The sequence below is a fragment of the Balaenoptera acutorostrata genome, chromosome 3 (assembly GCF_949987535.1).
Source record: "Balaenoptera acutorostrata chromosome 3, mBalAcu1.1, whole genome shotgun sequence".
Taxonomy (NCBI): Eukaryota; Metazoa; Chordata; class Mammalia; order Artiodactyla; family Balaenopteridae; genus Balaenoptera; species Balaenoptera acutorostrata.
The window spans coordinates 65,209,572-65,695,045 of NC_080066.1; the positions used below are offsets into that span (position 1 = coordinate 65,209,572).

The 485,474-nt window shown below is 40.2% G+C and overlaps 6 protein-coding genes across 33 annotated transcripts; 5 read left to right on the forward strand and 1 right to left on the reverse strand.

Moving 5' to 3' along the window:
• The first annotated feature begins 12,482 nt into the window (after nucleotides 1-12,482).
• On the forward strand, nucleotides 12,483-42,903 carry CELF6 (CUGBP Elav-like family member 6). Its single transcript, XM_057543161.1, has 13 exons — nucleotides 12,483-12,744; nucleotides 16,484-16,566; nucleotides 25,735-25,783; nucleotides 38,955-39,083; nucleotides 39,185-39,264; nucleotides 39,423-39,566; nucleotides 39,684-39,816; nucleotides 39,908-40,054; nucleotides 40,301-40,363; nucleotides 40,613-40,693; nucleotides 40,780-40,923; nucleotides 41,546-41,701; nucleotides 42,566-42,903. The coding sequence occupies exons 1-12, from the start codon at nucleotides 12,483-12,485 to the stop codon at nucleotides 41,671-41,673; spliced, it is 1,443 nt and encodes a 480-aa protein (XP_057399144.1). The 3' UTR covers nucleotides 41,674-41,701; nucleotides 42,566-42,903.
• An 11,162-nt stretch (nucleotides 42,904-54,065) lies between these two features.
• On the forward strand, nucleotides 54,066-82,251 carry PARP6 (poly(ADP-ribose) polymerase family member 6). 9 transcript variants are annotated; one of them, XM_057544029.1, is made up of 24 exons: nucleotides 54,066-54,165; nucleotides 55,404-55,660; nucleotides 57,570-57,771; nucleotides 58,424-58,501; nucleotides 59,484-59,578; nucleotides 60,030-60,090; nucleotides 60,322-60,412; nucleotides 60,869-60,935; nucleotides 63,504-63,653; nucleotides 64,732-64,942; nucleotides 65,472-65,525; nucleotides 67,641-67,736; nucleotides 68,039-68,131; nucleotides 69,147-69,272; nucleotides 70,510-70,575; nucleotides 71,505-71,572; nucleotides 72,858-72,906; nucleotides 73,137-73,249; nucleotides 74,008-74,080; nucleotides 74,794-74,863; nucleotides 80,741-80,820; nucleotides 81,214-81,277; nucleotides 81,449-81,533; nucleotides 81,877-82,251. In XM_057544029.1, the coding sequence occupies exons 3-24, from the start codon at nucleotides 57,769-57,771 to the stop codon at nucleotides 81,977-81,979; spliced, it is 1,896 nt and encodes a 631-aa protein (XP_057400012.1). In that variant the 5' UTR covers nucleotides 54,066-54,165; nucleotides 55,404-55,660; nucleotides 57,570-57,768; the 3' UTR covers nucleotides 81,980-82,251. The 9 variants fall into 9 exon arrangements, 6 of the variants coding, with proteins under 6 accessions (XP_057400012.1, XP_007197824.1, XP_007197825.1 ...); XM_007197762.2 differs by lacking the exon at nucleotides 54,066-54,165 and adding an exon at nucleotides 54,176-54,569; XM_007197763.2 differs by lacking the exon at nucleotides 54,066-54,165 and having other exon boundaries at nucleotides 54,176-55,660; nucleotides 73,140-73,249.
• A 6,649-nt stretch (nucleotides 82,252-88,900) lies between these two features.
• On the forward strand, nucleotides 88,901-115,029 carry PKM (pyruvate kinase M1/2). 2 transcript variants are annotated; one of them, XM_007197768.3, is made up of 11 exons: nucleotides 88,901-89,058; nucleotides 100,392-100,573; nucleotides 101,155-101,246; nucleotides 104,128-104,259; nucleotides 104,727-104,913; nucleotides 105,648-105,918; nucleotides 107,257-107,407; nucleotides 107,691-107,843; nucleotides 110,923-111,089; nucleotides 113,383-113,564; nucleotides 114,282-115,029. In XM_007197768.3, exons 2-11 carry the CDS (start codon nucleotides 100,420-100,422, stop codon nucleotides 114,386-114,388), a joined length of 1,596 nt encoding a protein of 531 aa, XP_007197830.1. In that variant the 5' UTR covers nucleotides 88,901-89,058; nucleotides 100,392-100,419; the 3' UTR covers nucleotides 114,389-115,029. The 2 variants fall into 2 exon arrangements, with proteins under 2 accessions (XP_007197830.1, XP_007197829.1); XM_007197767.2 differs by lacking the exon at nucleotides 110,923-111,089 and adding an exon at nucleotides 111,471-111,637.
• A 1,131-nt stretch (nucleotides 115,030-116,160) lies between these two features.
• GRAMD2A (GRAM domain containing 2A) lies at nucleotides 116,161-148,978 on the forward strand. Its single transcript, XM_028162735.2, is given in 11 exon segments — nucleotides 116,161-116,254; nucleotides 142,999-143,079; nucleotides 143,880-143,937; nucleotides 144,299-144,374; nucleotides 145,004-145,107; nucleotides 145,709-145,807; nucleotides 145,940-146,011; nucleotides 146,493-146,555; nucleotides 147,542-147,908; nucleotides 147,911-148,022; nucleotides 148,870-148,978. Coding segments are annotated over 11 exon segments (1,182 nt in total). The 5' UTR covers nucleotides 116,161-116,213.
• On the reverse strand, nucleotides 141,819-196,353 carry SENP8 (SUMO peptidase family member, NEDD8 specific). 8 transcript variants are annotated; one of them, XR_009007350.1, is made up of 5 exons: nucleotides 196,214-196,353; nucleotides 154,028-155,840; nucleotides 150,245-150,372; nucleotides 148,856-149,985; nucleotides 147,842-148,231 (listed from the first exon to the last, which is right to left on the reverse strand). XR_009007350.1 is itself a non-coding variant. In XM_028162736.2 (2 exons), exon 2 carries the CDS (start codon nucleotides 179,271-179,273, stop codon nucleotides 178,635-178,637), a length of 639 nt encoding a protein of 212 aa, XP_028018537.1. In that variant the 5' UTR covers nucleotides 179,274-179,309; nucleotides 196,214-196,353; the 3' UTR covers nucleotides 178,145-178,634. The 8 variants fall into 8 exon arrangements, 1 of the variants encoding a protein (XP_028018537.1); XR_009007348.1 differs by lacking the exons at nucleotides 147,842-148,231; nucleotides 148,856-149,985 and adding an exon at nucleotides 178,510-179,309 and having other exon boundaries at nucleotides 150,270-150,372; nucleotides 154,028-155,566; nucleotides 155,652-155,840; XR_003622010.2 differs by lacking the exons at nucleotides 147,842-148,231; nucleotides 148,856-149,985 and adding an exon at nucleotides 178,510-179,309 and having other exon boundaries at nucleotides 150,270-150,372; nucleotides 154,028-154,125; nucleotides 155,415-155,840.
• A 230-nt stretch (nucleotides 196,354-196,583) lies between these two features.
• On the forward strand, nucleotides 196,584-480,048 carry MYO9A (myosin IXA). Of its 12 annotated transcripts, XM_057541959.1 has the most exons (45): nucleotides 196,584-196,992; nucleotides 198,882-199,020; nucleotides 247,190-248,103; nucleotides 253,518-253,612; nucleotides 256,231-256,293; nucleotides 267,569-267,668; nucleotides 269,186-269,242; nucleotides 275,150-275,247; nucleotides 277,519-277,645; nucleotides 287,049-287,138; nucleotides 290,915-291,031; nucleotides 292,810-292,944; nucleotides 301,989-302,110; nucleotides 307,923-308,064; nucleotides 318,114-318,309; nucleotides 331,400-331,519; nucleotides 352,896-352,971; nucleotides 362,587-362,730; nucleotides 364,203-364,242; nucleotides 370,548-370,670; nucleotides 378,109-378,189; nucleotides 379,954-380,064; nucleotides 380,933-381,055; nucleotides 383,235-383,384; nucleotides 384,194-384,513; nucleotides 384,803-386,407; nucleotides 389,319-389,418; nucleotides 389,934-390,149; nucleotides 414,660-414,772; nucleotides 418,009-418,151; nucleotides 420,791-421,014; nucleotides 421,509-421,625; nucleotides 423,158-423,346; nucleotides 430,873-430,920; nucleotides 435,304-435,415; nucleotides 438,017-438,078; nucleotides 446,526-446,718; nucleotides 448,181-448,309; nucleotides 449,113-449,218; nucleotides 449,971-450,102; nucleotides 451,002-451,125; nucleotides 452,450-452,503; nucleotides 474,162-474,364; nucleotides 476,403-476,545; nucleotides 477,222-480,048. In XM_057541959.1, exons 3-45 carry the CDS (start codon nucleotides 247,264-247,266, stop codon nucleotides 477,683-477,685), a joined length of 7,947 nt encoding a protein of 2,648 aa, XP_057397942.1. In that variant the 5' UTR covers nucleotides 196,584-196,992; nucleotides 198,882-199,020; nucleotides 247,190-247,263; the 3' UTR covers nucleotides 477,686-480,048. The 12 variants fall into 12 exon arrangements, with proteins under 12 accessions (XP_057397942.1, XP_057397940.1, XP_057397943.1 ...); XM_057541957.1 differs by lacking the exon at nucleotides 198,882-199,020; XM_057541960.1 differs by lacking the exon at nucleotides 198,882-199,020 and having other exon boundaries at nucleotides 389,937-390,149.
• The last annotated feature ends 5,426 nt before the right edge of the window (nucleotides 480,049-485,474 follow it).

A 485,474-nucleotide genomic window follows, 5' to 3' on the forward strand; every position in this document is an offset into this window, starting at 1 on the left:
GACTTCTTTGACACCATCTTTCCCTGAGTTTTCTCCTACATCTTTCATGATTGTTTCTCAACCTGCATCACTGACTCTTCCAGCAAACTCCCATCCCACGACCAATCATGTTTTTAAGGGTCTGTCTTCTTTCCTCTTCTATACTTTCTTCTCAGTGATCTCGTTTACATACGACCAAATCTTTAACTATATGTATATATCTATATCTATATCTATATCCTCTGAGCCCCAAACTCATCCTCTTCATATCACCCAAAGCTCATGTGCCAGACAGAATTCATCACCTTTCTTCATAGCTCCCTACTCTACTCCTATACCACTATTCTGCCACTCATTTGAGCCAAAATCTGGGAATCATCTTTAATTGCTCCCTATCTGTCACAATTGCCTTCTAATCTGTCACCAAGTCACGCCCACTCTGTATCAGTAAATCTTAGAGCCATTTACTCCCCTCCATCTGCACTGCCACCATCTTTTTATAAGCACATAACATCTACCCTGAACTTGGAGGAGGATCCTGATGCACCTGCCTCAAGTCATCTTTTTAAGCTGCAAGTCAGGTTATGTCAATTTCCTGCTTTTAATTTTTCCACATTGCCCCCTTGTCTAATTCACTTAGCAGGGTATGTTAGTCTCCACCTTCAAGATGATGTGTCTCTTGAGCTCTCCATCATCATTTCCTGATGCTACCTGTATTAGTCAAGACTCCTTTAGTTGCAGGGAAACAACTCAAATTAGCTTAAGCAAAAATAAATGAACAAATAAAAAATAACATTGCCTCATGTAACTTCATGCCTCATGTAACAAGAGTCAACAATTATATGATCCTAGGAATAAATCTAATGAAAGACATATAAGAACTTTATAAATTATTAAAATTTTCAAAAACACCCAGATGTCTTTGGAAAGAAGACTCAAATATAGATATGTAACATGTTCAAAAATGAGATCACCCAATATTGTAAAGATTTTAAAATGATCTGTAGATTCATTGGGATTCCAATTAAAACCAAATTTTATTTTTATTCTTAATCTAATGAATAACAGTTTGTTCAAAATAGTAACAGCAATGTTATTGATTATGATACCGTATGGATAAGTGAAATAAATGACAGCAATGTTGTGAAGGATGGGAGGGGGAAATTGGGAATACTCTATTATAAGGCTCTTGTACTACTCATGAAGCAGTACAGTGTTATTTGAAAGTGGACTTGGATAAGTTGTAAATGTATTTTACAAACCTTAGGGCAACCACTAAAGTGAAAAAAGAAGTATAACTGATATGGTAAGAAAGGAAAGAAGATGGAATCGTTAAAAATGCTCAATTAAAACCATAAAAGGCAGAAAAAGAGTAGAAGACAAAAATGGAAAACAAACAAGGGCAACAAGTGGAAAAGAGTAACAAATATGTTAGATAATAATCCAACTTTATCAATAATCACTTTAAACATGAATGGTCTCAATAAAACAACTGAAAGACAGAGATTGTCAGAGTGGATAAAAAAGCAAGACCCAACTACATGTCTACAAGAAACTCACTTTAAACATAAAGACACAGAGGGATTACAAGTAAAGGGATGGAGAAAGATGTTTCATGTTACACTAATCAAAAGAAAGCTGGCATAGCTATATTTCAGATAGAGCCAACTTCAAGGAAAATTGTCAAGGGAAAAAAAGGGACATTACACATACTACCCAAAGCAATCTACAGATTTAACGTGATCCCCATCAAATTATGCATGGCTAGAACAAATAATCCTAAAATTGATATGGCCCATAAAAGATCCAGAATTGCCAAAGCAATCCTGAGGAAAAAGGACAAAGCTGGAGGCATAACCCTCCCAGACTTCAGACAATACTACAAAGACAATACCAATCAAAACAATGTGGTATTGGCACAAAAACAGACATATAGATCAATGGAACTGAATAGAGAGCCCAGAAATAAACCCACACACCCATGGTCAATTAATCTTTGACAGAGTAGGGAAGAATATACAATGCAGAAAAGACAGCCTCTTCAGCAAGTGGTGTTGGGAAAGCTGGAAAGCCACATGTAAATAAATGAAGTTAGAACACTCCCTCGCACCATACACAAAAATAAACTCAAAATGGCTTAAAGATGTAAATAAAAGACATGACACCATAAAACTAGAAGAGAAAATAGGTAAAACATTCTCTGACATAAATCGTAGCAATGTTTCCTTAGGTCAGTCTCCTAAAGCAATAGAAATAAAAGCAAAAATAAACAAATGGGACCTAATCAAACTTAGAAGCTTTTGCACAGCAAAGAAAACCATAAACAAAATGAAAACACAACCTACGAAATGGGAGAAAATATTTGCAAATGATGTGACCAGCAAAGGCTTATTTCCAAAATATATTGTACAAACAGCTCATACAACTCAATAACAAAAAAGACAAACAACCCGGGCTTCCCTGGTGGCGCAGTCATTAAGAATCTGCCTGCCAATGCAAGGGACACGGGATCGAGCCCTGGCCCAGGAAGATCCCACTTGCTGTGGAGCAACTAAGCCCGTGCGCCACAACTACTGAGCCTGAGTTCTAGAGCCTGCAAGCCACAACTACTGAGCCCACGTGCCACAACTACTGAAGCCTGCGCGCCTAGAGCCCGTGCTCCGCAACAAGAGAAGCCACAACAATGAGAAGCCTGTGCACTGCAACGAAGAGTAGCCCCTGCTCTCCACAACTAGAGAAAGCCTGCGCACAGCAACGAAGACCCAACACAGCCAAAAATAAATAAAATTTAAAAAGACAACCCAATCAAAAAATGGGCAAAAGACCTAAATAGACATTTCTCTAAAGAAGACATACAGATGGCCAGTAGGCACATGAAAAGCTGCTCAACATTGCTAATTATTAGAGAAATGCAAATCAAAACTAAAATCAGGTATCACCTCACACCAGTCAGAATGGCCATCATTAAAATGTCTACAAATAACAAATGCTGGAGAGGGTGTAGAGAAAAGGGAACCCTCCTACACTGTTGGTGGGAATGTAAATTGGTACAGTCACTACAGAAAACAGTACGGAAGTCCCTTAAAAAACTAAAAATAGAGTTGCCATAGTGGGAACAAAGCAAGGATTTCCATTTTCACCTCATATTCAGATTGTACTGGAGGAGAATCACATGTCCTAGTTTTCTGAGTTTTATGAATTTGACTTTGGTACTGCTTACTGAGGTTGTGTACTTTAGACATTTGCATAAATTAATAATACAGCATATGTGGGAATTCCCTGGCAGTCCAATGGTTAGCACTTCGTGCTCTCACTGCCAAGCAGCCGGGTTCAATCCCTGGTTGGGAAACTAAAATCCCACAAGCTGCGCAGCATGACAAAACAACAAGAACAAGCAAGAACAACAACAAAAACAGCATATGCTAAAACAAATTAAAGTGCCTAAGGTAGAGCTTTTATATTATACATGATCATTATGAGTGTTGCCACTATGTAGGGGAAAGAACGCTGGTCAGAAATCTGGATTCCATCAATGTCTTATTTTTTATATATATAAAAAGAGAACACTGGACTAGATGTAGCTACACTTTGTTGCTACACTTTGTTTAGCCCTGTAACTGTGATTATTTCCTTGATTATTTAAAAAATATAAGTAAAAAGAAATAAATATCAAAACACCTTTAAAAAAATATTGTACTGGAAATTCTAGTCACTGCAATCAGGCAGGAAAAAAAAAGTACAGATTAAACAGGAAGCAGTAAAACTGTCTTAATTTGCAGATGACATGATTCTTTATGGAGAAAATCCAAGTGAATTATACTTTTATATACAAGCAGGAAACTACTATAAATTGCAATTGTTAAAAAGATATAATGTGGGAATTCTCTGGCAGTCCAATGGTTAGGACTCTGCATTCTCACTGCCAAGGGCCCAGGCTCAGTCCTTGGTCAGGGAACTAAGAACCCACAAGCCACATTGTGTGGCAAAAAAAAAAAGGATACAATTTATAATAATATCAAACATTTGAACTTTGACAAAAGATGTGAAAGACATAAACAATATTTTGAGAGAAAGTAGAAGTCTAAATAAATGTAAACATATACTTTGTTCAAGGGGCAGAAATCTCAGTTTTGTTAAGATGTCAGTTCTCTTCCAAATTGATCTACAGACTCAATACAATCCCAGGAAAAATCTCAGCGGGCTTTTTTTTTTTTTAAGAAATTGACAAATTGATTCTAAAATTTATATGGAAATGCAGAGGTCCTAGGATAGCCAAAACAACACTGAAAAAGAACACAACTTGGAGGTCCAATACTAACTGATTTCAAGAATTATGGTAAAGCTATAGTAACCAAAGCAGTGTGATATTGGCATAAAAATAAAGAAATGGGATAGCCTCATCCACCAGAGGGCAGACAGCAGAAACAAGAAGAACTACAATTCTGCAGCCTGTGGAAGCAAAACCACATTCACAGAAAGACAGACAAAATGAAAAGTCAGAGGACTTTGTACCAGATGAAAGAACAAGATAAAACCCCAGAAAAACAACTAAATGAAGTGGAGATAGGCAACCTTCCAGAAAAAGAATTCAGAATAATGATAGTGAAGATGATCCAGGACCTCGGAAAAAGAATGGAGGCAAAGATTGAGAAGATGCAAGAAATGTTTAACAAAGACCTAGAAGAATTAAAAAACAAACACCTAGAAGAATTAAAGAATAAACAGAGATGAACCATACAATAACTGAAATGAAAAATACACTAGAAGGAATCAGTAGCAGAATAAGTGAGGCACAAGAACGGATAACTGACCTGGAAGACAGAATGGTGGAATTCACTGCCATGGAACAGAATAAAGAAAAAAGAATGAAAAGAAATGAAGACAACCTAAGAGACGTCTGGGACAAATTAAACGCAACAACATTCTCATTATAGGGGTCCCAGAAGGAGAAGAGAGAGAGAAAGGACCTGAGAAAATATTTGAAGAGATTATAGTCAAAAATTTCCCTAACATGGGAAAGGAAATAACCACCCAAGTCCAGGAAGTGCAGAGTCCCAGACAGGATAAACACAAGGAGAAACACGCCAAGACACATAGTAATCAAACTGACAAACATTAAAGGCAAAGAAAAATTATTGAAAGCAACAAGGGAAAAATGACAACATACAAAGGAACTCCCATAAGGTTAACAGGTGATTTCTCAGCAGAAACTCTACAAGCCAGAAGGGAGTGGCATGATATATTTAAAGTGATGAAAGGGAAGAACCTACAACCAAGATTACTCTACCCGGCAAGGATCCCATTCACATTCGATGGAGAAATCAAAAGCCTTACAGACAAGCAAAAGCTAAGAGAATTCAGCACCACCAAACCAGCTCTACAACAAATGCTAAAGGAACTTCTCTAAGTGGGAAACACAAGAGAAGAAAAGGACCTACAAAAACAAACCCATAACAATTAAGAAAATGGTAATAGGAACATACATATCGATAATTACCTTAAACGTGAATGGATTAAATGCTCCAACCAAAAGACACAGGCTTGCTGAATGGATACAAAAACAAGACCCATATATATGCTGTCTACAAGAGACCCACTTCAGACCTAAGGATACATACAGACTGAAAGTGAGGGGATAGAAAAAGATATTCCATGCAAATGGAAATGAAAAGAAAGCTGGAGTAGCAATACTCATATCAGATAAAATAGACTTTAAAATAAAGAATGTTACAAGAGAAAAGGAAGGCCACTACGTAATGATGAAGGGATCAATCCGAGAAGAAGATATAACAATCATAAATATATATGCACCCAACACAGGAGCACCTCAATACATAAGGCAACTGCTAACAGCTATAAAAGAGGAAATCGACAGTAACAAAATAATAGTGGGGGACTTTAACACCTCACTTACACCAATGGACAGATCATCCAGACAGAAAATTAATAAGGACACACAAGCTTTAAATGACACAATAGACCAGATAGATTTAATTGATATTTATAGGACATTCCATCCAAAAACAGCAGATTACACTTACTTCTCAAGTGCACACAGAACATTCTCTGGGATAGATCACATCTTGGGTAACAAATCAATCCTCAGTAAATTTAAGAAAATTGAAATCATATCAAGCATCTTTTCTGACCACAACACTATGAGATTAGAAATCGACTACAGGGAAAAACATGTAAAAAACACAAACACATGGAGGCTAAACAATACATTACTAAACAATGAAGAGATCATTGAAGAAATCAAAGAGGAAATCGAAAATACCTAGAGACAAATTACAATGAAAACACGACGATCTAAAACCTATGGGATACAGCAAAAGCAGTTCTAAGAGGGAAGTTTACAGCTATACAAGCCTACCTCAAGAAACAAGAAAAATCTCAAATAAACAATCTAAGCTTACACCTAAAGGAACTAGAGAAAGAAGAACAAACAAAACCCAAAGTTAGTAGAAGGAAAGAAATCATAAGTATCAGAGCAGAAATAAATGAAATAGAAGCAAAGAAAACAATAGCAAAGATCAATGAAACTAAAAGCTGGTTCTTTGAGAAGATAAACGAAATTGATAAACCTTTAGCCAGACTCATCAAGAAAACGAGGGAGAGGACTCAAATCAATAGAATTAGAAATGAAAAAGAAGAAGTTACAACGGACACCGCAGAAATACAAAGCATCCTAAGAGACTACTACAAGCAACTCTATGCCAATAAAATGGGCAACCTGAAAGAAATGGACAAATTCTTAGAAAGGTATAACCTTCCAAGACTGAACCAGGAAGAAATAGAAAATATGAACAGACCAATCACAAGTAATGAAATTGAAACTGGGATTAAAAATCTTTCAACAAAGAAAAGTCCAGGACAAGATGACTTCACAGATGAATTCTAACAAACATTTAGAGGAGAGCTAACACCCATCCTTCTCAAACTCTTCCAAAAAATTGCAGAGGAAGGAACACTCCCAAACTCATTCTTTGAGGCCACTATCACCCTGATAGCAAAACCAGACAAAGATACCACAAAAAAAGAAAATTACAGACCAATATCACTGATGAATATAGATGCAGAAATCCTCAACAAAATACTAGCAAAGAGAATCCAACAACACATTAAAAGGATCATACACCATGATCAAGTGCGATTTACCCAGGGATGTAAGGATTCTTCAATATACGCAAATCAATCAATGTGATACACCGTATTAACAGATTGAAGAATAAAAACCATATGGTCGGGCTTCCCTGGTGGTGCAGTGGTTGAGAATCTGCCTGCCGATGCAGGGGACATGGGTTCGAGCCCTGGTCTGGGAAGATCCCACATGCTGTGGAGCAACTGGGCCCGTGAGCCACAATTACTGAGCCTGTGCTCTAGAGCCCGCAAGCCACAACTACTGAGCCTGTGTGCCACAACTTCTGAATCCCACGCACCTAGAGCCCGTGCTCCACAACAAGAGAAGCCACCACAATGAGAAGCCTGTGCACCACAACAAAGAGTAACCCCTGCTCTCCACAACTAGAGAAAGCCTGGGCACAGCAATGAAGACCCAGCACAGACAAAAATTAAAAAAAAAGAATTATATAAAATAAAAAAAACAGAAGAAAACCATTAAGAAAATAAAAGAAGCTATTAAAAAATCAGTATAGGGGCTTCCCTGGTGGCGCAGTGGTTGAGAGTCTGCCTGCCAATGCAGGGGACATGGGTTCGATCCCTGGTCTGGGAAGATCCCACATGCCGCGGAGCAACTGGGCCCGTGAGCCACAATTACTGAGCCTGCGTGTCTGGAGCCTGTGCTTTGCAACAAGAGAGGCCACGACAGTGAGAGGCCTGTGCACCGCGATGAAGAGTGGCCCCCGCTTGCCACAACTAGAGAAAGCCCTCGCACAGAAACGAAGACCCAACACAGCCATAAATAAATAAATAAATATTTTAAAAACTCAGTATAAGTAAGAATTAGAAAAATTCAGAAATGTGATAATTGGAAAAAATTAAGGTTTTAAAAAGTAAGCTTACAAAACTCAGGAAAAAGAATAAACTAAAAGTTATTTCTGAAATGAAAAGTAAACTAGAATGGGGGCTTCCCTGGTGGTACAGTGGTTAGGTATCCACCTGTCAATGCAGGGGACATGGGTTTGATCCCTGGTCCAGGAAGATCCCACATGCTGTGGAACAACTAAGCCCTTGTGCCACAACTACTGAGCCTGCGCTCTAGAGCCCACGAGCCACAACTACTGAGCCCACACCATGACTACTGAAGGCCATGTTCCTAGAGCCCATGCTCTGCAACAAGAGAAGCCACTGCAATGAGAAGCCTGTGCACCTCAACGAAGAGTAACCCCCACTCTCCGCAACTAGAGAAAGCCTGCACACAGCAATGAAGATGCAATTCATCCAAAAAATAAATAAATGAATAAAAATCTGAAAAAAAAAGATTTAACAGAGCCCCAGGGACCTATGGGATTATAACAAAAGATCTAACATTCTTGTCATCATAGTCCTGGAGAAAAAGGTAAAAGAGATGAAAAAGTACTTGAATGGCTGAACACTACCCAAATTTAGCAAACCCCGAACAGGATAAAGCCAAAGAAATCCACTTCAAGACACCTCATAATCAAACTTCTGAAAACTAAAGACAAAGAGTAGAATTGCAAAAGCAGTGAGAAAGAAATGACACCTTACCTATCAGAGAAAAACAATTCGAATGATAATAGATTTCTCATCAGAAACTGTGGAAGCCATAAAGAAGTGGCACATTTTTTTATGTGCTGAAAGAAAATAACTGTCAAGCCAGAATCCTGGGACTTCCCTGGTGGTCCAGTGGCTAAGGTGCCACTCTCCCAATGCAGGGGGGCCGGTTTTGATCCCTGGTCAGGGAACTAGATCCCACATTCCGCAACTAAAAGTTCGCATGCTGCAACTAAAAGAGCCCATATGAGCAATTAAAAGAGCCCGCGGGACTTCCCTGGTGGTGCAGTGGTTAAGAATCTGCCTGCCAATGCAGGGGGCACGGGTTCGAGCCCTGGTCCAGGAAGATCCCACATGCCATGGAGCAACTAAGCCCATGCACCACAACTACTGAGCCTGTGCTCTAGAGCCTGCGAGCCGCAACTACTGTGCCCGTGTGCCACAACTACTGAAGCCCGCACGCCTAGAGCCCATGGTCTGCAACAAGAGAAGCCACCACAATGAGAAGCCCACGCACCACAATGAAGAGTAGCCCCTGCTCTCCACAACTAGAGAAAGCCCGCGTTCAACAGCAAAGACCCAACGCAGCCATAAATAAATAAATAAATAAAATTTTAAAAAAAGAACTCGCATACCACAACTAAAAGAGACCGCATGCTGCATCTAAAGATCCTGCATGCTGCAATGAAGGTTCTGTGTGTCGCAACTAAGACCCAGCGCAGCCAAATAAGTAAATATTTTTTTTAAAAAGCTGGAATCCTACATTCAGCAAAAATAACCTTCAGGAATGAAGGGGATTCAAGATATCAATATTTTCAGATGAAGGAAAACTTAGGGAATTTGTCGCCAGAACAACTACGTTAAAAGGATGGCTAAAGAAGTTATTAAAATGTAAAGGAAATGATAAAAGAAGGAATTTTAGACTATCTGGAAGGAGGAAAAAACAATGGAAAGATGAAAATGTGGGGGGACTTCCTTGGTGGTCCAGTGGTTAAGATTCCATGCTCCCAATGCAGGGGGCACGGGTTCAATCCCTGATCAGGGAACTAAGATCCTGCATGCTGCACAATGCAGCCAAAAATAAATTTAAAAATAAAATAAGGTTTTAAAAAACGATGAAAATATGGGTAAATATAATAGGTTTTATGGCTCTTCTTGTGTTTTCCAAGTTGTTTTTGAATAATATTGATGTGGTTCTCAAAGTATGTAGAAGACATAGTTAAGACAATTATAAATGAGGGAAGATAAAGGGACTTAAGGTAGGTACATTTTCTTTACTTCACGTGAACTGGTAAAATGTCAACACCAGTAAACTTTGATGTGTACGTATAATGTACCTAGAATAAGGAACAAGTAATACTTAGGAAGATAGAAAAAAAACCCCAGAGAAATGAAGGACAGAGGGAACAAAAAGAAGACAGAAAATTAAGTGGCAGATTTAAGCCCTAACATTATTGATAATTACATTAAATGTAAATGGTCTAAATACAACAATTAAAAGACAAAGATTGATGGCTTGAATTTAAAAAGTGACCCAACTATATCTTGTCACTTCAAATATAACAATATAGTTAGGTTGAAATAAAAGGATGGAAAAAGATATACTATGCAAACATTAACCAAAAGAAATCAGGAGTGGCTATATTAATATCAGATAAAGTAGATCTCAGAGCAAGAAATTTGTCAAGAGCAGAGAATGATATTACATAATGATAAAAGAGTCAATCCTAAATGTGTATGCACCAACCAACAGAGTTGCAAAATATGTGAAGCAAAAACTAATAGAACTGAAAGGAGAAATAGATAAATTAATAATTACAGTTGTAGACTTCAATACCCGTCTCTCAACAGGTGATAAAACAAGTAGCCATAAAGTCAGCAAAGATACAGAACTCAACAACACCATCAATCAACAGGATCTAATCAGCATTTATAGAACAATCCACCCAGCAACAGCAGAATATACATTCTTTTCAATCACCAAAAAACCCACATTTACCAAGATAGATCATATTCTGAGGATCACAAAACCTCAACAAATGTAAAAAAAATTGAAATCATACAGAGTATGTTCTCTGACCACAATGGACTCAAACTAGAAATCAGTAACAGAAAGATAACAGAAAATCTCCAAACACTTGGAAACTAAACAATACACTTATAAATAAAAAGAGGACGTTTCAAAGAAATTTTTAAAAATACATCAAGCTCTAAAAAAAAAAAAAATACATCAAGCTCAGTGAAAATGAGATGTTCTGGCAACCCATTCCATAATCAGGTAATTACAAGGAGTAACTTTTATTAAAAGTCAAAAAAGAATTTAAAAAAATCACAGTTTATTTCTGAATTTGAATATTGTTGTAAGAACATTTTATTGATTCCAGTTGCTACTGCTGCTCTTGAGCAGTTTCTTGGAATAGTCAATGGAATTGACAGGTTAGCAATTTTACTGAAAGAAGGCAAGAAAAAATTAATGAAATAAACATATAATTTATTGTATTACTTCTCTGCCCAAACATCACTGACCCATCAAGAGAATACTCAGACATGAGCAAGAGTAATAAAATTCTATCAGCTCTGATATTTTGCCAACTTTCAGTCATATAAAAACAGCTTTACACATATTTTTCATTTTTATTATGAAGGTGTATTCGTGGAAATAAGTGAACATATTTTATTTAACAAACTGTAACTTGATTTATATCTTTTAAATATTTAGACACACAATATGTCTGTTTTTCATTTCGTCTCTTGCCCTGGGCCCAGCAGATGTTAGGGGTGGGCCTGGTCCTAACCTCCTTGACCCTCAGACCCTCAGCTTCCTTTTCCGGAAAAGGAGGATAACACTCCTGAGCTCACGAATTCGGATGAACTAGGCACCTGAGCAAATATGGCTAATATAAGTTCCCTCACTCTCCTGAGGAGGAATTCATGTTCTAGGAGTGTTTTGGAGTTTTTGTTTTTCCTTCTTTAAAATTTTATTTTTATTTTTTGGGGTATGCACGGGAGACGAATGTGTTTATGCACGGGAGTCTCGTGGGTAAGGAAGTGGTTGAAAACACCGAAGGGAGAGTTGTGTGATAGGGCGGGGTGGGATCGGCTCCGAGGAACTGGCTTTGGTAGTGGGAATGGAGAAGAGGAATCCCCATCCGCCCCCGCAGGAAACGCTCCAGTGATTGGAGCTGTGTGTGCTTGTGTGTGCCGGTGTGTGAGGAGGGGGTTAGCTCTGACTCCCGCAGACATCATCACGCATGACGAAGCTACTTCCCCTCACGCAGTCCAAGGCGCACACGCGCGATCCACGACCACGCCTGCACACACTCGACACACACAGGGTAACCGAGGGTCCGGTTGCCATGGCGAGCAGGAGCGCTAGAGCCCTGCCGCCCCGCCCGCCCCCGGCCGAGCCCGGTCAACTCCATCTCTGATTGGCCGCTGCTTCCTCATTATGCAAATCATTTGCGTAGACCCGGCGGCCAGCTGCCTTACGTCATCAAACACGGGGGCTGGGGCTCGGGGCTCAGCTCCGGGAGAGCTCGGGCGGGAGCCCAGAGAGCGAGGCGCGGGGACCTGAAGCCAGACCCCAGCATCCCGCCGCTTCGGCCCGGGCCTGCCCCGCCCCTGCCCCGCCCTTTTCCAGCCCGCCCCACCCTTTCTACGCCCCTCCATCCGGACCCCGCCCCCGGTGCAGCCCCCCCGCCCTCGCTGCCCGGGTCCCGCCCCCTCCCCCCCTGGCCCTCGCCACCGGTCCAGGGAGGGGACGGCGGGACAGGCGGGACCGGCGGGAGGGCGGACCGGGCGGGGATATGGCCGCGGCGCCCGGAGGGTCTGCGCCGCCCGCCGGCCCCGGCCCGCGCCTGGGTTTCAGCACCGCGGACAGCGGCGTCGGCATGAGCGGGCTAAACCCGGGTCCTGCCGTGCCCATGAAGGACCACGACGCCATCAAGCTCTTCGTGGGGCAGATCCCGAGGGGCTTGGACGAGCAGGACCTCAAGCCGCTGTTCGAGGAGTTCGGCCGCATCTACGAGCTGACGGTGCTGAAGGACCGGCTCACCGGCCTCCACAAAGGTGCGCGGGGTCAGCCCAGCCCAACCCTGCCCAGCCCTGCCCAGCCCTGCCCAGCCCCATTCCGATTAGAGTGCGGCCCAGCCCAAATCCCAGCCTCAACCCCAGCCCCAACCCTAGCCCTACCTAGAGCCAGTCCAACACCAGTCTAATACCAGCCCATTTCAGCCCAGTCTTCTTCCCAGATCACAGAACACCCAACCCAGAATTTTCTCTCTGACATCCTCCCTGTGATCATCACTCTGGTCCCAACATGTACTCCACTCTAACCTCCAACTCCCTACCCTTCACGTCTCACATCCCAACACTCCTCGCCTTTCAGCTGGACTTCCCTCTATCCCTCCCATCAGACATCTCAAATCCTGGAATTTGGAAACTTATTCCACCTTCTAGGTCTCTGACACCTTCAATCTCCCAAACCCTGGACCCAATCATTCCTGAACCACCATCCCTCCACCCCCATCTGGTACCACCCCACTCAGGCCTAACCACCTTCACACACATTTTGGGCTTGCACCCCTCACTCTGGCCTCCAAGACCAGTCAACCCCCAGAACCTTCTTTTGATTCACACTGCCAACCTAAAATCTCACAGACCCAAACTCTTCCCTTCTTCAGAACCCATGCCTGTCTAAGTCACAAAATCCAATTCCCCTCCCAGGAGGCTCTCACCACCAAATTCTGCCTTCATGCTTAACAATAGCCCCAATCTCTCCTACTCCCATCCAGAATCCCAACACTGTCTTCCTTTTCTGATTTGAGTCCAGAACTCTGATCTCAGCTGGGAACTCCAGCCACCTCGTGCCCCCTCATCTCAGGTTTCTTCTCAGCTGAACCTACACTTCTTTTACCCTCTAATCTTCCCACTCCTGTGACACATATTTGTCCCTTCCCAATCCTCTTTATGGCCTCCTGCTTTCCCTCCCTCACAGGGTGGTCCTGGACCAGAGCCTGTGGACCAGAGCCTCAGGGTGGGTCAGGTTGAAGAGGCAGAAAGGGGTCTTCTCCCTGCCCTTGCTAGAGAGAGACGCACCACGGTCCTGTCCAGCCACACCCCTTTCCTCCTGTAGGGATAGGGAGGAGGCTTGTTTACATGCAGAAAAGTCTGTCCAGGCTGGGCTGGAGTAAGAGAGCCAGAGACACATGTCATACATGGGCAGGGGAAGGAAATTATTTGAGAAGAAACACCTTTTTCTCTCCCCACCTTCACCATGCTGCAGTTTCAGGGTTTGTGGAGTGGGGGAGGGTCCCCAACTATCCTCCATGATCTTTCCAGGAGAGAAGTGGTGGGCCCTGGGTAACAGCTAAATGTACTTTCCTAAGGGCTAAGAGCTGGAATCAGGCTGCCACCTTTTCAACTCAGAGGCTTTGGAGAGTTCCTAGGCACACTAACATAGAGGCTCCAGGAAAATGCCCATAGAAGATCCGGGAGCAGCTATGAAGCAGTGCATCTTCCACCCTCCTGGGTGGGGTCATTTTTAGAGGGGCATGAAATGACAAGACCATACCATCCAGATTCCTTCTAACACAGTCCAGCTGCCCAGCTGTACATCGATCCATAGCAATTTATTTTCTTATTTTCTAGACATTTATTTCAGTATGTAAGTACAAGCTAATCTTTCTGAGCCATCTGTACAGTAAGGGAAGTGTATAGAATACCTTTAATTCTCACTCAAACACCATCAGAGTCTCTGAACTGTTCCCTCATCCTTTCTCTCTTTCTCTCTACACTTAGTTCTAATTCTTCCTGTTGTTTTTCATTCATCTGTCCTTCAAGCCATGCTTCTCTGTCTTTTTATCCCTCCATTGTTCCACTCCCTATCCCAGGTAGTCACACAGGGCTCCTTTAGGCAGCAGCTAGGCCCTCGAGCCTTTCTGAGAGGGCCCCAGCCCTGCCCAGTTCTGACGTCAGCTAATATGGCTTGGTGGCAGTAGATGGAGCAGAGATGTAAGCGGAATCAGGTGTTTGGTGATTTATCCCCAAACCAACCCACAGCTCTTGAAGGCGGGGTTGCCTTGCAAGATCACTGGGGAGGGTCTCCAAGTCAACATGTTCTCCACCTTCTCCCCAGCAACAGTGATGTCCAAAAGCCAGAGTGACTCGTTTTCTTTTTGATGGCTGAGTACCACGGGGGGCAGCCACAGTGCTTTGAAAACAAGCTCAGCCTAGGAGTTTGGAGATTCCAAACCCTATCCTGCCACTTGTATACTCTCTGGGCTTCAGTTTCCCTATTGATATGATAAGAGTTTGTCCCAGGAGTTCTCTGAGGTCACTTTAACCCAATGAATGGCAGATATCCGCCCACCTTAAGAGGGCAACCACATAGAAGACATTGGAGAAAATGTTCCCATTTGCCTTTGAAGTCTGCTGAGGTCTAAGTGGAAAAGTGTACCAAGCTCCTAATGGCTTCCCACATCCACTTTCTCTTCCTTCAGTCTTTCTCCTTCCTACACTCAGAAGGCTGTTTTTGAAAACACAGACCTAATGTCACAACCCTTTAGTGGCTCTCCGCTATTCTTAGGAAAAAGTTCAAAGTCCAGACTGAGGTTATAGATGAGCTGATACCTGCATACCTCACTGGCCACTCTGCCCCTAAGTTGCCAATCTCCAACCATACTAGCCTTCCATCCATTTCCCCAACACACTGAATTCTTCACTCAGTCATCATATGTACTATTCTCTCTGCTTGAAATAATCGCCACACTTTTTGTTACCTCATTAACACCCGTTTGTTATTGAGAATTCAGTGTGTTCTTTGAGACATTCCTCAACCTTGTGGAGTTAGATACATCCCCCTCATGATCCTTTACATGATCCCCCTGAGGGCAGGAAATGTATCTGTCTTGTTGCCACTTTACCTTCAAGCCGTCATAATGTCCCACCATAATAAGTATTCAATAAATCTTTTCTGAATGAGCGAGTGCTCAATGACTTTTGGAAAGGAAGAAATCTTGGCCCTGTGCTTCCTAGCAGGCTACAGGTTCTGAGGCTGGACAAAGAGGGGGTAGGACTGATCCTTTGGCTCAACCCCGACTCCTCTCCCCTGTATCTACTGGTTCTTTTAGAGAAGTCAAATTTGGGGCACGATAACTATTTAAGAGGCCCTATCTTGAAGTCCTGGGAGAGCTGACAGATCAAGTTCCTTGGATAGGATTGGAAGTCCCTAGAAGCTCCTACCTATAGGACACCCTTAAACCAGTCCCATCTTCCAAGCCTCAAAATTATCCCTTCCTCAGACTCAAACTAGGAGGAGGTGTTAGGAAGGAGTTCTGGGGTCCTGGGGTCCCAACCTTTCTCCTCCTCTTCTGTCTCCTCCCATCTGAAACTGAGTTGGGAAGGAATTGAGGCTGATTCTGAGAGACTTTGGGAGTATGGATCCAAAAAGGAAAGGGGAGGCTGGGATTAAGGCTGAAGGCAAAGCTTCTTAGGGAGGTCTAACCCTAACAGGATTTATGGCTGGAGTGGGGAGGGGAGATGTGGGATTGTATTAGCATGTGACTGGGTGTGGGTACACATGTTCGGTAGGCAAGAGGCCACGAGCAAATGAGAAGGAGCCAGAGCCTGGGACAGAGGCACACGAAGCCCCTCCCTTCAGAGAAGGTGGGAGGCAGAGAAGCCTTCTCAGAAGTAGTGTCCTTGTTTAAAGGAGAGTGGCCTTGAGTTTGTCAACTTAATGGGGTCTTTCCAGGAAGAGTATCTGGGGGTTTCAGGAAACCCCCTGAGCCAGCCTCTTCCTCCCCAGGCTGTGCCTTCCTCACCTACTGCGCCCGGGACTCTGCTCTCAAGGCCCAGAGTGCACTGCACGAGCAGAAGACCCTGCCAGGGGTAAGTCCACCAGGGTTGGGGGGTGGGAATCACCTCAGGCTGGGGACATGCCCTATGTGCATGTCAAAGCAGCATATAGGGGCTGGGCTGGGACCAGGAACTAGAAGAAGAGTCATCTTTCCAGGAGAGGACTGACCTGTACCCTTAACAGCTACAGGTTATGTGTTATGTTCAGTCTTCTGGTCCAAAGAAATGGGCTCAAGACTCTTGGGCTAAGTGTACCCTGCCCATATTTAGGAAAGGCATTACTGTTGTGAGCTACGCTAGAGTTTGTCCACGTTGGCTAAAATCATGATTCAAGGTGTCATTTGTCACTGGTGCGAGCATATATGCAGATACAGGGAGGAGAGGCTCTGCTGGGCTGGTATCCCACTTCCTCCAGTTCTAGGGTCCTTGATGGCACTTCCCTCTGGTCCTCTTCCTGTAATGTTTTTCGGGGTGTCTTGACTCACCAAGATTGCTTTCCCGCCACACCCCAAACACTTAGCTAAAGTTAAGAGAGACCTGATTCCACAGGCAGCTAGGCTACTGTGTATCAGTGGTACTTGACATGGCCTTGGCTAATGGCTAATCACTGGACAAAAGGGAAAGTGGGACCTACTGTGGAAGGAAGAAAGTGGTGATTGTTAGGAACTAGTGTGGGTTCACCAAGAGCAAGTCATACTACACAGCCTCATTCTTTCTTGTCCAAGGAGTGATATGTCTAGAACAAGAACGCTATGCAAATGTCCTGGGCAGGCCAAACCTGGGACTCATATCCAGTTCCAGGCCTCAGATTTAAGAGGGTCATTAGCCTACCAGAAAGAGACTAGGATGGGATGGGGACATAAAATATATTATGGAATGATAATTTGAAGAATTGGGGATATTTAGCTGGAGAAAATAGGGTTTAGTGGGGGCTGCAATAGGGAGGCATCATAACATGATAATTAAGAATACTAGTTTTTTGAGACTCACAGACTGGACTTGAATCCCAGCTCTGCCATTTACCACTTCTGTGTCTTCAGATACATTACCAGAAAATTTCCTCATCTGTAAGGAGTGGGTTATACTAACACTTAGCTCACTGGGCTATTGTGAGGATGAACTGAGGCTTAGCAAGTGCCTGGCACAGAGTAAGATCTTGATACATATTACTGTTGGGGTGGGTAACCGCTTTCAGATCCTGAAGAGGGATTTGGTTTCCTATGGGTGGCCTCACAGAGCAGGAGCAGGATAGGTGGGGTATAAAGAACAGATGCACTAATTTCAGCTCAGTGTAAAGAAGTCATTTCTCTGAATTGGAGCTCTCCAGCAATAAGACAGGCTTCACTTAGAGCTGATCACGCTGTTATTGGGGTGTCAGATCCTAGAACCAATCCTTGTAATTGAAGGAACTTGAGCCTCGCTCTTGAAGACTCAGTGTCAAGTAACACTAACTTATCACCCTCGCCAATCCTCTGTATGCAGGCTCTGGAGTCAGACAGACCTGGGTGTTGATCCAGGCCCTACCACTCACTAACTCTATGACCTTGAGCAAGTCTTTACCTCTCTAAGCCTAAGCTTCCTCATCTGTGAAATTGAACTTGTAGGGTAGTTATAATAATTAAATGAACTAAGTCATGTAAAGTGCTTAACACAGATCTTGGCAGACAATAAGTACTCAATACAGGTTAGCTGGTGGTAGTAGTAGTAGTAGTAGTAGTAGTAGTAGTAGTAGTAACAGCAGCATTACTAGGAGTAATAGTAGAAGTCATTACTCATCCAACCTTGGGAGTAAATGACTTCTGTCACTGGAATTGAGTCAATGATATGAACGGTAACACTCCATGTGGGAAACATCATGATAAAGGTGGAGAGAGAAGAGGAACAGATGGGTGTGAAATGAGGCTGGAAGTGTAGAGGAGGGGCCCCCCATGTGAGCAGGGGCCAGACCAGAGAGAAGATCCACAGAGGGCAGTGGCTGAAGAGGAAACTTTGAACTCCAGGCTGAGGGGTTTGGACTTTATCCTGAAAGCAAATGGAAGGCACTGAAAAAATTAAGATGAGGGCTTCCCTGGTGGCGCAGTGGTTGAGAATCTGCCTGCTAATGCAGGGGACACGGGTTCGAGCCCTGGTCTGGGAAGATCCCACATGCCGCGGAGCGGCTGGGCCCGTGAGCCACAGCTGCTGAGCCTGCGCGTCTGGAGCCTGTGCCCCGCAGCAGGAGGGGCCGCGATAGTGAAAGGCCCGCGCACCGCGATGAAGAGCGGTCCCCGCACCGCGATGAAGAGTGGCCCCCACTTGCCGCAACTAGAGAAAGCCCTCGCACGAACCGAAGACCCAGCACAGCCAAAAATAAATAAATAAATAAATAAAATAAATAAATTAAAAAAAAAAATTAAGATGAACTTTGGGAGAACAAATCCCCTCCTCAGGGACTTCCCCGGTGGTCCAGCGGTTAAGAATCTCTCTTGCAATGCAGGGGATGCCAGTTTAATCCCTGGTCAGGGAACTAAGATCCCACATGCTGCGGGGCAAATAAGCCTGCACGCTACAGCTAGAGAGAAGCCCGTGCGCCAGAATGAAGAGCCTGCACACTGCAATGAAAGATCCTGTCTGCCGCAACTAAGACCCGATGCAGCCAATAAATAAATAAATAAATGTTAAAAAAAAAAAATTCCCTCCTCAACCAGCCACAGGGCTCCACAAGAGACGGGGTACCTGGGGTACTCTATGAGGCTGAGGGCACCTGAGATAAGGACAGTGAAGCCCTATACTACTGAGATAATTTCTGGGAGAGAAAAGAGAAATAATAATAACTAACATATATTGATACCAGACAGTGTTCCTAGCACTTTACAGGTTCAAATTCATTTAATCCTCTATGAAGAAGGTATTGTTATTGGCATTCCCATTTTATAGATGAGGAAACTGAGTCATAGAAAACAAGTGACTTGCCCAAGGTCATGTAGCTACTAATGCAAAGATGTGGGCTTTGAGTGCAAGCAGTCTGGCTCCAGAACTCATTCTTAACCACTTAACCACTGCGCTGTTACCTGAGCCAAGCTGGTGGCAGACAGGGGTCTAAAGTTCTGGAGGGGATGGTGACTGGGTACGTCTGCCCCCCTCACCCTTTCATCTACAGGCTTCCAACATGGCCTGACTTCCTCTTGTACTGCCAGGATTGGCTTTATTCACCCTCCTCAGCTTAACAAAGTGAAAATTAATATTTAATTATTCTCCTAAATGAAAATCAATGGCCCTGTTGGCCAGCCCCAGCAATGGCCGAGCCATCAATCTTTCTTCTGGGCCTGCCAGGGGCAGCAGTAGCTTTAGTCACCTGGCCTCAGGCCCACCAGCATGGAGAGGAGGGTGCCCAGCTCTCTGTAGGCACTGGGTCCTGGGCACACCTGCCATCTGCTGGAGAAGCAGGGACAAGACTTCAATCTGGACTCTGGCTGGAGGCAGGCAGGACTGTTGCTGTGGGACTAGGAAAGGCTGGGTCAAACCTAAAGAGAAAGCCTGAACCGCTAGGAGAAATTTCATGTTATCTGCTGGACTGGGACCTCCCCTCGGCCCCCCTCCACCAGCTCCCTGCTAATTTCTGTCACCTATCAAAGCTTGGTTCCCTACTCAGGACTTCCTTCAAACCTCAGTGGTCTGTCCCATCTTCTACAGCTTCTTCCCCATGAAGCTAGAGCTACTTCTTTCAGCCTCACTTTAGGCTTCAGAATCCACCTGAAGAAAGTGAGGCCCAACCTCAGCCCCGCCTTCTGGGATTCAGAAGGTTCCCTCCTGGCCCCACACTTGTCTCTCTCCATGCTCATGCTCTCCTTTCCCCTGGGCATCCATCCCTTCAAACACCATGAAGGAGACAGACATAACTGAGTACATTTGCTTTTGCAGGTTGTGCCCTGCACAAAACAGCTTGAGTGGAAAAGGCAAACAGGGGCTGAAATCCAGCCATGCTCTATTGACCAAGCCATGCACATTATCACAGGACTGTGTCAGCCCAGAGGAAGGGGGACATTTTTCCTAATTTATCCACAGCGTTGCCTCTTTGTAACTCACACAAAGGCACTGTATGTGCTAGCAACTGCCCAGTGCATGAGCTGGCGCCTTTGCCCTCAAGGAGCTTCCAGCCCAGAAATAACCTGTTGCACCTCAGTGGGGTTTAACCTCTGGGCACATAGAAGAAGCATCAGGGGTGGAGAAGGAGGAGCTGCTTCACAGAGGAGATGCTGTCTGAGCTGAATCATGATCATACTTCATCATGTTTGAAGGCCTAGAAACCTAAAAGACAAAAGTATCCTCTGGAATTCTGGGGACAGTCAGGGAAAGTGCCCAGCAAAGATGTCTAAGGCTCCAAGTGAATGGAGAGTATCCTGCATGTTGGGCAGCACAGGAGGCAGGACTAACAGGTTTTGGCTCCCAGTCTTAGGATCTTGGGCTTTACTGGGCGGCTTGCAATGGGGAACTGTGGGTGGATTTTAAGCAGGGAAGAGTGAAGAAATGGCATTGAAAGATCACTTTGGCTACAGTGTGAATGCTGGGGTGGAGAAGACGCATTGCTGGAGGCAGATGACCCTCTGGTAACACTTGCTGAGGGCATGTGAGTGATGATACTGGCCTGGAGCTGGGGTTAGGGTAGGAACGGAGAGGAGAGGATGGACTTGAGAACTATTTAGGAAATCCATATAGATTCTAGAACGAATGGGACTTGGCAGTGGGTTGAATTAGAGGAAGGGGGTGAGGTAGAACAAAGTACTGAAAATGGTGGTTTCCTTTCTATCTGCTCCACTCTTTCTTGCACCCATGACACCTCTCTTAGACCAATCAGTAGTCCCTTCTTTGGGGAGGTTCCAATAAGCATTCTTCCCATGGTGAGGGGAAAGGGCTGAGGGCATGAGTGCTGAGTGGAGGGAAGAGTTGTGATCAGGACAGAAGAGTGTGAAGAGGGCAATGTGGAGCCCAAAGGCAGGAATTTTTGGCAAGTCAAGCAGGGAGAAGGGGTAAGGTCTTGCCTTCCCTGTTGCTTACAGGGGCAGAAGGACTAGGACCCCGTGCGTGTCTGTCCTGCCTCTGACCTTCTCCACTCCACCACTTGGAGTAGGTTGTCCTCTCCTCTTTCTGACATACTCTCCCTTGATTTCCCCTCCAGGGCTGGGCCCTGAAGCAGAAATGTGCCTGGACTCGGGAAGGTCTCAGGGGAATAGGTGCTCAGCCAAGGGCAACAGCTCCCGTGAGGTCCCATGACAAGTTCTTGGCCAAGGAAGCAATGCCCTCTTTTCTTCAAAGGGGAACAGTGATTACTTGACTCCACTTCCACATCCCTCCCCTGGCTGTGGCAGGAACGAGGCAGGGTAGGGTTGCCCAGGTAGCTCATGTGGGCAGCTCTTTTTCTCCTTTAGCCACAAAGAACATACCTAAAAACCGGGTGTCCTCCCTAACCACTTCCCAGTGGAGACTGAAGGCCCAGAGCCTGGGGAGCATTACTCTTCCCAACTCTGTCATCACCATCTTGGGCTCCTCCCCTGAGGACTTCCCCTGCACCTCCTAGCTCCCAAACTACCAACTTCCCCAACACCTAAGCCATAAGCCTGAGAGTCAGCCAAAATTCCCTCCTCTCCCTCAGTCCCCACATCCAATAGAACTTTAGTCCAGTTGATTCTTCCTGAACATCTCCTGAATCTGTCCATTTCTTTCTGCCCTAGTCCAGGTCACCCTCACCCCTTACCTGTATCACTGATCCTCCTGCCTCTAATCTTTCCCTTTCCAATCCTTTCTCTGCATAATGACAGCTCATGGGATCCTTCATAAGACAGATCCCTCCCCTACTTAATATCCTTCCCTGGATCCCTATTGCCTTTGAAATACAACAAAGTCAAAGTTCCTTGTCAAGGTTTTCACAACCTGCCCTGATCTGGCCCCTGCCTACCCTTCAATTTCATATCCTTCCACTTAAAACTCACACGAACAAATACAAACAAACAAAAAATTTATTACATCTGGTGCACCTACTAAGATCTTGCCTTTGTCATTTTCGCCACACCCCTTCAAGGTGGGATCCTGAGTCCCCTTTTACTAATGTGGATACTGAGGCTCAGAGACCTTAAGGAAGTTGTCAGTGATGGAGCCAGGATTTAAACCCACGTCTATCTGACTTGGCAGCAATATGTACTACCCTAGCTCCCTCGGTGTCAGGTGCCCACCAGAAAACCCTTGCTCCTTCAGACTTGCACTTCCCTCTCCGTACCCCAGCCACCTGGAGTGTTCAGCCTCCAGCCCCACCTCTCCCACGATCTCCACATGGCCCAAATGACCCCAGTGCTGCAAGACCCAGCTCAAACCCTGCCTCCCCCATGAAACTTTCCCTGAGCCAGCCTCTCCAGCTGGAGTCAGCCTCTCCCACAGCACTTTACCTTGCACGCCTCCCAAGGTCCTGGTCCCTCTGTGCCTCCTTATTTGTGTTCATGTCTTAAGAACGGAGCTGAGTGACACAATGCAAAAATCATGGACTTCAGTGTCAGGCAGACCTGGAGGCAAATCCCAGCTCAACCACTTACCCACCATGTGATCTTGGACAAGTGATTTAACCCCCCTCAGCCTCAGCTTTCTCATCTATACTATGGGAACAATGGCACTATCTTGCAGAGTGGTTGGAAGGAATTTAGAGACAATGTATGTAAAGTGCCCCAGGAAGGGCCTGGTACATCATGGGCTCTCTGGAAATGGTGGCATTATCTTCCCCTCTATACGCCTTTGAGGACAGGGTCCTAGGGTCATCGCTGTCTCCCCTGAAGGGCCCAGCCCAGGGCTCTTCACAGAGTTCTGGACATACTGGCAACATGCCCGAGTGGTGGAAAGTCTAGGTGCCCAGCCTCCGAGACCTGGACTCTGCCAGGTCCACGTGGGACATGTATGTACCACCTAATGCCCACTCTCCATCAAACAGTGGTGGAGAGGGGGAGGGGGAAAAGGGACATCCTCCAGGGCACCGATGAGCTCCATCTCCCCAGAAACCCAGCCAGGGAGGCAGCTGCCATGGAAACCACTGCTGTTACATGTGCTCGTCACTCTAGGCTCCAGCGAAAAATTCTTAGGATCTATTTAAGAACTAATAAAATAAGGATGGTCTTGCTCACCCTCACTGCCCCCTACCCCAGGCTTCTACCCTTCTGCCACACTCCTTCCTACCTTTCCTGCACCCCCCTTTCCTGACCCCTTATCCCCTCATTTCCTTCCCATCTCCCCCAGTATTTCTCTCTTTCCTTGCCCCTGTGTAGGTCTGTCTTACTCTCTCATCATTTCTGTCTTCCTATGTCTCTTCATCTCTCCCTGTGTCTCTGCTCTCCATGGCTCTGTCTCTTGGTCTCTCCTCCACAGTCACAGGTGGCCATGCCCAGGGACGGGTCCTGTCCTCCTGGTCCCTGGTCCAGGCCAGTCCAGACCTGTCCAGCTCGCCCTGATCTCCTTGGATTGATCTGTCACCCCTCTAGACTGCAGCCCGAGTCCTGTCGGTGTCTCGGTCCTCACCCACAGCCTGGTACACTGCAGGTGCTCCACCACCAGCGGGTGGGTGTGTAAGAGCGCATAAGAACCTGAGCCCTGGGTGGGAGGGGGATTGCGCTGGTTCAGGCTTGGCCTGTTTTCCTTTCCTTTCCTTTTTTTTTTTAAGCCCTCCCCACTCCCCCTCCCCCAAATTTGATCCAAAGGAAATTGCTCAACTGTGACTGCCAGGGCGTTACTATGGTTACTAGGTAGCACTTGTGGCTATGGTAACAGGAAGCTGCCTGTTGTCTCGGCAACAAGCACACTGGTAGGGGATGGAGTGGCCCCTGATTGGTGCAGAAGCATTGCATTTCCTGAGGGGAGGGGGTCAGATCATCACCTTCTCAGGCCAGATGGCCATCAGTACCCCTCCCTCCATAAACAGGAAGGCTGCTGTTCTTTCCTTCCGGCACTCAGCTGTCTGCCCCTCAACAATAATTCCTCACATCCTATGCACCCAGCTCTTGGCTGTTTACAAAGACCTTTTGCGTCCCCATTATGTCACATGATCCCCACAACACCCATGAGAGGAAGGTGAGATGGGGATTCAATCATGAATTCTCTCAGGGTGGTTGGGGGATGGGAGTGGGTGGGGTATATATCGAAATCACCTAGGAGCGTTTACAAATTATACAATCCCGCAACTTAAGAGTCTGATATGGTTCCCAGGTGATTCTTATCTACCCCTGATCAGGGAACCCCTGAATTAGAAGGTGAAATTGGTTGGTGGGGGAGGGTATGGAGGGAGGAGTCAAGCTGCTTTCCAGGTTTATGGCCTGGATGACTGGAAGGATCAGGTTTGGGCAAAAAGATGAGCTCTGGTTTGGGTGTGTTGAGTGGAAGGTGCCAGTGGACTTTCTAGGCGGGGTGTCCGGCAAGAAGCTGGGCACATGGGTCTGAAGCTCAGGAGGGAGGTACAGGCTGGAGACGCAGGGCTCTGAGTCATCACTGTGGGGACAGGAGCTGAGGCTGTGGGTGTGGATGAGATTAGCCAGGAAGAAAGGGAAGAGTGGGATGAGTAGGGCCAAGGAGGGTGCCCTGGAGAACTCCAGCATCCTCAGGGGAAGGGGTCCCAGGGAGGGGACTGAGAGGGTGAGGGTAGAAAATATGGTGACCTAGAAGCTTGGGGAAGGTTTTTCTCATTTGACAAGTTGAATCTGAGAGAGGATGGCTTACTCGAAGTCATACAACCATTAAATGGCAGAGTTGGGGGTAGATAGCCCTAAATCTGATTCCCAGATTGTTTAATCTAAGTGACACAGAGAAGTATATTCTCAGTTTTAGACACAGAACACAAATCTGCCCTCCTATCCAATTCCTCGCACCCAAAGCCTTTAAGGAAGTCCAGGAGCCAGAGGGACAGGCCGCACATGGTCCCTACACAGAGCCAAGGCAGGAGAATCTCTTTGACCTCCACAGTCCCTCCTCTGCTTGCCCCTGAACTTCCTATCGCCTAATCCTTCAGGCTTCAGCACCTTCTAAATTCCTGCCTTTAAGGGAGGAATCTTGGAGAAAATCTATAATCCCTGTGTGAGAGTGGTGGGGTGTAGAGTTCAAAGGGGTGAGGGATTAGATCCTGAGGAGTCCAGGGGTGGAGAAGCCAGGGCAGGGCCAGGCAGTCACGCTGACTGGGTGTGTTGGTCCGATGTCTTTCAGATGAATCGTCCCATCCAAGTGAAGCCGGCTGCCAGTGAGGGCCGAGGAGGTAACTTGCCTGCCTGCCGAATCGCAGGGTATCATCCATGTCGGGGATGGTGGGCCCACTTCTGGAGTCAGGCCTACCTAGGGTTTATTACTAGAGCCTCCCTGGGTAAGGGGGGCAAGTAGGGAGGGACCAGATTACTTAGCACCAGACAGCTCAGCCATCCCAGGTCAGACTGAGGAGAGATGGGGTCCCAGCATCCCCAGACCCAGAAGAGGCAGGAGATAGAGGCTGGACACAGAGGAAGGGAGTTCTTGCCACCTTGCCCCTGGAGAGAGTTCATTCCTGTTTTAACAGGTGGAACTTCCAGGTTTGTTTGAAGAACCAGGTTAGAGTTATTTTCCTTTTCCAGATCTTCTGATTACAGAGGACTCAGTCCAGTCTGGGTTGGAGCCACTCATTCCTTCATTTCAGTTGCCTTGGGAAAAAGATGAGGCTGGTAAGGCAGATTTTGTAGGCCATATTAAGGAACTGAACTCTATGCTGAGGACCATGGAAAGTCTTCAAAAGTTTTTTTTTTTAGCTGCACTGTTTCCTAGTGCAGAAAGACTAATGCTCCTTAAGAACAGGAGGGCTTGAGAGCCTGTGCTTTTTTTTTAAATCTTTATTAGAGTATAATTGCTTTACAATGTTGTGTTAGTTTCTGCTGTAAAACAAAGTGAATCAGCTATATGTATACATATATCCCCATATCCCTTCCCTCTTGCGTCTCTCTCCCACCCTCCCTATCCCACCCCTCTAGGTCGTCACAAAGCACCGAGCTGATCTCCCTGTGCTATGCAGCTGCTTCCCACTAGCTATCTATTTTACGTTTGGTAGTGTATATATGTCCATGCCACTCTCTCACTTTGTCCCAGCTTATCCTTCCCCCACCCCGTGTCCTCAAGTCTGTTCTCTACGTCTGCATCTTTATTCCTGCCCTGCCACTAGGTTCATCAGTACAATTTTTTTTAGATTCCATATATATGCGTTAGCATACAGTATTTGTTTTTCTCTTTCTGACTTACTTCACTCTGTATGACAGACTCTAGGTCCATCCGAGCCTGTGCTTTTTGACAACCAGCCGAGTTCTGGCCGGCTTCCATGCTGGGAAAGCAATACTAGCTTCTGGTGTCAGTTCTTGGTGTCTTTCTTGCCCTTGGGTGTTAAATCATTCCAAGAAATCTGCCTGGAGCCCTCCCTGACATTTGCTGACTCCCTCTTAAATAAGACTCTCTCCCCACCTTAGGGAGGTCAGCCATGGCTTTTTATTAGGTAAAAGAAGCTGCCCAAGATCAGGGAGAGAATGGAACTCAACTGACAGACATTTATTGACTCCTAATAATTCTGCACATCCTCTCAGACTTCAGGCTCAGTGTCCACACCTACAAGGGACTCTAGTAGCTTCATAGTTCCATTGTGGAGTTCTTTCCTCCAAGAAGTCCATTCTTCCTCCCTTTAGATTTTCTGATCTTTGGTCTTTGATTCTCCACTTCTGGTCAAGATGTCATCATCCCACTTTGTCTTGAGGAGATATTTCCAAGCTTCCTCCCTCTTCTCCAAACACACATCCTCCTTTTCCATCTCATTCTTTCCAGACTGGTTTTTGAGAAGTTCCAGGCTGCATACCAAACCTCTGGTTCACTTGTCCCAAGAATTTCTGCCTCTTGGGAAACTGTTAGGCATCAGGGCCAATGTTGGCCATCTTCTCAGCCCTGCCCACAAACACTAGACAGCTGAGAGGTCACCTGAGAGTACTTGAGTGAGCTAAGAAGCAGACAGGTTGGGCTGTAGTTTGTTCAACCATCCCACCAATATCTTTTGAGTAACTTACTCCACATTAGGAATGCAAGGCAGACCTGGCACCTGGCCTCATGGAGCTCTGGAGCTATAAGGGGATATAAACAGTAAAACAAAGCTATCATCCAGTGTGATCAATGCTTTCCAAGTCCTGGGGGATTGAAAAGCATTGGGGAAGACATGGGGCACCTTAGTCTGGGAGGTCAAGGTGGGCTCCCAGAGGTGGTAATATTTAAGCTGAGATCTCAAGGATGAACAAGAAGTCGTCAAATAGAAAAAGGAGAAGCAAGGGAGCAAGTATTTCAGGCAGAGGGAAGAGCAGGTACAGAGCTCAGAAGAACATAATGCAACTTGGAGGCTGGTTCAGGAACTAAATCCAGGATGCTGGGGCCACACTCGCTGCTTGGAGTCCAACACCCCTTGCCAGGGTGAGGGCCACTGCCCAAAGGAGGCCTCCACTCCGATTATGCTTCTTCTTAGCCCAGTCCAGATGTCTTGGTCATCTGGGATCCCAGCAGTGGCATCAGCATGAGTTTTATCATTTGCTTCCCCGTTTTTGTACAAGTTTTTCAGGTGTAATATCATTGACACATTCTGTACATATGGCATTTCACCTCTACACCTGTTCAGATTCCGAGCAGCTCAAGAGAGCAGGAAAAGAAAATCTAGCTGAAAAGAGGTCTGCCTGGCAGTAGAATTCATAATTTTAGTAGTTATGTATAACATAGCTATTTCTTGACAAGTGACGGCTTTTTTTTTTCTCTTAACATCTTTATTGGAGTATAATTGCTTTACATTGCTTAAGTGATGGCTTTTAAAGAGCATATACTCCAAAGGCATCTATGGATAATCCTTCTTGCAGTTTTGGATGACCAGATCTCTCAATTCTTTCGTGTTCCCACTCAAAGTCACCAAATGTTCCCTGATACACATTTGGGAGAGAAGAGGCTTATGTACTAAGTCTTGCAAAACAGTTAGGTCTTTACAATGTACAAGTATTTTACTACCAACTGATCTGTGTTAGATACTAATCAAAATGTGTTGCTTCTCTTCAATGCTATTATATATCTCTTCAAAAGTGAGTTCAGCTCTCTGCTGAATTTTAACACAAATTAATGCTTTAGAAGCTCAACTTCTAAAATGGTATTGAATTTGGTTTTGAGATGTAACATTTGACACCAATGTAGGACAGCTTGTCCCATTCAAGTCTCACCTCTGTTATCCCAAACATTCTATAAACCTTCAGAGTTAATGGTCACAGCTGCCCTGATACAGTTAAGCCTTTGAGCTTGCATATTTTAAAATTATTCCTGAAATTAAATCCTTTGTTTACAGTTGATTAATAATGATTTTTACATCTTACAAAAATACTGGTATCAATGCAGACATAATCAAGGGGGTATCAAGGCAAATGTAATCTTCCAAAATTTTGCCATTTTTTTCTGGAAGGGATTATTAGATTTTTCTTCCCATAAAACAGGGATCACTAACTCAAATGCTATAGGAGCCAGGTAAGTAACCCTAAATGGGTGAGACTGTCATGACATAATGAAAGTTTTCTGTTTTAATTATATTAAATGTTGGCAACTAATTCCATTTTTAAAAGTGGGCCAGCACTGTGACAGCCTAACTAAACCTATCAGGTTTGCTTCTTCGGTCCAAAGACTGCCATTTTCTTTCCCATCTGCCATACAGGAGTATTCTATTATGTACACATGCATGAGCTTTTTGACAAAAATAGTTACTTTACATTCTATCTCTTGAATTTTCATGCCAATGCAACAGAGTAGTATTACTCTTATTTTTAATCACTAGACATGAGGTTTGTGGTTGAAATAACCTATTTTTTATTTTATTTTCTTATAACTTCTATTATATATCTGTTTTATTTTCACTTCCAGCCAATGTTGTAGAAATCAAAGTGTTAGCACAGCAGGGGAGAGCCTGAATAGAAGTAAAATTGTTTTCATTGAAAAAAATGTTTAAAGCAAATTTATAAAAACATTTTTCATAACACCTTGGAAAGATACAGAGACATCCTGTCTTCTTCCCGCTATAACATTACCTACAACATCATTGTTCTTAAAACCACCCATTTGTTCCTAGAGACCAAACGGCTCCTTCTAAATCTGAAAGATCATAAGACTCTCTGTATAACCATGCTCTACAGGTCACAGATAGTCTCATGAACTTGATTCCCCCCCACAAGCTTCTAGAATAGGTAGGGCAGGAAGAGCTATTTCCTCCAAGCTTCCAAATAAGGAAACAGAGGCTCTGAGGGCAAAGCCATCTCTGACTTTCCCCGTCTGACTTGGAGTCCCCTCGTAGGCACTTCGAAATAACCTATATTTTAAACACACTGTATGTTGCATTACTTTTCGAAGTTACTGGTAACACTTGCACATTCAATGCTTACAATGCAATAATAGTAGCAACACAAGATCTGCCCGATAGAAGGTCTGGGGTCCTCTTCTTTCATGGTCATCCCTCGTAGCCTTGGTGGCACTCAGAGTGCATCCAAGTCTTCATAGACTATATTATAGTAGGCTTTTAATGTATGCCAGCCCTATGTGTATGTTTATACATATATATTTATACATATGTTTAATTTATCCCAGTTCCCATAAATTCTGCAGTCAAGTCCCACACTGTTCATATACTCCATGCTCTGTGCCTATATTTTACATCCTGTGGCATTGAACAGTACACTCCTTTTTTTTTTTTCAATAAATTTATTTATTTATTTTTGGCTGCGTTGGGTCTTCGTTGCTGTGTGCGGGCTTTCTCTAGTCGTGGTGAGTGGGGGCTACTCTTCGTTGCGGTGCGCGGGCTTCTCATTGCGGTGGCTTCTCTTGTTGCGGAACATGGGCTTTAGGCACGCAGGCTTCAGTAGCTGAGGCACATGGGCTCAGTAGTTGTGGCATGTGGGCTCTAGAGCGCAGGCCCAGTAGTTGTGGCGCACGGGCTTAGTTGCTCCGTGGCATGTGGTATCTTCCCCGACCAGGGCTCGAACCCGTGTTCCCTGCATTGGCAGGCGGATTCTTAACCACCGCGCCACCAGGGGAAGTCCTTTGAACAGTACACTCTTAAAGGAAAATTAATCTAATTTTCCAAAATGAAATTATCTCATAATATACTAAAGGCGCCCATTTCTTTTTTTTTAAAATAAATTTATTTATTTTATTTATTTATTTTTGGCTGCATTGGGTCTTTGTTGCTGTGTGCAGGCTTTCTCTGGTTGTGGTGAGCGGGGACTACTCTTCGTTGTGGTGTGTGGGCTTTTTGCGGTGGCTTCTCTTGTTGCGGAGCACGGGCTCTAGGCACACAGGCTTCAGTAGTTGTGGCTCATGGGCTTAGTTGCTCCGTGGCACGTGGCATCTTCCTGGACCAGGGCTTGAACCCGTGTCCCCTGCATTGGCAGGTGGATCCTTAACCACTGCACCACCAGGGAAGCCCAAGGTGCCCATTTCTAATTAAATATACATACTGCCAAAAACTTTTCCCTCAGCATTTGTGTTTAATTGAATGTGAACATTAAAATGTTTGCCTGAATGAAAATTCAAAGTTCATGTATTTCAAATTGTTAAATTAACCTCAAATTACATGAGGTCAGAGCTAGGGATCCCTAAATCCCTCAGACAATGGTAACTAAATAGATCTATTTTATCTGCTCTTCAGCATGGAGACTCTGGTTGATTTTTCCTAGCTTAGATTATCTCTACTATGGAAACACTAAAAATAAGTTGAACTGTAAGTACCAATCATATAGGGAAAGTATTTTTTAGTTCTAAGGCAAAATCTTCAAAATCACTGAACTACTGTATTTTCTTTCCTATCTTTCAAATTTTATAACATAAAATCAATAAATTCATAAGTCACAATTGTGATTGCTCTTTCCCCAACTTGGCTGTATTTTTTACTTAGCAAATATTTACAGATCCAAGATGCTTACGGTACAGAAATAGTTTAAGTAATAAATCCATGCAATCTTTTCACTTTAAGGGTTTTTTTTTTTTTTTACTTTAAAATTTAAAACTTTCTCTGAGGTAATGCCTCTGTTTTTTAATCTTCACATTTGGTTTAACTCAAAAGCCAATTATCTGTCATCACATCAACCCTCCTATAACCATCCTATAATTGTTTAATTTCTGCCTGAATTTGCAAGGGTTTGTTTAAATATCAGCCTGGATTTTGAGTAATAAACATATATTACTATCAAACTAAGTAAGCCATCTTTTACAATTTTTTTTTCTAGGATTCTATTCTATTCAGTGTTTAACAACCAAACTTTAAGTTAAAGTTAAACTTTGAGCTAGAATTTTCAGAATTTCTTAATACTGGGACATATTCTCTGGCCTAAATCAGACACGGACCTTAGCAACAACTTTTCTATTAGTCAGTTGACACTCGTATCTGTCTTTGATCCTCACACTGATTTAATTCTAAAAAGTATTCTTCCAACTAAAACCTGACTAGATAAGGCTCACAGTACTGCATAAGACCTGGTAATGTCAAGTTAATGTTTCACTTCCTGAAATGCATTCTACCTCCGAAGGAAAAGAGTGGTGCTTTCCTTCAGTTTGACTCAGAGTGGATCACCCAAGGCTAATTGTTGTAACACTTTTAGGCCATGGCTATGGCTGAACCTCTGACAAGCCCTTCAGGTACAAGTGTATAGCCCACAAAAGAAAAATGCATCTCCGGAGGCTGAGATCTTCTCTCTTAAGGGAACCTGAAAGCCCAGGCTTGGTCTACCTTTCTTACTCGCCTCCTGGCTCTCCTGGATCAGGATGAAGGAACAGTGGAGTCTCTGTTCTTTCTTAATCTAAGTCCCTATTTTTCAGACCTCCTCCTTCACTGTATTTTTTTTTAATTGGGGTAAAACAGACATAACATAATCTTTACTATCTTTACCATTTTTAAGAGTACAGTTCAACACTGTTAGCAGTACTCACATTGCTGTGCAACCTCCAGAACTTTTTCATCTTACAAAACTCAAAGTCTGTACCCATTAACCAACAACTCTCCATTTCTCCCTCCCTCCAGACCCTGGCAACTGTCTTTTTGTGACTGGCTTATATCACTTAGCATAATGTCCTCAAGTTTCATCCATGTTGCAGCATGTGTCAGAATCTCCTTCCTTTTTTTTTTTTTTTAACGTCTTTATTGGAGTATAATTGCTTTACAATGGTGTGTTAGTTTCTGCTTTACAAAAAAGTGAATCAGCTATACATATACATATATCCTCATATCTCCTCCCTCTTGCGTCTCCCTCCCACCCTCCTTATCCCACCCCTCTAGGTCGTCACAAAGCACCGAGCTGATCTCCCTGTGCTATGTGGCTGCTTCCCACTAGCTATCTATTTTACATTTGGTAGTGTATATATGTCCATACCACTCTCTCACTTCGTCCCAGCTTACCCTTCCCCCTCCCCGTGTCCTCAAGTCCATTCTCTATGTCTGTGTCTTTATCCCTGTCCTGCCCCTAGGTTCTTCAGAACCATTTTTTTTTTTTTAGATTTCTCCTTCCTTTTAAAAGCCGAATGATATTCCATTGTACATATATACCATATTTTGTTTATCCATTCATTGGTTGATAGACATTTAGGTTGCTTCTACCTTTTGACTATTGTGGATAATACTAATGTGAACATGAGTGTACAAATATCTCTTTGAGACTGCTTTCAATTCTTTGGGATATATACCCAGAACTGGTATTGCTGGATAATATGGTAATTCTATTTTTAATTTTTTGAGGAACCGCCGTACTGTTTTCCATAGCAGCTTGTACCATTCTACATTAGTGCACATACATACATAATTTCTCCACATCCTTGCCAACACTTATTTCCCCCCCCCCCTTTTTTTAATAGCAGTCATCCTGATGGGTGTCAGTTGATATCTCGTAGTTTTGATTTGCACTTTCTTAATTATTAGTGATTTTGAGCATCTTTTCATATATTTGTTGGTCATTGTATATCTTCTTTGGAGAACTATCTATTCAGATCTTTTGCTCATTTTTAAAAATTGAATTATTTTTGTTGTTGTTGAGTCATAGGAGCTGTTTATATATTCTGGATATTAAACTTTTATCAGATATATGGTTTGCAAATATTTTCTCCCATTCTGTAGGTTGCCTTTTCACTCTGGTTGTGTCCTTTGATGCACAGTAGTTTTAAAATTTGATGTACTCTAAAATTTCTATTCTTACTTTTGTTGCCTGTGCTTTTGGTGTCATATCCAAGGAATCACTGCCAAATGCAAGGTCATGAAGCTTTTCCCCTGTTTCTTCTAGGAGTTTTGTAGTTTTAGCATTTATGTTTATCTTTGATCCATTTTCATTTAATTTTTGTATACAGTACGATGTAAGGGTCCAACTTCATTCTTTTGTATGTAGATGTCCAGCTTTCTTAGCAACATTTGTTTAAAAGACTGGCACTCTTGTCGAAAATCATTTGACCATATATGTGAGGGCTTATTTCTGGCCTTTCTATTCTACTCCATTGGTCTAAATGTCTCTCTTTATGCCAGTACCACACTTTGATTACTGTAGCTTTGTAATAAGTTTTGAAATCAGATAGTCTGAGACCTCCAAAATTCTTTTTTCCCCCAAGATTATTTGGCTATTCAGGATCTCTTGAGATCCCATATGAATTTTAGGATTGATTTTTCTGTTTCTTAAGAAAATGCCACTGAAATTTTGATAGGCATTGCATTAAATCTGTAGATTGCTTTGGGTAGTACTGACATCTAACAACATTAAGTCTTTCAATTCATGAACATAGGCTGTCTTCCATTTATTTGCGTCTTCTTCAGTTTTCTTCAGCAATATTTTGTAGTTTTCAGGCTACAACTCTTTTGCAGCCTTGTTTAAATTTATTCCTAAGTATTTTACTCTTTTTGATGCTAAGTGGAATAGTTTTCTTAATTTCATTTTCAGATTGTTCATTGCTAGTCTATAGAAACACAATTGATTTTTTTTGTTGATTTTTTAAAATAAATAAATAAATAAATAAATTTATTTATTTATTTATTTTTGGCTGCATTGGGTCTCTGTTGCTGTGTGCAGGCTTTCTCTAGTTGCAGTGAGCTGGGGCTACTCTTCGTTATGGTGCACGGGCTTCTCATTACGGTGGCTTCTCTTGCTGTGGAGCACGGCTCTAGGCCCGCGGGCTTCAGTAGTTCTGGCATGCAGGCTCAGTAGTTGTGGCTCGCGGGCTCTAGAGTGCAGGCTCAGTAGTTGTGACGCACGGGCTTAGCTGCTCCACGGCATGTGGGATCTTCCCAGACCAGGGCTCGAACCCACGTCCCCTGCATTAGCAGGCGGATTCTTTTTTTTTTAAATAAATTTGTTTATTTATTTATATTTTTAATTTTTGGTTGCGTTGGGTCTTCGTTGCTGTGCGCAGGCTTTTCTAGTTGCGGCGAGTGGGGGCTACTCTTTGTTGTGATGCGCGGGCTTCTCATTGCGGTGGCTTCTCTTGTTGAGGAGCATGGGCTCTACATGCACGGGCTTCAGCAGTTGTGGCTCGTGAGCTCTAGAGTGCAAGCTCAGTAGTTGTGGCACACAGGCTTAGTTGCTCTGCAGCAGGTGGAATCTTCCCGGGCCAGGATTCGAACCCATGTCCCCTGCATTGGCAGGCGGATTCTTAACCACTGCGCCACCAGGGAAGTCCCTGTTGATTTTTTTAATAGGAGAACTTTGCTGAATTTGTTTCTTAGTTCTAATAGTTTTCTTTTGGAATTAAAGCTCTCCTTGATACTCATCAGATCTGATCAGGAGACTTTGTTTCCCCTGGATATTTCCTTCACTCATTTCCTAGTCTTCCTTGGCTCCTTATGCTGCAATCATCACTGAGAACGTCAGAGCATCAAATGCTGCCATCAATAGGATCTCCTGCGTTGGTATTTGGATGGAAAGGTGGACTGGTAATTTTAGGATGTGTCTGATGGTTGGTACCCCAATGCTGAAATCTTGTCCCTGCACTGTTTCTACAATCATGATATCCCACCAACATGGAAGTGAGTGGCTGTGAGGGGCTTAGAAGCCAGAAACTTGGGACTCCTTTGGGCCAACTTGGGCAGAGCCTTCTTTCTAGAACAGCATCTTGATACCTTTCCTGAGGAAGATGGAGCGGACTGACTCTGACTCTGGGCTCCCAACCCCATCATTTGCTACATTAGAATCCCTGTATGACCAGCTGCGCAAGACAGCTTTATGGAGATGAACCTCTAGGGTCCAAACAACTTGGTTTGGGGTCAAAAAAGCATTTGGTAGAAGAGCAAGGAGTACACATAGGTGGCCATCACGAAAATGCAGTTACACCGTTCAACTGTGTGTCTTTCCAACTATGTCTCAACTCCACACTGATGCTATCTTCCAATTCCATCCACTCCAGGAAAGTTGAGCCTCCCAGTTTGAATTTCCATCTTTCTAGGGACCCACCCACCACTCATGGAATGATTTTATTCAGACATTTCCGACCTACCTCTTACAGAATCCTCTTTCTACCAAACTGGTATAGTTTGACCTACAGGATATTGCATTTTCTGGGCTATATCCCATCATCTCCATCTCTCTGGGAGCATGCATCAGCCCTCAAAATCTTCAGGGCTGTGGATTGGCGGGCTACTCTCAGGAGTCTAGCCTGTAATTCTCTTTGACCAGGTCTCTTAAGAAATTTATCCCACCATTTCAGGATCATCTGATGCTTATATTCACTGTGACCCAGATCATCCTCCTGTCAAACACCATCAAGGTCCCTGTAAAGTGGCAAAGAGGACACCAGGATTCAAGGTGATACCTGTGAAATGGGCAGCATAGAGATTAGCCCATAGCCCAACCTCATTTCAATTTCAAATTCTGTACAGCCCAGTAGTCTAGAACCATAGAGTCAGTGCCCTATCATGGAAATGGAAATTCTTAATTTGGGAGACTCTCACTGGAACAGAAGGATCAGAGAATTTCATGGTCTGTGACATGAGCTGTGACTGACCACCATCATCAGAAAAGAGCAGAAAGAGGAAGAGCAGATGAAGGATTGGACCACTGTTCACACAAACCTCTTTTCTGTCCTGGGGGTTCCATCTCAGCCATGATCTCTCTCTTCCTACCTAGGGCTACCTGGATGCTGTTCCATGTGGCATGACAGCTTACCTAGGTGCTGTCACCATCTTGCAGACCCTACCCAATGTCACAGCTGCACTATAAGTTAGGGCATCATGAAGCCCTGAGACTCTGGAGACCCTAGGAACTTCTCCAGCCCCTCCTGGGCCTCTTGTAGCCGCATGGGCATAATTTAGTTTCATAGCACAGAACAATAACAATCTCAGAGGGTTTGATTCCCTGACCAAATAGGGCCTGTCTTCCAATGTCAAGGCAAAGCCACCATCAGATTAGTCAAGAGAATCATGAAAGACCTTTCCTGACTTCTCAGTTTCCTGAAGAGAATGATCTCAGATCCCTCTTCATACACCGTGTGGAATTCTATTCTCTGTCTTTTAGATCAGTGGTTTACAAAGGACTTTCCTTGGAGCCCCCTCGAGGGAGTACCAGGGGAAGATGAAGCAAGAGGAACTCCAGCCCTCCTCTTACTTTTCTGGCTTTTCCAAGCAGTTCTACTTTTCTCTTACATTTTGAGCTTCATCCTAATATTTTTGTTAGAACAATGGATTTCACAGCTGTTTTAAAAGGTTAGGAAACCAGTGATCCATTCCAAGGGCACTATTCTGTGGCTAACCCTCCCAGGAGTGAAGTACACCCACTGGTTTGTACTCTTACCACAGAAGGTTGGTACCTCTACTGGAATTCTGGCCACAAGTACATTATCTATCCTTTCCCCGTCAGGATTTCTGGGCAGTAATCCTCTGGACAGAGGGCAGGATTCTGCTGAAACACACTCTGTCTGTCCCATATAAGCCACAGCCCCTGCCCTCCATACAGACACAGCATTAACAGGCAGGCGACAGATACCAAGGTACCCAGGGCAGCCTAGGCTGAACCCCACACCATCCAGGTGAAATATGGACACACACACATAGCCTTGTTGGAGATTCCCTCCACTGCTAATTTTGGCCAGTCTGTTCTTCCTTTTCACTGTCACCCAGGCTTCAGTCTATGACCTTCACCAGCCTTGTTTCCTTTGCACTCAGGATCCAAGGACCCCCATCAGCCTGGCCAAGCTTGTCAAAGAGTGAAGGAGTTTGGGATGGGTTTTCTTGGGCTTCAGGATCTCAAAGGTGAAGCCTGAAGCCAGATTCCCACCCACTCTTTCTCTCCCAACTTGTATTACGCTGATGAAGCCCCATCTCAAAATCAGAGACTTACCTTGGTGCAGATGAGAGGGGCTTTGACAGCAGGACCTGTGGGCTGGGCTCCTCTACCACACACTCCTGGATAGTGCTCCTGAGGCCTGACTTGCTGGATGTGCAGCTAAGCCCTGGTTTCCAGCCCCAGCTCTCCAGCTTTCTCCAAGGTCACGGGGCCCAGCTTATGGCCCCTTTCTGGGCATCTCTACCATTCCCATAGGAAGGGTGGACACAGGGAAGGATCCTCAGGTGGCCACCCAGGTCTATAGGCAGAACTTGTTCCCCCATAGCATGAACACCTGGGGAGAGATCAAGGCAGGAAAACAGGGGAAGTCAGAGAGGAGACAGCAGGGCTCAGTGAGGGCCCTGGAAGCTCAGTGAGGGAATAAGGGAGGTAAGGAAAGGGGTCATTAGTTCAGTAAGCATAGTGGGCAAAATGCCAACGTTGGAGGATCAGGAACCCAAGCTTCCTGTTCTCTTTAGGCCTTTGGGAGGGGCACGCAGGTTGAGTTGGGTGCTAGAGTTGGGGATTCATCATTCCAGTGCTCATGGTCTGGGGTTGAGGCAGTGCAATGAGACAACTGCTTTCTGTGCTGTTTTTTTTTGACCCAGAATCCTGGACTCTAGCCACTGCCATCAGGCTTATCAGGAGGGTGTACTTATCTTCTCCAGACCCAGTATGAATACAAGGACTCCCCTGAGGACTCCCCTCCCTTAATAGGGCTGAAATAGTCCAAAATAGCATTTCCCAGACTCTAAGAACAGAAAGGTCAAACATATAAAATGATGCATGTAGGGCTCTATCCAACCAAAAATATGGACTGAATCACTTCCCACAAGAGCAGCAATGAGTTCCAGGACCCAGGTTTTCCTGATGGAAATCTGGAGTTTCTTTCCTCCAGATCTGTCTGTAGGTCATCCTGCCCCTCAAAGAAACCCAACGTTGTGGCCCCAGGTGAGTAGGGCCTGCTCACTCACCTCTTCCCAGAGCTAGACCGTGGTTAACTACCTTCCTAGGCTCCTCCTGTTACTCTGGGGAGTCCAAGAGGTCTTAGGGTTCCCAGGTGACTCCTGGATTTGTCCCCAGAGGACCGAAAACTGTTTGTGGGTATGCTGGGCAAGCAACAGGGTGAGGAGGACGTCAGACGCCTGTTCCAGCCCTTTGGCCACATCGAGGAGTGCACCGTCTTGCGGAGCCCCGATGGCACCAGTAAAGGTGACTTGAGCTGACCCCTGGATTTCCTGATGACCCCGCCTCACTCCGGACCACATGACCCTTTGGCCTCTGTGACCTGAGCCACCTCTATCCTGCCCCAGGCTGTGCCTTTGTGAAGTTCGGGAGTCAAGGGGAAGCTCAGGCGGCAATCCAGAGTCTGCACGGCAGCCGGACCATGGCGGTGAGGGCGGGCGCCGGGGCCCGGGGTGAGGCCAGGGGTCTGGGGACTGGCTCCTCCTCCCCACATGCCGGGGAAAGGGCCTGAGGAGCAAGGCCCTCGGCCCAGGGCCGGGGCTGAGGTCTAGACCCGTCCTTGCAGCCTCCGCTGCCTTAACCCAGGGCGCCTCGTCCAGCCTCGTGGTCAAGCTGGCGGACACGGACCGCGAGCGCGCGCTGCGGCGGATGCAGCAGATGGCGGGCCAGCTGGGTGCCTTGCAGCCGGCGCCGCTGCCGCTGGGGGCCTGCGGAGCCTACACCACCGCTGTAAGTGCCTGGCCCGGCGGGCGCGGGCGGGCAGCGGGTGAGCCAGGCGCGGGGTGGGGCGCCGGGGCAGATGCCCGCCGCTGGGCCCTCCACACCCGCCCTTCTTCCCTCCCAAAGATCCTGCAGCACCAGGCGGCCCTGCTGGCGGCGGCGCAGGGCCCGGGCCTCGGCCCGGTGGCCGCAGTGGCGGCACAGATGCAGCACGTGGCGGCCTTCAGCCTGGTAGCCGCGCCGCTCTTGCCGGCTGCAGGTACTGTGCGCAGGGGGCGGGGCCCGCGGCGGGGGCGGGGCGGGCGGGGCGGGGCTGCGGCCTGACTCTCCCAACTCCTCGCCACCTGCAGCCAACTCCCCGCAGGGCGGCGGCCCCAGCACGCTTCCGGGTCTCCCGGCGCCCATCGGGGTCAATGGATTCGGCCCCCTGACCCCCCAGACCAACGGGCAGCCTGGCTCGGACAGTCTCTACAATAACGGGCTCTCTCCTTACCCAGGTGGGCCCCCCCCACCCGCTCCGCCCAAATCTCCCCCAAAATGGAGTGGGGAGCGGGGGTCGGGGTGGGGGGCGGGGGTCGGGGTGGGGGGCGGGTGGCAGGGCCTGGCCTCCTTGAGAAGGGGCTCCTCCTCCTTCCCTGCTGCCTCTCACAGCCTCCCTCCACACTCCCTGCGTTCTCACCTTACCCTGAGTGCCCGCCCGCCAGCCCACCTTCACTGTGGGCCTTGCGCCCCTCTCTCCCCAGCCCAGAGTCCCGGCGTGGCTGACCCCCTGCAGCAGGCCTACGCTGGGATGCACCACTACGCAGGTTTCACTTGGCGCTACGCGGCCTGGGGGGTTTGAAGGGCCCCAGAAAGTAATAGGGAGATTTGGGGGGGGGTAGGCTCTGTTCTGAGGAGTCCGACCCTCCTTTCGCCCACCCTTGGACCCAGAACGACCTTTCTAGGGGTGAGGGTTACTGTGGACTGGCTGAGTTGGTCAAAGGTGGCCAGGCAGACGGGGCCCTGATTGGGGGTGGCTCCTGGGGGTCACTGCCCACTCCCACCTCTGTCTCCAGCAGCCTATCCGTCGGCCTATGCCCCAGTGAGCACAACTTTTCCCCAGCAGCCTTCAGGCCTGCCCCAGCAGCAAAGAGAAGGTGAGGGACAGGGGTCTGGAGATCAGGGCCTGGTGGGGCTGGACTCAGGACTCCTCCCCTGAACCAGCATGCTCCTGTTCCTGCAGGCCCCGAAGGCTGTAACCTCTTCATCTATCACCTGCCTCAGGAGTTTGGTGATGCAGAACTCATCCAGACATTCCTGCCCTTTGGAGCCGTTGTCTCTGCCAAAGTCTTTGTGGATCGAGCCACCAACCAGAGCAAGTGTTTCGGTGAGCTGAGCCCCATCCCTAGGCCTCTCCCACTCCCAACTTCGAGATTCCTTACAGACCCTAAGACTGTACCTCCGGAAGTCAATGATTCCTAGAAACTGAGTGTATAGCGCTCAGCAGGGTCACAGACCAATGATGAGGCTAAGCCCAGACCAGGAACAAGTCTATTTCAGGTTCACCTGGGAAGGTCAGGTGTCTGGTAGATCTTCAACCAGGTTAGGCTTTAGAGTCTAGCCAGGGCAGGTGGAGTCTGGGTCTGGGACCAGAGATCCCCTCCAACTGCAATTCAGAGGACCAGAATGGGGGCTGTGGAGAGAGAGAGTTTTCCCATGCCAGGGAAACACAGGGAAACACCCCACCAACACACTACCTGCCTCCCCAATACACACACTCAGAATTACCTCCTGTCCTTCCAAAAATCACACGTTTAGGAAACTCAGGCCACTTGCCTGTGTAAGTACGAGCATGTGTCTGTGTGTGTGCACACGTGCAAACACTGGAGGGTGGAGGAGTACTGATCGATGGAACTGGCCTGAGGGGGCAAGCAGAAGGGGCTGGTCATAGAGAAAGGAGGCCCTGCCATGCAGAGTTCCCAGCTAACCTCTCTGCACACACCCTCCAGGGTTTGTTAGCTTTGACAATCCAACCAGTGCCCAGACAGCTATTCAGGCCATGAATGGCTTTCAGATTGGCATGAAGAGGCTCAAGGTCCAGCTAAAGAGGCCCAAGGATGCCAACCGGCCTTACTGATCTACTCTCACTGACCAGCCACAGAAAGGTGAGTCCTTAGTGGACCCCCGGCAGATGGGGCCTGAGTGATGGAGGCGCTCTCAGCTTTGATATTCCTTTTGGGATGCTGGGGGCACCGACCTCTGAAAAAGTCTGGGAGAGAAGAGCCAGGAGTTAGGAGGAATCCTCAGTTTGAGGCTGTGTTTTTCCTTCAATCTAAGGACTGAGACAAATTAGACAACATTCCTGCCCCCACAGTCTGGGAGAGACAATTACAGTAAGATCCAACCAGTTCATTCCACTCCAGAGATAGCCACAGGGGACCATAGTAGAGAATTCCTGTGTGGGGAGTGCAGGGGGGTGGAGAACGAGACTAGAAAAGTACATTTGTGCTAGCTTGTGAAGGGTCTTAAAGGCCATGAGTTTGGACTTTATCCTGAAGATGGTAGAGGACCACTGAGGAGTTTAAGCAAAGAAGGGACAGGATGTAAGGGCTGGGATAATGGCAGTGAACATGGAGATGAGGAGAGAAGCAAATACACTGAAGATGCAGGATCTACAGGGCGTGGTGGTGATGGGGAGGGCGATGACAAGCTCTTAGGTTTCTGGCAGGGCCGGCTGCCTGTGACTTTTAGAGATTGCTGTCTCAGAAGGTCCAGAGGACCCTGCCTCACTTGAACTACCCCCAGGGAGCCCTCTGGAGGGGGTGCTGGGCTGAGGTCATCTGCCCGGGACCCAGGGTCTGGCTTCAGTGGAAGCCTGAGGTCCAGCCACTCACCTGAGCCTGAGGCCAGCCACTCACCTGTCACAGGTAGGGAAAGCTGCTCTTCTTGTCTTGCCCTCCAGAGTGATTTTTTCCTTTTTTTCCCTTTCTCTCTCCTTATCAATTAATACCCAACATTGGAAACTGAAGAGTGAGAAGAAAGGAAAAGAAAAGCACAGAAATGCTTGAGCAGCCCTTCCTGAAGGAGCAGCCACAGATGGAGGTGGACCCAAGGCCAGTGCCTGGGCTCAGGCCACTTTAAGGATTGTTTTCACCAAGTGGGTTGTTCTGTGCCTGTGATGTAGAGCTCAGGCTGGCAAGGCAGCTGGGGCTGGCTGAGGAGTGACTGTCTAGGGGGACCAGCAGAGGGCCTTGGGGGGTGCCAAGGGCTTCTCCACGAGGGAAGCCCAGATTTACTTCTTTCAAAATCATATCATTCCTTAGAGTTTAGGGACCAAAGGACTATTGCTTTTTAAAGAATTATAGAATTACATATATATATATATATATATATATATATATATATATATATATATATATACAAAAAAAATCACAAGAGAAACAAAAAGGACAGTATAGAGTCTAATAAAAGCTGCCTTTAAATATCCCTAGGAGGCAGGGTGAAGGAGACCCTTGAAGGCCCCAGCCTAGGCAGAGGAAGGCTGTGGAAAGATTGTTCTGTGTCTCATTCCCTCTTAACGCCCCCCACCTCCACCCCACCACCTTTTAAAAATAATGAAGGACTTGAGGTCTGGGCCCACATGCAGGTAACAAGAGAGTTATTGACGCAGTGAACCCACAATTCCCAAACTCAGAGAGCATCCACGAAGAGGCCTCAAGGAGGAGCTCTGGCCTGCCCTGCTCTTTGCCACCCCGAAAAACCCCTTAAGCCAGCAGGGGTGGGAACCTGCCTTTCCTTCTTGACAGCCTTTCCCGTGGAACCACTGCTTCCTCAGGCAGGAAGAAAGGGAGTCTGGACCACCCCAGCCTTTCCCTTCCCCATCCAGTTAGACAGAGGCCCTGCCTTTGGCTGAGCCGAGACACCTCCTGTTTCCCCTCACCTTGAGCCAGCCCCAGTGTCCCCTTGCTCCAGACCACCTTCTGTCTCTAAGTCTGAGTTTGCCCACCGGTAAAGTAGATTCAGGATATATGTAGAGGGCTGTGACAACAGACTTGGAAGGTTCGCTACTGTATATACTGCCATTGAGAAGGGGATAATTTTCAATATGTAGAAGCTTCAGAATTTAGAGGTCCCTCTTTACCCAGGACCTGGGAGGGAAGTAGATATTTTGCCAAAATACTTCATCATTCCTTTAAAAACTACATCTTTCCTATGCAAGAGTGTCTCAATGTGCTTATCCAAGGTGCTTCTAGATGGTGAGCGGTGTTCAGCTTAGAAGTGGTGTGTGCTCTGTCTGTCTGTCTTTGTCTGTCTGTTGTATACAGTGGGTGCCATATAAAGCTGATCAATGGTGGTGCTTCCTGCCTGCTTCTGTGAGATGGGCAAAAGATTCAGCTTAGAGCACCATGACTCACTTGCCTTGGTCAGCCTTTCCTGGGCCTGCGGGGCCTTGCACATAACTTTTCCTAGGAGGATAATTTTCCCCTCTACCCCACAGACCTGGATCAAACTAGTCTGGGACCCCAGCTGTGTGGTGGGCACTCTGGTCCCTAGATGTTGCTGAGACTGGAGGCCTCTGATCTGATATCACATCAGACAATAAAGCATGTGGGGGCGGGGGCGGCGGGTTCCTCCTTCATAAGAGTTTCTAAGAAAACTTGTTCCCACCTGTTCCTCTGTCTTTGACTCGTTTTTGGAGGGAATGGGATGAAAAATAACATTGCCAGGTAAGGTGCAGTAGTGCACAGGGCTGACAGGTAGACTGACCACCCTGGTCACCGATGGGAATGTTAACACCTGCACATTCAAACAGCTGTTCATATGGAGGCATAGAGACCCCTCACTGCTAGGTGCTAAACACTGTGCTAGGAGCTGGGGTGCAGGCATGTTCTAAGCACTCAGAGTTAGGGGGAAGGACAGTCCGATAATGTAGTTATAATGGAGGGCCCCAGAGAGTCTGTGATAGCGAGAAGAGTACCTAATTCAGACTTGACTGGTAAGGCAGGTCAGAGCAAGGTTTACTGAAGAAGATGAAGGAGGGGAAGAGTCTTCGAGAATGAACTGGCACATTTGCACAAAGCCATTTGGATAGCCGCATCATGCTGATAAATTATTACCAAGAAATCATAATGATTACCGTTTATTCAGTGCCAATTATGGGGCAGACAGTGGGCACCAAGATAAGTCCCTTTCCCATTTCTAACTCTACCCTGAACCTTAACTCATCAAGTCACATCAGGACACAAACCAAAATGGCATTTGAAGTATCTTGTTTCATGGTTAGGGACTGACAGACCATGTATAAATGATGCAGAGGTTGGCAGGATCTAGATCAGGGGTCTATGGCCTGTGGGCAAATCTGGCCTACAGCCTGCTTTTGTGTGGCCTACAAATAATAGTGTTTTTTTACATTTTTAAAGGGCTGTTAAGATAAAACAAAATGAATATGAGACAGAGACCATATGTGGCCCACAAAGCCTAAAAGATTTATCTAGTCCTTTAGATAAAAAGTTTGCTGATCCCTATAAGCTCATGGAAGACGTGTATAATGTCTAATGAGTTTAAGCAACAATGGTGTTTGTGTCTCTGTTGTGTGTGCATGTGTTAGTCCAAATCCTTTCAGCTGCAAGTGTCAAAAACCCAACTCAAACATGTTTAAGCCAATAGGAAATTAGTTGGCTTACATAATTGATAAATCAAAGGATGTATCTACCTTTAGGCATGGCTTGATCTAGGGGTTCAAATGATGATGTCTCCATCTCTCGGCTCTGCTTCCTTCTATTTGGTGGCCTCACTAGTTCTAGCTCTAAAGACCTTGGGAGGACTTTGGCCAGAATGGACATGTGGCTACCTCTAGGGTGGAAGAGTAGGCCACCGTCATTGACAACTTCACAAGGACTGTGTGGAGGGGAGAACTGGGTCTTCAAAAGAAGGGATGATGGGCAGATAAGCAATTTGCATCCACAGTATTCCTCCCCTCTATTGTTCACCTTCCACCTATACTTTTCTTGACAAACATACACTTTCAAAAATGTGCCTGCCTAACAATGCAATGTTCCTAGGCCCAACAAGAAACACACTCACCCACTTCTCAATAGGAGAAAAAACAGAATCATGCCCAGTTGCTTTACTGAGCCCTCAGTCCAGGGTCCCTTTGTGATGTGCAATTCTTGATCAGGTCTGGATAAAACTTCCTGTGATTTTGCAATCTCTGGCTTAAAGATAAATTTAGCTACCCCTACATAACCAATATGGAGAGAAATAGGGTAACCATTTTTAAAAAAAGACAAAAAAAACCCCTTCCATTTGGAATAGGGGAGAAGAGAAAACAATGGTCACTGATCTATAGCATATAGCACATCCTTCTGGACAGTGGAGCAAGTTTCTTCGTCAACAAAACTGATAGCTCTTGGTCTTTTCCACTGGGAAATATCTCCCTCCTTTATGGACAGCCCTGAGAAGATGCCTCTTCTGGAATTGAATCATCCACCCTCCCTTTAGACATGGGTTTGGACCTAAAGATTGCCTTAGAGATTATGCCTTCCCAGATCCCCGATTGCCTGGTGAGGATTCTCTGGACAATTCCTTTCAATCCACGTGATTTGATTCCTGGGCTCTCTGTGAGCTAGTAACCATCATCAAGAATCTTGCTGAGTTCTTGTCCTTGAGTCTGGATCTGGCCCTTGTGGTTTCTGTCTCTTAGCAACAGGTCACACTTGGCCCATTCCCCTCCCCCTCAGCTTCATGGTTTCCACAATAGCCTGTCTGTGATAATAAATCAACCTTAATCTGCTCAGTGCCCTCAGAGAGAGATTACCTATATAACACTTGGCTGGCTGATGCTCCAGTGACCCTGACTAGATAGTCAAAATCCCTAAGTGGTACTGGCTCCTAGGTCTCAGCCCCAAGGCAATGCTTAGGACGGGAGTGAGGCAACCACACAAGCACTCATTCTGGACAATCTGCAGCTTGCTCCACTCCTCGCCCTCTGGCCCTGGTCCATTATTACACTAAGGCCACATCACCAAAGCACTCCTGAGAAGAGTCTATCAGTGGACATTGAATTGGGGGGCCCTCTGAGAACTTGTTTAACTTGGGGACTGTGGGCAGAGTCTTCAGCCTTCAGGAGGGCCCCCAGAATTTCTCTCTGTCTCTCTGGATGCAACCTGGGTGTCTTGGATACAGAGAGAAAAGACCTTTGGTCTGAGATGGGACTGACAACCTCTGACCTCAGAAGCAGCTCTGGATCTACTGTGTGCTCTGACCAGACCTGGGGTCTCACCTCTGCCTCAGTGGAACAGAACATGCATGTAATACCCTCCAAAAGAGGGTACTAAGGTCAGGGAGGTCACCGAATCTCTCTTTATCTTTTCCAGCTTTGTTTGCAATCTTTGGGCATCCACTGTCCTCACTGTACCTGCCTTCACTGTGACACAGCCAAATCCAGCAGAGATTCAGAGGCTGGCTGTTTTGGGCCTGTGCGCCTCCCTCAGCCAGTATATTTGCTCAAGCGTGTTACACAGCCCTGTGTTCTTTGGGAGAACCAATGAAGGAATAAACCTCATGGGCTCAGGAAGCTCAGAGCCAAAGCGGATTCTGTAGCTGCCCTTCGAGCTTGAGCCACGTGAGGTCCACAAAGAGTTGACCAAGTCTGCGCCAAGTGCAAACTCAGAAAGGGTGGAGAGCTACTCCTTTTCTCCCCAACCCCGCTTCAGACACTGCCATCACAGTATGGCGGCCTGGGCTGATCAGAGCCTTTGATTGGCCATCTGTAGAGGGGACTTTGAACTTCCATGCTCTAGCCTCCTGCCCTCTAGTGGCCTAAGAGCACAGAGACCCAGAAGGCAGAGCAAGCTGCAAGCCTGGGTTTGACTCTTCCAAAGGTAAGTCTTAGGTACCCAGGAGAAAATGCAGGGAACCACAGAAAGAGCCTGAGAAAATTAGCCTCAGCTTCTTCTGGGGAGTATGCCAGAAATGGGCTGACCCTGCACCCTTGCCACTGGGCCTCTGACAGGAATCCAGCAGTCTGGGCTGGATTTCCTGCATGCGAGCAGGAAAAATCAGTTGTGCCCTCAGGACCTTCTTGCTACCCCACTGTTGGGACTCAGTGTTGGGATGGGGGCTTTGATTGCTGCTCCATATCTTAACCCAGGTGCTCTAGGAAGCAGACTCTGAGGCAAGGATTAACGTGCTCACACTTTCTGGGGAGACGGAAGCCCAGGATGATGAGAGGGGAGAAGAGACGTGGCAGGGGAGAAAGATGTGAAGCAACGCAAGACAACGTATTACTGTCGTGGCCACTGTTTCACGTGAGCTGTGAGGAGAGAGCAGGTGACTTGACAGGACTGTTTGCTAAAGCACATGGTGTTTGCAGGGAGAAACTCCACCTTAGAACAGTTCACCAGGAGGAGAATTGAGAGGGAATTTTCCCACTCGTTCCCCTCTCACCTCCTGTTTTCTACTGGCCAAGGTGTACCTCACGGAGAGCTAACTCCACTGCATTTCTGAGTTGCATCACCCCCTGGGTTGCTGCTTGGGAAGTCAGATCCCATGCCTGCCATGTGGCATTTCTACCACAAATGTGGAAGTGGAGGGGCTACTTGGCATGGGTGGGGTGCCAACCAAGAGAGAGAAAGATGGAGGTGGCCCAGGGAGCCCAGAAAGGTGCATGAGCGTTGTGACCAATACATCTCACTTTTTCCCACAGGATTCACAGCCAAGGTCCCCAGGCACCAGAATCCCCAGGACTGTCTGAATTTTAAGTAAAATAAACATTACTTAATTTGGGAGAAAAAAGATGCATTCAGGTGTGGCTCGGACCATCAGGCTTTTTCTCTAGAACTTCCCAGGCCCTAAGCTCCAGTATCTCCTGCTTGATGTCCCACATCTCTGCCTTTGTTCTCACTCATTTTAGTTTGGGGTAGAGGATCTGGCTTTTATAATCTATAAGACACATGATTATCTGACCCTTGGCAGTCTAGCTAGCAGGCCAAAGGCAAAAAAGGCAACTCTAAACAAAGCTGCATATGGTCTGGTTCTGCCAGCATGGAAGCAAGCTGAACTGCAGTTCCTTGCTAGAAATCTTGCGAGAGGCCAGCATACTCCAACATCCAGACATTTGTCCAATGTGTCCCTGGAGTCTCCATCTAGGATGGATGCCTGACCCAAAGCTCCAGATAAAATAGATCATGTAACCAGCTGACCTGATACCACATAACAGGGATTTCTAACTTCCCGCTCAAGGATGGGCAGATGCCCACACTGCCTCCACTTCACTTCAGTTCCACCAGATCCACATTCTAGAGTCTGTTGATTCCACACACCATTCCATTTGTGTATTAGGTCTGGTTTAATTACAAGCGACAGGAACCAACCCAAACCAGCTTAAGCAAGAAGGGAGCTGAGAAGTGTAGTGCTATTACCAACCAGGCAGGGCTGAATTCAAGGGCTCAAACAAATGTCATCAGACCTCTCTCACTTCATCTCTCAGGGCTCTGCTTCTTTTCGTTCCTTGTCCCCTTCTCTTTCCTGCCATAAATATACTTTCTCCCTGTGATAGAGAGCTGGGTGGCAGCAGCTTCAATCTCATATGCTCCTGGCACCATGGCCTCAAAAGCAAGAGAGTTTAAGGGGAAGGTTATGATTGGCTCTGCTTAGGTGACAAACCCTTACCTGAACTAATCACTTTGGCCAGGGGGATGGAGTCCCCTGCCTGGCCTGATGGGTCATGTATCCACCTCTGTGTGGTGGAAAGCGGGAGGGAGCAGAGGTGACACTGTGACTGTCACCCCACTAAGTAGTCATAGAATGTAAAGACATGTCCTGCATGGTCTGTAAAAACGTGTAGTTTGACCTGGCTGGAGCATAGGATGCAGGTGAGGGAGTGCTGAGAGTCAAATAGGAGCCACAGCCATAGAAGGGGTACATATTTTATCCTGGAGGTGGTAAGGAGCCATTGAAGAATTTTAACAGAGGAATGACCTGATCAGCTTTGGGTTTTAGAAAGATTCCCCTAGGCACCTAAGTGGAGAAGAGATCAGAAGAGTTGAGACTGGGATAGCAGGTCTAGTTAGGAGGCTAGTACAATGGTTCTGGTGAGGAAGAGTAGGGATATAAAAGAGGGATTGATTTAAGATGTATTAAGAGGTAAAATTGGTTCTGTTCACATGAGGGTGGGAGAAGTCTAAGATGTTTTCCTCTCAGGGTTCCGGCTGAACAAGTCATGGGTGCTATTTACTAAGCTAGGGTCATGAAAGAAATGCAGATTGAGAGGAAGAAGAAGAGTTTGCCTGTGAGACATACAAGTGGAGTTGTCTAAAAGGCAACTTGAAATGCAAGAGGTAAAGGGTGGAGATGTATATTCGGGAATCCCAGTCACCTGCAGTCAGCGTGTCACACAGGACGATTTAAACAGAAAAGCCATTTTTTTCTTTTAGTGCTAGCAAAGAACTAGAAACACTTTTTACTGTGTTCTCACTTACACCTCTCTCATTCTAAGAAAAAGATTTCCCAGGCTTATTAGTTTTTGTTTTTGTTTTTTTTTTGGTAACATATACATGTATCTATTCTTCTTCAAATTCTAGAAAAGCCGTCTCTTGAAACGGCACTGGGTGGGTCACAGGATTGCCAAGCAGGACATGCAAGCTTGAAAAGCAACTGGGAACAATGGGAGGCCAGTCCACCAGAGCAAAAGCCAAAATCAGATATCAGACCAGCACAGTGAGAATATTGCCACTGTCATTACCATTGGACACTGGATGTCACCATCACCAGTACCCACACCACTACAGCCCCCAAGCACAGGATAGAGCTGATCGCACTGTGGCCACTGCCACCAGGATGAATTCTCCATGGTTCTATTTCTCTGAATCATTTACTCCAGAATCTACTTTTCTGGGGGCTACTTGGCCAAGTTTAGGCCACATACCTCTGTCTTAGATGCCAAAAAGCTGGGAAAGCAAAGACCCAACCTTTTCAATATCTGTCATGGAAGGTGGGCTCTGCTTACCTCCAAGACTTGTAACACAGGAAGGGGAATCAGATTCTGGGAAGTCACTGGAAAGAGTGATGAAATGAGAAATGGGTGTTGACTGAACTGTTTTTTAAAAATTATTATTATTTAAATGATGAATGACACAAAAGGAGTCTATTAAGGAAGTTGTGAAGGAGCCACGTGAGGTTTAGGAAGAAACTGGAAGAACATAGCCCATAGGAGCCAACAGAGGAAAGGGATGCAGGGACTGCTGGTCAACGATGCCAACTGACATCAATGGTCAAATCAGTTGAGCCTGGAATTTTCCAGTGGGTTCCGCAGCTCAGAAGTCATCTGTATCTTTGGTGAAAGTATTTTCAGTAGAGATTTGGGGGAGAGGTAAGATGGCACTAGATTTACGGAACACATGGGAGGTAAGGAAGTAGAGATGGAGAGTGTAAACCACTCCCTAGAAGCTTGGTTGAAGGCAAGAAAAAGTGTAATAATCAGTAATGTGTGGGATTAAAATTGGATTTTTTTTTTAGGTTGGGCTAGTTGATCAAGTTTATATGCCGAGATCAAAGAGTAGGAGAGAGGAAAAAGTTGACTATCCATGAAAGAGAGATGAAAATAAAGGATCAAATTTCCTGAAGAGACAAAGGGAGTGAGAAACAAATTGCAGTGAAACGATTAAGCTTGGATTTGAAGGGAGACCTCACTACCTCTGAGAAAGAAAGGGAGGGAGAGATTCAAATGTTTGGAGGGGGCTGAACATTAAGGCAGTTTCCTCCCCGTTGCCTTTATTTTCTCTGTGAAGCAGAATGGGGGATGGTGGCGGAAGCTGATGTGTAGAAGGATTGCTGGGTACACTCAGGGACTAGCTGAGGAGACTGTGAATTTGTTGTAGCTCTATGTCGGGTCCAGGGTAAGTTTTCTTAACGATTTATTCTAGATAAAGGTGACTCATAGATTCTAAGGTCAGAGGGCCTCAGAAATGGTATGGGAAACTTTCAGGAACCAGACAGCAGTCTCATGATTTCTGGTCTCTGCCTGTCCAGGCTTCATTCTCTCTCTGCAGATAAACTTTCTGCATTCCTCGTTCCTCATAGTATCTGGGAGGTGGATGCACCATAGCTCCTGAGTTTATATCTCTTCTGCTCAAGAAACCAGTCCAGTTAGAATCATAATCTCTCAGCCCTAATCCAAGATTCCCAGGAGAGAACATTTGCTTAGCTCAGCTCCGATTAGGAATCCACTCACAGTTTGATAAACTGCAGCCAGAGTGCCAGGGGTCACAGAAAACAAACATGGCCCTGGAGCCTATAGATCTGGAGAGTGAGTGTGGAAAATTTAATTCCCAAAGAATAGGGCTTGTGGGCTGGACTAACATAAAACAGTGTCCACTCACAAGCTCAATTCTGCGGGACTGGGTGATTTCCTTTATCCTGGTTTAGGATAAGAGAATAGAGAAGGTAGATGGCTGGAATATCTGTGGTTATGATTCTAAGGGCAAGCATATTAGCAAAAATGTGGTTAAAGTAACTGACCATAGGATCTAGACCGGATGGAAAAAGTGAAGCCAGGAAAATACTGATCAACTATGAGGCAGTTGAGATTCATGGGATTCATAATGAGTATAAGAGCTGGTGGTGTGAGTTGGGGGGAAGTGAGGAGGGGAAATCCTGGAAGGTTATGGAATACTGGACTTTGACATTTCGCCCATGGGGACAGACCTCCCATGCTTACCCAAAGTGCTTCTGTTTGAACACTTCCACACATGCTTGGCTCTCCAAAGCTGCTATGGGGCCCTTGCTGGTGAGTTGTTTGAGGGAGCAGAGCCAACTCCTTCCCCAACGACTCTGAACTACATTCTGCCACTAAGGCTCCAAGTCCTGTTATTTTATATACCTCATTTTTTTCAGTTATTATACACAATGGGTGTAACAAACTAATATTAAGACAGTGTCGAAGCCCAGGCTCAGAGGCCAGGTAAGAAGAGCAGGGATATCAAAAGGGAGAGTGAGAAGGGAGATGCTGAGGTTATCCAAATGTAAAAAACATCACTGTGAAATTTTTTATATATATATATATTTTTTAATATTTATTTATTTGGTTGTGCCAGGTCTTAGTTGTGGCAGGTGGGCTCCTTAGCTACAGCATGTGGGCTCCTTAGTTGTGGCGCACAGGCTCCTTAGTTGTGGCATGCAAACTCTTAGTTGTGCCATGCATGTGAGATCTAGTTCCCTGACCAGGGATTGAACCCAGGCTCCCTGCATTGGGAGCACGGAGTCTTATCCACTGCGCCACCAGGGAAGTCCCTCACTGCAAAAATTCTGACTGAGGCCAGCTCTGGAGGGATAGATATGTCTCGTGTTTACATCACTCAGAGCCAAAGCCTTCCTGTGTACGCTGTGTCTAGCTAAAAAGAGGGAATGAAGAAGGTAAGTAGATATAAGATAAGCTTTTCCCCATTAGTGCTGATGGAAAAGAGGGGCACATGGGAGCTCCAAGACACCCAACTCTGATAAGGATGAAGGGAGGTCTGGCCACATCTCAGGGGAATAACCATAATAACCACGGTTAACAGCTTCCATTTATGGACGACTTCCTAGTCCCAGGTATTCTGCTGGTTACTTTATATGTGTTAGGTTGAACCATATGAAATTTCTGTTTTGTAAAATACAGAGAGTCAAATACCTGCACATTCATACGGTTCGACATACCATCTCATTTCATCCTCACCACAACAGCCCCGTTAAACAGATATCATTGTCCCCACTTTACAGATGAGAAAACTAAGACTCAGAAAGTGAAAGTCTTGGTTTAAGGCTGCACAATCAGTAAGTGCTGAAACCAAGCTTTGAACCCAGGTTGTCCCAATAGAAGGCCAGAGTGCTTTCCAGCACACCACAGCTACCAGGGGAGCAAAAGAGTTAAACTTAAGAATTAAAAGACTCTGGGACTTCCCTGGCGGTCCGATGGTTAAGAGTCTGTGCTCCCAATGCAGAGGGCTCAGGTTCAATCCCTGGTAGGGGAACTAAGATATCTCATGCTGCGTGGTGCAGCCAAAAAAGAAAAAAAATTAAAAACAAAAGAAGAATTAAAAGACCCTAAGGTGTGACAAACTAGAGATTCTTGGAGTCAGCAGGGTCTCAGGGGGACCGTCTCAGTCTTTATCCGCCACCCAGGTTCTAAAGAAGAGAGGTAGCCGGGACTGCCTTCCCCGCTCCTTCCTCCCAACCACAAGGGGCGCCAAACGCCAACAGTTTTGTTCAGCGGGCCCTCCGCGCACCCGCCGGGCCTCTCGTTTCTCCACGCACCCGCCCAGCCCCACGGCGCAGGCGCCACCCTCCGCTCCGCCCCTCGCACCCAACCAGCGATCACTGCGCAGGCGCCCCAACCAGGCGTCGGGGAAGGTGGTGGGCCCAGGGGCAGGCCGCGTGGCAGTTGGTCCGGAGCGGGCCACGTGGTCACGGTGCCGCCGCGCGAGCGTGCGCAGAGTGGCTCAGCGTGGCCGTGACGGAACGACGAGGCGTGGAGTTACGCGACCTCGTCCGCCCGGCCCGGCCCCCGCCCCTTGGCTTGCCGCTCCGCCCCCGCGGGGCGTCCCGGGTCGCTAGTTCCCTCGGCGGCGGCCGCGCGAGGCCCGGGGTCGCCGTGAGTATTCACGAGGCCAGCCTGTGAGGCGGCCGCCACGGGGACGGGACGGGGCAGGGCGGCCGGGCCGCGGGAAGGGTGTGGGGCTCGCCCCGCCTCGGCCGGGGTGGATAAAGTGAGGAGCTTGCGCCGGGTGGCTCTGAGGGGCCCTCCTGGGCTTGACAGGCTTCGCTGAAGGCTGGGCGGCTGGCGACGCAGATCGGGCACAGAGCTTCTTCCCCGGAAGCAGGTGTTGGGTGTCTTTGGGGTCTCCGGAGAAAACCGGAGAAGAGCTTTTAATTGCTCCCCTAAAGGAGGCCTCAGGACCTGTCCTGAGAGCACGGTGGCAGCCAGTGTTCAGGGGCTCACGCCGGCCTCTGCCTCCGCCGGGTACCCTGGATAGCGCTAGGCTGCGGGAATCGCAGGTCTGTGGCTTCTCCCCCGCACTCTTTGTTCCGTGGCCTGGGCTTTCTGAGAGGAGCGCTCACTGTAGAACGGAGTAACCTGCTTGCCCAGTACCACAAAGCTGGGAGTCAAACCCAGAGTATAAACGTTGAGATCGGAGGCTTTGACTAGATGTAAAGTTGTCACACCGGAGAAGCGCCCTTGGGCCTAGGCCAGGACCTTTGTCATCCGGACTTGAGGCTTATTTACATTTGGCCTGTCCCCGTGCAAATTCTCCGTTAGCTGCCATCATACAAAGCACTGAACGACAGACACCCTTCTCTGGGCATTCTTCACACAGTCTGTATTTGGCCTGGCCTTTCTTGAAAGGTTCCCTGCTTTGCCTCTTTTGGATAAGTTAGATAGGTCTCTCTTGCTTAATTCATTAACAATTCCCTTAAGTGGTTGTAACCAAATCACAGGAAGAGTGGCTGTAATTAGAACCTGTCAGATGTGTGTGTAAGTCCCAATTCCACTTTACTCCTGACCCTAAGCAAGTAGCTTGACCTCCCTACACCTGATTATTTTATACATAACATGAAAGCTTTGAAATAGACCATCTTTCAGGCTTATTCCTCTTTAAAATGTCTGTGATTCCGTGAATTCCATAACTACCCACCCTTCCCCTTTTCCCACTCTTCACCATTTAAACCCATTCTCCATCTCTCCAGAGAAATGAGCCTTGAGATTAGAAGGTGGGAGTCCCTTTCACTGAAACAGCCTGGTTTGAAAAAGGTGGTCGTTTCTGAATTGTCTTTTCCCTGGACAGGAAAAATTCCCTCTGAACTACCTTTTTCTCCTTGTGATAACAACAGAAGCCAAGCAGCAACAGCCCTTGGAGAGAGACTAAGTTTTCTTGACTTCCACAGTGACAGAGAGCTTGTGAAAGTTGGTACTTCTGGCCTACGCTGCCATCATCCTACCACCCAGCCCAAGACAGCCCAGGCTGGACGTTAGTGCCTCCCTCTTTATTCCTCTGTGATCATCCAGATCAGCACCTGACTGTTTATTTTCAAATCTCACAAACACAGCCGCCAGGTCTTCATATTCTGGTTCTCGGCTGCTCTTGAAGGTGAATGGAGTCATGCTTTTTAAAATCATTTTTGTATAATTTTTGTCTACGTAGATGTGTTTAAGTTCTTGTATGTCTCTCTTCTTTGGCTTGCGTCTCCAGCAGACAGTTCATTCATTCATTCACTCATTCAATAAATGTGTGTTGAGGGGCTGACATTATAGACAATGAAAAGAGTCAAAGCCTCTACCACCATAGAGCTTACATTCTGGTGGGAGATAAATGCAATAAACAAACATTTTGTATGTCAGAGCATGGTAGGTGCTGTGGAAAAAAAGCAAGGAAGGGGGATGGAGAGTGCCAGTATGTTGTGTGTTGGGGTTTTGCTGTTTTATATAGGATAGTCAAGGTGACCTTCAAGCAGAGATCTGAAAGGGTAGAGGAGTAAGCCATGTGGGTATCTGGTTGAAAAGCATTCCAAGAAGGGTGGCCAGCAGGGGCAAAGGCTGTGTGGTGGGAATATGCTTGATATGTTTGAAGAACAGCAAGGAGACATTTATGGAGTCTTAGTGATAATCTTCCTGTTCACATTTAGAGTTAACTTTTTAAAGAGAGCCCTTACAAGAGTAGTCTCTGATTTTTTTTTCTTTTTATGAAAATTTCCAACTATACACAGAAGTAGAGAGTGTAAGAAACTGTTATGTACTCATCATTCAGCTTCATCAGTAATCAACATTTTGCCATGTTTATTTCATCTCCCCCCCCCTTCCCCCTTTTTGTGCTGGAGTTGTACTTTAAAGCAAATTTCAGATATCAGGCCATTTCACCTCTAAGAACTTCAGTTGCAGTTTCCTTTTGCATTTTTTTTTTCTGCATATTGTTTTTGATGGGTCAGTCAGCACTGCCAGCTGGAGGACTGCTGTGCTGTTGGCCCTGGCATTGTGCTTTATAACTCCATTCTGCGTCAGTTACCAGGTTTAAGTTGGTATCTGAGGAACAGACCACAGGCCCTTGGAGCACGCAAGGATTTAGAACAGTGGTTCTCAGAATAACTTGGAGGGCTTGTTAAAACAGATTACTAGACCTCTGGAGTTTCTAATTAGTAGGTCTCAGTAGGGGGGTCTGAGACTTTACATTTTTAACAAGTTCACAGGTGATATTGATGCTGCGCATCCACAGACCTTACTCGAGAACCACTGATCTAGAAACCTAAGATTAAATAGAACCATATTAAAGACCAAGAACACCTCTGTGTAAGGTTGGAGTGGATGAAACTGAGATAAATGCAGAGCCAAGAAGGCCTAGGACAGTGGTTTTTAATCTTGTGAAAGGGGTAGGGGTTAGTGTTTTTCTGAGCATTTCTTAGGATCATTATTACATTATTTAGGGAGTAGGTTCCAGGAGGAATCCAGGGCATTATTTTGGCTGTGACAACTCAGACTGTGTCTACCAGAGAATGATCAGTGTTGTTGAGGACTTTTAAACTTAGCTATGATTGTTATATAAAGGCTTTTATGGATACTGGTGTTAAATAAGAGATAATGACTCAAGTTGGAGAAGTAACTAGGGGTAAAGAGTCCAAAAAAAGAGTCTGCTTCTGATGGTGCTTGGCGCTATGAAGAATATTCTAAAATGAACTGACTAGACTGTGTAGCATAAGCATCCGGTCCTGCCGTCATCATTTTTGGCTTCAGGGGTTGATACAGCATTATGAACTAGAGCAAGAACTTGCTTCAATCACAACTCTCCAGCTGGAGAACAATAGTGTCTTATGTTTGTGTAGTGCTTTCACGGTTCATTATTTTTAAAGAACTGTGTGTACAGGTGTGTGTACATGCATGCAAGTATGTCTCTGTGTGCAGGTGTCTGTACATATGTATAATAAAAGTGTACCCATAAATGTGTGCTTGTGTATATGCCACCCAGTTATTAAGTGGTGATGAGATCAATTGTTGTCTACTTTCTACAGGACAGTGACTTGTTACCACCACAACAGCAGAGCCTGCCTTCCTCAGCAGATCTCCAGTCAGACCCTGACATCTCCCCCTCCCTCCCTTGTCTCCCTTTGTGGCCTCCTAAATGCCCATCTCGTTGGCCTGGGTTCAACTGGTGGTATGGAGGGGTGCTGCCTAGCACTGACCTGGGAGTGTGTGTGACCCACTGACCCAATGGTGAGAACTGACTGCCCAACTCTCCAACTGATCATCCAGGGGGTAGATGGAACAAAGTGCAGACCTCACCTTTTCCCGGTGTTTCCCCTCCCACCCTTTTGGTAAATAGAGTGGCTATTTGAAGTTAAAGGAAGGAGAAGGGGCATGGAAACAGTATTACTTGGTGTGTGTATAGGGAGTTTTCTTGGGAAGGAAGGGGAGAGTTAAATAAGGGTTAGAAAGGGAGTTATGAGACAAAAGAGCTAGGTATGCTTGAGAGCCACCTTGGGTAATGATCCAGAAGAGGTCAGCTTGTACTAGAACTTAGATATGCCTAGGAATCAACCTTGACATTGAAATCTTCCTCATGCCTCCCCCACTGGCTACCAGAGCCTCAATCATTATACCCGATACCTAAGAAGGCTAAAATTCCCTACTGCTTTCCTCCATGACACCAGGTCAGTGCTAGACCATGGATATGACCAGATTCAGGAAGAGACTAAGACGCTCCCAAAGGGTGAGGGGAAGGGAGCAAAGGGATTAGGGCCTCAGTTATTCTATCCCAAGGGACCTCCCATTCTTTGTGGAAACCTGTTTCCCATCCTAACCCCACTGTGTTCCATGGGATAACAGGGACCCAACAAAGGGTTGTATCCTTACTTCTCATCACTAGGACATCAAAGGCCAGTTCTGGAATGATGATGATTCGGAGGGAGATAATGAATCAGAGGAATTTCTCTATGGAGTTCAGGTGAGATTACAGCCCCCAAAACCCATGTTGGGTGGTCTAAATGTGTGCTTTTCTCTGGATACATCAAGAGTGAAAGATTATTTTGGAGTAGAGATGAAGATACAACGTCAGTGTAATCTGAGGATTGTCTTGTCAGAGCTGATTTCGTATCTTTGCTCTTGCCTGGAACTCATATCTTTCCCAGTGTAAACTACACCCTCTGTACATGGAGGTTACCCATATCAGGGGTCCCTGGTCCGCGGCCTGTTAGGAACTGGGCCGCACAGCAAGAGGTGAGCAGCAGGCTAGCAAAGCTTCATCTGCTGCTCCCCGTCGCTCCCTATTGCCTGCATTACTGCCCGAACCATCCGCATTCTCGCCCCCACCCTCCACCCCCGCCACCCCGGTCTGTGGAAAAATTGTCTTTCAGGAAACGGGTCCATGGTGCCAGAAAGGTTGGGGACCGCTGACCCATATGTTCTTAGTTGGAAAACATTATTTTCTGGCTATTCCCTCACTAGCCAGCAGGGGTCGTTTCATTCATTAGGGTCAAATTTTTAAAAGATTATTCTACCAATGATTGTTTAATGCTATCACTGCCTAGGGCATGATCCTGAGCAGGAATGTTGGACTCTAGACAGAACCAATCTGAGTTAAATTCTGTACTCTTCAGCCTCTTCTAGTTCTTACAGAAGGGATCCCTAAGTGTCCTGGGCAGGATTGAGAGAAGAAGCTGAGACTTAAGGATGTGAACTCCTTAAGCAAAGCCTGCCGTTGGTCTACTAAAACTTCCTAGAGTGATGATGGAGGGAGACTTGTCTGTCAACGAGACTTGTCTGGTGGCCCAGCTTGGGCCACCACCAAAAGCCCCTTCATATAAGCAGCTTTTGCTTGTATGTATTGCTGTAGTTTGAGATCCCTGTTCTGGATGTTTCTTCATGTTCTGTTTTTCATCTCTCTTCCCCACTATCTTTCCCCTCCACCATTTTTGCTGCTGACTCAGGGGAGCTGTGCAGCTGACTTATATCGACACCCACAGCTTGATGCAGACATTGAAGCAGTGAAGGAGATCTACAGTGAAAACTCTGTATCCATCAGGTGGGACTCTACTTCAGGGATGGCAGGGGACTCAGCCACTTCTTTCTGAGTTGTTAAAAGGGTAGAGGTCTTTTCTTTATGGTATGATGGGGGGGACGGGTGGTCTGTGGACCTTGATAAGTTTTGAGCTTAATGGTGGGAGTTGTTTAGAATACTTGAGGTTGGCTGATAGGAGTAAGTAGGAAAGTATAGCCACTTTTCTTAGAAGTTCCCTCTTATCCTAGACTCCTCTAGGCTGATAGTTTCACCTTTGAGGTAAGAAGGGCTTCTGGCCTGGCAAAGGCCCAGATCATAAAAGTGGCTTCAGGCTGTAGCTAAGAACCTAAATACAGAGCTGCCTTCCACTCTTCCCTCTCCCTTATCCCCAGGCTCAGTTCTCCCTCCATCTCAGTCTCTGTTCCCTTCTTTCTCCCTTAATGAGTCTCACATGTGGTTGCCTGTATCTCTCTAGAGAATATGGAACTATTGATGACGTGGACATTGACCTCCACATCAACATCAGCTTCCTCGATGTAAGTGGTGCTAATACCTGCCAACAACATGTCTAGTTGGGCTTGTGGATTTTGCCATGTAGGCCTGGAGTCTTGTTCCTGACTGCTGTATTTGAAGCACATATTATTCATGCCTGTCTTTCCTAGATCATCAGCAGACAGTGCTGTGTGCATGTGTGTATCATATAGCGAAAACTTCAAATCCATTCCTCTCTGTTGCTAAACTAGAAACTATTGACCTTACTCTTTTAGGAGGAAGTTTCTACAGCCTGGAAGGTCCTCCGGACAGAACCTATTGTGTTGAGGCTGCGATTTTCGCTCTCCCAGTACCTTGATGGACCGGGTAAAGGCAGTGACTTTGGGCATGTGGGTGCTCTGTGTGTGGTCTCATCCAAAGTCCTGAGTTAACTGAGGTAGAGAAAAACTAGGAACAAGGCCTGTTGGTGTAATCTGTAGGCCATTGGTAGGAGCTTTTCAGTCTCTTCTCATTGGTGTCTTCATACCCTGTTGCCTGATAGTCATGCCTTAAAGGCCTTCTTGGTTAATGAAATTGTATTCTCTAGTTCCCAGATATTATTTATTCCTCCCCTTCCCGTCAACTTCCAGTATAAGTTGAGGATATTTGAAATTGGTCAGACAGTTCCCAGAATCTACCCTCTGCCTCAGATATTTCCTTTGTCCATCATTATTGTTTAGAGTACCCTTAGAATCTGAGGAAGCTAATCCACTGAACTGGGGCTTTGGACTCCCAGGAGGATAGACATGTATACATAGTAGGAGCTTTCTCTTCTCTTTGCAGAACCATCAATTGAGGTTTTCCAGCCATCAAATAAGGAAGGATTTGGGCTGGGTCTTCAGTTGAAAAAGTAAGAACTTTGATCTTTCTGGTTATGAACATTGAGGGAAAGAGAGATGGACATGTGGATGGACAGGCAGACTCTTGAATGGAATGTTTCCTTCCAAAAGTGTATTTCTGAGATATGCCGAAGAAAGACTAAAATTAATTTGGGGAGCCAAATTTATGGTTAGGTAAGGGAGCTTGTGTTTCTGGGGTATCTGGCCTTGAGGCTTCCTGGAGGTGAGAGGTGAAGCTCATCAGTACTTAGCATTTAAGGAAAAGCGCAACCCTGGAATTAGAGTCATGCTCATCGCATTTCCTCAGAGTGGGGCTCTAGGATTTCAGACAGTTTTAATTTATTGAATGTGTTGAGCACCTTGCTAAGTATTTGGTATACAATACTGAGAAGTGAACTCAGTCAAGTTCCAAATAGAGTCCAGTGGATACATGTTCTAATACAAGTGAATATGTAAGATTTAGAAAGAACACAGAGGAAGGTGTAGGTGTAACTCAGTCTGATGGCAGGTGGATGAATGAAAGATGAAACGGAGATGATTACTGGTTTTCAAGGATGGATAAGAGTTGCCCATGTAGACAGTGGAGTAAATAACATTTGCAAGGGCACAGTCATGTGAAGCAGCATGTGTGTAGGAAGCTTCAAGTAGTTATGTATTGCTAGTAAAATGCAAGGGGAGAATGGTAGGAACTAAAGTTAAAGCCAGAGAAGCAGGAAGGAATCCAAATCAGAGAGGATCTTGGGCTTTTGGGAGCATTGAAAGGTTTTCAGCAGAGAAAGGACATGATCAGATTTAGTTTTAAAAAAACCATTCTGGTAGCACTGTGCCAAATAGGTAGGAGGGGTGAGATAAGAGACCAGAACTGTTTTAGTAGGAGACATTTGTAGAAGTCCATACATGAGATGATGAAAGCCTGAACCAAAGTACAACTGTAGGTAAGATTAGAGATGAGAGATAGACTAGAGAAATTTGCAGGGTTTAAAATCAATAAGACTTGAAGAATGATTTGGGTATGTTGTATATGATAAGAGCCAAGGAATAGTGGAATATTACTCTTAGGTTTCCAGCCTAGATGTCTGGGTAAATTTTAATACCACTCATTTATATAGGGATTTGGAAGAGGAGCACGTTTGTGGGATGAGGACAGATAGTTAGTTCCATTTTAAACATGTTGTTTAAAGTTAACTTTAGGATATTCCAGTGGAGATGCTCAATACAGAGTTAGATATGTAGATTTGATACTTACAGGAGAGGTTCGGGTTGAAGTTATATAGCAGTGTACGGGTGAGACTTGCACCCAGTGTAGAATATGAGATTGCTAAAGGAGAGCATGATAGAACGAGAAGAAAATAAAATCAAGGGCAGAACACCCTTTAACCCAGACAAAATACCAGGAGTAGGTAGAGGAAGAAGAAACACTGAAGGTAGGTCAGAGAAATTGGAGAAGAATGGGAAGAGAATAGAGTCAGAGAAGGCAAGGAGGAGCGTTTCTACAAGGAGGGCCAGATGCCAGCGAGGATGAGTAAGAGGAGAACTTAGGAGTTTCTGTTGGATTTAGCATCACGGTGAGAGCAATTGTAGTGGAGTGGTGAAGGTAGAAACCAGAATACAGTAAGTATTCTGGAGAAGTGAGTGATTGGCAACAAAATAGAAACAATAAGTGTGGATTAAGAAATTTGGATGAGGATATAAGGGGAAGAGGGAGAGGTAGCTAGGCTGAGGTAAAGAAACTTGAAACTTTTTGTAGACTTCAGTAAAGGAACTGACAGGAGAGGGGGATGATTGACAGAGCAAGGTCCCATGAGGGGCTGAGATCTAGAGGACAAATAGAGCAATTGATCCTTAATAGGAAGGTCACCTTGTCTCCAGAGAATGGAGGGATCAAGTAAGGGTAGAAATGGAAATAGATTCTGTAGTAGGGTTGCAAAATTATGGAAGATGATATCTCATGCCTTCAGTTTTCTCTATTGAGAAGAGAGATTATCAGTTGTAGGTGAAGTTAGGAGCTTAAAGAAGGTGATAAGGATTTAGAATAATGTAGAGTGATACTAGAGAGAACTGATCAAGGACAAGTGAAAGGACTGACAAGACTAGCTGAGGGCCCAGCCCAAGTTGGAAACCATAAATTTGGGGATGTAATGTTTTGCCTAACAGTGTCAGTACCCTTCGTGTCCCTTGTCCTTTTCTTCACTATTCACAAGGCAGAGGGTGGTACTCACCACTTCTGTTCCACTTTCAGTATAGCTCTTCTTGGCAATAAATTGCCAGGTTCACAGCCTTTGAAGACTCACCTTTGAGATCTCCCTCTAAAGGCAAAGCATCTAAGAATTTTTCTGGTCCATTAGACTAGGTAAGGGAGTGGGAATTTACCCACTAAGGTAAAGAGGTACTTTAGGACAGTACATTTCCATGTTCTAAGATTATATCAGTGGGGTATTGAGACACACCTTCCCCTACAACAACTAGCTTTGCAGTCCCTGGGTCTGAATTTTAGATTAGTTGCCTTTCATAGTCCTATTTCTTGACCTGGGCTTCCCCTGCCTGAGCTTCTCTAAGCCTATTCATCTTTAATTCTTTAGGATCCTGGGTATGTTTACATCCCAACAATGGAAACATCTCAGCAACGATTTCTTAAAGACCCAGCAGGAGAAGAGGCACAGCTGGTTCAAGGCAAGTGGTACCATCAAGAAGTTCCGAGCTGGCCTCAGCATCTTCTCCCCCATCCCCAAGTAAGTTTCTCCATGAGCTGATTATCTCTAATCACTGTAATCTTGTCTAAGCCTCCACCCCACTTTCTTGATTATGTAAATTATTCTATCCTCTTCCTAGGTCCTCTAAATTCTGTACCTTTAACTACTAATACCACCCACATGGTCCTGTCCCCCATGTGTCTTTACCCTTCTACTCCTGACCCAATAGTCATATCTCGTCCTTTATGTAAAACACAGTACCTAGCTCATGGTACGTGTTTGGAGAAATGTATGCTAATCTCTCCATCTTTACTTTCTTTGACCCTTATCCTTATTCCTTATCCTAAGGAGGCAGAGTCAGAGCCAGAGCCAATAGGCCCCAAGTCCTTGCTCTTATGGAAGGGCACATTGATTTATTACCTAGGTTCTGGAAATAAATATTGCTCAATTCTTTGATCCTAGGCCTACATATATCCCCCCTGGTGCCTTCTGATCTTCCCAAAGGCAAATACAAACCCAGATTTGTAGTTTTCCAGGTGCCATTATTGACAGACAGTCAGACAGTAGGGTCTTTGGGGTCCAACTTTAAAAACACAGAAACACACACACACACTCTCTCTCTCTCTCTCTCTCTCTCTCTCTCTCTCTCTCTGAAACGGGCAAACGGGCATCCTCTCCAGGGTATCATTTCTTACCTGGCCTAGATGCTGCAGAGAATGACCTAGGCTTTGCCCGCCCTTCATGTTCCAATCTGAAGAACACATAGATAATGACATAAATATCAACCAGTTATCTATTGATCTACTTGCTTGGACAGTTTGATCCAGTGGAACTTTCCTCAGATATGAGTTGCTCTTTGGCTTCGGTCATTTCATCTATTCTTATCTCCAGACCTCTTCTTTTTTTTTTTTTCTTTTTCTTTTTCTTTTTCTTTTTCTTTCCGGTCATGCCACGCGACATGAGAGATCTTAGTTCCCCGACCAGGGATCAAACCCACACCCCCTGCATTGGAAGTGCAGAGTCTTAACCACTGGACCCCCAGGGAAGTCCCTCCAGGCCTCTTCTAGAGCTCATACTGAATCCTCAGTCTCATCACTTCTCTTTGCTCTGTGTTCAGGTCTCCGAGTTTCCCTATCATACAGGACTCCATGCTGAAAGGCAAACTGGGTGTACCAGAGCTTCGAGTTGGACGCCTCATGAACCGTTCCATCTCCTGCACCATGAAGAACCCCAAAGTAGAGGTGTTTGGCTACCCTCCCAGCCCCCAGGCAGGTCTCCAGTGCCCCCAGCACGTGGGCCTCCCTCCCCCAGCATGGACCTCTCCTTTGGTACATGGCTGAGGAGGGTTTGACTCGGGTGTCAGAGGGTGGGAGGGGAAATGTGGGAATACAGTTTCTCAAAATGGGGTGGGGGTCTGGTTGTCCAGGCATCATAAACCAAACCTGGGCATGAATCATGAGTGAGTAGAATGAAACACATTTTTTAATAGTTGTGAACTTATATGTGAACAGTCTGGCAGGCTTCTCTGATAGTATGTCATGAAGCAGAGAGTCTGGGGTTGGGCATCCCAGGGAGATGTCATGTATGATTTTGTTAGGTTGTGGTTAGGACTTGGTAGTCAGCTACTTTACAGATCTATTCCACCTACCTTGAAGGGGTTTAAGGACAGGTGAGTCTTTTTTAAGAGCCTTGGCAAAAATGTCTGAAGGTCTTCTCTGCAGCTTGGGGATTACTTAGACTGATCAGCGTTAGGGCTTAGCTACTTCAGGAGAATTTTAGGTAGTGGGCGTGAGTGAGGTCTTTCCAGTCACCAGCTTCATAGGAGGTTCACGGAGTCTATCTTTTTCCTCTCATCAGGTCAGTGGTCACTGCAAAAACATCCCCACTCTGGAATATGGATTCCTTGTCCAGGTAATCAAGTCCAAAGGTTCATTCCAAAGCCTTTCCCCTGTTTTCTGACCCATCTGATCCCCTAACATCTCCCAGCTCTTCAGTCAGTTAGCAAACATTTCCTGAATTGTTCTGCTCCCAGAACTATACTGCATGTTGTGTGGATAGGAGAAAAGAAGGCATAGTTCCCACCGTCAAGAAGCTTATAGCGTTATTGGGAAGACAACGCTTATAGACCACTTATGATCAAGTGTCAAATGAGACATTGCAAATTTTAAGTGCACTGGTGCCAAGATGAGAGAAGGATTGACACTGATTTTCTTATGATCCCGCACATCCTTGCTCAAGTGGGCTTCACTTTTCCTCACAAACTTTCACTGCTTAGCCGCTTCTGGTCATTTGCTTCTTTTTAAACCCTCTTTAGGGGCTTCCCTGGTGGCGCAGTGGTTGAGAATCTGCCTGCCAATGCAGGGGACACGGGTTCGAGCCCTGGTCTGGGAAGATCCCACATGCCACGGAGCAACGGGGCCCGTGAGCCACAATTACTGAGCCTGCGCGTCTGGAGCCTGTGCTCCGCAACGAGAGAGGCCGCGATGGTGAGAGGCCCGCGCACCGCGATGAAGAGTGGTCCCCACTTGCCGCAACTAGAGAAAGCCCTCGCACAGAAACGAAGACTCAACACAGTCATAAATAAATAAATAAATAAATAAATAAATAAAAAGGGTTTAAACCCTCTTTATTTTCCAGACATGGTTTCACTTTTTTTTTTTTTTTTTTAATTTATTTATTTTTATTTTTGGCTGCCTTGGGTCTTTGTTGCTGTGCACGGGCTTTTCCCTAGTTGCAGCGAGCAGGGGCTACTCTCCGTTGCGGTGTGCCGGCTTCAGTAGTTGTGGCACTCGGGCTCAGTAGTTGTGGCTCGTGGGCTCTAGAGCACAGGCTCAGTAGTTGTGGCGCACGGGCTTAGTTGCTCCGCGGCATGTGGGGTCTTCCTGGAGCAGGGCTCGAACCCGTGTCCCCTGCATTGGCAGGCGGATTCTCAACCACTGTGCCACCAGGGAAGCCCCATGGTTTCACTTTGCATCTCCATTATCTTTGTTCATGTCATTCCCTCCACTGACCTTTCTCACTATATCTGCCTATTGCAGTCAAGTCTCAGATGCCAGCTTTTCCATAAAATCTTCTCTGTTGCTTGAAATGTATTAGCTGGAAGTGTGTCTCCTCTCATTGAACTCTTTTGATGCTTTTTGTTTTATATGGCACTGATGTGTCAGGGGCCATATGCTGCCTTGAATTGTAATTAATTTGTATACATACCACATCTTGTCTGTTGGACTGTGGGGTCTGAGAAGACAGTCTTTTATGTTATTGAATCAAGGAGACCTTTCACTGAGCTAGGTGCATAGTAGGCATTCAATAAATCTGCATTAAATGAATGAATAAAAGCCCTTGCATGTCCATTTACCATCCCCAAAGTTTGTGAAATGGGAACAATTTGATTTATACACAAAGTGTACATGGTTGCAAAAGCCATGTTAAGACCGAGTGTGTAAAAAATACTTTAGGATATTGCTGCATGAGCTCTGGATTTGTGCTGTCTTCCCAGCACAGAGTTTTATCTATGGTCTTGATCAGTTTACGGGCTGATTGTTCTAGGTGGTTAAAATGGCTTCTCAGGCATCTGATCATGGACTGAATACTCACTTGTCACATGGGGGCAATCTGTAATTACTACAACTAATGTTAATAGTTTGATTAGTACTTGTTTGTAAAATACTTTCACAGAAATCATCTTTTTACTCTCAGTACCTTTGTGAGGTGAATAATGTCCACTTTGTAAATGAAGAAACCAAGGCTCAGGTTAATTGACTTGCCCGAAGTTATATATGGTATTAAGTAGTAGAGGGGGGAATCTTAACCCAGGTCTTCTACCATGGCTGGTCTTATTTTTATTTTACTATATAGTCTTAGTTCTAGAGTTAGGCTATCAGTTTAACTAAGTGCAGGACCCAAGAATAGATTTTACCTTAGGCACAGGGCTGGAAGGTAGGAGAGTAAGTGGAAAAGAGGTTCAGGTTATTTCCTACATCTGGGTCTGGGCTTCCAAAAGATAAATAGAATCTCTTCTCTCCTCAGATCATGAAATATGCAGAGCAGAGGATTCCAACGTTGAATGAGTACTGCGTGGTGTGTGATGAGCAGCATGTCTTCCAGAATGGGTCCATGCTCAAGGTATATGCATCTACTTCATGACCCTCTTTCTTGCACCCTTAGCTGAGGCCCCTTAATTCCTCATCTCTCCATTTTTCCTTTCTTCCTGGATCTATGGTAAAGGTAGAATTCTGTCCACACTCCTTGAGACTCTAGAAATAATTGTTTTTCTCAGAAAGCAAATCTCAGCAGTCCTGTTTGGAAAGATGAGGATATGTGAATATCAATCTAGAGTTGTCTGAGGTCAGGCACCCCTCTTGCACTATGATACCTTCTTATTGGACACCTCCTGCCACCACCATCTCTTTAATATGTCCATTCAGCCAGCCGTCTGTACTCGTGAACTGTGCGTTTTCTCCTTCTACACCTTGGGAGTCATGTCGGGAGCTGCAGAGGAGGTGGCCACTGGAGCAGAGGTATGGGGGCGGGAAAAGCTGCTGGGGAATTGGGATCAAGAAAGGCTGGGAACACAGCAGTTTCACTGCTTGGAATTTAATCTCCAGAAATGCTTTCCTATGTAAGGATGTTCACTGTAGTATTGTAGGGTTTTTTAATATTTTATTTATTTATTTTTTGGCTGTGCCACGTGGCTTACAGGATATTAGTTCCCCGACCAGGATTTGAACCTGTGCCCTGGACAGTGAAAGCGCAGAGTCCTAACCACTGGACCTCCAGGGAATTCCCTAGTATTGTTCATAATAGTTAAAAAAAAAAAAAATGGATACAAGCCCATCTGTTCAGGGTCCAGTTAAAGAATGATGGTATGTCCTTTGCAGTAGAAATTTTTGGATAGAAAATTATAACATATATAAAAAAGAAAATACAACAGTATGTATAATACAATTCTTTTTTTTTTATTGCCTATATAATAAAATAACAATTTCTGTAGAGAAAATATCTGGAAGAATATACATCATACTTAGCAGTAGTTACCTGTGAGGAATGAGATTTGGGGGCAAGGGGATGATTTTTCTCTTTTTTAAATCACCCTTTTAAACATTGTTCTTGAATTTTTATAATGAGGTTATATTTTCTCATGAAAAAATCATAAACATTTGTCTTTTTAAAATTTATTTTATTAAAATATAGTTGATTTATAATGTGTTAATTTCTGCTTTAGAGCAAAGTGATTCAGTTATACATATATATACATCCATTTTCATAATTCTTTTCCATTTTGGTTTATCAGAGGATATTGAATATAGTTCCCTGTGCTATACAGTAGGACCTTGTTGCTTATTCATTCCATATATAATAGTTCGCATCTGCTAATCCCAAACTCCAAATCCATCCCTCTTCTACCCCTCATATTTGCTTTTAAAAAGAGAAATGCTGAGACCTTCCAGAAGGTAGACCTATGCTGGGTACTGTGTGACTCCCAGCACCGGGAAATCATTTAGCTTTTGCCCCCTTTCTCTCCTTTCTCTTAAGGTGGTGGATCTGCTGGTGGCCATGTGTAGGGCAGCTTTGGAGTCCCCTAGAAAGAGCATCATCTTTGAGCCTTATCCCTCTGTCGTGGACCCCACTGATCCCAAGACTCTGGCCTTTAATCCTAAGGTATAGTTGCTTGGGAAGAAAATCAGGACTCAGGAACAGAGATGGCGGAAGACTTTGGTCTGTCATTCCAACAGCTTGGAATAAGGGGACAGAAGAAATGGAGCACTTGTTTCTTGGGAACTCTTGCTTTAGCCGTTTTAGTGAATAAATAACTAAACGTAACTAATAATATCAGTTTCTCAGAAGAAGAGGAGAACAGTTAATATTAGTTATGTTATGATAGGGAATAATACAGACTTCGGAGCCAGACAGCCCTTGACTCTATTTGAGGTTCCGCCCCTCCCTAGCTGAATGGTGTTAGGCACATCACTTAACCTTTCTGAACCTCAATTTCCTTATCTGTACAAAGGAGATTATATCTACTGTTATAAAAATGGGAGATAATATATATAAAATATTGTATAAGTTAGGGTTCTCTAGAGAAACAGAACCAATAAGAGATGTTTAGGGAAAGAAATTTATCGTAAGGAATTGGCTCATGTGATTATGAAGGCTGAGAAGTACCAGGATCTGTAGTGGGCAAGCTGGAGATTCAGGAGAGCTGATGGTGTAAGTTCCAATCCAAAATCCAGCAGGCTCGAGATCCAAGAAGAGCTGATTTTTCAGTTCCAGTCTGAAAGTAGGAAAAGACCAGTGTCCCAGCTCCAGGCAGTCAGGCTGGAGAAGTTCCCTCTTACTCAGCTGTTTTGTTCTATTCAGGCTTTCAGCTGATTACATGAGTCCCACCTGAATAGGGATGGCAGTCTCCTTTACTCAGTCTGCTATTCAAAGGTTAATCTCCTCTAGAAACACATTCACAGCCACACCCAGACACACCCATGGCCCAAATTGACACAATTGATGATTGACAAAATTAACCATCACAAGTACCCAGCACAGTGCTTCACTATTACTCTCATTGCTATGTATCAGGCACTATACCAGGTTCTTTACATACGCTATTTAATCTTTAGGTCATCTCTCTGAGGGTAGTGGGAATTTTTATCATCACTTACATACAGGGATACTGAGGTTCTAAGAGGTTAAGTAACTTACCCTATTACTCTCAGCTGGTAAAAAAGAACTAGCATGTGATTCTAGAACTTTTTGACATTAAATCTGTGTTCTTTCCATGACATACTATGCTGTTTCCCTGGGGCCTAGAATTCTTTTGTACATCTGGCCCTCCTTTTCATCATATCTTACTCTCCTCCACTTTTGTTCATCTGGTTCTTCTCTTCCCATTGATTCCCCACAGAAGAAGAATTATGAGCGACTTCAGAAAGCTCTGGATAGTGTGATGTCCATCCGGGAGATGACCCAGGTATTCTGCCCTCTGCCTCTCCCCTGCCTGCCCACTCAAGTGCCCTATTCTGTTTGAAATTCATGCAAGTGGAGGGAAGATTCAGAGATGCTACTCAAATCCCTCACTGTATTCTCTTTAGTTTTCCCAATCTTTGTTCTCTGTTTTGTTAGCTCTGTTACTCCTATTTCTCACTCCTTATGTCTCTCAACCTTTACCTTTGCTGCTAATTCCTTCACAAGTTGTTCCTATTTAACGTTTTTTTCCATAATTCTTAGGGCATTAGAGAAGTGAGGGAAAGACCTCTGTTCAGGGTTGGGAGGGTGAGGAGGGGGGCTTGGAGGTAAGGAACTAGACCCAGGGGCCTACATCTTCTGTCCTTCTAGGGGTGGGGCAGCCACATGGAGCAGTGACCATCCTTTGACTCAAGGCTGTCTCTCACCAGACTTCCCCACCCCTCGTCTGCAATCTCTGCATGAATAGACATTCATTTGTACTCACATTTACAGGTGGGCCTCTTCTCAGCAAATCCTATATATCACAGTTCAGATTAACACATAACATACACCCAGGAGGGATGATTTACTTGTCAGAAGGACTCTTACGTTTTTATGTAAAGTTTTACCACAGGATTCCTTAGCCTAATCTTTCTGGGACATTGATTTTATTTATTTATTTATTTTGATTTATAATTAACTTTTTAGGGCTGTAGGAATTGCATAAAATGAGGGAGACCCACCTGCATGTTGTTTTGTAAGCATTTTCAGTCATTTTCATATTTATTTATGAGTCTTCCCAACCTGACTGGGGTCCTTGAGGGTGGGAACCCCATCTCCTCTTGGTTTGGTGTGGTCTTCAGTGCCTACCTTGCCCTGGGCCCTGATAGTCTGTGGAAAGTGGGAGGGCTCCCACCTCTCCTGGGAGATAACCTTACGGCCATTGTCTTACAGGGCTCATATCTGGAAATCAAGAAGCAGATGGACAAGCTGGATCCCCTGGCCCATCCTCTTCTGCAGTGGTATGAGTAGAATGGTTCACCCTTTGGCGGGGGGTGGAATGGGGCATAGTATCAGACATGGAGCCTACACCTTCTCCTAGAGGTGGTTTCAGCATCCTTCCCAAGGTTATAGATATTATGGCCGCTCTTTCTTGGGTTTTACTGATACACCTGCCCTTGACAGGAACTCAGATCCTACAAAGAGCCCACAAATTGTAATGTGATGTCTCAAGTTCTCTTTAGGTGTTTCTTGTTTCCCAATAGGTTTTTGAGTGCTGCTTGCATGTAGGAATTAACACTTCATTTCAGTTAGGTTTTCTATGCATGCAGAGAAGTCTGTCTCCCCCTTCTACGCCCTTTCCATATCTCAGGCCCTTCCCTGTTGATGTTGACTGTCCAGAGCCTTAAAGCACTATTATTACTCCCTTCTCTTAGCAAAGGTTCTGACCTTTGTCTACTTCCCTCCACCCCTTGCCCTCCCTCCCTGATCTTGATTTCTGTTCTCTTTTCCTGATATAGCTTTCCCCTTCTAGCTTACTTCCCTCTGTCTAGTCAGCCTTTGACATTAGTACTTTCTCAATGCAACATGCTCCCTCTTAGTATGAGGAATGACCAGGCGTAGACCATCCAGGATGGCATCACAGGTACGTGAGTGAAGCACAAAAGAAAAAAACCATGTCCACTATAAGAGATAATACTCCCTTGCTGAGCCCTCAACAGTTTATGCCTTTGTTCTCTCCTGTCCTCTAAGTTCAGCCTATATATGGCCCAGTCTGTCCCCGAATCCTCAGGAAGTTTGTTCTAGTTTCTTCTGGTTTTTTTCTGCAGCTCAAACAATAACTTTCCATTCCCCTCATCTCTGAGAGCCTTCAGCCTTCCTTTGAGCTCAGGCAGGATGGCTCCTGAGCCCCAGTTCTAAGTTTCTAAATCCCAAGTGTAAGTTGTCACCATCCTAATACAGACCCCACCTTTCTAACTTTTTTTGGTAGCTGACCTCTTGTGCTGACCTTTTGTTCTATCCTTTTCTCTCCCTAGATGTAGCAGCCCACCTCCCACCCCTCTCTTTCTTTCATCCATTGTGTTTAACTACCCAGTAACTTGCTGGTCCCTGGTCAGTAACTTTGCTTTTACATTTGTATACACAAACATTACCACCCACAGGAATATCCAGATAGTGTCCTGGACTCAAACAGCCCTGGAATCCTTGCTTGTTCTCCCAGAGGCAGAGCAAGGCTGCTACTTTGTTCAGGATGGCCTAACCACACACTTATTCTATCCTTTTTGTTTTTTCTCTGTTTTGTCCTAGGATCATCTCTAGTAACAGGTCACACATTGTCAAACTACCTCTCAGCAGGGTAAGTGACCATTCTCCCTCTAAACACTAAATTTCTGGTGAGGGGCAGGGAGGGGCTCCAAACCAGCTAACTGAATTGGTCCTAGACCTGCCTGATTGGGCTTGTCTCAGTAGTCTTTGGGCCTGCACATATTTCCTTTCTTTGGGGTCAGTGCAAGCCTAATTTGCTCCCTTCCCTCCCTGATCTCCATTTCTGCTCTGTTTTCCTGACCCCACCCCCACCCTGGGCAGCAGCTGAAGTTCATGCACACCTCACACCAGTTCCTCCTGCTGAGCAGCCCTCCCGCCAAGGAGGCTCGGTTCCGGACCGCCAAGAAGCTCTATGGCAGCACCTTTGCCTTCCAGTGAGGAGTGGGGCGGGGCTGGGGATGGGTGCTGGATAAGGTAGAAATAATGTAGGGGATGGGAAGGCAAGTTCACTTGAGGCATATGAGTTTGTGTTATCTATGTCCATCAACCAATCAGTCAACAGATACTACAGGCTATTGTGGTAGGTGCTGTAGAGGATAAAGATACATAAGATATGGTCTTTACTCTCAAGCTACTCGTGATGTAGTTGAGGAGAAATGACATTTACATAAAAAAAGATGTGGTTGAAGGAACAGATGAGCAGGGATAGATTTGAAAGCTACTTTGAAGGAAATCAGCAGTTTATGCCCAGTTGTGAGAGGAGAGAGAGAAAAAGAGATTAAAGGTAACTTAAAGGGAGTTGGTGGTACCCTTTCCTTAAAAGAGATGTGAAGTCATTACTGGAAGCCATATTTGGGAACAGTGATAATCTTGTTGAGTTTGAAGTGAATTTGTTTAATTTGAGATATCAGGGTAATAGACAAATGAAAATATTGAACCAGCAGTTGAGGATTTAGGATGGCACTGTTTGAAGCGTGGAAGAGAAGAGACTGGATATTAAGATGTAAGGGTTAGCCATACACACACACATCTTGCATGCCTGTGACTATATCCACGTGAATATCCATTGCTAGGTTTATTTGTGTCCATCTTCTTGTCCTGTGTGTGTGAGAATGGGTGGGAGTGGCAGTCTTGGAAGTGCTCCTGGGAACCTCATTCCATGAGGAAACATATATTCTACCCTGCCTTACAGTGGGTCCCACATTGAGAACTGGCATTCGATCCTGCGCAATGGGCTGGTCAATGCATCCTACACCAAACTGCAGGTGAGGCTGTGCCCGTTTTCCCTTTCTCTCCACCCCCCTCCCTGCCCCACTCAGTTTTGAAGTCTACTCTAGAGTACTTAACTGTTTTTGCCTCAGTATCCTCAAACCTAGCCTCCCGTGAGGCTTCCCTAGGGAGGAAGTTGAAACTATATGTATAGAATGAATGTGGCTGTTGTATTTTGACCCTAGGCTGTGTTTTTTGGTGTTTTTAGGAATGGGAATGTAGCTGTAGGCAGAGATAATAAATTGCTGATTGTAGCCACTGTGATAAATTAACTTGTTAGAGCTTTTCAATATATGTGACTATTCATTCAGAGAGTTGATATAGGAGACATTTCTTTGCCCTGCAAGACTCCAAGGAATAGTTATTGTTCCTCCTCCTGACTGCCTGTTCTGTATTCCTTTTTGGAGGGTGGGGATCTGCATACATACCAAGGCCTAGGGACAGGAGCATGGCTTCTGAGGGCCTGACTCAGTGGCTCTGCCACTCCTCACTCTCCAAGGCATCAATATCTAGTATTTCACAGGCAAAGGGGTTAACTTGCATCCACTTCTCAGCCAATCAGCTTTTCAAGAGTAGGTGCCTAAAGTTATCTGAGCAAGTGTGAAGATTAAATGGAGGGACAGAGGGCTGGATAAGCCTTGTGGCTGCCTAATACACAGCCATGGGAGGGCCCAGGCTCATATTGCTCATCCTGGTGTTTCCCTGCAAGCTGCATGGAGCAGCCTATGGCAAAGGCATCTACCTGAGCCCCATCTCCAGTATTTCCTTTGGATACTCAGGTAAGAAATAATCTTTGGTCACATTGACTCTATTTACATTGCATCCATTTTGTGAATACATAATCCTATGCTGTCTCCTCTTCCATCATGGACACTTGGTTTGTGTCAGCTCTCTCCCCAGTCATGGATACATAATCTTTCTCTATTTTCTCTCATTAGGAATTTAGATTCTTTGCAAGTTGAGCCCAACTATCTCCCTTTCTCTTAGGTATCCTCTTCTCCATGGGGATGGTTTTATTCATTGTGGGGCCTTGGTCCTGGGAATGGGTTAAGGAATAACTGGGAAATGAAACTAGGCTCTTTGGAGAACACATTTTTGGTGTTGGCATTAGCCTGTCATTATAGATTGTGAATGTGCACACCACACGTGCATGCGAGTTTATATATGAATGCACTTGAAGGCTTGAGCCCCTTCCACTGGCTTACATTTCTGAAGACATTGTTCTCCTCCTTGTCAACCACCTTTTAAAATTTAAACTATGTATAATTATACACTATTATATTAGTCACGTTGAATGCAAGAGGAAGCATTTTATTCCAAAGATAAGGCATAAACAATGTCCAGATTCTAGTCAGGAGATGAGTTCAGCTTTGTCCAGCTCAGAAAACGAATCTGACTTAGCTCTCTCATTGTTTCAAGCTTATGTCTGAGTTCCTTTTCAGTCTTCTTTTGTTCTTGTTCTGTATAGTCTCTATATAAAAGTGAGCCACCGTATAGTTGCAAGTCTACCATATGAAGGGGCCAGTGCTAGATTCTTTATAAATTACTATTTAGTATTCTCCATTAATTGTAACTGTTATAAAGATAACACTTAGTTCCAGAATGACAGAACTAGAAAAGTCACTAACGACAGAATAAACCAAACAAAGTAGAAGAAAGGAGTTAATATAGGTAAGAACCAAAATCAGTGAAATAAAAACAGGTACAATAGATAGGCTCAAGAAAACCAAAAGATGATTCTTTTAAAGAACTAACAGAACAGATAAACCTGGCTAGATTGATTAAGAAGAAAAAGAGCACAATTAAATAATATTATGAATGAAAAAGGGAGCATAACTATAGATACAGCAAAATTTTAAAAGCTAATAGGAGAAGTCTGTCAACTTTATGCCAGTGATTTGAAGACTTTGTCAAAATTGATAAATCCCTAGAAAAATATAACTTAACAAAACTGATTCAAGAAGAAATAGAAAGCCTGAATAGCTCTAAAATTGTAAAAGACATTGAAATAGTAGTTTAAAATTTGCCACAAGAAAACAAAACAAAAAACTTACCAAACCCAGATAATTTTTTTTTTAAACATCTTTATTGGAGTATAATTGCTTTACAATGGTATGTTAGTTTCTGCTAAACCCAGATAATTTTACAAGTGAGTCTTAAGTCACACTTTCAAAGAACAAATTATCCCAATCTTAAACAAAATCACCCAGAGAATAGAAAAAGATGGAATTACAAATCATAAAAGATTGGTAAATTTGACTTTATTAAAACGAAAAGCTTCTGTTCATCAGAAGACACCTTAAGAAAGTGAAAACGCAAGTTACAAACCAGAAGACATTTGTAACACATACAACTATAAAAGATTAGTAATAAAGATGCATTTTAAAAATTCTTACAAATAAGAAAAAGAACCCAATTAAAAAAAAAGGCAAACAACATGAACAGGCATCTCACTGAAGAAATGACCAAAAAATATGAGCAGCTGCTCATCCTCTGTTAATCAAGGAAGTAAAAGCCAGACCGTAATGACTTACCATGTAGTGTCTATGTGGATTGGCAAAAATTAAAAAATCTGATAATACCTCTGTACCAGAGGTTGCAGATAAGCAGGATCTGTTTTATCACTTATGGGAATATAATTTGGTACAACCACTTTGGAAAACATTTGGTGTTAAATTTCATAAAGCTGAGAAATTTTATCCCTGTGACCCAGCATTTTCATTTCTGCATATGTGCACCCAAAGGTGTGTACATGAATGTTCAGCGTAATACTGTTTGCAACAGCAAATCTTAGAAACAACCCAAGTGCTCATCATCAGGAGAATGGATAAATACATTTTAATATATTCTCACAATGGATTATTATTCATCAATGAAAATGAACCAACAGTGGCATTCAGCAACATGGAAAAAATGTTGAGTGAATAATAGTTGGGTGAAAAAAAAAAAGGCAAGCCCAGAGGACTACTGTACGATGCCTTTTTTATGTTGCTCAAAAATTAAAATTAGGACTTCCCTGGTGGTGCAGTGGTTAAGAATCCGCCTGCCAATGCAGGGGACATGGGTTCGAGCCCTGGTCCAGGAAGATCCCACATGCTGCGGAGCAGCTAAGCCTGTGCACTACAGCTACTGAGCCTGTGCTCTAGAGCCCACAAGCCACAACTACTGAGCCCATGAGCCACAACTACTGAAGCCTGTGCGCTTAGAGCTTGTGCTCTGCAACAAGGAAGCCACCGCAATGAGAAACCCATGCACCGCAACGAAGACCCAATGCAGCCAAAAAATAGATAAATAATTAATTTTAAAAATTAAAATTGGGGCTTCCCTGGTGGCGCAGTGTTTGAGAGTCTGCCTACCAGCGCAGGGCACGCGGGTTCGGGCCCCGGCCTGGGGGGAATCCCACATGCCGCGGAGCGGCTGGGCCCGTGAGCCACAGCTACTGAGCCTGCGCGTCTGGAGCCTGTGCTCCGCAACAAGAGAGGCTGCAATGGTGGGAGGGCCGCGCACCGCGATGAGGAGTGGCCCCCGCTTGCCACAACTGGAGAGAGCCCTCGCACAGAGACGAAGACCCAACACAGTCATAAATGAATAAAATTAAAAAAAAAAAAAAACGCTGCAAAGACTGGGCTGGAGGGGCATTAGAAGGTGGTATAGGAGAGTAAATTTCCTATAAAAAAAAAAAATTAAAATTATTTAGCTACGTGTGTGTGCGTGATAACACTAAAGAAAAAAGAAATAACTCAAATTCTGAGATAGTGGATATCTCCCAAGTGGAGGCAGATAGTTGGGATAGAGTTAGGAGCACTTAGATGCAAGTCACTGGTAATGTTTTAGTTCTTGGATTTCGTTCTTAGGTCTGTAGGTATTCATTGTCCTATTAAATAAATGATAGTGTGTTGTGAACCAAAGGTTATGATTAATCTAAGAAGGGTAAGGGCCCAGTGAATATATATTTATTGAATGTGTGAATGAATCTTATTCTGTGTGCCTGGGGTCCCCAGTCGGGGTGGGATCAGGGTAGTCTTTTGGCTTTGTCTAGGTTCCACAGTTTTTATCTTTGTCCCAGCCTGAGCCTCCCTCTAATTAAGCTCTTATTCTAAGTGGTGAGATCCTCCTGGCCTTTAGTGCCCACAAAATTCTTTCTTCTTGTCTGTTTTCTCCTTGTTCTCTCCCTCTCTCCTCTCCCATTGGCCTTGGTTTATTACTGAGTGCCTGAATACCTTTAGTTATTAGATGGAGCCAGGAATCTCTATTGACTTCTTAACTTTCTTCTTCATGTACTGATAACGTAAGAACATCATATAGCACCATCCTTCTCCCTCCAAAGGTCGATTTGATTATAGATACAAAATACCTTATGCTTTTACTACTGGAGTTACAGGTCATCTTGTCCAATCTTTTATTACTTTACAGGTAAGAAAGTAGATACACGAAAAGTTACATGACTTTCTTAGGGTCACACAGATCTAAGTAGCAGAGTTAGGGCTGGAATCCAGTTTTCCTAACTTCTAGGCCAGTTTTCTTATCATTATATTGGACTCACAGGGTAGGCTTTGCTTGAATGACTGAGTCTGCGGGCCCCATAGATATGTGAGAGTCTCTAATGCTGGGTGAGATGTGTGTAAATGTCCGCGTTATTTTAGTTACTCCAGCATTTGGCCAACTCTGTCTTCTTTGTATGTTTCCTTCCACCCCTTTCTGCTCTGGTTTTCTCTCTTTTTCCTCAGGGTATCTGTAGCCTAGTGACATTGGGTGCCCTCTGGGGGTCAGTGTAAATAGCATTCATTTGACTAGCGGAGCCTCTAATGACTTGGCCATAGTGAGTAGGTTAAAATGAGGGACAGTGGGAAAGGAGATGGTAAACTCCATCTATGTGTTTAGTAGCGTTTAGAAACTTCTCACAAGTGTATAGTCGGGACACAAAGCATCCAGGGGTTATTCTGGCCTCCAGGTTCTCAGGGTGTCTGGTCTCAGGGAAACTGACAGAAGATGATTGGGTCATTATGGTCAGGACAGTGTGCAACAGGATTGGGATGGGACAAGATTTGGATTATATCATAAGGGCCATCTCTAAGACCAGCCATAGAAATCAGATTGTTCTCTCTTAACGTCTGGGATAGAACCTAAATGGGAATTTCACTCAGAACCGTGCACTGAAATACCCAGGCTGAGAAAGTCATCATATTTGGATGCAGAGCTAAACCTAGTTAAGGCTAATGGAGAAGTTGTAAACAGAGGGGTGGTGGGTATCCTGTAGGAGAAAGAAATTGGCAATTCAAGTCTTGAGGCTCTCATTGCCCTAAGTTTTGTTCAGGCAATAAATCTGTCGTGGGGCTTCAGTGTGAGTGCGCGATGAATTGACAGCCTGAGCAGTGAAGAATGTCAGTCCAGTGGTTACCATCCCTGCTTCTATACCGTGGCTATCACAAAACCAACACTTGCAGCAGAGTGGCGTTAGTAATAATAGAAAGTTCCAGGGTGGGCTGGTGAGATAAGTGCCCTGCTTATGGCCTGCAATGATGGCATCATTTCCCATCTTCATCCGTCTCCCTCTTGGGTCGCATGGTCTCATACACAGACTCATCCCTGACTGTGGTAAGGCTGGGCCTGTGATAAAGCTGAATACAGAGACTGAAGTCCTAATCATAGGCCAGAAAGAGTTAGGAATAGGGGCACACAAGCACTGTTGCACATCTAAATAGGAAGAATCCAGAATGAATCTATAAATGTTATAAACCGGGCTATTCAGTGAGGGGTAAAGATGGTGCAGGATTTATGGAGTTAGATAGGGTGAAAATGAGTGAATTGGCACCTCTTCCTCAAGTCTGGGAGGACTTTCTGAAGGAAGCAGGACTCTTCAAGGTAGTTGCCGTTGTGGTTACCTGTGGAAAATTATTCATCACTTAACTGCTCTGCTTTCTCCCTTTTCTCTGAATGACTCTGGTCAGAGCTTTTTATGTAACTTTGAACTAGAGCAGATCTGACTTGCTCTGCTTGCTTCTTCTCCACTCATTTCACTCAGCCTGGCATTTGACCCGAGGTGTTAATGTCACCACTCTCCTAGGCCCCTCATTCCTGACTCATTTCATGTGTTACTCCCTGTTTTAGAACCCTTCAGTGATTCCCGGATGTTCTCAGGATAAACTCCATTTGCCTTAACATGGCCTACTAGGCCTGCTTGATCTTATCCTAGCTTATCTCTTCTACATCATCTCTCACCACTTCTCTGCCATCAACTAAGCTGCATACAAACTAAGGCACACTGCTTTGTCTTTCCTCCAGGCCTTTTATATGCTATTATCTCTGCCTAGAATACTTCTTCCCTCTTCATTTAGCTAACTCTTCCTAATCCTATAGTTCTCAGCATAGCTGTCACCAGGAAGCCGTCTTCAAACCCCGAGGCTAGGCTAGTTCTCCTCCTCTGGCTCACACAGTGCTCTGTATTCTCCCCGTCATAACCCTTACCATGCTCTGTTGCAATTATTTGTTCCTTTCCTGTAATCTCCATCAGACTAAATTCTGTGACGGCAGATACACTGCTTTATTCACTGCTGTATCACCAAGCGTCTCTAGCTCAGTGCCTGGCACATAGTAGGCACTCGGTAAATATTTGATTAAGGAATGGGTGAATGAACTGGTTTGTTTTTCTGTGACAGGAATGGGAAAAGGACAGCACAGGATGCCCTCCAAGGACGAGCTGGTCCAGAGATATAACAGAATGAATACCATTCCTCAGGTATTATTAGTTGCCGTTGTTCCACTGAGGCAGGACCCTTCCTCTGGGATAAGTTTAGGCTACAGAGATGGATGGGGAAACAATGGTGGTGGTGGAGGTGGTGGTGGTGGGTGGTTTAAAGGTCATTTGAAGGAATCAGATATGTTCTAAGATGAACACATTTCTAGAGTCATCTGTGGCCTCAGTCATAAGTATGAAAGCAGAGACTGAGTTTAAATCCAGTGACATGAAAACGTAAAGATGGAAGCCTGGACTCATTCAGATTGATTATGGAAAGCAAAAATTTCGGGGGGGTGGCTGGATATCCCAATCCCCATCCCCAACCATTACCATCTAACTAGCCTCTCTAAGGAAAGCTATAACCATCTACCTGGCTCTGCTCTCCTCTTCCAGACCCGATCCATTCAGTCAAGGTTCCTGCAGAGTCGGAATCTAAACTGTATAGCACTTTGTGAAGGTAGGTATCTCACCCAGTCCCTGTTTTTCTGGGTCCCCAACCTTTATTTCTGGTGCAACTTTGGCACATGATCCAGCCAAGGGTGATGTTGAAGCATCATATCTTCCCTTCCCTGCCTGGACTCTCTGACCCAAGCATTATATGTATAACTTCTGGCCCTTCTCTTCCCAGTGATTACATCTAAGGACCTCCAGAAGCATGGGAACATCTGGGTGTGCCCTGTGTCCGACCATGTCTGCACACGGTTCTTCTTTGTGTAAGTCTAGGAGGGTTCCTTGGGAATTACTTGGAGGAGTGAGGGTGGGAGCATAGTGATATGTGACTACTGGGAAAGTCTGTTTCTGTTATCGGAGACTTGTCCCTGGATACCTGAGTGGAGCTGGCACTGGGACTTTCCCCTTGGAGGATAGGGATGGGTATAGATAAAGGTCTGTTTAGAGGAAACCGGATAAGCTGAATCTCTTCCATCCTAAAGAGTATCAAGAAAGGGTTTTGACTTCTTGGATGGGATGGCCACACCTCCAAATGCAGTTCCATTGGTTGACATTATTCTGGTATTTTTCTCCCTCTTATGCTCACACTTGCCCTATCTTTGGCAGATATGAGGATGGTCAGGTGGGCGATGCCAACATTAATACTCAGGACCCCAAGATACAGAAGGAAATCATGCGTGTGATCGGAACTCAGGTTTACACAAACTGAGGGGGCCCCAGCCCTCGTACCGCCCCCGTTCCCCCAGGATCCATCTGCCCTCATAAAAGGGCTCAGGAGCAGCAACCGAGGCTGCCCTGAGGAATCAAGAGGCCATTACCAAGGGGCAGGAAAAGGATAGAAGAGGCGGCCTTCATGGTGGAGACTGACCCAGGAACCACTCCACATTTGGATGGCCCAGACTGACTCCCTACCCAATTTTCCCAGTTGACTTCACCCTGTTTGTAAATAAAACAATAAAATGGAAGGTGCTGTGGATTGGATATGATCACTGTGGTCTGACTAACCTTGGCGCAGCAACTGCCCAAAGCCCCCAAATGGGGGTGGGGGTGGGGAGAGTGGAATATGAGGGTTGGGACTATTTATGTTGGATGGAGTCAAAGCTAAGTCCATCTAGTATAGTATACTACAGATCTGTCAACATTTTAATCAACGGATTAGATAAAGGAAACTTAAGCAGATGACACAAACTGAGAAGGATATAGAATACCACTGGTGACTCTTCTTCAAGGTTTAAAAGGACCATTGAGGCCAAAGCAGCTCAGATTTCCTATCCTTAGGACCTCTCCTTTCTGCACAAAACCTATCCGCTCTCCCTTGCTCTGTGTCTTGGGGGCTGGGCCCTACTCTCCTCCTCCTCGCAGCTATTTCTTTGGGATAAGGGAGGTGGGGGGAGAGCTGGCAGGTGCAGGAAGCAGGTTGGTCTCTAACTTGAAATCTATAAAGAGATCCTAAGGAAATAAAGCCTCCCTTAATGAAACAAAATCCAGATTCTCCAAGGATAGCAATGTGAGGGAAGATAGCTGTTTCTAGGAGACCTAACTGTTTCAGTGAAAGCCATCTCCCTGTTGAAATTCCCACTGCCGACCTTCTGCTGGCCTTTAGGCTGTGCTCCGTGTACCTAAAACCCTAAGTTAGTTCTAAGAGACAGGTTGGATATTGCCAAATATTTTATGAACTATTAATGAAGAAAACAGGAATATAAGCACAGAGACTTAAAAGCATTAAACAAGCCTGGCTTTTAAGTATCGGGTTTTTAAAATTGTTATAGCTTCTTGATTTATAAAGCCTGTGCTAGACTACCTGTTGTCTTTCATTACCTTCATCCTACCTTGGAGGTAACCTTCTTTGCCTGGGTATCTTACCTGCTTTGTAGTTAAAGACTACAAAGCCTGAACTTAACATGGAAGTACCATTCTACGGTCCACCATCCCCCAGGAGCTGTTTCTTAAACTTCTTTACCCCTTCTTTTTTTTTTTTTTAACTTATTATTTTATTTATTTATTTTTGGCTGCGTTGGGTCTTCGTTGCTGCACGTGGGCTTTATCTAGTTGCGGTGAGCGGTGGCTACTCTTCATTGTGGTGCGTGGGCTTCTCATTGTGGTGGCTTCTCTCGTTGCCGAGCACGGGCTCTAGGCACGCGGGCTCAGTAGTTGTGGCTCGCAGGCTCAGTAGTTGTGGCGCATGGGCTTAGTTGCTCCGCGGCATGTGGGATCTTCCCGGGCCAGGGCTTGAACCCGTGTCCCCTGCACTGGCAGGCGGATTCTTAACCACTGTGCCACCAGGGAAGCCCCCTTTACCCCTTCTTGATAAAGACTGCTACATTCTGACTCTACGAGTCTCTTCGCCCATTCTGGTTTCAGGTCTAGGAGAAATTTCTCCAAGTAAATGACCCCATCAGGGAGTCCACCCTAACTGAAATTCCTGCCTCGTGGGAGGACTCTTGCAGTTCACCTGTATAGTATCAGAGATAGCTAACATTTTTTAGTTCTTATTAGGTAGGTGCTGGGCATTATGCTAAGCACCTAAATAATTTGCTAATACCTTGGCTTACTTACTGTGTGCTTGGTATTGTTGTAAGCTCTCTACCTGTATTGACTAATATAATTCTCAAAACAAGCCTATGAAATAGATGCCATTATTCCCACTTTGTAGATGAGAAAACAGGCACAAAGGATAAGTGATTTGTCCATATTCCACAGCTAGTGACTGACAGGCAACCCGACTCCAGAGCTGCCATTCTGGTTCTATGCTATATAGCCTTTCAAACTTTACAAATATTTTTTCATTTAATCCTGACAACAAAGATGGAAGATGGTTTTTTTTTTAAGAGATCTTAAATAATGTGGGTAAGGTCTCACAACTGGTTAGTGGCCATGCTGGGTTTTTAACCAGAGTTGCTCAACTCCAGGGCCTGAGCTCTTAACTCTTTTACTTCCCCAGGGGTTCTCAAACTGCTCCCACTGGTGTTCCAGCAATTGAACCTAGGTGCTTGGCTACTCAAATGTTATAACGACATTTTTGCTCAATTTTCTGAAATTGTTAATAGACTTTTCTCATTTTTAACCATTTCTTACAGTTTTTCTTTATCAGTGGCATCTGACATAGCAAGTACTAGCAAATGATGGAATGAGAAGTAATGAACAGATGGTGTGTGTTACCAGAAAAACAAAAAAAACTGAGCTTGCCTCATGGGAATCACTTTTTTAATAGCATATGCATACTAGTCTTTTAATGCTAATGAAATCGTAATGAAATCAAATATACCATTTTATAGTGTTCTACATAACAGCATCAGAACTTTTCGAATCTGAGAAGTTTGAAAGCCATACATAAACATATTTGAAAAAATTCAAAACATGTATGGTGTAAAACAAATCTAATTAAAACCCGCAGCATTCCTATAACAAGAATGCTTACATTGAAAGGAAAATTGCACAGGGCCCTGAGTTTCTGGAGGGGAATCCTCCTACAGCCTGCAGTGGGAGTTGAAGGAGGATTGCCCCTTTCTCCCACCCAGGCCTGGCTGCCTTGGAGGTGGGGAGGTGGAGCCTGTGAAAGCCAGATCTGAGCAAGACAACGTCCTTCACCGAAGCCAGGACAACAAATACTACACACTGTGGTTGACAGTGGCCTCCTACCTTTCACATAGTCCTGGGCTCAAGCAGCCTTACTCATTTAGACCTGGACGTGCCTTGTTAGGGCTAGGGCCGGGAAAATGTTTTCCTCAATTAGTTCCAGGTGGAGGGTAGACGGCTGTGATTTCTGGATTGAGAACTTAAAACTCCTGGAGTTAAACCTTCCCCTTACCTCTCATGGTAATTTTCCATCCAGGCAGGGTGTGGCCATGACTCAGTTTGTGGTGAGGATGTGGCCATCCATAGGGGAGGAGCCTTCTGCTAGATTCTGCCTTTCATTCTGGCCAATGCGGAGAGGAAGGGAAGAGTCCGATGCTGAGTCATAACTGGGTCACTTACCAGCTTCTCACAGGATGGATTCTGAGATGGAGGTTTGGGTCGATGATGTCTCAGCTTCTGGGATCAATTTGGGAATGGCGGGGAGGAAGCTTTAGGGGTCACATAATTCCTTCAGGGTCCTTCTCCCCCAGAAGGCGGGGGGGAATAAAGTAGTTCATTTGAAGGGGCATCAATCTCTCTGGAGTACTGTATAGAATTTTCCACAAATATTTCAGAGCCACCCTGCAAGGGGCCCAAAGATGTCACCCTTTAAGTTAAAGTATTGCCTACAAAAATTATTTTATCTAGGAGACCAAAGTCTCCTTTGTCCTAGCTGTCCTTCCTAGGATAAGTGGGTCAGGTTAACTTGTAGCCAGTGAGCATGGAGGTGGAGACTAGAAGTATGGTGCCAAGGAAAATGCGGATTATCATTGAACTGCAGTAGGAGGACTTCCTGGGGAAGGGGGCATTTGATCTATTGTTTGCTGATGCCTTTCTTTCTTCTTTTTTTTTTTTTTTTTTTGTAAACCTTCTCATTTTATTTTATTTTTTGGCCGCAGCATGCGGGATCTTTAGTTCCCCGACCAGGGATCGAACCCGTGCCCCCTGCAGCGGAAGGGCGGTCTTAACCACTGGACCGCCAGGGAATTCCCTCTGATGCCTTTCTTGGTCTTCTAAATCTGGATTACTTTGGGGGAATAGGGTCTGCTTACAGTTGCACTTGCATCTTAGGGAGCCTGAGCTCTGGCTACACTTGTAGGGAAAAAGGAGAGAGCACAGGCCTCCACAGGAGTGGCTTGGTGGATAGGACTAACCCACCCTAAGGAGGCTTTGTCCTGTGAGCCCTAGCAATTCTGGGCTAGAGAAAAATTGTTGGAGGCCATGTTGGCTGAGGCAGTACTTCCTGCACTGGAGTGAACAAGGACTCCTCAAGAATCTTCCTTCCTTCTAAGTGCTGATGAGGCATTTCCTCAGGAGGGGGGACCTAGGTACACAGCTGCATTCAGAAAACATTTTTTTTACTGTTCCTTTACCCTGGAATGGCCTTCCCATACCCATCTCTGTGGTAACCACCCCTCCAAGTCTCCCCCTCCATGAATCTTTCCCTTTCCCCCACAGACAACCTGTTCTCTCTTTATCCCTAACTCCAAAAGGCCAACTTTCTCTTCCTTCCACGATTTGTCTGGGGGATACTCTGGAATTAAGATTCTCTGCCACCCTGGTGGGCCTGAAGAGACCTTGGGAATCTGAAGGAAGGCATAGAAGAAATTACAGTCTACTTGGTCTGGCTCTGGAAAGGGCATATTAAGTCCAAAGTGATAAGCACTTCTAAATCTGACATTCAGGCCAATGGGCTGCCCTGGAAACCGTATTGGCCTGAGAGAAGTAACAGTGCTATTTCAGGCAGAGGCCAAGAGGTCACGTAATGGTAAAACCTGTAACCTTACCCTGTTCACCAGGGCCAAGGCTTGTCTTTAGGCTGCAGGGTTTGGTCGGGTATTGTTTGCTGACACACCTACCTCTCCAGGGACTCCAAATGACCATCAAGAGCTAAATCATTAAACTCCAGATACTGTGATTCCGTGGTCGAAAATCCAAACAGGTAACACAGCAATCTACACCCTCACTCACACCTCGGTCCAGTGAACCTAGCAGCCCCCTCTCCTATCTACTTGTTGCTGGGTCAAAGGAATGAAGATTTGATTCAGGAGGATGGCTCAGAGAAGGGCAAACAGTTACTTGAATTGAGAAATATGTTCTGGCACTAGTCACAAGGAAACACCCAGGACTAGTTAGTTCTCAAAGAGGACCCCTATTGGGCCACGTGCTATACTCATTCACAAACATCATCTGATCAAACCCCACCCTATGGAGCAAGAATTGTCTTCAGTTTACTTTTAAGGAACTGGACTCACATTAAATTACAGGATATGGTCTTAGGGCTAGTGAGTGGAATTGGAATTAAATATGATGGAACCTACGCTTGCTTCTGTACTATGCTGCTTCTCAGCAAAGTAATGACAACCACCTTAAACTCTGTGACAAATTTTCACTATACATCTAATGTGAGCAAAAATATGGTGGATTAGTCTCTGCCAAAGTTTCATGGACAGCATTTTTATAACTACTGGATGATCAATATCTGTAACTGAAGAGCAGTAGTTTGCCATCAGCTCTTCAGTTTAATACACATGCTTTTCAATCATGGGAATACATCTAGATTTAGATCTTTAAAATGCAACATAGTCCAGCATTGGCCAGATATTGCCCCTCCAGTGTTGTTCACCACTGTACTTAGTTCATGTTTAGTTCAGGGGCCAGAGATGGCCATTTATGCCATCCCTCTTTCTCTGAATAGGGAGGACTCTGATTCTCCCTGGTGAGGCATGGCTTTTTTTTTCCTCTCAGCAACTTCATGTGCTCTTACCGCCTCAATAACCAAGCGTTTACTTCCTATCTACAACTAAGGGGACCAGAAACGACTTACAGAAGAAATTAAAATATTTTATCTCAAACAAATTTAGGTCGTCACTTTTTCCTTGTCAGCTTATCTGAGCTAACAGGAAAGCATAATGAAGGCCTGTGATTCAGCTGCAGGCAGGGTGTCTGCCTGAGCAGGTCACACCCTTTGGTCTCATTTTCCAGGAAAAGGAAAGAACCTAAGATAATAGTATTCACGATTTTTAACGAGGCAACATTGTATCTGCTCTCAAAACTTGCTCTCTTGAAAGATGGCAAGAGTTAACAGCTGTTTCGTTGATAACTGCTGTCATCACTTGTTATTGGCTAATTACTGGGAAATCAGAAAATGTCTTAGAGAAGAATGTAGGAAAAGCTCTAACAATAATTGATTTAAATACACAAGATTGGAAACAGAAGTGCTTACTTCGGCAGAGATTATGGGCTCTCACGTTCTGACATTTCCTGGTGGAAATATAAAAAATATTTAATACGTTCTATTCACTTTCTACTCTCAGGCACTCGCTCTGCAGGACTCTAGTCCCTACTTAAGTATTCACATGGTCCCAACTTCCTTCTTTGTTCTAGCCCCAAGAACAAAAGGGCCTCGTGCTCCCGCTCCATGCACACTCCGCCCTCCCTGGTTCTCCCTACCCCCGTTCCAGTGTCGGAGCCCCTCCGAAGACGGCCCAGACCTCCAACCATCCCACGAGTCTCCATCCTTCCCCACCTCTGATCCCACCTCGGGCTCGCGAACCTCGGGTTCGGCTCAGTCTCCGCGGTGTGCAGTGGGGCGGGCACCCGGGCGGGGGGAGGCGGGGAGTCGCAGGGCAGGGCTGGGGGTATGCTGACTGGGGACCCATAAATCTAGGCATCATCTGAGTAGGCCAGGCTGGGGCGGCCTGGGCCAAGGGTCAAGAGAAGAGCCCTGGTCCAGCTTTCCAAATTGGCGGCAACAGGTGGCCCGGGCGCCGGGGGGGGCTGGGGGGGGAGGTCCCCGGAGCTCCGAGGGCGGGTCCTGCTGCCTCGCAGCTTCCCCATTGGGCGCTGTGGACGTCACTGCTGCGATTTTTATGTAACGTGTCCTTCCGCCACGGAATGTAGTCCTCCTCCAAAGGGCAACCTGCCCGCCCGTTCCGCCCCCGCAGCACTCCTACTGAAGGTGACTGTGCCCGGCGAGGACGCAGAGGGGCGGGGCCCCGAGAGCTGGGAGCCAGGATTGGGTGGGGGGCGGGGCGGCGGAGGGATTGCGGCGGCCCTTTAGCTGGCATAACCTTGAGGCTGAGGTAGCTGATCCCCGCATTGGAGCAACGCGTTGCGAGTCTTCGGACCTCTCTGCTGTAGCAGCGCATCCCGAGCCGGACGACGTCGGAGGTGAGCTTGGGGAGAGATTGGGCCATCCGTCCCCACCGGGGCTCCGTCCCCCCTGCCAGTGCGGAATCCTGGCCCGCCTGCGCACTCAGTGTGGCGCAGGATCCGTGGCATCTTGGATTCACCCGGTTGGGGTCTGAAGAGACGAGAAAGGCTGCTCGCGCCTAGGGCCTCCTCTTCAGAGCCCCCAGCTCCTGCTTCTTCCGAAGACAGATGGGTCAGCCATCCCCTTTCCTTCCCCAATCCCTGACCTTCCCCCACCCCCATTCTGGTCCCATCCTCCCCTCCCTTTACCTCCCTCTTCTGTCTGGTCCCATCCTCGTCTTCCTCCCCTTATTCTCTCCTAATTTGATCCTTTCCTCCCTCAGTCTCCCTCCCCCCTCCCCACTCTGCTCCCACGCTCGCCTCCTCCCCTTCACCCTTAATACTCGCTTCTCGTCTTCATCCTGTCCGTGTCCCTCTCATTCTGATGCTTTCTTTGTAACCTCTCCTTGAAACTTCTTTAGCTCCTCTCCCGCGTCCCTCCTCCATTCGGATTCTGTCCCCTCCTCGTACCTACCCCCATCCATGCCCTGGCTCCCGCCCCTCCCCCTCCTCTCTGGTCACGTTCGCTCCACCGCACCCCTCTTCTTTGCAGCCTCCTTCTCGCCACCCGCGTCCTCGCCCCTCCCCCTCTGTTCTGGTCACGTCCGCCTGCTCTCCCGCCCCCGCCCCTCGGTCTCCCATCTCAGTCCTGTCCCCTTCTCCATCAGAGTTACCTAGTCTCGGGCCCTCCTGCAGCCCCGGGCCCGCGTCCCGGCGTCACCGCCCGAAGTGCAGTGGTCTGCGGATGGGCAGGCTGGCTCGCGTGCGGCCGGGAGATGCAGCGGCGGCCCGGGGCGCAGCTAGAGGGTTACGTAACTCTTGGTCTTCCCCGCTGCAGAGGAAGAAAGGGTGGCTGCCCTGTGGCGCGTTCCTGTTTTGTGCCGCCTCGAATACGATGGGGCGGCCGCAGGGCTGCTCTTGCTCCTAGGAGGTTACTGGGCTACATCCCGCCAAGGCGGGGCTGCACGTAGCGGCCCGGGACCCGTCCCGCCGCGCCCCGCCCCGCGGGATCGAGGACCACTGACCTTCGGGCCCGTTACGGGCCACGCACCATCTCTGGCCCGACAAGCCTCCGCATGCTGCTCAGAGGCCTCCTTGCGTTCGAGACACTCACCTGCCTCCCCGCCTCTGTTTCACGTTACTTAACAGATGCGCCGGATTGTAGAGCGCAGAGGCCACGGGTTGGGGTGGGAGCAGGTTATGGGGAGAGTAGAATACGTCGAGCTTGGTGCCACGTGCCTGCATTCACTCAATAAAAACTCATGTGTAAAGAGCTGTTTTGGGGAGCGGCGTGGACACCAGGAGGGCTAAAAGGGTTATGGCCCACGGAACTCACCGTCTAATTAGGGAAAGAACATTAAAGTTATCAGTGGTAAGTGCTGTGAGGAAGGTACACACTTCCTGCTGGGGGTTGAGGGGAGGAGGCCTCACACTGGGTTTGAAGAAGCAGGAAAGTACCTTCCAGTCTGAAGGTTATTTAAAGACCCAGTAATGGAAAGGCATCCCTTGGCTTCTTATCTGTGTCCTTGAAGCCCCGGACACTGATCCTCCTCTGCACAAATCAGCCTGATAGTTGAGGTCCGGGCATGATTGACAGAGGCATTGGGAAGTTGGAAACAGGCTTTTTATAGATCAGGTTTAACTCATTAACGTACTGATATGAGTAATGGTGGGAGTTCAGCCTCTGGACCTCAGTTTCCCATGTGTAACTTGTAACATTTTTCCTCTTGATTGTTGAAAGGATTGGTCGATATATACACACCTACATGAATATATGTTGAATACTCAGTGCAGTGTCTAATCTCAGGTGAGATGCCTCCAAATGTATTCTTTTGGTCACTGAGCGCAATTACTTAAACCGTAATTGAGCGCAAGGGCTCCTCTTCTGTCTGCCATCCCCAAACACATCCTCATAGTTAATCTTTGGGAATCAGGCTCTCTAAATAGCAGACGTCTCCTGGAAACCAGTCCCCTCTGGGATCCTGGTACAGTGTTTACAGAGTAACTAATAATGTTACTCTTCAACTCTCCACTTGCCACAGGGGCTCTTTGGTCCTCTAGACAGAGGAAGGCAGGAGGGGGATGATTTGCAGCCTTTGGTGTTTGGCTACAAGAGTAGAAACAAACTTGGAACCCCAAGACTGAAATCTTCACCTGTTCCATTCCCACCCACTCCAGGTAGGGTTCTGGGATTTGCTCAGCCAGCTGGTAAGTGTGAGGTTAGGATTAGAGGCAAAGGCCAGTAGCTCCTTGTTGGCTGTAATGAGGGTGTGGCCACTCCCTGGGGTAGAGAGGAGGGCCTAGGTCAGGACTGCAGCATTGTTAGCAAATAATTCGCCCTCAGGTTGCCTGAGGATGCTGTTGGGAATGCAGTGGGCTGTTCTGAGGGGAAGAGTATGTAACCCATCACCAGGTCTGTGTGTGTAGGTGGGGGAGGCTTTGGGGAAGATGACTCAACATTTGAATTTATCTGCTTTTAAGAGAACTCTCTTCATTGGGTGAGTGGGGAAACTGCATTGTGGTCTTCGCTGGCTTAAAAGGTCCCCTCTCCCCTTTCAGTGAGTCAAATAATGAAGCATGCATTTCCCCCAGTTAAAAGTGTCTCAACTAAGTGACAAATGGTTGATGGAAGTCCCCAGGCTCTCTGCACTGCGCTTAGGTGCAGCATGGCAGAGCCTCATGCCCAGGTGATAGTCTGCACATCTATATTCCTGAGCCTTGTGCAGTGGGCATGGTAGCCATTTTGGGAATACGGGTTGTAGTGCACATGAATAACGATGACTTAAAGAATGTCCTTGAACTCATTTCTGAGTTACTGGACTTGAGCCTAAATATATGGACATTAGTCTTCTGTCTAGGGCAGCTGCTCTCACTTTAAGCACTGCATTAGAAGTAAATAATTTTAGTGTTGAATTCACAGTTTAGCCAAGAGCATTATTGGATCTTTAAGAATTGCAGCCCCAGTGATTTGGCAAGTTTGGTAGCTGTTACTCCAGACAGAGCTAGCACCTTACGGGAGGTGCTTCTGTGCTTTGAGTATTGTGACATTAATGTGGGGTCACAGGAAAAGCCATTTTATTTCTTAAAGCTGTTTATTAATGTTGAGGGCAGTGGAAGAAATAAGGAAATGGTTGAGAGCAGGAAGGTAGAAAAAAAATGCAACTCTTGATTACAAACTTGCACTACAGGGGTTTTTATTTTTCCTCAGCTTTTATGAAGGCACACCAGGGTGTGTTACTTTGGATAAGAGCTAAGACTGAGGTGAAGGTAGGGGGAAATGACTCATTTGACATTCTTTATTTCTGAATCATTCAAAATATCCACAGTCAAACCCCAGTTAACTGGTACACCGCAAGACTGAGTTGTCCATGGGAGCAGAGTTTTCTTGCAGCCTTGTTGAGGATCTTGTGAAATATGTGATTTATTTCGTGAACGGTCTTACAGGACCTTGAGTCATCACTTTAAGCATCAGTTCTGATACAGATAGGAATAGAACGAAATGAAGACCATTCTTTTTTTTTTGTAGGGGTGGGTGTGGGGCTTTGCACCCTCGGCAGTGAACGTGCCGGGTCCCTGGACCGCCAGGGAATTCCCAGTGAAGACCATTCGTAATACTACCATACTTCTGGGAACTTCCTTTTTTTTTTTTTTCTTCTTTAACCACAAGCCAGCCTTAGACTAGATAAATGAATAGGCTGATTATTTGGGGCTTTGTTAAAGAAGCTGTTTTGGGAAGGTGAGCCAGGGTGGGTGGTCAGGCAGCCTCTGCTCTACCTTTTGGCCTCCTGCTATTACTGCTCAGCTTACGAGGGGGAGGTTGGCAGGGCCACCAAGAGGTGCGGCCCCGCCCTTGCAGCCGTTTTTCCTTCATTGGTTTGTGCTGGTCTGCACGTAGGAGGGAGAGCCAGCCTGCAGTACTTCTGGTGGCCTCTGCGACTCACCTCCCCCCAGTTCTTTCTATAGGCAAAACTCCTGGGGAACTGTAAGCCTCTCTTTCCTGACGCCAGCAAGCTGTGTTTGGAGGTCAGATAAGGGCTTTAGCGGGGGAGATGCCAAGACCAGATATGATAGGGCAGAGAGGTTGCTGGTCATAGCATTTCAGAGTATGGACCAGCTCAGCTGATGCAGTTCAAAAAAAAAACAAAGAAATTCTCTGAAAGGAGTCCCAGCCCTTCCAAACATTTAATCAACCAACGGATAACATTTATTTAACTTTAGACAACTGGTATCACCCCTATTTCAGGTGATGAGTGCAAAATAATTACTCAGCTGAGTCAGTCATGGTATATGAGACAAAGTCGTACACATTTTGGAGGAGTGCTGGAGTTTTGATCTAGTTGAGCCAGGGAAATAAAGACTTGGTAAACAAAACTATCCTGACACCTGATATCCCTCTTTTGTTATTACATTAGAGAGCAGATTAACACATGTTACCCATCAGATGGGCAAACATTTTAAGAGTCTGACAGTATCAAGTGTTGCAAAAGGTGTGGGAAGGCAAGAAATCACTTTACTGGTTGGTTGTAAGTGGATATAACCACTTTGGAGAGCAATTCAGCACTATTTAGTAAAATAGGAAATAAACATACCCTGTGGCCCAGGAATTGATCTCTGGATATAGAAGCTCACACCTGCACAAGGAGACATGTACTAGGAGAGTTGTTATAGTATTGATTAATGAGGAAAAATTGGGTTTAATGTGGAAATGACCAGCCAGTAAGGGAATACATAAGTAAATGGTCTAGTCATGCACTGGACTAGTATAGCAGTTCAAATGAATTAACTAGATCTGTGTACCAACTGGATAGATCTTAAATGTGCTGGAAAAGCAAGTTGTTTGATGATGCCTTACAGTATATTACTTAGGGTACTTTAGAAGACAGCAATATCATAGGGTTCAGTATGGATACAGACACCCTTGAACTAGAAGGATACAGAATTCATGACACTGGTTGGCTATCAAAGTTCATGATGGGATGTGGAAGGGTTGGAGGGACCTGGGAATGGAGGGAAAATGACCTGTATATAATGATAAATTTTTTTTTTAAGTCTAAAGAAAATCTGGATTTTTTTTTTAACTTTTGCCCGAACTTCACAGCTTGTTTGGCCGCACTGCACAGCTTGCGGGATATTAGTTCCCCCACTAGGGCTTGAACCCAGGCCCTCGGCAGTGAAAGTGCAGAGTGCTAACCACTGGACTGCCAGGGAATTCCCTGGATAAATATTAATGGTCAGTTCTGGGTGGTAGAAATACAGATGTTAATATTTCTTTCTTTAGTTCAAAACAAAACAAAATAGAAGCAAACCTATGATGGTTACTGCAGGAAGACCAGGTATACTAACTAGGTCAGCGCTCTGGGAGAGCTGGCACTGCCCTTCCTCCTTTCATTCCCCCCTTCTTCTCCCTGCAGCTGCGATGCAGGGCAGCTCCTCCTTTAAATGCTGGGCCAGTGCCTCCCTTTGCTGAGGCCATCACCCATCCTGGTGTTGTACCTGACTTGCAAAGGCCCTAAATTAGCGTCCGAGGTTCCTTGCTGCTTCCAGAGTGTAAATATCATGCCCTGAAGCATTGCCTCATAATCTTAAGCCTAGTAAGGACCACAGCGCAGCAAAAGGTTCATCTAAACTTCCTCCTTCAGACTGAACCAGTTCTCTTCTCCGAGCATCTGCTATCAAATCCTCGGCATCTGAGATGGTAGAGGTTTCTGTATCGGGACTTCCTGCCCTGGAGTTGAGTGGTCCTTTTGGGGGTAGGCTCGTTTAGTATCAGCTTTTGTGCCCTATTGCACACTCAGATTTGAAATAGGACCTTGGGCTCCTGCTTATAATGTTTGTCACTTAGTTCTAGCCCTGAATAAAAGAGAAGGGAATTTTACTTGAACCTACAGGTGGGTTCATTTTGCTTTGTGTAACCTGGTGACACCAGACTTTGCTTTCTGTTATGGGGCCTGCTGAGGGTAGAATGGACTTGATATGACTCCCATCTCTTAGCTAAAAACTGCTTGTCCTCGCCCCACTCCATATGCAAATAGACTGTTGTCATTACTCTAACTGTATATGAGGATGAACAGCCGTTCACTTCAGACCTTATTAGCTTCCGTGGCTGGTCCAGCACCCATTTTGATCTTGTTGCTACCGTAGTCAGATTAGGGCCAGTCTTGGGAATTACATTTTTCTGCTCCATCATCTAGGAACAGAGCTCCTAGAGAGCAGGCTGGCCTGAATGCCTTGTCCAACACGTTGTGATGCAAACTATCTAATGGATGTTGGTGTTCTGAAGATTTGGGAATCAGACCTTCACGCTGGCTTGGAGACTTAAGAGGTGTAGGTAGCAAATTGATGTCAGAGCGAGAAACACAGTCATAGGTACTAGGTGCCATCGTTATTGAGTTAGTCTGTATGGTGAGATTGGCATCAGAGCAAAAATTGGTGCAGGGAGCCCTGGCTGGTTAAAGATTTTATGCAGCTGCGGGCTCATAGGCCAGGCCGGTTTACTAGGGCAGAATGATGTGGGCTTTTGTGAAAGCTAGAATTGGTGGAGTGAAGCGTGATTCTTTCCCAGAACAACCTGCCAACAGTACGGACGCTAAGTGGTGTTGGGTATTTTTTCTTTTATGATTTTCACCCTGTGGTTTCTGAAGAGTGACCAAAGAATTGTGTCTGGCATAAACAAAACTATAGCTTTAAAGAGCCAGGAGCCACTTGAGAAAGGCAAGGTGGGAGTAGGGGCCCCTGGAGCTGAGCTGTGACCGTGCCTGCTCCGTGCTTTCGGCCCCCACACACTAAGGCCTCTGATGGTGTCTCGTTTCTCACAGAGGAGAAATGGCTCTGAGGAAGGTCCTACAGCAGGAGCTCAGGCTCAAGAATAAAGGCTCCCATACCTGGGCACAGCATTTGCCACCATCGGTGGCTACGCTGGGCTTCCTTGGCTGGCTGGAGGTTGCCTCTGCATGTCTGTGCCTCCCGCAGAGGAGGATGCTGTAGTGAGTCAGACTGGCATGAGCTGGCCGCGTCTGCTGGTGGGCACTGTGCAGACAGCCAGCCTGCGGGAGGGCAGCTCTTCCCAGAGGCCCGGCCTGAGAAACCGCCGCTGAGGCTGCTGTCCAGGGGCTGGGGGAGAGTCCAGAGTGTGTTTTAGGTAGGATGGGCAGCTTGTGCTCCGGAGAAGAGGCTCATTGGGCAGGAGAGCCCTGACCCTCCCTGCAAGGGAGGCTCCGGGGCAGAGCCTGAGGGGATAGAAAACCAGTTGGTGACCTGGGCATGAGACATGAAGTCCCTAGTTTGGTAGAGGGCTTTAAGGACGTGGTGAGATCTTGTAGGAATATGGACGGACTTGCTGACAAGCCAGCTTTTTTGGATTGCTGGTGTGCAAATGCACTCAAACAAAATTTTACTTGTACCTAGTAATCTGGGTAAGCAAAAGATCAGAGCTTGCAGACTTCAGATTTAATTTGAGATGGTGAAATAGGGTTAGTGTTTGAGCCCAGTATAATTGTTATCTGCTAATAGCATCTCCTGTCCTTGAGGCAGCCCTTCTGTACCAGAATATCCTTGTCACAAAGATTTTGCTCTGATGCTTGAGGACAGACTAAACAGGAAAAGAATTTTGTTGGATTTGGGCATGTGACTAACAGGTTTTTTGGCACAGAATTGTCCTATGGACCATATTAACATTTTTTTTTTGCACTTTGAGATTCTGAATAGATCAAGGTTGACTTTTTTTTTTTGGCTGTGCTATGTGGCTTGCAGGATCTTAGTTCCCCAACCAGGGATTGAACCCAGGCCCCAACAGTGAAAGTGCCAAGTCGTAATCACTGGACCACCAGGGAATTCCCAAGGTTGACCTTCTTAGGTCAGTGAAACTATCCTGCAGTGCATTTGTGATCTAGGGCCTAAGATGCATTATCCCACCTCTGCTGTGTTTAGAATATTCCTGAAGTGCCTAGAGCAGCAGTTGAATAATGGAACGGGGAGCTTCACATTTGTTTTAATTCCAACACTTTTACCAGGATGCTTTTAAATATATCATGTTCAGAAGAGGTACATTTGTAATTTTTCTTATTATTAAAGTGTTTAGTATCAGTAAATTTTTTAGTAAGAAGAAGAAAGAAATTTGCAATTTGCTGTAATCCTACCACCCAGATAACATGTTGATAATATTTTGTTAGATATCCTTACAGTCCTGTTATGTATGTTTAATTTATTGCCCCTTCCCGCCCCCCCAAAGAAAAGGGAGAGGGACCAGGTTCTTGTATAGAATAGTGAAATGTTAGTAAACCAAGGTTTAAAGAGACTTTAAAGGAAGGCAATCTTTGGGGTGTGAGGGGAGGGGATAAAGCATCGCAAAGGAGCCATTAAGAACTGTCTTACCTGTGAATTTTCTGTTATCAGTTTCTTGGTATTTTCTTGGGTGGCTTCTGTGTTTTCATTTATAACATAGCTGAATCTCTAGGAACAGCCACTACCTACTACTACCTGGATAGTACTTAAGGTACTTTCTTAAGGTACTTTCTCCATTACCCCAAAGAGCTTTAGGTGCACTCAGCTTTTACCTTAATCCTTGTACAGTTCTGCAGGGCAAGCCTTTCTCAGCTCCGAGCAGTCTTTGCAAGTGGGACCAAGGAGCCACCCTGAGCCAAAAAAAGAGCATTATGTCACCAGAAGCCCAAGGCCGGAGAACACAAGGTGTGACACAATAATCAGTGGCCCCAGCTGGGTCTTTGCAAAGAGACCCTAATGTCTCAGGTCTAGAGAAGATCCAACTGATGATTTTTAAGAAGAGTCGGGTTAGTTACTTCAACCCACTCGTTGAGATCACAGTACAGTCCTCGGACTGGATGACTCCCTTCGCCTGGAGGCCACAGCAAGGCCTGTGTGTCCCAGTTGCCTTGGTGTGCCACCGGGCACCGTCTCTTCAGTAGTGTTCCCTTAACAGCCAGACTCACCTAAGCCCAGGTGCTCTGGAGCTATATACACCCTACTTCAACCGTGAGTGCAGGTAAAGGGACCCTGGCTGCCCAGGCCGTGCTGTCAGGAATTCAAAAGTTCCTCGGATTTGTTGGGGAAAGGGACATAGGTATAACTTTGATTTTGACAAAGAGGCATTAAGATACTCTGAAACATCATTCAGTAAACAACTGGAATACCCCCAAGTACTTGGTGCTAAGGGATATAAAACCAAAGAGGTCATGGAGGAGAGGATGTTGTTTTCATTTTGGTACCTGGTATGTTGTAGGGAGTTAGGAAATACATACTGAAAGGAACAGTATATATGCCATGTGGAATAGTTAGCTGGTGTCTTATTTTCTCGTTTTTAAAGATTTAGTTTCTGTAGCTGGGGACTTGTAGCCATCAGTTTGCAATAGCTTATAGGAAATTCACTCAAAACTGGTTGCAAAGCTTCTTGGGCTTTTCTGGACTTCTCGAGGGTGGCAGAGATGGGTTTAGATGCATGCCTTGTTCGAGCCACCCAGAGAGGCCACAGAGTCGGGGATGGAGGAGGAGACAGAGTAAGGGTTACATGTATGGGGTGCCTTGATTTGGAGCCCTGAGATTTAGGAGGCGGTGGGACAGGACGAAAGAAGGGCTTGTTCCTGAGCCTGGGCTGAAGCACTTAGGTGAAGGATTTGAGAAGGAGTAACCCTTGGTCTGAAAACTTGAGGAAAGGAATGGCATTCTGATGAGGCATGTCAAGCTTCTGGCTCACATCCTTCCCTGATGGTTCTTGAAACACTGCCTGGAAGCTTCTCAAGTCTCTGTCTGTAATCAGCTAACTAACCGGCTGAGTGAGTTTAGTTGTAAAGTCAGTAATGAAGAAAAGCAAAGGTCGGGGGCAGTTGTGCCCCTGGTCAGGATTGTGACCTGGGCTGATTAATTACCTGGAACAGATGGTCTTTGTCACTGCGAGTGGTGTACTTGTCAGACTTAGAAAGGGAATTGGGTGGTGCATTAGAAGATCAGCTGGAAGGATTTGACAAGCGTTAATAATTTCTTCATGGTGCAACTCTCCTATTAATGTAATTGTAATAATTTTAGAACCAGACTAGTACCGTTACGGTTATCCTTGGTTTGATGCAAATTGCTTTGCACGTCCTAAAGTCCTTCTGACCAAAAGTACCATATGTAGTTTTTAGGTACAGATTCCTGGGATGAAAGATTTTGCATTCAGGGTTCTGGTTGAACTTTGCTTCCTGTGCAGGGACTGGTTTTTATTGCTTGTCAATGGGCTGGGACCTACTCTAGCCTAGGATGAATTGAGTAATGGACTTACGTGGTCCTGTGGGTTAGTGAAAACCTAGAACTCCAGAACTAGGAGGACTGCCTGGATAGTGGTTGTCTCTATGACCAGGAAAGTCACTTTGGGTTTGGGTGGGGATTGTTAAGAGGCAGTGTGGGTGCCCCTTCCCACAGCAGATGTTTGTAGCTTTGAGACAGCTTTTCATACAAAAATCTAGATTCACCGAGGTACTAAACTAGGGGTGAGTTTTTTTTTTTATTTTTTTTTTATTTTTTTTATTTTTTTTTTATTTTTTTATAAATTTATTTATTTATTTATTTATTTATTTATTTATTTTTGGCTGTGTTGGGTCTTCGTTTCTGTGCGAGGGCTTTCTCTAGTTGCGGCGAGCAGGGGCCACTCTTCATCGCGGTGCGCGGGCCTCTCACTATCGCAGCCTCTCTTGTTGCAGAGCACAGGCTCCAGACGTGCAGGCTCAGTAGTTGTGGCTCACGGGCTTAGTTGCTCCGCGGCATGTGGGATCTTCCCAGACCAGGGCTCGACCCCGTGTCCCCTGCATTGGCAGGCAGATTCTCAACCACTGCGCCACCAGGGAAGCCCCGGGGTGAGTTTTTATATCCCTGGAAGATTGGTTGCAACTTCCTTTTGAGGAAGCTCCTTCAGTGCTTGTAAAATGATGTTGTTTTTATAGGATTAGCAGGGAAGCTGTTGAGGTAGATACTAGCCCAGTGCAAGGGAGGCGCGCCTACACGCCTTACAGTGGATGCCTGGGCCGTATATGTGTTGGGTATGTGGTTTTAACTTGTTCTTTGAGGTCTTTTCCACTTGCTCACAATAACGTGAGCCCGTGGCCTGACTTGAGGAGCACCCACACAGCCAGAGCGTGGCGGGGCTCCCTGTGGCTTCTGAACAAAGGGTGCTTGTTGAGTTAATGTGTAAGCAGGAAACAGCTTCCTGTGCCAAGCTGTATATTATAGCCGCCTCAGGCTTCTCAAACTGATCACTCTCTCTCCAGCTCCCCTGGACCCAAGACCTCAGAAGCCATGTCGAAGCCCCATAGTGATGCCGGGACTGCCTTCATTCAGACCCAGCAGCTGCACGCGGCCATGGCTGACACATTCCTGGAGCACATGTGCCGCCTGGACATTGACTCGCCGCCCATCACGGCCCGGAACACCGGCATCATCTGCACCATTGGTGAGTGGGGGGTGCCCCCTTCCCCCGAAACATGGGCTTCCTGAGACAGTGACCTTTCCTCTCCTGAAAGGACTAAATAAATGTGGCAGACCTGGGTGCTGAGCAAGATGCTACAGAGATTCTTACGAGAACTGGTCAGAGGAGTTTGCAATAAAGAATTCTTATGCTTTATGCGTTCTGCTAAAGGTAAAATTTAGAGGGTATCTTCCTTAGCAGAGCATCTCAGAGACCTAGGAAGGATCTTTTTGACATGCTCTGTACAACCAGAATTCTGTAGTTGGACATCTGGCTGGGTTTCAGGGAGAGCATAGAGGGCTGGCCAAGACTTATCTAGGCTTTCCTCATTAGATGGAGCCTGTAGAATTTGAAGGAAATGGGGGATGTGTCCTTCTAAATCAAGAAAGTGGGCCAGCACAGTAATAGTCATGTGTATGCTTTTGAAAGAATTTTGAGTTATTTGGGGGAAAAAATTATCAAGAGTTCTTTAAATTGAAGCAGACTTAAAGTGTTATTCCTCCTTTGGATAATTAACACTTAATCACTTTAAAACTTTTTTTTTTTTTTTTTTTTTTTTTTACTAGGCCCAGCTTCCCGATCAGTGGAGACGCTGAAGGAGATGATTAAGTCTGGAATGAACGTGGCTCGTTTGAACTTTTCTCATGGAACTCATGAGGTGCGCCTCAGCTGGATAGATTGGCCACTGGGGCAGCTTGTAGGAAACGGGGTGGGGATGTCATGTTCATTTAGCCACAGTGGACTGAGCAAGAAAGCGTGGGTTTTACAGCCAATGGGAAGATTGTCTTCACCAGCCCATCCCTACTTTCTTTTCCCCGTCTCCTGCCATCTCAAGTGGCCAGGTCTCCTCAAGCAAAGAAGACCTCCTTTGTAATTGGCCCTGGTTCTCCCCAACACCTGTGCTCCATTAGCCCTCACTGAGGAAAGTGTGCAGGGTTCTCCTGGAAACTCCTCTAAGCCATGGAGCTTGACACTCCTGCCCCAGGGTTTCTGTAACAGCTCATAACTGCAGTGACAAACCAGTAAGTTACCCTGCAGGTTATTCTGGCCTAGTTTAGACGCAAGATAAACTGGGCAGGTCCAGGAGAAGGGTTTTCATTATTGCAAGTGAAGACTGGGTCTAATGCACTAACACTATCTGGCATATAATATCCTACTTAATCAGCATTGTGTTCCCAGCCTGTCCCTTCCTGGGGGTTTTGGTACATTAAAATAAAGTCAGCATACTTCCCCAACAGTCTGGTAGGAGTGTCTTAGTGCTGGGGCTGTTGATGAGCTGACCTGACCCATTGGACCTTACCCAGGGACCAGGTGGCAGCTATTGGGAAGTGCTCCGTTCGTGCTTCTGTTCCCAAGATCAGAACAGACTCATTTTGAGGAGTGTGGGACCTGCCTGAGGGACAGTGCCTAACCTTCAGGTTCAACCACAGGCCATGGGATTTCATCCTGGTATTAATAGAGGAGGAATGGGTGAGGCAAACTTTCCCTCCTCTTGACCTCTGTATTTCCTGTTCAGAATAAAGAAAATGCTACCCTGTAAGGTCAGGAGGTGAGGGGTTGCCCTCTGGCATTTGGAAGTTGGTGTTCAGCTTCAGCTAAAAATAAAGCCTCAGGAAGTGCAGTCTAAGAGGTGAATTCCTCCTTTCTGGAAACATGAGAATCTTCATTATAGGTTTTCTAACCCATGTTCCATAAACAGTCTATGGCCTGGCAGGTGTCCGACCTCCAAATGTCACGGGGGCCTGACCAAGTTTAGAGGAACTGTGCTCAGCAGGCACCCTGGGCAGGTTAAGACATCCATGGATGGCATTCTGTAATTTTCCAAAGGCAGGGCGTCCTCGGCAGGAGTCACTAGGCATTCCTGCAAGTGTTAGCTTAGTCCGAAGAGAGAACTAAAGGCATCACTAAAGGTCAGTTCACAGCTGATCCCTACTGCTGGCCTGTGCCAGGGTCTCCTGTGTGCAGGGGGAGTAGCAGAAATAGATTTTAAGAAGTTGACCTTTAACTAGGCTTTATGGCCTCTTCCATCCAGTAAAATAATACCCCACAACTCTGAAATGGCAAGGGCGAGTGGTATCTGCCCCTGCCGGAGCGGGGCTGGCTCAGAGATTTTGGTTTTTTTAAACTACAAGAGGCATTTGGACATTATCTGTGCTTTAACTCGTCTTCCCAGATTAGAGTTGGGATTAAAAAACAAAACAAAACAAAATACCCAAGCCCCTCTTGTGGGTTTAATTTGAGGTTTTTGACCAGGATAAAATTGTGTGGTCCCCTGGATCAGGGTTTTGGAAACTGATCTGAAATTGTTCTAATGTTAATTATATAATGTAAACAGTCTTAGTTTGATGAGCGGCTGGGATATGCTTTTCCAGCTCTTGACAATTTTAAATACTCTTCTAAGCAGAGCGTTGGAATTGCTTTTTCTCCCTCACGCTGACAGAGGGACATCCACATCCACACGTCTGCATCTGATCTTTTGGTTTTGTTGTTGTTGCATCTGATCTTTTGACAGCTTTGCCACAGTGTCTCTAGCCCCCACTTTTGGCAGTTCTCGTGGGCAAGATGTGTTCTTACTGAATGTGTGGTTCTATAATGCCATGTCGGCCAGAAAATACCGCCTTTTAAGGAACATACACTTAGAACCTTGCACAAGGACAGCGCTGACAGTTGGAACGCGTTACCCCTCCCTTCCCACCTCCTGTTCTCAGGTGCTGCTCTCCTGGACAGAGGTGGTTGAAGGACGAGGCCCACAAAGTGCTGAGTTGGGAGCCTCTGTTACTAGCAATGCCATATTGATAGCACGAAGATCTTTTGACATCTTGGCTCTGAGCCCCTTTTTAGTCAAACAGGAATGGCAAATGGAAAGAGAGAAAGGGCTTCAGAGGCGAGATTGAAACCAGGATTTGTTGCAAGTGAGAAATGGCAAAGGTCAGTTAGTTCAGAGAAAGGTGTATTCCCACCTCTCCCTGTTCCACTTTCGTTTCTAATCAGACTGCAGGAAGTGATTGTCAGAACCAGGCCTGCATGACCTTAGCAGTGAGTTATTTAGCTTGGGCCACTGTTAGCTTAAGTAAATAACTGAGTTTGAATTGCAGTTGTAATCAGTAGAGGAAAAGCTCAGAATTACCAAATCTATCAGTCTGACATAGATGGCCAGATCAGTATTATCCTGATACAAGTCCTAGGTTTTTTATCCCAGTCGTCTGCTTTATTTCCTGAGGGTATTTCATGAATCCTAGAGGGGGGAAAAGGAGACAAACCTCTTTTATGTTGACATGTCTTGCCACCAAAACGTAAATATTCCAAAGTTCCTAAGATTTGCCCTTAAGAGTGGGTGAGGGCTGTGGTACAAGTGGGTAGAGGCCAAGGAGGTTGACGTAAGCCGGTAGAGGATGCTCGGGGAGTGGGCAGCGTGAGGGTATACGCTGGAGGCAGAGTTCTAGAACACCCACAGCTCTTTCCTGAGTGATCAGCTTCAGTGCCGGTCCTAGATCCTAGTGTGTGGGTGGACGCTTATCATCTCCCCTCCTTTCCCCCAGTACCACAAAGAGACCATCAAGAACGTGCGTGAAGCCACGGAAAGCTTTGCTTCCGACCCCATTCTCTACCGGCCAGTGGCTGTGGCCCTGGACACTAAAGGACCTGAGATCCGAACCGGGCTCATCAAGGGCGTGAGTATCCTGGGGAGAAGCTGGAGGAAGGCGCAGGGGACCCCAGAGACATCCTCAGCAGTCTGTCCCGGCCGGAAGCCACGTTTCTCAGAGTTTAGGTCTATAAATGAGAGTTTTATCCAACACTGTAAGAAGTTTTGATTTGATCTACTTCACTAAGAAACAATACCAGAAAGGAACCTCTTTTACACTCCAAACCTACTTCCAAGTCTCTCTAACTTGGGGGAGCAATTTCTTTGTCTCTTTTCCCCTATCATTAAATAGTATAACTAAAACATTCTAGGTTTCTCTTGGGTTATTTCCTTGAAGTATACTAAGTTAGACAGTCTGATTATTTCTTTCCAAAGGAAAAGGCTTTATTGTTTGCAGCTGAGATTTGCTCCTTGTTCCCTGGAGGAAAGAGCTTGTCTTCTCCCGCTAGGAGGGCCCGGCTTCTTTGGAATTGTGGTTTATTGTCTTGTCTGCAGAGCGGCACCGCCGAGGTGGAGCTGAAGAAGGGAGCTGCACTCAAGATCACCCTGGATAACGCCTACATGGAAAAGTGTGACGAGAACACCCTGTGGCTGGACTACAAGAACATCTGCAAGGTGGTGGATGTGGGCAGCAAGATCTACGTGGATGACGGCCTTATTTCTCTGAAGGTGAAGCAGAAAGGTACGTACGCGGGAGTCAGGCTCTAATTGTCTAAAACCAGCTCCCGTCTCTAAGTTTCTCTGGCAGAAGATAGCTAGCTTATTTGGCTGGCAGCGAGACTGAGTCTCTATATTCTCAGAAATTCCTTTTATAATAAACTCCTAGCCTCAAAAACAGATTTCACTCCAACTTAATTGTACTCTTGGGGAGGAGATGAGAAGGTTTCTTTTTTTTTCTTTCTTGTTTTTTTGGCTTTGCGGTGCAGCTTGTGGGATCTTAGTTCCCCAACCAGGGATCGAACTTGAGCTGTCTGCCGTGAAAGCGTGGAGTCCTAACCACTGGACCGCCAGAGAATTCCCGAGATTTCTATTTTACTCATCCTCACTACTTTAGGCTTTCTGCTTCCCTCCTCCGTCCCCTCAGTAGGATACGTAGAGGACTCCAGTGTGCCCGGGAATGAGAGCTACCGTTTAAGCGCCAGGCACTATTCTGAGCATCTTACATGATAATTTGTTTGAATTTTAAAACCACCTTATAAGTAGATATTATTATCCCTATTTACCTGAGGCACAGAGAGGTTAATTGACTTGCCCACGGTCACACAGTTAGTGGAGTTGGGATGTGAACCCTGGCAGTGTGGCTCGCACCCACCATGTGCTGTTTCCCAGTTCTCTGTACTGGGGAGAGCCTGCTTCCTGGTGTGGACACTTTGGCCCCTGTGGCTCTGCCTCTCGTACCTACTCCATTTCACACAGGTCCTGACTTCCTGGTGACGGAGGTGGAGAATGGTGGCTCCTTGGGCAGCAAGAAGGGTGTGAACCTACCCGGGGCTGCTGTGGACCTGCCTGCCGTCTCAGAAAAGGACATCCAGGATCTGAAGTTTGGGGTAGAGCAGGATGTGGATATGGTGTTCGCGTCTTTCATCCGCAAGGCATCTGATGTCCATGAAGTCAGGAAGGTCCTGGGAGAGAAAGGAAAGAACATCAAGATAATCAGCAAAATCGAGAATCACGAGGGAGTTCGGAGGTAAGTCCACCTGACTGTCCCTTGCCTCCTTCAGCCCCAGCCCAGCTCTCTGAAGAGCACGATATATCCTGTGAATACTTGGCTACCTGCCCATCAGAATGAGACTCTCAAGCTTATCTCAGACCCACTGAATCAGAATATCCTACGAGGGGGAGTGGAAGGCATTGGTATTTCAAGGAAAATAAAAAAAAAAAGCTTCCCAGGCGATTGGGGTGCCAGCCTCTTGACGCTGTTCCACAAGCCCAGGGACCAGCATTGGAGAGGACAGGGTCACTGCTCCCAGGCTCAGGAGCCATTGTGCTGCGCTCCTGACTCTGCCTGTGTTTGCTGGAATTGGGGACTACCAAGGGGGAAGAGACAGCAGGCTCTCAGGAAGGGACTCCCTCCCTTGGGAGCCCTGTGGAAGCTCAGGGCCTGGTGTTGACACTGAAGCATGTGGCCTCCTTGTCTTGCCGTAGAAAGCAGCCGGCTTGGTGATCAGGCCAGCTCTGGCATGGTATCTGCTTCTGAGGGGAAAGCATGCCGTCCTCCTCTAGGTCCACATTGTCCCAGCGCAGGTCCACCACCTCCCTAGTGCTCACCAGGTAGGGCCGTATGAGTAAGGCTAGCTGGGTGACATCTGTTCCTCTTTGGTTCCCTACTAGAACCCAGCGCTGCTGACACCCCACACCTACTTGTGGGGATTAGGTGTGTGCTTGGGAAGAGTGGGAGGAGCAGTCATCCTGTTGTGACCTTTCCATCCTTAGCTTTCTGTCGATGTCCTTTGTTCCGGGAAATTTGGGGTCCTCCCTCTGCCATCCTGATAAGCCATGGGTGTTTGCTGACCTTGGCTCCAGGCCAGGCAAAGCCATATTCTCATGCCTTCAGCAAGTTGGAGGGGGCCCCCTGAAGGAGCAGCCCTCAAGTGTCCTTGGCTGGGAGAGGCCATGGACCTTTGTGTCAGGAGCAGTCAGCCGCCTTGGGTTCCCTTTCTTCCTTGGAAGTGCCGACTGGAATGAAGATGGTAAAGAGACACCTTAAGAGGGGCCTCATAAGATGCAGATGGAGAGGAAATGAGCCCATGGGACTTTGGAGGAGCCCTCGTCCCCTCCCCTTTCCCCCAGTGATGTGTCCATACTGGTGCCAAAGAAGCCCAACTAGCAGAACTGTTGGCCCCCTTTGGGGGACTGAAGTAGCTGGAACACCCCACCACCTCCATGCATCCATGATGACGTCGTGGGTAGTTGTCCTGGTGCAAGGACGGCTAAGTCAGAGAATCCCAGGAAAACTTCCTTTGCGTCACCTTACTTGTGGCCCCTGTTCCATATAACCTCTCTCTCTTTCCAACTTCCCTGTCAGGTTTGATGAGATCCTGGAAGCCAGTGATGGGATCATGGTGGCGCGTGGTGATCTAGGCATTGAGATTCCTGCAGAGAAGGTCTTTCTTGCTCAGAAGATGGTGATTGGGCGGTGCAACCGAGCTGGGAAGCCTGTCATCTGTGCCACGCAGGTATGTGCCTCTTCTCGAGTTTGCATCCTTGCACAGGAAAGCTTTGGAGGCTACCCGGTCTCTTCCCATGGACCCTGCCCCATGTCACAGACAGACAGACAGACAGACACACACACACACAGACACACACACACACACGTATCCTCCCCCTACCACACCACCCCTCCCCTGCCCCCATGCACCTACACAAAGCTGTACTCTGCATATACACACGATCCAGGGGGTCAGTTTGTCTCTAAAGACAGCCCAGGCCACGTCTCACGAATACCCCGTCCCCTCCCAGATGCTGGAGAGCATGATCAAGAAGCCTCGCCCCACCCGGGCTGAGGGCAGTGACGTGGCCAATGCAGTCTTGGACGGAGCCGACTGCATCATGCTGTCTGGAGAGACGGCCAAAGGGGACTACCCGCTGGAAGCTGTGCGCATGCAACACCTGGTGAGTTCTCGGGGCCTGCCCATCGCCCTGGCTGGGGCTGGGATGGAGGCGAGCTCTGGCACAGAGCGACACCTTTTAGGCTTCTGCGCCCACGATCTTTTATTACCCTCCAAGTCACAAGCAGAGTGAGGAGGTGTGTGCTGGGGGCGTGGAGGTGTCTTGTTTTTTTTTCTGTTCTGCCTTCCTGCCCACACCAGTCTCCTAGTTCCTTCTGTTCTGGAGGCGGCCTCCTTCATCAGCCGTAGCACAGTTCACTCCTGTCTGCAGGATTGTGAATCCTTCCCTTGGCTCAAGTACTGGGATATGTGTACCTCTTCCTCTGGACAGCCTAGAGGACCTGAGTACCTCTGCCCTGTTCTGGAAAAGGCCAAGGGCTCCTGCTCCCAGCTGTCCTGTTCGGCTTCCAATTTGATTCCCCACCTGTCCCCAGCCAGGTGCCTCCCTGACGGGCCTCTGGGCCTGCACTGCAGGCTGTGGCCTGCACTGACTTGGCTGCAGGCTGGCCTTGCATGGTGCCTGCAGCAGCGCCTGCTTTGCTGAGCTGTTGCACTCGCCCTAGACTAAAAAGTGGGGTTTAAGTGATGGGTGACAGGCCCACAAATAGAAACAGGTTCAAGGCTGGCTGATCCCGCCTGGCCCTGGGGTGAGAGCGTCTGGAGGAGCCCTGGAGGCCACTCTTTCTCCCGTGGGAGCTAGCTTTTCAAGGGTCTCCCGCTCTGCCATGTCCCAGAGCCTGGCTGCTCCTGCTCTAGAGCTTACTGAAGAGTTAACACGGGGATGGGTCGTCAGGCCTGGGAAAACGAGTGTTGCAAATGAACTTTCACAACAGTCCTAGGTCGCTGTTGATAGTGTATAGCTCAGTGAACTTGCCTCCTACCCTGAAACGGTGTTTCTTTAACCTTCCTATTCGCTTTCCAGCCAACAAAGGACCCCAAGCCCTTTGTGTGACAGCCCCTCCCCTGCATTTCCCGAAATTTAAAACAATCCCCCAAAAAGAACATCTGGACTAGATAATCGTCCTTTCCTCCTTCATTTTCTATGTGATTATTAGGCTTAGACGGCTTCCAGAGAAGACATGAGAGTTATATTAAATACTTTTTCAGGGATGAAACAAGACATCTTGACTACAGATGTCTTCTGGTCTGTCCTTGGCACCCTGGGTGGATTTGCCCATAATGAAATTGGTAGAGACCAATCCCTGTCCCTGGGACAGCTGTGTTTCCTGGCTGATATGCCACCCTCTGTGTGTGATATGATTGCTGTCACAGATGCTCATGCACTCTGAGCTCATGGTCATTCTCACAACTGCCCCGGTGGTGAGTGCTCCCTCTCTCCTGGGGGACAGTGGACCTTGAACCTCTCCCCTCTAGAGTGGCTGCCATTATGTTTATGGGTCTCCACACAACATCCCTTCTCTATAACTGCCTTGCTTAGTTGTGTGGCCCCATGGCCTCTGAGATGCGAGAGTGACCTTGACCTGATTTATGGAACTATGAAACCACATAGACTGTAGGGACTTTCATGTCTCTACCAAATTTAACCTCTCAAGGCCTTATTAAATGAATTAGATGGGATATGTTTAATTATAGCCTTAGCGTTAAATTTCACTACTATTATTAAATGTCTGTTAAGTCCTTGTGTAGATTGACGTAATCTCCATAACCTCAGTGAGATAGATGTCACCCCATTTTATAGATGAGGGTACATGGTAATAGGGCTTGAGTTTGGACCCAGATCTGCTGACTCCGAAGTCAATGTTCTCTCCTGCAACATGGTACTTTGTCTAGCAAGAGATCAAGACAGGTATCCATGTGGGGCCTGTACTGGGGTCACAGTCTAAGAACCAGACTCTGGGCTCTGAACCCATGTCTGTTTTTCCATACCCCAATCTTTCCTTTGAACAGACAGACACCTTAGAACTGCAAGACTGGGATTGCATAGCACTGCTCAGGAGATAAGTTGTGGGGTCTGGGCCAGGTGGTACAGGCCTCTCCTGTCCATGTCACCAGTTAACACTGGCCAACAGCTTCCCCTCTTACCTGTCCACTGCTTTCTCCTTTATCTCACTGATGCAGTTGATGTCCCTTAACTAAGGGCTAGGCAGTACCAGGTATGGTTCTCTTTCCTGTTCACGTTTCCTGTCCTTTTGGGCTGCATGCATTCCATTCTTGCAGGAAGAAAACCTTTAACCTAGCAAATTCTGCCACTCATCTTCTTATCCTGTCAAATTAATGAGGTGGCATTACTGATTCTTCCCTCACCCATCATTCTCTAAGATGCTGGTAATTGCATTATAACCCTCTAAAGCTTAAATTTTCTTTCTAATTCTTGGTGTTATCTGAGCAGGTGGTCTGTAAATAACTCAGTGGCTTTCTCATGGGTGTTTTAATCATTTGACTTAATCAAATGTCTTGTTAAACTTACCTGCGTGTTTCCACAGGCACCTGTCTCTTCACATGGCTGTTCTGCCTGACCTCAAAACTCGCCAATTCTCCACCTGCCTGCTTAGAAACGCGGTCAAGCCGCGTGACCTTGGCTTTGCCTGACCTCAGTTTTCCAGCACTGCTCAGTGTGCTTGCACGGCATGCCATTGGACAGGCTGGTAGCATCCCTGTGTCTGAAGCCAAGCAAGCACTCCACGTGTGCGTGGAGGCCAGGCATGAAGCCTGGTAGTAACCACCAGACAGCCATGTGAGGAGGGAGGCCTGTTCCTTCCTGTGAGCTGTGTCATGAGGCAGCGTGGTCAAGTCCTGCCAGGGAGCTGTGTAGGCCCCGGAGCCCCGGGGGCCCAGCCTCTGCATGTTTCCATGCCCAGGCACTAGAGCCTGCCACCATATTGTCTCCCTCCACCGCCAATCAAAAAGTCCTTCCAAAATCAATAGATCCTTCCAGAATGGAAGAATCCGTTTCCCCTCGGTTGGAGGGGAAGCAGTAGCAGTTGATGTTTGAAGTCCTGCACACATCCCTAAGCGGGCTTTCATCACCCTGCCTCTTTGCATCTGCCTGAAGGACAGACTTAGCCAATTAACCTAAGGTACCTTCCCCTCTTCCTTGCCTCCCCTCCCCCTAAACCTTACAGATAGCTCGTGAGGCTGAGGCAGCCATGTTCCACCTCAAGCTGTTTGAAGAACTTGCGCGAGCCTCACGTCACTCCACAGACCTCATGGAAGCCATGGCCATGGGCAGCGTGGAGGCTTCTTATAAGTGTTTAGCGGCAGCTTTGATAGTTCTGACGGAGTCTGGCAGGTAGGGCCCCGAGGGCAGGTAACTCCAGCCGCTCTAGAAGACAGCCAGGGCCCAGCCCTGCGCCTGGGGCCCGCACTCAGCACCTCTCCTCTCACCTGCAGGAAGCCAGCCAGGGAGTCAGGGCAGGCCAGGGCCGCAGGGTCCCTCAGCTCAGCAGGCATAGCGACGTCACAGGCGCCTGGTGAAGGGCTGGTTCCTGCGAGTCTTGATCTCGCTTAGCTCAGAACCTCCAGCGACTGGGCTCTTCTTGGCCTCTGCTCCCAGGGACATGCTTCTCACCAGCTGTCTGTGCGACTCTTCCCCTCCCTCTCCCGTGTGGCACGGCTCTGACAAAGCTCTGTCCCCCTCTCGTCCCTCTGGAACGATGTTGCCCCTCCCTAGATTGCCCGTGAGGCAGAGGCTGCCATCTACCATTTGCAATTATTTGAGGAGCTCCGCCGCCTGTCGCCCATTACCAGTGACCCCACCGAAGCCGCCGCCGTGGGTGCCGTGGAGGCGTCCTTCAAGTGCTGCAGTGGGGCCATAATCGTCCTCACCAAGTCTGGCAGGTAGGAGGTGGCAGCGGCTCCCTGGGAACGCCCAGCTCGGCGGCACCTTTCCTGGGGGTTCCTGGGAGCAGTGCACTAAACGGTGCTCAGATGGCACCAAGCGAAGGTAAGACCTCTCAGCCTGTGCCCGGGACCCTGCAGGGACGGAGCTCCCCTGGCCCCCTGGCCGGGCTCTGGGAGCGAGCAGAGCCCCTGCCCTGGGCCTGAAGGACAGGATCCCAGGCAGCACTCGTAGGCGTGTCAGACCATTTGGGTCCAAAGCAAGTTTATACCCTCACAATGAACTAGAGACTTAATTACATAGACAGATAGACTGATGACAAATGGTTGATATTTGAAAGCTGTTTTTCTCAAAAAGTAAAGCATAACCAGTTTTGCTTATTCTAGTTGCTGTGTGCTCTTTAAAAAGTTCAGTGTGGAAAATTAGCACTGTTTGCTGACATGCTATTTGGTTGGTGCACCCGACCCGTCAGTCTTTGAGTCCCAAAGACAAGTGGGTGCCGCCCAGGAAAGGTCACCGTGGTGTGTTGCTGGCACTTGGGCCGTGCAGCCAGGCTAAGGCCTCTGCTTGGCCTCAGGCTCGGGGTCCCTTCCACATCACCGGGCTGTCATCCTTCCCTCCCTGGGTCCGGGGTGTGCTCCTCCTCCACAGGGCAGCTAGGGTTGCCTCGAGGAGGCGGGTGGAGAGGAGCAGACAGGCAGCCCCCCCACGTGCCAAGCAGCAGCAGGTGGGACTGCCTTTAGGACCAGGACACACGACGTGTGCAGATTCCCTCAGCAGAGGGCTCAGGATGAAAAGCTCCCACCATTTGGGTTGACCTTTGTGAAAAAGTCCAGCCTTTGCTACTTGGCTATTTTTAGCTCCAGGCTTCTGGGATTTCACTCTCAGCAAGTCCTGACTTTAGCACTTGCTGCCCTCTGAAAGCCTTGTATGGAGCCAGGCCTTAACGCAGGGCGCCCTCTGCTGTGACACGGCTTAAGTTTCCCTGACACCTGTTGAGTGTCCTCATAGCTTGCCTTCCAGGCCCCAGGTCCCCCGCAGGCCCCTCCGCCTCCCGAGGCACATCTGCAGCCACACGTGTACAGTGGCAGTGCTGGAGGAAGCACCTGGCGCTGGGGCTCTACAGGGGTCCCCTCCCCTCCAGAGGAGCCTTCACAGGCAGAGCCTCCCCCACTGACACTCCCATCCCCTGGTCTTGCCTCCTGGGTAGCACCTATATTTCTAAGCCTCACTTAGATACTCAGGTTTGACTGTGGGGCTCTACAGCCCAGTTGCTGGGACTGTTTCAGGGACCCGGGGGGTCACGTGGAGTCAGGAGAGGGCACAGCAATAGGGAAGACTTGCGTTGTAGATTCCAAGGGGGACTGGTGGGCTCTGCTCCTGGTTTCTTGCAAATGTCAAGAGTCAGGTGCTACATGTTGCTTGGCTTGTAGCTGCTGCCAAGTACAGGCCGTGTGGGGTAAGTGGGGGAAACTGATCTTGCTGGGTCAGCATGATCCTGGGGCCCTGGCCTGTTGGGAGGTGGGTAGGCCAGATGGGTAGCATAGCTATGAAGAAGAATTATGTGCTGTGGAAGATACAGGATGATGAGCTGCTGCCCCAGTCTTGGGAGCAGATGTTGAAATGGCCAGAGAGCCTCAGGCTTGCATAGGGAGTTGGATTACAGGGTGAGTTGCTGCTGAAGGCCCTGAGGAGCTTCCTGGGACACTGTTTAACAGTCTTGTCTGCTTGTCCCCCGTCTCAGGTCTGCACATCAGGTGTCCAGATATCGCCCCCGGGCTCCCATCATTGCTGTGACCCGGAATCATCAGACAGCTCGCCAGGCCCACCTGTACCGTGGCGTCTTCCCTGTGGTGTGTAAGGACCCAGTGCAGGAGGCCTGGGCTGAGGACGTGGACCTCCGGGTGAACTTGGCCATGAATGTTGGTGCGTGGCTGGGAGCAAGGGCTAGAGGTGGAGGGGTGGAGAAGGTGCTTGAGCACAGGTCTCTCTGAGACCCTATAGAAAGGGGAACATGTTGGCCTTTGGGTGCAAGAGCCCTAGCTGTCCTCACGGGGAATGTTCTCTGAATCCTTCATCCCATTCCCTGGAGTCCTGGGCCAAGCCCAGGAGGGAAGGAGGGGCCTTTGAGTTGTGGGGCTGAGCACCCCAGGTTCTCTCCTCACTCTCTTCCAGTCTGGGATCCAAAGCAGATTATCCAAACCCTGGATAATTGGGGTTGTCCATTCTTTGGCATCTGCTCATTATTGAGGTTTTTCATAAAATTAGCCAGAGCTCCTACACTTGGAGCCAGCACACGTACAAATTATGTATTCATATGGCCTTTGTCCCAGTATAAGAGTAGGATGTCATGTGATGAGAGGAAGCAGCTAGCTGTGACCTTGGGCTGGGCTGTCCACCCTCTAGAGTAGAAAATGAATGATGTCCAAAGGTCCCTGCCAACTCTGCCATCTGAGCCATACGGATGTATCAAGGCTTCCCTCATCCCCTTTGCCTGGGCTGTGAGCCTAGCGCCACCTTGTGGTGTAAGGAAGTAAAGGCCCGTCAGCCCTGCTTAGCTTCCCCCGACTGTGGGGCAGTCTCCCAGGTGCATACCTTCTTGGCTTGATTCTTCACTCACCAGCCCCTCTTCTCTTCCTCCAGGCAAGGCCCGAGGCTTCTTCAAGAAGGGAGATGTGGTCATTGTGCTGACCGGGTGGCGCCCTGGTTCTGGCTTCACCAACACCATGCGTGTAGTTCCTGTGCCGTGATGGGCCCCGGAGCCCCTCCTTCAGCCCCTGTCCCATTCCCCTTCCCCATCCCATCCATTAGGCCAGCAAATGCTTGTAGTGCTCACTTGGGGCTGTGGTGTGGCACTGGGCTGGGACGCCAGGGAAGAAGATTAACGCCTCTGTGAAACACGGCTGTTTTAAGACCCTGCTTGGGTGGGGTAGTTCAGAGCTGGGCCACCCATCATGTGGCCCCATCCAAGCAAGGGACGGAGGAGTGGTGCAGGCAGGACTGGAGGCCCCAGAGCTTCACACAGAGGGCAACAGCTCCTGCTTCTCTTCCTTTGTGTACTCGCTTCAGTTCCTGTAGAAAATGGATACCCAGAGAACTCCCAGCCCTGGCGTGGGATCAGGAGATAGCCGGCTAAGAGTAGGGGCCTTAGGGCATGGGGCAGAGGTTCCAGTTTAAGCAGACTCTGGCCCTGGCCCTTGCTTGCTTCTCCAGCCCCCTCAGCCTCCCTCACTCCCACCTTGTTGTGCACTTCTGTTCCTTCACTCCACTCGACTGTTGCTGCAGACAAACACTCCACCCTCCACCTTCCATTTCCCCCACTACTGCAGCCACCTCCAGGCCTGTTGCTATAGAGCCTACCTGTATGTCAATAAACAACAGCTGAAGCACCTGTTTCCTCTCTTTTCTGATGGGGGGGTGGGTGGTTGAACCCTGCCCTCCGAGTAGGGTGAAAATGGCAAGAGCCCTGTGGCTCCTGGTGAGTACTCCTGTGTAACAACTCAGGCCACTTGCCGTCCTGTCCCCTGGGGTGCAGAGGTGCTGGGGAAGCAGTGGCTGACTGTCTTGAGAATATAGGTTACCCTTTTCAGCACCCTGGGGTCTAAAAGCTCCTGCAGCTGGGGAAATTTTAACAGCTTATTTGGACCAAAAATTGGAGAAGGCGGCAACAAGGCCCCCTCCCTCCTGCTCATGGGTAAACCAGGAGTGAAGTGGCCCTTGTCCTGCCCCTCCCCCTTAGGTCTTCCTGCAGTAGAGGCCCTTGATATAAGTATGAGACCAAGTTCTGCTCCCAGTTTCTAGAATATTTGTGGAACCCTGGGCTCCCTTTGTGCCCCTTCTGTTTTCCAGTGCCCTCCCTCCATTGATAAAGCAGGGTCAAGGGAGGGGGAGAGGGTTGGGAATGGAACTAAATCTGGCTTGCACCTTTCCTCTCTCCTGACCACTCTGAAGGACCAAGCCTTTCCTGGTGGGGATAAGAGGGAAGGGGCCCACAGGCCAGGTTCATTTTCACACTGAACTCTTCTGCTTGTGCTTTCCTACTCGATTTCTGGCCATCTGCAGTCCCTTTCCAGACACCTCCAAAAGATTTTTGCCTGGGGAGGCACCGAAAAGTCCCCAACTCTGGGGAAAGCACATGAAATCATTCCAGCTCCAGAGCTGTCCGACATCAGACTTGTTCAAAATCCCCACTGGTGTTCCCTACTCATGTCCTCACTTCTCTGGTGTGGAGAGATTGAAACTGCCTTGGAGCTAGCTTAGCTTTGGGAGGGATGGGTTTCTGCAAAGGGCTTCGGGCTGCGAGACTAAATGGCTAAAGAGGAAGAACCTGGAGCAGGCACCCAAGGCCCTCGCTGGCAAGGGCAGAGGGTGCAGACCCAGGCCCCGTCCTCCGGGGTAGGATCCGAGCAGAGCTTGGGGCCCCACCTGGATCTGGGGAGAGGGAGGAACAACCAATGGGCTGCGCCCGTCCCGCGCGAGCAGCCAATAGGCGGTCGGGGGCGTGTCCTCCGAGGCGGTCGGGAGTGGGCATTCGGTCCTGTGGCGGGGTCCCCGGCGCTCGCTGGAGGCTTCGCGATGACCGCTCTGAGCCCGGGCGAGGCCGCCAAGGCGGGCAGGTAAGGGGCTGCGACCCGCGGACCGGGCTCCAGGGCCTAGAGGCCGCCTCGAAGGGACGCTGCCCGGCGGGACCCGGCGGCCGCTGCGCCTCGGCGCGTTCTACCCGCGGGGCAGGCGCTTCCTGGCCCGCCGGAATGCGGGCTTCACTCCAGAGCTGCGCCGCGCGGGCCCTGGCGCTTCCCGGGCTCAGAGGTGTTCGTGCTGGGGCAGGATGTCAGGCTATAGGCGCTTCGCGCGAGGGGTTCGAACCTGGAGGATGAGGGACGTCCAGGCGGTATCAGGGAGGTGGAGGGCACCCCACCTCGGGATACCTCCCGTGGTCCATCATCACCCTCCTCCGCCGCTGTCGCTGGGCATTCATTCATTCATTCCCCAGCCATATCGACCCCCAGTCGTGACTGCCCCCCACCCAAGGGCTGGCGCTTCCCTTCTGGCCCCCGAAAGAGTCAGCCTCTCTCTTCCAAACGGGTCTGCAATTGTAGCGGCGCTCGGTTGCCCGGGAGGCAGCGTGGAGCTGTCCCAGGACGACTCGGCCGCACCCATCCGTCAGGCCCTTCGCCGTCGGGCAGGCTGGGGCCAGGTCTCTCAGCCTCGAGATATGTTCCACAGCCACCCTCAGAGGAAGGAAAGTTCTTGCAGCTGGGCAAGGGGCAGGGAGGCAGGGCAGGCAGGAGGTGGTGTTTCAGGTGGCACCAAAAATTGTGGCCTCTGCCCCATGAAGTCTTGGGGCCCTGCAGGCAGGATTATTTGGAGAAGACAGAGCCAGTGGATGAAGCTGTAAGTTCCTGCCCTTGCCCCAGTCCCAAACCCCACAGCCTGAGCTCTGAAGGCTGGCCATCTAGCACTGGGGCAGGATAGGGTGAATGTGGTGTGAGCCCAGTGCCCAGTCCACACAAGTACGTGGAACTGGTGGAATGTTTAAGGGCTCCCTCTGTCCTGTCTTCAGAGAGGCTGGTGAGGCCCTACCCCACTGGCATTTGCCCTTCTTCGCTTTGCTTGCCCCACCCATCCTTGAAGGAATCAGCCTCCTAGGGAATGAGAGAATGTCCTGACAATCTGTGATGCCTTTGCCCCAGTGTACACCCCCTAGCTGGCTCTGAAGTCCAGTTCCTTTCAGAGCGAAGACTTACGGGGTTGTAGGGAGAGGTGGAGTAGAGGGTGTCCTTCCCATCCTGCAGTGAGGGGGCCAGTATGCTCCTTCTGTAGTCCTCTGACCACGCTGACAGACACTCTCAGGTCTGAGGTTATGGTTTGACAGGACCAGTTAAGCAGTGCACATCTCTGGGGCAAATGGGCAGATCTAGAGCGCATTATGTCAGTGCAGAAGCTGACAGAAGCTGCTCCTGAGTTTCCAGGAGCATTTCTGCTGGGGCCAAATCCAAGTTCTCCTTCCTGACTTGCCTTTGGGAGAATTTTCTGAATAGCCTAGAGGTGACAGCCCAGGTCCTATCCATGCCTTGATGTTACTGGTTGCTTTGAAATTTCTGAGCTTAGGCGAGTCTTCAAAGCCTTAGTGCAGACCGGAAGGATCTGTGTGCCAATCCATCCACCTAGGATGACCCCCTAAGGTTGAGGTCAGCAGTACTCAAGATGGGCTATGCCAGCCAGCCTCCCTGAACCTCTTCCACATGCCTGTGCTTGGGTGGCCCCTCCTAGTCCTTAACCTGGTTAAGTCGTGGCTTTGGCCCTTGAATGCCACATACCATACTTATCAGACCAGCATGAAGAGTCTCTCTCATCAGAAGTTCCTATTTTGCTGTGACCTGGCACAAGTCCCCTCTCTGGGCCTGCTTTGCCATCATAAGGTAAGGAGATTGGATTGTAGGCTCCTTAAAGGCCTTCTCCATGCAGTCATTCAGTGATTCTGCTAACTAGCCTGTTTCCCCCTTGATTTCTGAAGGTATTTTATCTCTTTACGTAATTACTTCGTTGCTATGACTACCTATGGAAAGCCCATGAAGTCGAGACCCATGCAGCATTCCACTTTGGTGTCGTGTCTGAGTCAGGACACCAGAAAATAATTTGCTTTTCTCCTTTCCTGAGAAGTGAAAATAATTCCCCCCAATTCTGCAGCCATCTCTTATGCAAGGGTAAGTTTGGCAAGAAGTCAGTCTTGGCCACTGTGCTGCTATTCACCTGGGCCACAGGTCACCAGTCTGTCACCACATGTTATTACCAACCTTTGAAGCTTTGATTAATTCCCCTGCTGTTTACTAACGTAGGAAAGGAAGGAGGAGGGGGAGGGCAGAAGCCCCCGGGAACGGAGCTTCCTTTGTAATTAAGAAGTACCTGCCTCCCCAGGGAGTCCTTGCCAGCTACAGCATGAAGGAAGGCACTGTTCCCACGAATATAAGCCTCCGCGGGGCAGGCTGGTGTCTCCCTTCTCCCCACTACAGCTACACATTTTCATTAGTTTACAAGCGCCTGGTCATAATTTAGGACTGGAGTGTTTTAATAACCTGTGGAGGTGGAGCCAATCTTTAAGCCCTTGTCCTAAGTTAGAGTTTCCTCAGATGATGTTTAAAACCACTAGAAAATCACATTGTTAATTTTTAAATAGGACGTTGGTTTTGGCTGGGACTATTTTTTAAAAATATGAACTAAAGGGGAAAACATAGTTTTTCGAGGCAGGAGCCTGCTGTGTCCCCCTTTGCCTGGCAAAGTAATAAAGCTATCCTAATCTATTTCACCCTCAAAAAAATATGGACTAAAAAGCATATAAAGAATTAGTTTACATCAAACACAAATTGCTTTTCCTTCTGACGTGTTGACCTAGCACATCATGGTACATTAAATCATTGTCAAAATCATACTGGTATTTCATTTCACTGGTGTCTTGGGGTCATTGGTGGCTTAGGGTCAGAACAGCAGCATGGGTGGGATGCCTGAGCAAACAGCTGTGACTGGTTGTAAGAATGTTTTTCTCCCTCCCTCATGTAAAGAAAAAAAATTAAATATTTCTAATTTATGTTAACATTAATCAAATTATTTGAAACTTGCCCATAATCACCAGGGCCACACAAACTGTTATTTTTTTAAATAATTTTTGAATTTTGAAGCACTATTCAACAATTTTATTTTGAAATAACCTAGTGACAATACCTCAGAATCGCTATTCATACTGGGCTTCTTTGATTACCAAACAAGTTGAAAATGTTTATATATTTAATTGTTAAATCTTTTCGTTGTGGAGAATTTCAAACACATACAAAAGAAGAGTAGTATAATAAGCAGCATGTGCCCATCACCCAGCTTCAACAATTAGCAAGTCATGGGCCTCCCTTCTCCCTCCCTCCTGGATTATTTTGAAGCAAATCTAAGATACATTATTTCATCCACAACTATTTCAGTGTATACCTATAAAAGATAAGGTCTTTTAAAAATATAACTACAATACCATTTTCACACCTAAAAAATAACAATAACTTCTTAAAATCATCAGATAGCTAGTCAGCAAAGTTCCCACATCATCTAGTAAATGTTTTTGTGCCATTTTAAAAACTTTTATAAGGATCCAAATGAGGTTTATACAATTGGCTGAAACACTGAATCTATATATCTGTGTCTCTAGTAGTCTCTTGTAATGTATAAATTCCCCTTCCATTTCTTCTTTTTTCCTTGCAACTTATTTGTCGGAAAAAATCACTTTTTTTTTTCCTATACCATTGCCCAGTTTGCTGGTGCTGTTTAAAAATGTTCCTCTGATTCCTGTATTTCCTATAAATTGGCAGTTGGATCTAGACATTGATCAGATTCAGGAGGTACTGAACACTTGAGGAAACACATAAGGTCTGGTTATTTCTCTTTGGGGCATGTTAACAGCCATTGATGATTATTTCATGTAGACCCATTATTTCATTAGGGATTGCAAAATGGTATTACTCCAATTCTATCATTCTTTCATTATTTATTAGCTTATTTCTATAAGAATATTCCTATAAGAGAAATGTCCCTTCTTCAACTATTTGGTTACCCAAATACTAGAAAGGCAGAATAAATCCTCAGCTCTTTCCTTCAATTTACAAGTTTTCAAAATAATGAGATGGGTCCCTAGTAATCACCAAAGGTGACCAATGAGTCATTTTGGTATTATTATGATCTCATGGATTTAAACATATTTGATGTGTTTTAGCTCATGGTAGACATTATTCTTATTGATGCTCAAATTGTCCCATCTTGCCCTGTCTTCAGGTTGGCTCCTGAATACTTGTGCCATGACCACAGTCTTTGATGGCTTCCTTGCTTTCTGGTATGATTAGATATTTTAGGCCCATTTGTGTATTTCCTGCCCCAAATCTGGAATCAGCCATTTCTCTAAGGAACACTGGTTCCCTTTTGGGAAATTGCATGACCATAATCTAAGCACCAGGGGTGTTCATTGCTAGCTGAGTATTTATTTTTTTTCAAGTAATCAGTTTTGAAGTTTATCTTTTAAACCCACTTGATTGCTGATCAAATTAAAGTTGTATTTCCTATCATTTTGGGAGTCATAGGCTATATTAAAAATATAGCACAGCAAAGTGAGTCAGCCATACATATACATGTATCCATGAAGAAACTTTAAATTATACTTGGCAGTTGTTTTAATAATCTCTCTCTCTCTCTCTTTCATTTTACATATTGAGAATTGACGCCCGCAGGAATTGGCAAACTATGGTCAGCAGGCCAAGTCCTGCCCATTGTCTGTTTTTGTAAATAAAGTCTTACAGTCATGCCCATTAAAAAAAAAAAATCTAATGAAAGTGAAATATTCTCTTTCCAGAGACATGTTCCTTTGTTCAGACGCAACAGTTTTGCTCAAAATTCCAGGAGTTCACAGACCTTCCCTGCAACCCTTGCCTGGATTCCACAGTCCATTAGACTGTCAACTGGGGTCCATAATGATGGAGGAAGACTTGGGAGGACTGGAAATAACCAGTTAGCCCCATGTAAGAGCAGCAAGTGGGAAAGCTAATGGGTCTTGCAGTATCAGACCCAGGAGAAGAGAGATTAGGAGTAGTCGTTGCAGAGACTCTGCACTGGTCACACCAGCAGTGAAGATCTGGTTTTATCAAGAAAGGAACATGATGTTAAAAGTTTGTTCTTTGGTGAAGGATCAGTAGGTAGAGAGAGGTCCATTTGGGTGTTGGAAAGAACTTTCTAATAATCAGAACTTCAGTGACATACCTGATAGATCACAGTTACATGTAGGCCCATGTTTCGAAATGTCTTGTGCCTAACTGCAACTTTACCTTTTTTTCACCCACTTGAATATTTATTTCCTTACACTAAGTTCCTTGATATGGATAACACTGAGTAAGGTTGTTTTATTCCCCCCTTTTAAGTCATTCTCGGTTACATAGTTACTGTGATATAATAATAGGAAGAACCTGAGCTTTCAGAAAGACCTGGTTTCAAATCCTTGCTCCACAAGTTACTGCTGAGTTACTACTGGCTCTGAGCCTCCTTCTCTTCTCTATAAAACAGAGTCACATCTGGCCTACTTCGCAGGCTGTGTAATGGCCTGGTACACAGTAGATGCTCACCAAAAATGAGTTTCCCTGCAGTTCCTCCAGCTTTGAGAATCTGAGACCAGGTCTCTCTGATGATTCAGACCCAGCTCTAAGAAAAGCTTGGTCTTTTTTACTATTCAAGGTGCAAAGTTCATTTTTTTAAAATAAACTTTTTAATCTTTAGATAATTGTAGATTCACATGCAATTGTGTGAAATAATACAAAGATCTCATGTACATTTCCCCCAATTTTTCCCAGTGGTAATATCCTGGACAACAATAGCACAACCAGAAAATTGACATTGATATAATCCCTTTGACCTTATTCAGATTTCACCAGTTTTACATGCATTCATTGTGTGTGTGTGTGTGTGTGTGTGTGTGTGTGTGTGTGTTAGTTTTGTACAGTTTTATCACATGTGGGAATTTGGCAAAGTTCATTTTTAAAATCAAGGTTTCTTTTTCTGTTGGATTCTGAGGGTTTTCATGTAAGAAGCATGTTTTAGAAATTTGTAATTTAAGAAGTGTCTATTAGTTAACATTGCTGTGCCTTTGGAACAAGATTTTTTCTTTCTGTGTCTTTCTCCTTTTTTTTCATCCTTTCACCAAATGAAAATAGTTTATTGTGATCATAAAATTTAGGCAAAGTATACTACAGAAAATTATAAAGAAGAAAAGAAACACCTACAATCCCAACTCAAGGAGGAAAATAATGTTAGAATTTTGGTGAGCATCCTTCCCAATATATTTTATAATACATGCTGTTCTATATAATGTTTTTTCCAATGTTTTATAATGCTATCCTTTGTGGTAGACTAATAAGTTTTAATAAATAATGATAAATATCATTTTAATAGTTACATAGCCTTTCATTCTTTGAGTAAACCATAATTTGTTCATGCCCTATTGTTTTTTTTCCTCTTCTACAAGTGTAGTGAACTACGCTTCAGTGCACATTCTTATACATTTAAATTTGTGTTCAATTATTTCCTAAGAATAAATTGTTAGAAGTGGAATTTGTGGGTCTGTTGGGTATCTACATACAAATGTATGTACATTTTCACACACTGCCCTCTCACACAGGAGTGTGTGAGACTGACCATTCAGCAACATGTTGATCAACAGTAGATGTTATTAAACTTTTAAACCTTTGAAATTTAATAAGTAAAAAAAGATATCCCTTCTACTTTTTTATTTTTAAATATCTTTATTATTTTTGTTGATTTTAAAAGTATTACACACCTGTTATAATAAGTTCAAACAAAACAGAAACTATTGAGAGTGAATTCTGCCCTGAGATATAATCACTGTTGTTTGATATAGAACTTTTAATTTTATAAATGGGTTATATCTTGGTTACTTATATATACTTTTCACTAAACAACATATTTTGGACTTTTTTCCATATTAGCACATGCAGCTATACTCTAGTCTTTTAGTCAATTGCATAGGACTCTGTTATATTGATAAAATATTATTTTGGTATTTCCACCTTTTCCTTCATACTTGTTAACTAAAGGAATATAAATTTTTGCCTACTTGTCCGTTTATTTCCTTATACCAAGTTCCATGAAATGGAGTTGTAGGATCAAAGGATTTACATTTCTTAAATAATTTGATATATGTTAGAAAGGTTAACTCAGTTTTAAGTCTCATCATGGAAAATAAGAACGCTTATTTTCCACATCCTTTCCACATCCTGTAATATTGAGCACTATAATTTTTTTAGTGTTTACCAGTAAGATAGGTAATAGAGATATTTCTTTTTTTGTGACTTGCCTGTTCATATTCTTTACCCACTTTTCTATTAGATTGTTTACCTTTTTCTTTCTGACTTGGATGAGTCATTATCATTTAAAAACACCAATCCTGGGGCTTCCCTGGTGGCGCAGTGGTTGAGAATCTGCCTGCCGATGCAGGGGACACGGGTTCGAGCCCTGGTCTGGGAGGATCCCACATGCCGCGGAGCAACTAAGCCCGTGAGCCACAATTACTGAGCCTGCGCGTCTGGAGCCTGTGCTCCGCAACAAGAGAGGCCACGACAGTGAGAGGCCCGCGCACCGCGATGAAGAGTGGCCCCCGCTTGCCGCAACTAGAGAAAGCCCTCGCGCAGAAGTGAAGACCCAACACAGCCATAAATAAATAAATAAACAAATACTTTAGAAAAGGAAAAAAAGAAAACACCAATCCTTTGTTGTTTAGGTCACCTTTTAAATTTTTATTTATTTATTTATTTTGACCTCATTGCGGTATGTGGGATCTTAGTTCCCTGCCCAGGGATGGAACCCATGCCCCTGCAGTGGAAGTGCAGAGTCTTAACCACTGGACCACCAGGGAAGCCCCCTGCCAGTTTAAATTTTGATGTACAAAGGTTTTTAATTTTTATGCAATTAAATCTTTAATGTGTTCTGGGTTTTATATCTTGCTTAGGAAGACCTTTCTCGGTATGTTAATATTCTCTTCTATTTTATTTTAGTTCTTTATTGATTTAGAAAATATTTGGATGTTTAATGTACCTGGGATTTATTTTTGTGAATGGTGTGAGGTAGCCAATTGCCCCAAGAACATTTATTGGACAATCTGTTCTTTCCTTACTTATTTGAAACAGCTTCTTTCTTATATACTAAATTCTCAGATACCCATAGATCATCTTCTGGACTCCCCTTATGTTCTATTGATCTATTCATTTTTTCCTAAACTAATAAGTATTTTAATTGCTCCAGCTTTGTAGTTTATTCTGAAATCTGGTAGGGCAAAGCCCTTGCATGAAATTTGGGATAAATTCGCTTCTTTAAAACTTTCAATCTTCCCACTCAGGAGCAGAGTTTATCTCTCCATTTATTCAAGTCTTCTTTCGTGTCATTTTTAAAATGTCTGTGATTTTCTTCTCATAGATTTCTCTACATTTTAAGAGTTTATTCTTGGGTAACTTATATGTGTTGCCATATGAATAGAATCATTTCCCCAAATATATTTTATAACTGTTTATTGCAGGTCTACTGAGAAACTATTGATTTTTATATTGATCTTGTAACCACTAGAATAACAATTAACTCCATGAGAGTGTATTGTGTGTCCATCCTTATCACAGCTCTGCCTAGCCCATGGCCCAAATATAAGAATATCTGGGCCACTTTCTTATGATTTTTCCAGTTGATGACGTATCCTCTAGTAAGTTTATGTTACCATCTTTCAAACAATAATCATTGCTTTTTATTGGGTTGGCCAAAAAGTTCGTTCGGGTTTTTGGTCGGACGGAACGAAACCCGAACGAACTATTTAGCCAGCCCAAATAATGTTAAGAACCTTGGATTTCTTTTTCGTGCCTTTGTACAATGGCTAGAACTTCCAGAACAATGTTGAATAACAGTGGCGAGAGCAGGCATTCCTAGGGGGTTTCCACCAGTTGGACAATCTGGGGTTCTCCCTGGAGGGAGAGGTACCAGGACCCAGTAAGCTCTTTAAGAGTAGGTCATCACCCGGGAATCCGAACCCTTAGACGAGCACGGCTTGGGGGAGCCCGGTTAGCGGAAGCCTGTGGCAGGGCGCGGAGCTGGACCCTCCTGGGACGTCCCAAATCCGGGCCAACTACCAGGTTTGGGTCCCGGAAGGGGTGCGGGCTGCCTTTCCAGGGAGCAGAGGTGCCGGCACGCTTGCTGTTTTCCCAATAGCCCTCCAGTCTGCGCAAGCTTTTGCTCTTCCGCCTGCAGACCCATCGGCCCCCGCCAAGGGGTGGGCAGGGCAGGGCCGGGCAGGCTGGCGCGGGGCCGGGCGGTGCTGGAATTCTGGGTGCGGCTGCCCTCGGCGCCGGGTGGCGCTGGGCTCTGCAGCCCTTCCGAGGGCTGGCGCAGAAAATGGACTTGTGGTTCGCGGGCTGCGGCAGAGACGCGCCAGGGCTGAGGAGCGTCAGGTGAGGATGGCTGGACCAGGCGGGGAAGCTGCGGGCAAGGGCAGCACCCACTCCCTCCCCGACTGTGGACACCCCGCTCAGGGAATCAGGAGAGGGAGGTACAGTCCCATCCCTCAGAATCCCCGTGGTCTTTCACTGGGAGGAAGGCAGGATCCGAGGTTGGTGTGGCGCTGAGCTGGCCGGTGACCCGGGCTGCCGGCTGTGCTCGGCAGCATCTTCACTTGTGCTCAGAGGCCTGTCCTCACCGTCCGTCCCTGGGATGCAGTCAGCAGCGTGGGAGAGAGGAAGAAGGAGCAGGCCTTTAGCACCCGAGTCTGGATTCAGACCCCCACTAGGGCACCAAAACGGTCCTGGCTAAAGCTGCAGATCCCCTCCTTGTTGCTAAAGTTACTTAGACTGCCTTTCAGTCTTCCCGCTGTTTGGCCTCTCAGCAAACTTCACTGCTTTCCCATTCCTCCTTTTTGAAGTACTCTTTCGGCTTCCATGACAACCTATACACCTGGTTTTATTCCTACCTCTTGGGCCACCCTCTCCTCATCTCCTTGGGGCACTCCTCTTCCTCCTCCACACAGCCTTTAAGTGTTGTAGTTCTTGAGGTCCCAGGCTACTCTCCTTCCCCTCCCTCTTCCCCATCCTCCTTGTGGAGATATAATTCACACACCATAAAATTCACCCTTTTAAAGTGTGCCGTTCAGTGGCTTTTACTGTATTCACAAAGTTGTGGAACCATCATCACTAATTCTGGAACAGTTTCATCACCTACAAACGAAACCCTATGTGCATTAGTCACTTCCCATTTCCCCTTCCCTCCAACCCCTGGCAACTACTAATCTACTTTCTGTCTCTGTGGATTTGCCAATTCTGGACACTTCCTGTACGTGGAATCATACGATATGTGGTCTTTTGTAACTGGCTTTTCATTTAGCATAATGTTTTTAACGTCCATTCATGTTGTAGTATGTATCAGTACTTCATTCCTTTGTATGGCTGAATTATGTTCCACTGTATGGGTATACCACATTTTGCTTATCCATTCATCAGTTGGGTATTTGGGTTGTTTCCATTTTTTGGCTATTAGGGTAATAATTATCATAATGCTATGAGCATTCCTTTTTTTTAAAACTTAAAAAAATTGAAGTATAGTTGATTTACAATGTTGTGTTAATTTCTGCTATACAGCAAAGTGGTTCAGTTATACACATTCTTTTTAATATTCTTTTCCATTATGTTTTTTTTTTAAGTATTTATTTATTTATTTATTTTTATGGCTGTGTTGGGTCTTCGTTTCTGTGCGAGGGCTTTCTCTAGTTGTGGCAAGCGGGGGCCACTCCTCATCGCGGTGCGCAGGCCTCTCACTATCACGGCCTCTCTTGTTGCGGAGCACAGGCTCCAGACGCGCAGGCTCAGTAGTTGTGGCCCACGGGCCCAGTTGCTCCGTGGCATGTGGGATCCTCCCAGACCAGGGCTCGAACCCGTGTCCCCTGCATCGGCAGGCAGACCCTCAACCACTGCGCCACCAGGGAAGCCCCTCCATTATGTTTTGTCACAGGATATTGAATATAGTTCCCTGTGCTCTACAGTAGGACCTTGTTGTTTATCCATTCTATATATAATAGTTTGCAGCTGCTAATCCCAAACTCCCAATCCATCCCTCCTCCACCCACCTCCCCCTTAGCAATCAAAGGTCTGTTCTCTATGTCTGTGAGTCTGTCTCACAGAGAAGTTCACTTGTGTCATATTTTAGACTGCACATATAAGTGATATCATACGGTACTTGTCTTTCTATTTCTGACTTACTTCACTTAGTATAATAATCTCTAGGTCCATCCATGTTACTGCAAATGGTATTATTTCATTCTTTTTTATGGCTGAGTAATATTCCATTGTGTATATGTACCACATCTTTATCCATTCATCTGTTGATGGACATTTAGCTTGTTTCCATGTCTTGGCTATTATAAACAGTGCTGCTATGAACATAGGGGCGCATGTGTCTTTTTGAATTGTGGTTTTGTCTGAATATATGCCCAGGAGTGGGATTGCTGGATCATATGGGAATTCTATTTTTAGTTTTTTGAGGAACCTCCATACTGTTTTCCATAGTGGCTGTACCAGTTTACATTCCCACCAACAGTGTAGGAGGGTTCCCTTTGCTATGAGCATTCTTGTACAAGATTTTGTGTGCACATATATTTTCAGTTTTCTTGGGTATATGTACCTAGGAGTAGAACTGCTGGGTCATATAGTAAATGTTTAACCATTTGAGTAACCACCAAACTGTTTTCCAAAGCAGTTGCACCAATTTACAATACCACCAGCAATGTGTGAGGGCTCCAGTTTCTCCTTATCCTCACCAACACTTGATATGAATTACAGTCTCTCGGGGGTGTGAAGTGGTATCACATTGTGGTTTTGATTTGTATTTCCCTGATGACTAATGATGTTGAGCATCTTTTTGTGTACTTATTGGTCATTTGATATCTTCTTTGGAAAAATGTTTATTTAAACATTTGCCCATTTTTAGTTGGATTATTTGTCTTTTTATTTTTCAGTTTTGAGTTCTTTAAAAAGATTTTAATTGTGGTTAAGAAAAACACATAACATAAAATTTACCATCTTAACCATTTCTAAGTTCATTTGTACAATTCAGTAATGTTAAATATACGTATTCATATTGTTGTGCAACCAATCTCCAGAACTTTTTCACCTTGCAAAACTGAAACTCTATACCCATTAAATAACTCTCCATTCCTCCCCCCTCCTCCAGCCCCTGGCAACCACCATTCTACTTTCTGTTTCTATGAATCTGACTACTCTAGGTACTTCACATAGGTGGAGTCATACAGCATTTATATTCTTGTGACTGGCTTTTTTCACTTAGTATGATATCTGTAAGGTCATAAGAGTTTTTAATATATTCTAGATACTAGTCCCTTATCAGATGCATGATTTACAAATATTTTCTCTCATTCTATGAGTTTCCTTTTCACCTTCTCAATATCATTAGCAGCACAAAAGTTTCTAATTTTGAAGTTCGATTTATCTATTTTTTCTTCTGTTTCTTGTGCTTTTGGTGTCATACCTTAAGAGACCATTGCCTAATCAAACAAAGATGTACACGTATGATTTCTTCTAAGAGTCTTAGCTCCCACATTTTTGAGTTATTTTTTGTACATCGTGTGAGATAGGGATCCAACTTAATTCTTTTGCATGTGGATATCTAGTTGTCCCTGCACCGTTTGTTGAAAAGACTATTCTCTCCCCCGTTGAATTGGTCTTGGCACCCTTCTTGATAGCTTCTCTTCTTTATGTACCCATTTTCCCTGGGGGATCTTCCTAGCTCCTGTACCCATCCATTGGCCAATAACTCAGAAATGTATCCCTTCAGCCTGGACCTTTCTTCTGAGCTCCTTACTCATATGTAACTTGATATCTCCACTTAAATGTTTCTCACACATGCTTAAGACTGAACTCATGATTGTTTCCTTCAAATATGTTCTTTTTCCAGTATATTTTCCCCTGTTTTGTCTCAGCAAAACACAGCCGTATCCTGCTTGCTTAAGCCAGAAATCTAGAGTCAGGTTTGACACTTCTTACCTTATGCCCCACATCCAGTTGATCACCAAGTCCAGGTTGGTTCTACTTGGAAATATATATTGTGAATCTATCCCTCAACCTCCATCACCACCACTGCCACCAAGTCTGAGACCTCATCTCTCTGCTGGAATACAGTCTCCTAACTGGTCTGTCTCCATGGAAAATGCTAAATATATACAACAGAGGAGGAGAGTTGTAGGAGGGACCCCCATGTATTCATCACCACCAACTACAATAACCACCAACATCAGGTTGTCCCTATTTCATCAGTACTCATCCTGTGCGCCCCCTGCCCCACACCCTTTGCATTACTTTGAAATAAATCTATGTATTAGAGTGACCTGTGACCACGTCCAGGGGTGCCAGCTCAAACAGATGCTGATCCATACTCTTTAACGTACAAAGTTGACAGCGTATTTCCCCTTTTAAATCCCTTCATTGGTTCCTCATGGCTTTTTTTCTTTTCTTTTTTTTTTGTTTTTTACTATAAACAACTTTATTCATGGACTTTCACATAAGTATAAAAGTGATGGATATTAAAATCACACCTTCACATACGTTTTCCAGAAAAAGCCAATACCTGTATACACTGAAAATCAGATATCAAAATCTGGGGGCCCAAAGTTCCCAGAAGAAACCAGTTGCGGGGGTAACCAGCTATATCTAGCATCTCCGACTCCATTTCTGCAGCGCAAAAGACCACCCCCCATAGTTTTTAAGAGAATGACAAAAACCCTTACTGGGGCCCACAAGACCCTGCATGATCTAGCCCTGCCAACCTCTCCAGCCTCATTGCTCATTACTTCACTACTCACCTGTACCCTCCAGACACAAAGGCTCTGTTTACGTTTCTCATACATGCCACACACATCTGGCCTCAGGGCTTTTGCACATCATAAACCCTCTAATCAACCCTCTACAAGGACCCCTTCCCAACACCCTCCAGTCCTCCCCACCCCCGCCCCTGCCTGCCCCTCAGCCTGATTAGCGTCCGTTGGCTCTCAGTGCAAATGCTGCTGCTGCTGCTTCGGGAGGTCTTCCCCACTCCCCACGGGTGACTCGGGACTCCTTGACAGAGGTCCTCCTAGGACGCTATGCTTTGCCTTCATAGCGTACATTACACAGTTATAATTATGTATCAGTCTCTATAAATATTTGTTTCATGTCTGCCTCTCCCACCAGGCATTTTGGGGATAGTAGCGTGCCTTGTCCCTCTTCGTATACACAGCACTTACACAGAGCTGAGCGAATACAGGCGTTCAGTTGGCATTTGTAGGATGGAGGCAGAGGGGCCGGCAGCCCTCTGAGGGCTGTGCTCCCGCCAGCCTCTCCTGGGATTGGGGTTTTTCTGACCACAGAGAGCCAGTGGCCATCTGCCCCTCACCCAGTTCCTGGCTAGGCTTTGTTATTCCCTCAGACAACATTTGCTTTCCCTCCTGGCTTGAGACTTTCTTGCCCCTTTGCGGAGGAGTAACTGAGGCCCAGAAGGGGAGAGTGGCTTCTCCAAGGACCCACAGCAGTGAGAGGTACTTCTAGGCCTGCGTCCTGTCTTCCTGTCCCCACGCCCAGGCTCTTCCAGGACACTGAGGCTGCTCGAGACTGTGTCCTGACAAGAGCCAGGTGGGTCCCCAAAGCCAGAGTGATTCCGAGGTGGGTGTCCCAGGGTGGTTGGAGTTGGGTGTGCTGAATGCTACCCATGGATGGACAGAGCTGACTTGTCCCGGGAGTAGCCACACCTCCGGGCAGCCTTGAGTGGGGGTGAGCATCTGAGGGTGTCTGTGGGCCCTCCGCTCAGCCGGCCCGGCAGAGGGTGGCCCCCAGGAGCACAGGGGCGCTCTGTTTCTTCATCAATGCAAGTCTGTGTTTAGACCTGAATGACCAGCTTCTTGTCTGGAAACAGCCAGGCCCCAAGTGGCCTGCCAAGAAAAAGTGGTCTGTGACCAGGTCCAGGGGTGCCAGCTCACACAGATGCTGCTCCAGCAGCGGGCACTGTGGGATGAGGCCAGCAACAGGCAGGTCACTCTCTGCAGAACCAATTCCCTGCTCCATCGTAGCCGGGGCTTTGTAGGAAATCCTGCGTATCCCCAGGAGCAAAGCTTCCAGGTTTCAGCCATTTGTCCCTCTGTCTCCCTAGTGACTGTTCTCACGCTGCAGGTCTTTGAGCTCTGGCCAGGAAGGGGGCAGCAACTGCTGGCCTCGTACCTCTGGTGGAGGGAGAAGAGAGGGTGGGATCCTGAGTATGGTTGGGCCTGAGCTGTGGGAGGACCTCTGGGCCCCAGGAGATGGGACGCAGTCCGTGGATGCCACCCAGGTGTAAAGAGGGCCCTGCCTGCTGCCACTGTCCCAGGGGAAAGGTTCAGTCACGCAGGGCATGTATGGAGCTTTGTGGGTGCAGTGGGGGGCCCGGTGGTGTCCCCATCTCTACTTCCCATGGGGAGCTCACCTCTAGGCATCCTTCAAGGGACATGATGGGAGGGTAGGGGGGCAACTCAGCTCTCAGGGGTGCAGACAGGGGTGGGAGGCCCAGAGGGCAAGGCTGTGAGAACCGGCCTCCTTCCCCAGGGCTGGGCCGTGACCTCTCTCAGATCCTCACAGCGGCCCTGACCATCTGCAGGCCAGAGAAGGGATTCTCCCCATTTTAGAGAGGAGGGAGGAGACTCAGGGAGATGCCTAGGGGCCACCCGGAGGGTCAGGGGAGCCAGAGGCAAACTTGAGTGAGTTGTTCTCACTTCAGGTCTTTTTTTTTTGGCCGCGCCGCGTGTTTTGTGGGACTCTAGTTCCCCGGCCAGGGACCAAACCCAGGCCCTTGGCAGTGAGAACGCAGAGTCCCAACCTCTGGACCTCCAGGGAATTCCTTCACTCCAGGTCTTATGTTGGCATCCTGAGGCCCCACTACTGCTAAACAAACTACACAGAGGGGTTTTCCACAGGGAGCATTTGTCTCTTCGGTAAACAGTTATGGAGCACTTACTGTATGCCTGAGGTTGTGCGAGGCCCTGGGGTAAGAGATGAATAAGACAGTCTAGGGGGGAAGACAGCCACATCAACAGGTGATGCAGCAAAGGAGGCTATCTGAGCAGACGTGGGCACAGGGAGGGATGGCTCTGCCCTGCCCGGAGGTACAGGCCGGCCAGGCTTCAGGGAGGAGAGGTCCTGCGGGGTGAGAAAGAGGGGGACCCCACCGCGGGCAGCAGCAGCTTAGCTGAGCAGGGCCCAGGCAGAGCTGGGAGGGGGTGCTCATTAGCGCAGCTCCCGAGGGCAGGAGAAGAGTCAGCCTGAGCACTTTGCTCCCAAATTCTGTCCCCATGAGGAGCAGGACCTTTCTGGTGTACTGAGAGCCCAGGCCTGGGTGAGAGGTCAGGGAGGAGGGAAAAGGGGTTGGGGCCCTTTAACCAGGGCTGGTCCAGTCAACCAGGCAGCTTGGCTGCCTGAGAGTGGGAGATGGGGCCAGCCTTGCCCCTGGCCCTCCCAGCTCCCACTGGGTGGGAGGACCCAGGGTTTCTGAGATCCCTGTAGGTAGAAGGAGTTCTTGTTAGCACCAGCGCTCAAAGGGGTCCTTGTTCAGGCTGGATCCAGCCGCCCCCAGAGGGCTGGGCCAGCCCACATCTTCCTAGCAACTAGCTCACCCAGTGTGTTTGGCTCTTGGAGTAGGGGAGATAAAGGCTGGGGAGTTCTGATCTAGGGAACCCCACTTCCCAGAAGGGCTCCCACATGATCATCTCAGCCCAATAAACACCCCCTCTGTTTCCCCTAGTGCCCCTGTACTGGGCCTGTGAGAAGAGCGGGGGCCTGGCCCTGCAGCAGGGAAAGCTCTAGGAAAGGGCAGAATTTGGGTCCCTCAAGCCCTCCAGGCATGGTAGAAAGAGTGCACACATTCAGCCAGACTGGATTTTGAATTCGAGCTCCACTGCTTTCCAGTTATGTGGTCAGGAGCAAGGTGCTTTAACCTCTGTGGGCCTCAGTTTCCTCATCTGTGCAATGGGAATGGTGCATCTCTCTTGCATGACTAGAACTGGACTGAGATTAGAGGAGATCATGAGCCAGATCCGTTCACCTCCTTCCCCCTGGGGGCTCCCTCGTTAATGGGGCCAGACTTGGTCTGAACTTTCTTCAGAGGCTTCTTCCCTTTCCTGGCCCTGAAGGCTCATTGCAGGTATGGTACCCCCAGGTGTGGGTATCAGCCGTCTATGGAGTCCTGGCCTTGCCAGTGAACCCAGCTGAGCCTCCCTTCTTCACCTGTGAAGTGTTAAGTTGTACTACCTGCCCCACTAGTTGCAGCGAGCGGGGGCTACTCTTCATTGTGGTGCGTGGGCTTCTCATTGCGGTGGCTTCTCTTGTTGCAGAGCATGGGCTTTAGGCGGGTGGGCTTCAGTAGTTGCAGCACTTGGGCTCAGTAGTTGTGGCTCGTGGTCTCTAGAGCCCAGGCTCAGTAGTTGTGGCGCACGGCCTTAGGTGCTCCGCGGCATGTGGGATCTTCCCGGACAAGGGCTCGAACCCCTGTCCCCTGCATTGGCAGGCAGATTCTTAACCACTGAGCCACCAGGGAAGTCCCATCATGTCTTAAAGGACATCACATGTGTGCCCTCGTTTGTGGTCTTCGGGCAAACCAGGTATGGGGGTTTTTGGTCTTGGCTGCAAGGGCCGGGGCATTGGAAGCAGATGGAAAGTTAAGGAGCAGCGAGGGGAGTGGACCCTCTTCGCTGTCTTCCAGGGCGGGGCTTGGCCCACGGCCCACCTGCTTCTCTCTTCACTCTCTTCCTCATTCTAGACCCAATCTCCAGGTGCACCCAGTCACTCTGGCCCAGCACACCTGCGGCTCTCTCCTGCCTGTTCGCTGCCTTTGGCCCCCCTCCTCCACCTCCAGTATTTCCCAGTTAGGATTCATCAGAAAGGGATCCTTAAGGGGCAGCTCAGCTTTTCATTCTTTTTTTTTTTTTTTAATTTTTACTTTAATGTGGACCATCTTTAAAGTCTTTATTGAATTTGTTATAATATTGCTTTTTTTTTTTTTTATGTTTTGGTTTTTTTGGCTGCAAGCCATGTGGGATCTTAGCTCACCGACCAGGGATCGAACCTGCACCCCTTGCATTGGAAGGCAAAGGCTTAACCACTGGACTGCCAGGGAAGTCCCTCAGTTTTCATTCTAAAGAGGGCGCTGGTCAGCTTGCGGGTGGCTTTGCTCGGGTCTGGAGCACCCCCGTGGTTCTGTCCTGTAGTCCGGGTCATCTGTACAAACTGGGCCTCCACATCCCCCGTCATTTCAAAGCTGCCACGGGTAGTTAAGGGAAACGAAGCATATTCCTGGCCCAGGGGTTCTCAGCCCAGCTCCTGGGACGTAGGGATTGTGGCTAGGCTGGGCACCTGCCCCACCCTGAGTCCTTTGCCAGGGTTGCTGAGCAGGACAGACAGATTGGGGCCCAGCATGTGGCCCCCAACTCAGAGCCGCACTCCCTTACACTCAGTACGGAATTCAGTTACGGGATTCTCTCCCCTTCCCTAATGGGTGGAAAAGGCGAAACTTGTCCTTGTTGTCCTGGATATGGAATATCAGCTTAGAAAAATAAAAAGTGGGGTGCAGCCTCTATGTAAGAAATAATAGAGTTACTTTTTTGCAAAAGGAGATTGCCTTTCCTCTTCAAGTTTCAGTGTATTGACGACGAGCCTAACTCTGTCCACGTTATTCCAGTTTCCCTTGGGGAGAGGTCTTGTCAGCCATTGTCCGGGCTGTACTTCGGGCCAGTGGCCCTGAGAGAAAGATAGGGAGGCTCTTGGGCAGGACACAGTGTGGTTCAGGGCTGGGCGCTGCCACACGGGAGGGCTGGCCTTATTACTTCCTTGACAAAACTCAGGAAATGAACTCTGCGACCTTAACAGATGAAGGAAATCTCTATTAAGAGCGTGATTCCCTGTTTTGCCAAGGATGTTCCTGGAACTCCAGAGGGCCGGGTGAAGGCACAGGAGGGTCAGGGCCCCAGGTCCGGAGCCCAGGTGGGAGGACTGGCCTCGGACACCAGGAGGTATGCGTCTCCCTCTGAACCCCAAACAAAGGAGGGGTTTAAAATCACCCGAGAGCTCTTAAAAGCCTGAAGCTGAACCCCATGACCCAGTAATACCAGCCCTAAGTGTTTACTCATAGAAACGAATACTTGTGTCCACAGGACACAAGGTGCTGAAATGTTTATAGCAACAATTTTGTAATAGGCAAAAACTGGAAACTCAATAGTAAAATGCCCCTCAACAGTAGGATTAATAAATCAGTTGCAACACGTCCATGTAATGGAACTCTAAACCTTCGTGAAAATGCAGTTTGCAGCCACACACAGCACCGTGGAAGAATCTCACCAGTGTGTCGCCGAGTAAAAGAACACGGACCACATGATTCCATCCACAGAGAGTCCCCGAAGAGGCAAAGACGATCTGTGTTGTTGGAAGTCGCGCCGGTGGTTCTCTTTGACCGGGGGTGGGGGGTTGGGAGTGGGCAGTGAGAGTAGGAGGCGCGGGAGGGGCTTTTGGAGGGCAGGTTTTCCGGTATGCACCGTTTGTGAAATGCATTGCACGGTTCACTTACTTTGTGTGCACTTTTCAATATGTAAATTATACATCAGTAACAAGTTAAAAATATATAGTTACCTAAATGCTACCGCCAGAGGTTCTGATTTAACTGGTTTGAGAACAGAGCTCAGGGATCATTTTTCTTTGGTTGGTTTTTTGAAAAGCTCTACAGGTGATTCTAGTGTGTACCTGGCAGGCTACCCTTCAGAGTTAACAGGATGGTCTCTTTTCTCTGTGAAGTAGGTGGTGAGCTGTGTGATGAGACGTAGAGGTGGGGTGGGGTGAGGGAGCCTGGGGGAATTTGGAGGCGCCCCAAGGTCTGGGCCACTGAGCCCCAGTGGCTGACGTTCCTTCCAGGACGTGCGCCCTCAGCTCCCTCTCCCTAGATGGCTCTATTCGTGGTCTCTGGCTTTGCACTCTCAGGGGCCTGCTGCTAAGATGGGTTTTCTTTCTTTTTTTTGGCCGCGCCACGTGGCTTGTGGGAGCTTAGTTCCCCAAGCAGGGATTGAACCCTGGCCCTGGGCAGTGGCAGCGCGGAGTCCTAACCACTGGACGGCCAGGGAAGTCCCTAAGATGTGTTTTCTGTTTGGAAAAGGTCTCTCCTTGGAGCTGATTGGGACCCACGTCCTGCAGGAGTGGGTGGAGCTGTCCCTGGCCTTGAGAAGAGCTGACAGGACCCACAGGACGCTCTAGCAGCTCAGGTGTCCACTAGAAGACAACTTGGGAGAGTGTGGACATCCCCCTGGGGGAGGAGACACCCGAGGGGACCCGCCTGTGACCACAAAGGCCCAGCTGGCTCCGGCTGCCAGGCCTGGCCGAGTTTTCTGCTTCAGCATCAGCCACGGGCAATGCCGCTGCCCGAGGCTTGAGGAGCGAGGGGGGGTTGCCCTGTGGTTAGGGAGGGTTCTGGCGGAGGGGCTGGGTAGCTGGCGGAGCATTGCCAGCGCTGGGACAGCCCAGTGGGGTGCAGCCAGTGAGCACTGCTGTGGGGCTGGGAGGGGCCCAGCCTGTGCTTTTCCCCAAACACCCCCTCCCATCCCTTCCGAGCCACTTTACCCTTTTCCGTATGTCCTCTGTCTCCCACCCGAGCTCCTCTTTGATCAGTCAACCCGCGCGGATTGAGTGCCTGGTGCTGCCAGCCGGGCTGTCTACCTGCTCCACAGGCCGGGGCTCCCGGAGGGGAGGGCCCATCTGTGGGTGACCCCTCTCCGCTCCTGTCCACCACCCCCTCCCCTTACTGCCAGGCATCCATCATTCTCTGTGCCTCCTTCACTCTTACTGCCTGGCTTTTAAAAAATTTATTTATTTATTTATTTTGGCTGCGTTGGGTCTTCGTTGCTGCGCGCGGGCTTTTCTCTAGTTGCGGCGAGCGGGGGCTACTCTTTGTTGCGGTGCACGGGCTTCTCATTGCGGTGGCTTCTCTTGTTGCCAAGCACAGGCTCTAGTCGCACAGGCTTCAGTAGTTGTGGCTTGCGGGCTCAGTAGTTGTGGCTCGAGGGCTCTAGAGCGTAGGCTCGGTAGTTGTGGTGCATGAGCTTAGTTGCTCCGCGGCATGTGGGATCTTGCCGGAGCAGGGCTCGAACCCGTGTCCCCTGCACTGGCAGGCGGATTCTTAACCACTGTGCCACCAGGGAAGTCCCTACTGCCTGGCTTTTTTTCTCCCCTCCTCCCTCTTGAAGTGTCATCGTGTCCCTTTCTCTGTTTCTCCTTCACTCATTCATTTAGCAAACACTGGGTGCCTGCTGTGTGCTGTGGGTACAGAGATGTAGAAGACACACCCCTGGTGGAGCTCAGATGTCTAAACAGACAAGCACAGTCTGGGGTGGTAAGGGCTGGAGCAGCAGCGTGAAAGAAGGGACCAGGGACCATAGAGGAGGGATGACCAGCTCTGCACGGGGGAAAGCTGGGAAGCCTTCACAGAGAAGGTGACGCCTGATCTGGGCTTTGAAAGACGACCAGGGAATTCCCCAGGTAGATAAGCACGGCAAGGAATTCCAGGAAGAGCAAACATGCAGGGGTGTAGGGCCGCAGCTGAGCTGCATGGGCGAGGCTGGAAAGGAAGCAGGAAGGTCAGGAAGGCCAGGTGAGGAGGCAAGAAGGAACTACAGGAGGAAAGTCAGCAGGAGGGGGGCAGGCTCAGATCTGGGCCCCAGATGGCTCTGTTGGCAGTGTGGATGTGGGAGAGGGCCAGGTGTGGAAGGGCAAGGCTGGGGGCAGGTGTAGTTAGGAAGCTGTTGCCAGCATCCAGGAGAAGGACGATGGTGGCCTAGGCTTGCCTGCTGTGGCAGGAGTGGAGACAGTAGATGGTATGGTGGGTTTGGTGGTGCCAGGCTCTCGGGGCCTTGGCGGTTGACTGGTTGTGGCGGTGGGGAAGAAGCGTGAGTTGAGGATTCTGGCTTGGCTAACTGCGGAGGATGGGGCCTTCCAAGGGGAAGCAGATTTGGGGGGATGATGCAGAGCTCACTTTGATGGATTCGTCTAGATGGCAGGCTCTGCCGCTCTGGAGGAATGAGGTGTTAAGGTTAGGGATTTAGGTTGGGGAGTATCTACCTGGTGTGGATATTTTGGGCCCGGGGGAGGCATCCAGAGCGGAGTGCATGTGTCAGGTGTCCCATGAAGCTTCGTCTGTGAGGTCCCTAGGAAGCAGCTAGACTCAGCCTCTCTGAGTCTTCTCTGCACTGCCTCTCTCTCCCTCTCATTCTCCCTCTCCTAACCTCTCTGTCTCCCCTTACCTTCTTGTTTTTGGCTGTGCTGCTTGGTTTACAGGATCTTAGTTCTCCGACCAGGGATTGAACCCGGGCTCTTGGCTGTGAAAGTGCAGAGTCCTACCACTGGACTGCCAGGGAATTCCCTGTGTCTCCCCTTTCCTGATGGGCCTGGCTCCTCTCCTGACGTCTCTCAGTGCTAGCTGCCCATCCCCTCCCTCTCAGCAGCCCCCTGGGCTGGGCAGGCTCGTACTGGGCTCATGGGGTGATAAGCTTAGTAAGTATTTGTGGAAGGAATGAAGGAATGGGCAGTTAGCCTGAGTTCCCACTTGGGCCAGCAAGGCCTGAGGGCAGGGCAAGCACAAGTTGTGTCCTCTGGATCAGCATCTTGCCTTTGGACCAGGCTCAGCAGAATGAAAGGGCCTCATCTGAGGAATTCTCAAACCTTTTCTACCCCCTTTAACGTCCAGCATACTGAGCCTCCCGTGCTCCATCACCCTCATGACAATAATGACATTTTTTTGTGGCTTTGATGGAAAAAATAGATACGGTTTTGAAGACCCTGGATATTAACTCCATAGTCTGCACGTGGAGGTGTGATGGGGATGGATGGGCAGCGGGTATAGTTCACGACCCACAGAGCAAGAGCAACTAGGTCGAGGAAGGCTCTGTGGGAGTAGATAGAGACTGCCGGCACGGTGCGGGGACCCAGGCCGGCCCCCCCACTCTCCAGCGCCCTGCTCTTGCCGCCTCCTTCCTCTGGGTCAGGGCCCTGTTGGTCCTTGGGTGGACCCCGCCTGCCTGGTTCTGTTGGTGAATTCTCGATGACTATCACCCCAGACCTAGCTTTTCCTCTGACTTGCTCCCATCTCTTTATTTTTACTCATTTAAACAAATACTATGGGAAAGAAGACGAATCAGTAGAAAGTCTGACTTGAAGGTGATTTTGAAAGCAGTGCATTTTGGCCATAGCCAGGGTCTCTGTATCAACAGCATTATCAGGACGGCCAGGAGGGGATGATTTTAATCGATGGACGTGAAGGATTGGCTTGTGACCATCATGCTCATCACATGAAAAGGGGTTGCTTTGAGTTTGAACATATTTGAGTCATTTACCCCAAGGGACTCCTGTTTTCTTACTGTTATTTTTTTCATGGAGATGCTATGGGAATCGTGGCAGCCTTTTTTTGTTATTCTCATGGCCCATCTCTCCTCCAACCTCTGTTCTTTTTTTTTTTTTTTTTAAACTTTTGGGTTTTATTTATTTATTTATTTATGGCTGTGTTGGGTCTTCGTTTCTGTGCGAGGGCTTTCTCTAGTTGCGGCAAGTGGGGGCCACTCTTCATCGCGGTGCGCGGGCCTCTCATTATCGCGGCCTCTCTTGTTGCGGAGCACAGGCTCCAGACGCGCAGGCTCAGCAGTTGTGGCTCACAGGCCTAGTTGCTCCGTGGCATGTGGGATCTTCCCAGACCAGGGCTCGAACCCGTGTCCCCTGCATTGGCAGGCAGATTCTCAACCACTGCGCCACCAGGGAAGCCCCAACCTCTGTTCTTGATCTCACTTACACTGTCCACACAGTCCTTCCTCAGACAGGTCATGTCACGAGTGCCTGCTGCACGCTGGCTTTGCCCCAGGCTCAGGGGCTGCGATGTTGCAGGAGGCGTCCTGGAGCCCCTGGAGGTGGGCAGTTAGAGCTCACACACAGGTGCCTGAGAGGGAGCCTGGGGTTCGGGGCTGAGAGCCTGCAGTGGGGCTCATCACTAGGCTGGGGGAGGACTGACGGAAGGCGCCCCTCCCTGAGGTCACATTTGAACCTAAGGATGGGTTGAGTTTAGAATCCATGCAAAGGCGTGATTATCACGCAGGGTTAGATGATGGAAGCCAAACAGGATTATAGTCCCACCCAGCTGGTAAGGCTCAGCTTCCTTTTCTCTGGGAGTCCTGCTGTAACTCTTTCACTCTGTGTGTCCTCTGAGCTCCTGCAGCCCTGACAACTCGAATCACACTTTCCAGTGCCTGAGTGACAGGCTCCCTGCCTCTGAAACCATGATCAAGTTCCTCCTTCTTCCTCTTGGGGTCTTGTTTTATACTTGGTCCCCAGGGCTGGAGTGTGTTCCTGAGAGCGGAGCCCACACCCATCTCCTCCCTGGTGGCCCAGTGGGCTCCTGGGCTGCAGGGTTCAAGCTCTCTAAGGCTCGGTGGTTTGACTTGTACACACTCTGCCTCAGGGGCCTCTCCTCTCCTCAAAGCAAGAAAGGAACAGAGAGATGAAAGAGAGGGATGGGATCTGCCACACAAAAATTAAACACAAGTACAGCAACAATACCACAGAACTAAAAGGCAAATGGGGGAAGTATTTGCAAAAATGATAAACTAAGGATTAATCTTCTCAACAAAGAAGGTATACAAATCAATAAGAAAGACATGAAGATCCTTATAGACAATTCACAGATGAAATCCCAATGGTTAATATGTATTTGGCAAAAATGTTCAACCTGTCAATAAGCAGAAATAAAAATGAAAACAATATATTTTCACCTATCAAATTCGCAAAGGTGAGAAAAAGATAATACCCAGTGTACGGCCTGGATGTAGAGCAACGGGCACCCTCATATAGTGCTGATGGCCATGCTCGTTGGTAGAGCACCTGGAAAGCATTTTGGAAGTGGGTTTAAAGATCCTGAGAAATGCATTCTCCATCCACGAATTTCACTTCTGAGAATCTATCCAAGGAATGAATAGTGACATGGGGAATTTCTCATGAAATTATGTTAAGCAACAAAAATAGGGCATACAAATTATATGATATATAATCCCACTTGTGTAAATTATATATTTATGCATAAATGTTTTCTTTGGGTGATTTGGGGGGAATGTTTTTCTTATGGGTGATTTTTGATCATCATACTTTATATATTTTATATTTCTCATATTTTCTATAATAAGCATTAAAAAAATCAAGGGGGAGAAGTCTCTATGAAATGTGTAATGATGGACCCAAATAAATTCAGAAATTAACTTTAGGAGTCAAAGGGTCACATTACTAGCACAACCTGTCACTTTGAAAGATTCAGGACATACATGATATGTGCACCAAAACTCGCCATGAGGTTGAGGACAGAGGTCACCAGGCCACATGGCTGTGGTTGGGCTCATTTGGTGGGTGAGATCACCTGGCTCTTTGTCTGTGTGACACTGGGTACAGACTGTCCCTGGCAGGTCTCAGTTTCCTATCTGTACAATGGTAGGGTGGGAGGAGGGTCAGATTAATAATCCTGGAGGGGCTTGGCAGATCTTGGCTAGGCAGTAACTCTGTTCTTTTATTTTTTTAAAAAATATTTATTTATTTTGGCTGCACTGCGTCGGGATCTTTGTTGCGGCACGTGGGATCTTTAGTTGCGGCGTGTGCACTTTCAGTTGCTGCACGCGTGTGGGATCAAGTTCCCTGACCAGGGATCGAACCCCGGCACCCTGCATTGGGAGCGCGGAGTCTTACCCACTGGATCACCGGGGAAGTCCCGGTAACTCTGTTCTTGAAGAAGAGAATATGACTTTGCCCGGTGACACTGCCGAGAGGGACGGAGCGCTGGGGTCTGCAGGTTCCAGGTTCCAGCTCCTTACCTGCTGAGAGACCAGTGCACAGACCCCGTTACCTATTCACGACCACCACACTGCCCTGCCTTGGCCCTGCTTCTTGGCCACCCTCTCTTCCCATCGCCCCTGGGCCCACTCAGCTGCGGCTAGTTTGCCTGCTCAAGCTTCAGTCTTTCTGCTCTGGAGGAGAAGGAAGGGGAGAACCCTAGGCTTTGGAGCTGTTTAGTGGAGGCATGAATTCAAAAGCCTTTGGGGAGCCCCACCTGCCTATGGAGAGGGTGTCTCCCCCCTCTCGGGCCCTCTCTATGCAACATTTTTGTGATGGTTTGGCTCTCAGGTCCGAGCTACCCTGATGGTCTGAAGGCATTGAGGCCACTTCCTGGTGTGGGGCAGCCCCACCCCCAAAGCCCACACTCAGCTGTGGGCTGACGTTCACGTCCACATCTGCGCCGTATCAACTGCTCAGCCTTGATAAGGCCTCCTGTGCTGAGAATCCTTTCCTAGAAGCTGACGGTTTATGGTAATACTGCCTGGGCTCCTCCGAAACTTTTGCTTTCGGTCGTGAGCAAGTCACAGGGTCCTCCCTCCCAGTTGCCTTCTCAAGGGTGGGGCTGGAGGCCCAAGAGCTGCCTGGGAGATTTAGTTTCCTTTATACGAGGCATAAACTGGACTTCACGCTTCCAGGAAAGACAGTGAGTGAGTCTCCTCTCTGTCAGCTCCCCTGAAGCCCTGCCTGGGCTGCTGCCCCTGGACTGTGACATCTTCAGCTCACCTTGAATAGCAGGGCCGGTCTTGGGTAGGGGGCAGAGGCAGCTGCCCTGGGCATGGTGGAGCTGGCTGGGAAAGGTGTCTCCAGAGAGCCCCCCTTCCTGATGAGGGCCTGTTTCTCCTCAGTGTTCAACAGATGCACGGAAAGACGGCTTCTTTGAAGAGCACGGAGAAACTAGGCAGGGTCCAGAGACCCCGAGGCTCCAGGTGAGGCCCCTCTCCCAATCAGATATACATACTGGTTGGGGGTGGGAAGCCCTCTGGAGGTGACCTGTTAGAAAGGGGGCCTTAAGGCTGCGTCAGGGGGTTGGGTTGGGCACCGGCGGCCCGGGGCCTCTTCCTCCCACTCCCAGGCCTGTCCCAGCGCACTGGGACGTAGCAGAGTCCAGGCTTCTCGGGTTACCAGCCTCCTCCCTGCCCACCTGTCCTCAGGCCAACCCGGCCGGGGCAAAAGTTTGCGTTTCAGCAAACCCCCTCTCCGCCAGCCCTGGTAGCCTCCGTCAGGTCAGGTGAGTCTGCCCAGCTCCTCACTGCAGAGCTGCAGGCCCAGGGGAGGGCAGTCCTGCTGGGATCATGGCCCATGGCCAGGCCCCGGAGCCGTGAGGCTGACACCTCCACCCCCCCCACCGCTCCCCAAACTGGTCCCCATCCCTGTGCCTCCTGCTCATTCATTCTGCGGTCCACTCCTCTGCTTGCGCCTAGGCCAGGAAAATGGGAGCAGGCTTTTGACACTCAGGGGCGGGCAGCTCTGGGAGATCGAGGCTCAGGCTGAGCACACCTCCTGGGGGCGGCTGCTCACAGCTGTCGGGGAAGAGGGCTCTCAGCTACCCCTCCCTGCCTCAGGAGTGCCCCTCCCCAGGGCGAGCTATGCGCTCGCTGTGAAGGGCCCCAGCCTCCAATCTCCGCCCCAAGCTTGTGGCTTGAGGCCAGGACAGAATTGGCACTAAGGATGCATGGGTAGGACTTTGAGGGTTCCTTATCCCTGGAATGGCATGTCTCCTTTGCAGTCTGCACTGGCCAGAAGGCTTGAAGGGCGAAGACATAAAGAAGTGCGGCCGAGAAGGGGTAAGTGTGGGGAGGCCGACTTCTCACTGCCCACTGAGAGAGGGGTCCCGGGCTGCCTGAACTTGGTGACTGTTGGCTCCTTGGCCACAGGCCTGTCACCAGGAAACCTAGTGGGTGTCCCCTCCTGGGTGGGAGTTGTGTCCTCTTCCAATCCTAGGCTGCCTGTCAGGACCTCGCGTCACCAGGAGACAAGCTGTGCTTGGAGCTCAGCCCTCCACACCCACTGGCTGCTTACCCACTACTTCATGCTAAGTCACCGCAGGACCCCCACCCCTGTGGCCTTAGTTCCTGGTGGCTGGAGCAGGGCCCTCTGGTGGTCTGATCTCCTGGGACTTCTCAGACCCAGCTTGTGTGTTTGCAGACGCTACTCAGAAAATACAACCAGCAATATCACAAGCTGTTTAAGGACATCCCTTTGGAGGAGGTGGTTCTCAAAGGTGAGCTGTCTCCCCCGGGTGGCTGGACAGGCGCCTGCGGTGCCCAAGGCCCAGGTCCTCTCCCCCAGAGCTTCCAGGCACAGATCAGATAGGGGAACTGGCTGCCCTTTGAATGTACCCTTTTTTTCTTCAAAAGTGTGGGAAGACTGGGCTGATTTGAGATATGAAGTTGAATTTACAAAAATTTTCTTGAGGAAATGTCGGGGCTTCCACATCTTATTTCTGTTCTGCTCTTATCAGTGACTATTCTTTCCTGCTCAGGCCTGCCAGGGAGTGTGTGGGAGCATTTGCACAATCAAGGCCCTCTCTCCCTGGCAGGGCAGGGCAAGGAGTTCTGCCTGTGGAGGTGAACATCCAGGCTTAGGGGACCAGGGCGGAAACATGCCGGACCTTTTGGGGCATGGATGGAGGAAGAGGAAACATCTAGCAGTCTGGTGGGGCGGGAGCGGTCAGGAGTCGCAGGAAAGGATGCTAGGGTGCTGGAAGAATGGGTTGCTGGGGCCTGGGATTGGGAAGGGGACTGAGGAGGACAGTCCCCGAGGCTGGAATCTGGACTCCTGAGTGGGAGGACCCGGGACCTGGGGCTCCCGGGCTGGCCTTGCTCACGGCAGTCTCCTGTGACTTCCCAGTGTGCTCCTGCGCCCTCCAGAGGGACCTCCTTCTCCAGGGCCGGCTCTACATCTCCCCCAACTGGCTCTGCTTCCATGCCAGCCTCTTTGGCAAGGATATCAAGGTAGTAATAAGTGGTAAGGGCTGCCACAGCCCAGGGAAGAGAAGCCCCTGCCCTGCGGGCACACCTCAAGTCAGGCCTGTCCCTCCACACGCTGACACTTGGTGAGGCCTCTCACTGCGGGGCCTCCCACCTGGTGTCCCGGGCAGTAGCCCCACCACTTCCAAACAGGGGCCCCGATCTAGACTCCACATCTGGCCTGAGCGGCCTGAACAGTTCACTGCCAAATTATTCTGCCTCTGGGTAGTTCCAAAATGCCTTCAGAATCAGAGTGGGATGTCACACTTATGGGGGCCCGAAAGTGGCCATGGTGGCTCAGGGAACTCCGTTACGGGAGTGTGGGATTCACCAGGGCAACCATCCTTGCCTCCTGGATGATGGGGTGAGAGGCCGGAGCAGCGCGTGCGGCCAAGGGGTGGGGGATAACTGAAGGGAGCCTGCGTGAGACGGTGGAGGCTCAGATACTCTCCCACGTGGGACCAGACATCTCCATGGTGCTCGTGCTTGGGTCACTGCCAGCTGTGGCTGGCGCCCTAAGCAGGAAGCAAAGGGACTGTGTCCTTGGGGGTGAGTCCTGAGAGAAGAATGCCTCTCCCCCTGTCAGGTGGTCATTCCCGTGGTGTCTGTGCAAATGATCAAAAAACACAAGATGGCGCGGCTCCTTCCCAATGGCCTGGCCATCACCACCAACACCAGCCAGAAGGTCAGTGAGATTCTGGGCCAGCGCTCCCTTGTCCTTCTCCCCATCCCAGCCCTAGGAGTCCACAGCTTGACCCTGGCACTCTCCCAAGTCTTTACGTACCTTGTCCCTTTCTGTCTTCTTTCTATGTTCTAGTATGTCTTTGTGTCACTGCTCTCCCGGGACAGTGTATATGACATGCTGAGGAGGGTCTGCACCCACCTACAGGTATGAAGCTTGGGGCCAGGGCTGTTGTGGGGGGGCTGGCCCATCTCCCCGGCACAGGGAATGGGGAGTAACAGGCTCAGGCTCAGTGAATCAGACGCAGTCCTTGGACCATGTCTGTGCTTGTGGGCCTCTTTGAGGCCACTGGGCCCTTGTGTGTCCCCACGTATAGCCCTCACTTGTGCTTCCTCGGTGCACAGACGGACAGGAGCATGTGGCCGCTTCCCAATATGCCTACAGCTCTCCCTCGCCTATGGTGAGGAAGGGGGAGGGCAGCAGCCTGGGGGAGTATGTTGCCTTGGATTTGCCCTCTGCTCCAGCATTAACTAGGGATCCCCCTGCAAACTGTGGGAGCTTTAGGCTCTATCTGACCCAAAGTGGCTTATTTGGAGGTAAAGCTCTCTCGGAGAGTGTTGATACCTCCCCATGCCTGACTTCGGCTGTTCCAGATGGACAAGTGATCCCTGTTCCCTTCCCTCCTCAGCCTTCCAGCAAGAAGAGTCTGAGTGCAAGAGAATTTCTAGAGGAACCTGAGTGCAAATCTCCGGTGAGAGCTGAGGCTGGGAGCAAAAGCGGCTGCCCTGAGATTGCCTGTGGCTCTAAGGCTTCAGGGCCTCCCAGGCAGCAGCCCACAGTGCAGAACTGCGGCAGCAGGCTCAAGAGCCAGTGGCCATGCTGTGTCAGGGGGTCCCCTAGACCCACCACGCTCCATACCATGCAGAGCCACTATGTCCTGGGCAGATGTGCTAACTTCCTGAGCAGAACAGATGCCCAGCCCCCGGAACACTGCCCAGGTTGGACCCTATACCTTCACGGGTACAGAGCCAGCAACCCATCCTCTCTCCTTTAGCAGAGTCAGGAGGGTCTTCAAGGGGCTGGAGATGTCCCTGGGGAAGAGCTCTGAAGGCAGTCAGAACCGAGGCAGGCTCCTTTTAGATTGGCCAAGGTCCCAGCTGTTTCTTTTGCTCCTGAGATCCTGGGTAAGCAGAGTTTCTAGAGCAGGGGTGGGGGGTGGAAATGACCCCAGGGTGTTTGAAGTCTCCTTCAGTAACTATTAAGCGTTTAGCCAAGCGTACAATATGCACAATGCCATGCAGGGGATGGAAGGTGATGTTCCCCTTTTTATTGATGGGGACCTTAAGTCAAGGTTAGTGACATAGGGTTAGAGCCCAGATTAGCAGGAGTCACGACTTATTCCATCTAAGATATATAGTACCAAACTCTCTTGGACTCAGCCGATCTGAACATGTACCTGGGATGGCTCATGTCTTAGATTCCACTGTGGTTCTACACTAGCAGTCTTCAAAGACACCATTCCCTGGAAGAGTGGCTGGTCACAGCAAGGGAGCAGATGAGACATGTGATTGCTATGGCAGTGGTTTCCCCACTTCTGGGCACCTGCTTTCATGCTTGCTAGGCATTCATATTGATTGATAATATCTGGAAAGGCTTTGATAAATCTAGCGTGAACCCCTTAGGGCAAGTGAGGTCCCAAGGGCCATGGTGAGACAGCTTCTCCTGCCTTCTCTGCAGGAAGTCCTCATCCCTGAGATGAAGTGGAGAAAAGTGTGCCCTGTCTCCAGGTCACTGTCCCTCCCAGACAACATCCCTTGTATCCCTCGGGCATCCATGGACTCCACGGATGACTTCTTCCCCTCCAGGAAGCCTCTGGGGTCTGGTGAGTTCAGCGTGCTTGTCCATGGCAACTGCTTGCAAAGACCAGGCTTTCCCGCCTCCCACTTCTGCAAAAAGAGGTCATCACAGCCAGCAGGGCTTCTGAGAGTTGTTTCTTTCTTTCTCCAAATCCATAAGGGAAAGCCAAGAGCCCAAGCGGCTTCAGAGAATACGGGTGGGGGAGTGGGCTGGGGTCCTGCCTTCTGCCCCAGGAAGATGCCTAACGCCATCCTGTTGCAGAGAATGCAGACTGTGAGGAGGAGAAGCTGGAGGAGGAGCCCAAGAGCAACAGGGAGCTGAGGCTCTGGGATCACGGGCTCCTGAAGGTCTTCTTCGTGCTGTAGGTGACTGTATGGAGGGTGGTGGGTGTCTTAGTGTTTAGAGCCGGGGCCTTGGTGTGTGGGGAGGTCAGTGTCCAGAGCGAGGGGAAGGTTCTGAGTCAACTGCAAGCTCCCAGGTGGCGTCTGGCGGCCGTGCAGCAGGCTCTTCTAGAGCAAGATAAAGTATTTCCAGTTTTCATCCTTACAACCCTGTAACTTAGGGTTAAGGCTGTGGAGAGGGGCAAGACATGAAACTGTTGAAGAAAAAGTTGCACAGGATTGGGGAGGAAGAGGGTTGGGAAAATCTGAGAGGCCCATCAGATAGACTAAGGGAGAGCCATAGCCTTCCCACTGCCCACCACTGGGGTGTTTTCTGGAAGCCCAGGCTTGTCTGTAATTCTGCCTAAGTAGAGCAGTGGGCATGGTGGGATGTTTTATGAAGAGCCAGCCTCTGGATTCCCTCGCCTTACCTCATCACCTTCCTCTGGCTCTGCTGGCTGGGTTTTGACTGACTGTCAACCTCAGCACTTGCTGGGGGAAGGGCTACCGCCTTAGCGGGTAATCTTAGTGGCCTCGCAGAGGGGGCGTAGGACCAAGGTGGCTGGTCAGAGGGAAGGTGGGCTCAGCTGAAGGACCCAGAACTCCTGCTGGGCTTCAAGGACACCTCCATGGGGACGAGTCTCAGGACCCCCATGTGGCGTCTGGGAAAAAAGATGCCTAGGTCTAGAACATAACTGCAGGCAAAGGATTCTTTAATTCTTCCAACTGCAGGAACTAGCTTAGTCCCACTCCTGTTTTTGGTGATTCTGTGAAAATGCCCCGTTTCTAGAAGAGAGATTCAATTCCTCCTTACCCCTCTTTCTCCAGGATCTGCTTCTTGGTCATGTCTTCGTCGTACCTGGCGTTCCGCATCTCCCGGCTAGAACAGCAGTTATGCTCCCTGAATTGGGGCAGCTCAGTCCCTGGGCACAGGTGATGCCCTTTCTCTTTCTCATGCTTCTGGGATTGAGGGTTAAGGACAGCAGCCAAAACCTATGGCCAGGCTGCTTGTTAGTCTGGCTGGTCTTGGCCTTGCCCTTGAGCTGGCTTGATGGCCCTCAGCAAGGTTGGGCAGGGTACACAGATCCCACCTGGACCCCCTCTCATGGGTGGACAGAGTCTTCACTGACTCATCGGTCTGCCTTCTAGGCCCTTTGTCTGACCTGGTCATCTCTCCTGTGTGCAGGTAACAGCCACTTGGGCTTTGTCCCCACTCCTCCAAGAAGAATGCTCTGGGTGCTAAGGTGCCACCAACAATCCCCTTGGTTTATGCTGCTGCTGTGCTGAGACTGAGTCTGAAAGAAAATATTCCAGATCCCTCCTCCTCCCCCCAACTCTTCTCCCTCCTTTAATGAGTGATCTTTAGTACCTGTTTACAAAGCTCCTACAATTTTGGGACTCAGACAAAAAGCCAGATTTTTGGATCTAGCTGAGGAATTCTCTACACTAAGCCTCAGCAACCACTTAAATGAAAAAAAATTTTTAACTTGTTCCTTGGAAACAGCTCTGACACACAGGAAGAGCACTTGGGGTCACTGCAAGGGACAAAGGCCATGCTTTGATACCTGTCACTTGGCTCACTCCAGTGGTGGGACAGAGGCCAGAACCCAAACCACCAGTGTGGGCTCCGCTCTCTCCCAGCATACTGTGCTCTCACTTGGACGCCTGAGAGTCCCTGTTCTGGGGCCCAAAGGACTTCTCTGCAGTCAGCCAGGGACCCATGCAGGGCAGACTGGAGGGAGTGAGGTAAGCTATGAATGAGGAGAGGAGGGCCTGTGGCCAGGATTCCAGCAAGAGGAGTGTTCACGCTCTGTGCAGAGGCTCTGTTCTGGCCCCTCATGAGGCTGGCTGAATCTGAGAGGACACTATCTGCAGCAGGGGACTGTGGCAGCGGCTGTGAAGGAGAATAGAGGTCCAGCATTCTGTGTCCTCAGCTGCTTTTTCCTGGTGAGACAGGTGGAGCAGGGCCTTTTGATCACTGTGGTCGCAGACCAGGTACTGGATCTTTCCCTGGTGTGCTCAAACATTTCCAAGGTGCCCCAGGTGGGAAGTGGGGGATGGGAAGGGCAGTGGCTTTGATCTGAGGTCTTGCTTTGTACTCTCTGCCTGACTGCCTGGATTTTGGGTGTGGCCAATGGCAGCCTGTCGGGCTTGGCTGGGCACTGGGCACGATGGTGCTGGGCCACCACAGGGCAGAGCTCACCATGTAACCTGCAGGCCATGCAGGAGGGTCCTCCACTCCACGGGCTCTGTTCTCCATGAGTGTAATGGAGGTGTCCAAGGTGGGCCTGGGACAGTGCAGGGACCAGGCCAAGGGGGTCTGTCTGATACCTTTGGGGACAAGAGAGGTAGAGGATAGCAAGAGTGGACATGGTAGTGGCTTTGCCTTAGAGATTCTTCCTTCTCTGTCAAGGTCTCCTCAATTCTAAAAGCTTCCCTGTGCCTTAAAACTCTGGCCTGTTCTCTCTGGGACTCCGATATGCTAAGAGAGTGCCTTTGTATGTTCTGGAAAGGCCTTAGTGAGGAGGCCAGACGTATCAGGGAAAGTCACTGGCGATGGGGTGGGTGGTGTCAGAAAGAGCCACTTTTCCCCTCTTCAGACACCTGAGAGGTTAACTAGGGAGAAATCCAGGTGGAAATTATTTACTGTGGAGCTGTGACTGTCTGGCCTATTTATGCCAAACCCAAATGAAGACTGGAGGGACTGACAGGAGGTGACAACTTCCTAAACTCAGACCGGAGGTCTCTTCATTCTCTCCCCATCCCAGGTTCTAGGATTTGGCTTAGAGCCTGGCCTTGTGGGATACCTGCACTAAATCTGTATGTCTCAGGTGAAACTCACTGCTCCATTCTCCCCACACTGCCACACTGGATGAATGCCCGTCCTTTTTTGGGAACCAGCCCCCTTAATCACTCCTTTCCATCAGATTTTCAGGGAAATAATCCTACTTGCCCCAGCGCCTCCCCTCCCTGGTCCTTGCTGAAGGGCAGGGAGAACAGGTCCATTCTCTGAGACTTGCTGGGTTGAGCCAGAGGCCATGAGAGGTGCCAAGTCTCCAGTCTCCATGCCCCAGGCTCAGAGACGGCAAGAGGCGTGCAGTAGAGTAGGTGGCTTTGGAGGCCCTCTTGGGGTCCAGGGCTTTGAGTGATAGGAGTGTGTGCCTGTCCCTCTGGAGGGCCCTCTGTTTCTCCCTTCTGTCCCCCAGCCTGGTCCTCTGGCCAGCGTACCTTCTGTTGTGCTCATTTATAAACCATGTGTATTTATACAGACCTGCTTGCATTGGCGGATGCTCCTCTAATTCCCTGAGAATTTGGTTCAACTATCCTTCAGTTGTTCCACTGTGGCGTTAGCCTTTGAAAATATTTTTAAATAAAAAATCCGATTTTTCTAGTGTCCCGTGGTATGGGAAGTTCACTTTTATCTTTTGACTGCTCATTAAAGGTGCTCTTTACTGACATATTTGGCACGAAGGAGACTAACGGAGCCAAAGTCATTCCCAGAATCCCAAGTACTTTGCACATCTCGCAGGACTTCAGCTGAGCTGACTCATACTTCAGGCATATGGGGAATGGTAAGGACGGCCACAGCACACCACCATAGCCTCCTCCCTCTGTTGGATGGACACTGAGAATGCTTCCCTGTTTCTCCTGGGCAACTCCAAAGCAATGTCCCCGGTTCAAACAGTACTGTGCTCCTGACTCAGGAATTAAAGTCTGGAACTCAGAGCTAGAAAACTCCTGTGTCCTTTTCTATGACATCAAGCCTAGATTATGGAGGTTAAATTCCAATTTGTGCCACGTCACCTTACTTTCTCTCTGGGAGGCCCCCTCTAGTAGTGATTCGTTCGTTCAGTAAATGCTGAGCCCAGACTATGAGCTGGTACTAAGCTAAGCACTGAGGATAGAGCAGTGAACATGTCAGGCAATATCTCTGCATCCCCCATGGCACTTGCATTCCACGTAAACATAAGTTCCAAGTAAATCGTGAACAAACAAGGTAATTCCAGATTGTGATTAAGTTCCATGAAGGAAAGAAACAGTGATACGAGATACAGTAAACAGGGAGGTGGCTTTGGATGGGTGGTCAAGAAATGTTCTCTGAAGTGAGATTTAAGCTGGTGCTTAAAGGATGAGGAGCCAGTCATGGAAGGAGCTGGGAAAAGGGTCGGCAACTGTGAAAGGTAGGAAAGAACGCATATGTCTCTGAGGAAAAGAGAGACCATCTGCATGAGTCTAGAATACTAGTCAGTGGGAGAGTGACATGAAAAGAGGTTGGAAAGGGCAACTCAGCAACAACAAAACAACCTATTTAAAAGTTGGTAAAGGACTTGAATAGACATTTCAACACCACTAGTCATTAGGGAAATGCAAATCAAAACCACAATTAGATACCACTTCATATCCATTAGGATGGCTACTATCAAAGAAATGGAAAACAAAAGTGTTACTGAGGATGTGGAGAAATTGGAACCCTTATGCACTATTGGTAGGAATGTAAAATGGTGCAGCCACTGTGGAAAACAGTATGGCAGTTCTTCAAATAATTAAAAACAATTACCACATGATCCAGTAATTCCAATTCTGTGTATATACTCACAAGAACTGAAAATAAGGGCTTGAAGAGCTATCTGTACACCCATGTTCATAGCAGTGTCAGTCACAATCAGCCAAAAGGTGGAAGCAACCCAAGTGTCTATTGACAGGTGAATGGATAAACAAAATATGGTGTATACATGCAATGGAATATTATTCAACCTTCAAAAGGAAGAAAGTCTTGACATATGCTACAACATGGATAAACCTTGACGACATTATGCTAAGTGAAGTAAGCCAGTCACAAAAAGACAGATGCTGTATGACTCTACATATATGAGGTACCTATGGTAGTCAGATTCATAGAAACAGAAAGCAGAATGGTGGTTGCCAGGAGCTCTGGGGAAGGGAAATGGGAGTTACTGTTTAATGTGTACAGAGTTTCAGTTTTGCAAGATAAACAGAGTTCTGGAGATGGTGATGATTGTTGGACAATAATGTGAATGTACCTCACACTGTGGAACTATACACTTAAAAATGATTAAGATGATAAGGCTTCCCTGGTGGCACAGTGGTTAAGAATCCGCCTGCCAATGTAGGGCACACGGGTTCGAGCCCTGGTCAGGAAGATCCCACATGCTGGTCCGTGTTAAGCCCGTGCGCCACAACTACTGAGCCTGAGCTCTAGAGCCCGTGAGCCACAACTACTGAGCCCACGCGCCTAGAGCCCGTGCTCTACAAGAGAAGCCACCACAGTGAGAAGTCGGCGCACCACAACGAAAAGTAGCCCCCGCTCGCCGCAACTAGAGAAAGCCCACGCACAGCAACGAAGACCCAACACAGCCAAAAATAAATTAATTAATTAAAAAAAAGATTAAGATGATAAATTTTATATGTATTTTGCCACAATAAAAAAAATAAGAGGTTGGAGGTAGGCAGGAGAAGGGAATTTGGATTTTATACATTCCCTGGGTACTGCAGCTCAGGTCTGAAAGTTTGGAGCTGGCAGAATCAGTGGTTACTGAAACCCAGTGCTTTCTTTTGCTAGAGGAAATAAACACGTGGATGTAATATGCAGAAAAATATGGCTGAATTTCTACATACCATCACACGCCTCCTTTTCACAATTCCCAGGGAGTGGTTCATAGCAGCAGCATCACAGTGAGGGCGTATCATATTTTTTAAGTTGAGCTCACTTTATAAGGGAGAAACAACAGCCCTAAACTTGGAGAAACGGAGGGATATATATATATATTTTATGCGGGAGCCTCAGCTTGCAACATGGGCTTTAGCCAGATGAGGAAGAGTCATGAGAGTGGGCAGAAGTTCTCGTGAAAAAGGCATTCAGGAGTGAGGGGGGCTCTGGGAGAACTGCATCCCACCAGAGACATCCTGGGAGTAAGAAACTGCCCCCACTCCCAGGCGCCCACCCAGCCAGCCCTGGCCCTCTCACCTGGTGGCCATGACATTAGGACACCTATTGAGCTAGGTGAGGTGGTGACCCTGTGCTGCTCCGCTCTCCTAGCAGCTGCGCTGCAGAATCAGGGCATCCTAGGGCAGAGAAGCTTTTCAGAGAAGGCTCTCCTGTCAGCCTCAGGCTGGGACAGGCCAGATCCCTAGGCTGATCTCACTCTGGGGGGTGGGGTGGGGGGGGGAGAGGTGAGATGCCACTGGGCCACTAGGTGGCAGCAAAGTCCAGTAGGAACTGGAGCCAAGGCAGTGAGGGACAGACTTTGCTCTTCTTTCTCAAAAAAAGGCCCCCCCCGCTGTCCCCAGGCCCTGGCAGTGGCAGAAGGGAAGCTGGGCAGGCTCCCATGGCCATTTCTCCCCGGTGCCCTTTGGTCCTTTCTCTCCTCTCCCCTCTTCTTTCATACCCTGGGGGAAAGGCCTGAGGTGATTATGAGAAGAAAGCATTCCCAAGGACTCTGCAGATCTCCTGAGGTCTGTCAGTCAGAAGGCAGAAGTGGCTGGTGTGAAGAACAAGTGTGGTGTCTGTGTGGTGTGTGTGGGGTGTGGGGTGTGTGTGTGTGTGGTGTGTGTGTGTGCTTTGTGTGTGGTATGTGTGTGCTTTGTGTGTGGTGTGCGTGTGGGTGGTGTGTGGAGTGTGTGTGTGTGGTGTGTGTGTGCTTTATGTGTGGTGTGTGTGTGTGTGTGGTGTGTGTGTGTGCGGTGTGTGGGGTGTGTGTGTGGGGTGTGTGTGTGTGGTGTGTGTGTGTGGTGTATGTGGTGTGTGTGTGTGGGGTGTGTGTGTGGTGTGGGGTGTGTGTGTGGTGTGGGGTGTGTGTGTGTGTGTGTGTGGGGTGTGTGTGGTGTGTGGGGTGTGTGTGTGTGGTGGGTGTGTGGTGGGGGCTCTGGGGGCGAGTGGGGAGCTCAGCTTCCAACAAGGGCACAGAAACCCCAGGCTTTCCCCGGCTCTGCCCTTGTTGTCAGTAGCATCTTCTCCTACCCAGGGCACAGAATTACAGAAACCTGGATTCTGCAAGGTGTGATTTCACTCTTTCCCCTCCTCCCTTCATTTAGAGATAAGGGGCTGGACCCCAGAGCAGAGAGGATTCAAATTTAACGGTTACATGGCTACATACGCTTTGCCCACTGAAAGTGAGGGGGAGGGAGGCGTTTAAGCCTCTGAAATGATAATCCAGAGAAACCCGAGTTTATCCTCTGCGTGCCTGACCTCCACAGAGCCAAGGAGCACCTGGCGCCCAGCAGGCCCTGCTGGCTGGTCCTCCTTCGCGCTGGCAGGGCTCCTCGCCTTCCCGGAATGTGTTCCTTCTTGTTTGCCACTCAGTGCCTGGCCCAAAGCCAAACCTGGGCTGCTCAGAATACCACGTCCCACTCACTTCTCTCACAGGATCCGAGACAAGCTCTCTTCCGCTTGGGGAAAGGCCAGGCCCGCGCTGCAGCCTCATCCTACTGGTGCCGACTTCTCCAAGGACATCATGCTCTCCAGTGGCTGAGGGCAGAGGCACTTAGGCAGGATGCAGCTGGCACCCTGGCCAAGCAGAGAGTGGCATATTGACATCTTATCCTTTTGGCAGCCTTCTAAATTGGGCCAGAGTGGGCAAAGTGTTACTCACAAGCTGTTCATTAACTTGTTAAATGCAGAAAGGTTGGCTTAGGCTCCACTTTGGGAAAATGTGACACCCACTGCTCCTGGATTCACTCTAGCATGAAGGAGTGTTAATTGGTGTAGGATTTCTGATGGAAGTTTTTCTTTGCTGTTAATTCCAAATACCAGGCTGGTCTGAATGCATGCTCTCTCCAGTCTGTAATTACATTTAAAAGATTTATTAAGCACTTGCTATGGACTCCTGAATGTATGCTTCTATAGATACTATGATTCTGTAATTTTCTGAGCAACAAACTGGGTACCAGGCCCTATGCAAGGTACTTTTTATGCTCATTTGACTCTCACAACAAGGAACTCTCAATACAACAATATGGTTTTCACACCTTACGCTGTGGAAACTGAGATCGATGGGCCAGAAATACAATATGGACCCCTTCAAAGAGTTTACTGAGGAGACAAGATAGAGGGAATAGCTGTATAACAGTGTAGACATGTGAGCCCTGATATGTACAGAAGGGAGTGGCATAGACTGACTCAGTGGCAAGGGGTGCGCCACATGTGTGGACTTCAGAGGGTAAGGGTTGGATCAGAGGAGAGCTGTGGGGAGGGTCCTCACCGGTTGTGTGTTTGGGGGGGTAACATCAGTAAAAGGATGGTGGTGCGAAGGATGGTGCCAATGAAAGCTTAGGAGAAGCAGAGTTCCTGCTGGGGAATGGATACGTTAAGTGTGCAAAACACCTCAGGATCTAAACGCCAGGATGAGAAGGAGAGACTTGATCTTGCAGGCAATGAAGAGCTATGGGGGCCACTGGAACTTAGGAGTGATGGATAAACGTGACGGTTTAGGAATGCTGGTTTGGCAATGGGGCACAAGGTAGATTAAAAGTCCGCCAGAATAGTCTAGATGGCGGTTTCTCAACCTCAGCACTACTGCCATTGTGGGCTGTGTAATCCTTTGTTATGGGGGGTTTGTCCTGTGCATTGGTGGGTGCTCGGCCACATCCTTGGCCCACCTGATGCCAGTAGCACCTCCCACCCCTAGCTGTGACAACCAAGAACATCTCCAGACATTGCCAAATGTCCCCTGGGGGACAAAGTGGCCCCTGATTGAGAATCATTAGTCTAGAAGGCAGGAGGTAAGGGCTTGGACCTCAGAATGTTGGCAGGTATTTTCATAACCAACTGCATCAATCTATTGACTCTTAGAATAGCTGACAAAAGTAAAAATGATTTCCTTGCCACAGGAAATTCATCATCAATGCCAAAGAACTTAATGGTCTACAGAGGCTCAGAAGTAGATCATTCTGCATATTAGAAACCTCTAGAGGATACACCAAAACTACAGATAATGTGCTCATTAGCAAGAAAGTGGCTGATATCAGGATTTCTCTCTCTACCCCCTCACCCCCAAGTCACATCTTACTCAACCACTGCTCTGAATAAGGAATGTCCAATCTGTCCACAGGCAGAAAAGCTACTGATCTGTAATTTTGCTAGGCTTGCATTCACCTTTTTAACATTTTGTTTTTGGCAATTGGTAGAGTGGATGGATAGAGCCTGGCCTGCAACGAAGAACTATGATTTACCAAGATGTATCTTTGTCTAAAGCAGGAATCAGTGAAGATCAGATAAGACCACTGTAAGAACTTTGGCTTTTACTCTGAATGAAATGAGAGGCAAAGGAGTGAATAATACGCTTTAATTATATAGGCTTTAAAAGGATCACTGTTGGCTGTGAGGCAGGGAAAGGTGGAAGCAGGGAGGTCAGTTAGGAGACTGTGGGGTGATTGCGTTGAGAGATGACAGAGGCTCTGACTCAGGTGGTAGAAGCAGAGATGGTGGAAATGGGCAGATTCTGGATATATTCTGATGGTAAAAACAACAGAATTTCCTGTCAAATTAGAGATGGAGGATAACAGAAAAAGAGTCATAAAGGATGACTCATGTTTTACGGCTTGAGAGGATGGACAGAGTTGCCATCAACTGAGATGAAGAAAGCAATGAGTGGTGCATTTTTTGGGAAGAAGATCAGTAACGTACTATTGAACATGTAAAGTTTGAGATGAGTTTTAGACATATAAGTGGGGATGTCAAGTGGGCAATGGATATATGTGTCTGGAGTTCAGGAGAGAAGTCTGGGAGATATAAATCTGGGAACTGTCAACGTTTGGATGGTATTTAGTAGCAGGAGACTGGATGAGATCACCAAGGACTGAGTGTCCGTTGATAGAGGAAAGTATGGATGACCGAGCCCTGTGGCACACTGTGATCAAGAGATCAGGAAGAAAGGGAGGAACTAGCAAAGGAAACTGATGAGTACCTGATAAAGCACAAGGAAACCCAGAAGAGTCTGGTGTTCTGGAAGGTAATTACCACACAGCAAGGAGGAGACTGACAAATGCCGCTAATAAACCAAATTTCTTTTACTGTGGCTCAACAAAAGTTCTTTTCCACTTGAATATAACTCAGAAGTTTCCAACCTGGACAACTCCAAACAATTTAATGCTTAGGGTTATTCTGTCAGTACAAAAATGGCCCGAGCCCCATTTCCAACCACTGTCGTCAGTCCTGAGACTCAATTTCTGCAAGAGTTTCCAAGGTTGCTTCTGTGTCTCCTGGGTTAGACCATGATGCAGTCTGCTTGTCTACTGTCTCCTGTTCCTTTAGTATTGCCTTCTTTTGCCCGTGATATGCCACTCCTCATCCTTCACTCCTCCAAATGATCCACCACCAAGATAATCGGATGTATCCAAATTGCATGAAAGATTTAGAGTTAATGGAAGGCTATGGCACAAAGCCGAAAACAACTTCAAATTCAGTGCACACGTGACTGCTTATAGCAATTTGACAGCCATTCTCCCTCTAAGGAAACTTCTCACCAGCCATGTCCTCCAGTAGGCCCCTGCCTCCTGCTGTGTTTCTGGCATGTATCCCATCTCAGTTCTTTTCACCAACCTCCCTCTACTTTCTTTCCTAGGCCTCATTCTCTTTTTCTAGGGCATCCAGTGAAAATTCAGATTTCTTTCATCTTATTATTTGGAGTAACTGATCTCTTTGTATCCTCCTGGCCCACTTAGGCTAAACCCAGAGAGTTGACCTTTCTCAACCAAAAAGGTCCATCAAGATATTTACCTCAACAAAACAACAAGCTCTCTAGCAATAAATTATGCGACACTCCTGAAGCCAGAAAAGCTACATTCAGTTTTTGTTTTCAATAGTAGTTTTTCCTTTTGGGTAAATAAAACAGAAAAAAAAGCATTACCACTAAAAAACCATACAGCAGTGTATCACGGTGGTTAAGAGCAGAGGTTCTGGAATCAGCACATCTACATTTAAACCTCATTAATTCACTTGGGCAACTCTAAGCTTTAGTCTTCTCATCTCTAAAAGGGGGATAATAGTAGTATCTACCTTAGAGCTTTATGGTTATTATTAAATTGGAAAATTACATCAAATCCTTAGAAGTCCCTGACACATAGAAAGAGCTCAATAAATGTCAGTTATTATCTATTAAACTTCAAGAAAATTTAAACTTAAATAAGTATAAAACCCAGTGTTGGTACGGCTACAGAGAATTAAACATAGGTTTTTATTATACATTATTAATGGTACTGCACATTGATTCTCTTTTGAGGACTCTCTGGATATCTATATGAAGGGAAATAAATTGCTCATATGCTTTGATGTCTCAACTCCACTTTTATATTCCTCAAGGAGATAATTTGGAATGAAAAAGTTGTTTATGAAGAGTGTTTGCAGCAATGCTATTCATAACAACATTGGAACTAACCAAAAAAAACCTAACTTTGGGGAGGAAACGACTAAGAAAGTTATGACCTATTAACCTCTTGTGACCCCAGGTTAACATTAAACATAACAAGTAAAAAAAAAACCAAAAAACAAGTAGACAGTGATTAAGGGAGGAAATTTGTAAAAAGCAGAATTAAAATAGTGCTTATGCATGGATTATAACTATGTAAAATGTGAAAATCTCTAAAAAATCAGCAGATAAGTTGAAGAGAGGTCCATGGTCAGAGTTACATGTTTAGCGAGTTCCTTGTTTTCCGTCAGGTTGCTTAAGTTTGTCAAACCCTCCCCCAACAATAGCTTGGTATTATGCAAGCATGAAAAGTTATGCTGATTAACAGGGCATTTTGATTTCTGCTTTAATACCATGGAAAGATGATGGGCTGTTTTTTGATAAATTGCTTCTATATTCGCATTTATTTATTCAACGAATAATAACCAGTGTCTATGTGCCAGGCACTATACTAAGCAGCATGGATTCAATGGTGATGAGACATCGTCCCTGGCCTCCAGGGCTTCCAGTTTAGTGGCAAGACTGGAAAATCTTGCCACTATAAATCACCTGTAATTTTACACCACCAAAAATTATAGGTGATTTGGGCACACCGAAAGGCTTCATGATTCTAGGGTATTGTTTAACAAGGAAAGCAAATTAGTCTGGTGCATCAGGGAAGATTTCCCTGAGGAAGAGATTCCATAGGAATTTCCCTGATGAAGAGTGCTGGAGAGTTAGAGGGGGAGAGAACAGCAAGTAGGAAGGCTTTAAGGGGAGAAAAGAATGTGCTGTGCTGGAGGAACTAAAAGAAGGTCTGCAGAGTTGGGGAACAATAAACTAGGGCAAGAGAGATCTGGCTCATAGAGAGGCAGGAGAAGCAGGAAGAGGCCAGATTGTACAGAGCTTTATTAAAGATATTGGCAGGATATGAAACAGACTGGGGGATGGACAATATGTGTGAATACTGGAAGACTACTTTACAAGCTACTGTGGCAGTCCAGATGAGAGATGATGGTTGCCCGGATGACAGTGGTGGCACTGGTGAGAGAAATCCATGGAGTTAAAGGATATTCAAGATGTAGAATCAACACAACTAGGAGACTGGTAAATGTGAGGTGTGTGAGAGAGAGACAAGTAAAGGATGACTCCTAGATTTCTGGCTAGAATTGGGTGGGGCAGTGGTGCCATTTCCTGAGGTAGGAAATACTGATAGAGCACATTTGATGGGGGAAGATGAGTTGAGCTTTGGGATTTGTTGGGTTTGAGTTGCCTGTGAAATATCCAAGGGAAGATGTCTAGTAGGCTGGTAAATGGATATTCAGGTAGAAGTTTGGCAGAGGTCAGGAGAGAAGTATAGGTCTGATGTGCCCAAATCTATCACTGGCCTGGGGAAAGGATGGGCGAGCCTAGCAAGTGTGTACAGAATGAGAAAAGGGATTTGGGAATAAAAACCTGAGAATCTACAGCAAATAGACAAGAAACTGGCAAATAAGAAAGAGTGGTCAAGGAAGTACTAGAAAAACTAGGTATCACATCAATTAAAGGAAGAGTTGTTTGAAAAGGAGGGTTTAATGTTGCTAGGAGGACTAGTAAAATGAGAACCATTAGTGCTCTTGTTGAGAATTTTTTGTAGAGTGGTGGGCACAGAGTCTAGATTACAGTGGGTTGAGAAGTGGGCAGGAGGTGAGAAACTGACACTAGATCTGGCTGTAAAGAGGAAGAAAGCAAAAGGTCAATATCTAGAGGGCGACATGAGGTCATGCTTTTATTTATTTTTAAAGATGGGGAGATTTAATACATACGTACATCTAAATGCTGATGGAAAAGAGCCAGTAGAGAGAGGCTCCTGCTGCTGCTGCTGTGTGTGAAGGAACTGTCTGCACAAGATCCCTGTGCACAGGTGAAGGCATTAGCCACAGCTATGAGGGTCACTGCAATAGGAGTGAGGAAGGCTCAAAGGTGGGTACAGATATAGTTAGATTTGTAGATTTGGTGTCAGGAAAGTTGAAGTTCATGACAGTTCCTATTTTCTCTCTGAAGTTGAAGAGTGTGGGAGGAGGTGAGGGCTTTGCAGGTCTGTGGAACGAAGACTGAGGCAGCAGCTGTGGAGAGCTAGAGTGTGAGCTGGCAAGGGAAGCATGGCCAAGGGCAGAGAAACTTGTCCTAGCCTGCGTCGTGGGGGACAGGTTTTCTTCTAAATACAGGTTGCTCTGTTTTGGTACATGGAGGGAAAAGAGCCAGGCAGTAATTCTTCTTCTGGCTTTTAACCCAAACTGCAGGATCCAAGATTAATTTTTTCCTGAGTAATGGTAACTCTTCCCTAGTACTAACACTTTAGTTGTCTACCACTTCCTTTGACACTCTGACGTATGTTTTCCTTACACAAGAAAACTTAATTTAAATGCATCTGCCACTTGATTTTTTCCTTGGTGGAGTTTCACTTGCTTCATTTTGGAACTTAGTGACCAATGTCCCCAGTTTTGTACAGAGTGTGCCACCTTTGCTTAGTACCATTTGACTCAATTCCTTTAAGTCCTTTCTTTTGTATGAGTTTTCCCCAGGCTGCTGCTCTTGTTCTACTTCCCATCTTTCATATACATGAAATCTGAAAGGAAGTACAATGTAGGGCTTTTAAAATACTTTAGGTCAGCACATCGATGTCAGGAGCTGATCCAAATATGATCTAATATATAAAACAAAGCCAGTTATTATATACATTTTGTTACCTAGCAGTTAATTGAGATGACAGTTTCTCACTATTGGTTTCTGTAATATACTTGCTGAATTTCGGAAATTTATAAAGTGAGGCAAGATTACATTTAAAATGTTCAAGCAAGGAGTTTTTGCTATCATTTTCTGGAAGAGGGAGAAAGGTACAAGTGGAAAGAGTGTGAGAAGAGGAGATGGAGGCCCTGCACTTGAGTCTTGGCCCTGTCACTTGAAATCATGTGACTGAGCTCCACTAAGTTTGTTTCTTATCTATAAAATCAGAATAATAAGGAAAACAACCAAGATGGTGGAGTAGAAAGACCCTGAGCTCACCTCCTCTCACAAGCACAATGAAATCACAACTATCTACAGAACAACCGTTGATGAAAAAATACTGGAACCTACCAGAAAAGATCTTCTACAACTAAGGACATAAAGAAGGAGCCACAACGAGTAGGGGAGGAGGTGTGGACTCGTGACATAATTAAATCCCACACCCCCTGGGTAGAAGACCCACAAACTGGAGAATAATTATACTGCAGAGGTTCTCCTACAGGAGTGAGAATTCTGAGCCCCACATGAGGCTGTCCAGCCTGGGAGTCTGGCACCGGGAAGATACGCCCCCAGAGCATTTGGCTTTGAAGGCCAGTGGGGCTTAATTACAGGAGTCCCACAGGACTAGGGGAAACAGAGACTTCACTCTTAAAGGGTGCACGCAAAATCTCATGCATACTGGGACCCAAGGCAAAAGCAGTAATTTGATAGGAGCCTGGGCCAGACTTACCTGTTGGTCTTAGAGTCTCCTGGAGAGGTGGGAGGGTGGCTGTGGCTCACCCTGGTGACACAGACATTGGTGGCAGATGTACTGGGGAACATTCAACCTCAAGAACATTCCCGGCAGCTGCCATATTGGCTCATTAGAGCCAAGCCCTGGCCCCACTCAATAGCCTGTAGGCTCTAGTGCTAGGATGACTCAGGCCAAACAACTAACTGGGTGGGGACACAGCCCCACCCATTGGCAGTCAGGTGGCCTAAAGACTAAAGAGCTCACAGCCACCTCTAGACACTCCCCTAGACATGGCCTAGCCCACCAGAGGGCCAAGACCCAGCTCCACAAACCAGTGGACAGGCACCAGCACCTCTCACCAGGAAAGCTGCAGCAAAGCCTCTAGACCAGTTTCACCCAGCAGGGAGCAGACATCAGAAGCAAGAAAATTATGATTCTGCAACACAGGCCAGACCCTACCCTGGGACCGGCTGGGCCCTGCCTTTGCCCACTAGCAGGGCAATGCAACCTTCAGGACACTCCAGACCCCACACCCAACTGTGTCAGGAACTGGCCCTCTCCTACCAATGATCTGAAATGAGATCTGGGATCCCTGGGCCCTGCAGCCAGAATTCAGGAACCAGCTCTGCCTGCCAGAAGCCTGGCACCAACCCCAGGATCCGGTTTCACCTGCCAGTAGGTGGGCAACAGCCCCAGAGTCTTCAGGACCCTGACTCTACCTACCAGCGAGACAGCACTAGCCCTGGGGCCCCCTAGGATTCTGTAACCAGCCACCTCAGGACCAGGCCCTGCTAAACAACATGCAGCAGAATCTGCGCAAGGTACGGCCCATTAACCAACCAGACTAGGGGCTAACCAAGTCTACCAGACAGCGCATACAGTCAGCCCACTACACAGAGGGACCCATGCAGCCCTCTCGGGGGGAACCCCTAAAGCATATAGCCTGGGTGATGAGAGAGGAGTGCACTGCAGGGATGCATAGGCTGCCTCCTACAGAGGGCCACGTCTCCAAGGTTGAGAAATGTAAGTAACCTATGACATACATAAAAATACAAACAGCAACTTAGACAAAATTAGGTGGCAGAAAAATACGTTCCAGGTGAAGGAACAAGATAAAACTGCAGAAGAACAACTAAGTGAAGTGGAGACAGGCAATCTACCTGAGAAAGAGTTCAGAGTAATGATCTTAAAGATGATCAAAGAACTCGGGAGGAGAATGGATGCACAGAGCGAGAAGTTAGAAGTTTTTTTTTTTTTTTTTTTTTTTAAAATTTTTATTTATTATTTATTTATTATGTTTATTTTTGGCTGTGTTGGGTCTTCGTTTCTGTGCGAGGGCTTTCTCCAGCTGTGGCGAGTGGGGGCCACTCTTCATCGCGGTGCGCAGGCCTGTCACTATCGCGGCCTCTCTTGTTGCGGAGCAGAGGCTCCAGACGCTCAGGCTCAGCAGTTGTGGCTCACGGGCCCAGCTGCTCCGCGGCATGTGGGATCTTCCCAGACCAGGGCTCGAACCCGTGTCCCCTGCATTGGCAGGCAGACTCTCAACCACTGCGCCACCAGGGAAGCCCAGAAGTTAGAAGTTTTTAACAAAGAGAAAATATAAAGAACAATCAAACAGAGATGAACAATACAATAACTGGAATGAAAAATACACTAGAAGGAATCAATAGTAGACTAAAGTATTCAGAAGAACAGATTAGTGAGCTGGAAGACAGAGCAGTGGAAATCACTGCCGCTAAACAGAAAAAAGAGAAAAGAATGAAAAGAAATGAGGACAGTTTAAGAGACCTCTGGGACAACATCAGGCACACTAATATTTGCATTATAGGGGTCCCAGAAGGAGAACCTCCCTAACCTGGGAAAGGAAACAGTCACCCAAGTCCAGGAAGTACAGAGTCCCATACAGGATTAACCCAAAGAGAACAACCAAGACACATTTTAATCAACATTACAAAAATTAAAGATAAAAAGAGAATACAAAAGCAGCAAGGGAAAAGCAACAAACAACATACGAGGGAACTCCTGTAAGGCTATAAGCTGATTTTTCAGCAAAAATTCTGGAGGCAAGAAGGGAGTGACACGATATACTTAAAGTGATGAAAGGAAAAAACCTACAACCAAAAATACTCTACCCAGCAAGGCTCTCATTCAGATTTGATGGAGAAATCAAAAGCTTTACAGACAAGCAAAAGCTAAAAGAATTCAGCACCACCAAACCAGCTTTACAACACATGTTAAAGGAATTTCTCTAGGCGAAAAATAAAAGGCTACATTTAGGAACAAGAAAATTATGGAATGAAAAAGCTCACTGGTAAAGGCAAACATATAGTAAAGGTAGGAAATCATCCACACACAAAGGTAGTATGGAGGTTAAAAGACAAAAGTAGTAAAATCATCTGCATCCACAATAAGCATTTAAGGGATACACAAAACAATCAGATGTAAACTATGATATCAAAAACAGTAATCGTGAGGGGAGAATACAAATGCAGGGTATTTTAAATGCATTTGAAATTAAGAATCAGCAACTTAAAACAATCATGTATATAACAGACTGCTATACAAAAACCTCATGGTAACGGCAAACCAAAAATCTATACTAGATATACACCCCAAAAAGAAAAAGAAATCCAAATATAACACTAAAGATAGCCATCAAGTCACAAAAAAAGAGAACAAAAGAAGAAAGGGGGAGAAAAAGACCTACAAAAACAAATCCAAAACAACTAATAAAATGGCATTAAGAACATACACATCGAGGACTTCCCTGGAGGCGCAGTGGTTAAGAATCCACCTACCAATGCAGGGGACACGGGTTCAAGCCCTGGTCTGAGAAGATCCCACATGCCACGGAGCAACTAAGTCTGTGCACCACAACTACTGAGCCTGCGCTCTAGAGCCCGCGAGCCACAACTACTGAAACCGTGTGCCACAACTACTGAAGCCCGCGCACCTAGAGCCCATGCTCCACAAGAGAAGCCACCGCAATGAGAAACCCGGGCACCACAACAAAGAGTAGCCCCTGCTCACCACAACTAGAGAAAGCCTACGCGCAGCAACAAAAGACCCAACGTAGCCAAAAAATAAATAAATAAATAAAAGAACATACATATTGATAATTATCTTAAATACAAACAGACTAAATGCTCCAACCAAAAGACAGACTGGCTGAATGGATACAAAAACAAGACCCATATATATGCTGCCTACAAAAGACTCACAGATCTAGAGACACATACAGACTGAAAGTGAGGAGAAGGAAAAAGGTATTCCACACAAATGGAAATCAAAAGAAAGCCAGAGTAGCAATGCTTATATCAGCCAAAATAGACTTTAAAATAAAGACTGTTACAAGGGACAAAGAAGGATACTACATAATGATCAAGGGATCAATCCAAGAAGAAGATATAACAATTGTGAAGGGCTTCCCTGGTGGCACAGTGGTTGAGAATCTGCTTGCCAATGCAGGGGACGAGGGTTCAAGCCCTGGTCTGGGAAGATCCCACATGCCGCGGAGCAACTCAGCCCATGAGCCACAATTACTGAGCCTGCGCGTCTGGAGCCTGTGCTCGGCAACAAAAGGCTGCGATAGTGAGAGGCCCGCGCACCGCGATGAAGAGTGGCCCCCACTTGCCACAACTAGAGAAAGCCCTCGCACAGAAACGAAGACCCAACACAGCCATACATACATACATACATAAATAAAAAGAATGTAAGCAGACAAGAATATCATTAAAAAAAAATTTTAAAAAAATTGTGAAAAAAAAAAATATACACACACACATACACCCAACACAGGAACACCTCAATATATAAGGCAAATATTAACAGAAATAAAAGGAGAAATCAACAGTAACAGAATAGTAGGGGGCTTTTTAACACCTCACTTATATCAATGGGCAGATCACCCAGACAGAAAATCAATAAAGAAACAGACCTTAAATAACACATTAGGCCAGATGATATTTATAGAGCATTCTATCCGAAAGCAGCAGAATACACATTCTTTTCAAGTACACGTGGAACATTCTCCAGGATAGATCACATGCTAGGCCACAAAACAAGCCTTGGTAAATTTAACAAAATCGAAATCATATCAAGCATCTTTTTTTTTCCCCCAACCACAACACTATGAGACTAGAAATCAGCTACAAGAAAAAAAAAACTGCAAAAGACACAAACATGTTGGAGGCTAAACAATATGCTACTAAACAATCAATGGATCACTGAAGAAATAAAAAAATACCTAGAGATAAATGAAAACAAAAATACGATGATCCAAAACCTATGGGACTCAACAAAAGCAGTTCTAAGAGGGAAGTTTATAGCGATACAAGCTTACCTCAGGAAATGAGAAAAATCTCAAATAAACAACCTAATCTTACACCTAAAGCAACTAGAGGAAGAAGAACAAACAAAACCCAAAGTCAGTAGAAGGCAATAAATCACAAATATCAGAGCAGAGATAAATGAAATAGAGGCAAAGAAAAAGAAAATCAATGAGACGAAAAGCTGGTTCTTTGAAAAGATAAATAAAATTGATGAACATTTAGCCAGACTCATCAAGAAAAAAAGTGAGAGGGCTCAAATCAATAAAATCAGAAATGAAAAAGAAGTTACAACCGACATCACAGAAGTACAAAGGATCGTAAGAGACTACTATGAACAATTATATACCAATAAAATGTACAACCTAGAAGAAATAGCCAAATTCTTAGAAAGGTACAATCTCACAAGACCAAACTAGGAGGAAATAGAAAATATGAACAGACCAATTACCAGTACTGAAACTGAATCAGTAATTTAAAAATCCCAACAAACAAATGTCCAGGACCAGATGGCTTCACAGGTGAATTCTACTAAACATTTAGAGAAGAGTTAACACCTATCCTTCTGAAACTATTCCAAAAATTGCAGAGGAAGAAACACTTCCGAACTCATTCTATGAGGCCACCATCATCACCTTGAGACCAAAACCAGACAAAGATATCACACAATAAAGAAAATTACAGGCCAATATCACTGATGAACATAGATGCAAAAATTCTCAACAAAATACTAGCAAACCAACTCCAACAATACATTAAAAGGATCATACACCATGATCAAGTGGGATTTATCGCAGGGATGCAAGGATTTTTCAATATCTGCAATTCAATCAATGTGATACACCACATTAACAAACTGAAGAATAAAAACCATATGATCATCTCAACAGATGCAGAAAAAGCTTTTGATAAAATTCAACATTCAGTTATGAAAAAAACTCTCCAGAAAGTAGGCACAGAGGGAACCTACCTGAACATAATAAAGGCCACATATGACAAACCCACAGCTAACATCATGCTCAATGGTGAAAAGCTGAAAGCATTCCTGCTAAGATCAGGAATTAGACAAGGATGCTCGCTCTTGCCACTTTTATTCAACATGGTTTTGGAAGTCCTAGCCACAACAATCAGAGAAGAAAAAGAAATAAAAGGAATCCAAACTGGAAAAGAAGATGTAAAACTGTCACTGTTTGCAGATGACATGATACTATACATAGAAAATCCTAAAGGTGCCACCAGAAAACTATTAGAGTTCATCAATGAATTCAGTAAAGTTGCAGGATACAAAATTAATATACAGTTTCTATTCACTAACAATGAAATATCAGAAAGAGAAATTAAGGCAACAACCCCATTTACCATCGCATCAAAAAGAATAAAACACCTAGGAATAAACCTACCTAAGGAGGCAAAAAACCCCCTGTACTCTGAAAACTATAAGACGCTGATGAAACAACTGAAGATGACACAAACAGGTGGAAAAATATACCATGTTCTTGGATTGGAAGAATCAATATTAAAATGACCATACTATCTAAGGCAATCTACAGATTCAATGCAATCCCTACCAAATTACCAATGGCATTTTTCAAAGAACTAGAACAAAAAAATTTTAAACTTGTACAGAAACACAGAAGACCCTGAATAGCCAAAACAATCTTAAGAATGGAGCTGGAGGAATCAGGCTCCTTGACTTCAGACTATACAACAAAGCTACAGTAATCAAAACAGTATGGTACTGGCACAAAAACAAACACATAGATCAATGGAACAGGACAGAAAGCCCAGAAATAAACCTATGAACTTATGATCAGTTACTGTACAACAAAGGAGGCAAGAATATATAATGGAGAAAAGACAGTCTCTTCAATAAGTGGTGCTGGGAAAACTGGACAGCTACATATAAAAGAATTAAATTAGAACATTCTCTAACACCATAAAAAAAATAAACTCAAAATGGATTAAAGACCTAAACATAAGACTGGATATTATAAACCTCCTAAAGGGAAGCACAGGCCTAAATCACAACAGTATTTTTCTGGAACTGTCTCCTAGAGTAATGGAAACAAAAGCAAAAATAAACAAATGGGACCTAATTAAACTTACACGCTTTTGCACAGCAAAGGAAACCATAAACAAAACAAAAAGACAACCTACAGAATGGGAGAAAATATTTGTAAATAATGCAACTGACAAGAGATTAATTTCTAAAATATACAAACAGCTCATACAGCCATACAGCTCAATATCAAAACAACAACAAAACAAACAATCCAATCAAAAAATGGGCAAAAGACCTAAAGAGACATTTCCCCAAAGAAGACATACAGATGGCTAACAGGCACATGAAAAGATGCTTATCATCGCTAATTATTAGAGAAATGCAAATCAAAACTACAATGAGGTTATACCTCACCGGTCACCGGTCAGAATGGCCATCATTAAAAAGTCAACAAATAATAAATGCTGGAGAGGGTGTGGAGAAAAGGGAACCCTCCTACGTTGTTGGTGGGAATGTAAACTGGTGCAGCCACTATGGAGAACAGTGTGGAGTTCCTTAAAAAACTAAAAATAGAGTTACCATGTGATACAGCAATCCCAATCCTGGGCATACATAGGGAGGAGACTCTAATTTGAAAAGATACATGCACCCCAATGTTCACAGCAGCATCATTTACAACAACATGGGAGCAACCTAAATGTCCATCGACAGATGAATGGATAAAGAAGACATGGTATATTCATATATATATATGGAAACAACATAGATGAGCCTAGAGATTATCATACTAAGTGAAGTCAAAGACAAATATCACATATCACTTATATGCAGAATTTAAAAACACGACACAATGAACTAATTTACAAAACAGAAAAAGACTCACAAGACATAGAAAACAAACTTATGGTTACCAAAGGGGAAAGTGGGGGTAAGGGATAAATTAGGAATCTGGGATTAACAGATACACACTACTATATATAAAATTGGTAAACAACAAGGACCTACTGTATAGCACAGGGAACTATATTTAATATCTTGTAATAACCTATAATAGAAAATGGAAAAAAATCTGAAAAAGAATATATACACGTATAAATGAATCACTTTGCTATACACCTGAAACACTGCAAATCAACCATAATTCAATACAAAAATACCTGGAAAAAACTTGACAATTAAATGAGATTATAATTATATATAATAACATATATAAAGTACTTTGCACGTTATAGAGTGATACAAAGATTAGTTGTCATTTACCACCCTTGAGTAAGTTTTCTCTTTTGACATAACAGTATTTATCAGGCCATTTTTCACACAGCTGAATGGGTGCACTATAAAACTAAGTTTTCAAACTTGCTGCTAGTCTTAAAATGGACTGGTAGTAGGACAGAGAAATAGGTTTATTTTTGTGTGTACTATATGCTTTACACACCATACTGAATCCTCATTGTACCTGCTTAAACAGACTACAACTTCGTTTTGCAGATGAGGCTACTGAATCTGAAACTTGCCCAAGGCTATAAGTGTATAACTGATAGTGCTTGGATTTGCAACATTCATGCTCTTTCCCACACCATAGCATGTAAATTTCTGTAACTGTTCTCCCCTTTTCTAAGTGATGGAAGAAAAAAATTTCAGTATCAGTAAATAACCATATGAGTTTGCCATTTCAATGGAATACCTATTATTAAAACATATAGTCAATATGGATATAGTAAAAACTATAAAAATAATAAGACATATCAGAAATATAATCCACTTGTGGTTTTTAAATTATTCTGATCCAACTAGGACTAGTACTTAGGAACTTCAACAGCTATCTAGCCAAAGGGCAGAAATATTTTGATCTGGACAGTGTTAAATAGAAAAATCAATGATATTTTTGACCACCATGTGAAGCTGGGTTTATATATGGTGACCTTTCAATTCCATATGAGACACAGGTTGGACAAGTGTGAGTTACTTATGGATCAATACAACAGGATATTTGAAAGCAGGGTGGTTCAGTGTGATAACTGCTCAATCCACTTTTGAATAACCTGCTTACCCACTGAATATTTTTAAATTGAATTCTGCAAACTAGATCCTTTTGACTCTAAAAGAAGGGAGCACAGTACCAGCAAAAGATCTTTTTCCTATTGTGTATCATGTAATATCAATGGTATATGGTCAAGCAGGTGTATAACTTACAGGCTGTTATAGTATCTAGTGAAGTATTACAAGTAGACTCAAGTTCTCCTGTCATTTACAATGTTAACACTTACAAATGGCATTCTCAAAAGTTTTACAGAAGTAGACTAACCTGTGGTACAATCCAATCATGCTATGTATCTGGAAAAGGAGACCTTAGATTTAGTCTTCTTTTTTTTTTTTTTTTTAAGACTTTACTAGTTTAGTTCAAAAAATAATTTATTTCTGGCACGAATCTTAGGGAGTCAGGAAAGATTGCTCCCATATGTACTGTCTTAAGAGGGAGACAATCTGACATTTAAACAGACATACTTTGCACTATTCATTATCAGAAAGACAACAACTTTTCCCAGAGAAAATTTGACCCTTTCGCAGTCTAGACTAGATGCCTAAGTCAACAGTTATTTAAACAATATTGCTTTCTTATCATATCTACACTCCTGGCCTCGGCAACCCGTGTCCTTTTGCTGTCCCTCCCTCCCTATTTCACCTCTAAGGCTGATTGCCAGTTCCTAATCTTTTTTTCCTGCTCCCAGCTTCCATTAGGTATCCTTTTTTATCCCAAATATACTGACTTGAAATGGAAACTTTTTTGGTAGCTTTCTCTTTGACTTTTAGTTTCAACTTGTGTTCACTGAGGCCTGCTATGTGACCTGTACTTATTTACACTTACTGGGTTTTCCCTTCCCGACTAAAAGGAACTGGGTTACTGCCTCTGTGGTCACTGAGTGGTGAGGTTATTTTGGGCCATGCGGGCTGGGGGCAGGGTTAGGCTGGGGAGGTAGCTGAAATAAGTTTCATGGCTGAAGTTAATCTTTGGCTTTCAAGTCCCATACACATTGCAATCTAATTCTCATTAGAAATAGAATATGTGCATCTAACATATCATTTAAATTATTCATTATCTGAAATAACTCTGAAAAAACATATCCATGATTTAGGAGGGATAGCTTTTCTTTTTTACTCTTAGTTCCACATTTTAAAAATTACATTGTCTGCATTTTGAATTAAGTGAAAGGGTTGAGAAAGGTCACTTTTTCTCCTTTATATCTCAGAAATAAACCAACTTTCAGTCTGTAAGTTTCAGATACAATAATAGTCCTCAAATCACCATGACTAACTGAAAACAATTCTGTCAGATTAAGGTAAAGAGGGGAGGAAAAATGACTATCAGAAAGTAGAAATATTTATCTGAAAAACCAGGTAATCTTGGGAAGTTATCAGCTATAAGTTTTAAAACTATAGAGCTTTGGATATAAGGCAAGAGTGTGTGCATGGCTAATAGACAAGGTGAAGGAAAGCTTGTTATCAATCCAGAGTAGCAAGGCAGCCCACTCACCGAGCAAAGTAAGAGGTCCACCAAGGCTTTTATTTTGATGAAGCTATTTAATATTCCCCCTTTCTTAAAGCACTCCGGGAATCAGATGGGGGAAGATGGGCTAACACCATCTTTATCAAGTATTGGCAAAAGTTATAGCTGGGAAAGCCTTTGCATGGTGAATGGAAGAGATCTCACAGAACTGAGTAACTGATTCTCTTAATATTTAGATGTTGAATTAGGTTAGGTCTTGATCTGCTTCTAGCCAGTTGATCTCTTCAAATATGTCGGCTGACATTCACAGAAAGATAGACAAGATGAAAAGGCAGAGGGCTATGTACCAGATGAAGGAACAAGATAAAACCCCAGAAAAACAACTAAATGGAGATAGGCAACCTTCCAGAAAAAGAATTCAGAATAATGATAGAGAAGATGATCCAGGACCTCAGAAAAAGAATGGAGGCAAAGATTGAGAAGATGCAAGACATGTTTAACAAATACCTAGAAGAATTAAAGAACAAACAAACAGAGATGAACAACACAATAACTGAAATGAAAACTACACTAGAAGGAATCAATACCAGAATAACTGAGGCAGAAGAACGGATAAGTGACCGGGAAGACAGAATGGTGGAATTCACTGCCGCGGAACAGAATAAAGAAAAAAGAATGAAAAGAAATGAAGACAGCCTAAGAGACCTCTGGGACAACATTAAACGCAACAACATTCGCATTATAGGGGTCCCAGAAGGAGAAGAGAGAGAGAAAGGACCTGAGAAAATATCTGAAGAGATTATAGTCGAAAACCTCCCTATCATGGGAAAAGAAATAGCCACCCAAGTCTAGGAAGCGCAGAGAGTCCCACACAGGATAAACCCAAGGAGAAACACGCCGAGACACATAGTAATCAAACTGGCAAAAATTAAAGACAAAGAAAAATTATTGAAAGCAGCAAGGGAAAAATGACACATAACATACAAGGGAACTCCCATAAGGTTAGCAGCTGATTTCTCAGCAGAAACTCTACAAGCCAGAAGGGAGTGGCATGATATACTTAAAGTGATGAAAGGGAAGAACCTACAACCAAGATTACTCTAACCGCCAAGGATCTCATTCAGATTCGATGGAGAAATCAAAAGCTTTACAGACAAGCAAAAGCTAAGAGAATTCAGCACCACCAAACCAGCTCTACAACAAATGCTAAACGGACTTCTCTAAGTGGGAAACACAAGAGAAGAAAAGGACCTACAAAAACAAACCCAAAACAATTAAGAAAATGTTCATAGGGACATACATATCGATAATTACCTTAAACGTGAATGGATTAAACGCTCCAACCAAAAGACATAGGCTTGCTGAATGCACACAAAAACGAGACCCATATATATGCTGTCTACAAGAGACCCACTTCAGACCTAGGGACACATACAGACTGAAAGTGAGGGGATGGAAAAAGATATTCCATGCAAATGGAAATCAAAAGAAAGCTGGAGTACCAATACGCATATCAAATAGACTTTAAAATAAAGAATGTTACAAGAGACAAGGAAGGACACTACATAATGATCAAGAGATCAATCCAAGAAGAAGAAATAACAATTATAAATATATATGCACCCAACATATGAGCATCTCAATACATAAGGCAACTGCTAACAGCTATAAAAGAGGAAATCGACAGTAACACAATCATAGTGGGGGACTTTAACACCTCACTTACACCAATGGACAGATCATCCAAAGTGAAAATAAATAAGGAAACAGAAGCTTTAAATGACACAGTAAACCAGATAGATTTAATTGATATTTATAGGACATTCCATCCAAAAACAGCAGATTACACTTTCTTCTCAAGTGCGCATGGAACATTCTCCAGGATAGATCACATCTTGGGTCACAAATCAAGCCTCAGTAAATTTAAGAAAACTGAAATCATATCAAGCATCTTTTCTGACCACAATGCTATGAGATTAGAAATCAATTACAGGGAAAAAAACGTAAAAAACACAAACACATGGAGGCTGAACAATACATTACTAAATAACTGAGACATCACGGAAGAAGTCAAGGAGGAAATCAGAAAATACCTAGAGACAAATGACAATGAAAACATGGCGATCCAAAACCTATGGGATGCAGCAAAAGCAGTTCTAAGAGGGAAGTTTATAGCTATACAAGCCTACCTCAAGAAACAAGAACAATCTCAAATAAAGAATCTAACCTTACACCTAAAGGAACTAGAGAAAGAACAAACAAAACCCAAAGTTAGCAGAAGGAAAGAAATCATAAAGATCAGAGCAGAAATTAATGAAATAGAAACAAAGAAAACAATGCAAACATCAATAAAACTAAAAGCTGGTTCTTTGAGAAGATAAACAAAATTGATAAACCATTAGCCAGACTCATCAAGAAAAAGAGGGAAAGGACTCAAATCAATAAAATTGGAAATGAAAAAGGAGAAGTTACAACAGACACCACAGAAATACAAAGCAGCCTAAGAGACAAGCCACTCTATGCCAATAAAATGGACAACCTGGAAGAAATGGACAAATTCTTAGAAAGGTATAACCTTCCAAGACTGAACCAGGAAGAAGTAGAAAATATGAACAGACCAATCACAAGTAATGACATTGAAACTGTGATTAAAAATCTTCCAACAAAGAAAAGTCCAGGACCAGATGGCTTCACAGGTGAATTCTATCAAACATTTAGAGAAGAGCTAACACCCATCCTTCTCAAACTCTTCCAAAAAATTGCGGAGGAAGGAACACTCCCTACACTCATTCTATGAGGCCACCATCACCCTGATACCAAAACCAGACAAAGATACTACAAAAAAAGAAAATTACAGACCAATATCACTGATGAATATAGATGCAAAAATCCTCAACAAAATACTAGCAAACAGAATCCAACAACACATTAAAAGGATCATACACCACAATCAAGTGGGATTTATCCCAGGGATGCAAGGATTCTTCAATATATGCAAATCAAACAATGTGATACACCATATTAACAAACTGAAGAATAAAAACCATATGATCATCTCAATAGATGTAGAAAAAGCTTTTGACAAAATTCAACACCCATTTATGATAAAAACTCCCCAGAAAGTGGGCATAGAGGGAACCTACCTCAACATAATAAAGGTCACATACGACAAACCCACAGCAAACATCATTCTCAATGGTGAAAAACTGAAAGCATTTCCTCTAAGATCAGGAACAAGACAAGGATGTCCACTCTCACCACTGTTATTCAACATAGTTTGGGAAGTCGTAGCCACAGCAATCAGAGAAGAAAAAGAAATAAAAGGAATACAAATTGGAAAAGAAGTAAAACTGTCACTATTTGTAGATGACATGATACTATACATAGAGAATCCTAAAGATGCCACCAGAAAACTACTAGAGCTAATCAATGAGTTTGGTAAAGTTGCAGGATACAAAATTAATGCATAGAAATCTCCTGCATTCCTATACACTAATGATGAAAGATCAGAAAGAGAAATTAAGGAAACACTCCCATTTACCACTGCAACAAAAAAAATAAAATACCTAGGAATAAACCTACCTAGGGAGACAAAAGACCTATATACAGAAAGCTATAAGACACTGATGAAATAAATTAAAGATGATACCAACAGATGGAGAGATATACCATGTTCTTGGATTGGAAGGATTAACATTGTGAAAATGACTATACTACTAAAAGCAATCTACAGATTCAATGTAATCCCTATCAAATTACCAATAGCATTTTTTACAGAACTAGAACAAAAAGTGTTAAAATTTGTATGGAGACACAAAAGACCCCGAATAGCCAAAGCAGTCTTGAGGGAAAAAAGCGGAGCTGGAGGAATCAGACTCCCTGACTTCAGACTATACTACAAAGCTACAGTCATCAAGACAATATGGTACTGGCACAAAAACAGAAATATAGATCAATGGAACAAGATAGAAAGCCCAGAGATAAACCCACGCACTTATGGTCAACTAATCTATGACAAAGGAGGCAAGGATATATGATGGAGAAAAGATAGTCTCTTCAATCAGTGGTGCTGGGAAAGCTGGACAGCTACATGTAAAAGAATGAAACTAGAGCACTCTCTAACACCATACACAAAAATAAACTCAAAATGGATTAGAGACCTAAATGTAAGACCGGACACTATAAAACTCTTATAGGAAAACATAGGAAGAACACTCTTTGACATAAATCACAGCAAGATCTTTTTTGATCCACCTCCTAGAGTAGTGGAAATAAAAAGAAAAATAAATAAATGGGACCTAATGAAACTTCAAAGCTTTTGCACAGCAAAGGAAACCATAAACAAGACGAAAAGACAACCCTCAGAATGGGAGAAAATATTTGCAAATGAATCAATGGACAAAGGATTAATCTCCAAACTATATAAACAGCTCATGCAGCTCAATATTAAAAAAACAAACAGCCCAATCCAAAAATGGGCAGAAGACCTAAATAGACATTTCTCCAAAGAAGACATACAGATGGCCAAGAAGCACATGTAAAGCTGCTCAACATCACTAATTATTAGAGAAATGCAAATCAAAACTACAATGAGGTATCACCTCACACCAGTTAGAATGGGCATCATCAGAAAATCTACAAACAGCAAATGCTGGAGAGGGTGTGGAGGAAAGGGAACCCTCTTGCACTGTTGGTGGGAATGTAAATTGATATAGCCACTATGGAGAACAGTATGGAGGTTCCTTAAAAAACTAAAAATAGAATTACCATATGATCCAGCAATCCCACTACTGGGCATATACCCAGAGAAAACCATAATTCACAAAGACACATGCACCCCAATGTTCACTGCAGCACTATTTACAATAGCCAGGTCATGGAAGCAACCTAAATGCCCATCGACAGACGAATGCATAAAGAAGGTGTGGTACATATATACAATGGAATATTACTCAGCCATAAAAAGGAACGAAATTGGGTCATTTGTTGAGACGTGGATGGATCTAGAGACTGTCATAGAGAGTGAAGTAAGTCAGAAAGAGCAAAACAAATATCGTATATTAACGCATATATGTGGAACCTAGAAAAATGGTACAGATGAACTGGTTTGCAGGTCAGAAACTGAGACACAGATGTAGAGAACAAACGTATGGATACCAAGGGGGGAAAGCGGCGGGGGGGTGGGGGGGGGCTGGCGTGATGAATTGGGCGATTGGGATTGAAATGTATACACTGATGTGTATAAAATTGATGACTAATAAGAACCTGCTGTATAAAAAAATAAAATTCAAAAAAAATACAACAATCCTTTTACATTTCACTAGGCACTAACTAAAAATCAACAGAATAGCACAGTGAGTTGGCATACGGCTTTTAAATTGTTTATTTAGTTATAGGTCATGTTATGTCAAATCACTTCTGACAAAAAAAATAGTATGTGGGCTGTGCAATAAGTTTTTGGTTCTTCTATAATTTTCTTCTTGCATTCTAGACTTCACATAGTCTTAATTTGGTTTACTGATCACTGCTTTTCCTTTGGAATAAGCCAATGTGGATAAGGGAGATCAAAAGGGAATTAATAAGTGTTAAGATAGCTTGGTTTTAAGGTTTTGGTGCATATTTTCAAGACATTTTCACAGAACATATTGCTCTCAAGTTAGGGTTAAAGTGAAACTTTCCATTAGGATAATACAGAGGATAACATTCTCTCAGGAAAAAGTAAGAATTCTAACCTTTCCTCTACCAGGCATCTTCCCTCTACCAGGCATCTTCCCTCAGGCACTGAGGTTGCAGCCATCCAATACATGGGGAGAGGCAGAAAGAGGAGACTTCAAAAGTCACAAATATATTTCAACAGCTAATTTTTAGCAAGTGTGGCAATGAGATCTTTCCATTCTCCTCTCTTCTTTGTGATGTACGTAGGAGTGAGTAGCTGCAACAGCGATTCTGGCTGTTGCCTGAAGTAGTTCCGACACAAGGCCTCAGTGTTACATATCACGTACATCCCACAGTCATAGCTGTTTTGTTGAGCAGGGGCTTTCTCTTCCACAAAGGCCAATTTGTCTCCTTTTCTGCCTAAGAAAGCCTCTAGTTTCTCCGCTACCTGCTTTGCATGGACTGAGTTGCTCCTACTATGAGAATCATAATGAAAAAAGGTATTTTTATCTTGGAGATAAACCAACAAACTCCAGTGGGTTCCCCCAGCTGCCTGGTTGGAATTATCATTGATGGCTAAAAATACAACTCTCTTGTGAGGGAGGTCCAAGGGTTCAAGGAACATGGCGATCTCTGCTGGGTTGCCAGTGCACTTGATGAACTGGGTGACTTCAGGGCTGATGAAGCAGACATGGTCAGAGCAGTCATGAAACTGACTGTTGGCAAAGTACTCAAAGGCAAACCCAATAATATGGTCATTGAGCCAGCTTGGAGGATCCAATAGTGAGACATCTGATTGCCGCAGTAGACTGTCCATGTAACTCAAGACTACTGGGTCCATCTTGTACTGACCAGGGCTGCTCAGAAATTCCAGAAGCTGAAGGAGAGGCAGAAGACAATATTTACTGTTGAATATGATACTTGGCTGTAAAATGGGGATCATAAATAGCTACTCTTACAAGGTTTTGGGTAAGGATTAAATATAATTGTAAAGTGTTTAGCAACAATGTCTGGCTAAGAGTAAACACTCAAAAAAAACTCTAGCTTATGTGCTTTATGTTAACAATTAGAATGAAAACTTTGGAAATTCTGCATCTGAAATAGTAAGCATGGATTTAAAATCTCCTCTTTAAATGCAGAGATTGGTTAAAATTATAACTAATGTTTTACCAAACTCTATAGCATGAACCATATATTTGGCCCTTTAATGAATATGCATGATAAGAATGGCAAATTGTTTTTATATTAAAGATGAATTTTCAGGGCTTCCCTGGTGGTGCAGTGGTTAAGAATCTGCCTGCCAATGCAAGGGACATGGGTTCGAGCCCTGGCCCAGGAAGATCCCACATGCCGCGGAGCAACTGGGCCCATGTGTCACAACTGCTGAAGCCTGCGCACCTAGAGCCCATGCTCCGCAACGAGAGGCCGCCGCAATGAGAGGCCCGCGCACCGCAACGAAGAGTGGCCCCTGCTCACTGCAACTAGAGAAAGCCTGCGTGCAGCAATGAAGACCCAACTCAGCCAAGAATAAATTAATTAATTTTTTTAAAAAAGATGAATTTTCAGAGTCCAATTTAAATGTTACTAATTACTAAGGGAAATAGCTTCCATTTCAAAATTAATTTTCAAGAGATAAGATAAAATATTGCTTCCTCATTCCATAATGGAAAGTGACAGTGATTAGAATAGTTAAAAGGAACTGTAATTTCAAGAACAGAAAATCATGAGGGTAATACAAATGAAATTCATTCCTGATTCTGCCCAGTTATGAACATGAGTGACAGTCTTTCCCATCTTTAACCTCAAGGGGTATGACAGAGACTACAGAAATTCTTCTGGCACTGAAAGGTAGTGTGGCACAGGAATCATGAGACCTGGGTCTAGCCCTAGTTCTACCACTGATTTGCTAGTATCATCCTAATTAAGTCATTTAATTGATTTTGATTTTGTCCTTGTTTTTGGTCATCTGTGAAATGGCCCCAGAGAGTTGTAGAAAAGGCCAAATAATTTTACTCGAAGGTATTAAAAGAGTATAAAATGTTGTACAAATAGTACTTATGTTATTAATTGGATGATATTAGTAAGATGATTGGACAATCTGGATAGAACTCCAAACTAATCAAAGGAAATGAGGTTTGGAAACAAATATCCATTCATATTACCTTGTTCAAACAAAGGCATGACTAACTTAGAGTGGGAGCAAGACAAGTCATATAGTAAGATTAATATGCTCATGATCACCTGAGGTAAGGTGCTAACAGAGACAAGAAATGTGATAAGTGTGGTAATATAATATTTGAACCTAACAGAGGTCACTGCTATGCACTCACTTGGCAGCATAACAATATTTCTAAAAATCATAAAGCAATAAACTGTCACATGCAGATTGAGAGTACAAAGCAAAGCATACTGTAAGAAAATAACACTGCTATGAAAGACTGGGCTAGAATAGTGACATTAATTTAATCAATTCTGGCCATTAGACTAGTTATTTTACCACTTGGTTACACTATTAAAACAATAAAATTTTGTGACACAACCATTTTCATGTAATCAAAACCCTACAAAAACCCATACAGAAAAATAAATATACCCCTGAAGAAAAAAACCCTCAAGTAATGAGGTAGCTAGGAAGCACCAAAGACGGTTTTTTTGTGCATACAGTACATCATAATATGAACTATCAGAAGTAATACAAGGCTGTTGATGAGTGTGTATATCTATCTGTATAAAATAAGATGGCATGAATTAAGATTTTCTTAAGAGGAAAGAGTAACTTGAGCACAGACATAAACTGGAGCCAGGAACGAAGTTAACGAGGCATAGAGTACATTTGTTATGGGTGCGCCACAAATTTGGCTCTTGCTTTTTGGCAGCTAACCAGAGAGTGTTAAGTTAAACATTCACAGTGTCCATAGGGTAAAAACAAAGCAATTGCTCTGGAGAGGTAAAAGCATTCTTTGTATTAAGGTCAGACAGATTTCTCTCAAGAAATTTTCATAAAAGACATGGTGTATTATAATGAATGTCCCATAATATCCTTATAAAAGATGAAACAATTTCAGAGGACTGTTTCTTACAACGATCCTTAATATCCAGCCTGATGGCAAATGAGCAAACAGCAATCTAGTAAACGCAGCTGTGGGAGGCTAGGTGCTCAGCTGGCTGCTGATGTGACTGGATTTAAGAATATATGAGCATGAAAAGGGAATGACTGCATGTGCATCGAGCAAGGCTCCCTGACTCTCCCCCTCATGCCTTCAATGACTATGAGGAGTGGTAAGGGCCAGACTGTACTGCCTGGCAAATACCTGGAGACCTGCTCTCTATGCTGCCAGCTGAAATCAGACCTACACCTTAACAGCAAACCCAACTAGGGGTAGAAGCCCACAAGAAGAAGAGTGCCTGAACAGACAGGCATCTGACCTTGGAGGTAGTGTCCACAGGCAGGGCCAAGATTTTCTTCAGAAAACAGTTTTAGTGTTTTGTTTGTTTGATTTTGAAAACATCCAACATACAGACATTGGGTCAATCAGGACTTAATTCTATTCCATACAGCATGATTGCAATAGTTTAACCTCAACAATTCTAAAGCAGATGGAACCAGACTGGCCTTTGGGCAAACCACCTTGGCCAAGAAAATGGATGCTAAACTTCATATCGGAAGACTTGAATTTTAGACTCCATTCTGTTAACTCATTGGCTATATGATCATAAACAAACTACTTGATTTCTTTAAGACACAGTTTCCTTTTCTGTAAAGTGAGAATATTAATACATGACCTTTACCAACGGGTATTTGTCAATATTAAATGAAGAAACGTAAGTAACTAATACTTTAAAAAAATATAACAAAGTAGTATTTCCAGATATCTACTGGGTCATCAGGAAATTTATATCCTGACAACTGGTAACTGTAATGTATCACACTGAACAAATGTTTATTGAATGTTTCCTATGTGCTAGGGGCTAGAAAATCAGAATGGGGATAAGATAGTCATAGTTCCTACCCTCACTGAGCTTAAGCCTATTATGTTATAATGAATACATAATGAATATATACATGTCTTTTAGTCAATGAACACCTATTGAGTACCTAATATTAGGTGTCATGGGAGATACAAAGATGTGTAAGGTAGCTTACACTCAAAGAAGAAACCCATAAGCCACAAATAATATGAATGGGAATTCAAAAGAGGGAAATGGATGGAGAGCTCAGATCAGGAAAGACTTCAAGGAGAAAGTGGCATAAAAGTGGGCTCTTGAAAGGCAGGTAGAGTTGCATGCATGTTGAAGGGCATTAAGAAGGCAGAGAGGCAAGGAAAGTGCCTTTAAGTGTGTAGTCCAGTTTGTCTGGAATGAAGTGGGAGTAGGGATGTAGGTGAAGGTTGGAGGATTATCAGAAGCTAAGTGTTGATAGACTGATTTCTAGGTGTAAAGTGTAGAACTTATACTGGAGAAAATGTGGAGCCATTAATGGCTTTGTCAGTGCTTTAGGAAGATTAATGATTCAGGCATAGTATACAGGATTAATTGGTAGGGAGAGAAATTGGAGGTAGAGATCAACTAGATTTTCATTGAAAGTAAAGGTAGGAGGACATGACCTAAACCAGGCGAAATGGTAGTAGGAGAGAGGCAAGGAGGAAAAGATATTATAGACAGAGTATCAATAAGGGATCAGAGGAGGGCAAATAAGAGATAAGAATTAAGAAACGGTCTGGAGGGCTTCCCTGTTGGTGCAGTGGTTGAGAATCTGCCTGCCAATGCAGGGGACACGGGTTCGAGCCCTGGTCTGGGAAGATCCCACATGCCACGGAGCAACTGGGCCCGTGAGCCACAATTACTGAGCCTGCGCGTCTGGAGCCTGTGCTCTGCAACAAGAGAGGCCGCGATGGTGAGAGGCCCGCGCACCGCGATGAAGAGTGGCCCCCGCTCGCCGCAACTGGAGAAAGCCCTCGCACAGAAACGAAGACTCAACACAGTCATAAATAAATAAATAAATAAATAAATAAATAAATAAAATAAAAGAACGTGAATTTCTCTAAAAAAAAAAAAAAAGAAACGGTCTGGAAGTTTTCGTTGGAGTGACTGGAAGAACAATGATCCCATCATTAATGGAGTAAGGGAAAAGGAGATGGAAGGGGACCTAGCACAAGAACCAGGAGCCATTTGGAACCATCCTAGGGTTATATCCTTTCTATATAGTGAGCACTGTGCTTAGCGTATCTGAGGTACAATAAATGTTTGTCAGATGAATGAACCTTTTTAAAAAGGGAGTCAGAAAATACAGATTAGGAAAAAAAAGGGAAATAAGGCATTTTAAGATTTTTGTATTGTCTGTAACATCCCCATTTTTGCTTTGGTTTTGTGTTTTGTCTGTTTTCCTCTGTTGATTAGTAGTAAATTCCTTCAGAATTAAGAGACCTATGTATCTGGTCTTGGTGGATGGTAAGGAATATTGGGGAGACAATGACCTCCTCATAGTTCTATTTGTAAAATCCGACAAAATATAGTATAGTCATTTTCACAATGTTGATTCTTCCAATCCAAGAACATAGTACATCTCCCCAACTGTTTGAATGAAATTAGAACACTCCCTAACACCATACACAAAAATAAACTCAAAATGGATTGACTGACCCACCTCCTAGAGAAATGGAAATAAAAACAAAAATAAACAAATGGGGCCTAATGAAACTTAAAAGCTTTTGCACAGCAAAGGAAACCATAAACAAAACAAAAACACAACCCTCAGAATGGGAGAAAATATTTGCAAATGAAGCAACTGACAAAGGATTAATCTCCAAAATATACAAGCAGCTCATGCAACTCAATATCAAAAAACAAACAACCCAATCCAAAGAGACAGAAGACCTAAATAGACATTTCTCCAAAGAAGATATACAGATTGCCAACAAACAAATGAAAAGATGCTCAACATCACTAATCATTAGAGAAATGCAAATCAAAACTACAATGAGGTATCACCTCACACCAGTCAGAATGGCCATCATCAAAATATCTACAAACAATAAATGCTGGAGAGGGTGTGGAGAAAAGGGAACCCTCTTGCACTGTTGGTGGGAATGTAAATTGATACAGCCACTATGGAGAACAGTATGGAGGTTCCTTAAAAAACTACAAATAGAACTACCATTCGACCCAGCAATCCCACTACTGGGCATATACCCTAAGAAAACCATAATTCAAAAAGAGTCATGTACCACAGTGTTCATTGCAGCCCTATTTACAATAGCCAGGACATGGAAGCAACCTAAGTGTCCATCAACAGATGAATGGATAAAGATGTGGCACATATATACAATGGAATATTAGCCATAAAAAGAAACGAAATTGAGTTATTTGCAATGAGGTGGATGGACCTAGAGTCTGTCATACAGAGTGAAGTAAGTCAGAAAGAGAAAAACAAATACCGTATGCTAACACATATATATGGAATCTAAAAAAAAAAAAAAAGGTTCTGATGAACCTAGGGGCAGGACAGGAATAAAGACACAGACGTAGATTATGGATTTGAGGACACGGGGAGGGGGAAGGGTAAGCTGGGACGAAGTGAGAGTAACACTGACATATATACACTACCAAATATAAAACCAACAGCTAGTGGGAAGCAGCTGCATGGCACAGGGAGATCAGCTCGGTGCTCTGCAACCACCTAGAGGGGTGGGATAAGGAGGGTGTGAGGGAGACACAAGAGGGAGGGAATATGGGGATATACGAATGCATATAGCTGATGCACTTTGTTATACAGCAGAAACTAACACAACACTGTAAAGCAATTATACTCCAATAAAGATGTTAAAAAAATATATAGTATAGTTCTATATTTTGGAGCCAGGAGCCTTTGAGTTCAGGATCTGACTTTGCCACTTGCTATCTGTGTGACTCTGGACAAGTTATTCATCCTCTTTCCTGGCCTCATTTTCTTCATCTGTAAAAGGAGGTAATAATAAAACCTGTCTCTCAAGAGTTGCTCTGTGAATTAAAAACAAGTGAAAAGACTGAGCACATTGTCTGGTATCTAGCAAGCTCTCAAAAAAAAAATTATTTCCTTCCCTGTTCTCTATATATTTGGGGTGGTAATAATGGATCTTAAAGATTTCTTGAAAATAAAGCATCTGTTTGTCTCTTTATATAAAGCCACAAAGTCACCAAGGATAGATCTAGCCAGGGCATGACTCTGCACTCTTGTACTTCACCTTTGGCATAAGCAGAGTGAATGCTAACTCCAGAGAAAAGCAGTCTCTCAACCTGAGTGAAGCATGCTGTTAATGTGTTGTCAGCATACACAAACCTTGTGGTTACAGGGTTTAGTTTATTATATCTTCCAACTTCTGTAGCTAAATGAAGTGAATACTGAATTCATAGTATAGAACACTTCCCAAATATTTAATTTTAACAAAAGGAAGAGACTATTTTTCATATTAATCTTAAAATCCTTAAAATGCATACTACTTGAATATTTCTGTTTGTTATAAAAACAGGGCAATTAAATAAAAATAAAAATTAATTTAAAGGGAAAATTTATAATTCAATAGGAACCATTCTGATTTCCTGCTGATATAAGTAAGGCAAGAAGCTTCAGGTTCAGTAGAAAAAACACTAGGCTGGGAGTCAGTAGACTTGGGATTCAGTTCAGATCTGCAATCAACCAGTTGTTTGACTCTGGAGAAGACATTTTAAACTTCTGGGTCTCAGCTTCATCATCTGCAAAGTGAGGTTTGGACTAGATAAATAGCGATTCTAGCCAGGGATGCACGTTTGAATCATCTATGGAGATTTAAAGAACACACATGATCTATCTCTGGGGGGAGGGCCTGGGCACCTGTATTTTTAAGATGTTTCCAAGTGATTCTATGATTTCTAAAAGACTCCTCTAGCTCTAGCGTTGTACAATTCTAAGCTCTCATCTTTGCAAATTTAAAAATCTTCCCTTGTGGGAAGAAGCCGCATAGCACAGGGAGATCAGCTCAGTGCTTTGTGTCCACCTAGAGGGGTGGGATAGGGAGGGTGGGAGGGAGACGCAAGAGGGAGGAGATATGGGGATATATGTGTAGGCACAGCTGATTCACTTTGTTATACAGCAGAAACTAACACACCATTGTAAAGCAATTATACTCCAATAAAGATGTTAAATAAAATAAAATAAAAATCTTCCCTTCCTCTTTAAAGTCTTACTGCAACAAAGTCATGCTCATTTGTTTACATATTCTTTATGGCTGCTTTTGAGCTATAAGAGCTGAGTAGCCTGCAAAGTCTAATATATTTACTGTTTGCCCTCTTAGAGAAAAACTTTGCCAATCCCTGTTTTAGACCACTATAATGTAACCTATTGTAAATGTCTAGGCTGAATTAATTTTAAGAGCTTTTAGAGATCTAATAAAGCATTGGAGCTATTTGTTAAAATATCTTAAAGGCAGTTTCCAAGTAGATTAACCTTTAACTAGAGGTGTTACTGCTGATTCAGTTGGAATTTTTGATGAGCAAATACTTAAAAATACTAATTACAGTGGATATGAGAATTGCCTACATTAGAGATGCATAAATATTCATAAGATCAAAAATATACATGAAAATTTTAATTAACAAGCATTTCATAAGGTATGCATCAATTCTCATAACTTCTGGGAAAATATGCCTGTTGTGGTTAAAACCACAGTAGTGAGCCAGATAAGTTTTACTGTAAAGCCCTAAGAAAACACTATCCCAGAACTGTGACTTTTATTCATTTTTTCCCCCTAATTATTCAGAAAGGGTTCCTTAAAAAAAAAAAAAAAAAGGAACAGCCTCATTCAGTTATGTTTTTAAACACTACAAGCGCAAAGCCCAGCTATTTACTCATTTTAAGTGAAGATTATAACAGTTAGTAGTTTTGAAATGCTGTTCCCCTTTCCCCTCCTCACTCCCTTCAGTTTTTGTTTTAAATTGTATCAAACTGCAAAAGCTCACAGATGTGGTCTGTGCTCCTCTAACTAGATACATGGCTATGTGCCAGCAGGTATTGACAGACAAAAGCAAACAAACACACCCATACACGAAAATCAAACATAGGCTAATAATCCCAGTGCATCTTCCTACAGCTTCAATTTCACTAATTTTGGGGGAAAAGAGCTAAGTAATTTAATCTTAAATATTTATATTTTTAATATCTTAAATACTTAAAACATTTAAATCAGTAACTTACAACATCGTAATTAACATAAACATTGACATAATGTAGCATAAAATGCAAAATCAGCATAGATTTTTAAAATAAGAAATTTCCAGAGAACTTTTGCACCTGAGAAAGGCAATTTTCTCTGCTTCTTTCACCCTACTCTGCTGGCTTGGATACTTCAGTGGAACAGTTTAGTTACTCTCCATACTTGATAGGCCTGTAACATAAACCCCTAATTCTTAGGAACCAGATTCCCTAAAAATTAATAAAGACATGAGCAAAACCTTATGCTTTAGCAGCTTAAATGTGTATAGGAGCAGGACAATTATTGAAGCAAATTTATTCATTTGGTCAAAATACATTTATTGGTGTTTTCTGTGTGCCAATTTTGCCTATAATTAGACTAGAAATTGAACCTAATATTACATAATGAAATAGACATCATCCCTGAACTTTCTATTTTCTTCATACCTCCTCTCCAATTGATAAGTCCTATTGATTCTACAGCCAAAATGTTCTGAACCTGTCCAATGGTTTTCATCTTTACTTCCATCACAGTCAAGTCCATCAACATTTCTTATCTTGATATAGCCTAACAGGTCTCCTTACTTCTACTATTGACCCCTCCAGTAAATTCTCCATACAGCTGTCAGAGTAATTGTTTAAAATTTTGTCAGGTCACACCTGTCCTGTTTAAAACCCTCTGGTAGCACACTATTACACTCAGAAAAAAAAGTGAATGCCCTGCCCTAGCTGCTTACCAACACCCTGCATGATCACATGGCCCCAGCCACCGCTCCAATCTCATTTCCATCACTCTTCCCCTTGCCCACTAAGCTCCAGCCACACCAACTTTCTTTTTATTCTTCAAACACACCATGCTTTTTTTCTCCTGAGGGCTGGGGTACTAGCTGTGCCTGAACCTTCTAGTGGCTGGCTCCATGTGTTGGGTAGGTTTCAGTTTAAATGTCACTTACTCACAGAGATCTCCCATGATCAGTCAAAATAAGAGGCCACCGGTCACTCTCTTGTCCTCTAATTTCAATTCCTTGCATAGCACTTGTGGCTGTCTGACAGTTTTCTTTTTCATTTATTTGTTTCTTGATTAACACTCCCCCTCCCCAGGCCAAAAATGTAAGCTCCATGAGCATAGAGAATAAAGGACCTTGTCTGCCTAAACTTGTTTATCATCTTGGCCCCCTGGGCCTAAAACAAAACTTGTCAGGCAGACAATAAATAATAATTGTAGAATAAATAAATGAATAATGGAGTATGGATCTTTACATGATATATATCATGTTCTGCAGAGAAATTTTTACCTTTATAGAGTCTTAGAAGTATAAAGGCCTTTACTATCCCTTCTAGTCTTAACTTCCTACTCCATGCAGGAATTTTTCATTTCTGCTCTCAGGGAAAAATGTGCAGGAGCCTGACTTACAACTAGCTGTGTAATACTGGAGCAGAAACAGATAAATCAGTGTAACAGTACAAAAACAAATCCATGCATTTTAGAAATTTTAAATATGATGATGAAGACATTATAAATCAATGGGAGAAATTTATGGATTATTCCATTTTCAATGAACACTATGTTCTATAGCAGTGCTGTCCAGTAGGACTTTCCATGATGATGGAAATAAATGTTCTTTATCTGCAGTGTCCAATATAGTAGCCACTAGCCATATGTGGCTATTGAGCACTTGAAAATGGCTAGTGAGACTGAGGGACTGATTTTGTTTTAATTAATTTAAACTTAAATTGAAATAGCTACATGTGGGTAGTGGCTACTATTTTGGACAGCATAGTTCCATAGGATTTCACAGGTATTTCTGGAAAGAAAAAAGATTATATGGTTAAGTAAGTTAGCGAAATGCTGCATCCTAAAACTCTGTATTGTTGATTCATAATGCACACAAGCATATTAGAGGCTACAAGAGGTTCTGTAATAAAGAAACTTAACTTTTCTTGGTCTGATTTTTTTCCCAACTCATTTGACCAATGAAATCCTTTTTGTGTTTGTTTTGGTACATTATCTATTAACACCTTATTGTCTGTGCAGTGAAGTTTGAGATATGCTAACTGGGTAATGTAATAAATGGTACTGGAACAAGTTGTTAATCATTCGATTAAAAAATGAAGTTAGGTCCCTACTTCAGACCTCATATCGAATTATATTTCAGATGGAGTGAAATTTAAATGTTAAAAAGTGAAACAAAAATATTAAAAGAAAATAGAGCTGGGGCTTCCCTGGTGGCGCAGTGGTTGAGAATCTGCCTGCCAATGCAGGGGACACGGGTTCGAGCCCTGGTCTGGGAAGATCCCACATGCCGCGGAGCAACTGGGCCCCTGAGCCACAATTACTGAGCCTGCGCGTCTGGAGCCTGTGCTCCGCAACAAGAGAGACCAAGACAGTGAGAGGCCTGCGCACCGTGATGAAGAGTGGCCCCCACTCGCCACAACTAGAGAAAGCCCTCGCACAGAAACAAAGACCCAACACAGCCAAAAATAAATAAATAAATAAATCAAAAAAAAAAAAAAGAAAATAGAGCTTAAAAACACTTATACAACTGGTCAATAAACACATGAAAAGATACTCAACACCTTACTAGTAATCAAAGAAATGTAAGTTGAAGTAAGATTTCATTTTTTACCTGTCAAATTAGCAAAGATGTGGAAAACTGATAATAACCAGCATTGCTGAGTAACTATGGGAAAATGGGCATTCTTATTGTTAACAGAAATGTAAACAAATGCAAGCTTTTTGAAGGATAATTTGCCATTATATTTTAATATTTAAGAAATGTCTATAGGTAGGTATTACACTTTCAGAAATATATCTGAAGGGAAACATTAGGATATGTGCAAAAATTTAACAGGGATGTTTACCACAGCAATATTTATAACAGAAAAATTGGAAACAATCTCAAAGTTTAAAAGAGGACTGGTAAATTTAAATAATAGGATTTCCATTCAATGGAATACTTTGCAGCCATTAAAAAATGAAGTTGTAGAAATAAATTTATTGACACAGGAAGTTGTTCATAATATGTTATGGAAAGAAAGGTTATATAAAAATCTGTACACAAATATACACAAAAATAGTCAAGAATGATAGCCATCTAAAGTTATATACAGTTTTCTTTAAGAATGGAATTTTAATACTTTTAAACTTTCTTCTTTTGATATTGACTGCTTAATTTTTCCCCTTTCTTTTTATAATGAGCACATACCAGTAAATACAGCTATTTTCATTCAAGAAAAAAAAAAAATGTACCACCTCCCACTCTTACACTGACCTAAAAATGTCTGTTTCTTCAAATCACTGGTCTCACTTTTGTCCCCTGGAAAAAAACAGTAAGTCTAATCTCTCTTCTACAAAACTTCGAACACAAAGATTTAAATATAATCTGATGTTCATTAAAATTAGATTACGTCCAACTTCTAATGAATGATTCCCTTTGCAATTTCACAAAAAGAATCACATCCAAGACCAAATGTGCTTTTCATGGCAGCACAAGCAGAAAAAATTTCAGGAAGGAAGTTGAAGCCTTATTTTTTGGTTTCAATTTCCCCTAATTAAACGTTTCCTTTTAATGCTAGCCTAAACCATCCAGAGATTTGTATAAAGTGGCATGTTAAAAATTACCATCAAGATTTTACATCCCTATTGAAGACAGAGATTAGATTCTACTCAACCCTGCTATCTTCAGTGCTTGAAAACACAAAATTGTTATAAACATAGGAAGATTTCTCAATTTTATAAATTATTTATAAATTTGAACAATATTCCTCTAACATGAATATTTTACAAATAGAGGAATTCAGCTCTCAAAGCAGAAAAACCATTTGGTATGATGATGATGCCTGGTAACTCTACAGCCATAAATTCCATTTGGCCCTACCTTGGGCCAGGGAGATAGACTAAGTAAACTTTTAGAATTTCTTCTAGCACTGAGGCTCTCCATTTATTGTTCTGTTACTTATTAGGCATGGCTATCAATGGCTAAGGGGTCATTGACCAGAAAAAGAACTTTATTCTTAGTCTACCATTTCTACTTCAAAGGTTCCATCTATAACTGTGTCACTATTTTTTTTACTTGGTGTAAACACCAGCCTTTTCTTAAAATGATTTTGTTTTGCTTAAATTTTCTGAGAAATGACTTAACACAACTGCAAAATTTGAAATGACTAGGACTGTAAATAGTGTTTGGGGAGGACACTAGATTTAATGAGAGGTCTAAGATATTTTACAAAAGAGTAGACAATTTTATTTAGTATATAGCTAATATATCCTAGCTGATAAGATGTGGTCAAGCTAAAGTTATAATCTGCCTGGTTTCATAAATAACCACTGTGTTTAGCCCACAGTAGCTATACGCAAGCATTTTGTTTGAAAGAGTATAAAAAAGCCATCATCTTTTATTCTTATTTGTCTTCTAGATTTCAAAGCCTGGTGAGTTATTTTTTTCATAGATAGTTAAGAGGTAAATTGCTATTACAAACTCCTATTTAATGGGTTTCAAAAATGTGCTTGGTGTATAGCAGGTGCTCAATAAATATTTAATGAACAAATGGAAGAAACAATGAATTTATGTTTTACTGTACTCTGCTGACAGGAAAACAGTGTCTGATGGGACTCGATTATGACATATAGAATTCTCTTAGCAATTTGTCTATAAATGTTAATTAATACGAATACTTGTGAGTCATCTGACCAGGTCTGAATTATATATTATTAAGTAGGACTAAACATTTCCAGCAACTATATATTTTAGCTGCTAATGTAAAGTGCCAAGTTGCTGCAACAAACAGTAGTGGGAAAATTACAGCCAGCTAAGGCCAGAAATCCACAAGCTATTGTTTTGAAGGAATTTAACCTATCACACTGCTCTGAGAGAGCATTTATTTATTTTTTGGCCCTCAGGGAAGGCAGGCCTACGAACGATTTTTAAACCTACAATATAGATGCTCAAAAATAATAACTGTAACCAGGACAATTTTTTCCAGTATCATGACCGTGTTCTAGTGCTTTTATAATAGATGAATGTGCGAAAGTGTAGTCATCTAATTGGAAGCCAGAGAAAGGAACTTTCAGAGATTTTCTGTAAGGAATAAAAATGCTTAAAATCTCTCATAAGTTTCAAGTATTCTCTCTGCTTTAAGATAGACCTATTCCCCCCTTCCCTAAAAAAGGAGACAGACAGATGAAACTTAAAGTCTACATAAACTTGATTTTCTATCTGTATTGAACCATATCATTACCCGAACGGTCTCCAGTAGGTAGATGGACAAAGTGAATATAAGCTAGTCATGCTGAAGAAGGTAGCCTCTCAGAGAATCTGGTTCAGAAAAGTTAAGTAACTTTACTCATTTGGATTAGTAATACTTGGACCTCAAATTCAATTTTTTGAATAATATGGTTAAAAAAGCACATTATTTGCAGAGTAGCTGGGATTTGAGCAGTAAGTTTTATATAGTCCGGCAATGGTCAGTTTCCAAAGAGATGGGTTACCTGGGCCTTGAGGACTTCCTTTTTATTTACTAATGCATTTTACTCATCCAAGTGGTTTAAGGAATTGGCAAGGAGAGGAGTGTGGACCTTAAACAGTCAGAAATTTAGGACTTACAGATGTAGATGGAATTTAACCAAGAAAGGCCTTAGCAATATCCAGGAATCTAGATAAGTGGTAAAGCCATTGCTTATCAGAAGTTCTAACATTATAATTTATAACATAAAAGAATGGGCTAGCCTCTTGACAACGTAAAATGCTAACTGATCTCTACACAGGTGTGCGTGTCCTTGTTGAAAGGTATGTAATTCGGTCCAATCTTTTTCTTTAGATTGGTCACATTGGGGAAATAAAGGAACTTAGCAGACTCTTTGGAGATCGCTTTATGATAAAATTTATTTTTTTAAAAAATTAATTATTTATTGGTCTAGTCTCTTCATTCCTATCTTTTGATGATCTAACCTATACATTACTGCTACATTATTTTTCAAACAGAACTCTAGTTTCATTATTCTTCTCCAAATTTTTAAACATTTCTCCATTGTCTACCGAAATTAAGTACAAACTACAGCATGGCATTAAATTATTTCCACAAAAATAGCCGCAACCTATCTTTCCCAATTTATTTCCTTGTATTTCTCCCATATACACAGCCACAAGCTCAGTTCTCCTGAAGGCCCAAATTATTAGGCAACAGTGGAGTAGTAGTGGTTACTGCAACTAAGGTACAGGAAAAAGAGAAGAGCCAGTTCCCCATTCCCACTCCAACTGAGAGGTTAAGAAGTGAACACTGCTCAAGTACCTTTCCGAAACACAGACTTGATCTGTCATGCTCTTGCTTAAAACCATTACAGTAAGCTTTTTATAGATCTAGAATCCATGGGCCAGGATGTGGCTAGAATTAAGGGTTCCATGAACTTGGATTGGGGAAAAAAATTGCATCTTTTCAATAAACTCTAGCTGAAATTTAGCATCTTCTTCACTAAGTGTAGGCAATAATCCTCAGTGGTATTAACAGTCCCTATGTCTTTGTCACCATTAGAAATATATTTTCATATCACATTAAAGTTGTTGCAGTTATCTCAAAATATAATTTATACTCATCACTATTTTGAAATTACATAATTAGACCTGCTGCCAGATGTTATTTAATGTGTAAGGAAGCACATATATAACTACATCACGCATTTGTTTTAATATTTTTAAAACTTTCAATAAAAATAATTTCATTTATGTTTCCATGTATTTTACTTTATACATTTAAAAACATTATTCTGAGATAAGGTCCACAGGCCAGGCTGCCAAAGTGGTCCATTACATAAAAGAGGTTATTTAATTTTACCTTTATTATTTATACCTATTAATTGCTTATAGTATATAATCTAAACACTTTAGCATGGAATTCAAGGCTCCTCATTAACTGTTCACACCCACTTTATCATCTTAATCTCTGTCCCACCCCTACTTTTCATACTAAACTCTAGTCATACCAGACAATAGTGACTCTCTCTTATCTGGTGGCAGATAGGTTTTTGAATTAACCCTAGTTAATAGACAGTAGCCATGCACTGGCTTGGGCTTTGCCTTACCCAGACCTTCTCTGCCTGCCAAGTGAATTCTTTTAAAGGTCTGTTTTCCCTAATACTACGAGGTCCTAATAGGGCTGAATCTTAAATCTTTCTCATTCCTAACGTAAATGATCAATGAAATGAATATAAAAGAGATTCTAAATTGGCAAGGCACTGTGTGTAGTAATAATCTCTCGGGGAGTGAAGTTAGTCTCTGAATCTCATAAAATCGCCTAGCTCTGATCTTTTTGGGGATAGAAATGAGGAGGCCCTTGAGCTCTAAGGTTGGATCCCCAGCTGATAAATCTTGGATGGAGGGGAAAGGGAGGGGAAAGAGAGCAGTAACTGAGGTGGATCTGATTAAGACTGAAGGATGGAAATGTGTTGCAGGGAAAGGCAGGAGTGACTTCTTCTCCCATTTCCCAGAGCAGTTATTCAAAACTATCATCTCTCTGACCAAGCGTCCCATTCCATCCCCAACTCTCTCTCATCAAATGACTCCCATCTTAATGTTACAGAGCCAACTCTATCAACCTTCTGCCTTCCCCTACTTCCCATCCTTTCCTTTGCTCTAGTTTAGTGGTTCTCAACCCACAGCATTAGTCACCTCAGGAGTTTTTTTAAAAAGAAACACTGATGCCTGAGTTTGTTTAATTGGTCTCAGATAGAGCAACTGCATTGGTTTTATTTTTAAAAAGCTTCCCAGGTGACTCTAATGTGCATACAAGATTGAGTTCCACTAGTGTTCTTGGTTCTGTAAATTAGCTATTCTCATCCATAAATTGTCTACTTCTCGGTTCCATGGTACACTTTTATGCCTAAGAGTTTCCCATCTTAAAAGAACACACTGTTGCAGCCCACACGCTTGCCCCTCATCTCATCACTTTACAACGATGTTTCTTTAAAGGGTACCCTACACCTGTATGGTTTTTACCAGTTATGTTCTATGACTTTTTACTCTTCCAGCCAGTACTGGCATATGCTTTTGTACTCGTCATTCCCTCTGCTTCTATCTCCTCTCATATTTCTTTGACCAGCTACTGCTCACTAGCCTTTTAACACAAATTGAGTGACCCAAAGATCACCTTGGAAAGGGTTTCCTCAAGTCCTTCAATACAATCATGCTCAGAGTAACCTGTGGTTTTTGTTTTTTTTTTTCTATTATAAATTTACTTTACTACCACTGAGGATTCTCTCATCGTCTCGACATAACAGAGCACTTCAGAAAGCTGAGACTATTTCATTTGCTTCTGACTTTCTGGAGTCTAACTCCTGGAAACCACTCGGTGAAAAAAGTCTGAGTAATGAATGGAAAGAAAGGCTAGGAAACGGAGGTCTGGGGCGGGGAAATGAGGGGGAGGGCGTGTGTGTAGAAACGGGGTGGGGAGGGCTAACGGGGTGGCGCTGAGAACCCTGCGCCAAAACTGGGGAGCGGGCAAGGATACCCTAGATCTGCGTGGACGGTAAGCGGTCCCCGGCCCAGACACACCGACCAGCAAACCCAAGTGGGGAGCAGGATTCTTACCTGCCTCGGGCCTCACCACCCCAACCAGCCTTCAGGCGGCTCTCTATTGGTCGGAAAACGAAAACTACGGTCGCAAACCCAGAGTTTTCTACCCCTAACATTGCGACATTCCTCTCCAGTAGAGAGAAAATCTAAGGCAGAGTTCCCCGCTCTGCCGTAAGGTGAGGAAGAAAAGTTTGGGCGGGGCCGCCTGGGACGGATGAAATGGGGCGTGTCCGCGCAAGCGCATGCTGTACGCTCTGACGGCGTCACGTGCGGGGGCGGGGCGGGGCCGGACGGACGGGCCAGCTCCGGCCGGCGGTAGGGGGCGTGGGAGGTAAGTGCGCGCGCCTGCTCGTCTGCAGCCGAGGAGTCGCGCGGGGCGGGGCCGCGTGCGCGGGGTCGGGCGCGCGCGGGCCGGAGCGGACGGGGACGGGGCGGCGGTTGGCTGTGGCTGCTGAGAGTCCAGTCAGGACGCCGAGAGGCGGCGGAGGAGGCACCGGCGGCACCGGCAGAGGGGGCGACAGCGGTTGAGGCGGCGGTCCAACGCGTGCTCTCTGGGCGGGTGCGGCGGGGGATGTGCCTGCCCAGGCCGGGCGGAGTCTCTCTGACAGGGCGGGGGATGCGCGGCGGCCACTCGCCCGGACCCTAAGGCAGCTGGGCCCACCCTCCCGAAACCCTCCGACCCTCGGTGGTCTCGGCCTCTGCTGTCTCCTCCGGCCTGACCCTGGGGCTGAGGCTGGCAGGCGGCTTCCGCCGAAGAGGAGGGGGCTGCGGTGGCCACCGCGGCGGAGCCCGAGGTAAGACCCGCCCAAGCCGCCCAGCGGCCCTGCGGCCCGGCCCGGCCCACGTCTCAGTCTCTCTCTTTAGCTTTTGCGGAGCCGCTCCGCCCCGCCCCGGCGGAGACGCCCCGCGAGCGGGTCTACCCCGCAGCCTCCCTGACACCCGATCGCTGCCCCGGGTCCCCCGTAGACCCCACCCATCGTATCTTCCATTAACCAGACACCATTCCGGCCCTCCAACCTCTCTTGGGGTGCTGTCACGGGCCCCCCACCCCAGCACACCCTACTGGAACCTCCTTCAGACTCTCTTCGGACGCTTAATGGGGCCTCGAGACTCGCTGTCACATTCTCCCGTGAGCTGACCCGGGTTTGTCACTGTTCCTCAGACCCAGTTACGACCACCCCCTAACCCATTGCTACCCCCATTTCCAGGGCAGATCCATCGTGCCCACCCCTCTTCTCTCCTCCCCTTCCCCCCCCCCCCCCCCCCCCAGCTCGCTCACCGCCTAGCCGACTAGCTCTTCCCCTACCCAACTCGGCTTTCAGATAGTCTGCTTCGTGATGCTCTTACCTCCCAAGAGATCTGATGTCAGCCCCTCTTTAGACACCATCAACAGCGGCCTCTCCCCCCCACTCCTACTGTAGCCTCTCCCCCAGACCTCTTGTCCTTAGGCAGACCTGATTATCTTTCTCCCCGCTCGTGATCCTTTCTTTGGTTGGAAGGGCTTTGCCATGAAATCCTGAAGGGGTGTTTGCATAGCCTAGTGTATTCCCTCCGGTGGGGCTTAAGGGGACCAACTGACACCCTTGTTTGGAGGGTTTAGTCTGGTGGCTATAGAGAGAGGAAGAGGGAAGAGCTTGGAAGCCCCGGGCAGGGGGTGTGTGCTGTTGTAAGGTCTCACAGCCTGCTTCTTATCTTGTCTCTTCTGTAGAACGTGTGAGGTAGTCCAGATCGTGACATTTTAGGGACTTCTATAAGGATCAAAGCACATAACACTAATGAATGTAACTGTGTCTCCATGTGGTATCGTTTGCTTCACTTTCTTGTAGATTTTTGCAGATCTTTTGCACTGTTTTTGAAGGATACCAGGGTGCTTTTTTTGTTTTTTGATTTGCGTTTTGCGAATTTGCTGGAAAAGAAAGATTTGTAGCTTTCCTTAATCCCTGAAGACTTTAATATCAGTTTAATAATAAAATTCTGCTACCTGGTGCTACTGTCTTGCTTTTCCAAGGAGCAAGTGCAATTATCATGCAGAGTTCACCGATGTCATTACCAACAGCCTTCTTAGTAGTAAAATATTGAATAAAATATAGTTTGTTGAACTCCTGAGCTGTCAAGAAGGAAAGGTAATTTTACACCAGTTGATCAGTGCATAATTTTAACCTTGGTATAGGGATGAAGTATAGAGAGGTTTTTGTAGTCAGTACTTTAAAATTTTTTATTTTGTGTGTGTGGAACTGAGGAGGGAGAAAATCATATTAAAATTATAGGTCATAACTAGACATAGTATAAAAGTCAAAAGGTTCAAAAGAGTATGCAGTAAAAAGTTTCTTTTCCCCCTTTTTATCCTCTAACCACTCATTTTCCCTCCTTGGAAGCAACCACTGTTTCCATCTTTGTGTGTGTCCTTCCTGTGATATTTCTAGCATACAAGTCTATACATTTATATTTTTAAAACACTCCACAGACAAATTCTTGCATACTGTATACTATGGATATACCACCCCCCCGCCCTTTAATAATAGATCCTAGAGTTCATTCAACAATAGTACATTTGGAAGTGCCTCATTTACTGGGTGGATAGTATTCCGTTCTGGTGATCTTGAGGTTATTTTCAGTCTTTGTTTTTATAAACCGTGCGGCATGCTTTTCTTTTAAATGTATCATATGTTTTGTATGTTTTAAGTAATTTTCAGGATTTGAAAAATTTCATGATGATTCTTTTGTGAACCTACAAGAAAGCATATAACTAAAGTAAATTTCTCATTGAACCTCTGAGCTTCCATGGAGTGACTGGCTTTGAAAGAGATTATAATGTTTATCAAGTAAGTTACTGAAGGATTTAAAGAAGGGGACTGAAATGATAAGATTTGCATTTTTAAAAGATCACTCTGTCTGCTTTGAGGAGGGTGGATTGAAAGGTAGACTAAATGTGTCAGGAGGGTAAATGATGATGGTGCAGTCTTCATTTGGGTTTTGAGAGTAGACAGGATTTGGTGATTTCATTGGATTTGGAATTAGGGTTAGGTTTCATAGAGGATAAGATCTAGGTTTCTAGCCTGTGCCTTTCACTGAGGTGGGGATCCATATGAGGGAGGAGTGGAATTTTTATTTTTGTCAAGAAAGGGGAATTCAATTTGTGACATGTTGAGTTTGGGTGATTATACTTCTATCAGATGTAGATGGCCAGGAGGCAACTGGATTTGTAGCTTAAGCTCATTATCAAGTTCTGGGTTGATAGTAATAGATTTGGGTGCAAAAGGTGTATGTGAGAGGAGAAGAGATTGTAGGATAGAAATCCAACATTTACAGTATAGGTAGAGTTGAATGTCTAAGCTAGTAAACTATGTGATTAAGTTCTCTAAAAAATGTTGTTATAGTTTAAACATCAATAGGTTCACTGTCTGACAAGGCTTTTTAACAGTGTTTTCCCCCGAGTGGTGTATAGTACTGAGGGAAATGGAGTAAACTTAGATTTTTAAAAAGGTAAAACCTCAGTAGAAATTAGCAACATAAATCTCGTTTTTTCTAATCATTTAGATTATACTATTGTAAAAGTTTGTTCAATCTTCATTGTTTACAGAGAAGTATAGGAGCTTGGAAAATGTGGTTTGCCAAGAATATTAAGTTTTTTGGTTTGTATGATTTCTAGTTACATTAGTAATAAAGATTAGTCAAAAAATTTTCAGTCATGTTTTTAAAACATAACATGACTTAATTATTTATTCCTAAGTCCAGAGCTACAGTGTAGAGCTCTTGCCTTTACTCTGGATCCCTGTAAATCACTTCTAATGGACATCTCCACTGGGATTCATATTTCACAAGCACTTCACACATGTACAAAATAAAACTCTTCTCTGCCTCTCTTCCCTCCAAAAAGGTGGGGGTAGAAGGAGACAAACTGCAACAAAATTTTTTCTTTTGATTGCCTGTCTTGATGAACGGTACTACTCTCTCCTCCTCATGAAGCCTTTAGGAATCTGGGAATCATCCTCCACTGCACTCTGTACCAAACTACCAACATCACAAAGTCCAGCACGTTCTCTCTCATGATATTTCAGATCATTCCTGATTGCTATTTTTGTTGTCTCTGTTTAACCCCGAATGTCTGTTGGTCTTCTTGTCTTCTCATCTGCCTCTCATTTTGCCGTACCCTCTAGTTCATTCTCTCCACTTTTGCCAGAGTAAGTGTTTTAAAATGCTCTTTTAGTTAGGCTTTTTTAGTTGCAACGAAGAGACTCAAGTTATCTTAAGTAGCGGAGTACTTATTGAAAGAAAACATGCACAAGGGAACCCAGGAAAAGTTAAACAGCTTGGTCTCAGGAAGAACAGGAGCTTAAAAATAAAGCTAGAGGGCTTCCCTGGTGGCGCAGTGGATAAGAATCTGCCTGCCAGTGCAAGGGACACAGGTTCGATCCCTGGTCCAGGAAGATCCCACATGCCGCGGAGCAACTAAGCCCGTGCGCCACGACTACTGAGCCTGCACTGCAGAGCCCGTGTGCCACAACTACTGAAGCCTGCGTGCCTAGAGCTCGTGCTCTGCAACAAGAGAAGGCACCACGATGAGAAGCCCATGCACCGCAACGAAGAGTAGCCCCCGCTCACTGCAACTAGAGAAAGCCCGCACAGCAATGAAGACCCAACGCAGCCAAAAATAAATAAATTTAATAAATAAATAAATAAATATAAAACTAGAAGCAGGAAAAGACAGATTTCACTCTAGTGCTCTACTGTTAACTTGTCTTAGCTACTTTTTCTATTTTGTTTTGTATTACTTTTTCTCTCTAATCCCCTCCCCCACCCGATCTCATGGCTTCCATTTATTCCTAATTTCTGCCTCCTTATAACTACCGTGTCACTCCCATGCCAACATCTTGCCTCCTGGCTACTGTCTTTTTTCTTTTTTAACATCTTTATTGGAATATAATTGCTTTACAATGATGTGTTAGTTTCTGCTGTATAACAAAATGAATCAGCTACACATATACATATATCCCCATATCTCTTCCCTCTTGTGTCTCCCTCCCACCCTCCCTATCCCACCCCTCTAGGTGGTCACACAGCACCAAGCTGATCTCCCTGTGCTATGCGGCTGCTTCCCACTAGCTATCTATTTTACATTTGGTAGTGTATATTGGCTACTGTCTTTTTAACTTGAGCTTCTGTTGCTGACTTCTTCCTAAGATTTTCTGGTTTGAATTCCCAAGAAACAATCTCTTTGGCTCAGCTCTGTAATCATGGGCTGCTAGCAAGCCTGTGTACTTGGGTCATGTGACTACTCCTGGCCATTTAGTGATAGCTGTGTGTTTATTTGTGCATGTGGGTGTGAGGCAGGATCATAATGGTGAAAAACATGGGGCAGTGTGCAGGCTAACTCTCCCACAAAATGGGGTTGCAAACATGGCAGGCACCATGATTGACATAGTACGAATACAAGTCTAATCATATCCTTTCCTGTTGAAAGATCTTCAGTGCTTTCCCATTGCTTTCAGGATAAAGCTTAAACTGTAGCTTGGCATGTGTGTGAGATCCTTCGTGATCTGACTCTTCTTTAGGCTTTCCTTCCTTGCTCTCTTCCTTAACTTCTTTGATCCACTCATTGAACTTAGGTCTTTGCACTCTCTGTTCCCTTTCCCGTCTTTCCCTTCCACCTTTCTCTGCTTAGCAATCTTCTATCTGATCTTCAGGGCTCAGACCAGGTGTATCTTTGGGAAGCTTTCCTTTACTTCCTCCAGGTTAAGTTAGGTGCCACTCCTATAGTATGTAGTGCTTGCTTCTGTCACAGTTCTCTAATGAAATTCCTAATAGCTTGTCTATTTTCTTCACTGGGCTGTAGCTTCTTTGGTATCAGTACAATATAGTAAGGCACGTTTTTATTTTTTTTATTTTTATTTTTTTAATTTTTTAAAAATTTATTTATTTATTTATTTAATTTTGGCTGTGTTGGGTCTTCTTTTCTGTGGGAGGGCTTTCTTTAGTTGTGGCAAGCGGGGGCCACTCTTCATCGCGGTACGCAGGCCTCTCACTGTCGTGGCCTCTCTTGTTGCGGAGCACAGGCTCCAGACGCGCAGGCTCAGTAGTTGTGGCTCGGGCCCAGTTGCTCCGCAGCATGTGGGATCTTCCCAGACCAGGGCTCGAACCCGTGTCCCCTGCATTGGCAGGCAGATTCTCAACCACTGCGCCACCAGGGAAGCCCCAAGGCACGTTTTAAGATTGAGGATTTTTTTAAAAAGAATATGCTTATTATAAATTATAATGTATACAAAGAAGTACACAGATCATAAATGTGCAGCTCAATAAATTTTCACAGAGTGAATACACAAATGTAACCAATATCTACATCAAGCACGATACAGGATATTACTATCAGTACAACCTCACAAGCCACCTTATGCCCTCTTCTGGTCGCTAGTCCAGTTCAAAGAGGATTTAATTTTAAATGGGAAAACTCTTTAACGTAGATTTCTCTACATATTTTGTGTGTATCTTTAGACATACAAGAGACATAGATATTAGAATTTTGATCCTATGGAAAGAACATACGTAATTTATATTAGTGCAATTTTGGCATATTTTTGTGCAATAGATAAATTCAAAATCACATCATATTTTAATATTCAGTTATGGGATGTTTGTATTTAGGTAGATTTTCTTGTTTTTAAGTTTAATATTTTAGAGTAGTGGAAAAGAATATGATAGACCAAAGAATATTTGCTTAAAATAGCCTGTTTTGAGTGGGGATCGTGCTCGAGATGGGTATAGTAAACATGTAAAGCACTTTCCAAATGGTGTTTGGCCTCTGGGTTTTAATGTGAATTATGTTGCTAGCATATTTTGGCAATGGGGTCATCCAACGGGCAACTGGAGTATAATTTTACATGTACAATGAGGAAAGGACTAGCTGTCCTGTGTCGTAGACAGCTGGCTTGCTAAGAATTGAGTTTTTTTTTGCAACTAGCAATAATTTTAGAGCATACTTTTTCTTTTTCTCAGTTTTGATTTTTCTTAAACTTTAGGATTATGTGGCTCTTTGAGTATGAAGGAATTCTTTTAAACATACTTTTTCCTTAGATGGACTTTTCTGTCTGTAAATATTAAATTTGTTAAGGCCAATTAAGTGGAAAGAATACTATAGACTCTTAAACCTGGATTTTCAACAGACCTCGATTCAATTTCCAGCCTCATCCCTTATGAGCTGTCATTTGTGGGCAAGTCACTTAACATTTCTGAGCTTCAAGAATGTTCATCTCACAAGATTATCATGAGTTAAAACAGTTTATGTAAAGCACCAAGCACATAGTAGATACTCAAGAAGTCTTCATTTTCCTCCTGAATATGTCTATTTCTTGTTATGTTTAAATATGAGATCAAGAATTTAAAGAATTTATTGTGTGGCATAAATAAATGGCCATCAAAGTTTGTTGCTAGTAGAAGTCAATGTTAGAAGGATAGTCTCCTAGCTGTCTTTCAAGTGTGATCATAGTTTTCAATTCAAAAAGGCTCTAAAGAAATGCTTCTCTTGATGTCTTAGTATATCAGATTAATGGATGTTAGAATGTATTTTGATTCAGTGTGAGGTACAACAAAATGTTCTGTTTGCCAATGACAAACATTCCTTAAATCATTGACAGATTGTAGTACTATTGCTGTCTGTAGTGTGTAAGTATTTGAGATCTGTTTACTTATATTGATCAGATGATAGTGGGCTGAGTAGTCTCTGGATTTTTTTTTTAAAGACAGTAACTTTATTTTATTTTTTTGGCCTTGCTGCGTGGCTGGTGGGATGTTAGTTCCCTGACCAGGGATTGAACCTAGGTCCCCAGCAGTGGAATCGTGGAGTCTTAACCACTGGACTGCCAGGGAATTCCCGAGATTTTTATTTATTTATTTATTTTACTATAAGGGAGAAAGTTCTTCAGATAACTGTGTGGATATGAGTTTATAAATGATCTTGAGATCCTATTTTTTCCTTACCTTCTTTTGCAACTCTACCTTATTTTAGTTCTCTTCCTGCCTTCCCCCTCCTTTTTTAAAAAAAGAAAAAATTTATTTATTTGGTTGCGCTGGGTCTTAGTTGTGGCAGGCGGGTTCCTTAGTTGTGGCTCACTGGCTCCTTAGTTGCGGCTCACCAGCTCCTTAGTTGTGGCACATGGGCTCCTTTAGTTGCAGCAGGCGGGCTCCTTAGTTGTGGCATGCGAACTCTTAGTTGCGGTAGGCATGTGGGATCTAGTTCCCTGACTAGGGATCAAACCTGGGCCCCCTGCATTGGGAGCGTGGAGTCTTATCCACTGTGCCACCAGGGAAATACCCCCTCTACTTTTTTCTATAATAAAAATACTTAGAAAATGTTGAGGGACATCCCTGGCCATCCAGTGGTTAAGACTCGGTGCTCCCATGGGTTCGATAGCTGGTTGGGGAGCTGAGATCCTGCACGCTGCACGGCGCGGCCAAAAAAAAAAGTGTTGAAAAGTTGAAAGAATAGAACAAAGAACATTGGTAAGTCAGCCACCATAAGAACCTGCTGTATAAAAAAATAAATAAAATTCTAAAATTAAAAAAAAAAGTTAACGGTATGCCATCCATATTTGCTTTATTGTTTTCTATATGTATGTGTGTGTATATACTTTAACTGAACCTTTTGAAAATTGCGACTATTTTGACTTTTACCTCAAAACACTTGAGCATACCTCTCCTAAGAAAATATTCTCCATATCACCACAGTGCCATTACCAGCACCTAAGAAAAATAACAGTAATTTCCTAATAATATTTAATATTCAGACTACAGTTAAATTTTCAGTTTTTCAAACCAGAATTCAGTCAAGATTTTTGCATGCATTTGATTAACTTTTTAGTTTCTTTTAATCTAGAAACGTTTCTTATCCCACTCCTTTTTCTTATGATATTGAAACTTCTTTGACAAGACAAGATCATTATCTTATAGAATGGCCTTTTTTTTTTTAAACATCTTTATTGGAGTATAATTGCTTTACAATGGTGTGTTAGTTTCTTCTTTATAACAAAGTGAATCAGCTATACATATACATATATCCCTATATTTCCTCCCTTTTGCGTCTCCCTCCCACCCTCCCTATCCCACCCCTCTAGGTGGTCACAAAGCACCGAGCTGATCTCCCTGTGCTATGCGGCTGCTTCCCACTCGCTATCTATTTTACGTTTGGTAGTGTATATGTCCATGCCACTCTCTCCCTTCGTCCCAGCTTACCCTTCCCATTCTCAAGTCCATTCTCTATGTCTGTCCTGTCCCTAGGTTCTTCAGAACCTTTTTTTTTTTTTTTAGATTCCATATATATGTGTTAGCATATGGTAATTGTTTTTCTCTACTTACTTCACTCTGTATGACAGACTCTAGGTCCATCCACCTCTCTACAAATAACTCAATTTCGTTTCTTTTTATGGCTGAGTAATATTCCATTGTGTATATGTGCCACATCTTCTTTATCAGAATGGCCTGTTTTATAGTTATCTAATTATTTCTTTGTGCTTTTGCTTAACTTGTTCCTCTGTTCTGTGTATATCTTGTACAGTGGAAGTTATAATTTAAAGGCTTGATTATGCATGTTAAGTTTTGGCAAGAATACTTCATAGGTGATGTTATATTTCATGTTGCATACTATGGGAGATATATGACGTCACTATTAGTGATCTAAGTTTTAAGAAGTTTAAAGTGATGTTTGCAGACTTCCCTGGTGGTGCAGTGGTTAAGAATTTGCCTGCCAGTGCAGGAGACATGGGTTCGAGCCCTGGTCCAGGAAGATCCCACATACCGCGGAGCAACTAAGCCTGTGCGCCACAGCTACTGAGCCTGCGCTCTAGAGCCCGTGAACCACAACCACTGAGCCCGCACGCCACAACTACTGAAGGCCCTGCACTCTGGGGCCTGTGCTTCGCAGCAAGAGAAGCCACTGCAATGAGAAGCACGTGCACCGTAACGAAGAGTAGCCCCCGCTCACCACAACTAGAGAAAGCCCACGTGCAGCAAGGAAGACCCAACACAGCCAAAAATAAATAAATAAATTTAAAAAAATAAATAAAGTGGTGTTTGCTGTATCTTTCCATTGTAAAAGCATATTCTTTCCTCTTATGATCATCAAGTACAATAATCTGTGGGGGCAATACTTTGGTATCATACAAATATTCCATCCTTCAAAATATTCTATACCTAGCGATTTTAGCATCTTTTGTGAGCCTTGGGCAAATGAGTTATTTGATTGAAGGTTGAAAAATGGTGATTTTTTCTAATTCTGTAATTTTTTAATATTTATTTTCTCAATGTGATTGTTACCAGTTTGGTATGTATTTAGGTCCATTTGTTTTTCATTTTAGAGTTTGCTTCCTCTGTTTTTTTAAATTTACTGTTACCCTTTGAATATGTAAGATACATAGTTCAAAAGGAGAAACCAAATGTAAAGGTATATGTAGAAATCTTATTTTCATCCTCATCCCTTCTGTTTCCTTCTTGCTCTCCTATAGATAATCATTTTTGTAAGTTTCTGATCAATCATTCCAGTTTTTTCTTTTTCTTTCAAAGTTAGGTGTATGTGTATGTGTGTACTCTCCTTTCATACACCAAAGGTAACATACCATATGTACTGTTCTGTATTTCTTCTTTTTTTTTTTTCCATTTAACAATATATTTGGGAGAATACTCCATATTGGTACATACACATCTTATTCTTTTTTATGGAGGCATAGTATTCTATTGTGTTGATATACCATAACTTTATTAACGAGTCTGTATCTGATAGATATTTGTGTTTAATCTTTTGAACTATGAATAGGTAATACATACTGAATAGATTAACTGAAAAATAAAGTTTCTTCCTCAGGTAATTAAGAAGGAGTTGATTTGTTCCAGAGAGCCCTATAGTCTGAGGGGTTTTGGTTTTTTGTTTTTGTTTTTTAAAAATGTTTATTGATTTATTTATTTATGCATGCATGCATGCATGCATGCTGCGCTAGGTCTTAGTTGCGGCACACGGGATCTTCGTTGCAGCATGCGGACTTCTTAGTTACAGCATGCATGTGGGATCTAGTTCCCCAACCAGGGATCGAACCCCGGCCCCCTGCACTGGGAGTGTGGAGTCTTACCCACTGGACCACCAAGGAAGTCCCTGAGGGGGCTTTGTTACTGTGTTTTGTTGTTGTTGTTAAGAGGATTTCAGGAGAAGTAGATATACTTAGGTACACTTTCTTGCACCTAAATATTAGGTGATTGATATCAATGATGTTAATCTGCTTTGTTTTATGGCACCTGGTCAGAAGGGACAGAGATGATTTACCTACTTCCTCTCCCTGTGCTTCCTGGCTCCTTGAAACATTGGAACTAAAAATCTGACGTCCTGGGTGTTTTCATGTAAGCATAAGTCAGGTTCTTTCCTTACTGTTTTTTCCCACAACCTCCCCTCTCCTTAACCTTTCTTCTTCCTCTTTTTGCCTTAAACCTTTCAGATTATCCAAGCATTCATTGGACAGATACTTAGAGTCTAGTAAGGCAGATAAAATGTATACTATGAGTGTAAAGAGTAAGAGATAGGAATACTAAAGACAGAGGGAAGGGTACCTGCTAGGATATAAGGAATTCAAGCTCTCGCGCTTACAGAAATTGCTTTATCATATTAAATTACTATAGCAGGGACTTCCCTGGCGGTCCAGTGGTTAAGACTCCTTGCTTCCACTGCAGGGGGCACAGGTTCCATCCCTGGTCAGGGAACTAAGATTCTGCATGCTGCATGGCATGGCCAAAAAAGAAAACATCTAAAAAAAAAAAATTAGCAGTCATAGGCAGTTGTTACTTTTCCTTTTTATTCAAACATATGGGAGAGTGAATAAAACATATGCAGTTTAAAGAAAATTATAAAGTAAATATTTACATTGTCATTGCCCAGGCCAACAAACAAGAAGTACCTCCCCATCACCTCACCCTCCCCTTGCCCTTGTCAACATATCCCACTCTGTGGAGGTGGCTATTATCCTGACCTTTTGTGACTGTCATTTTCTTGCTTTGCTTCATAATTTTAAATCCCAGGTCATATATCCTTAAACAATGTAGTGTAGTTTTCCTTGTTTTTGAAATTCATATGAGTACTTTATGTGATTTAAAAAATTTAGTTCAGCATTTGTGAAATTAATTCCAAGTTGTTGGCTGTTGTTCGTTAGATTTCATTGTGGTAATGTTTCCAATGTATACTACGATTTAATCATTCTAGTTTTGATAGACATTTGAGTTGATTTCAATTTCTTGCTGTTATACACATAATTCAGTGGTGAGCGCTCTTGTACCTGTTTCATGTATGCAAGTGCACAGATATTTCTGTAGAATTCCTAGGAATGGAATTGCTGGGTTGTGAGGTATGCACACATTCAACTTTGATAATGACAAAGTGTTTTTCAAAATTATTTCAATTTATAATTCCAACACAATGAGAGTTCCCTTTGTCTTACATTCTCAGTACTTGGTATTGTCAGACTCTAATTTTTACCAATCTGAAAGGTGTGATGGTGTCTCATGGTTTTAATTTGCATTTCCATGATTACTAATGAAGTTGAGCATCTTTTCATAGTCATTTGAGTTTTCTTCTTATGACGTACCTGTTCAAGTTTTTGCCCAATTTTTTTCTGTTAGGTGGTCTGTGGTTTTCTTACTGATGTTTAGAAATCCTCTGTGTGTGTGTGTGTGTGTGTGTGTGTGTGTGTGTGTGTGTGTGTGTGTGTGTGTGTGTGTGTTTGGCTGTGTTGCGCGGCTTGCTGGATCTTAATTCCCTGACCAGGGATTGAACCCAGGCCCATGGCAGTGAAAGCATGGAGTCCTAACCACTGGACCGCCAGGGAATTCCCTATATGTGTTTTGGATAAGAACACCTGTTTTTGGTGTGTTATTTCACTTTCTGTGGTGCTTGTTGATCAATAGAAGTTCTCAGTTTTAATGTAGTTGAATTTATCAGCTTTGGCTAGTGTTACTTGAATCCTTTTAAAGAAACCCTTTTGTAGTCTGAGGTAAAGTAGTTCTCCTGTATCATCTTCTAAGCGCTTTTAAGTTTTAACCTTTCACAAGTTTGGTCTTTACCTGGAATAGATTTTTATGGATAGTATGAGGTCCAATCTTATTCTCTCCCACCCCAAATGAACACTCAACTGTTCCAGCATTGATTTTGAAAAATTCATCTTTACTGATCTGCAGTGCCACATCTCACATATGTCCAGTATCCATATTTACATACTTCTGTTTCTGGATTTTCTTCTCTGCTCTATTGGTCTGTCTATTCCTGTGCAAGTGACACACCGTCTTAACTACTTATAGCTTTAGAAGTTCTGATACCTGGTAAGGCAAGTCTCCCCACTTTGCTGTTGTTTTTCAGGAGAGTCTTGGCTGTTTTTGGCCCATTACACTTTCATATATATTTTAGAATCACTGTGTCAAATTCCACAAAAAACCCCCCAACAATTAATTCAACATAAAAACAACATTTGAGATTTTTATTGAGATTGAACTCGTTCTGTAGATTTATTTGGGGAGAACTGACATTTTTCCAACATTGAGTCTTCCAAACTAAGAACGTGGATATCCTTCCATTTCTGTAATGAATCATGATAAAGTCTTATTTTTTAAGTAGAGGTTTTATACATTATTTGTTAGATTTGTCACTGAGCACTTCATATTTTCTGATGCAATTGTAAGTAGTGATATCTTTAAAAGATTATTTTCTAATTGTTTGCTGCTGGTATATAGAGCTATAAAACTAATATCAACTTGTGTCTGTTAAATTAGAGAATTAATGAGATTATCTGTAGATTCTTTCAAATTTTCTATATGCGCAGTTATGTCATATGCAAATAATAACAATTTGTTTCTTGTTTCTAATCCTTATACCTTTTATTTTTTTCTTGCTTTCCTATGCTGCCTACAGTATACAGCTATCTCCAGCATAATGTTGATAGAAGTAGATGGGGGCCATCCTTTTCTTGTTTCTGATCTCAAAGGAAAAATGTTCAGCTTTTCCCCACTAAGTATGCTGTAGATTTTTGTAGATACCTTTTATCAGATGAAGTTTTGTTCTGTTCCTAGTTTGCAAAGACTCCTTTTGAGATGTAAATAAATAATTGAATTTTTATGGATCTTAAAATATGGTTGATTATATTAATTGGCTTTCTGATATAAGTATCAGATTTATCTTTGCTTTCCTGGGATACCTAACTTGATCGTAGTATACTGTACTTACATTGTTGGATTTTGTTTGCTAATATTTGTTTGGGATTTTTGCGTGCAAGTTCTGGAGTACGATTGGCTTATGGTTTTGCTTTCTTGTCTGGTCTTTGCCAGATTTTTTGGTTTCAATATTATACCAGCCTCATAAAAAGAATCGGGAAGAATTTATTTAAGATTGTATTATTTACTTCTTGAGTTTTTGGGAGAGTTTGCTGGTAAAGCAGTGTGGCTCTGGAGTTTTCTTTGTTGGAAAGATTTTTTTATTAGGGTCATTAAGTTTGTTTTTTTTTTTTAATGGGACCAGTCAGTTTTTGTGAGTAAATTGTGCTGTTATACATATTTTTAGGATATTTTCAATTTCATCTAAATTTAAAAATCCTTTTACCATTGTAACGTTTTCAGCATTGATATTTTTGCCTTTTTTTCCATTCCTGATCCCTTTCTCTTTTTTTCCTCATTACTCTTGTGAGAGTTTTGCCAATTTACAGTTTTTTCAAAGACCCACTTCTGGCTTTGTTGGCCCTTTTTATTTTATATTTTCGTTTTATTTCTCATTTCTATTATTTTCTTTTACTTGTCCTAGTTTTACTTTCCTGTTTTTTCTATCTTCTTAAAAAGACAGTTCCCAAATTTTCACTTTTTTCTATTATACCTATTTAGAGTTATAAATTTCCCTATAAAGTATTGCGTTAGCTGCATCTCACAAGTTTTGAAATGTAATATTTTTGTTATGGTTTATTCAAAATATTTTCTGTTTACTTATTTTCACATGGCTTATTTAAATAGGACTAGATTTTTAAGTTTACAACTGTGTGAGGATTTCCTACTGTATTAGTTATCTATTGCAGCATAGCAAGTTAAGCCCAAAACTTAGTAGCTTATTATTGTTTACAGTTTTCGTGGCTCAGGAATTCAGGAGTGGTTCAGCTCGGCAGTTTTGCCTGACTCAGTTCCTTGCCATATGGATTTTTCCGTGGAGCTTTTTTTTTTTTTTTTTTTTTAGTCATTTTATTTTTATTTACTTATTTATTTATTTATGGCTGTGTTGGGTTTTCCTTTCTGTGTGAGGGCTTTCTCTAGTTGTGACAAGCGGGGGCCACTCTTCATCACGGTGCGCGGGCCTCTCACTATCGCGGTCTCTCTTGTTGCGGAGCACAGGCTCCAGACGTGCAGGCTCAGTAATTGTGGCTCATGGGCCCAGCTGCCCCGCGGCATGTGGGATCTTCCCAGACCAGGGCTCGAACCCGTGTCCCCTGCATTGGCAGGCAGATTCTCAACCGCTGCGCCACCAGGGAAGCCCCATGGAGCTTTTTAAGTTTAGTTGTTAAGGTATGACTGCTAGAATTCCTGAGGGAGAAAGTGCTAGGTAGAAGCATGTTGCTGTTTGTGATCTAACCTCAGAAGTCACTCAGCCTCACTTCACTGCATTCTGCTGATCAAGACAGTTGCAAAGGTCCATCCAACTTCAAGGGGCAGAGAACACAGGGAAAAGTGTCAACATCACATTGTAAAAGGGTATGTGGGATGGGATAGATATTGGTGTGAAAGATACTATTTGTTACTCCTAGTCATTTTTTTGTTACTGATTTCTGTTTGTTTGAAAGAACATGATGTTATGATTTCAGTGCTGTTTCTTTTCTTTTTCTGGATCTCCAATTTACATATATTAGATTTTCTCTCTTTCTCACGTTTCTTTTTTTTTTTTGAAGTTTTTTCTTTAATAAATTTACTTATTTATTTTTGGCTGCATTGGGTCTTCATTGCTGCGTGCAGGCTTTATTTGCAGCGAGTGGGGGCTACTCTTTGTTTCAGTGGCTTCTCTTGTGGAGTGCCGGCTGTAGGTGCTCGGGCTTCAGTAGTTGTGGCACGTGGACTCAGTAGTTGTGGCTCCTGAGCTCTACAGCACAGGCTCAGTAGCTGTGGCGCACAGGCTTAGTTCCTCCGTAGCATGTGGGATCTTCCCGGCCCAGGGATTGAACCCGTGTCCCCTGCGTTGGCAGGTGGATTCTTAACCACTGCGCCACCAGGGAAGTCCCTCTCACATGTTTCTTAACTTTTTTTCTGTATTTTTCTTCTTTCACTGTGGGCAGTTTCTTCAGGTAGGTCTTTTAGTTCATTCATTTCAACTATTCCATTTTAAATTCCAGTTGTGTTTTAAAATTTTACAAGTTCTTTTTAGCTTTTAAAATCTTCAAAGTCATTTTTTATGGTTCTTGTCCCTTTCAGATATTTTCAGTCTTATTTATCACTTGAAACATTAGTAAGCAATTATATTTTCTGTGTGATCATATCCAATATCTGAAATTTTTGCAGATCTGTTTCCATTCCTTGCGTCTTCTTATTCATGGTGCTTTGTTTCCTTCTTGCTTGGTCTAAATAATGTCTTTTCTTGGGACATTATTTGTGATACTTGCACATGCGTCTTCTCGATGCCTGTAACCTGGGTTTTTTTTGCGTCATTCAGGTAATATGAATTAAGGTGACAAAATTGTGTGTGTGAGTGTTGCGTGTATGTGTGTTTGTAGGGTAATAGTAGCTGAGGTGGTCTTGTGTCTAGTGGTTACAATTCAAAGCATACTGTGGCCTATGCTACCTGTTTTTGTAAGGTTGCAAGCTAAGAATGGTTTTTAAATTTTTATTTTTATTTATTATTATTTTTAAAATTTATTTATTTTTATTTTTGGCTGCGTTGGGACCTCGTTGCTGGGCGCCAGCTTTCTCTAGTTGCGGCGAGCAGGAGATGCTCTTCGTTGCGGTGCGTGGGCTTCTCATTGCAGTGGCTTCTCTTGTTGCAGATCAAGGGCTCTAGGTGCGTGAGCTTCAGCAGTTGTGGCTCACAGGCTCTAGATCGCAGGCTCAGTAGTTGTGGCACATGGGCTTATTTGCTCCGTGGCATGTGGGATCTTCCCAGACCAGGGCTCAAACCCGTGTCCCCTGCATTGGCAGGTGGATTCTTAACCACTGTGCCACCAGGGAAGTCCCCTACATTTTTAAATGATTGGAAAAAAGGAAGAATATTTTGCAACATGTGAAAATTATATGAAACTCAAATTTCAGTGTCCATAAATAAAGTTTTATTGGAACACAGCTGTGCTTATTTGTTTCTGTATTGTCTGTGGCTGTTTGCATGCTACAACCACAGAATTGAGTGGTTGCAACAGAGGTCAATATGACCTCCAAAGCCTAAAGTATTTATATTGGGCCCTTTACAGAAAAAATTACAACTTGTCAGGAACTCTCCTTTACAGCTAGCTCAGTGCCAACGCAACTTTCCTTGCAGTTCTTGGGGGATAGGGTAGAATGGGACAGGTTTACTCTGGCTTATTTTATGAGTTTGAGTTTTGTTGTATAGGGTCTCCTATCAGACTCACTTCCTAGCGTGGGTCCTGGGTTTGGCTTCTATCTTTATGAGACTGTGAAAACCAAAGCCCAAACTTGGCTTCCTTCAGGGGCTAACTTGGCTTCAGCATTCTGCTTACCTCTCTGTTTTGGCCTTATAATTCTTATGTTTTGTTCTTATAATTCCTTACCATCTTGTTAACTCTTTGATACTTTTTAGAACATATATTTTCTATTTTATTAATTTAAACAATTTCAGTGAGTGTTTTGTTCTAAATAATTGGCCATATTATTGGAGATTGATATTCTTTTTGAATATTAAGAAATTAAGGCTCAAAAAAAAAAAAAAAGAAATTAAGGCTCAGAAATAGTTAGCCCGGGCTTCCCTGGTGGTGCAGTGGTTGAGAATCTGCCTGCTAATGCAGGGGACACGGGTTCGAGCCCTGGTCTGGGAAGATCCCACATGCCGCAGAGCAGCTAGGCCCGTGAGCCACAATTACTGAGCCCGTGCGTCTGGAGCCTGTGCCCCGCAACAAGAGAGGCCGCGATAGTGAGAGGCCCGCGCACTGTGATGAAGAGTGGCCCCCGCTTGCCACAACTAGAGAAAGCCCTCGCACAGAAGCGAAGACCCAACACAGCCATAAATAAATAAATAAATAAATAAATAAAATTAAAAAAAAAATTTATTTAAAAAAAAAAAAAAAAAAGAAATAGTTAGCCCAAAATTTATATTACTGGTAAATAGCCAACAGAGACTTTGACTTTAGGAAGCTTATTTATCATCTAGGAGTGTGAGAAGTTAGGATTTTACATCATTTCCCATATTCCTAATATAATTAGGATTTCTGCTACTTGGGCCATGCAGGAGAAATATCTTAGTTACAGAGGACAAGAAAGGCAAAAATACTCATAAGCTCTTTGGCAGGGAAAACAAACACCATACGTAGAAATCAGAGAAATAAAAAATGTTGTGAAAGAAATGGAAAATTATTTTGATTGTATAAAAGACAGTAAAATTTAGTAAATTTGCCATGTTAACTGTATGAATCAAAGAAGAAAATAGGTCTTTTAATTTTGTACCTACTTTGTAGCAGTCATTTTTTATGTATAGTATCACATTTAACTTCATAGCAACTGTGAGTTAGGTGATAATGTTGATTTAACAAGTATGCAAACATTTAGGGAAGGTAGTTTATCATTAATTTACCCAGGATTATGCAGCTAGTAAGTGCTAAAAGTAGGATCTGAACCCCTCTGTGACTATAAAGCCCATGTTTTTTCTATGCAATTAGATTGTAAAAAAAAAAAGTCTCTAAATGGTTAATAGAGAGTATATGAAAATATGTGGTTAACATTTCTATACTTATATGAGAATTCCTCAGGCTTTCATTTAGAGGTTAGTCTTATTTTAGACAATTCAAATAAGTATTATTTGGTTTCTAAGGTCACATGGATTAGAAGCAGCAATGAGAAAAGAGGGGCATTTGTACGTTTTTATGCTGACAGGGTGAAATTTTTTCTATAAACTAAAAGTCAATCTGGTGATACTGAGGATAGGGACAGACAGCCTTACTTTTTTTTTTTTTTTTTTACGGTATGGCCCTTTTTAAAAAAAAAATAAATTTATTTATTTATTTTTGGCTGCATTGGGTCTTGTTGCTTTGCGCAGGCTTTCTCTAGTTCCGGCGAGCGGGGGCTACTCTTCGTTGTGGTGCGCAAGCTTCTCATTGCGGTGGCTTCTCTTGTTGCAGAGCACGTGGCACAGTGGGCTCAGTAGTTGTGGCACGCAGGCTCTAGAGCGCAGGCTCAGTAGTTGTGGCGCAGGGCTTAGTTGCTCCGTGGCATGTGGGATCTTCCCGGACCAGGGCTCGAACCCGTGTCCCCTACATTGGCAAGTGGATTCTTAACCACTGCACCACCTGGGAAGTCCCCGTTTTTTTTTTTTTTTAACATCTTTATTAGAGTATAATTGCTTTACATTGTTGTGTTAGTTTCTGCTGTATAACAAAGTAAATCAGCTATACGTATACATCTTACTTTTATATATCAGTAGTTCCTATGAATATCACTATCATAAAAATTAACATTTATTGCAGGAGTCCAAATTCTTTTTTTTTTAATATTTATTTAATTTATTTATTTAATTTATTTTTTTCGGCTGCGTTGGGTCTTCATTGCAGCGCGGGGGCTCCAGGGCACGTGGGCTCTGTAGTTTGTGGCACGCAGGCTCTCTTGTTGAGGTGCGCGAGCTCAGTAGTTGTGGTGCACGGGCTTAGTTGCCCTGCGGCATGTGGGATCTTAGTTCCCTGACCAGGGATTGAACCCGCATTGGAAGGTGGATTCTTTACCTCTGGACCACCAGGGAAGTCCCAGGAGTCCAAATTCTTAAGAAACACATAAATTATATTCAGTATACCGTTTTCCCTTGGTATCCACGGGGGACTGGTTCCAGACACTCGACCGTGGACACCAAAAGCTGAGGATGCTCAAGTTCCTTACAGTTGGCCTTCTGTATCGGTTTTGCATGCGTGGATACTGAGGGCCGACTGTATTCTGCTTAAAAGGATAATAAAGTTAGAAATACGTTGTAGAAATAATTTGGTCCAGAGAATTTGAAAACAGCAACTTCTGATGCTTAAAGAGCTGAAATTCCGGTTTATTGGGAAACTTGGATCTCTAGAATGACTTTTCTAAAAGTTCAGAATAGCTGACAGTTGTCTCTTGTGCAAATAAGTAATTTGTATTTGCTATCTATCTGATTCTAATTACTCTACAGTAAAATAATGATTAACTTGCACTTTTACTTTACATAAAACTAGTAACTTCTTTTCATAAATATTCAGTCTTCGTAAGTTATTAATTTAGCATTGTTATCTCACAGCTTAACAAAAGAGAGGTAAGATTGTTTAGAATCCCACTTGAAGTCATTCACATAATATAGTTTTTTGACACATAGTGATGGCACCTTTTTTTTTTAAACAAAGGTGTTGTCTGCAATCAGAAATTTAATTTATTTATTATTATTTATTTATGGCTGTGTTGGGTCTTCGTTTCTGTGCGAGGGCTTTCTCTAGTTGCGGCAAGCGGGGGCCACTCTTCACTGCGGTGCGCGGGCCTCTCACTATCTCGGCCTCTCTTGTTGCGGAGCACAGGCTCCAGATGCGCAGGCTCAGTAATTGTGGCTCACGGGCCCAGTTGCTCTGCGGCATGTGGGATCTTCCCAGACCAGGGCTCGAACCCGTGTCCCCTGCATTGGCAGGCAGACTCTCAACCACTGTGCCACCAGGGAAGCCCAATGGCACCTTTTTAAAAAGACCAAAACCCAAGAAAACTTTAAAGATTGAAGTTTTTTGTAAATGGTGTGGCAACTCTGCTGTTGATAATATCAAGGTCTTGAAGGAATAAAAATGATCAATTTTTCAATAATGTTTTGAGTCTTGAGGCAGTAAGGCAATATCTGATTAATATTTTGAAGTGTTAACTTAGTTGTTCAGTGTACCATTTTAATGAGAACAAAATTTTAGGCTTTATTGAGTAAGTTTATTGAGAAAGGGGTACTCTGTTCTTTGATCATACTTCTGCCTTTGGAAGACTGTTGCTTCTGCAGAAATGCACGTCCTTGGTCAGAGAAGGGAGGCTGGATGACTGAGGATGAGTGAGCAGAGACATATCAGTGTAAATAGAAAAAACTCTTAGCACATGTTCTGTTGATGGGAACCAACAAAGCTGGACTCTCTTTAGATAGTATGTGAAGAGCAGTCATTTTTCACTGTGATAAGCTACATAGAGTTAACATTTGAATTTTCTCAACTCAAGGATAGGTGTAACTGTCAGAAAAAAAATAACCTGTTGGTGTGAGCAGTAAGATAAATAATCGACAGAAACCAGCATGTTATTGGTTTATTCAGTGACCAGAAGTACTCTCTCATTGGTTGGTGATGCTTCTAAATGCCTAATGTCAATAGTACCAAGGCTGAGAAGTATACATGAAGCAGTTGGGAAAGGAGTGAGTTGGGAGGAGGGGGAAGGTGTCAAGAGTGGCAGGTGGCAAATATGTCAAATTACAAATTTGATAGTGTATTGGCAAATAGACCTCTGGCAGTGGTAGATACTAAGAGTAGAGATCAGAGATGATCATAGTTGAGGGGATGGAACAGAAAGGACCTTGAGTATAATATTTGAAGCTTTGTTGGTAAAAGAAAGCCATACATATATGACACTAGGCACAGAGGACATTGTACTTATTGGATGATGGAAAAAAACTAGAGTTAGTATCCTGTAGAATTCATTATAATATGGTGTCAAGTTAAGATTTATTAGTAATTGTGTACCAAAGATTGCTGTATGGTTGTATTAGTTTGCTAGGGCTGCCAAACAAAATTTCTGTGGCTTACTCAACAAAAATTTATTTTCTCACAGCTCTGAAGGTTGAAAGTCCAAGGTCAAGGTTTTGGCAGGTTTGGTTTCTCCTGAGGCCTCTCCTTGGCTTGTAGATGGCCACCTTTTTGCTGTGTCCTCACATGGCCTGTTCTCTGTGTGTGTGCATCCCTGCTGTCTTTTCCTCTTTCTATAAGGACACCAGTCCTATTGGATTAGGGTCCCACTCTGATGACCTCATTTAACCATACTTACCTCTTTAAAGGTTTTATCTCCAAATATAGTCACATTGTTGGGGGGGGTGGTTAGGGTTTCAACATATGAATTTTGGGGGAACACAATTTAGTCCATCACAGAAGTAGTACCCAGAAAACAGAACAGAATAGAAGCTAAATTTTGTCTAGAGAAAGGCATAGTGGAAAAGAATATAAGAAAGACAAGCATGGGATAGTTTTTTTTTTTTTTTTAATTTATTTATTTATTTATTTATTTATGGCTGTGCTGGGTCTTCGGTTCGTGCGAGGGCTTTCTCTAGTTGCGGCAAGTGGGGGCCACTCTTCATCGCGGTGCGGGAACCGCTCTTCATCGCGGTGCGCGGGCCTTTCACTATCGCGGCCCCTCCCGTTGCGGGGCACAGGCTCCAGACGCGCAGGCTCAGCAGCTGTGGCTCACGGGCCCAGCTGCTCCGTGGCATGTGGGATCTTCCCAGACCAGGGCTCGAACCCGTGTCTCCTGCATTAGCAGGCAGATTCTCAACCACTGCGCCACCAGGGAAGCCCCATGGGATAGTTTTGAGGCATTGGTACATTGTTAGTTTATCAATGCTATAATAGCATATCTCAGATCAGTCCTTTGCATTCTGAAATAATGGATGCTGTTTAATGTTGTGTTAGAACTTCACTAATGTCCAGCAGGGTGTCAGACTGTACATTAAGTCTTTTGTGGGTTTTTTTTGAGGAGGGAGGGGTCTAGGAGTCAGCTAAGTAGTGAAAGAGGAGGGTGCAGTGGAAGTACTGTAGTCATTGTAGGGATGGAATTATTGATAAACTAGGAATCAGCCAATAGTACTTGTTCCTAGTGTGGTCATCACAATTGAGTGAATTAAAATTTCTTATAGGTGTGGAAATATTTAAAAATAAAGATCTATGTCCAATGTTAATTTACTCCAAGGCTGTTTATTCTTAAAGATTTAGAAAACATTTTGAAATTTTTCTTCAAATTCTGAAGCCTGCATTTAAAACCTAGAAATAGCCAATTTAAAAAATTAATGTAGATTTTCTGAATAGAGATTAAGAGACACAGATTTAGGTGTACCCCCACCCCCATCCTTCCATCCTGTTCCCTTCACAGTAGTGCTGTTTTCCCATACAATTAGCTCCCTAGAGCTGCTCTTTCAGTTTGGTACATGTTTTTTAGATAGTTATCTATGCATTTACTTACATGCATATATATGCACTTGTAGAACATATATCATCTTGTTGTAAAACACATAAATGTATCATATGGCCTTTGTTCTATATGCATTTTCAAATAAGAGTTCTAAAGAACCATTTATTTCATTTTTGAAAATTAAGGTATAATTTACATGGATTAAAATGACTGAATCTTAGAGTTTACAGGTTGATGACTTTATATAAATTTGTTACAACTTTATTTTTAATTAATAGACTTTTTTTTTTAAAAGCAGTTTTAGGTTTACAGAAAAATTGAGCAGAAAGTACAGAATTCCCATACACCTCTTCACCCTATCTCTCCAGTTTCCTCTATTATTAACATCTTGCGTTAGTGTGATCTGTTAGTTACGAATGATAAGCCAATGTTGGTACATTATTATTAATTTGAGTCCATAGTTTACATTAAGTTTCATTCTTTTTGTTGTACATTCTGTGGGGTTTCCCCACCATTATAGTATACCAAATAATTTCACTGTCCTAAAATCTCCTGGGTTTCATTCATCTATTCATTCCTCCATCCCTCCTCTGAACCCCTGGCAACCACTGATATTTTTACTGTCTTTATAGTTTTGCCTTTTCCAGAATGTCATATAATTGAAATCATATAGTATGAAGCCTTTTCAGATTGGATTCTTTCACTTAGTAATATACATTTAAGGTTCCTCTGTGTATTTTCATGGCTTGATAGCTCATTTCTCTTTATTACTGACTAGTATTACATTGTATAGGTACCATAGTTTGTTTACCCATTCACCTTTTGAAGAACATCTCGGTTACTTCCAAGTTTTGGCAGTTTTGAATAAAGCTGCCATGCACATTGGTGTACAGTTTTTTGTGTGGACATAAGTTTTCAACTCATTTGGGTAAATACGAAGGAGTATGATTGTTGGATTGTACGGTAAGAGTATGTTTAGTTTGTAAGAAAACTGCCAAACTGTAGTGTTTTGCATTTCCACCAGCAGTGAATGAGAATTCCTGTTGCTCTACATTCTCACTAGCATTTGGTGTTGACATTGTTTTGTTTTTTTGCCATTCTAATAGGTGTGTAATACTATCTCATTGTTTTGATTTTCAATTCTCTAATAGCATGATGTTGAGCATCTTTTCAGATGCCTATTTGCCATCTGTTTATCTTCTTTGGTGAGTGTCTAGATCTTTTTCCTGTTTTGCCACCTTAATTGGATTGTTTGTTTCCTTGTTGTTAGGTTTTAAGAGTTCTTTATGTAGTTTGAATACCAGTCCTTTATCAGATATGTGTTTTGCAAAGATTTTTTTTCGCAGTCTGTGGCTTGTCTTTTCATTTTCTTAAGTGTCTTTTGCAGAGTGTATTTGATTTTAATGAAGTCCAACTGTCTTTTTTTTTTTTTCTGTGACTTGATACTGTATTTAAAAAGTCATTACCAGGACTTCCCTGGTGGTGCAGTGGTTAAGAATCCACCTGCCAATGCAGGGGACACGGGTTCGAGCCCTGATCCAGGAAGATCCCACATGCCGCAGAGCAACTAAGCCCGTGCGCCACAACTACTGAGCCTGCATGCCACAACTACCGAAGCCCATGCGCCTAGAGCCTGTGCTCTGCAACAAGACAAGCCACCGCAATGAGAAGCCCGCACGCTGCAACGAAGAGTAGCCCCCTTTCGCTGCAACTAGAGAAAAAGCCTGTGCGCAGCAACAAAGACCCAGTGCAGCCAAAAACAAATTAAAAAAAAAAAAAAAGTCATTACCAAACTCAAGGTTATCTAGGTTTCCCCCTATGCTATCTTCTAGGAATTTTATAGTTTTTGTTTTATACTTAGGTCTGTGACCCATTTTGAGTTAATTTTTGTGCAAGGCATGAGGTTTATATCTACACTCTTTTCTTTTTTTGCATGTAGTTGTCCATTTATTTCAGCACCATTTTTTAAAAATTGATTTTTATTGAAGTATAGTTGATTTACAGTGTTGTGTTAGTTTCTGCTGTACAGCAAAGTGAATTAGTTATACTATACATATATCCACTCTGTTTTAGATTCTTTTCCCATATAGGTCATTACAGAATATTGAGTAGAGTTCCCTGTGCTATACAGTAAGTTCTTACTAGTTATCAATTTTGTATATAGTAGTGTATATATGTCAATCTGGATCTCCCAATTTATCCCTCCCCTCCTTTTCCCCCTTGGTAACCATAAGTTTGTTTTCTACACCTGTGACTCTATTTTGTTTTGTAAATAAGTTTATTTGTACCATTTTTTAAGATTCCACATATAAGCGATGTCATATGATATTTGTCTTTCTCTGTCTGACTTAATTCACTCAGTATGACAATCTCTAGGTCCATCCATGTTGCTGCAAATGGCATTATTTCGTTCTTTTTTATGGTTGAGCAATACTCCATTGTATATATGTATCACATCTTCTTTATCCATTCCTCTGTTGATGGACATTTAGGTTGCTTCCATGTCCTGGCTATTGTAAATAGTGTATTCCAGCACCATTTGTTGAAAAGACTATCCTTTCTCCATTGAATTGCCTTGGCTCCTTTGTCAAAGATCTGTCGACTATATTTGTCTATTTCTGGGCTTTCTTTTGTGTTCCATTGATCTATTTGTCCATTCTTTTAGCAGTACCAACTGTCTTGATTACTGTAGCTTTATAGTAAGTCTTGAAGTCCTGTAGTTTGATTCTCCAACCTTGTTTTTCTCCTTCAATATTATGTTGGCTCTTCTGGGTCTTTTGCTTTCCATTTAAACTTTATAATCAGTATGTCGATAGCCACAAAATAACTTGCTGGGATTTTGATTGGGATTGTGTTGAATCTATAGATTAATCTGGGGAAGGTTTGCTTCTTAATAATATTGAGTTTTCCTTTTCTTGAACATGGTATAGCTCTATGTTTATTGAGATTGTCTTTAATTTATTTGAGCAAAGTTTCATAGTTTTCATTTTAGAGGTCTTTCACATCTTTTTGCTAACTTCATTGCTAAGTGTTTGTTGTTTTTTGATTCTGTTGTAAATGGTATTTTTTTAAAAATTATTTTATTTTATTTTTATTTATTTTTGGCTGCGTTGGGTCTTCGTTGCTGTGTGTAGGCTTTCTCTGGTTGCGGCGAGCAGGGGTATTGCGGTGCGCAGGCTTCTCATTGCGGTGGCTTCTCCTGTTGCAGAGCACGGGCTCTAGGCGCGCAGGCTTCAGTAGTTGTGGCACGCGGGCTTCAGTAGTTGTGGCTCGTGGGCTCTAGAGCGCAGGCTCAGTAGTTGTGGCGCACAGGCTTAAGTTGCTCTGTGGCATGTGGGATCTTCCCAGACCAGGGCTCGAACCCGTGTCCCCTGCATTGGCAGGCGGATTCTTAACCACTGCGCCACCAGGGAAGCCCGTAAATGGTATTTTTTAATTTTATTTTTCCAATTATGTTGTATTAGTAGTTAGAATTTACTTGATTTGTATATATTGACTTTGTGTCATTTGAATGGTAAATTAAATTGGATTCTCTGTGTATGGTCATGTTATCTGAGAATAAAGATAGTTTTACTTCCTTCTCAATCTTTATGCCTTCAGTTCTTTTTCTTGCTTCATGGTACTGGCTACTACCTCCAGTGCAGCATTGAATAGAAGTGGTGAAAGTGGACATACCTTTTTTGTTCCCAATATTTTCTGGTACTCTTCATTTTTTCCTGCAGATCCAGACTTCCATTTGAGATTATTTTCTTCTGAGTCTGAAGAAATTCCTTTAGTGTTTCTTGTATATCTGCTGGTAATGAGTTCTTTCAGCTTTTGTTTGTCTGAAAATATCTTTATTTTAACCTTCATCTTTAAAGGATATTTCTTGCAAAGTTTAGAATTCTAGGTTGACAGTTTTTTTTTTTTCTTTCAGCAGTTGAAATACATTATCTGTTACCTTCTAGCTTTTATTGTTTTTGATGAAAAGTCAGCTGTCATTCTTGTTGTTAACCTGAATGTAAATTGTCCTTTCTTTGGATACTTTTAAGACTTTTTCTTTATTTTTGATTTTTTTAAAGGTTTCTTTTAATTAATTAATTTATTTATTTATTTTGGCTGTGCTGGGTCTTAGTTGCAGCACGAGGGATCTTCTGGTTGCAGCATGCAGACTTCTTAGTTGTGGCATGTGGGCTTCTTAGTTGTGGCATGCATGTAGGATCTAGTTCCCCGACTAGTTCCCTGGGCATTGAACCCAGGCCCCCTGCATTGGGAGTGTGGAGTCCTACCCACTGGACCACCAGGGAGGTCCCTATTTTTGCTTTTAAGCAGTTTTACTATGATGTACCTAAGTGCAGTTTTCTTTGTATTTATTTTGTTTGGGGTTTGCTGAGTTTTTTGGACCTGTGGACTTATTTTTACATCATTTTGAAACAATTCTGCCATTTTCTTTTCAAATATGTCTTCTACCCCATTCTCTTTTTCATCTCTTTCCAGACTGTTTGATATTACTTAACAGATATCTGACTCTAATCCTGTACTTTTTTGTTTAATTCTTTTTTCTCTATGCTTTAGTTTGGATAATTTCTGTTGATTTCTTGCATTCAGTGGTCTTTTCTATATCTTGTTTATTGTTAAGCCTATTCAGTGAACTTTTTGTTTCAGATATTGAATTTTTTTTTTAGTTTGAGAATTTCCATTTGGCTCTTTTTTTTTCCCCAGTGTTTTCATTTCTCCGCCAAAATATATTAAATCCATATTTTTCTCAAACATGTATTTATAAGATTTATTTTAAAGTCTTTGCTAACTCCCACATCTGGGTCATGTGTGGGTTTGTTTTGAATTTTTTCTCTTGCCTGTTGGTCACATTTTCATGATTCTTTGGATATCCATTAATTTTTATTGCATGTGAATATTATATATAAAAAGAACAGTTAGAATGAAGTTTATAACTGCTTCCTCCTGGAAAAAGGCATGCTAACTCCTCAGATAGACCAAAAGGGTTAAGGGCTAATGTCTTCATTCTGACATAGAATTGAATTATAACTGGGCTGGATTATAGTTAATTTTGGTCTCCAGTGTTTTGAGGATGGATTCAATCTCCACCCTACAACAGAGCTTGGAATTTAAGTACGGCTAGATTCTAGAGATCTCTTTATAGCCCTGCACTTGGCTTACCACTCTCTAGAAGATCCCACTCTGCCCTCCTGGTCTACCCCTAAGTTTATGCATGCTGCTCCATACTTTCTGAAACCTTCCTGGGGAAGAATTTTTAGGTTGTGTTGATTTGTTCTGCTTGTGGAACTCCTCTGGATTTTAGTCCATCATATTGGTTGATAGGGTTGTTTGCCCCTTTGCTCACCATGGCATTAGAGTTGAAACTGGTCACTTGTTTCTTTACCTAAAAATGGCTTGTCCCTCTATGGATTTGAGTTTTTTTAGACTTCTTTGTGTTCTCAGCTTTCTGATGGGTTTAAAAAATTAATTTTGTCCAACTTTTAGTAGTTTGTCCAGATTTTTTCCTTTAATTTATGGTGGGGATGACTCTCTCTTATGACCTTATATATTCTAACTAGAAGAGGAAGCCTCAGCATGATGTTATTTTATTAGTTGAGTTAAAAATTCATTAGAAATTTTGTTAGTTTCTTCATTTGCACAGTTTGAAAAAGTGGTGTTCTATTAATTCCTTAGTAGCATCGACAAATTTGCTGGCATGTCCAAGTGACTTAAGCTTTGCTTTCCTTTTTGTTTCCATTGAAGATGATATAAACTATATGGAGCATGTTTATTTTTTATTATAATTGGACAGGAATGGCTAATCAAATCTAACTTTCCATCAGTTCATTTTTTTTCTGGATTTCAGCTTTTATGAGTAAAAGCCAGGTGTTATGAGGATAAATTTTTGTTTATGTCTGTTTTTGTGCTACAAAGGCAGAGTTGAGTATTTGGGAAAGAGACCTTATGACCTGCAAAGTTTAACATATTTACTGTCTATCCGTTTATGCAAAAAGTTTGTGAACCCCTGCCATGATTAAATGGCAGTGAATAATACTGCCAATTAAATAGCTTGTCCCAGGTCACACAGCTACTTTGCATTAGCTGTCTTTAACTCTCCAGGGAGCTTTTCCTATAAAATCATTGCCATGGTGAACCATTGCTAAACAGTTAATCCCAGCTATAGTTTATGTATTTGTTTATTTCAAAGTGTGGCTCTTCCTAATCTAAATTTCTTCTTTCAGTTATTCTGAGATTGTCACTGATATTTTAATTTAGATTCCCTTAAGATGTGTATATTTCAAAACACTAGGTTGGCTCTGTGGAATAAATTTACTAGAGCAGGGGGTATGCCTAGATCTAATGGCTGTTGCCAAATGCATTACTTGGTTATGATTTTTCGATGTTCCATAAACCCCGATAATTGCAGTGGTCAGTTGGTTGAGTAAGGTACACTTTCTGATTCATCCTAGTTACAGGAGCCACTTAAATGACTTTAAAGTATCTGAGGCAAATGTTGCAAGTTGTTGATCTGTTATAGGTCTTATGGTCTTTAGAGGTAAATGCTGATTTAATGCAGGGTCATACCCAACAGGTGGTTAGCAGTGGTTTAGCTTTAACTCCTGGGAATAAGTGGTTCCTGTATATCCACAATGTCTTAAAAATTCATATTATTAGAGGATGATACTATAAAAATAGGTTACTAAGCATGAATGATTTATAATAGGAAAGATAAGATGCCTGCTTTAGGTAACAGGTATGTATTGGGATGCTCAATAATAATAATAATACCTGCCAAAACTTATATGCTGTTATTATGTGCCAGATATTGGTTTAAATTCTTTTCATATGTTAACTTATTTATCTGTCACACTAACCCAATGAGGAAATTGAGGTACATTCCCAGACTCAACCAGCTACAATCATGAATCAAACACAGAAATGGTCACAAATGATTTCTGTGGTTTCATATCCATAGGTCATTTCTCTATCTTTATCTGACTTCATGTGCTGCTTCTTGAAATACTTCTCTTTTCATGACCCTTCATTTGTCTGGTGGTTTTCCTCTACTTAGATGTATCATCTAGAGCAGGCTGTTTATCCTCTGTTCTTCAGTTTCCTCATTTGAAGATGGAGATAATAGGGCTTACCTTCACAAAGTTGTTCTAAGATTTAATGACTCAAATGAATAGTTTGGCACATAATACGTATTCTAAGGGTTAACCATTATTACTATTATTACTACTACTGTTACTACTCTGTGTTTTTAAGTTATTAGCTGCTCTGTTTTTGACTCTCATTTTTTCTCTGCTGGACCACTAAACATTGGTGACCAAAGGGCTTGGTCATAGTTCTTTTTCTCTATCTGCAGTCTGTGTGTGTGAGTTCATCTAGTCTGGTTGCTTCAGATGCCATCCATATGCTAATAAGTACCAGATCTCTAGTCCTATTCTCATTTCTTTTACAGACTTGTATATCCAATTGCTTACATGATATTTCCACTTGCCTATCCTCTAGGTATTTTAGAGTTAATATGGCCAAAGACAATCTAAGCCATATTCCCCCCTCCCTCCCAAACAACAACAAAACAGCATCAACAGATGAATGTAAACAAACCTGTTCTACTCCCTTTTCCCCATTTTAGTAGATAGAATCACTGTTTACCTGGTTACTTTCAGTCAGATAAACCAGGGTGTTGTCTTTGTTCCCACATCTAATCCATCAGTCAGTCCAGAATGCATACCCAATCTGTCTGCATCTTTCTATCTCCATTGCTACTACTCTATCCATCAACCATTATCTTTTGCCTGGACTACTACGACAACCTCCTAACTGGTCTCCCTGCTTCTGCCCCTTCCTCCCTCTCTCCTCTAATCCACTTTCTTTCAAGCAAGTGGAATAATCTTTTAAAAACATAAATCAGGTTGTATCATTCCCTGTGTATAAAAACAAAATAAAACAATACAATACCCTAGGCTTTCTATTACGTTTAGAATAAAATCCCAGACTACAAGGTACTATACAATCCAGTCCCTTTCTACCTCTGACCTCATCTCTGATCATTTTCCTCTTTGAATACTTTACTTCAGCCATACTAAGCTCTTTTCTGTTCCTCAGCCATGCCAAGTTTGTTTCTGATTTTGCACTACCTATTCTTCTTAGCTTGGAGTATTTCTCCCATATGTTAGAATAGTTGGCTCCTTCATTGTCCTATAGGCTTCTTACCACCTCCCAGAAGCTCCCTGAGTGCTACTGATGACTAAAATAGCACACTCAAGCCCTCTAGTATAATGATAGACAAACTACTGCCCACAGGCCAAATCCGGCAGGTGGCCTGTTTTTGTATTGTCTGAAAGCTAAAAATGGTTTTTACATTTTTGAACCTTTAAAAGAGTGAAAGAAAACCCACAAAAAACCTGAGTATGTGACAAAGGCTATATGTGATCCACAAAGCATAAAATATTTACTATCTGGCCCTTCACAGGAAAAGAACTTCTAGCTATAAAAAATTACTTTGTTCATTTGTTTTCTTGGTAATTTTTTTTTGTTGTTCTCAGAGTGCTTAATTGTTGAAGAGTTTTGGCAAGTTGGCTAAGTTGTCTGGAAAGAAGGAATTGAGCAACAGTACTTAATAAAAGGGACATTAGAATCATTGTTAAAAGGATAGAAAAGTAGGACAGATAAAAAATGTAGTAGGGACAAAGACTAAAGAGTCTGTGGACTTCTTTCAAAGTGGACAAGAAGAGATAGTCTGTTCAAAGGATCTACTGCTTCTGAAAGCCCCTCAGAATATGGAGAACTCAAATCTGAGTTTAAAGTATACCTGTGAAACTATTCAGGTACTTGAGAGTATGCACATCTGAAAGGCCACTAAGTACCTGGAGGATATCATATTACAAAAGGATGTGTTCCATAGACAAAGTATAGTAGAGTTGAAAGATTCCAAGGCCAAAATAAGTGCTGAATTCTGGTTGCACAAACTTAAGCATGTGGAAAGTGATGCTGAGTCTCAGTAGTTTGATGTGTATTTTATAATGATTGAGTATATCTTCTCAACAAGACCTCCAAAATATGCAGACATCTATGGAGCTCCTAAGTGGATCAACCTGTAGATGAACTTCCCTAGTATCTGATTCTCATTGAAAGTCAAAGGGAGAGGTGCTCAAATGAAGGATATCTTGAAAGAAATAAAAATTTGTAAATATGTAAATCAAGAAAAAGACAAAGTCTCTCTTTGTTTTGCTTATTCCCGTATTTACTGCTGGCTGTAAGTAATATATGTTTCTACTCTTTATTACATTCTTTTCCTACTCTCCTGTCTACTTCAACAGCTGGATAGTGGTTTTATCACAAATTATATAATTGCTTATGAACCTCTATTATATTATTGATTCTGTTGATGGGGGCATCATGAGGTACAGCCCTTTGTTTCACGTATTTATTGAACAAACATTTTTTGAGTTTCTACTAGGTACTAAACGTTGTGTAGCAGAAAGACAAAGAAATACTCTGCCCTTAACAAGCCTATAGAGTAGTAGGGGAGAGTACCAAATATGAACTGAGCAATTAGATATACCATTTGGAGTTCATTTGGCAAGGCTAAGCTCAAACAGCACTATTGCAAAGAAGCCTTCCTTAGGACCCCAGTCCCTATGCCAGAGAAAACCTAATGCTGAAACTTGATCTCTGTTCTCTAAAAGCTTATGATTTCATAGAGGAAATATGATATGTCCCTTATCAACTATAATATAAGGCAGTTTATGACAGGCAAAGTAGCATAGTAGTTAAGAACCCAAATTCTATGGCTAGACCACTGAGGTCTAAATCTTGGCTCTGCCATTTACTAACCTATAACCTTAGACAAGTGGCAACCTCCATGTGCTTCAATTTCTTGATTTGTAAAACAGGGATAATAATAGTATACATTTAATTAGGATTGTTATGAGGATTAAGTGATTTAAGCACATAGTAAATGCTATGTGAGTGTTTATTGCTATTATTATTAATTATTATCATGTTTCTTATTTGTGCTAAGTTGCTAAGCAAATTGTTTGAGAAATTGGGGCCTGGCTTCTAACTCCAGATCATCCATGTACTGGTTATATTATCTTGGGAACATCACATAACCTCTCTGGAATTGGTTTCTTCATCTGTAAACGAGGATAATAGCATACATTTCTTATTAAATGAGGTAATACATATAAAACACACAGCACAGTGTCTAACTATATATTCTCAATAAAGAGGAGATATTTTTCTTAAAACTGTGAATGAAATAAAGGAAATGTTACGGAATTTCACTTCAGAGAAGTGAAGAACTGTTGAGATGTATAACACATTCCTGAGCTCATAGGAGTCACTAAATGCATGTTCACTTAATACGTTTATTTAGAGAATGGGAGCCTAGGGAGAACGCTGTTTGAAATACAGGTTTCTTTCCATGAGGACCATGGAAAGATGATTTGATAATCTTGTAGGCAAATATCATTGACCTAGTAAAAGGAAACTTCAACATAAATGACCTAGAAAAAGTCACTTATAGTTTTCTTTTCTATATACAAATAGGATTTTTGTGTTTTCATTAAGGATTCTAAAAAATTGTAGGATTCTTAGTTATTCTGTCAAACTATGCATTGTTTTGTAACTATGAGTAACTTTGAGGGAGTTTCTATAGAGTAGAAAATTTGCTGAGTAAAACAATATATGTTTTTTATAGCCTTAAAAGGTTTTTATTGGAATGAATAAACATTTAGAAGTTTTGAAATTTTATTAATTAAATATATAAAGCACAGGAGCTTCATAAGTAAGTACTCCATCCATATTATGTTGGTGTATTAAGAAAAAAATGTAATTTTACAAAGAATGGAAATTTATCTTATAGAGGGAGAGATTTTAAGTTGTTTAAGATTCATGTTTTGGTTATAGTCTAGTCTTCACGTGGTGTCCCTGTAGAATGGCAAAAGGTCCATTATTTTGAAACTCTTAAAATACAGTTAACCCTTGAATAACATGGGGCTTAGGGGTGCTGACCCTCTGTGCAGTTGAAAATTCGTGTCCTAAGGTATAGTTCACCCTCCATATCTGTGATTCCTCCATATCTGTGGTTCCACTTCTGTGGATTCAACCAACTTTGGGTCATATAGTACTGTAGCATTTACTATTGAAAAAAAGTCTGCATGTAAGTGGATCTGCACAGTTCAAACCTGTGTTTTTCAACATCAAGTGTAATGTAACATTTAAAAAATAAATCTTTGGGAACCACAAGAGATGCCCAATTGCTGAAACAATCTTGAGAAAAAAGAATAAATCTGGAGTTATCACGCGCCCAGACTTCAGACTATATTACAAAGCTACAGTAATCAAAACAACATGGTACTGGCACAGAAACAGACTCATAGATCAGTGGAACAGAATAGAGAGCCCAGAAATAAACCCACACACTATGGTCAATTAATCTACAACAAAGGAGCCAAGAATATATACAATGGAGAAAAGACAAACTCTTCGATAAGTGGTGCTGGGAAAGCAGGGCAGCTACATGTAAAAGAATGAAATTAGAACATTTCCTTACACCATATACAAAAATGAACTCAAAATGGGTTAAAGACCTGAATGTAAGACCTGAAACCATAAAACTCCTAAAAGAGAACATAAGCAGAACACTCTTTGACATGAATCATAGCAATATTGTTTTGGATTTGTCACCTAAGGCAAAAGAAACAAAAGCAAAAACAAACAAATGGGACCTAATTAAACTTAAAAGCTTTTGCATAGCAAAGGAAATCATTGATAAAATGAAAAGACAACCTACTGAATGGGACAAAATGTTTGCAGATGATATGACTGATGAGGGGTTAATAACCAAAGTATATAAACAGTTCATATAACTCAATACCAAAAAAACAAACAACTCGATTAAAAAATGGGCAGAAGACCTGAATAGACATTTTTCCAAAGAAGATATACAGATGTCCAAGAGGCAAATGAAAAAATGCTCAACATTGCTAATCATTAGAGAAATGCAAATCAAAACCACAATGAGATATGTATAACTGATTCACTTTGCTGTACAGCAGAAACTAATACAACATTGTAAAGCAAATATACTCCAATAAAAATTAATTAAAAAATTTAAAAAAAGACAATGAGGTGCCACCTCCTACCTGTGAAAATAACTATCATCAAAAAGTCTATAGGACTTCCCTGGTGGCGCAGTGGTTAAGAATCCACCTGCCAATGCAGAGGACACAGGTTTGAGCCCTGGTCTGGGAAGATCCCACATGCCATGGTGCAACTAAGCCCGTGCGCCACAACTACTGAGCCTGTGCCCCGGAGTCCGCGAGCCACAACTACTGAGCCTGTGTGCCACAACTACTGAAGCCCACATGCCTAGAGCCTGTGCACCACAACAAGAGAAACCACCGCAATGAGAAGCCCGCGCACCCCAAGGAAGAGTAGTCCCCACTCACCGCAACTAGAGAAAGCCTGCACACAGCAATGAAGACCCAACGCAGCCAAAATAATAATAATAATAATAATAAAGTCTGTAAATGTTGGCAAGGATGTGGAGTAAAGGGAACCCTAGTGCACTGTGGTGGGATTGTAAATTGGTGCAGCCACTTTGGAAAACAGTATGGAGGATCCTCAAAAAACTAAAAAAAAAACTGCCTTATGATCCAGCAATTTCACTCATGGGTATATATACAAAGAAAATGAAAACACTAATTTGAAAAGATACATGCATCCCAATGTTCATAGCAGTATTATTTACAATAGCCAAGTTGTGGAAGCAACCTAAGTGTCTGTCAACAGATGAATGGCTAAAGAAGATGTGGTTTATATATACGATGGAATATTACTCAGTCGTGAAAGAGAATGAAATGCTGGCGTTAGCAACAGTGTGGATGGACCTAGAGGGTATTATGTTTAGTGAAATAAGTCAGACAGAGAAAGACAGTACTTTATGTTATCACTTATATGTGGGATCTAAAAAATAAAACAAACGGATGTATATAACAAAACAGGAACAGACTCACAGATATAGAGACCTTCTAGCGGTTACCATGGTGGATGGGAGGAAGATAGAGGTATGGGATTAAGAGATACAAACTACTGTGTATAAAATAAATAAACAATGGGACTTCCCTGGCGGTCCAGTGGTTAAGAACCTGCACTTCCAATGCAGGGGCACAGGTTTGATCCCTGGCCAGGGGGAGCTAAGATCCTGCATGCTGTGTGGTGGGGCAAAATAAATAAAATAAGCGACAAGGATATATTGTACAGCACAGGGACATATAGCTATTATTATATAATAATTTTAACTATAAAAATGTTGAATCACTATGTTATATGCCTGAAACTAATATAATATTTTAAATCAACTATACTTCAATAAAAAAAAAATCTTTGGAATAATATTTAGATGCTAATTTTCCACTTCCTCAAGGTATTTAGAGATTATGGTAAGTGTAATTTTGAGACATTATTAACTCATCAGTAATAACTGCAATATCAGACTGATATTTATTACATGGAATACCATTTTAACTTCAAATAACCAATCTCATTAGTTATGCTAAAGTTTTTCCTCTTTTTTTTTTTTTTAAATTTTATTTATTTTTGGCTGTGTTGGGTCTTCCTTGCCGCACACGGACTTTCTCTAGTTCCAGTGAGCGGGGGCTACTCTTCGTTGCGGTGTGTGGGATTGTCATTGTGGTGGTTTCTCTTGTTGAGGAGCATGGGCTCTAGGCATGCAGGCTTCAGTAGTTGTGGCACGTGGGCTTAGTAGTTGTGGCTTGCTGGCTCTAGAGTGCAGGCTCAGTAGTTGTGGTGCGTGGGCTTAGTTGCTCCGTGGCATCTGGGATCTTCACGGACCAGGGCTCAAACCCATGTCCCCTGCGTTGGCAGGCGGATTCTTAATCACTGCACCACCAGGGAAGTCCCTTTCCTCTTTTTTTATTGAGATGTAACATATAGCAAGTGTACAAGTATTCAGTGATTACAGTTTAAAAATTATATGTATATTCCTGCTTATGTACCATCTAAATCAAGATATAGAATGTTTATAAAACTCCATAAGGCTTCCTTTCGTGCCCTGCCTCCAAAACTCCTTCTCCCCTAAAGAGAATCATGCTTCTGAAGTTTATAACCATAGATTTATTTTGTTTGTTTGTGAACTTCATATAAATGGCATAATTTAGTATGTATCTTTTAGTATCTGGCTTTTTTTTCACTCAACGTTATGTCTGTGAGTTCACGTTATATCAGCAATTTGTTCTTTTTTAATGCTGTATTGTATTCCATTTATTTTATTGTTGATGAACATTTTGATTGTTTTCATTTTGGGGGCTATTTTATGAATGAAGTGGCAATGAACATTCTTGTACAGATCTTTTAGTGGACATAAACCATTTTGATGACGTTTGGAGTATTCCATTGTGATTTTGATTTGCATTTCTCTGATGACTAATGATACTGTATTAGTCAACTATTACTGCTTAATAAACAACCTGAAAATTGCCAGTGATGTACAACAATAAGTATTTATTTGTTGGTCATGATTTTGTGGGTCAGCTGGGGTAGCTTTGCCCTGTGTATCCCATCTTATTACTGGGACTAGTAGGCTAGTTGAGGCATGTTCTCGTGGTGGTACAAAGGGCAAGAAGGCTCATCTAGCTTACCACACGTATTTCAAGACTTTGTTTATATCATGTCTGTTGACGTCCCACTCTAAATTGTCATGTGTCTTAGCCTAAATTCAGGGGATGGGGAGGTATACTTCTCCAGAGGACAGTGAAGGTAGGTAGTGAATATTTTTGAACAATATTTTTTTCAAAAAATATTGATATTTTGAACAATAATCTAATCTACCACAGATGTTGAGTTCTTTATTGGCCATTTGGATATTTTCATAAGAGCCACTCTTCTATATATATTGTTGCTGGCCATGCTTACTGTATCAGCAACATTGATTACCTCCTTAGGAAAGGACTTTGATTACTTGCTCATTTTTAAAGCCACACCTGTCAAATTGTTGTTGAAAATAGCTCTCAAAGAAGTCAAAGTGGTGTATATACATGAAAACAGATGAGAAAGTCAGTAGGAAAAAGCTACAGTGAAGTTTAATAAAATAACTACCTTAAGCATTAAAGATGATTGGTAAAATACGTGGATTAATGTGGATTTGAATTCGTTTATTCCTTTAACAAATATATTTTTGAGTTGTGGATACCTATGATGAAAAAGGCAAGTCTTTTCCCTTTAATGGGGAAATCAGACAGTAAACAAAAATACAAATAAATAATATAATTCTAGGTAGTGCATCAAGTCCTCTGATTAAAAATAAATCAGGGCAAGGACAATAGAGTGGGGAAAGAGGGTTATTTTAGATAAGGTAGTAAAGAAAAGCCTCTCTGAGGAGCTGGCATTTGAGCAGAGACCTCAGTGATATGAAAGAAGGTCCAGGCAGAGAGAACAGAAGGAAGCGTAGAGGTCCTGAAGCAGGTATAAGCTTAAACACAGGAAAAAGACCAGTGAGGCTAGATTGAAGTGGAGTGAGGGAAAGATAGAAGTTTCAATTTTATTTAATTGTGTTATGGAGAGTCATTCAAGGTTTTGAATAGGAGAGTGGCAAGATCTGATTTACCTTTAAAAAGGTTGACTACTGCCTGTTCTGTTGTGTATAAAACAGACTGTGGTGGAGCAATCATAGAAGCAAGGATGTCACACTTTAAGTAACTCAGATGAGAGAATGATAATGGGCTTGAACTAGGTGATAGAGATAGAAATGGTAAAAACTGGTTAGATTCAGGATATATTTGAAAGACAGATCAATAGTAATTATTGATGGATTGAATCTAAGAGGGATTTCCTTACAGAATTCCTTATAGGGAAGGGGTTGGAAAAATTTAAAGGTAAGGCATTAGTTAGGGTAGGCTAACTACTGTAACTAAACAACCTCCAAATATCTGTGGCTCTATGCAATAAAATTTTATTTATTATTTACTTCACAATCCAATATAGGTGAATGGGGTTGGGGTGATGGTGGGTACTCTTTTCCATGTGGTCATGGGGAACCCGGGGTCCTTCCATCTATTGGCTCTGTGTCCCTTAGGATCTTAGAGCTTTTTCCTGGATCCTTTCCAGACAAGGAAAGGCAGACCTTTTTTTTAGGGGCTTTTATTGGCTCAGCTTGGAGGGGATGTACATTACCCCTGCCCACATATCATTGGCATGGGACTTGATCACATGGTCACATGTAACTAACTGCAAGGAAGGTTGGGAAATAAAGTCTAGCTGAGTGCCCAGGAAGAGGAAGAAATGGGTTTGTAAATAGAGTATTTGGGGACCTTTGGAAGAAAAAATCATTACAAAACACATAGTTTACATAGTTTAAAAATACAAATATTTGCATATCTAAATAAGTTACATGTATGTTTATATACATACATACCTAATTTTATGGCACCTTGCTTTATTGTGCTTCACAGATACTGAATGTTTTACAAATTGAAGTGGCCACTGCATTCAAGCAAGTTTATTGGCACCGTTTTTCCAACAGCGTGTGCTCACTTTGTGTCTCTGAGTCACATTTTGGTAATTCTCTCAATATTTCAAACTTTCATTATTACTGTATTTGTTATGGTGCTCTGCGATCAGTGACCTTTGATGTCACTATTGTAATTGTTTTGGGGTGCCACAACCACGCCCACACAAGACTATGAACTGATCGGCATATGTTGTATGTGTTCTGGCTGCTTCACCGACTGGACATTCCCCCCATCTCTTTTCCTCTCCTCAGGCCTCCCGATTCCCTGAGATATAAAAATATTGAAATTACACCAATTAAATAACCCTACAGTAGCTTCTAAGTGTTCAAGTGAAAGGCAGGGTCGCATGTCTCTCACTTTAAATCCAGAGCTAGAAATGACTAAGCTAAGCGAGGAAGGCATGTCGAAAAGCTGAGATAGGCTGAAAGCTAAGCCTCTTGTGCCAGTTAGCCAAGTTGCGATTGCAAAGGAAAAGTTCTTGAAGGAAATTAAAAGTGCTACTCCAGTAAACATCACGATTAAGAAAGCAAAATAGCCTTATTGCTGATATGGAGAAAGTTTTAGTGGTATGGATAGAAGATCAAACCAGTTACAGTTCCTTTAAGCCAAAGGCCAATCCAGAGCAAGGCCCTAACTCTCTTCAATTCTATGAAGGCTAAGAGAGGTTAGGAAGCAGCAGAAGAAAAGTTTGAAGCTAGCAGAGGTTGGTTCATGAGGTTTAAGAAAAGAAGCTGTCTCCATAACATAAAAGTGCAAGGCAAAGCAGCAAGTGCTCATATAGAATTTGCACCAAGTTATCCAGAAAATCTAGCTAAGGTAACTAATGAAGGTTGCTATGCTAAACAACAGATTTTCAATGTAGATGAAATAGCCTTCTATTGGAAGAAGATGCCATCTAGAACTTTCATAGCTAGAGAGGAGAAGTCAATGCCTGTTTTCAAAGGACAGGCTGACTCTCGTTAAGGGTTAATGCAGCTGGTGACTTGAAGTTGAAGCCCAGTGCTTATTTACCATTCCAGAAATCCTGGGGCCTTTGAGAATTATGCTAAATCTACTCTGCCTGTTCTCTAAAATGGAACAACAAAGGCTGGATGCTGTCACATCTGTTTATAACATGGTTTACTGAATATTTTAAGCCCACTGTTGAGACCTGCTCAGAAAAAAAGATTCTTTTCAAAATATTACTGCTCACTGACAATGCACCTGGTCATCTAAGAACTCTGATAGGGATGTATGAGATTAATGTTGTTTTCGTGCCCCCTACACAACGTCCATTCTGCAGATCAAGGTGTAATTGTGACTTTCAAGTCTTATTATTTAAGAACAACATTTCATAAGGCTCTAGCTGTCATAGACAGTGATTTCCTCTGATGGTTCTGGGAAAAGTCATTTGAAAACCTTCTGGAAATGATTCAGCATTCTAGATGCTATTGAGACCATTTGTGATTCATGAGAAGATGTCAACACAGAAGTTTGGAAGAATCAGATTCCAACCCTCATGGATGACTGAGGGGTTCAGCACTTCAACAGAGGAAGTAATTGCAGATGTGGTAGAAATAGCAAGAGAATTAGAAGTGGAATCTGAAGATGTGACTGAATTGCTGCAATTTCATGGTAAAGCTTGATTGGCTGAGGAGTTGTTTCTTATGGATGAGCAAAAAGAAAGTGGTTTCTTGAGGTGGAATCTACTCCTGGTGAAGATGCTGTGAAGATTATTGAAATGACAACAGAGGATTCAGAATATTACATAAACTTAGTTGATAGAGCAGAGGCAGGATTTGAGAGGATTGACTCCAATTTTGAAAGAAGTTCTGTTGGTAAAATGCTATCAAACAGCATTGCATGCTTCAGAGAAATCGTTCATGAAAGGAAGTCAATCGATGCAGCAGTCTTCATTGTTGTCTTATTTTAAGAAGTTGCCATAGTCACCCCAACCTTCAGAAACTACCACTGTGATCGATCAGCAGCCATCAGCATTGAGGGAAGACCCTCCACCAGCAAAAAAATTGCAACTCGCTGAAAGCTTCAGTGATGGTTAGCACTTTTTTTTTAGCAATAAAGTAGTTTTTAATTGAGGTCTGTACATTTTTTAGACATAATGCTATTGCACACTTAATAGACTATAGTATAGTGTAAACATAACTTTTATAGCAATGGGAAACCAAAAAAATCTTTGTGACTTGCTTTATTGTGATATTCACTTTATTGTGGTGGTCTGGAACCGAAAACTGCAATATCGCCAAGGTGTGTCTGTATGTGATTATACATTAGTATGGTAATAAATATATTTATTTGTAGAACATTTCAGTTGTAAGTACTAAAAAATGAAGAAACATGAATATTAGCTCTTGAGTACCACTTTCCCAGAGTCATTTTTCTAAAATAAGTTCAAAATGTTTAATAGCTCTCTCACCATGAAATTTATAGCAGTACACAAGTCAGTAATGTTTTCTCAAATGGACCCTACCTTGATAGTAGAATGTTCTTCTTTCAAAATGTACTGGTGAGGCTTTTGCTTTGAGTGACGCTGTAACAAAGCTGGATTTTTATTTTTCAGATATACGTTTGCCTGATTCTGTCCTTCCAATTCTCTTGTCACTGAGTGATAATATACGATCCTGCTTGCTAACATTCATAAATAGATCCCTATGATAAAGCAAGTATAAAGAGAAAGGACACTTCTTTTTTCTTCTTGAAAAATAACTTTGAGAACTTGATAAAAAAGTAAAAGCAACAATGCATATATATATATATATCTTTTAAATTAATTAATTAATTAATTAATTTTTGGCTGTGTTGGGTCTTCGTTTCTGTGTGAGGGCTTTCTCTAGTTGCGGCAAGCAGGGGCCACTCTTCATCGCGGTGTGCGGGCCTCTCACTATCGTGGCCTCTCTTGTTGCGGAGCACAGGCTCCAGACGCGCAGGCTCAGTAGTTGTGGCTCACGGGCCTAGTTGCTCTGCGGCATGTGGGATCTTCCCAGACCAGGGCTCGAACCCGTGTCCCCTGCATTAGCAGGCAGATTCTCAACTACTGCGCCACCAGGGAAGCCCGACAATGCATATTTTTTGAAAATTAAGGTTTATTAGCACAAAGACAGAACACTGAATTAAAAATCTTTAGTTATTTCTTTTTATCTTTTTTTACTGAACTTCTGATTTAAAGGACACTGTATTCCGAACTCTGTTTCCTTCACCATAGGTTTCCTCTATAATTAGTCTCTTCTAACTCAGTCCAGTGAATGTCGTCGTAAGCTAGCCTATTCTGAACCACACCCTACTGACCACAGCAACTGTCTCACCACATTGTTTTTCTCTGTTAGCATATACTTTTGAAATAACTACTTTGGGATAGGGCATAAAAAGAATATTAAATAATTTTCTTTATGAAAAATATAGCAATATCTGATGCTATATAAGTGCCAGTAATTCCTAATAATGCATAGTTTTATTTTTAAAATTAGTCATTTATCCCCACATCATTATTGAGTAATCCATTTTTCTCTGCTGATTTGAAATATTTATCATCAATTTTGTAGATTTTTTTTTTTTCTTTAAGCCTTAATTTTCTATTTTGAAAGGTAATAGTTTGTTTCCTGTCTCAGAGAATTGCTGTTCAACTCAAATGAAGTGATGCATGTCAAACTTAATTTTGGTGAACACTATAAAAGGAAAATTTGACGATTTCCCCAAAGCCTAATATTGTGGTTCATTTTTTATATATGTATACTTTTATATACAATTTTATAGTTTATGTTTTTTCATTTGACGTTATATTGTACATCCCTTGCCATATTTCTGCATGGTTGGCATTGCAAGTATCCTTCACTATCTAAATCTGTTTAATTCTTCAGTTTTGATAGTGGATTTGGATGCCCGGGGGCGGGGGTACTGCCTTATTTGAATTTATTTGGTTATGCAAGTGGATAGCAAATAGCGTGATAGTGAAGGAAGTATCCAAAAGCGTATTCAAATATATTTGGTTCCTGAGTTTAGATTGTGAGATTTTGGATATGAGGAATTTGTGTAACAAGGGATGCCTATATTATCAAAGGATATTATACTAAACCTGTTGTAGTGGGTTCTTTTGTTGACAGAGAACAGAAAAACCCAACTCAGAGTGGCTCAGGGAATAAAAAGGAATTGATTGGCACACTTAACAAGAGGTTCAGTGGTTGAGTTTATCTGAGGCACAGCTGGATTCAGTGGCTCAGTGTTGATATGGTTTTGCTGTGTGTTGAGTTAGTTCATTACTTTTACTGCAGAGAGGCTTCTTCTATGCATTCAGAGAAGACGACTGCCAATAGCTCTAGATTTACATTTTTCTAGATTAGCAGCCCTAGTAGCGAAAAAAAAATGCTTCTTTCCTAATAGTTAACAGCAAATTTCCAGTAGGGAATCTCAGTAAGCAGCCACTGTCACTAGGGGGAATGGAATAAACTGATTGGCTGGGCCTGGGTCACAACTAAGTGGGGGGTGAGGTCAGTCCATTCAAACTGTGTCATATGACAAGGGAGGAGGAGTAGTTCTTCAAAGGAAAACACAGTACTTTCACCAGAAGAAGGTATAGATTACTTATGGGGCAGACTAAACCGATAGATGTCCATATACCTATGCTATAGTGTGTCATACGTGACTCATTTTTTCCATCACCCTTTCTTTAGTTGAAATACTACAAGATGTTTTTTCTTTCAGCACCAAATTTGGCTTTTAGTTGGTATTGATGTACTATAGGTTAAAATTGGGTTGGGACTTCTCTGGTGGCGCAGTGGTTAAGACTCCACGCTCCCAATGCAGGGGGCCTGGGTTCGATCCCTGGTCAGGGACTAGATCCCACATGCATGCCTCAACTAAGGAGCCTGCAAGCTGCAACTAAGGAGCACACCTGCTGCAACTAAGGAGCACGCCTGCTGCAACCAAGACCCAGCACAACCAAATAAATAAAATAAAAAAATAAATATTAAAAAAATTGGGCTCCTATAGCCTATCTAGTGATAAAGATCAGCTAACATGCACTTTAAGTCTTTATATTGAATTTGTTACAGTATTGCTTCTGTTTTACATTTTGGTATTTTGGCTGTGAGGCATGTGGGATCTTAGCTCCCCAATCAGGGATCAAACCCCCACCCCCTGCTTTGGAAGGTGAAGTTTTAACCACTGGACCGCCAGGGAAGTCTCTAATAAGCATTCTTGTCACATCTTACCTGAAAAGCTGTTCCTCAACCCATCTTTTTTTTTTTTTTAATTCTTTCAGAAAAAGTGTTTTTTCTTTCTGTGAGAGTTACCTGTCTACCTTTGACCTAAATCTTATTTTGTCTTGCTTACCAAAGAACCTTGGCTCATCAGATCTTCATTTTTTTAAGTTTTCAGTTCCTTTTTCTCTGCTTGATTCTATTTATAACCATAAAGGTGTGCTGCCAAGCCCCCTAACTAATAAACATTTCACTCATACTTCTTCTCCTTTCTTTTATAGCAGATATGAGCAACACCTGCTAGTCTACTTGCCAATCTGTCACTTCCTGTTTAACTTCTTATACTCCTTTTCTATTTTCTACTTTTCAGGGTCACCAGTGATATCCTAAGACCTTTGTCTCAGGTGTAAACCTAGTATTACAGTATGTAAGGGCTAAAAAGGGCCTTAGAGATATTTAACTCAACTTTCTTTTAACATTTTGCTTGAAGTTATTTTGATTATACCAAATTTCTTTTGGCTAGAATTTACATGGTATAGCTTTTTTTTTTTTTTTTAACTTTCAGGTTCTGTATCCTCATATTATACATGTGTGTCTATTGAAAACAGCACAGAGGTGGATTTTAAAAATCTGCTCTGACCATCTTGGTCTTTTAACTGGAGCATTCACGCTTAATACAGGTACTTATGTATTTAGTATGCTTTCCATTTGTTCCATCTGTTCTAAATGCCCCCTTGCCCTCTTTTATATTGATTATTTTTTATCATGCCGTATTTTCATTCTACTAGTTGTGAAGTTATACTTTTTCCCTATTTTTTTTAGTGGTTATCCTAGAATAGGGGTTGGCAAATGTTTTCTTTTAAGGGCCACATAGTAGACATTTTTGGCTTTGTGGACTATATGGTCTCTGTCATAACTGCTCAGTTCTGCCACTGTAGTGCAAAAGCATCCATAGGTAATAGGAAACAGTATAAATTATAGAAGACTAGATGTTATCATCCAGATAGATGAGCACTGGGTTGAGACCAGAAACTGGAAGAATATTTTTATCTTTAAAGTGAGGTAGTGGAAGAGGAACTGTAAGAGTGATTCAGAAAAAGAATCAATCTATCAGGAAGATTACAAGAAAAAGAATTGTCATGTGAGGGCTGTTTTAAGAATGAGAAGGTGGCCACATTAGTCAGATGCTACAGTGTGGTGTGTTAAGATGAGGCTTGAGAAGAGACCTTTGGATTTGGCAACCTTATGGTAATTGGTGACGTTTTTAAAGAACATCGGCAGTAGCTTGCTATGTGGAAAGAGTGGTAAGGGAGTGGAAAGTGGATATATAGACCACTGATTCCCAAATGCTATTCTCTGGACCAGCAACAAAAGAATTGCCTAGTTGTCCCAACCTCAGAACCATTATTGGGCCTAGAAATGTATATTTTTAAAATGTTCCCTAGATGATTCTGATAAACACTCACGGATTGCTGTCAAGATGTATTTAAGAGTGATTTTTTTTTTAATTCTTTTTTTTTTTTGGCCGCGCTGAGCAGCTTGCGGGATCTTAGTTCCCCAACCAGGGATCGAACTGGGGCCCCCTGCAGTGGGAGCTCGGAGTCCTAACCACTGGACTGCCAGGGAATTCCCTGCGAGTGATATTTTGAGGCAACCCCTTCTTTGTAAACACAAAGCAAAGACTGATAAACTAACAAAAAGAGAAAACTGAATTGACATAAATGGGGCTCAAAAAGGTAAACATTTCTATTTTGGAAAGAGAATGGAACACAAAGCAGTGACTGTGGCTTATGTCTGGGAGCTTGCAGGGAAAGCATCTGAGGTTTTGGCCTCTGAGATAATGTGGAAGTGTCATTGGAATTGGGCTCATTGTTGGTAACCATGGGCCAGGGTAGGTAGGGCTCCTCTATTGAAAAAGGTATTTCTGAGTTTAGCTCTGGGGGTGCCTTTTTTTTTTGGCCGTGCCGTGCGGCATGCAAGATCTTAGTTCCCCGACCAGGTATCGAACCTGTGTCCCCTGCATTGAGAGCACGGATTCTTAACCACTGGACCGCCAGGGAAGTCCCCTTGGGCTGCCATATTATTCACCTTTATAGATCAGACTACAGTTATGCAGTGCATCTCCTGAAATAGTACCCAGCACAGCCTGCATGACTGTAAGGAGTAGCTTTGCTGCTTTCTATTGCCAGAAGCCACAGTTTATATGAGGCCTTATACCTACGGATTCAGGAGAACACAAACATAGCTTTACAGCTAGAAACCTCCTAGCTTAAAGCATATCCTTACTGTTACTGCAGGGCAGATCTCCTGATTTGAATAGGCCAACTGTAAGAAAAATATTTATGAGATAACTGGGGAAATCACACACTGACCAGTCGTATTAAAAAATATTAATCTTTAAAGGTGTGATTAATGGTATTGTGGCTTTGTTTAAAAAAAGTAGTAAATAGTGGGTTCTTAGTAAATGCTGGTATGAAAAACAAAAGTCTTCCATCAAAAAGTTCACCTCTAAAGCTAAGTTCTCAAACAAATTAAGTCATCTAATGTTGAGAAACATGAAATAAAATCAACAATCAGAAGAGCAGTTCACGCTGATGACATTAAAATATGAGTCTGAAAAATATCAGATTATATATTATTTAGGATTTTCAAGGAGGTGAGTAGTATCTCTTAAAACTATATGAAAATGACAGAAACCTTAGAAGTGAAAACAGTGTGATTAAAAACAACACATGGTGTTCATGAATGGGAAGTCAGTAGGATGTCAGTTTTTTCCAGTATTAATCTGTAAAATCATTGCAATGTCCATCAAAACGCCAAAAGGTTTTTTCATTGTAGTTGATATGCTGATCTTAAAATTTTTATAGAACATAACCAAAGTAACATTAAAGAGGAACAAATTGACGTGATATGCCCTCCAGATATCAAAACTTATAATAGAGCAGTAATAGGTAAGACAGGCTTATTGATGGATAAATAGACTAGTGGGAAACAGTACAGAGCCCTGAACAGATTGATACTTATCTGGAATTTGCCACATGACAGAGGTGGCATTATAAGTCAGTGGGGAAAGATTAGATTCTTCATTGTGATGCTGGTTCAGTTGCTAATCTGAATTGACTTGAAAATAATTACAAGCCCTATCTCACAGCATACATGAAAATAAGTTCTGTATGCGTTAAAAGACCTACATAAGAAAAACAAAATTTAGGGCTTTTAGAAGAAAATATAAGATAATAACTTCATATCCTTAGGATAAAGGAGGATTTTAAAAAACGATACCAGGAGATAATAGTATGTAGGTTTTAGAGCCAGACTGCCTGCTTCAAATCTCATCTTTATTACATTTGGTCAAGTTCTGTAAAATTTCTGTGTTTTCTCATTTGTAAAATGAGGATGATGATGATAAAAACAATCCTGAGGGAGGAATTGTGAGGATTAAATAATCCATGTGCAATGCTTAGAAAAATGACTAGTACAAATAAGCACATAATAAGAGTTAACTGCAATTGTTGTTAATGTTGCTTCTTAAAAAAGAAATAATAACCTGTAAAGTATTGATAAATTTATTAAAAATAAAACTTCTCTACAACAAAAGGCAATATGAACAAAATAGAAAGATAAGCTACAGAATGGTAGGAGATATTTGTCACTCATTCAGCTGAAATTGATTAATATCCAGGATATATGAAAAATCATTCAAATTAATAAGGAAAAGACAAGTCAAAAGGGGAAAATGAATAAACAATCATAGCCCCAATGGCAAATGATAGGATAAGTGTTGCCCCTCCTTACTAGTCATGAAGGAAGTACAAATTGAAGTAATGAAATACCTTTTTACATTTCTTACATTGGCACAAACTCAAGGCTGACAATACTGACTTTTGGTAAGGAGGCAGAGAAACATGAGCTCTTCCTACACCGGCTGTGAAATAGTTGGTACAACTGCTTTGGAGAGCATTTTGTTAATATCTAGTAAAGTTGAAGGTGCTTAAGGTCCAGCAATTTCACTCTTAGGTCTACAGTCCAGAGAAATTCTAGCAAAGGTACATGAAGAGACATGTATGAGAATTGCAGCATTGCTTTAATAGTGTAATACTGGAAACATTTTAAGCGTTCAGTGGAAGGATTTAGTGTAGTAGATTGATAAATTGTGGTTTAATTAATAGTAGATTGATAAATTGTAGTATAAGCATACAATGGGAGTTTTTGAAAAATAGACTTTATTTTTTAGGACAGTTTTAGGTTCACAGCAAAACTGAGTGGAAAGTACAGAGATTTCCCGTACATCCCCTGCCTGCCCCCACATATGCATAGCCTCACCCATTATCAGCATCTCCCACTAGAGTGGTACATTTGTTACAATTAATGAGCCAACATACCATGTCATATTGCTTGGCAATTAATGAACGTTACATGTATCAGCATTTATAAATAGAAAAGACAATGTTAAGTTATAGTGAGATGCAGACTGTTTGGTATAGCATTTTTTTTAAAGCTTAAAAATTGGAAACAATACTATCTATAATTTATGGGGACCCAAATATGTAGTAAAAATATAAAAGCATGTATGGGAATAATACCAACCTCAGGATAATGGTTACCTCTGCAGAGCAAAGGAAGGAGCTTTAATTATCTCTCTAATATTTTGTTTGTTTATAAAATAATCTGGAGCGATTACAGCAGTTTTCAAACGGTGAATTTGGGTAGTAGATTTATGGCTGCTTTTTATATGTTCTATAGTATTCTCTGCTTTTGAAAGAACATCTAGGAAGAAGGTAAACAGAGTACCTTCATTAGAGAGGACTTTGACAAAAGTAGTGTAGTAGTACGAGAGAAGCAACTGAAGGTATTTTTCTTTTTTAAAAAAATAACAGCATATATATGTTAAAGGATGCAATAAGTGAAAAGGGAAAGATGGATAGTATATGGGAGCTGTTTTTTGATGGGGCAAGATACTGATGGAGATGCTAAGAAATGGGAAGGATCTGGAACATTTTCTCTGTAGACAGAAATGGAAGAACAGAGATGAGATGAAAATAGGAATACATTTTGAGTTGGAGAAGTCATTTAAAAGAAATCACTGTTTTCTCAGTTAGGCATAAAAGTTGAAATCATTCTTTTAGAGGTGTGATATATGTGGGGTTTGAGAAAATTGGAGGGTATGCAGAATACTTGTAAGAAATGAAATAAAGTTAGATAAAAAGGCAGCATTGAAGGAAAAGGGAAGGTTGAATAAAATTTGTAATGGTGCCTAGTTGTATCATTTTGTCAGCTTTGTTCAGCAAGCCAGGGGCAGGATCAATTTTGTTGCTCCCTTTACATCTTCACCTTAAGGGAGACAGAGTCCAGAAGTCCTTGAAAATATGTCTCTTCTATAGCAGGTTTCTCTCATTGTTTTCTTGGTTATAACTTCATCTAGTTTAATTTCTGTTTATCTGAGCTCATTTTCTTGCTGTTTTTAATTTCACAAATTTTTGCTCTATTGATGCACTCTTTCTCGGTTTTGCTTTAACTTTAAGAGCTTTTGGGTGTGGGGTGATTAGATTTGTGTGACTGTTCTGTCCATCTTAAGCCAGTCTTCAATGAGGCTCTTTTCATATATAAAGAAAGAACTTGATTCTATTCCCAGGTACCTTAGAAACATTCAAGATAGTAGAGGACAAATTAATTTTTATTTTTATTCTTTGGGTTTTGAATTATTAATATAACAAAAGACTGAAAAAATTTTGGCTGTTTTAGGAAGTGTGCAGATTTGGACAATAATATGAAATATTATGTGATCTCAACGAGACTGTCTTCAAGAACCGTCCTTATACTAAGAGAAGAGTTAAGATTTTTTTGTCCTAAAAGATGTAATCAACTTGATTGTTAAGCCTCTTTTTTTGAGCTTCAGAAAACAGTGACTGTGTAATGTGACTTCTTAATGTTTCACATCTTTTATGTTGCAGCAGTTCTTTTGCCACAAAAATGATTTGTGCAGTCTTGAACACATACTATCCATGCTGATGGGACAGGATCCAATATGAATATAAATGATGGAGGAAGACGACGCTTTGAGGATAATGAACATACATTACGTATATATCCTGGGACAATTTCAGAAGGGACAATCTACTGTCCAATTCCTGCCAGAAAAAACTCCACGGCTGCTGAGGTGATCGACTCTCTTATAAACAGACTTCATCTTGACGAAACAAAATGTTATGTTCTAGCAGAGGTAAAAGAATTTGGTGGAGAAGAATGGATACTCAATCCAACAGACTGTCCAGTTCAGCGAATGATGTTGTGGCCCCGAATGGCTCTGGAAAATCGCTTGAGTGGAGAGGACTACCGTTTTCTTCTGAGAGAAAAAAACCTTGATGGATCAATCCATTATGGTAGTCTTCAGTCATGGCTACGGGTAACAGAAGAACGTCGCAGGATGATGGAACGGGGTTTTCTTCCACAGCCTCAACAGAAAGACTTTGATGATTTATGTAGCTTACCTGATTTGAATGAGAAAACTCTCTTAGAAAACCTACGAAATCGCTTTAAGCATGAAAAAATTTACACCTACGTTGGCAGTATTCTAATAGCTATTAACCCATTCAAGTTTCTTCCTATTTATAACCCCAAATACGTCAAAATGTATGATAACCACCAATTGGGAAAACTTGAGCCTCACATTTATGCTGTGGCTGATGTAGCTTATCATGCCATGCTTCAGCGCAAAAGGAATCAGTGCATCGTGATTTCAGGAGAGAGTGGTTCTGGGAAGACTCAAAGCACAAACTTTCTTATTCATCACCTTACTGCCCTCAGTCAGAAAGGATTTGCCAGTGGAGTGGAACAAATTATTCTTGGAGCTGGACCAGTACTTGAGGTAAGTGTGTAGAAATACTTTTCTTACTCTTAAACATATCTTTAAAAAAATTAAAATTTGTTAGATGTGAGAAAATGAAATGAAACTAAATAGAAGTATAGACATCATTTTTAGTTACCAAGGAAAACTGGAAGATAGGAAAGCAAAAAAAGGCAGTGTGGAAGATTGAAAGGTGTGACAGTGGCAATATTTTTTTCAAAGGATGTCTTTGGGCCATTTCAAAGGATGCAAAGGAAAGTTGATTGGAGTCAGATATATCCCCCTGTAAAGGGAGATAGCAGGGGCAGGACTCCTGTCTGTATTGGATTGTGGAAATAGGTAGTTGGGGAATATAGTCTTGTTAATATATTTTTATCTTTGCAGCCTTAAAATCTGTGCCTAGGATTGAAATTCTAAGGGTTCATTTTTGAAAACGCAGAGAATATGGGAAAGATTTTTTAGTTCTGTGTTTTAGAAGTAATACCATCAAGGGTGGAAAGGAAAGAGAATACACTATTTTTGTTTTAGAGCTGAAAGGAAAGGTAATATTACTTGTTTTTTGAAAGAGATTTTTGTGAGGTATAATTGCACATATTTAAAGTGTACAATTGGATAAATTTGACATATGTATTGATACATACCCATTAAACCACCACCACAATCAAGATACTGAACATATCCATTATCCCTAAAGTGTTCTCATATACCTTTGTAATGCCTCTTTCTCACCCTTTCTAGCCCACTCATCTATAAGAAACCACTTATGTGCTTTCTGTCACTGTAGGTTAGTCTGTACATTCTATAATTTTATATAAATGGAATCATGTAGTATGTACTATTTTATGTTTGACTTCTCTTACTTGGTTTAATTACTTTGTGTGTGTGTCAATAATTGATTCCTTTTGCTAAGACAGTATTCCATTGTATGGATATACCACACTTTGTTTATTCATTCATCTTTTGATGGACATACACGTTGTTTCCAGTTTCTGGCTATAACACATGAAGTATTCAAGTTTTTGTGTGGACATATGCTGTCTTTTCTCTTGGGTAAATAGCTAGGAGTGGAATGACTGGGTCATATGATAGGTATCTGTTTAACTTTTAAAGAAACTGCCAAACTTATGTATAAATTGTACATACCATTTTATATTCCCACCCAACAGTATATACAGTTTCAGTTATTCCATATCTTTGCTAACCCTTGATATAGTCATTCTTTCTAATTTTAGCCATTCAAATAGGTATACAAAGGTATCTCATGATTTTAATTTGCATTCTATAATAACTAATGATGTGAGCACCTTTTCATGTGTTTATTTGCAACGTATATATGTTCCTTGGTGAAGTGTCTGTCAAAATCTATTGCCCAACTTGTTATTGTTGTGTTTGGAGAGTTTTTTGTGTATGCTGGGTGCAGATCCTTTATCAGACATGTTTTGAAAATATATATACATTTTTCCCAGGTTTAACCCTCTCTTTTTTAAAATTTAAATTTAAATTTTTAATTTTTTTATTGAAGTATAGTTGATTTACAATGTTGTGTTAGTTTCGGGTGTACAGCAAAGTGATTCAGTTATACATATACATACATATTCTTTTTCACATTCTTTTCCATATGGTTTATTACAGGATATTAAATATAGTTTCCTGTGCTATACAGTAGGACCTTGTTGTTTATCTATTTTATATATAGTATATAGTTTGTATCTGCTCATCCCAAAGTCCTAATTTATCCCTCTCCCTCTTCCACTCCCTTTCCCCTTTGGTAACCATAAGTTTGTTTTCTATGTCTATGAGTCTGTTTCTTAGCAGTCAGAAACTTCCAAAAAAAAAAAAAAAAATTGCCCAGGACCAGATGACTTCACTGATGAATTCTACTAAACATTTAAAGAAGAATTAACACAAATCCTTCAAAAATTCTTCCAAGAAATAGAACAGGAAGGCGGAACACTTTCTAATTTTATAAGGCCCAAAATATTTCATTGATACCAAAATTAAACAAAGACACCACAACAAAAGAAAATTACAGACTGATATCCCTTGAAACACAGACATTTTTAAAGAAATACTGGCAAACTGAATTCAGCAAAATATAAAAAGAAGTATACACCATGGTAAAGTAGGATTTCTATTAAGGAATGAAAGTTTGGTTAAACAATACAAAAATAAATATATTATACAATATTAATAGACTAAAGGACAAAAGCCACACCATCATCAGAATAGATACAGAAAAAGCATTTGACAAAAACAACACCCTTTCATGATTAAAAAAACAAACAAAAAAAACCACACTCTCAACAAACTAGGAATAGGAAGGAACTTTCTCAATCTGATTAAAAACACCTATTAAAAATTATAGGTTAACAACATACTTAATGGTGAAAGACTAAAAGCTTTCTCCCTTTGATCAGAAAGAAGTCACAGATGTCTGCTCTCACCATTTCTTTTTTTTTTTTAATATTTATTTTATTTGGGTGCACTGGGTCTTAGTTGCGGCTCACGGGCTCCTTAGTTGCGGCTCTCTGACTCTTTGGTTGAGGCATGTGGGCTACTTAGTTGCGGCACGTGGACTCCTTAGTTGTGGCACGTGGACTCCTTAGTTGAGGCAGGCGGGCTCCTTAGTTGCGGTGCGTGGACTCCTTAGTTGCAGCTCGCCGGCTCCTTAGTTGTGGCATGTGAACTCTTAGTTATGACATGCACGTGGGATCTAGTTCCCTGACCAGGGATCGAACCTGGGCACCCTTCATTGGTAGCGTGGAGTCTTAACCACTGCATCACCATTTTTTTTTTCCTTTTTTTCTCTTTCTCGCTCTCTTTTTTGGTACTGAAATATAGTTGATTTACAATGTTGTGTTAGTTTCTGGTGTACAACAGAGTGGTTCACTTATACATATATACACATATTCTTTTTCATATTCTTTTCCATCATAGGTTATTACAAGATATGAATATAGTTAGTTCCCTGTGCTATACAATAGGTCCTTGTTGTTTATTTATTTTATATGTAGTAGTGTGTATCTGCCAATCTCAAATTCCAAATTTATCCCTCTCCCACCCCCTTTCCTCTTTGGTAACCACAAATTTGTTCTCCATGCCTGTGAGTCTGTTTCTATTTTGTAAATAAGTTTATTTGTGTCATATTTTAGATTCTACATATAAGTGGTATCACATGATATTGCTGTCTTTCTCTTTCTGACTTCACTTAGTATGATAATCTCTAGGTCCATCCATGTTGTTGCAAATGGCATTATTTCATTCTTTTTTATGGCCGAGTAGTATTCCTTTGTGTATATATACCACATCTTTATCCATTCTTCTGTCCATGGACATTTAGGTTGTTTCCATGTCTTGGCTATTGTAAGTGGTGCCACTATGAATATAGGGGTGCATGTATCTTTTCAAATTAGAGTTTTCTCCGGACATATGCCCAGGAGTGGGATAGGTGGATCACATGGCAACTCTATTTTTTAGTTTTTTTTTTAACAAACACACCTGTGGGAAAAGGTTGTTCTCAGTGAGTGATCTTCAAGTCAGGTCACAGAAAGATAGCCCTTTGAATGAGGTTTTCTAGGAAAATGCCAGATAGGTCAAATTGTGAGTTAACTGTGGGACAAGGCTTTAACTCTAACCCTAGTCTGATCTTTCCAGTGGCTTCTAGGCTAGACTGCTTTTTTAAAAAAACCCTGTAATTGTAGGGTGTCAGTTTTCTCTTCAGTGTGGAGCTAGGGAGAGGGAATTGGTAATCAGGTAAGTTAAAATGCCACCAATACCTGCTTTTCTTACCGAGATCCAGCTGTTTTCCTTGATTAAATGTTCTTCTACAAAGGATTATTCCAAGCCCTTGTTAATTTCTAGAATCATCAGAAAGTTGATGTTACTTTTGACAAATAACAATTTTTGTTAGTCTTATTTGTCTTATGAAGGGGAGAGGAATTTCAGAGATCTTTACCATTTTCTCTGATCTCATCCTCAGTAATCTTTTCAAGAGGTCTAAGTAATAAAATGTATTTTATATATTTACTCATGTGGTTACTATTTCTACTGTTCTCTATTCCTTACATTGATCCATATTTGAACATGATAGCATTTTCCTTCTGCATGAAGGACTTCCTTAGTTCTTTTAGTGTGGGTTCACTTATGATGAATATTTTCAGATTTATATATCTGAAATTGTCTCTTATTTGCCTTTATTTTTTAATGATTTACTTTAAAAAGTAGATATTAAAATTAAAAGAAATAACTTTACAGTAAAATTCTATGAATTGTAAACATATTAATTTGTGTAACCATTTATGGGTGTAGGTACAGCGTAGTTCCACTACCCCAGGAAACTCCCTCCTGCCATTTCTTATCTTCATACCCTCTGCCCTCCCATCCTCCCATAACTTGTGGGAACTACTTGTTTGTTCTTCATTGCTGGTTGTTGTTTTTTTTTTCCCAAAATGTCATATAAATGGAATCATACAGCATGTAGTGTTTGGAGACTGGCTTCTTTTATTCAGCATTATGTCTTGAAGATTTCATTTAAGTTGTTGAATATGTGAGTTCAACAGTGGGTTCTTTCTTTTAAATTTAAATTTAAATTTTACTGAGATATAACTTGAAATAAAATATAGCCATTTAAAATGTATGGTTTAGTGACTTTTGATAAATGCATATACCCTGTAACCACCATCATACAATCAAGCATAGAATATTTTCATTACCCCTTGTGTCCCTTTGTAGACATTTCCCACCCCCATCCCCATTCCCAGACAGCTTCTAATCTGCTTCTTGTTACTCTTGTTTTGACTCTTCTAGAATTTCATATTACAATATGTACTCTTGTGTATGGTTTCTTCCACTTAGCATAATGTTTAATATTTGTCAGTGCTGATGTCTGTACCAGTAGTTCCATCTTTATTGCTAGGTAATATTTCATTGCATGGTGTATACTTTTGGTTATAACTTAGGAAACATATATTTTTCATTCTTTCTAAAATAGTACTGTCATTTTGTTTTAAGTAGATATAATAAAGCGTAGTACATTATGTAATGAAACTTTATTTCCTTTATACTGTTCTAGAATTGTAGTTCTTTTGATGTAATTATTCTTTTCCTAGCCCATTGCTATTTCAGTTAAGCAAGATTTAAAAAATATATATGTATAAATATATCAAGAATATTTGCTGGCTCTGGAATGTGAAAGTGAAATCTGATTTGTAATGAGCAATAAGTTTTTAAAATTAAGATTTATTTTACTGAATAGCATAAAATGCAGTCTACTTGGTTTCATTTCAAATATTAGTTGCTTTCTTTTACTTTACCTGAACTATGAAAGTGAATTGCTTTTCTACTATCTCTTTAACATTATTTTCTCTTTGAGCTGATCTAAGCAGGATTTTCCATTTTTAAAAAATAAAATTAATGAGAACTCTTTATTTTGACAGGCCTTTGGAAATGCAAAGACAGCTCATAATAACAATTCAAGTCGTTTTGGCAAGTTTATTCAAGTAAATTACCAAGAAACAGGCACTGTACTTGGGTAAGTAGCAGTAGCAGGCTTTGGAGCATGTTTATATTTTTGCCATTGCCCCTTCATAAACCATAGGTTGTTCATTTGCTTTTTAATGAGAATAGTGACATTAGTGTTTATATTAAATTTTTTTCTTCTCAATTATTTCTTTCTTTTGGAAAAGTTCAAACCTGAGAAAAGTTCTAGAATAGTGTAACCCCCATACACCCTTAACTTAGATTTATAAGTTTTTAACAATTATATGCATTTGCTTTATCTTTCTATATTATTTGTACATTCATTTTTAAAAAATTGTTTTTGAGTAAGTTGGGCAGGTAACTTGACCCCCTAATTACTGTATTTCCTAAAGCAACCACAATGACATTTTCCTTACTTAATACTATTTTTTTAAAATATCTTTATTGGAGTATAATTACTTTACAATGTTGTGTTAGTTTCTGCTGTACAACAAACTGAATCAGCTATATGTATACATATATCCCCATATCCCCTCCCTCTTGAGCCCTAATACTATTTTATACTTAAGATATTTAATTTTGTCATAATAATAATTCTTATTATACAGTCTGTGATCAGAGTCCTCTGGTTGTGCCAGCAATATTCTTTATAACTTTAAAAAAATTAATAGACTATTTTTAGAACAGTTTTAGGTTTATGACAAAAATGAATAGACAGTACAGAGAGTTCCCATATACCTCTTCACCCTATCCCCCAGTTTCCCCTCTTAATAATATCTTGCATTAGTGTATTCCATTTGTGTTGTACCTGGAATGGGCTTTGATAAATGTATAAAGGTATGTATTCACCATGACAATATTATATGGAATAGTTTCACTGCCCTAAAAATCCCTGTGCTCCACCTGTTCATCCCTTCCCACCCACTAACCTTTGGCAACCACTGATCTTTTCACTGTCTTAATAGGTTTGCATTTTCCAGAATGTCACATGGTTGGAATTATATAGTATATAGCCTTTACAGATTGGATTCTTTGCTCCTTAGCAATAGGCATTGAAGGATCTTTCATGTCTTTCATGGCTTGGTTTTATTGGACTAATAAATTTTTGGATAATGGACATCTTTATGCTTTTTAGAAGTGTTTTTTAGTTTTTTTATGTTTCTTGTTGAGTTTATTCCTAAGTATCTTATTTTTAATGTTTTGTTGTTATTAAAAGTGTGATTTTTCTCTTGCATTATATCTTCTGAAATTGCACATTATTTGTATATGTGAAGGCTACTGATTTTTATATTAATTTTATATCTTGTTATAACTTGAGTTTATATTGTTTATATTGTTTATATTAGTTTTACTGTTGTTTCTCTTAACATTTCTAGGTGTATTATCATATCTGCATAAATAAATACTTTAACTTTTTTTCCTGTTCCTTATATCTCTGATTATTTTCTATCTTGTCTGATTACATACCTCCTATACTGTGATAATATTGTTTTAGACCTTTGTGTGAATGCCTTTAATCTTCTTCACTAAGTAAAATACTGGCTTAAGGACATTTTATTGTGTTAATGAATTAAACATTGATTTTAATTTTCTTTGAGTGTTTTTGCCAGTAATGGCTATTGTATTTTATGAAAGGCCTTTTTGGCATCTATGGAAATTAGTTTGATCTTCATTTTTGGATCTATTAATATTATCATTATTTTGCATTCCTGGGGAAAGAAAATCTCACTTGGTCAATACAAAGACTCAAACACCCACAGACATACACACACAGACATATTTATACACATACGTATGTAAACTGGTTGTTGTGTTCTGCTTGCTAGTTTTTATTTATGATTTTTGTATCCATATTAATAAGTGCTATGTACTCACCCTCTATGTGAGTTCTTCCTTACGTCCTTTCTCCTTCTTGGATTGAATCTTATGTGTCTCTCTTGGTACATCCATAATATTCTGGTCATTGCTGTAAAATAAACCCTATCAATTCAGCATGATAGCTGCTAGTTTACCTATTTTTTCCACTAGTTTGTAAGCCCCTTGAGGACAGGTAGTGTATCACTTACTTCTGTTTGCATCTGTCTGTATTTGAACAATGCTTTAGCACAGTGCCCAGTTAATGAATACTTACTGAGTAAATTGGTAAATAATAAACTTATTTACCAGAATTTATTCCAGAATGTGGCAACAGCATGGATATATAAAAAAGTATATCTTTGAGCCTTATTTAGTAGTCTGGTCAAACTATAATATCTGAAAGAATGTCCAGTGGTATTGAGCCTAGAAAGAAAGTAAAGTCTTTGTCACAGGAGGGTGACAAAAAATGTACAGTGGTATTGAGCCTGGAAAGAAAGTAAAGTCTTTGTCACGGGAGGGTCTTATGTGCCATGTTTTGAACTTCTGACTTTATTTTGCTTTATTGAAAGAAAAAAAAAAAAAGACCTAGGAGTTTATGAACTTAATGTGGATGACACTAAGAGTGTCCATGACACAATTATAGCGGTAAATGTACTCTGGAAGGCAGCTATGCTCACCACTATACCACCAACACCAGTGGTACATGTACTCTGGATAGTATTCTTTATACTTTTGCATCTTCTCTGATAAAATATTTATCTACCTTATATTAAACATTATTATTTATATCAATCAATTTTATTTTTCTTCTAGTGCCTATGTTGAAAAGTATCTACTGGAGAAGTCCAGACTCGTTTATCAAGAGCATAATGAACGGTACATATTTTAATTTGTGTAATTAGATCGAGTTAACGTTTGTATCATGTAGATTGACTTTTCAGATCTTTGTATATTATGACCTTTAATTCAGTTTATACCATGTATAACTTTATATATAATTGCTATTTCTCTCATGGGCAGAATATTATACTTTTTAAGAAGCTGCTAGGAGGTCTTTTTTTTTAATGGGTATATAGAAATGTTGTCCTTTCTAAATTCTAGGCAAACCAGCAGAACAGGAAAATAGTGGTATCTCAGGTGGTATTGTTTTGTGAGCGTTTTGCCTTTGGACCTTTTGTCACGTCTTGGTATTCTTTCTCTAATTTGAGAAAAGTTTTTAATAAAGCTCCTAATTTCATTGTAATCTTTGAGGTATATGGAATTTCAGAGATGACATATATGTAACTTTCTTTAGGTGAGGAAGCCAAATATCAGAGAGGTAAATGATTTGCTTCATGTTATAATGAGACAAAATGAAGAGCCAGAGTTTGAAGTTAAACAAACCTATATTCAAATATTGGATATGCTTTTGGCATCTCACCTAACTTCTCTGCTTCTTAGATACTTTTTCTCATTTTACAGATGGAAAACTATCCTAAAGTTGTTTAGAGGATTAAATGAAATAATGTTATAAAATGCTCAGTGTAGTCCTTATATATAATAAAATTTCATTAAACATTATCATTAATTACCTGCAAGCTTAGGACTAGAACTCAGACTTTTCTGTTAATTTTTTTGTGGCTAGCTGATGAGGAAATCTGAATTAGAGATGTTTCAGAATGAAGGGAAGAGAGTTTGGGGAAGAGAATAGTCTCCTAAAGACTTGCAGAGCTAACAGATACTGCTATTAGAAGGTTATTAGTAACTTTTTCTAACACATTTTAATAGAGTGGTAGTGATATAAGCCTGGTTTCCTTGGTTTTGAAGAATCAACGACAGGAGAATATCCAGAGTTTATATAAACTGATTCTCTGTTACCTTGCTAGATTTGATTTGTAGATGTATGTATAATCCTTATTACATGTTGCTGGATTTGGCTTGCTAGTATTTTTTTTTAAACATTTTTATTGGAGTATAATTGCTTTACAATAGTGTGTTAGTTTCTGCTATATAACAAAGTGAATGAGTTATACGTATACATATATCCCCATATCTCTTCCCCCTTGCATCTCCCTCCCTCCCACCCTCCCTATCCCACCCTTCTAGCTAGTCACAAAGCACTGAGCTGATCTCCCTGTGCTATGCGACTGCTTCCCACAAGCTATCTGTTTTACATTTGGTAGTGTATATATCTCCATATATCTCCATATATACACTACCACTCTCTCACTTTGTCCTAGCTTACCCTACCCCCTCCCCCTCCCCCTTCTCCTCAAGTCCATTCTCTAGTAGGTCTGCGTCTTTATTCCCGTCTTGTCCCTAGGTTCTTCATGACCATTTTTTTTTTTTAGATTCCATATATATGTGTTAGCATACGGTATTTGTTTTTCTCTTTCTCACTTACTTCACTCTGTATGACAGACTCTAGGTCCATCCACCTCACTACAAATAACTCAATTTCATTTCTTTTAATGACTGAGTAATATTCCACTGTATATATGTGCCACATCTTCTTTATCCATTCATCCGATGATGGACACTTACGTTGCCTCCATGTCCTGGCTATTGTAAATAGAGCTGCAGTGAACATTGTGGTACATGACTCTTTTTGAATTCTGGTTTTCTCAGGGTATATCCCCAGTAATGGGATTGCTGGGTCGTATGGTAGTTCTATTTTAAGTTTTTTAAGGAACCTCCATACTGTTCTCCATAGTGGCTGTATCCATTTACATTCCCACCAACAGTGTATGAGGGTTCCCTTTTCTCCACACCCTCGCCAGCATTTATTGTTTGTAGATTTTTTGATGATGGCCATTCTGACCAGTGTGAGATGATACTGCATTGTAGTTCTGATTTGCATTTCTCTAATGATTAATTATGTTGAGCATTCTTTCATGTGTTTGTTGGCAATCTGTATATCTTCTTTGGAGAAATGTCTATTTAGGTCTTCTGCCCATTTTTGGATTGGGTTGTTTGTTTTTTTGATATTGAGCTGCATGAGCTACTTGTAAATTTTGGAGATTAATCCTTTGTCAGTTGCTTACTTTGCAAATATTTTCTCCCATTCTGAGGGTTGTCTTTTGATCTTGTTTATGGTTTCCTTTGCTGTGCAAAAGCTTTTAAGTTTCATTAGGTCCCATTTGTTTATTTCTGTTTTTATTTCCATTTCTCTAGGAGGTGGGTCAAAAAGGATCTTGTTGTGATTTATGTCATAGAGTGTTCTGCCTATGTTTTCCTCTAAGAGTTTGATAGTGTCTGGCCTTACATTTAGGTCTTTAATCCATTTTGAGTTTATTTTTGTGTATCGTATTAGGGAGTGTTCTAATTTCATTCTTTTACATGTAGCTGTCCAGTTTTCCCAGCACCACTTATTGAAGAGGCTGTCTTTTCTCCAGTGTATATTCTTGCCTCCTTTATCAAAGATAAGGTGACCATATGTGCATGGGTTTATCTCTGGGCTTTCTATCCTGTTCCATTGATCTATATTTCTGTTTTTGTACCAGTACCATACTGTCTTGATTACTCTAGCTTTGTAGTATAGTCTGAAGTCCAGGAGTCTGATTCCTCCAGCTCTGTTTTTCTTTCTCAAGATTGCTTTAGCTATTCGGGGTCTTTTGTGTTTCCATACAAATTGTGAAATTTTTTGTTCTAGTTCTGTCAAAAGTCCCAGTGGTAGTTTGATAGGGATTGCATTGAATCTGTAGATTGCTTTGGGTAGTAGAGTCATTTTCACAATGTTGATTCTTCTAATCCAAGAACATGGTATATCTCATCCATCTATTTGTATCATCTTTAATTTCTTTCATCAGTGTCTTATAATTTTCTGCATACAGGTCTTTTGTCTCCTTAGGTAGGTTTATTCCTAGGTATTTTATTCTTTTTGTTGCAATGGTAAATGGGAGTGTTTTCTTAATTTCACTTTCAGATTTTTCATCATTAGTGTATAGGAATGCAAGAGATTTCTGTGCATTACTTTTGTATCCTGCTACTTTACCGAATCCATTGATTAGCTCTAGTAGTTTTCTGGTAGCATCTCTAGGATTCTCTATGTATAGTATGTCATCTGCAAACAGTGATGCTTTACTTCTTCTTTTCTGATTTGGATTCCTTTTATTTCTTTTTCTTCGCTGATTGCTGTGGCTAAAACTTCCAAAACTATGTCGAATAATAGTGGTGAGAGTGGGCAACCTTGTCTTGTTCCTGATCTTAGTGGAAATGGTTTCAGTTTTTCACCATTGAGGATGATGTTGGCTGTGGGTTTGTCATATATAGCCTTTATTATGTTGAGGTAAGTTCCCTCTATGCCTACTCTCTAGATGGTTTTTATCATAAATGGGTGTTGAATTTTGCTGAAAGCTTTCTCTGCATCTGTTGAGATGATCATGTGATTTTTCTCCTTTTGTTTGTTAATATGGTGTATCACATTGATTGATTTGCGTATATTGAAGAATCCTTGCATTCCTGGGATAACCCCACTTGATCATGGTATATGATCCTTTTAATGTGCTGTTGGATTCTGTTTGCTAGTATTTTGTTGAGGATTTTTGCATCCATGGTCATCAGTGATATTGGCCTGTAATTTTCTTTCTTTGTGACATCTTTGTCTGGTTTTGGTATCAAGGTGATGGTGGCCTCCTAGAATGAGTTTGGGAGTGTTCGTCCCTCTGCTGTATTTTAGAAGAGTTTGAGAAGGATAGGTGTTAGCTCTTCTCTAAATGTTTGATAGAATTCGCCTGTGAAGCCATCTGGTCCTGGGCTTTTGTCTGTTGGAAGATTTTTAATCACAGTTTCAATTTCAGTGCTTGTGATTGGTCTGTTTATATTTTCTATTTCTTCCTGGTTCAGTCTCAGAAGGCTGTGCTTTTCTAAGAATTTGTCCATTTCTTCCAGGTTGTCCATTTTATTGCTATATAGTTGCTTGTAGTAATCTCTCATGATCGTTTGTATTTCTGCAGTGTCAGTTGTTACTTCTCCTTTTTCATTTCTCATTCTATTGATTTGAGTCTTCTCCCTTTTTTTCTTGATGAGTCTGGCTAATGGTTTATCAATTTTGTTTATCTTCTCAAAGAACCAGCTTTTAGTTTTATTGATCTTTGCTATCATTTCCTTCATTTCTTTTTCATATGTTTCTGATCTGATCTTTATGATTTCTTTCCTTCTGCTAACTTTGGGGATTTTTGTTCTTCTTCCTCTAATTGCTTTAGGTGCAAGGTTAGGTTGTTTATTTGAGATTTTTCTTGTTTCTTGAGGTAGGATTGTATTGCTATAAACTTCCCTCTTAGAACTGCTTTTGCTGCATCCCATAGGTTTCGGCCATCATGTTTTCATTGTCATTTGTTTCTAGATATTCTTTGATTTCTTCAGTGATCCATTGGTTATTTAGTAGCGTATTGTTTAGCCTCCATGTGTTTGTATTTTTTACAGTTTTTTTCCTGTAATTGATATCTAGTCTCATAGCGTTGTGGTTGGAGAAGATACTTGATACGATTTCTATTTTCGTAAATTTACCAAGGCTTGATTTGTGACCCAAGATATGATCTATTCTGGAGAATGTTCCATTAGCACTTGAGAAGAAAGTATATTCTGTTGTTTTTGGTTGGAATGTCCTATAAATATCAATTAAGTCCATCTTGTTTAATGTGTCATTTAAAGCTTGTGTTTCCTTATTTATTTTCATTTTGGTTGATCTGTCCATTGGTGAAAGTGGGGTGTTAAAGTCCCCTACTATGATTTTGTTACTGTCAATTTCCCCTTTTGTGGCTGTTAGCATTTACCTTAAGTATTGAGGCTCTCCTATGTTGGGTGCATAAATATTTACAATTTTTATATCTTCTTCTTGGATTGATCCGTTGATCATTATGTAGTGCCTTCTTTGTCTCTTGTAATAGTCTTTACTTTAAAGTCTGTTTTTTCTGATATGAGAATTACTACTCCAGCTTTCTTTTGATTTCCATTTGCATGGAATGTCTTTTTCCATCCCCTCACTTTCAGTCTGTATGTGTCTCTAGGTCTGAAGTGGGTCTCTTGTAGACAGCATATATACGGGTCTTGTTTTTGTATCCATTCAGCCAGTGTATGTCTTTTGGTTGGACCATTTAATCCATTTACATTTAGGGTAGTTATCGATATGTATGTTCCTATTACCATTTTCTTAATTGTTTTGGATTTATTATTGTAGGTCTTTTCCTTCTCTAGTGTTTCCTGCCTAGAGAAGTTCCTTTAGCATTTGTTGTAAAGCTGGTTTGGTGGTGCTGAATTCTCTTAGCTTTTGCTTGTCTGTAAAGGTTTAAATTTCTCCATCAAATCTGAATGAGATCCTTGCTGGGTAGAGTAATCTTGGTTGTAGGTTTTTCCCTTTCATTACTTTAAATGTGTCCTGCCACTCCCTTCTGGCTTGCAGAGTTTCTGCTGAAAGATCAGCTGTTAACCTTATGGGTATTCCCTTGTATGTCATTTGTTGCTTTTCCCTTGCCGCTTTTAATAATTTTTCTTTCTATTTAAGTTTTGATAGTGTGATTAATATGTGTTTTGGTGTCTTTCTCCTTGGATTTATCCTATATGGGACTCTCTGTGCTTCCTGGACTTGATTGACTATTTCCTTTCCCGTATCATGGAAGTTTTGGACTATAATCTCTTCAGATATTTTCTCAGTCCCTTTCTTTTTCTCTTCTTCTTCTGGGACCCCTGTAATTCAAATGTTGGTGCATTTAATGTTGTTCCAGAGGTCTCTGAGCCTGTCCTCAATTCTTTTCATTCTTTTTTGTTTATTCTGCTCTGCAGTAGTTATTTCCACTATTTTATCTTCCAGGTCACTTATCTGTTCTTCTGCCTCAGTTATTCTGCTATTGATTCCTTCTAGAGAATTTTTTTTTTTTTAAGTTGGGCTTATCCTTTTTATTATTTATTTATTTATTTATTTATTTATGGTTGTGTTGGGTCTTCGTATCTGTGCCAGGGCTTTCTCTAGTTGTGGCAAGCGGGGGCCACTCTTCATCGCGGTGCGCGGGCCTCTCACCATCGCGGCCTCTCTTGTTGCGGAGCACAGGCTCCAGACGCGCAGGCTCAGTAATTGTGGCTCACGGGCCCAGTTGCTCCGCGGCATGTGGGATCTTCCCAGACCAGGGCTCGAACCCGTGTCCCCTGCATTGGCAGGCAGATTCTCAACCACTGCACCACCAGGGAAGCCCCCTTCTAGAGAATTTTTAATTTCATTTTTTGTGTTGTTCTTCATTGTTTGTTTGTTCTTTAGTTCTTCTAGGTCCTTGTTCAACGTTTCTTATATTTTCTCCGTTCTATTTCCAAGATTTTGGATCATCTTTACTACCATTACTCTGAATTCTTTTTCTGGTAGACTGCCTATTTCCTCTTCATTTGTTAGGTCTGGTGGGTTTTTACCTTGTTTCTTCATCTGCTGCATATTTCTCTGTCTTCTCATTTTGCTTTACTTACTGTATTTGGCGTCTCCTTTTCGCAGGCTGCAGGTTCGTAGTTCCCGTTGTTTTTGGTGTCTGCCCCCACTGGGTAAGGTTGGTTCAGTGGCTTGTGTAGACTTCCTGGTAGAGGGGACTGGTGCCCGTGTCCTGGTGGCTGGAGCTGAATTTTGTCTTTCTGGTGGGCAGGGCCACATCCGGTGGTGTGTTTTGGGGTGTCTGTGAACTCACTATGATTTTAGGCAGCCTCTTTGCTAATGGGTGGGGTTGTGTTCCTATCTTGCTGGTTGTTTGGCATGGGGTGTCCAGCACTGTAGCTTGCTGGTCGTTGAGTGGAGCTGGGTCTTAGCATTGAGACGGAGATCTCTGGGAGAGCTCTCACCGATTGATATTATGTGGAGCTGGGAGGTCTCTGGTGGACCAATGTCCTGAACTCGGAACTTGGCTCTCCCACCTCTGAAGCTCAGGCCTGACACCCAGCCGGAGCACCAAGACCCTGTCAGCCACACGGCTCAGAAGAAAAGGGAGAAAAGGAAAGAAAGAAAGAAAAAATAAAATAAAATAAAGTTATTAAAGTAAAAAAATTTTAAAAAACTATTAAAATAAAAATTAAAATAGTAATAAAAAGAAAAGCAGAGAGCAACCAAACCAGTAAACAAATCCACCAATGATAACAAGTGCTAAAAGCTAAACTAAGATAAACATATAAATCAGAAACTAGTCAGTTGTGTACAGCAAACCCCTGGTCTACAGTTGCTTCCAAAGTCCACTGCCTCAATTTTGGGATGATTTGTTGTCTCTTCAGGTATTCCACAGATGCAGGGTACGTCAGGTTGATTGTGGAGATGTAATCTGCTGCTCCTGAGGCTGCATGGAGAAATTTCCCTTTCTCTTTGTTTGCACAGCTCCTGGGGTTCAGCTTTGGATTTGTCCCTGCTTTTGAATGTAGGTTGCCCTCTGACGTCTGTTCTTCGTCCAGTTGAGGGGCGGTTAAAGTAGCGACTGATTAGGAGGCTGTGACTCACTCAGGCCGGGGGGAGGGAGGGGTACGGAATGTTGGGTGAGCTTGAGGTGGCAGAGGCCGGCGTGATGTTGCAACAGCCTGAGGCATGCTGTGTGTTCTTCTGGATAAGTTGTCCTTGGATCACAGGACCCTGGCAGTGGTGGGCTGCACAGGCTCCCGGGAGGGGAGGTGTGGATAGTGACCTGTACTTGCACACAGGCTTCTTGGTAGCTGCAGTAGCAGCCTTAGCGTTTCATGCCCGTCTCTGGGGTCTGCGCTGATAGCCGCGGCTCGTGCCTGTCTCTGGAGCTCCTTTAAGCGGTGCTCTTAATCCCCTCTCCTCTCACACCCCGAAACAATGGTCTCTCGCCTCTTAGGCAGGTCCAGAGTTTTTCCCAGACTCCCTCCCGGCTAGCTGTGGCGCACTAGCCCCCTTCAGGCTGTGTTCACGCAGGCAACCCCAGTCCTCTCCCTGGGATCTGACCTCCGAAGCCCGAGCCTCAGCTCCCAGCCCCCACCCGCCCTGGTGAGTGAGCAGACAAACCTCTCAGGCTGGTGAGTGCTGGTCAGTGCCGATCCTCTGTGTGGGAATCTCTCCGCTTTGCCCTCTGCACCCCTATTGCTGTGCTCTCCTCCTTGGCTCCGAAGCTTCCCCTTCCCCACCCCCTGTTTCCAGCAGTGAAGGGGCTTCCTCGTGTGTGGAAACGTTTCCTCCTTCATGGCTCCCTCCCAGAGGCACAGGTCCCATTCCTATTCTTTTGTCTCTGTTTTTTCTTTTTTCTTTTGCCCTACCCAGGTACGTGGGGGGTTTCTTGCCTTTTGGGAAGTCTGAGGTCTTCTGCCAGCATTCAGTAGGTGTTCTGTAGGAGTTGTTCCACATGTAGATGTATTTTTGATGTATTTGTGTGGAGGAAGGTGATCTCCACATCTTACTGCTCTGCTATCTTGAAGGTCCTCTCTGCTATTTATTTCTTAATGCTTAATTGAATGTCGTTTAGTTTCCTTTCATTTCAGCCAGAAAAACTCCCTTTATCATTTTTTATGGAGCCCATCTGTTAGCTCTGAAGTATATTAAGTTTTGTTTATCTGGGAATATCCTAACTTCTCCTTTATTTTGGAAGGATAGTTTTGCTGAATATATAATTCTTGATTTTTTTTTTCTTTTAGTACATTGAATCTGTTTTCTTTCCATGGTTCCTGATGAGAAATCAGGTGGTAATCTTTTATTACGATACCTTGATGAGGTATTTCTCTCATGGTGCTTTGAAAATTTTGTCGTGTTTCAACAGTTTTAATTTGTCTAGGTGTGGATCTCTTTGAGTTTTTCCCTCCTGGAGTTCATTGAGTTTCTTGGATGTACAGATTAATATTTTTCATCAAATTTTGGGGAGTTTCTGGTCATGTTTTTCAAATATTCTTTCTGCTCTTTTCTTTCTTCTCTTTTTGGGGCTCCCATTGTGCATATTTTGGTGTTCTATATTGTGCATGTGTTGGTGTCTGCTTAATAGTGTCCCACAGATCTCTGAGGATGATAATTTTTCTTCATTTACGGTTCTTTCTCTTCCTCAGACTAACTAGCCTTAACTGGCCTTTCTTCAAGTCCACTGATTCCTTCTTCTGCTTGCAAATCTGCTTTTGAGCTCCTCTAGAGAGTTTTTCATTTTAGTTATTATACTTTTCAACTCCGAAATTTCTTTTTTGATTATTTTTATAAGTTCTGTATACTTATTGAGAGCTTCTATTTGATGAGACAGCATTCTCATACTTTAGTTCTTTAAAAACATGGTTTCCTTCAGTTCTTTGAATGTATTTAAAACAGCTGATTAAAAGCCTTATCTAGTAAGTCTAATGTCAGGACCTCCCCAGGAACAGTAATTATTGAATGTTTTTTCTCCTTTGTATGTGATATACTTTCTTTGTTTGTTTGTTTTAAATAAATAAATACATTTATTTATTTATTTCTGGCTGCATTGGGTCCTCGTTGCTGCGTGCGGGCTTTCTCTAGTTGCGGCCAGGGGGGCTACTCTTGGTTGCGGTGCGCGGGCTTCTCATTGCAGTGGCTTCTCTTGTTGTGGAGCATGGGCTCTAGGCGCCCAGGTTTCAGTAGTTTTGGCATGCGGGCTTCAGTAGTTGTGGCTCGCGGGCTCTAGAGTGCAGGCTCAGTAGTTGTGGCACACGGGCTTAGTTGCTCCGCGGTATGTGGGATCTTTCCGCCCCAGGGTTTGAACCCGTGCCCCTGCATTAGCAGGTGGATGCCTAACCACTGCGCCACCAGGGAAGCCTGTATGTGCTATACTTTCTGATTTCCTTGCGTGACTTGTAAATTTTTGTTGAAAATTGGACGTTTTAAGTAATAATTGGACATTTAAAATAATCATGTGGCAGCTCTAGAAATGAGTTCCTCCCCTTCCAGGGTTTGTGGTTGTTACTTTTGTTCCTGCTGTTTGTTTTGTGAATTTTCTGAGCTAATTTGAAGTCTTTGAAAAGTATTCTTTGTCAAGTGTAGCCATTGAAGTATCTGCTTGGTTAGCTTTAATGATTGAGCAGAGTGTTCCTTAAATGGTTGGGAACAGCAAGTCTCCCAGACTTTGCCTCAGGGCTCTCTATGGGTGTTGAGCCATGACGTTTAACACCTAGGTAGGCATTTTGTAATTCTGCCTTAGCCTTTACTTCCTCTTTGTGCAGACCTTCCGGGTTAGTGATAGGTGAGAGGTTAGTATCTCCTCTTGCCTTTGCTGAGTGGACATGCAACCCTGGGCATGGGCACAGCCTTATGCATGCACACGGCCTTTTAGATTCCCAGGAATGTATTGGGGCTTTTCAAAGCCTCTGTGGATGTCTCATTTCCCGCCTTTTCCCTTTAAGTTTTTTTGGTTAGCCTACTGTGTGCCCCAACATTTATTCATCGCTGCAGGAAGCTGATATGTTCAAAAATTGCCTATAATTGTTTCCTACAAATGTCTCTGGGGCAAAGATTTTTGTACTGGGCTAACTCTGAGTCAGGTCAAATAAGGGTAGTTTTGAAAATGGCCCCTTCCAAGGAACTACCAGACAGATCAGATAATCATATTTCTCAGGGAATGAGACTCTGAATGAGCCCCAACCCCGTTCTGCCCTCTTTTGGAGGCTGCCAGGCTTTGGGTGTCCACCTCAGTTGTAAGCTGTTGGTATTGAAAGCTACCATGGATCTGGTAAGCAGGAGGTGCAATAGGGCAAGTTAAAAGGCCATCAAGCTTCTGTTTTTACTGAGGTTCAGCTGTTTTTCTTGTGTAAACACTCTCTGGATTGCTGTTTTCTTTTGGTTAATTTCTAGAGTTGATTCTGACAAATTTGCCAGTTTTCTAACTGGTTCTGTGGAGAGAATTTTTAGAGGTCTCAAGTTTACTGTATTGCTGCCTTCACCTTTCTCTTTTGTATTCGGCATACAAAACATTATTTTATTTTGTAGTACTTATTTTTTATTTGGGCCACACTGCGCGGCTTGCTGCATCTTAGTTCCCTGACCAAGGATTGAACCTGGGCCACGGCAGTGAAAGCTCTGAGTCCTAACCACTTGACTGCCACTTGAATTCCCCTGTAGTACTTAAATATTGAATTTATCACCTTTGTATTAAAAAAATGAAGCAAAGCTGAAGCAGTTTACTAATTAATGTTTTCTTTTTCTTTTTTTTTTTTTCTTGTTGAATAATAACCATTAGACCATGTTCATTATAAAGCCACACTTCTTTGTTTCCAACAGGAACTATCATGTGTTTTATTACCTCCTGGCAGGAGCAAGTGAAGAAGAGAGATTAGCATTCCATCTTAAACAACCGGAAGAATATCATTATCTCAATCAGGTGAGAGTTCATGAAAAGCATTTTGCAATGTAGGGCATTATTAAATTTTAGCTCTTGAGAAAAGTTTTTTTTCCTAGTACTTTGTTTCTGAAACCTGGTTGGTAGTGGATATTAACTAGCATTTTCATATATGCAATCTAAAAATCTATGTGATGCAGTTCTCAAATTTAAAAATTATTATTACTCTTATATGAATTGGAAAAGATTAGTTATATGTGTACCTTTTGCTTTTTGTGAGACTCTTTAAGAGAATAATAAACTGTTTATAGATACTTCCAATTTAGAAAAATGCTTTACTCTTTCCAAAGTGATTTACCTTTTACAGACCACAGCATATTAAATGTTACTAATGATTCATGCTTGCCCTTGTCAAAGGATTACTGAAACTTTATTTGCATGTTTGAAGTCTAATACATATACCTCTTTGCATGATATTATAATACTGACTTAGAGTATGATTATTTTTATAACTCAGTGATTATCCTGTTAAACATTCAGTATGAAAATTCACTAAAGGAAATGACTTAGAGAATTTGTAACTTACCTTGTAACTCAGAATTCACCCCTAAACTTCCATAATAAGTAGTAATTCTCACAACTTTTCATTGCATTGGTTTCTCCAGTTTTATTCCTCATATTAACAAAAATTCTAGAACTGGTAATAATGGAATTGGTCTGACAGTAGATCATTTAAATAACAGATTGTCTCCCCTCATTTTTTTGTTTGAGGCAAGATGTAATGTCTGTGGAAAGAAATTCCTTTTGGGTAATTTAAAAAATTCTTATGAGGGTTTCGTAAGGAAATTGACACTTTGATGTGGCTCGGAGATTGTAGTATGTATTTAGGGTTATGAAAGTAACATCTCGGACTTTTTGCAAGATATAGAGCATGCTGTATAACTGATATTTCCTAATTTTGAAACTACATATTTATATAAGCTAATATAACTCTGTATTGCTATATTGAGAATTTCAAAATTATGTTATATATCACTTCCCAGTATGACACTAGGCATTTTTACTATATTGAATTTAAGTATATTAAAAAAAATCATTGATTTAGCTTCTGAGTTTTTTCCTTTCCCTTCCTGTTTAAACTATTTGCCTTATATATGGGTGATTAAATAGTTTCCTTTTTAAAAAGTAGTAATTGCCCATAAATGAGCTGATAGTTGTTAGTATTAGAGAAATCCAGAGTTTATTGCATCTCTTCCAGATTTTTTTTGTAATCAGTGTCCATACCATACATATTCTTGTCATAAGGTCAGTATTCAGAGACTATGGGACTCAGCAGTTACTGTATTTCAGAGTAACTGCATAATAGCAAGTATGGATTGGTTATGATAAAATATGATCTCCCAGAATCTGAATGTTTACTTAGTTATTTCTTGTTTTGTGCTGCTATACAAAATAACTTTCTGTGGTAACAGCTGTGCTACGTGAACACTACATCTAAGAGGTGATTAGAGAAGTGTAATAATCATTACTTCTACCTAACTAATCTGCCTTACTTTCAGATAACAAAGAAACCCCTCAGACAGAGCTGGGATGATTATTGCTATGACTCTGAGCCGGTCAGTACAAGTGCCTAAATATTCTGTGTTCCTGTTAAAGGACCCTCACCTTGCTCATTTGTGTCTGTCTTGTGACTTAGGAAGAAAATCAGCTAAAATACAAAGAATCTAAGAAAGAAGATAAATCAATGTTTAATTTATTTGAATTGATTTATTTGTATGTGTATGGTTTATTGATTAAAAACCAGTCAATTTACCATTTTGGGATTTTTTTGGCTGTTTAGACTGTATTCAGTATTTATTTTGACCAATAATAAATTGATTGCATTCCTGATTTCAGCATTGTTATGGATCCTTATGAACTATAGGATTTTTTTCCTTGAGATTTGTTTGTTTCAATTCTTTTTCAGTAGTTTAGTTACCCACATATTATGAGTAATATTTATTGTTTATTTTAAAAAGTTATATCCTTCCTGTTTTATGTCAGTTAACAGTCTTTTCACATAATGAATGCATACTTTTTTTTTTAATAGCAAGAGAGGCTATAGCCTTTATGTAATTTTCCAAAAATTAAGAATTGAAATTCCTATAAATAAGATTATTTTATGTTTTAAATTGAGAATGATTTAAGGGCATATATGATGTAATATTAAATGAGTAGGTAAATTTAGCTTTATTTGTTATATTTTGTAAGAACAAGTTTGTAATTGTAAAAAGAACACAAAAAGTCTTTTTCCTTTACTTCAGTTTGCAATTAGGTCAGATGTGAGAGGCTGAAAACATGCACTCATCTATATTCATTAACTAATGAACTAATTTATTAACTATTCCTCCTGGAAACATAACATGTCTTATTCCTTGCTTTAATTAACCATCACTTTAATTCTAACTGCATGCGATTACAAACTCCTCTAATTGCAAAACTATCAGAGTTGAGAAGGATTAGTAATTATGGCATTAATTTTTTCCTTCGGTTTAATTGCATTACCATTTCATAATAAATCAAGTAATTTGCAGTTTCAGATTTAATATTTTGGAAAATAAATTTTAGACACTTAAATGTATAGATAATGATAACTTTTAATAGAAAAATTTTATGCTGTTTTGTCACTCTTGAGAAGCTTCCATCTTTTGCCTAGTACACCAAGTGACTGTGTGTGCCTCATTGGGAAGTAGGTAGGAGACTGGGAAACTCATATGGTGAATATAAGACTTGCTTGCCTTTACAGAGCTTATAGTGAAATTGTGAACTGGTCTGCTGTTGTTTAGACAGTCTAAGTAATGCTTAAGAATTTTTGGGCTCTGAAGTAGATAGACCTGACTTGAATACTGGCTCCATCTACTTACTAGTTTTGAGAACCCAAGCAGGTCACTTATTCTTTTGTTTCCATCACCTATTTAAGGGAATAATAATGGTCTTTAACTTTCATGAGTATTAAATTAGTGCATCTAAAGAGTTTGATAGATTGCTTAATACTGTGTAAGCGCACAGTAAATGTTTCCCCCATCGCTGCCACCACTGAAAACATCACTCTCCATCTTTTCCTCTTAGAAGAACTTTGTAACCATACTCTCCTACTCCCTTAGCATTACTTTCATCACTACCCTCCCATTTATTACGTTTTCAAATCTATTATAATTAGAACTTTGATTAATTTCTGTAGCTTTTTTTTCGCAAGGTAATTAATGCAAACAAGCAGTCTATTTGAGGATCTTTTGTTTTATTCTTTCCTCTTAGCTCCTCCTCATAGTATATTTGGGGGCAAACTAAACTTGTTTCACTCTGAGTTATTAGAACTTATGTGACTAGCATTATAGGAAGAGAGGATTAAGGAGGGTTCTGCAATTTGTGTTGTATTTTTTAACATACATTATTTGGAATTGTATAAATGATCCCAAGAGGAGCTATGGTGAGAAAATTGCTTTAGACAAGGGACCTGTTGTTGCCCATTGTATGGTGATTTAATTCCTTTTAAGGGTTATCCTATTAATACAAGCTCAAGCAACTAGTGTTTCATGGGAGATAGCAGAGGATTTAGAACTGGATAGATTTTGGTTTGGCTACCCCTGTTATTTAGGTGACTTATTTAACCTCAGTCTATTTTCTTCCCTATAAATGTACGTACAATTAAATATACATATGCATAATTAACTCCTTGTGTTTTGAGGATTTAGAGATTATAAATGGTAAGTGACTCTCATAATGACTGATATGTAGAAGATATTTAGTAAATGCTAATTTCCCTTCTTTAAATGGTAATAATCTATTCAAACAGTTTTACCTAAAGCCGGTTCTGAATAACTTCAGTGTAAACAGTTAGTGTCACCTAATTTTTAAATTTTTCTGAACTAAGCTTTGAATGATTTTAGGGTCCAACTATCAGGCGAGTTTAGTGAGAATTGTCAGAATAGGTCTCAGGATATTGACATTCCACCATGCTGCAGAGGATTAGAACTCATATCTCAGTGAGGCCAAGCTTCTATCCTGGTCATTACTGCCTTTATAGGAACCCAACCATTTGTGTAGTACCTGGCCTCCCATTTTCCCGTGAGGTAGACCTTCTGCAGGAATCCTGATGCAACTTGGGCAGGAATCTTTGAATTCATAATGTTTCCATTCTCCCTATTTTAAGTATTTCTACAGCATAGCACTCTTACTGCTATTCACTGTCCAACAGTTTATAAATTTGTGGTCACTCCCTTAAATACTGCCTTTTTGGCTTTATGCCAGTCCAATATGAAGGTCTCTGCATGCTGCACAACTTCCTTTGCATATATTTTTCCATTTAAAAACCACTTTAACATCCATATTATGTTTGATCATTATAAAACCCCTGGTTGTAGTTAGTATGATTACCTTTCACACCAGAAGCAACAGTGGCTCAGAATTTAAGTGACTTCCCCCACGGTGATGAAGCAAGTTAATAGTGTAATTGGGATTCAAATCAGGCTATGTTCTTTATATTCTTTTTTCTTAAATGATCTTCAGCATCTTTACTGATTCTCAAAGTCAATTATTCCTATTTATGTCCTATATTATCAACTGGTAGCTATAAAAAAGTATGATTTTTATAAGCACCATTCTAAGAAATATATACAGCGTAGGAGAAAAATGTGTAATTTGACTCTGCTCTTCACTTTCTCTCCCTCATAAATGTTTACTACATGCCAGGCTTATTGTAGGTACTTATAAATGAGAAAGCATTCTCATCATCTCATACAAAGGGAAAAAAGGCTGATAGCATGAAAGAACATTTTGGTGTGTTTGTGGGGAGTGTTTAGTGGCATGTTATCAAGTAAGACTAGAGCCTGAGCTAAGTTTGACAAGAGGAATCAATTATTTTCTTTCAGTGGGAAGGGTCCTAACAGTTGTTGGTTAGTTCCCTGCCTTATTCTTTGACCCTTACCGTTTCATTGTTTTCTAAATGACCTCCAACAGCCAGTATTTGTATCTTGGTGCTTGAAGGCTTTTCTCAGAACCCTGGAATGCCTTGTGCTTTTGCATGACCCTCTAGAAGTTCCTAGGAGTTAACAGCTTATCTCCAGAAGTCCTCAACCAATAACTCATGGGAGGTGGTATATAAGTGTTCCAGCTCCTTCACCTGTCTATTTTTTATACTGTTTCCCAGAGATTACTTTGGGATTAAAGTCTAGTTGCCCACTGTGGTAGCTACTTTAATATTGTACCCTATTTAGGCTACATTGCCTTCCCTACATTCTGCTAGTACTTGTACTGAATCTTTGTCTCAAGGTCTGCTTCCATAGGAACGCAGATTAAGATAAAGATATTTCTGGTCTGGTAGGTTAGTCCATCCTTAGTTTTTCTAATACCATTGTCATCAGGGAAATACACATTAAGTACAAGCATTTAAAAGTTAATTATGATTTTGGTCTTCACTGAGACCATTTTGTATTTCTGAAGAACAATTTGATTATAGATAACAGCAAGTATAAATGTATTTATATTTTAGTTCTTTATTCAATTTATGTTCTCAATATTTTATACACATTGTTTTATTCATTCTTGGGGTAGATAAGAACAACCGTCAGTTATGAGAATCATTACTGTATCATTGAGTTTACACAAGTGGAAGCATAGTTCTCTTTTTCCCCACTGATTTATTATAGAAAACTTTTTACTAAATCATAAAATGAGTGAGCTATTTGTGGTTTTGGGGGGAAGAAAAGCAAGAGCTTTTAAAAAGCTTTACTATAGGTAAAAGAAAAATGTGTTAACTTAAAATTTTTTAGTAGGTAGGATGTTGGCATGTCTGTAGAAATATATCTTAAAATTGCTTACCAAAATTTTTTTTAAAATTTATTTTATTATTTATTTATTTATTTTTGGGTTGTGTTGGGTCTTCGTTGATGTGCGCGGCTTTCTCTAGTTGTGGCGAGCGGGGGCTACTCTTCGTTGTGGTGCGTGGGCTTCTCGTTGAGGTGGCGTCTCTTGCTGTGGAACATGGGATCTAAGCACATGGGCTTCAGTAGTTGTGGAACACAGGCTCAGTAGTTGTGGCTCACGGGCTCTAGAGCGCAGGCTCAGTAGTTGTGGCGCACGGGCTTAGTTGCTCCGTGGCATGTGGGATCTTCCCGGACCAGGGCTCGAACCCGTGTCCCCTGCATTGGCAGGCAGATTCTTAACCACTGTGCCACCAGGGAAGCCCCCCAGAATTTTATAGTCAGAAAATTAAGTACATGGGTTCTCAGAAAGAACGTTTCTTGAAGTGAATTTAAAAATTTAAACTATCTATGTATACCTTTCCATAGAGAATGAAGATATTTTTAATAGCATTCTAAGACTTAATATTTAATTTTAAATTTTATTATTTACATATATATTCATTAACTCATTTTTACAATGCCTAAAGCAAGTTGTACATGGTAGATACTTGATAAATGCTTTTTAAAAAATAAATGAGCACTTTGTTTACTTCTCAAAAAGGAATGTCTCATTCAGTTAAATAAATCATTCACTGTATATCTACTTCAATAATTTCCCACTTTCTTCTTGGCACTGACTTTATATTGGAGACCTGCAGTAAATGAGACAAATAATAGTTCATGTGTTCATTGAGTATTTAATACAGTATTTCATAGGAAGATAGGCATTAAATGAGTAAATACATGTGAGGAGGTTTTTGAAAATGTTAAGTGTAAGGGACTGTGAGAACATATAGTAAAGGGATTTAAAGACTTATTTATTGTTTTAAAGATTTAGATTATGTGTACAGTGTTACCGTTTGACTTTTGGGGGAAGTGAAATGCAAGAGTTGCTCTAGAAGAGTAGTATTTTTTTATTTGGTAGTCCATAACTATTTTTACTGACTCATATCATGTGTGTTCTTTGCAGGTTTTTATACTTTCACATATACTTTTTTATTTTGCTGACTGATTACCATGTTGTTTATATTATTCATTAGGAATATATTTATATCTAATATTGATATAATATAAACATCTTTGTATTATAAAAGTCTAGTCTCCACTTCTCAACTAAATTGTTGCCTGTTCTAAAATTTATTTTTGTGTCCCAGGATCTAGTTCACCTTGCATATGGGTAGACACTTATTAAATATTTGTTGAATAAATAACATTTGTTTGTGGAATTGAGCTCTCTTAAATGCTTTGGATCTCCAAGATTCTTCAGAACCACTCAAAATCAAACTTTGTATCAGAACATTTTATACATATTGCTAGCTCTTAAGTTACTTTTGAGATCCTTGCTTGGGTGATTGTGAAAGAGGGAGAAAAGATAACCTACTGGTATTTTGGTAGGTATGTGTTTAGTGTGCATACTTGTAGTGAGATAAGAGGGCTAATGAATTTGGCAATGTCTAAATACTTCACCAGCTCTAATTTTTATAATAGGTATATTTATCTAAAATTACAATATTTCCACGTGCCTTAGATTACTTTTCAATAGGTAGTCTTGATTTTTCTCCCCCTTTTTTCTTAAAAAAACAGGATTGCTTCACAGTGGAGGGGGAAGATTTGAGGCATGACTTTGAACGCTTACAACTAGCCATGGAAATGGTAGGATTTCTTCCCAAGACACGAAGACAGTGAGTTTATTTATTGTATTCTTATACCCTCAGCAGAGAATAAATCATGATGTGTGTTTCAAAAATTCCTCTTCTTTGATCCTTTGAAACAATTTTCTGATATTCCTGATCCAGTGCCTGATCCAGTTCCATCTTAAACGTTACTTAGAATTAGAAAATTTATTTTTCTAAAAGACTTGTTTTGAATTGCTTTGTTTTGTCATAAATCTTTGAGAGTCTGTTGAAAGTTGGAGCTCTTCTTCCTGTAAAATGTAATACATAAACATTTGCATATTATTGCAAGGTTTTATGGTGCCCCCCAAACCTCTCCATGTACCTTACCTAAAAACCGTTGCTTTGTAACACTATTTTATAACTCCTTGTTTTCTATATCATTGATCTTTAATCTTATTAAGACATGCATACCTTTCAGTATAACATAATTTTCTATGTATTTCAACTGTAAATTTGTCTGTAGTATTGTGCTAAATGTATTTTTTTCATTGTAAATATAAACAAAATAGAACTGTAAAAAGGTTGAGATAAGGATGGAGTAAATTATGCTTAAAATAAAGAAGTAAATTATATTTAAAATAAAACAAACTACTTTAAAGATGCAAATAACCTTAACCTTATAAGCTTTTTGAGAGCAGGAATTCTTAATTCATATTTATAAATCTTTTAATATTGAATTATAGTATATTCAATTGTTTATAAGACATTTATTATTGCTGGAGACTATGCATCACATATTTGTGTGTGAGAAACATTATTGTGCTGATTATTGAATCCAAAATTCTGAAATAGTGTAATGTGCAACTATATAAACTACTACTAAAAAAATAGTTTTTTAAAAAATGGCTCATCAGTTTGTTTTTTTATGTTTTTGGCTTTCAGTAGCTTTTATATTTCAGTTGATACTGAGTTTCCTCTCTAACTCAGAATGTTTTTATGAAATATTCCTTTAGAATTGACTTGTATTTTGTTTGAGTCGTGTTAATGACTCAATCATTTAAAAATTTTTAATTATTTGAAAAATTACACCTATGAATTAGCTGTTGCTTCAGGACCTCTGAAAGTACAGCTATTAGGTTCCTAAAGCAATATCTTTGTTTTATTTAAAATGCTTCCTAATTTTAGGAAGACACATAGTTAAAATTTCATAAGTAGAACAGATTTATTCTGAGGAAATAACTGGAGAAGGCACAAAGATGTGTGTATATATAGATTTCTAGGAAGGGCTTTTAGATGGAGTATTCAACTGTGTTAAATGCCTTTGAGATATCATGTAAGTTAAGGACATAATATATTTTTCTAAGTTACATGGAGGTTCTTGGTAACTTCTATGAGACATTTTACTGGGAGGCAGATGCCAGAATGTGTTAGCAAATAGGGAATGACAAAGTGAAGGCAAGGAGTGTAAGTTAACATTTCAGTAAGCTTGTTTGTGAAGTGAAGAAGATGTGGGATCTAGGCTAGGTTGTTTAAAGTAAAAGAGAAGTGAGATTATTATTTTTTAATTATTTTTTTATTTTTTATTTTTTTGAAGTGAGATTATTTTGATAGAAAGTTCTTGTCAGATTCAGGCGAGATATAGACAATTGGTATAATAATGTTCCAGAGTAAACTGAGTTCATGAGATGTATAGCACAAGCGAAGGGATTAGTTGGTGGCTGGAGGACGGGTATGTGTTCTTCTGAGACAGGAGGGAAGGACAGTCCAGATGTAGTTGTTTCACATTAAGGGCCTGATATTAGATAATATACCCCAGTGGCCTCATACTGTTTTTTAAAAAGCATTTATAATATGATGGACAGTATAATATGACGTAGGAAAGCATTTAAAAAATATAACTAATAATAAAAAATCACCTAGGTTACTTTGTTAAAATATAGATTCTAAGACCTTTCTTTTAAAGATTCTGATTCAGTAGATCTGAAATAGACAGTGTAGGGAAAGGACATTCCAGGCAGGATGAAAAGCATTTAGAAAGTCCATGGACTTTTGAAACACTACAGCAGATTCAGACCATAGTAAGAAGTCCCCTTCAAATAGCTATATCTGACAGGTGATATAATTCTGAAAGGGTTATGTAAAGCGCTTTGCACAGTGCCTGACATAGTGAACACTCAATAAATTTTAGTTATTATAGTTATTATTATCCTCATCTTTCTTATTTTTCTGAACACTAAATGCTTTGTACTGGTTAATTAGCTTGATTAGAATTTTGGAATGAAATAAGCTTAGAGAATGCACATAAGCAAGCTGTAATTTATGGTTTTATTTTCACAGGATTTTCTCTCTTCTCTCAGCAATACTACATTTGGGTAATATCTGTTATAAAAAGAAGACATACCGGGATGACTCCATAGATATATGTAATCCTGAAGTTCTGCCTGTTGTCTCAGAATTATTAGAAGTAAGTGATTACATTCTCAGTTGTCATTTCAAATACTGGGTAACTTTTCAGTTTTTTTTTTTTTGTTTGTTTGTTTTTTTAAGAAATTCACGTTCTTTTATTTATTTATTTATTTATTTATTTATAACTGTGTTGAGTCTTCGTTTCTGTGCGAGGGCTTTCTCTAGTTGCGGCAAGCGGGGACCACTCTTCATCGCAGTGCGCGGGCCTCTCACCATCGTGGCTTCTCTTGTTGCAGAGCACAGGCTCCAGACGCGCAGGCTCAGTAATTGTGGCTCACGGGCCCAGTTGCTCCATGGCATGTGGGATCTTCCCAGACCAGGGCTCGAACCCGTGTCCCCTGCATTGGCAGGCAGATTCTCAACCACTGAGCCACCAGGGAAGCCCCACTTTTCAGTTTTTATTTTGTGTAACTATTTTGTAGGTATAAGTGGCTTAATACTTTTTATTAATAGTGTTACTTCAAAAGTTGGAATTTTTGCTGTTGTGTGTGCCAGAATCTTTAGAAGATTTGGGTTTTCTCCCCTGCCTCCATTTGCCCCAGATGTCCATGATTCCTCAATTTGCTGAATAGGATGAGTATTTCACTCTATACTGTATCATGTTCTAGGCCTTTGTAATTTTTCTCCTTCTGTATTTGAGATTTCCTCTCATAGTAGGATGTTGGTTAGATTATTTTATTTGAAGATGGGCTATCTGGATGGGTGGAGAAAAGGGGACTACTTTTTCTTTCTTCATGGCTGAATGGGAGCCAAAGGTCTTCATCTCCTATGACGTTTCTTCCCACATCAGGGTCCTTATTATTACCTTATTCTTTCTTCCTGGAGTGGTGATTTCTCATGTTTTCTGAGCTAACTACTCATCTTGAAAGGGATATGATTTTTGTAGGCCCTCTCCTCTGACAGGAAATATATGTGTGTATACTCCCCTGAGTATATTCACATATCTACAAATATTTTTTATGTAACCATCTATATCTATATAAAGATAAACATGGTCTGCACAGCAAGGGAAACCATAAACAAAGTGAAAAGACAACCTACAGAATGGGAGAAAATATTTCCAAACACTGTAATTGATGAGGGATTAATTTCCAGAATATGCAAACAGTTCATGCTCAATATCAAAAAGACAAAGCAACCCAATCAAAAAATGGGCAGAAGACCTAAATAGATATTTCTCCAGAGAAGACATACAGATGGCCAACAGGCACATGAAAAGATGCTCAGCGTTGCTATTATTAGAGAAATGCAAATCAAAACCACAATGAGGTATCATCTCATATCAGTCAGAATGGCTGTCATCAAAAAGTCTACAAATAGTAAATGCTGGACAGGGTGTGGAGAAAAGGGAACCCTCTTGCACTGTTGGTGGGAATGTAAATTGGTGCAGCTGCGATGGAGAACAGTATGGAGGTTCCTTAAAAAACTAAAATAAAAACAGAGCTATAATATGATCCAGCAATCCCACTGCTGGGCATGTATCCAGTGAAAACTCTGACTCGAAAAGACACATGCACCCCAATGTTCATAGCAGCACTATTTACAATAGCCAAGACATGGAAGCAACATAAATGTCCATTGACAGATGAATGGGCAAAGATGTGGTGTGTGTGTATACACACACACACACACACACACATACACACACACACAATGGGATACTACTCAGCCATAAAAAAGAATGAAATAATGCCATTTGCAGCAACATGGATGTACCTTGAGATTATTGTACTTAGTGAAATAAGTCAAACAGAGAAAGACAAATATTGTAAGATATCACTTATATGTGGAATCTAAAAATACGATACAAATGAACTTATTTACAAACAGAAATAGACTCACAGACATAGAAAACAAATTTATGGTTACCAAAAGGGAAAGTGGGAGGCAGGGATAAATTAGGAATTTGGGATTAACTGATACATACTGCTATATATAAAATAGATAAACGACAAGGACCTACTGCATAGCACAGGGAACTGTATTCAGTATCTTATAATAACCTGCAATGGAAAAGAATCTGAAAAAGAATACATATTTATATATATTGTGTATATATATAAATAAAACTGAATCACTTTGCTGTACACCTGAAACATTGTAAGTCAACTATACTTCAGTAAAAAAATAAAAATTAAAAAAAAGATAAACATGAGATTATACTGTTGGTTCTAACTAATCCATTAGCACATGTATCATTCTAGCCTTCTCCCCTTGCTTATCTGTAAACTCACACTCTAACAGTGAGGAAGCTGTCTCCCGTCAATCTGCCATTCATTTAGGTATTCAATTCCAGTAAATACCTGTAAAGTAGTGTTAGAATTTTTAACCCATATCCCTGTGGGAAATGACTTTATGGAGTCATGTTACCCCTAGTTTTACAGACTCCATTTATTTCCAGAATTACTTAGGTCAGCACCTTTTCCTCCCACCCCCTTCACTGAGGTTGTTCCATATCTTTGTCATACAGTTTTCAAGTCATGGTCTGTATTCTTTTCCTAAGATTCCCACAACATCTTAAATAATTTTCTAAAAATTTGTATACATGAAGATTCACTCTTTTTGCTATTTGGGTTGTGACAGATGTATAATGTCGTGTATCCTCCACTACATTATCATACAAAATAGTTTCACAGCCCAAAAAATTCCCTGTGCTTCACTTATTCAATCCATCCCAGCAAACTACTGATCTTTTTACTGTAGGTTTGCCTTTTCCAGAAGATAACATAATTAGAGTCATATAGTATGTAGCCTTTTCAGACTGATTTGTTTCACTTAGCAATATACATTTAAGATTCATCTGTGGCTTTTCCTGGCTTGATAGCTCATTTCTCATTATTGCTGGGTAATATTCCATGGTGTGGATGTATTATACCACAGTTGGTTTATCCATTCATCTGTTGAAGAGCACGTTGATCGTTTCCAGTTTTTTGCAACTATGAATAACCTTTTTTTCTGTTAAAATATCACTTACCTTTCAAATCTTGGTTCATATACTACTTCATGGGACTTAACCATATTAAAGGGTCTAAACTGACTCTATCAGCATAGAACATTTGCTTCTCCTTAGCATAGTTCAGTATTGGCTTTGTAGCATAAAGTTAATTGTTTACCAGTTTGTGTCCATTATAAGGTGGCGGCAATGTTCTTTGAGAGCAATGGATGCCTCTTATTGATCTAACCTTACAGTGTTTATTATTTTGTACATGCCTTGCTGTTGCTTATTAACTTTAATGGAATGAGTTAACCTAGAAGAAGGGTCAGGAGGGAGTACCTTGAATTGGAATTAGATTCACTCACTGGAAGGAAGTTCCAGGGTGTGGAGTGTGGTATCTGAAAGCTGTAATTTTGAAGGTCGTGAGGGTCAGAAAACAGATGGTATTTCAGGCAGGCATTTCAGGTGATATTTTAGTCAAACATTTGGTATTGTGGCTAGTGGTCTTTCTTATAAGTTCAGGCATTCAGCAAGTACCAAGGCTTCTGGTCCTAGTGCAGTATTCCTTTTTTTGGTGAGAGACTAGTAAGAGGAATTCAGGCAATTTAAAGAGGTATTGGTAAAAAAAGGAGAAATCCATTTCTGAGAATTAGACTTACCAGTGTCAAAGTTAGAGTAACAACTAAATGTGATTTGATAGCGAATCTCACTTTTGAACTCAAGCTTCTCAAATTCCTTCTTGTTATATATAGTTTGGACTGGTTCTAGGAATGGAGGTTTAGTAAGTAGAAAGAAGATAATCTTCAAAGTCAACGAGCTAGAGAAGGTCTGAGAAGACCTACCAGGGTATCCTGCCTATAGTTAGATCTTATTTTTATTTATTATTATTATTTTTTTTTTATTTAAAATTTTTTTTTGGCCGCGCGGCTTGTGGGATATTAGTTCCCCGACTGGGGATCAAACCTGGGCCCTCGGCAGTGAGAGCGCAGAGTCCTAACCACTGGACTGCCAGGGAATTCCCATAGTTAGATCTGATTTTTAAATATGATTTTCTCTAATAGATTAACATTGATAATGATAATAGGAACCTTAAGGCTTTCATTGAAATAAGATTGAAAGATAGGCACAATAACTGGTTTAATTAAAATGTAAACTCTTTAGTAAATGTTTAATTTAATTTCCCTCCTTCCCAAAGTGATTCAATTCAATAATAAATATAGATTTAGCTTTTAAGAACAAATAATGGTTTAATTTTATTTATTTTTTCCAATTATTTTTTGTAGTTACCTCAGACAGTAGTGAACGCTTTGCATCTTCTGTGTACTAAATCCTATCTGGGATAGATGCTTGTGAAATTATTAAAAGCGAACAAGCTCCAGTAGATTAGTTGTATTTAATTGTGGAGCATGTTTTCGTTGTGAAATATTAGAACCATCATCATTACCATAAATTATTCAATTTTTAGTAGATTTATGTGTTTTGAGTATATTTAACATCTATTGAAACAATATTAAAGAATGAATTTTTAATATACATATCAGTTTCTCAGGTGAATATGAGAAACATTGTAGATTGGATATTGAGCCCATTGCTAATTATTAATATTTTGTATTAATAAAGTTTGTTTATTTATTTATTGGCCTCGACACGCACCTTGCAGGATCTTAGTCCCCGACCAGGGATCATACCTTGGCCCCGGCAGTGAAAGTGCCGAGTCCTAACCACTGGGCTGTCAGGGAATTCCCTCAATAAAGTTTATTTAAAAAATTTAAAGTCATATATGCACGATTAAGACTATTCAGAAAATTATAGAGGTAGCTGATTAAAATATGAATTCAGTAATTTTTTTTAGGATGTTTATCAAATACAAGCAAGATTAGTGTGTTTTGTATGATTGTGTATATGTGTGTAGATCTGTGTATGACCATTGTCAGGTTTTAGTGTCAGCATTAAATCAGCTCCTTAAAATGAATTGGGTGATTTTTCATTCTTTAAAATTTTTTTTCTGCGTTTAAAAGAGGAATCATTAGCAGAGAATAATATGTTCCTTAAAGATTTGAACAATATCAACCCTGTGACCAATTGTATTTGATGTTCTTCCAGTTAGTTTTGTGTTGACTGATTTCTCAGAATTTTCAAATCTGGCTTGAACTAATTTTGATAATTTATGTTGTTCTAGGAAATAATTTGTTGATTAAATGTTTAAAACTTATTACTTTTGCATTCTTTGTAAATATTTTGTTGGTGTTTAAAAATTTTTTTTCTTTGGTATTAGCTTTCTATTTGTGTTTCTTAATTTTCTCTTTTGATATGTGAGATTTGTCTTTCATTTCTTATTTACTTATTATGTATTGATTTCTATTTTAATATATTTTCTTCTTTTTTTCTGTAAATTATGAAATGTTTTCAGCATACAATATATGTGGAAAACAGCATGATAAATGCCTGTGTACTTGAAACCTCATCCAAGTAATAAAATATTGCATGTATTTGAAGTCCACTGTGTACTCTGCCCCCAGCAGAAGTAAACACTACTATGAATTTAGTTTTTTTTCCAGTTTTTATTAATTGAAATTTTAAATGCAGTCAAAAGCAGAGAGAACCCCAAGTACCCCTCATATAATGAACATAACCCAAGTACCCATTGTTAAGCTTCATCACTTATTAATGTGGCCTCTCTCTTTTCATCTGTATCTTCACCTCTGTTCCTTCCCAATTCTTTTAAAACAAATTCCAAAACAAAATCCCAAATATCTAAAAGATAATTTAGATGTTTTAAAAATATTCACAATAATTAAGAACCTACTGTATAGCACAGGGAACCCTACTCAATACTGTGTAATGACCTATATGGGAAGAGAATCTAAAAAAAGAGTGGATATATGTATATGATTAACTGATTCTCCTTGCCACACACTTGAAACTAACACAACACTGCAAATCAACTATACTCTAACAAAAATTTTAAAAAACTTCACAATATTATTAAAACACCTAAAAATAGTTAAGTTGTTTTTTAGTCTCAGACATATAGTCAGTGTTCAGATTTTCTTTTTTGTTTATGATTTCTCTACAGTTTATTTTTCATTGAGTTATAATTGACAAACAACATTAGTTTCAAGTATAAAGCATAACATTTCAGTATTTGTATATATTTCAAAATGATCACAGTAAGTCTGGTCGACATCTTTCAGCATACATAGTTACAAAAAATTTACTTTCCTGTGATTAGGACTTTTAAGATCAACTCTCTTAGCAACTTTCAAATATGGATTACAGTTTTTGTTTTTTTTTTTTAATTTTATTTATTTATTTATGGCTGTGTTGGGTCTTCGTCTCCATGCGAGGGCTTTCTCTAGTTGTGGCAAGTGGGGGCCACTCTTCATCGCGGTGCGCGGGCCTCTCACTATCGTGGCCTCTCTTGTTGCGGAGCACAGGCTCCAGACGCGCAGGCTCAGCAATTGTGGCTCACGGGCCTAGTTGCTCCGCGGCATGTGGGATCTTCCCAGACCAGGGCTCGAACCCGTGTCCCCTGCATTGGCAGGCAGACTCTCAACCACTGCGCCACCAGGGAAGCCTGGATTACAGTTTTTATTAACTGTTGTCACCATGCTGTACATTACATCCCCATGACATGTGACATTTATTTTATAACTGGAAGTTTGTACCTTTTTGACTTTAATTTAGTTTTTGTCATTCCTATTCTTGTTTTTACACTTTCAGAATAGGTAGATGTTTCTTTCCATAAAGAATATATAGTTTTGTTGTTCTGCATGTTTTCAGACTTTATATAAATGTTATACTGTATGTATCATTCTAAAGCTTGACTTTTTCACTTCATATTTTGTTTTTGAGATTTTTCAGTGCTGGTTTATATAGTCTAGATTCTTATTTTTAGCTGTTGTATAAAATTCTATTATATGAATAAAACATAATTTACCTTTTTTAGTGGGGAGTGAAGTTGTTTGTAATTTTCCATTTATAGATAGTACTATGACAGGCATTCTTGTACATGTCTCCTTGTTAACATGTGTGAGAATTATTCTAGGGTATAGTCCAAGGAGTAGAATTCTTGGGTTATGGTATATACACATATTGAGCTTTACTGATACTGACAAATTACTCTCTACATGGTTGTACCAATTTGTACAAGTGTATGGAAGTAACCTATGCTCCACGTTGTTGCCAGCTTACATTTGTTTGTTCCTTTAAAAAAAATTTCTTGAGTCTACTACATAGGTCATTTATTTTTAAATATTTTAATAATAATTGCTTACATGAACAGATATACCTCACAATAATACTACAGTGGTTTTTTTTTTTTTTTTAAATTTTTATTTATTATTTATTTATTATGTTTATTTTTGGCTGTGTTGGGTCTTCGTTTTTGTGTGAGGGCTTTCTCCAGTTGCGGCGAGTGGGGGCCACTCTTCATCGCGGTGCGCGGGCCTGTCACTATCGCGGCCTCTCTTGTTGCGGAGCAGAGGCTCCAGACGCTCAGGCTCAGTAGTTGTGGCTCACGGGCCCAGTTGCTCCGCGGCATGTGGGATCTTCCCAGACCAGGGCCCGAACCCGCGTCCCCTGCACTGGCAGGCAGATTCTCAACCACTGCGCCACCAGGGAAGCCCACTACAGTGGTTTTTAAAAAATTTTATTTATTTAATTTACTTATTTTTGGCTGCCTTGGGTCTTCATTGCTGTGCCTGGGCTTTCTCTAGTTGCGGCGAGTGGGCGCTACTCTTTGTTGCGGTGCACGGGCTTCTCATTGCCGTGGCTTCTCTTGTTGCGGAGCGCAGGCTCTAGGCATGTGGGCTCCAGTAATTGTGGCACGTGGGCTCAGTAGTTGTGGCTCGCAGGCTCTAGAGCACAGGCTCAGTAGTTGGTGGTGCGCGGGCTTAGTTGCTCCACGGCATGTGGGATCTTCCCAGACCAGGGCTCGAACCCATGTCCCCTGCATTGGCAGGTGGATTCTTAACCACTGCGCCACCAGGGAAACCCCTACAGTGGTTTTTATCACATATGTTTTTTCTTTGTTTTCTTAGTTTTGTCATTTTATGTAATCTGGTATTAATTTTTTTGTTGTTGTTCCTTGAAATATTTTAAATATATCTGAAAGGTTGAGGTTTTACATTTAAACTTTGGCTGTTTATTTTGTGAAGTTAATGTGCCTCAAATTGTTTCCATCTTTTAGAATTTGAAGATTGAGCAATGGATGCTCCAGAAGAAGGTGTATTTTCTTTGTTGTGTAATCATATTTTAAAAATGGTCGACCTGTCATGAATTTGCTGGTGATAGGGTAATGCCTCACTCTCTTGTTTTATAACTCAGTTCCTCCTTGTACTCTAGTCTTTTTGCTTGATATATTTTATATCATATTGTTTACATAAAATTTTATGAATGTCAAAGCTTTATTATGTATGGATGTTTTTATAAAATGGTCTTTTTACCATTTCATGCCCATCAGCATGGCAAAAACCAAAAGTCTGATAATACCAAGTATAGTCAAGGTTTGAAGAAATAAGAACTCTCAGTGCTTCTGCTAGAGAGAGCAAATGGGTAAAACCCATGTACAGGAGTTTGGCAATATCCTGTAAAGCTAAAAATAGGTACACTACAACCTGGTAATTCCACGTTCAGGTATGTACTTCAGAGAAACTCTTGAACGCACATGCAAGAAAATTCACTGCAGTTTATCTTCTGATGGTGCAAAATTGTGAATAGCATAAATGTCTACAAGTAGGAGAATGGATTGTGCACGATGGTAACTTATATAGTGAGATGCTGTATAGCGGTTAAAATGAATAAGCTTGATCTAAATTATCAACATAGATCTCAAAAACATGTTTGTAATATAAAAACATGAACTGAAATTATACATATATATGTATGTGTGTATGTGTGTGTGTGTGTATAAAAACATGAACTGAAATGATACATGTGAAATTCATGATTGTATTGGCCTCTAGAGGGAGAGTAAGAACAAAGGAAGCATCAACTTTATCTTAAAGTTTAACATCTGTAAGTGAAAATAAACATCTGAAACATCAATAAGTATCCATTATAATGTCCCTGGAATTCAAGAAGTATTGTCACTTTTTAGTCCTTGTCTCCAGGTTGTGGGATTATGGTTGATTGTCTTAAAAATATTTTTTGTGCCATTCTGTATTTTTCATATTCTGTACGATGAAACATGTTTCTCTATTATGATCAGAAAGAAAACTTTAATTTAAGAAGACCCATCTGTCTTATTTACCCTTTGTGTCTTTTTTATGGTGAAGTAGGGTGAGTGGGACACTTAAATTCCACTTTGGCCAATATTTAAATTGCCCAGTGTGTTGTCTTTTTGTTTTTTCTCTGTTGCATATTTACTAATCTCAGTAATTCTTTTTCTCTATTTGACTTTTCAATAAATAATTCAACCATAGTAATAAATCTTTTATATTGAATTTACTTTTCCACTGTATAGGTTAAAGAAGAGATGCTATTTGAAGCACTAGTTACAAGGAAGACCGTGACAGTGGGAGAAAAGCTTATTTTACCATACAAACTGGCAGAGGTATGAATAGATTTTCTTTGAAATCAAGGAACTCTGAACATTTTTAGAACTTTAGGTTTATATTCTTTCTGTTAACAGAATGAAAATAACAGTATGGATTGAAATATTTTCTGGGCTCTTGAAATTTATCGTGAACTTTCTGTCAACTTGGAAACTTAAAGTTGAATGTAATTTTAAGCAATACACTTACATTTTTCTCCAATGATCTCAATCTGATCACCATTTTTAAGTTTCATAGTATTAATATGGGATAAGTAGATGGTAGGTAGAATTATAAATAAGCAGTCTTTAACCCAAATGATTATTCCTTGTTGAGCACATCATATCTTTCAGCACATCATACTCTTTTGGTTTACTTTTTCATTGTTGGCCACTCCTTTGCAGTTCTTTTTGTTTGTTTTTTCTTTTCTTCCTGACTTCTTAAAGATTGGGTGCCCTAGGACAGTCTTTGTCTTTTCTTCTCTATACTCTTTATCTAGATTTTCTCACTTAGTCCCATGGCTTTAAATATCATCTGTATAGTAAGGCTTCCAGGTAAGTTTTATTGCTATAGTGTGCCAATATTACTATTATACCACTCAGGTGTATAGGAGTAGGAAAGTTATTGAAAAGCCTACTATTTTATGGTGAAATTTTATGAAAGTGATGAGAAATCAAACTGACAATTATAAAGATAGGACAGGAATATGAGATTGGAAGTCAGAGAGTTGGGGAAACAGTGATTTAACTGTACAGAATGCTTTCTAGGCAGACATTGATTCATTTATCCCATTGATCCATTTATCCCATTTTTGGGGTCTCTCCTAATTGTACCTACAGGTCCACATTTCTTCATTATGTCAGGTATCTTATATCGTATTTTATAGTTGCCAACTTTGAGAGCTCCTTTCTAGACAAGAGAAAAAGCCAAACCGTTTTAAGAGTTTTGTTCATCTTTTACATAAAAGTTCAATGCTTTTATATTTTCTTTCTCAACCTTTTTCATTATTAAATATTTCTTTATGTTTATTTACATGTTTAACTTTAACTTCAACATTTTGAGATTATTTTTGTAACCCCTGCTTTATTTTTGTTTATGTTTGTTTGGTATATTTATTTGTTTAGTAAATATTTGAAAACACTTTTTGTGCCTGGAATTGTGCTAGGCATTATGAGTAAAATGAAGAACAGTCCTTAAAGATTTTAGTATTTTGTCTGAAGAGCAATGGAAAGAAGTGTTTTAAGCAAAAAGTTGCCTTAGATATTTTTTTAAGGACAATCTGGCAGCAGTGTGAAAAAAATCAGTTGGAGGAGAGCGTGTTAGTTTTCTATAGCTGTGTAACAAACTTAGTGACTTAATATAATAGAGATTTATTATCTGACAGTTTCCATGGATCATCAGTCTGGGCACAGGTTAGCTGGGTCCTCTGCTCAGGGTTTCACCAGGCTGAAGTCAAGATATTCATGATGGCTGTGATCTTATCTGAGACTCAACATCCTCTTCTAAGTTCACAGGTTGTTGATAGGATTCACTTCCTTGCAGTTGTAGGACTGAGATCCATAATTTCTTGTTGGCTGTTAGGGGCCATTCTCAGCACCCGGAGTCTACTTGCCATTTCCTGCCATGTGGTCCTGTACACAACATGGCAGTTTGCTTCTTCAAGGCCAGTAGGAGAATCTCTGATGGATGGGCTCAGTCCTTAGTAAGTCAGCTCTACCCAAGACAGTATCTCTTGGGTTAACTAAAAAATTCAGCTGATTTTGGGCCACAATTATATCTTTAAAATCCCTTCACCCTTGTCATATAACATAAGATAGTTATGGGAGTGAAATCCATCATGTTAACAGTCCTGTTCACACTTACTGGGAGAGGCTATAGAGAACATGTACACCTGGTGATGGGAATCATTCTAACACAGAGGGCAAGAGTGAATGTGGAAAGATGAGTTTGGAGGCTATAGTAGTTAGTACTCCTGAGGAGAAAGATGCTTGCTGCTATGTCTAGAATGGTGACCTACTGATAGGGAGAAATGGATGTATTTAAAAAGAAAGAAATTTAGATGGTAAAATCAACAAGATTGGGCAATGATTTGCTTAGTGGGAAGCAGGGAGGAAGAAGGAGATGTCAAGGATGAATCCTGATTTTCTGGTACACACAACTGTAGAATATTGGTACCATTCAGTGAGACAGGAAACACTGAACGAGATCTTGTTTGAGTGAGAAAATAATTGATTGGTATTTGGGCTTATTGAGGTTAAGCTGTGATAGGCAGGACTGCATTTCAGAGAAAAGAGGCTAAAAGTATAATATTGGGAGTTATGGTGTAAATAGGCATTATATTTGTATATTTGGTATATTTGGATTCTCTGAATCTTTTAATTTGATGTGGAGGTTTGTCTTTTAGCTACAAAATTCAGCTCATTTATATTCATTGTGATAACGAACATGTTTTCTTACTCTGTGTTTTAAAATATTTTGCTTTTGCTGAATTTAATCAGATCGTCTTTATTCTTTTTCCCCTCCTCTGGGGAAAATAGAATGGTTATTCTCTCTATATATTCTACTATTGATTTTCTTGATATTTTAAAGATACTTGGTTGATAACTTGCCGAAGAATAGAATTTTAGGGCCACAACCTTTTGTCTCTCAGAACTTCTAAACGTTTTCCAATTATTTTCAAGTGTCTAGTGTTGAAGATAGAGAATTTAATACCTGTCTTCTCTTTCCTATGTAGGTGATAGTTTAGGTAGGTAGTTTTTGTTCTGGAAACTTGAGGGGTTTTTTTTCACTGAAATTCAGAAATTCATTCATCATCTATGTGTGGTCAGTTATAGTATTGTCTCCATTTTACAAATGTAAAAAAAGCCGTAGCCTAAGAGTTTAAGTAACTTGACCAAGGTCAAATAGCTGGAATAAGTAGAGAAACCGGGACTGGAAGATAGTCTAGCTCTTAATCAACACTCTCTACTTCCTCTAAAATTAAGAACATAGATATAAATATGTACCTGAATATACAAGCTTCAAAATAAGTCCCTAGATGAGAAGTACATAAATTATTAGGATTTGTATTCTTTTAAGTTCTAGGACTCAGCTGTCTAAGATACGTGCCCCACTAACCCTCTTTTTAGGTTGCAGTACCTTCTAAATGTTGGATTTTCTTTAAGTAATAGACTTCATTTTTTAGACTAATTTCAGATTTACACAAAAATTAAGCAGATAGTACAGAGAGTTTCCATAAACTGGGGAAAGCTTGAGGTGAGGGAAAAAAGTAAATCACATAACTCCATAATGAAAGAATTGTTACTGTTTGGGGATGGAGAAATTCTAGAGGTTACTGTGGATGACAAGCTGAAGACAGCCAGGCATGTAATTGTGGTGGTATGACTAGGATTCCGCAGATAACTGATGCCTTTTTGATAATTGATTCCTATGCCTGGAATACTCTTCCCCACTTTAGCTGGCAAAGTTCATTTGTTTATAAAGTTCCTATTCTACCTTCTTTACTAGGTGAAATATATACCCCAGTTTTCAGTAAAAGTGTTTTGAAATGTGTGGACTCACGTTTTGTTTCCTTTATCTTTCATGGCAGTTTTAGCCTGGATTCCCTGAGTTGGATTAAATTAATGAGTATATATAAAAAACTTCAATTGTAGGTTATTTATATTGAGAGAAAAATTAATTTCTAATTCAGGATAATAAGCTTTCTTTCTTGAATGAGAGCAAAACACTTTGTTATAGTATCTTAGTCAGATTGTTGCCAATTTCACTTAGACGCCTAACTTTTTTTTTTTTCCAGGCTGTGACAGTGAGGAACTCCATGGCTAAGTCTTTATACAGTGCCCTGTTTGACTGGATAGTTTTTCGGATTAATCATGCACTTATGAATAGTAAAGATTTGGAGCAAAATATCAAGGTAGACATATATTGGATTATAATATATTTTTCCTGAAAAACTGTTTTAATAAAATGGGTAATGCATAAAATTTAAAAACATAGAATTATATAGAGTAATAAGTATCACCTTTTATCTGTATTCCCTGCTATGCCTCTCCTTATTTCTGCTTCTATGACCCTATTCAGCAAAACTGTTCTGTGTGTCTTTCCAGAGCTTTTTTCCTATGTACTTACATTCCTATAGATGTACATGTACAGAGTTGCTTTTAAACATAAAAATAGGATCATGCTATCTGTATTGTTTCTAATTTGTATTTTTTTTTACCTGGTTATGTCTTGAAATATATCTAGACCTCATTATTTTTAATATTTAAATGTAAAATTGCTCTTACATGACCTTTTCACGCTTTGAGTAAGCCCACAGGTAGAAAGTTGATTTTAATTCTAATCTAATATACCAAGTTGACTTATTTTTTAAAATTAATTAATTAATTTTATTTTTGGCTGTGTTGGGTCTTTGCTGCAGTGCACGGGCTTCTCATTGCAGTGGCTTCTCTTGTTGTGGAGCACGAGCTCTAGGTGCGTGGGCTTCAGTAGTTGTGGCACATGGGCTCAGTAGTTGTGGCGCACGGGCTTAGTTGCTCCGTGGCATGTGGGATCTTCCCGGACCAGGGCTCGAACCCATGTCCCCTGCATTGGCAGGCAGATTCTTAACCACTGTGCCACCAGGGAAGTCCCAAGTTGACTTATTTTTGAAGATCATTATTTTCACTGTTTTTTGTAAGGGCTTAGAATTAGTCAGCAGTATTAATCACACAAAATACTCTTAATGGAGACTTCTAAAAGTCTCTTACTGTTTATCACTCATTACATCAGTTTGCCCAGTATCTCTCTTAGCACCAGCAGAGAAAAATTGTTTTCATTTAATCAAAATTGTCATACAGCTATATTTTAAGAATAAGGTGGGGTGGTGAGAAGAATGGTGGTTTGGGATATTAGAACTATCACCCCTACTAAGAAGTTAGAAGGTAATTTCAGGAGGTAAAATATCAAGAAATAGAGGAATAAACATTTTTTACTATATTATACTATTCTTTGCCAAACAACTAAAAAGATTTGAGTGTTGTTGACTTTACGGAGCAGAAATTGAGGGTGGAGAAGGGATTGTTGTTTTTTGTTATAATCCTTTTAGAACTGTTTAATGTCATAAATCTTGTGTATTTCTTTTTTTTGATAAAAATTTTTGAAGTTTTAACTTCAAGAAACCACATATTCTGATAATCCAGTTTCATTTCTAGCCTGTGTAAGACTAATTAAACATACCTGTTAGCTTGATTCTTAATGCAGAATTTTATTGGGATAGAGAAGTCAAACTAGGAAAAATTGCATGATCCTTTTGGCATAACCAGGCATAGCTAGGAGTAACCTAGCTTTACTTTAGTAACCTTCTGACTTTCCAATAGCCTGTTTTTCCCTTCCCTGTCTCTTGGGTTTTAGAGATTTGTGATATTGAGGTAACAGGTCATTAACTCTGCTTTGTACATTTCTGTAAAGTAATCAATGAATTACATGTGTTAAAACTTCGGATCTATTTTTATAATTAAGATAAAAAGAAAAAGATGAAGAAAAAGAGAACTAACATGCTTTTCATTTGTAGTATATTTTGACTGAACACTGGTCCCCCAAGTTTTCCTCTCTACTGCTGTTGAAGAACATTTTGTCACTTATATTGTGAATATTATTCATGAAATAAATTTGAGCATCCTTTTTTAACCATAATTTTTTCCTGTTTCACAGACTTTGTCCATTGGTGTTCTTGATATTTTTGGGTTTGAAGATTATGAAAATAACAGCTTTGAACAGTTCTGTATTAATTTTGCTAATGAACGCTTACAACACTACTTTAATCAGCATATCTTTAAATTGGAGCAGGTGAGTACCTGAATGTGTGTACACTTGCCCCCTTCCCGCTCCCTAAACCCTAACCCCCACCTTAACATACACACACATAAATTTTTGAGTCATAGTCGTGATCAGTATTTTAAGTGTATTTCAATACAGATATTATTGACTTCATATTAGTGTAAGCAAATGACAGATCAGAGCATAGTTTTGGGGCCTTATCACACAGGGTTTTCTTTTTTGTTTAATAGGCCTCAAGTATTAGAATCAATAATATGTGCTTGTTTGACTGCACCTTTGAATGAAAAAATACGTGGGTTTGTTTTGTATTTTTGTTGATGTTTTTGATTTTTAATTGCCGCCATGGGCTTGGTCACTGTGTGTAATGTTAAGTATGCTTGTTGGATTCCTTTGATCTCTTAGTTCGAGGATGGGATAGAGGAGCTTATTAACAGAATCTCAAACCAGCTCAGAATGTGGATACAAAGAAATAGGGCAGTGTAGAGAGACCAAAATGTGTAACTAGATTTTTCTTGTGAGAAGTTCAAATTGACTGAATTAGTGTAGAAAGAGCAAGCCATCAGTTTCCATGAGAATTCTTAAGGTAAATGCAGGGTTGAAGGAAATGTGGGCTCTTTCTCCAAGTCAAGTTTGAATTCAGTAATAAGTTGAGATTATAGCCCAGAATTTCAGTTTGTATAAAAAGAAACAGGGTTCACATTCACCTCAAAGGAAATGGTGAAGAAAATAAATGAACAGAAAACCACAACAGGTCTTTCCTGTCATTGGGGCTTGCCATCCTCTGTCCTTCTTTAAGCACCGCTATTTTACTTAAAGAGTTATAAGGACTGATTAATATTAGCACAAGCAGCATTAGTCTTGGCCATTTTGATGATTCCTTAAAGTTTTTAACGCATGACCTTTTAGCTAGACTCTTTTATAGAGCTGTTAAAAGGTAGTATTATTTGTTATAATATCACCTAACATATATGTAGTTCTTACTCTTAACTGGGTACTCTTTTTATTTTGGTGTTGCAGATGATGCCTAAAGCCTGTATTCAAAACACTCTGGCTTCATAATTCTTGCTTTTAATCAAAAGTTGAGCTGGGATTGGTTTCTTTACTCAATCCAGTGTTCTTTTAAATAGATTATGCTAAATCAGTATTTTTATCTCCTAAAATGGCTGTGTGTGTTGGAGGGGTAGAGGAATGCATTTTGTTGACAGCGTTTTGTATTTTTCAAAGAAAAGCATTAATTGCTCTGTGGATCGTTAAACAGAAGACCGGTTAAATTGCTTTTGAAGAAGAAAGGTGTTCTCTTATTGTGAACTGAAATTATTCTTACCTTATTGAGAAGTCTAGATTAGCCATGGAGGAGCCACGAGAAATGCCTTACCTAAAAACATGTATAAAAATAAAACCTGACAGTTGATGGAAAATGTGTTCAAAACTACTTGGTGGGTGGGTGATCCTCATTTATTTGCTACCCTGCATATCATAGTTGTGGGCAATGTGGTGGAATTATGGATCAAAAGACATAGATACTAAGGTATAGCTTTTTTTTTTTCTTTTAAGTCTCAGTATTTTCTTCTGTTTGTGATGTAATGGGTAAGCTTTTGATGTAATTTATGGAATGCTTAGAGAAAATTTATACTTTTTGCCACCCCATCTATTTTATTCTTCCTTTCTCTCCTTCCTCATGTTTTTCTACTTAAAATGGATTTGCTGGAAATAAGAGATTTAAGTCAGTTTAAATATTGAGTGTTTTATTTATTTGTGTATTACTGTCTGGTACCTGTTATGAGATGGGTACTCAGGGAGTATTTGTTAAATTCAGTTGAATATAGAATCAGTTAAGTAGATTAAATTTTTTGAAAAAAATAAAACACAGAAATAAAAAAGTACCAAAGATGCTTTGGGAGGAAACATCTTGCAAATCTTGATTACTGAAGTTCACTTCTAAATTTTGCCCAAAATTAGTACATATGCACGTAGGATGGGAGAGAGATGTAATAGGTGCCATGAAGGATGATAGGTACTATAATCAGATATAAGGTAAAGTAGTGATATAAAGGATGAAATTGATTAGAACTTACTGAAAGTCTGCAAAGATTTCCCAGGGGTGATTCTGGAATAGAGTTTTGAATAGAAAGTTGAGCTCACCAGACTGTCAGTGGGGAAAAGATATTTTAAACAAAGGTAACAATATCTTTAAAACTGTGAGGCATAGAATAGCACAGCAGTTTTGATGAATTGGAAATGATTCAATATAGCTAAAATATAGGATATAAGGATGGAGGCAGGAAGAGAGATAAGTTTGATGAAATAGCCTGGGGTCAGAGAGTTGTGCAGAGAAGATTAGAATTTTTCTTTTAGAGAATGAGGAGCTATTTGAAGTATATTTAGCAGAGGATTTGAATTGGAACTGTGGAAGATGGGTTGAAGAGAGGTGAACTGGAGAGAAGGACATAATCTATAAGCCAGTTGAAGTAGTATGGGAGAGTGATTCTGAGTCCTGAATCAAGGTATTTGTAGAGATAATGTGGAATAAGAGACAGATGAAAAGAGGTTTCTGTGATTTGAAAATCTGTTTCCTGTTATCATTTGTAATACTGCTCTTTTCTTATTTCCTTTACTTGCTCAGAATTATTCCTTAGGTCATTGATTCATCAGTAAATCGAATAACAATTATGTATCAGGCACTGTTAGGCATTGAAGATAGACATTTTAGAGTTCAGGGATCTTACTGTGGAGTTCATAATCTAGTGAGTTGTTCTTTTGTCTGTCCCACTTCTGGGGATGTCAGACTAGGAAATTTTGATGAAACTTCCTTGCAGAACACCTAAAAAAAAACTGAACAAAATATATTTGAAAGCATTGGAGTACCTTCAAATAAGTGAAGTTTTACAGGGCTTAGATATGTAAGCATGAAACCCAGGGAATTGAGCCCAGCATTCGGGGACTGCTTTGTTCCTAGAGACGTTTCTGTTCTGGTAGAGGGCCGCCAGATTCTGAAAGAGTCAGGCTTGAGAATCTGAGAAGCCGAAAAGGGTTTTCTCCAGATTAAGGAACAAGGAGGAGCCCCCTGGCAACTCCCACAGGCTTTAGGTTGAAGACCTCAAAGGGTTATATCTTAGAGTAAAGGTAAAGCAGAAATAGAGAAGGCATCATAGGGGCTGAAGCCCAGTTTAAAATAATCTCAGTTCTTGATTGGGTTAAAATAGTGTAGAATTTCCAGCGTTCTTAGCCACCTGCCAATAGCAAATTCAGTCTCCAGTGGAGGAAGAAATCATTCTAGTGCTAAAGTTATCTCTATACTTTTTCATATACAAGCATTCAGTTTTTAACTGAGAAGTTTGTTTGTTTTTTAAGACATACAAGGAAGGAAACCAACATGAATAAGAACCAAGTGAGACAATAGACTATACCAAAGGGGATCCAGATAATGATTTTATCAAACATGAACTTTAAAGTAACAGTGGTTTCAAGAAATTTTTTTAAGTGATAATTTTATTAAAGAACTACAAACTGTTTTAAAAAATCCTAAATTTAGGAAAATTTAAAACTAATTTAGAACTAAAGGAAAATTTAAAAAATTTAGAACTAAAAAGTAGAGTGAAATTAAAAACATTAGTTTTTCACAGTTAGTTAGATATAGCTTAAGAGAAAATTAGTGATGTGGAAGATAAACCAGAAGAAATAACAGCCTGATGAATAAAGCTAAAAGAGGAAAATACAAATAGTGTAAGAGACATGGGGCATAGTAAAAAAGTCTAACATATGTGTAACAGGAATTCTGGAAAGATGTATGTGAAAGAGAGAGAATAGGATAGAAGCTGTATTTGAAAAAAGTGATGGCTGAGAATTTTCCAAAACTTAAAACACGAAACAAAAAAATTTCAACAAGCACACATTTGAGAAGCCCTAAGAATACAAAACATGATAAGAACAAAGACAGCCATATAGTAAGACAAAGACAGGGACTTCCCTGGTGGCACAGTGGTTAAGAATCCGCCTGCCAGTGCAGGGGACACAGGTTTGAGCCCTGGTCCGGGAAGATCCCACATACCATGGAGCAACCTAGCCCGTGCGCCACAACTACTGAGCCTGTGCTCTAGAGCCCACGAGCCACAACTACTGAGCCCTTGTGCCACAACTACTGAAGCCCGCGCGCCTAGAGCCCGTGCTCCACAACAAGAGAAGCCACTGCAATGAGAAGCCCGCGCACGGCAACGAGGACCCAATGCAGCCAAAAAAATAAAGAAAAAAACCCCAATAAAAATGATATCTGAGAAGCAGCCAGAGATGGGGGAAACAGTACCTTTAAAGAAGCAACAGTAAGATTGAAAGTCAGTCTTTCCGGGGAGACAGTGGATGCCAGAAGACGGTGGGGTATTTTCCTTAAAACTGAAGTATGTTATTTGGGCAGTAACTAAATTATTCCCATTGTCACTCAGAGTTGCAGGAATGAATGAAAAGCAATGAACAATGTAAAAAAGTGGGTGAATCTAAATGAATTTTAACAAAATTAGACAAAGATAAAAATGTCTTTTGTGGTTTAATGTATGTGTAGAACTAAAACATGTGAGTACAATAGCATTTAATTCAGGAAAGGATACAGAATTTAAGGTATTGTAATATCTTTGTATTAAATGCCAAGTGATAGAAGGTTTTTTTCTCTGTTAGACATTAATAAGTTAAGAATGTGTCTTATGATTTTAGGATAACCACCAAGTAATAAAAGAATATAAAACTCTCAAGTTAATATAGGGAACAAGTGAAGTAAAAACAATTCTAGTAATACAAAAGAAAGCAAGAAAGAGGAATAAAAGCAATAACAAGAAAGCAGGACAAATAACAAATGGTAAGATGGTTGATTTAATCCCACAAATACCAGTAATTGCATTAAATATAAATAGACTAATTACTCCAACTAGAAGCCAAAGATTCTCAGGCTGAATATAAAATAAGACTAAATTGCTCCTTCTAAGAGAGACTCTTTAAATATAAGCATACAGAAAGGTTAAAAGTAAAAGGATGGAAAAAGATTTAGCAAGCCTTAACAAAAACAAAAGAACTGATATAACTGTATTAGTATCACACTTTAAGCATTGCTAGAGATAAAAAAAGGAGTATTTGATAATACTAAAAGGATCAGTTCATCAGAAAGTATACAATTCCAAATTTATAGGTACCTCATAATACAGCCTCAAAGTATATAAAACAAGAAATTGATAAACTAAAAACAAATATATATTTGCAATTTTAGTGGAATATTTTTAACATACCTTGCTGAATAGCTGATAGAACAAGCAGACAAAAAATTGGTAAGGATACAGAAGATGTAAAACACCCAGAGAATTGGGTGGGTGCTTTTGAGGGTACCTAGTCCTGCCTGCCCTTTATGTCAGAATGCCAATTTCCCTGGGTCTGAGGCCTATATCAAATAAAGATATAGAAGATTTTTAAGGCAAATACTTATCTGACATATATAGATAACTGCAAATTTACAAAATTTGCTTATATACTGGACCATAAAACAAGGGTCAAATTTCACAGTTTTGAAATCACACAGATCTCACTACCATAATAAATTTATATCAGAAACCAACAACAAGAAGATAACTGGAAAATACTTTATGATTAAAAATTAAGTAATGAATTTCTAGATAGCCTAGAAGTTGAAAAAAATTAGAAAATATATTGAACTTAATATATTACATATTAAAACTTGTGACTAAAGGTACACTTGAGTCACTAAAGAAGTGTGACTAATGATTTACTTAGAGGAAAATTTTATAGCTGTTAGAAGATTTTAAGGTTGAAGAGCAACGATTAACAAATTGGAAAAAGATCAGCAAACTAAACCAAAGGAAAGTGGAAAGAGGGAAATAATAAAGAAAAAAAAAGGCGATTAAATAAAAGTGAAAACAAATATATTATGGGAGAGGATCAACAGAGTGAAAAGTAATACTTTGAAATGACTGATAACATTGATATAACCCTTAAGAAATTGGTGTGAGAGAGAGACAAGAGAGGGATATAAATAGCCAGAATTCCAATGATAAAGACCACATCATTGTGTATCCTACACATGTTAAAAAGATAGTAGGATACACTAAACAACTTCATGTCTGTAAGCCTTATTAAATGATATGAGAAAATACTTTTCAAAACTGACACAGATGAAATACAAAGTTTAACTCTATAACTATTAAAGAAATTGAATATGTAATTAAAAACCTTTCCATAAAGAATATTGTAAGCCAAAATGGCACCACTGATGCATTCCGCTGACTTTGAAAGAATTATTTTCAGTTTGACATAAATTCTTATGTGGAATAGAAAAAAAGGGGACAATTCTCAACACATTTTTGGGGACCAGGATAACATTGATTTCTAAATCTGTGAAGGATATTATTAGAAGTGGAAATTGTCAATTTCACTCATAAATGTAGATGTAAAAATTCTAAACAAATATATATCCAGCAAGATATATAAAAGGATAATACATCAGAACCAAATGGTGTTTTTCCTGTTGCTTGTTACATCTAACCACCTATCAATTTAATTCATCTATTAACAAAAGAAAAAATTCATGGTACTCTCAATAGAAATGTAAAAAGCATTTGATAAATTTACATATTCATTCTTGTTAAAAACAAAACAAAACCCTTAGCAAACTACATATAGAAGGGAACTTCCTGATAAAGGGCATTTACAAAAAAACCAACAGTTAATGTCAAACTTAATGGAAATAGACTGAATGATTTCCCCCTAAGACTGAGAACAAGGCAAGGATGTTTTCTAAGAATTTTTGTCAGGAACACAGGCATGTGAGGACATCCAAATGGGAAGTAAACATAGGAAAAGATTTTTCACTTATTAGTCATTAGGGACAATAAAATTAAAAACATAATTAAATATTCCTAAGCATTCACCAGAATGACTAAAATGGAAAAGACTGACAATACAAGTATTAGAGAAATACTGTGCACCGGAAAGTCCAATACACTGGTGGTAGGTGCATAAATTGGTACAACCACTTTAGAAAGCTGTTTGGCAGTATCTTCTGAGGTTATACATGAGTAGTTTATAAGCCTGTGGTTTCACTCTCAAAATGTATATAAATGTTCAACAAGAGTTTTATACAGAAATGTTCATGATGTCATTATTTTTAATGGCCAGAAATTGGAAATAAGTGTAATGTCTATCAATAGTATATAAATAGGTGAATACATTGTATATAAATACTCTGCAGCATTGGTTCTCAAAGAGTTGTTCTTCTCCTACCCCTACTGGTACCATCGACATCACCTGGGCACTCCTTAGAAATGCAAATATAGGATCCCACCCTATACCTACTTATTCACAAATTCTAGGTTTGTGGCTTCTGTTTTTAACAAGCTCTCCACATGATTCTGTTGTATATTAAAGTTTGAGACTTAATCTCCGTAGCCGATTTTGGCATACTTTTTCTGTAAAGGGACCAGACAAATCAGTCTTCTAGGTTTGGGGGGCCGTATGGTCTCAGCTCTGCTGTTACATTGAGAAAGCAGCCTAGACAATGCATAAATGAGCAAATGTTGTACTCCACAACCCCAGCCCTACAGCAATTAAAATGAATGAACTTTAGATGCATCCTACAACATAATGTTGAGTAAAAGAAAAAAAGCCAGATGAAAAGAATATGTATTATATGATTCTATTTATATAATATTTATAAACAGGTGAATCTTATCAGTGCTATTAGAAATTAGGATAATAGTTAACTTTGGGCAAGAGGGTCTGAATCATCATTGGGAAAAGGGGATGAGAAGGGATTTTGGACTGCTAGTAATGTCTATAAAAATCCATATGCTTGTACTATTTAGTACGCTTTTTATCCATGCTATGAAAAAGAATAGGGAAAAAACTTTCTTACCACTGCTTGGGTGTGACCTTTGTATAGCATTACTTACTTGTGAAATTGTTAATTACGAGGAAAGAATTAAGCATTTACCTTTCCCAATTAGAATGACTGTAGTTTATAGTAGGGTCCACTTTTTCTTTACAGGATAATGATAATACGGAAAGAATGATAAAATTACAAAATCACTATTTCACAAAACCAGCATATTTGTAGAGAAGTATGCAAGTGTAATCAGTGAATACTAAAATCATCAGATGAACAGGATATTTATTTGGTGCCTAAATATCAGTGCAATGTAGAAACGTAACTTCTTTGTTCTCAGGGGCATCTTTCTGACAGTTTAAAAGTAAAAGCATCACAGAGATGAATAAAAGAAGATTTCCTAGTATAGAGATTGAGGAAGGACCAATGGGGGCTTCATAAGAGAGTTCTGAATAGTTGCTAGTATGTGAGCTTTGAGTTATTTAGTCTTGAAATCTGGGAAGCTACCCTGCCCCCACCTTTTGAAAGGTGTTGTAAGAGTTTTATTTTGCCGAAGTCCAGTGTGTATGAATTCCATATGATTTATATCAGTGATCACTGGAGGTAATAGTTTTCCACTTTTCCCAGACATTGTTTCATTAAATTCATTGTTGACGATCCAGCAGTTCTTTTTGATGGCTTAGAATCGTGTGGGAGAAATTAGGCTTTTTCATTTTATATTTTTCCTTAGTGCAGTCATCAGATAGTGTGGCTAAAACAAATCCAGCCCTAAATTCTCATCTGAGTGGAATCACAAATAGGATTCTAACCAGAAAATTTGGTTGCATGTACTTTTTTTGTGTGTGTGTGTGTGTTAGTTTCTGCTTTATAACAAAGTGAATCAGCTACAGATATACACACGTTCCCATATCTCCTCCCTCCCCATCCCACCCCCCCAGGCGGTCACAAAGCACCGTGCTGATCTCCCTGTGCTAGGTTGCATGTACTTTTAAAAGAAAACAGACATACCCTATATCGAGATTTTATACAAGTGAAATTTATACATTCTTCCATTGTGTGGATTAGTAAAAGAGAAAAGTTTAAACTATTTTTTAATCCTGGTAAAAGCTTTTTAGTCCTTATTCTCACATTCATGTTATTTTCTGCAAGATGAATATATTGTTAATATGTTATTTCCTAGGAGGAATATAGAGCTGAAGGTATCAGCTGGCACAATATAGATTACATTGATAATACCTGTTGCATAAATCTTATTAGCAAGAAACCAACAGGCCTGCTCCATCTTTTGGATGAAGAAAGCAAGTGAGTATGATTCTTTTCAGTTTTGTTATTGGCCATTTGGGCTTTTCATGTCTTCTTAAGCCCTACATTTTCTTCTTAACATTATTTATTTATTTTATTTATTTATTTATTTATGGCTGTGTTGGGTCTTCGTTTCTGTGCGAGGGCTTTCTCCAGTTGCGGCAAGCGGGGGCCACTCTTCATCGCGGTGCGCGGGCCTCTCACTATCGTGGCCTCTCTTGTTGCGGAGCACAGGCTCCAGATGCGCAGGCTCAGCAATTGTGGCTCACGGGCCCAGTCGCTCCGCGGCATGTGGGATCCTCCCAGACCAGGGCTCGAACCCGTGTCCCCTGCATTGGCAGGCGGACTCCCAACCACTGCGCCACCAGGGAAGCCCTCTTCTTAACATTATTAAGTAAAGAGCCAAAGTTTCCCATGTATGCCGTTTTTGTGTGTGTTTGTGTGTTTCTAAGAAAATTGGATGGACTTCGCTATAGAACTCATTTTTTCCTTGTGTTTTTCCAGATTTCTTCTACAGAGTCACTTTGATGTTAGATTTGTTGGTTTATATTTATTTTTTTTGTTTTGTGTTCCTCTCTTCTTGAATTAAGTTTGTGTATGTGTGTTTTAAGAATGGGTTTATTTTTAATTTTTATTGGCGTCTAGTTGCCAACTAGATGCCAATAAAAATTAACTTAAAAAAAGTTTTTTTTTCCAGTTAAAGAAGGTCTTTTTTATTTTTGCAGTGTCATTCCATACAAAAGCAATAGATAACAGTCTTAACAAGAAGTTTACAATTGAATATTTGAACAGAAAATCTGTACACGTTATCATTTACAGCAATTTTACGTGGTAAATTAACTGATTGTAAAAAAAAAAAGGTCTTTCTAAATCCTTCTGCTGTCTTAACTCTTGGAGTATTATAGGTAGAAGGCCTACTTAGTGCTATTTACAAGTACCAAATTAAGACTGTATAACTTACATAAAGCCCATTAACTTACCAGCTCAATTTAATATCTTTGACTATTCAGTGCTCTTAAAAAAAAAAGTTTTATGTATGAGATGTGTTTGCAGTTTTCCTGTTTTGCAGAAGAGAAGATAATAATAGATTCGTGATATCTGCCATGGCTGTACAGGTTTTAAGTGGCAACATATGCTAGATATTTGCCATCCCTTGATAACACTGTTCAATATACTAAACTTATATGTATGCTTCAGAAACGAAGCTTCCGATAGCATCCTCCAGAGTGTTCCCAGTGCTCTATAAAGTATTATTTATAGTTTAATTGTCCTAAGAGATGGCAAATCTAGAATTGGAGAAACCAAAGTGGTGAAGTGTGTGTTGGTTTTCTGTTGCTCTTTAGTAAAATATTTAGAAATTGAATTAGTTCACCTGATTCCTAGCTTAATATTATACTCATTAAACTACAATATAAAATTAAGCGTTTACTATCATAGGATGACTATATACCAGGTTTGTGTGGGACAATCTAAAGTTTATGCCTGTTGTTCACTTTAGTTATTAAAGGTGCCTACTTTTACTCTCAGAATATCCTGATATGTATGGTAAGTTATATGTCACCCTGTTAATATACCATAAACACAGAATTGCTACGTAGAATTATAAAGTAATATGGCAGAATGCAAAATATATTGGAAAGGAGACTGCTAACAGTTACATCTACCCACTCTATCGCCAGTCTATCACATTTATTTCCATTAATCTAAATGAATTAAAATGCAGCCAACACAAAAAATATTTTAATTTTATGTCCAAAGTCGTGAAAGTTTCTTGTATTGCTCTATGTGTCCTGAAACATACATTGTCTCTTATAAAATTGTACGGTTATTAGTTCTTAACTCAGCCTGCATACCTTACTTCTGGTGTATTTTATTTTGGAAAGCGTCATAGGTGATTTTTGATATTTAGTGTTGAGACCCATTATGGTAGATATTGAAATGATAAGCAGTTCTTTTTGTTTGAGCCATATTATGGTAAAAGAACAAGAAAGTTTAAGCATTCGAGGAAAAGATCATATATGTAGTAAATGATGGACTCGAGATTCAAACTCAAATATTCAAATTCAAATACCTGGACTCCAGGTATTTCTAACTAAGCTTTATTTTTTTTTTTTAACCTGAGCTTTTGTTTTCCTTTTTTATTGAGGTAGCATTGGTTTATAACATTATATAAGTTTCATGTTTACAACATTATATTTCTACTTCTGTATACCCTACAGTGTGCTCACCACCAAAAATGTATTTTCCATCTGTCACCATACAGTTGATCCCTTTTACCAATTTTGCCTTCCCCCCTGCCCCATCCCCTCTTGTAGATAAAAAACTCATGAACAAACAAAAACAAAATAAATGAATAAACCAAACAAAAACAAACACGTAGATACAGAGAGCAGAGTAATAAGCGTGTGTTTTGAAGTATTGTCCTGTATTGCTTCACCATAATACTTAGGCTGTAGAGTCAGAAGTTCAGGGTTGTATTCCACCTCTATTAACTACGCTTAGCAAATCTCTTAATATCTTTGGTCCTCAGTTTTCTTGCATGCAAAAAGGAAATGATGATGATAAATTATAATGCTGTGTGCTGTATATCTTATGGTGATTGTGAGCAGCAAATGAGCTAGTGGATATATAATTAAAACATGAATAGAGCAAAGGGGTTTTGTCTGGTCTGTTATTCTTTAAGCAAAATTTCATTGAGTGCACATCTTATTGTATAAAGACCATCTTTACGTGGTCAGTTGGTACCTCACATAAATGTAAATATTACCCCATGAAGAGAATAGCACCTCTTTGCTGTTACCCAAGAGCTTCTGAGGTTAAGCCACATGGCCAGAAATTACAGGGAGACAGACTTTGGTTCAGTATAAGGAAGAACTTTCTAATCATTAGAGCTGATTAGCAGCTGCTTCATAAAGTGATAAAATTTCTCATTATAGTAATTATTTTGCATCATCTGTCAGGGTATTATTGTAGGTAGGAGATTGGACTGAATAACCTCTTAATTATCGCTTGGATTATGCTTTTATATTAGTTCTCCATAAAAATTTTTAATAAAGCATAATATTACTTTCCTTTCTTTGTAAGTCAGTCCGTCAGTCCTATTATTACCTCCCCTTGTAAATGGACCAGCTTTGTCTCTATGCTTTAACACTCCAGAAGATGCAAAGGCATGAAATATTTTCCCTCTGTCATGTACCTACAAAGAGAGGTTGAAAATAAATTAGTCTCATTTAGGAAGAGCTGTTTTGGGAATCACTTTGAGTATTTTTCCTCTAAAAATATTTTGTTCTGTAGGGAATACGTTACATGAAATATATCCTTAGTGGTATTCCTGCTTCATTCAGTGTGTTTGTAGTGCTTTAGATGCATGGGTTGGAAGTTAGAAGTCTTATTTAATCTTGTCTTTGCTATCTACTGGCTGTTCAAATTTTATAAACTAGATTCTAAAGGATGCAGTGTGGAATTTAGAAAGGAGGAATGGTGTAAGCAAAGTTAAGAGTGTTATCAATCTTTTCTATAGTACTTAGTGTGATCTGCTGACAGCAGCACTGGCTGCACCTTGAAGGTTGTTAGAAGTACAGAATCTCATACTTCCACCCCAGATTTCTTTTTCTTTTTTCTTTTTATGGCCGCACGGCATGCAGGATCTTAGTTCCCTGACCAGGGATCAAACCTGTGTCCCCTGCACTGGAAGTGCAGAGTGTTAACCACTGGACAGCCAGGGAAGTCCTACACCCCAGATTTCTTGAATCAGAATCTGCATTTTAACAAACTGAAGTTAAGATCAGAGCATTCATTTAGGACAGCATTTTATCGGTCTTGCCTGTTCATAAGAATTACCTGGGGAAACTTCTAAATAGTACTGATGTGTCACCAGCCTAGCATCAGTTCAGTAGACTCACAGGAGATGGGGTACAGGCATTGGTATTTTTGAAAGCTCCCAGAGGTACTTCTTATATGCAAAGAAACACTACTCTAAGGCTGCCCCTGCAGGTAGCCTTTGGGGAACGCTAGATGAAGAGCTTTGAAATGCACAATGTCCGCTCTGACTCTGTTCCAAGCCCTTTTGCTTGGTTATGTAGTATGTATCCACAAATGTTTGTTGAATGCAGGACATGTGGAGAGTTTTTCTTTCCATCTTTCCTTGTTTGGAATAAAAATTGTTCTCATATCTGTCCTCCTTCCTTTCAAAATTTCTTTTCTCCATTCAAAAGTAAGAGAAAAACAAATCATAAGCTTTTTGATTACTCAGAGGATTAGAAGGTAAATAAACTTTTACCTAGAGACAGTGAGGTGAGCATCCTTCCTGAAAAGAAGCATTCTGCTGTGGAGTAGTGAGTGGTAAGTTTGCAGAGGTTGGGTTGGTCTAGGCTTAGGAGCTTAGATTCCAGTTTTCCAGAGTAGGAGAGGCACACAATTAAAGCACTATTGTAGGAAAATTTATTTTGATAGTTCCGTTTGGTGACATGAAACAAAGTAAAATTAGAATCACTGAGGCTACTGTAGAGGCTGTTGCGGTACTCTCTGAAATTGTTTAAGAGTTGTAATCCATTCTAGAATGGCTGAGAGTTCTGGATAGGAGAGGAAGAGCCTAGATAGTGGAGATATTTTGAGGATGGGATAGTATTTGAATGCAAAAGCAGGCCTAGTTGACTAGGAAAATGGCAGTGTTGGCAACATAAAAAAGTAGGTAACATTTATATCATCCCTATAGGATGTCAGCTAGTGTTAGGTGTTTTTAACTAGTGTTTAATTCTACTAGCACTCTGTTACCTCATTTCACTCATTTTATGTATTAACAAACCAGTTCTTAAAGAAGGTTTTACCTAGCTTGCCCAAGGTCACAGACAGAATTGGTAATCTAAGCAATGACTGTCTGACATCAAAGATCATTCTCCTTCCTGATTCCAATTCGTACTATGTAATTAACCATTTTCGTTGTAATTTTAGAATAATTTTTACGCATTAGATATCGTATTCAGCATCTTTACAATCTCATGTCACATTATTTTGCATTATTTCAGCTCCTGTTAAATAAAACTATTCTCTGAAAGATACTTGCCATGTCCTTTTTATTTGTCAGTGATTATTTTCTGTATTTGAAACTCCTACCCAACCTTTAACATCTAGCTCGTAATTAATTGCCTCCTTTATCCTCTGTGAACCTTTCCATTGTTCCCAACTAGAGATTTCTTTCTCTTCTGAAGTTTTATATGCCTGTACTACTATTATGTAGTTACTTCTTAATATTATTTGAATGATACCCAGATATGAAATGCTCATCAGTGAGTATAAACCCATTGATATATATTTGAAATAATCATAGATATAATGTAAAGCTATACAGTAACTGGTGTAGGTAAGAAAATTACTACTTAATTCATACATGAAGAAAAAACAAAAAATGACAGTGATTTAAAGGACCTGTCCAAATTGAGAGATTATTCCCTTACTACAAGTTCTTGACCCCAAACAACATATGATTTGGTTTTTATTATTCTTTGGGTTTTATGGTAGTGCAGCACACTGTGACCTAAGCTAAATATCCAAAGACCTGAGTTAATTTCTCACTTCTGCCACTTGCAAAGTGTGAGTTAGGCAAATCACAACTTTTGAGCTCTCATCTACAAAATAGGAATACCAATTCTTGTTTTACTCATTTTTCAGCTTGTTATGAGAATTTATTTAAGTGAAAACTCTCTGTAATTTGCTAAATGTGTTAGATGGAAATGTAATTAAAATGTATTTTAAAAAACTACTGTATTAACTGCTGCATCTTTCTTTAGTGTTTTTGTTTTTATTTTTAATTCAGCTTTCCACAGGCTACAAATCAAACACTGCTGGACAAATTTAAGCATCAACATGAAGAGAATTCTTACATTGAATTTCCAGCTGTGATGGAGCCTGCTTTTATCATAAAGCATTATGCCGGGAAAGTGAAATACAGGGTAAAGGTCAGTAAATTTCTCACTGAATATGCCTTTAGGGCAGAGGAGTGTTCTTAACTATATCCCCATCCCTGTCACACTACCCTCTTTGTAGTTGGTCAATAACAGTGGGTCAATAACAGTTTTCTCTGGATATATGCCCAGGATACTACTAAAAATTCATACTCTACTTTACAGTATTCTACTGTCATTAGAAGATGGTTTTGTCTGTTTCCTCCTGCAGCTAAAATTGATTTCAGTCCATTCTGTATGTAATAGCCTATTTATTTATATTCTGTTTTTTAATTTCTAATTTTTTTTAATTTAATTTTTATTTTAAATTTACTTTTAAATTTAATTTTTATTTTATACTGGGGTATAGTTGATTTACAATGTTGTGTTAGTTTCAGTTGTACAGCAGATGTACAGGTGTACAGCAAAATGGTTCCCATATAGGTTATTACATAATTGTAATAGCCTTTTTAGATCTGAAAGAATAGTTACCATCAGTACATCTTAAACCCACTAGTTTATCTATGTAGTTGGTTGAATTTTTCTCTTCTCTACATCCATTAGGCCTGACAGGCTTCATGTCTTCATATACCATTGGGTATTTGTGAGCTTGTACTCCTAATGAATATGTTGAAACTATTTTTTTTTCTTTTTTTTTTTATACAGCAGGTTCTTATTAGTCATCCATTTTATACACATCAGTGTATACATGTCAATCCCAATCACCCAATTCATCACACCCCCCCCCGCAGCTTTCCCCCATTGGTGTCCACACATTTGTTCTCTACATCTGTGTCTCAATTTCTGCCCTGAAAACCGGTTCATCTGTACCATTTTTCTAGGTTCCACATATATGTGTTAATATACAATATTTGTTTTTCTCTTTCTGACTTACTTCACTCTGTATGACAGTCTCTAGATCCATCCATGTCTCAACAAATGACCTAATTTCATTCCTTTTTATGGCTAATATTCCATTGTATATATGTAGCACATCTTCTTTATCCATTCATCTGTCGATGGGCATTTAGGTTGCTTCCATGACCTGGCTATTGTAAATAGTGCTGCAGTGAACATTGGGGTGCATGTGTCTTTTTGAATTGTGGTTTTCTCTGGATATATGCCCAGTAGTGGGATTGCTGGATCATATGGTAATTCTATTATTAGTTTTTTAAGGAACCTCCATACTGTTCTCCATAGTGGCTGTATCAGTTTGCATTCCCACCAACAGTGCAAGAGGGTTCTCTTTTCTCCACACCCTCTCCAGCATTTGTTGTTTGTAGATTTTCTGATGATGCCTATTCTCACTGGTGTGAGGTGATACCTCATTGTAGTTTTGATTTGCATTTCTCTAATAATTAGTGATGTTGAGCAGCTTTTCATGTGCTTCTTGGCCATCTGTATGTCTTTGGAGAAACGTCTATTTAGGTCTTCTGCCCATTTTTGGATTGGGTTGTTTGTTTTATTAGTATTGAGCTGCATGAGCTGTTTATATATTTTGGAGATTAATCCTTTGTCTGTTGATTTGTTTGCAAATATTTTCTCCCATTCTAAGGGTTGTCTTTTCGTCTTGTTTATGGTTTCCTTTGCTGTGCAAAAGCTTTGAAGTTTCATTAAGTCCCATTTGTTTACTTTTGTTTTTATTTCCATTACTCTAGGAGGTGGAACAAAAAAGATCTTGCTGTGATTTATGTCAAAGAGTGTTCTTCCTATGTTTTCCTCTAAGAGTTTTATAGTGTCCGGTCTTACATTTAGGTCTCTAATCCATTTTGAGTTTATTTTTGAGCATGGTGTTAGGGAGTGTTCTAATTTCATTCTTTCACATGTAGCTGTCCAGTTTTCCCAGCACTGCTTATTGAAGGAGACTGTCTTTTCTCCATTGTATATCCTTGCCTCCTTTGTCATAGGTTAGTTGATCTTAGGTGCGTGGGTTTATCTCTGGGCTTTCTATCTTGTTCCATTGATCTATGTTTCTGTTTTTGTGCCAGTACCATATTGTCTTGATTTCTGTAGCTTTGTAGTATCGTCTGAAGTCAGGGAGTCTGATTCCTCCAGCTCCGTTTTTTTCACTCAAGACTGCTTTGGCTATTCGGGGTCTTTTGTGTCTCCATACAAATTTTAAGATTTTTTGTTCTAGTTCTGTAAAAAATGCCATTGGTAAGTTGATAGGGATTGCATTGAATCTGTAGATTGCTTTTGTTAGTATAGTCATTTTCACAATGTTGATGCTTCCAATCCAAGAACATGGTATATCTCTCCATCTGTTGGTATCATCTTTAATTTCTTTCATCAGTGTCGTATAGTTTTCTGCATACAGGTCTTTTGTCTCCCTAGGTAGGTTTATTCCTAGGTATTTTATTTTTTCTGTTGCAGTGGTAAATGGGAGTGTTTCCTTAATTTCTCTTTCAGATTTTTCATCATTAGTGTATAGGAATGCAAGAGATTTCTGTGCATTAATTTTGTATCCTGCAACTTTACCAAATTCATTGATTAGCTCTAGTAGTTTTCTGGTGGCATCTTTAGGATTCTCTATGTATAGTATCATGTCACCTGCAAACAGTGACAGTTTGACTTCTTCTTTTCCAATTTGTATTCCTTTTATTTCTTTTTCTTCTCTGATTGCTGTGGCTGGGACTTCCAAAACTATGTTGAATAATAGTGGTAAGAGTGGACATCCTTGTCTTGCTCCTGACCTTAGAGGAAATGCTTTCAGTTTTCACCATTGAGAATGATGTTTGCTGTGGTTTGTCATATATGGCCTTTATTATGTTGAGGTAGGTTCCCTCTATGCCCACTTTCTGGAGAGTTTTTATCATAAATGGGTGTTGAATTTTGTCAAAAGCTTTTTCTGCATCTATTGAGATGATCATATGGTTTTTATTCTTCAATTTGTTAATATGGTGTATCACATTGATTGATTTGCATATATTGAAGAATCCTTGCATCCCTGGGATAAATCCCACTTGATCATGGTGTATGATCCTTTTAATGTGTTGTTGGATTCTGTTTGCAAGTATTTTGTTGAGGATTTTTGCATCTATATTCATCAGTGATATTGGTCTGTAATTTTCTTTTTTTGTAGTATCTTTGTCTGGTTTTGGTATCAGGGTGATGGTGGCCTCATAGAATGAGTTTGGGAGTGTTCCTTCCTCTGCAATTTTTGGAAGAGTTTGAGAAGGATGGGTGTTAGCTCTTCTCTAAATGTTTGATAGAATTCACCTGTGAAGCCATCTATCTGGTCCTGGACTTTTGTTTGTTGGAAGATTTTAAATCACAGTTTTAATTTCATTACTTGTGATTGGTCTGTTCATATTTTCTACTTCTTCCTGGTTCAGTCTTGGAAGGTTATACCTTTCTAAGAATTTGTCCATTTCTTCCAGGTTGTCCATTTTATTGGCATTGAGTTGCTTGTAGTAGTCTCTTAGGATGCTTCGTATTTCTGCGGTGTCTGCTGTAACTTCTCCTTTTTCATTTCTAATTTTATTGATTTGAGTCCTCTCCCTCTTTTTCTTGATGAGTCTGGCTAATGGTTTGTCAATTTTGTTTATCTTCTCAGAGAACCAACTTTTAGTTTTATTGATCTTTGCTATTGTTTTCTTTGTTTCTATTTCATTTATTTCTGCTCTGATCTTTATGATTTCTTTCCTTCGGCTAACTTTGGATTTTGTTTGTTCTTCTTTCTCTAGTTCCTTTAGGTGTAAGGTTAGATTGTTTATTTGAGATTTTTCTTGTTTCTTGAGGTAGGCTTGCATAGCTATAAAATTCCCTCTTAGAACTGATTTTTCTGCATCCCATAGGTTTTGGATAGTCGTGTTTTCATTGTCATTTGTCTCTAGGTATTTTTTTATTTCCTCTTTGATTTCTTCAGTGATCTCTTGGTTATTTAGTAACATATTGTTTAGCCTCCATGTGTTTGTGTTTCTTACGTTTTTTTCCCTGTAATTGATTTCTAATCTCATAGCATTGTGGTCAGAAAAGATGCTTGATATGATTTCAGTTTTCTTAAATTTACTGAGGCTTGATTTGTGACCCAAGATGTGATCTGTCCTGGAGAATGTTCCATGTGCACCCGAGAAGAAAGTGTAATCTGCTGTTTTTGGATGGAATGTCCTATAAATATCAATTAAATCTATCTGGTCTACTGTGTCATTTAAAGCTTCTGTTTCCTTATTTATTTTCATTTTGGATGATCTGTCCATTGGTGTAAGTGAGGTGTTAAAGTCCCCTACTATTATTGTGTTACTGTCGATTTCCTCTTTTATAGCTGTTAGCAGTTGCCTTATGTATTGAGGTGCTCCTGTGTTGGGTGCATATGTATTTATAATTGTTGGGGCTGGGCTGGGGCTACTCTTCATTGTGGTGCGCAGGCTTCTCATTGTCATGGCATCTCTTGTTGTGGAGTACAGGCTCTAGGTGCGTGGGCTTCAGTAGTTGTGGCACGCGGGCTCTGGAGCACAGGCTCAGTTGTTGTGGCACATGGGCTTAGTTGCTCCGCGGTATGTGGGATCTTCCCGGTCCAGGGATCGAACCCGTGTCTTCTGCGTTGACAGGCGGATTCTTAACCACTGCACCACCAGGGAAGCCCTTGCCCATTTTTTGTTTGTAATTGATGAGCCCATTACCCTTCAACCACTTGATGTTTAAGCCTGCCATTTAAGAGAGTTTCTAAGTAATGCAGTGACGATATGGAGAATGGTGGAGCAATACGTTTTCTTCTGGATCTTGAGGTGAGAGTCAGAATTAAGATCACTCATTCATTCATCACTGATTCATTTATTCAGGAAGTACTGATATTTATTAAACACAGAACACATGTCAGACCTTGTGCTTGTTGTTCAGAATGATCTAGTGAGAAATTAGCAGACATGTTCCTGGCTCTGTATACACATATACATATATGTGTGTGTGTGTTTAATTTAGATAAATGGGGTTATGTGTATAAATAAATGAATGGGTTTTGTGAGAGAAAGTAGTGAAATAGTGGATTTTGAATTTGTGGATCCATCAACACCTCTTTGAGAAACTCAAAATTTGAGAGATGAGCTGAAGTAAATGTTACCTTGGTGAGGGGTTGGGATGGTGAATATTATAGGCCATGAGATAGGACAGAATTTAATATGTTAAAATAATTGAAAACAGGTCAGTGTTACTAGATTATAGTAATCAAGGAAAATAGTGGCATGAAATGAATTCAGAGAATGGACAGCAAGTTAGTTCTTCAGGCCTTCTAGACCAAGTTAAAGGAATTTGGTTTTTGTTGATATTATTATGAGGAGCCATGAAAAGATTTTTAAGCAGAGGATATGATGTGTGTTTTTAAAAGATTGATTTCTTGGAGGAGAAGGAATAGCAGAGGGAGAGATTGGGAGCTGGGAGATGAATTAGATAGCTTTTTAAAATAGTTGAGGTGAAATGTTAAGGTAAACTGGACCACTGAGATGGCAGTAGAGATGGAGGAGATCTAGATGATTACGAGATATTTTTTGGAGGTACAGTCAGTAAACCTTATTGATGAATTCCAAGTAAGTGATCTCTGGCTATAGCTGATGGGTGAATTTGAGGTGCTATTTCCTGAGGTGGAAAAGACAGGAAGGAACAGATTTTAGAACAAACATTAAGAATAACAGAGTAGAATGGTGGTTACTAGGGGGTGGGGGAATTGAGGAGATGCTGGCAAAGGATACAGACCTGCAGTTAAATTCTGGAGATCTAATGTGCTACATTGTAATTATAGTAAACATTGTATTTATAGTTAACATTGTGATTATAGCATTGTCTTCAAAGTTTTTAAGAGACCAGATCTTAAATGTTCTTACCACAAAACAAAAAAATGATGATTATATGACATAATGGAGGTGTTTGCTGACTCTAAAGTGGTAATCATATTGCAGTATGTAAATGTATCAAATCAGTATTATGTACACCTTAAACAATGTTGTGTGTCAGTTATATCTCAATTTAAAAATACAGTCTAAAACAAAAACAAAAAAATATTCATTCATATTATCACGTAGGTTGAAAGTAAATAAAAGGATGGGAAGAACACACACCAGGCAAACCCTAACTAAAAGAAAGCTGGTATAATTACATTATTGTCAGACAAGATAGACTTTAAGACAAGAATTATTATTAGAGATAAATAAGCACATTTCATAACAATAAAAGGGACCAGTTCAACAGAAGACATATCAAAAGTTGTATGTACCTAATGACTTCAGTTCAATTATATAAGCCAAAAAGGGAGCAAAAGTAGAACTAGACAAGTTTACCATCAAAGTTGTAGATTTTAATACGTATCTCTCAGTAACAACAGAATATGCAGACACAAAATCAATAAAAACAGAACAATTGAACAGCAGTACTAAACAACTGACCTAATTGGCATATCATAACTAGATATTCTTTGGGTGTTTAGAAATTAAGTAAAATTCTTCTAGATAACGCCTGAGTTAAAAAACAGATCACAATTAAAATGATAATATTTTAACTGAACATTAATGAAGATAACAACATATCAAAATTTGTAGGATGCATTAAAAGCGATAGCTTTAAAAGCATATGTTAGAAAGGAAGACTGGTTGAAAATACACTAGGGAAAGAACAGCAAATTAAACCCCCAAAATTAGAAGAGGGAAATAATAAAGAGCAGACCAGAAATCAATATTATAGAAAGCAGGCATACAGGAGAGAAATTAACAAAGCCAGAAGTGAGTTCCTTGAAAGGATAACAGAAAATAATACAGTTGACCCTTGAACAACACTGGTTTGAACGTGGGGGTCCACTTACACACAAGTGTTTTTCAATAAATAGGTACTGTAGTGCTACGTGATCCACAATCGGTTGAATCCATGGATACAGCACCGTGGATACTATAAAGGGCTAACTATAAAGTTACACGGGATTTTCAACTGCACGGGTGGGTCGGCCTCCCTAACCCCCATGTTGTTCAAGGGTAGACTGTATAAGTAAAAGGTAATCGAAAATAACTAATGAAAGAAAAAAGAAATTCACAGATTACAGATAGCAGAAATGAATAAGGGGATTTAACTACATACACTACAGATATTAAAAAGATATGAACTTATTTTGCCAATAAATTTGACAGCATAGATAAAATGGAAAATGTCATGAAAAATACATTGCCAAAATTGACACTGGAAAATATAGGAAAACCTGAAAACCCTACGTCTGTTAAATAATTTGTATCAGTAGTTTAAAACTTTACACAAAGGAAATTCCAGGCCCACATGGTTTCACTGGTGAGTGCTTTCAAACATATAAGCAATACTAGTCATGCATTTTCTTTCGCGTTTGAGATAACCTGTAAGATGTATAAATGGATCTCAGACATAACAAGAAATATTTGAGCTGGAAATACAGATTTGGGCTTCATCATTTAGATAGTGTTTCAAGTCATAATATGGTCAAGATCAACTGATACAAGATGATCTAGGGAAAAATATGAGTACACAAGATGAAACCCTAAGAATTTTCAATACAGAACCAACAGTGGAGACTGAGAACGGACTGCACAAGAAGTAAGTAGTAAATCACAGTGTGTTGTTATGGAAGCCAATAGAAGAGAGTTTCAAGGATGATGTGATTATTTTATGAAATGTACTTAGAAATCTAGAAATATGAAGACAGAGAAACAAGACCATTACATTTGAAAAAGGAAGGTCTCTATCAACATTTGACAGTCCTCATGGAAAAGAAATCTTGAATTTTAGGTTTTATGGTATAGTTATTAATAGGACAGGATGATCTTTGGAGTAGGGCAGACTGATGTTTTAGTTCCTGTTACTGGTACTTATGTTTGACCTCTGATGAACTTCTCTACCTCTCTGTTTACTTATCAGTAAAGTGTGGTTTATAATTGATTCCACTTTATTGAGTAATTGTTAGAATTAAATGTTATGTATAGTGCTTAGCTTAATGCCTGACATTTGTCTGCACTCAGTAGGTGTTTGCTTCTGCTGGTGATTCTTTTTTAAATTAATTAATTTATTTATTTTTGGCTGTGTTGGGTCTTCGCTTCTGTGCGAGGGCCCCCTCTAGTTGCGGCAAGCGGGGGCCACTCCTCATCGCGGTGCGCGGGCCCCTCACTATCGCGGCCCCTCTTGTTGCGGAGCACAGGCTCCAGACGCGCAGGCTCAGCAGCTGTGGCTCACGGGCCCAGCCGCTCCGCGGCACGTGGGATCCCCCCAGACCAGGGCTCGAACCCGTGCTCCCTGCATTAGCAGGCAGACTCTCAACCACTGCACCACCAGGGAAGCCCCTCTGCTGGTGATTTGATTTGAAAATTCTTACTCAGTTTTACTAACTTTTATAATATATACGTTTGCTCAAAGGGTACTTAGGGGCCAACTAAGCACCAAGACTTCTGGCTTGTTTCCCCTGTTATCAGGAGAACCAAGAACTACTAGGAAAGGAAAGCCCTAAAGGTAATAGGACAAGTCCAAGCTGCCTTCTGGACACGAGAGTAGATGACGTCATACTAGGCATGATTCTCACAGAATTCTGAGTTAGAGCTTTTCTGTGAAGCTGCAACGACATGGAGTAATTTACTCACCAAGTTTTAATCCTTCCATCTGGGTGTGGTTATAGTCAAATGCCTAGACTGTACGTATCAGTCTGGGATCTTCTTCCAGGAGTGTTAAGCTTCTTGCCCTCCCTGTCTTTCTGTGGGTACTTAAACCCATTTTCTTGTGTTCTGTCATCGCCAACCCCCATTGACAGGTGGTTTTAACTGGCTATTTACAGTCCTTAGGTAATCTTATCCAGCTTTAAAAATCTGTATGCTGATGATATCCAAATGCATTTTCTGAAATCTCTGTAAGAATCTAGACAAATACACCCATCTGCCTACTTGATGTCTGTATGCAGACATAGTATACTGGTTATAAGTGGCTGAGTTTGAACCTCTGTTCTTCCAGTTACTGTGTGATAGGGGCCAAGATAGTTAACCTTTCTATGACTCACTCTCCTCATCTATAAAATAGGAATAATATCATCTACCTCAAGGAGTTGTTAAGGTGATGAAATGAACTTCAAGGAGACAACACATGCAAAAGGCTTAGAAGTGTGCCATACACTTAGGAACCTCTCAATAAATGTTACTTGCTATTATCGTTATTCTCAGCATCTCAAGCTTCACTTGGACAAAACCTACCTCTTAATCCTCATTTTCTATCCCTATACCTTCTCTTTTCTCTAGTCTTCTCCATATCAGTGTATGGTACCTCTACCCACTTTGTTGCTCAAACCCAAAATATAGGTGTTAACCTAATTTTCTCATTCACTCACCATGCCCTAATCCACCAGCAAGTCCTTTGTCCTTACCTCTAAAACATATCCCAAATATGATAACCATTTTCCCTTTCCACTAGTACCATCAATGTAGTCCAAGTCACTGTCAGGTCTTCTTCTGGAATACTGCAATAGCTGGCCTACCTTTTCCATCTTTGTACAGTTCATTCCCTCTGCAGCAACCAGTGATGTTTATAAAACACCAGTTAGCTCATGTCATTATCCTTCCAGTGGCTTTTCTTTACACTTGAATAAAACCCAAACTCCTAGTTCAGGCTTACATAGCCTAGATAGCCTATTTATTTGCTTATTCTTCTACCACTCTCACCCTTGCCAAGAATCCTCCAGTCCCTGGTCTTACTGGTTTTCTCCTAACTTGTTCAACTCATTGCCACCTATAGGTAGTAGGTGTTCCCTTTGAAATGCTGTTCCTGGTCTTCTCATTTCTGGCTCCTTTTTGTTATTCAACTCTCTTGTCATTTTATGTGATAGTCCTGTAGAGAGTCTCTCCCTGACCAGTGTTTAACAAGCTGCAATAAGATTGTGGAATGCTCATTCTAATTTAAATTAATTATTGAATTAAATAGTTTTAGGGTCAGATGGGACTTTGTAGAGGAATCTATCTGGTCCATTTAGCTGCCTAAAACAGAAGTCACTTCTATAGCCTTATTCAACCACTGTTCATATACGTCACCCATTATCTTCTTGGTTTAATAATTTTTTCAAAAGTAACACTGGTACTTTTTTCATGTAGGATTTCCGGGAAAAAAATACAGATCATATGCGCCCTGACATTGTAGCTCTTCTGAGAAGTAGCAAGAATGCATTTATCTCTGGGATGATTGGAATTGATCCTGTAGCTGTTTTCCGTTGGGCAGTTCTCCGAGCTTTTTTCAGAGCTGTTATTGCTTTCAGGGAAGCTGGGAAAAGACACATTCAGAGAAAAACTGGTAAGCAGTAGACATCAGTATTCTACTATGCTTCTGTTTGTTTTCTTACCATCCCCTAACATCATGTTTCAGATCTAATGAGTTCTGGTGAGTGTATGTGTGTGTATATATATGTTGGTACATTTTTATTAATAAATACTGATAGGAATAATGAGTGTAAAGCACCTGGTATTTATTAGGCATTCAGACATTGGTATGATTTTTAAACAAAAAGTGAAATTATTATTTAATTATATAGAATTTAATATTGATATTTTTCTCTGTTTTCTTCTTAAGTCATAGTTTTGACTACAAATGAAATATAATGTGGAAGCATAAATCAGGAGGCAGAAAAATTAGGATGGAAGTAGTATAGTATAGTGGGGTAACCCAACTTCAGTAATCAGTTGTCATCTCTTCTCTTGACTGATTTTGTGACTATTAGCTGTTTTTCTTGGAGTGTAATACTGCCTTCAATATTATGAGGGTAAAATCAGATAATACATGTAAAGTATCTGTTTATGAGGTGTTAATTTTCTTTTCCTCTTACACTTAAGTCAGTTAGCTGGATTTTACTTTAAAAGTTAGAAATGGATAAAACAGGATACTTTTTTGTGTGTCTCCTCCTTAAATCATAAAATATTCTCATTTCACATTCTGTGGGAGGAGCATCTCAAAAGCACTTGCTACCTATTTGAAATGACACTGTTGCTTGCTGTAACTCTAGCCTTAGATAGACCATTGCTGCATGGCGAGGATATTCTAATACATATGTAATTATTTAAAATAATTTTTTTTGCCAAGAAGCTTCAGCAGAAGTGCAGGAGGACACACTTTGTGCTTTCAGAACTCCTAGACTTACTCATAGGGCTTTTTGGCATGTGCACTAGCAGTAAAACTTTAAATTCAGCTTTTATGTATTTTAAATGAATGAAATATTTGAGAGATTGTATTTCTGAAATGAGAGGAAAAACTAATTGAATTTCATTTCTGTACTTCAGATTATAATGTGTGCAAACTGGCCTTTGTGGATAGAACTATAGTTTTTTTTTTTTTAATAAAAGGAATGTCTTAAAACTGCTTTGCCTTTGCCAAAATTATTTCTAAGAGGCTATCTTTGCAAAAAGCTTGAAAAAATCTTAAACTGAGGTATAATGGACATATAACATTATATTAGTTACAGGTGTATAACATAATGATTCAATATTTGTGTGTATTGCAAAATGGTACCATCCATTACTATACAAAGTTACAAAACTTTTTTTCTTGTGACGAGAACTTTTACAATTTAATCTCTTGGCAACTTTCAAATATGTACAGTACTGCAATATTATTGACTACAGTTACCAGCAAAAAGCTTTAAGGAAAAGTTTTTTCTTTTAAGATGCATTCTTATTTATTACAGTGATCTTATCAATTATGAAAATTTTGAAAATTGATACATATCCTGCTAAGACATAACTGACTAAGATAAGAAACTTTTCTTATATTTACTATTGAGTACATTGCTTTCTGTAAAAGTTATTCACATTGAATGTTACTTTGGCATTTAAAATATTGTTTGTGAAAGCTGGTTCTATGTATATTAGTATTAATTAGTACGAAGACATGCAGTGCTACTAATGATCAACAACTGAAATTATCTTTACTTTGATAATTTCTAGATACTTTTTGTTTTCTAATCTAGTTTTGCTTTCTGGCCAGCATAGAGCTTCCACATAATAAGCTCTTTTTGAAAACTCTTTTATACTGGGATATAACATGTATACAGAAAAGTGCACAGAACAAAACATATAGCTCAGTGAATTATCACAAAGTGAAAACACCCCTGGAACTATCTTCTAGGTTAAGAAAGAGAATATTAGCAACATGCTAGAAGTCCCCCTTGTATAAACTTCTAAATTTTCACTTTTTATCAAGAAAAAGAAAAACGATAGTTCATTTGCATTTTGAGGCAGTGACTGAGCAGGTTTGTTACAGAGAATAATTGTATTACAGCATATTAGTGTCAGTGCCAAAATTTAGCATTTTTCCTCCCTCTGCACCGCTTACCACCTTCTGTTTTCTGGTGGATTTAGGATAAACGGATATTATAAAATTAGAACATTGTAGTATTGCAAAACAAAAACTAACAGAGTAACTGTGAAAATGAACTAAGTAGTAGATGCAGAACTCTTATAATGACCATAAGTAGTATGCAAACATATCAACGTGAAACAGGATTTGGAGATTATTTAAGCAGAAGTAGAATATATGAAAGGCAGAAGGTAACCCAGTTCAGATCTTGAATGAGAGTAAGAAGAGGTCAAAGATAATATTTCTAATGAAGAAAGAAGATGTAGACTGCAGAAGTGCAATATATTTTCACTTCCTTGAAGACTGTCTTTATAAGATATTTCACTGGACTCTTAGCTGATTGTCAACAAATACCTTGATGGTGAACCAAAAAAATCCTGGATCTTCTTAAGGAATTCCCTAACATTCTTTTTCTTCATCAAGCCAACTGAGCACAAATGAGAATATCAAATTTAAATCTACTTTTGACTGTTATTTTTTCTTTTTTATAGACTTTCAAATTAGAGGGCACAGTGCCATTTTAAGGTCTTTAAATAAAAATTAATTCAACTTATTCCTTTTAAGAATAAATTTGTTATAGTTGTGGTATGTTATAGCTGGGGCAGGTTATCAGGAAACCATAAAATGTTCTTAGTAGAGTCATATAAATAGGCAGTCTGAGTGAAGCTACATGTTGGCCCTGCTGGGAGGTGGAATTAAAAATGGTAATGATTTTTCTGATCAGCAGTGAGGTATTGGAGTACAGGTATTCCAGTGGTGGCATCCACCTTGCCTCTTATTTACTCCTCCTGAATAAGAAAGAGCCTGGACTAGAAAGTACAGGGGAGATCATAACTTGACCATGAATTATACAGTATGCAGATGTGAGTGCAGTGATGCTTATTTGGTTCTTTTGGAGTTACATAAAAGTATAGCCAAAGAGGAATTTTAATCCATCTAAAAAGACTAGGCAGAGACAGCGAATTCAGCTGTGGCATTGGCATAAGAGGCAAGAACGAGGGGCTTCCCTGGTGGCGCAGTGGTTAAGAATCCGCCTGCCAATGCAGGGGACACGGGTTCGATCCCTGGCCCGGGAAGATCCCACATACTGCAGAGCAGCTAAGCCCGTGCACCACAACTACTGAGCCTGTGAGCCGCAACTACTGAAGCCCATGCGCCTAGAGCCCATACTCTGCAACAAGAGAAGCCACTGTAATGAGAAGCCCGTGCACCACAGTGAAGAGTAGCCCTCGCTCACTGCAACTAGGGAAAGCCCTGCGCGCAGCAACGAAGACCCAACGCAGTCAAAAATAAATAAATAAATTAATTAATTAAAAAAAAAAAAGGAGGCAAGAACGAGAGTCCAAAGTGTCATTCGGTTCCTTAATCTACAGGGAGAAAAGCTGAAGCCATTCATATAGTGTCTGCAGATAGAGAGCTTTAATGGTTCCCACATAAACTGTTCCTCTTCCCCATCCCACACAATGGACTCCGTAACTCTAATGTGCTCCCATTTGTTTTTGCAAGTGGGAGAAGGATTCCAGTGACCATCTATTTCCAGAAATGACCAAGTACTAAAACTAATTTAGATATCACCTAAACAGGGTCTAGGATCTCTATGCAGTACTCTATCCATAATTCTACCCAGTACTTGAGACAATTAAGAGCATTTTTGTTAACAGACAAAACCCTGACCATTATTTATAAATCAATTCTGTATCAGGCACTATGGTGTGGTGATTAAGAGTAAGGGTTTTAGATTAAATGTCAATGAAATGGTAGAGTAAGGACCTCTGAAAATTCTCTCTTCCATAAAAGCAACAAGAACACTTGCAAAAATTGTCAGAATAACTTTGCTAGAGCTCCATATATTCATCAAAGGCCTTCAGTAATCTGGGAAGTATATATACAAGAAAAAAGGCTGAATATTGATAATGACAGTGCACTTTGTAGTGTTTTAACTTGCACTACTCACCTCCCTCCCTGCCAAGCTCTACGGTAGCCTTGAAAATCAATAGCCTGGAAGCACAGTGAAAATCAGCAGTGTGACAACCCCTGGAGGGAATAGAAGGGGGTTGGCGCTCCTTCAAAGCCCCATTCCCAGAGAATATTCAACTTATTTGGTAGCTCCCTGGAAGACCCCACTTACAAGGCTATCTTTTAACCTGACTTGGAGCTTGCCCAGCATGAATAACCTTTTACCTAGGGGTTTTGTCCAAAACAATCAGAAGCAGTTGTTGAACATTGCAACTCTCTGATGCAGTAGATAACAGCTGGGGCAAAAACTAACCAAAACATTTGAAAGGAAAAGCTGGAGAATGAGGTTTCCATAACGACTATGAAAAGTTCCTATATGTTCATGGGAATCTAGATAGCTATGCACATGCATAGGACTGTATACGTGCCCAGGGCTATGCATGTGCTCAGTAAAGACCTGAGGATATCCTGATTTCTTACCTCAGGATAACCTTCAGATTCTGTGCAAGCAGGGCAAGGCAAAGTTGTAAACTGCCTAGCTGAGTGTTGAAGGTATGCACCAACATACACACTCAGTGACCCTTGACAAAAACTGGGAGAATTAGTGGTTTCAGGCATGTAAAGATATCTGCCTTCAATTAATAGCTGACATTTAAGCTAACTGAGCAGAGATTTCCATGGTCACCTGTGACAAACTTTACAGAATTAGTTCAGGAAAGTCCTAAACAAATAGTAGCAACTGTAAGAAACAGCAACAACAGCAAATCCTGGGAAGAGAATTTTCAGAGTTGCCATGTTATATAACTACCCCTGAAAAAATCCAGACATTGATATTACTAGACAAAGTCTTTAAACTATTTTAAATATATTTAAAGACTTAAAGGTAACTATATCTGAAGAACAAAAGGAAAGTATGAGAACAATGTCTCACCAAATGGAGAATATCAATTTTATATACATACACACACACATCAATTTTGAAGTGGAAAAAATGTACAATAACTGAAATGAGAAATTCAGTAGAAGAGTTCAGCAGCAGGTTTGAATAAGCAGAAGCCAGAATCGGGTGAACATGAAGACAGATCAGTTGAGATGATCTGGCTAAGGAACAGGAATAATAAAGAATGAAGAAAAATAAACAGAGCTTCTAGACTTATGGGACACCATGAGGCATATAAACTTCTGAGAGTCCGGAAGGAAAGGAGGGAAAGGGAAAAAAGAATATTTCAAGAAATAATGGCCAACACCTCCTCAAATTTGATGAGAAAATTAATATACACATCTAACAAGCTCGATAAACTACAAGGTGGGTGAATTCAAAGAGATTCAAACTTAGATATATCATAATTAAACTGTCTAGAGGTAAAGAGAGAATATTGAAAGCAGCAAGAGAAAAATGATTCATCATGCACAAAGTTATCCTCAGTAAGATTAAAAGTTGATTCATCATTAGAAAGCATTGAGGCTAGAGGACAGCAACTTGGCATATTCAAAGTGCTGAAAGAAAAAAACACTGTCAATCAAGAATTCTGTATTCACTAAAACTGTCCTTCAAGATGAATTTATGACATTCCCAGATAAACAGATCCTGAGTGACTGTTACTAGCTGCCCCACAAGAAATATTAAAGATAGTTCTTCTGGCTGAAATGAAAGGACACTAGACAGTAGCTCGAAAGCACATGAAATAATAAAGAGCACCATTAAAGGCAGCTATAGAGTTAAATATAAAAGATAGTAAAAATGTATTTTTTACATTTTATAACTTTTTTTCCCTCCAATCTGATTTAAAAGTCAACTGTGAAAAAGCAATAATTGTAAATCTCTCTTGGAGGGCATGCCATTTTAAAGAGGGCATGCCATGTTATTGTCATGTTATTGCATGACAGTACAGCATAAAGAAGGAAGAAGGGAATGAATATATAGGAGGAAAGTTTTTATATACTATTGAAATTAAGTAGCTTTTAATCTAGATTAGATTGTTGTAAATTAAGATGCTAATTTTAATTCCCTTGGCACCTGTTAAGAAAATAACTAAAAAATAATATAGTAAAAGAAATGATCAAAATATTAAAATAGTATACTAGAAAACATATATTCAACACAAAAGAAGAGAGTAATGAAAGAAAAGAGGAACAAAAATAATATGTCTTATGGTATATGTGGAAACTAAATAACACACTTATTAATAGCCAATGGGACAAAGAAGAAATCATAAGGGAAATTAGAAAATAGTTTGAAATGAATAGAAGAAAATATACACCCATATCTTATGGGATACAGCTAAAAGAGTGCTTAGAGGGAAATTTATTTCTCCCTTAGAGAAATTTATCTCTATTAAGAAAGAATATCTCAAATCAATAACTTAATGCCCCACCTTAAGATTCTAGGGAAAAAGGGAAAACTAAACCCAAAGCAAGCAGTAGGAAGGACATAATAAAGAGTAGATCTGAAGTAAATAAAATAGAGAGTAGAAAACAATAAAGAAAACAAATAAAACTGAAAGGTACTTCTTTAAAAAGGTAAATGAAATTGACAAACCTTGAGGTAGGCAGACCAAGAAGAGGAGAGAGGAGACTCAAATTACTAATTTGGGGAAAGAAAGGGGGGTGTTGCTGCTGAACTGATGGAAATAAAAAGGATTATAATACTATTAACAGTTGTATGTCAACAAATTAGAACCTAGTGGAAATGGAAAAATTCCTAGAAATATGCTAACAGCCTATACTGACTCCAGAAGAAATAGAAAGTCTGAAAAGGCCTGTTACAAGAAAAGAGATTGAATTAGTTATGAAAAAAAATCTTCCCACAAACCAAGGAACAGTGAATTCACTGATAAATTTTATCAAATACTTAATGAAGAATTAACACCAATCCTTTATAAACTCTTCCAAAAACATAGACGATAAGGGAATACTTTCATTCTCAATCTGTGAGGCCAGTATTACCAGCATACCAGATAAGACATCACAAAAATGAAAACCACAAACCAATATCCCTCAACAAAAATCCTCAACAAAATCCTTGCAAACTGAGTCCAGCAATATGTAAAAAGTATTTTACACCATTATCTAGTGGAATTTACCCAGGAATGCAAGGTTGGTTCACCTTAGAAAACTCAAATCAATGTAATACACCACACTGATAGACTAAAGGGCAAAAATCAGATCATCACCTCAATAGACAGAGAAGAGGCACCTGACAGACACGAATACCTTTTCATATTTTTCATCATAAAAATGCTGAACAAATTAGCAATAGAAGGGGACTTCCTCAATCTGATAAGGGGACCTGTGAAAAATCCAAAGCTTATATAATTCTTGATGGTGAATGACTGAATACTTTTCCCTTAAGATCAGAAACAAGACAGGATATCTGTTTTCACCTCTTCTATTTATCATTGTCCTGGAAATCCTGGTAAGAGTAATCAGGCAAGAAAAAGAAATAAAAGACATCCAAATTGGAAAGGAAGAAACCATTTTGTTTGTAGATGACATATTTTGTGTAAAATTTCCTAAGGAATCTACAAAAAAACTCTACTAGAGATAAAAAATGAGCTCAAGTTGCAAGACACAACGTCAATATGCAAAATCGGTTGTATTTCTAGACATTAACAGTAAACAACCTGAAAACAGAATTAAGTTGGCGCTTCAGTTACAAGAGCACCAACAAGTATAAAATTCTTACTAATAAATTTAACAAAAGAATTGCAAGACTTGTTCACTGAAACTACAAAGTATTGTTGAGAAAACTTAAAGAATACTGCAATAAATGGAAAGATATTATATGTTTATGCATTGGAAGGCATAGTTAAGATGGCAATACTGGATCTACAGATTCAGCGTAGTCCTGTCAAAACCACAGCTACCTTTATGCAGATATTGACAAGCTAATCCTAAAATTGATATGTAAAGGAATCCAGAAATGCAAGAAGGACAAAAATTGGAGGATTCACATTTCCCAGTTTGGATTAGGCAGTGGATTCCTAGGTATGACAGGATTAGGTATAAAGCACAAGCAACCAAAGAAAAAATGGATAAATTAGACTTCATCAAAATTAAAAACTTTTGTGCCTCAAAGGATACTATTAAGAGAGTGAAGGGACTTCCCTGGTGGCGCAGTGGATAAGAATCTTCCTGCCATTGCAGGGGACACAGGTTTAAGCCCTGGTCTGGGGAGATCCCACATGCCATGGAGCAACTAAGCCCGTGTGCCACAACTACTGAGCCTGCACTCTAGAGCCCGTGAACCACAACTCCTGAGCCCTTGTGTCACAACTACTGAAGCCCATGCGCCTAGAACCCGTGCTCCACAACAAGAGAAGCCACTGCAATGAGAAGCCTGCACACCACAACAAAGAGTAGCTCCCCTCTCCACAACTAGAGAAAGCCTGTGTGCAGCAACGAAGACCCAGTGCAACCAAAAATAAATAAATAAATAAATTTAAAAAAACCCCAAAAAACCTTTTAAAATTGCACCCAAAAAAAAGTATCTAGGAATAAAACTGACCAAGGAGGTGAAAGACTTATACACTGAGAACTATAAAACATTAATAAAGGAAATAAAAGAGGATTCAAAGAAATGGAAAGATACCCCATGCCCTTGGATTGGAAGAATTAATATAGTTAAAATGGCAATACTACCCAAAGCAATCTACAGATATAATGAGATCCTGTCAAATTACCCATGACATTTTTCACAGAACTAGAACAAATATCCAAAAATGTATATGGAACCATGAAAGACCCAGAATTGCTAGAGCAATCCTGAGGAAAAATACAAAGCAGGAGGACTTCCCTGGGGACATAGTGATTAAGAATCCATCTGCCAGTGCAGGGGACACAGGTTCAAGTCCTGGTCTGGGAAGATCCCATATGCTGCAGAGCAACTAAGCCTGTGTGCCACAACTACTGATCCTGCACTCTAGAGCCCATGAGCCACAGCTGCTGAGCCCATGTGCCACAACTACTGGGGCCCGCACGCCTCGAGCCTGTGCTCTGCAACAAAGACAAGCCACCGCAATGAGAGGCCCGTGCACTTCAGCAAAGGGTGGCCCCCATTCACCACAACTAGAGAAAGCCCATGTGCAACAAGGAAGACACAACACAGACAAAAATAAATATTAATTAATTAATTAATTAATTTTAAAAAAACAAACAAAGCAGGAGGCATAACTCTCCCAGACTTCAGACAATACCACAAAGTTAGAGTAATCAAAACAATGTGGTATTGGTACAAAAACAGGCATACAGATCAATGGTACAGAATAGAGAGCCCAGAAGTAAACCCATACACCTGTGGTCAATTAATCTTCAACAAAGGAGGCAAGAATATAAAATGGGAAAAAGTCTCTTCAGCAAGTGGTGCTGGGAGAGTTGGACAGCTGCATGTAAATCAGTGAAGTTAGAACACACCCTCACACCATGCACAAAAATAAACTCAAAATGTCTTAAAGACTTAAACATAAGACATGACAGTATAAAACTCCTAGAAGAGAGCAAAGGCAAAACATTCTCTGACATAAATCATACCAATGTTTTCTTAGATCAGTCTCCCAAGGCAATAGAAGTAAAAACAAAAATAAACAAATGGGACCTAATCAAACTTACAAGCTTTTGCACAGCAAAGGAAACCATAAAAAAACAAAAAGACGACCAGTGGAATGTGAGAAAATATTTGCAAGTGATGCAACAGACAAAGACTTAATCTCCAAAGTATACAAACAGCTCATACAACTCAACAACAACAAAACAACAACCCAATCGAAAAATGGGCAGAAGACCTTAATAGACATTTCTCCAAAGAAGACATACAGATAGCCAGTAGGCACTTGAAAAGATGCTCAACATCACTAATTATTAGAGAAATGCAAATCAAAACTACAATGAGGTACCACCTCACACCGGTCAGAATGGCCATCATTAAAAAGTCTACAAATAACAGTGTTGGAGAGGGTATGGAGAAAAGGAACACTCCTACAATGTTGGTGGGGATGTAAGTTGGTACAGCCACTATGGAAAACAATATGGAGGTTCCTCAGAAAACTAAAAATAGAATTACCATGTGATCCAGCAGTCCCACTCCTGGGATCATTACTTGATTGACTTTGGGAGGGGTAGGGGTGGTATTTACTGGAAGGGAATGAAATAACTTGCTGAGGTGATGGAAATGTCCTGTATCTTGATTGAGGATTATATGATATAACTGTTTGTTTAAGCTCATCAAACTGTATACTTGAGATTAGTGGAGTTTACTGTATGTGAAATATACCTTTAAAAAAATGGCCCTAAGGCCTGGGAGCTGGCATTATAGAAACTATTATAGGATCAGAGACATGGCTTCAGGTTTGAATGATACAGTGGAGCTGGGATTGAGCCCCTGTTTTATATGGTGTAGGAGCTTCAAAGAGCTTGAACTTTTCTGTCACTGAAAAGATAATTGTAAAACTCTGTCTGTTGGCCTTGCCTAGAAGAACAAGAAGAATCATATCAGTATGTGTTAGGCCTTAGATAAAGTTTGAAAAAAAAGTTGCCTAAAAAAATTAGTGCCCTGTATCTTCTTCACCATGCAAGAGGATTTATGCTGTTTGTTTGGTGCATAACCTCAAACTAAGAAATTATGAAAACTAGGCTAGGAACTTAGCATAAGCAAACACTAAATAAACCTCTTTTAAGAGTTTGAGACTCCACTGAAAATGTACTTATAAAACCATCCTAGGAAACCAAACCACCTTGACAGGGAGTTGGTACACACAACAGAGAGGAGTATCACTTTAAGGTTTGGAAATAGTATTATAGTCTGTAAAGCAGTGTTTAAAATTGTTAAAGAGGGGCTTCCCTGGTGGCGCAGTGGTTGAGAATCTGCCTGCTAATGCAGGAGACACGGGTTCGAGCCCTGGTCTGGGAGGATCCCACGTGCCGCGGAGCGGCTGGGCCCGTGAGCCACAGCTGCTGAGCCTGCGCGTCTGGAGCCTGTGCCCCGCAGCGGGAGGGGCCGCGATAGTGAAAGGCCCGCGCACCGCGATGAAGAGCGGTCCCTGCACCGCGATGAAGAGTGGCCCCCACTTGCCGCAGCTAGAGAAAGCCCTCGCACGAACCGAAGACCCAGCACAGCCAAAAAATAAATAAATAAATAAATAAATAAAATTAAAATTGTTAAAGAGTTAAAAGAAGGCATAGAAAGCAGAATGAAAGAACAGAAGTTAAAAAAAAACCAAAACCCTAAGTTGTAGGTATGATGATGAGACACAAAACAGTCAGTGAGACACAAAACAGTCACAGATATAAAATTACCCATATCCAAATGGCATTGCCACAATTTATTTCGATAAAATAGAAAATTGAGTACAGAGGCTGTAGTCAAGTTGAGCGAGTTTTAATTGAAGATTACATAATAATTTACTATATTTAATATTCTGAACTCCTATATAAAACACTTTAATACCATAATCTTCTTAAATTATTTCTGACTAACAATGTATCATTAGCTATTGTGAAGGGCCTGAAAGTCTGTTGATAACTTTAAAAAATTACAATTTGGATGGAGTATGAGTAGAACTCACCAGGTGGTTTTTTCCTCAAATGGTCCCCCTCAACTGATGGCTTACCCTAACCCCTAGCCCCACCCTGTTACTAACCAAGTGCAGCCTCATCTGAGCCTAAGCATTCCTTCCCCCACCAAGAGTGCTGTGAAGGAGGGAATTATTGAGAATAGAATATTTTTATTGAGGTATCTTTTGACTAAGAAATGATGGTAACTTGATAATACTTGTCTCTTTTTGAAACATTGAACATGTACAGCTATGGACTCTCTGTACTGGATAAATGAGATAGTGTTTTATTAGCTTACTTTTTAATTACAGGATACGAAATGTTTTTTTTTAATTTTACAAAAGCCTGATATATCTATCTATATCTATATCAGATATCTGTTTCTATATCTGTCTATCTATAATCTGATGTTATGGTATCATGAGATTCTGTCTCTTTAACTAAAACATGGATGCCTATTCTCTTAATGTAGATATTCAGTTTAAGGAATTATAGTTTGGTTAAACCATGCAAACCTCTTTGAATTACTCTGCTTCTGTTTAACTTTTAAAATGATTCTGCCTTGAGAACTATTCATAGATAGTATCTTATTCCTAGTTATACAGTAAATATGTACTAATGGAACTTGAGTTCATAATTATGTGTTGCTTAATTTGCCTCCATCTATTGTTAAACTATTCACTTTTATTTTTTAAAGGCAAACCTACATACATTTGAACTTCATGTCCTAACTCTAGAGATGTTCTTGTGTAAATGATACTTGACTCCTCCCAAACCTGGAAAACCTGAATTCTCTTTTAAATCCATTTATTCCTAATATTTATGGTACAATCTTCCTTCCCTCTTTACTGCTCGAGTGTCTCACTGTTTCAGTAGCACTAATCTGGGGCTTTGGTCCTTACTTGAATGTGCTCTCGTTCCTTTCCTTCCAATAGTTGATTCTGGCAGATTTTCCAGCTTTGTTTTCAGATTTATAAGTACAGAAGTGCTGCTGGGTTTTCCTGCTCTACAGTGCTTTTCTTCCTACTCTTTCAACATTGACACACTTGGAATTCCTACAAGTGTGGTTAATTGCGAGATTTGTGAACGTTTAACTTTCGGTAAATTGTTTTGGGTATATTTCTCTTTGGGGTTCCATCAGTGTTTCTTGCATTGTTGCCAACTCTGTGCTAATTATATTTCAGACCTGATAAAAATGAGTCCATTAAAAAAAAGACACCATACAATTGTTTTTGAAATTTCCCTGGTATTTTAAATTAAAAATTTTTAGTATGATGTTAACTCACAACACTTTGAGTGCTGAAAAAGGATACTTTTGAATACCTGAACAGGACCTTTATTTTTTCCTATTGTTTTTGTGTAATTTCCTCAAATTAATTGGAAAAATTATTCACATTTAACCCCAATTACTTGATACATTTTTATTTACTCTTAAGATAGTTGGCAGCATTGTCCTTGATTCTCTATTGGTTTGGGCTTATATAATGTCTTTTTCTTTTCTCCATTTTTTGTTTTTCTTTTGCTTCCTAAGGACATGATGATACAGCGCCATGTGCAGTTTTGAAAAGTATGGATAGTATTAGCTTTCTCCAACACCCAGTCCACCAGAGGAGCTTAGAGATTCTGCAGAGGTGCAAGGAAGAGAAGTACAGTAAGGCTGCAAACCCTGATAAATAAACTCTGTGTCCTCATATCCATTTGGAAATGGAAACCAGGAGCATTCTACACCTGGGTGGGACATAAATAGCTTAGGCAATGCGACCTCTATGATCCTTTGACCAGTGAGTCTCAGGATACTTCCATTGAGACTTTCATTCTTTTTTTTGAAGAAGTTGATATACCTGTTCTTTTAACTTGGATGACTTTTAACTTGGATGACTATTTGTGATCCTTGAGTTGTTAATTATACTTGGTTACAGACTTTGAATTGGTTTCTGCTTTTGACTTTTAAAGTATCCAAGTTATGAGTAAAAATGAATAATGATTTTTTCCTGTTGTTGTTTTTTTTTAACTTTATTGAAATCTAATTGAGGTAGAGTAAACTGCATGCCAAAGCATACAGTTTGGTAAGTTTTGACATATATATGAACTCATCACAATCAAGATAATTAACATATCTAACACTGCCAACAGTTTCCTCTGTCTCTTGAGAATTCCTGCTGATTTTTATGCTAATTTACACTTGAATTTTAACATCAGCAATATTGCTTTCATTGGCAAATTCACTTAGTTTGACTATAGTCCTATCAGATTTTATCATGTAAGATTTAGAACAAAGCCACCACTTAATGTTTTGTCTTAAGGAAGAATGACAGAATCATAGAGGGTGTTCTCTTGTTTTTTTTTTTTGTTTGTTTGTTTTTTAATAAAATTGGTGTAAAAAGATGCTCTTGGTCTCCATTTTCTCCTTTTCTATTTGTTGTACTCATTCTGCATGAAAATGGTTCTTTTGCTTGTTGTGGGATAACAGTTGTTTGGCTACTGCTATTGCTATAGTGAGAATAAAGGGATCCTTCAGAATACTCAAAGCCTAACTCAGCAATTTGCATATAATGGACTAAATTACTTATGTAGTCTGTTCTGAGCTTTTTACAAATCACAGATTTACTTTGCTAACTTCACAGTTTTGTGATTGAAATTCCATGGAATATTAGTATTTAATTATCAGTGAAAGGAGAATATAAGTAGAATTCCTAAGAGCAAATGTTGTGGGTTCTTTCTTCAGTTCTTACTTATGCTGTCTTGGTATCAGAAAATGTGTAATGCATTTTGAAAAATGTTGTTAAAATATTTTCTCATTTTAGAAGAACAAAGGTAAGTATTTCATTTAAAAAAGACATCTTCAAATGTTGCTCTTAACTATTGCTACTGTTTCTGAAATGTATACAAGTACTTATTCCAAATATCCATCTTCCTTTTCTTAATCTTTTAATCCATGGGACATGATTGAAAGCAGTCTACAAATCTTTTGGAGGGAACTTAAATTAATTCTTTTTAACTTTTAAATAATTGCAAGTAGTTTATTTGCTTCGTTGATTTTCATGACTCTCAGCCTGACAACCCCAGGCCTAATTGTATTCCAGTTAGGTATATATGGGTGTAGAATAGGAAGGCACCAGTTTCAGCAGCAGCTGCATGAGGATATTGTACATTGTACACATGCAAATTTATTTCTACATTTGTGGAAGTTGGGCTTTTCCATTACTTTAGGTAGTTTATTTTCCATTATAGTACTGCCAATAATTAAAATTTTATAATATATAAAATGATAAATTCAAGTTTGGGAGATTGTTTTTATAAAACCAGGGGACTACTAGCCTTAGGTAATAGTAGTGGTGAATTGGTGAGGTGAATGAACCCTGCCACAGGTAACAATGATAAACCCTGGAAAAAAATGTAAGGTAACATTATTTGAAAGCACTGGAAAAGAGATGAAAAATACTAACAGACCCCGAAAGACCAAAAATAAGCACAGAAACTAGTGGGGAGTTTATTCTTTAAAGTAACTAAGTAGTGGGTAAGAATTGTGAATTTGTGGCTTTTTGCACAAGGTTCTCCCTAACTCCCATAGCTCCAGAGACAGAAAACCACAACCATACTGGCTTGAAGTGTCAGAGGATAAAGTTGAGGAGTAGCAAAGAAGCTTGAAATTTAGGAGGAAAATCCTGGAATGGAGAGAGCTGCCAAAGGCTAAAACTCAAAGTTAGAGTATGAATTCTGCCATCTATACCTGGCTGACTGTTGTGAGTATTCAGGGGAGACCATAGGAGCTCTGTCAAAGAGCAATGCAAACCAAATAGGAGATAACCTTGGAAAGACACAACTGCAGTAGGTGAGATTTGCAAGTTTACTGATTTTTTTTAACTGAGGGCTTTTTGTATCTCTGCATAGCTCCTCTTGGGGGATAGCTGAATTCCTACTGCCTTAAGTTGGAATCCCATACGTAGAGGTGAGAGAGAAAGAAGCAGAAAAATATTGGAAGAAATAGTGGCTGAAAACTTCTCATGTTTGAGAAAAACTAGCTTGGAGATTCAAGACAATCTATGACCTCCAACTAGAATCAATACAAAAGAAAACCACAACTAGACACATTATAGGCAAATTGCTAAATGCCAAAGATAGAAAGGAAATCTTGAAAGCAGCCCAGAGAAAATATGGTACATTAAATACAGGGGAATACAGGCATACCTCAGAGCAATTTCAGAGTCAGTTCCAGATCACTGCAATAAAGCAAATATCACAATAAAGGGAGGCACATGAATTTTTTTGGTTTCCTGGTGCATATAAAAGTAATGTTTACACTATACTGTAGTCTGTTAAGTGTGCAGTAGCGTTATGTTGAAAAAAGCAATGTACATACCTTAATTTAAAAATACTTTATTGCTAAAAAATGCTAACCATAGTCCGAGCCTTCAGGGAGTAGTAGTTACAGCAAAGATCACTGATCACAGATCACCATAACAAATATTATAATAATGAAAACTTTGAAATACTGCAGGTATTATCTAAATGTGACACAGAGACACTATGTGAGCAAATGCTGTTGGAAAAATGGTGCTGATAGACGTGCTCAACACCGGGTTGCCACAAATCTTCAATTTGTAAAAAAATGCAGTATCTGCAAAGCACAATAAAGTGAAGTACAATAAAATGAGGTTTGCCTATAATGATATGGTTAACACTTGTCTTCTTATTAAAAGCAATGGAGGCTGAAAGATATCCAAAAATCATAATTAAAATCCAACAAAACAATTCAAGACCCAAAAACAAAAGCAATGTTCAGGCAGTTGCTTAATTTATAGTTTGGGTCCAGACAAGTTAATTGTCTGTTAGAAGAAAAATCAAGGCTGCAGGAAAACATAACAATTCATTGTTGTTACAATGTATTATCCACAATGTCCAATCATCAATTAGGAAAAGTATCTTTCAAAAATGAAGCTGGAATAAAGATATTTTCAGATAAGCAGATAATCTGAGGGAATTTGTCACTGTAATGTGTTCTATGAAAAATGATAATGGAAATTCTTTAGGTTAAAAGCAAATGACACCAGATGGTAATTTGGATGTATAGTAGAGGCTGATAAACTTTTTCTGCAAAGGATCAGATGGTAAATATTTTAGGCTTTGTGGGTCATATGGTCTGTTGAGACAACGCAATTCTGCTGTGAAAGGAGCTATATACACAATACATAAATAAATGATCATGGGTACATTCCAATAAATTTTATTATAGACACTGAAATTTAAATTCCATATAATTTTCACATGTCACAAAAATATTCTTCCCTTGATTTTTTTCCTCAACCATTAAAAAAATGTAAAACCATTCTTGGCTCTCAGGCCATGCAAAAATAGGCAGTGGGTTTGATTTGGCCCATGGACTCTAGTTTGTTGATCCATGAGTTATGGGAAGGAATAAAGAAACCAGAGGTAGTACATATGTATAAAAATAAATGACTATACATATTTTCTTTCCCTCTCTTAGTTCTTTTAAAAGATATATGATTATTTAGGGTAAAAATTATGACACTGTTCTGGTGGTTTAAAATGTGTCCACAAATTTTTTGATACTCCTCCCTTCAAAAGGCATGTGCTGTACTTAGTGATTTGCTTCTAAAATGTAATGTGGCAGAACTGACAATGTGTGACCTTCGAGATTAAGACATAAAAGGTATTGTGGCTTTTCCTCCTCCATTTCATTTTTGGTGCTGCCACCTTCTCTCTATAGTGATTATTCTCTGAGATTTACAGGGAGGAAATTAGAAGAGTGGGGAAAAATTAGAGTTCTTGGGAGCATGAGCTGAAGCCCCACTTCCACAAAGGTCAGGAGCCCTGGAAAAGGGAAGGAATAAGATGCTGGGGGAAGAGAGAGAGAGAGGGTGGAATAGTAGAATGCCACTTGAATTTAAACCCATACTTTTGACCTTCTTGGGACAATGGAGATTGTGATGTTCCTGAACAAGATGAAGGACCAGCAATTGTCAGACAAGGGCTTGTCACCATCCTGATGTGCCTGCCCTAATGTCCATGACCTCAGGCATCAGTATGGTCGCACAAACGATTGAAAATTTAAAGTATGTTGTCTGACCAAAATGGAATTAAAATAGAAATCAATAACAGAAAGACATCTGAGAAATCCTCACATATTTGGAAAATAACATGTATAAATAACTTATAAGTTAAAGAAAAATTTATAAGGGCAACGTGAAAATATTTTGGTCTGAATGATAACGGAAACACAGCATATTACAAGTTGTGGAATGCAGCTAAAGAAGTGCTTAGAAGAAAACCGATAGCTTTAAACCCTTATATAAGAAAAGAAATGAGGTAAAAAATCAATGATCTAAGCTTTTACTTTAAGAAGCTACAACAAGAAGGGCCTATTAGAGCTAAAATTACTGAATAGGAAGCTGACCAACAGTAGAGAAAATCAGTGGAAACCAAAAGCTGGTATTTTGGGTTTTTTTGTTCTTGTTTTTTGTTTTGTTTTGTTTTATTTATTTTTTTTATACAGCAGGCTCTTATTAGTCATCAATTTTATACACATCAGTGTATGCATGTCAATCCCAATGGCCCAATTCATCACACCACCAAACCCCCAACGCCCCCCGCCACTTTCCCCCATTGGTGTCCATACGTTTGTTCTCTACATCTGTGTTTCAATTTCTGCCCTGCAAACCGGTTCATCTGTACCATTTTTCTAGGTTCCACATATATGCGTTAATATACGATATTTGTTTTTCTCTTTCTGACTTACTTCACTCTCTATGACAGTCTCTAGATCCATCCACATCTCTACAAATGACCCAGTTTCGTTCCTTTTATGGCTGAGTAATATTCCATTGTATATATGTACCACCTCTTCTTTATCCATTCGTCTGTCCATGGACATTTAGGTTGCTTCCATGACCTGGCTATTGTAAATAGTGCTGCAGTGAACATTGGGGTGCATGTGTTTTTTTGAATTATGGTTTTCTCTGGGTATATGCCCAGTAGTGGGATTGCTGGATCATATGGTAATTCTATTTTTAGCTTTTTAAGGAACCTCCATACTGTTCTCCATAGGGGCTGTATCAATTTACATTCCCACCAACAGTGCAAGAGGGTTCCCTTTTCTCCACACCCCCTCCAGCATTTGCTGTTTGTAGATTTTCTGATGATGCCCATTCTAACTGGTGTGAGGTGATACCTCATTGTAGTTTTGATTTGCATTTCTCTAATAATTAGTGATGTTGAGCAGCTTTTCATGTGCTTCTTGGCCATCTGTATGTCTTCTTTGGAGAAATGTCAATTTAGGTCTTCTGCCCATTTTTGAATTGGGTTGTTTGTTTTTTTAAAATATTGAGCTGCATGAGCTGTTTATATATTTTGGAGATTAATCCTTTGTCCGTTGATTCGTTTGCAAATATTTTCTCCCATCCTGAGGGTTGTCTTTTTGTCTTGTTTATGGTTTCCTTTGCTGTGCAAAAGCTTTGAAGTTTCATTAGGTCCCATTTGTTTATTTTTGTTTTTAATTTCCATTACTCTAGGAGGTGGATCAGAAAAGATCTTGCTGTGATTTATGTCAAAGAGTGTTCTTCCTATGTTTTCCTCTAAGAGTTTTATAGTGTCTGGTCTTACATTTAGGTCTCGAATCCATTTTGAGTTTATTTTTGTGTATGGTGTTAGGGAGTGTTCTAATTTCATTCTTTTACATGTAGCTGTCCAGTTTTCCCAGCACCGTTTATTGAAGAGACTGTCTTTTCTCCATGGTATATCCTTGACTCCTTTGTCATAGATTATCTGACCATAGGTGCGTGGGTTTATCTCTGGGCTTTCTATCTTGTTCCATTGATCTATATTTCTGTTCTTCTGCCAGTACCATATTGTCTGGATTACTGTAGCTTTGTAGTATAGTCTGAAGTCAGGGAGTCTGATTCCTCCAGCTCCGCTTGTTTCCCTCAAGACTGCTTTGGCTATTCGGGGTCTTTTGTGTCTCCATACAAATTTTAAGATGATTTGTTCTAGTTCCGTAAAAAAATGCCATTGGTAATTTGATAGGGATTGCATTGAATCTGTAGATTGCTTTGGGTAGTATAGTCATTTTCACAATATTGACTCTTCCAATCCAAGAACATGGTATATCTCTCCATCTGTTGGTATCCTCTTTAATTTCTTTCATCAGTGTCTTATAGTTTTCTGCATACAGGTCATTTGTCTCCCCAGGTAGGTTTATTCCTAGGTATTTTATTCTTTTTGTTGCAATGGTAAATGACAGTGTTTCCTTAATTTCTCTTTCAGATTTTTCATCATTGGTGTATAGGAATGCAAGAGATTTCTGTGCATTAATTTTGTATCCTGCAACTTTATCAAACTCATTAATTAGCTCTAGTAGTTTTCTGATAGCATCTTTAAGATTCTCTATGTATAGTATCATGTCATCTACAAACAGTGACAGTTTTACTTCTTCTTTTCCAATTTGTATTCCTTTTATTTCTTTTTCTTCTCTGATTGCCATGGCTAGGACTTCCAAAACTATGTTGAATAATAGTGGTGAGGGTGGACATCCTTGTCTTGTTCCTGATCTTAGAGGAAATGCTTTCAGTTTTTCACCATTGAGAATGATGTTTGCTGTGGGTTTGTTGTATGTGGTCTTTATTATGTTGAGGTAGGTTCCCTCTATGCCCACTTTCTGGAGAGTTTTTATCATAAATGGGTGTTGCATTTTGTCAGAAGCTATTTCTGCATCTATTGAGATGATCATATGGTTTTTCTTCTTCAATTTGTTAATATGTTTTATCACACTGATTGATTTGTGTATATTGAAGAATCCTTGCATCCCTGGGATAAATCCCACTTGATCGTGGTGTATGATCCTTTTAATGTGTTGTTGGATTCTGTTTGCGAGTATTTTGTTGAGGATTTTTACATCTATATTCATCAGTGATATTGGTCTGTCATTTTCTTTTTTTGTAGTATCTTTGTCTGGTTTTGGTATCAGGGTGATGGTGGCCTCATAGAATGAGTTTAGGAGTGTTCCTTCCTCTGCAATTTTTTGGAAGAGTTTGAGAAGGATGGGTGTTAGCTCTTCTCTAAATGTTTGATAGAATTCACCTGTGAAGCCATCTGGTCCTGGACTTTTCTTTGTTGGAAGATTTTTAATCACAGTTTCCATTTCATTACTTGTGATTGGTCTGTTCATATTTTCTACTTCTTCCTGGTTCAGTCTTGGAAGGTTATACCTTTCTAAGAATTTGTCCATTTCTTCCAGGTTGTCCATTTTATTGGCATAGAGTTGCTTGTAGTAGTCTCTTAGGGTGCTTTGTATTTCTGTGGCGTCCATTGTAACTTCTCCTTTTTCAGTTCTAATTTTATTGATTTGAGTCCTCTCCCTCTTTTTCTTGATGAGTCTGGCTAATGGTTTGTCAATTTTGTTTATCTTCTCAAAGAACCAGCTTTTAGTTTTATTGATCTTTGCTATTGTTTTCTTTGTTTCTATGTCATTTATTTCTGCTCTGATCTTTATGATTTCTTTCCTTCAGCTAACTTTGGGTTTTGTTTGTTCTTCTTTCTCTAGTTCCTTTAGGTGTAAGGTTAGATTGTTTATTTGAGGTTTTTCTTGTTTCTTGAGGTAGGCTTGTATAGCTATAAACTTGCCTCTTCGAACTGCTTTTGCCGTATCCCATAGGTTTTGGATCATCGTGCTTTCATTGTCATTTGTCTCCAGGTATTTTTTGATTTCCTTTTTGATTTCTTCAGTGATGTCTCAGTTATTTAGTAACATATTGTTTAGCCACCATGTGTTTGTGTTTTTTACGTTTTTTTCCCTGTAATTAATTGATTTCTAATCTCAAAGTGTTGTGGTCAGAAAAGATGCTTGATATGATTTCAATTTTCTTAAATTTACTGAGGCTTGATTTGTGACCCAAGATGTGATCTATCCTGGAGAATGTTCCGTGCGCACTTGAGAAGAACGTGTAATCTGCTGTTTTTGGATGGAATGTCCTATAAATATCAATTAAATCTATCTGGTTTACTGTGTCATTCAAAGCTTCTGTTTCCTTATTTATTTTCGTTTTGGATGATCTGTCCATTGGTGTAAGTGAGGCGTTAAAGGCCCCCACTATTATTGTGTTACTGTCGATTTCCTCTTTTATAGCTGTTAGCAGTTGCCTTATGTATTGAGGTGCTCCTGTGTTGGGTGCATATATATTTATGATTGTTATATCTTCTTCTCGGATTGATCCCTTCATCATTACGTAGTGTCCTTCCTTTTCTCTTATAACATTGTTCATTTTAAAGTCTATTTTATCTGATATGAGTATTGCTACTCCAGCTTTCTTTTGATTTCCATTTGCATGGAATATCTTTTTCCATCCCCTCACTTTCAGTCTGTATGTATCCCTAGGTCTGAAGTGGGTCTCTTGTAGACAGCATATATATGGGTCTTGTTTTTGTATCCATTCAGCAAGCCTGTGTCTTTTGGTTGGAGCATTTAATCCATTCACGTTTAAGGTAATTATCGATATGTATGTTCCTATGACCATTTTCTTAATTGTTTTGGGTTTATTTTTGTAGGTCCTTTTCTTCTCTTGTGTTTCCTCCTTAGAGAAGTTCCTTTAGCATTTGTTGTAGAGCTGGTTTGGTGGTGCTGAATTCTCTTAGCTTTTGCTTGTCTGTAAAGCTTTTGATTTCTCCACTGAATCTGAATGAGATCCTTGCCTGGTAGAGTAATCTTGGTTGTAGGTTCTTCCCTTTCATCACTTTAAATATGTCATGCCACTCTCTTCTGGCTTGTGGAGCTTCTGCTGAGAAGTCAGTTGTTTACCTTATGGGAGTTCCCTTGTATGTTATTTGTCATTTTTCCCTTGTTGCTTTCAGTAATTTTTCTTTGTCTTTAATTTTTGTCAATTTGATTACTGTGTGTCTCGGCGTGTTTCTCCTTGGGTTTATCCTGCCTGGGACTCTCTGTGCTTCCTGGACTTGGGTGACTGTTTCCTTTCCCAGGTTAGGGAAGTTTTTGACTGTAATCTCTTCAAATATTTTCTCGGGTCCTTTCTCTCTCTCTTCTCCTTCTGGGACCCCTATATGCGAATGTTGTTGTGTTTCATGTTGTCCCAGAGGTCTCTTAGGCTGTCTTCATTTCTTTTCACTCTTTTTTCTTTATTGTGTTCCACAGCAGTGAATTCCACCATTCTGTCTTCCAGGTCACTTCTCTGTTCTTCTGCCTCAGTTATTCTGCTATTGATTCCTTCTAGTGTAGTTTTCATTTCAGTTATTGTATTGTTCATCTCTGTTTGTTTGTTCTTTAATTCTTCTAGGTCTTTGTTAAACATGTCTTGCATCTTCTCGATCTTTGCCTCCATTTTTTTTCCGAGGTCCTGGATCATCTTCACTATCATTATTCTGAATTCTTTTTCTGGAAGGCTGCCTATCTCCACTTCATGTAGTTGTTTTTCTGGGGTTTTATCTTGTTCCTTCATCTGGTACATAGCCCTCTGCCTTTCCATCTTGTGTGTCTTTCTGTGAATGTGGTTTTTGTTCCACAGGCTGCAGGATTGTAGTTCTTCTTGCTCCTGCTGTCTGCACTCTGGTGCTGTACAAATGGCCAGTACATCAGACTACTCTTATATGTATTCCAGAATTTCTGTCTGAAGTCCAAAAATATGTCATCCTTTTTCTGGAGAATACTCATACCGAAATAGCAGGCAGAGATGTACACCGGCCCGCTGAGTGCCTGGTCACACAGCACCTTGGCCAGGACAGCGTGCAGCACGCGCCCCGGCAACAGACGCTCCAGCAGGCGCAGCCACACATATTTGAAGTTTGTGTGGAAGGCCACGGCCACGGTGGCCACGTGTCACATCTGCCACCTGTTGGCTGGCCCAGCCCGCAGCCGCTGTTGCAGCGCGTCACCAGCTGAGAAGAGCGCGGCGTCCAAAAGCTGGTATTTTGAAAAGAGCAATGAAGTTAATAAAGCTTGAGTCCAGCACCATTCAACAGAACTTTCTGTGAGGGTGGAAATGTTCTCTAATTATGCTGTTCAAAACTGTAGCCACTAGCCACATGTGGTTGTTAAACACCTGAAGTTTTTAAAAAATTTTAAAACTGAAGTTTTAATTAAATCAGTTTAAGTTTGAATGGCCATGTATAGCTAGTGCCTGCTGTATTGGATAGTGTAGTTCTGGCCATTCTGATCAAGAAATATGAGAGACGACACAAATACTGTTACCTGAAATGAACAAGTGGACACAGTTACATATGGTATAGACATCAAAAGGTTGAGGAAAGATTGTGAACATTTATGCCAATATATTCAACAACTTAGATGAAATGGACCAGATTCCTTGAATGTCAGCAGTTATCAAAATTGACCCAAGGAAAAATAAAGAGTCTCTTTATCTGTTTAGTCCTGTATCAATGATTGGATTCATAAGTAAAATCTTCCCACACATGAAAACAAAAAAGTCCAGCCCCATATAGCTTCAGTAGTCAATTTTATTTAAGAAATGTTTTTGTTTTTGTTTTTTTTAGTTTTGGCTGTGGTGGGTCTTCGTTGCTGTGCACAAGGTTTCTCTAGTTGTGGCGAGCGGGGGCTACTCTTTGTTACGGTGCACGGACTTCTCATTGTGGTGGCTTCTCTTGTTGCGGAGCCTGGGCTCTAAGCGCACAGGCTTCAGTCACTGTAGCACGCGGGCTCAGTAGTTGCGCCACGCGGGCCCTATAGTGCGCGGGCTTCAGTAGTTGTGGTTTGTGGCCTCAGTAGTTGTGGCTCGTGGGCTCTAGAGCGCAGGCTCTGTAGTTGTGGCACATGGGCTTAGTTGCTCCATGGCATGTGGGATTTTCCCGGACCAGGGATTGAACCCATGTCCCCTGCATTGGCAGGCAGATTCTTAACCACTGCACCACCAGGGAAGTCCTTAAGGAATGTTTTTTTTTTTTTTTAAAGTAAATCATCACCTTTTTTGACCAGGATTCTTTATTTATTTATTTATTTATGGCTGTGTTGGGTCTTCGTTTCTGTGCGAGGGCTTTCTGTAGTTGCGGCAAGCGGGGGCCGCTCTTCATCGCGGTGCACGGGCCTCTCACTATCGCGGCCTCTCTTGTTGCGGAGCACAGGCTCCAGACACACAGGCTCAGTAGTTGTGGCTCTCGGGCCTAGCTGCTCCGCGGCATGTGGGATCTTCCCAGACCAGGGCTCGAACCCGTGTCCCCTGCATTGGCAGTCAGATTCTCAACCACTGCGCCACCAGGGAAGCCCTAAAGAATGTTTAAGAAAACAATTATACCAGTTCTCCTCAACTCTTTCAGAAAACAGAGGAGCAAGTAGTACTATACAAATCATATCATGAGACCAGTATTATTACTCTAAAACCAAAATTAGATAGCATTACAAGAAAATTACAGTCTAACGTTCCTCACAGTGAGAGATGTAAAAATCCTTAACAAAATAAGAGCAGCCTGAATTCAGCAATATATTTAAAGAATAATACATGAAGACCAAGTGGAAATTCAGGAATAAAAGATTAGTTTGATATAGAAAATCAATCAATATAATGTATTATATATATGTATATATAGAGTCATAATTTATAATATAGATATTAATCATCTAAAAAAGAAAAACCATATCATCTTAGTAGATGGATATATAGAATTTGTTGTAATTCTATGCCCATTCCTATTTAGAAACTTTTAGCAGCCTAGGAATAGAAGGCAACTTCCTCAACTTTATAAAGAATACACGTGAAAATTCTACAGCAGACTTCATCATATGTAATGGTGAAAGACTGAGTACTTCTTCCGTGACATTAAGAACAAGGGAAGGATATCTGCTTTTGCCTCTCAGATTTAACATTGTACTGAAGGTCATTGTGCAACAAAGCAGCAAAAAGAAATAGGTACATAGATTGAAAACGAAGATGTAGACAACATGATCATCTATATAGAAAGTACTAACGGGTTTAAAAAAATGCTTCTTTAATCTGAAAAGTGAATTTAACAGTCTCACAGTATACCAGCTAAATATAGAAAATTAAATTGTAATATTCTAGCCACGAACACTTGGAAAATGAAACTTATAAATTCCATTTATATATCTGTGGCAGCCAGCTACAGTAGTTATTCCCCATTTATCCCCATCTTCTGGTATTTACAACCTTGTGTAGTCTCCTCCCACATTTTACCAGTGTTGGTCTATGTGACCTATAGGACATGGCAGAAGTAATAGTACATCACTTCCAAAATTGTTAAAAAAGACTTCAGTTTCCATCTTAGGTACTTTCTCACTTGCTAGCTCTCTCTCGGATCACTGTCTCTTGGAGGATCAAGCTGCCGTTGTGAGTAGCCCTACTGAGAATCCCACTGAAGCCTCTAGTCAAAGGCAGTGGAGAACTTTGAGGCTTGCCTCTAAGGTCACATGAGTGACCTTAGAGGCAGGTCCTTCTGTTCCATTCTAGTTTTGAAATGACCACAGCCTTGGCTGACAGCTTGAATACAACTCATGAGAGACCCTGTCAGAACCACCCAGCTAAGCAGCTCTTGAAACCTGTTCCTCTACAAAGTCTGTGATATGACGTGTTGTTTTAAAGTGCTAGGTTTTGGAGTGATTTGATATGCAATGGATTATAATATAGCATACCAAAACATGAAATATTTAGGGATAAATTTAACAAAATACTGTTAGACCAGTATACAAGTGAGAGAAATTGAAAAATGCCTAAATAAATGAAGAGAGATACATATTTTTGTATTTCTGAGATGTCAGTTCACCCCCAGATGGATCTGTGGATTGAATGAAGTCCCAGTGAATATCGAAGCAGATTTTGGGGTAGCAATTCATATGCTGATAACTAAAATTTATACAGAAATGTGGAATATCTAGAATGACCAAAACAATTGTGAAGAAGAATAATGAAGCTGGAGATCTTATACTATATGATTTGCAGATTAAAATAATCATGACATTGTTCTCTTGGTGTAAGCAAGAGAGCAATAGAAACCTACTCTATAGCACAGGGAACTGTACTCAATGCTCTGTGGTGACCTAAATGGGAAGGAAATCCAAAAAAGAGGGGAAGTATGTATATGTATAGCTGATTCACTTTGCTGTACAGTAGAAGCTAACACAACATTGTAAAGCTACTATACTCCAATTAAAAATTTTTAATAATTTTAGAAAAATTGAATAAAATCCTTTTCTGTAGAAAAAAAATAAAAAACAAAGTCCAGGAAAAGATCTATACATATATTGTCAATTGATTTTCCACAAAGGCCCTCAGATAATTCAGTGGGGGTATATATAGTCTTTAAAAAAAAAAAATGGCACTGGAACAACCTGTATATCCATATGTTCAAGAGAAGTTTGACCCTTACCTTATATTATACATAAAAATTAACTTGAAATGGGTCATATAGCTCTTTGCAAAGAACAAAACTATTAAATTGATAGAAGAAAACCTGAGAGAAAATCTTTGCAGTCTTGGGACAAAATTTATTAGATGGCACATAAGAGCATGAACTATAAAAGGAAAAAATTGAGAAATTAGAGTTCACCAAAATTGAAAACTTCTACTTTAAAAAAGATATTGTTAAAAAAAACATAAAGCATATCACAGCCTGGGAAACAATATTCATAATAATTTATAATACATAACCGATAATGGACTTCAAAACAAAATATTAAAAAAAACCCTCCTGCAATAATAAGAGAAACAGTTCAGTTAAAAATGGTCAAGAGGGGACTTCCCTGGCAGTCCAGTGGTTAAGACTCTGTGCTTCCACTGCGGGGGGCACAGGTTTGATCCCTGTTTGGGAAAGATCCCACATGCCACACGGTGCAGCCAAAAAAAAAAAAAAATGTTACTTTCTGGTTAAAAAAAAAATGGTCAAGAGGTTTAAGCATACACTTAGAAAAGAAGATACATGAATCATCTATAGGCTCATTAAAGATTACCAGCTTTATAAGTCATTAGGGAATGCAAATTATAATCACAGTGAAGTCACATTAACACCCTGTGTCATGGCTAAAATTTAAGAAGTTGACAGTACTGATGATGAGTATGTGGAGCAGCTGGAATGCTTATACACTCTGCTGGCGATGTAAAATATAGTACAATTATTTTGGAAAACAGTGTCAGTTTTTTATAAAGGTAAGCATATGCTTTCCATATGTTCTCTCCACGTAAGAAATGAACACATATGTTCACGTGAAGACTTTTTATAGATCAAACTCTAAAATGTAATGTTGAGTGAAACCTTACACAAAAGAGAGCATACTGTTTTATTCCACTTATATCCAGAAAATGCAAACCAGTCGATATGGACAGCAGGTGAGTGGTTGCCTTGGCCCAGGAGGGTGTGTGGGGGATTGTCGAAGAAAGGGCGTGAGGGAACTTTGGGAGATTATGGAAATTTTTCTTTTCTTTTTTTGGCCGTGCCACATGGCATGCCGGGTCTTAGTTCCCCCACCAGGGATCGAACCCGTGCCCTCTGCAGTGGAAGTGCAGAGTCTTAACCACTGGACCGCCAGGAAAGTCCCCGGAAATATTCTGTATCTTCTTTTGGTGGCAGTTTTGTCTAAACTTAACTGACTGTATGCTTATAATGAGTATGTTCTACAGTATGTAAATTTTACCACAATTTTAAAAATTAATTGCATATCATGAAGCCTGACATAAGTCATAGATAGATATCTAGAAGAGACTATTTTTCATGGAATTAAGCATACCAAAAATGAAAATATGTTATGGGAACCCTAGGAAGTGTCCACACCTTACTCATAACTTTTACCCAAGGAATGAAAATTTATATACATAAAATGAATTGAACAAGAATGTTTATAGCAGGGTTCTTCACAATAGCTCAAGACAGTACAAACCTTATATCCATCAAGAAATAAATGATAAATACAAAGTTGTATACACAATTGTATATACATATACAATGGAATACAACTCAGCAACAAATTACTGATATAGGGAACAACATAAATGAGGGCCGAGGGCCTCCTCGGGATCAGAGTGGGAACTAGCCAGCTTGCCTGATCTCGGGGAAGGCTTCAGTGCCGGGAAGACCTGACCATCTTTTGCTTTTTGCCAGGGCTGTGGCAGGGCACAAAGATTCTGACGTGGGGACCTCCACGTTATTCTCAAAAGAGAGAGGAGAAACAGCCTGGCATTTGGAGTCAGGCAGTGCCAGGTACAAATTCTGGCTCTGCTACTTAGCCCCTGTATTCCTGTGTGTGGAAGATGTTGTTTCTCAGAGCCTCAATTTCTTTCTCTGAAAGGTAGTCCCTACTGCATAGGGACAACGCGAGGCTCAAATGTGATAATGCTAAAGCCCTTGTCTACTACCCACTGCCGAGATGTACATTAAAATAATTTAAAATATTCTAAAAAAAATGTTATGTGATCAGAATTCTTGTTTGAAAATGGTAGACGGAAACAAATACAGGATATGCCAATACGTATTTTGGGGAAGCCTGCAGGAAAGTCAGGGAGCTATTTCTATTGAGTTGATAGAATAAGGCTATTTATCAAATTTAGGAAATCAATGTGGATAAACAAATATGAATGTCTGCCTTACAGACAACCACAATAACAAAAAATGATTCTTTTTTTTTTTGTCTGCTGCAAGCGGCTTGTGGGACTTTAGTTCCCCAACCAGGGATTGAACCCAGGCCCTCGGCAGCGAAAGCACAGAGTCCTAACCACTGGATCACCAGGGAATTCCCTGAATCTCTGTCTTCTAAAGTAGCACGAGAAACCTTTATCTATCAAATGAAAACTAACAAGGGGGAATATGGATTTGAAGAGTGACATAAAAGTGAAACAAAATACAAGAAATAAGTACTATGATTTAAATTAATAAAAATAGATTAACATCACCAATTAAAATCTCAAAATGAATTTTTCAAAAAGTTTAATTAAATGATATCTAGATTCTTAAAATGATAAAAATAAAAAGATGGCGAAAGCTATGTCAGGCAAAGGTGAACAATAGCAGTAAATAAATGTAGATAGTAATTTGAGCAGATCTTCATCAATAGAATTTATAAAAAGATTTAGTTGAGAAAGACAGAAGCTGAACTCACTAGGAAGTTTTGAGAAACTTGTAAAACAAGTTATTATTTTATAAAACTTAATGCCTAATTTGCTTGATTAATGGGAAGAAAATAAGGTGAAAATAAATACTGGGTAACAATAGCTGTGATAGGAAGGGGATGACTTGTATCAGAGATTTAAAGGTTCTCATACTCTTTAGAAAAAGAGAATAGAGAATTGATTTAGTTTAGAATTCATGAATATGTTAAAAATTCAAGAATAATCAAAGAAGGGAGTGTATATAACTTCCAAAACAAAACAAAGAAATCAGAATATAAAGAAAATAGTTCAGTAGAAGTCTGGGTAGAAGCATACAAGAATTAGGGTAGATACAAAACATAAAATAAGGCAGAAAAAATTCCAGATATATCAGTAATACCAATAAATTAAAACGAACCCAACTAAACAGTTTAAAAAAAGATTATGCAATTAAAATAAAATTCAGCTGTAAAATGTTTATAAGAGACAAACCTAAAGCATATGAACACAAAAAGATATGACCACAAAAATATAAAATATTCGAATAAAGTTGTATCAGAAAGTTTATTCTTACTCTCTTGTACATTTTCCCACCCCCTTTAGGCAACTCCTCTTAAGATGTCTGTTACTATAAATTAATTTTCTCTTTTCTAAAACAGAAATGGAATCATACAGTATTCTTTTGTGTTCTGATTCTGTTATGTAACATAATCATATATGTATTCATTTATGTTGTTCCCTATATCAGTAATTTGTTGCTGAGTTGTATTCCATTGTATATGTATATACAATTGTGTATACAACTTTGTGTTTATCATTTATTTCTTGATGGATATAAGGTTTGTACTGTGTTGAGCTATTGTGAGGAACCCTGCTATAAACATTCTTGTTCAATTCATTTTGTGTATATAAATTTTCATTCCTTGGGTAAAAGTTATGATGGAGTTTACTGTGTCATAAAGTAGACATATGTTTAACATCATTAGGAACTATCAAACTTTTGGTGCTTTAAAGATGTTGTTCCATTTTCTTTTGTCCTACATTATTTGTGATGTTAAACTCAGATGTCGTTCTGTTGTCATTCTTTCATATCTAATGTACCTTTTTTCATCTGGCTGCTTCAAGATTTTCTCTTTATTTTTTCATTTTCAGCAGTTTGACTGTGATGTCCCTAGATATGATTTATATTTATATTTATGCTGTTTGGTATTTGCTATACCTTTTGGACCTGTGCTTCATTATTTTTCATCAAATTTAGGAAATTTTTGGTCAGTATTTTTTCAGAAATCTTTTTCTGCTGCAATTTCTCTTTTTCTTCTGAGACCCCAATTACATGCTCTTAGAATATTTGATATAGTCTCAGATTCCTCATATTCTGTGGATTTTTCTTCTATCTTTATTCTTCCTGTTCTTCATATTGGATAATTTTTATTTATCTGATATCAAGTTCATTATGCTGTTTCAAGTCTCCTTGTAAAACCATAGAATGAAATTTTCATTTCAGAAAATTTCAGTTTTCAGTTCCAGAATATCCATTTGGATTCTTTTTACAGTTTCCATTTCTCTCCTGAGATTTTTCTGTTGGGTCATAAGACTGTCTTATACTTTAAGTCATTGAACATTATGATAGCAATTTTAAAGTCCTTTTATGCTAATTCCAACAAGTGGGCAATGTTGGGATCTGATGCTGTTGAAATGGGATCAAGAAGAAAGGTGCACAGGACTTCATTTTCTGATCTCAGTGGTCAGTTGCAAGTGTTCAGTATATTATTCCTTTAAAATATTTAATAATTAATGTTTAAAAAATCATTACACAAAGGGAAGTAACATGCATAAAAGAAACACCCTATTGTGTTTGCAAGGAAGATACGCCAAAAACGAGAAGAAAATTCCTGGTGAGCACTTTACAGTTTAAGAAGAATTTAAGAACATGAATCCAATAAAGGAGTAGCACAAATTTAAGACTATGAAATATCAGAATGTTGTTGAAATAGGTTTTGAACTACTAAAACAAGTAGAGGCATAAGTCAACACCTATGTGATCTCAGTAAGTAGAGGAAACATATCTTAAAATTGCATTACTAATATTAAGGAAAGGCCTGAAATGATTATATTTCAATATGCAGAAGAAAAGAATTCATATGGAGAATAGAAAATGGTAATTTGTCATAAGGATATTTGGTGTCCATGACTTAGGAACTGAATAAATGAAACAAAAACAATGCATTCAAATATGTAAGAAAATAAAGTTGTTCAAAGTTCTAACTGAACTTGTTGATCCCAAGACATATATTTTCCAGTAACAGTTTTTATGTGGTATAGATGTATGTCTTCAGTTCTGTTGGGTATATACTTAGCAGTGGAAATTCTGGGTCATATGGTAACTCTGTTTAATTTTTTGTTGAACTGCTAGACCGTTTCCCAAAGTGACTGTATCATTTCACATTCAGCAGTGTATGCAAGTTTCCAATTTTTACATGTCCTTGCCAACACTTACTATCTTCCTTTTTTATTATAGTCATGCTAGGGGGTGTGAAGTGCAATCTCATTGTAGTTTTGATTTCATTTCTCTGATGACTAATGATGTTGAGCATCTTTTTATGTGCTTATTAGCCATTTGTGTGTTGTCTTTGGAAAAATATCTATTCATACTCTGTTCATTTTAAAATTGGGTTATCTTTTGTATTATTCAGTTGCAAAAGTTCTTTTTATATTCTGGATTCAAGCTTCTTATCAGATATTTGATTGGCCATTTTCTGTTGATACCATTTTGTGGGTTGTCTTTTCACTTTCTTGATATAGTGTCCTTTGAAGCACAAAAGTATTAGATTTTGGTGATGTCTGGTTTATCAGTCTTTCTCTCTGGTTGCTTGTGCCTTTGGTTTCATCTCTAAGTAACCATTGCCTGATCCAATGTCAGGAATATTTACTCCTATGTTTTAAGAGTTTTATACTTTTAGCATTTGTATTTTGGTCTTTGATCCAACTTCATTCTTTTCCATGTGGACATATAGTTTTCCCAGTTTTTGTTGAAAAGATTATTCTTTTCCCATTGAATTGTCTTGGCACCTTTGTCAAAATTTAGTTGATCATAAATGTATTTCTGTACTCTCAGTTCCTTTCCATTGATCTATCTCTCTATCTTTATGCTGGTACCATACTGTCTCAGTTACTTTATCTTTGTAGTAAGTTTTTAATTCAGGAAGTATGAGTCTTCCAACCATGTTCTCTTTTTTTCAACATGGCTATTCTGGGTCCTTTGCATTTCCGTATTAATTTTATGATCAGCTTATTCATTCCAGTAAAAAAAATAAAAAAGGCAGCTGGAATTTTAATAGAGATTGCATTGATCTGTAGATGAATTTGGGGAACATTGCCATCCTAACAATATTAAGTTTTCCAGTCCATGAGCATGGATGGCTTTCCATTTATTTAGGTTTTATTTAATTGCTTTTTATGATGCTTTGTAGTTTTTCAGTAGACATTTTATATTTTTTGTTCAATTTATTCCTTTTATATTATTTTATTGCTATTATTAATGGAATTGTTTTCTTAATTTCATTTTCCAATTGTTTATTGCTAGGTTGATTTTTGAATATTGATCTTATATCTTGTAATTTTGCTAAACTTGTTTAATAGTCCTAATTTTTTTGGTGAATTACTTAGGATTTTCCACATACAAGATTGTTATCTCAAATAAAGATACTTTTACTATTTTAAATATACTATCTGTTAATCTGTCTATCTGTTAATCCCATACCCCTATTTTGTTCCTCCCTGCTTCCCTCTCCTCTTTGGTAACCACATGTTGGTTTTCTGTATCTGTGAGTCTGTTGCTGTTTTGCATATACATTCATTTGTATTTTTTTTAGATTCCACATATGAGTCATATATAGTATTTGTCTTTCTCTGTCTGACTTACTTCACTAAGCATAATATTCTCTAGGTCCTTCCACATTGCTGCAAATGGCAGTATTTCTTTTTTTTTCATGTCTGAGTAATATGCCATTGTATATATATACCACATCTTCTTAAGCCAAGTGTTGGCTGATGGGCATGTGGGTTGCTTCCGTGTCTTAGCTGTTATAAACAGGGCTGCTATGAACATTGGAGTGCATGTATCTTTTCAAATTAGTGTTTTCATTTTTTCCAGATGTGTACCCAGGAGTGGAATTGCTGGATCATATGGTAGTTCCATTTTTAGTTTTTTGAGAAACCGCCATACTGTTTTCCACAGTGGCTGTACCAATTTACATTCCCACCAATAGTGTATGAGCATTCCCTTTTCTCCACATCCTCGCCAGCATTCATTATTTGTGTTTTTTGATGATAGCCATTCTGACCGGTGTGAGGTGATATCTCATTTTGGTTTTGATTTGCATTTCCCCAGTGATTAGCGATGTTGAGCATCTTTTTATGTGCCTGTTAGCCACCTGTGTGTCTCCTTTGGAAAAATGTCTATTCAAGTCTTCTGCCCATTTTTTAATTAGATTTTTTGTTTAAAAAATATTGGTAATTCTTGAGGAAGCAATTCATCATCTTTGATTCTTAGTGTCTTTATATGTAAGATTAATCTCTAAAATCTGTGGTTTATAGGAGCAATATCCTATTGCTGAAAAATGGTGCAGAGGAATCAGGAATTTTTTGAATATTAAAATAAGAAATGAGTTTGTACACTTCTAGACATTCAGCCCAGTTACCCTTGTACTTCCTGATAATATTTAAATGAGAGGAGAAATTAAAGAATTTATTATTAAATTCCCTAATTGGTTTCATTGTTGACTAAGTCAGATTTATAAGTAACAGTCATGGGACTTGGTTCATATTATTATTATTTAGACATTTCTGATATGTTTAGCAAATATTTACTATTGAAGTATATTAATTTCATTTGTTCCTAGAAAACTTATTTCATGTTTAGTTTATCTTAGCATTGATTGAAAGTTTTTGCTTTCTCTATGCTAGGTATAACTCGGAAAAATCCCAGAACACCTCTTTCTGATCTCCAGGGCATGAATACTCTAAATGAAAAAAACCAACAGTAAGTATGTTTGGTTTAAGTTTTCAAGGACGTAAAGAAGAAATAACTAGAATTCTTATTAATACTTCTGTGGCTTTAAAAGTATGCAGTAAATCGGGCCTTTTTTTCTTTTAATTTCTTAAAGCTTTTGTAAATGGCGTAATAAATTAAAAAGGTTAGAGTTAACAGTACAGTAAATTATCTAAGATTGCCTCTAGTAAAATGGTAGTACAATGTAAAAAAAGTTTCCCCAGGATAATTAAAAATGAGTGCATATGTTTTAATTTCTGAGACCCTTCTTGCATTTTAAATGTCTTTTGCAAAAGTAATGGGTATTCTGCTTCTTTCCATGGAGAAATCTTATTGGTAAGTAATAATTGAGTAGTTTGATTTACATCAAACTGTCCGATACCTTTTCTTGATGAGTGTGATACCCAAAGCTTACCTTTTACCATTTTCAATGAAGAATTCTTAAGTAAAATTTGAAAGTAACAAATATAAGTAATTTTCTGAGTTTGTAAATAAAGCTCCTTTTCCTTTAGACGTGCTGTTTTATAAAGATTGTACTTTAAATGAGCAAAAGGGCATTGTTTAGTGTCTAGAGTCTGCTGTGTACATTTTAAACATCAAGAGAATTGAGCTTCTTAGTGTCCTGGTAAGATACAAGATTAGGATGATCAGTCATTTAAAATTAAAGTATAACTTCATTGATCAGGTTTTCCATTTTCAGTTACTATGTCTTTCTAATATACATCGTCACTTCTCTGCTCCATAACTTTTTTTTTATAACTCTTTATTGCTTATTACAAGAAGTCTAGGTTCACTACTTTAACCTGCAAGAGCTGTCACAGCCCAAGTATCCAACCTCAACTGTACTTATCTTTAACGCCAGCAAATTGAACTACTGGCTGTCTTTATAGTGCATGCATTTTGTTTTCTTAACAGTGACAGTTGGCTGATGATGAAAATCACCATTATATGTGCATGTTAGATTTTACCCAAGAACAAATTAGATCATTAATCTGGTGACCTGTGTACCTTTTTTATTTCAGTCTATTGGCAGTATTCTCATCCTGGTCATTAGATATCCCTAACTTAAGGAACTCATTTTCTTGATTTGGATAAAAAAAGGAACTGTGACTTGTTGCATTTCCCGAAGCAATTTAATGATTATAACTTTCCTAATTCCTAGTTTTTGTTTTTGTTTTTTTCTTGGCCACTCGCGCAGCTTGCAGGATCTTAGTTCCCCGACCAAGGATTGAATTTGGGCCACCGCAGTGAAAGTGCCATATCCTACCCACTGGACTGCTAGGGAATTCCCAGTTATGTTTCTTTGTACTGCTTTCAATTTTGGATGCCTGAAGTGATCTGTATGGGCTTCTCTGTTTTTTATATATCAGTTGGAATAGTCTGATATATTGGTTTAAGATTGGTCTGGGCTCAAGCAGTTAAGGTGATTTTAGGCACTCATGGAATGACAAACTAATTTTGTAAAGATGTGTGTATAAGCTCATTTTTGAGACCCTTCCTCACAGAGAAATTGATCACATCAGCTTGATTCTTTTCCTTTGCGTACAATGAAGAAAGATATGTGGCATTGAAGTAATGTTATCAGGAAAAGGCCAGCTAGCAGTCTTAACAAGAGAGCCTCGCAGCTTGTGTTTGTTGTATTGGTGAGTTTATTTTAGACATATTTTAGAGAAAATTGGTGAGAAGATAGAGAGGATAGAACAATAGATACTCAGAAAATCAAATCAGTCATGAAATCATTAGCTTGTATCTACTAAGTGAAGTCTTTTGGACCTTCCCTATGGAACACTCCTAATAAGTGACTCTTAAATGAAAGAGTGGAACATCCAATTTGCTGGTGATCTAGGACTAAGAATTGATGTAGTCTGTATAAAAACAAGGAAATGCAAATATAAAACTATTTTTAGCCAGTGCAAATATTCCTCAAGTGAGAGATAAAACTTTAATTAATGTTGAGTGGGCAGTTGCTTTTTGGTAAGGGGTATAAACTGGAAACAGATGTCTTTGTTTCAAAATATGATTTGAAAAAAGAACAGAGCCTATAATTACATATCATAAAGCAGAGATGGTAAATAGAGGCTGCTGAAGTGACACTTAATGTGAATAACTAAAAAGACTGCACTGGTTTCAAAGATACATTCGTTCCTAGGTGGAAAAAGCTCTTCTGAATAGTTGTAGAGAAGATTGTGTGAAGAATAAAATATACCACCCTATATTGGGAAAATATGCCTTTGGAAACTTGTTATTTAGGGGGCAAAAAGAGTATTATCAGAATTTATTGTTGACAAGTACATAATGAATTTGCACATTGTGGAAATATATGGTATGTTTTATAATCAAATGGGGTCTGCTGTACTATCATGCTAATCCCAGGGCATTAAGGAACTAGAATAAGTCTCATTAAAACTCGTGGGTTATGACACCATTTTTTAGGACTTTGGCTATATTGATAACCACATATTTGAGTACTGGGATAAACCTATCCTCTAAGAGTTGACTATGTAGCATGTGTGGATCCTGATTTCTATTCTTAATGCAACTAAAAACTCACTGTCTAAAGTTTATTTTTGTTTAAATTCAACTTTTCCTCTTGATCTGGGCAAATGACTGCTTACCATCTGAGACATTGTATTATAAAATGCAACAATGAGAACAAAAATAAATACTTTTTTTGAAGGATAAGTCAAATAATTTATTACTAGGGTTTTTTAAGTAATTATCATATTTAACATGATTTATAAAGGTGAATGGATTTCAAGGTTCTCTTGGAACCAATATGACTTGATGTCACATAAAACAGCTTGGAGTAATTTCTCATATGTTACAGCCAGATAAATCTCATGGCATTTGATCATGTCTTAGAATGTATTTTGTTTACCCTAATGAAAAAATACAGAACTTGGTTATTAATGTAAGCAGTTATATGTGATTAGCAGTTCATATAATAATAGCAAATTAGTAGTATGGAATAATACTCATATTTTAGTATAAATTTAAAACATTAAGTATTATATAGTTATTTCAAAAGTCTCTTCCAAGTTTTTTCACTTTAATATATAGTATGTTGGTTATCCTAAATGATATTTTGTGTGTTTTTACATAGTTATGTTTGTCCTTTGTTTTAAAAATTAGTGGCTTTTTAACTGGAGCCTTATTTGCATGTAACATCTATTCCTGAAGGTCAGATTGTTCTTGAGAGAAAAATAAAGAAATAAATTAAGACAGATACAACCTCTAGTTCTGCCAGATCATTTGTTTATTTAACAAGTACTTCGTGCCAGGTCGTGTGGTGGAAACTGGAGATTCAATACTTTGTGAGATAGATGTGATAAGTGATATGATTGGAGAAATATAGGATACCATGGAAACATAGAGGAGGACTTTTAAATTTTTTATGCTAATACTGTATTTAAAGAATTGGATATGGGGCCAGATGCATCAGAAATGTTTTTCAGAAAAAGAATCTTTTAAACTGTTATCTGAGTGAAGAGTAAGGGTGAGCCCTTTGAAGAGGAGGGTGATGTTTTACAGGCAGAGGAGCAACCTGTGTGATGGTCCAGGAGCAAAAAGAGAGCTCTCTCTAGAGAGCATGGCACGAATAAAGAATTAAAATAATGTGAGTAAGAAGAGAGAAATGATGAGAGTTGACTCTAGAAAGACAAATAGACATAGGCTAGTTCATGTGGGGCTTTGTTAGCCGTATTGGAGAGGTTGGACTTCATCTTAAGGGTAATGAGAAGCTATTTGATGCTTTTAAGCAGGGGACTGACTGATATTTCAGAAGAATCTCTATGGTTGCTTTATGGAGAATGATTTGGAGAGGCACTGGATTGGGTACAGGAAGCCTAGCAGTTCTGGCAAGAGATGATGGCTTGCAGTAAGTGGTTGTGGGTACATATTGATGTGAACCTGTATTAAGGAGGAAAATTGAAAATCTATATGTCTCTCACCTGATTTTATGAGGATTCAGTGTTTATGAGACGTCTGTATTGGATTTTCTATGCTTCGTGCAAATAATTTTTATATGTATGCAACAAATATATGACAGTGATCTAATGTATATATAAGGAGTACATTGTATATGGAGAACAAAGACGTTGTGTATGCTATCAATCTTAATAGCAATGTGCTAAGCTAAGGGAAGCCCCTAGAAAAACTGAGACAGATACCAATGTCAAGTCATTTCATTGAAATAACCAACTGGCACAAAGATTTTTAAGCACACACAGAGCTTTTTCTTTCTCCCCAGCATCCCATTGATTGTCCTGTCTTAAAAATAGGCACAGCCTATTTTTGCTTTCTTTCACTTCTAATCTTCTACTTCACCATTGAGCCTACCATTCTGATGCTGGGACTCTTCCTGTTACTCAGTGTGTAAAATACCAGTAAAACCTTTTTGCTGTATTTTAAGCCTTTACATAACACATAGGAGAAAGAGTACGGGTTTGGGAGTCACCAAAAATTTGTTCTTGGCTCAGCTTATCTTCGTATTCTGAGATTGTGACTCTTGTAGCCTTCGTTTCCTGAAAAGAGAGGGTGGGGGGAATCTATGTCTTATATAAAACTTGTGGAATATATTGGGTGAGGAGACAGAGTAATTAAGGATGATTTCTAGATTTCTGGCTTAGTACTTAAGTAGGGAATATAAAAGAGGCAACAGTTTTGAAGAGGGAGTGATAGTTTCAGCTTGCACATGTTACTTTGAGATTCCTGAGACCTTCATCTAGAGAGAGAGAATAAATCATTGGATATACAGATACACTCAGTTGATTCTTGGGCTAGAAGATGTATTTTGTTATTGATCGGGGATCTCGGTGTTTAGCTGGTGACTTCCAAATGTCTGCTATCTCTAGATTGTTTCTCTTGGGTCAGTCAGTTTTCCCTGCCTATAGCTTTTAAATCTGGCTACTGATGTTCTAGGTATGTAGCTGGGCTTCTCATGATTCCATACACATACTTCCACTTAATTCCTCCTATTTTCAGTGTATCTCACCCACCCCTACCTTTAGCTATGCCTAAGTCTCTGACTTCTCCTGAGATTCTGTGTTTCCAACTTTTCTATAAAGTAAAATCTTTGAAAGGCTTGAGGAAGGGAATGTTACTTCACTATATAGGGTAAGAGTAAGGATCTAGCTCATTTTTAAAGACTTTCAAACTAACTTCCATGTTTAGCCCCATTCAGCATCACCCTTGCAATGGTACCAGTTATCTCTAATATCTGAACCTTTCCAGAGTTCTAAATGAGAACACACTTGCATTTTGTTGTTTTAGCCTCTCTCCCACTCCAAACCCCAGCTTCTACACACGCGCACACACACACACACACACACACACACAAGCATATGTGTATTCTCAATCATGCCTACCCCTATAGACTCCCCTTTTCTATGATTCCGATGTACATATAAACTTAGGTTTTAATTTTTTCTAGTCTCCTACATCTCTTATTACATGTCTGTCAACTTTAAACTTTTACTGTTCCTTGTCCCTTGCATAGTCTTCCTTCTCACTCTTTGTCCTTGTGAATTTATGACTTTGTCAAATTCGTGGTATTTCAGCTGGGGGCTGACAAAAACAATTGCTATGGAGTATGCTATGGCAGCTTATTATGGGTTTCCCTTATGCAAACACCAAGTAGTTTATTTACAAATGTAGCTTATTTAAGAATGTTATCCTAGTGAGCAGGAGTGGGGATATGGGAATAAAAAAGGGAAGGATGGAGAATCCATACAAGAATCAATGAATGAGTTGGCCACTGGTTGCTCAACCCTGTGGGACCAACTGAGAAGCTTAATGATTTGTGTCTCAGGACCATCTATTTGCCTTGAGGAAGAAAAGAGGAGGGACTTATCCATTGCTCCAGGGGTTGCTGGCCCCACAGAGAGTTCTGCTTGTGTAAGTGCAGAGCAGAAGCCTACATCAGACAAGAGGCAAGTGTCTGGAGTCTGAAACTAGGTGCTGCCAGCAGCATCTGTTTGACACTGGACAAAATTTGTGTGTATGACTAGTTACAGTACCATTTGCAACAGCAGCAGCTAGAATAAGAGGTAAGACTTATGGGATTTGAAATGGAACATAAGAAGTGTGCAGTATACATGTTTAATAGGAAGCTTCAATTCAGTCTTTATACATTAAGGTAGCATTTGATACAAGAGACTATACAAAACACACATGTACATTAGGAAGCATATCAATAAAATGAATACCACCCAAGTTCAGAACCAGAAGATTATTAGTATTGCTGCAGCCACTTTTTTATCATATATTTTCTGGTCATTCTCCCTCTCTCCCCACAGGTAACTGCTATCCAGAATTTTATGTATACCATTACTATGCTCTAAAAAATAGTTTTACAATAAATGTATGTTTTTCTAAGCAAAGAGTCATTTGGCCTAGCTAGTTTTTGAGTTTTTAGAAATACTAATATATAGTAGTGGTCGCTGTGACTTTTCTCCTCAATAATATCTATCTAAGATTCATCCATCTTGTGGCATGTAATTTGTTCTTTTTAGTTGCTATATAATATTATATAGTATTGGAGGGCATGGGGAGTTATTGTTGAATGGGTACAAAGTTTCAGTTTGGCTAAAAGTTCTGGAGATAGATAGTAGTGATGGTTGCACAACAATAAATGTACTTAATGCCACTGTATTATACACTTAAAAATGGGTAAAATGGTAAATGTAGTTAAATGTATTAATTTTTTCTCTATTATTTGTCCTTTTAATAACTTATTTTAAAGAATTGTTTCCTCAGTCCAAAGTCATCTATTCAGCCAGATTTTCTTCTGAACTTTGGTGGTGCCTATATCCATTTCAACCCTAAGCTTTTGTGACAGTCATTTTAATTTCCTCTGATCATGTACAGATGCATCTTATTTCATCTTCTTGTAGAAATCTCTCCTGGCATTTTTTTGATCAGAAGGGTTTGTTCTCTAGATCTGTCACGTAGCTGTCACAGTGCTGTCTTCTTTACCTTTGTATTGGTCATTCCTTATGTTATTCTTCTGTTTTGTATCAACAGTTTTTTCTACCATTTTTTCCTTTTATAGATCTACTTTGTAAACTTTTACAGAGCATATTCTCTAGAAGCTCCATGAGAAAGTATATATAGGAGGAACATGTTTTTGATTCCTTGTATAACTAAGCATGCATTTATCCTGCCCTCGCACTTGATTGAAAATTTGAGTTTGTATAGACTCTTGGTTGGAAATAACTTCTTTTCAGAATTTTGAAGACACCGCCACATTGCCTTTTAGTTCCAGCATTGCTGATTTCTGAGGCCTTTTTAAAAATAGCTTTATTGAGATATAATTTACATACCACAAAATTTCACCCACTTAAAGTATACAATTCATTTAAGAGTTGGCCAACTATTCCAAAATCTAATTTAGAACATTTTAGTCAGTTCAAAAGGAAGTTTCCTATTTACTAGAATGTTTCCTTTTCTCGTACTCTCACTCACTGTAGGTAAACATGATCTACTTTTTGTCTCTGTAGATTTGCCTATTCTGGAAAAAAAATTATTTTTTTGGAAATTTTATATAAATGGAATCTACAATATGTGGCCTTTTGTGTGAGACTTCTTTCATTTAGCATAATGTTTTCAATAATCTACGTTGTAGCATGTACCAGTACTTCATTCATTTTATGTTATAGAATAACATCTCATGTTATGGATATTTTGGTTGCACATTTATCAGTTAATGAACACTTGGGTTCTACTTTTTGGCTATTATGAATAATGCTGCTGTGAACATTCATATACAAGTTTTCATGTGGACGTGTTTTCAGTGCTTTTGAGTACATGCCTAGGAATGAAATTGCTGTGTTATATGGTTACTGTCTGTTTTGTTTAACATTTTGAGAATTTGCCAAACTATCTTCCAGAGTGGCTCGGACATTTTACATTCCCAGTAGTAATGGATCAGGGTTCCAGTTTCTCCACATTCTTGTCATTTTGTTATTGCCTGTCTTAGAGGGAATGAAGTAGTATCTCATTGTAGTTTTGATTTATATTTCCCTAAATAATGATGTTCAGCATCTTTTTTTTTTTTTTTGATGTTCAGCATCTTTTTATGTGCCTATTAGTGATTTGTATATGTTTTTTCATGATTCATATATCTTCTTTGAATAAATGTCTATTTTGTCCATTAAAATTTTTTTTGGTATATATTCTTCTTTCCATGTATATAAATATAATTGTCTTAAACAAAACTATATCATGCAACAATATTTAGATTTGATAATATATGCAGACAGCTTTTTATGCCATTAAATACTGTTCTCCCACATGATTTTTAATAACCTTATAGACTTCCATGGGGGTGGTTATAATATAACTTCTTTCATTTATTTCCGATTGTTGGTTATTTAGGTTGTTTCTGATTTTCTTGATATTGATGAAAATTTTTGTAGATAAAGTTTTGCATGTTTGATTATTTTTTTATCTTCTGTTGTTCTTAGTAAGAAGCTTGACCAGGAGCACAGAACAAAGCTATTACAAGATTTTAAAGATATTGTCCTGGCTATCTAAAAAGTAATATAGTTTAAATAAAGAACTAATTGGAAAATAAATATTTTAAGGTTATATTCCATTTTTCAAAAGCAGGAAGTTTCAAAAATAGTACACAGGAAAAACATAGTTCATAGAGTCCTATGTACCCTTCACTCAGTTTTCCTTAAATGACCTCCTATATACTGGTAGTATATTATCAAAACCAGGAAAATTACATTGTTACATTAATATTAACTAGACTACAGTTCTCACCATTTAAAAAAATCTCTGTGTGTGTGTGTGTGTGTGTGTGTGTGTGTATGGGTAGTTTTTGCAGTTTTATCCCATATATAGATTTGTGTAACCAACACCACAATCAAGATACAGAACTCTTTCATCATCATAAAAGAATTTATTCATGCTGCTTATTTGTATTATCCTTCTTCTTCCATGTCCCTTTCCTGTCCTCTAGCAACCACTAATCTGTTCTTCATTTCTGTAGTTTTGTTATTTTGCGAATGTTATGTGAATCAAATTATATAGTATGAAACTGTCAGGGAGAAAAAACTTTTCATCTGCCTTCTTAGGTTCAGTGGCTGCGGGCCTGTAAGTTAAACTAATGAAAGACAATTAACAGGCGAAGAAGCATACAGTTTTTATTAATATTTTACATACATGAGTATTCTCTGAAAAGAAGTGAAACTCAAAGAAGTGGCTACGCTCAGTGGCTAATATATCCTTTTTAAAAAGGAAAGAGGGTTTGGGCTTCAAACACAGACAAAAGCCATGACATTATATTATAATACATTATATTATTTACTGCTTGTTAAGAGGTATATTTAAAGGTATTAGCTATATGATGTGCTCACCTTCATGCACATTTGAATGTGAATGTGCTAGAATCCGTAGAAATTTTTTGTTCTGAAAGAGTAAAAGATAAGCCAAATTAATCAGTAATCTCTCTGATAAAACCATTTTCTGCTGGTTTAGCATTTTTTCTAAATTTTAACTCTAGTGTTTAAAGTTTTATTTTACTTTTTTAAGAAATGTATAGAGTTTTAGAGATGTCTCAATTAACAAAGCAAATTGTACTCTATTTAATTTTTACAGTGAAACATTTGATTTTGCCTGGAATGGCAGAACTGGGATTCGCCAGAGCAGACTATCAAGTAACACCTCCATGCTTGATAAAGATGGGATATTCGCTAATTCAGCTAGCAGCAAACTCTTGGAGAGAGCCCATGGAATTCTCACGTTAGTATTGATCAATAATGTGGATTGCTTTTTTATGACTGATTTAAAATTTCTGGCTAAAAAAGAAGAGAGGTGATCATGAAGCATTATTTTCATGAGTGGAATTTTGAGTGAAACAAGACTCAAAAGTAGTCAGAATTTAGAGCTGTGACAATCTCCTGTATTATAAAGCCGGTGTTTGTTTTCATCTCACCAGGTGAATCATGACTGAATATGCTTGTTATGGAGATGACTCTTTATCGCTCTTTAACAGACCCTACATCCAGAGAGAGCAAAAACTGTTAGCTCTTTTTAGGATTCCTAGTCTTTAACTGCAGTTGTCCTTTAATTCTGACAATCCTAACAAATTGGGCAGGAAAATCCCTTACGAAGTGGTGAATGGGGCCATATACAGTTTACCCCTCAACACTGCATGGGTTAGAGGTGCCAACCCTCTGGACAGTCAAAACTTTGTGTGTTTCCTGTAGTCAGCCCTCCATATCCACTGCTCCTCTGTATCTGTGATTCCACATCCACAGATTCAACTAACCTCAGATCAAGTAGTACTGTAGTAGTTACTGTTGAAAAAAATTCCACTTATAAGTGGAACCGCACAGTCAAAACCTGTGTTGTTCAAGGGGCACCTGTATGGTGATTTATAACACTTACCCAAGCCTGCCATTCCTCCTTACCTGATTTAGAACTGGTTTGAGGACATAGATATAACCATGCATGGTAGACCAGTAAAAAGTTCTTAGCTACTTATATCAACATATTTCAAACACTTCCAAAGCATATTTTTTGACCACTAGCTAGAAGTGTGACTGAATTGGATTCGTTAATCCCTAAATCATCTCTTAACAGTGTGAATAGGCTCAATTTGTATAAGTCTTGCTATACTCCAGAATTAGTAGGTGAAAGAGCTTAGATTCAAGCCCAGGTCTTCCTGACACCCCAGCCCATGTTCATAAGCATTGGGCTTTATTCCCTGTATGTAGCCATTAAAAAAAAAAAAAGATTTGCTATAAGTGTGATACTGAATTATGAATAAGGGAAAAAAGGGCAAAAGAGAATTTTTAATTTCTAGAAATGGAAGATCATGAGTCTTAGTGAAAAGTACATTTTAAAAATTCATGAAATTAGGCATCTATTTAAGTTTAAAATGACAGAAACAATGCCTCTGTAGGTTTAAGAATGCAGAGCCCTATTAACATCCAAAAGAAAATGAAACTTCAGCTTTGAATGTACATTATGTTACTTATCATCGGGCTTAAATGTGTTTGTACTTGTATTACAGAGCAGGCATCTCTTTTCTTCGCTTATCCTTCCTTCCCAAGGGTGACTGCTTAGTTGAATTAGACAGTGTTTTCATTTAGGCGACCTATAACTTGGAAATGGGTATATAATCTGTTGTTTTAGTAGAGACCTTGAAATCAGTGTCTCTACAGTGGGTTTTTTTTTTTTTTTCCCTAATGTATGATTTATCTCTATAGGAGAAACAAAAATGTCAAATCCAAGCCTGGCTTTCCAAAGGTGAGTATTATGAAAAAATTTTTTCTGTTAGTGCCCCACTTCATAATTTTTTTTTTATTATTCATGCAAACGATCTTTATAAACAAAAAAAGAAATATCTTATTTGTACCCAAAATAGAGGTTAATTGTGTATATTCAGTTGAAACCATTTTAGAAATAATGCTGGATGTTATGAAATGGCCAAGTTTAATGGTTCAGGTAAATATTTGTGATATGTCCCATTTTCTAGTGTTTGAAGAGCTTCTGAATATAAATGTAAATTTTTGTTGAGTAATTGCATTTTTGCATAAGATCGTTTCATTTCCCCTTGAGTCAGGTTAAGATAAAATTTTGAATTTTATCTGATTTAAAAATAATTTCTAAGTAATGCTTACCTCTCATCATCATTAGCGTTAGTTAGCCAGGTTTTTCTGTAAAGGTCAAGTTAGGCTTGCAGGCTTATCTGGTCTGGTCTGTGTTATAATTACTTAGCTCTGCTATCATAGCACAAATGCAGCTGTAGACAATATGTAACTGAATGAGAGTGACTGTATTCCAATAAAACTTTATTTATGGGCACTGAAATTTGAATTTCATTTGATATTCACATGCCATCATATATTATTTAATTCTTTTTGCAACCATATAAATCTTATAAAAACAGTGGGCAGGATTTGACCCAGGGGTTGTAATTTGCCTACTCTAATCTACATTCCAAAATATTTATTAAATTTACCAAAGAAAGAAAAATCTTAGAGTTTTTCTTTCTCTTGTGCTCTCCCAAAGAAGGAGTCCTGTTGTTTGTAACTTTGTTAATGGGCATAATTTCAAAATTGCTAAAAGAACTGAAAAAGAGCTATTTATTGTCATGATTCTCTAGTTCAAGAAAGAAGAAAATGAATCTGTCTTTAATTTTTCCTTCTACTTAAGTCACCTTATATTTCCAAAGAAAATTTAATGTGCTGCTGATGTGGTTTGTGGTAGTGACAAATATGTTTTAAGCCACAAAGAAAATTTACCTAAGTGGTTTGTGATTATGGTCTTACATGAAATGATTTTATGTAGAGAGAAAGAGAGGAGACTACATTCATTGTCACATATTCTTTATTGTTCATTTGTCTTTCTTTTTTCCTTCACTGTCTCTCTAGCCTTTTAGTATTTTGAATGCCACCTCTGGGCCTAGTGTTTGTGCTGTTCTTTTCCCTCTCCTCAAATGGATAACTTATTTCTTTTTAATTGTATTATAGTTGATTTACAATGTTGTGTTAATTTCTGCTGTACAGCAAAGTGACTCAGTTATACATATGTATACATTCTTTTATAACTTCTTAAACTTTACATGATAGCCAACAAGAATATGTTGGATACATCTGAAGTAAATGATTCCATTTAATCATCAATCATGGGAATCCCATCTATTTCTCAATCTTTTAAAATTAAATATGGCTAATTTTTGGTTTATTTTAGTGTGTCTTGTGTATTCAAGTACATATATTTAATATTAGAGAGGCAACATAGTCTATGAGAATTATAGACCTTGGAGTCAAACTGACCTACATTCAAATGATGGATCTGTTACTTGCTCTTTGATTTTTTTTAAAATTAATTAATTAATTAATTAATTTTTTGGCTGCGTTGGGTCTTTGCTGCTGTGTGCGGGCTTTCTCTAGTTGCAGCAAGTGGGGGCTACTCTTCGTTGTGGTGGTGCATGGGCTTCTCATTGAGGTGGCTCCTCTTGTTGTGGAGCATGGGCTCTAGGCGCACAGGCCTCAGTAGTCGTGGTACGCAGGCTCAGTAGTTGTGGCGCTTGGGCTTAGTTGCTCCACGGCATGTGGGATCTTCCTGGACCAGAGCACGAACCTGTGTCCCCTGCATTGGCAGGCGGATTCTTAACCACTGTGCCACCAGGGAAGTCCCTGCTCTTTGATTTTTGGAGTAAGTTCTCTAACTTGTCTTAACCTCTGTCTCTTCATTTGTAATGTGGGGGATAATATATGTTAGGATGAGAGATATATATTTGGTATGTGCATGATTAGTATTCAATAAATAATAAGTATTTTCTTCATATTTGCTACCAGAATGTTAGAGCTGAAGTTGTGGCTTATCTGTGTACATACATGTAGGCATGACGTGCGCTTTGTTTAGTAACCTCACTCTTCATCTTACTTTCCTACCCTTCTTTAAATATGCCTCATTTTTTCTAATTATGCTTAATGAGTGTTTTGCTTGTTTCTTTCAGTCCATTTCAAACCAAGGCAAAACAAGTATATATTAATAAAATTAAAGTAGCAGATCCTGTATCCTCATTGACTATGGTCATTTGCTGATTAAGATATTTTGGTTGCATTAAGTTAGTTTTATGTGATGTGGAAGGAAGCAACAGAAGTGTAGATAACCTGAACTTCTTTTCCCTTTTGCTCTTTTGTGAAATCTGCAGCCACTTTCTTACCTTGAGTATGAATCATTATTGTACGCATCACTACAACTTTTATCGCTACTGGAAATAAGATTCAGTTACCTGTATTAAGGGCACCTCATTTTATTGATATAGGTAGGATTTAGAATGCTTTATTTTTATTACAGTTCTGAATAAACACAGGCAAATATTCAACACATATAACCTCCAACAGCCCTTAGCCTTCTGTTAATATAGTTCTGTTTTGATAGTTCTTTCCCGTTCTCTATCCTAGAGAGTACTTTCCCTCTCATACCTTGAAACCATCACTTCTATTAAATATACCTTTCTAATATGATCTACCTTTAAATTTTCAGTCTTTTACTGACAGTTCCCTTGTTGTACATTTCTACTTTGACACCCTGCTCACCTCTCAGACTTGATCCCCAAAGCGATTTTGGTTTGTCACTCCCCTACTGAATTTTTGTAGTCACTCAGGCTCAAACGTTGAAGGTAAGTTTATTGTCCATTTTAGTTGTCTTTAACAACATGAGCAATATCTTCTTAATCTTTGTGGCTACAGCACCTTGCACAGCAAGCAGTAAATAATTGTTTAAAAAACAATGAACTGACTGATCTTAATAAGCTAAACAATGAAGATGGAATTAAGAAAGGAATAAAGTAGATAATGAACAGAAGACCTAAGAAAGGAATTAGCTCCGTATCTGTTTTCTGCTAGATCTTGGGCCCACATTTCAGTTCTTGGTTTTTGTCACATCATACTGGACTATTGAAGCTGTCCCTTGACTGGATTTATCTCTCTCTTGCCTCCTTAGCCTCCTGTCTTCCACATTGTTCTGCTCCGCCTTGTCTCTCCTTTCTTCCTTGCCCTGTTTTATCTTCTTCATAAATCTTAATAACCCTCAGATTATCATTTATTTTTTAATTTCCTTATAGTCTGTTTCCCTGTACTTGAATGCAATGTATTCCTAGCACTTAGAACAGAATCTGTAGTAATCACTGCATATTTGTTGATGGATCTAATCATGGTGAGTTTTGTGGACAAGAGTCTGGTCTCCAGTTGCTGAGGAAAACATTGTTCAAAAATCATTACTTGCTAACCATTCATTCATTTATCCATACTAATATTATTGAGTATGCAGTACCAGACACTGTTTTAGGCATTGGAGGTGCTGAGATAAACAGTCCAGTCAGAGAATCCTTGCTCTCTCATAGTGATTCTTTTAGAGAAAGAGAAAAAAATACACAAGTAAACAAAAGATGATTTAGATGATATTATGTGCAAAGAGGAAAATGAAATGGCATATTATTGATTTAGAGGTGGACTACCTTTGGGGTATTTAAGAAAATAGCTTTATGAGAAAGTTTGGGTATTTAAGCTATAAGTTGAATGCTAAGAAAAGTCAAACAATGTAAAGATCTAGCTATAGAGTATTCCAAGCAAATGAAAAGATTGGAAAGACCTTGAGATAAGAATGAATGTGGATTTTTTTTTTTTTACCTTTCTAATTAAATTCCTTGATGGGAAGGACTTTTTAATAGTTAAAAAAAAATAGTTACTTGTATTTTTCACAGTTCATCTGACTCTTTTTCACATAGTGACATTTAGTAATTAATTTTACCATTGCTTTAGATATGGTTTATAAAATGAAACCATTTCCGAGGTCTTTTTATCAGAAGTATCTTAAATGTTTGGGGGGGAAATAATTTTAGGCTTCGGTGCTAATTTCATTTTACTTATGGATAAACCACAAAACTCTTCTGAGTCCTGACCAGTATGTAAAATTATTTTTTTCTTAATATACCATGAATCTTTTTGTAAGAATTCAAAAATGCTAATAAAAATATAAACTCTCAAAATTCAATATACACATGTACTATATATATTTACATATATATTATTGTTTTGTGTGGGGTTTTTTTGGTCAAGAGTATTTGCAGATATTTTTCCATGTCAGTAAATATAGGTTACAGTATTTTTAGGAGCTGTATAGTATTCAGTTGTATGAATGAAGCATACTTTATGAAAAAAATTCTGTATAGTTCCTTATCTCTTTTGTTTAGAATTTTTCACTATTTTTTTAAAATTTTATTTATTTATTTATTTATTTGTGGCTGTGTTGGGTCTTCGTTTCTGTGCGAGGGCTTTCTTGAGTTGCGGCGAGTGGGGGCATCTCTTCATCGTGGTGCGCGGGCCTCTCACTGTCTTGGCCTCTCTTGTTGCGGAGCACAGGCTCCAGACGCGCAGGCTCAGTAGTTGTGGCTCACGGGCCTAGTTGCTCCACGGCATGTGGGATCTTCCCAGACCAGGGCTCGAGCCTGTGTCCCCTGCATTGGCAGGCAGATTCTCAACCACTGCGCCACCAGGGAAGCCCAAAATTTTTCACTATTTTTTTGAAGTAGATTGTCAGAAATAACATTCAGAGCTCTCCTTAGATAAATACGTAGACGTGAAATGGTTTATCAGAAAGATTATAATGATTTGCATTCCTAAGAACAGTGCATAAATATGCCTATTTCATGTATACTGGGTTTTATCAGCCTTTACTATGTTTGCCAATCTGATGTGCAGAAAATCACCTTAAAAGAAAATGTGTGTTTCTTTGATTAAAAGTGAGATTGATTGTCATTATGTTACTTGTCATTTATATTTTGAGAATTGCCTGTTGAAGTCTTCTGCTCATTTATTATCACTGGATGTATTTTTTAAAGGATTTTTTTTTACAGTTCTTATATATGGATAATAAGTCTTTGTCATTATTGAAAATATTTTTTCTTAGGTGGAATTGTTTAAATGTATATTGTACTTAATGCCACTTGGAAGTTTTTATTTTTTAATGTTTATCTTGTCAGAATTAATATTTTTTAGTCTTTTAATTTGTCATACTTTTAACTCAATTCTGTGCTTCTCATACAATAAAACTTTTACTACTTTTTAAATAACATATGCAGTTGCACATCTGTATAGATACATTTTTTCCATTGACAAACTCACAGCCATAAATTAGTAGGATTTTAAAAATTGATTAATGAATAGCTAAAAAAAGCTCCAAAATACTTTATTAGTGTCCTGTTTTGTATTCTTTAGTTGCTTTATGTGTAACTCATATTTTATTTTTAAGATTAATAATTAGGACCTCAGGATGTGGGTCGATAGGGACTACGTTTTCTTTTTTTCTGTGTACGTGTTCCTGGCTTACCTACTATATAGCCCAGGGATTGAATTTAATTTATTAGCTGTGTGAGTCGGGATTCAGTTGCAGATAACTAACCACCATAGATATTTTTAAGTAGAAAGGGACTTAATTCAAAGAGGTGCTTACAGAAATCATCAGAAGTATTAAAACAACGGAGCAGAACTGAAGCTAGGAAATGAGGAGGCCACTATCACTGGTGCTGCTTCCAGGCTCATACCACCTGTGGTATAATCCAGGAATCAAGAAGAAGCTGCTACAACTGTTGGCTTCGGGGCTAAGGTGCTTTTACTAGAGTTGCAGTGACAACACAGATGCCCTGCACTCTGCCTCACAACACTTTAAAAAGTAGTGCCTGGGCACTGGGACCACCGAAAACTAAAGTACTTTTGTGTACATGTTTGCCAGCAGAAACAAGCTAGTAGCCAAAGCCTCTGCCTCAGTTAGACCTTCCCAGTTTCACGTGTGGGAATTGATGAACTTAAATCACATCCAGAACCTGAGATGTAAGAGAGTTTGGGAAATGTAGTTTCTTTTTAGCTGGTAAGCTTCTGTAAGAAAGCAGAAGGAGGGTAAAAATGGACGTTGAATATTAATCGCTCATATTCACCACAGTCATTATACGCAGGAATAATGAAAACTGGCTTACAATTTTGTTTTTCCTATTCTTAGATTAATTTATATGAAGAATTTGATTTTTTCCCCCTGCTTTTCAGCACTTGCTAGAAGTAAAGTCTTTAAAGCACCTGACAAGACTGACCCTACAGGATCGCATTACCAAGTCTCTTCTTCATTTGCACAAGAAGAAGAAACCTCCCAGCATCAGTGCCCAGTTTCAGGTTGTTTCCTGTTTTACCTTTTTTTCCTTTTATTTTTAACAAAGAGGAATCTGTTTTGTTCACATTGACATTGTAAGATCAAAGTGATCTGCAAGATACCTGAATGGGATATGATTCATGTGACTAAAAAGCTATGCTATAATGGTCATTTTGGATGGAAGTACCAAAGATGGGGGAAAAAAGTCAAGTGCTTTTGTTTCTCATCCTTGTATCTCTGGATAGTGCATATCCCAAAGAGTAATTCATTATTTTCAGTGTGAGGAGAAAAGCATCAGAAAATTGACTGCCCAGATATGGTCACTGTTAACATAATGATGTATATTTCTCCCTATATATTTAAACCTCATGCTACTGCCATCAACATTTAACTCAATGGAATTGTAAGTTTTTTCTTGATTGTTTATTTTAGTTTTGTGTGTATAGGAATCCAGTTCCTTTCGTTGTAACTGGGCATTTAGGAATAAATATGATCATAATAAATTAACCAAATAACCTCCAGAATAACTTTACAAAATTCTCTTCGAATTCTTCCCATTCTTCTCAAATCATCTCTAACATTCTATTCATTTGCTAGATACTTATGAAAAAGAGCTGAAAATCTTAAAGGTAACAGTGCTTTACATAATTTTACCCTACCTCATGCTTTTATCACAGAAGTGTCGTTCACTGTTAAGTAAAAATTTCTTTATCTGCCGATAGCTATACTTCTATGTTATCACGTTTTTCAGTGCTCCTGTTTAATCCAGGATACCTGAATGTAAATTATCTACTAACATATCACTGGATATGATCTTGTTTGATTTATAAGCACAGTTCTTCAAACTGTAGGCTAGAAATGTCATTTTATTTTAGACAATTTTCACCATAGGCCTAGAGAAAAATTTGATTCTATAAAAGCTACTTGGTCAAAGTGCTCTTTAAAAAAAAAAAACAAAAAAACAAGATCAAAGAGCCAAACAACTTATTAGGTGCTAATAAAGTTAAAGGAAAGACAATTGAATATATAATGGAAGCTCTGCCATGAATTAAAAAAAAATCCTTCTTAAATCACAATCCTATGGGTTAATGGTATTTGATTATTTAAAAAAAGAGAGAGATGTTGCTTGACCAGACAGGTCTGTCTATACCTCGGTGCTGTCTTCACATCCCAGAGTTTGGGTTTTCACTTTATGGATTTAGAAATGCAAAGATGAATTTACAGGGAAAAAAATATCATGCTGACTGATAAACTATAAACACTGCTGTAAAACAGTATCAAAGTTTATTAATATACAATGAGAAATAAGAGTCATAGGCAGACTTGTTATAATTGTTAGTTCATGATCACATTTCCTCCTGATTAGCAGATCAATGTGGGAAGCCAAATTCTGATCAAAAGGTAACGTGGTGAGCTTGGTATCTGAAAAGGAAGCATTAATCTCATAATTATGAAGGGGGGAACCATTAAGCTGTTGTGTCCTTTATTTTGTTACCTTGGATCTTTTACAGGTGCCTGTATACCAAACTCAGACTTTAATCTGAAGAGTACACATTATAGCTATTACAATAAAACTTAGTTATAATTACAGTCCTATCATGTCCCTTAAAATCCCCCAAATTCAGGAATTATGGATATTTTCAAATTAAATTCATGTATTTTGTTTAACATTTGCAGAAAGAGTCATCTTTAATGTTTGTAATACATTGTTAAATATTACAAAAGTAATGAGTACTATATTTTCCAGATCCTTTACTAAATATTTATACATATACATTATTTTTCCTCCAATTCTGTGAGATAAATACTGTCATTCTTATTGTACAGGTGAGGAAATTAGAAGTGTTGGAGATAGATGGCACCCAGCTGTCTTTGACTTCACACACTTCTTGTGAATGAATATTTACTTTCATCAAAATGAAATCATAGAACTCATGAAGGATTAACCGATAGAGGAATTGCCCTTCTGCTATAAACAACTAGAAAACTGGAAAAAACATAAGAATAGAATGTTTTTAGATATTAGACAGTAAGCATTGCAGGATTATGATCCCTGAGAAGAGGGAAATAAATGAGACAAGTCCCAGGTTACTGCATAAAGGCAGTTTGCTATAGCCCAGGGAAAGGGAATCCAAACAAATGCCAAGACTTTGCTCTGAACCTGCCCTCGCAAAGCTTAATAAAAGCAAGTCTTGAAAGAATCAGAGTGATCCTATATTACTTAACAGCCCCAGGGGAAAATGTCTGTTGCTCTTTAAAGGAATATAACAAAATCCAACAATGTAAAATCACACTAGCATCCAACCTGAAATTATTAGGCATGCAAAGAATCAGGGAAAAAACAACCCATAGCAAGGGAGAAAAAAATTATTAGAAACAGATCTAGGGACTTACCTGGTGGCACAGTGGTGAAGACTCCGTGCTCCCAATGCAGGGGGCCGGGGTTCTATCCCTGGTCAGGGAACTAGATCCACATGCATGCTGCAATAAAAGTTTGCATGCTACAACTAAGGAGCCTGTGAGTCACAACTAAGGAGCCTGCCTGCTGCAACTAAGACCCGGTGCAACCAAATAAATAAATAAATATTGAAAAATGAAAAAGAAACAGATCTGAAAATGACAGAGATTATGGAAATAGCATTTAGATGAGGATCTCAAAATAGCTATTATGAATCATATAAATATGTCCAAAGAAAAACATGAATAATGATGAGAAAAAATAGAAGATACGAAAAAGACTTAAATGGAACTTTCAAAGATTAAAAATGTAATATTTGAAAATAAAAATAAGCTACATGAGATTAACACCTATTTGCCGAAGTAGTGAATTAGAAGTTACATTTACTTTAAAGTGCAGAGAGAAATAACAAAGATGGAAAAAATGAAAAAAAGCATTAGTAACTTGTGGGAAAATATTAGATCATTGAACATAGGTGTAATTGGCATCTAAGAAGGAAAGTCAAGAGAGGGGGATACAGAAAAAAATTTGAAGAAATAATGACCAAAATATTTCCTTATTTTTATGAATAATATAAGCTCAAAGATCAAAGAATCTCAACAAATCCCAAGCAGAACAAACCTAAACACACCAATACACATCACATCAAATTGCTAAAGCCAGTTAAAAAGAGAAAATTTTAAATACAGCCAGAGAAAAAAGACAACATTTATGTGCCATGAAATGAAGATAAGAATAACAGTAGGTTTCTCATCAGAAACTATGAAAGCCAGAATTCAAGAGTAGTATTTTTTTAAATTTATTTTTGGCTGTGTTGGGGTTTCATTTCTGTGCGAGGAGGGCTTTCTTTAGTTGCAGCGAGCAGGGGCCACTCTTCATCACGGTACCACTCTTCATCACGGTACGCTGGCCTCTCACTATCGCGGCCTTTCTTGTTGTGGAGCACAGGCTCCAGACGTGCAGGCTCAGTAGTTGTGGCTCACGGGCCCAGTTGCTCCACGGCATGTGGGATCTTCCCAGACCAGGGCTTGAACCCGTGTCCCCTGCATTGGCAGGCAGATTCTCAACCACTGTGCCACCAGGGAAGCCCCAAGAGTAGTATTTTTAAAAGACTGAAAGGGGAAAAAAAAAAATTGTCACTCTAAAATTCTGTGCACGTGAGTAATGAAGATTATATAGAGACTTTTTCAGACAAACAAAAGTTGAGAGAATGCATTGCCAGGAAATCTACATTATAAGAATGTTAAATTTGGGATAAAAATGATGAGAAAACCATAGATTTTGGATCTATACAAAACACTAAGATTGCCAGAATGATAGAAGTGTAATTAACTATAATAAATACTTTTTATCTTCTTTTAATTTTTTAGAAAGATAATTGGCTATAGAAGAAAAAAATAATAATATATTGTAAGGTAGAAATAAAACGTATGACAAAAGTAGCACAAAAGAAGGGAGGGGCTAAATATAAGTTTATACTGTTGTAAAGTTTATACTCTTGTAAAGTTACACCATTACCTGTATACTGTACACTATACAGGTAATGGTGTAGCATTATTTGAAGGCAGACTGTGATATGTTAAAGATGTAAAGTCTTGAGAAATCCTTAAAAAAATAAAAGCTTATCATAGGTAATGAGCTAATAGCAGAACTAAAATGGAATCATAAAATACAGGTGATCCTTGATTGAACTGCATGGGTCCACTTACACATGGATTTCTTTCAATAGTTACACTACAGTTTTACACGATCAGCGGTTGGTTGAATCTGAGGATTCGGAACTCCAGATAGGGTGGAACCAAGTATACCGGGGGCCAACTTTAAAGTTACATGTGGGTTTTCAACAGCACAGAGGGTCAGTACCCCTAACTCCTGTGTTGTTCAAGCGTCAACTGTATACTCAGTTTTAAAAAGACAGGATAAAAGAAAGAGCAGATTAAACAAATAGAAACAAATAACAAGGTGGTAGACCATATGTAAATTTTTCTTATTTCAGTGGTTAGGTAAACAGCCACCCTCACCCTACTCTGGATTATTCTCTTTTGAGACTTTGTCTACTGCCGGCAAATGTTAGTATCCTTTTAGCCACCAGACTGTCAAATAAAGTAGCTAAAGCCTTAAGTTATGAGCGAGATGATGCAACTTGATCATAAGGCAGAAACTATGCATTGTTTATGCATAGAGCTGTATATGAAAGGAGGCCACTTCATAGGCACCATGTGTCGGCTCAGTTAATGCTTTAAAAGGAGTTTTGTGCCTTTCTCTTAGGATAATAGGTCATGCACATGCTGTTGCTGTTATATCTGCTGAAACGTGCAGATAAAACTACTGCCCCTCTCTTGGCCTGACAAGACACGCATGCCTAGCTGCTCAGAGACCCACAGATTGCTGGGAAATATATCTACCACTACATCATTAGTCAATGTAGTCCTTTGCCTGTAGTGGTGGAAATTCTAAGTGTTTCTCTTCCTTGGCTAAGGGTTTTTCTAACTTTGGGTTTTTTGGCAGAAATCTGAGTTCTCTGCGTAAAGGCCCATCGATTTGAAGAAAATAATCTACTTCTAGTTCTACCTCTGGAACTAAGAATTAAGTCATTACACAAACTCAACCAAGCTGATTTTTATTCTCGAATATGTATCTATGTATTCTGTTTTCTACAGTAGATACATATTGGTTTTATAGTGAGAGGAAAAGATGTCTAAAGAGGATTATTTTTTTCAAAGGTGGTTTATTTATAGCAGCAGAAAGTGAACCAGTGGTTGCCTGGGACTCTGGGTGGAGGCAGTTATTGACTGCAGATGGGCAGGAGGGGACCTTTTGAGGGGATGGGTGGAAGATTTCTAAATCTGGATTGTAATGATGGTTTTACAATTGTATAAATTTACTAAAAAAATCATTGATCTATGCACTACAATGGATACATTTTTATAGTATGTAAATTGTAATTCAATAAAACTGTTAAAAACAAACTCACTATTAAGAGAACGAAAGGGCACGCTACAGGGTATATGCATATACTTGCAATACAACTGAAAAAGACCTTATATGTGGAATATATGAAAAACCACAAATCAGTTCTTGAAAAGACAACCTAGTAGAAATGGGCAAAGGTCTTGAACAAACAAAACTGTCTTATATCTAAAGATGTTATCCAAAAGGCCAATAAGCCTATCAAATACATCCTCAATTTTATTTATTATTCATCAGGGAAATGAAAATTAAAACTGCCTATAAGGCAATAATACTACACACTTCCCAGCATGGCTGAAATAAAAAAGATTGATTATGCAAGGTATTGGCAAGGATGTAGAGCAACCAGAATTTTTATACACTGCTATTGAAATATAAATTGATGCAGGCATTTTGGAAAACGGTTGAAAGACATGTAGAAGATTGTTCATAGCCACTTTATTCCTAACAGCCGAAACTTGAGCAACCAAATATCCATCCTAAACAGATAATTTAACTGTGGTATAGTCATATAATGAATCACTACTATATAGTGCTGAAAATGTACAAGATACAATTGTATGCAACAAATACAAGATAGTACATAGTGTATCTTTCTCTTTATATAAAGTTTAATAGCAGGTAAACTGACTTACCATCTTGGAAGTCAGGATAATGGTTACCCTCGGTTGAGGTGTGGAGGGTGGAGGCAGGTAGCCTATGTACAGTGATCTTGCTAAGTTCAGTGGGATGGAGCACAGAGGGACGTCTAAGGTTCTAATAATATTTTATTCATTGATTTGGGTTCTGGTTTCAAGAGTGTATTCCCTTTGTGAAAATTCATCATACTGCATATTTATGATTCAAGCATTTTATATTATGTGTATTATTTTACAGTAACACACACGAAAAGAACACCTAAAAGTAAAAAAAATGTGTATGTTGATGTAATATATATGACAGCAATAACAGGAGTCTATGTGATTGTAAGGCTTCTAAGTTTTACTTGAAATCATAAAATATTAACTCTAAGTATACTGTGCGGTTAGGTTGGTATATTGTTATCCGTAGAGCAGACACACACACACAAAACAGTACAAAGAGATGTAGCTGAAAAGCCAACAGATAAATAGAATACTAATAAACAAAATATGTTATCTGACTGTAATTAAACCAGACATCAATAAAAGAAAGATAACAATCCCCAAATATTTGGCAAATTAAAAAGACATCTAAATAAAACACGAGTCAAAGAGGAAGGACAATTTTAAAAATATTTTAAATGGAATGAAAATAAAATGTCACAGTTTGTGCAGTGCAGCTAAATCAGTACTCCAAGGTTAATTTATAACATTCAATGCTCTTATTAGAAAAGGAGAAAGGCCTTAAGTCACTAATCTAAGCTTCTACCCTAAGAAACTAGAAAAAGAAAAACATTAAACCCAAAGCAAGCAGGAGTGAAATGATAAAGTAGAAATCATCAGTGAGATCGAAAACAGAAAAATAATAGAGAAAAACCAATGAAATAAAAAAGCTCGTTTGTTGAAAATATCAGAAAATTTATAAACCTCCAGTCAGACTAATCTGGAAAAAAGAGACAAAGCACAAATTATCAGCATCAGGAATGAAAGAGGGAACATCACTACATACTCAAACATTAAAATTGAAGCAGGGGACTACTACCTTCCTGGATACCCTACTGGATGTTTTTCCCAAAGTTACTCTTAAGACTGCATGAGTTTGAATGAAGTTGTTTCATGAAATGTGAAGAAAGGTAAAAAATGTATTATAGACTTAGATTACTATAAAATATATCTGCAATATTTACCATTGCCAGTCTGTCAGCTTTAAAGTTAAACTGCCATCCTCATCCTTAACTGGCCTCAGTTTAATCAGTATGGCAGTGTACACAATGTGCTTTTCCGAAACAAACCTATTTCTATGTATACCACTTTTTTTTGCATATTTTACCAACATTGTTGTTTATATTTATAAACCATTCATTGCCAGTTTGGAATGAGAGTATGTGCTAATTATATTGCTTTGTATTGCAGGCCTCATTAAGCAAGCTGATGGAAACACTTGATCAAGCAGAACCATATTTTGTAAAATGCATTCGCTCTAATGCCGAAAAGGTAAAAATGTCTGTAAATAAGAGCTTCTAGCTCAGCTTACTTCAAACCAAGCTTTAAATTCTTTCTAAGGAGAATAAGTGGCGGGGAAGAGCTATCTATAATCTTAGTAAGGAAAACAGTGTTCTATATTTTCTATGAATATCCTTCTTATTTCCTCACTTACCTGCCTGAAAAGTATTTATATGGGCTCAATTTAGCATCTCCTAGAATTTAGCATCTCCTGCAGAAGCAAAAATCTCTTGAAATTCCATCATATAAAAGAATTTTATGCAACTTTTGTTACCCGTACCAAGGTTAATCTCTCTTGGTTAGATATAAGGTATCAATTATTCTTACAGAACTTGCGTGGCATTTTTCATGCTTAGAGATTCTTGTCTCTTCAAAATAGGGAAGATACTCAACATTCTTGATTTATTCTTGTTTTATATGACAGTTCCCCTTATTAGAGCTTTGCAAAATATACCTGTTAAGTGTAAACAGTTGTCATCTTTATGTCCATCATAGGAGAAAAATAGTTCTAACCCAAACTGCTAAAATGTCGTAGGAATTAGGTTCAGCTTTCTTAATTCTTAATAAGCAGTCTCTAGCTCTGCTAGTTATAAGCTTTGTGATCTTAGATGAGTTACTTAACCTTTCTATGCCTTAAATATTTTCATCTGTGTAAGAATATACTGGAATTGTAGGACCAACCTCATAGTGTTTTGTGAATACATATGAGTCAATACCTATAAAGTACTTAGAATCTTCCTGGCCCATACTAAGCACTTAGTAAATGTTAGCCATTCTTTTATAGTGACAAAAGAGGAAACCATTTTATTTACAGTTAAATAGAAGTTTGAGTCCCTGTTATTCTTGCTATGCAAAGAGTTCAATTAATGAAGTATTTAAGGGCACAGAATAAGTACTAAATACTAACTGCTATTATTATTTAACATAAGTTGCCCACTTGACTTTTTTTTTTTTTTTTTTGACAGCTAGTATGCCCCATCTTTCTGCAGGAAAATATTTGGGATTGCCTTAGTGGATCATTGAAAATAGTATTCAGAAAATAGGGAGAAATATCAGAAGCTCCGAATACAGCCTCTTTTGAATGTCTAAAAATATGCGTATGAGATACCTAGGAGTGACAAAGTGTCATGAATGGTGATGATCGAATGCCTCCCTTTAGCCTCTTCCCTGTTGATGCCTATACAATGAGAGATCAATTCTCAGGGATTATAGGAATTTTTTGTTTTTCAATGTGTCATACCAGTATTATCAGCAAAAACTAGGGAATTAAACTTCTTTTAACCTTGTACTGGTCATACAAGAAGAAATATGTCAGCTCTCAAGTTAACCAAGGCAACTGGAAGAGTGTGGGGTAAGTCGTTTCTGAGTGAGATTGTAGATAAAATCTTACTTAATAAAAATATAGACAGTCTTGACTACGTATAAGTAGGTTAATCGTGTTACAAATTTTATAGTGACTAGACTATGTGGCCTGTGGGCAACTACATTCCTTTTGAGCTTTGAAGGCCCTCTTCTTCTGCAAGTAGAGAAGCCTGGAAGCTTGGTGTCTCTTTTTTCCTTTTGGTCAGGCAGTTAGAACTTTTCTGAAGCTACCAGCTAGGGAGGTAAGATTGTCCCATCACCTCTGCTGTATCTTAACCAGACAGCCTCCAGTCAATTCCTAGATATTCAAAACTTAACTACACTTATAAGACAAACATTAATTTGGAGATCTATTCTCCTGGGTTAATCTTTTTACCATTTGCTTTGTTTTAGTTGCCATTAAGGTTCAGTGATGCCTTGGTACTTAGACAGCTTCGGTACACTGGGATGCTGGAGACAGTTCGAATTCGCCAATCAGGATACAGCTGCAAATATTCTTTCCAGGTTATGCTTTATAGTGATATTTAAATGTATTTGTACATCAAGTAAATTATTCCTATGCCTTGCTTATTTTTTATTTGGGTCTCACTTGTTTATTTCTCCTGATTCTTCCTTTACATTCTATCTTTTGCATACAGAATTGAAGAGGGATAGAGAATACTCATTTCCATTGAATGACAGCAATCTCATTAAGCTTGTGTTGTAATAGAATCCACTACTTGGCTATTCTCATTTGATCTGAATGTTTGTTAATATAAGTTTACTCATAACATGGCAGTTCTTCACACTGATTATGCCAGTAATTGAAATACTTCAATCAGAACTATCTAGTTCAAAAGAAAAGATCCCATTTGATTTTTCCTAAAGTTTTCTCAGCAGGATTTTCTTACATAGGAGGCTGCCAGCAAGGCTCACAACTGTTCTCATCAGCTACTGCTGCTATGGATATAAAAATTATTTTGAAGCTTTTCAGCAGCTGAGCAGGTCTTTTCTGTTGAGGGAAAGCTTTATTCTCAGTTGTACCCTGAAATAGCTGTCACCTTTGCTTTATTTTTCTGCTAAAAAATTCAGATTTTTGTTAAATAACCTTTTCTTTGGTCTTTAGTACAGCTTTCTCAAAGGGAGAATTAGTTTCTGCCCTTCTTTTCTTCTTTCGTTCCCCTTTGATAACAAAATATGTAGGAATCACTATCTCCCCCCACCATTTTACTAATTAACCTTTTGAAATATTTTAAATTAACAAGTAATTTCTTGGTTTCACCCTGTTTAAAATAATGAGAAAAAGATCAATAAAATGACAATTAGCTAGTTTAGGATTTTGTTTACAAATAATTCTTTTGTGATTTTATAACATTTTCTTTTCACTTTTCAGGATTTTGTGAGCCATTTCCACGTACTTCTTCCCCGAAATATTATTCCATCCAAATTTAACATTCAGGATTTCTTCAGGAAAATAAACCTTAATCCAGATAATTATCAAGTTGGAAAATCCATGGTAAATATAATATATACAGCTTTTGCCAGATTGAGTGCATTTTTGTATATAAGTAATAATGGCAGTCTTTGCCGAGGAGAATGTTTATAAGAAAGATAGTGTACCAGATATCATAAGGAAATCGATTAGGCCAAGACTTTTACTTAATAATATAGTCAGTATTAATCAAAGAGCTTATGGCCAATGCTCTAGTGCTGCCTATAATTTTAACTGCTTAAAAAGCATTTCTTCCTAGGTATTGCACTGTAATTATCAACTCAATTTGCCTAAAGTGACCTTATCCGGATTCCCCTACTGTCTTTAACTAATTAACTACTCTTTTTCTCTGTTACCTTTCTTCTAGTTTCTTAGGCTAGAAACCATAATCATATTTTGGCTTACCCTTTAATCATTTTACAAAGTTCCGTTTCTGTTTTTTTCCTTATAAATGTTTCTCACATCTCTCCCTTTTTCTCCATTCTTACTGTTTCCATTTTAGTTCTGTTTTGTAGCTCTCACACATTTCTCTTATAGTAAACAGATCCATCATCTAATGCCAGTCTATTTTTTATTCCATTTAACTCACTCTACCCATAGTATCAAAATCATCATCTTAATATACTTTATGTCAGCCTCCTGCACAATAATAATCCCCTTATAACCTCCTCATTAAATCTAAACATCTTTCTCTTTTTCAAGAACCTCCATGTTGTGACTTCACACTTTTTTTCTTTTTTATAGTAAATTTATTTATTTATTTATTTTTGGCTGCAATGCGTCTTTGGTGTCACATGTGGGCTTTCTCTAGTTGCGGCGAGCAGGGGCTACTCTTCGTTGCGGAGCACGGGCTCTAGGTGTGCGGGCTTCAGTAGTTGTGGCATGTGGGCTCAGTAGTTGTGGCTCGCGGGCTCTAGAGCGCAGGCTCAGTAGTTGTGGCACACGGGCTTAGTTGCTCCGCGGCATGTGGGATCTTCCTGGACCAGGGCTCGAACCCATGTCCCGTGCATTGGCAGGTGGGTTCTTAACCACTGCACCACCAGGGAAGCCCCACTTCACGCCATTAATTGTTCCATCATCCCAGTATGTATCTTTATTCTTTTTTTTATAAGTTTTTTTTTTACATTTTTAGAAATTTATTTATTTATTTATTTGGCTGTGTTGGGTCTTATTTGCGGCAGGCGGGATCTTCGTTGCGGTGCACAGGCTTCTCTCTAGTTGTGGCACGCGGGCTCAGTAGTTGCGGCACGTGGGCTTAGTTGGGCTGTGGCATGTGGGATCTTAGTTCCCCGACCAGGGATCGAACCCACATCCCCTGCCTTGACAGGTGGATTCTTAACCACTGGACCACCAGGGGAGTCCCTGTACCTTTATTCTTATTTCCAACTCCTTGTTTTGCTCAGGTGGAGTCCTCTGTCTCTTGCCCTGAATAGCTTACTGTTTTCCTCTTTGGGTATCTAATATCTATCTGTACTTTCTAAGAATATTTTTAAATTTTTGACAAAAATGGGAAGTGATGGATGTGTTAATTAGATTGTGGTAATCATTTCAAAATGTTTATACATACATCAAAACATCACATTGTACACCTTAAATATATACAGTTTTTAATATCTACCTGCTCTTAATGTTGAAGTGTAAATCCTGTTTCCAAACGGACTATGTCTAAGTTATCTTTGTATCCCCCTGAATTCCTAAAGATTTATAATAGAATGAAGGAGTAAATAAGTAAACTGATGAATAGCTTTGGGCAGCAAGAAGCCTTTGACGCATACTGGGTTTCAAAAAGACTATCATTATTGGTTTATTCATATTATGATCAAACTTTAAAATCTATGGTTGTCATCTTTTTTTTTTCCCCACTCCAACATCCTTGAAAAATATGACATATTAATATTACCAGTACTACACTGGCTCCTAATGGTGAAGTTCCCAAGGGAATAATGTATCACAGTCTCTGGCACTGGGGTTTTTGTAGTGATGTTCACATTTCCAGTTCCCCTTCTATATTCTAATGCCTCCTTTCCAGTTTGAGAATGACTACTTTGGCTAAGTTGATGGAAATATTTATCAGTACTGCTTGTACCTGTCTGCCACTGTGTCTGTTCTTCTCTAAAAAAGCTTACCATAGGAACGATGATGCATGAAATAAATTTCTCATTTCTTCTTAAGCTGTATGCTTCATCTTTTTTCCTTCTGGTAGGTATTCCTAAAGGAGCAGGAACGACAACACCTCCAAGGTCTGCTTCACCAAGAGGTGCTCCGCAGAATCATATTGTTGCAGCGATGGTTCAGGGCCTTGCTGTGTAGGCAGCATTTCCTCCATCTGAGACAGGCATCCGTTATCATCCAGGTAGGAAACAAAAGAGTCTTTGCATGAAATTGGCTAGTTTATTTAGCCTGTGTTTTAGTAACTAGAACTGTTTTACTGTGAAACATTTAAGTAAGAATGTAAATTTCTTCAGTGGCGAGAATGTGTCCATTTGTTAAATGTTCACAGCATCCAACAGATTACCTGGCATATAATAATAGACTTTTAATAAATATTAATGGAGTTCAATTGAAATTAAATTGAATTTATAGTTATAATGTCTTGCGAGGTATGATTAGGGGCAAAGGAGTTATGTGCCTTAATTTTTGTTGGCAAGTTATTTTTAGTTTTCTGAGTGATATTTGAGAATTATATGTACATTGTTGTTGTTATGTATTCATTTTGGATGAAAGGTATCATATTTTACATTTATCTTTTATTTTCTCCCTCATTGATTTATATGATGGCTGTTTTCCACAGGATCTTTACTGTTTGTACAAGATAATCTTTAATATCTTAATCTTTGCAGTGTGTACACGTTGACGTTAAACCCATTAGTATTGGCAAATTGTAGGTGAGAATATAATGTAATTTGTTAAAATTAATTTGTAGGGCATGAAAGCATCAAAAAGTTTTAAATTACTTTAAGTTGTATAATTAACTTCATTGAGGTTATATTATCTAAAATAGTTATTTTAGCCAAGCATATCTGGAAAAGGGAACTTTTTTTACTTTAACCACCCACAGTTTAGCTGTTTAGCCACTTAACCTCTAGTTATGACATAAGAAATTTCTGTGAGAATGTGTTATAAGATATGACAACAGTTTTTATTATTTTGTCTTCCCCACAGCGATTCTGGAGGAATTACCTAAATCAGAAGCAGGTCAGAGATGCAGCTGTGCAGCAGGATGCTTTAGTTATGGCTAGTGCAGCCACTCTTCTTCAAGCTTCCTGGCGTGCTTACTTAGAGAGGCAGCGGTATTTGGAGCTCCGGACTGCAGCCATCGTCATCCAGCAGAAATGGAGGGAGCACTATAGGCGGAGGCACATGGCTGCTATTTGCATACAGGCGAGATGGAAAGGCTACAGGGAAAGTAAGAGGTATCAAGAACAAAGGAACAAAATTATCCTTTTGCAATCACTATGTAGAGGATTCAGAGCAAGACAAAGGTAATCTTTTTTGCTATAATAATTAACTCCTCACTTGTCAAGTACTTCTTATATGTCTGCTCTAACATTTGCCTAACTTGAGTTAGAATTGGTTATCTCAGTTTGTCTTCTCCACTAGAAATAGAATTGTGAAATGTGCATCCAAGTTAGTTTAAGAAATACTTAATATTATAAAAAGAAAATTTTTGAGACTTTCCACTTTTTAAAAAATTCTCAATAAATGTATTCTCTCCAGTGGTAACCAAGAGATATCTCTAGCCTATTTTTTTTTTTTCCTGTTTTGATATAGATTTAAAGCTTTAAAAGAACAAAGACTAAAAAAAACAAAACTAAAACTTGGATTGGCAAATATCAAGCCATATGGAACTCTGGAAATTCACGGTTCAGACCCTTCAGAATGGGAGGATTGTTCATTTGACAACAGAGTAAAAGCCATAGAGGAATGTAAATCTGTGATAGAGAGTAATCGAATTAGTCATGAAAGTTCAAAGGACTGCTTGAACGAGTCCCCAAACAAGCGACAGGAGAGAGCCAGAAGTCGAAGTGGTATGGACTTGCAGGGAGATGTGACTGTAAGAGAGAGACCCAAGTCCTTGGAAGATCTCCACCAGAAAAAAGTGGGTCGGGCCAAAAGAGAAAGTCGGAGAATGAGAGAACTAGAGCAAGCTATATTTAGTTTAGAATTGCTGAAAGTCCGTTCTCTTGGTGGTGTGTCTCCTTCAGAAGAACGTAGGTGGTCTACAGAACTGATGCCTGAGGGCCTTCAGTCTTTACAGGGTACCCCTGATAGTGAAAGCTCTCAAGGAAGCTTGGAACTTCTGAGCTGTGAGGAAAGCCAAAAGAGCAAACTAGAGCCCATAATTCTAGATGAAGGAGATGTGCCGTTTCTGTCACCTAAGATATCTAGCAGTCCAAATTTTGATTCACAGGACAATGCCCTCAGTACTTCAAGTGAGACTAACTATACATTGATTCAAAAGAGGGCACCTTCTGACTCAGTGCATTTAAAGAATGGAGCTATGAAGGAAAAATTGGTTTGCAGTTCTGAATCTATTACCTGTAAACCACAGCTGAGAGACTCCTTTATTTCAAATAGTCTGCCTACATTTTTTTATATTCCCCAACAAGACCCACTGAAAACAAGGTCTCAGCTAGACACAAGTGTCCAGAGAAACAAACTATTGGAAAGTGAAGAAACACTTCCATCTCTTACTTTGGATATCAACAGGGAAGCCAGAAAGTACCACTTCCCAGGGGAAAATCAAGTTGTTGCTTCTTTGAATACAGATTCTTCCAATATTGTGCTTAAGAAGTTAGAAAAGCTAAACACTGAGAAGGAAGAAAGGCAAAAGCAATTGCAGCAGCAGAATGAAAAAGAGATGATGGAACAGATTCGCCAGCAAACAGATATTTTAGAAAAGGAGCGTAAAGCCTTTAAGACAATTGAAAAGCCAAGAACTGGGGAGACTTTTCTGGTACCATCTTTCCATCAGTCAAAGCAAAGAATAGAGAGGCCATCCTCTCTCCTCATCCTGAATACCCCAAATAAGGACGAACCCAGTGTAGTTGGGACTCCATCAGTAACTGTAAAAGATGCTGCTCTTGCCCCAAAAGACAGTCCCTCTGCTCACTTACCCTTGAAGGACCGACCTGTCACTCTGTTCTTTGAAAGAAAAGGAGGCCCATGCCAATCTAGTGCTGTTAAGGAATTATCCAAGACAGACAGAATGTCCACCCAACTGAATGTAGCCTGTAAACTCTCTAATAATCGCATTTCAAAAAGAGAACACCTTAGGCCAACTCAGCCTTGTAGCTACAAATCTGATGACCCTTTCAGAGATGGAACTACTAGGGCCATTTTCTTCACGCCAAAGGAAAATATGAGTAGTTCCCTGTAAGTGAAGTCTTTATTTATTTTTATGTATAAATGGGAAGCTTTTTGGAATTTTCATTAGGATGCCTTGATCTGCCTCAGCTATTTGTATGGGTGCTACTCAAATTAGCCATTTGCTGTGTGTAAAAAAATTTCCTAATTGTTGACTCCACCAGCCACCTGAAATTGGATATAATTATACCCTAGGAGTCTTTGACTAAGCACAGATATCAGGGTTTTTGGTTCCTCCCCATTAAGTGAGAAAGCATTTGTGAAGGGCTGTGGAAACTGCCTGGAAACTTAGTAGGCAGTCAGCAATTGCTGGTTGCCCTAGAGCTGTTAGGTGTAGCAGTCCAAGCTCGTTAGTATCAGGCTTTAAAGTTAATGTGCTTTGTCACAGCTGTTGGCCTATTTATGGTCTGCATTAAGTTCTTTGTACTTTTTTTTGGGGGGGGGGATAAAAACCACATAAAATTTACCATCTTAACCATTTTAAAGTGTACAGTTCAGTTGCGTTAACTATATGCACATTGTTGTGCAACAGATCTCTAGAGCTTTTTCATCTTGCAAAACAAACTCAATTACCCATTGAAAGCAGCCCCCCTTATCCCCTTACCCCCAGCCCCTGGCAACCACCATTCTACTTTCTGTTTCTAAAAATATGACTAGTACGTATTTTTTTATTTTTATTTTTGTCTGTGTGGCTTGTGAGATCTTAGTTCCCCAACCAAGGATTGAACCTGGGCCCTTGGCAGTGAAAGCATGGAGTCCTAATCATTGGACTGCCAGGGAATTCCCTGTGACTACTTTAAATACCTCACATAAGTGGAAGTTCTTTATTCTTTTAAGTTGTCTTAAGTAGTGGTAGCTGTGAGAAAGCATTTCTTAAGTGGTACATGAAAACAAATTTGATAAAATTTAAGATATTTATATTAAGGCTATGTATACAGTGAATTCTTTCTGTTCTTGTGGGAGAATATCACTGTTTAAATGAAAGGAGGGCTATGTCTTAGGGCTAAAAAAGTTAAATTTCATGTTAACTCTGAAAATAACTTTTTCTCATCATAACCTCAACTTTTAACTCTGTCAGTCTTTAAAATTACAGATTTTATAGAAACTCTTTGTAAATATGGGCAAGAGATCATTGATACTTTATTTTTCCACTAAGAATTTTTATAGAGGAGTATGAAATGCAGTTGGATTACATGACAACTTGAGATCCTAGTGCTGTGCATTAACCTAGAGATTGCCCAGAAGTTCAGACTCTGTGTAGCATATAAGCCCACCAGAGAATGTTAAAAACATTATTTTCTGTCATTCTGATTAATTTTAGTTATGTGAGGGGTGTGCACGTGTGTGTGTGTGTATGTGCATAGTTGTTACATCCATGAATCTGTTTTGTAGAAGACTTACAGATTTCAAAAACATTAATCATTCTTGTGAATTATTCCTTTTATCATTTTGCCAAGATAAAGTCTTATAGCTACTTGACCTAGTTTGCTTTACCTTATTAATATCTATTTATCCTCAAAATGATTATGTATTAGATTGTTTGTGTGAAAGGTTAAGTAAAATTCATACTTCACATCTTCTCTTGTTCTATAAGTAATACTAGAAACATTAGCATTTTATAGAATCATATATGTTAGTGTTTCTAAGTTATAATATCTAGTCCAGTTCCCACATTGTTATAAGATGAGGTCACTGGTGCCCGTGGAGGTGAAATGACTTGTATAAGGTCGCATATTTAGAGAAATAGCTGAGACCAGAATTTGAGTTTCCTGTTTAGAAATCAGCATTGGGTGTCATGATTAGGAAGTAACATTAGATTAGTGTCCTTTCTATGCCATAGTGGTGATAAGTACATCGTAGTCTTCAGCTGGTTAGTAAGGGAGAACAAAAAAGAAATCATGGAGAAACTTAGAGAAAATGCTGTGAGTTTAAAAGTTAGTTAGGGTGGTCAGGTGCTATCAAAGGTCCTATTAATTGTTTCTCTTTTGGAGAACAAATCGAAGGTAAATGGCTCAACTGTGGCAAGAGAGATTTTTAATAACCAAAAGGATTATTCAGGACAACCGAAGATTGCTGGACTTGATTGTACACTGATCAGAAGGGAGATCTCTGAGAAGCTTTTAGCTATCAGAAAGATTGACATCTAATTAGCGTTGTTTAGGGATTATTGCATAGGGCAAAGGACAAGATAACCTAGGCCTTCATTTATAAAATTAAGTGGAAGATTTTGAATGCAAGGGCAATTACTCTGCCAAATGGTATTATAAGTTAGTGTCTACTTTAAACCCAGAAGTATGCTAGAAGGTAAGATATGATTTTCAGTGAGTTTACAGTCCTGTTGATAAATTTTAAGACTCATGGTTCTGAGTTAATATAGATAATTGGGGCCATAAAAGTACAGGTTCTGTTCAGATTTTCATCAGACATAGACATTCATTTGTAGAGAGAATTTAATGATAAAGCAGCCATATCATTTGGTTATTCAAGCAGAATTAAATTTTCACAGACTAACACTATACCATCTTTATGGTTTGGGGCATACTTCTCTTAGCTTGATAACAATTTCTTATTCTGCCAGTGTTGATTTCATTCTAAAAATTTTAAACTAAGACCACAGATGAAAGCTACAGAGAGATTTCAGAATGAAAATTTGCTTATCAATAGGACCATCTCAGTATAAAACAAAGTAATGAGGTCCTTATCACTGGGTGGCTACTTATCAGGTATTTTATAATGATTAAAGGCCCCTTCTTCTGAGACTGATTCTAAAGAGTTGAGGATTTGGTATTTTCCCTTTCTCATTATCAAATCTATTTCTTTGACCTGACTTGTTAGACTGTATTTCATGCTATACTTTTAAGACTGCTGCCATGAGATATCTGCTAGGAATTGAAATGTAATCCTGTTGTTTTATCCTAAGTGTCACCAAGGAAGCCTTAAACAGTGGAAATCCTCAACTCCATAAACAAGATGAACCAGCTTCGAAACCTGTGAAGTTAACTGGGCCGGGCCAAAGAGAGGTAACTATTGACTTTTGTTTTATTTATCTTCTATGCAAAATAGGTGCACGCTGTTTTGGAAATTATTATTCTTGTAGGTAGAGCACCTCATCTACTCATTTACTCCCAAGTGTTTATAGAGAAAGAAGCCATGAGTTAAGTCTGTTATACCTAGAGAGGAGTACTTCAGGCAGGGAAGGGTGCCTAAAAATCCAGATTATATTTACAAAAGAGAAGTTGCTGAGGAAAAGAAGGCAATTTATGCAAGTGACTTTGGTGACTCATTATGGCAGTGAAAGATGACTTCCTTGGCTATGGAGAAGAACAGTATAGATTTAGCTTCCATTCTTATTCTTTGTCCAGAGTAATGAATATGGATTGCTTTTGGTTATCGCTGTCACTTCTAGTGGAAAGGGCACAGGGGTGGAGGGGATGTTTCAAGAAATTCATGAGCTCTCTGATGTCTTTCATTGGCATCGTCTCCCAAAAACCAAAACAAAACATTGTTGTGTTATTTGTTTTATCATTTGGTCAAGCAGGTTGCCAGACCGGCCCATAAAAAGAAAGCTCGAATGGCGCGGACGCGCTCCGATTTCTTGACTAGAGGTACTTTTGCCGATGGGGAGGGGGATACAGAGGAAGATGATTACGATGACATTATTGAGCCCCTTCTCTCCCTTGACCAAGCTTCTCACTCTGAGCTAGGGCCTGCACCCGGCCTGGGTCAGGCCTCTCACAGTGACTCCGAAATGGTAATTTTACAGCAATATAAGAAAAATAGGCAACAAGCAAATCTGATGGGAATAGTCTTTGCTAATCTAAAGCTAACCTTCACAGCTTCTTCTCCGTATAACGGTTTGTACATGGGAAACCTCAGTGAACAAAGCAACTAAAGCTAAACCTTAATTTAATAGGACTTGGATAAAGGGCACTTTAACAGTATATGTCAAATCATAAATTAGGCAAAAAATATTAAAGTTATTTAACTTAGCACTAATGTAGGAGTTTTCTGTGTTATATCTTAAAAGGTCTAGAGCAGGGAGCCTCAAAATTTTTTTTTGTAAAGGGCCAGATAGTAAATGTTTTAGACTTTGTGGGTTATACAGCCTCTGTTGCAACTGCTTAACTCTGTTACTGTAGAGTGGAAACAGCCATAGGCAATAAGTAAACAAAGGCACATGGCTGTGTTCCAATAAAACTATTTACAAAAACAGGCAATGGGCTGTATTTGACCTGCTGGTCATAGTTTCTTGATCCCTCCGTGGTCTAGTGAATAGGGTATATAAAAAATAATCCAGTAGCTTTTAACTGAAATGGTATTCTCTTTTCTTTTCTTTTCTTTTTGGCTTTAAACTTGCTTCCCCTCTGCATTTTTTAGTAATAGAAAATAAACATGAATTTTTAAAAATTTAATAAGCAATGCCAAAAATGTCTCCCTGGGCCAACCCAGCCAACTAAAAGGCTATAGATAATGTGAATTTGTCTTAATCACAAATTACAACATTGGAGTTATGTTTTAATAAAGCTGCATTAAGAAAATAACTATTATCATATCTCAACCCAAATTAGGCATATGTAGTTTGATAAGTACAAATGTATTTATGGGTATAAAGTGTTTGATTTTGGAATTGTCCTGGAAAATACAATATGAGTACCCTGTATGTCTATTATGTACTAAAACATTATCACTGAGGAGGTGGAATGATATGCATTTTATTTCCGTGCATATCCTTAATTAAGTTGGGTCTCTAATGTTTTTCTTTAGTATCTGTTCATTATGGGAGAAACATTTTAGGATGGTCTTCTTTTGACTCATTAAATATTTTATCTTTGAACTGTTTTAAAAGCTGTTTGATTGTTCCAAAGACCTAGTTAATTAAAATTTTTGCTAAGTTCCAGAATATTCTCATTGTCTTTATCTTTTATTGGAGATGGACCCAGTTTTTAAATGGTAATCCTGATATTCTAAGAAAGAAAAAATAAAAACAACAACAAAAACAGAAAAATGCATGACCAGTTCTCTAATTAGACAAATGAGTCATTACCCTGAGCCAAACTGTAGGACTGTAAAAGTTGCAGCCTGTATATCCATTGATATATATAATTAGAACCAAAGCGTTCTCTTCAGTGTAGGATAAAATAACTCCACTTTGGAGGTGCCCTATTTTTGAGTTATAATGAAATATACTCTATCATATGCTTAGTTGTTAAAGATGAAATTATGTAATGGAGCAAACTAATTTTAATGAAAAGCACTGCTATATATTTTTAGTGTAAATAGGGAACATGCTTAAATTATTCTCCAAAGTGTACACAGATTTTTCATTTGTTGAAGAATTTAGCATTTATAATTGCTGTTTTGTTCCTGAGAGTTTCCTTTGTTACAAACCTTAGTCCTTTTGGTGGTAGAATTCTTTCTCTCTGAGAATTACTGAGATGAACCAGGAAGTTGGGCTTTCTGCTCGGAGCATTCAGCCCCTTTAAGGGTTCTAGCTGGTAGTCTCTGCCTGTGATTCTGTTCACCTGCTTGACAGTCACTGCATGCCAGTAGTTGTAGAGCACCCTCCTGCACAGTGTGTTAGTCACCTCTCCAGCTTTCTCACTGTCCTTCTGTTTCATCACTAGCTATTTTAGGAATAGGTGGTGGTGGTTGTTTCTGGTGAACACTTGCATGAAGAAGCTTTGCTTTTTAGAATATGCTGATAGATACTTACTGGGGTTGGGGGTGGGAAGGGTAGGGACAGTTTTAAAGTGTGTTTCTGTTTGTTTATCTTGAAAATATGCCATGTTCTAATGTTATCTGATATTGTGAAAAATGAAGTCTAATTGTTTCTAAATGGAAGCTACTGAATTCTCAAAATCCACATATCTTCAGGATTTTAAATGGGCTTGATTTTCTGGGCACATGATTTTTTAAAAAACTGGATAGTTTTTGTTTTTTCTCTGGACAAAGTGATTTAATAACTGACATTTGCTAAGAAGTGTGTCAGTCTTTGAGGAAGCCATCCACTGACCTTTCCAGTTGTGAAATAACTGATCTAATGAGATAAAGACAGTTAGAAACGAATTACCTGAAGGGGATTTGATAAGCATTACCTCCTGAGCTGGTGAATTTTTAATTAGTTGTTACCTGCTGTGGAGGAGTTGAGGTGAGAGTAGTAGTTTCCCTCCGTATGACTGTAGTGTTTTTTTTAAACTTCCTACTTTTAACTCTGCCATTTGAATAACTGTTTAGTCTCTGTATGCTGCTTTCACTTAGTTTTTATACCTACCATGTTTTATTTTATTTTATTTTTTTTAACATCTTTATTGAAGTATAATTGCTTTACAGTGGTGTGTTAGTTTCTGCTGTATAACAAAGTGAATCAGCTATACATATACATATATCCCCATATCTCCTCCCTCTTGTGTTTCCCTCCCACCCTCCCTATCCCACCCCTCTAGGTGGACACAAAGCACCGAGCTGATCTCCCTGTGCCATGTGGCTGCTTCCCACTAGCTATCTGTTTTACATTTGATAGTGTCTGTATGTCCATGCCACTCTCTCACTTTGTCCCAGCTTACCCTTCCCTCTCCCCATGTCCTCAAGTCCATTCTCTACATCTGCGTCTTTATTCCTGTCCTGCCCCTAGGTTCTTCAGAACCTTTTTTTTTTTTTTTAGATTCCATATATATGTGTTAGCATACGATATTTGTTTCTCTGACTTCACTCTGTATGACAGACCCTAGCTCCATCCACCTCACTACAAATAACTCAATTTCGTTTCTTTTTATGGCTGAGTAATATTCCATTGTATATATGTGCCACATTTTCTTTATCCATTCATCTGTTGATGGACATTTAGGTTCCTTCCATGTCCTGGCTATTGTAAATAGTGCTGCAATGAACATTGTGGTACATGTATCTCCAGAATATCCAAGCAGCTCATGCAGCTCAATATCACAAAAACAAACAACCCAATCCAAAAATGGGCAGAAGACCTAAATAGACATTTCTTCAAAGAAGACATACAGATGGCCAACAAATACATGAAAAGAATGTCAACATCACTAATTAGAGAAATGCAAATCAAAACCACAATGAGGTATCACCTCACACTGTTTAGAATGGCCATCATCAAAACATCTACAAACAATAAATGCTGGAGAGGGTGTGGAGAAAAGGGAACCCTCTTGCACTATTGGTGGGAATGTAAATTGATACAGCCACTATGGAGAACAGTATGGAGGTTCCTTAAAAAACTAAAAATAGAACTACCATATGACCCAGATATCGCATTACTGGGCATATACCCTGAGAAAACCATAATTCAAAAAGAGACATGCACCACAATGTTCATTGCAGCTCTATTTACAATAGCCAGGTCATGGAAGCAACCTAAGTGTCCATCAACAGATGAATGGATAAAGAGGATGTGGCGGGCTTCCCTGGTGGCGCAGTGGTTGAGAGTCTGCCTGCCAATGCAGGGGACACAGGTTCAAGCCCTGGTCTGGGAGGATCCCACATGCCGCGGAGCTACTAGGCCTGTGAGCCACAACTGCTGAGCCTGCGCGTCTGGAGCCTGTGCTCCGCAACAAGAGAGGCCACGACAGTGAGAGGCCCGCGCACCGCGATGAAGAGGGGCCCCCGCTTGCTGCAACTGGAGAAAGCCCTCGCACAGAAACGAAGACCCAACACAGCCAAAAAATAAATAAATAAATAAATAAATAAAATTAAAAAAAAAAAGAGGATGTGGCACATATATACAATGGAATATTACTGCTAAGCAGTATTTTTAAGGTGGCTTTCATATCGTTTTTTAGTCTCTGAATCATCTGGATGGTGAATGAGTTAATAAAATCATTTCTATCCCTTATTTGTAGGATTGGTATAGGTAACAGTTTTCTCTGTATAGTTTCTTCTACTGTTCGCTAGACTTAAAGCAATCATCTCCATGGGTATGACTCCCAAATAGCTCTCCAGAATTTGTTGACTTTATCTCCAGTATGCTAAAACTAAGTTTTTCATTTCCCCCCAAAACTCGTATACTTCTTATATTCCTAATTCTGTTTGTTTTTCTCTGAGATACTCTTCAATCCTTATCCGTGTTGAATTTTCTTCTCTTTACTGTCCACTCCACAAAAAACTGCCAGAAAAAACCCATTTATCAAGGCTAAATTTATTAGCTTATTTTACAGTAAGGGAAAAATCCACCTTGACTAGGTCTTAGTAATTTCTCAGAAAGGGGAAGTCAGGAAAGGATATTTATAGGATTTTAGGGCCTAGGCTGGTGATTTTGAGGGTCTTACAAGTTGGAAAACCAGCTGAATTGAACAAAGTTTATGACAAAAAGTTTGGATTGGTGGCCCCAGGACAGCAGCCACACTATTGAATACACTTGGTGTTTACTTATTTTTTAATACACTGTTTTCTATTTGATTTTGTTTAATTTCTTCAAGCCTGTTAGGTCTTTCTGGTTTTCAGTTTTGTTCTCGGTTTTTTATTGATTTTTTTTTTTTTTTTTTTTTTTGGCTGCACCGCATGGCTTGCAGGATCTCAGTTCCCTGAATAGGGATTGAACCCCGGCCACAGCAGTGAAAGCCCAGCATCCTAACCACTAGGTCACCAGGAAACTCCATACACTTAGTATTAATATGTGTGTTTTATTCCCCCCAAAAGTCAGGGACAGTTCATAGCATTGCCACTCTCCACTGTTTGATTTGGTAGAATTTCCCTATGAAACCATCTGGGGTTGATACTTTTTTGTGACATAATTCTTTTATTATAAGTTCCTCTATTTCTTCTAGGAAAATTAGTCTTTAAAGCTTTCTGTCTAATGGGGGCAATTTTGGCAACTGGTTTTTTCCATTTCAGCTAACTTTCATATTTATTTGCCTAGAGGTCTGGAAGGTAGTCTCATGATTTTAAAAACTTCTCTGTTTCAATGGTTATTTCCCTTTTGTCATTTCTTATTTTGTAGATTTTTTCCCCTTACCTAGTCATTTGTCTATTTTGTTAATTTTTTCCAAAGTAACAGGATTTGGTTTATTTATCATACCTACTTTTTTTTTTTTCATTCTCCACTGATTTCTGCTTTTACCTTTATTATTTTATTATGCTTTTTTTGGTTTACTTTCTTATTTTTCTAGCTTTTGAGTGGTTAATTTAATTCATTTATTTATTTTTATCGATGCAGGTTTGTAAGGCTATGGTTTTTCCTCTGATCACACTTCAGATGTATCTTGTTTATTCTAATATGTAAAGGATTTATTATTTTTTAAGAAAATCTGTAATTTTAGTTTCTTTTTTTACCCAAAACTTGTTTAATAAAAATTTTTGAGTTTTCAGATGAAGAGCCTTTTTTGTTTTTTAATTTTTGTTAGTTTCTAGTTTTATTGTATTCTGATGAAAGACTTTATGATGCTTCTATTTGATCAAATTTACTGGTATTTTCTTCGTTACTTAGTATATGATCAGTTTTTGTGAATGTACTATGTGCATTTTTTAAATTGAAATATAGTTGACGTACAATATTATGTTACTTTTGGATATACTATATAATGACTTGACATTTGCATACATTATGAAATGATCACCATGATAAGTCTCGTAACCATCTGTCCCCCATACAAAGTTATTATAATATTACTGACCATATTCCTTACGCTGTATATACATCCCCATGACTTGTTTACTATTAAACTGGAGGTTTGTACCTCTTAATCCCCTACACGTATTTCACCCACCTCTCCTACCCCCGTCCCTTCTGACAACCACCCATTTGTTCTCTGTATCTATGAGTCTGTTTTCATTTTGTTCAGTTTGTTTTGTTTTTTCAATTCCGCATATGAGTGAGATCATGCAGTTTTTGTCTTTGACTTATTTCAGTTAGCGTAATACCCTCTAGATCCGTACATGTTGTCTCAAATGACAAGAATTAATTTTTTTAATGGCTTAGTAATATTCCACTGTTTATATGTACCACATCTTTTTTACCCAGTCATCTGTTGATGGGCACTTAGGTTGCTTCTATAGCTTGTCTATTGTAAATAATACTTCAGTGGACACTGGAGTGCATATATCTTATATTAGTGGGGTTTTTTTTCCTTTGGATAAATACCCAGAAGTGGAATTGCTGGATCATATCATAGTTCTATTTTTAATTTTTTGAGGAACCTCCATATTGTTTTCCATAGTGGCCATGCCAATTTACATTTCCACCAACAGTGAACGAGGGTTCCCTTTTATCCACATCCTTGCCAACACTTGTTATTTGTTGAATGTGTATTTGATAAGAAGGTATATTCTCTATTCAGAGTATAAAATTTCAATATATATCTGTAAGCTCTACCTTATTAATTATGTTGTTTGCCTTCTGTATCCTTATTATTTTTGATCTGTCTTATACAGAATGTGTTAACGTCTCCTGTTATTCATTGTGAATTGTGGCTTTTAATATTAAGAAGTGTCCTTTGTCAGGTTCCATGTTTTTTGCTTGAATCCTACATAAATAATAATATCACAGCCTCTGTTTTCTTATTATTTCCACTTGCCTAGAATACTTTTGCTCACCCCTTTAGTTTTAGCTTTTCTGGATCCTTTTGTTTAGAGGTGTGTTTTTTTGTGCAGTATAGTTGGGCCCTGCTTTGTGAGCCAAATTAAAAAATTTTTCCCTTAATAGGTGAGTTAAATCTATCCATATTTATTGATGTAACTGATAGATTAATTCTCCACTCTTTCTTATAATGTTGTTATTATTATGTTAAATTTGCTGTGTTTATGTTACTTTTCTTTGATCTTTTATTTTTTAAAATTTCTTTTGATGTTTAGGAGAGGTTGTGTTCTTGTTCTGTTGATTGTTTACCTTTATATATAACTTTTTAAAATGCCTTTAATATTTTTAAATTTAACCAATTATACTCTAATTAGTCATTTTAAAATAAATAATATTAATTCTCACCTATTGTGACACAACTGTTGATGAATTATTCTAGTCTCTGTTCCCTTCTACTCCTATTTTTTAGGCTTTTATTTCTACTTTGTCAGAACATGTAATTTTATATATGATTCTTTCACTGTAGTCCCTACCTTTGTTTTTGTCTTAGATCTATTATTAAATGTAGTAAATTATCACTTCAAATATTTTGCAGATGTTTCCCTGTTTATCTCTTGGTTGGATGAAGCTCTTCCCCTAGTAGATTACTTACGAAGGGCCATCAATATGGAATTCCCCAAGATCTTTCTATAGCCTTGATGTTTGAAGGGACATCTTGGCTACATATGAAGTCCTTGGTTCATATTTTCTTTCTCTGAGTTTTTTGAAAGTGCTATTTTATTGTTGTCTTACTTTATTTGTTACTGTTGGTAAGTCTATTACCAGTCTAAATCTCTTGCCCTTATAAGTTATTTGATGTTTTTACTTGCATGCCTTCAGAGTTTCTTCTTTATATTTAAAGTTTAAGATATGTCTTTAAGTCGATCATTACAGATTAATTATCCTGTATATCTGCAGGACTCTGTCAATGTGTAAATTCTGGTCTTGCCTTATTTTTGAAAAGTTTTCCCGGATGATAGTTTTAAATATTGTGTTCTGTTGTTTTGTTTTTCTTGTTTAGGGACTGCAATTACAAACAAGCTTTTTTCTTTTCCTATCGTCCATTTCAACTACCTTCTCTCTGACCCTTTTTGCTTGTTTCTTTATATCATTTTATATATATTTTTTATCTTCCTGCTTTTGTCCCCTTTAAATTTTCCATTTGTGCTTTTTCTCCCTTAGGCGTCTCATCAGTTAATCTTCATTTCACTTTCTTATTGATTGATTGATTGATTGCTGTGTCCTAACTGCTGCGCACTGGCCTTCTCCAGTCACAGCAAGTAGGGGCCTCTCACCACAGTGGCCTCTCCAGCCGCGGAGCACAGGCTCCAGCCGCACGGGCCTCAGCAGTTGTGGCACATGGGCTCGGCAGCTGTGGCTCACGGGCTCCAGAGCGCAGGCTCAACAGTTGTGCTGCACGGGCGCAGCTGCTCCGCGGCACGTGGGATCCTCCCGGACCAGGGACTGAACCCGCATCCCCTGCACTGGCAGGTGGACTCCCAACCACTGCGCCACCAAAGACCTTTACTGTGTTTTTATTTCTTTCATGAGTTCATTCAACTCTACTTTCATTTCTACCCAGTTTTTGCTCTCTCAGGGTTAACTGTTCATTATCTTGATAGCTGCTGTTTCTTTTTTTTAGGCTGCATTGGGTCTTCATTGCTGCACTTGGGCTTTCTATAGTTGTGGCGAGTGGGGGCTACTCCTCGTTGCAGTGTGCGGGCTTCTCATAATGGTGGCTTCTCTTGCTGCAGAGCACAGGCTCTAGGCGTGTGGGCTTCCGTAGTTGCAGCACACGGGCTCAGTAGTTGTGGCTCACGGGCTCTAGAGCACAGGCTCGGTAGTTGTCGCTCACGAGCTTAGTTGCTCCGTGGCACATGGGATCTTCCTGGACCAGGGATAGAACCCATGTCACCTGCATTGGCAGGTGGATTCTTTTTTTTTTTTTTTTTAACATCTCTATTGCAGTATAATTGCTTTACAATGGTGTGTTAGTTTCTGCTTTATAACCAAGTGAATCAGCTATACATATACATATATCCACATATCTCCTCCCTCTTGCGTCTCCCACCACCCTACCTATCCCACCCCTCTAGGTGGTCACAAAGCACCGAGCTGATCTCCCTATGCTATGTGGCTGCTTCCCACTAGCTAGCTATTTTACATTTGATATTATATAAGTCCATGTCACTCTCTCACTACGTCCCAGCTTACCCTTCCCCTCCCTGTGTCCTCAAGTCCATTCTCTACATCTGCGTCTTTATTCCTGTCCTGCCCCTAGGTTCTTCAGATCCATGTTTTTTTTTTAGATTCCATATATATCTGTTAGCATATGGTATTTCTTTTTCTCTTTCTGACTTACTTCACTCTGTATGACAGTCTGTAGGTCCATCCACCTCACTACAAATAACTGAATTTCGTTTCTTTTTATGCTGAGTAATATTCCATTGTATATATGTGGCACATCTTCTTTATCCATTCATCTGTCGATGGACACTTAGGTTGCTTCCATGTCCTGGCTATTGTAAATAGAGCTGCAGTGAACATTGTGGTACATGACTCTTTTTGGATTCTGGTTTTCTCAGGGTATATGCCCAGTAGTGGGATTGCTGGGTCATATGGTAGTTCTATTTTTAGTTTTTTAAGGAACCTCCATACTGTTCTCCATAGTGGCTGTATCCATTTACATTCCTACCAGTAGTGCAAGAGTGTTCCCTTTTCTCCACACCCTCTCCAGCATTTATTGTTTGTAGATGTTTTGATGATGGCCATTCTGACTGGTGTGGGGTGATACCTCATTGTAGTTTTGATTTGCATTTCTCTAATGATTAGTGATGTTGAGCATCCTTTCATGTGTTTGTTGGCAAACTGTATATCTTCTTTGGAGAAATGTCTGTTTAGGTCTTCTGCCCATTTTTGGATTGGGTTGTTTGTTTTCTTGATTTTGAACTGCATGAGCTGCTTGTAAATTTTGGAGATGAATCCTTTGTCAGTTGCTTCATTTGCAAATATTTTCTCCCATTCTGAGGGTTGTCTTTTGGTCTTGTTTATGGTTTCCTTTGCTGTGCAAAAGCTTTTAAGTTCCATTGAGTCCCATTTGTTTATTTTTGTTTTTATTTCCATTACTCTAGGAGGTGGATCTAAAAAGATCTTGCTGTGATTTATGTCATAGAGTGTTCTGCTTATGTTCTCCTCTAAGAGTTTGATAGTGTCTGGCCTTACATTTAGGTCTTTAATCCATTTTGAGTTTATTTTTGTGTATGGTGTTAGGAAGTGTTCTAATTTCATTCTTTTACATGTAGCTGTCCAGTTTTCCCAGCACCACTTATAGAAGATGCTGTCTTTTCTCCATTGTATATCCTTTCCTCCGTTACCAAAAATAAGGTGACCACATGTGCGTGGGTTTACCTCTGGACTTTCCATCCTGTTCCATTGATCTATATTTCTCTTTTTGTGCCAGTACCATACTGTCTTGATTACTGTAGCTTTGTAGTATAGTCTGAAGTCAGGGAGCCTGATTCCTCCAGCTCTGTTTTTCTTTCTCAAGATTGCGTTGGCTATTCAGGGTCTTTTGTGTTTCCCTACAAATTGAGAAATTTTTTGTTCTAGTTCTGTGAAAAACACCAGTGGTAGTTTGATAGGGATTGCATTGAATCTGTAGATTGCTTTGGGTAGTATAGTCATTTTCACAGTGTTGATCCTTCCAATCCAAGAACATGGTATATCTCTCCATCTGTTTGTATCATCTTCAGTTTCTTTCATCAGTGTCTTATAGTTTTCTGCATACAGGTCTTGTGTCTCCTTAGGTAGGTTTATTCGTAGGTATTTTATTCTTTTTGTTGCAATGGTAAATAGGAGTGTTTCCTTAATTTCTCTTTCAGAATTTTCATCATTAGTGTATAGGAGTGCAAGAGATTTCTGTGCATTAATTTTGTATCCCGCTACTTTACCAAATTCATTGATTAGCTCTAGTAGTTTTCTGGTAGCATCTTTAGGATTATCTATGTATGGCATCCTGTCATCTGCAGACAGTGACAGTTTTACTTCTTCTTTTCCGATTTGGAGTCCTTTTATTTCTTTTTCTTCTCTGATTGCCATGGTTAAAACTTCCAAAACTATGTTGAATAATAGTGGTGAGAGTGAGCAACCTTGTCTTGTTCCTGATCTTAGTGGAAATGGTTTCAGTTTTTCACCATTGAGAACGATGTTGGCTCTGGGTTTGTCATATATGGCCTTTGTTATGTTGAGGTAGCTTCCCTCTGTGCCTACTTTCTAGAGGGTTTTTATCATAAATGGGTGTTGAATTTTGTCAAAAGCTTTTTCTGCATCTGTTGAGATGATCATATAGTTTTTCTCCTTCAGTTTGTTAATATGGTTTATCACATTGATTTGCATATATTGAAGAATCCTTGCATTCCTGGGATAAACCCCACTTGATCATGGTGTATGATCCTTTTAATGTGCTGTTGGATTTTATTTGCTAGTCTTTTGTTGAGGATTTTTGCATCCATGTTCATCAGTGATATTGGCCTGTAGTTTTCTTTCTTTGTGACATCTTTGTCTGGTTTTGGTATCAGGGTGATGGTGGCCTCCTAGAATGAGTTTGGGAGTGTTCGTCCCTCTGCTGTATTTCAGAAGAGTTTGAGAAGGATAGGTGTTAGCTCTTCTCTAAATGTTTGATAGAATTCGCCTGTGAAGCCATCTGGGTCTGGGCTTTTGTTTGTTGGAAGATTTTTAATCACAGTCTCAATTTCAGTGCTTGTAATGGCTCTGTTTATATTTTCTGTTTCTTCCTGGTTCAGTCTCGGAAGGTTGTGCTTTTCTAAGAACTTGTCCATTTCTTCCAGGTTGTCCATTTTGTTGTCATAGAGTTGCTTGTAGTAATCTCTCATGATTCTTTGTATCTCTGCAGTGTTAGTTGTTACTTCTCCTTTTTCATTTCTAATTCTATTGATTTGAGTCTTCTCCCTTTTTATCTTGATTAGTCTGGCTAATGGTTTATCAATTTGTTTATCTTTTCTAAGAACCACCTTTTAGTTTTATTGATCTTGGCTATTGATTTCTTTGTTCCAATTTCATTTCTTTCTTTTTTTTTTAACATATTTATTGGAGTATAATTGCTTTACAATGGTGTGTTAGTTTCTGCTTTATAACAAAGTGAATCAATTATACATATACATATGTTCCGATATCTCTTCCCTCTTGCATCTCCCTCCCTCCCACCCTCCCTATCCCACCCCTCTAGGTGGTAACAAAGCCCCGAGCTGATCTCCCTGTGCTATGCGGCTGCTTCCCACTATCTATCTATTTTACGTTTGGTAGTGTATATATGTCCATGCCACTCTCTCACTTTGTCACAGCTTACCCTTCCCTCTCCCCCTCCCCATATCCTCAAGTCCATTCTCTAGTACGTCTGTGTCTTTATTCCTGTCTTGCCCCTAGGTTCTTCATGACCTTTTTTTTTTTATTCTTAGATTCCATATATATGTGTTAGCATATGGTATTTCTTTTTCTCTTTCTGACTTACTTCTCTCTGTATGACAGACTCTAGGTCCATCCACCTCACTACAAATAACTCAGTTTCGTTCCTTTTTATGGCTGAGTAATATTCCATTGTATATATGTGCCACATCTTCTTTATCCATTCATCTGTTGATGAACACTTAGGTTGCTTCCATGTCCTGGCTATTGTAAATAGAGCTGCAGTGAACATTGTGGTACATGACTCTTTTTGAATTCTGGTTTTCTCAGGGTATATGCCCAGTAGTGGGATTGCTGGGTCATATGGTAGTTCTATTTTAAGTTTTTTAAGGAACCTCCATACTGTTCTCCATAGTGGCTGTATCAATTTACATTCCCACCAACAGTGCAAGAGTGTTCCCTTTTCTCCACACCCTCTCCAGCACTTATTGTTTGTAGATTTTTTGATGATGCCCATTCTGACTGGTGTGAGATGATATCTCATTGTAGTTTTGATTTGCATTTCTCTAATGATTAGTGATGTTGAGCATTCTTTCATGTGTTTGTTGGCAATCTGTATATCATCTTTGGAGAAATGTCTGTTTAGGTCTTCTGCCCATTTTTGGATTGGGTTGTTTGTTTTTTTGATATTGAGCTGCATGAGCTGCTTGTAAATCTTAGAGATGAATCCTTTGTCAGTTGCTTCATTTGCAAATATTTTCTCCCATTCTGAGGGTTGTCTTTTGGTCTTGTTTATGGTTTCCTTTGCTGTGCAAAAGCTTTTAAGTTTCATTAGGTCCCATTTGTTTATTTTTGTTTTTATTTCCATTTCTCTAGGAGGTGGGTCAAAAAGGATCTCACTGTGATTTATGTCATAGAGTGTTCTGCCTGTGTTTTCCTCTAAGAGTTTGATAGTGTCTGGCCTTACATTTAGGTCTTTAATCCATTTTGAGTTTATTTTTGTGTATGGTGTTAGGGAGTGTTCTAATTTCATACTTTTACATGTAGCTGTCCAGTTTTCCCAGCACCACTTATTGAAGAGGCTGTCTTTTCTCCACTGTATATTCTTGCCTCCTTTATCAAAAGATAAGGTGACCATATGTGTGTGGGTTTATCTCTGGACTTTCTATCCTGTTCCATTGATCTATATTTCTGTTTTTGTACCAGTACCATACTGTCTTGATTACTGTAGCTTTGTAGTATAGTCTGAAGTCAAGGAGCCTGATTCCTCCAGCTCTGTTTTTCGTTCTCAAGATTGCTTTGGCTATTCGGGGTCTTTTGTGTTTCCACACAAATTGTGAAATTTTTTGTTCTAGTTCTGTGAAAAACGCCAGTGGTAGTTTGATAGAGATTGCATTAAATCTGTAGATTGCTTTGGGTAGTATAGTCATTTTCACAGTGTTGATCCTTCCAATCCAAGAACATGGTATATCTCTCCATCTGTTTGTATCATCTTCAGTTTCTTTCATCAGTGTCTTATAGTTTTCTGCATACAGGTCTTGTGTCTCCTTAGGTAGGTTTATTCGTAGGTATTTTATTCTTTTTGTTGCAATGGTAAATAGGAGTGTTTCCTTAATTTCTCTTTCAGAATTTTCATCATTAGTGTATAGGAGTGCAAGAGATTTCTGTGCATTAATTTTGTATCCCGCTACTTTACCAAATTCATTGATTAGCTCTAGTAGTTTTCTGGTAGCATCTTTAGGATTATCTATGTATAGCATCCTGTCATCTGCAGACAGTGACAGTTTTACTTCTTCTTTTCCGATTTGGAGTCCTTTTATTTCTTTTTCTTCTCTGATTGCCATGGTTAAAACTTCCAAAACTATGTTGAATAATAGTGGTGAGAGTGAGCAACCTTGTCTTGTTCCTGATCTTAGTGGAAATGGTTTCAGTTTTTCACCATTGAGAACGATGTTGGCTCTGGGTTTGTCATATATGGCCTTTGTTATGTTGAGGTAGCTTCCCTCTGTGCCTACTTTCTAGAGGGTTTTTATCATAAATGGGTGTTGAATTTTGTCAAAAGCTTTTTCTGCATCTGTTGAGATGATCATATGGTTTTTCTCCTTCAGTTTGTTAATATGGTTTATCACATTGATTTGCATATATTGAAGAATCCTTGCATTCCTGGGATAAACCCCACTTGATCATGGTGTATGATCCTTTTAATGTGCTGTTGGATTTTATTTGCTAGTCTTTTGTTGAGGATTTTTGCATCCATGTTCATCAGTGATATTGGCCTGTAGTTTTCTTTCTTTGTGACATCTTTGTCTGGTTTTGGTATCAGGGTGATGGTGGCCTCCTAGAATGAGTTTGGGAGTGTTCGTCCCTCTGCTGTATTTCAGAAGAGTTTGAGAAGGATAGGTGTTAGCTCTTCTCTAAATGTTTGATAGAATTCGCCTGTGAAGCCATCTGGGTCTGGGCTTTTGTTTGTTGGAAGATTTTTAATCACAGTCTCAATTTCAGTGCTTATAATGGCTCTGTTTATATTTTCTGTTTCTTCCTGGTTCAGTCTCGGAAGGTTGTGCTTTTCTAAGAACTTGTCCATTTCTTCCAGGTTGTCCATTTTGTTGTCATAGAGTTGCTTGTAGTAATCTCTCATGATTCTTTGTATCTCTGCAGTGTTAGTTGTTACTTCTCCTTTTTCATTTCTAATTCTATTGATTTGAGTCTTCTCCCTTTTTATCTTGATTAGTCTGGCTAATGGTTTATCAATTTGTTTATCTTTTCTAAGAACCACCTTTTAGTTTTATTGATCTTGGCTATTGATTTCTTTGTTCCAATTTCATTTCTTTCTTTTTTTTTAACATATTTATTGGAGTATAATTGCTTTACAATGGTGTGTTAGTTTCTGCTTTATAACAAAGTGAATCAATTATACATATACATATGTTCCGATATCTCTTCCCTCTTGCATCTCCCTCCCTCCCACCCTCCCTATCCCACCCCTCTAGGTGGTAACAAAGCCCCGAGCTGATCTCCCTGTGCTATGCGGCTGCTTCCCACTATCTATCTATTTTACGTTTGGTAGTGTATATATGTCCATGCCACTCTCTCACTTTGTCACAGCTTACCCTTCCCTCTCCCCCTCCCCATATCCTCAAGTCCATTCTCTAGTACGTCTGTGTCTTTATTCCTGTCTTGCCCCTAGGTTCTTCATGACCTTTTTTTTTTTATTCTTAGATTCCATATATATGTGTTAGCATATGGTATTTCTTTTTCTCTTTCTGACTTACTTCTCTCTGTATGACAGACTCTAGGTCCATCCACCTCACTACAAATAACTCAGTTTCGTTCCTTTTTATGGCTGAGTAATATTCCATTGTATATATGTGCCACATCTTCTTTATCCATTCATCTGTTGATGAACACTTAGGTTGCTTCCATGTCCTGGCTATTGTAAATAGAGCTGCAGTGAACATTGTGGTACATGACTCTTTTTGAATTCTGGTTTTCTCAGGGTATATGCCCAGTAGTGGGATTGCTGGGTCATATGGTAGTTCTATTTTAAGTTTTTTAAGGAACCTCCATACTGTTCTCCATAGTGGCTGTATCAATTTACATTCCCACCAACAGTGCAAGAGTGTTCCCTTTTCTCCACACCCTCTCCAGCACTTATTGTTTGTAGATTTTTTGATGATGCCCATTCTGACTGGTGTGAGATGATATCTCATTGTAGTTTTGATTTGCATTTCTCTAATGATTAGTGATGTTGAGCATTCTTTCATGTGTTTGTTGGCAATCTGTATATCATCTTTGGAGAAATGTCTGTTTAGGTCTTCTGCCCATTTTTGGATTGGGTTGTTTGTTTTTTTGATATTGAGCTGCATGAGCTGCTTGTAAATCTTAGAGATGAATCCTTTGTCAGTTGCTTCATTTGCAAATATTTTCTCCCATTCTGAGGGTTGTCTTTTGGTCTTGTTTATGGTTTCCTTTGCTGTGCAAAAGCTTTTAAGTTTCATTAGGTCCCATTTGTTTATTTTTGTTTTTATTTCCATTTCTCTAGGAGGTGGGTCAAAAAGGATCTCACTGTGATTTATGTCATAGAGTGTTCTGCCTGTGTTTTCCTCTAAGAGTTTGATAGTGTCTGGCCTTACATTTAGGTCTTTAATCCATTTTGAGTTTATTTTTGTGTATGGTGTTAGGGAGTGTTCTAATTTCATACTTTTACATGTAGCTGTCCAGTTTTCCCAGCACCACTTATTGAAGAGGCTGTCTTTTCTCCACTGTATATTCTTGCCTCCTTTATCAAAAGATAAGGTGACCATATGTGTGTGGGTTTATCTCTGGACTTTCTATCCTGTTCCATTGATCTATATTTCTGTTTTTGTACCAGTACCATACTGTCTTGATTACTGTAGCTTTGTAGTATAGTCTGAAGTCAAGGAGCCTGATTCCTCCAGCTCTGTTTTTCGTTCTCAAGATTGCTTTGGCTATTCGGGGTCTTTTGTGTTTCCACACAAATTGTGAAATTTTTTGTTCTAGTTCTGTGAAAAATGCCAGTGGTAGTTTGATAGAGATTGCATTAAATCTGTAGATTGCTTTGGGTAGTATAGTCATTTTCACAGTGTTGATCCTTCCAATCCAAGAACATGGTATATCTCTCCATCTGTTTGTATCATCTTCAGTTTCTTTCATCAGTGTCTTATAGTTTTCTGCATACAGGTCTTGTGTCTCCTTAGGTAGGTTTATTCGTAGGTATTTTATTCTTTTTGTTGCAATGGTAAATAGGAGTGTTTCCTTAATTTCTCTTTCAGAATTTTCATCATTAGTGTATAGGAGTGCAAGAGATTTCTGTGCATTAATTTTGTATCCCGCTACTTTACCAAATTCATTGATTAGCTCTAGTAGTTTTCTGGTAGCATCTTTAGGATTATCTATGTATGGCATCCTGTCATCTGCAGACAGTGACAGTTTTACTTCTTCTTTTCCGATTTGGAGTCCTTTTATTTCTTTTTCTTCTCTGATTGCCATGGTTAAAACTTCCAAAACTATGTTGAATAATAGTGGTGAGAGTGAGCAACCTTGTCTTGTTCCTGATCTTAGTGGAAATGGTTTCAGTTTTTCACCATTGAGAACGATGTTGGCTCTGGGTTTGTCATATATGGCCTTTGTTATGTTGAGGTAGCTTCCCTCTGTGCCTACTTTCTAGAGGGTTTTTATCATAAATGGGTGTTGAATTTTGTCAAAAGCTTTTTCTGCATCTGTTGAGATGATCATATGGTTTTTCTCCTTCAGTTTGTTAATATGGTTTATCACATTGATTTGCATATATTGAAGAATCCTTGCATTCCTGGGATAAACCCCACTTGATCATGGTGTATGATCCTTTTAATGTGCTGTTGGATTTTATTTGCTAGTCTTTTGTTGAGGATTTTTGCATCCATGTTCATCAGTGATATTGGCCTGTAGTTTTCTTTCTTTGTGACATCTTTGTCTGGTTTTGGTATCAGGGTGGTGGTGGCCTCATAGAATGAGTTTGGGAGTGGTCCTCCCTCTGCTATATTTTGGAAGATTTTGAGAAGGATAGGTGTTCGTTCTTCTCTAAATGTTTGATGGAATTCGCCTGTGAAGCCATCTGGTCCTGGGCTTTTGTCTGTTGGAAGATTTTTAATCACAGTTTCAATTTCAGTGCTTGTGCTTGTCTGTTCATATTTTCTATTTCTTCCTGGTTCAGTCTCGGCAGGTTGTGCATTTCTAAGGATTTGTCCATTTCTTCCAGGTTGTCCGTTTTATTGGCATAGAGTTGCTTGTAGTAATCTCTCATGATCCTTTGAATTTCTGCAGTGTCAGTTGTTACTTCTCCTTTTTCATTTCTAATTTTATTGATTTGAGTCTTCTTGCTTGTTTTCTTGATAGTCTGGCTAATGGTTTATCAATTTTGTTTATCTTCTCAAAGAACCAGCTTTTAGTTTTATTGATCTTTGCTATCATTTCTTTTTCATTTATTTCTGCTCTGATCTTTATGATTTCTTTCCTTCTGCCAGCTTTGGGGTTTTTTTGTTCTTCTTTCTCTAATTGCTTTAGGTGAAAGGTTAGGTTGTTTACTTGAGATGTTTCCTGTTTCTTAAGGTAGGATTGTATTGCTATAAACTTCCCTCTTAGAACTGCTTTTGTTGCATCCCATAGGTTTTGGGTCGTCGTGTCTCCATTGTCAATTGTTTCTAGGTATTTTTTGATTTCCTCTTTGATTTCTTCAGTGATCACTTGGTTATTAAGTAGTGTATTGTTTAGCCTCCATGTGTTTGTAATTTTTACAGATCTTTTCCTGTAATTGATATCTAGTCTCATAGCGTTGTGGTCAGAAAAGATACTTGATACGATTTCAATTTTCTTAAATTTACCAAGGCTTGATTTGTGACCCAAGGTATGATCTATCCTGGAGAATGTTCCATGAGCACTTGAGAAGAATGTGTATTCTCTTGTTTTTGGATGGAATGTCCTATAAATGTCAATTAAGTCCATCTTGTTTAATGTATCATTTAAAGCTTGTGTTTCCTTATTTATTTTCATTTTGGATGACCTGTCCATTGGTGTAAGTGAGGTGTTAAAGTCTTCCACTATTATTGTGTTACTGTCAATTTCCTCTTTTATAGCTGTTAGGACTTGCCTTATGTATTGAGGTGCTCCTATGTTGGGTGCATATATATTTATAATTGTTATATCTTCTTCTTGGATTGGTCCCTTGATCATTATGTAGTGTCCTTCCTTGTCTCTTGTAACAATCTTTATTTTAATGTCTATTTAATCTGATATGAGTGTAGCTACTCCAGCTTTCTTTTGATTTCCATTTGCATGGAATATCTTTTTCCGTCCCCTCACTTTCAGTCTGTATGTGTCCCTAGGTCTGAAACGGGTCTCTTGTAGACAGCATATAGATGGGTCTTGTTTTTGTATCCATTCAGCAAGCCTGTGTCTTTTGGTTGGAGCATTTAATCCATTCACATTTAAGGTAATTATCGATATGTATGTTCCTATTACCACTTTCTTAATTGTTTTGGGTTTGTTTTTGTAGATCCTTTTTTTCTCTTGTGTTTCCCACTTAAAGAAGTTCCTTTAGCATTTGTTGTAGGGCTGGTTTGGTGGCGCTGAGTTCTCTTAGCTTTTGCTTGTCTGTAAAGCTTTTGATTTCTCCATTGAATCTCTATGAGAGCCTTGCCGGGTAGAGTAATCTTGGTTGTAGTTTCTTCCCTTTCATCACTTTAAGTATATCATGCTACTCCCTTCTGGCTTGTAGAGTTTCTGCTGAGAACTCAGTTGTTAACCTTATGGGAGTTCCCTTGTATGTTATTTATCGTTTTTCCCTTGCTGCTTTCAATAATTTTTCTGTGTCTTTAATTTTTGCCAATTTGATTACTATGTTTCTCGGCATGTTTCTCCTTGGGTTTATCCTGTATGGGACTCGTGCTTACCGGACTTGGGTGGCTATTTCCTTTCCCATGTTAGGGAAGTTTTCCACTATAATCTCTTCAAATATTTTCTCGGGTCCTTTCTCTCTCTCTTCTCCTTCTGGGACCCCTGTAATGCGAATGTTGTTGCGTTTAATGTTGTCCCAGAGGTCTCTTAGGCTGTCTTCATTTCTTTTCATTCTTTTTTCTTTATTCTGTTCCACAGCATTGAATTCCACCATTGTCTTCCAGGTCACTTATCCGTCCTTCTGTCTCAGTTATTGTGCTATTGATTCCTTCTAGTGTAGTTTTCATTTCAGTTATTGTATTGTTCATCTTTGTTTATTTGTTCTTTAATTCTTCTAGGTCTTTGTTAAACATTTCTTGCATCTTCTCGATCTTTGCCTCCATTTTTTTCCCGAGGTCCTGGATCATCTTCACTATCATTATTCTGAATTCTTTTTCTGGAAGGTTGCCTATCTCCACTTCATTTAGTTGTTTTTCTGGGGTTTTATCTTGTTCCTTCCTCTGTTACATAGCCCTCTGCCTTTTCATCTTGTCTATCTTTCTGTGAATGTGGTTTTTGTCCCACAGGCTGCAGGGTTGTAGTTCTTCTTGCTTCTGCTGTCTGCCCTCTGGTGGATGAGGCTATCTAAGAGGCTTGATGGGAGGGACTGGTGGTGGGTAGAACTGAGTGTTGCTCTGGTGGGCAGAGCTCAGTAAAACTTTAACCCACTTGACTGTTGATGGGTGGGGCTGGGTTCCCTCCCTGTTGGTTGTTTGGCCTGAGGCAACCCAACACTGGAGCCTACCTGGGCTCTTTGGTGGGGCTAATGACAGACTCTGGGAGGGCTCACGTCCAGGAGTACTTCCCAGAACTTCTGCTGTCAGTGTCCTTGTCCCCTCAGTGAGCCACAGCCCCCACCCCCGCCTATGCAGGAGACCCTCCAACACTAGCAGGTAGGTCTGGTTCAGTCTCCCCTGGGGTCACTGCTCCTTCCCCTGGGTCCTGATGCGCACACTACTTTGTGTGTGCCCTCCAAGAGTGGAGTCTCTGTTTCCCCCAGTCCTGTCAAAGTCCTGCAATCAATTCCCACTAGGCTTCAAAGCCGGATTCTCTAGGAATTCCTCCTCCCGTTGCCAGACCCCCAGGTAGGGAAGCCTGACGTGGGGTTCCGAACCTTCTCTCCAGTGGGTGGACTTCTGTGGTATAAGTGTTTTCCAGTATGTGAGTCACCCACCCAGCAGTTATGGGATTTGATTTTACTGAGAATGCACCCCTCCTGCCGTCTCATTGTGGCTTCTCCTTTGTCTTTGGATGTGGGGTATCTTTTTTGGTGAGTTCCAGTGTCTTCCTGTCGATGATTGTCCAACAGGTAGTTGTGATTCTGGTGTTCTTGCACGAGGGAGTGAGAGCACGTCCTTCTACTCTGCCATCTTGGTTCCTTTCCTCATCCCATAGGTTATGGGTCATTGTGTTTTCATTGTCATCTGTTTCTAGGTATTTTTTTATTTCTTCTTTGATTTCTTCAGTGATCTCTTGGTTATTTAGTAGTGTATTATTTAGTAGTGTATTGTTTAGCCTCCATGTGTTTGTATTTTTCACAGATTTTTTTCCTCTAATTGATATCTAGTCTCATAGCGTTGTGGTTGCAAAAGGTACTTGATATGATTTCAATTTACTCAAATTTACCAAGGCTTGATTTATGACCCAAGATATGATCTATCCTGGAGAATGTTCCATCAGCACTTGAGAAGAACATGTATTTTGTTGGTTTTGAATGGAATGTCCTATAAATATCAATTAAGTCCATCTTGTTTAATGTACCATTTAAAGCTTGTGTTTCCTTACTTATTTTCAATTTGGATGATCTGTCCTTTGGTGAAAGTGGGGTGTTAAAGTCCCCTACTATGTTTGTGTTACTGTCGATTTCCCCTTTTATGGCTGTTAGCATTTGCCTTATGTATTGAGGTGTTCCTATGTTGGGTGCAAAAATATTTACAATTGTTATATCTTCTTCTTGGATTGATCCCTTGATCATTATGTAGTGTCCTTCTTTGTCTCTTGTAATAGTCTTTATTTTAAAGTCTATTTTGTCTGATACGAGTATTGCTACTCCAGCTTTCTTTTGATTTTCATTTGCATGGAGTATCTTTTTCCATCCCCTCACTTTCAGTCTGTATGTGTCCCTAGGTCTGAAATGGGTCTCTTGTAGACAGCATATATGTGGGTCTTGTTTTTGTATCCATTCAGCCAGTCTGTGTCTTTTGATGGGAGCATTTAATCCATTTACATTTAAGGTAATTATCGATATGTATGTTCCTATTACCATTTTCTTAATTGTTTTGGGTTTGTTATTGTAGGTCTTTTCCTTCTCTTGTGTTTCCTGCCTAGAAGTTCCTTTAGCATTTGTTGTAAAGCTGGTTTGGTAGTGCTGAATTCTCTTAACTTTTGCTTGTCTATAAAGGTTTTAATTTCTCCATCGAATCTGAATGAGATCCTTGCTGGGTAGAGTAATCTTGGTTGTAGGTTTTTCCCTTTCCTCACTTTAAATATGTCCTGTTGCTCCCTTCTGGCTTGCAGAGTTTCTGCTGAAAGATCAGCTGTTAACCTTACGGGGTTTTCTTGTATGTTATTTGTTGTTTTTCCCTTGCTGCTTTTAATAGTTTTTCTTTGTGTTTAATTTTTGATATTTTGATTAATATATGTCTTGGAGTGTTTCTCCTTGGATTTATCCTGTATGGGATTCTCTGTGCTTCCTGAACTTGATTGACTATTTCCTTTCCCATATTAGGGAAGTTTTCAACTATAATGTCTTCAAATATTTTCTCAGTCCCTTTTTCTCTTCTTCTTCTGGGACCCCTATAATTCAAATGTTGGTGCGTTTAATGTTGTCCCAGAGATCTCTAAGACTGTGCTCAATTCTTTTCATTCTTTTTTCTTTATTCTCCTCTGCAGTAGTTATTTCCACTGTTTTATCTTCCAGGTCACTTATCCGTTCTTCTGCCTCAGTTATTCTGCTATTGATTCCATCTCTAGAATTGTTAATTTCATTTATTGTGTTGTTCATCATTTTTTGTTTGCTCTTTAGTTCTTTTAGTTTCTTGTTAAATGTTTCTTGTATTTTCTCCATTCTATTTCCAAGATTTTGGATCATCTTTACTATTATTACTCTGAATTCTTTTTCAGGTAGACTGCCTATTTCCTCTTCATTTGTTTGGTCTGGTGGGTTTTTGCCTTGCTCTTTCATCTGCTGTGCGTTTCTCTGTCTTCTCCTTTTGCTTAACTTACTGTGTTTGGGGTCTCCTTTTCGCAGTCTGCAGGTTTGTACTTCCCATTGTTTTTGGTGTCTGCCCCCAGTGGCTAAGGTTGGTTGAGTGGGTTTTGTAGGCTTCCTGGTGGAGGGAAATGGTGCCTGTGTTCTTGTGGATGAGGCTGGATCTTGTCTTTCTGGTGGACAGGACCGTGTCCGGTGGTGTGTTCTGGGGTGTCTGCGACCTTATTATGATTTTAGGCAGCCTTTCTGCTAATGGGTGGAGTTGTGTTCCTGTCTTGCTCGTTGTTTGGCATAGGGTGTCCAGCACTGTAGCTTTCTGGTTGTTGAGTGGAGCTGGGTCTTAGCATTGTGGTGGAGGTCTCTGGGAGAGCTTTTGCCATTTGATATTACGTGGAGCTGGGAGGTCTCTGGTCGATCAATGTCCTGAACTTGGCTTTCCCACCTCAGAGGCACAGGCCTGACACCCGGCCGGAGCAGGAAGACCCTGTCAGCCACACGGCTGGTCTCCACTTCTGCTGGTGCTGGGGTTCACACCTCTAGCCTTTTGTTGGAGTCACCCCACCGATGAAGACAGGACCCTCAGTAGCCGGTTGTCAGCAGGTGGATTGTTAACCACTGCGCCACCAGTGAAGTCCCTGTTTCATATTATTTTGTCGAAGTTTTTGTTTTATTTTGTTTTTGTTTTTGGTTGTTTCATGCAAGAGGATAGAACAGGTTCTTGTTACTCCATCTTGGCCAGAAGCAGAAGTCTGTTCTTTAAATTTAACAGCTCAGGATATTTGCTATTTCTGTTGATAAGGCCATAGTTATGCAGACCAAAAGGTTAAAGAAAAGATTATAAGTGTACAAAAATGAAATATTAGAAAAATGACTTGAATAGGTAACAAGAAATTCTGCCTCCAAATGGTATTGTCTTTAAAGGGGCACACTGTAAACAAATGGAGCAAGAGTTATCAATTGAAATTCAGGTCCCAGTTTTATAGCTATGTAAGTTGTTCATAATTTAGACCATTAGTGAGTATAATGATATTTTATTCTTTGGTCTTTTGGTTTTTCTTATATTCCTGTGTTCTTGCTCTTTTCAATCCTTAACTGGATATAAGAATCTATAATAGCAAGTTAGCCATAAAAATAATTATCATCTTTTTAGGGACAAATAAAAGAAGGTATGAAAAACTATGCTTAGTATTCTAGATTTATCAGGTCCTGGATCTTTTGTCTCTATCTTTAGATGGTTTTGATTTTTTTCTTACTTTTCCACTTGATGTTCTTTTTTTTCTTTCACCCTACTTGATATTCTTTGTTAAATTGTTGGAAAACATGAGCTAGTAGTTCCTGTTTAGCATTTTCATTGACCCAAGTTCTCTTTACTTCAGATTACTGTATGAAGTTAATGGAGTTTTTAGTAGGTTTTTTTATTTTAATGCATCTCTGAGTAATATGAATGTATTTTTGAATGTTCTTAATAGGTGTAATTCTCAAATAATTCTATAACCTGAGTTTTAATTACAGTGCTATGATATAATTACTTGGTTTTAAGGTCTTTACATATGTAATTATTACAGACATCACAGCGTTTTTCCTCAGTTGATGAAGAAGCAAAGCTTCATAAGACCATGTCTCAAGGAGAGATTACGAAGTTGGCAGTGAGACAGAAGGCTTCAGATTCAGATATAAGGTATAAAGCATACACTGACTGTTAATAGGGGTAATATAATTTTATTTACTAATAGACCATAGTTAAATACTGAGCATCTTTTTAAAAGCATAATTGATAGAATAGCTATCAATTTTGAAAGTTTTGAAATTTATTTTTCAACAAATACTAAGTACCTACTGTGTGACAGTAGCATAAATAATTCAGATATATATAATGAGCTTTGTCTTTTTATATGTTTAGCACTGTGATTTGGGCAAAGTCTTTACTTCATTATATGATTTAGGATTTTTGGTTGTAAAAGAAAAGAGATTAGACCAGATTAGATTGAAAATATTTTCCACTTTTGGACTTGGATTCTGTCCTGAGTTAAGTGTTTTACAAATGGAACTGGAAAAGACTTTCAGGAAATAACTCTGTTCTCTTTAGGAGAGTATATGAAGTTTTTATGTATCAAGAATATGTCTTTGTCCCTTACTGTGTTATATAAGGCAATTGGGCCCTCACTGAACACTTGAATATCTCATTGAAATCTATCTGGTTCATAACCCTATTAAAGATCACTTTCTCAATGACTGTAGAGGCATAATCCAAGGTAACCCAAATCTAGAGCAGATTATGCTGGAGATCAAATTTTGGGAAACAAAATGTAACATAGAAAAAACATACAGGTGGAGATAGCAGATTAACTATATACATTTAATTTCCACATCCTCCTAAAATAACAAAACCTATACAGGACAGAAACAACAGGAGACAGCAATAATAAAACAGGAGACAGCAATAATAAAAACGTGGAATCCAAAAAGTAGATAGACAAATTTTAAATGTCTTTGTAGATAGGAGAAAGTTGAATCCTAAACCAACTGGGTAAAACTGAGAAAGCAGCATCTGGCTGACTGGTCTTCCCCAATCCTAGCAGAAAACAGGAGATTTATTTTCTGGAAAGGATAAAACAGAAGATTTCTGCACTTGGAGGTAACCAGATACAGTTGAGGATTGGGGTACATATTTGGAACAGGGGGATTTAATGAATGTTTACATACTGAATGTTAAGATCCCCCAGATTTTTTTCTGTATTCAGCTTCCACGTTTGACATACTGTCTAAGCAGATGATTCAAAGAGTCTTTGGGACTTCCATCCAACCCTCATGGAAAGACCTAAAGATATTGCTATCAGGGGCTCTCCCTACAAATTGGACCAGCCAGATAACCCTACAAGGACGACCACAGTTTGGAAGCCCCACCAATGCACACTAGACCTTCTAAGAAGCTTGTTTATACCCTACTTTTGATCACCACACATTTGAGGAGACATCTGAAGTGAAAGAATCTAAAACTAATGGATAAAGTACAACTTGGAAGCAATAAACTATACAGGGGAAGGAAAACTTCAAGACAGACAAATACAACTATCAGTAGACCTTCTGCATTAATAAATACAACTACATTCATGAAACCAAACCGAATACTTTAAAGGGAAACATTCATAATAAAAAAGAGTATTTGAAAATTGAAACTGTGATAGCATAAAGAAGTCAGAAGAGTTAGAGAGAAAGTTGAGGACATCTGTCAGAAAGTTGAGCCAAAAGACAAAGGGATAGAAGAGACAAGAAAAGATAGGAAAATTAGAGGAGCAGTTCAGGACATCCAGTGACCCACTGATAGGAGCTCTGGAAAGATAGGACAAAGTAAAAATAAATTAATTCAAATAAATTTCATGGAACTGAAGGACTTGAGTTTCTATAGATTGAAAGGGCCCCCTGAGGGCCCAACATAATGAATGAAGATAGACCCATACCAAGAGACACGTCATCATAAAACAGTAGAGACAAAAAACATCTCCATTATGATGGTGAAAGTAGCTTTTCAAGTGATGGTTGTACAGCAATCACTGAGGGAACCATGCCAGATTAGAGCAGGTTAGATGGCTCTGGGAAAGATTTCTTCAAGAACATGGAACTGATGGTGTACCTACTATGTTTCAACATGTTGAGAGAGATGCAAATGGGGAGACACTTGGAGGTGAATTGGGTGTAGGAAAGTGTGCAAATGTAAAACAAAACACTAACTCTAGAAAAATATTGGTTATGGAGGGTACTGTATGTCTCAGTTGTGAATATTATTTACAGAGTAAAAAAAATTAGTGAATACTACTAAAAGAAAATACTGTATATTGATCTAACTAAAATTATGATATTCTGTTGCAGGGATGTCTGTGTTTGTGGAGGGTATAGAACTGGAGTTGGAATATGCTTAATTATTATTTGTGGTCACAAATATGATAGCAATATAAGTATGGTAAATATTAAAAGAATCAGCTAAATAAATTCAAAAGGGTTGCTCTAGGGAGCAGAAAAGAAATGAGAATGGCCGGAGAATGCTATCATTTGTAATAAGTCTTGTAGAACAATTTCCATTTATACTATATGGATGTATAGGATTAGTAATAAGCTATTAGAAAAAGAAGGAAGCATGGATAAAAGAACATGGGCTTCAAAAGCAGACAGACCTGATTTTAACTTCCATCTCCATCAGCCCTCTGAGCCTCAGGTTGCTCATGTGTAAAGTTAGGATAAAAATACCTATTTATCATGGTAGTTGTGAAAAGAGGGCATCATAAGTAAGGCATAGTGCCTGGCTCCTAGTAGATGCTCAAAAAAAAAAAGGAACCAATAAATTAATGTACAAGTAAGCCTCCTAGTACGAGGTTAGGATATATACTATATGGTCAGTAAATGTGAACTGTTATTATCTCAGGATGTTTCCTTGATTTATATGATGGGAGAGAGTATATAAGCACTAAGAATGAGACAATATAGAGCATAGTAGGTGTGATTCTCAACTTCGTTACTCACTGGCTGTATAACCTTGGGAAAGTTACCTAATGTTTAAGCTACCAGTTTTTCACCTGAAAAACGGTTATGGTTTGAATGTAAACTTGTTGTTATAGTTAATTAAGGTAATTCTATATAAGCACTTGTACCTGGAGCATGATAACAACTCAGATAAATGGTGGTTTTTGTTAACATCCCCGAGTCTCATTATTTCTGTATTCAAGATGAGGAAACTATCATTTACCTTCCAGATGAAGTTTAAATGTACAATTGAAGATTAACTATGACTAAACTTAACTGTGAAGGTTAAATGAATTAATTCACATGAAAGGTGTTCATATAACTTAAAGTGACGCACAGATATTGTCAATAGGACGTGCTAATTTCCATTGTTACTTTTTTTTTTTTTTTTGTAAACAGACCTCAGAGAGCTAAGATGAGATTCTGGGCCAAAGGGAAACAAGGGGAGAAGAAGACTACCAGAGTGAAACCTGCCACCCATTCGGAGGTTTCGGCACTCTTTGCTGGCTCAGATATGATTCCAGCTCATCAGTTTCCAGATGGTAAAAATGGACAAAGGGTGGAGATTGTCTTCATAATTTCTGTTTACTCTTTCTGAAAGTTTACTATCCCTCTAGTATTTGTAATGGTAATCCTGTTGGTGAGATATTCTAATAAGATAGGACCAAGATTGTTAAGTCCCTCCTTAACTAATAGATAATTATAAAATTAAATTTTACCTATAACAGAAGTTTCAGGGAAATGTGGCACAAAACAGTGAAGTAGCAACAACTTCGAGAACAATTGTGAATCTTCGATTAGCCTCAGTTTTCTAAAGTGTAAAAATCTAGCCATCATTCATTCACTTAACAAATGTATATTCCTAGTAAAAATTAATGACAGCAGCTAATTTTTGAGTGCTTACTACATACAAGGCACTGTACTAAGCATATTGTATGTATTAACTCCATTGATCCTCACAACAATTTTTTGAGGTTGATATGATTATTATTCCCAGTTTATAGATAAGAAAGTTGAGGCACAGGGAGTTATTTGCTTATACACGTATAGCAATTGGCAGAGCTGAGATTTGAATTCAGACAGTCTAGCTCCAGAGTCCGTATTCATAACCATTGTGCTAAAGTACCTACTATATGTTCCTGGGACTTTATAGTGGTAGCTGTTATTTTAACTTTCGGGGCATCAATCATAGCACATTAGAAAATACCCACCAGTTAGTTCATCTGTTGAGATATGGCCTTTCTAAATGCTAGAATTATTAACTCTCTAAGGATTCCAATAGTCCCAGTATTAGAAGATTAGCCCATTCTTCCCAAGCCCTTTGCCCAAGTATGTATGAACGTTTTTAATTACCATGTAAAGATGCCAGCTATCTTAAACAGGGATATACATCAGAGGTGGATGTGTAGTAATGAGTGGGTAAAATACCGGTGGGTGGATGAAATATCAGTATTGAATAAAATAGAAAGAGACCCTAGGAAGAAAGTTATTATCTCTAAGAAGAGATAGAACAGGCCCAGTTAAAATAAGTAAACAAAACTTCTCACATCTAGAATGAGATAAAAATAAAGGGACAAAGGATAAGATAAAGGGAGGAAAAATCAAGTTTCACATGGGGAATGGATCAGCCAGAGCGGAGGCATCTGTGTGTCAAAGGAAAAACTGGTAGAAATTTAATTAGAACCCTGTTTTTCTGTCTTGTGGCTTTGCTCCTATCACTTTGCAAACTGATATGGATAAAGCCAGTAGTAAATAATACTACAGGTTCAGTTTGGAAAATTTGGAATTCCTAAGAGGATCAATTTGTTTTATCTTATCTGGTTTACAGTAGTCATTCTAAATTTTTCATATTTCACAGTTATAGTCTCCACTGCTGATTTCCAAGAAGGAATTAGGAAGCTCTTTGGTTGAAGTATATATTATTAGCAGACTTCATTGTGTGTTTGCTTAATAAGGATACATGTATAAAACTTGATTGTAGCCTTTTTATTTATCTTTGGGTAGAGATTTATTAAGGTAGCCCTTGTTTTTAATGCTGAAATTGTATTATAGACAGTTTCTTTAGTAACTATTATTTCTTTTAGTATAAAGAACGATATTGACTTTGCTAAATGAAATAATTAGACACTTACATATCTAGGTTATATAATGGAATTAATATTAGTTGACACCAATTTGAATATACTTATATCCTATATCTTTATAATTTTTATTCTGGTGCCATATCTCAAGTTTGTTTCACTTCCTGCCTAAGGTGGCATTTAGCAAGTAGGAGGCTATTTTTCTTCCTTTATTGTCAGAATTAGCTTTTAGATGGAATGAAGATATACCATTGGACAGAAGGTAAGGTAAATATATGTGGGGAAAACATATGTGAAATGGGGTCAACTTTCTCATCAAGCCCCAGGTAGGCGTTGGCAAATCCAGTGTAGTTCTAGATTATAATGGACTACATGGAACCCAATTTCTCTGGTGTAAACAATTGCAGAGAAAATTTGTTGTGTTTTCCAATATTATATACAGAGCTAGTTAATTCCAGGAATTATCTGAGAAATTCATACAGTTCTTTGGGAAATATATGTGAAAATCCTAAATAGCAAGGAGACACAGGCAGAAGTGAACCAGTTGAGTTACCTGGTTCCCTAAATAGAGGTTGCCAGCCTAACACCAGATATTGTCACTGAAGCATTTATGGCTTTAGACCCTAATAAACAAATAATAATAATTATCAAATTTCACTGGCTTATTGGATTTGTATATAGCTGGATGTTCTTTCAAACAGATATAGTAAAGCTATGACTGGGTTAATAGTCAGCATTTAACATGCTAGTGTGATTGTGTACTCTTCTTTCTTTTCTTTGGGACTGAGGTCTTTGGGATCCAGGCTTCAGTTCTACAAGACACTTCCATCCAGATTTTCAGTATCAGACCTCATCTCTTTGGGAGACACGATAGCATTTCCCATTGAAAAGTGATAATTCTTAAATACATTTTCTGTACAAATGTACAATCTGGATTTACTGCCTAACTGCCTGAACTTAAACATTAATGTTACTTTACTTTTCAGATATTTACATGTTTCCTTCAGTGACTTACTAAAGGAACTTAAAAAGAAGGATGTAGAGATTTCAGTATTTTTACTAAAAGAAATTTTTTTTGGACACTCTATCTTGATTTATAGAATTATCTCAGAATCAGCCAACACCTCCTTTGAGTCCAGAATTGCCTGGGAGTTGCCAGAAGGAGTTCAAAGAGAACAAAGAGCCTTCTCCAAAGGCAAGGCGCAAGCGAAATGTGAAGATCAGCAGCGTGGCTTTGGAGTCTATGCATTGGCAAAATGACTCTGTCCAGATCATAGCAAGTGCCAGTGATTTAAAAAGCATGGATGAATTTCTTCTGAAAAAGGTACACTTTGCCTGCTCAGTTAGGCCCCTGAGCAGCTTTGACTGTGGAATGCTTGTATATCAGGATATGTCCCCTAAAGTATATATGCTTCAGTAAGTTAGAGCGTCTGTTTCTTTACCAGAAAGGTGCAAATAATAGGATTTGTATGAGTCAGACTGCGTAGACAGGATTTAAAGTTTTAGGCTTTACTGTTGACTTCAGTTTTACCGTAACTGTCATGTTGTATTCTGTATGGGAAGGTGAGGCTTGTCATTGCACACTTTGAGTTGTCTTTTTGGTAGCAGAACTGTGGAATCATACAATGTTAGAAGGGACTTTAGAAATCATCTAGTAGTAATAAAACTTTGGCTATCTGGTCATGCTTTTATCTGGGTCCCATGATAGTTTGCCCTTTCAGGACGGTCATTGTTGAAGAAACAGTATGTGTCCAGAGTGGCATTCACTTCTTTTCAATTTAGTTGACTGTGTACAAAATCTCTTTCTGTGGTCCCCAGATGAATGACCTAGATAATGAAGACAGCAAGAAAGACACACTAGTGGATGTTGTATTTAAAAAAGCTCTGAAAGAATTTCGGCAGAATATCTTCAGCTTTTATTCATCTGCATTGGCGGTAAGTTAAACTGTGTCAGGAGATATTCAGAAGTTCAACATATGAAAAATTTGACAATGCCATAAAAAATAATACAGGGGCCATGTTCAACTAGAGATTTCTCCAGTGTCTTCTTTTTGTTTTAGGGATAGATAGGGAAAAATATACTGACTGACCTCAGATTAATAGCATTCTCAAATTTCCCTGAGCAGTTTTTTTTTCCCCCTGTTATAGGTATATTTTCATCTTAAGATATTGAATTCAGATATTCTAGGTATGATTCTTTTTCACCCAGTGGCTCTTTACTATTTTGACTTCTCATGATCCTTTTAGCTCTGGCTCCAGCTTCTAATTCTCATTTGTGTTGGAATTATACTTTTTTATTCAGTAGAATTAGAGCAGTTTATGTTCACCGATTTCTATATATGAGTTTGTATCACTTTCAGATTTACCTATACTTTCATATGATGTTGGTCATGGTTTAGAAAATTTATTATTGGTGCTAAAGTATAAAATAATGCTTTTGATCTATAGAATCTTTATTAGTATCTCTGAATTGTCATATTTATTCTATAAAAAATAATTTGTATTTAATTGGTTTTTCTTTGTTCAACCTGTAATTTAATGTGTAAAGAGAAATCAGGAGAACTTTCCTATGTATATTCTACTCAGTATAAGATTTTTTTGCCTTTTAAAAATAGGAACCATGCAGTCTTAGCAATAATTTCAAGACCATAATAAAGTAGTAATCAGGCTACGGCAAATGACTAGGTTTGGGTAGAGACAATGTTGGCCATATTTTTCTAATCCTGCTAACTGCTTGTCATGCTTCATACCTTTATTTTCTAGATTAGGGACCAATATACTTTGTATCACATAGGAAGAGCCAACGTTATGAACTAGAGATTAATAGTGGTTTTCTAACCCTGGATCAAAGAGGTTCAACTTCTAATTCTGAGGAGGTGAAAGAGAAATACATTTTAAATGTATATAATACGTTTTGGTCACTTAAATGATGTTTTTTTCTTTCTCATGAAGACTCCACACCTCATTTAAATAAGTTAAAAGGAATTCCATGCAGATTCCTTTGCAAGAAATACGGTGTTATTCTAAGCATGTCATTCTTCTTTGGAAAAATGAATCAAAGTAAAGGTTGCCTAATGTTTCACTAGGCAAGAATTCAGGTATTCACTTTTTCAGTTTTAGAGTGGAACTATCTAAACAAGGTTCATTTCTGGGGATAGGTAATTAAGAGGGATGCAAATAATCTTTATAGCTAAATATAGTTAAAAATTCCCAGGACTTTCTCCAATTATTACATTGTTTAAACTGTTAGGTATTTTACTAAAATTTAGCAGGTTTTATTCTGCAGACATTCCATAGTAGAGTGGGAATTTACAAATACCACATGACCTCATGGACATGCCCATTAGAAAGTATATCAGGATCCTAATTTTTATTCAAAATAACTACCCAATAAAAATTGAATCAGTCTTCTATATATAAAGAATTTCTTCATAAAACCTTACATTTCTTCTCTTATTGCTTATTAGATAGATGATGGGAAAAGCATACGGTATAAAGACCTCTACGCACTATTTGAACAGATTTTGGAAAAGACCATGAGGCTTGAGCAGCGTGATTGGAGTGAATCTCCAGTCAGAGTTTGGGTCAACACTTTCAAAGTGTTTTTAGATGAATATATGAATGAATTCAAGACTCTGGAATATATACCCACAAAGGTAAATATATTTTGATTTCTAAAAGGATTCAGTTATGAATTCTTCTTAAGAATCTGGGACATCTGGTATTTGAGAAAAACATTACAGTGAACATGTCAACTACTTTAGCACTACTTTAGATCCAGCAAACTCCATTCTGTCCTAAAAGTTCATCAGACTGTATTATTAAAGCCTTCTGCCATTAATACATTCTTCACTGAGTTAAAATATAATGTTGTGCCATTAAGATTATACCCTCAGCTTTGATAGAGGTCAGTACATGAATTTCCTTTTGAAAAACAGTGGTTAAAGACGTGATTCATTGTATCATCTCGTGGCCTTTATGTAAGGACCCACGAATTATATTTCTCCTTGAATTAGGTTTTAGGAAAATGTATGTTTCTGAAAATCTATATAATAGTAATAATAACCTTTATTTATTGAGTACCAGGAATTATACTAGGTGTTTGATATTTTATTTACTTCTTGCTTCAGCCCTATTAAATAATTATTATGAAATTCTTATTACAGAAGAGATAGTGGGCTTAGGGGAGGTTGTCAGTGTGTTTCCTTTCAGTACCCCAGCTGAAATAATTAGGTATCTGATTACTGGGTAGCAGGAATACTATTAATCCTTTTTATTGTCTCCCATTTTATTTTCATTTATTCTGATTTATGTATATTTAGATTTATAAAATATTTGAAATCATTTTGAAGTAATCAGATATAAATAAATCCTTGAAAATTCTTCTGTTCTACATCTAAGTTGAGATCTTATGTTATGCAGAAGAAGATTCTTACTAGGCTTATACTGCCTTTGTAATTTTGAAAGGTTAGATTGAGATTGTTCTCTACTATGGCTAACAGGAAACGTCATATGTAAAAGAACTTTTCCATGTCCCAGATGATACCTTTTTTAAAAAAATAAATAAATAAAGTTATTTATTTATTTATTTTTGGCTGCACTGGGTCTTCGTTGCTGTGTGTGGGCTTTTCTCTAGTTGCGGCGAGCCGGGGCTACTCTTTGTTGCGGTGCGTGGGCTTCTCATTGCGGTGGCTTCTCTTCTTGTGGAGCACGGGCCCTAGGCGCGAGGGCTTCAGTAGTTGTGGCTTGCAGGCTCTAGAGCGCAGGCTCAGGAGTTGTGGCGCACGGGCTTAGTTGCTCCATGGCATGTGGGATCTTACCAGAGCAGGGCTCGAACCCATGTCCCCTGTGTTGGCAGGTGGATTCTTAACCACAGCGCCACCAGGAAAGTCCTCCAGATGATACCTTTTTTTTTAATTTAATTTTATTTATTTTTTTATACAGCAGGTTCTTATTAGTTACCCATTTTATACATATTAGTGTATATATGTCAATCCCAATCTCCCAATTCATCCCACCACCAGCCCCCCCGCCACATTCCCCCCTTGGTGTCCATAAGTTCTCTACATCTGTGTCTCAATTTCTGCCCTGCAAATGGTTCATCTGTACCATTTTTCTAGGTTCCACATATATGCATTAATATACAATATTTGTTTTTCTCTTTCTGACTTACTTCACTCTGTATGACAGTCTCTAGATCCATCCACGTCTCTACAAATGACCCAATTTTATTCCTTTTTATGGCTGAGTAATATTCCATTGTATGTATGTACCACATCTTCTTTATCCATTCGTCTGTTGATGGGCATTTAGGTTGCTTTCATGACCTGGCTATTGTAAATACTGCTGCAGTGAACACTGGGGGACATGTGTCTTTTTGAATTATGGTTTTCTCTGCGTATATGCCCAGTAGTGGGATTGCTGGGTCGTATGGTAATTCTATTTTTAGTTTTCTAAGGAACCTCCATACTGTTCTCCGTAGTGGCTGTATCAATTTACATTCCCACCAGCAGTGCAAGAGGGTTCCCTTTTCCCCACACCCTCTCCAGCATTTGTTGTTTGTAGATTTTCTGATGATGCCCATTCTAACTGGTGTGACGTGATACCTCATTGTAGTTTTGATTTGCATTTCTCTAATAATTAGTGATGTTGAGCAGCTTTTCATGTGCTTCTTAGCCATCTGTATGTCTTCTTTGGAGAAATGTCTATTTAGGTCTTCTGCCCATTTTTGGATTGGGTTGTTTGTTTCTTTAATATTGAGCTGCATGAGCTGTTTATATATTTTAGAGATTAATCCTTTGTCCGTTGATTCGTTTGCGAATATTTTCTCTCATTCTGAGGGTTCTCTTTTCGTCTTGTTTATGGTTTCCTTTGCTGTGCAAAAGCTTTGAAGTTTCATTAGGTCCCATTTGTTTATTTTTGTTTTTATTTCCATTACTCTAGGAGGTGGATCAAAAAAGATCTTGCTGTGATTTATGTCAAAGAGTGTCCTTCCTATGTTTTCCTCTAAGAGGTTTATAGCGTCCAGTCTGACATTTAGGTCTCTAATCCATTTTGAGTTTATTTTTGTGTATGGTGTTAGGGAGTATTCTACTTTCATTCTTTTACATGTAGCTGTCCAGTTTTCCCAGCACCACTTATTGAAGAGACTGTCTTTTCTCCATTATATATCCTTGCCTCCTTTTTCATAGATTAGTTGACCATAGGTGCATGGGTTTATCTCTGGGCTTTCTATCTTGTTCCATTGATCTATGTTTCTGTTTTTGTGCCAGTACCATATTGTCTTGATTACTGTAGCTTTGTAGTATAGTCTGAAGTCAGGGAGTCTGATTCCTCCAGCTCCGTTTTTTCCCCTCAAGTTTGCTTTGGCTATTCGGGGTCTTTTGTGTCTCCATACACATTTTAAGATTTTTTTGTTCTAGTTCTGTAAAAAAATGCCGTTGGTAATTTGATACAGATTGCATTGAGTCTGTAGATTGCTTTGGGTCGAATCGTCATTTTCATGATATTGATTCTTGCAATCCACGATCATGGTATATCTCTCCATCTGTTTGTGTCATCTTTGATTACTTACATCAGTGTCTTATAGTTTTCTGAGTACAGGTGTTTTAATAACCTTAGGTAGATTTATTCCTAGGTATTTTATTTTTTTGTTGTTGTTGCAGTGGTGAATGGGATTGTTTCCTTAATTTCTCTTTCTGATCTTTTGTTGTTAGTGTATAGGAATGCAAGAGATTTCTGTGCATTAATTTTGTATCCTGCAACTTTACCAAATTCATTGATTAGCTCTAGTAGTTTTCTGGTGGCATCTTTAGGATTCTCTATGTATAGTATCATGTCATCTGCAAACAGTGACAGGTTTACTTAATCTTTTCCAATTTGAATTCCTTTTATTTCTTTTTCTTCTCTGATTGCCATGGCTAAGACTTCCAAAACTGTTGGATAATAGTGGCGAGAATGGGCATCCTTGTCTTGTTCCTGATCTTAGAGGAAATGCTTTCAGTTTTTCACCATTCAGAATGATGTTTGCTGTGGGTTTGTCATATATGGCATTTATTATGTTGAAGTAGGTTCCCTCTATGCCCACTTTCTGGAGAGTTTTTATCATAAATGGGTGTTGAATTTTGTCAAAAGCTTTTTCTGCATCTATTGAGATGATCATATGGTTTTTATTCTTCAATTTGTTAATATGGTGTATCACGTTGAATTGCATATATTGAAGAATCCTTGCATCCCTGGGATAAATCCCACTTGATCATGGTGTATGATCTTTTTAATGTGTTGTTGGATTCTGACTGCTAGCATTTTGTTGAGGATTTTTACATCTATATTCATCAGTGATATTGGTCTGTAATTTTCTTTTTTTGTAGTATCTTTGTCTGGTTTTGGTATCAGGGTGATGGTGGCCTCATAGAATGAGTTTGAGAGTGTTCCTTCCTCTGCAGTTTTTTTGGAAGAGTTTGAGAAGGATGGGTGTTAGCTCTTCTCTAAATGTTTGATATAATTCACCTGTGAAGCCGTCTGGTCCTGGAGTTTGGTTTGTTGGAAGATTTTTAATCACAGTTTCAATTTCCTTACTTGTGATTGGTCTGTTCATATTTTCTATTTCTTCCTGGTTCAGTCTTGGAAGGTTATACCTTTCTGAGAATTTGTCCATTTCTTCCAAGTTGTCCATTTTATTGGCATAGAGTTGCTTGTAGTAGTCTCCTAGGATGCTTTGTATTTCTGCAGTGTCAGTTGTAACTTCTCCTTTTTCAGTTCTAATTTTAATGATTTGTGTCCTCTCCCTGTTTGTCTTGATGGGTCTGGGTAATGGTTTATCAATTTTGTTTATCTTCTCAAAGAACCAGCTTTTGGTTTTATTGATCTTTGCTATTGTTTTCATTTATTTCTGCGCTGATCTTTATGATTTCTTTCCTTCTACTAACTTTGGGTTTTGTTTGTTCTTCTTTCTCAGTTCCTTTAGGTGTAAGTATAGATTGTTTATTTGAGATTTTTCTTGTTTCTTGAGCTAGGATTGTATTGCTATAAACTTCCCTCTTAGAACTGCTTTTGCTGCATCCCATAGCTTTTGAATCATCGTGTTTTCGTTGTAATTTGTCTCTAGGTATTTTTTTATTTCCTCTTTGATTTCTTCAGTGATCTCTTGGTTATTTAGTAACGTACTGTTTAGCCTCCATGTGTTTGTGTTTTTTACGTTTTTTTCCCTGTAATTGGTTTCTAATCTCATGGTGTTGTGGTCAGAAAAGATATTTGATATGATTTCAGTTTTCTTAAATTTACTGAGGCTTGATTTGTGACCCAAGATGTGATCTATCCTGGAGCATGTTCCATGTGCACTTGAGAAGAAAATGTAATCTGCTGTTTTTGGATAAAATATCAATTAAATCTATCTGGTCTGTTGTGTCTTTTAAAGCTTATGTTTCCTTATTAATTTTCTGTTTGGATGATGTGTCCATTGGTGTAAGTGAGGTGTTAAAGTCCCCCACTATTATTGTGTTACTGTCGATTTCTTCTTTTATAGCTGTTAGCAGTTGCCTTATGTATTGAGGTGCTCCTATGTTGGGTGCATATATATTTATAATTTTTATATCTTCTTCTTGGATTGATCTCTTGATCATTATGTAGTGTCCTTCCTTGTCTCTTGTAACATTCTTTATTTTAAAGTGTATTTTATCTGATATGAGTATTGCTACTCCAGCTTTCTTTTGAGTTCCATTTGCATGCAATATCTTTTCCATCCCCTCACTTTCAGTCTGTGTGTGTCCCTAGGTCTGAAGTGGGTCTCTTGTAGACAGCATATATATGGGTCCTGTTTTTGTATCCATTCTGCGAGCCTGTGTCTTTTGGTTGGAGCATTTAATCCATTCACGTTTAAGGTAATTATTGATATGTATGTTCCTATTACCATTTTCTTAATTGTTATGGGTTTGTTTTTGTAGGTCCTTTTCTTCTCTTGTGTTTCCCACTTAGAGAAGTTCTTTATCATTTGTTGTAGAGCTGGTTTGGTGGTGCTGAATTCTCTTAGCTTTTGCTTGTCTGTAATCTTTTGATTTCTCCATCGAATCTGAATGAGATCCTTGCTGGGTAGAATAATCTTGGTTTAGGTTCTTCCCTTTCATCACTTTAAATATATCATGCCACTCCCTTCTGGCTTGTAGAGCTTCTGCTGAGAAATGAGCTGTTAACCTTATGGGAGTTCTCTTGTATATTATTTGTTGTTTTTCCCTTGTTGCTTTCAGTAATTTTTCTTTGTCTTTAATTTTTGTCAAATTGATTGCTATGTGTCTCTGAGTGTTCCTCCTTGGGTTTATCCTGTATGGGTCTTTCTGCGCTTCCTGGATGTGGGTGGCTATTTTCTTTCCCATGTTAGGGAATTTTTCCACTATAATCTCTTCAAATATTTTCTTGGGTCCTTTCTCTCTCTCTTCTCCTTCTGGGACCCCTATAACGCAAATGTTGTGTTTCATGTTGTCCCAGAGGTCTCTTAGGCTGTCTTCATTTCTTTTCATTCTTTTTTCTTTATTCTGTTCCACAGCAGTGAATTCCAGCATTCTGTCTTCCAGGTCACTTCTCTGTTCTTCTGCCTCAGTTATTCTGCTATTGATTCCTTCTAGTGTAGTTTTCATTTCAGTTATTGTATTGTTCATCTCTGTTTGTTTGTTAATTCTTCTAGGTGTTTGTTCTTTAATTCTTCTAGCTCTGTGTTAAACATTTCTTGCATCTTCTTGACCTTTGCCTCCATTCTTTTTCCGAGGTCCTGGATCATCTTCACTATCATTATTCTGAATTCTTTTTCTGGAAGGTTGCCTATCTCCACTTCATTTAGTTGTTTTTCTTGGGTTTTATCTTGGTCCTTCATCTGATACATAGCCCTCTGCCTTTTCTTCTTGTGTGTCTTTCTGTGAATGTGGTTTTTATTCCGCAGGCTGCAGGATTGTAGTTCTTCTTGCTTCTGCTGTCTGCCCTCTGGTGGATGAAGCTATCTAAGAGGCTTGTGCAAGTTTCCCTATGGGAGGGACTAGTGGTGGGTAGAGCTCGGTGTTGCTCTGGTGGGCAGAGCTCAGTAAAACTTTAATCCGCTTGTCTGCTGATGGGTGGGTCTGAGTTCCCTCCCTGTTGGTTGTTTGGCCTGAGGTGACCCGACACTGGAGCCTACCCAGGCTCTTTGGTGGGGCTAATGGCGGACTCTGGGAGGGCTCACGCCAAGGAGTACTTCCCAGAACTTCTGCTGCCAGTGTCCTTGTCCTCACGGTGAGCCACAGCCATGCCCCGCCTCTGCAGGAGACCCTCCAACACTAGCAGGTAGGTCTGGTTCAGTCTCCTATGGGGTCACTGCTCCTTTTCCTCAGTCCTGATGCACACACTACTTTGTGTGTGCCCTCCAAGAGTGGAGTCTCTGTTTCTCCCAGTCCTGTCGAAGTCCTGCAGTCAAATCCCACTAGCCTTCAAAGTCTGATTCTCTAGGAATTCCTCCTCCCATTGCCAGACCTCCAGGTTGGGAAGCCTGACGTGGGGCTCAGAACCTTCACTCCAGTGGGTGGACTTATGTGGTATAAGTGTTCTCCAGTTTGTGAGTCATCCACCCAGCAGTTATGGGATTTGATTTTATTGTGATTGCACCCCTCCTACCGTCTCATTGTGGCTTCTCCTTTGTCTTTGGATGTGGGGTATCTTTTTTGGTGAGTTCCAGTGTCTTCCTGTTGATGATTGTTCAGCAGTTAGTTGTTACTCTAGTGCTCTCGCAAGAGGGAGTGAGAGCACGTTCTTCTACTCCACCATCTTGAACTGATCTCCAATACCTTTTTATATTTAGCTCTAGGATGGAGGGTTTTCTAGAGCCAAAATATGCAAAGTGCAATCTTTAAAATTAATAATCAGGTAATTAATGTTTAAAATAAAATAATCATTTAAATTAATAATGGTGTGGCTTCTGGGCAGAACTGAGGTTTAAAAAGATAATTTCTAAAGTATCCTTCTATTCTGTTGCTTTTATGAGCACTGTGTTTTACTAAACATAAATATTTTTTCTCACATATGCTTACTAGCACTGCACATTTCCTCTTGAAGAATAAGGAGGTGCTTTTATTACCTGTTGAGCAAAAATCTCAGCATTTGCAAAGAAGTAACAAATTATGTTAGTCTTTGTTATATCACATTTTCTGTATTTCTCTCCAACCAGGTGCCAAAAACAGAGAGAAAGAAAAGAAGGAAAAAAGAAACTGATTTAGTAAGTTGTAATCTATTTTTTTAATGTTATTAAAAAGTAATTTTTTAGACCACCAGTCTGAGCTGTATCATACAGTATTTCTGTGGAAATATTTAAAGAATAAGTTTATCAGATGCCTAGGGGGTAATCATTTACTTCTTTACAAAAATTTAGAATGAGAAATGTGTCTTGAATTCTTTGGCTTGACTTGTTATTAATGGTGGCTTCCTAAAATGGTAGAAAACTGAAATGTTTACTCATGAAAAGTACAAGTATGATCCCTTTTCAGAAGTAGGGATAGGGAAGGAGTTTTTTAAGGAGCTCTCCCTCCTTTCTGAAGAATATGAGGACTATTTAGGATTTTACAAATGTAAGTCCCAATTCAAGAGACATTCCCAAAGGCATTTGAGCATATTTTACCATTGTTCATGTTCTTATCTTTTGTATTATATGTCTCTATTGCATACTTTACCATAATCTCTGTAATTACAAGGATGAGTTAAGCCCTAGAGGAGCTCATAATCTGCTAGTGAAGGCAGGCATTTAAAAAATTACTACTTTCAGATGTGATAAGTATTATAGTAGAAATAGTACAAAGTGCTGTGGAAATACAGAAAGAGAGAATGAAGGAATACTTTACACAAGAAAAGATGTTTTTGCTAGTTCTTATCAAGTGAGTAGTAGTTTAGACAGGCAGTATCTAGCCAAAGGGAAAGAGTATATCCAAAGACACATGAGTGAAAAACCTGGCATGTTGAGCCAGTAGCTTTAATAGGCTCAAGTATTGCATGTTTATGTGGGGGTGGCTGGAAAAGTAGTTAGAACTCTGGCCAGCACCCTACCTCCAAAATACATCTAATATCTGACCATTTCACACCACCTCCACTGCTATTACAGTAGTCCAGTAATACTATGTGTTGTCTCATAATTGATCTGCCTTCTTATATTCTTCTCCCCTTACAGTTTTCTACATAATAGCCATAATGAACATTTTAAAACAAAAATCAGGTCATGTTCCTCCTCTACTCAGAACTCTCTAGTGACTTCCACTGTTACTCAGAGTAAAACTCAGAGTTCTTACCATGCCTACAAGACTTGACATGATCTTGACCTTGACTTCTCTAAGCTTCATTTCTTCCCACTCTCCCCCTGTTCCCTCTGCTTCAGTTGCATTTGCTGCCACCACCTTCTCTTCTTTCTTCCCAAGTTGTTTCCCCTGCTCGTCCTGTCTTCCTCCCTTTCCCCTGAAAATGTTAAGCTTTAGGGCCTACAGAACCTGCATTCACCCCTGCCAATGGCAAATTCTAATCCTAGAATATTTATTGTTAGCCTTATTAATAAATCAGGATTATAAATCATCCCCTATCACTTGTAAACCAAATTCTAAGGTTTTTTAGATCATTGCTTGTCACTTTTCTACTGTGTGTGTTAGAAGCATGATCTGACTCTATTTTAGCATGATCTTACCTGTTAAAGAGTTTCTTCCTTTTCATGGAAGGAAAAGGAATCCTGAAAGTAGGATATTTAAGCCCTTAGCCTGGCTTACTTTTGTTCACCAGTGGAGAAACTTAGACAACTTAATCTTTGAGTCTCAATGTCCTCATGTATTTAATAGGAGTATATATTATATAAAATAGGAGTAAAATAGGATTACATAAAACAGGTGTAATGCCACCCACCACTGAGGATTTTTGAGATTGTGTATGAAGTAAAGCATAGGGAAGGTGGAGAAGTAACAGGAAGGCACCTGTTATTTAACAGGTAACAGTGTTTAAGCCTTTTAAACAGTGTTTAGGCCTTTTATACATTTTAAGCCTTATAAGAATAGTCTTTTGCATATCGATGAGGGAAAGAACAATACCTTTTTCATATCGATGAGGGAAAGAACAATACCAATGAGGGAAAGAACAATAAAAAGAACATATCGATGAGGGAAAGAACAATATTGACAAGGGAAAGAAATGAGTAAAGCATATGACATTAAAAAAAAAGAAAATTCATTAATTCAACAGCTATTGTATTTCAGGGCCTGTGATAAGTGCAGGTCATAGAAAGAAATGTTAAGAAATATATGAATAAATGTTTATACTTAATAGTATTCAAATTAAAATGAAACAACAGTGATTTTCTACTTTGTCCATCTATGAGCAAAGCTAAATTAGTTACCTAGTTTGGAAAGATAAATAAATATATAGATTTTTTTCAATACTGCAAATGGGGTTATTTGCATAACCTTCTTGGAGAAGGTACTTTAATAATGGTGTATTAAAAACCTTAAAAATATTAAAAACAAAACCAAAAAACCTTTGACCCAGCAATTCCGCATACAGGAATTTATCCAGTGGATATATCAATTTGTTCACACTGACATGTACAGGCTCTTTATTGAAGAGGAATTTGTAATAAATAAACGTTTTGAAAACAACCTAAATCAGTAAGGAAATGGTTAAATAAATTAGATACATCTATATAATATAATACTGCTTGGCACTAAAGTAAGAGAAACCATTCTCCAAGATGTTTTATTAATTAAAAAGAGCGAAGAGCCAAACACTATATAGAAAGCTACTATTCGTATATTTTTTAAAAACCAAAATACATTTATAACTGTACTCACACACACACACACACACAAAATATCTGAAAGTATACACAGGAAACTGGTATCAGTGATTATTTCTGTAAGAGGAACTAAACAGTTGGAATTCAGAGGTGAAAGAAAGATTTTCATTGTATTCTATTTTGTACCTTTTGATCCATTTAGAATAAAGTAATTTTTAAAATGAAACTAACTTAATATTAAGAGTTCCAGTAGAGGAAAATAATGTGCATGTGTGTGATTTACAGTTTCATTAAATAGAAGGATATCTGTGTGATAAAATGTCAATATCTGGGAATATTTGAGACATCACAGAGCCAAGGTCATATTATAAAGCTGTGGGATGGATGAACTGTGAGTTAGATCTTTTTCGTTTAGTTAGTTGGTTATTTGATTAATTAAGACAAAAATGACTACTAATACTCCCCTACATGTATGTATGTATGTGTAAATGTGTGTATATATGTATTTTTTATTTTAAAAAATTGAGATATAATTGACATATAACATTACACTACTTTCAGGTGTACAACATAATGATTCAATATTTGAACTATACCATATAGTTACCAAAATGGTAACAATACCATTTTACAATCCCACCTGAAATATCTGAGGGTTCCAGTCTCTCCATATCCTCACGAATAGTTAGTTTTGTCTAATAGTTATAGCTATTCTAGATGGTATGAAGTGGTTTCCCATCATGGTTCTGATTTGCATTTCTCTGATAACTAATGATTTGAGCATCTTTTCATGTGCCTCTTGGCCATTTATACTTCTTTGATGAACTGTCTATTCAATATTTTGCCCATTTAAAAAATTGAGTTGTCTTCTTATTAATACAGTTCTTCCTGTATTCTAGGTACAAGTCCTTTATCAGATATACGATTTGCAAATATTTTCTCTGAGTCTGTGGTTTATCTTTTTATTTTCTTAATGGTACTTTGAAGTAAAAGTTGTAAATTTTAGTGAAGCCCAGAACAATGGATTTTAATGTTACAGAGTATGAAGAGTTGATTGGTGTGGTTTTAGATTCCATATTTCAGTTAACCTTTAAGTTACCATTTGCAGAGTTTTAATATTGTGTCATTTTCTGAAAGGACAATTAAATTATTTTTCCATTTTCAAATTTCATATCTGTATGAAGCTGAATTTTCTTCATATTTTTCAAAATTAATTGCATACTGCCACCAGATTGCGTACAGAAATGGATATGAGAATCCAGTTGTCTTTTATTAAGCCAGACATCAAAGAGGTTTACAAAAATGTAAAACAGTACCCCTCTTGTCAGTACTTTTTTTGTATGTTTTAAAGATACAGTTGTTTTTCATTAAAATGTTACTTATGTTAACATGGAATATGTTTAATGATAATTTTAAGTGAATTGGATAGTTAAATTTTTTTGTTTTAATTTCTAACTCATAACGCATATAAAGAGAAGTATCTTGAGATCATCAGTAATTTTCAGAAGTGTGAAAGATTCTTGAGGTTAAAAATAAAAATTTGAGAACTGCTGCTTTTAATTTAACATGCTGATTCAGAGTTGCATAAGACAGCTCTTATATGTTTATAGCATTGTTTTCTGATTTTCATATAAGTTGGTTTTGTCCCTACTAGATTGTTCACTTTTTGAAAGCAGGGACCATATGTTTTACCTTTATTTTATTTCTCAGATCATAATTCTCCTCCTGGAATAAGTACCCAATGAAGACAACAGGGAATTGAAGGATTTCCCATTGCCTGACATGTTAGGGCAGCATTTACTGTGTTGGCTTTAACATAGATAGCTATATTTTTTCCTTCAGGTAGAAGAGCACAATGGTCACATCTTTAAGGCCACCCAGTATAGCATCCCTACATACTGTGAGTACTGTTCTTCTTTGATATGGATAATGGACCGAGCCTCTGTTTGCAAATGTAAGTATGAGAGTTCTTTGAGGAATTTTTTTTTTTTTTTAATGAGGATCTTGAATCAGATGCGTATGTTTGATTGATTGATTGATTGATTGATTTTTGGCTGTGTTGGGTCTTCGTTTCTGTGCGAGGGCTTTCTCCAGTTGTGGCAAGCGGGGGCCACTCTTCATCGCGATGCGCGGGCCTCTCACCGTCGCGGCCTCTCTCGTTGCGGAGCACAGGCTCCAGACGCGCAGGCTCAGCAGTTGTGGCTCACGGGCCCAGCCGCTCTGCGGCATGTGGGATCTTCCCAGGCCAGGGCTCGAACCCGTGTACCCTGCATTAGCAGGCAGACTCTCAACCACTGTGCCACCAGGGAAGCCCGAGGAATTTTTTTAACCACTTGATATTTCTGTTTCCATGAGTTTTCTTATATCTTCTTTAACATTAAGGAATAATTCACACTCCCTAATTCTTTAACTTCATCTCTCGTTATAGTTCCCTTTACCTGCTCTTTGTTGGCAAATAAGATATTTTGGTGTTCTTTGGTCACTGTACTTGCAGCTCACTCCATCTGAAATGCTCTTCTCTCAGGTGTTAGTATGACTCACTACTTCAGTTGATTCATGTCTCCACCCTCCTATCTAAAATGCCACCCTGTCCCCCAATTCTCTATCCCTTTACTCAGCTTTTCTAGTCTTTATAGTACTTATCACCACCCAAGATGATGTTAAGTATTCATTTGTTTTCTTGTTTGTCTGTCCCACTAGAATGTGCTCTCTATAAGGTCAGGAAACTTATCTGTCTCTTCTGTATACCTAGAAGTATACAGAACAGTTCTGGCACATTATAAGTTTTAGTAAATATTTATTGGGTAGATGGACCTATAGATGGTTGGATGAATTAATGAACAAATTCTTAGATTATAACCAGAAAGGTACTTTTTTCTACTATAATCCTTTATCAGAACCTTTAAATCCTAGAATGTGGAGTAGAGATTTTTTGTGGGTCAGCTTGGTTCTGGCTTACAGAGGGTCTTCAGCTTCTACTCCTGTTATTCCATACATCTATTCTGGTGCTTTTAATAATTTTGTGAGGCTTTATTTACTAGTGGGCCAGAACTGAATGAAAGAAATATTAGGAAGGGTTGGGTCCAGTATGACAACAAGGATGGAAATCATGTTCACCATAGTGAAATCAGCACTTGGATATTGCTGGATATGTTCACTTGTTCTATGGTTCAAAAGTGGTTTTCTTTTTGTTTTATTATCAGTAGTCTAAAAAAATTGCAGTGAAAGTGAAATTGGGAGTAGTTTGCCATGTACTTGACTGTTTAATGTTAGTCTGATTCCTGTAGGTTTGGTATGATTTTCTCTGTGATCTGAAACTGAAAATATAAAGAATCTGCTTTTTCTTTTTTTATGACTTGGGTGGGTTTGGTTTGATTTCTTTTTTTTTTTTTTAATTTTTATTTATTTATTTATTTATTTTTGGCTTGTTGGTACTTCGTTTCTGTACGAGGGCTTTCTCTAGTTGTGGCAAGCAGGGGCCACTCTTCATCGCGGTGCGCGGGCCTCTCACTGTCGCGGCCTCTCTTGTTGCGGAGCACAGGCTCCAGACGCGCAGGCTCAGTAATTGTGGCTCACGGGCCCAGCCGCTCCGCGGCATGTGGGATCTTCCCAGACCAGGGCTCGAACCCATGTCCCCTGCATTGGCAGGCAGATTCTCAACCACTGCGCCACCAGGGAAGCCCTGGTTTGATTTCTTAATAGCATTAACTAACTTTTTTTGTGCTTATACTGGTGATTTCGCCAGTACAGTGGTTTGGTCTCCCCTCCTTGATCTTGGCTTTGAAAACCCCTCAAGTCATGCTTTAGAAACTCAAGAAGGATATTCAGGTGTTGATGTGCAGGAGCCAGAGCTGGTGTACCAAAATGACATAGGCCAAGTATTTTCTCAGTATCCTCCTCTCTGCGTGCCCTTTGCACCTACTGCTGCCTAGCCACCCTGTTATCTCCTGCTCTGAGAAATTATTTCTGCTCTGAAGTTTTTCTTTATCTCATCTTCCCAATCACTACTGATATTCTTTATGTCCTGGTTCCTCAGAGCTCTATTCTGGACCTTCTAGGATAGTAAACAAGGCCTTTCTTATATCTTAGTATGCTACCAAATTTGTTTTTATTTTATTAAAGGTCTTTGACAGTAATGCTTTTCTTATCCATTGGAATGATTCTTAATAGGTATTTCTTTCATTTTAGCAGATAGTAGAACAAATTTAAGAGGGGAACATGAGCACTAGTTTGTGAATCAGACCACAGAGATATATATTCTGCTGGAATATGGTGGGGACAGGGGAGGAGGGGTGGGCAATCTTGAAAGAATAAAAAGCTTTTTCATAGACAGTGGTTAGAAATTTTAGGTATGTTTTTCAACTTCATTTTTCTGAATTGAATGAATTAAGACAATTTTTCATTCTAATACCATACAAAGTATATGTATGTGATACTATAGCAGTCTCAGATTTAAAGGAAAAAATTTATGCTCAGAATAAAGCAGTAAACTTATTAATTCTTGTCACTGATGTACAGACTTCTGAAAATGCTACATTCTTAACCTATTTTTCAGTATGCAAGTATGCTTGTCATAAGAGGTGCTGTCTGAAAACCACAGCCAAGTGCTCTAAAAAGGTAAGAAGTTATCATCTATGAGTAATAAATAACAGGTCTGTTGGTTTTTCGTGCCTTGTAGAAGGAAATCAAGGCCTCTTTGATGATTTTATAGAGTAGCAGTTTTCAAACTTTTTGGCCACAAATCACAGTAAGAAATACGTTTTATATCATAATCCAGCATACGCATATAGAGGGATGTGTATATGTAACTGAATTGATTTTCCTGGAACTATATGTACCTTTACTACATGGGAACTACTAAACTGATTTCACAACCGACAACTTATTAAAACGCTTCTTTTAAAGGTTTCCTACTTCTTTAAACACTCATAAGTGTTTCTAGAAATTGTCTTGAAAGTGGTAGGCTACAATTAAAGATTTTAACATGAACAGTAAAATTCACCAGCATAGTTGGTGTTGTTACATATTTCTACTTGGATACACAGATCTAAAAGATACTGAACATGTACTCTGCTACCTTTATGCTTCAATGAAGCAACAATTTTGGAAATATTTCAGGCTTTTATTGGTATATAATCACATTTTCTTATTTATTAGTCACATATAATTTTAACAATACTATGCAAATCTGAACTATAGTAAAATGTGTGTGCATGTTTACAGCCCATGTATATAGTTTGCATCTGTTCCAAATTAGTAGACAAACATGGCAAAGTACAAAGAGAAATTTGACTCAGGGCTTAAAATACAACGAAGGTGGGGCATCTGCTTCCAGCTAAGACGGAGTAGCTTCTGGCAGACTAATATTCATGCTGAGAACAGCTGAAAAAAGTCTGTTGCCTAGCATTAGAAAGCTGCCCAGGCAAATTGAATTTAGGGGCCTAGATCCTACAGAGAAGAGAATTACAGATTGGTGAACCTATATCTGTGAGATGTTTCTCTCCTACTGGGAGTTTGTCAATTTTTGTTGTAGGGCAGGAAACCAAGATTCTGGGCAGAGGGCCACACTTAAAAGTCAGAGAAACCAGCAAAGCTCTTAGAAATCTGATAGAGTTAAAGAGACAGAAGTTGGAGTTTGGGATTGCCAGGACTTGAGGGACCATGATCCAAACATATAGAGAAGTGAGCCTGAAACTCAGAGGATTTTCCCTCAAGGCATTTTCTGAATTCTTAAGCTGCACTGGGCAAGAGGCTAAGAAGCTAAACAGAAAAGCAGATTAGAGTATTTTGCAGTCTCACAGTGTCAAAGAGAAAAATTGGACTTGGATGACCCACCTTTGAAAAAGGACCCTAGTCAATACTCTAGACTCTTCAGTGAGACCTGTGAAGAGCTATACCCCAGGAAGGAGGATGAAGCATTGATAGCATTGATTAACTGAGTTTTATAAAAACTGCAAGGCAGTCCTTGATTGGATTAAGACGATCTCTTCCTTTTTCTAGCTACCCACCTACAGAGAATAGGATGAACTCTCTCTAAAGAGAGATAACATTGTTGAGAGCCTTTACAGTTTGTTCATATATGAAATTAGACATTAAAAAATGAGACTAAGAAATAAACAGACAATATCTGTAGACTCATAGATGACCCATTACTGAATTCAGACATATACTTAAAAAATTTTAATTAATATGTTCAGATGCTGGATAAAAAGATTTAAAAAGTCTTTTTTATCACAAAATTGAAATATATATATAAAAAAGAGCCAAATGGAAATTATAAAAATAAAAAGTGCAATTGAAATTGTAAACTCAAAAGATAGGTTTAACAGTGTATTGGCCATAGGAGAAGAGAAGATTGGTGAGCTGAAAAATAGATAAGTAGAGACATCCAAGCATGGAGAGTACAAAGAATGGGAAAATACAGAAATAAACATAGAGACATATGGGAAAGGATGGAAGTTTCTTAAATGTGTGCAGTTGGAGTCCAGGAAGAAAAGCGAACAAGGGAGAAGCAGCATTTTAAGAGCTAATGGTCAACACATCAACCACTTTCAACCTAAAGTGGGATAAATACAAAGAAAATCGTACCAGATGAACAGTCCTCCAAATGGAAGAAAAGGAAAATTTCTTAAAAGCATTCAGAGGAGGGAAAAAAATAACTGCTGCTATAAAGGAGCAGTGAAAAGACTGACAACTGACTTATCAGTAGAAATGATGGAAGCCAAAAAGACAGTGGCTTGGCATATTTTAAGTGTTATAAGAAAATAAAGCTAACTCAGAATTCTGTACTTGGTGACAGTAGCCTTCCAAAGTGAAAATGACTTGAAAACACTCCAGACAAAAACTCAGAATTTGTCATCAGCAGACCTGCAATAAAAGAAATACTAAAGATTCTCCAGGCAGAAGGAAAATGATCTCAGATGGAAAAAGAAGTACAGGAAGGAGTGAAGAGCTATGGAAAGAGTAAATAATATGTGTGAATATAAATGAATATTGACTAAAAACAATAATAATGTCTTGTGGCTTAAAATATAAAGAGAATTAAATTATGTGACAACACCACCACCAAGGTGGTTGGGTAAATGAAGTTAAACTATTCCAAGGTCCCTGGATTATCTGAGAAGTGATGGCACAGTGGTTAAGAATCCACCTGCCAAGGCAGGGGACATGGGTTCAAGCCCTGGTCCGGGAAGACCCCACATGCCACGGAGCAACTAAGCCCGTGCGCCACAACTACTGAGCCTGTGCTCTAGAGCCCGCGAGCCACAACTACTGAGCCTGCGTGCCACAACTACTGAAGCCTGCGTGCCTAGAGCCCGTGCTCCTCAACAAGAGAAGCCACTGCAACGAGAAGCCTGCGCACCGCAAGGAAAGAGTAGCCCCCACTCATCGCAACTAGAGAAAGCCCGCGCACAGCAACGAAGACCCAATGCAGCCAAAAATAAATAAATATATTTGACTTAAATATGTTATGAGTATTTGTTGTAGTCTTTAAAGTAGCCACTAAAAGAACAGCAAATGAATATATAGCTAAAAAGCTAATAAAGGTGGGAAAATGGAAAAACAAAAAATACTTGATTAATCTAAGAGAAGATGAGAAATGAGAGAAACAGAATCATAAATCAGGTCAAAGAAAATAAATAGTGGATTGATAGATATAAGTCCAAATATATTGGTGATTACATTAAATGTTAATATACCAAATACTTCCAATTAAAAGACTAGGATAGGGACTTCCCTGGTGGTCCAGTGGTAAAAAATCCGCCTTCCAATGCAGGGGACGCAGGTTCGATCCCTGGTCAGGGAACTAAGTTCCCACATGCTGCGGGGCAACTAAGCCCGCACGTCACAACTAGAGAGAGAAAACTCACACACCCCACAACTAGAGAGAAGCCCAAGCTCCGCAATGAAGAGACCACATGCTGCAACGAAAGACTCCCCATGCCTCAATGACCCGATGCAGCGAAAAAATATATATATTAAAAACAAAAAAAGACTAGGATAGGGACTTCCCTGGATGTCCAGTGGGTAACACTCCGCGCTCCCAATGCAGGGGGCCTGGGTTCAATCCCTGGTCAGGGAACTAGATCCCACATGCATGCCGCAACTAAGAAGTCCGCATGCCACAACTAAGAAGCCCTCATGCTGCAACTAAGAAGCCCGCATGTCGCAACTAAGAGTCCTCATGCCGCAACTAAGAAGCCCACATGCCGCAACTAAGAAGCCCTCATGCTGCAACTAAGAAGTCCACATGGTGCAACTAAAGATCCCACATTCTGCAACGAAGATCCCATGTGCTGCAACTAAGACCTGGCACAGCCAGAATAAATAAATACATAAATTATTTTTTAAAAAGACTAGGATAAAACCAACTGAAAAATCTCAATGATATGCTATTTACAAGAAACATACTTAAATATGTTTAAAAAAATACAGAAGGTTGAAAGCAAAAGGATAGATATAGCATGCAGAGACTAACCAATAGAAAAGTGGTGTAGCTGTAATAATATTAAAATGTACTTTAGGACAACAATCATTACTTCAGGTAAAGGTGTTTCATAATGATGAAATGGTCAAGCCATCAGGGAGCTATAAAAATTCTAACTTTAGAAGAGTCTATTATTATAGCTTCAATACCTGGAAGACAAAAATTCAGTAAGGATGCAACTGATATAAAAAACATGCTTGGGCTTCCCTGGTGGCGCAGTGGTTGAGAATCTGCCTGCCGATGCAGGGGACACGGGTTCGAGCCCTGGTCTGGGAAGATCCCACATGTCACGGAGCAACTAGGCCCGTGAGCCACAATTACTGAGCCTGCGCGTCTGGAGCCTGTGCTCCGCCAACAAGAGAGGCCGCGATAGTGAGAGGCCCGCGCACCGCGATGAAGAGTGGCCCCCACTCGCCACAACTAGAGAAAGCCCTCGCACAGAAACGAAGACCCAACACAGCCAAAAATAAATTTAAAAAATAAATAAATTAATTAAAAAAAAATGCTTAGGGCTTCCCTGGTGGCGCAGTGGTTGAGAATCTGCCTGCTAATGCAGGGGACACGGGTTCGAGCCCTGGTCTGGGAAGATCCCACATGCCGCGGAGCAGCTGGGCCCGTGAGCCACAATTGCTGAGCCTGCGCGTCTGGAGCCTGTGCCCCGCGACGGGAGGGGCCGCGATAGAGAAAGGCCCGCGCACCGCAATGAAGAGCGGTCCCCGCACCGCGATGAAGAGTGGCCCCCGCTTGCCGCAACTGGAGAAAGCCCTCGCACGAACCGAAGACCCAACACAGCCAAAAATAAATAAATAAATAAATAAATAAGAAAATCCTTTAAAAAAAAAAAAAAAAAAAAAAAAAAAAGCTTAAAAATCTTATCTCAAAAATAAATAAATAAATAAATAAATAAATAAATAAATAACCAAAAAAACCCAAAAAAAACAAGGGGACACTGGTTCGAGCCCTGGTCTGGGAAGATCCCACATGCCACGGAGCAACTAGGCCTGTGAGCCACAACTATTGAGCCTGTGCGTCTGGAGCCTGTGCTCTGCAACAAGAGAGGCCGCGATAGTGAGAGGCCCACGCACCGCGATGAAGAGTGGCCCCCACTTGCCACAACTGGAGAAAGCCCTCGCACAGAAACAAAGACCCAACACAGCCAAAAATTTTAAAATTAATTAATTAATTAATTAAAAAAACAAAAAAAATCTTATCTGCTTGATGTGTATTGAACCCTGCATTTTACAACTGCCTGAATACACAGTCTTTTCAACTGCACATGGAACATTTGACAAAATTGATCATATGTTGGGCCATTAAGCAAGTCCCTACAAATTTCAGAGGATTGACTATATTGAGAGTATATTCTTTGAGCAGAATAAAGTTAAGCTATAAATCAACATAAAGATAACTAGACAATCCTCAAATGAAAATGGAAAAATATTTTGAACGAAATGATGAGGAAAGTATGACACAACAAAAGTGTGGGTATAGCTAAATTTGTGATTAGAGGAATATTTATAGCTTTAAGTATATATTAATATACATTAATAATATATTAATGTACAATACATTATAATACACATTAGAAAGGATACAAGGATAGAAATTATGGAAACTTCCATCTCTCGAAGGTAGGAAAAGAAAACCCAGCAAATTAAACCCAAAGGCAATAGAAAGAAGATAATAAAGAGAAATAAATGAAATGAAAAACATTTATACAAAAGGTAAAAAGCTACAAAGCTAAATTTTAGTTCTTTGAAAAGACAGTGCATCAACTCTTAGCAAGAGTGATCAATAAAGAGAATTTTAAAAAAAACAAATCATTCACAAGAAGAAAAACATACACCACAGATACTGCATACATTAAAAAGAAAATAAAAGGCTATTATGGATACCTTGATGCTAATAAATTTGACATTTTAAATTAATCGGGCAAATTCCCACAAAAACACAACTAAGTTAAACTAAGTCAAGGAAAAATAGAAAATCTAAAGAGATATCTATTAAAATAGAATCTGTAATTGAAAAAGCTTCTCACAAAGACATCTTCAGGCCCAGATGGTTTTGCCATTGAATATTTCCCAGTGTTTAAGGAAGAAACAACACCAGTCTTTTACAGACTCTGCCAGAGAATGGTAAAGAGTAAATACTTCAGTACTTTTTTTCCCAAATTGACGAATGAAGATAGTGAAACCTTGAAGTCAATCATGAAAAGGATAAAGGAAAATTTCAGTTCAGGCTATATCATAAGCTTAGATGTAAAAGCCTTAACCAAAATGTTAGTACATTGAATCTGTGCTAATGACAGATGAAAAAAAAAGACTTCATGAGAAAGTTGGTTTTTAATCCATAAATGCAAAGTTGGTTTATGGAAAAAATCGGTTTTTTTTGAAAAAATCATTCAAAAATCAGTTGATGTAATTCACCACATTGAACTAATAAAGAAAAAAATATGGTGATCTCAATAAATACAAAAAAAGTTTTAGATAAATTTCAAAAACCACTCACTATTCAAGGAAAAAAAAAATCAACCACAGAGTGGAAGAAGATATTTGCAGCTTGGATCTACAATATCTAAAAAGCATCTACAAATCAGTAAGAAAGAGATGGTCAACTCTGTGGAAAAATGAGCACATAATTTAAGCAAGCACCTCACAAGAGAGGATTTCCAAATGACCAATAAACATATGAAAAGGTGACCAACTTCACTAATCATCAGGGAAATGCAAATTGCAATAATAGTGAGGTATATACCCACTAGAATAGCTAAAATGAAAAACATCTTAACAAGGATATAAAGCAGTTGGAATTTTCATACATTACTGGTAGGAGTTTGAGTTAACCTAACAGCTCTCGAAATTATTTGGCAGTACCTATCAAACCTGAACATAAGCATTTCTCATGACTTAGCAGTGCCACTCCAAGATATATACCCAACAGATATACATAGATATCTGTGCCAAAAGACAAAAGAACATTTATATCAGCACTGTTTGAAATAACCCCAAACTGAAAGAAACCTGAATGTCCATCAGCAGTAGAATGAATAAATAAATTGTGGTATATTTGTATAATGGAATACCATATGGCAGTGAGATTAAACTGTTGGTACTCACAAACATAATGTTGAGTGAAAGAAGCCAGAAACAAGAATATTATTGTATTATTGTACTGTATTATTCAAAGATAAATAAAGTTCAAAAATAAATGAAACTTAACTTATGGAATGCATATTATATGTTACCATTAATATAATGTTCAAAAGCAGTTAAGACTAATTTATAGTGATAGAAATACAGATACTGGTTATTTGTGAAAGGTGAAATGCATAGTAGTTGGGAGGGTCTTGAGAGGGAGATAACTGCTGGTTATATTCTATTTCTTGATTTGGGTTCTGGTAAGAAATGTGCATTCACTTTGTCAAAGTCTGTCAAGCTGTACACTTAACGATTTATATACTTTATATATGTGTCATACTTCAATAAAACTTTATTTAAAATATACAAGGAAATTACTTCAGATAGAAAATAACTAAAGACACCCTGCCACCCCTTCCCGCAGAAGAAAAAAAGAAAATAACTAAAAACATATATTGATTCTGCAATAAGAACTCAGAGTTCACTTTTTCTCAGTTGAGAATAGTAAAATTAATTTTTCCCTTAATTTCAAGAAATAGAAATTTTTAGCATGTTTGCTTTAGATTAGTTGGTTTCAAATAAAACTATTTTGAAGTTTTTGTTTAATACCTTCAAGTATTTTATTTTTTTGCTTTCACAAGTCTTACTATTAACATTCCCAATGCCCTAGGGATAGCCATAACATTTAAGTAAATAGATTATATGTGTGCATGTGTGTGTCATAGTAATAGGAAGAAGATTGGCTAAAGTTTATTTTGTTTTAATTATTGCAGCAAACATTATTTTATTTCTTTTAACAATTTATTAAGCATTTGCCATATACCAGATACTGTGCTTGGTATGTTCACCTCTAACTTAATTTTTACAATAGCCCTCTGAGATAGAAAGGTGATATTCCTATTCCCAGCTAGAATCTAGTTGCAAATATGAAATAACCTAATTCATATAGTGACAATATATGCCTCTGCCTTTAGCTATGACATCAATAGTCAGTTAAACTTCCCTAAAGTTTACATAAACACCGAAGCGTTCTTATGCTTCAGAAATTAGTGACAACTAATTCATTTTAAATCAACAGATTTTCAAATGGTACTTGGTGAATGTTTAACATACAAAGTCTATCCCCTTTCTCCTTCGCTCACATCCCATCTTTATGTGAAGAGATTTTTTTTAACAGGGAAACAGTAATCTGTTGCCACTGCCTCCATTCTGCCCCATTATTTGGCAGGGGTCGGGAGGATTCCTAGTGGAAGAGGATTGAAACTAACAGCTTACATATTTATACTCTCAGCATTTATCATAATTCCCTTTCCTCCCAACTCTCATAACTATGCTTGTAAAACTTGAGGAAAATAAAAAGTAGTTACTCTTAAAGAATTGGATAAACATATTTAACAATGTTTGAATGTACTTGGAAACAAAAATTATTTTCCATTTAGTATGATCCAGAGCTATCATCTCGACAGTTTGGGGTTGAATTATCCCGTTTGACCAGTGAAGACCGAACTGTTCCTTTGGTGGTGGAAAAACTCATAAACTACATTGAAATGCATGGATTATACACAGAAGGTATTTACCGAAAGTCTGGTTCAACTAATAAAATCAAGGAGCTTCGACAAGGTCTAGATACAGGTAAGATAGTGCCCTCTAAATCAAGACCAAATAATTTTATTTAAATAGGTCATCTTATGCTCTTAGTTTTCATTACATGTTGATCATTTTCTTGCAGCCAGAAGAGTGCAGTCTTTTCTGTGGTGCTTGTTTTATCATTTGTAGCTTTCAAAAGAGTCTTTGTTTTTATGTGGTCAATTCAGCAAACATACATTACATATCATTTATACAGGCATTATTAGGTACTTCGGACAGATCTCATTTAATCTTTTTTTAACAGTCTGGTAAGATCATGTCTTTAATTTACAAAGAAGAAAATTTAGGTTCAGGGAAATTGAATAATGAGCTGTTGATGAGATGCAGGGCACTGTGCTGATGTTTTTGTATTAATTTTCACAACAGATCTTTGTACTAATCTTCCCAAACAGTGATTATTATCCCTGTTTACAGATGAAGAAACTGAGGCTTACAGAGGATCTTGCCCAAAGACTTACCACCAATAAGTGACAAAGCTGGCATTTAACCCATAATCTAAACTATTGCCTGTTAGTCTCTGTTATTCTGACTCCAAGTGGTGCTCTTTCTGATGCATATTCTTGCCTTCCTACATTGATGACATAGTTATTTAAATGGATAAGTAGTGAACTGAACATGTATCTGTGTAGAGCTCTAGCCTCAGTCCTGGAATGTATGCAGAGGTTTGACTTTGGCTTTATGTTCAACTTCTACTCTTCACCACTATTGGAAAGGAATAGATTTTTTTTTTTGGTCGCACTCCGCGGCTTGTGGGATCTTAGTTCCCCGTCCAAGGATTGAGCCTGGGCCCTCAGCAGTGAAAGCACGGAGTTCTAACCACTGGACCACCAAGGAATTCCCAGGAATAGAACTTTTTGAATCACATATAGGTGCAAAGTTTGTCTTTGTGTCACCAAGAATCTACCCACAGGCATCATTCATCCTATATCATCCCAATCATCTCATGTATAACCCTAGGGAGTTTATAAGTGAAGCAGAGTAAAGATTTTCTTCACATTTCCTAAGCTCAATTATCACTGTCATTTCATCTCTGAGAATGACTTAAAATCAGTCTGATTTTTAGAAACTGTCCTTTGGGCCTTTTTTATGTTTGTCATCTAAAGCATCACTACTAGAAGTATCGTTCACAGACCAATCTACAAGAGAAGTACAGAAATTGAGAAAAAGCATTTAGAAACATTTATAGCAATTTAACAGTGCCTTGACATGAAAACTTGTGATCCTTTATTTTACACATCTGTCAGTCCGCGACATTTGAAAAGCAACCAACAAACAACAACTGTTCCTTTACCACAGTAGGAGCACTGTTCCAAAGCATGGAATTAGATTGTAGAAGATAGTTTGATTAAGAACATGAAGGCATTTTTCAGTCATGATAGTTTCTAAAGTGAATTATTTGACTCTCTGCATGTTTTGGCTTTCTTATCTAACTCTTGTCTCTGAATAGATGCTGAGAATGTAAACCTAGATGACTATAACATACACGTCATTGCAAGTGTATTCAAACAATGGCTTCGTGATTTGCCCAATCCACTCATGACCTTTGAACTCTATGAGGAATTTCTTCGAGCTATGGGTAAGCACAGGCTTCCTGGGTTCAGGGAAGATCTGCACTTGGGAAAGGAATGCCATCTTCATATTAGATTATTTAGCCATCCTCTCAGTTGGTTTAGTTCATATAGATCCAAAAGTAATACAGTCAATACAAAACTGCCAGTGAACTCTCACCTATTCAAATGTTGACTTTTTTAGAAACTCATTAAAATGTCAGTGTCCTAAAAACCTTCTGAGCAGGTCATCTAGTTGCTTCTTACAAAGAGATTGAAAGACTAAGGTTATAAACAAATTTAAAAATTAAATAGGAGATTTATGTTCATTTAAATTGTGAATCTAGGCAAGAACTCAGTGTAAAGTTGGCTATCTATTTTAAGCCATGCCTAACATGTTGGTTTAGTTTTTCAGTGCTACAGATGTGTAGGATATTGATGAAGGCCTACCTAGAAGTGTTTAGGCCCTGAGGCGTGACTCCTCAATTCCCATAAGACTGATTTATAACTTATATAGCAATTGATTAATTTTAATGGGGAATTGGTTTGCCACAAAATGCCTGAAAAACTAGGGCATCTCTTGCCCCTTGCTGTAATCAAGAATTACTGGGCTATAGATTAAAACTCAGGAGACTGCTTAGAAAGTATAGAACTCAAGCAAAGGGAGATTAGTGGTAACTGTGAGTTGTTCTTCTGCTATACAGGTATAGCTAAAACTCCTAAAAATCAACCCTAGAGCCAGTCTCCCTTGCTACTTAGTGTCTGTCCAGAAGGAATATGTAGTGTATAAGAGAGGATAGTCATTCTTATTTGCTGCTCTTACTGCTTTCAGGCCTTCAGGAGAGGAAAGAGACAATCCGTGGTGTCTACTCTGTGATTGACCAGCTCTCCCGAACTCATCTCAATACCCTGGAACGCCTCATCTTTCATCTAGTCAGGTAACTTCAAGAACCAAAGGAACACTTAACAGTTTCTCTTGGATTCTTTTAAACAAATGAAGAGCTCCTTCGTATGAAAAACTGACAGATCTTTTTTTTCCTGTTGATAAAGTCAATGCCTCAAACAGGTGGTTATGATCCCTTGGAGCAGCTGAGTTAGATTGCATGGCAGGTGCTTCTCTGCCCTATTTGGGCCATGTAACACCTCAGTCTCATAGTGGCACTGTGTAGCCTAGCCTGTTATCTAACTCCCGAGCTAGAAGGGCTGTGTGTCTGTTGATATAACCTAATTCATAGGAGGAGGGTTCAGATGGAGCTCAGGAATTGACTGACCAAAGAGAATTCAGGGGTAGCCTCTCTTCTTGAGTGTAAATATTAGCAATAGTTGGGAAGAAAGCCATCTTTCTCTTTGGATAAATATCTTATGTAACTGTTTGAAAATGCCTTAAAGTGCCTACATTCTGTAGACATGTTCATCTAGTAACGGTGACCTGGGGCAGTGAGTCACAAATTTTTCCTTGATCAGCTATCTGCTTGCCTGAATTGCTTCAAGGAACAGAGTAAAAGTACACTTTCCAGAGGCAAAGGAACAGCTTTGGGAAAAGTCTACAGTATCTTCCTTCAACTGATAGGAATATCTTTCCAGTACTATGCAGTTGATGTCATTGATCTTCTTTCTCTCATCTCTTCTGCCTACCTCCCTGCAATTTTCCTTTTTCATCCTAGTTCCACTTGTTTTTTTTGTTTCTTAGGATTGCTCTACAGGAAGACACTAATCGAATGTCTGCTAATGCTTTGGCCATTGTATTTGCACCCTGCATTCTCCGCTGCCCTGACACCATCGACCCACTACAAAGTGTGCAGGACATCAGTAAGACTACCACGTAAGGCCAGTCACCATCACCTCTGCAAGACCCCAGGGACTTCTGAGTCAGTGTAGTCACTTTATCCAGATATCAAACATAGTGAATGATTTCTTTTTTTTTTTTCTTTTTCTTTTTTTTGACTGCTGTGCGTCTTGCAGGGATCTTAGTTCCCCGACCAGGGATCGAACCCGGGCCCCCTGCAGTGGAGGTGCAGAGTCCTAACCACTGGACAGCCAGGGAATTCCCCTAGCAAATGATTTTTTTTTTTTAAGTTCATATGTTTTTAATAAGATTGCTAGGTGCCACTGGGCTTTTTTATGCTGAAGATGAAAAATTCCTTTAGGTTCTATTCAACTAAGCATCATTTGTTTTGAAGGGCCTTATATTTTAAATTCGGCTTTTCTTTAGGAATGATTATAGTTTCCAAATGTATTTTAAAATACCATTTTGCCAAATTACATATACTTTGTGTTTTCCTGTAATCTAGTCTAACTGTAGTCTTATGGCTCCAAATCCCTTTGGTCTTAATACTTCAATATTCCTGTATTTCACCTTGGCCTTTTTTCATGGACCTCTGATTTCCTTCTAGAGTGGTGATTCTTAACCTTTTCTGCAAAAGGAGCTTTCCCCAAAAAAGCCTAGTGTTTGTGTCCCATTCCCAGAGAGTGATTTAATTGGTCGGGGGTGTGGCCTAGGCATTGGGACTTATAACTGCTCCTCAGATGGATACTAAAGTGCAGCCAAAGTTGTGAACCACCATTATAAACCCTGTCTCTGAGCTCATAAAATAAGGGATGTTGATTTTTCTTTTATCCTCCAACTATCTACCACTAAACTTAGCTGAAAAATAGTCTGCGGGTGCTACAATTTATTTGATTGACTTCAGCACTTAACAGTTTTCTCTTTTCCTGTTTCAGCTGTGTGGAGCTGATTGTTGTGGAACAAATGAATAAATATAAGGCTCGTCTCAAAGACATCAGTAGCCTGGAATTTGCTGAGAATAAGGCAAAGACCAGGCTGTCACTCATTCGTAGATCAATGGTAAGATGTAGGACATGGAATCACAGGGGGAAATGGGAGCCTTCCTCAGATTTTAAGTACACATTATGATGTGTAGAGAGAGATTATTCTCTGAATCTTTTTCACATGGAACAAGTGAAAAAAAAAAAGTCACCTTATCTCAGGGTACTATGTATGCCTCATGTTTGTTCTTTGAGCTGTCTTTAGTTATATACACAGAATACAGTTAACTATGAAGAATTTTTAAAATCAAGTATTTGGGTAAAATGTTGGTGGTTTAATAATTTGCCCTGTTTTCTTTTCCTGTCCTTTCTATGAAAACGTAACGCACCCTAACTTTTGAGTCTACTTTCTTCCACCGTCTGTTCCCAACCTCAACCATGTCACTTTTGGTGGTCCTGCCAATAGTTCTGGGATGTAGAGGACTTAATCACTTGCAAGAATGTGAGTCATAGGATACAGAACTCCACTATGAGTGTACTATTATCAAATAAAGATTTCTTTGAGGGCTTATTGCTAGGTTTTGAAAAAAGCCTTACAAAAATGATAATTTATTTCTTCCATTTGCCCATTTGTCTGTTTAATATCTTCCTTTGTAACCGGTGACCTATATATAAACAACTCCATTTCACACTGACCAATAATCAGTAGGGTCTAGATAACAGGAAACCTATTGCTGCATTAAAGTTTAATTATTGCCCATTTACTACCCTTCCCCTGAATTGTAAAACAAAATTGTATTAGTGAACACCCAATCAGATCCCCAGTAAATCTCTAAAGAGAAGCAGGCTTCCCCATCATTGTGCCCATGATTTTGCAGAGACCCAGCAATACTTCCTCTATACTTGGTAGTTTATACTCAGGTTAGCATTAAAGTAACTCTGTTTCTTCCTTTACTATTAAACTGCCTGGCACAGGGCAAGTGCACAACAAATGTCTATAGATTAAGTTAATGAAGGGTGTTCTCTAAAAACAAACATAAACACAGAATTTCTCCAGTCGGTAAAGGTATTAAATAAAACTCATCACAGAACACAGAACACAGAATCTCTTCTCCAGGAAATGAAAACAGAAACCCCATTTAAAAGTGAAACCCTTTCTGTAGTATGAATTTTTATGAACTCAGTTCTGAGAGGCCCAAGTTAGCAGTGCCCATCCAGGGAAGACGGGAAGAGACCTTTTACTATAAAGCTACTTTTCAAAGCAGGTAGACGAGCTGTGCTTTTTTGCTTATGTTGCAGAAGACAGATATATTCATTCCATTGAAAGATTAAACCTCTTTAATGGGGCAATGACATGTACATTCTAACCTTCTGCTTTCCTTTTCATGTCCTTCCTAATCCAGAAACCTGTACTAATTGCAGTTAGATTTATGAGCATTACCCGCAATTCAGTCTCGGTATGTATTAATATTGCAATGTGTCACAGCCACTTTACATTATTGTCTCTCATCCATCCAGGAGTTGTTCTGCTCTGTCTATCATCCATGCCTGTCCACCCTCCATGTGCAGCCCCAATTCAGGTCCCACTTCCTGATCAGCTTTTCTCTTACTCTCTTTCTTTAGAACCTTTATTTTCTTTCCTCTGTGTCATGCAGTTGAACAGTGTCCATTTATAATATACTGGTTTTTCCTCTTTGTCAAATAAGCCTCTTTGTGGATTTCTTCTTTGGTTGGATCATTGAAAGGTGAACATTGAAAGCATTGAGGTATCAAATTTCTGCGCTGTGAGCTTTGTTCTCATCAGTCTCTTCCTTTATTACATAAGAACCTATTACTGTTTTTAGCATCCTCCATCATTAGAAATGCTTATTTGCCCATTCCTATCTGTGACTTTGATGGTGTCTTCCTAGACGTAGAAGTATGACTGTATCTACTCAGCAGTTTTTAGACAGTAGCTGCAAGTAGAAGTATGACTGTTATCTACTCAGCAGTTTTTAGACAGTAGCTGCAAGTAGTAGTGAGCAAATTGATGGACTGGTTCTAGACTTAAATAATAATAGTATAATAGATCTCATACCAGGATTTCATACCAAAAAAAGAATGGAGAGATGGAACACCAATATATATGGAAACTAATTGCAAAGACTATCCATCTATGTGTAAACCAGTTCATTAAGGATGCCAGTTTGCTGGGATACAAATGTCAGTCAGTTTTGCTTTTTATCTAGTAACTGCCTTCCAACTCTACCATGTCAAAATCCCCTTTCCTACTGGATATCAACTACCTTAACAGCATCTTGTGACTATTCCATAATTTTTAAATGCTCTAGTCTTAGTCCAGTATTTAAACCTTAACAGCATCTTGTGACTATTCCATAATTTTTAAATGCTCTAGTCTTAGTCCAGTATTTAAGACTTAGTTCTCTTCATATTATCTCTTCATATTATAACGTCAGTCACAGGCTTGATCCAGTACTCATCACTTTCTTCCAGGATAGACTAGACCTTAATCTGGGGCTGAAAACTTTGGAGGTGAGTGAGTAGGTTCTTTTTGTCACACACTTCTGCCCTCCCTCTTTCTTTCCTTTTTTTTTTTTAATTTCTAAATTCCAGAACATACCTGGCTCCAAGAGTTGGTTTTTTTGTTTTTGTCCTTTTAAATTATTTATTTATTTATTTATATTTTGTCTGCGTTGGGTCTTCGTTGCTGCTCATGGGCTTCCTCTAGTTGCGGCGAGTGGGGGCTACTCTTTGTTGCGGTGCGCGGGCCTCTCATTGTGGTGGCTTGTCTTTGTTGCAGAGTACGGGCTCTAGGCACGCAGGCTTCAGTAGTTGTGGCATGTGGGCTCAGTAGTTGTGGCTCGCGGGCTCTAGAGCGCAGGTTCAGTAGTTGTGGCGCACGGGCTTAGTTGCTGTACGGCATGTGGGATCTTCCCGGACCAGGGCTCGAACCCGTGTCCCCTGCCTTGGCAGGCGGATTCTTAACCACTGCACCACCAAGGAAGTCCCTGCCCTCCCTCTTTCTTGTGCTGTTTCTTCCTCTGGTGTTGAAACTGAGAGGAGTGATATAGGAGAGGCAGAATTCTACGTGATATGCCAGTATTGAGGTGACAGTCTTCTCGGTTGTTCAGCACTACTATTCAAGCTCATTGTCAATAGGCTAAATGAAGATAAGTGGTATCTCCAATTGACCCTGCTGACAGTGAGCAGAAGGCTCTAGGCATTGGCAGCCCCTTGCTTTGGTTACACCTTCTGGCTAAACCTGACGGATGGCATTCATACCGTGTGACTCTGATATGTATGTCTTTTTTTTGCCTCAAGACTTTACCCAATCAGATCTACCTCCCGTGGCCAGTTCTAGGGCCTACAAGCACATTGGGGGAAAGTTTACATTTTTCATACCTCTTGGTTCCCAAGAACTCAAGGTGGGTAAGTCTTGCCTACCTCTCTATCTGACTCTTCCCACCACACTCTTTCCCCACTTCTCTTTTCCCCTATGCATGTAACAGAGTTGCAAATCAGTAAGTCTTTTGCCTATACAGACAACCAAACGGAATGAAATACCAGTCTCCCTTTCTTTTAGATGAACTCAAACCTTGATTCTTAACCTTCTGGATTCAGTGATGACACTGCCTTTTTCCTGTAAGAGGGGAGGGAATATCCTCTTTTCATAAACTCTATGTTTCCCTGAAATTCCAATAACCCCTCTTTCTTTTTAGCCTTTTTAGATTTACATTGAGGGAAAGGTGTTAGAATATTGATCACAGTATGGGTTCAAAAAAATGAAACTCTCAGTAAGCCCTGAGAGGAGAAGCTGGTACCAACTACTCTTGGCTCCTTAAAGCTAGAAGAAAGGGTACTTAATTATCCTCAGCTTTGGATCTTAGCCACAAGTTTGGAACAAGAGGAAAAATCCCACTTAACATCCTATTGCATATGCATCTAGCTGTAGAAAAGGTGTTAGTCCCAGACTTAAGAACAAGACCGTGTCTAGGACGTATTTGGTATTCATTCAGCATCTAAGGGATTGAATCTAAGAATTGAATCTAGGAAAGAGCAGTGAGTTTTAGGATATTCACTACAAATAAACTAATGAAAGTCAATAGTATTCAGGTCTTCATAGATGAAAAAAATTGCTATTCTGTAATTAAATACAATGGTGACTTTGCTGAAATGAAGAGTGAAATGAATTTTCGAAAAGTATGTTATATTATTGCCAATGTGAAAAGTCATTTGGGTTGGGTGTTGAACGATGAGTAGTAATTTAACAAATGGTGAGAAGACAGGGGAACGACAATTCGAGAGGCAAAGAAGCACGAAACAGATATCTGTGAATAATGACTGCCTTATGTAGCTGGAGCTGGGCAGGTGGTGTGGAAGTGGCAGAAGAGTTTGGAAAGGTAGACTGGAACCAGATGTGCAGCATTAAGAATTTTGAATTTTCCCGTTTTGAAGCACTTGGGAGCTATGGAAAGGTTTTGAAGTAGGGGAATGTCACCATCATTTCTTTTAGAAAAATAGCTGGTAGCATTCTAAAGAAGAATGGATTAGAGATGGGCAAGACTGGCAGCCATATATCAGTTAGGAGACTCTTGACTTGTAAGTAATCATATTTGCCATCACTATAATAGGTTGAATCCTGATCATGTCATTTTGAAAATATGTTTCTGCTACCATGTACTTTCCACAGAATTAGATTTATGGAGCATAATCTTTGACTAGGCTATTCCCAGAGTAGGGTTTCGGAATATGATATGCTCACAGTCCATCCAGTTATGCCTCTTCTATAACAAATGGGGTTTTTTTTGTAACTTATTTTTGTTATAATTCTAAGCATAAGTATTGATTTAGTATTATTTAAGATAATATAATATGAAGAATATAATTTGAAATAAAGTTTACTAATCTATAGAACCCTCACAAATTATCCTCTTGAAAGATGTTACACACAAAGGTTTTCATAGCCAAACAAAGTTTAGGATATAATGTGCAGTACTTCCAAAACTTTTAACTGTGGAGTGCTTTCTTCATAATGAGTCTAGTTGAACAGGGGTTCTAAAAAAGGCATTTTAAAAACAACATTCTAATTTTTAAAAATAGTATCAGTTGCTATTTTATGTACTTAGTTTGGAATTTTGAATTTGCTGTAAGTCTTTTCAGGATTTTCTTGCTGCGCTTGTAGTGGTTGGCAGTACTTATAAATTTTGCGTCATCTAGGCTTGTTGAAGAACTTACCTGCATGTCTCTGTTAGAAATTTGCATACTTGCAATTCTGTATCATTGTGGATCTGTGGGGGTGAGCTATGCAACTGACAACACCAAAAGAAGCAAGAAATGCCCTTCCAGAAGTTAAGTATTAATAATTGGAAAGTTAAGAATCAATTGAAATGTGGCAGCTTTGAAGAGCTCCAAAGGAAAAAGATATTCCAAGTGTAGACTTGATTCTAGCAAAGGGTCCTGTCACTTCCTTATGTTAGTGCATGCTGTCTGAGTCTACTGTTCACATTCAGGTGACTTGACATAATAAGAATCAGACCCAGAGAATGAAGATTTTCTGAGAATATAGAAGTGTTCTTACTGTTTCTGGTACTGACCAGAAGGTATTTTTGTAGTATTAATCTTTTTTTTTTTTTTAAGATATAATTGACATATAACATTCTTAGTTTTAGGTATAGCACAATGATTTGATATATGTATATATAGTGAAGTGATTATCATAATAAGCTTAGCTAACATTCATCACCACATACAGTTAATAATTTTTTCTTGTGATAAGAACGTGTAGTGTTCTCTTTGATAACACCACAACCAGAAGACCCTTGCTTTTTCTATTCCTCCAGAACCCTCTTTCAGAGATCATGATGGTAAGCAAGAGGCATTACTTGAGGATCCACATGCAGGAAACATGCAGCGCCAGTGGTGAGGAGGATTAGGCACAGGACCTCTTTGGGAGAGTAGGCAAAAGGAGAACAGTATTTGTGCTCTTTTTTGCAAATTGTGAAAGAAGCGTCTCTTTTGAAGCCTTGAAATCATCTCTCTCAGATGTGGACAAACGGGAAGAAAAGTTATGTAGGGAATTCTTGTAGATAGAATTCCATAGGAGTGGAAGAACTACAGTAATATCTGGCAAGGGAACGTGACGCTTTTCAAGAGGCCTGAAAATTAGGTTTGGCGGAATAAAAGGCAGAAGTTAGGAAGTAAGGAAATATAAGGATTCTGTGATCTTGGAATGATAGGATTATATGTGAGAGAAGAGAAGGTGAAGATTTACAAACAGCAGAGTGAGTGAGCCAGGTGGGTTGAGTGTTTAGAGAGTAAAAAGTACAGAATACTAGACAAGAATAAATGATGGTGGCTCCCTATGCAATTTTTCCTGCTAGATCTACCAGTTGTATCCTAAAAATCGATTGTTGAATATTTTCATTTCACTCTTACATCTCCTTTTTCAAAAAATTCAGATTTGAAGCTTAATACTAGCTCTTTTTGTATAATGATGTACTCAGTGCTTTTAAAGAAGCTGTTTTCTCACAGAACTTGAAAGATAAACTATATTTATCATTTTCAAATGACTGGAATTATTTCTTTCTCTTATAGTATATAATATCTTTTAAAATTAAGCATTTGATAAATCTAAGATCTTGTGTTTCTACGTAAAAGACACATTTACATACTTGTTTCATGCTCATTGTGGAAAAATTTGAACAGTAAGGTAAAGTGCAAAAAGCAGGAAGAAAATCACAGTTTTCTATTAATATTTTAGAATACTTATATTTCCCTTGAACTTTTTCCTTATGTATATGTAGTGAAGTTATGACAGTCCTATGGTATTCATAGTTTTATGTTTCTTTTATTATTTTAGGAAGATTTTTGTAGAGCTAAAACATGAATTCAATTCAGTATTGTAAATCCATTTAATATTTTTAAACTTACAGTTTTACTAAATAAAAATGAGACTACCTTCCATATATGTTTCTTCAGAGGTACTTCTCATTTTAGAGTACACTTTAGACACATCTTTTTTTCTTCCCGTTCTCTTCTGCAGATGAGACCTGTCTTCCTAGCCCCACTCATTGATTCATTTTCATTTATTCTCATTCATTATTTCAACAAAAGTGTAACAGTTCTGTTGTGTTTTAGGCACTTGTGCTAGGTGCTGGAGGTATAGAAATGACAAGATCTCTTCTTTAGATAAATTAACAGTCTAGTAAGCAAAGATATAAATAATTGTAGTTCAGTTTACTAAATCTCATCTTGTCTGTTCAGAAAGCTGTAGTGAAGCATAGAGAGCTAGGTGACTTAATACCTGAGAACACTGAATAAACTTCAATGGCTAGAATGTAAGATTTCTTGGTAAGAATGAAGGAAGGGAAGAGTGATAAGATATAATGAAATAGCAAATAAGTTTTTGGGTTCTTAAATTCCAGGATTAGTAGTTTGGATTTGATCTTTTTAGGCCTTGAGAGGCCATCAAAGGTTGTCTAAGAGTTTCCTCTTTTAAAAACACTGGTCATAAAGTTTCACAGGAATTTTACCAACCCTTTAAAAACATAATATACAATTTATTCTGTTTCAGAGCTGAGAGGGAAAAGGTCTTTTTTTATGAAAAGAGTGTAACATTGGTACTATTTAACACCCCACCCAAAAAAGAAAAACTAACAAAAATTTTACACAAAAGTATTAAAGGCAGCAGAGTACAGGATGGGCTCTGGACTAAACTTTTGTGTTTAAATCCCAGCACCAGATTACTAGCGATTGTGACATGGGCAGGTCATTTAATCTCCATGCCTCAGTTTTCTCATGTATAAACTGGAGTTAATAGTACCAGACTCACAGGATTAAATGAGTTTATACTTGTAAAGCCATAGAAAAGGACTTGATACACTGAGATATGTATATATTTACACACATATATATATATACATATGTGTATATCAATAAAACACTTGATATATAAATTCAGAACTGCCTCATCTGTGAATATTAATCCCCAAATCGCAAGTTAAAATATTAGCAAGCATTAGCTCAGTGGCCCATAAATATAAACTTTGACTAAGTGTGATTTAACCCAGGAATGCAAGAATGATTCAGTTAGCATAATTCACCATGTTAATTGATCTGTAGGAAAAAAATCATATAATCCTCATAGATATTTAAGAGGCATTTGATATAATTATACAGGTATTATTTTTTTTAATTCTTATTAAAATAGGGATATATCTATAATTCCTTAGCATGATAAAATATATCTATTTTATCCCCCAAACCAGTATCTTGCTTAATGGAGAAACATTGGAAGCTTTCTAATTAAAACTGGGAAAAGGCAAGAATGTCCATTATCCTCACTGTTATTTGACCTGGATCTGGAGGTACTATCTAATGCAATTAGGTAATAAAAAGGAATCAGAGGTATAAAACTTAGAAGAAGAGGTAAAATTATCACTTTTCATTATGATTGTATATATGCAAAACTCAAGAAAATCAACCAAAAAGTAATTAAAATTATAGGGTATCTGAGTACAATTGATAACTTTGATATATACTACCCATTGGATGATATAATGGAGGAAAAATGCCCATTTTTCTTAGCACACACATGCACTCAAAACAGCAACATAAAATACCAAAGAATATACTTAATGAAGAAATGTAGAACAAGAAATGTGGAAGATCTATACAGAGGGAGTCTTAAACCCCAAGAATTACAAAAGAAGATTTGAACAAATAAATGCATTTGGAAAGGAAGACTGAATATATAAAAATGTTCTTCCTAAATTCATCTATTCATTTATTGTCCTAACACCCAACAGGATGGAGAGAGGATCTGTTGAGACTCACCTAAACTTTCAGACTCATAAGACTACCGTGAGCTACACTTGGCATCAGAATCACATAGAAGAATATGGGACAGGAAGCACAGCATGCCAGCAGACAACATAAGGTCTTCCTTTTATGCCAGAGTCGTCGTAGCAAGCCATGCTGCCACGCCACCATCAGGGTGTTAGTTATATCTTTAGTCTCCCAAGTCACAGCTCAAGTGCAAGGAAAAAGAGGTCCACGTTTAGTGGTTGCAGATCTGTTCTGCCTTAGAAGTTTCATGCCTCCACAGGAGTCAGTATGTCTCATAAAATTCTAGACGTAGTTTCCAGGGTCCCTGCAAGGGATATGTCTAATTACAGCAGACTCCACACTCAAAGAGTCTAAATATATAGGTTCCAGCCAGATATTTATAATTTATCATTCCTTCTTCAGATGCCAATCAGGGTAATTTTTGCCAGAAGCAGTGTTATCTAGTAACATCATTTACATGCTACCTTTATCAGGTTTCCAGGGTGCTGAGCTAGAACATGGACCAAAGATCAAATTCTCATAGACAAGGAAAGAGTTCTGTAACATTTTACCTACAGATGTGATGTCAATAAAAACAACAAAAGAATATTTGGGGGGACCTTGACAAGATGCTACTAAGATTCATAATAAGAAAATAAGGAAGCAGGAAAACTAAGAAAATCCTTAAAAAAGAAAAAGAAAGGATCATAAACATTAAAGTGAGTGGCATTTCAGAGGTATACTATTCAATAAATGGTGAAGGAAAAAAGGATAGTCATGTGGAGAAAAAACAAGAAAAATGTTGATCTAAATCAATCAAAGACTAAAAATTTAATAAAAGTGCTAGGAGTATAGTCATCTCTCAGTATCCACAGGGAATACTGTGATAGGGGTTTCAGAACCCCTGCCCCCACAGATACCAAATTTCTAGGATGCTCAAGTTCATTATGTAAAATGGCATAGGGCTTCCCTGGTGGCCCAGTGGTTAAGAATCGGCCTGCCAGTGCAGGGGACACGGGTTCGAGCCCTGGTCTGGGAAGATCCCACATGCCGCGGAGCAACTAAGCCCATGCACCACAATTACTGAGCCTGAGCTCTAGCGCCCATGAGCCACAGCTACTGAGCCCGTGTGCCACAACTACTGAAGCCCGCATGCCTAGAGCCTGTGCTCTGCAACAAGAGAAGCCCCTGCAATGAGAAGCCTGTGCACCACAACGAAGAGTAGCCCCCGCTTGTTGCAACTAGAGAAAGCCCACGCAGCAATGAAGACCCAACGCAGGCAAAAATAAACAAACAAAATAAATAACGTTCCTGTTTAAAAAAAATGGCATAGTATTTGCATATAACCTACACACATCCTCCCATTATACTTTTTTTTTTAATTAATTAATTTATTTATGGCTGTGTTGGGTCTTCATTTCTGTGCGAGGGCTTTCTCTAGTTGTGGCACGTGGGGGCCACTCTTCATCGCGGTGCGCGGGCCTCTCATTTCGCGGCCTCTCTTGTTGCGGAGCACAGGCTCCAGACGCGCAGGCTCAGTAATTGTGGCTCATGGGCCCAGTTGCTCCACGGCATGTGGGATCTTCCCAGACCAGGGCTCGAACCCGTGTCCCCTGCATTGGCAGGCAGATTCTCAACCACTGCGCCACCAGGGAAGCCCTATACTTTATTTTTTATTTGAAGTATAATTGATTTACAATATTCAAGTGTACGGTATACTGATTTGATATTTTTATACATTACAAAATGATCACCACAATAATTCTAGTTACCATCTGTCACCATAGAAAGTTATTACAATATTATTGACTATATTCCCTATGCTGTACATTACATCCACATGACTTATTTACTTTATAACTGGAAGTTTGTACCTTTTAATCTCCCTCACCTATTTAGCTCATCCCCCTACCCCCTTCCTCTTTGGCAACCACCAGTTCTTTGCATCTGTTAATCTCTTTCTGTTTTGTTATGTTTGTTTTTTTAGATTCCACATATAAGGGAAATCATGCATTACTTGTCTTTCTGTGTTTGACTTATTTCACATAGCATAATCTAGGTCCATCCATGTTGTTGCTAATGACAGGATTTCATTCTTTTTTTATGATTGAGTAATATTCCATTGTGTGTGTGTGTATGTGTGTATACGCATACATATTTATACTTCATTTTCTTTATCCATTCATCTCTCAGTGGATACTTAGGTTGCTTTCATATGTGGGCTATTGTAAATAATGCTGCAGTGAACATAGGGGTGTATATATCTTTTCAAATTAGTGTTTTTGTTTTATCTGGATAAATATCCAGGAGTGGAATTGCTAGATCATATGGTAGTTCTATTTTTAATTTTTTGAGGATCCTTCATGAAATCTTCCATGTACCAATTTACATTCCCACCAACAGTGCACAAGGGTTCCCTTTTCTCCACATCCTCATCAACACTTACATGCTATCTTTTTGATAATAGCCATTCTGACAGGTGTGAGTTGATATCTCATTGTGGTTTTGATTTGCATTTCCTTGATGATAGTGATGTTGAACATCTTTTCATGTGTCTGTTGGCCATCTGTATCTTGTCTTTGGAAAAATGTCTATTGAGGTGCTCTGCTCATTTTTTAATTAGGTTTTTTGTCATTTTGAAGTTGAGTTGTATGAGTTCTTTGGATATTTTTGGATATTAACCCCTTGTTAGATACATCATTTGCAAATATCTTTTCCTCTTCAGTAGGCTGCCTTTTCATTTTGTTGATAACTTCCTTCACTGTGCAGAAGCTTTTTAGTTTGATGTAGTCCCATTTGTTTATTTTTGCTTTTTTTTCACTTGACTAAGGAGACATATCTAAAAAAATATTGCTAACACCAATGTCAAAGAGCATACTGCCTGTGTTTTCTTCTAGGAGTTTTATGGTTTCAGGTCTTACATTTAAGTCTTTAATGCATTTTGTGTTTATTTTTGTATATGGTATGAGAAAGTAACCCAGTTTGATTCTTTTGCATGTAGCTGTTCAGTTGTCCCAACACCATTTGTTGAAGAAGCTGTCTTTTCCCCTTGTATATTTTTGCCTCCTTTGTTGTAGATTAATTAACCATATAAGCATGGGTTTATTTCTGGACACTCTGGTTTCTGTTCCAGTGATCTATGTGTCTGTTTTTGTTCCAGTACCATACTGTTTTGATTACTGTAGCTTTGCAGTATATTTTGAAATCAGGGAGTGTGATACCTCTAGTTTTGTTCTTTCTCAAGATTGGTTTGGCTATTTGGAGTCTTCTGTGTTTCCATACACATTTTGGAATTATTTGTTCTGGTTCTGTGAAAAATGCCATTGGTGTTTTGATAGGGATTACATTTAATCTGTAGATTGCCTTGGGTAGTATTTGTGATTTTAACAGTATTAATTCTTCCAATCCATGAGCATGGTATATCTTTCCATTTGTTTGTGTCATCTTCAGTTTCTTTCATTGGTGTCTTTTAGTTTTCCAAGTACAGGTCTTTTATCTCCTTGGTTAGATTTATTCCTAGGTATTTTCTTCTTTTTGATGCAGTTGTAAATGGAATTGTTTTCTTAATTCCTCTTTCTGATAGTTCATTGTTAGTGTATAGAAACACATCAGATTTCTGTATATTAATTTTGTATCCTGAAACTTTAGTCAATTAATTTATTCTCATATTTTTTGAGTGGTATCTTTAGGATTTTTTTATATGTATGGTATCATGTCATCTGCAAACAGTGACAGTTTTACTTCCTCCTTTGCAATTTGTATTCCTTTTATTTTTCTTGTCTGATTACTGTGGCTAGGACTTCCAATACTATGTTAAATAAAAGTGATGAGAGTGGGCATATTTGTCTTGTTTCTGATCTTAGAGGAAATGCTTTCAGCTTTTCACCATTGAGTGTGATGTCAGGTTTGTCATATATGGCCTTTATTATGTTGAGGTTTGTTCTCTCTATACCCACTTTGTTGAGAGTTTTTATCATAAATGGATGTTGAATTCTGTCAAAGCTTTTTCTGCATCTGTTGAGATGATCATAATTTTTATTCTTCAGTTTGTTAATGTGGTGTAATCACATTGATTGATTTGTGGGTATTGAACCATCCTTGCATCCCTGGGATAAATCCTGCTTGATCATGGTATGATCCTTATAATGTATTGTTGAATTTGGTTTGCTAGTGTTTTGTTAAGGACTTTTATGTCTGTGTTCATCAGTGACATTGGCCTGTAATTATCTTTTTTTGTGGTGTCTTTGGTTTTGACATCAGGGTGATGCTGACCTCATAGAAAGAGTTCAGAAGCATTTCTTCCTCTTCAGTTTTTGGGAATAGTTTGAGAAGGATAGGTGTCCTGCCTACTTTAAATCATTCCTAAATTACTTACCATACCTAATTCAATGTAAATACTATGTAAATAGTTGCTAGTGCATGGTGGCAAATTCAAGTTTTGTTTTTTGGAATTTTAGGGAAATTTTTTTCAAATATTTTCATTCTGCAGTTGGTTGAATCCAAGAATGCAGAACCTGCAGATACGGAGGGATGTCTTACAGCTCAGGCAACCTAGCTTTGCAGAGCTGTTTACTGCCCTGTATCCTGCAGGCACAAAAGCATTCCACCTCTTCACCTTCACATTGCCAAAACATCCAAGAAGAAGTTTAATTCAGCTGAAAGGGCAATTATGGAAGAGCCCAAGAGGAGATGAAGAAGGTTATCAGATACACCTTTTCTACAAAAATTGAAGCCAATACATAACAGGAGGCAGAAAAGGATAAATCTTTAGGGAAAAAAAATAGGAACAAAAGGGGAAAGGGGAGCAAAAGGAAAACAGACTGAAGTAGCTAACAAAGAAACTAAAAACACCTTAAGATAACAGAGAAACTGAAGCCAAGTGTGATTAAGTTAATATAATTTATCAAGTCAGTGGGCCCTGTATTGTACTTCTTGTACAATCCAGTAGAATTTTTTTAATCAGTTTTTTAAATGTGACTTTTTTAGAGCTCTAAAAACATGTGTTTTGGTTTTTTCTTTTCCTCCTAGTATATATATTGAGATTATATACATTGAGATATAGTTGACATATAACATTGTGTAAATTTAAGGTGTACAATGTGATGATTTTATATATATATATGTATATATAATGAAATGATTACCACAGTAAGGTTAGTTAACACATCCATTACTTCATCTAGTTACTTATTTCTCTTTTTTTTTTTTTGGTGGTAACAACATTTAAGATCTACTCTCTTAGCAACTTTTAAGCATATAATACAGTATTGTTAACTACAGTCAGTATGCTGTACATTACATCCCCAGAATTTATTCATCTTGTAACTGGAAATTTGTACCGTTTGACCACTATCACCCATTTCCCCCACACCCCAGCCCCTGGCAACCACCGATCTACTCTCTGTTTCTATGAGTTCAGTTACAAATATGTTTTTCAAGAAGAAGGGAATTCCACCTTCTCCCATTTTGAAAGGGTGAAATCAGTGCTAGTTTATTTTTCTTTACAAAGTGAAAATAGTTAACTCCTCAAAAGCATAGTAATGTCTTAAATTGCTCCTTGATTGGCTCTCTGTCGTAACTGTGTTATCTGTGATATCTTTGGTAGTGGTAATCCAGCTTTTCCTAGTAACTTTGTTAATGAGAGGTTGGAAATTTGAATATTGTGTATGATATTAAATCGTGGATAAGTGGGACTTTAGACCTAACACTCATCGACATTTGAAAATAATTGTAGTTGAAATCTCGATTTTAGGAATAATTTGTCTCGAGTTTAAGCTGGAAAGTCACTGGCATAACTGTTCAGAAAAGGATTACAATATGCTTTATAGGTTTTTCAGTACTTATATTAACAATTGGGTACACATTGTTCATAAACTATGTGATCAATCAAAACCAATAAAATCCCTATTATGATAGAAAAATATACTGTGATCTTGGAGTAGGGGAGGTTTTTCTATTATATAAAACCATTAAAAGAAAAGTTGATAGGTTCATTGGCATAGTTATCAAGTATTAATGCATGACAAATATGACCATAAGCAAGGCAAAAGGGAAATGATACACGGTAAGAAAATATTTACAACTCGTATCACAAAGTCTGATTTTCCCTAGTTAATGAGGAGAAGCCCCTACAAATAAATAGGAGAAAGACCTAGTGGAAAATGAACAAAGGATACTACAAACCACTTCTCAAAGTGTTAACTGCTAACTCTTTCCAGGAAGTCCACAAGGTCAAATATTTTTATCATAATGTGAAGAAAATATTTGCCTTTTTCACTCTGTTGACTTTTGCAGTGATGGTAGAAAAACAATAATGGATAAAACCACTGAAAGAGAATATATAGTGAATGTTGCTATAAAAAAAGAAATCCCATTTAAAAAAACTAAATTATGCTTACTATGGAAAAGTATGGAGAATAAAGGATATTATTCCACTCAGGAAATACCTTGATACATTTGCAGATTTTAAAAGAACCGATGATATACCAGTTTATGTCCAGTTTTTAACACAGTATTAACATTTTCCCATGTTTCTAAAAGCTCTATGTAATTAACTTTAAAATTGACTTTCTCTGACCTTGTAAGAGAACTCTGGGCTGTAGGGGTTCCAGCTTTTCCTTAATCTTTGTTTAATGCTATCTTAAGAGAGATCAGACCTGTGGAGTTTGATTTTCTTCAGCTCTGTTAAGTAATTCTTAGCTAACCCGTAGTGAAGTACTTTAGGTGGCCAGGTGATGGTATGAATGCCGAACAAAGGCAGCTCTTCTATTGAATACTGGGAAGTGAATACTAGGAGTAAGCTCAGATTTTTCCAGCTCCCTGAGGCTTTTATATCACATTAAGTTTTAGTTGTTCATTTGGCTTCATTAAAATAGTCAAAATGATATGTAATGAGAAGCTGTCTTGGAATTTATAATGTAATTCTGACCAGTCATAATGGACTTTAACACTGTGTTGATACCAACTCCAAACCCTGTTCTCTGCGGCCATTCCACAATGCTATCTTTTCCGTAGTCATCCTCTATTAAATTTGCAGACTGACTGTTTTGAGGGCCTTTTTCTTAACATATTCTTTACTTCTTGCTCTCAGAACTAAAAGTGGAATAGCAGTCTTGTCACCCTCTTACTATTCATCCTGTTGCATGCTTTAGAGGGCATGAGCTTGGAAGAGTCAGTCTGAATGCCCTTAGAACTACCTTCTACTTTCACCTTACCATTTGGGCTAGCTCAGCAGTTTCGGTTTCTGAGACAGCATGTCTTCCTTTCTTCTTCCCAAAATCAACTCAGAAATCTGTCAGTTTATTGTCCCATTCTATTCAAAAGATAGTAGTATATTTGCATAAATAGTTAACTTTGAAGAGGAGCTCTTACTTGTTGAGAAATACAACACATTAAAAAAAAAGCACAGAAACATACATCTGCATCTTAGTGAATTGTGAAGTAAACATCCACATACCAACCTCAGGTCAAGAAATAGAACATTGCCAGCACCCCCAGAAGCTCTTCTCTTTCTCTTTCCAATTGCAATCCTTTCTCTCCCCCAAAGGTAAGCAATAACTTTAGTTTTATGTTAATCACTTACTCTGTTTTCTTTCTTGGTTTCCCACTAAAGTATGTATCCCTGAGCACTATAGTTTTGTCTGTTTTTGAGCTTTATATAAATGGAATCATATAATAGGTATTATTTTATATCTGACTTATTTCACTCAACCTTATGTGTGTAAGGCTTATCCATATTATTGTGTTTCATTGTAGCTCATATATGTTACTATATAGTATTCCAGTGTATATGTATACCACAGTTTATGCATTCTAGTATTGATGGACATTTGGCTTGTGTTTGGGGAGTTATGAATAATGCTGCTATGAACATTCTGATACATGTAGTTTGGATGGACACATGGATTATTTTTGTGGGGGTTATATAGGAGTGGAATTACTGAGTCACAGGATATATATATCTTCAACCTGAGTACATAATGCCAAACTTTTTTTCCAAAATGGTTGTACTTTACTAGCAGTGTATGAGAGTTCCCAATTGCTCCACTTCCTCCCCAGCACTTATATTGCCAGATTCCTTAATTTTAACCATTTTAGTGGATGTATCATTGGGGTCTTATTTTAAATTTCTGTGTTGTGACTCTAATGTGCTTAAGCACCTTTTTGTAAGTATGTTGGCAGTTTGGGTATGCTCTTTTGTGAAGGACCTGTTCAGAACTCTTGCCCATTTTTCTAATTGGGTTGTCTGTCTTTCTCTCATCTGTAGGAATTCTTTATGAATTCTGGATACATACCCTTTATTGGTTACTTCTGTTGCAGCTTTCTTCTTCCAGTCTTAAAGGTGTCTTTTGATGAACAGGATGTTCTTAATTGTAATGTAGGCTAACTTACCAGTCTTTTCCTTTAGACTAGTACTTTTAGGGTCATGTTTAAGAAGTTTTTTACTACCTGAAGTTATGAAGATAATCTTTATTATCTTCTAAAAGCTTTATTGTTTTGCCTTTCATATTTAGATATATAATCCACCTGGAAACAATTTTTGTATGTGGTATAGTGTAGGGAGTGGTCTTTATGTTTCCACATGGATATCCAGTTTTTCCAGCACTGTTTATTTAAAAAAGCATCCTTTCCATACTGCTCTGAAGTTCCCCTTTTGTGATAAATCAAGAGTCTATATATGTGTGGCTCTCTTTCTAGGCTCTCTATTTTGACTATCTTTGTACCAGCACCACTGTTTTAATTACTATAGCTTTCTAAAAATATCTGCTAGAACAAGTCATCCTACCTCCTTCTTCAATAGTGTTTTGACTATTCTTGGCTCTGTATACAGTATTGCCATATAAATTATAGAATCAGCTTCACAAAAATTGTCTTGGGATTTTTATTGAGATTGCATTGAATTTAGAGATCACTTTAGGGAGAATTGATACTTTTACAATATTGATTGTTCCCATCCGTGAACATGATATATCTCTCCATTCATGTAGATCATTAATTCCTCTCAAAATTGTTTTATAGTTTTGTATATAGATATCTTACACATCTTTTGAATTATTTGAATTGTTACTAGGATTTTAATAATTTTAATACAATTATAAATGTTATTTTAAAATTTTTGTATTCTGTTTGTTGCTTGTTAAATAAAAATACAATTGATTTTGGTATTTTTCCACTTATTCTAACAATTTTTCTGTGCATTCCTTTGGATTTCCTACCTCTACAGTCATATTGTTCATGAATAATGATAGTTTCATTTGTTCTTTCATAATCCTTCTGCCTTTTATTTCTTTTTCTTACGCTAGCTAGAACCTTCAATGCTCTGTTGAAAGGAAGTGGTGATAGGGATCATACTTGGCATGTTCCCAGTCTCAAAGGGAAAGCTTTCAGCCTTTTACCTCTAAGTATGATGTTTGCTATAAAATTTTTATAGATGCTTGATGAGATTAAATATGTTCCCTTCTATTCCTGGTTTTCTAAGAGTTGTAATTGTTATTTAATATTGAATTTTATGAAATGCCTTTACTGCATGTATTGAGGTGTGCATGAGACTTTTAAATTTTATTGTTATGATATTTTATGAGTGAATTTCTGAATGTTAAATCATTATACTAGTGCAATAAATCCAACTTAGTCATGATGTAATATTCTCCTTATATATTGCTTGATTTGATTTATAGTATGTTGTTTAGAATTTTTACACCCCTGTTTATGACTAAAATTGTCCTATAATAGACTTTCCTTTTAATGTCCTTATGTTTTGGTATCAAGCTTATGCTGACCTCTAAGAATGAGTTGGAGAGTAGCCCTTATTTTTAATTCTGTGGAAGAATTTGTGCGTTATTTCATCTTGTTTACTAGTGAAATCATGTAGGCTTCCAGTTTTCTCTCTGTAAAGGTTTTATTTATAGATTCAGTGTATAAGATTAATCACATTTTTTATTTTTTGACAGTATTAATTACTTGGATTTTTGTAGAAATTTCTCCACTTTGTATAAAATTTCAGATTTATTGACATAAAGTTGTTCATAGTAGCCTCTTATCCTTTTCATGTCTACTAGATTTTTAGTGATGTCCCCTTTTCATTCCCGCCTTCGGTTATTTGTAAATTCTTTTTCTCTTACCAATTTTGCCAGAGTTTAAAATCTTTTATTAGTCTTTTCAAAGAGCTACATTTTGGCTTTGGTCCTCTTTTTTCTAATGTTTATTTACTGTTTATTTTCTTTTTTCTCCTTGGGTTTATTTTGTTGTTCTTTATCTAGTTTCCTGAAATAGATACTTATCTCTTTAATTTTTAACCTTTCTTTTTTTCTAATATATGCATATAAGGCTATAACTTTAATATAGGCAGAGTTAAACTATATCCCATAGATTTTGATATTACTGTTTAGTTCAAAGAATTTTAAAATTTTCATTGTGATTTCTTCTTTGGCTGGGCTATGGGTGTTTTAGAGGTCTTCTTTCTTTTTTTTTAAATTTTATTCAAGTATATTTGATTTACAGTGTGTTAATTTCTGCTGTACAGCAAAGTGACTCATTTATACATATATATACATTCTTTTCATATTTTTTTCCATTATGGTTTATCACAGGATATTGAATATAGTTCCCTGTGCTATACAGTAGGACCTTGTTGTTTATCCATTCTATATATAATATTGATAGTTAGCATCTGCTAATCCAAAACTCCCAATCCATCTCTCCCTTACCTCCCTCCACCTTGGCAACCACAAGTCTGTTCTCTATGTCTGTGAGTCTGTTTCTGTTTCATAGATAAGTTCATTTGTGTCATATTTTAGATTCCACATATAAGTGATATCATATGGTATTTGTCTTTCTCTTTCTGACTTACTTCACTTAGTATGATAATCTCTAGGTCCATCCATGTTGCTGCAAATGTCATTATTTCATATATGTACCATATCTTCTTTATTCATAGAAGTCTATTTCTTAAATTCTGCATACATAGGGATTTTTAGTTTTCTCTTTGTAACTGCACTATCAGAAAACTTATTTTAAATTAATTTAAAGGTCAGATAAACTATTTGAACCCTTGGAAATGTATTGTCTTGCTGTATGTGCTTTAAAATAATGAGTATTCTATAGTTAGATCGTGAATTCTATGTATGTCTATTATATCACTTATGTTTATTAAGTTGTTCAGTTCTATGACTTTACTGATTGGTGTGTACACACTTGTTTTCTCTGTGCTGACATGGTAAGTCTTTTATGCCAATCTTTTTACTTTCAGCCTTTCTGAATTCTGAATGTTTTATATGCGTGCTTTGTAAACTTAATATAGTTGGGTTTTCTTTTTTTAATACAGTCTGATAATCTTCAGATTTTAACTAGAGCATTTAATCTACTTAATTTAATGTAATCACTGATATATTTGGATTTAAATCTACTATTTTATTTTGTGCTTTTAATTTTTCTTACCTGACATATGTTTCTTTTCTTTCTTGCTTTTTTTGGTTCATTCTTGCCTTTTTCTTTTGGCTACTTTCTATTATTCCATTTTTTTCCTTTGTTAGTTTTGAAGTTTTATACTTTTTTACTCTTCTTTTAGTAGTTAACCTAAAGATTACAACATAAATTTGTGGTTTATCAAAGTCTGTTAATTGGTACTTTTATTTTTTTCCCAGATAATGCAAGGACTTTAATATGCTTTAGCTATTATATGATGTAGTTGATGTTGTTGTTATGTTTTTAATTACCTGTGTATTTTAAATTCAACACATTATTCTTATGTTTTATGCAAATTCTTTTAGACTTACATATTTACCGTTTTCATTGCTCTTCATTTCTTCCTCCCTGACTTTTCTTCTTGGGTCATTTTCTGTCTGCCCTTCCTTTAGTGCAGATCTGCTGGTGACAGATTTCCTGTCTTAGTATGTCTGAAAATGTCTTTATTTCAACTTCATTCTTGAAGTTTGTTTTTGTGATGTATAGAATTCTAGATTGGCAGTTACTTTTTCCTTTCATCTCTTGAAAATACCATTTATTGTTTTCTGACGTACATTGTTTCTGTTGAAAAGTAAGCTTTGAATCAAATAGTTGCTTCTTTGTTGCAGGTACTTTTTTTTTTTTTTTGACTGCTTTTAAGATTTTCTCTTGCCTTTAATTTTTAGCAGCTGTCTCTAGGTATGGACTTCTTTTTATTTATCTTTACTAAAGGTCAAAGGCTTTCTTTAGTCAGTAGGTTGACATCTTTAATTAGTTTTGAAAAATGTTCTGCCATTATCTTTTTATTTCTTCTACAGGATCTCTCTTCTCTCCTGGTAATCTTTTTATATATAGTAGATCTTTTTATTGTGTTCTCCTATCAACTTTTCTGAATTTTTCTAGAAAATTTTTTGTTTTGTTTTGTTTTCTCTGCTTGATTCTTTGTATTTTCTTCTGACCTAACTTCTGGTCCACTAATTCAACTGTGTCTTTCTATCTCTTTCAGCATGGTTATTTTAAGTCTGTTCTGAGAGCAACAATATCTGGTGTCATTGAAGGTTTCTGTTGTTTTTACTGGTTTTCATTTACATTGTCTTGTCTCCTTTTGTGCTTGGTTGCCTTTTATTGTGTGTGAGACATAGTATTTTTAAAAATTATTTTTAAAATATTTTGAAACCTGAGATGATGTTACTTTCCTCCAGATAGTGTTTTCATTTCTTCTGCCAGGTCCTAGGGCACTAGCAAACTGGGGTTACTTTAATCCAATTTTAGGGATTACAATTTTCTGAACCATTCAAATGACTTGAAGCTAGGCTGCAGTATCTTCAAGGACCGTAATAATTTCAATTTACACTTATATCTAGGATGCAAACCTTAGGGGTCCCAGCATCAGGCATGGATGGGGATGGAGCCCACACTCAAACCAGACTGCAGCCCACACCCTTGCCTGGGTCTGGACTATTATTCTTTACCCCAGGGGTTGGCAAACTTTTTCTGTAAAGGACCAGAGAGTAAATACTTGAGGCGTTGTGGACCATACAATCTCTTGCAACCATCAGTGCTACCATTATTCGGCAGAAGAGCCATAGACAGTGCGTGAATTAATGAGCATGAAGGCATTTCAGTAAAGCTTTATTTACAAAATCAGGCACAAGGACAGATTTGGCTCAGGGGCCATAATTTGCTGACTCCTGCTGTAGTCTGTCAAAAGCTCTGCTCAGACTCTCATCCACCTCTTCTTAAATTTAAATTAGCCCTGAATGCTGGGCTAGCCTCTCCTTGGTCTACCTTGTTAGCTCTCTGGTGCCTTCAAGAATATGTTGGGGTTTTTATGTTTGGTCCAGTTGTTCTCAGCAGGAGGTTTAATTTTAAATACCTAGTCTGCCATTATCAGAAGCAAAAGTTCTGTGCAAGGTAACCAATTAAAACAATGAGTTTTTTTCCCCCTCTGATCTCAAGAAAGAAGTTTCTTGAGTTGTTCTTAGAGAATATCTCTCACTAACACCCTGTAATATATAAATGACTTTTTAAAAAAAATAAAACTGAGTTTTAGGACCTGTTTCTATAGTCTTCCTAGAGAGATCGTATATTCCAGGGTTAAGGTTATAGAGCAGTGTTGTCCATCAGAACTTTCTTCGATGATGGAAATGTTCTACATCTGCCCTATTCAATATGGTAGTCACTAGCCACCTGTGGCTGTTGAGCTTTTGAAATCTGGCTAGTGTGAATGCAGAACTAAATTTTTACTTCTATTTAATTTTAAAAAAAATTTTATTGGAGTATAGTTGATTTACCATGTTGTGCTAGTTTCAGGTGTACAGCAAAGTAAATCAGTTATACATATACATATATCCACTTTTTTAGATTCTTTTCCCATGCAGGCCATTACAGAGTATTGAGTAGAGTTCCCTGTGCTATACAGGAGGTCCTTATTAGTTATCTATTTTATATATAGTAGTGTGTACATGTCAATCCTAATCTCCCAATTTATCCCTCCCCCCCTTATGCCCCATTTTATTTTAATTAATTAATTTAAATAGCCATGTGTGGATATTTAGTTTGGAGGGGATGCAGCGTAGATTAAAAGAAGAATCTTGTCTCGGTACACAGTGTGTTCTTACACTACCACCCACCAACGTACCCATTTTCCAGTGCTCTTGCAAGAAAATGTTTAACCTAAATGTGTTCGATGGATGATATCTCACTAAATATCTTAGGTCTCACAGAATGTTTCTGCTTATTCTTACCATTCACCAGGTGTGATGGAAGTAGTACACTTGTTATCCTAACTGGGCCAAGTAAAACTGATCACTCAATTTACCTTTTAACATATATTTTTCTTTGCAGGGGAAGGGGCGTCTTCGTCGAGGGAACTATCCATGCCCATCCTCTCCTGTTGTAGTTCGGTTGCCCTCCATGTCTGATGTCCCAGAAGAGACCTTGACTAGTGAGGCAGCGCTGGAGGCTGACATCACAGAACAGCAGCAAGCAGCTATGCAGCAGGAGGAGAGAGTCCTGACTGAGCAGATTGAGAACCTGCAGAAAGAAAAGTGAGTTTCCAGGGGGAAAGGGAGCAACTAGGTATCTGTTTTCATTTCCTTCCTTCTGTCCTTTTTTTATTCTTCCTTATTGTGAGTCAAGCACTAGCTTAGGTGATACAGGGGATGTGGAGATGACAAGGACATGTTGCCTGTACTCAGGTAGCAGTGTGAAAGTTGTCCCCTCAAGGAAGGATGCTCTGTGAGCTGGGAGCTCAAACTGAAGCTGCTACAGTGATGATTCTGGAGATGCTGACAGGGACAGGGTGTGTCAGTCTTAGCCAAGATCCCTAACAGGTCACCAGCCTTGGTAAACAGATTTATCTTAAAAAGGAGGAATAAGGATTCCCAGGCTAAGATTATTCAGAACTGCATAAAGGAAGGTTATTATCTGAAGATCAGTATAGCCATGGGGCCAGCAACTGGCTGGTCAGGGTAAGGCAGCAACTCCAGTGGGTGCTGGGACACTGGGTAAGGAAATTGGTTGCAATTTAGGCGACAAATAAGCTGCTCTGTAACCTCTACCATCACTGGAGCAGGAGTGGGTAACACTACATCTTGGGGATAATGTGAACATCCCATGGTTCTCCCTGAAGGTACTGTGTAGTGGTTTTGGTTGACAATGATGACTCCTATGTTTTAAGGGGATTTTTGTTCCTGAGTTCCCAGGATCCCAGAATCCTAGGTCTGAGAGCTTGATTCATGAGAGGTTATGAGTCTGTTAAAGTACTTTTTGCCAGTCAGGATTGAATCTCGAATTTGGGCAAGCTAAAAAAGGCAGCTAGGGCTCAGGTGTGCTGAACATGGTAAGGCAAAAGTGGTCTACTTTGACCAGGGGCTAGCTATTTGATATAAAAATGATCTGAAAAGAGGACCTAATTCAGCTTTGATGAAAATGGCATTGGAAGTATTGAAGGGTGAATAGGAATTTGCTGGGAAGGTGAAAAGTCTTTCCAGAGAAAGGAAAACGTATGAGCCTAGTCTTAGAGGTGTGAATGCACACTGCTTTATGGCAGGTGTAAATGCAGCAATGAGTTGCTGGTGAGACTGTCCTTGAAAAGATTGTCCATGAATCTCAAGCTAGATGTTGGAGGTATTAAAGGATGAATAATTTAAAGCTAGGTAGAGTGGAAGAGAAGCTACGAGGGCTCTGAAAGGGAGGAGACTTGATGGAAAACGGAGTTACAGTTGGAAGGATAAGGAGATTGTGGATAGAGTGGAGAATTGGATTGACAAACTCTAGGATCTGCCCACTGGAGAAAATTGCCTATATAAAGTGGAGGAGAGGTTGTTAGGAGTTGCAGACGTAAAGGAACTTTGGTTTTAGGGTATTAATGTGAGCTTTCACAAAGATGTGGATTGAAATAGATCAGGGTGGTGTCAGGCAGTAGTGAGAAAGCGAGATTAGGAGCCAAGTACCAAAGACTTCAGGGAATGAGGGGGCATGACTGAGAGGTAGGTGGGTGATTGATGAGGAGGAGTAGAGAATACTCTTAAGTGGAGATGGCAAAGGCTTCAAAGGACAGAAAAGGTCAATCAGTGTTTTACTTCATCTAGGAGATCTAGAGGTCTCTCCTTGGTCAAGGTAGAGGATATAGTCTGTAACCAGTGAATAAAATTTTGTAGAAAATAGTTTAAGCAGTGGAAGGAATCCTAGAGACTATCTAGTTTAATCTCTTTGTTTTGTGGATGAGAAAGTTGAGGTCCAGAGAGAGGAAAGTACTTTCCTGATATGTTATGAATGAGTTTAGAGTGAGTTTAGAATCATCTCCTGATTACCAGCCCAGAGTTCATTTTACCAGAAGGTCTCGTAGCTTCAGCATCTTTCTCTACCTCAGGCTTAGCCCTGTTATAAGTCCCAGCCTTTGCTGTCTTTAGCCTTCGCTGTGACTGTGCTTTTAGGTCCTTATCAACACCCTGGAAGGCAACAGTAAGAAACATGACTGTTTTTGCTACCTCAATTCCTGATTTTCATGGAAGGTCTTTTTTCCTGTTGTCTTCCTTCCGTTTCTTATCAAATGATAATGCGTTTCTTGATTGTATCTTACAGGGAAGAGCTAACTTTTGAGATGCTTGTACTGGAACCCCGTGCCTCTGATGATGAAACCCTTGAGTCTGAGGCCTCCATAGGGACTGCGGATAGCTCTGAAAATTTGAATATCGAGTCTGAAGGTGCCATCGCTGAGAAATCAGGTAAATGAACATGTTAGACCAAAGACTCCAGATTCGTTTTGCAAAGAAGGAATAAGGATTCCCAAGTGAAGACAAAGTCCCTTTCAAGAAGGCCTTGAGTTTACATGAAAAGGTGACAAAGTCCTAAAGAGTTGAAATATACCGATTTTGTGAAACTTCTATATAAATTGTTCATCAGACCAAGCCTTCAACGTAAGGCATTACTTTTGCAATTTAATGTTTTCTCTATATTTACCACAGAGAAAAGGCAACAGTCACAGCTTCTGTGTCTTACTGACCCATGATCCATTTTCTAAGGGTGGGTAGCAGGAGCTGAGCCCTGCTGTGAGATGGGACTGTAGCAAACAAGGTCTTTAACTGCCTGGCGTGTTTCAGCGAGATGTGGAATTGACTACATATCCTGGCAGTTTTTTAAATGATAGGGACGGTTGTAGACCTCTTCTGATGCCATAGTCCAGCTGCAGACTTCCTTGGGGTTGATTCTGAAACGATATGGGTGGTGTAGAAATGTGTGGTGAGCTCTTCTCGAGTCGTGTCTGTTCACAAAGTAGGCCAGCCTGGGCCCTCCAGATCTTAGCCGCCCACTTTCCATGTGAACAGCGACACCTCTTCATCACATGGTGATTTGTCCCAGAGGGAACTGTCATTTACAGCTTTGGTCTCTTTCTTGCATTAGAGAGAAGCTTAGCCCTTATCTCCCTGAAGGCAGCTGGCAAGTCTGAACCTTCAGGGAAGTTGCGGAAGCAGCTAAAAAAGCAGCAAGACTCACTGGATTCAGTGGACTCTTCAGTCTCTTCTTTATGTTCATCTAGCACTGCATCTTCTCATGGGACCAGAAGACGATTTCAAATTTATTCCAAATCTCCATTCTACCGAGCTTCCTCAGCTGGCGAGGCCCTGGGAGTGGAAGGGCCATTGGGCCAGACCAAGTCCCTAGAAGACAAGCCTCAATTCATCAGCAGAGGAACCTTCAACCCTGAAAAGGGCAAACAAAAATTAAAGAATGTGAAAAACTCACCTCAGAAAACCAAAGAGACCCCAGAGGGGACAGTTGTGTCTGGCCGCAGGAAAACTGTGGACCCAGACTGCAGCTCTACCCAACAGCTAGCTCTCTTTGGAAATAATGAGTTTATGGTCTGAACTGGCAGATGTGTTGTCCCTTCATGGCTACATCTCATCTTTGGGGCCTCATCACCTGGTCCACAATATTCATCCTAATTGTGGTCCTGCCTCTCGCCCAAGCATACAACCAAGACCTTGTGTGCTGAATTCCTGGTCCTCCTGCCGAAGCGGAAAGGCCTCTTTGAAGCCTGCTAGGGATGGTGCCAGTTGTGCCTTGGCTGCTGTATTTGACTAGAGATTTGACTAAACAAAGCAACCAGGGCCTGGGGATTTGGGTCAGTTGTGGAGGTCTTTGTAGTTGCCTCTCCTCCCTCCTCTTTTGCCTTCCCAGAGGTGAGTGTGGAACTGGGGGGACATTGTGGGCTGGAGGGACCCACTGATTTCTGACATTTGAAGAAAACATATAAATTTTTCTTAACCATGAAAGTGAAATCCTTTGGGTTTATTTTGGGATAGTTAGGAACTGGGGTAGAATATAATTTTTTTCCAAGGATTTATAAACAAAAAGCCTAAGCCCTCTATTTTAAGATTTTTGAAAAACACTCCATGTTATATTCTGGGGAAAGTGAAAAAGCAGTTGTCTCCATTAAGCCATCAGAGCATGTCTCAGACATCTGTGGTTACACAGTGAAGAGGAGAATACATGTTTTGCTTTTGATGATGTTTGATGTCGTAATAATCAATGCTGGTTTAACTCCTGGTTAGTTCCTGCCAAATATATTGCATGGCCCGAAATTTCAGTAGCTATACTGTTCTTATAGCCCCTGATTCTAGGATCAGGTTCCTCTAATATTTTTTAAATGTCCCAGAGACATGGTGAACCCTAAACATGAGGGTTTCATGCTAATCCATCCAGGCTTTTCTCTTTGTATAGATTAAACTGAAGATCGTATATGAACCTATTTATCTGCTGGTGGCTTTCCACCACGAGCTCAGACAAAATAATGTGACCATTTAGTCACTTCTCCCCAAACATTCACACACAGCACTGCATGAATAAGTGTTACAGAAAGCTGCCAAAAAAAAAAAGAGAAAAGTTTTTAATATGACCCATCTAACTTTTTTTTTTTTTTTTTGACCCATCTAACTTTTATCTTCTTTTCCTCAGACCATCAGTATTAAATAGATGAAAAAAAAAAAAAATCAAGGACTACTTGAAGCTATTTTTGTTAATATTCTGGTTACTGAAGTTTACTGTAAATATATATATGTATAGTATGCATATTTCTTTTTAACCTTATGCTACCTTGCTTCCCATGGAATTTCTTCCCACAGATTAGGGGCCATTGGACGTGATGGTGAGAGCCACTCATCCCTGGGTTGAGGGAAAAGTCAGACCATTTTTCTCACCACTGGGTGTCTCCATATACCTGAGTTATGAAAGCATTTTAAGCTTCTTAGCATTTGTGGGATTAGAAATCTGTTTTTGCCTATTTATAATATATGGAAAATGAAACATGATACCCTTTCTTGAGATAAGTATGTGAAAATGTTTTTTTAAAGTTACTAAATGCATCTTGTCTAACTACCACATGCACTGTTCTAAAAAAGAGCCTTTACCATCTGTAACCTGAATTTTGGTTATTCTTCCTTTTCATACTTATTTGATGTGAAGTTATAGAAATATTAAGACTTTCGTTAAGGCAGAGTCTCTCCTGTTACACAACACTGAACCTCATGCCACTGCCTCCTTGGTTATTGTTGAGCCCCAGAGGCCAGACATGGAACATCATTCTGAGTGGCAGCTACAGGTAGCAGGAGGCTTACCTCTCTCTGGTTTGAGTTCAGAAATGACCTCGGGAAAGGAATCTTTCTAAATCTCCAGAATGATGATGGTTAGTAAGTAAATGTTAGATTTTATATCCTGCAAACATCTGCCACCTTGTTCATGCTGTCCTGAGGAGTAACAAAGGTAAAGCCTTTAAAAATCTGAATTTGAGAGTCTCCTAGAGTAAAACCCAACCCCTCAGCATGGTGTGTCAGCGTGGGTGCCCCAGTCCCCGTGCCAGGCACAGTCAGTCCCATTATTCTTGGGAGGGTGGTTTTCAGCTGGCACTAACTACTACGCTCCACTTGCTCCAGAACTTTGGTTAAATACCATACAAAAAAAAAGAGATTAGCCCTGTTGAATAGTTTTCTTTGGCCCACAGAAATGGCCTGGGAAACACATCTTGGCACGTGGCCTCCCCTCTGAATCTTCGTGGAGTTTTTGTTTTGTTGCTGTTGTTTTGCAAAGTAAGTTTTTGGCAGTTAAAAAACTACTCATATAGGTCACTTTATAGGAACCAGGCGATGGATGTTAAGAGACTTTATAATTTTTCTCAGGGACCTAAAACCTGAAATTGGATAAAATTAAATAAATATTTGTTTTTCAGTTGCTAGATTTGTGGATTTCTAGTCATTTAACAAGCTGCCAGAATGGACGGTGGGGGAAGGGAGATCCATGCAATTATAAGAATGGAGAGCAAACGTGGGACCCTCCCTTTGAAGGAAAGCAAGCCGTTCTCCTAACATAACAGGCATTGTTGGCCTGGGAAGGAGATGAAGCCATAACTCTAAAAAACTGTCAGAACCAAGCGCTGTATCTCCTTCCCTCTGATCTTAACTGGTCCTCTCCGTGGTTAAAGTTATGTTACCACAAGGCAATGCTGCATTACCAGGGGTCCCCAATCCCTGGGCTGCGGACCGTACCGGTCTCACAGCCTGCTAGGAACCGGGCTGCGCAGCAGGAGGTGAGCGGCGGGGTGAGCGAGCGAAGCTTTGTCTGCCGCTCCCCATCGCTCCCCATCGCTCGCATCACCGCCTGAACCATTCCCCCTCTCCCCCGCCCCCTGTCCGTGGAAAAATTGTCTCCTACGAAACCAGTCCCTGGTGCCAAAAAAGTTGGGGACCGCTGCTGTATTACAATCACTTATGATTGAGATATTTAACCTTAGTATATGTCAGATTTGTGTTTCCTATTGCCTCTCTGCTCATTTTCTTTGATCTCAAATGCCTCAAAGGAAATCCCTGCATGGCAGCAGTGGGGCAGCCCCTCATTTGAAGCCCATACTCTAAAATGCAGAGCATTCTCTTCTTATCACACGTTCCCAGCCCCAAACACAGCCTGGATTTTTAATTCTCCCAATTAAAGCCGACGTATCCCTTACCATGGAAAACGTAATGGAAGCAGAGAAGTGTGCACTGTGTATCACAAAGCGAAGCAAATACAGGAAGGATTTAGGAAGGTGACGTGCTGAGTTTGTAATGCGCTTTATACTTCCTGCCATTTTAATTATTTTGCCACTCGGCTTCTGAAAGACAAAGGAGATACAGCTCAGTATGAGCCTTGCAGAGGTAGAGGGACCTGAGGTTAGGGGGTGGGATACAAGAGCCCCACCTTCTCATGCTTTGGAAACCAGCTACAGCTCTTACCTTGCTGGGGGGTTAGTGGAGACTTCTGTCTTCCATCACAACAACAATAGGGTTGTTTTCACTGTCAAAGACAGAGGGTTCCAGAAGCATGCTGAAAAAAGGAGGTCCAGCAAGGTTCTGCAGGCCCACTTTAGTGCCTGTGGGCCGTGGTTTTTTTTAACTATAATGAATGTGTACCTTTCACAAGCACTTTGGTGAACCAGAGAGAAGAAAGTGTTCTCAGGATGTGTTTAAAGCTCAGAGTTTTAAGAAGAAACAAAGTCCAGACGGCTTTGCTCATCCTTCTCTCTCCCTATTTTCTCCCCCTTGGTGGGGAGCTGGACAACATCATTCTGTGTTGACAGATGTGTTTGTCTACCCATAATTTTGTGACAATTGGCACTGTTCCCCAAAACCACACTAGCCTTGTAGTAAAATTCCTTCATATTTGTGGGAGTCCTCTGTCTTTCTGTGCCCCTAAAATACTGTTAACCCCTTTTCTCTGGAACCACTCCCACATTTGATTTGGTGGTAAAGGGCAAAACAATGATTGTGGAGGTGGATCTTTTAGGTCTTGTTGGTCTCTTGGTTGAAACTGTTTTCAAAAGCCCCACCAAGGGGTCTGTCACCTTGCTCTCCATCCATACTTAATGCCTATTTATCAGCCCTGTTAGGTCATATAAAAGTTTGCACCTTTTGAACAAGTAATTGTATTTACTAAGGGAAAGGTGTGGACTACAGATTAGTATTATATTATTTTAATGGATTGAAAGTAATTTATAAGTATGCTGAGTGTAAATTTATAAAAGACTATGTATTGTAAAAGGACATATCCTGTGAAATATAATATCATTTTACTGTTTAACAGAATAATACTATACGAAGAATGATTTGTCTCACCCACAGAACTGATTACATTCCTGATGCAATCAACAGGCACTTTGTGATTTCCTTTTTTTTTTTCATCTTTTTTTGGTGGGAGGGAGGGGGACATCATGTGTATAAAGTAGAGTTTGTGTCACTCAAAATATGCACTGTATGGCTACACAAGAGCAGCTTGATGAGCAGATCACTCCGTGGCTCATTAAAAACAAAGCTTCCAGAAGCAGCAATACGTGTGGTTTGTTTTCTGACCATCCTGGCTCCCACCCTAACTCACTCCAACCTGAACCCAAGGAAGAGCAATGATTTTTGTTAAAGTGATGTTTTTTTAAGGAAAGGACTGAGCCCCCAAATTTTCAAAGTACAGAGGTGGTAATTATTGGAACTCAGTAGAGTTCAAGTGAAGGTGAGATTCAAGCTGTGAGTTTTCTGTAATGGATGCTAAGTGTCAAGACTTCATTTAATCAATTTAGAGGTAGGTGGGCAGGGAAGGCAGTAAATCTACATTGAGGATCCTCACCAAAAAGGCCATGAAGAAGTAGCAATAGCTGCTAATAGAGGGCCCTAGTGTATCCTTTTTGTTCTGCCCCTGCACTGCATGACTTTGGGAAAGTCATTTGCCCTCTGTCTGGAATGTGTTCTCTTCCCCCAGGTTTACTTCTTCGGATAACTCTTAACTGACTCTCAGGTCTCAGTGTAAAAAGCAGTTCTATTTGGAAATGTCCTCTTCCCCCTTGAACTGGCTTAGATGTCTTGTGTTCTCAACAGCTCCCAGTATTTGTGGCATCAAAAAACTTTGATGTTAGCTTCCCAAGGCAAGAAAAGAGCCTATCTTGCTGACTCTTAGATCCTCAGCACCTAACAAAAGGTGCCCACACATACATTTTGGATGAGAGGGCCGAATGAGATCAGGGGTTCTCAAATGCCAAACCAAGTCTCAGTTGGAATTGAAAAAAAATTAATGTGATCAATTTTCCCCTAATGTCCAATTTATTCAATTTTTAAAATTCTGGGATCATCCTTCACATTTCTTTTTACATCAAGTTTACATTTACATTTTGCATTAAATTCACATTACAACAAAATAGTGGACTAAGATTTCCTTAATTGGCTAAATAAAACCTAGTAATGCCGTTTTTAAAAGTTGCCCCTGTGATTACTGAATCCACAACAAACCTTTGATTATTATAAAGATAAGAGCAGAAAGCTGTAAGGAGATGCAGACCAGAACTTTGCTTTTTAAAAACTTGTTCTGCCTCCTAGATTGGATAGCAGTACAGCATCTTAGAGCCAGGGACATAACCGTGAATATGGATAAGACACTTGTAACGTCTGTTGAATCTTGTGAGTCATCTCGGACTCCGAGGAGCATGTCACTTCTCAGTTCTGTGTGGCCGTTCATCCATCCATCCAACAGGTATTGACTGAGCACCCACACCCAGGGCACTGTCCTAGCTGGTGGTGGTACGTTGCTGAACAAAGCTCCTGCCCCCATGGAGCTTGCATCCTAGTGGGGAAAACCAGTGGTGTCCACCAGATGGAGACTAATCATCCACAATATCTGGGTTCCCCTATCAGGTTATATTTATTAATTTGAATGGGTGCTTCTTAGCATCTTTGAGTCTTTCTCTGCCCTTCCTACCCTTAAATATTCCCTTAAGGGTGGAGGAGGAGAAGTGTCTCACAAATCTGAAAACTGCAGTTGAAAAGAAAGGCCCAGATAGTCCCACAGGGTCTTCCTCTGTGTGTTTCATAGCCAGAGACATTTCTGGCGTTGAGGGCTGAAAGGAGTTTTCGTAGTATCCCCTCCCCTAGCAAAAGCCCTAAGTGCAGTGAAACAGAGCTGTAACCCATTTGAATTTCATGGGGCCAATTTACAGCAAAAGGTTGAATAAATCTTGGGATCAACTGAGAGCTGTATTGTATTAGGAAAACAGAGGCCACTTAGTATATTTCAGGTGTGAGGGACTTAATATAGGTATTAGGGGCTTAACATAAACTTTGGAAGAACTGGGGAAACAGATGAGAGAAAGCTCCCACAGATGGTCCAGAAAGCCAGCAGATCTGAATCAAAAGTTCTGAAGTTCTCAAGAGCTTGCCTGGAAGCTCCTGCAACTCTAAAGAAGGCTGCTGTGAAATCTCCGTGTTCCCACACACATGGCTGCAACTGCCTCCAGAGAATAATGGCTCCTCATTTACTTTACAAATCTCACGTGAGTGCCTCCCTTCCATTAGCAAACCATAGGGGAAGGGGATCCTGGGAAATGTACTTCCTGGCATCTCTGCAATGAAGACAAGACCTTAAGAGGGGTGGGGCGGGGGGTGGGGTATGGATGCCAGTTTGGCAGCAGATAATTCAGCTTATGTACCTCCTCTAATTCTCCAAGACTTCTTCCTGAAGATCCCAATCTCTTTCTCAATGTAGAATTGCTGTGCTCACACATCCCAGAGACTAGCCTGTGAACTTCAGCAGGCTGCCTTTGCAGCCTTATGTTCCCCAAAGCAAGACTGCAGGATAATGTTCAGGGCCTATTTGGTCAAATTTCAACCATGTTTCTTGCTAGCATGCCTTTGCTCAGGCTTTCTATATGTTTAAAGACTTCAGGCCTTTAAACCTTACGGATAAAACTTTGGATAGGGAATTGGAGAGTATAATGGCATTATAGACATTAAATGACCCAAATAACTGAGGCAAGTCTGATGCTTTTAGAAGATCAAGGGTCTTGAATAGTTTGAGTGCTTAGGTGGGAAGGGCTTAAGCTGGGCAGTATTTGCCATACTCTTTCTTCTCTGGGCACCAGTCTAGCTATTGTCATTTCCAGAGCAGAGTATTCTGAGCCATCCTTCCTCCATCAAGGCCAGACATCTCTGGATAACTAGGAGAATTCATATACAGGCCAAAGGGCAGGGAACCCCTAGGATTTCACAGATTTCTCACATGACCTTTTTCTTCTTGGCTTTAAGCATTTCTTCTTTGAAGGCAGAAAATGCAACGGAATTGTTCTGCTGATTGCAGGGACAGAGGGGCAAGGTGGGGAGACAGTGACGGAGTTAAGCGGAGTCATACCAAGGTGTGCGTCCTCTCTGAGCCTCAGCTTTTTTCAGCTATAAATGGGGTGACTGGTCCCCCTGCCAGATTAATCTGAGGGTTAAATAACAATACACATTCAGTGCTCAGTTCACTGCCTGGTGTATCAAGTGCCTGAGATATGTTAATATTTTTTAAATTATTATTTTCTAGGTCTTCTGGATTTATCTTTGAAAAGGAAGAGGTTTGTCTGAACTTCATCTTTCCATAAGGAATTAAGAAGTGATGCGGGGGGTGGGGGGCTTCCCTGGTGGTGCAGTGGTTAAGAATCCGCCTGCCAATGCAGGGGACACGGGTTCAAGCCCTGGTTCAGGAAGATCCCACATGCTGTGGAGCAACTAAGGCCATGTGCCACAACTACTGAGCCTGCGCTCTAGAGCCCGCGAGCCACAACTACGGGGCCCATGTGCCACAACTACTGAAGCCTCCGCACCTAGAGCCCGT

Coding starts and splice junctions, on each gene's coding strand:
- PARP6 (XM_057544029.1), top strand. Junction 63,654..64,731: donor ATCTTCTCCCCCATCCCCAA/GTAAGTTTCTCC, acceptor CTCTGTGTTCAG/GTCTCCGAGTTTCCCTATCA. Junction 81,534..81,876: donor TGCACACGGTTCTTCTTTGT/GTAAGTCTAGGA, acceptor TATCTTTGGCAG/ATATGAGGATGGTCAGGTGG.
- PKM (XM_007197768.3), top strand. CDS start 100,420: ATGTCGAAGCCCCATAGTGATGCCGGGACTGCCTTCATTCAGACCCAG. Junction 105,919..107,256: donor AATCACGAGGGAGTTCGGAG/GTAAGTCCACCT, acceptor CTTCCCTGTCAG/GTTTGATGAGATCCTGGAAG. Junction 113,565..114,281: donor GAACTTGGCCATGAATGTTG/GTGCGTGGCTGG, acceptor CTCTTCCTCCAG/GCAAGGCCCGAGGCTTCTTC.
- CELF6 (XM_057543161.1), top strand. CDS start 12,483: ATGGCCGCGGCGCCCGGAGGGTCTGCGCCGCCCGCCGGCCCCGGCCCG. Junction 12,745..16,483: donor GCTCACCGGCCTCCACAAAG/GTGCGCGGGGTC, acceptor CTTCCTCCCCAG/GCTGTGCCTTCCTCACCTAC. Junction 40,924..41,545: donor CAACCAGAGCAAGTGTTTCG/GTGAGCTGAGCC, acceptor CACACCCTCCAG/GGTTTGTTAGCTTTGACAAT.
- MYO9A (XM_057541959.1), top strand. CDS start 247,264: ATGAATATAAATGATGGAGGAAGACGACGCTTTGAGGATAATGAACAT. Junction 362,731..364,202: donor AGAGCCCATGGAATTCTCAC/GTTAGTATTGAT, acceptor TTATCTCTATAG/GAGAAACAAAAATGTCAAAT. Junction 476,546..477,221: donor TGCCATCGCTGAGAAATCAG/GTAAATGAACAT, acceptor TTCTTGCATTAG/AGAGAAGCTTAGCCCTTATC.
- SENP8 (XM_028162736.2), bottom strand. CDS start 179,273: ATGGACCCAGTAGTCTTGAGTTACATGGACAGTCTACTGCGGCAATCA.